This window comes from Puntigrus tetrazona, chromosome 11, assembly GCF_018831695.1.
Source record: "Puntigrus tetrazona isolate hp1 chromosome 11, ASM1883169v1, whole genome shotgun sequence".
NCBI lineage: Eukaryota > Metazoa > Chordata > Actinopteri > Cypriniformes > Cyprinidae > Puntigrus > Puntigrus tetrazona.
Window position 1 is genome coordinate 20,933,750 of NC_056709.1, and position 447,862 is coordinate 21,381,611.

The window sequence follows — 447,862 nt, forward strand, 5'->3', positions numbered from 1 at the left end:
AATCATAAGACTACAGCATTCAAATCAAATCGATTAACAATAATTAAAAAATAAAATTTAAGATGTTTTGGTAAGTGGAAAAAAAATTTTTATTGAGCTTTTCCACCATTAAGCATTAAATTTCATCTGTTTAACTTACATTTTTAATTACATTTCTCACTTCAGAATTAATGTAAAATTTAATTATGTACAAAGTGAATTGAGTAAAGTAATTAGTGAGTTGCTTTTCCTTTTAACACTATGATTTCTTTTTTATTACTATTATCTGTCATTTGAATCTGTACATTGAATCTATTCTGTTTCAGTTTTTTTGTTTTTTTTGTTTTTTTATATCAAACTGATTTCAAAATGGTGTTTAGTGATAATGGCAGCATTATCAGCCCTGAACAAGTGTGTGCAATTATGCATCAACTTAACACCTAGGTTTTTAATGAATCCAGTAATAATTAAGTATGAACATGTTTCTCCTTAAAGTTTTCTCAGTCAATTATTAATATTTTTTTCAGAATTATGCTTTGATTTCAACACGACAGTCGTGTAAACGGCTGTGGTTACTGTAAATTCCCCTTGGTCCCTGCTTGGATAAAGGTTACAGAGAACCACTCAGCGGCAACAAGCAACACCCTTAACGTTGGCTCTTTAACATCTCTTCAATAACTCGTCAACAATTCTCTCCTCAACATACAGTACAAGTCTTAGGTGAACATAATGGCCATGTGTTCGGTCTTCTCCCTTACTCTAATTGCTTGTTTGCGGAATCCTTTGTTGTAAACGCCAGCGGAGGGAGGTATTGTGTGTGTGTGTGTGTGTGTGTGTGTGTGTGGCCACAGTAAATGCAACCCTAGACGAAATTACTGAAGGGTCCCTTGTGCTTGATATGATATGGGATGCTAAAAATACATGCCAATATAAGCCAAGATCCATTGCCCTTAATGATAATAGCAACATAATTGAGAGGGATTTTCTTCCACCATGGAAACAAACACAGGTTTCTGACAGAGTAGTAGTAAAATAAACACAGTAACTCCAACTGTCTAAAAATCTGTGATAAAAATGATGTAACGATCATTGGGAATAGAATATAACAATAAACTATCAATCATTTTCCATATCATATATTAATATTATTGTAAATAATTTATTTGTAAGGAATTGTGCTGCGTCGAAACTGGTTTTATTTGTGAAAAATATCATTCGGTGTGATTCAGCCAACAAGGCTGCATTCATTTTTAATCATAAGATCAGTGTGAAATATTTTGAAAAAAGAACTGGCTTCTCATGAAATAATTAATTCACACATTCGTGCCACTTCACTGCCAACACACATTTTTGATATATGAAACAGCAGGTGTGGTGCAGAACTTTCCAGACAAAGTGCTAAAATAACAGGCCTAAAACCAGCTTATTATGCAGGCAGCCGCTGCTACTTTTCCACTATGGTGTCAGTGCAGTCATTGAGTGTGTTGGAGCAGAGCGCCTCTTTTTACACACCGGCCCCAGTGGATCTGACCTTGAGATCAGTGTCCTTGTATGTGGAAAAGGAGTAAAGAGTGTGGACCAAAAGGGGAGGGGGCTCATAGCGTCCCAATATAGACGAGAATACTCCATCCCTGCCTCATGCCAAAGGCTGACATTCCTGACAAAGAGCAATCGACAAGGCCTATTGTTAAAGACACTGAGCACTCTCGCGCTGCTCATTGTATCAGCGTGAGCAAGACGTTGTTTAACAAAGTGAAGAATTAAAAAAATGTGAAACCTGTTGCTGCTATTACAGCGATTTAGTGAAACCACTACAAATGGTTGTAGTTAATGGAACTGCAGCTATCTTTTGGCAAAGCATTGAGTGTTTCATTGATGACGGCAACTTTCTTGCACTTTGGTTAGATATAGCAGGGCAGTTGAGGGCTATTCTGGGATGCTTCATAAGTGTGGCAGCTGGGTTATGTACAGCCTCACTTGCAAGACTGTGCATAAAAAAAACGTCGACAGATAAAATGTGCGAGATAATGAAATCGGAGGGTCCCTGTAAGATTTTAAATCCTGTTATTTTCATGCGCGGATTAAAATGGCTGTGAAATAACCACTGTAATTCAGCAACACAACTCAGAAACGACCCAGACTTTTGTGCGTGCGTATATTTATCTGCATATTAATCAGCTGTTGCGAAACAGTGGAGTTAAGTCAGATCATCTCGATTGAAACAGGGATTCCTGGAATCAAAGTTGCAATTGCAGTTGGGTCACAGTTGTTTTAGATCATTGTGCATTGAATGCCAGCGGGCTTAAAGACTGAAGTGAAGGGAGGCTGAGATTTACAGGCACACACACACACTTTTAAGGGGGTAGACCACCACACATACATACCTAATTTGTCATATGAGACCTGATAATTCAAATAAACACCCAGCTCTGCAAGTGGTAGTAGAAAAAATAGCAAAGCATGTCAGTGTTTCAAATAAAATAGTGCTAACTTCCACCAGCACCCTTTAAAGGCAAATTCAGTGGTGCCAGATAGCAGCAGCCGCTCCATTCAGTTCAACACTTGGATGTCAGCTAATCGTCCGCAAAACCTTTCAGCAACTGCGCTGTCTCTGTCGCGAGTCATCAATCCATCCGCTGGGAGACTGGAAAGCGTATTGAGGAGACATGAGTTAATACCTCAGCTCTTCAGTAATCTCACTCAATACCCTCAGCAGAGCCCAACACAAACACACAAACAGGCAATGAACGTATGAGTCAATTAGTCTTTTAGCAAGTTGGGGGTTGAGAGGCTCTGCTCCTACCCCTGTGGCTTCAGACAATAGACTGTCTTTCGGGGGGTTAAGTCATGGCCTTTGGCCCTAACTAGGGATACCAGCATCTTTAGCAGGTTTTCTATTTGTGCCCTGTCACAGCATACCTTCACTCAGCTATCTCACCGCCACGTGGCTTTATCTAAACCAATGCAGACAAGCGGTCGCACTTTGGGATATCGCAGCAATCCCTCCCTCATTCCAGTAATGCATTAAGCGTCCCTAGGCTACTTCATACTGACGCGGTGATGATCATCAACAGACTGGTGCAAATATATTTTGAAAATATATATTGATAATTATTTTAGAAGGCGGCGTTTTGTTGAAATGAACTACACCAGTGTTTCATTTATTTTTAGTTTGAAAACTTTAGAACTTTGAAATAGTTTATTACTCTTTGAAAAATGTGTAATAATCGGCTTACATTTAACATAAACAAACAAAAAAATTGTATTCACCATATGTCCAAAAAGCTCTTGAGCAAATCTTCACTTTGCAGTATAAGGCATGCCGTGTTTGTTTCTGCTACATCTGGCAACCCACGTGAGCATTGAGTCTGAGGAGAAATGGGCAGGAGAAACAACTGAAGCATTTTAAAACAATGTTAACAAAATCTGGCTATTCAACAGTTTAAGCAATCTGACAAAGGTTTATGTTATGTGTATTAATTGTCTTTTAAAAAAATAAATGTATTGATTAGATTTTTGTATTTACTAAACAGCATGGCAGCAAAGAACAGGCCTGATTCCCTAACAAGTTTTATTTACTGAGCAAAAAGAAAAACCACGAAGGCTCTGTCATGGGTATAGAGTGAAAGCAGCTCTGTCCCTCATCGTCTTGTTAAGAAATTTTAAACCTCGTTCATTTGTCTGAGCAGTTGTTGCTCTGATAACTTGCTAATATGGAGATCTTGCTAATATAGTTGGCATGTCTTGCTGAGTGCCGTCTGCGCGGAGGTCATCTCTCAGGCTACCTGAAGACAGCATGTACATCAGATGAATGAGGTGTAAACACATTTACATTGTCCTCCACATATCTTTACCCATGGTTCCTCTGAAACGTATGAGGGCGGTGATTCACATGCCAGAGACCACAGTTAATATTTAAGGTGGTGTGGAATGTGAGGGGGTTTGCCCACTACTGAAGTCAGTTTACTCTGCCTCTGAACCGTCCCGAGGGAGCGTGGCACCTGTCTCACGGAGCAACTGCTTAAACGCAGACACAGCCTGCCCATGACACAGATGGCTTTCAGCATGCCTTTCTCAAAGACTAAAGAGCCGCATCTGAACTGTGAAGCCCTTTTTTATTCTTTACCATTCCCTTCTCACGTTTGTTTGAAAACACAAAATTCTTAGCAAGCACATTGTGGTAGCTGTAAATGAAAATACTGCACATATACTCACGCCCATTCTAGTAAATGGTTTATTAATTTTATCTTCAGTTAAACAGACAGTAGAGCTCCAATCAAAACATTTAGACTCAGTCAGTAGAGGGCGCTTCATTACTTTGACCGTGTGTTCATTTCATTAAACGTTTTTCTTAGTTTATTTATTTAGTTATTTGATAATTAAATAAGTGCAAAAGTTACTGAATGCACAAAATGCATATGCTATATGTATGAATGGTGTTTTTGCGAGCAGACGGAAGCAGCAGGGCAGGATGTTACCTTGGCTCATTATAAATCTGTATTACTGCAGACAGTAACTCTTGTCAAATATGCTGTTTTGTTATATTTGGAAGACAAATACACATTTGCGAAATAGCACAAGGTATCGAATGTGCCTATTACACTGAACAGAGAGGGACTGAACAATGTCAAATTTACCATCACTCCAACAGCTGCTATATTAGAAACACCCTCACAGCAGCTTTCACTAGTTGTTTTTTGTTTGTTATTGGTTTGTTTTTTTTTGTAATTTGATGCAAAGGTATAGTGTTAAAAATGCACATATATTTACAAAAACTATTTGGGATTTATTTAGGATGTATGATGCTTATGACCATTGAAACGTATCATCATAGTCTGTGAAAAGAGGCAATAAAGTGATTTCTGACAGATCATGTGACACTGAAGACAGGAGTAATGGCTGCTAAAAATTCTGTGTTACTATCACAGGAAAAAGTTACATTTTAAAATGTTAAAATGAAAAACTGTCATTTTTAATTGTAATAGTATTGCACAATATCACTGCTTTAACTATATATTTGATTAAATAAATGCAGCCATGGTGAGTATAATAGAGCATATATGTATTAGGGCTGTCAGTCAATAATTTTTTTTTTTATCCAATTAATCAAAGATGTGGTTTTATAAGTGTCACAAATCCAATCCTTGGCGTTTCTTTAATTCATATTTTCATTGTCAAAAATTTAGCTAAAGCACAATATTGTGTTTAAAATACAACCCAATATTAACATCTATGTTAATACTGTCTAGCCGTCCATCTGAAGATTGAATACAATAAATAATAATAATAATATTAACATTTATTTAATATTTATTTAACATATATTTAATTTGTCTGCTTTTCAAATGTCTGGCACATCTGTGTAAAAACAAGTGCTTTTATTGATATAAATGAGCATTTACAGTATTTTTTGGACAATGTCCACAGCACTACCTAACTCTGAAAATCAGGCAGTTCAATTGCTTTAGCACTATGTATAATAAACAGCTTGGCAGGAAAATATGGCAATACTACTTTGACACATGTAATAGCAATCCTCAGGGGCTTGGAATCTGTCTTCAGCGAGAGAAAGGGTGTCAGTTGTGTGCATCACTTGCACTTCTAGCATTGTGGGGTATTGGTGTGAACCTTGAAGCATCTTGAGAAGTACTGATTCTTGGCAGAGTCTCAGGCACTTGAGCAGTGTCACTAGACCCTTCTAGTGAATTAGGTGTTCATTTTGCACTCAGTGATACTGAACTGACAATTTAGAGCATTTACCAAGATGCTATGCATATACAGCGGCATCCAGTAACAATCCATAAAATATCTTTTTATTTTTTTATTTTTAAGAGTGTACTTAAGGCTATGCAACTTGTGCTGTTCAGTAGGTTGATGTTTTTAAGATGAAAGAGGTCCCATAATTTGAATTAGATCTGCCTCATATGAAAATAGCAACATTTCATATCGAAAATGATCAGAGATTAATAATTATTGGATTACTTATATTGCCTTGTCACAGCCATTATATGCCAGCTCCATCATCAAAATAAAATAAGGGATTCCATATAACCTTATGCATTTATAATCACAGGCTAATTTATGTTAATAGCTATTGCAAAATCAGAAAAAAACAATAAGACTACTTATTTTTCATATTTCTGTTATTTATATTTCTTTAGTCATGTATTTATTTATATAATTTGTTATTTAGCTATTGTAGTAACAATAATGAAAACGTTTTGAATTTATTTGGGAACGAACCTTTTGTGTCAATTCATACTTTTTTCCAATATTCAAAAGAGAAAGCGATTTATGAAAAACGTGTTGCTCTGAACAAGTTAATTAACTTCTTTTAGAATAAAGTGTTGATATATGAACGTTTTAGCCTGTGTGGCGCCCTCTAGAGATATCTAGTCTGTCAGCGGTAGTACAGGTGTAGTGTAGAAAGAGTCTGGACAATTTGCTTTTCACATTTTGATGAAATACAAAACTGTTTCCAGTCACGTCCTCTGAAGTGCGTTCTGTCCAGAAAAAAAAGTGATGCAACGTGTCTTCTTTATGACTAACTAACCAAAGATCCTGATTTACTGGGGAAATGACTAATGGTAACTCACACTACTTTCAAAGGACTCTCTAGGTCTCTTCGTGTAATTACTGTAGTGTTAGTTAGGCTTTATGTGCTTAAATACCTGTACCAACTGGCAACCAAAATAAACAGTTCGTTTTTCCTGTAATTGGCAATAAGTTTTTTGGGGCGCTGTATTTTAAACGGCCACAAGATGGCCTTATGTTCCGCTTTAACCATAACTCTGCAGAGTAAATCATCGTTCATAGACTGACAATGACCATTTAGCTAACAGGGCGTTCGTATACTCCGTTTTGAATACATTTCTACTACAGGTCCTATTCGTGAATATATTTTCTATTACAGGTCCCATTCGTGAATTGTGATTAATTGGTCACACACACACTCACACACACCAAGGCAAAACAAAAGTAGTTTGAAGTAACTTCTTGCTGTTTTCTGAGGCTTGTTTGTGCATTAGACACAATGTCTACATGCTTGTAACGTCTGTAAATGTGTTTCTCTACCTCATATGGAATTTGTTCTTGGACATTCACATCCAGACATGGTGGCTGAGTTTGTTTATACGCCATTTGGCTTCCAAATCTAATAAAACGTCTATATTTAGAGCTTTACAGCAACGTTCTCTCTGTTTTCATTCCGTTCTCTCGCTATTTCTAAATATCTTAATCTCATGTTGTGTTCGCTCAGAGATATGAGTTATGATGCGAGAGTACGTCTCGGTAAAAGCCACTAACAGCATAAACTATATTTAATTATCACAATTGTTACCGTTTTTCTTTTCTGGCATTCTTTCTCTGGATGTCATATGGACAGGAAAGGGTTATCTGACAGGAAGTGGAAGTCCTCCTGCCGCCCCATCCTGTGACTGAAGGCCTGTGAGCCAGGAACCCCCGCTCCCCCCTCCTCCCCGTCCCTCCGCAGGGCATGGCTGCCCGCTTGTGTTTTGGTAATCTTCATCCACCCTGACCTGCTGGCCTGCTCCTGGCGCCAGCAGTCTCAGAAACCCCCCGCACCCCCGATCCCCCCGGCTAATTCAGTCCAGCTGTTGCAAGGTGCCTCGGCCACCCCCACCCGTCACTGCACTTGCCATATCCCTCACTAACACTAATATGCTGCCTCTGCTGAAAAGACAGAGCACTGTTTATGCTCTTGTGAGAACCAGGTATAAAAAACATCCTTGCAACAGTTATTTAGAGGGTAAAAGAAATCTGTTCAGGCTGAATGAAGAGTTTCAGTGCCGTTTTGACCCAAATTTAGATGACAATCATTTTCATCATTAATGTTTTTGTATTATCTTTCAGTAAAAAGTCAAATAATCCTTAAAATAAATAAATGTTTATCAAGGTAATAAATATATCAAGGTGTATATATATAATATCATGTCTTGTCCTCCAGTAAAATCACTTTAAAACAGTACAAATACATGTTTGTTTATTTTTTGTAATACATATTTTATTATTTACTTTTTTCTTATTTACTTTGTGTTTTTTATTAGTAGTTTTCTTTTTGTTTTGGAAAGTTTTTTTTTTTTCATTCAGGACAAAATGATGCACGTGTTTTCCTTGTATTCCATAAGGCTTTCTCTGCCAATCTCACACATTTATTTTGTTTGTTTGTTGATCCCTTTGTTACAAATATAACAACTTCACGAAAACATATAAATTCCAAAAGATTTGTTTAATTTCCCGTTGAAACATTTCAACAGCCGCTCTCGCATTAGCATGAATGCGAACAGACCCTCCGTTGACTTGCCGTGTCCATATTGAAATCACATGCAGACCATGAGCTCTCTGAATGAGCAGATGATAGAGAGGGCTCTGTTTCCTCTACTGTGGATGAGTGCAGAGGAATGCAGTGCTTTAAGAGACCTCTATCTCTGGTGCTTCTCGGGACTCTGAGAATGCACTTGCCAGGTTTTGTGTGTGTTTACATGGGAGACCTATAATTGTGTGCTTTGTTTAGATGTATGTTTTAAAAATTGCCTGTGTTTTTGTGGCTGGTGCCACCTTGCTTGTTTTTGCCAAAATGTCCTAAATGGGAATAGTCTATAGAGACTCGCTTTTGATGTACCTACCACACCCATAGAGAGAGAGAGAGAAAGGGAAAAAGAGAGAGAGTAGGTGAACTCATGTGTAATGTTGGCTCAAATGGAGGTCAGGTTGCTGTGGGATTTCCTCCCTCAACTCTCTGATGTTCTCTCGTTCAGCTCATCCCTCTTTTCTGCATTTCCTCTGTTGAGATTTACAACACTAGTTCTCATTGTGCACATAGAACTCTTTTTAAACAGAAATGAACTTTACCTAAACAATTGAATTAAAACTAATTGCGGTCTATTTGGAAAGTAGCATTGCAAAAAAAAAAAGAAAAGAAAAAAGTTCACTTTGGTGTCATCCACTTTAATGCATCTTTCTAAGCAAACATGAGTGTTTGTTTTGTAAAGGGCCATTTAGAGGGTGATTCAAGCTCTCTGGTCCATGCACTGAGACCCAAACCACTTAACAAACCAACCATGTCGCAAGGACAATGAAAAGCCCCTTCCTGCTTCGTAAAAGTGAGAAGCCCTTTCACAGCTCATGGCCGACAGGTGATTGCACAAGGACGATGTCAGTGTTTGAACTGCAGACAGGTGTTTGTGCCATTTGCCCACTCCAGACTTATCACTGGGGTGTTAAAAGTGAGGGTGGGTGGAGGGGGGCTGGCTGAAGCTTACTGGTATGTAAGCAAAAGCCGTTATCCTACAGTTCTTTCATCTAAGGTGTGAATGTCCGGCATGGTGGGTGAGTGTCACTCATTTAGCGCTCCAGTGAGAGACAGGTTCTTTTGATTGAGCTTTGCATTAAAACAGTGCTGTGAAAGACCACCAGTCCACATACCACTGCCTAAACACACAATCACCTTTGTTTGTGAGTTGTACGTGAACATGGGAGTAAAAGAGGAAGAGCTACTCCTACTAATGATGAGGCATCTCTCAGAACATAGCAAAAATCTGAAAAAGCAAGATCTTTTTTTTTTTTTTAAATAAAAATATTATTTAAATGTTAAATTATTTTATATTTATTATACCATCTTATAAAACGCATACCATTTTGTCTTACATAGTTTACCTCTCGAGTATACATTTAGCTTGTTTAAAGATATAGTACAGATATTATCTTTCGCAGTGAAGTTATTTATAAATGACCTCCTAAGATTCCCATACTTCCCCTACATGGAGTATCTGTTTTAAATCTCTTCTTTCTAGATTTCATGGTCACCACAGTGTCTGCATCACAAATTGATGTCAGACAGAGTCAAAAAGTTGGATGTAGGGAAATTCTTTGGTCTGCCATCACGATATTTAATAACACGGCTGACTTGACCTTTGAAAAATTTTACATTTTAGACTGTATGTTCATGGCTCATTAGAGTTTTTATATTTCAAGCCAACATTCCTATAACCCAAAGCTCAGTTGGGTGGCAAATCTTTCAGCATTCTTTGCGTGAAGCCTTTTTACTTTGGGAAGGGAAAACAACAAGCTGCAGTTTAATCACTTCAGCATGTGAGAGTTGTTAAACTGACAGAGGAGAACAAGAAGGCAAGAATATCTGCTTTGTTTAACCTGTATTCATTGATGTTAGTAAATGGCAGCGTGTAGGGGCTCGAATGTGGTGTGCAACTGATACGCAATGCATATGGAGCCATTTTCTTTCAGGGCCCCTGAAAAAATACATAAACATTATGTTCCCTATAATGAGTATTTTAAACCCCCCAAAAGAGGGATGTCCGGAGTCGAATCTCACATGCCCCCCTCAGAAGAGCTTGATGCACTAATTCTAGCATATATGAAAATATGAATGCTTGTGTGGTTGTGATTTTTGGAGGAGTTTCATCTCATTTCCTGCTCAAGATCTCAGACATTAATGAGCGAATCCCCCCCTCTCATAATATGTTAGTTTAGAGATTGTGGGTTGTCAAACTCCTCCAAACAACAGGATGAGAAGATCAGAATGATGCCTCATAGAGGATTAGAGACTGCCTGTAGATCAGGGTGACCGCGAGGTTGCAAAGTGCTTCTCTTCGTTACGAGGCTGCTGCGACAGAGGACCACCCCTGGATGTATGTGTTTGTGTTGGGGGAAGGTGCTGGTGGGTTGCATGATGTTATATGACAGCTGTAGATAGACCGAGTGTTAGTTTGTGTTAAATTGTTTAGTTAGCTCCGTAAACTAAGAGCCACCCCACGTGATTCTGGTGTATAAACAGCTTTTCATCAATAAAGCATTCATTTTATTTTTTTTATATATGAAGGACAGTTGTTGAGAACACACCCAGTCAGTAGTTTTTCATCTCACGCCCCCTTTTACAGGTTCACAACAACAGGAAATCCAAGAGCTGAGGTCTCGAAATGCCACAAGATTCCATTGATCTAACAGTAAAGTTTTGACACTTGTCCATCTGAGGTTGAACCTGTGAATAACGACACTCTTTTCTCTCCACATATGTGAGGAAAAGCCTAGGCAGCGGGAGCTGAGCACAGGATACAAGCCGCTATGCTCAGGAACAAGTTAAGTACGACCTGTGAGGCAGAGACCTAAAATTGGACTTACATCCTCCATGTGCCTCACTTCCCTCTCGCTTAGTTTTTCAGCCAACGCCTACATTCGTTTTTATAGTCAAGGATGTTTCTCTTGTTTTGGCAAGAATTTCAGTCATGAGTCATTAGGCATTTCTACATGACTTTAAGCAATGTGCATTGATGAGGATATTTCAAGTAAGTGATGTGTCATGGTCTTAAATGCTAATTGTTACAATGTGCCGTGTCCATGAACATAGTAAACTCTCACTAATAGTCCATCAAGAACCATGCGAAGTTGTTAGACCTTAAAGGTAAAGTGTATAGTTTATACACAACTAGCAGCAGCAAATAGAATTGTTTGAAAGGGTCAGACACAAGGTTGATTCAGTAATACTTTATAATAAGATGATTTGGTGAAGTAATTTAAAGGAACACAACCCTATTTACGAAAATAGGTACATTTTCCAACTCCCCCAGAGTTAAACAGTTGAGTTTTAATATTTTAAAATCCATTCAGCCGATCTCGATAGCACTTTGCTTAGCGTATATCATTGAATCGGATTAGACCATTAGCATATCTTTCAAAAATGACTGAAGAGTTTCAGTGTTTTTCCTATTTAAAACTTGACTAGTTATTCCAGTGTAATAATCAAGGAACTTGCTGCTGTACCAATGGCTGCAGCAGTCGCAATTATGCAGCGCCGGAAAATGCTGATAACAAACACTGTGTAACATCATATCATAGTACACAACATAACTACATATACTACTATATATTTGTATAAGTGTAGTTCTAAATTAACATTGTATTTATTACTGTGCTGCACACATTATTTAATAAAAATTACTACTCAAGAGTCAAGTGAAAACTGTTTAGAAACAGTAATTTTGCAATTAAATAGCTATTATATAATAAATTATTACCAAGGTTGCTATGGGATGCTTCGTTAACACCTTTGTTTGCTCTGTAAGAGTATGGGAAGATTTTTTGGGAATTGCAACGAGGTTCAAAACCAGTGCACGGACTGAAATTAGAGGCTTCATGCTCGTGCTTAATGTGGATCTCCTCGCTGCAGTGTGCTTCCTGTCCTGAGGTTTACACGGTTTATTTTTCTCAGCATGACCCCCACAGTTACCCCAACCCCTGTGTGTGTGGCAGAGTCGGGGCCAAGGGAGCCCAGGCGCCACACATTCGCGCTCGGCTCTCCTTCCCCTGGCTTCTCACTGGAACTGAGACCTCAGAAACACATGTCTCTGATCAAGTGCAGCCTGCGTCATTGGTTAGTAAACACGCAGCTCCAGGAAAACCAACAGAGAGCACATTCATCTTCAGCAACCCTGTGACTTAGTGAGTGTGTGATTCATTATTCTGTAATAAAGTCTCTCTGCTTCTCCAGCGGCCCTCTGGCAAACTCCGAAGCTCTTGGAGAGAGAGATGAGGGCCTTTGTTTGCATTTTGTTTAGTGGTTTTGTTTAGATGCTATTGTTCATGAGAGACCTTGGAGAAGTTGATGCAGAAGTTTCTCTGTCTGTAATTAGACTACAGCACTGTTTGTACTGGGGCACATCTGATGGACAGACATTGAAAGATGCGGGCTATGTAAGGTGAACTTTGAGACAGAGATATGCGAAACTTTATTTCATTGATTCAGTAGCATGTAATGAACATCTTCCTGTCAACCTGAAATAAAGGGGCTAAATACTATATGTACAATCGATTGCATAGTCTGTGACCAGAACATGACAAAAATGCAGTATATGGAAGTAGGAAGTCAATAAAAAACATATCAATCCAATATTTGTACATCTGTTATTTTAAATGTTTCCATCTGGTAATTTCTGAAGGTAGAAGATCAGTACATTCACGTACAGGTTTTCTTTCTTCTTTTTTTAAACCAGACGTATAGACTGCGAGTAACACAGTGCCATTTTTTAATATAAATATTGCTGTAAAGGTGCTGCAACAGACTCATCAGTCTTTTAGAAAACCCATCCAGCAAAAAAATAATATTGATTCTAAATTATAAATTCTAATAAATTAATTAATAATAATTAATAATAATTAATAAAGTGATGTTACAGACAATAAACTTTTTTAGTTGTTTTTTTTTTCATTAAAAAACCTTGTGATTTTTTTTTCTGTTGATTTTTTGTGTAAAAATATAAAACAGTGATTTTTCAGAAAATTATAAATAAAACTCACTGTTGAGTGATATTTGATTTTGTAATTTTTTTTTCTGGGTCTTGCTATGCGCAGGGCCCTCATACCAGTTTTACCACTGTTTTCACATGACTTTAGAAACACTGTTCTTAGGTCATCAGATGTGACGTTATTATGTTTTGGAAGGCGGTCCGTAAACGTTACCATCATGCTTAAAATCTGTCTCTTAATTCATTGCCTTACAGACACAGGAGACATGACAGTGGTCTGGTGCACTAACAGCAGAGATGCTTGAAGTTTAGAATACCTGTGGTGAGAAACGCGTGACTTTTAGCATGCAGCCAGTTTGACACAGACAGTACGGCGGCGTTGGAGCATTCCCTCAGGCGCTAGTTTGTCGTGGGTGCAGAACCGCTCGTGTTTATAAGAGGCTGACAGCTTCTTCCTGTATCCCAGGCCCTGAGCCCCAAGTCCTGGCCAGGGCCCTAGCGGCTCTCTCCCCCTGACTGAGTGGGAGAGCAGGCGTGGGAGGGAAGATTGAGTGGGGGGATGGGGCTCTAATGCAGCCGTACCGCAGTCACTGAACACTTGAGCCCACTTGTTTTCTCCCTGCAATGTCAGGCCAATGTAAACTCCCATTTCCTGCCTGGGACTTTGGGTGTCTCTGAGGGAGAGAGATGATCCTCATGTGAAGTAAGGCAAAGACACATCATACTTGTGCTCAAATTTAGCCATCTGAAGTTGAGAAAGAGCGAAAGAAGGAGAGTATAATAGACACACATGAGCCCTGAGAAAAGGGCTGGAATGTTAAACACATGCTTTATGGCAGCAGCAGCAGCCACTTTTGGTAAATTACAGTGAACGTTCTGGCACTTGGGAACGCGCAGTGGGGAAGGAGTTCTCCGATTTCAGAGCCAGACGTCTCATTATCCCTCAGGACCGACTGTATGAGAGTGCATATTTAGTTTTCGTTTCTTTAGCACAGAATATGCACTAAATATTGCTGCGGGTTGCGTTACTGCAAACTCTCTGGCGGCGCATTGACATGTTGGCTCACCGTAAACTTTCCAGGTTTGGAAATGTGCTTTTTTTTTCGCGTGAATAGAGTTTGATGAATCAGATATACAGGCCTGTGGTCTTTTTACCTGCTGACAGAGCACATTTGCGCTTTGTCAGGAATTTCTTTTTTAAGGTTTCTCACAGCAACTCCGATAACGTCATCTCATTAGGCCGCCTCTCCCTCCCCTCTGGGCTTGTAACAAATCGACCACATGTAACTGTTCTGCTTCCATACAGATGTTTTCTTGTCGGCTTTCCAGAGCGTTTGGAGGATTGCGTCCTTCCACCATTGCACTGCATCGAACGATGAATTAACTCCAGTTGAATCACCAAAAAGTAAACTTAAACAATTCTTTCCAAACCAGTAACCCCCCCCACCACCACCTCAAGGATTACATCTCACTGTCGTAAACTACATGTCAGCACCTGACACATGCATTCCAGAGATTGTGTTTGTCTGTGAGTGGTTGGGTGACTAAATGGGAAGAGGCTCCTCATACTAACACTCTTTCAGACGTTCGGATCTGGGACAGGACATGGAAGGACTTACCTCATGCTCCACAAACGCACCTACACTTACTATGAGAACTCTGACAGCAGCTGACTCACTGTCTGGATTCAACAGTTCGGTCTGATTAATGCAGACCTGCGTTTCCACTACTAGCAGTTGAGTAGCTTCGGAGTGCTGTTCGCATCCAAATTTGGAAAGCAAAATATGGAAGCCTTTTTCAGCCTCAGTGTAGAAAATACAAAACTCTGTTGCGAGATAAGGTTTAAACTAAGAAATAAACTAACTCTGCGGTCTTGCAGTTGTGAGACACAAAGTCGCTGCTTTGAAATAACCAGTGCGGTCTCATGAAAATGAAAATGCATATAAATAGTATGCCAGATAGAAACGAAAACTTGTGGTACTGATACTCTAAAATGTACTTTTGCATACGAGCATGGCACGCACGTGTTTGGTGTTCATATGATACACAGTTTTCTTGTGCATATTATACGCATCCACCCCCTAATCCTACCCATCGCATAGCATAAACACTTCAAAGATCATTTTTGCTTAACTATAATATTATTTTTTGTTTTTATTTGGCATACTGTTTATGCGCACATTTATGAGAACGGGTAGGAAATAACACATGCAATATGAATTTGCAAACAAAATCACATTGTGAGATTCAAAGTCATAATTACAGGAAATATGTCACAGTTTTAAGATATTAATTATAATTACAATTGCGAAACGGTTGCATTTGTGATATACAAAATCACACTGTGTAATTTAAAGTCATAATAACAAAACAAAAATACAATTGTGAGAAATATAATGTATGGACCAGCTTACCATACGTGCCATCCTGATAAGCAGGAACAAAATAGTTCTACTTTTTAATTTCCATGATTTCAAAATTGTGCACACGATTTATTGATTCACAGATTCATTAATTGCTTTAGCAAATCGAGGGAACAAATGAGCAAATCAAGCATCAATTTAAAAAATCACATTGTGAGTTATAAAGCTTAATTTTGAGATAAAAATTTACAAATGTGATTTTAAAAGGTTTTTATTTACAAAATACATCTGTGTATACAGTGTATTTTTAATTATGTATATATAAATGCACATAGATACAGTATCTATTTTGAAAGTCTTTACGTGTATTCATATAATTTATATTAGATATAAATATATTTAATATATAAATGTAATATTTTTTTCTTAAATATATGATGCATGGGTGTATATTTATAGAGAGATTCAAAGTCAGAATTATGTTATTAAGTCTCATTGACATAATTTTGAGAAATAAAGTCACAGTTTTATATTAAAATTTGTAACGTATAAAGTTGCAATTGTTCAACATAAACATTTCAAGTCAACATTTAAATTTTTATTCCAAGGTGGAAATAGGCTTCCATAGCAGACATCTGATCTTAGCTCGGTATGATTATTTAGGCATTACATTTACACAGGCCAGGTTTTGAGGTCAGCAGATAGGAGCGCCTTACATCAGTGCAGCATACACACACAACTCTTCCAACGCTCAGAAGCAAAGCTTCCAACATGAAAATATTTATGTAAGACATTCCATCAGTTAGCCTTGCAGCAATTCCTCCAGAGGCAAAATTACAGTTTGAACGAAAACAGAACGCTCAGATGACTAAAACGCCATCAGGCCACAATGGCATCTTTATGTCTTGTATATAAAAACGGATCTGAGTATACACATAAAGATCAACACACATCCGTATGCATAAGCAGGCCGGGAGACCGTTCTGGGTAAACCGTTTTGTTTGCAGAGAGCGAGTGTGTGTATGTGTGCAGTATGACAGGTGTGTGGGGCAGGTGCATGCAGTTGTCCCTGTGCTGTCATAGTGCATTCACCTGTTCACCTGCCACCCAGCAAACATCACAGTTACAAACCAGTGAGTCACTCCCATTCATGGGAAATGAAGCACCACTCTTCCTAATAATGCATTTCAACAGCTTCAAATAGTATGGGCCATCAGATTACAGGTATGACCGAAGCCGCGTCTCAAATGACATACTATACATGATACATTGTTACTGTTCTCATCCATGTAGTGTAAGATTTTCTAAGGTTATTTTGTCATCCAACACAGGCGTCTGATAACCCCTCCCCCTCTGCTACATAAGGAAACTATGACTGTTAAGGAGTCCAACGATCCAAACGTCGGTGAAAAAAAAACACGAAAAAATCACATATTGCTTAACGTTTACCTCGGGCCATCCAAGATGGTTTATTTCTTCATCGGAACAGATTTTAGCATTACATCACTTGCTCATCAATGGATCCTTTGTAGTGAATGGGTGCTGTTAGAGTCCAAACTGCTGATTAACATTAAAATAATCCATGCGCGATCCAAACGACTCCAATTCCTTAAATAACGTGTTGTGAATCATATCTAATCATCAAAAATTAACCATAAGCTATTGATCCCCGCTAAAATATATAATCTATCTATAATATGTCCAGTGGAAATAGGAAGGAATCAGGATAGAAATATACAGAGAATACAAGTGTAAACTCATCTAAACAAATATTTTAGTGGATTTTGATTTGAGCAGATGGATGTTTTCATTGGAATATTATGTATTTTTTAGTGAGAAAGGATGGTTTAAATGTGTTGATGGATTAGTTTCTTACAAACAGACTTGAGATTACCGTGATGTTTTTAAGCAGCTGTTTTGTACCAAATCCAAAATGAGAGAGCATGAATCAAAGTGTTCGTATAAACTTAAATTATTTTATTGGAAATGATTTCGACAAATACAAAAAGACATGAAATATGAAAACGATATGCTAAAAATTGCACTGAATTCAATTTTAAGAAGAGGTTTCATGCACAAATTGTGGAGTCAATATGAAATTAAAATTTGTATGTCCACGAGCACAGTGGACACAATATGAAAAGGATTGTAGTGTGTTTATTGACAAAGTCCTTTTCTTCACATCAGACAAAAATACAGAAGTATCTCATATTCATCACTTGAAAAAACATTGAGGTACAAAAAAAAAAAAATTATAATTAAATTACAAAAAGTAGCATGGCTTTGGTTTCAATGGTCCAATCATTTGTGTCATTTAAACAAAACAACAGGACTTCAATACTCTTTGGTAAATTGGAGTGCATTTAAAAACTTAGTCCCTGTACAACAAAAGGAAGAGGGATAAAAGGAGAGTAAAAAAAAGCAATTTGTGGTAAAAAGAACAAACATCGGTAAAAACAAGTGATGAACCTTGCACATGCAGGTTACAACACACTAAAACTGAAAAAAAACAACAACAACACACACACAGTCAACTGTGGTCCACGACTCTCTCCAAGTGTGTTTCTAGAGAACTCGGTAGACGCCACCTGTTATCAGAGATGTGACGGTCAGGGCCGTGGCACCTGTTAGCACACTGCCTCCGCACCACAGAACAGCTGTCTGTCTGTGTGCTTATGTTTGCGTGCGAGTGTGAGCGTGTGTGTGTGTGTCACGCTGAGAGACATACCCTACATGTGAGCCCACCCCCAACCTGACAGCAGCTGTCCCTGGTTCAGGAGTCCTAGCTGAACAGCTATTACACTTTAAACATTCATAAAAACTCCTTCATTTGAAGTAATCTGGTTAGGAAAAAAAAAGTCTGTGGCATTTGGAAATGTATCGACCGTGTTATGTTTAAGAAGTCTGCTGAAACGTCACATCATCCTTGTCCTGTCGCATACTGCATCTACGCGCGGGTGTTGAGAGGAGAAGCGCACGGCCATTATTATCATCTCACAAGGCACTGTGTCCGAATTACAATTAAACGAGGTGTTCAGGCCGTGGAGGGACAGCAGCCGGCCGCGCTGTGTTTCTGCAGCAAGGACATGCGGCTGAAGGTGCGAGAACAGGTGCTGCACTGGTATTTCTTCACATCTGCGTGGGTCTGGAGGTGCGCCCGCAGGTTAGAGCGGTCTGCGAAGGCACGGTTACAGTGTGTGCAGGAGAACGGACGTTCGCCTGTGGGGAAAAAAAGAGGGAGAGTTAAAACCACAGTTAAATGCATGCACTCTGCAGTCACAAATGTCCTTTCTAAAAGTAAACATCTTTGTTAAAGGGCAATAGCTAACTGTCACACGGTAAACTGATTGAATCAACCAGAGGTACACAAAATAATTGGCCATTCAGCAAGGATGATAACAAGTGCTCTCTGGCATTCTTGATCAACTTATCTGCGCTTATCTCCGCTCTCACACTAGTGATTGATAAGATTGTCCTATTGTGTCATTGTTAAGACGATGTCAACACAATGAGTGATCAATGAAAAGCCATTCTACTCACGTGACTGACTGAATCACTAAAGTAACTCTATTGCATTAAGTTACTGAAGAAAAAAAGGATTTATAGAGACTTCCAAGAAAAAATTTACTTTGAAACACCATAAAAAGTATTTTATAAAAATTTGGACAGAATTTTTTTTTATTAAAATTCCTGTTATGGATGCTTGAAATTTCAAATAATTAAAAAAATTATATATATATATATATATATATATATATATATATATATATAATATATAAATATATAAATAACAGAATATATTTCCTCAGCTACAATCTTTTTTTAAAAATTATAAAAACATTTTATTTTCATGTAGCAAAATTCAAAAGTTGTTTACTCTGCTACATCTTAAAAATAAGGAAAATACATCTTTTTTTATGTAAAGCAAAATAAAAGATATTTGCTCAGCTACTTATATTTAAAATTGAATAAAATCTTGTTTAATTAAAAAGTGCTATATCTCCAAAATAATAATCTAAAAAAAAACATTGATTTTGAATTGAACATTCAATTTTGAAAGACATCCAAAGCAAAATTGTCTTTAGCAATAAATCTGATTAAATAAAGTGAGAAAACATTTAGTAAGTTGGTTGATGTACCTGTATGTGTGCGAATGTGTCCTCTTAACAGCCAGGGTCGTGAAAACGCCTTTCCACAGGTGGGACAGACACACGGTAGTGTATGTGAGCGGATGTGCATCTTCAAGGCACCAAGGCTGTTGTATTCTTTGGGACAGTGCTTGCAGAAGAAGGCTGGTCGAGTGGCTGGGACGGCGGCCTCGCTCTTGTCCTCTCTCTGTCCTGCTCTGTTCTTGCCGTTGCGCCTCGGCCTGCTGGTCTGTTGGGGGTGGTAGGTGTCGGAGGAATCTGGGCTCGGTGGGTCTGAGGTGCGCCCCTCGTCTTCCTCCCCGCTGCTGCTGCAGCTGACGCTGGACGGGGAGCTGAGGTCCAGAGGGCCCTGGCTAGTGGAAAGGGTGGATGGGGATGTGGGATCGTGTAGGGAGGGTAGCAAGCTGACATCCCAAACCAGTCCAGTGGTCAAGCAAGTCACTGGGAAGTCGCTGGTGACTGCTGGAAGTTCTGCTAGTGGGTACGTGTCTGGCAGGGTATCTGAAAAGTGCAAGAGAAAAGACAAAATAAGTTCCTAATCATGTTTTCATAAGTATAAACACTGGGCATAAAGATCTTGAGAGTTGATAATGTAAGTGATTGCCACTGAAAAGCACAAGGTAGATAACGTTAGTTGCAACAGAAGTAGAAACTAAGTAAAAAAAAAAAGTGCATCCCATATGCAATCAGATCCAGTGAAGAAAAAAGAGCTGTCTCTAAATCGAAATATCACGCACGGGAAATTATCCACAAATTTACTTTTTGCAAAGTTACATTTTTATGTATATATAGCTCATAACTATATCCGATTTATGGAAGGTTGAAGAAAACTCGAACACAATTGTTATTCCATAACCAATCTACGTGCAACTTTTGCTCTCTAAAAACATTCTGCGTTTAGATCGATTCGATTTTTAATACATTTTTACACATATACACCAAAACTCACCGTTCTGACATTCCAACTCACTGTAGTTTGGCCTCTTGCTGGTGAAATACTTTTTTACCAGGAAAGATCGAGGCATGCTGAGCTCTTCGGTTTTAGCAACCCAGTCCAGTTATTTTTGAGGGGTAAAATCTCGTTGAAATCGCTCCACTTCAGATAGTCCGTTAAACGCAGCGACCTCGCCAATCCGCGCTTCTCGCAACTTGAACGCCGATCTGGACTACAATTAGTGAGTCTATACTTATTTAAAATAGTCTGACAGACTAAGTGCGCATACGTCCATTTGGACCCGCCCAAAAAGAACAGCCTACAGCCACCGCCGTCGTCAGTGTTTCATTTAATTACCCAGCACTTGACTGCAGCCTAGGTGTGAATGTTCCCAAGCGCACTTCGCAGGTAATGCACACAAGTGAATTGTTTAATTCGTGCCTATCAAGATCATGCAAATTAGCCATTCTAAATTCATTGTTTACTTCAAGCCAGATTTTAAAAGCCAGATTGTTCATTTAAATTAAAGCTTTTGTGAAGGAACGGTTTGCATTTCCCAAAGTCTGCATAATGTCGGATAATAGAATTAGCGTGTGCAGCGTAAATCTACTTAAGTCAACTTCGTGGCAAAACGCGTTTTGTATGTCACAGATGCATCGTTTAGTAATGAAATGTTCACTGTCATCACGTTTTATTTCAAAGTCAAGGCCGTTATATATAATGCACTAGTATGTGTTCTGGATATGTTTTATTACCTAGTTTTGATGTAGCTGACAAGTGCACAATGCACTTTTCAACAGATGTCAAGACGAACCTGGAATGAGTTTGGGAGTGAAGTATTATTTAAGTTTGATTATGGCTCCACCTTGTGGTTATACAAATATTCGTAATAGTCGTATGGTACAAATCTCTCCCTCTTTCTCTCTACGTTAAACGTATTTTTATATAATAAATGAAATAATAATTAGATAAAAGTTAAACTAATAAAAAATACAAATAAAACAATAATAAAAACAAATACAGAAATATATATAAAAATATTTATTTATTATTACGTTTATTTATTTATAGATAAATTTATTTATGTATTTGTTTATTATATTTATCTACAGCTTTGGTCCTGCACTATGTATCGCATTTCTATAAAACACCATCCAGAATTTTTGAAGAACTTATATCTATCAAATACTGTTTAAAATAATATAACTAACGTAACTTATTAGTAGTAGTAGTAGAAATTGCGCCGTGATAAAAAAAAAAGTGTTTTCATATTCAATCACATTTAAAACGCGTTTAATTATATTAAAACATTCATGCTAATGTGTCCATTAATTTTGCGCCGTGTTTTATTTATTTATAGTAGCCTAGTAGGATTTACATTTCCTACTCATTTTCTAAATTATACTGAAACATGTAAAATGTTTTTGATTGCATCTTTTCCATATGTGGAACATGTGTGAACAGCGACTAAATCTGTACTAAATGTTCCCTTCTTTGGTTTACCACAGAAGATAACGAACCATGTTGGTTTGGAAGTACATAAAGGCAAATTGTAATTTCCTGAGTGAACTAACGTTAAAAAAAAATCTCTTTCCTACACAAATAATTGGTACTGTCAGTTGCTGTGCTCGTTCTGCAGTTTTCAAAATTTGTAACTACGCCCTTCGACCTCTCTCATTCTACCTTCCTACGCAGCTGAACTGGAATCAGTTTACTCACGGTCAACCAATGAGGTTTAGCGTAACGTTTGTGTTACTAACTGTTCCCAGGTCTGTTATACGTGAAAAAACGGTTAATATGCCCCGGTAAATCGAGGCTCCACCCTTCTGCTTGTGTACGAATCTTATTGGTCTGGCGCTCTAATATGGGCGGGGCTACACTATTTGGCTTTTTTGTTTTTATTATCAGCTGTTCGTTGGGATCTATGCTGCGGTGCTATAATTTACGTGGTGCTGCTTCTCAAAGCAAAAAGTGAAAAAGAAAAGAACGTATATTCTGCACCTCTACCTCGGATTAAACAACCAAAGATTTATTTTTTAACGGTTTAGACGTTGGAAAATCGGCTGCTCTGTAAAGAAGCAGGTAGTATGTTTCACTTAAGCCTCTTTTAAACTATTCGAGAAGATGTCTGTATATTCTCAAATTTGTGTTGTTTGTATATTTGCATACATAGGAATTTGTATAAATCAATACATGGTAATACTATATTTCTCAATCATAATAGACGCTTATGACGCCGCTTCATTCATTGACTGTGATGTGATAGTATTCGTCATTTACATTTCTTTCGAAGGACACTTTGTTTATTGTGTATTAGTAGCGTATTTCACAAACGAATAAATCAGTGGCCCTTGTTTTCCTCGACATGTTTTTTCAAAATGATTGAAGTGTTCGAGGAGAGAGAGACAAAAATAAATAAATACATGAAATGAATGCTGCTAAATGAATCCTGCATAAAAGCAATTGAAATTAAACAATTTCCAAGTGATACAGATGCTGTGTTTTCAGAGAAAATGTATGTATTGTTTTAATGGCACACCCCCCCCAGCTGGAAAACGACAGATGGACGCCAACAATGGAGCTGGGGTCCAACAATACACTCCCAAAACTCAGTTCATCCATCTTTGTGGCTATATGTGATAATATCTCCATATATATATGAGATAATGGCAGTCACGTTTTCAAAATATCTTTAACTAAAGAAAAGCATACGTTTCTACTAAATGTTTTGAAATGTTCGAAAGAGGAAAGCCCATTGTGTTGTGAAGCTTGTTCTAACACAGTGTTCCTTTTTAATTTAGCTCTACTTTACGGTTGGCATGCCTGTAAATGAAGCATGACAGAAGCCTGGAAGACTGACCTCAATATGAGATATGAGCCTAATATAGCTTTTAGCCTGGTTTTTATTCAATTCTTGATTAGTGCGGATAATTCAAAATTCACATTTCTCCTCTACCAAAGGTCTGGTCATAACATCTGTCAGAGTGAAGAATTGTTGTGAGACCCGTGTACCAGCCGGTCGAGCCGATCTTCGGTTATTAAGTACAATCGCACTTCATTTATAACAATGTTTCAACGGCTCACAAACCTGTTCTTTGGAAGAGTGAGTGAAACAACTGAGGAACCAAATGTACCAAAACCAGGGTCACCAGAAGTGGATGAGGAGGGTTGGCTCCTGGTCAATGCAGCTGGTGAGTACAGCATTACAGATGTCTCATATTGATATGAAAATCCTGTGTGTGTGTGTGTGTGTGTATATATATGATATTTATATGACCAATAAGTTCTATTAAGTTCTCATGATGTAATTACAATGTTAATTGAGAGATGTACAAATAATGAAATATTGGGTTAATTTGGGCTCTGCAAATAATAATTTGCATTAATTTAAAGGGATAGTTAACCCAAAATGTAATTTTGGAGTTTTGTTTTGAACCCCACTTCCACTGTGTGGGCACACCGTTAAAGTATATATTTTGAACTTGTTTGGCACAAAGTTGCTTTTTAACAAAGATGTTATTGTGTTTATTAAGGTACAGCTTTCCTTGCTATACTACATAATTCTTTTCTGTAGATGGAGAGGCATCCCCTGAACCCAATGATGTTCATTTGAAGTTAATAGGAAACCTGTCCAGCACTGAGAAATGTGCTGCCAGCTTGGTCAGTGAGACAAGGTAAAACCAATACATCTGCTCTGAGATCACTTCATTCCTGCTGTGAGGTAGTAACAACATTGACTGACTTTCAGTACTGGGCAGATTTAAACAGATGTTTTGTTCTCTTTCTAAAGCATGGTCGAACCAGAAGTCCCTGTTGCCCGAAGCAGTAGTCGAGTATCTCAGCGAGTGGTCTCTCAGGCCGGGGCTCTGGTCAAAGTGTCGCAGGTGGGCCGGATACAGCGGGCTCAGGCACGGTCCAGCCGCCACAATCTCAGCCGCAACTGCATTCAGAGGCAGAACCACATTCGTCAGCGTCTTCCTCAACACTGCTCACGCATACATCGCGTGATCCTCAATCAGCCTAGTCGTCGCAACTTTAGTCACTAAGATGCAGAAAGAGTCAACAAAAGAAGCGAAAAACAAACATGCAAGTACCTTGGTTCAAAATAAAAGCTTGATATGAACATGCTTGAACGTTTTTTTAAAAATATATATTTACAGTGTAGTGTATAATAAATACAGTGGCAGCTAAAATTAAAGCTCGAAAATACAATGTTGGCCATTTGAAAGTACATGTGTACTAGACTGTCATGCAGCAATAAAACAAAGTGAAGGACTTTTGAATTCTCCTGGGGTTTTTTTTCATTGTAACATAAAGCTGATATGGAAGCTTAATTAAAGCTATGGTTTGATATTTCATGTGAAAGTAACTTTTTGTGTTTTAATCAAACACAAAGGAAAGGAATGCAGACAGGTTAAATATTATTATTATTATTATTACCATGTAATGCAGTATAAAAGTCACAAGGGGGAGCCTGGGTTCGTCTAGTGTGGACTAGTCAGAGTAGCCCTTGTCTTACTTTCTGGGTCAAATTGTCCGCCATAGCGTGGAAGAATGTAAAATCTATTAGATATGACTGTCTTCTGTTGGTATCAGAGTATTAAATGATAACTGCTTTGTGGGGATTTGCCTATTTTATTTTTTTAACAATACTATGGGCTGCAGAAGCTGCACAGTTATGTCAGCATTATCCACCTTATTTTGCAACATGTAAATAACACAAAAAAGTGCAGTAAGCCATAAAACCAGTGCATCTCTGATTATGATAATTAATAAAAATATAAAAAATGCCAGTTTGCAATATTAAGCAGCATAACTTTTTTTGTAGTGAGATAATTGGAAGAAAATGTTCTCTCTTTTCTCATGTTTTTCACACGAGTATGCTACTGGTGAATTTAAACTGACCGTCGTTTTTGGGTGAACTATCCTCTTAAGTTCTTTCTTGTTTTCCTCAGTAGATTTTCAGTTAGAGCATAGAGAATGTTTACAGTCAATCTGCTTTTCTGTTTTGTTTCTTTGTTTCTCATTAGGGACATCATAGCCCTGCAGCAAAAACATTACAGATTGCAGGTGCTGTCATGTGAACGGGTCATTTGAGTGTATCCGAGACATAATCAAACATGAAGCTGATGTTGCAACAGTATACACAACTCAGTTAGCCATTTGCCATCTATCTGTTAAACCAAATTATCCGTGTCATATCAACAGAATCACATGTTATAATGTTGATTTTGTAGTAATAAATGCGAGTCTTGTTCTAATGAGACATGTAAAGGTCATCTACTCCGGTTACGTAAATCTGTTAAAGAATCTCATAGGTGAGATCTGTTCTGAGATCAAGTCTGGTGCACATTTTCATACTTAAGACATCACCTGATTTGATGAGCAGCAAGATAAATTTCAACTATGTCATGTGGCATAGTTTTTTTTGTGTGAGTGTTCCCTGCAGTTTTACATGACAATGGCAGAAAGTGATCAGATGCAGGTGGAGGTGGAATGCATGATTTGAGTTGTCCCGTGTTTGACTCCTAGTTAACCCATTTCTACGTCAGAGGCAGATTTCTGCTTAAACATGCTGTAGATTTATTAAAGAAATGCATTTGTTGGTGAAGAGGTAGAACTTAGGTGGAAAAGTGCATGCAATGTTTTACATAACCACAGTCAGTTAGATAATATTTATGTCATGTTATAATGCTTCTCTTTATACGGGCAGAAGGGTAAGATGGGCCATGCTTCTAGACTTTTTAATATAAATATGGAAGGATGGATGGAGGCATTCACCTCTATTCCATAACTCCTTGCATAGTAAACTGTAGTTGACATAGCCTTTATAATGACTAATATTTAAGTATTTTACAGTGAAAAGAGCAAGCCACAAAACAAGTTGATCAAGTTGAAGATTTCAGATTGCCAGACATTTGAGGTCAGGTGCTTTCAACCAAAGTACAGAAAGAAATTGTGCACCGACATGCACATAAGAAACTAACAGTGCAGACTTACATGTTAAACATCGACTGTATAACGTTTTCTTTCCAGCTCTCTTTAATATCAGTGAACATATAGAGGCTGGGTCGCTTTACATGTCCCATAAAGAAAGACTTGACTCCGCAACATTGTCTTTGGCTCAGAGGAAAATGTATTAATAATCAGTTTAGTAGTATATTGGAAGGCTTGTAAATTCTAAATCGTATTGGTCACTAAAATAGTCCTTGAATAGATCAATGCAAATGCATAAAAATAAATAGGAATGGTCAACCAATGCATATCAATTAGTGTGGCATTTTGTATCACTGATTTCCTAGTTCTTATCTTAGTGTCATGACTTTCTAGAATGTCAACAATGGAATGTCGGAATGACATCACGACTGACAAGCAGATAAATAACCGCTGTGCTCATAAGGACGACTGCTGTCCTTGAACACGCAAACACTCATCCTTCAGCATGGAGCTAGACAAGGAGAGCTACTTTATAGTAGTGAGGAGAAACAAGAAGGGTTTGTCTCGCGGCTCAATTGGGCGCGCGGATGCAGAGACAGAAGCAGGAGATCTCGTAGGAATGGTTTATGGAGGAGGTGGCAGTGCCAAGAGCAGCGGCACGGTCAAGAAACAGGACACATACCCACTCACACGCCACCAAGCTCAGCTGCTTCTGTTCGTTTCACCTGCCAGCAGGCGACTGGAGCTCCTGTGCAACGTCCAGCTCTTCAGTGCAATCTGCGCTCTTTCTCAGGAAGATCTTGTGGTGGTAAAACACAAGAAGGACTTTCAACCATGCCTGGTCAAAAATCTCATTCAAATCGGCAAGAAAGACAAACCAGGAGTCTTGCAGATGCTGGGATTTGAGCTGGACTTAGTGGTGAGAAAAGGCATTCTGCTTTTTCCATTAATTCTTACAGTTTGAAGAATTACGTGCAGTTGACTGAGCAACTTGACAATTTTATTTTCACTTGATTGTAAAATAATAATATATAACAATAAAACACATAATATGTTTGTACTGAAATAATTCATATACATTTACATGCATTTTAGTATTAATAATAATATAGTTTATATTTCAATTGGTTTCTAATTTCCAGATTTTTGAATATATATAAATATATATGATAAATCTATTCATTTATCAATAAATGAAATCTGTATTAAAATATTTTAATATCATACATTACTTATTTTAAAATACATATGAGGATTATTGAAGGAATTTTTTTATTTTTATTTTGCGTATAATTGTTATATAACTGAGAATGTGCAGGTTTGCTTAAATAGAACTGTTACATAATTTAAACATGCTGCACTTTTGAACTGTGAACAGTGTTGACCTTTTTAATCACGCAAAATATTTTAAATGCAAAGAAAATAGATAACGCTGTGAAGAATGCACTTGATCTTTTGACATGCTGATGAATTTTTCACAGGACACTGAGCATGATATTTTGTCAAAGACCAGCGTCCCGCTTCCCTTCTTCAGTGCAGCTGATATCGTCCAGGTGGCTCCGTCGCACTTAAACACCAGACAACCACTAAGAGACGGCATTGATTTAGGTCAGTTAATTATCTGTTTAGCCCTTAAAGCATATCTGAATCCCCAAAGATCCTATGACTAGAGACTGCGGAAAAGATTGCTATCTTAAACTGGAAAAACGATTCTGTCAATCTCAAAGCTGAAACAATTCATAGCATCTAGCATCCTTCATTCCAAAATTAAACGAGGTCAAGTGATGATTTCTTAATATGATTTGCACGTTTTCCCTTTTTAGGGTTGAAAAGGAAAGCGGTGTCTCGCATCAATTCCATGCCAGCTCTCAACTCACTCAATGCAAAAAAAGGAAGTATCTTATTAAACACAGACATGTCCAACTCGATTCAGGCCTGGTCCCATTCTTCTCTGGAGGTGGGGTCTATGGCAGAGGTCATGTCTTTGAACGGACTGACTGTGTATGGAGTGGTCAGATGGATCGGCGTTCCAGAAGGAAAGAAAAATTGCTGGGCAGGACTTGAGCTAGTGAGCATCAGCATTTTTTTTTCTCTCAGTGTAAAGCGTGTGCTGATTATGTGGTGTTTTTATGTTAGGAAATGATAAAAATATTCCTCAAATCCTTTTAGGACAATGAGGCGATGACTTGTTCGGATGGGACATTTGGTGCAAAGAGGTATTTTACCTGTGAAGGCCACAAAGCCTTGTTTGTGCCGCTGACCAACTGCAAACCAGACAGCAGATTTCAGTTCATCCCGAACGAGATCACGAAACCACTCGAACCTCCCTCAGGTGAGACCCTTTAGTCCGCTTTGTTATTCGCTAGAAACAATGTTAAAGGCCTAAAGTTGATGATCTTTTTTCTTCTTAGTGACTCTCCTGGAAGACTTAAATGAAGATGTCCCCCCTGTTGCTGAGCGAGACGTTTTGTCCCATCTGACTGGCAGAATGAGGGGAATCCAAGGTCACTTCAACTCCTGCTATCTAGATGCCACTCTCTTTAGGTAAACGTCTCAAGAAATGCACGTTATTTTAATGTTTCGTTCTGTTTCATGCATGTTAATGCATTTTCTTTGTTTTCTCTGCTTTTACAGTCTCTTCACGTCATCCATAGCTTTCAACAGAGTGTTCAGCAGATCGGCTGATAGCGAGAAAGGCATTTCACATATTTTAAGACGGGACATCGTGAACCGTTTACGCAGGTAAAGGCTTTTAATGCATGAAAAAGTTACGTAACTTAAGCTAGTGCACAGCCAGAGCTTGAGTAAACACACTTCATATAGGTATGTGTGTTTATAGTCATCAGGGTACTCACGGTTCATTTCATATCTGCCTCTCTCTACAGAACAGGCTTTGTTCCAGCGGAGAGTGTGATGAAATTTCGTAAACAACTGGGCTGCAAATCTTTTGCTACAGAGGAGAAAGGTATTACTTATCCCATAGCGACCATTTACTTGTTGATGTTGAGCTGCAGGTTTGTGGCTGTGGCTTAGAGCTAATGTTAACCTGATCTCTTTTTTTACTCAAATTTTTACTGCTTTTTCCGTCAGATCCAGAGGAGTTCATCACCTTATTGCTAAAGAATGTTTTGCATATGGAGCCATTGCTCAAAATCAGGTTTGTTTCAGTTGCACTGATTATTTTATATAATACAACAAATTAACAAATTACTGGAATGAATTCTTAAGGACCATGTGACACTAAAGTCTGGAAATTGAGCTTTGCCATCAAATAAATAAATTACAAAAATTCCTATTTTAAATAGTAATAATATGACTATTTTCGCTGTTTGTTTTACTATATTTATATAAAAAATGCAGCCTTGGTGGACACGAGACTTCTTTAAAAATGTTACAGACCCAAACATTTTTTAACTATGTGCATTTCATGCAAACAAGCTTAGACTGATTATAATAACACATGCATGTGATTTTTTTTTAGGTCATGTGGAGACTTGGCACAGGGTGCCTTTACACATCAGATCATTGTGGAGAAAAATCAGGTTCAAGCTGTGCCTTCAGTTCAACAGCTGCTTGAGATGTCCTTTCTGTCAAGCGATCTGAAGTTTGAAGAGGTATGTTCATTTCTTATAGTTTACTGTAAATTTGATTTTTTAGATTTGAAATTTTTAATACCTACCTAGTAGATAAATCGCAAAAGATTAACTAAACCTCATGTTGTTTTAGATTCCATCTTGCCTTATAGTTCAGATGCCACGGTTTGGAAAGAAATTCAAGATGTTCCCTAAAATCATTCCCTCAACAGAGCTGGACATCACAGACATCTTGCATTGTTGTGAGTTCAGCAAGCATGCTTCTAAATGAAATCTGCTCCTGATAACATTTGTTTCGCGGATGCAGATATTGGACAGTTTCAGATGCAATAACTTTCATGCTTCTCCTGTTTTCTCTGGCAGCACCCCGGGAATGTTTTCTGTGTGGTCGCCTGGCTGAATATGAGTGTGTCCAGTGCCTGATGGACCGCAAGCTCCAACCAGGCAAAATGAAGCAGTATTGCTCCACCTGCAACACACAGGTAGTGGACTTAATATGAAACTCTTTTTTTAATGCACATTGTATTTCGATATTTCACGTTCCGTCTTTTTTTTTTTCATCCGTATGCTTTCCTAAACCTAAATATTTTGACTCTTTCCACAGGTTCACATTCACCCCTCTCGAAAGGGACACACTCCTCAAAAACTCACAGTTCCAGATCACCTCCCAGAAGATGCACCTTTACAGAGGCACCAGATGCAACTGTTCGCAGTCCTCTGTATAAACACCAGCCATTATGTATCTTTTGTCAAATATGGGCCTAATCCACGGTCCTGGATCTTCTTTGACAGCATGGCTGACCGATGTGGTATGTCAAATGTTAAATCTCCTGCATTTTTACATGTAATGTACATGTTTGAGTAATTTGAACAGGATCGCTGAGGTCTTATTTCTATCATTAGGTGACGATAACAATGGCTACAACGTTCCCGTGATCAGGTCCTGTCCTGAGGTTGGAGACTTTCTTTCACAGTCTGAAGAGAAGATGTCCACAGCAGATGTGAATCAGAGCAGCGAGATGGTGCGCAGACTGCTGTGTGATTCATACATGTGTCTTTATCAGAGAACAGAGTGAGCAGAAAAATTAGTGAATTATCTTTGGACTACTTATATCCCTTGTCTCATTACATCAGCGGATCTGACACACCGAATTACTGTGTGCTTAGACTTCATGTTCTTTAGCAAACTGTTCTTCTGGGACTTCTAATATAAGTGTATTTATATGCAAAAGGGCTCCTAGATCAAGCCATTTTTATCAGGTAGAGATATAAATTTATGCACAAGCAACAATGTAATTTATTTTGATAGTTTAGCAGGTTCAGTGTGATTTTATATTTTATAGTGATTCGTATATTTTATTTGTATTTGTTGTAGGATGTAGTATAAGTTGTAGAGTGCTTATATTGATATTAAAAATTATACCGTACCAGTGTCGTGATAAATCTTCATTTAAATCACAGTTGATTTCAGGTTTTCTGCTCTTTCACTCTTTTGGTCATGTTTGCGGACTATGTTAGATTGGTGTTTATTGCTACAGAAAAAAATTATATTAAAAAAGTGTTACTGATGAAGTTGAAAATATTAGGAATTAATAAAATGGGGGATTATGAGGTAGAGTAATAAAAGTATTACAGTGGGTTTATTACAGTGTATTGTGAGGCCTGGTTGAGGAGAAGTATGGAGTTGCTGCCCTCTAATGGAAACAGCACATCATTGACTCTTCAATAACGAAGTTTACAAAGACTTTTTGAGGTTTTTTCCTCAATTAATAGTTCTGTTGAATGGGTTCTTTATATTATATTATATTATATTATATTATATTAATATAGTTTGTTAAACATAAACCAGGAAATATTTCATTTATATATGTGTGTAGATATGCACATAGTAGTAGGTTTATCTAAATAAAAGTAAATAATTAATAAAATAATTTGTAAACAAAGGTCAATGTACAGAGATCAGTACTTTGTTGTTAGGCCCAGTTATTTAGCAGAATCTTATGGCAGTTCCCTGTCATTGACCTTTAAAGTGCAAACTGCGAATCATATTAAGGTTATACATTTATTATGGCAGTCGTTAAAGACACAAAGATCATACATAGCACATGGTTGCAAAACAATTTCCGTCTTTGTACATCTGTTGTCTGGACAGAGATAGGCCTGCTGCAGGTTTAAGATAAACATGGTTATTGAGAAGCAAGGATTGTACGTGTTAGTCAGAACGCATGAAATACTGTTCAGGATTCAGCTATAACAAAGGCATTGAAAGGAATAGTTCTTTGGCTGATTTTTTTTTAACTGTGCTTGAAAGTCTTCCTCCTAGTGCCTTTTTGTGTTATTTTATTGTATAAGAAGTAAACAATAGCCAGCCATGTGACAGTAAGTTTGCAGCTAGCAGTTTGTTCATCAAGCCAAGTGTTTAAAAAAATGATTATTATAATATTTAACTATTGCTGAAGACGATATTAGCGATCTTCACAACTCTTTTAGCGGGCCTGTCTTCACTGGTACCACGTGGCTTTAACCCCCATAGTAAATTAGGGGTGACGTCACGGAGCGGAGCTGTGCGGGCACGCGGTGTGGGAGGAGCCAGCGCAGGAAAAAACGCCTTTTTATCCTTTTAAACGCTTCTGACATGCGCAGTGCTTTGAATTTCGGGCTTGGTCTGTTACACAACTGTGTCTTTCTTCATTCTGCCTACAGCTCCTCGCCGGCATTTTACTTTAACAGGCATTTAACTGTGTTATTTTAAAAAATAAGACCCATAGAAATGAGTGGGGACCATTCCCACAACGATTCCCAGGTAAAGTGTTTGTGATTTAACGTTGTCAGTTGTTTTTTTTCTTTCTTGATGGTTTGTAGTCACTAGCTCGGCTGTTTAAATTCCATCCGCAGCGGCAGTTTTTCCCCAGCATGCTAAGCTAACAGGCACTAGAAGTCGGCTATGAATGTAACAATTTTATATTTTCAGTCCTTGCTGTCCACTGGCGCCCTTTTTTTAAATTAACGTTTCTTAACAAACGCGTCATGTTGGGAATTAAAACTTTATATAGCCCCTGTCCTCCGCAGCGGTGGTATTTAAAAGCTGTTTTATGAACAGGCTTGTTAGCTTGAGCGCTAACCCTCCGACTAGCATCAAGTTGAAAGTTAGCAGCCTATTGACACGGCACGATTTAACATTAACTTATACACCACTGTTTTTCCGCAGATCGACTCGGGATCCAGACATAATGGTGAGTTGGACTTGTCTAATCACCACATTGTGATAAAATTAAAATTTACGTTTTACACGTCTAACGTGATCGCTCAGGAGCTTGCTTGACGACCAGTTAGTTTTAAGGACAGAAATGGCGTCCCAGAGACTAAGTCCCCTCTCGCTCACTGACAAGCGCCTATTGTTCACATTGAGCCCTTAAAAATCGTATTTATGTTGCTTTAAAATCGACGAAAAACGGCGATTTTGAAAGAGAAAGAGATTATTTGTCAGTTAGTGTAGCTCGATCGTTTGTGGAGTTAAAAAAACGCTCTAACGAGGCTTGTGAAAGTGAGGGTTTGGGGGTTGAGGACTTAGTCTCTGCGCCATTTTCTTTTTCTCTGTCTAGCGGTCTGAGTGTAGTGAACGTTAAGTGCACATCGACGTGATTATGGAGGCGAAGGATTGAGAAACGTACGTGACCTGTTCCGGATACACGCACGAAAATAAACCCTCAGTCTCAAAAACACCTTTATTCGATGAGATGTGCAGAAAAAGGAACATTTAACTGTCAAATCAGTAACTGCAATTATCTAAGAATCTGGCCTCTTTAAAACTCATCTTTTATTATGAGCTGTGCTGCAATATAATCTGCCACAGATGAACAATTGCAACAAGACTTAATAAACTTAAATGAGCCTGTGCTTTTTTTTTTTTCTTCTTTAGACCTATACCTGATTTCACACAAGTGGCACTGGTGAGATCAGTTTGGTCATGTAGGTTCAAAACATGCTTTGCCAAAGGTATTGCAAAATATCAATAGCTTTTGTAATGATTGTGGGAAATAAAAAACAAAACAAGAAAACTTAAAATCAGCGAGGTTGTTCCCCATTTCTGTACAGTTTACGCAAAACTTTTAAGATGCCATGACAAGCAGTCCCATAGCACTGGACACATGTTTGTTTTTGTTTTAAGCAGTGCATTTATTTAGGTGGCTATTTTATATATATATATATATATATATATATATATATATATATATATATATATATATATATATATATATATATGCATGCATGCATACATACACACATACACACACATTTTTCTGTAATTTGTCAAAACTAGTCAAAAATGACTAGACTAAATGATTAAAAAAATTGCCCCCCCTTTTTTTATACAGTACAGTAAAAAGTACAGTTATGTAGGTCATCTCATAAATTTGTCTTTGTTACACCTTACCTTGAGGACATGATGCTTCTGATAGTAAATTTTGCTTCCCTTCATAAAATAAAGCTAGGATCCTTAACCCATGGCTGTGCTGATGCACAAGCTGCATGTTTACAAGTCATTTCACTGAACATACACCAAGTGCTTAACGGGGTTTGGGACATAAACAAACAGAAACTTATTCACAGGCCTGACACATAAAATTAGACGGTGTATTTAATGAACAATGCCATATGTAAAATTACTTTGCACATTCTGCATTGTCTTGCCATGCTTTACCACACTTGCATGGCTAACAATTACCAGTGTCATATAAATGTTAGCGTAATATTTTTCTTTTATTTTTTTATATAATTAAATTTGAGGTAATGAACATTGGCCTAGCAGTCTTAAATTATGCAAGCACAATTTTTTGTGTAAGGTTAGCATGTACTTTTGAAATGTAATTGTGTTTGGAATTAGAGTACATGATGCTTTTCTTTTAGTTTGATTATTTCAGCATGTTCTTTTTAGTCAAAAGGCTTATTTCAATAATACAGACTCTGACTTCATTATTTTGGGTTTGCTTTTTGTTATGAAGATCCAGCATGTAACAGTTTTGCTGACAATGAACTTGTCCACTAGAGGGTACAGTTCACATAAGTTCCTCGCAGTCCCAGATGTGCATGTGTTTTGCTGAAGGGCAAAATGAACATGGTGAATGGTTGGCCCATAGTGGGGATTTTTATGGCTGCATTTCCATTTTTATTTAAAATGAAGGCTAAAATATAATCCCACACATATTGATAAATGTATGCCTATACAGGAGTTCAGTTAAGGATGCATATCTAGAGGTAGGGAAAGGTTTGTCGCATTTGGTAATGCGCTCATGCATACTGTGGAAGATAAAGGATTTGATTTCATGTCCTAACCGAGCACTCCTGTCCCTCTTAATGCTTGAATGCATCCTACTGTAACATGAGGTTCATTGTTTATCTGTGCTTTTAAAGGATGACATTTGAGTTCGTTTGGATTCAGAAGCCTACAATTCCCGTTGGTTCTTTTGGTCCTAGCGACAGAAAGAGAGATCATTTTGCTTTCCCCTTTTGGGAGGCCTGTTACAAAACACCTCCAGCTTTCTCACTGTCCACTACAGTGTCGGTAGAATATGCCTGGCCCTCTTGTAACCCAATCTGGCCTACCAACCTACACATTTCCTAAAGCAATAGTTCTCTCAGAGTAAACAGTCTGCAAAGAATGGGGCCTCTATAAACATCATACATAGCTTAGAGTGAAAACTGGACACTTCATGTCAAGAGGTAAAGTGCCAAAATCTACAAGGTGTGACTAATGTGTCTGCAGTAGGTCGGGCGAGGACAACCCAAAATGTGTCATGCCTTACTTATTTCAAACCAGTTGTCTGTAAATGGTCTTCAGCGTTTGGCAGGCTGGTGCAGGTCACTCTGAAATGGATTTCTCATCCAGGTGTGAGCAAAATGAGCCGCCATAATGTCTCCAGATGATCTATTGTCTTATTCTTTGCCTGGTTTTTGTGAACCCCTATAGCAGTAAAACAATTTCAGTGTGGAGGTCGGTTTGATTTAATTCTTTTGTACACTTTCTAACCCCCAGTTAACTGCGCTTTTGAATCTGTCTTTCCTGTTCCAGGGCCATCGTTTTGTTGCCAGGTGTTCGTTGCCTTTTGAATGTGCTACTTAATCTTTAATTTCTTTGTTGGCAGATTCTCACAAACACAAAGATAAATACAAGGACAAAGAACACAAACACAAGGACCACAAGAAAGACAAAGAACGTGAGAAATCAAAGTACAGCAACAGGTATGAGGTCACTGTTATTCACTCCTATGGTAGATATATGTTTTTTTTATAGCCCAGTTGGCTCTATACGGGGTGTGTTTGATAAGCAGGGCGTGGTTTTCAGACCACAGGAAGGAATGTTGGCTTTACTGCTACTTCCTTTGTAAACACTATCATCTATTTGGAGCCGATTTTGTTGATGGACCAGACCATTGTGGCAATTAGATCACGGCATGTCTTATTGCATTTTTGCAGCGAACACAGGGACTCTTTGGATAAAAAGCACAGAGATAAAGAGAGGCTGAAGCTCAAAGATGGATCCTCAGACAAGCAGAAGGACAAACACAAAGAGAAAAGAAAGGAGGAAAGGGTGGGCAGAATCTTACTGATACAAATACTTCCACATTGCAACAGTTTTATCTAAGCTAAAACCTCTGGCTCTTGAGGAGTTGTAAATAGTATTTTGTGATTCACACAATATTGAGTGCTGTTACTGACCTCTTTCTGTTGTATCTTTTTTTTTTTTTTTTTCTTTTTTCCTTCCTCAAGTCTTTCGATGGCAAGTCCAAAAAAGAGAATGGATTTGAAAGGTAATAAAGAACCCAAAATGTGACAGTGAATGATGCAACCATAAGAGATGAATGCCATGGGTAGCTCTGATTTTAATAACATGGTAGTTTATGAAATTATGAACAGTATGTGGAAAAAAAATCAACAACTCAAATTAGAATCACACAAAAATTATTCTCAATATTGTAAATTGTAGTCATTTAGTTGCTACATAGCCCACAATATTAGTGAACTTCTAAAAAAAAAAAAAAAAAAAAGTTACTCTTAATTTTCTGTTGTTTGGTGTAATCTTTACATCCTTTAAACACCAAATAGGCATGATTGTGTAAATTGGTCTCAGATGTTAATGCTTAGGGTTTCTGAAGTCATCAGTCCAACTGCTCTCAATGGTTGCATGTTTTGTGCAGAGGGGATTTGACTTCTGAAAGTTACAGTGTGTTTTCATTCTACAGTGAATTGTTTATCTCAAAAGATCAAGGCACATTTCATTTCCTTATGGTTTGATCTCTTTAAGATCAAATGCTTGGTTGTTATCGCATAATTAGAAGCATGAATTTATCTTGAGACAATTTAAAGGGGATAACAGTTTTGATCGGATGAGCAGGAAAATGAATAACGCTTGTCTTATTCTTAATGCAGCCCTTTCATCAAGTCTGAACCCGAGAATGATGACTTGTACCACTCTCCTAAACACGAGAAGTCCCTGAAGAGAGTGCGCGATGATGACGAGTAAGTGACATTGCATTCGCAGGCCATCTTGAACTTGTATGTGACACAAGAACCTTCCAGTCTTTGTGCACGAAAGCATAATGGATTTGCAAATCTTTGCTAAAAATGTGAATCGTTAGTGCAAATGCATCTGGTTATGATAAATAAAAGGTGTGGAAATACCAGACATCTTATTGTTTTTGTTTTCTTCAGTGCTGAATTCAAGCCCAAAAAAATAAAAACCGAGGAAAGTGAAAAGAAGATAAAGAAACGGAAACCGGAAGAGGAGGTTAGTTGATTAAGTTCATCTTTCCAGGTTCCACTTTGAGAATTGTCTTTGCTCACGATTAATGTGAGTCTTTTGATTTGCCATAGGACATTAAGTCCAAAAAGAAGACAAAAGACAAGAAAGGAGAAGCTGCCACGGATGGCAAGAAAAAAGCAAAAAAAGAGCCAGAAGAGAAGTGGAAATGGTTAGTCTCACATCCTCTGATGGTCAAGTAATTGTAGGCTGACTCCTCGTCTTTTTTGGAGATATGGTGCAGATCACAAATGTCCTTGTTCTGGCACTTTACAGAGCTCTTTTGGTTGCTTGTGTTGGGATGTTGGTTTATATCCTTCCATCTTTGTGCTTTCATACCATTTAGGTGGGAGGAAGAGAGGTACACAGATGGCATGAAATGGAGGTTTTTGGAACACAAAGGGCCTGTATTTGCGCCACCATATGAGCCTGTTCCCGGCAATGTCAAGTTCTATTATGACGGTACGTTCTTAAATGATTCAATGGCCGTTCACAAGGTGAGTAGATCATAAGAGGTTGCTCTGATTGGACTGCCTTCAGAACTGTCAGAGAAGCAGGTGTTGGGTTGTGTAAACTTCAGATGTTTTAAACACCTCTGTTATGTTGAACGCATGTCTGTCTGTGTTTTGTTTCCGTTATTCTGTTAAAGGCAATGTAGATTTTTCCAGCCAAACTCGGTTCTTTATTCTGGATCTTGGCCTTTTATCTGTAACTGGCTTTACTAGATTCAGATGTTTAGGCTTTAATAACTTTAAGTCCTGATTATAAAGATGGATTCCGTATTTTTGCTGCTGTTCTCAAATTGCTTTTCTGATATTTTATGGTCTGTCACCAGGAAAATATATGAAACTCAGCCCTGGTGCAGAGGAGGTGGCCACCTTCTTCGCAAAAATGTTAGACCATGAGTACACCACTAAGGATGTTTTTCGGAAAAATTTCTTCAAAGATTGGAGGAAGGTAATGTTGCCAGTGTGCTATCTTTTGCCTTTGCTTTTTAAATAATCGTTTGTTTTATTAATCTTGCGTGATCTTGTCACTTTAGGAAATGATGCCTGAAGAGAAATCCAAAATCACTGATTTGAACAAGTGTGACTTTTCTGATATGAGTGAATATTTCAAAGCTCAGTCTGAAGCCAGGAAGGCCATGACTAAAGAAGAGAAACAGGTTAATTTCTAAAATGCCTTTTATGTGTTGCCTTTGTGTGCGTGTTTTTTTTTTTTTTTTTTTTTTTTTTTTTATATCTTAAGTTTAACAATTAAATTTATTATTTTTTTCCCTCAAGAAAATTAAAGAGGAGAATGAGCGCATTCTTCAGGAATTTGGCTTCTGTGTCATGGACAATCACAAAGAGCGCATTGCTAACTTCCGCATCGAGCCTCCTGGTTTGTTCCGGGGCAGAGGTGATCATCCGAAAATGGGCATGCTGAAGCGCCGTGTCCGTCCTGAGGATATTATCATTAACTGCAGCAAGTAAGCAGTGCTCATCAGTCTGACATTCGCCCATTTGGTTTGAAACATTTTTACATCATGTGCTTCTTGTTGTAGGGACTCAAAGCATCCTAAACCACCGCCTGGAACAAAGTGGAAGGAGGTACGTCATGACAACAAGGTGACATGGCTGGCGTCCTGGACTGAGAATATTCAAGGCTCTATCAAATACATCATGTTGAACCCTAGTTCAAGGATCAAGGTAAAATGAGCACATGTAGGCATGCATTTGTGTTCAAACAGTAATGTTGAATTACTATTTTATTTTTTTGGGGCAGTTTAAACATAAAATCTTAATATACTGTAGCATAGATATCAGCCATTTCATGTCGTAACACAAAAAAAATTATTGGTTTTGGTCATAATTTTAATATTGGGGTATTCCATGTGTTACTTCTTGCAGGGAGAGAAGGATTGGCAGAAATATGAAACGGCCCGTCGGTTGAAAAAGTGTGTGGATCGGATCCGTGCGCAATACCGTGACGACTGGAAATCAAAAGAGATGAGGATCAGACAGCGAGCTGTTGCTCTTTACTTCATTGACAAGGTTTGCATTGCTTAGATCAATGTAACATCCTTCGCGTCAAGCCCATGACCCTGAAAGCTTGTGATGAATAGGTTAATTCAGAATTACTCTTTAAAAGCACTTAAAGCATTTGGTTTAGTTAAAATCTTTTTTTTTTTTTTTTCTATGGGCATTTACTGATATTTGTAGTATCTTTTTTTTTTTTTTTTTTTTTTTTTTTTTTTTTTTTAAAGCTAAAGCAGAAGTTGAAAAGCAGAACGTGTTATGCATCTCCATTTTTTTTTCTCTGGTGTAGCTGGCTCTGAGAGCAGGTAATGAAAAGGAGGAAGGAGAGACGGCTGACACAGTGGGCTGCTGCTCACTTAGAGTGGAACATCTATCTCTCCATCCAGAGATGGACGGCCAGGAGTATGTGGTGGAGTTCGACTTCCTTGGTAAAGACTCCATTAGATATTACAACAAAGTCCCCGTAGAGAAGAGGGTAAGTTGTAGTGTTTCTCCCACCCCCTACAGAGACAATATTTTTTTTTTTTTATTTAAGGCATCATAAGCACACCTCTGAAGGCTCATTTTAGTTGAATTATAAGGCAGTCTCGCATGTATTTTTCAGATTAACTAAATCTTGTAAGTTATTGCAAAAAGTAGTTTTCCCAAGATGGTGGACAAGTAAAACTAAATGTGGATTTATAAATACTTAATTCAATATTGGAAAGCTTACGCAGAGGTCCGCTGCGTTCTTGTGTGTTGTGCAGATTGCTGAAATGAAGCGTTCCAAATCAGTCACTTATGAGGTTCCTTTTCAGTTGGGATGCTGCCTGAGGCGTCTCATTAGGTTTTGAAACAGAGCTAATATATCTGAAACTCTGCAACCCATGTCCTTTTATAACTAAAATTTCTTCAGAAACTTCAAGTTACTAATTGCATGTAATCAAGTCGTATTTACAGTTTAAAAGCTCGTCACGGTCTAGCACCACAATATGCAATAGACCTTTGTTGCCAATTCAACTAACTTTTGATTGTTCTACATGGGTAGTAGATGCCACATGAAGTTTTACCACATTTTCAAATCACAAATTCATTGGCTTGTCATTGCTCAGTTTGTTGCTTTTTTGCAGTCATCAATTCATGCCAGTTTTTGTTTTGTTTTCCCCCTTTTTTGTTTTTGATTGTTATTGGTAATGGTCTTTTGTTATAATACTTTGCAAATGCCCTTGGGTTTGTGAAAGGCACTGTATAAATCAAATGTGGTTTTCAAATTACTGATGTTCAAATATATTTAAAAAAAAAATCTTCATCTGAGTGCTATTGATTAGCACTGATGTGTTGGTTCTGCCTTTTGTGTAAAATCCCATTTTAAAACGTTACAGGTTTTCAAAAACCTTCAGCTGTTCATGGAGGACAAGGAGCCAGAGGATGACCTCTTTGACCGTCTCAATGTAAGCCATCTCTTTCACCAGTCTGGTATTTATTGGTTGGAATAAGGGAGAAGGGGAAAAATAGCTGAATGCCTTCAATTAAGACCATGTATGTAAAATGACTTGCCTCTCTTGCAGACCTCCATTTTGAACAAGCATCTTCAGGAGCTGATGGATGGACTTACGGCTAAAGTGTTCCGTACTTACAACGCCTCCATCACACTACAGCAGCAGCTGAATGAACTCACGAACTGTAAGTACCTTTCACCTTATGTCAAAATGATAAAATTAAGAGTCCCAGTCGTGATACAGTATGTGACCAAGTTTCTTTTGTTTTTTTCAGCTGAAGACAATGTTCCTGCGAAGATCCTTTCCTACAATCGTGCTAACCGAGCAGTAGCCATCTTGTGTAACCACCAGAGGGCACCACCCAAGACGTTTGAGAAGTCCATGCAAAACCTTCAGACAAAGGTATGAGACGTTTGTGACCTTGTCCTCGTTGTCTTTATGCTGGTATTTTTTTGTTAGTGCAGGGTCTGTTGGACCATCTAAATGTTTGCCTCTCATGCGTTCACTTGTTCATTAAAACCAGATTGATGCAAAGAAGGAACAGCTTGTCGATGCTAAAAGAGAACTGAAGAATGCCAAGGCTGACGCCAAAGTACGCAAAGATGAGAAATCCAAGAAGTGAGTGTCAAAATATTTGCTTGAAGGGGAGCCCAACTGAATTTGGCCCCTTAGATACTCATTGTGCGTTCGTATGTGATTGTATGCTGCTTAAATGTTGGTTGTTTTGGCAACCCAGGGCTGTGGAGTCCAAGAAGAAAGCCGTGGAGAGGGTTGAGGAACAGCTGATGAAGCTGGAGGTACAGGCCACCGACCGGGAGGAGAACAAGCAGATCGCCCTGGGCACCTCCAAGCTCAACTACCTGGACCCACGTATCTCAGTAGCCTGGTGAGAAGGCGCTTCCGTATGTGGTGCAGTAAGATGCCCCTTGTATATTTCTGCCTCTTATTTCTTTTTATTCTTTCCGCCTCCAGGTGCAAGAAGTTTGGCATCCCGGTAGAGAAGATCTACAACAAAACTCAGCGTGAGAAATTTGCCTGGGCTCTCGACATGGCTGAGAAAGACTATGAATTTTAAATCCTCTGCAATTTTACTTGTCCCTCCACCCCATTTTTTTAATTTTTTATTTTTAAATACTTTGTCTAAGTGATTTCCAGCAGGTTATGAACCTGGCCAGGGAAAAGATGTGAAGCAAACAGTGTCGAGGAGGCCTGAATGTCACGATTTGGGTGAAAATTTGTTTTTGTTTTTTTTTTAGGCTATGACCTGTAATCTTGTAGGTTTTATTGGGTCGGTCTTTTTAAGAATGAAGTATGGACGGCCCATGCGTGAGGTTGCATGGTCTTTTAAGCCAGGAACTGGAGAATCAGTGGCTTGACCTTTTTGAACACTTTAACTCTCACTCCCCTCCCATCTCTGGATAAAGGGGCCCAAGGATGTTTGAAAACTATGAACTTACATGGTCCTATAGCTACTGTATTCAACTACAACTTGCTTTGTGGATCGTTTCATTTTTAGTTTTGCTGTATTTTTAGCCCTCCTGTATTAATAATGAATTCTATATTTTAATAGAAGATAAAAAAAAAAATCAAAGAATTGCTTAAAGTACACCCATACGCCTTTTTAGGAGAAGAAATGTGTACACCAGGTGTGATATTTTATGGGAAATATGACCATGAAAAGCTGTGTGTTTGAGTGAGTGTTACATGAACTGTTCACTTTTAAACTGGAGTTCTTGTGTAAACTATGTCCAGACCACAAAGTAGGATGCTTGGATGTGCTGCAGGGGACTACAGCTTCAACTATATTTCCTTAAACATGCAGAATGTGAATTTTCTTTTTGTTACAGCATATATATCAGGGTTTTGTTTCCAGTGTAAATGTGAACCATTCCCCCCCCCTCCTTTGCACCCCCTTTTGTCTCCAGTATCCTACAGATTGTGTCTTTATGGCTTTGAGTCTCCATCTGGATTTAACTTAATGTGTAATGACTGTTTCCATAAGATTAAAAAAAAGAAACTCCTGTATCTGTTACTTGAAAATATCACTATTAGGATGTATTATTTCAGGTTATGGCAAAAGGGTTTTTATTTCTGAAGGGTATGTGAGGGAAGTCAACATTGCCAAAAACAAAGTCTGTGTTATGATTTTTAAGCAGTTTTTTTTGTAATTGTGTCAAGATTTAAGGATAGACTTGTTTTAACATGGACTTTTAACGATCTTCATTTTTTGTTTTTTCCACTCCAGTCTGGAAAGAATTGTTAGTACTAGCAGCCATGTAACCTTTTCCAACTTATCGAGCTCATGCCATAACCTTTGATCGTTTTTTTTTTTCCTTTTCTTTTTTTTTTTTTTTTTGCTCAATTGTAGGTTATTTAAAAAAAAAAAAATAAAACCCTACAACTTAACCTGCATGTTGTGTTTTTGAAGCCAAATGTCCGGGTGAGATTTCTGCAAAAATGTGATGCTTTAAGATACGTTACATTTAGAATAATGCGTTGAAGAACTTCCTGTGTTCCCAGAACCGTGTGAAATGAGCACTGAGTCTTGCTTTGAGAACAGGCCTCAGGAAGAACTCAGAGGGGGAGCGTAAAAAGACCCTGCCTGTTTGTCTTGGAAGAATGGCCTGTATGATGTATTAGCCAAGCTGTAGTCTTAGGCAAGGTTTCATTCCTTTTGAAAAGTGCACCCGGGACCTCTCTGTGACTCTTGCGCTCAGGAAGGTATTCTAATCATTTATTCTCAAGATGGTTTTCTTCTGCCCTTCTTTATTTACGTGACAGTGTGTTGACCGCTGGCATGTGCGTCTTTTTTTTTTTTTTTGGCTGCAATTAACATAAATCCAAGCACACATGCATCTGCTGTTGGACGTATCTTTAGAATTGGTCTCTGCCAAGTTGTTGTGTATATCTTTCAATGGCATGAAACGCATGCAAGACGCCAGTTCTTAAATTTGACATTCTCCATTTATTACCAAAAGATTTGTAATGTGTAGAAAGGATAACACTCCAGTGCACTGTGTTCTTTTAGACAGACCTGCACAATGGGAACTGATGGGAAGGTAATACTGTAAGTCCAGATAGTATCTTTATGTGTTAACTTTTAAAAGAGAAACCACATTGGATACAAATGCAAATAATAAGGGATGAAAAGCACCTGTTATTCACTTTGGATGGTCTGAACTTAGCAGCATATAAATGATGCATAATGTGTGTGTGTGTATATATATATATATACTATATATATTTATATATCGTAGCCCAACTCAAACACAGGGAATATCCAGTTAGCAGAGCACTTGATCTGACTGTCAATGAGAACTGTAATACCCCTCGGATTGTAAGCACACTGTTTTAAACTTTCTCCACCATAAATTAACATCTTTTTTTCTTTTTTTTTTTTTTTTTTTTTTTTCACATATAATAGTCTTGTTAATGCTTATAAAAAAACACCTCCGAAGATATAGCAGCAGTTCTGTTGGGATTTCAAACCCCCAATTTATACACACATCAACACAGTTGCTGAGAAGCTTGTTTGTGCAGCCAGTCATAGAAATAGAAAGGTGATGTTTAAGGCAATGTCTGGCCAATTTGTTGTGTGTGCAGACAGACACCACTAAAGCGAGTTATAGTGCATGATTTGTCGCCAACTGCTCAATGTTGTGTGAAAAAATAAGCCATGGAGAACTTATTTGATCTGGACATGAAGGGAAAACGGGTTGGAATATCCCAACGACTATCGTAAAACCCAAGGCATTGCAGAAGTGCTGATTATCTGACATATTACAAAGTATCACAATATCTAACTGACATTCCTAACGTCCAGTACACCCTCAATAGTGCAGTTTCAAGCATATACATCATAGTTTCCTACACAGAATTTACCTAAATCAAATCAGACCTACATTTGTAGCGGCTACTCTCTGGATTGGGCCACCTTCAGAAAACAAATCCACTGACCATCACAAATGTGTTACAATCTCATCGGCTGTCATATTGAAAGAAAACAAGAAATGTAATGTTCAGGATGAATACGGGATCTTCGGCCTCTTCGCCTCACGAAGTGAAGTCCTTAAACTTTCAGAAGCTCTCCTCTCAGACAGTCCCTGTTGGGGAGGAAAAAGATGTGTAAGACCAGCCAAAACACAACGAACAGCATCACACCATGAACTCCACAAGAGATCCGAGAGTCCGGCACTTTGCTACACACAATTTTCATCATTTATTCACGTTAAGACACACTTTGAGTAAATCTATAATTCATTAGCTCAGCCTTCACTAACGCCAAAAATAGCCTTTTAAATAAAGCACATAATCATGTGCGTGGCAGTGACTAATCAAAAATAAGTTGATCAAAAGGCCAAATATTGTTAATATGCACATAATTTAATTCACGTTTCCCAATTAAACTAATTTTAAAATTTGCGCTACTTTGATTACCTTAAACACTGTTATGTGATGTGACAATCCAAGAGTAGTAGACAGCAGTTGAAGAATCAACAAGTCAGTTGCTAGAAAAACTACAATGCGTCTCTTGGGAAGACGCTTAAAATTAGCTGTTTTTATTTTTCTCAAATAACCTGATCAATGGTCCATCAATGGTCTGCAGCCATTACCTTGATTGACTGTCTTGCGCTTGATGCCCCCTCAAACTCTGGTTGCCCATTGGTTGCTGATGCTCTTCATCTTTTATCTCCCAGTAGTCTTGTTCTCCTGTAGTTGGTTTGTCTAAATCCATCATAGCCTCCTTTGATTTTTTCTTTATCGGCAGCATAGTAGTTTCAGAGTCTAGACTCTGAAAAATTATTTTCCGCTCCGGGCGTAGATCGCATTTAACTTGCTCTGTTTCAAGCCCCACAAGGTTATCTGATTGATGTGGTTCAGTGTTACTTATATCAGAAATACGCTCCTCAGCCTCCACCGGTACATGCAGGTAGCTTTCGTGCCATTCTGAAGACTGGTTCTTTTGGCTGGGACCACCATCATTGATAAAGTTCTCCAACGGCTTGCTGATTAGCTGCTTGCTGTTGGTCTTGTACAAACTCTCTTCTTTGTTCAACGCTATTACGTTTATCTTCATAGGGCTCACATTTGGCTCTTCATGATAGTCACTGTTGCTTTCCCATTGGTCCACTTCTTGTATATATTGTCGTAAAAGTGGCATACCTTGTTTAGCCTTGTTAGTGTTATCTTTTGTGAAGGTATGTAGTGTGTTAATTAGGTTGCTATGCTCGTTTTTGTCAGCCTTGTAAAATGTATTCGTAATTCCGCTGTGCTTTTCAGAAACTCTTCCCTCGTTTTCTTTTTGCGCTATGTTTCTGTGCAATCTTTCTCTATCAAAATGTGATTGCGTAGAGTCTTTGTCTAAGGCAGGTAAGTGCTTGGGGTCATGTTCCTTGTAGTGGACAGCAGTAAAGTTTGTGGTCTGGACCTGAGGTGCTCCCAGCAGGGTTTTTGGAGAATGTTGCTCCTGAGGAGCAGAAAGTGATGGAGAGGAGTGCTGACTCGTATCCTCCTGAAGACATGAACTCGCTGTAGGGTTAGACTGAAGGGAGCTCTGGGGCATGTTACTAAATGATCCCCCCACAGCAGACTGGGAGTCTGTCAAAGAACATACGTGGTATGGTTGACCTTGGGGTGCAAGAAACTGCTTTTGATCTGGGAATGAGTTATGGATAAAGCTTTGCTTCAAAGTCACTGGTTGCTCAGGTAATACCTTGCTCTTTACAAGCGATGGATCCATGAGACTTCCAGGCTGTGGGGCCAGGCTGTGGGTAAGGGGTGGTATAAATTGTTCAGCTTGTATGTTGCTGCTGCTGCTACAAATGACACTAGTGTCCGCGTTGCTTTTGCTGGTGTGGTCTAAGATGTTTCCCTCCCTTTTAGTGCAAATAGTACTGTGGCTGGTGCTTTTATAAGTGCTTCCATTGTTATATTTGCTGGTGGTGGCAAAGCTGCTGTTGCTGTTTTCTTTAGCATTACTGGATGCCTTCTGTTGGCCATAAATGGAAGTTGGACTGATGTTGGATTTGCTGGTGCAATTTGTGTTCCTGTCATTGATATGACAGTCAATTTTCCTGACTATGTTTGTCAGAGTCATAATGCTGCCCTCACTGTAACTGTTGTTTTGACTCTTGGGAAGGGCAGGCAAGCCAGTCTTAATGGACGAGCTGAAGCCAGTCTCACTTTTTCCAGTGTGTCCATGATTGCTCACGCTACCTCCTCTGCCTACAACACTGCAGTTCTCAGCTGTCCGAGAAGATAAGTCATTTCCAGTTTCCTTAGGTCCAACAGCATGATGGATATTTACCTGTGGAGTCTGGACCACTGGCGGCTGCTGCTGCTGCTGCTGAGGGATGTGGCCTGGGTCACACTAGGCTGGCTGACTATGACCCCTCCTTTCCAACCCATTACACTTCCCTTTGGTATCTGTGGTATATAGTTAGAACTCAAAGAGTTGGCCTGGACAGAAACACAGTGTTGGGAAATGGGGTGATGCATCTGGTTGCGTGACGTTTTCGGTGTGGCTTGGAATATAGTGTTGAACATCTTTCTACGCGTGTCCTCAATCTCCTCAGGAGACCAGCTGATCCCTTGCTTCAGCCTTTGGGCCGTGAACCAGAGCTTGATCTGCTCCTCTGGGAAGCCAGAGACCACTGTCAAGTAACAGAGCTCTGCTTTGGTAGGATAAGGGAACTTACCAAAAGACGTCTTAAGAAAACTGCTTAAATCCATGGCTGGATCATAGGTGGGGATGCTACTTAGAGGGATCATGACCTTTGGGAGATCAGTGTTCAAATCAAGCGATGACGGATTAGAGTTCCACAGAGGACCACGGTTATGCATCCCTGGTATCCCAAGCATGTTAGGGATTTTATGGACCGGAGAGGCACTAATGCCACCGATGATATGTGGTGATGTTGTTAGGGGTAAGGTCCTTACTGAAGTGCCATTGGTTACAGTTGCAGGCCTGTCACTGCTAGGCTCAGCCCGGTGTACCTCAACAGTATGGGAGACAACAATTTTTTTGTGCCCCCCTTTGGTCATTTTCATTATGGGTGTCTTGGTAATGGATATTCCGGATTCAATTAAATCCTTTTCTGTAAACAGAGTTTGCTCCACTGTGGTAGCCCCATCTCGTTTGGTAACCTGCAAGGAAACTCTCTTGTGTGTTGCATGGAGTTCAGGATGTGATTTTGCGTTATGTAAAGCGAGGCCTTCAAACTTCACAGCTGAAACCTTGCAAGGCAAGCAGTAGAAGTTTGGTTGAGCATGAAAGTCCATGTGACAGTTGTCCATATGGTGAAGAAATAGGTTCAAGTCTCCGGACTCAAAGCAGCACAGAGGGCAGCTATATGTTCCCCTTTCCCAGCATGAAGTCTTCGGTTCGGCTTTCGAGAGATCATGGAATCGTTGTGTATCGTCATCTTTTGAAGAGATACTAAGGATGCTGTCTTCGGGTATTGTGGGCAGGAGCTCAGGTAAGCATCCTAGTATGATGTCCTCCCGCATGTGCTTGCTTTTTGATGGAATCATACAAGGAACGGTGGATTTCCTCTTGCTGGCCATAGTATAGGATTGTGCAGATGAGTGAAGAGTTAGAAACAAATACTGGAATTGTATGGAGTTGAGGTGTCATCAGCCAGCTGTGATGAACCAGAAAATGGTGAAATTTTCAGCTATCAGGACTTCCCATTGTAAAAGGGAGTGAAGTAACAACTCCCTGAGAACCTAAGGAGAGAAAACATGACAAACATGAATTTGATACAACGTGATACAAAATAAAAAAAATTAATGTCAGCATGGGATATGCATTAAAAAAAACTACTTTTCTAAAAAGAGACGGTTTATTGAAGAGCTCTGACCAGCCACTGTTCAGTGTTTATTATAATCAAATCACTAATATGAAGGTAAAATTCTATTTACCTTTTGCTAGCAGACCTGAATACAGTTCACTATTAAGAGCAGAAACATTGGTGGTACTGATGCGCTGAAATAAAATCTCATTTTTATGAGCAACTAAAATAAACAAAATGGGCTTGTAAGAAGTTTTCATTATAAGAGACCTAAATAAACAGATAGCAAGATACAATTTCTTGTTATAAATATACTCCAAAAATGTTTGTTTCCCAAAAATGTGATTGTTTGTATTCCTACATAGCACATCAAACCCAGTTCTCTGTGATTTCTACATGTTCTCACTCTCTCTCTCACACACACACACACACACTCACTCACACACACACACACACACACACACACACACCTTCTAAATCGTTTTCTTTTTGTTGCACTTCTCCACACACCACACTTCAGTCAGTAAGGGAGCATTTCAGGATAAAGTTCATGCGTGGTTCACATTTTTCTGTCTGTTTTTAAAAATATCTAAATACGTAGTCGACTTGAAACAATAAATATAAGATCAATTAATTAATACGTGTGAACCTATAAAAAAGAACAATGGCACTAGCAAAAGATTTGTGAAAGAACATGTTTTCTCCACTTTTAAAAGCTGATAGCAGAGCACATAAATTAGTTCATCTTGTCAGAGCAGTTTCAATATTTCAGCTAAATACTAGCTGGTGAATAAATCTAGTAATATAATACTTGTTTTTCCATGCATTATGCATCTGCAAAAGATTCTAATTAAACCACCCAAGACTTCTGTTTAGTGTTTAGCTCTAAATTTCCTTGACCTTCTCTTTCATCAGACTACAAATACATTTGGAATAAAAACAATGTGGTGTCCATGTGTATATTTTTTCCATATTGCCAGCTGTCTTTAAAAAAAAAAAAAAGAAAAAAAGGATTAAACCATTCAGAAGTAAAAACACTGCCTAAAATACACAGTGCTCTCAGACATGGCCATGACGTACTCTTTTGCAACTGACTCTTTTATTTCTCATGACGGCTGCCTTCCTGCCAGAAAAATAAATAAATAAAAATAAAACTAGGTCACCAGCATCTTATGCTGTAATCCTGGTTCCCTGCATCCAGACATGGGCATTTACTGTATGTTCAGCCTGCTTACGAGTCTATGATACTCAGATTTCATCAATGGATGTTAACCCCTGACATAAATCGGGGTTATTGAAAATGCGCCAGATGTCTCTGAGTAAAAATTATACAAAACGTTGCTTAATAATATTAACATTGCTCATAAAAGTGTGTGTATAAAAGCTTTGGTTGGAATACAAAAAAGCCATCTTTGTTATTGAAATGTGCGCAGCAACTATAACGCGCATTCGTTTTATTTTTGTTACAAAGTTATAGAGTTCAAGCAGAGTTAAATATTGTGGAGTGTGTCTGAATGAATGAGGGCACGTACCATTCTCTCAGATGGTAACAAAAATCTGCTTTCCAGCTTCTTCTAATATAAATCGTAAAATGCTAGTTAACCACAACAAACTCGCTAATATCTAGATGACTCCACCACCCAAACTTTGAACCACTAGCCTGATTAGCAGCGGACAAGCAGGAGATGGTTCAAAAATGTTACATAAAAAAAAACAGGTCACTCATCAAAGAATGGGATGCTTTATCTGGCAACCGAGACGTGCGATTAGACACAGGACAAGAGGTTTCCAGACAGTGAGCTATTGAAAAGGGAACTCAGAAAGAGAGGCCTCGTGTTTCAGCACCGGGGTGAACCAGTCTCACACAAAACAGTCTATCCTGCTACTGTGTGCCTCAGTACTTTCGTAGCTTTAGCAGAGAAACCGGAGGCCTTTTTATCCTGGCAACCTGTGGAGTCAAGGCATGCAGTAGATTTAGTTGAAAATTAGCACAACAACGCTGACCTACATTTACGTCTTTGAGCAGTTCGAAACTAAAATATTACATCATGTTACGTGTTACACATTTAATAAGGCTGGCTCTGCTTGAACATTTGAGATAGTGATGCACAGTATTAAATGCAGTGTGAGGCCAAAGGCCTGGCAATACGGGCCTTACATAATAAAAGATCCTCTCTCATTATTGATTAAAGGCCGAAGCATCCCAGGCTGGACGTCCTTTATTACATGGGACCACGCTGAATAAGCCTGCAAAGATATCAATAGATTCTCAGCATGGAAATCTTTCATAAGGCCGCTGAAATAAAATCTCTGTTTTTCTGCGCAGCAACAAAATGTGCTCAGGAAAAAAAAAATGAAGATAAGGGGTCTAAAATAAACAGATTGTTATAAACAGTCACATTTTTTGAAGCTGCGAGTATGTTTGTATTCTGACATGCCACATTGTACCCACTTCTCTTTTATTTGATCATATGCTCACACACACACACACACACACACACACACACACACACACTCCCACACCCTTCTAAATCCTCTTCTTTTTTGGTGCACTCCTCCACACTTCAGGCAGTGCGGGAGCATTTTAGGATAAAGTTCATCTGCGGTTCACATTTTTCCTCCTGTTCCGCTTTAACAATTATGTAAATATCTTGCATTGACCGTTAATGTGAATGTCCACCATATGTAGTAAAGTCATCGCAGCGTATATATCCTAACATCCCTCCCTCAATGAAAAAAACTGGCACCAGATAAAGTGTGCAGATTAAATCTCTCAGACTTCTTTGAATTTTCATGAGCTTCCCTTTCATTAGACTATAAATAAATTTTTTTTGATAAAAAACAATGTGGTGTCCATGTGTATATATTTTTTTTCCACCAGTCCTAGCTGTCTTTTAAATGACGGAGGAAACCATTCAGGAAAAAAAATGAAATAAAAATAACCGAAATAATCGCCTGAAATACACAGTGCTCCCAGACACGATCATGACGTCCTTTTATTTTTCAGCCTGGATCTTGCTTTATTACACGAGGCTGATATGAATAAGCCTATAGGGATATCGGTCAATTTTAACATGACCATCTTTCATAAGCGCTGCGTGAATGAGACTTTTGTTTAACGCCAAGAAGCCATAGCAAAGGTCAGTGCACACATGCTATAATAATTATATTCCTATAAATACGAGAAAAAAGGAGGTCAGAGTATGAGGTTGTCGTGACCATTTTTTTTTTTTTCATTTTACACAATGGCGCTCCCATTTACGAAGGAAATATGACACTAAGCCGGAAACCATATGCAGTGCCCTCAATGCTTGCATGCCATTGAAATATTTCCTGAATGTGTGTGCCAGGACGTAAGATGGGCATGTGACTACATGCCATCATTGTACCGTGCTGTTTGCAAGCTATATCAGTGACGGCGTCAAACACGTCCACATTAATTATGTAGAGACCGAAGCGCCGCTGAGGCATCCTACAGTTCACCTTCATTATAGGATGTGACTCATTAGCAAAATGCCACCAACACAGGCGTTTGTACCATCAGCTATTCCTGGGCGGCCCGTGTTTATGTTTAAATCCAGTCAATGAACCTTATGCGAGTACTACAGAAAGCTGGGTGCCATCAGAAGTGCCCACTTTGCCCCCCTTACCTCGGTGACTGCTGCACGGACTCTTGGGAGGCCAGTCTGCGCTGCCACTCATGTGTTAACATTGCCATAGCAACCCCTCTCCTTTCCCTTTCCTTGCCCACAACACACAGAGGGGACTAAATCCTCTATTCTTCACCAAAAAACACACACTTGGGGGACATTTTTCGCAGCCCTCCAACCCAAAAGAGACAAAACTCCAAATATTTTGTTTGATTGTGCTATTTGTTTATGCCAGTATACAAATTGGAAACAAATGAGGATCCGTCCCTTTTTCCGCTTTGTAATCATGGCAGATTTTTTTTTTTTTTACGAAGAGAGCACCCCAGATTTTTACAAAAGGCGCTATTTGCGTTTTTAGATTTACTTCGCCAGTCTTGCGGCACGAAAAATTTCCCATTAAAAAAAAAAAAGCACGGAAAAGATTTAGAAATTCGCACGAGAAAGAAATAAAGTAGTTTGCAAATAAGGGAGAAATGATCATTGATGCGATGTGCTGAGTTTGATCACCGGTGCGACACACTCATTAGTTACAAAAAAGAAAGATGGCGGAGCACCATGAATTGTACTGAGTCAAGTGCCAGGTCTCGGCGAATGCCAGGCTCCTCCATACAAAACCGAGCTGGAGCAGCTGAAATACTTGTATGGCCGACACTCCGCCGTTAAGCCAAAAGTTTGTCTCAAAAAGTACTTAAGGTTAATACGGGCTTTTCAGGGAGGTTTTGGGGATATACTCCTATTGTGGAGCTCATTTCTGTCTGTTACTCCGTGACATTCATCCACTCTTTAGATTTACAAATTTAATAAGGTAATGTGAGATATCACAGAAGGGCATTTTTGTTATTACATGCACAGTGAGCTTTTCATTATAAATAATTTAATCATTTTGACTGCTTTTATAGCACGGATAGAGGACATAGAGCCTCCGCAATTATAATTCTGCTTAGGCATTAGGCAGACAATTCTCTCTCTTAATTCAAGGAATATTACATAAACGGACAGCTTTTACTGGAAATCAACATACAATAAAGTGCACACGCAAGCGACTTAACATTTGGTCCTTCATTTTGTGCCATCACGCTGTTCTAATCTGACACAGTAATAAAAGGGCAAACTGTGCATGTATGTACAAATTGCATTTTCTTTAGTCTGTGGGCACAAATACTTTGGGAAGGTCATGTTCGGAATGCTTTAGTGTCCTAATTGCTCAAATTCAGGATGAAAGGCAATATTGCCTTGCCTTATTACAACACTGCAGACCAGAACACTATTCCCACTGGAGAACAGACATTCACCCGAAACAACCTGCATGCTGAAGGACCTACAGAAAGCATGCATCCTGACCTTCTGACGCATTTTACCATGTCATCCTGCCTGCTAACTTTTAAAAAGTAGCGTACTTTAGCAGAAAGTGCTGTTTACTGTAGAGAGCCTCCAGGCAGAGAGTTGAGATGAAGCACCCTGCGAGCCTGCGATTCTAAACAATGATTTATAACGCGTGGTATCAGAGCCAGGGTTATGATCTAGAGTTAAATCCGAGTTTGAGTACATTCTGTACCCATTAACAGTTGATAGCGCATGCTTGTCTAGGTCTGCGCCAGCTTTAAACTACGGGCACCCCCGAAAGGTTCGGGTTCGTCATCGTAAAGATCACTTTTGGAAATCGATTATGCGCCAATATTTCCGTGCTCCTCGCCGGCGATCAATCCGAGACTCGGGTCCCATTTTGACCCCCGTTTGAAGTAGAAATCTTTACGCGTGACGCTCCGGAACGGACGGACTATAGTAACATCACATAGGCACGTTGTAGCGTGCGAATAATCAAATTGGAAGCAGACGAGAACATTGAGTAACAAACTGTAACAAACTGGTAAGTTAACCCTTTCGCTTCGTATTGAGGCACTAGTAACCTCCATCCGGCTAGACGTTTCTCGCGAGTTGAAGTGTAGCGCGCGGCGCAATATTTTGGCTATTACCAAAATTTTTAACTAAGCACTCCCATCTACTGTCGCCATTTTATACATAGAGGCGACTTCACGCGCCGCATATGAGTGGAATAACAAGGCACGCTTCTCTCTACTAGAACTACTTTTGAAGACTGTTCGCGTCGCCTAAATAAATCGCTTTCACTTCTTTGAAAAGTCAAAGTTCCCTACCTTTCCGTCGGCTCTGGTGACTGCGAATGGAAATCCGTTATTGATACAGAAATAAATAACATTTAGGTTTCGCTCCGCTCCGGGTCTCGGGGGAACAGGAGGGGCCGAGACCTCTCCTCAGATGAACCCTGTGAACTAACGTGAACCCGTCGGGTCACCGCGATAAGGAGCATCTACTGCTTTATGGCACACTGATTATGTGCCCGGCTGACATGGGCGCTGCTGGAGTGGCGAGAAGGGAAAGAAATGTACGCCAGGCGCTCTCAAATAAGGGCACGTGATTAAAACGCGTCACCCAAACCCAAAATCCTGATCCTACCCCTCTCTGTTCTAGGACGGGCTGAGCAGACACACTGAAGGGAGTGACTCATGCGCAAATGTCTAATATAGCCAGAAATATGGAGCAGCGCTTTCGGTCAGTAGGTCGTATAAGGACGAGGGGGGAAAACAACCATAGTAGAAGACGACCGATCGAGAGCATGTGCCTACTACATACAGACTACTACACAACGCATGTTTGAAAGCGACAGGCTACGCCACAGAGTAAAATAAAACACAGTAAAATAAAACACAACGCCACGAAAAACCTCTATAGCCGTGCGTCCGAACTGGAAATTGTTGCGCAACGCGCAGTTCGTATCGTTACAATAGAATGGAACGTAATAGAACAGGAACCCCGTTGATACACAAACATGTGCGGGGAGAATTAATGTGCGACATGCAACGGAATACGCATTATCAGAATGGAACAGAATAGAATATCATTAGCCACACAACCAAATTGAAAACTGTTGTGCAGCATGCTGTACATACTAATACTGGAATAAAATAGAATAGAATATGATCTCCAGTGCTACACAAACATGGCCAGGGGAAATTAATATGCAACATGCAACTGAATGCAATTATTATTGGTATTATCCGTGGAATAGAATAAAAGGGGTGATGATGTTGATGTTGTGCAACACACAGTTAAACACAGATATTTTTTTTTTATCAGTATAGTAGCCTAATATGTAGCCCTTGTTAATATTATTATTACTGTTTTGCCACAATTACCAGTTAGTATTCCTGTTGTTATCTTTGGGTTATAATCGCCAGAAATATTTATACTTTTTATAACTAATGATGATGAATATGCACAGCTGTGCTCAAGCGTGTCCTTGGTCCTGCCATTTTAACCATTAACAGTTTCAGAAACACTGATTGCTACTTCTTTTTGAGAGGGTCACGTAAGGTGAAAGTAAATCTGAGAGTTCCCACAGACAGCCGAATTGATAACATCCAGTCAACCAGAGTGCAACAAACACTGGCCCGTCTATTATCAACAGGTTGTGCTATACTCAGTCCTTGTAGGTGCACCCACATAAAATACGTATAATGTTTCCAAGTCTTTACTTTTCTTTTCTTAGGACGCGGTGGAAGACCTGCTATCCAGGGGCTCCCCCCTCACGCCACTGTGGCAATTACACCTTCAGATGTGCAGCTTTTTTCTTTCTTTTTTTCCCTCTCTTTTTTTTTTTTTTTTTTTTTTTTTTGACAGTACAGGCAGAGATGAATCTGATTGGATAAAGCCCGAAAACACCTACTGTCCATTATGAGACGGTTGCCATGCGGTTTGGGCTTTTCCTTCATTAAGGCCTCGGCACAAATTTTTCATTTTCTGGTGTAAATGCACAATGAACATAGTTTAGCTTTATAAATATTACACAGAGGAAATTGAGGTTGTCACAGTCACTGTATTTCGGTAATAAGGTTTTGAGACAAAAGTCCAATGGCACAAATGTGTTTCTCTTGCACTAATTTTATTTGTTCTAAAATTAGGCCTACAGCAGATTTTTAATGAATTTTGTCCACCAAACTATATCATTACCTTTGCTGTAGCTATTGAATAATCACTATATAATCAAGGCAAGATCAGTAGACTGAACTATATAATTGAAAGGCAGAGAATTTAACACATTTGTCAGAGAGGTTTGCTGTTTTTATGTTATCTATTACATTGCTGTTATTTTGTTGTTTGTGTGTGTGTTTTTTATAATTGATGGATTAATTGTTCAATTTAATTTGATATTTAAAAGTGTATTTAATAAACTGTATTTTTTCGAGCCGTAATGTTAAAATCTTTTGAGTTAATTCTAATAAAAGTCTTTACAGTTTGTGCCTGAGCATAAAATATACATTAAGTCTATGCAATGGTTTAGTCGATTACAGAAGAATGGAGCTAGTCTTTTTGCTACATTCACTCTGTTACAAATTACCGATTAAGATGAGCATAGCACATTTGTATAACATCATTGATATTTTTATAAATAATATATATGCATTGCTAACAACCTACGAGTTACTTAATCAGTTTTGCAGGAGTGCTTCTTAGACAGCCATAATCTTAGCTGATTTTATATTGGTGTTTATATGGCGTATTACTTGTATTTTATGAGGCCGTTTAGTTTCACAACACCGCCGTGTGTATTTCACGTTCAACAACACAGAGGAGGATCCTCCACGCCGCCTTTGTTTGCCTCCAAATTCAAACTCTCGGCCAATAAACGCAGGGCACATTAACCAATGGCGTTCTTACTTGCCGGTCACGTGACGCCACAACTTGACTGGCAACAACGCGGCGACCAATGGCCGTCCGGCGGTGGGCTGGGACCTCTGACAGTACAGGACACAGGTGTTAATAGAGAGTGTAGTATTCGTCTCAGGAGACGTTAGAGCGATTAATAAACTTTCGTTATGGCGCTTTCCCAGTGTCTTGAAGATTCGCCGGGCTGGCGTACGCCGAGGACAGGCCAAGACCTGAACTTGAAAGAGCTTTACAACGAGAGACACCGACTCGCTCTGGAGGAGCTGGTCGCCGGCGGAGTCGAAGCCTTCACGGGGTTCCTGCAGAAAGAGCGGATCCCTAACTTTCTCTCGGGCGAAGAGATCAGGCGCATCTCCCGCGCTGCTGTAGTGCCCGGATCGCTCTCTTTGAACGGGGACGATTCTCATTTGGACCACTCTGGCACACTGGACTGCTCATCTGTCACTTACTTTCCCGACATCTCAGATATTGAGCCTCCGGTTTTAGAGATGGGCTGGCCTGCGTTCACCGCGGGCTCTTTCCGTGGAGTAACACGCGCCGTCGCCTACTTCCAGCCGAGTTATGGAGAGTGCATTTATAGTTGCAAAGAAGCGGCCAGGAGGATGATAAAAAATGCGAAAGAGGTATTTCTCAGGCCCAAAAAAAGTATACGTAAATGGACATGGCACTGGTGATTAATTTATCTGTAGCAATAATTCATCCGTTCCTCCCTGTGATGAACATCACTGTGAATAACGTACCGTTCTAAAGCAACCTTTTAAAAATAGTGCCTCAATGACAAGCAAAAAATGTAATCATTACTATCGACGCATCTATGATATATATATATATATATATATATATATATATATATATATATATATATATATATATATATATATATATATATATATATATATATATTTTCTTTTCTGTTACTGGTATTCGTTCTTAAATTACTAGTATGTAATTCAATAGTGACATTTTTACATTTTACTATTTAATAGATACTGGTACTTATTCCAAAAGAGACTAACGTTAGTTCATTTCAGTAGGGTGACATTACTGCTTGTCATTATCTAAACTCTTTCACTGTAATCTAAAACACAATTTATATTTACCTGATTTATTCTGTGTAGATTTGGTTTAGTATATCCAAGGAGTGTGTATTCTAGTTGTTATTTTTAGTAGTAATTGTTGTTTCTTCTTTTTAAACAGATATTTATTAGGCAGTAGTCTATCTACTAAAAACTAATGAAACGCCTGTATTTGTTAAATTAATAATTAAAAGTAAAATTTAGAAGTATTACTTAAATATCACAGCACCTTCATTTTGTTATTTTTTTTTTTTTAGTTACTGTCACCAAGCTGGGAAATTCCCAGTTGAAAATTTTAAGAGGTGAAAAGAGTAACAATGAATTCAAGATTATGATGATTTAGAAATCTCTTATTTCGGTTTTGTTAATAAAAACAAAATCAGCCTTTTTAGGTAAGGCAAGGGTATGCGTGTGTGACTTATTCAAATTAGTGCTCTGTATCTTGCATGTGGAATGTTAAGAATGCACAGAAGCGTCTATCACACTGAACTGTTACCTCCAAGGGTCTGAACCTGGAGGTGCCACGACAGGCTCCTCGGTCCTTCAGATGAAGGGGGTTTGGAGCTGAATGTATTGAGGTTATACCTGCAGGCACCCTGGATCTGTTCCAGCTTGCATGTACTTAAAAACCAAACGTAATAAGAAATCATCAAGGTGTGTAGCCAGCGGCTGTGCAGTCATGACACTCATACGAATGAGCTAGAACGTCGAGTTCAGTGATGCTGAAGCTCTAAGATGTTCATTAGTTTCCCACCTTGTTTAGCCAAACTATACTCAGTTGCATAAAGAATTGTTTACTGCTGTTAATTTCTCATTAATCAGACATTATTTTTATCCTTAGGTGATTGCTATTGTGACAGACTCCTTGACAGACCTGGACATCTTCCAAGACCTTCAGGAAGCTTGCACGCGCCGCAGAGTTCCTGTGTATATTCTTTTAGACCAGTCTTCTGTTCCTTCGTTCTTACAGATGTGTAAAAACCTTCGTGTACAGCTGGATGAACTGCTGGTATGAGTTCTTCGTGCTGATATTAATGTTGTTTTTATATTTAATGGTATTAGTGTTTTTAATTGAATTTTAAAACGTGTTTTGTTTTATTTGTGAAGCAAATGAAGGTACGAAGCATAACAGGTTCTACCTACTACATGAGATCAGGAGCTCGGATCACTGGAAAGGTTCATGAGCGTTTCATGCTGATTGATGGAAACAGAGTGGCCACAGGTTCATATAGGTAATAAAGACCCCTCTTTCACAACATCTTGAAGCTACAGTCCGTATCGTTTTTTGGTGAAACATTATGTCAGTGTTCAAAACTATCACTTAGTTTAGTCAGTTTTCTAATTTGAGTCGTAGGGGTAGGTTTTCGTAGGACATTGAAGAATGGCACTGCGTCGTTACGTCACGTCTGTAAACAAAAAGAAGTCGTGCACGAGGATGCTGCATCGCTTATAGCTTTTACTCACAGTAGCTAGAATAATTAAGAGTTAAAAAAATTATTTTGATGTCGGATTGTAATCCAGAAAGGATTATATGAAGCGCATGAATGAAATTAAATTATACTCCAGTTTTAAATTTGCTTCTGATTACAGATAGCCTGGGTTCACACAAGATTTGAATTTTAAAGACAACCAGTTTGAAGGGGGCATGGGTAGTTTTTTTATATGTATGAAATATGAAATTTGAATAATGTGACAATTAGAGATTCTGTACAGGAATTGAAAGCTGCATGCTAATACAATCCATACTCATAGTCATGCAATGCGGATGCTGTTAACATTAATAATTTCAGAATAATGTATAACAATAATAATAATTTGCACAGTTTGACGTAGGGCTGGTCGTAGCAAGTAATGCATTTTGTAAACGCACTAGTGTAAACAGGACCTCTGCAAAATATTACACTTAATATACTTTTTTAAATAATAAAGTTATAATTACATAATACTTCTACTTTAAATTGACCTTTTTAATAAACAATGGTGGCCGTCATAAAAACTTGACGGATTTATTTAAATATAAATGAAACATTGAAGGACAGTAAAAATGCATAATATGTTAATAATATTTAGCAAAATGCCCCTCTCTACAAGTCTGTTTTTCTATCTGAGTTTATGGTCACCGAATATTCTGAGATAAATGTGAACCTATAACGTTATAGAAGACTTAGGATGTCTTTGCACGGTTGAAACACTGAGCAATTACATGAGACAGGATACAGACTGTAAAGTTGTTCTCTTTCTTTTAACTTGCCTTCAGATGTTTAGTCGTGTTTATTTTGTGCTAAACTGGTATTAATGTTGATGCTCTTTAAAAAGGCTAGGCTATCGTTCCGTAAAATGAGAATTGACTAATATCGAGATATCAGTATTTTTTTTACCCAGTCCTACTTTGATGTGATATGAGCTAATTGATCACCGTTGGTAGCATAATTTATCGTGATACTTTTTTCCTCAGCTGGTCAAAATAACCATGGCAGACATGTTACTTACTTGTTCAGGGGACGATATATGGTGAGAATTCATGTTTAGATCATATATTGCGATATGTAAGCTAGAATCTGTGATTACTAAGTACAGGATTCAGTCCAGTGCAGGGCTAGAGATGAGCCAGAGTACAAACCCACTCAATTCCAGGTTTTCAAGCAGAGATGGCGACATAAAGATACAAAACGTACGGACTGCAGCTTTAATGGAATAAAGGTGAAAATTGTTGTTCCAAAACTGTACGACTTCTGCGCAACGCAAGAGCAGATATTTAGAAAAATGACTATGGACTAAAATGTTCTGTTTTCTATTTTGCAAGTGTGTCTCCTTTCAGACAATGTAGAACAATTATATAGAAATGATGTATTTTGTTACATTAAATGAAATGTCAGACAATCGGTGCATAATAGTTATGACTCCAGTTCTATTCATACATTTCCTATTTATTTTGGCACATTTTTATCTACAGGTTTAACTGGACAGATGGCAAACTAAACAGCAGCAACCTTATCGAATTATCTGGCCAGATAACCGAGAAATTTGACGAAGAGTTCCGCATCCTCTATGCCCAGTCCCTGCCACTGCCAGCGAATACAAGAGCTCCCTCTAGTGCCAGAAGCAGCACTTTATATGACCATCTTGTCCTCAAACCACCTGGAACGCCTCCCTCCTACTTGGCACGAACAACAAAGGCTCAACCAGAATGTCTGACGAGCACTCCAGCCAGACTTCATACCCTAGAGATCCGACAGATGAATAAAGACACTGAAGATCGAGACAGAAAGAGTAACCCAGTTTCTGATACTTCCACTCTAGGTGAGGACTGGATCGAACAAGAGCTCAGAGAGGAAGCTCTCGCCTCGGATGACCCCCCTCTCTTGCCAACAACGAATGTTACTACTCAGACTCAGACAGTCGATGGGACGATCTCTTCGCCTGCACCTTCCTTTGACATTTCAACACAAACCGCCTGCCAAACAGCAGACGTGAGCGTGCAAACATGTGCTGACAACGGCGCGCTTAAATCGAAAACCTCGTCCAGCAGCAACAAGATCAACCCCAAAACTTCATCCGCTTGCAATCTACAAGAGGTGGACTGTCACCCACCTGTCTGTCTTGCCCCGCAAGAGCTCAACCTGAGGGAGTGCTTCCTCAAGATCACCAAAGAGAGACAGCACCACTACAGCTCCATTCGCTCCAAACTCGACCACATGGTGACACTGCTTTCTCACAGGAGGGAACTAGTGGACCTCACTAACCTGACGCTGGGGCCCGGCCTGCACAGAGGTCACAAGGGTCAGCAGGAGGGCAGGCAGGCTCACGGTGCAATCGACAACGTGATTATGGGGACTTGGCCCAGGTCGAGATGTCTGCAGTAACGTGAACACAGGAGAACAGCGCCGGTGGTGGTCTGCTATGCTTTAGTACAGCACTTTTACCAATCGGAACAAAGCTTGTAGATTCATCAGGAAAATAGTTTGAATGATTTGTATGCAATATATAAAAGACAAATGTGCAAAGATACTGATTTTCTTTTTCTGAACTTGAATTGTACTCATTGCATTTGATGGGTAATCATTAGCAGTCTTTATATACTGTGGTTGGATGAACTAAAGTACTTTTCTTTTCGGTGATGGCCTATTTTGAAATCCACTTTGTCTGTATTTGGTTGTCTGTTTATTTCTGTGTTGTTTAAAGTTGTGGAGTTATGACAGTGACCTCCTTTGTAACACTATTACTTTTATATTCATATATTGCAAAAAAATCCCAAAACAATAGTCACTCGTGATTATGTGTTTGATGTGCCTTGGATGATGTTAGAGAAAGGAATGAATCAAAACGGTTGTACTAAATTGGAAATGTTTGGTACTTTGACTATGCTTGAGGCATTTGAATATTTATTTCACCAAAGATGGTGGGGGGAAAAACAGTTCATTGTTTAATGATTGCCTCATTTTAATAAAACTCTTCATTTGATGAACAATTTGTTTGGAGATGTTTTGTGGGGATGTGGAATGTAACAGTTATTTATAAAGGCTCCCTTAGTATTAAATTAGTCTTATATACAGGAGTCTCATGTTAACATATTCTTATACATATTATTTAGTTTAATATTTCAAAAGGTTAGGGTCAGCAATTACTTTAATTTTTAACATGTTTCTATTGCATTAGGAACCTTGAAATTATTGTATTTCCCAATAATATTTTACTTTATTTTGATCAAATTAATTATTGGAAAAGCACAAGACACTTCATACAAAAACCTTAGTCTTTTTAGGCACCTTTAAACGTTGCATATGTACAGTAAGTAGTTACTGACTAGCATGCCTATGTTAAAAGGGAGTTTTGATTGGGTTATGTTTTATGATTGATATGCACAAGGGCTGCACTAATCATCTGGACATTTAACTATTAAGGACCGTGTTGCAAATTGTATTTGTTGTATTAACAATGAGGGTGAATTCGGGCCATTCTTCTCAGTAAAAAAAAACTGACCCAATTTCCAAAACTTGAATATACATTAAAAAAACTAAATACATAAAATGAATAAGTAATGTGTAAGATCCTGCACCATATCTAGGCCATTGTAAAAAAAAATAAGCAAATTTGCGACGGATCATACGAGCTCCTTTGTTCAGATGTTCTTGTTTCCATCGAATCACTTAAATTCGAAAATTTAAGTAGGCCTACATTTTAAAACTCGACAACCTCATTTAAACCATTGTGCAGGTCATTTGTATTAAATGCATTTTCACCAGTGTTTTGGCGCGTAGCCTACTTCAGGAGCACACCGTATTTAAGAGTATTTTAACGGATATGCATGAAACCGACTCGCTGCAGAGTTACTTAGGCAGAATTAAAAAATAAATAAATAAATAAACAGTCGTCCTTATTTTAGGTCAGTAACTGTGTGTTCACAGCGTTCACAGAACGAGGAATTCTGGGAAGTCTGTCCTTATGTCACACAAGCAATAGATCTCTGTAAACCACAGAGGGCGCCAGCAACTCACTTCATAAGACTGATGACTCCGACAACGTTGTCGAAAATATACATACATTTTACAATGTTAGAAAGATTTCTGTTTCAATTCAATGCTTTTTTTTTCTTCTTTCATTTTCTATTAATTCAAGAACCATAAAAAAAAAAAAAAAATTTACTCAACACAACCATTTTCAACAAGTAATCATAATTATACGTCTGAAGAGCAAATCACAATATTAAAATGATTTTCAAAGGTAAAAGTTTTACTATTACTGAAAAAAAAGTAAAACATTGTAAATCAAATATCACAATGTGACTGTTTTAACTGTATTTTTGATCAAATTATTGCAGCTTTACACAGTTAAAACAAATCTTAAGTGGCCTCAGCCTTTGAAGGGTTCTTTATGGGTTTTTTTTCCTGCACACTGTTTTACAGGATCAGTCTCTTATTGATTTCTAGAACATTTTAAAGATTCATGCGTACCGCCTCACAGCTTAAGTGTCAAAATACTGCTTAGTTGTGTGTTGTTTGCTGTAAAATCCACACGGGTTGTTGATGTGAAATGCAATTACGTTTTAACATGAAAAAGTTGCTTTTTAAAAATTAATAAACATCACAAAAATATATATTTAACATAGAATTCGGGCAATGAAGGCTTTAATTAACACTCAGAACAAATTCAGAAGCTGTTTACTATCTTGAATTTTTATACGTTCAAAAGCCACCCCTGAGCTTTACTATTAATAGCTTGATTAAACAGAACAACAAGTGATTGTTGGCGGTTAATTATTTATCTTGTTTTCATGTTTTGAGCCACAGCCTCCCCCTCAGGTACAGCTCAATGACTGTCCAATGATCACAGCTTTAATCACTCCTCTTGAGTAATGAAACCCACTTGTGGTTCTTAAAACGCAGTTGTTGCTACTAAATGTATAGCACATATTTAATCATGTTTAATTTCTCTACCTAAACCCAAACAAGTAGGTGCATAAATATAGGGGAATCTATAAATTACACAAGCAATTATGATCTTTTATACGTTAAAATGATTTTCAAAGTTCCTACTTAAGTTAATGTAGTGATGGGGTAAGAAAAATAAACTTAATTCAATTGAAAAATCAAAAATCAAGACTTAATATGTTATCTTTTAGATATCTTATTATATATACATACACGCGCACACACACACACACACACACACACACACACACACACACAAGTGCTGTCAAATGATTAATTGTGATTAATCACACCCAAAATAAGAAAAATTAAATGAATAAAAAAGTTCTTGTTTATATATATGTTTATACTGTTATATACTGTGTATATTATATATATATATATATATAAATATATATATATATATATATATATATATAGATAGATATGGATACATATATAGGTTATTTTATATATTAAATTTATATATAATATCTAGTATATATAAATATATAGTAAACATACATATATTATGTAAACAAAAACTTTGATTTTGGATGCAATTAATTGTGATTAATAATTTTACAGCACTAATACACACACACACACACACACATATATATATATATATATATATATATATATATATATAAGCAGTTTTATTTTCAAGTAAATGCATTTTGAATTAGGGATGCTTAGATTTTTGTACTTAAAAAGTTTTTATTTTTTATAAGTGGAACATAAAGAAATATATTTTGAAGACTTTTTTTGTCTGTCAAACTAAAGTATAATCAACACTAAACCTCACTCACTTTTATTGTATGGACCAAAAAACAAGAGAGGGATTTTTCCAACAACAACAAAAAAAAAAACTGTGTGTGTTTCACACAACACGAAGAGGAGTAAATGATTTTTTGTCTGAACTGTCACTTTTAGGATTTCAACAATTGTATGCTGAGCATGAACAGAAATGCCTACAGAAACAGATGCAAGCAACTCATTGCAAGATGTTTGCTCGGTGGAAAAACTTTACTCGGGACGAGTGTAGAAAGTGTTGTAGGCTGCCGGCAAGTTCTCTTACCATTTTAAAAGGGATATCGGACAAACTTGGTCACACATGGGTGTATATCCATCCCTAACACAGGTCTGTGTCATCCCAATTAAACCAGACTTCGCAAGTGGAGAGACCTTTAGTTACCTGACTGCCCTCGTCAGCTCTTCTGCCCCTCACTGGGCTCTGGTAAACATCTGACTTTCCATCAAGAAGAGACTAGTACAGTCACCATCTGGAGGAGGGTGTTTGGCCCGAGGATACAAAACAATGACATGAAAATACAAGTCAGGGGAAAACAATGTGATGACGCGTGCCAAAACGGCTCGGCCGACTCTTCTGTAGTTTTCGGGAGAGATTTCGGTTTCAACGCCCCCGCTCCTATTTTCGGCCTTCAAATGATGATGACACACGGTTGTTTTCAATCCCTGCGGATCCGGCGGAGCGCAGCGTGTTGGAGTTGATGGCGTGTGTAAACTTTTCCGCTCGCTCCCCGGCGTGACCCGTTCTTGCCCTTTGTTTCGTATCTTCCCCTAGTACATTTCGAGCTGGCGGGCTGATTTCAGACCGTTCCTTTGACCAAAAAGAACGGAGATAAATAACCCGAGTGCTATTTGTCAGTGTTTTAGCTTCATGACCTTGGTTCACACCCTCTCAGCGCATGAGTAATACAAGCCACATTATAGTAACTGCTGTCAGTGAAGGTAACCACCGCCGCTACTTCTAGATGTGTGTGTCAGCACCACTGCCGAAGCGTGCTATTAATAGAAGCCACAGTGTGTCTCAGGTGAAAGCAGTCTTTGTGTCCTGTGGTCTTTGCTGTGTGGGCTGAGCGTGTGGCTTGGGGAAGGTGACAGGTGCAGCTCTGTGCTCAGGCCAGCTCATCTGTTTTGCACTTTTGTCTTTGTAATGCAGAAACAACACAGAGCTCCTTGGCGAAAAAATTGTAGGAAAAGTTCGAAGTGGATTATGCACAGCGCACCTTTTTTGCGAGCTGCTTTTACACTTGGATGACCTTTTTCTTTCGTCAAACACTCACATTTATCACTACTAGTGCTGTCCAACGATTCGTCGCGATTAATCGCTTCCAAAATAACTTTATCAATATCAGATATCAGCCAAAATTGGCTATTAAATTATTTTTTGATTTACATTAGGTATTTCCTTCATTTAACAGCCACTTTCATATATTACTAATAAAACTAATACATTCCTATAAAAGGATACACAACATGATGATACCATATTGGTTTCTGCCAAATATTGTTATTTAATTAATCATTATCAGTTGGTTTGATGTTTAACTGTGCTCGTTTTTACATTCAAATATGTTTTTTCCCATCTAACATATTTTTTTTAAATTAATTATATAAATACTTATAGAATATTTTCTAATGTATCACCGTCAGCTGATATTTCTTTAATTGTTCATGCTCATTTCCCCTTGTTTTTACATAATTCTTGTCATCCTCTACTGCACTTAAATGGAATACTTTAAAACACTAATCATTTATTAACACCGTTAAATATAATCTGCATTAAATCGGCATTCAACATTCAAATACATATCCATTTTTCATACAGTACACTTGTGATGATATAAATCACTTGCATCCTTTAAAATGATTCGTTTTTATTTGCAATATGAGCCATTCATGGGTTATCTAGGCCTACCATAATATGAAAATAATTCTCAGCCTATCGAGTCAAAATCTTTGTATCTGAGCACACCTAATAAATACAGCGAATATAGCATTAAACGTTTAATCAAAAGTTAAATACTGACTTCCAGAGCCACATTAATGAAGCGCTAATTGCCTTTTAGACCGTTATAATGGTTCATAACCACAAGTTTCGGTTTTAATTTGAAAAAAGTTCATGATTTTTATTCTTTTTTTCTTATCAGGATTGAAAAATCTGATTGCATGTGGTTAAGAGATGCCTAAGAGGAGAGCGCTGTTTAAAACAGATAAGGGCCCTTTCTGCTTGACTCACTCGCCCTCATCCAACGTTTCCTGCTGCCTCATAGAGTCTTTATCTCGACTCATCTACCAGCTCGGATACACCGCAAACACTCTCACGGTTTAACCAGCGGCTGTCGAGGAGACGCGCCTGCTCTACCCGCTCTCTTTCCATCTGCCTCATCAGTTTGAGAGAGTGTGAAGTTACAGCTGATCCTAGGAGCTGTTAAAGCCTCTCTAAACCAACCAGCATTGACAATTGACCCAAATATTAACTTTTAAATTTGTATCGCTCATCACATTTCAACTTAATAAAACGAATGGGTTGGAAAGCAGTTGCTTGCGTTTCTGGCTAGCTGTGAATTAACATACTCTCGGTTATTGATCAGCACCGTCTCGGTGTCTGTATCACAGACTCTCCATCTACTTATTGATTCATGCAAATTGATTTCATTTATGGATTTTGTGATGTAATCTATTACTGCTCATGTGTCTGCTAAAGGCTTTTAAATAATCAGCCAAATTGAGCTGTAGGCTAAATGAGGTCAAGAATAATGACCACCTGATAAACTGCATAGAGACTGGAAACGAAACAAAGCAAGTCGGCAGAGAAAACGTAAAATGGAAGTACTATGACATTACTGAGAAAGGAAACAGGGAAGGTCTCTTGTTGACTCAAGATATATTACATTTCACTGAACCTTGTTTTGAGAGAATGCATTTTCAACGGCGTTTTCATCTTTCATTTTAAGCATAAAAATGATTTTGTCTCGCGTTAAATAAATGCACATTTTTATCCCGTCTAAAAAGAGGTCTCCTCAAGTATGTTGTTTTAATAATTAAATATTTGTACAGAAAACTAAATCTTAAATTTGGTTTAGGTTGACCAAGGTCAGTGATCCTTAACGGTTCTTTGCTTATTTGCTTTCCTTAAAGAATTATGTGAAATTAACAACAAGGAAGCAGAAACTGCTCTTTTGTTATCGTACAAGCCGAGGCAGAATGCCTTTTAATTCTGTCTGACCTTTTGCAGATTTAACCTTTCTAATATTTATTCCTTAAGCTCGATATTTTCATTGTGCCAGTCAGTTTCAAATCACACTCCAGATCCTTCTGCCAAAAAGCATTACAAAAGGCAACTGCGCATTGCTAAACATTTACTCACCCTTCAACAGCCCAAGGGGTTGTATTACATGTTTGAGAGATTGAGAATCTAATGCAATCATCAAACAATTAGTCAAAAGCACTTGTCTATGTCAGTGTGAACGCTGTCTGAATTATGCAGATGGTGCAATCTGTATCTCTCCTGTGAGGTGCTATGAACTTGAATTAAACTCAAGGGTATTCCCTGCTCTCCAAAATGGCTGGCCAGAAGAACAAAACAAAATCAGGGTGACGTCTTCTACACACGCTGACGTTTATCATGCTACATTCACCGGGGGTAATGTGTTTAGACGCATGTGTCTGGAGGACCACTGGTGTCGGGATGGAGGGAGAAGGGAAACTTAGCTTGTCCTGCAAGATCAGCACAACTTTGATTTCATTGATTGAGTCAACTGCAGAGGACATCTCAACAGCAATATTACACAAAGAAAGCAGTGGAGCTTTCTCCCAGTTTCTGCTATACGTCTGTAGAAATATTTAGCCCACCTAAAAAAATGATATATTTGACTAAGTCACTCTACGACATCTATGAATCTTTTTTCCTGTTTACATATTACCTGGCCAGCTAAATTATAATTTGTTTTATGTATTTGTCCCTCAGTGGATTTCTGCTGTTCTGTCATAGGTTATTGCATTTTAATGTATTATTGCAATTATCATTTAATCGTGGTAATTTTTCGACGTGTTCTGTGACAAAAGCAAAGACGCTAAAATAAATCGTTTTCAAAAATATATTTATTTAAAATTAAACGAACAAATAAATAAATAAATAAACCGCTAAATAATTACAACATTTCATTCTTATCATCAGTGACAAAATGATTCAAATAGCTTCAGCGTTCATTTAATTATATAATTTTTAGCTTTTTAGTTATAAATATTTCGCATCCAAATTATATAAAGTAATATAAAGCAAAAACATAATATAATAGCATTGAATATTGCTAATAATACATTAATTAGCTAATAAGTTTCTTCTGATAACAGCAAAGTGTATTAAAAGACGGTTTGAATATTAAATGAATTATTACTAAATGTAATTTTTTTTTAAACTATCCCGTGTCACTATATTAAAATGTAAAAAATAAATGTCAAAATCTGTGTAACAGCCAAAAGTATAATGTTTTTGAGATAAGATGTTTACTCAAATTGAACAAAGGATGCATAAGCCTTGAAAGTCTTGTACTGAATGGCACATTAAGAAACAACTTCCATGGAACATCCTGTTGGCCAACATCAAGTACTATTGTAATGATTAATGACTCATTACGAGTGCCTAGAAAAAATCGTTAGCAAAGCTGTGTGTGTGTATTTTTTAAGTAGCTCATTTGATTTCTGTCATATCATCAGGACGAGTTATTATGTATACAGCAACAGACATCACAGACGGTCCTAATCCTGTGACTGACAAACTTGCAGTTTTCTCACACCACAAAAAGTCTTTCTGCAGACTCAGTGCTTTGTTTATCGGCGGTATTTATACACTTCTTCTTTATGGTGGCTTGACAGCAGGGAGTGGCACGCTACTGTTCTCAGTATCACAGTTTGTTGTGGAGGTGACAGAGTGGATATTTTCCCATACTGTTTCTTTCTCTGTCTCCAAGCACTAAACGCTTGTTTACACTGCACATGCGGCGGGACGGATATTTGCATGAATTTGGTAGTAAAACTACCAGCAGTTACAATTAAAAGGCTCTGCTTTTTCATCGAGGTGTCTGTCTTCACACTCACACACAGACACGGTCCCGTCTTACAGAGGTTTTCACTGGCTGACCAAAAATATGAAGTGCTACGAATGCACGCCATCTATAAGAAGTTCCAAGGCTGAAGAGATGTCAGAAGCTGGCTCACTGTGTTGTACAATCGGCCTTTCGGTTTGGACAGACAGATGAGTTGCTGATAGATAAACAGATAAAAGCGAGATTCACCTCTCACTTCACTCCTGTGGGAAGGTGGGTTTCTTCACCTTTCCACAAGGTATGAAAACAAGGTCAGAGAGCCAGGAAAACACTGTATGACTGGCAACGGAGCACTTGTCAGTTTCTCAGGGGGCCTCTTCAGCTATGACACTTTGGACTTTTAGTTTGCACACATTTCATTAATTTTTTTAATGGATAAAATCTTACAAACTTACAAAAACTGAAGTAATGCTGCTGATGAAATCCTTGCCATCAAAGAAATACATTCTAAATGATCTACAAATAGAAAACTTTAATTAATATTTCACAAAAATTCTGGTTTACTTTTTATATCAAGCCTGCTTATTACTGACTAAGAACTCTAATATCAAATTAATATAAAAAAGGGACAAAACTGTTGGTTTTCATAGAAATTAGTCAAAATTTAAGTAGACAGAATTTACACAACTTGTACAAAATACATATTTTTAGCTGATGATTTATTGACTAAATGTTTAGAATATCATATATATATATATATATATATATATATATATATATATATATATATATATATATATATATATATATATATATATATATATATATATATATATATATCACAATAGTCAAAATAGGTCAAAGTAATTTAAACAAATATGTTTTAAACTGAATATTTGGAAGTTGTTAAATCTTTATATAACAAAACAGAAAAGAAATAAGACTGAAGCTGAAGAAAAAGTCATCTACAAAATCAGCTTTGTTTTTTTTTTGGATTGTGTGTACTGTGCTATCTATTACAAAATAAGCACACATAACACAGTCTCATTACGAGAAACAATAATGCAGATTGTTTGTGGTGCAGTCGCTGGTGTGAAATGTCACCTCAAATTAACACATAACTTCCCTAATTCTGTTGATGCACATAAGAGTGAGAGTGTCAAATGCCCTTGGTGGAGAAAGTGCTGACAAGTGAGCTCGACACGAGATGGCGAGGCCTGATAACACCTTTTGAAGTCTGATCCCGGTTTGCCACCTGTGGGAAAGCTCGTCTTCTCTGTCCCCATGTTCTTTCGCCATCATGGTCCTGTTATGCTATACGAGCTGGTTTCAAGATCAGCGGAGACAAACGCGAGCAACAACACCCCAGCTGGAGGCGTGAAATGTTTTGAGCTTTGTGCGACAGCTTCTTTATTCAAACTTCCATATTATGTCATCCCTAATATCATCTTATCTGAATTACTATGAATCAATTCATTATATTACGTTATATACTTTTTTCACATTCTGTTGAGTGATCCTAAACCATTTATACTTATAACTTTATACATTTTTAGAAACTTCATGAAATTCTGAACTGCATGCTTGGTATGTGGTAGTTTCAATCCATTTTTTGTTGCATATGAGGAACCACTGTCATATATTATTCCATTACACTACGAATTACTGTTGTCAGCTAGATTTGACCCCCGCCTAAACCATATTAAGATAAAAGCATGGTGAAAGTCCGTGTTCAGTAAAAAAAAAAAATTCTCTTTAATTCCATTGAACTGTTAGACAGCAAAGAATATCTTTAATTTTAGCATCTAGTTTGTTTCCAGGTTTAAAAATTAATCTTAATCAGATGTGCATGCTTTCTTACGGTACGCCTTTAAAAAGAAATCAGCAAAAAAGGACTTTTAGCAAACCATTTTGGGCTCCCCAAAGAAACAAAACACAAACACACACACAAAAGAAAACACAAAACAAAAAATATATATCAAAACTAAAATAAAAAAAACATTATTTTTGTGGTGTGAAAAACATTTTAAAAATGACTTCCACTTTAAAAAACCTTTTATAGAACGAAAAGGTTTCATGGATGTTAAACGCTCCTCATGGAATCATCAATGCCAATAAAGAACTTTATTTTTACGAGTATATCCTTGTATCCTGAGATGGCTACATGGGTGAAATATACAGGATGTAGCCCTTGCGGCTCCATACTTACAGTTGTGCACTTTTTGTCAACTCAGTGCTCATGAAATGTTCAGCCTTTTAAGTTTGCGTTGTTAAAAATAAAAGAGTGCACATGAGGCTTTGACAAAAGCGTGACCCAAAGAGTTTTATGGCCGGTTTAATCCTGTATTTAGCCAGTCTAAAAGGCAAGTGCATCAGTGGCAGAGGTCTGGGATGGAGAAGGAAGTGACAGTGTGGGAGGAAGCCTGAATTCTCCTCAGTGGGTCATGTGTATGTTGTGTGCTCATGAAGTGCTGTCATCAGTTCTGACGCACAAGAGACCAGCGAGCATCTGCTTAGCTGAGGTTTTCTTCTAAAAAATGCACAAGAGACTTGTTTGCAAAGTTCCTAAGCACCTAAGCGTCCACGTTTGCAAAACTTATTGTAAGTATGCGGTAAAAAATTCAACATATTATGATGGCTAGTCGTAAAAACGAAAATTCTGTCATCATTTACTGACCTTGATGTCATTTAAAAACATTTTTGGAAGAATTTTCCCTTAGATCTTCCAGTTTGGCTTCTATGCATTACATTGCTGCATGACATTACTGTCACTACATAGCAAAATTAGCCCAGAACTTATGAAATCAACACAATTAACTGATTTAAAGTGCTTGCGAAACGGTAAATCATAATGAATCACAACCCCACTATCTGTCATGGCTCCAAACGCAGAAACAAGTGGACATCCTGAGCGGAAACCACCAACCCCACCGCTGCATTGCATTCCTTCACTTCATCTCCCCTCACTCTCGAACAAAGTCACTTGACCAGACCCCTATTTAGGAAGTGAAAGAGGAAGCCCCATATATCCCCATCCATCCTCACTGCCACACGGCTGCTGCTGTTCACGTGAAGGGTGAGAGAGATAGAGGACATTGGTATTATCCACACTACAAAACAGCCAGAAAGCAGGAACAGACCAGTTCTGACCAGCCAAGTTCTGCTTGAGAGATCAGGCACTTTTGACTCAATGTTCGGCCAAAGAGACTATAACTGAACTAGCTCTTGTTTTTTTTTTACCATAACTACAAACAGACGTTGTATGTACGAAATTTTAGTAAAGCAATTCTAAATGTTCTACATGGCACAAAATAGATCTTGTTTTATTAGATCTTGTTCAATTTTACTAAATGCATGATTTCAATAAGTATTTTAATATGCAATAAAGTATGCAATTATAAAATGTATATAACATTAGTGAAAATTAAATAATTTTAATAATTTAATAAATATTCTAAATGGTGCTATTTTAATTCAAATTTAAATTTGTGTTATTAAAGAATTCATTAGTCAATATATATTTAATATTATTATCATTCATTATATATATATATATATATATATATATATATATATATATATATATATATATATATATATATATATATCATGAAATTCTAATTGTATTGGAAATTAAAGAATGTAATATAATGTATAGTACATAAAAAATCGAATTAATAAAATGAAATATTTTTTAAAAAAGAATGCCCACTTAAATCATGAATATTATTATTTTGAATTAATATTGTTATGGTTAATATTTATACTATTAATAATATAAAATTCTAAATGTATATTACATCAAATTTATAATTGTAATAAATATAAAATATACTAAAATTAAAATTCTAAAATGTAAAAATTAAAAATGTACTAAAAATAAGAGTTTTTTTATTATTATGTACCATGTTTTATTGTGTTAGTTTGATTGAGATTAACTGGAATGGACAGTGGAAGGTTTTGAGTCATCTGTTTTTCCATATGAACTCTTCAAATATAACCGTATTAATTTTATTACATGGCTGTACCAGCAAAATAATACAGTAAATAAATGCATGAAATGAAATGAAATAAATTATAAATGTAATAATTTTCCTGCCAAATTTTACAGTTCTTTAACATAAATTTAACTTGCCTACAGTTGCCGTACAATGTGGCAAGTTGACAAACGAATACTAAACATTAACAGTCATAGGTGTGTATTTGTATACAATAAATACTTTAAACCCAGCTCATAAAAGCTAGTCATAACTACCATTTTACAACCAGAATTCGAAAGTCTCTGTTAGTCTAATGCTATCTAATTTTTGCGCTTCTGCTCATTAGTGGTCTCCGTCTTTCTGGTTTCAGTGACCCTCTGATGCCACAGAGCAGCAGACACCTTGGGCAGAGTGCTGACTCAATGGCCTCCTCCCCCTCGGGCAAAGGCAGAGCGGGGGAAGGAGCGGACGGCCACAATATCTCACACGCAAGGAGAGGTTGTTACAGACTTTTACAACGCCACTGCTTTCCTGTGATAAAACACCGTACACCGAGTCTCTCTCACTACAAAGAACAGCACAAAACAAGACAAAACGCAGATTAAATGATACAAACGATTACCCACATTTAAATAAATGCATAGAGTACTGCGAAAAAATCCACAGGAAACGTACGAAACGGAATAAAAACGAACCAAAATGAGCTTCTCTCTAAAGCCTTATGGCACGTTAGTGCAGCTTTTATCGATCAGATCATGCAATGCTTTCATAAAAATCATTCTCGTGAATGACCAGCTAACTTTGGGATGAGAAAGGGATCATAAAGCTGTTGCTTGGTGAAAAACTGCTTTTGCACCTGTGACCCCGTGTTGCACAGGTGGCACGTCATTACAGGGAGGTCAGTCTTGCGCTAACTGTTAAGGAGCAGTTGACAACAAGGTCGAGGGTTAAAGGCTGTTTTGCCACACATGTTGTTTGGATCCCGAGAAAAAGGAGAGTTGTGTAAAACAAAAATAACAAGCAGTGTTTGAAGATCTATTCATGTCAGTGTTGTGAAAGTGCTTTTCATTTACCTGCTTGACTTTAAATATGCGGATTTCAGTTGCTTTCGATTCATTATCAAAGTGCACATGTTCCAACATTGTGGTTTAGAGTATAGATTACTCATTTTGCTCGTAAAAATTTGTCATAATGGGCTGGCCTTACCAGCAAAACCTTCAGTGTTACTGGAGTTCGTAGTACAACAATTGCTTTCAAGAGAAAATACGACAAAAAAAAACACAGTTCAGATGGATGGCCTTTGCTTTCCTCCTAAGAAGAGGGCAAAACTTATTTCCACCTTAGTACAATCAGCGCCGTGCAGCTCTTCTCGGAGTCTCTCGAGTCATTAGAAACACAGTTGTCTCAGGAAACAGCCGTTAAGCAAGGTCAAAGGTTGCTGCGTACACATACCTGTGTACTAGGTTTTTTATGTTCTCATGATATTGTGTGTGTGTGTGTGTTTCACGTAGGTCTGTTGATGGGTTACATATAAAATATCTGTGCTGCATAAGTTTCGTGCAAAAACACACTTTGAACCGCGTTCTGGGGGAAGTGTAAGAAAAATAAGGAAACACAACTGCTTTTTTTTTTTTTTTTTTCTTCAAAAATTTATTCTGGAGGTAAGAATGAAATGCAATTTACAATCGTCCGCTCTTCAGAAGAGTTTCGAGGAACGCGTAATACAACTGATTGATGAAACTAATTAAAGACATACAAAATGCTCAAACAAACAAAACAAAACAAAACAAAACAACGCAATGCATCTATTGCCAAAAAGGTCAAATGTCATTTGCATAGCTGAGATGACCGATGGAGACTGTTGTGAAAACTAGAAGATAAAAGGTACATTATCAAAACCAGCTTGACATGTCAGAGATAAAGTTAAGTAAAAATATAAAATAGCGAATAACAGAATTCAAACTTTTTCTCTGCCGACAAAAACACCTAAAAGAAGTCTAAGATGGTTTTCTGGTCTTTCAGCTGGCCAAACCAGCGAACAATCTTAAGCTGTTTTTATATTATTAAAGAGAAACTTTATCGACATTAAATATACGGAGAACTATCGCAAAAATTCAGGCGATGAGGGATTTTCACAATGGGGTCCATTACTCTGGCAGTTCATTCCGACGACCAGCCTCTCGCATTTGAGTTTGTACGCGTCCCTCTCGCGCACCAGCCTGCTGAGCTCGTGCTTCAGCTGCTCCACTTGCGTCGCGAGGCTCGTCTTCTCGTTCTCCAGAATGTGTTTCTGCTGAACGCGTTTGTGCCGACACGACTGAGCGTACCCGCGGTTTTTCAAGGTACGGCGCTTCTGTTTCAGCCGGATGATATCGTCCTTGCTCATGCCGCGGAGGTGTCGGTTGAGCTCGCGCACAGACATGGACACCAGCTGCTGGTCGGAGAAGCGGCTCTCCGCGCGCTCGCCGCGTCTGTGGTGCGTCTGCTGGTGGACGTTGTGCGACTTCAGGTGCGTCGCGCCTTGAGGGGCGCAGTCGAGGTGCTGCATTAACTGATCCACGCTTTTGCCGTGCGCGAAGTCGGGATTGTGGCCGAGTTCGGTGTACTGCTGCTGATGGTACTGATGCACGTTTGGCGCGTGGAACTGACCGATGCTCCGGTATCCATGCTCCATCTCTGCCTGGTGGAGCTGAGACGGGTGCGCGTGCATGAGATTGGCGCTCAAGGCTTCCCGCACATCCTCGGGTGTCAGTTCAAGGCAGTGTGGGTCCGCGTGCTGCGGATAAGCCCCCGTGCTCAGGGTCCAGTAGAGGTCTTCAGCACCGCTCCTCTGTCCGCTTGGGCTGAAGCTCGGGGATGAAGGCACGGAGCTGCACGGGGTGCTCATGGGTGTGCTGGACACGGAGCCCGGCACGTGCACACCGCACTGCTGGATAAAAGAGCGGTCCGGTCCCAAAGCTGCAGTCTCCTTTTTCACATCAAACCTCATGTCAAAGTCACCGTAGTCCAAATTCAGCTGATGCTGCTCCGCCGTCATGATTTCTGCTGATGTTTCGATGAAGTGAGCAACTTGTTACTGCGTTTTAGGTAGCATTAATGTTCTCAAAACACGGTTCCGCCGCGTAGGAAATCGAGGTGAAAGTCAAGACAGATCTTTTGGCCCCCCTCCTAAACGTTTGCAAGTCGCTCTTTGGTTTCAGATGGTCTCTCAGAGAACAGCGCAGGATGTAGCTGTGTTGAATAGAAAGTAAATCACGCAGCTTTAAAAGCAGCCGCGCAGCGAGGCCACGCCCTCTTTCCTATCACAGCTGTCACTCTCCCCAAAACACGTCCAAGATACGTTTAGCAGCCTACTCCAAATTAAAAGAAAGTTGCATTTTGTATAGCCTAACGACAAGTGAACCTATTAATGAAAGGTTTTATTAAACAAAATCAAATGACCACTTTTTATATTTTCAGCTCACCACGACATGGTTGATTTTGTGAGGGTTTGTCAGTACCATATTGTTTTTTTGTTGTTGTTGTTGTTGTTTTTTTAATAAGCAGTCCGTAAATTGAAGACGAACATGCTACTATCACAACAGCACATAATTCAGCATGAAGATCACCGACAGAGACAAACATTAAAGGATGCACTTTTGTGACTCTTATGTCACATTCCCTAATTGCCGTAATAAATCTGAGCTATTAAAGCCTGAATGTCATTGTAAAATGCACCGATACTCACAGGTGGTGCAAAGGATGTCCACATGATCACTTAAAGTTGGCCTCTCTAGCAACTGCGACCAACAATAATAAAGATAAGACCTGCAGGGTAGCACATGACTTTAAAATAAGGCTTTAACTAAATAAAATACTATAAGTAATTAACAAAAAAACAACAAAGAAACACATGAGCAAATTTTTTTTTTTTTTTTTTTTTTTTTTTTTTAACTAAATAAACTAAAAACTCCACAGCTGCAGTTTTACATGTTTTTAATTTTGGGGAGAAATTTAACCATGACATATATATATATATATATATATATATATATATATATATATATATATATATATATATATATATATGGCTAGAATTCTCAGAAATAAGACCGCATAACTGTACTGTTTAACTTTAAAATAGTATCTGGACCATAGACTAAAACTAAGTGGTCCTCTGTAATCTCATCTGGTATAACTGTGCATGTTTCTCAGCTAACTCTTTTACTGACACCATGTGGCCATTATGTGAAGCTGCTGATATGTTTTCTGGTTTCCCACACGGTAGGTAATTCTTACATTAACAAACGAACAGTTAAGACAGCATCAGCCCAACTACCGTTAAATCAGTTGCCAATAAAGTATTGGATGTAAAGTCACCCCAAACCTGGAACAACGTTCAAATCAATGTAACAAATAGCATGCAGAGAGGGAATTATATTTGTATACACAACATTCACAGTATCGAAGAACTGGTGCCTCGATCCCCTGAATATTTAGTAAACAAAAAAGCACCATTAAAGCGAAGGAAACAAATGCACGGAAGCAGAGACTTGACAGAACAGCCATGGAGCTACTGGGAAACATTCAATGTACAATGATGACAAGACACCAAAAGGCTGAGGTAATGATTGCCGGAGAGCAGCTAAGGTAACGTTACGCGACATCAATCAATCAACCAATCACTTTTATTTAAACAGCGCTTTAAACAATACAGAGTGTTTCAAAGCACTAAACGGTATCAGATAGCGGAATAGAATGATACTAATGTGTAATGATAAGATTAGGCAGATCATTTTTTATTAAATGCAGAGACTGTCTGCGTAATCAAATCGACGATAATCGCTAGAAATTAAATGTCTCCAACTAAGCAAGGAAAAACCACTTCCGGGACAGAAAGAAGGAAAGAAACCAGGCTCGGTTAGACACAGGATTTACATAAATCTCACCATATCTCAAGACTTTATATTTTTAATTATCCGTTACATATTGAACCATTTTTCTCAATGTTGGCATAATAATGGTTGCTCATAGAACTATCATGATTTTGAAGAATGCGGCTACAAGACAGCAAGTTGATCAAGGACCGCAGGCACCATTTGCGAACGTACCCAAACTGTTTTGTGGCTCAGGAGGTTATTGACTGGCTGATTGCTCATAAAGAGGTGCCTGATCGAGAGACTGCGGTCCAGCTCATGCAGCACCTCATGGACCATGATATCATTCATCACGGTACAATATTGTTTACTGTACACCAAGTACAAAGCCAATGATACGACAAGGTCACGTCTGTTTTCCTTCTCTGTTGACTCATAGTAGGACCCATTTATTCCACTCTTAATGTTTAAGAAGACAGAATGTATGCTTTACTATCTTTTCATCTTTATAGTGTGTGATAAGTGGCCCGTGTTTAAAGACGACCAATACTTGTACAGATTTAGAAAGGATGATGGCACATTTCCTTTCAACATAGAGGTTAAGATCTTCATGCGTGGACAGAGGCTGTATGAACAGTAAGATATTTTTTTAGGAAGTGTAAAAATGTTCATTTGGTAGGCTTTGAAGTAAAAGCATTAAGAATGTTATTATTAGAATTTAATATTTGTCTACAATTGTTGTCTAGGGCTCTTTAAGCTACTTTGCCCAAAGACTTTAAGCACATTTTTATATATTTAAAAGAACTTCCATTTTCCACAAAACTCCTGTGTTTGATATTGCTAGTAATTATGAATATCTGCTGAACAGTAAATCATTATTGCCATCATCTTTGTCATCACAAGAAGAAGTCACATTTTTGAATATGTAAAACAGTTATATTAAATAATTTCACAATATTACTGTTTTTGTACTTTAATAAATGTGGCCTTTCAAAAACGGCCATTTTAACGAACCCAAAACCTTTAAATGGTAGTACATTAAGAAATATAGTAATTAACATTGATCTATATTTAATAAACGCTGCAAAAGTATTTTCATTATTTGTCTCTTTCAGACGGGATTTTCAAAACACATCTGTTGCTTTTTACAGTTTGATTACAAGCAAAGACCCCATCTTACAGCCGAGACAGGAAAAGGGAGTGGCTTATGAACGTTCTTTCCCTGGTTACATGTTAATTGATTGGCTGCTACAGAACGGTGAAATAGAGAGTCGACGGCAAGGACTGGATCTCTGTAAGGCCCTGCTAGAGCATGGCATCATACAGCATGGTAAGAACAATAACTATCACCTAGAGTGTTTTATTTCCACATTAACCAGCTAAATGCACTGCCTGTTAGGTTAATCTAATGCATCATACCTGCGTATAGGACGATGATCTCTTGAAGAAATGTTACACCTGCTGTGATTTCGCTCTTCATGCTTTGCCTTGCTGAAACAGTCCACTCTTCATTTCACTCTGCAGTCTCTCTGAAGCACCACTTCTTTGACAGCGGGCTGCTGTATCAATTCTGCATTAACTTTCGCCGGCGGCGCCGTCTTTCTGAACTGTTGCACGAGACAGAGAACGAAGAGGTTGAATGCATAACAGAGCAAAGCCAAGAAGACCAGCCTGACAGTCCCTTTACAGTACACAAAACATCTCCACTTGAAGGCAACAGTGACTTCTCATCTGAGAGTAAAATCACTACGAATGCTACAAATGTATTTCAGTGCTTTGATACGGAGTGTTAGAGCTTGAGAGGTGGTGCAAACGGCCCAATTTAACCAGAGGGAGTTTTAGCGCTCTAATTGCCTGGTCAACCTCTCTGGAGTAACGAAAGCAATATGAAGTTAAGTGCCTTGCTCAAGGGCACAGCTGGGATATCACTTCATAATGAGCTCAGTAACTCTCCATTTTTGTGGACACCCATACATGTAACCTTTGTGTCAGCAACCCAGCTCCTTAACCTAGGGTTTCTCATTATTTTATTTTACACTAAAGGCTCCTTTTCATAAGCCCAAACTACTCGATGGACCCCTTGACGCATGACAAAATCTAATAAAGACTACCTGTTAGGCCAACACAACCATTTGAGCAAATTACTTATATATTTTTGAAATTACTAAGATAATTGAATGGGGTCGGTGTATAATTTATTTGAAAAATAACTTTATTCAAGTTGAAGCAAAAGTGAAAGTAAAAGGAGCAACGTTTTCAATAGAGAGAAATATTACTTGAAGACTCAATCAGCAAGATTAGAATAGATTCTAAAGGATCATGCAACACACAAATAATAGGCTAATAGCTGCTTAAAATTCATCTTTGCTCTCAAAATTTATAAAATTAGTGCTCTCAAGAGATTAACCGTATCTAAAATAAAATGTTTGCATAATATATATGTGTGTGTACTGCGTATATTTATTATGTACATATAAAGACAAACACATACAGTATATATCTTGAAAATATTTATATGTACGTAGTTATATTCTTCTATAAATTTATAGTTATATATAAATATATTCCATATACAAAGATAACATTTCTCTCTCACTCTTTCTCTCTCTATACAGACACACACACACAAATTTGTATTTATTTATTTGTATTATGTAAACAAAATCTTTTATTTCAGACGCGGTTCATCATTTGACAGCACAAACTAAAATTAAAAAGTTATTTTAAATTGGGCTAATTTTATTGTGTATTCTATTGAATAAATGCAGCCTTGGTGAGCGTAAGTGCATAAATCAAGTTTGAAAGACTATTGTAGATCATTGTATAAACTTTTAAATGTGTATAGACTTTTCTAATTTCAGTTCAGCCTATTTTGGATGAACAATGTGGAAGTGTGACCCACCAGCAGCAGAGTTCACGTGGATACCCACTGACGGCTTCTCTCACTGCTGCCCTTGCAGTGCGATGCAATCCCACATCAGGTTATAGGACGGCGTTTGCATGTTTTTAAAATCTATTACAGATATAACTCTTAAATTCCAAGTAATCTATCAGTTTTCAAATTGTAAGCATAAAATGTGCGTGTATTATTTCCGACAGTGCTGAAAAGATATGTAACCTGTGAGGAGCTGTTATCTCCAGGTGCTCCTTATGTAAAAAGAGTTCTTACGGTAAGACTTGCATACATCACGCTTAGCTGGCCATGAAAAGAACATTGAACTACAGTTTGTTTATGTGAGTTTTATAATTAAAGATCCTCGGTGATGCCCTAGGCTGGGGCTTTGTAGTACGCGGAAAATCACCTTGTTATGTTCAGGCTGTGGATCCTGCAAGCCCTGCTGCGGCAGCAGGAATTAAGGTGATCATAACACGTAAACAAAAACACAGATGCTTACGCAATAAAAATTTTGAATCCATCATCAGCTGGTCTCTTTTTTTTTTTTTTTTTCCTTTTTTTGCTTAGGTTCGCCAGTTTGTGTGCCAAGTAAATGGACGAAGTGTGCTTCATCTGGACTATCGCACTCTTTCAAAGCTGGTGATGACTGGACCCCGTGTTGTTACTTTGGAAGTCATGGAACCACTGGATTAATTCAGGAGATATATATATATATATATATATATATATATATTATATATATATATATATTCACACCAATTGAATACCATGGTTTTCTTTATCAGGACATATAAAAAAATAACAGGTTATTTCCAGGTCTTAAAATGTAGAAAATAAAACCTTTGAACAACATGACATATTGCACCGTGTCATTGTTTAACAAAGTAAAGCCAAAAAGGAAAAGCTATGGGTAACAAAATTAGGACATCCTCATCAAATACCTTAACTGATCATCAGCAAGTGTGAATACCTATATAAAAACAAATGTTACAATGACAAGGAGGAATGATCTTAGAGAAGCAATTGTTGCTGCCTTTAGTCTGGAACTAGTCCACCATTCTGCAGTGAGAAAGCTTATTAAGTGGAAAACATTAAAAACAGACACCCATCCTCCCAATTAGTGTGCATCCCAGCAAATTTGTTCCAAGATCAGACCATGTAACACTTAGAGAAATGCCAGACAACCCAAGAACTTCACAGCAGACTCTACAGACCTCAGTTAACGTTAAAATGAAACATGAAAAGCTAAAATTTATGACAGTACAGTTAGAAAAAAACGAGACAAGCTAAACATTCTGACTGAAATTGTGTGGTGAGAGTTGTTCATAAACAAATGCCATCAAATTACAATAAACCGGAGCAATGTTGTAAAGAAGAGCAGGCCAAAATTCATCCAGAATGATGTGAGAGACTGAGGAAATCATACAGAAAATGATTAGTTCAAATTATTACTGCTAAAAAGTGGATCTACAGGCAATTAAATCATAGGGTGTCCTCCTAACTTTTTGTTAATCAAATAATGACGTGTGGTGATATTTTTTAATTTTATGACTTTCCAAGGATAACATCATTTTTTATTATCTCCTGAGTCAGAAAACCATGGATGGAATTCAAAAGGGCACCCTAAATTGTTCACATGACTATATAGCATAGTAGGTGAAGGATGTGTAATATTTTTTCTCAATATCATATCTCATTTTTCTCATACCATGTACCATGCACAACACAGTCAATATGTAATGCACATTTTGTCAGTAAAGCCGGTTCTGTAATGAGTGATTTTGTGATTTCACACCGAGCAGCATTTACACAGAACCTTTGTTCACTGACTTGTGTCATTTTGGTGCCTTTAATCTTGAATTTGTAAAGTGGACATAATGTTTCCCATGTGACCAAAATATATTAAACTTGTTCTCATCACTAAAGTGAACTTTGGATCAGTTCTTCTTTCTCCACACAACTTGCTCCTCAGCAAACGTTAGCCTAGCCTTTTTGTTTGTTTTTTTTTGTCCTGGTGAGAGACTTTGTAACAGCAGACAGCTTTTTCAGTATGACATGCTGAGACAGATTCATACTAAACTGTTCATTGCTAAACTGGCACAAGAAATTCCAGCTGCGGTTTTGAATTTATTTCAAGAGTCTGAATTCAATTCATTAATTTAAAATACTGCTTCAAAACACCCAGTCCTGTTAGGATAAAGAGATAGTTTACCCCCAAATTAAAATTCTGTCATCATTTACTTACCCTTGAGTAGTTCAAATCTGTATGAATTTCTTTGTTGTGCCAAACACAAATGAAGATATTTTGAACAAAGTTTGTAACCAGGCCATTTTGATTCACTATTGACTTCCACTGTAGGAAAAAAAATATAATGGAAGTCAATGGTGCCCCAGAACTGCTCTGTTTAGCAGAACAAATACATTTATACTGGTTTGGATAGTTAATACAGCATTTTTTAAATGATAAACTCACCCTCATTCATTTATGTTAATTTTGGACTGGCATACATACGACAGCATAGTACTTGTCACTTAACACTACCATCGGCACGGGACCGGATCTTAATCACTAAAACAATTTCATAATCTCAATTTATGTGTAAACCAAAACGAACAAAACTAATGCAAGAACATAAGCTGCACTTCATTCACGAATCGACAACTTAAACTTACTTTGTACTTGTGTGGCTGTGATGAATCTTCCCCAGACATCAGTGTGGCCCCTTTTGAACTTTACACAAATATATGTCATTTCCGCTTGCAACCGTCGGCCATTTTGAACAGGCTTGGCTGGTATGTGGAACGGAACAGTCTCAAAGAAAAAAAAGTCTGTTCTCTGCCCCGTGTTTGTACTGAATTGACACAGCAGTCTGTCCAAATCGTAAATTAAAGAACAAGTTCATGAGGTCGACAGAAACTGTCCAGTAGCCCGTGTTAATCCAGTTGATGACACATGGTGCGGATTCTCAGGATGAGTTGCCGAAATCCACCGGCGGCGGCAGCGGCGCGAAGGACTGCAGCATCTGCCGAATAAACCACAATCTGTCTCTGTCCTCTCACCCTAACTCTTCATTTAGTCTGAAAGCAAAGCGCTTGAAGGGAATTCCATGCGAGACCGTGAAGTAAAGCAGGTAATGTGTCAGTATAAACGTCTGCTTTTCTTTCTTTGGCATAGCTGCTTTTGTGTGGAGTTCAGTGTTCACATCAAACATCCAGCGTGGCTAGGCTAACGCGCTAACTGCATATATGTGCATGGAGTAACAATTGTTTTGTTATCGCTAAACTAAGTTCGTTCTTAAATGAAATTGTACGTTAGAAGCACTTAGCTCTCATTGGACAGTTCGTACATGCGGTCAGGTCAACGCCAGCGTAGCCTGTCAACATAAATTGGGTATTTTTCTGCTGAGCCTATCAAAAAGGCCTGCTGTGGCCTGTATTGTCTAGTGGAGTTGCATTTATAGGAGCAACATTCCCATTTGCAGGACTGCAGTTGCTGTATGCATGCATTGTGTTCCAGAAGTCAGCTTTATATAAGAGTGGTTTGTTTACATTGTGCAAAATCTATCACACCCATTGACCCTATAGTGCTGCATGTCTAGTGTGGTTCATTTTTCCATAACTGATTGTTATCAGCTTAACTTTGTCAAAGGATGAGGATGTTAAAAGTTAAGTCTTCTGAAGGCTTTGCAGGACCACTTTTATAATAAATGCACATTACATTTAGATTATTTTGTTGTTTACAATACAGTATATGAGTGCACCAGTGACATCGATTAAATGCAGAAAGGATAAGTGAACTTGACAGGTACTTGCAGAAAAGGAGTCTCCTTTAAACTGTTGATTTGATACCGGCAGGGGTTTTTTTTGGAGCAGGTTTATATTGTTTTGGCAATACATGCATATTTATAGCTGTAAATTATCATTTCCATTTGTTTTTAATGCACATCTTAATTAATATTTGTGTTTTGCGCATTCAATAGTTATGTGAAGTTATGAAGAAGTTGTATTGTTTATAACAAGTTAGTGGTTAGTTCATCCAAAAATGAAAACCGTAATCTTTTACTTTAATGTTATTCCAAAAACATAATATGTTAAAATATCATGGAACTGAGAGATTCCAATTCCTCCATTGAAAGTATTGAAGTTTAAAAGGCACATACATAGAGTATATTAAAGATGATAAACAAAAGGTCAACCATACTTGCTGGACATTGCAGAACAAACCTCAGTTTGCAAAATGCAAAAATGACAAGAACACACCTCATTGCTTTTCATACTTGAAGCAAATATTGGTTGCATTTACCATATATCATGTGCTCTATGTATGTGCATTGATGACAAGTCTAAATCTGTTACGCTTACAAGCTATTAAAGACCTTTTTGAAGCATCAATGTTTCCTTAATATACTATCTTATATACAAGACTGAATTAAAATACTTCTATTAGTGTTTCAAATATTAACCAAAAGGGTTTGAAGTGACATGAAGGTGAGTAATTGATTATATAATTGACATTTTTTGTGAGAACTGTTCCTTTAAAATTGTTTAATGTGGTGTGCACTCCCATGAGGCATTGTCATGTTGAGATCATAAGCAGAATAATACTTAATTTTTCTAATACCTGTAACACCACTATTTTTGAACACTTGCCATTATGGTTAATTTTCATTAAGTTAATTGTGTCTGATTACAGATGGAGCATTTCTACTATAACATTAATAACTGAAAACTGCTGTTGCATAGTCCTGCATCTATACTGAATATAAATGCATATATTGGTCTGCACAACATAATTAGTAATTGTTGAGTGAACCTTTTTTGGTTTTTTTATTATTTTTTGTGTAGAAGACATGTTTCAACTTCCAGTGAATAACCTCACTCGGCTAAGGAAGGCCAGGAAAAAAGTCAAAAAACTGCTAGGTGACATTGGCCTTGACTACTGCAAAGAACATGTCGAGGTGATTATTTTTGAACTGTCATTGTTTTTTTTTCATATTAAACATCTGCTGTGTTAATGTATGTGATTTGCTTCAATAATGTTATTTCCTGTCCATTTCCTGTAGGACTACAAAGATTTTAGCCCCAGTGATTCATACATGAATCAATTTCACCTTGACATTTGTATGTGGGATCCATCCTGGACAAAGTCGCAGGTATTTTACCCACAGCCATTACAACAAAAGTCCTCAAAGAAAACTTTTTGCATTGCATAACCATTTTGTAATATTGCTTTGTTGTTCAAATGTTGCAGGACTACAGAACAAAGCAGTTTTGCTGTTCAGATTGCCCATTTGCCTCCAAGTATTTCTCTGCCTACAAAAACCACTTCCGCAATGTTCACAGAGAAGACTTTGAGAGCCGAATCCTTCTTAATTGCTCCTATTGCACATACAGTGGGAACAAAAGGACACTGGAAACTCATGTCAGGCTCTTCCATATGCCTCACAATATGGTGCGTCAGGGTGTCGCTGGCCCCAACAGAGCTCCAATAGGGGTTAGGGACAGCGGTATGCGATTAGACAAGCCTATGTTGCCTGATCGAAAGGAGCTCCCAGTGTACTACTGCAAGAAGTGCACCTATCGAGACAGACTGTACAATGTGGTGCGCAGGCACATTTACAGGGAACACTTCCAGCATGTGACTACACCTTACCTGGGAAGAAACTCAGAGAAGCAAGAAAACAGTGTGGAGGCCCCTGGTAACAGTCATGGGATTCACTGCAAGAGCTGCCACTTCACACCTCGTTCTTATGAAGCACTGGTCCAGCACGTCATTGAGTTCCATGAGCGCATTGGCCATCAAGTCACCGCCATGATTGGGCACACCAATGTCATAGTGCCGAGGCCCCAGGCGAACGTAATCCAAAGGGGCATTTCAATCACTCCAGGTGTGCGTCCCCAAACACCTCAAATAAATCGCTTCAGTATGCCCAAAATGGTGGGCTTACCTGTTGGCAACCATTTCAAGCAAACTCTTGCAGGCAATTCTGTCCCTGGTCACCCAGTTCGCGTTACACTACCTGATAAAGCTTTTGTGTCTGGTGCGGTCTCCCAGTCACATACGGGAAAACACCTGGGGGGCTTTGGAGTCCATGGTGCTACTCATCTTAATGCTCAGTCAGCCTCTTTCTCACCCTCATTGAAGAGCCTACCTCTCTCTTCATCTGTGCATGCTGCTACTGCCACACTGACGTCATTGCAGGCCAAGAAAGCTTCAGCCAATGCTTTGAACACCTCACAAACACAAAAGTGGAAGATTTGCACCATTTGCAATGAACTTTTCCCTGAAAGCGCATATAGTGCTCACTTTGAAAAGGAGCATCAGGCGGAGAAGGTGAGGGCAATGGCTAAATACATCATGAAGATTCACAACTTTACTAGCAAGTGTCTGTACTGTAACCGTTACCTACCCAGCGACTCTTTGTTGAACCATATGCTAGTGCATGGGCTGTCATGCCCACAATGTCATTCCACGTTTCATGAAGTTGAGAAAATTGTAGCACACAAGCGTCTGGCACACTCCAACGAACCAGGGGATCCGCCGACTGGTTCTCCTTTAACATTCGATCTCACTCTTCAGCAAGGAAGTCCCAAAAATGTTCAGCTTATTGTAACCACCTACAACATGAAAGAGACCCCTGAAGCCTCTTCAGCTGCCAATCAACCACCGCAGAACAGCGCCATGCCCAAGCCTGCAAAGTTGGCTGTAAAGCAGACAGATGCGCAAACTGATTCTGTGGTCCGAAACATGTCCCAGTCTTCTGTGTTACAAAAGAAAGAAGTTGGGAAAACACTCTGCCCACTGTGCTTCACTATTCTTAAAGGACCCATCTCGGATGCCCTTGCCCATCATTTACGGGATCGTCATCAAGTACTACAAACATTGCACCCTGTAGAGAAAAAACTAACCTACAAGTGCATCCACTGCCTAGGAGTGTACACTAGCAACATGACTGCTTCCACCATCACGCTCCATTTGGTACACTGCCGAGGTGTTTGTCAGACTCCTAAAGGCACCAAGCCTATTATGCCTGGACTGCGCTCACCTGGAGTTGGGTCTCTCAAACGTGAGTTAGTTACCCCAGATGCATCTGACCCCAAGAGAAGGAAGATGGTAGACCAGTCTAGGTATTACCCCTCAGCCTTTGTTGAGAAGCCGGAGGAGCCGGTTGTGTTGGCGTTGGATCCGAAAGGTCATGGTGACGAGTCCTACGAAGCACGTAAAGGTTTCCTTACAGCGTATTTTAATCGGCATCCTTACCCTTCCCAACGGGAGATTGAGAAGCTAGCCGCAAGCCTTTGGTTGTGGAAGTCTGATGTTTCCGGCCATTTTGCCAACCATCGCCGCTCATGTGACCGGGACTTTGTCACCCGCAAACCTGTTGTGTTACTTGGCTTTAACATGCGGGCAGTAAGCCAGCTCAAGCATGACATGAGCTTTGACGCAAACTGGCTGTTCGAAGTCAATGACGAAGAAAAAAGTGGATTCTCAAGGACCTCAAAATTTAGGCTGAAGTCTCCTGTTGGTTTCTCTCCAGATTTCAAGGGGAAAATGCAGCCATTAAACACTGGACAAAGTAGTCAAAGCAACTGTGCCTTCAAGCCATGCCCTGGATCATCCTCAGAACCTATTGCCATTGACTCTGACAGTGATTCAGAGCCAGAAGTTATGCCTAATAAAAATCTCCATCAACCAACTACGGCGTTAAGGCCTTTGGTAGGTCAGTCCCATGCAAAAGGGACATTGCTGCGAGAGAGCTTCCGTTGCGAAAAAGATGTCAGGAGAAGCAGAAGTTCTCCCAGAGTTGGGCCAAAAAGTCTAGATGGCTCTGTGTCGGGTTCCAGTCCTGAGGAGGCAACCTGGTCAGGCAGCATGTCTTCTGAAGAGAGCCACTACAGACCAGCAGGACGATTCGAAGTGAAGGGGAAGAAAGTTGGGTTACTTGGTAGATGATGACATTCGGTGATAGTTCCCTTTCTGTCTATCCATGCCCAGATTTGTAGGTCAGAGCTTTTACCTCACATTTGGCTGACATTGAACGTTATGTTATGAACTGAGTCTGAGAAGTTACAGTTTTACAGAAAGTACTGTTTACTCTCAAACAGTTCTGCTTGTCAAAAAGCAGAAGAACTAATATACTGTATATTTTTTTTCCAACCGATCCATAGTCCTTGGTGAGTTTTTCTTCTTTTTTTGTATACTGTTCTCTGTATTTAATCATACACTTGTTGGAATTGTAACAAAATTGATAGGTCTATTGTTTTTTTTCCCTGGTTAAATAAAAAGGCAGTGTAATTCACAATCAAGTGCTTGCATGTTGTGTATTTTGGTTTTTCTTTCTTGTAGAGAAAGTCTGAATTCAGTTATTATACTTTTACATATTATAAATAATATAACACACAGGCCACTATTTTAGTGCAATGTAAAGCAGGTGCTGGAATATTTATTTGAGCTTCAGAGCATTTGGTTGCGTTCAATTAGCATCTTGACTATTGTACTAACACCATACTACCCATAGAGGTCACTGTCTGTAAGATCAACGCTGTTCATAGGTTTTGCTGACTACTGTACCATTCATCAAAGTTGTCGTAATATCAAAATGCGTTTAATGAACCTTTTATATCACCTTTAAATGTTGACTACCATATACAACAATTTTATGGCAGTTTCAAGCTATCTTTTTAAGTCTAAAAACGTTTATAGTCATGTTAGCCTGACAAATGCTTTACAATTAAAAAAAATAAAAAATGTGGTCTTAGTACAGACATTTAGTTTGCAATAATTTTGAGAAGTATTACCCAGAATCTTGCATTCATGAGTACTGTTGCTTAAGATCTTTAATTGAATGGATGTCTGGGAGTCTGAAAATGTGCTACGTGCACTGATTCAATGGAATTTTGATAAGATTTGGTAGTGGACATGTAACCTATGGGTTTGTATTTTAAAGTATTAGAGTGAGAGGAGAGACTGAGACACAAACTAACGGATGTCGTTTTGAATTTGCTCGACTGGTCCTGTGGTTGCTAATCTCTTTCAGTCATTTGTCACCATTTCCCCAATACATGGCTGGCCGTCCCAGCAGATAAACTCGGTGAGGACAAAATAGAAAAAAACAGATACCCACCTGCCACTCAAGAGAGTTTGCAAGTTCAACATTGTATGGACGGACCATATCCACCATGTTCATTTGTTTTTATTTATTAAACCCTTCATATTTGTGCAAATGTCTGTGATGAGAGAGATTTTAAAAACATGTATCTACGAGTAGACTTCATCATTAAAAATTCATCACTTACTCACTCGGGTATTTCCAAACCTGTATGAATTTCTTGACCAAAACAGCCTAGTTACAACCTTTTTAAAAATATCTTCCTTTGTGTTTGGCAGAACAAAGAAATTAATACAGATTTGGAACTACTTGAGGGTGAGTGAATGAAGAAAGAATTTTTATATTTGTTTGGCGGTTTGCTCAAGCCTTTGCGAACTTGACTTTTCTGCAAGTTTCTGAGTAATGAGTCAGCGAAGGGTCAGGATTAGGTGGCATCCACAGATGTTCATGGTTCCTCGTCAGAAGTGAACTCTTCACACTTGCACATGACTAATGATCAGTCATGCAATGATTTGCCCACAGTATACACAACTATGCAAATAATTATTTATTTCTGAAATTGCTTCATGAATTATACTAGTTTATTTAGGTCCTTGCTGAGGAACACAAACTGCAGGTGCTTGAGTTATGTTTGTAGTTTTCTTACAGTTTTTTTTAAGATGCACCCCCAAGGTAACGATAAATAAACATTTATTTCAATTGCAGAGATGTTTTAAACATTTGCAGTCATTATTCGGATGCTGATCCCATTCAAGGTGGTTAAAAGACAGTACATGTGATCTCTGGTGATGCTGTGGAGGAGGGTCAGTGTTGAGAATGTTGTGAGCGTGATAAGGTATCACTTTCGCAGCACTCTAAACTGAACTGTAACACCTTGCTTTAGTGTAAATGGGAGGTTTTTAATGTAAACGCTAAAAGCTAACAACTGAGTAAATTCCTTTTTTTTATGTGTAGATTACCTGAACACACAGATCAAAGGTCATTGTGATGTCCAGGAATGTATTCCTACTAAACAAGTGCATACCTACAGAAAAAAAATAAAAAATGTATCTGGACACAGGCCAATTGTTTATCAGCTTATCTTGATTCTAATATTCTCTGTGAGAATTTCAGTGCAGGTGCAATTATTTTGCGTTATGTACACAGATATAACAGTTTTTCCATGTGAGCTAATTTTAGGACCTGGCACAAGTGGAACCTTGGTTAAATGCTTTGTCGCCCTCCGCCAGCTTTATGGAAAGTGTTTTATTTGCATGTTCATGCTCCAAAAGCAGATCAATTGTTAAAGCCTCTGCGGAGTGGATGAATGGACAATGACACTATTATTGCTTGGCTGGAATGTTATGGAAGTCCAAATAGCAAGCTCCAAACCACAAGGTCTAAAACAGTTTGCAATATTTAAATACCATCACCACATTGAAAATGTTCACCTTTGATAGTAAAACACAAAAACAGACAAAAACACTTCTATAGCATTAATAAGTATGGTATATTATCATATTAGATGTACAATATTTAATGAATACATATTTTGTATTATTTTTTAATGTGATGATGAATTAATAATAAATTAAAGTAAAACCTCAAAACCTCTTTCAACCTCAAAACCTCATTTAATTACAAGACATTCATAGTGTGATTATAGCACATACAATAAGCCATAAAAGAGTATTTACATTTGTCATCAAACTATAGCTGACAGTTTTACTGTTCCACTATTCAAACTACGTGACGAGCTGACAAGCTGGTAGACTGCGACTGTTATCGAGCAGCTTTAATGTATTTTCTTTTTACTTAAAAATAAGATTCAATGTATTTATGCAAGAAAGTTGGGGCCAGCGTATTGTACATGCCTCATTATGGTCCAATAGATGTTTCCTTCACACTAATGTGGGCACCATGCCGGAGTTTGGGTGGTGGGGGTAGGGCAAATTTGGAGAGGAGTGCAAAGTTGAAGGGGGCAGTAGGTGAGGCGTGTGACTGTAGGACAGGAGGGGTCCTGGGTTCAGAGAGTAGGGTCCTACATGCTCATCGGGAGGTGCGATGTGAGACATGTCAGGGTAAACCTCTGATGCTGCGCTCTTTTTGCCCTTCTTGTTTCTGTTAGACACCTTGCGATTCCTTGTCTGTATTCCATCCTTCTTCATAGTTAAAGGCCTGTTGACCTGCAAAAAGACATTGCAGAGATTTTAGGTTTGGCAGTTCCTCGTTTTTTTTCCTCTGATGAATGTAGTGTGAGTGAGCGCACTTACGTTGTGGAGTTTAAAATAGAGGCCGCAGGCGTTGCACACAGGCTCGCCGCTAGCGTTGCGTCTCCATAGTGTCGTGGTGCTCGTGTGACAGTTGGCGCACTGCGTTCCAGCGCGTTTGCTGACAATCTGACAGAAGCAAAGTTTATTGATAATAACATTAATAATTCAGAATCAATAGTGAATTGCACAACTACTATAAGTATATCTGGAACACTTATAGGGAACACATATTCACTATTAAGTACAGCTGTTTCCTCAATAAATTCCTAATTTGCTGCTTATTAATTAGAAAGTAGTAGTTACTTAGTAGTTATTTGGTAGGATCAATTATGTAGATTAAGGTAATGTAGAATTAGGCATTAATGTGTTTAATTACTACTAATAAATGGCTAATATTGTAGTAAAATGCATGCTAGTTAAGAGACCTTAAAATATAATGTTACTAATATATCTAATAAAGCAGCACATACTATAGGTAACCCTGGACCACAAAAGCAGTGTCAACTTTGCACATATCTATGGTTTGTTAGGATAGGATAATATTTGGAAAATCGAAGCAAATGAAGCTCTTAGTAACGTATATAGCAATCACAAATTACTTTTTAATATATTTACTGTAGGATATTGATCAAATATCTTCATGAAACATGATCCTTACTTAATGTTCCTGTACAATGTATTTTTGGCTATTGCTATGAATATACCCCAGCTACTCAGGGTCACTTATATTAAATCTCGGCTATGTGATTTTTTTTTTTTACATCATTATAAACAACTATCACCCAGTTATCTATATTAAATAGCCTACTTTTCTGCTTACATACAGTGCACTCACATAAATAAATATGTAGTATATACCAAATTCGAGATATAGGACTCTTTTTTTGTGGAAGGAATGGTTTTATCAAAGTTTGATGTACAGTATGTCTACATACAGTAGACTCATGTCAAGCTATTTAAACTATATAGCAAATTTTGTATATATTATCTGCCAAACTCTTTATATAAAGCATATATAAGTGTACAGTATATTCCAATATAACCATATATACTGTACAGCAAATCTCAACTACTTGATTGCTTATAGAGCATCATTGCAAAATGTAAACTATATTATCGCCCAGCTCTAATCTGCTAAATGCAAGTACAAGATGTAAAAATATTAGGAAATGAACTTTTTTTCACGTACCAGTCTCTTTTTTGGTCTGATGAGAGGTCTGTTCTGGCCATTCATCTTATGGTACAGTCCACAAGCATTACAGAGGTAGTGGCCTGTTCCATCTCGACGCCACAGAGGGGTGGCAGTGGCACCACAATTTACGCATTCACGTGCCTCTGTCAAATTCAAAAGTAATTATTATGCTGAATCATTCATGATTTGAACTTTCTTCAGTCAGCTACAGTGTAGATTTACATACCCGGTGGCGAAAGTCTCATCTTGTTGCGAAGTTTGGGTGAGAACGATGAAGGGCTCATCCAGGGTCCCGCGCTAGAATAGAGCGCTGAACTATAGTCCTGTGACGTGGTCATGTATGAGCCGTATGGACCCAGCATGTGTGAAGAAGGTCCATACACACCACCCGGAGCTGAGCTCAGATTGAGAAAGCTACTTCCACCTCCACCCATGGGACTCAGGCGCTCAGCTTTCAGGACTTCCTGGAGCCTGGGACTTTCCTTCCCATCACGACTCGGGGAAGGGAAGCCCTCTTTGGGGGAGGTGAAAGAAGGGGTAGTGCTGTTCGGGTAGATAGATGTGGAGGTGTGAGGATGGAGAGGCGTCTTTGTGAACGGGCTACTTGCCCAAACAGTGGATGTGGGGTTGTAGGAAGAGTTTAGAGAGTGACCCGCAGAGTTGTCCAGCCACTGGATGTTTCCCAGAATTGATGGAGAGGAGTAGATTTGGCGAACTATTTCAATGGAAATAAAAAAATTGACTTATTTTGACTGAAATAGAGCACAGTTTTGACTCTTACATTAAACACTGATAGTTTTGAAAGATGTTTTTAACAGTTTTTTTCCATGAGGTGAAACAACACTGGACCTCACTGGCTTTCAAAATATGGACAAAAATAATAATTGAGACACAGAAGGTCCTACAAATTTAAAACAAAAGTAAATGATGACAGATTCTTCTTTTTACTACCCATTACATTTTTATAAATGAAGGTTCTTTACTGGCATTAGTGGTTCCATAAAGAATCTTCCATTTCCATGGAGCCTTTTCATGTTCTGTAGATTAAAATTGTTCACCTGTTCATTGAAAGATCGTTTGGGGAAACTAAAATGTCTCATTTATGGCATTACTGCAAAAAACCCTTTTGGAAACCTATATATTTTGAGAGTGAATAGTGGAAGGAAACCAGCAAAACAGTAGTTCCATGTCTCCTCCTGATCTTCTATTATATTTACAATACCATTTGATTGCAATGGTAGTAGTGCAGAAACTGCACATTTCACAAACCTTTAAATGCAGCAGTAAGAATCTCACCTGGACTGTGTCTGTAAGACGACGAGGCTCGGCTCTGTCCACTAGTGGAATAATACGATGGCAGTAAGTCAGTCTCAGAGCTGGAGTAGAAAGGCTCATCATCTTCACCGGGTGGCAGTAAACCAGGCTCTGTGGTGTAGTTTGCCAACTGGTCTGGACTGATCAGGCTGGGGGACACCCAGCGGGACTGCTCGGATGAGTTCTCCATCTTTCATGTACGAAAAATGATTCAAATTCAGACTTGCTTACCAATATAGGAAGAATTATAAATGAGTTTAAAAATGCATTTATTTTGTTATTTTTTTAACGATGACTGTATAATTAATGTTGACAGACAATATTATTATAATATATTAATACATTCAGAAATATACAAACATTTTTCTCAGTCTTTACAGCTGAGCGAGATGGATGGGAATGCTAACAGATAGCTTAACAGGTATTGTAGACCCCCTTGGTCAGTATACTTTAATAAGGTATTTCTATACAGTGCGGTCTTCACACTTCCCTTTAAAATGTCCTCATTTGACTGTGGCAAAAAGTCAGCCCTAAAAATACATCAGCATGTCTGAATTTCTCAAAGGCATTCATAACAGTTAGCATTAGCTCGCAACAACATTTACTCCCTTAGGGGAATTGACTATTAAAAGATTAACAGAAAGACCATGGTATTGACTCTGAAAAACAAAATAACTGTTGAGGAATATCAGTATTGATTATATAGAGTAGTCTTTAAAATTTGTTTTCATTATAGAAGCATCTTACTTTTTTTTTTTAAAATAACATTTAAAAATATCAAAATCCAGCAATTTTTCTAAAGCTTTAAAGAAAGAGAGAACTGGTAGTGTTGTAACATATGTTCTTGTCATTTCGCTCAGTCAATCATGGCATCGCTTGCTGAACAGAAAAACAATCTATCTAGTTGAGTGATTATGAATAGCATCATATTCGCCTGATAACTATCATGCATTATCAGACAAAACATTTTTTAACAATAAATAAACTAATTGTGAATCAAAGTGCAAAAAATAGTGAAGGCGCTGATATTTACATATAGGTCTGATAAAATGCTCTATTGTTATAAGTTAATTTGGAAATTCATATAATATTAAACCTATTAAACAGGCAGTAACTAATTATTCATAATTTTATATATATATATATATATATATATATATATATATATATATATATATATATAGAGAGAGAGAGAGAGAGAGAGAGAGAGAGAGAGAGAGAGATAATAAAACAAACAGTAATTTGCTCATTTAACACTTTTAAAATAAGCTGGCTTTTATATAATAATAATTGCACATTTATGTTTATGTAAGTTAATACAAAATGTATTTATTGGCTTATATGTTAAGTAACTGATTAAACTGGTTGTCTGGCACGAAGATCTGCTGTAACAAAATATCCTACATAAACCAAATATATAAAATATTTGGCAAATATTAAAGATGTATTAATGTAATTAAAAAAATAACTCTTCTATATCTAAACACAGAAAATAATTGTGTAAGTATAAAGCCAGGTAATGTGTTATAAGACACTTTTACTGGCACTTTTTGGAAGAACTTACCTACAAGTGATGTATCGTGTTTATCAGTAGACTCACACCAATGCACAGATCAAGGAGGGTGGCTGGAGAATGAGAGTGTACTGGTCCTCTGCTTGCTTGCTTATCTCCTTCAGTCTTTGGGAAATAGTAACTTCATTTGAAATTGTAGGGCACCAGTGGGTGGGGTTGGGGTACTTTTTTGGACACTCCTACCATACGGACAGTTTTGAATATGGCAGATCTCTAGCTGACACAGCAACTAAGTATAGATCAAAATGGTGGTTTAAATATTTTTGGCCATTATGATTGAGTATGATGTTTGAAAACATGATTTTGAACACAAAGTGATTTCCTCTTCATATATCACAATCAGTTTTCAATACATTATTGAGGTTTTCGGTTTTCGTATTTTAACAAGACAGGTGTTTCACACCAATATGAATGTATTTTTATGTAAAGATGTGTGACCTAGAATAACATTAATAAAGTTATTTTAAATATTCTAACAAAATACATTTTTGCTGAAATCCTTATACTGTTCCACACTACAAACCAGAAGTTATATAACATTACCTGGTGTATAGATACAGATAAAGAGGCAAATCTAACAGTTCATTGCCTGACAAAATCCTACAGAGCATATAAGAAACCCTAGTTTACAGCAACCATAAAATTATCATTCATATGATTCAAACACAACATTGATAAAGGTGCACTGTTGTGAACATTTCACAGAACATGTACGTTTTCTACAGCACTTACATGATTAATATAGCAATTAAAACAAGTAACAAAGACTATTCCAAATGGAAACGGTGACTATGAACAAAGCAAATGAAAATGCAAAAGCACTTTTCCCTGGTGCAGCTCAGGAAAGAACAGTAATGCAAATAAACTCAAATGCTGCAATCATGGTCAGAGATACGGACGCAGCACGGCCTGCCCGAGCACAGGACTTAGACTGTCACTGGCATTTGACAGTCAAAACACTTTCAACTTCCCTCCACCATTGTGCATTTATAATTTTCAGGGAAACTGGGAAGAGATCCAGAGAAGCAAATCCTTCAACAAGGGCCAGTTAATTGATTTACATAGGGCCCCATTTTAGAACTACAGCATGTAGGCCAATACGTTGTTACAATAGCACAGATCCTCCAAAATTTTATTTCTTCACCTTCACTGTGAATTCAACACCTTCACTTGTTTTTCTTCAGTGGAACACAAAGGAAGTTGTTTTCCATTTAATGAAGGCCGTCAAGCTGCAAAAAGCACGTAAAAACAACATAAAGTGCCAAAGAAATATTGTGTGAAAAACACAAATTCTTATCATTATTTATCAAATGTTGCTTTAAAACATCCTTTGTCAGCTTTCGCCTTCATCGTATGGAAACAAGCTTGGACATTCTGTTTAAAAAAAACAAGATATGAAGTTAACATTTTAAAAACAAACCAATAAATAGTACATGACGGTTTCTATCCTGGACATGTTGTAAAGATATTCGGGGTGACAAGGCATTGTCTGCTGTCCTGTATAAAATTACTTCAAATTTGGATCTTCTCAACAACAAAAAAAACTAGACTACCAAACAGAAAGAAGTCTATAAAGAGAGGGAGTCGGTGTTGAGGGATGTGGCTGGTGGCTGTGTGTGTGTGCTGGCTGCTGAACTGTGATAAGAGGTTATCAAGATTGGAGTCGGAGGCTGGGGAATCGACCAGCCATGACACTACATGAACAAACTCACAGGAACAGTGACACCCTACAATGGCAGTCAGACAATTTTCTCTTTTAAACACACACACATGTACACATTTACTCGGGACTTATTTTAGATAGTATTCTAGTATTTCTACATGATGCTAATTAATCTAGTAATCGTAACATAGTAATATGTTTCTCATTTTTTACACACACAAAACACAAATCCAACTAAACTACTAAAAAAAAAAAACACAAACTGCATGAGTAACTATTAAATGTTTGAGGTATATGTTTTCAAAGAATTCTTTTCTCATTAAAATAACTTTTCTATTTTAATGTATTTAAAAATAGTAACTTATCTCTGGGATATGAAGCTAAAATCCTCCAGTTGTCACATGATCCCTTAAAAATGATTCTGTAATACTCACGTGCTGTGCTCCAGAAACGTTTTTTATTATCAAAGCTGAAAAACATTTCTGCTGTTCAATACTTGTTTTTCAGGATTCTTTCAGGAAAACAGTAAATTAGTGCAAATAAAAACTTTTATAACATTACAACTGCTACATTTACTGTGACCTTGCTAACTAAAAAACTGACCCCATAATATACGTCTAAAAATACTGCATTAGATTGGTCTCTCAAAAAAAATTATTCAGTACAATCATGTGCATGCAACAACACTCTTGTGCCGTGTGTCTGGTTTTGTTTAGAGGCGAAGTGACTGACAACAGTGACCGTGCACTTCTGTTAACGTCACAATAATATCCATTCCTGAAACCAGGAAGCCCTCGGATCCAGGTGCAGAATACACAACGCCCGTGAGGATCCATAAAAATGTGTCACAAGACTCTGTGGGAACTGTTAGGGGTCGGGGCGGTGTGAGGGTCAAGGCAGAAAGGCGGAGAGGTTGGGGGTAGCTGTAGGTTTTCGGGGCAGCGCTCCAGTTCCAAGGAAAGAAACTTCCATGAAAGCAGGCCCTTATCTCTGCCTCGCACAGCCAGCTGAGCTGACCGTGTCATGAGGTACAGCTCAAAGGACCGCCTCTCCCTCTCTCTTTCTCTCTGCCTCGACGTCTTATTTTTATTTATTTACAGAGTTACAATGAATTAGTTTCAGGTCGCATATGTAAGTGTTAATGCCAGCAAGTTCCCAAGTAGCTTCATTCCCAAGTAATGACATATCTCATCCTCAAGACTCTAAAATCATTTCTAGCCAAAAGTCTTATCCCAAAGATAAGTCCGAGTGAGAGGACACAGAATGCTTCTTGTCTATGCGTTGCAGACTGTAAAAGGATATATCACACTTAAAAAAAATTCTAGTCTGTCCCTGTTCATTCCACTACCTACACTTCACCCATGAATAAATGACGTCAGGTTTTAGGCTAATGCAGAAAGCTGTTTACCATCCCAATGGAGAATTCTCGGTTTTAGAAAAATGTTTTTCATGAATAATTCAGTGGCGTCCCATTGTTTACGTGAACTCACATTCTTGCGGTAGTTGCAGTAAATTGCTAACAATGTTTCGAAGTTTGAGGTTGGTTGGAGTCTTTATGTAATTTCTTACCAAGGCTTCATTTATTTGATCAAAATACAATAAACTGTATATTTATACAGCTATATGAATCATGTGAGTGTTATAATAAATATGATTACAATTCAAATTTATATTTACATTTATTTGTTTTACTATATTTACTATATTTATCTGTTTTACTATATTTACATTTACTTTTTTTGCTCATTGTATAATAATACAATTGCTTTTGTTAATTGTAAAGGAATACAAAAAGAATAGAGAAGCTAGTGTTAGTTTTTAAAAATTGTGTTTGTTTGTTCAAAAAGGGACAAGTTTTTTATATTTTTTGACTTCCTGCTAATTTTTATCATCATTACTCTAGTGCAGGGGTGTCAAACTCAATTCCTGGAGGGCCGGAGCCCTGCAGAGTTTAGGTTCAACCCTGCTAAAACACATATACTATGTATGATTGAAGTACTTGATTAGCTGGATCAGGTGCGTTTAAGTAGGGTTGCATCTAAACTCTGCAAGAACTGAGTTTGACGCCCCTGCTCTAGTGCTAATCATCCTTTAGAAATCATTTTAATATTCTGATATAGTGCTAAAGAAACATTTCTTTGTAATATCAATGTTGTGAAACAGTTTGTGAAAGTTTTAAAAATAGCATTTTATGTAAAATAGAAATCTTTTGTAACCTCATAAATGTCTTTACTATCACTTTCGTTAATTGAATATATCCTTGATAAATAAAAGTAAAAATTCTTTAAAAAAACATGGGTGACCTTAAAACCTTTTGAAACTTAATAAAAAAGAATCTAACACATAATAAATGTCTATAATACATAATCTTGTGTGTGTATCACTTGAATAGAATTCATATAAAGAGAATGATGAATGGCATGTTAGACAGAGGTGAACTTCAAAATTTTCAAAGAAGAGGATGTGTACCTGACCGCAAAGCCACAGCTCTCAAAAGTGACTCTAAGGTAGCAGCTAAGTTTGTATCAGTGCTGTGTTTTTGTGAGGTAAGTCAGTCAAAACCACGTTTCAGTTGAGGAGAACTGGCCTCAGTATTCACTGTTACAACTTACAGTTTTGGCCTCCACACCCTTAACTGACACCGAACAAGACACCTCCCATATGAGGACCTCATAGCAGGTTCTGCCCAAGTGTGTGCCTCTATATTTAGTGCTTTGAAACCCAAATGAATGATTAAAACCTATCCTTACAAAACAGTACTGTGCCGTTACCACACTACAGTACTTTGATGTAGTATATTTTACATTATATTGCCTATTATTGATTCCAAATTACATTATATATTTTAGCTACTTTTAGATCACTTTTGACTCATTTATTACATTTATTTAAATATGATAATCTTGTACCACACTGATATAAATAACAAAGAGTAAGAAAATATATTCCATTGTTAATAACAACATAAAGTGCATTAAACATTGCGGTTTCTAGGGGTGTGAAGGAGGGGGCCTGTGAGTTTAATGACAAGCTAATAACTGAATCATAAAACTGTCAAATTAAATAACACTAAAACGAAGTGCTTACTAAAAGATGTAGACGAACACTGCAGTAACTCGCGAAATGCTTTTAATGTTCATTTTGAACCTGGAAAGTAAAAAAAATAATAATAAAGAACTGTATGTCTGTTAAAGGAGTTTAATATAGGCCTATATTTGTGATGCCCTTTAATTTTATTTTCACCTAGTGATTTTTGAATTAATTTTTATAGCAATTTATTTATAATAAGAAAAAAACAGTGCCATTTTATTCATTCATTTATAATTTTTTTATTAATTCATATACTGCATGGACAACAGTATCTAACAATATCCAGCAACTAGAATGAGCTATTGTTAATTTCCACATTTACTAATGTATTTTAATGTATTTATATTTCAAGTCACATTCAAAAATATTACCATAAATGCCAAATGGTGGTCATTTTGGCCTACTTTATTAAAATTAAGAACAACATGACAACTAGTATTTTCAAATAGGCCTATCATAGAAGATGATAGATTTTAAAACAGCCCAATATGCCAAGTCCAACGTTTTTGACAGCCTACACCACCAGTTTAGTTTATCAAGGCGTTTGTTTACCTTACCCTGTTAGGTGGTTAACCATTACCTATTTTGCAGTGTTTTCTTATGGATCCGTGATATGAACAGGACATTACAGTCTGAAATGCAGAACGAAGAGGTGTTGTCTGAGATGAGGCTTGTCATGACCTCCTTTCATTGAAAACAGCTTTGGTCAATTTTATCATGACAGACTGGAGCACACCACACTTGAAAGTCATTCTTATCGGAAACTCTGGGTGAGTGTCTGTCTTAGAAAGTTAGTTTTGATGGTAAACCTACTAGTGAAGCGTGTAATTGTGCAATTCACATAAAAGGCAAAACAAACAACTTCTTTGGTATCCTGTTACAGTGCAGAAAATATCCGTAAGAACAACAAAGATCTGAATGCCACCATTTGTTACGACTGTTATCTTGATGTTTCTGAAAGAATGTTATACCTTTATTTGCAAATGTTGCATTACATTGATAAAAGCATTTTAATTTTTTTTAAAGATTACAGTAATGGCTCACGAAAATGGACATAGCCTACATTATCCCATGTATAATTTTTTGGACCCAAAAAGACAAAGAACAACATACCAACAAACAAGGAAGTAAAGAAAAAAACTAAAAGCAGTGTTACTGTCTAAACATGGAAAACCTCAACAGCTGCTGGTGTTTCTAAAAATATTTAGCCGTATTTACAGAGGAAGCTGGTTCTGTAACTCATTAATGAACTATATTGCTTAAGTTAGGCTATAGTATAATTTTCAATTAACTTTCTATTCAGGTTTTTTTTTTCTTTTCTGTTTGAACAGAGTGGGAAAGTCTTCATTTATGAGCCGGTTTGTCCACCATCGCTTTACTAATTTGTATCGCGCCACAATCGGGGTCGATTTCCTTACTAAAGAAATCACTGTTGATAAGAGATCAGTGATTCTTCAGGTGAGATACATTTTACGTTCATTTATGTTAAACCCAGTTGTTCAAAATAAAAACCAGCATTCATCTGAAGTCATACACGGGATCTAGAGACAGTTTTCATTGCAGTAGGGCTCTACAAACTGCCATGCAATAATACCTCTTGCACCAGATCTGGGACACTGCAGGGACAGAGAGGTTTCACTCTCTGGGTACCACACTGTATCGTGGAGCTCACTGCTGCCTCCTAGTGTTTGATGTTACCTCGCCAGTCTCCTTTGATGCACTAGACGTCTGGAAGAAAGAGTTCCTGGTGCAGGCATGTCCCTCGGACCCCTCTGCGTTCCCTTTTATAGTGCTCGCCAATAAAATTGACTTGGATTATCGTGAGGTTAGTCATCAGTGCCGTATTACGAGCCGTGATCTAACGACTTTGCTTAATAACTGATAGCTCTGATTGACAGGTGTCCCCGAGCAAAGCCCAGCAGTGGTGCAGTGAAATCGGAGCTGAATATTTTGAATGCAGCGCCAAGGAAGACATTGGCGTGGACACGACTTTTCACGGCGCGGCACGAGCGGCCCTGCAGTATGTGAGTTCAAGCTGTCTGTATAAACTAACCAAAATTATTATTTTCATTTTTCATCAGAGACTGGCCAGGGATAACATACCATCCTTAGCTTGTACCAATAATATTAAGTTATAGCTGTTTGTGCAACGCTTTCTACAGTTCGTAAGTCACCATGTGGAAAATGAAGAAGACATCCAGATTACACAGAAACAACAGGAGAAGAAGCCAAGTAAAAAATGCTATTGTTGAAGCAAGGACAAGGCTCTGTGCTAATGAGCTTATCTATGGAATCATGTTAACAAAGTTACAGGCAAATGTCTGCTGAGTTTTTCTTATTTTTGTTAAAGTAGGTGCAAAAGCACAGCATGACATTTACACCATTTTAAAACACACTATTAATGAAAATACAAGAAACAGTGACCCCTCAACAGTACAATGCCCCAGTATTTATGTATAGGAAATGTTTTGAGTGTAAAATTAAAATTTACTGTGTACAACTAAAAATAATTTAAAGCATGTTTTCATAAAAAAAATCTTGATTGATGTATTTGTAAAAAGACATGAAAATAAAACCTCATGAACCACTTTATTTGAATACTATGTTGGGATATCATTTTTATTTCATCTGAAAGAACTCTTATAACCGAAATAACGTAAACGAGTCCTCCTCCGTATCGATTCAGCTTTCTGAAAAATGTTTCATCAAATATAGCTACTCAAACGACCAACAATCCTGGAAGACACTAGGAACGAAATCTCGGGATGTGCTGCCTAAAACTAAAGAAATTAATCAGGGAGACAATTTGTTTCTGTTTCTTTTATAAGTCAAGACAAAAAAGGCAATCAGGAGATGACCAACATGTAAAAACGTTGTACAGGTAAATATATAAAAGGCCAGGATATCATCTTCACTGCTTGCGTTATGAATGAACTATATTACAGTCGAATCCGAACTTGGCTTTCACCAAGAGTGAGCACAGCCATCCTCAAGGAGCCCACAAGGAGACATACAGGTATACACAGAACATTTAGTTTGCATACCTCTCAGTTAATCAAAGGTGGAAAAAAAAAAAAAAAAAAAAAAAAAAAAAAAAGAAATTTATCTTCACATAGACAACTTCCTTCACAATCTAGGGCAGAGAAAATTCTACAAAGTTATTTTGTGAAAAAGTTAAGAGGACAAGCCAGAGGAAGGGAAAAAGCTGAGTGTTTACTAATAAATGGCAATCTGGTAAGGTGAGAAAAAAAAAAATATATCGAACAATGTTTTACGATTTTTACATCTCAAGGTTTGGCATACACAAACACAGAGTGGAAACAAGCGTAGCAATATGCAGTAAACAAAGTAAAAGCCCTTCAGATGTTTACATCCTTTTCAACTGTAGCACATCACCACTCAACTTTGAGCACAAATACAATGTCTTTCCTTTTGTAAAAGTACTTGACAAGAGAATGGCGCATCCAAAAAGCCCTTTTTTCCACAAATCCTTAAACCAATGGGGATGGCCAAGAATTTTTAAAACAAAAACAAAAAAATAAAATAAAAGTGAGTTTAAAAAAAAAGCACACAGACATACACATACAGACAGGAGAAAAGCTTTAAAAATACAAAAATAAACTACACAAAGATCTTCTCCATCATCGCTTGCTAATTTTTTGGGAAGTTTTTCTTTTTTTCTTTTTCTTCTTTTTTTAGTTTTCTTTTTTTTGTTTGTATGGCAAATCTCAGTTCTAGCAAAGTCTCAGTCCTGCCAGTAATGCACCTCCACGGCCACTTCTTTATTCACTTCTCTATTTCTGCTCAATGCAGAAGTGCAGACTTCACCAGGAGGCTGGAGTCCAGAACGATTCCTTACGCAGATCTTATTTCACTGAGCCGTTCAAGTGAAAAATATCCCCTCTTGTCTGAGGACAAGTGCTTGATTTGTTCCCCATTTCAGTTTCTTCCCCCTCACATGAAAATGACATCAGTCATCTCCGATCAGAAATCCTCCCGCAGTGTCCACACATTTACCGTGAACTAAAACTTCACACTGAAGTCCATCGCAGAAAAAAAGAGCTACTTCATTTGAGCCCAGCTGACAGAACAAACATTACAAATATCTTAAAAATGGTGTTTGAATTTGCTGAAGCAAGATAAAGACTTTGAAAGAAATGGGGGGAGAGCAGAAAGGAAGACTCTACAATGGAAAAAGCAAATTTGTTTTTTTCTTTCTCCCACTCCAAGTATGTTGAAAAATACTCAAAAATAAGCGATGTGCTTTTCTCCATTCATACTATTAACAAGAAAAAGGCTTTCACTAGAAAACGTATTGATAAACACTATTTCCTTGCAGATTTTGTGCTGTTTTGATTGATGTTTAGAGTTGAAGAGGTGTTGAATCTGGATGGAGCGTTAGGAGTAGTGTAAGTCTTTCTGGTCTTGGAGGACAAATGGAGAGAGATGCTCACTGGTCCATTCTCGCTTTCTTCTGACCTATCCCTTTCCTGTAATAAAATGTATAAGCATTTTAATACTCAACCATTATTTCTACTGCAGTAAAAAGAAAATACCTTTAAGAAGGATGCATTAAATTGATAATATGATGACATTTATAAAACAGTTATGCAGCTTAATATCATCCGTAGACGTCAGTGTTACACGAGCCTTAAAATGTGCCACTAACATGGATCAAACTGTGGTAATATACAACATTATTATTGTATATTTGATATATATATGGGAGAGACTCACGTATCTGGTGAAGAAACTGCTCTTTTGGGGGCAGGCTTTGCAGAAAGGCCATCTTTGTTAGATTCTACAAAAGCAAGATGCGAAACGAATCAATTGTTAAAAATCCACCACGTCACTGCTTGAAACAAAAACCAGTTTGGTCCACCGAAGAAAACCTTTACCTTGCAGCCATCGCACTTGTGTAGCCGGGCCATAACCTTTCTCGTTGCGTGCAGCGATGCGGAAGATGATGGCGGGTTTGGTGGTGTAGTCTATGTGGGCATTGGACAGGCTGGTGGACTGGACCAGACAGGAAGGATTTGGCCCACAGTAAACACGCATGAAGGCAAGCTGGGCCGGAGCCGAGGGTTTGGCCTCTGTGGTCTGACTGCTCTGGATGGCCAGATACACAGAGTACTCCGTGATCTTTCCTGAGGTCACGGATGGGGGCTCCCATGTAAGGTGTGCACCGTCTGGACTCTGAGGACAAAAATAAATAAAAAGGATGCGTTTTTAATCAGTGTAATGCTAAAAATAACTTATGCTTAAATAAGTTACTTCTTTGACACAGTGCTGAACTTTCTTCATTACCCCAGCCTCCAAGGTCATGATACTTTTTATTTTCAGAAATCATTCTAATATGCTGATTAATTCACAAAACTACTATTTTGAATAAACACAATCATTGGAAGAATTATGCTGTTTTTTTTTTTTTTTTTTAAATCCTAGAAATCTGAAAAAAGCAGTCCTCTCTCCAAAAAAAACAAAAACGTTGAATAGATATGCTAACATACTGAATTAAAGTCTAATTAATTAAACAATCATTCAATTTATTTTTCATTAACTTTATTATAAAACCCTGTTAAAAGCGGTAAGTGCAAACCTTGCTGATCTTTATGGCACACGGTGCCCCAGGGAAGCCTGGTAAACAGGTCTTGAAAGCAGATATTTCCGAAAAGGCTCCACGGCCACATGTGTTTATACCCGCCACACGGAACTTGTATGCTGTCCCGGGCTGAAGGTCCACCCTCTTCATCTGGCTATAGTCAGGAATTGTGCCAGAATCATCCTGCAGCATAACACACAAGGTCTGTCAGTATACTTTTACAAACAAGCAATGAGACGAGCTCCTAAAATAAAGAAGTACAATCTCATTGTGGCTCACCTCAACATAAGCGGCGTCATCTGCAGGCATGTAGAAATGCGTTACAACCATATTGGTCACTTTGACAATGCCAACATCAAACCACTGGTTTTCCTTTTTGACTAGAGGTTTGATGGTAACAGTGGGAGGGTTTTGTTTCTGTGGGGGGAAATCAGAAAACAAGATTTTAAACTCACACAATTTAGTGCATATTGCTATGATTCTTTACCTACGAAACTTACCGCAGCCTCAATACCATTAGCCACTTCAGTCAAAGCAGCAGCTGCCTGCATCTTAGCTGGACTGGCAACTACTACAGGGGCTAATGTGCTGGATGGAGCCAAGGCTACAAAGGAGAAAAAACAAAACATAATTATGACAAATTATTAATAATACAAATAATAAAATGCAAATTTGTTGTTACATTTTGACATTATATTAAAATACATGATGTTTTTATCTGTAAGCAGCCTACTGCCCATTAGGAACACACAGTTAGTCAACACGGTAAATAAGCTTGATAAACTTGAACAACAACTAATGTGATTTAAGACAAAATCATGCATAATTAAGCTAATAATGTTTCAAAACAACTACCATAGAAGCGTGAAACTTGACACATACTCTCTGCCGAGGTGCTAGGCAGCAGTCCCACTACTGTACTTGTGGCAGCAGCAGCAATCTCGCTGTGTCCGTTGCTTTCTGATGAGGGATCATTCAGGCTGTCAGCTGGAGCCAAGCCTTCAGTGGGCAGTGCAGCCTGAGCAGCAGCTTGCTGAGCTGCCTGGAGCTGCTGTTGCTGCTGAACCAAAGCCGCTAGTTCCTGCTGGGTCAGAACAATGGGTATGGTGTGGGTCTGCTGGTCGTCTCCTCCGGCATCACCAGAGCCTGATGAGGGAATGAGACAGAATGAGCTCTGGACTGAATATGAACACATGCAGGTCCGTAGGTTGAGATGCCGCAGAAAAATGATGGTGACTCACTCATAACAGCCTGCTGTGCTGCTTGTAGTACAGCCTGAATGGCGAGGGCTTGGGCCTCTTCTGTCGCTGCAGCCTGGGCCGCTGCCTCTGCGGCTGCCGTGACAGCCAGCTCCTCTGGGGTCAGACCCGTCACCATAAGCGTTGTGGGTTGCCCGTCTGACATCAGCTCTGGTGGCAAGGCCAGCGCCTCAGCCTGTGATGCTGATGCTGCCTCTACACCCTCCATCTATTTGTTCAAATAAAGACTTAAAAGGTATAGTTCACCCCAAAAATGTAATTGTCATTAATTACTCATGTTGTTCCAAACCTGCAAGACCTTTGTTCATCTTTGGAACGCAAATTAAAGATATTTATAATGAAATCCGAGAGCTTTTTGATCCTGTATAGACAGCAGGGGTAATAACACAATCGATGCACAAAAACATAGGAAAAACAGTTCCTGTGACTTAATGGTTCAATTAATTTTATGAGGCTACAAAAAGTACTTTTGTGTGCAACGTTCTTTAGAGCATGTTTGTGCATGCACCGTGATACCAAAATGCCACCAGGGTGACATGGGGGGGTGGCAAATTGTTTTTTTTTTTACTTTCTTATTGCATAAAAGGAATTATCATAGCTTTGTAAGATTATTTTAATGATGGTGGTAGTGCCTTTGCTGTGTATGGGAGGGTCAGAGAGCACTCAGATTTCATCAAATATCTTAATTATGAAAAATAATAAACGTAATACTTTTTGCTAATTGCCTCGATTTTACAAGTTAAAAGCAAAAATACAAAATGTATATTTATTTTGGTAAGAAATTAAACTAATTAAATTTTTTTGTTGCAATTCCACTAGAAATAAAACTATGCGTCTATAAAAAGGAATTGAATATTTTTGATAAGTTAAAAATGTTAAACTAAATATTGAATATAGGTCTTACATAGCAATAACTAAATTGTACAGTTAGAATGCAGCTGATTGTACCTCAGCTGTCTGTAGCTGCTCCTGAGCAGATTCTCCCACTGCCATGCTAGAAGTGTCATGTTCCATGGGCACTGCCCCTTCCTCCGCCTGGCTCTCCGCCTGCATGGCTACCGCTACAGCTTCTCCCTGGAAATCACTCGGCAAGGCGGCTGCCTCCGCCTGGAAGTCACTTGGCATTGCTTCTGCCCCCGCCTCTGTCTGGAACTCTGCCTGCATAGCGACTGCCTCTGCTTCAGCCTGGCCTCCTGCCTGCAAAGACTCTGCTTCCGAGCTATCCATAACAACCGGCTCAGCTCCGGCCTCCGAGGATGACTCCGTGATCGAAGAGATGGACTACAGAGGAAGAACAGAGAAAGAAAACCTGCTGATGTTATAAATGCCTCTTTTAGGGTCAGGTTTGTATTCATTCCAAAACTGTCTTCCCTAAATTTCTCTAATTTAATATCACATTAATCAAATACAAGCACAACTTTAAGATCTCAAAACACACTCACCGGAACAGCAGGTCCTGGTAGAGGTGTTGCCTGTGTGACTATAGTAATGGCTCTGCTCTGAGGTGCTGCAGTGGACGGCAGGCCTTCTGTACTGGTGGTAGATTCTGATGTCTCACCACTCTGTTGGGCTAAAATGTACAAAATAAATGGTTACAATCAACTTTTAAAGAGACAGGAAAAAGATCAATTGCAAGTAACAGAAAAAAAAAATATTGGGTCTCATTCACTAATTTGTGCATGAAATCTATGTACACACTCAGAGTAGCCTTACAATTATGTTAAAAGGGAATTTTATAGAAACAAAGGTCAGCTTAAAAATATGTACCATTTTCAACACTGACAAGTTTTTTTTTTTACATCAGCATTTTAAAATGCTAAAGGATCATGTGATACTAAATACTGGCATAATAAGGCTAAAAGTTCAGCTTTGCCATCACATGAATAAATTATATTAACCTATAAATTTTATTTATTAAAATGCAGCCTTGTTAAGTATAAAAGACGACTTTTAAAACCCCCTTCAATAGAATGAGGTTACAAATAAATTATGCAAATGCATTTCTTCTACATTCTACAAAATGTATTGTGCATATAAACACAAATAACTCAATCATTAACAAATGAGACCCATGGTTTGTAAATATTATACATTTTTAGATTTAAAAATCTTTTGGAAATCTAAAGTACCTGTTCCCTCATCTGTCTCCATACTGCAGGTTGCAGTGGTTGCAGTGTTTGTCGTGCCTGTCTCGTGGGTCTCACAAGGTGGGTTTGAACAGACCCTCTGCACGGTCCCTGTCTGATTTCCGCCCATATTAGAGGATGCGGTAGTAGCTGTATTGGTGGTGCCCGTCTCGTGGGTCTCACAAGGTGGGTTTGAACAGACCCTCTGCGCCGTTCCTGTTTGATTTCCGCCCATATTAGAGGATGCTGTAGTAGCCGTATTGGTGGTGCCCGTCTCGTGGGTCTCACAAGGTGGGTTTGAACAGACCCTCTGCACGGTTCCTGTCTGATTTCCGCCCATATTAGAGGATGGTAGCTCACCCGTCTCGTGGGTCTCACAAGGTGGGTTTGAACAGACCCTCTGCGCCACCCCAGTTTGATTTCCACCCATGTTAGATGATGCCGTGGTTGCTGTGTTGGTAGTGCCCGTCTCGTGGGTCTCACAAGGTGGGTTGGAGCAGACCAACTGGACAGTTACAGCAGGAGCTGTGCCCATATTTGAAGATGCTGTGGTTGCTGTATTGGTGGTGCCTGTTTCATGGGTCTCACATGGTGGGTTGGAGCAGACCCTCTGTACAGTGCCCATGTTTGCAGATGCGGTGGTGGCAGTGTTTGTTGTACCTGTTTCATGCGTTTCGCAGGGAGGGTTGGAGCACACTCTCTGTACTGTGCCAGCTGGTCCAGCGCCCATATTTGCCGTCGCTGTGGTGGCTGTGTTGGTGGTGCCCGTCTCATGAGTCTCACAGGGTGGATTGGAGCACACTAAAGTAACACTGCCAGAAGCGTCGCCTGCACCAGACTCAGTAGAGGTGGGCTGCTCAGAGGTGGGAGAGGCCAGGATGGAAACGGGCAGATCTTGGCCAGGCTGAGCCTCCACACCACTAGGTGTTGTTATGAGAGTCACCTGGGTGGGCTTAAAAGAAAAAAAACAACCAAGATTAGGTGACTACAGATTACGTAATTTAGCATAAGGTTAATTAGACATGGTTCATTAGATAACATGAACTAAGATTGAACAATACTTCTACAGCATTTATTAATTTCAGCATTTACTAATGCAAGTTGTGCTTGCTAAAATTGGTCAATAAAAATTATTAATACTGTAATAAATATTGTTCATTGTTCGTGTTAATTAATACATTAATGTCAATGAATAACGCCCTATTGTAAAGTGTTACCAAAATAAACAAACAATAGCTACAATAATTTGGGTATAACTGTATACAACTGCCTTAAGAACATTCTGAAAAGATCACAGTGGCTGGTCCTAACCTGCATGGTGGAGGTGACGGAGGTCAGGTTGCTCTGAGCAGCTGACACAGCGGTAGCATTAATGACCTGGCTGGAGAGGGTGGCAATCGTGCCCAAAGTGGTGATAGGGGTTCCCAGGGTGGCGTTGGCACTGGCTAAGCTTCCTCCAGCTAGGCTGCTAGAAACTGTTCCTGTGACTGTGCCAAGAGTTGTTACACCTTGGAAAGAGAACACAGTGAGAGGAAAACACTTTAATCATTCATAATAGAGGTTGCCAAATTACACTTGGCAGAGAAGCGCATGCAGTCCTTTAACAACAAATGTTAACTTTTGACTTTATTAGACTAATATCTCTACCAGTTGTTCCCTTCACAACTAGTGTGGTCACAGTTGGCTTGACCCCAGGTACTGGAGACACGAGACGCACTCCTCCCATAGGCACAGTGCGAAGGATGGTTCCAGGCTGACCAGGAGCTCCCTTCAGAACAACCTTCAGAAAGGAAATAAGAAAAAGCCAGATAAGAAAACGGGATTCAAGTGCTTCAACAACATCATGTTTTCCATTTTGCACCAGATATTCTGAAATATCCCCAATACCTGTGTTAGGCCTTGCTGGCCAGCTGCTGTACCAATCTTAGGCACAGCTGTAATGATTTTGCCAGGAGTTCCAGCTGTCATCATCTTTGTGGTGATGATGGTAATAGGACTCTTAACCCCTGTACTGCTAGTCACACCTACAACAGAAAACGGACGCTCATTAAATTCAAACAAAGCCACATGAAATATTATCATCATTATTAATATATTAATACAAACACAGTTATTAAAAGTTGTTAATTATACACCAACATAAATCAATTAAAATATGTTAATAACAATGAAATAAGGCATGTTCATAAAAACGAATTAAATGTCTTAATTGAACTATGACCTAATCCTGGCTTAGATTTATGGCCTTACCCTGTTTATTAAATCAGCAATTTTTATTACGAGTATCGAAACACAAAAAGATTTCTTGACAAAATAGCCTATTTCTTTTACCTGCAGCTCCCTGCTGTAGAGCAGACATGGGGATTGTTTTAATAATAGTGGTGGTGCCTGGTTTGTTGGTGGCAGAGGGAGACATGCCACTGATGCCCAAGATAGTGGGCTTGTTTCCTGTGCCACCTGCTTGACTGGTGGTAATTATGGTGGTTGGTTTTCCATCCGCAGATGTTACCAGCTTCAGAATAGTGCCAGGTGGGAGGGGACCCTTAGTCTATGAAATAAGAATGACATTGAAATTAATGTGTCTCAGAAACTTAAAAATAGTCATGCTATGGGTTCAATGTACCTGTATAATCTGAGTCACTGGGTTGGAGGAGGCCTGTCCCGTCACAGCAGCTGTCTGCACTGGTTTGGTCTGTACCACTGACACAACCTTGCCCAAGTTGGAGATCTAAAAAAAAAAAAAAGAAAAAAAGAAATAAGTTAATCCGTTTGATCTTTTTACCTTTCAGATTATTTCTATGCCAGAATTTAAAACACTGTACCAAGTTTCCACCCATGGAAAGTGGGCTCTTGACAAGAGTGATGGTCTTGGTGACTCCACCCACCACCGTGGTCATAACCTGAGCCTGCTGGGCTACGGTAACTGTGCCAGACTTGTGCACAGTGATGATTGGCCGAGCTGCTGTAGTGGGACTGGACGCTGTTGGAGTGGCCACCTGTGCAGCCGCAGTCTTTAGCATACGAGTGGCAGGGTTGCTTACCTACAACAAAATAAAATAATAGTTACGATAGTAGTGCTGGCCAACCAAGACTGCAACTTGCCACTAAAAAAAAAAAAAAAAAAAAAAAAAAAACACACACACACACACACACACACACACACACACACAGTGATAATCTTAAAATGATTACCATGACAGGTGATGCCACTTTAACTGTGGTGGGGAGAGTGGTGGACCCAGGTGTCACAGCCACCGTTTTGACAATTGTGGCCCCAGCCGGCATATTGAGAACAGTGGCTCCAGGGGAAGGAGGGATTTTCTGTGTGGCTGCAGCAGCTGCGGCCAAAGCTGCCATTCCACTCATCTGAGGGCTGCCACCAATGGGCTAGAAAACAAAAGGGAAAAAAAAACCTTTTAAATACAACAATTTATAAGACATCAACAGTTTAGAGTCCAGCTTTAATGTTTCAATTCATACCGTTCCTTGAGTAGTCTGTGTCGGCACTACCATGCGAACACCTGCAGGAAGTGATGTCATAGTGACTGGGGACTTTCCAGCCTGGGTGGCCTGCCGCACAGTGACAATTGACGTCCCAGTGCCTGACTGAGGGGCTGCAACTTTCAGTATAGCTTAAAAGTAACACATAAAAAGAAAAAAAAAAAAAGTTAAACAACTTTCTACAAGTCAATTTAAGCTACTAACAATTTAATAAAAACGCTACCTGGTCCACGTGCTGTTGAGGCAGCCACAGGACTTGCAGGTGTGCTGGGCAGGACTGAGGTTGTGGGAGAAGCAGCCTGGGACACGAAGGTGATGCCACTTTGCGGCAGACTCTGAGCAGATGGAGCAGCTGCAGCAGGCGCTGGACTCTTAGGCGAATTTCCAGGGAGGGAGGGAGCTGCGTTGAGGGCTGGTGATGTGGCAGCAGTGGCTGATGGGATATCATATTTCTGAAGCTGAAGCAGGTACATGTCTGCTGTAGACACCGCTCCCCAGCTAACCTCCAAAGAATTTGTGTTGGCCCGGACAAGCTGTACCCGTGAAGGAGGATTAGGTCGCTCTGCAAAGAAAAAGTGCAAAAAAAAAACCAGTCAAATTGCATGGTTTAATGCAATTTGTGTATTAAACCATGTGTGAAACATTTCATGCATATGGGTATTTTACAAAGCAGTGTAACTGCCAGAAATACTCCACACTTCATATGTGTTGCACCCACCTGTCTCCAGGTACCACAGGTCTTTGCAGCACACCTGATTGTTCCAAGCCTTGCGGTACCCATCACGTCCACTCCAAACATAAAGTCTGTTGTTAATAGCAACAGAGCAATGTCCTGCCCGTGCACGTGGTATGTTGTCCTCCAAAGTGTCCATCAAAACAGTCTCCCATGTCAAAGCGTCTTAAAGAAAAAAAAAAACAAAAAAAAAACACTTATTTTGTAACAGTCATCAAATTCCAAAGTCCTACCATATTAATGTTAAGATGATCACAAAAATGTATTGTTTACTTAATGATTTTAATAATGCCTTAGTAATTAGTAAGATAAATACTCTGTAGAAGTATTATTCATTCTTGTTTCATGTTAACTGTTGTTAACAAATGAACCTTATTGCAAAGTGTTACCAGAAATTCACACTTTTATTCAGCAAGGATGCATCAAAAAAAGCTGTTACTTTGAACCTTATATTTAAAGAACACCAGTTTCCACAAAAACTAAATAAGAATCGTTTTTTGTGCTCCAAATCGGCATGTAAAGGACGAAAATTCAACTTTGCTTTCACAGAAATCAATTATTTAAAAATGAATAATGCATTTTTAAACTATTACATACTTTTGAGAAAAAAAACCCCAAAACAAACAAAAAACACACACCCAAATTCAGGCAGGCAAGTGTGTTTGTACACTTCCATTCCTTCTCATGTGTGGCCACCTTCACATCATCCATCACTAAAGGAACCCAGCCACCAAAAACATACATTCTGCAGACAAAACAGATAAAAGGATTAAAGGTCACTATTGCGTGCATTTAGGGAATGCCTCTGTTAACGCAATTCTAGATTACACTGAAACTCACTTGTTTGTAATAGTGGTGGCTGAGTGAAGGCTACGGGGGAGGGGAGCCGCGCCGCTTATTGCAGGCTTGTTCCAGGTCAGTGTATCTGTAAAGCAAAGAATGGCCTAATTATTGCTTTCCCCTAATTGATTGGTTGAATTAATGACCAAAGTCTGACAAGCAGCACATTAAAAACAGATAACCTTCATACCAATATCCAATGTCCAAAGATCTCCCAAACGGCATCCACTCATTCCTCCATATATAACAAGACGGGACTTCTTAGTAGCTTTTTCAGTATAAACTACAGCAGTGTGGCTCTCTCTCGGAGGAGGCAGCACTCCGTATGTGACCGGTATATCCCAGCCCACAACGCTGGAGCCCGGACGCAGCTCGAGGGTATAAAGGTCATTCAAATATCTGGAAGCACATTTAAGTCAAACTATTGAAGCAAATAACATGCAAATATTTATTTGCAGAGCACATTATCAGTAAGAAGTAATACCTGGGAATGTTGTTCTTGGGGTCTTCACTGTCATTGGCAAGCCCCCCAAAAAGATAGCACTTGTTGCCCACAAGAGAAAAACTGTGGCCCAGGCGAGGACATGGTGGTGCTCCATTTTTAGGGGCTTTCGGTTTCAATTTTTTCCATTCCCATCTGCTTGCCTGATAATAGTAACCACAGGAAGAGGTTTTATTAGCACTAGGCATCATACATTGGCGCAGATGCAGAATTACATTAAATAACTTAGGATCACACACTACCACACTTCCACAAACTGACACAAAAACCTTGCAACTTATTGCTTGAATACACAACAAATAGAAAATGACAGAATGGAAGCTCACAGACAAAAATCACAATTGAGTTTTTATGGCATGTGAAGATGCCATACATGCCGTAATTTACAATTACATATATAATACATTTCTGCCTCATATGGTGTTCTGGCCCTAACACGCACCACCTAAAAATTCAGCGCCTGTGCCCATCACACACTACGTAATTTTCTGTGAAATCTCTCAACTTGACTTTCCAAAATCACCAGGTCAGCTACATCTTTAGGCAGCTGAAATACTTCAGCCTGCAAATTTGGGGAAAATCTTTTTATCCTCACCTGTAGCTCATAAAGGTCGTTGCTGTACTTTCCATATTCCACCATTCCACCGAACACTAATAGACGTGTGCCATCACATACAAAACCATAAGCTGCACAGCCTGGAGGGATGTCTCCACGAACAGCTGGTATGAACCACTGGTTTGTTGCTGAAAAAGAAACATTTCATGACTCATTCAACACTGAGTGATAGGTGCAGGAAACATGCAATACTACTCTTGTGCAGTTTTAAAGCCAAAGCGAATACTTTATAAACTCAAAGCACTAATTATCAAAATTAGGCATTAGGACAAAACTCAATGACAAGCTGTGACCAATAGTGGGATAATATAACACCATGAATTATTTGGTGAATTAAAAAAATGAAACAAGTAGCATTTGGAATTTTTCTTCCATATTGTTTTATGTAACAAATTATTGTAAAAAAAAAAAAAGAAAAGAAAAAAGATGGGGTCACAGGAGGCACTTTGTTAACATAAAAAAAAAGAGATTTTATGTACAAGATTATTTATTAATTTATATCAATAATCAAACATTTCTGGAAATACCTACTGGCATGGTATTGTCTAGTCTAGAGAAGATTAATTTTCACAATAATACTAAATGTAATTTAGACTCAAAAGTCAGAGTATTCGCGCAAAGATAACAAAAAGGCGCACTGTTGCACGTGCAGGAGGGGGCGTGCGCGTGACGCGGCCAACGTCCATTTTTGTTTTCTGGCGCCTTTTTCTTTTCACAACAGAAGACCTGCGAGCGACACGCGCTGCGTCAAACACGGCAACGAACCCACCGATTATTTTACACACACAACTGTTATGATAATTATATTTCGATTGTTCTTCGTAATGCAGAAAAAAAAGTACGAGTGTCACTTAAAGTTAAGTCGGACCTTCATCGTTGCGCACGAGAAATACAATGAAAAAAAGTGTAGTAACAAGGTAAACACACGTGATATAACCTCTATGCATATACAAACGTTCCCCTAATAAAACAGTGTACTTACCAGTATTATAAACGTGCAACTCGTCAACGATCCCTTCGTTTCCTCCGCCGAAAACGACCATCAACTCCTTGATGGCCACGGCTCTGTGCCCGTGTCTCGGTCGAGGAACCGGCCCGGACCATCCCAGAACCCGCTTCCATCGCGGCTGCAGCGGGGCTCCGGTGGTTCCAGGCAGAACGGAACCGGGGGACGTCATGTCCTTTTACTAAGGAAAAAGGGAATGTACTTAATGGACTCTTGGTCACTAACATATCTGTTCTGATGAGGTCAAATCAGCGAAAAATATAGTTCAAAACAGAGTAGTGTGTATATACTTAATAACGCGAATATAGACATAAATTGTTGTAATATTACAGCGGCGCCATCAAACCCCCAAACACTGGGTTATTCAGAAGTTTGATTAATTCAGGAATGCCGCCATTTTGGCGCTTGCAGACGAGATAAAAGCCGACAAGTTAAGTCTATAATATCGCGTACAGCAAGTTCAGCATCGATAATTTTATATACAAAAAACCACAAAGCAACAAGTTGTAGTTTATAAAGTCACGTCACAAAATTACATTAGGCGGTTAAATGTCCCCGATGCAGAAAGAGTATCAACCCATGGAAGTCGCCATCTTGAAACAAACCTCCGCCAGTCTGAAAAATGGCGGAGCGGCAAATAAAAACAATTAATTTCCGTCAACTAAATAGCAAGTGTACGTGAGAAAACTACACACTAACTGCTAAGTGAGAATTGACCAAATTACCATCCGCGAAATACTTCGAAGGCACGCAGAGATGAAAAATCAGGGACTAACACTCGAAACCCAGTCCCCATTTGCTGCAGAAGGCTATTTTCATGCCTCTCTGGGAGTCGCCATCTTGTCAGCCACTCAAAATAGCAACAATACTACATTTTAAGCGTGCAATTTCGTTTCAGTGCAGTGCCAAACAAAACCATAACTCGGGTGCTGCAGTTTCAAAGTGGTCTGAGCATTTAAACGAGACCTTTTAGCGTGCATAACATTCGTGCAGCGGAATGCGGTTCCCAGCAGCGCAGCTAAAACACACATCTAGCCTCGTTTCGCCAAATCATCCACACATAAATAAGTAAGCGCAAATACATCCCGATACATACGATGTGAAGATAAGTCCGCGCAAGTCTCCCCCGAGCGAAAACTACAGACAGCTTGGTTTTTATTTAATTCATGCCGCCCCGGTGTAAGCAGCCATCTTGTCGTCAAATCAACCCACTAGCAGCTCCCACAAGAAAAATGGCGGCTAAGTGTATGTTCGCCATCAAAAAATACACATTTCGCCTCAATACGTTATCTTCGCTAAAAGGCATACGTACGAGATTCGTGTTGCGATATCCGAGGAACTGTTTTGACGGTCTGTTTCTGAAATTATTGCCCAGGTTCATCCAAATCCGCTAAGAAGTATCCACTCTCATGCCTGCCTGGAAGCCGCCATGTTCTTGACAATGTACAGCCGCTCCTTCAGCCACCCGTAACAAATATGGCTGAATTACCACATCCCTCTCTAGAGCTCTTTGTAAAACAGTCACTCGCGGTTCAGATATACAATCGTGCATTTCCTAAGCAATTATTTTACGTTCGTCGTACCATATAGGCACTTGTTTGAGAGCTGCTAAAACTATTCAGGCGATTTCTACACATTTTTACACTTTATATATTAAGGGCTTATTGTCCCACACTAAAGATGGCGACAAAAGTAGAAGTTTATTGTTAGATATTCGTTTTTTAATCAATTTCTTTGTGCAACTTATACACGGATATGTATGATAACATTATTGCTACGTTCGAAGATGAATCTCTAAGTTAACCACGAATGATGAATGAACACGGGGTTTTCTTATGTGTTTTCTGGAAGTAACGCCCCCTTAGAGGAATTCTTTCAGTGATAGCGCTCGAGCTAAACGCAGTATCACTCAGTCGTCCACATAAAGCCGGTTTTGTTATCTCTATAGAAACATCTAAAGAAAAAGTATTTTAACTCAAAGCTGTGAAAGCGTTTTTCAACAATTTTAGGGAAAGCAGCTTTTGCATAAAAGCATAAATGCAAAGTAAAATTTGCAAAAAAAAAAAAAAAAAAAAATGCATAAATGTAATTATGCTGTCAAGTCAAGTTGGGCTTTATTGTAATTTCTGTATATATATATATATATATATATATATATATATATATATATATATATATATATATATATATACATACATACATACACACACACACACACACACACATATATATATATATATATATATATATATATATATATATATATATATATATATATAAATAAGAAACCTATGCAACAGTTTAGCATAGACTATAAATATCTTATAAATAGTTAACTATACATAATCTGAGACTGTACAAGAACTTTACATAAATACTGTACAGTAGAGATATATTTTGTACACTGAAATTTGTGCAAAACATATTTTGAGCATGAAATTGTGTTGTCTGCAACAGGGAGTATTTATAAAGTGCTTGATGTGCGTACAGCGGAAAGAGTGTGTGACACACACATCATAGGGTTCTTCTTCAAATCTAGTGGCAAACTCTAGGCAAAAATTATATAATTACATGCATTAATAAGTGTTTAATGGAAGTGAGGGTGTTAAATAAAAGGTTTATTTACAACATAATCGCTTGTGTGAAAGCTATTATAATGCTGCAGTTACACCCGAGGATAGCCTATATGAAGTATAGCTTTTGTTACAAACACAGCTAAGTATAAATTTTTACGCAAAAAAAACAAAAACTTTTTGACCAAATAGAATAAAATTTGTCACTGCAAATTAGGAATAGCAGTTTAGATAATTATTGGATTAAATATATAGTAAATAGTTTATATATCTAAGAAATTAGTGTTTGTTCTATTTATAGTAAGTAGATTTCCACAACAAAAAAAATATGCTTTAATACAGTCTTATAGACACACTCTACAGATTGATGTTTCGGTAAACAATTTTCACTTGTTATATATAGTAGTAAGTTAGAGACCTGTTTACAACCTTGCCTGGTTCTTAGTTCTTCCAGTTTTTTTTATGCTAGGTGGCACTGTAGCATCTCTCCATTTTCCTGCAGTCTACCCCATCTGTACTGACTTACAACAAAAATTAACAATAATAATAATAACAATAATTATTCATTAAAAAATGCATATATATTGGTGAGTTTGTGACACTGACAAAATATTTTTATGGAACATGAAATTACTAGTGCCTTTTTTCATTTTACTCCCCATTTCATGTCATGATTGTATAGGAGGAACATTCACTTTCATGATTTAGATATAAAGGCATCTCATTTGTGTCACATTTTATTTTTTCTTTTATGCAGGCAACTGTGGTATCAAGAGGCTCTAAATAAAACTTTTGCAGATGATCCATCAAAAGGTCAGCAATCAATTCAAATGTAATTACACGTCCCTGTAAAAATCTACTAGTGTCCGTCTTGTCGAATCAGATTAAACACATGGATAACTACTTACTTACAAAATAATCTTTTCAAACACAAAAGCTTTTTAATCCAATGCACATAACAGCATAGTATTTAGTTACATCTAGCAACAACATAGCATATATAGTTTATGCTTTTTTAAATTATTGTTTTCATTTTATTAATCAAGGAATAAAAATAGTGATGCCCATGCTGTAATTCAACATGTTTGCGTTTCTCAAGGTTGTGTTGGAACTGCTACTATGATTCAAATACCTTAAAAAGAGGCTTGTGATCATTAACTTTGTAGCAGACTCCTCCCTCTTCCGGACTTGTTGCGTTGTCAACTTTTAATCAGTGTGACCCTTCAGTCTTTGACCTGCTCCTTTTTACTACAAGTCATTACACAAGTAATGGAAAATTCCACGTTTTGTCAAGATGTGAATTTTAGCATCAAAATATCTATGTTAGTTTTTATCTAAATTATGGAGGTGAACTACCAGAACAGTGAAATGAAGTACTGATGTTCATGTTGATTAGATTAAACAATTAAGGCATCATGTAATGTGTGGAAAAATCAGATACAGGATGTGGCAGAAAAGAGGGGAAAACCTGTAATCCTCTGTGAACACTTCCTTTCACTCAAAGTGATTTTGCAAAAGCATTATTTCTCTTTAACTCAGGTAATTTAATTTTTACAAACCCAGTCATTCATGTGCATTATATGCAAGTGTGTAACGATTTATAATAGATTGCTTAACATTTAGTAAAGCTATTGTATCTTTTTCTAGACTTCTGTTTATTTACTCTGGTACTCTTCTTTTTTAATGTTGATTGTTGAATGCCGATGTCACTTTTTTTATGTAACATTACTTTGATTATATAATAATTAACAGATCGCTATTACATCAAATACGTTAAAACTGACAGTATAATCCAATATTAAAAACAGAATTACAACAGCAAATCTTCACTTATGAATAAAAGACTGGTGAAAAAAAACTGTATAAGATGGCAGTAGGCATACTGACACAAACTCAGCTCAGAAGCAGGTTAATGGACCGGAGATAGCTATGTGACGCACTTACAGGTGTCTTTACCTCAGGCACCCCTCTTAACTGGTCTACGCTGACTGTGGTAGTTAAGAGCCTTAGCACAAGTCCAATAATTAGCCCTAAGCCACTAAACAGATCATCATATGGGTCATACAAGTGAGGAAGACCAGAGATTAAAACAGAAAGAGGAGGGAGGGGACGGAGCTTTGACCACTGAGAGTGACAAAATGGGCAGAAAGAAAGCTCATCTGCAGGGATTTTAATGAGAATGTTTTAAGAAAATGATCATTTTGATAATGACATAATAAGGACATATATATGCACCTTTCTTTCTTCCTTCCTTAATTACTGTTACTTTTGTTGAGCAAAGTTTCTAAGGTCCTGAATACTTCCCAGATGACTCGACGTATGTGGCACTAAAAATACTGCAATATAATAATAAGTATAGTATGTTTAACTTTAATAGTAATAGTTGTTGAATGTTTAGTTGGGCATTTTTATATTAGCTACATGGTAAACCTATATTGGTAATCCGCTGTTTACTTTTCAGGGAGTGATTAGCTTAGAGGAGTATTATGAGCCGGAAGACTTTAACTCAAATGCCAATATGACTGAGCGACTAATTGTGTATTTGTAAATGTAATTGATGGCATTTTTAACGCCAAGTGCACAAACTGTAGTTTTATGAAAACCATTGCAATGCTATTTATTACTTAAAATCAGACATTTGAAGGTTTATCATTTATTTATTGCATTATTAACTGCAGCCTGTACTGCAGTTTGATATTATACTAGTATAAAGGGTATTAATTAATTAAATTAATTTACAATACTATATTAATATATACAGTTATTAATATTGTGAAATGTCATTAAGCAACTTATTAACAGTCTATCTTAAAGTCTATCTTCAACAAAACAATAAAGTGCATATAAACGTTGGCTTTATTCCATGACTAAGACTTCCCGTAAAACTGTAATTTACTTTTCTTTTTGTATCATTGTAAAAATAAAAAATAAAATTATATTGCATTAAAACAATGTAAAAATGTGATAAGATGAAAAACTTAAATTGCTCAATTCATTTTGATAAATTAAATAAATATAAAAACATACAAAAAAACTACTAAAAAACTACTTACTAAAAAAAATAGCTTAACAGTGTATATGTTTTGTATAGTCTTATGTGATACTTTATTGGTGTAACATTCACTTTTAGTGTGATTACTAACATCATTAATTGTACTTATTGACGAAAAATAAGTACACTTAATGTACCCATGTCATTAGCACGTGTACTATCATGTACAGGGGTTTTACTGGATTTATTGACTTTAATTAATACAATTATTTAATGTAGGCTCTTTCTAGAGTTTTATGAAAGCTGAAATAGATAAACCTGTTGCAACTTCCATAAAGCAATCTAAGGTGGTCTAACCCAAAATACAGAACATAAAATAATCTAAAATAATGAACAGTTACGAATAACAATTCATAATTATTTCTATGTGTGAAACATTATCTGTTTGTTTGTTTTTTGTCTCAGATTTTAGATTATTGGCGTAAAATGTAAGCTAAAGTTCCTTTCTCCGCTCTGACACAAGAACTCTCTACAGATGAGAGTCAAGGGCATTTCAGCTGTCAGGTATTTGAGGCTCTTCACAAAGGCTGTGATTCCAGGCTCAAAGTTGGAGATAATACGATGGGAAGCAGATTAAAGAGGGGTTAACTGCAAGTGATTAGCTGCATTATCTGCACTGTGCAGCAGATTACCTACCATCGCTAACACAGAACCACACTGCAGGGTGAAAGGGATGATCCGAATTAGCCAGGTTTTGGTGTTGGAAATGAGATTATGTGAATTGTGTGTCTTGCATACACAGATGCTGTTGTGTGTGTGTGTGTGTGTGTGTGTGCACAAGAGTGTGTATTGGTAGATGACAACAAAACACAAATCCTTCCATTAAGACCATTTGGGAGGAGCGAAAAGGTATCTTATGAATCCTTATAAAAGACGGATCACTTGGAAATCGATTGAGGGAGGCTTCATCTGGTCATCAACGAAGAGAGAATTTACATCAATACGTGTTAGACTTCATTTTTTTGCGATGCTGCAGTAATCTCTGAAGGAAGTACTACAACTGATTTCAGCTTTAAGGCGTTACAGCGTTCTCGGTAGAGTGGTTGCCTGTTTCAAGCAAGATGAAGCAAGTACCAGAGTTTCACGAAGACTTCTACATCCCCATCGCTTTAGATATTAACAACCTCTCAGCTTACAGCCCTTTTTTGGTCCCCCAGGACCACTTGGGAAACCCAGGCGTATTCATGGCCATGTCTGTTTTTATGTTCTTTATTTTCGTCGGAGGGGCTTCGATCAACATCCTTACCATTTTGTGCACAATTCAATTCAAGAAACTCAGATCTCACCTTAACTATATTCTTGTGAACCTTGCCGTTGCCAACCTGTTCGTGGCCCTCTTTGGTTCCCCGTTATCGTTCTACTCCTTCTTTAATAGGTACTTTATCTGGGGAGCGACGGCATGTAAAATCGAGGGCTTCCTTGCAACTCTTGGAGGTAAAAAGAAACATGCATGTGTTTCTGTAATCCCTTGTAGTTCGCAGAAAAAGTCAGTAAACTGTTTTTCTGTTTTTACAGGAATGGTGAGTTTGTGGTCTCTTGCTGTAGTGGCATTTGAGAGGTGGCTGGTCATTTGCAAACCCCTTGGGAACTTTACCTTCAAAACCCCTCATGCCATAGCTGGCTGCATACTTCCTTGGGTTAGTGCAATGGCAGCTTCAGTCCCTCCACTGTTTGGCTGGAGTCGGTAAGTCCCACTGCTCATAATACATTTATAAAGACAAAGCCAAAGTGCCTCCCTCCAATTAACCAGAGGAAAGAAAACCAACACCTAGCACCTTTTTGTTCCACTCCTATACATCTAGTTCAAGTGTAGAATTGAAGTCCTCGATCTGATTATTATTGTCTGTGCCATCAATTTCACTGAGATCTCTCTTACAGGTACATACCTGAAGGTTTGCAGTGCTCCTGTGGACCTGACTGGTATACCACTAACAACAAATACAACAATGAATCCTACGTCATGTTCTTGTTCTGTTTCTGCTTTGCCGTTCCTTTCGGCACCATCGTGTTCTGTTATGGTCAGCTACTCATCACGCTCAAATTAGTGAGTACAATTTGCATTACAATTTTGCAGTTCTGTCCCAGACTTAATAGTTTTACTGAAGGTTTGAGTAAGGAAGTGGAATATTATAGAACTACATAATGTTGCATTTTAGAAACACAAAAATAAATATTTCACATAAATATGAAGACCACAAAACCACATGATTTTCTTTTCATTTCTGTTCTTTATTTTGAACGTAAAACCTAAAAGCTACATGAATGTTTAAATGATAAAAATAAATGTTTTAATAAAGGTAGGGTTCATACTAACTAAATACTGGTAAAATGCAATTTATTTTGTATTTTTACATGAACGAATGCTACATTTCTTCCATTGCTCTTTAATGCTTTGGTTGCTCACGTCCACTAGATGGAGACTGTATATGGGTTATTGTAGTGTTGGTCACGTTGCCAGGTGCTCTAAAATCCCTTGTTTGTCCTACCAGGCAGCCAAAGCTCAAGCAGATTCAGCTTCGACCCAGAAGGCTGAGAGGGAGGTAACAAAGATGGTGGTGGTGATGGTGTTTGGCTTTTTGGTATGCTGGGCGCCATATGCTACCTTTTCTCTCTGGATAGTTTTCCACCGTGGAGAAGCATTTGATCTGAGAATGGCAACCATACCATCCTGCCTTTCCAAATCTTCTACAGTGTACAATCCTGTCATCTACGTCTTAATGAACAAACAGGTATAGTAATATGTGCTAAGTGGAGATCTGAAGTATTGTTGAAGTTTGTCTCCACAGGGCTACAACACCAAATGCCATGTTTACATGGCATAACTAATCACTTCAAGTAACATGCTCTTTTCAAATTCTGCTCTTTTCTTTTGAAATCTAGTTCCGTTCCTGTATGATGAAGATGGTCTGTGGCAAAAATATTGAGGAAGATGAGGCCTCTTCTTCATCTCAGGTCACCCAGGTCTCCTCTGTCGCACCGGAGAAATAAATTCATTCTTAATACAACGTCATCCTGTGGACAGAACCACTCTGGCAATGAAAAACTATTTTACTATAATTGTAAATAATAAACATAGACGCAATAGGAATTTTTGCTTTTAATGTCAACATTTTGGAACTTGGTCTTGGCTTGCTGAACCAGTAGAATTAGTAGAAGTTAATTGTTATCATTAAAAATGTACAATAAATGCAATGAAAGAAAGAATTGTGTTGTTAAATGTTAAATCAGTTGAAGAGTAGTGACATACAGTACAATTGTTTATATATATTAAATATATTACATTCATCTTATTTCTTCCTGTTTTGAACAGACTGATATAGTGAGCACATAATTTTACCAAAACTAAAACATAAAAACAGAAGCATATCATATATCTGGTTGTAATCAAGTCTGTAGCCCTTTGGTTATGAATAATGGAATAACACATCCAAGCATGGTCTGAAAAAAAAAGTACACAAAATAAATTGTACACAGATCTGCTTTGCGTTGAATTGCTGCACTGACATTTAAAGATTTGTTCATTTTTGCACTAATAATTAATCATGAATATCTTTCTACAGTGGTTTTCAATGTCTCTTTAAAAAATGTCATTGCTCATGTCATTGATTTGTGTGTGCGTGCTTACTCACCTTAACTTCTTGTACTTCATCCATCCAAGTAGATCACTTCCAAATCGAGAGAAAGGTGCAAAGAAAGAATGTGAAGTTAGCTTTTGCAATTTTCAAATCACCCTAACACAAATTAAAAGCAAGATCAACTTGGTAGTTCATATAGAAATTAAACCACAAATGATGTTAGATAAACAATGGGCAGTAAAAAAAAAGTTTTGCCCATGTTAAATTAACATCTATCATATGGATTAATTTCATTCAAATGTATATATTTTTTTACACATTCAGCACTATATACCGTGAATAAAGCAGTTGTCCACTGGCAGGCCATGTGAGACCAAACTGTGCTAATCTTGAGCTTTCGTTGAGAATTCAGTTGTATATCCGAGTTCTGCTAGTAGTGAACTTTTGCCAATCACGAATAGTTCAGAACTAGCGGAATTCCAGACATACGACTGACTGAGTGCTGTCCCATGATACTTTCTGATCCATCTGTTTCTGAAAAACATCCTTTTCAACTACATCACTAAATATCTGTGATTTACACTGTAAAAGCAACAAAACATCACAATAGTGACCCTTGATTCTCAGTCCCCCCAAAGCATAGATATTAATTCCCTTAAGTCTAAAGAAAGAGATCATAATGAGCAAAACCCTGATTTGGATAACATACATATCAGTACAGTTCTTAGTATTTTCTTATTTGCCAAAACAAGGAGACAACTGAAAGAGTAAAAAAAAGTTTACAGACTGCTCTTGTCTTCGTGTTGGCTCCATCCTCATCCTAGTTTGGTCTGTTCACGTCTTAGCATTCACTTCCTCCTGCTCCACTTTGCCACAATGGAAGGAGAAGCAGATGACTGAAAAAAAAGAAAACGCCTATCGTCAGAAACAGGGAGAGATTAAAACTGACCTCATCAAGATTTTCAGATAAACCCTGCTTTCCCTAAACTGAACCATCAATCCATTTGGATTAGGAAGGTTTGGGCTGCATCCTTGTCAATACTAATTAGGATCCAATGTGGAGGGTACCTGGGTACCCCAGTTGTCCCAATAAGCTGATTTGGACTTGGACTGTAACCTAGATGTCTGACTTACAGTTACCCTGCACAAAACATGATGATTATGATGGAAATTGTTTTAAATTAGCACAAGATTTTAATGATTAAGTATTTCTGAGCATAAACTGTGCAGCACTGTGTTTACAATGAGACTGATATTATTGAAAAATAATATGTCCTTTTTTAAGATTTAAACATACTGTGTAAAGTCTTCAGTTACGTTATGCAGTTATATTAACATTATTTACAAACCTGCAGTTTTGAAATGGCCTGAAATTGTGCTGAATGCTGAATGTGTGAAATACAATACAATATTATAGAAGCTTTGAAATTTATTCCATGTAACTGTGCAAATGTGCAGTATTTGTGCAATATACCAGTATACTAATTAATGCAATCTACAACTCCTGCAATAGGCATCAGGGGCCATTATAAAAAAATTGCATCCTCTATTTATTAATTTTCAAAATTATTATTTTGTGTGTGTGTGTATGTGTGTATAAAACCCAGAATGGCACCTTTCCATACAATTTTTTAAACCTAAAAAGAAGAGTCTACCAAGGACCAGAAATGATTCTGCAATTTGTTACGAATCTGAGCGCTCAGATGTGTAAAATAATGCTATTTTGTTTTGAAAATTACACCTGTTTTTACTTGCAATAATTATCATATGCAATTTTAATAAAAGTAATTCTTGACACACTGTCCAAGAAGCTACAGTCAAGGGCAAAAGTGATCTGTGACCTAAACTTAATACTTAGAAAGCATCAAAGGGCACTGTCACCTTATAATCACTCCTTGCTCGGTGATGCCAAATGTCACCGCACACTGTTTTGGTTTACCTGTGATGGCTTCAGCAATCCTAGGAAGGAACAGTAGCTTAGACCTCCCATAAGCCTAATGAATGAGTCTTTGTTCTGCTCCTGATACCTGTTTTGACCTCAAAAATTCTCCACCCTGTAAGCCAGGGCATCCTCTATTTTTGCGTATAAAAGCTCTTTGACAGGAACCCAAAGTCTGTCGGTGCCAGTCGGCCAGAGACAGCAGATAGTACAAAGCACAAGGCCCAGACCTTTACAACAGTCAATTAACTACAGGTTTGGGCAGTACAACAACCGCCAACAATGGCAGAGCAGTGGGGAGACGCAATCTTTGCAGCCAGGCGAAGAGGAGATGAATCGACGAGGGAAACAATGTTTGTATATACCAACAGCAATAACACCAAGGGTGAGTCTTTGCTCTTCTGTATTATTTCTCAACACATAACAGTAATTTGAAAATAAAGATATTCTGTTAACATGATAAATCCATGTGAAAGTCTCAAAATAGTGAGGAAGGAAAGAATTTTTCGTCTTAATCTTCAAATATTTGATTGTAACCTGCAAGAAGGGACATATAGGACAAAGAACAATTTAAGAATGATAAATATGAAGCTTTAGAAAAATGATAGTTGGTTGCATTGATGAGAAGATGGTGATATCATTGCTCTTTTCTCATTTCCAGATCCCTTTGAGGGACCCAACTACCACATTGCCCCTCGATGGGTGTACAACATAGCGACAGTATGGATGTTCTTTGTGGTCTTTGCCTCCACCTTCACCAATGGTCTGGTGCTGGTGGCCACGGCCAAATTTAAGAAGCTTCATCACCCTCTTAACTGGATTCTGGTGAACCTCGCTATAGCTGATCTAGGAGAAACTCTTTTGGCCAGTACCATCAGTGTCATCAACCAGATATTCGGCTATTTTGTCCTTGGACACCCCATGTGTATTTTTGAGGGCTACACCGTGTCTGTATGTGGTAAGTTACTGCCCAAAAGCATAACTGTTCACAACTACAGTTAAATGCATTGGACCAAATTTTTATATTTTACATTTTTGAAACTGTTAAATTTTACATAGTGTCTAACAACACAATTAACAGGTATCGCTGGTCTGTGGTCTTTGACTGTGATCTCTTGGGAAAGATGGGTGGTTGTCTGCAAACCATTTGGAAATGTCAAGTTTGATGCAAAATGGGCATCTGGTGGTATCATCTTCTCCTGGGTTTGGGCTGCTTTCTGGTGTGCACCCCCCATCTTTGGCTGGAGCAGGTAAACCCATTATCTAAATTATCTATATGAAGACATTTGATGGCTGGGTTTATATCTTAGTAATTCAACATAAAATGATCTAGTTCTTCGGCTGATAAGACAATCATGTAAGCTAAAATGTGTATATTTTATCTTCTCACAGATACTGGCCTCACGGTCTAAAGACCTCCTGCGGGCCTGATGTCTTCAGTGGAAGCGAGGACCCTGGTGTCCAGTCCTTCATGATTGTCCTGATGATCACCTGCTGTATCATCCCTCTGGCCATTATCATTCTCTGCTACATTGCTGTGTGGTTGGCCATTCGTGCTGTAAGTTGTCTCCCAGACTGCTTTCAGAAGTTTATTCCAGCTTGTAAAAAGGCACTAAGCATCTATCATTTCTTCCAACAGGTAGCCCAGCAGCAGAAGGATTCTGAGTCCACACAGAAAGCAGAGAAGGAAGTGTCCAGAATGGTAGTTGTCATGATCCTGGCTTACTGTGTTTGCTGGGGACCTTACACATTCTTCGCCTGCTTTGCTGCTGCAAACCCAGGCTATGCCTTCCACCCACTGGCAGCAGCCATGCCTGCCTACTTTGCCAAGAGCGCCACCATCTACAACCCCATCATTTATGTGTTCATGAACCGACAGGTTGGTCAATGCTGTTTAACAGAGCTCAGACATCGAGCACATTGAGGAAACTTCGCAAAATAATCTTGATTTGCCCTTCTTTGCAGTTTCGTGTATGCATCATGCAGCTCTTTGGAAAGAAGGTGGATGATGGCTCTGAGGTGTCTACATCCAAGACAGAAGTGTCTTCTGTGGCTCCTGCATAAATCACGCACCAGATCTCAGAGCAAACGTCTTGAGTCAGACATGGGAAAAAAAGATGAAAATGGGACTTTTTATATTCCTTGTTTACCCTTACCGTATCTTGACGATTCTGCTTCCAGATATTTCCCTTGGAGTGATGGGGAATACCTTGTTGCATGACAGTGTTTGTTAACATTACTTTCTCAATGGCCCTTTGGCTTAATATCCGCAGGAATGCTGTTACAGGTTTTATGGTAATCATTTGTCCACTGGCTATTCAGAAGGTTGTGCACTTCTTTGTGGGAATGTGACACTCAGTGTGGATTGACTAACAGCGAAAAGTAATCGCCTCATTCTAATGTACAATTCTGCTGGACTAATGTTCGGTCGGTTTCAATGTAATAAAGAGTTAAGTTTAATGTTGTAGTCATCTTGCAAGAAAACAAAAATGACAAAAAAATGTTTGATAGATAGATGCCTACCCATGTACAGCATGTAATATGGTTCTATATTTTTTGTTTGATGAAAATAAAAAAAGCAGCAAAATAAATATTTCGCTTTCTATGTTTTTAATTACACACATTACAAGAACCAAAATGATCATATATTATATTTAGAGTAAAGTTGACTGTACTGTCTTATATTCAGTCAATAAAACAATCAGTTAATCAGTCAGTAACTAGTCAACACACTACACGAAGGTTTCTAATGCAGCTGCTGAAGAAGGGACTGTAAATTTGACGTCCTAATTATCCATTACAATAAATTTTTTGCACATTTATAAACGTTTTTGCCCACTTTAAAGAAAGTAAAAAAATGCACTGAAATCCCCCAGACAGGGAGAAAAATCCACTTATAACTTTCAACTCAATATGTTTTATTGTGCTAGACAGGATTTAAAGCTTTAAAGTCACTTAGAAGTCTTCAAATAAGAGCAAGTCAATTGCAATTGGAACATGACACTAAAAGCACTTCTTATCTAAGGAAGATTAACCTCGAACTGAGGTCTTACCTTTTTAATTCTGAGTATCCATGTGTCCCTGTGTGTGGGTACAAATGTACAGTATGCATGAACGTGTGCTTTCATGCCAACAGTTCATAATTTAACATGCAGATTTGGGTGTACCTCCCAGTTAGCCTTAATTTACTTTACATCAGAAAGTAATGAAGAAAATCTTTATGGTGCTGAGCTGGTATAAGATGCCTCGACCAGTTTGCCAGTTTGATGAATGCGATTCTAACCAAGGAGACATAAAAAGCAAAGGAAGGGCCAACCATAAAAACGCTGTAACAGGTATAACCAGTGCAATATTTACAATTTCTTGTGACATTTCATTGAAAATGATTTGACAGCACCCATGATTCAATTTCAGATTTTTGATCTCCAGGGTTTTCAAAATGGCAGCGTGGGCCATTGTAGCCTATGCTGCCAGACAACAGGGGAGTCTGGTTTTATCTTTACTAGCAGCAATAACACAAGGGTGCTTCACCAATTGATCTTCAGAAAACAGTTAGACTTTTATACATTATGAATAAGTAGAAGTGGAAGATCTCTTAATAATACATCATCTATTCACAGATCCATCTGAGGGACCCATCCTGTACAGTTTTAGCTATAACTTAGGTTAACTGTCCTGGGAAAGGTTGGATTTTCAACAACATTTCGTAAAACCTAAAGTTAAACAAAATTGTACTGCAAATAAAATGTCATTTAAATCTTTTAAAATTTCTAATACAATTTGGAAAAAAATGATCATATGTGTTTTATTGTTTTCTGAAAAAAAGAATCATGCAGGAAAAGTATGCATTTTATTCTTTCAGTATTTCAGTTGTCTGAACTGCTAACAAATTGTTAGAAGAAGTGCATTCTTTTCCCCCCTGATCTCAGTATCTTAATTATTTCCTCTTGGCTTTAATGATGCTCTTCAACAATGAATAACTCATTTTTTCCTCAACTTTTTCAAAAAATATCTTCGCAATGGGTTTATAAGATGTAGAGCACATGAAGCCAGGTAACATCTTGTAATCCAGCATAAGCTCAATTCCACATCAAGCGGATAGAGGATTTCACCTAGGCTGGCCAGTAAAGTCACGACTTTTACTAGGAAGCTTATATGGCAGAACTCATTAGGTTAAAACAATGTTCAGTATATTTGTGTATCACTGATTCTTGAGAAGTGGGACAAAACAGAGTGCAAAATTAAAAAGAAAACAAGAAAAACAAGAACAACTTTGTACTCAAATAGAACCACATTTATGTATGCTATATTTACTATAGAAACTAAGCTATGTTTTGCAACCTCTAAAATTTACCCTTTTTTTATTTACCAAAATGTGCTTTTTTACCATGAATTATGTAAGATTATTTAAGCTTTTCAAAACACATATTTCCATGTTAGCAGACACATGACATTTTTCACATGTGACTATTCCACAACAAATGCAATATATATGCACCTGACAGAGGTGACACAGAGTTGACTTTGTAGTCATTTTAACTATCAAATACATTGAATCAATAAATTACTGCATTATAACAAATACAACAAACGGTATGTATATTATTGTTCATAAAGCTTTTGTTTAAGATTTGCATTTAGGTATTTTGATAGATCACCGGAACACTATCTATGTTCTCAGAACAGTATGATACTATTTCATGTGATTTGAAAACCTCAAAAATGTGATGACTTAACATTGTAAGCAACTCTGCCGTTGGCCCCTCACCAGAGTCAAACAAAAATCCTGACGGTGGGGACAAATATGACATTAACTTCACAAAACAAATGGAGTTCATTTAGTAGCAATTATGTTTTCTGTGTTGATACTAGATGCTAATAGAACCTGCTTCAGGAGCATAAAATGATCACACATTTAAAATATTTTCCTCCGATATAGATAGATGGTGCTGCCACGTCATTGTTGTGACACAGGAAATATTAACATTATGATTTAAAATATTCTAAAACTATAAAACTTACAATAAACTGGCTGACTCTGATGTGGCTTTGATGGGTGAATGTCTGACAGTGTTGACAAAATGTGGGGGCACAAATCTGCATGCATTGAGTTGAAAACTGAAAAACAACCTTGCTTTAATATGAGACAGTATTAAGTGTGTTTCAGAAAACAAGCTATCTATCTATAAATATAAAATTAATAAGAAACGTATCCATTTTATGAGATAATTATGTTAAATACTTTCTATTATTAAATCCCTATAACATTTACAATTGAAAATGATCTATTTTCGTTTTTAAACCTAATAGCAGTTTTGCTGGACGTTTTGTCCCATGTCTTAAGAGTCAGTGGTATATGAGCACATTTGTGTGATTGGAGACTAACTGTTGTGGATTCTGCATTTCTCATGTGCATGTGAATTTGTTAAAAAAAAAAAAAAAAAAAAAAAAAAACTCATGCAGACTTTTATTTTGAAAACGTCTTGAACTCGTTGCAGCCTTCACGCCAGCACTTTAAAGAATTCACACGTGCAGTTATGTCTAAAGCAAGTAAGTACGTTTCGCTGAGGCTTTTTTAATACACAGAGCATACACTAACGCAGTGGGCATTCTAATGTAATTGTTTTTATCATGTTACAGAACAAAAGCGAGCGAAACGTCTGGGTTTTTGCGGCAAAAAGGTACTTAGTTTAGCCTTCTCGCTAAATTGTCAAATCAATGTTTAGTGTTCAGTTGAATTGAATACGACTTGCTTGCTTACTGTGTGTCTGTGTGAAAGTACCAGAACAAGCAGCCGAATGTTTTAATGCTCCTGCTTGATTATTATTACGGTTTTGATGTTTTCATCTTAAATAACCCAAACCGTGAAATAACTCTAAATTGGGAATTATGTAGTTTGACAAAAAGGTAAACAAATCGAATTTTATATACTGCTCTTTGCCTAGATTTGCCACTCATGTATATAAAGTAATAAGATATAGAAAAATAAATGTCTTCTGACATGCAGTGCCTGTTGACTGTCATCTGTTTCTTTTCTCTAAAGTCCAAAGATGGACAGCAGTCTCATGGAGGAAAGAAGGATCCTGGCCTACCTAATGTGCGCAGCTTCAAAGAGCACAGTCAGAGACAAGCTGAACTCCGGAAACAGAGGGTGAGGAAGGGATCTGCGCTAAATAAGCTGCATGTTCCCCAAATATGAATCACATATGGTTTTGCTTTTTGCTTGTGTTATTAATTGAAGCGCTTAATATAAACATGCAGTATGCTGACGTGCCATTTTTGTCCGCCGTTTCCTAGTTGGAGGAGCAGCAGGAGAGGCAGAGGTTGTCTAGAGAAAAGGAATTGATGAAAAGGAGAAGTCTGGAAAGTTTTCAGAAAGACATTCAGTTGCGGCAAAAAGAGTTTGAACAGAGGGTTGGTGTCTGACGTTTTACTAGATGTTTTGTAAAGCGGAATACATTTCTTCTTAAGTTCAGGATTTGCTAAAGCAGCGTTTCTTCATAAATAGGTGTACAAGTAGGACAGCCTAAAATGTTTGCAGATTTTATAGTTTAGCCATGTAACTGCTGTAGCTCCCCATAAAGTATGATTTTATAATTGCAAACGGTTGAAGAGCTGCAGCTTTATCTTAACAGCCCTTTATTTTTGTTGCAATGACGCAGGAAGTTCAAATGCAAGACTTGGAAAAGCATGTCAACTTTGAGAACGAGAACTCCAGAAAAGCGTACTGCAGGGAATTTAAAAAGGTACTGTTTTCTGTACTGACCTTTCTTTTAATAACCCATTATATAATTTTTCACTTTGAACATGCGCATCTAATCACCAATTTCTTTCTTATACCAGGTAATAGAGGCAGCAGATGTTATTTTAGAGGTTCTGGATGCCAGAGACCCCTTAGGCTGCCGCTGCCCACAGGTTGAACAGGCTGTCGTCCAAAGTGGAACCAACAAGAAAATTGTCCTTGTTCTGAATAAAATTGGTAAGGAGATGGTTTTTCTTGTTTTTTTTTATAGCTTGCATAACTTCAATCAGCAGAGACAGAAGTAAATAAAATAAAAAATGTCTGCATTGTTCACTTGCAGATTTGGTGTCCAAGGAAATTGTGGAGAAATGGATTAAGTATCTTCGTAATGAGTTTCCTACTGTGGCTTTTAAATCATCCACTCAGCAGCAGAACAAAAATTTGGTGAGTGGCAGTAATTTTATAATTTTTTTTTTTTTTTTTTTAATAACTGTAAGCTATTTATTAGAAAATCCATGGGAAAAAACAAATTTACAGTGTCTGTCTGACATTTACAGAAACGCAGTCGTGTGCCCGTGACCCAAGCTACTCAAGAACTGCTTGAGAGCAGTGCATGTGTCGGTGCAGATTGTTTAATGAAACTATTGGGAAACTATTGCCGTAACCAAGATATAAAAACTGCCATAACTGTAGGAGTGGTTGGTAAGTTTCACACAAAATTTGACACATGACTGCTATATTGTTTTTTGTAAGTAATTAGCTCATTATAATAAGCAAATTGGAAACGGACTCCTGTCTTTTTGGAATGACGTTACCTGGCTTAAATGTTTCAGGTTTTCCGAATGTGGGCAAAAGCAGTTTAATTAACAGCTTGAAGCGTTCTCGGGCGTGTAATGTTGGAGCTACACCTGGAGTTACTAAGTACGTTAATTAGTTTTGTTGATATTTTCCATAAAATCTTCTGCTCTTTTCCCTTAAACTCAGTCTATTTTTCAGGTGTTTACAGGAGGTCCATTTAGACAAACACATCAAACTTTTAGATTGCCCTGGTATTGTCATGGCAACCTCAACCAGTGATGCTGCCATGATCCTCCGGAACTGTGTCAAGATTGAACAGCTGGTGGACCCAGTTCCACCTGTTGAAGCCATATTGAGGCGCTGCAATAAAGTGCAGGTAGCAACTCGTATTTTAGGAACATTAATTGTATGGGGATTTAAAGTATTGCACACTACTGAGATCATTTTTATTTTTATTTTTTTGTTGTATAGATTATAGATCATTATGGAATTCCAGATTTCCAGACGGCACATGAGTTCCTGGCCTTACTTGCCCGTCGTCAAGGAAAGCTGAGGAAAGGAGGACTACCTGACACTGACAAAGCTGCCAAAAGTGTTCTTATGGATTGGACGGGGTGAGGTTATAGTCCCCTAGTCCTGTGACTAATGGCAGTTACCTGTGTAAAACAAATTAAGATACTTTGATCAAATCCAAGAGCTTTATGATCCTGCATAGACGGCAAAGTAACTGACACTTTCAAGGCCCAGAAAGGATGTAAGGACATCATTAAAATAGCCCGTGTGACATCAGTGTTTCAAGCATAATTTTATGAACCTACATGCAAAGAAAACTACAATACTTAATTCAACTATTTCTTCTGTGATGTAGAACCCTGATGCCCTTTACATTTTGTGCACAAAGAAACGGTAATCCCATGTTTTCATAACATTATGGTGAGCTACTGATGCCACATGGACTATTTTAGTTCACCCAAAAATTTATTTTAACCTGTCATTAATAACTCGCCCTCATGTCATCCACAAGACCCTTTATTCACCTTGAGAACACTTTAAGATATTTTTGATGAAATCTGAAAAATCTCAACGTAATTGCCATTGTTCATATTCAATAGAATGTGTGCACATGCTAAACTAGAGTTTTGGTCATCTTTAGAACACAGCGATTTTTATTTTATTTATTTTTTTGTAAGTAATTAAAAAGCATATTAAAATGAACTAATTTAATTTCTTGAAAAATCTAACTATTCATTTTAATGCAAAGAAAATTTAGTTTTTGAGTCCAGTTGTTGCTGGTTGGTTTAATAAAAAAAGAAAGAAAAAAAAATGTATTTCTGTTTTGCAGGGGTCGTATTAGCTACTTCACACATCCTCCTGAAACGCACACACTGCCCACGCATGTCAGTGCTGAGATTGTAGCTGAGATGGGAAAAGCGTTTGACTGGGATGAACTAGAGAAGGGCAATCTGGAGGCACTTGCTGGTAATCCTGGCTATACTTACAGTGAAATTGATACAAGTTTTATTACCACACATTATCACCCACACTTTTGCCATTTATGTTTTTGTACAATTTAGAATGTGGCACATCTGATGTACAGATGGGTTTCTGTATGGCTACATCGGGATTGACACAAGGAGGTCAAGGAGTAGAGCTAATGGAGGACCCATCAGAGGACCTTGAACCTCAAGACACGGCTGAATCAATGGATGACGATGAAGACCCAGAGGTATTATGCATTTATTAGCCATTAAGTGTGCAAAGGTTAGGTGATTTTGTTATTGTGCATCTTAAGACTTGAATCAAATTTTTTATTTATTTATTTTTTTAAGTTTGGACCAATGACTGTTGAGCTCAAAAATCCCAAGTCAAAAAGCAGTAGTGCAACCGAAGCTGTAGGCCCAAAGCCAGTGGACCTAAAAGACATCCTGGATGTTGACCCGCTCCTGCAAGGTCAGGCTCTCCTGGCTGCCAACAAAAAGAGAAAGAAGCAGCAAAAGAGAGCTGGTAAGACCCACTTTGTTTTTCCTGCCTCCAAATCCACTTTAAGGCAAGCTTCCAAGGTTAGCAAAAAAGAAAGCACGATGCTGTGGGTTCACTATATTTAATATCTGAATTTGTGGAATTATGTTTATGTAAAGAATTAACAGTCGTTTGCTAATCTTCAACATGCTTGCTGTTAAACGTTTTGAATTCATCTGTTTTTAGAGTTTTTTTTTTTTTTTTTTTTTTTTTTTTTTTTTTTAGTGATTGGTTGTCTCACATGATTCTAGTTGGTTGTTATGCGAATGGTAGAGCCATGGACCCTAGGTACCCCAGAGTGTGTCGCTCCGCCCCCAAATTCCATTGACAAATCTTATTATACAAATATTATGTAACTAACTCTAGAAACATAAGTCTGTTTTAATCATTGTTTAGTAGCTAACCATGGTAAGTTTAGTCAGATGAAGTTATTTGTTTTTGGTTTTTTTACAAATAAATGCTTGATGACAGTAGTTCTGCTTTCTTCAAGCTGAATAGTGCTTTATTCATATTTTCTTGAGGATCGCCGAATCAGAACAAATTTGGGATTTTATACACAAATAATGATAATGTAATGATAATAATTTACTGTATTTTTAGTAATGGATAAACATAAACCCAATCAGCTGAATTAAAGCAACCTTTTTTGTGTTGTTGCGTTGCTCGGTGCGTCACAAACATTACTTTGTATAATGTGCTGATAAAATATTTGAACCAATATATTGATATTTAGATTCCTATCTTATAGTAACTGTCCAAAAAAAATCCAATTATTTATGTATCCACATCCTTGCATGTATGCCTGCTTGAATTAATTTAACATGCTGTAGGAATATATTGTTTATCAGACAATGACGGGCAATGTCGTGTTTAAAGGACTCATAGAAGTTACAATCAAATGCTTGACAATGGCATTAACTAATTTGTCTTAAGTTAATAAAAACTTTTGCCAAATGACTGTACCTAAAATCATTGCGGTTATTGCTTAATATTTCCATAGTCCAGCCAAACAGTGTAGATCATTTTTAAAAGTATATATGAAGGACTGAACATGCTCAAGCATCCACCTCAGTAAGCTTTGCTGTATTATAAAGCAATGAAATTGGCTGTGGGTGGAGTGAGGCGTTACTCACGGGCCATGGTATCTAACTATAAGACAATCTGTGCCGTCTCTACTTAGAATAAATATATTCTGTGTGTGATTACCCTAGTTTGTTTTAAATGTATTACAAGTCAAAACCAGCTGCTTTTAAAAATGTATTATAACACATCTTGTCCTTTCTTCTTTCATAGATAAACTGGGCACCAAACTTTCAGATTCTCTTACGTCAGCTTTGAATTTCTCCTTCTCTGACAGCTGATTGTGAGCGTTAAATCAAGATGCTCAGAGGAGTTCATTCTGCTTTTTGTGGTTGGAAATACTAACTTGTGTATTTAAATTAGTTACAATTTAAAATATGCAAATAAATAATCTTCTCTCTGACAGAGAAAAATGGCTCAACTATGTGTCTGTGGCTATTTATTCTTTCTACTCGTACATCACCTGCAAGTTTTATTTTACTGTTCATCTCCTTTTACCAGAGAATTTCTTTTAACTATTTAGTTTTAAAATCTGCTTATTTATTTATATTACTTATATTATTAAAAACTGTTTTTTATGAATGTTAAGAATTTGTAATTTAATTTGTTAAATTGTAATTTGTTTAATTTATTGTTATTTTAAACTCTCTACTATTATAGTATTTAAGATTTAATTTTCATATGTTCAGTTTTTGTTTGAATGTTTTAGTTTTTTTTTGTTTAATTTAAGTTTTAGTGTGTGCTTTTTAAATTTATATATTATATTTATTTAGCTTCATTTTTTTAATTGTAGTGCCAATGGAGTTTTAGTAATTTTATTTTACGCAGTTGTCAATGCAGTAGTTCTAGTTTAATTTGAATGTTTCGTGTAATATTTATACTTAAATTCTAAATCAACTTATTCGATTTTTATTTCAGTATTTTAACTATTTAATTTAACAAACAAATGCCAAGTGAAAGATTAAAGGGTGTTTGCGTGTGATGAGGAGACATGGGACTCTGTCACATCCAAAACAAGGAAATCCTCGAGCGAGTAATGGCGATTCTTCTAGCAAACTCGCTTTACTTCTGCTAACACAACCAGGTAACTCATCCAACTTCATTTCGACCTCTAGTTAAGCCGAAACGTATGCGTTAACCGTGTTTATCTCGGAATAATTCTGCGTTAAGTAAAGTTAACAAAGTTGATTACAGGCAACGTGCCAATTTGACGTTGGTTGACATGTCAACTAGCTAGCTAGTTAGCCTAGCGCTAACAGCTGGATGCTGTCAAAAACAACTTTCCCGGGCTTGTTAAGTGCGCTGTACAGATAGTCGTGTGCGGTTACATTTCTTTATGTTGTAAATAACGTACACGCGCGTTGATTTGGCATACGTTAACAAATGTATTCAACTTTAAATAATCCCGACAATGTAGCGAACTATAATTTGCATAACTCCCCTGCATATCTAATCTTAATTGAAGTGTTTTGTGTATTTTTAGCTCCAGAAACACGTCCAGAATGGTATTATTATCTGGTGATTTGATGATATTTAAAAAGACGTGTTAAAGAAAAATCCCGAACAATAGTAGTTTGGCTAGCTGTCATTTGGTAAATTCTGTACTTCCCCATGATGGAGAGCGGCAGATTTCAGTCATATGACTTATTACGGGTTTAGAGCTTACATTTTAAGGAGTTTTTTGCTCAGACACATGCTTTATATAGTTTTCTGTTAGTGTATGTTGGGCTCTAGAAATACAAAGTTGCAATAAGTATACAATGTTTATGTGATATATATATATGTATAAAATATAATATGAGTGAGTATGTGTATCTATCTATATCTATCTATCTATCTATCTATCTATATATATATATATATATATATATATATATATATATATATATATATATATATATATATAAAAATCTTGGAGCTGAAACTGCTGATCATGCTTTGGTAGAGTATTAAATTTCTCTTTGAATGCAACTATCTGAGTGGGATGACTCAGCTCAGTTAAATTTCCCTGGTTCTTAACCCTTCATTGTCCAAAAGGAGAAGTGATTTCCATTATTTCCTTTTATACTGCTGCTTGTAGTATTGCCAATGTTCTTGATGCTTTCATCCTTACAGCTTGTTAATTCTTCTCATACTTGGCCTGTGGAACCAGCGTAGCCATGTCATCCCGGGTGTTGCTACGGCAACAGCTCATGCGAGAGCAGGCGCAGGAGCAGGAGAGGAGGGAGGCGCAGCAGCAGGCGTCTGCCGCCCAGCTCCGTTCGACAGAGTCCACTCCTGCCATCTCAGTCACTGTGCCACCGATGGCTGCCCGCCCTCCTCCAGCTCAAGTACCAGTGGAGGTGCTGAAGGTGGGTTTGGACTTTCTTATGTTTTGTCTTAAAGAAGTTAAGCCTCGCCACAATCAGCTGAAAGTTTAAGGTTAGACTCAAAACGCTGCTAAAATGAAAATAACATTACAAAAGAAACTCAAATATAAAAGTGAATAATATTATTTAATTGCCAGGTTGATTTACTGTTAATTAAAACCAATTAAAAATACTTGCCGTTAACTGAAATAAAATAATTATTAAATGAAAAAACTTTAACTTAAGCTAGTCTAAAATTTGATTATAAAGTTGAAAATGTTGAATTGACAACTAAGGGAAAGAAAAAGTTGGAAGTACTAAACTAAAATAGAAATATAATAAATTAAAGCTAAGCACAAATATACAAAAATGGGAGAAGATCATTGCTAAAAACTTCCAATAGTTGTTTAAATTATGGTTAAATAATAGTAAGAAAAAAATGTAATACATGAATGTTTTTAAAGATTACAGACAATTGCATGGGAGCTTTTGTTGTAGACGGCTTCATTAAAGTTTTAGTTTCATGTCTCACACATCCAATGTAGACTTAAAGCAAGTGTAAGTTCTTTTTTTTTTTCTTTTTTTTTAAATTAAAAGTGACACAATGTCCTTCCTTATAATTACTACATGGACACAACAGCGTATCAATGTGAACGGCATGAAATGTCACTGACGTCTTCTTTATGTGATCACTGATCCACTGTTTTTACTTGGCTGTAGGTGCAAACTCATCTTGAGAACCCAACTAAATACCACATTCAGCAGGCCCAGAGGCAGCAAGTGAAGCAGTACTTGTCCACCACGCTAGGAAATAAAGTTGCCCCACAAACTCTCGGTGTATCCCCCGTTCCTCAGTCAAGTTCTGCTCCGGAGAGATGCCCTTCTGCTAGCAGTGCTCCTAACAGTCCAATGGCACATCTTAACCTGGGCTCCAACAAAGAAGAGGTGAAGCACATCTAAATATACACTATCTACTGATCATCTCATTCAAATGAGACGGGCAAGAACGAAACCTGCATTGGCGTCCACCCCAGCGCACAATAACACTGTATCGCTGTTATAAAACCTCAAAAACTGATTTATTCTAATGAAGGCTTTTCCATGTTTTGTTTTTTTTTCCTATTTCCTATTATTTGTCATTAGTTAATACAATAACTATCGAAATGCATTAACTAACAATAAACATTAAATTTAACATTAAATTTGTTATCTTTGTCAAATTTTCATTGTTCAACTTAGCTCAGTTCCATTAAAAAAACTACTTTTGATTTGAATAATGTATTAATAAAGGGTAAAATTAACATTAAATACAATTAATAAATGGTTTATTAATATACTTTTTGTGAGTTTATGTTAACTAAAAATAGAACCTTATTTTAATAGGTGAACACTCTTACCTTTCCCTCTTCCGTTGGCCCTCTCACTGGCTTTGTCTCGCAACGTACTGCAAATACCACACCAGCGCCTTACTAATATTTGCTTCTCTCTTTGACACCATACAGCACTTCTGCTTTAGATCACCCGTACAACACACACAGTTAATTGGTTCCCCAAATACATGCATGTTTGCGATTAGATACTCATCACTCTTATATCACAGTACGCTTTCTAAAACCTGATTGCATCCCCTCAGATGGATGACGTAATTGATGACATCATCAGCCTTGAATCCAGCTTCAATGATGACATCTTGTCACTGATAGATTCTGGCCTGCAACTCCCAAACACGGTAAGCTGAGCGGTCGTCTTCATTATTGATGAATGCTTCCATAACATTACGGCAATGTTCTGAACAAAAGCCTCTTTGAACCGCAGCTGTGTATTTGTGGTAAACCAACACAAACCATTATGAAAGCTGCAGAGAGATTATTTCCTGATTGCAAATGCCCCGGCCCCTCTTAAGAGCGAGTGCTGGCCACTGCACTTACGAGAGAGAGGTGGTAAATGGGGATGCACCTCGGCAATAGACATAAACATTCACTTCTAGCACTTTACTAACACCTGCCGGGCAGGAATCATCAGAGAGCGCAAAAAAGTGTGCAGAGCAGGCGATTAGAAAGAACTTGGGAAATAATTGGTGAGGGATATAACTTTTTTTTTTTTTTTTTGTTTATGGAGGAAGGAATAAAAATGAACTTATATTAGATAAAATGAGGATTTTAGTTTTGTTTATAAAAATCTCGTTCTAGAATTTATTACACCTTTTCAGTGACATATTAAATTGCTGCTGTTTCAAAATAAAATAACGTTTTTATTATCATTTTACTTAATATATTTAATTGTATGAAATTGAAGTTATGATGATAATGTTAATCATACGTATTTGTCTGCTAGTTTTCTTTGCTTTTTGCATATTATGAAAAGTTCAGTAATTGAAATGCATCTAATAATATAGTCACACATTTTTGTAGAATTTGTTTATAGGTGAGGGATGTTTGATTTTAGGCTGTTGTGATCACCTGGTGCAGCAGTTCAATGTTTTGTTGGTTTTTTTAATTCATTTTCTTTTCTATTTTAATATGTTAGCTACCAGGCAACCTTCTGGATGTCTACAACAGTACTGGCATGACAGCCACCACCATCACCGTCAGCAATTCCTGCCCAGCAGATCTGCCTAATATTAAAAGGGAAATATGTGGTAATGTTTTACTCAGGCCAGCTTTTGTATTTCATTTTTTTTTCAACGTTTGTTGTGTGCTGTTTATAACAGCTGTTTATTTTCAGATACAGAGACCAGAGCCTTCATGAAGGAGAGGCAAAAGAAAGATAATCACAATCTCAGTGAGTTCAGAAGACGCACTGGTAATATGTCGCTTGTCATTGCGTGGCTTGGTCTCAATAAGTGTTGTGCTTTGTGCAGTTGAACGCCGGAGAAGATTCAACATAAATGACAGAATAAAGGAATTAGGAGCACTGATACCCAAATCCAGTGATCCGTAAGATTCTTTCCCTGAATTTTATTGCACGCAATGTTGCCAAACACACAGACTACCAGTGAAATATTTTGGACACACATTTTATGGTTTTATAGTGATCAGACTCTCTTAATTATTGAATTAATTCTGTTTTGGAACGGAATGGCATGTCAGCAGCTTTTGAACTACTCTTATTTTGCTTTAAAATTAAAAAATGTATTGCTTTTATTCATTAAGGATGCAGTAAAATGAGCAGAATTTACAGCAAATGCATTTATAAACTTAACAAAGAGATATAAACTACAAATAAATGATTCATGGTTTCCACACAATTATTAAGCAGCACATTGTTTTCATCAAAGATATATATATATTTTTTAAATGCATTTAAACAACACATTAGCTTTGTACAACAACTGTAATTATTTTTATCCCTATTACCGTTTTTGCATACTATTTACATCTTGTCTGGTTAAAATGGCAGAGAGATGCGCTGGAACAAGGGAACTATTTTGAAGGCTTCTGTTGATTATATAAGAAAACTTCAGAAAGAGCAACAGAGGGCCAAAGAGGTTGAGACGAGGCAGAAGAAACTGGAGCAATCCAACCAGGCCCTGCTGCTCCGCATACAGGTATGTGTCCAAACAAGGATGTTTGCTTTCCTATCTACCCAAAAAACATCATCCCACACTAATCTCTTCACTAAATGATCGTTATTTACTAATTTTCCATTTACAGTATTTAACCTGCGAGATGGCATTCCCACGCCATCAACATGAATGTAAATACAGCAAGCAGTCTAGAAAACTGAACATGTGACATCCTGTAAAAAGATGGACTTTAACCCCCCCTGCTGTTTGTTTCACACAGGAGTTAGAGATGCAAGCTCGTCATCATGGCCTCTCCAATGCTATGTCTCCAGGCCTGAGCGCAGACGCTTCTTTCCTTCAGCAACAGCTGCTACAAGTAAACCAGTCCATGCAGCCTGGCTCTGGGGAAGGCCAGTCTCAGAACCACCTCGGCGTGGATGGAGTCATTACACAGACTTCTCCGTTCCTCTCAATGCCTCCCTCCAGCTCCCCGGCTGCTGCGGCAGTAAGCGCCCCCTCAATCTGGATACGTTTAGCTTTGCAGAGCTGGATGAAGCTTCGGCCTCTGATCTTTACCCTGACGTTGGTCTTAGTGACATTCTGATGGACGACGGCTGCTCGATGCCCACCGTCAGGTCTTCAGATGCGCTCTTTTCCCCGATGTCCTCAGGAGCCTCTAAGACCAGCAGCCACAGGAGTAGCGTGACCATGGAGGATGACTTGTGAACCGAACTGACCACTAAATCTATGTTTTTATGCTTTTCCCCCGTGGGGGACGCCATGGGATGTGTTTAAAGAGATCGTTCAACCAAAAACGAAAACTCATTTTGTTTCAAACCTGTTACTTTCTTTCTTCTGTGGAACATGAAAGAAAATCATTTTTGAGAAATATCTTCAATTTCTTCAAAATATCTTCTTTTGTGTTCTCTAGAAATGCCACAGTCTTTGGTGGACAATCCCTTTTAGAAACACTCCACATGCTATCGAACGATTAATTGCGATTTTTCGCATCCAAAGTAAAGGTTTGTGTGTGTGCTATTATTACGTATATATAAATACACACACATGCATGTATATTGTTTTTAGAAAATGTTGTTTATGCATTTAAATATTTACATTTATAAATATGTACATGGAAATATTTTCTAAATATATTCTGTTTGTGTGTGTATTTATATTGGCATAATATACACAGTACAAGTCAGCAAAAACTGCTATTTTGGATGCGATTTGCATTTGTTCATTTTGAAAAAACACGAAAAAATGTACTATAGTATTACACAGTTTTGTAGGCAGTCGGTAATCCCAAAGGTTTAACCCAAATTTTAAACACACCCAAAACAATTAGCTTTTTTGTAGCTAAGGTTTAGGAGAGTTTAGCCTTTCTATGCATAGCTGTGTTGTTCTAAGGGTAAATCATGTGATGTTTATGATTGTTTAAGATGTGTTTTTAGACTCTGCATTCAGAGCATGCAAGTGCACATATCTATATATGATTTTGAGTGTGGCGTGAGTAGTCACTTATCGCACCAAAGGGATGACTTGTTTAATAGCATGAACTCATTATTCATTTTGTTATTTTGAAAAATTTTAAGCAATATTTCTGCATATATCAGAAAATTCTATTTTTTTAACACTCTTTGCTGGCTTTACTCTCAGCCACGTACTTGCATATTTACTACTAACTGGTTTGAAATTTCTACATTTTATTTGTTAGTTTACAACCCTTCCTTTTATGGTTAGTTAGTTTGACCTTCTTTGATGTTACATTGCTAAACAAATGGTGCAGGTGCTCATACACGATTTTTGGTAACACTTTACAATAAGCTAAATTTGTATCTTCAATGAGTTCAGTAGCATTGTTTAATACGTCAGGTATCATGAAAAAATTTCAAATAATTTTAAATTTTACACGTACCAATTTGTTTTCAAATACAGTTATACATTCTAAAAAACTAAAATGTATAAATAATAATGTAATTATGTAACAACGTACAGTTAGTATATTTCTAAATTAACATTTAACCTAAATTGATTTATGTTATGTTGATTTATGTATTCATGATAACTAATGCATTAACAAGGAAACAAGCCACATAAACGTCGTGCACAAATAGCTTTTCAGGTATAAAATGTTACAAGCTACCTCTGCCTAAAGTGCTTTTTTTAACCAGTAGATCTAAATCAGCAAATTGTTAGATGCAGCTAAATACACACTTACCTGCGAATGTAACTGTTATGAAAATGAACTTACAAATCCGTGTTGTGCTCAGAAATCTGACGTTAAGAGTACTGCTGATAAAAGCCAAATGAAGTTTCCTCTCTGATCAAACTGTGCCTTTAGCGTAAAGGAACAAAAGTCAATTTTTGGTTTGTAAATATAGAAAAAAGAAGTACAAATTGTTAAAAGGTTGTTTTCTATTAACACTGCAGCAATTCAAATGAATGTATAATATATAAAACTATGATTCAAAGCTAAATGCAGACTTGTAAAATATATTTAAAAACTTGAATGTAAATGTGATTATGCAGTTTCCCTTTTTCTGGCACAGGTTGGAAATGATTTAATTATGTGTCACACAACATTATTATTATCTCATTTCCTGACAGTACAGTCCTTAGAAATAAGCATTAGTGTGTGTCTTAAGGCATATTTTCACTCACTAACTAAATTGCCAGTTATTGTTCTGTTGCTGGTGTGCGTGTCATTGCCTTTTACTTTCATTACATCTGTACTCAATTAAAGGGAAGGCGGTGTTCTTTTTTGTAAACAAGTTTTTTCAAAGCATATAATTTATAATAGAGAAAACATATTTTTAATTAGAAATTCCCTGTGTGTTGGTGGCCTTTAATTGGCTAAAATAAACTGATGAGATAAAAAGTCTAATGTCATTGACTATATTTAACGTGTTAATGACTGAGGTAGACAAATCTAGTGCTTATGTATACACTGAGACACGATCCGTATCCATTTCAAAGCACAAAGGAGCTTTAAACTCATTTATATTTTTAATTGAAGGACAGAATATCATATCAATTTGTTGCATAACACAAAATAGGCCAATAAAAGCCAATTATTTCTCATTATATATATATATATATATATATATATATATATACATATATATACTCTTTATCATTTCAATATCATCTAGTTCAGATCACAGCATGTGATTTATTTTTTTTCCTCAAATGCAGGCGTGCAGTATCACAGCCACAATCAACCAGCAGATTTACATGCTTGTATAATCAGCACATAACATTTGTGAATGTCATAAGCAGTATATGAATGAGCGTGAGATGTCGTGAGCAGCTAGTGAAACAGAAGCTGAGAGAGTTCCATGCCTAGTTCCAGACACTCCGTCGTCTGTAGACAGAGATCACAAATGGAGCAGTCGAAAGCGTTTTCTCCACAACTGCAGCCGCATGCCTCCATGTATTCAGTGCAGCTGCAACATGGGCAAAAATCTATAAAGTCCTCCAGACTGGAAGGGTCGCAGCAGCATGCGTTAGAGCAGAAGGACGAACAAATAGAGGCCACGCAGTATTGACATCCGTCACCAACGGCCAGCACACAATCCCAAAACTTGCAATACAAACATGCCAACAAAAAGGATGCACACAGGTCTAGAAGTGCAAGAAAAAAACAAAACATTTTTGCATTAAATATATTACGCTTTCAGTACAAGATCAGATCAATCAGCATCTATTGCATGATGTCGATTGAATTTGGCTATGGTGAGGCATTTACTTTAAAAGTAGTCTACGCAAGACCTTTTAAAACTGGAAGTTTAAAAGTTCATTTTAATTTAGGTCATCCAAGATGTAGATGTAGTTTGTTTCTTCGCCTAAAAATGTAGCATTACTTGGTCACCAATGGGTCCTCTGCAGTGAATGGGTACCGTCACAATTAAGAGTCTAAACAGCTGATAAAAACGTCACAAAAATCTACATGTAATCAACATCAGCTAACATCTTGTGTAAAGTGTAAAGCTGCCTGCTTGTAAGAAACAAATCCAGCATCAGGATTTTAACTTCCTCTATTCATAATAATTGCTTTTTCTAGTAAAAAGTCAAGTGTGATTCACAAGAGAAATATGCTCATATCAAGCGCTATTTAAATGCAAAAACAGTCAATGTCAAATGTCAATGTCACAGTCAAATGCAATAAGGCCGTATGGTTTAATAGTGTCTTCGTGATGGATGTGTTTCTCAGTTTTTTACTTCACAAGACATTAATTGATAAACTGGAGTTGTGTGGATTACTTGTGAATTGTTCAAATGTTTTTAGCAGTGGTTTAGACTCTCATTCTGACGGCACCCATTCGCTACAGAGGTCCAATATGGTGACCAGTGTAATGTTACATTTCTCCAAATCTGTTGTGATGAAGGAACGATCTCATCCGCATCTTTGATAGCCTGTCGTGAGTATATTTTCAGCAAATTAGAACTTTTGTTGAACTATTCCTTTAAATCATAATGTTACAGTTAAAGCAATAAAGCATTACGTTGACCGAGCTTAACTCGTATTGAACCTAGAATACTCCATTAATGACTGGACCACTGACAAAATATTGACGTGGTAACCACAAATAAAGCAGCTTTGCTGACAGTGTAGCTCATCATAAAACCTCCATCCTGTTTTGCCTTTATACTACCAATCAGCACCACACCAAAAAAGTTAGGTGTGCATCCTCATCAATTTATACTCAGCAATATGATAAAAGACGACAGGAAGATGGAAAGCTCATCAAATAGCAAAGACTTCAGCATCTATAATGCATTAGATGTCATAAAAATTGAATCCCTCATTTCATTGAGTCAAATGTGATTTGAGGTGTTGCTTACCTTCAGCAGGGGCTTTCAGGCTCAAACGGCTCAGTGTGGAGGCGGAGGACTGGCTGATTTTGCGATGATGACGGTGTGTTGTTTTATAAGCGGTGATATGTGACTTTTTAAGATGACTTGCGGGCAGCTGAACGCAGACGGGAAAAGCATCGCCGAAGTCACTGCCGGGTGGGTTTAGAGCATCCTGAAATGGCTTTTTCACATCTGCTGGGTCTTCTTTGATATGCACATCTATAAAAAAAACGAATGGAGATTATAATAATAAAGCTCTTCGGATGTTAGCTCGATTGGTAGCGTGAAAGATATTTACCAAATGCTAGTGGTTTTGATTTGCTAAGAGGGGAAATAAGACATAAGTTTTCCTTCTCAGAAACGTCATCAGTTGGTGATAGTTCATTTAGACACGTTCTAGTCGATTCCGAGTCTTTTACATCAGACGACTCTGTAAAATAAATAAGCCACGGCATTAGTTGCTCTTTTCCTCTATAGTGGAGTATTCAAAGTGAATAGAAAGGTCCTACCAGCGTGTTGGAAACTTGATGTACTAAGAACTAAATTATTTTGCTGCTCGTTTTCACATAAGTTGGATTTCGAGCCGCTCGGTGACCGGCCACCGTGTTCGTCCTCACGATCGCAATCCATCTTTTCAAACTCCTCTCACTGTATTCACTGCAAGAAGAACAAGTGTAAAGATGTAGAGTGAAAATGCCAGAGCATTTGAACTCTTAACTATGTCATTAAATATTCAAACACAGGAAGCAAAGAAAATAGATCCGCTATAGTCTGTGGCATATTTTAAATACTAATGGTAAAATACTGTAGAGGGAGAAAGCTAATTGATCACTTGACAAGTTGACAGGTTACGGAACTAACAGTTAATAATGTGAGCACCGTTTCACTCTGTGTGACAAACATGACTACTTCTGCTGATGGATATATTCATTTAGAGTTATACATTTGATGTGCACATCAAGTATATAAGATATATTATATAAATATGCAAAAAAATACAAAGCCTAGCATAAAAAGAACTGATGGAGCAAAAAGTGCCAGAGTCATTAATCTATTATTAATCTCAATCCATTTGGCAAACATATGTTGTGACAGGGATAAGAGGGCAATAAATTTCAGCAACCTATTAGTCCTATGTTTGCTTACCTTGAGTCAGAGAGGTGCCAGGAAAACTTCTTTTCGAGCAGATCTCAAAACCTCGTTTAAAAAAAAAAAATAGTTTATAGGATATTAATTGAGATAAATTAATTTAAGTAGAATATAATATATTAATAAACAAAATGTTCACGTAGGCTGTAATATTAATATTTAATCACGAATAATTTAACACTACAAATGATGTAACACTCTCCCGAAACTCAAATGTCACCAAAGACCAAAGTATTATATAGCCACCTCATCATAAAGTAGGCTAAATATTTTTAACCTCGGTATAAGGTCATAACACATGTTATGTTATATTTCTAATAAAATTATTTACAGCATAATAAACATTTTTTTTCTACGATTGCCAAGTTATGCCGTTAAAAAACGTAGTTATTGTTATCTTTCAAGTTTCTTCAAATTCACTAACCTTCACCTCCACATTCATCCCATCGTCCGTCAGATGCCAGATTGATTTCGTCTTACTTGCGCTGCAGGGGAAGTCGCTTTGTCTGATCATTATCCCTTCGTTAGCGTGTCATAGTGTTGATAGGACGCACATGCACCACACCCCCGCCAATAAATGAATGCAATAAAGTATATTTACAATCATAATAATTTAACAAAATAAAAATAATAGTAATAGTAAATAAGTATCGTAATTACTAGTACTAATATTAATAATAATGCGTACATGTCAATATTGTTGCTGCTTATCTTACTATTTTTTTCTGTTGCTTATTATAAAACAGTCACAGAAAACACATTGATTATTAGATCTTTAGACTTTATCTAGTCTGTAAACGACTCATAACGAACGTAATGTAATTGAACAAAACTTTTACCCGGCGAGGACTTTTATTATGACAAGCAAGCCTCTGCCCAAACAGACCCGAACGACGCTGTTAGCCGCTGATCGGTGTAACTGCCATAAGGTTTATAATATCGGTTTAGTTTGCAGTATTGTGTTAGCAATTTTACTGTTATCGAGGTCGGATTATTCAGGTTACAGGCGTGTTCATGCAGTGAAGTATTATCTTTATTAGTTCTCATTTGCTCTGTTTGATCGGATCTTCCAGAAGGCGGGGAGCAGCGATGGTAAGTCTGCTATTATGATTTGATAGCATTTTAGCTTGAGTCAAAATACAACGAAAATAAATGAGCTCAAAACTCTTTTTGGAAGTTAAACAAGGCATCATTTAACTAACTACATTGTAAACCCGGTTAAATGTTAATAGGTTAATGGCTAACGTAATCGATTTAGTTTTTAACAAGTGTGCTATCATGCTAATATGTAACGTTATTGTGACTTACTGATTTTGAACTGTGGTCAAAACATGTAAATAAGTATTTTTTGTGTGTTAAATGAATAAATATCTGATGTTTTTATTTTTTACATTTTGTTATTATTTATTGTTTCTAATTTGTGTGGGGTGCCATCGTCTTTGAATCTGTTGATGGTTCCATTAAGTTTAGTCTGTTAAAGTTAATGTATTCGCCAACCCCTTTCGGTTAATAACTAACTGATGTGTCGATATTTTCATTGTATTGTTTCATCAGGACAGCGAGATGTCTGATATAGACCAGGGTCCAGCCATGAACAACTCTGTATTAGATGCAGAAAACGCTCCTCTCTACTGCATCTGTCGAAAAGCAGACATAAACTGCTTCATGATGTAAGACCAGTCTCTTCAACCATGTTCTCACGAAAAGTATCCCAATAACGGCGTATGTGTACAAACTTGACGTGCTTCATTTTTTATCCAACCTTTTTCCCGTAGTGGTTGTGACAACTGCAATGAGTGGTTCCATGGCCACTGCATAAATGTGACCGAGAAGATGGCCAAAGCCATCAGGGAGTGGTACTGCCAACAGTGTCGGCGTCAGTGACTAAAGACTTTCACCTTAAAATATTTAAACATGCATAATGCAGTGTGGTAGAATGTGTGTTAATTCATTCTAAAATATTGTTTATCTCTTAGAATTGGATCCGTCTCTTTCAATACGATATCGGAAAAAGAACCGTGATAAAGATGTTGAGCAAGAGAGAGTTGAAAAACGATCCAGTACTCCAGAGTACAAGATTGATAAGCGGCGAGGATCTAAAGTTAGTGTTTCTCAAGCCTACCATGCAAGTTTGCCATTTTATCTTTTCACTTTCTCAATTGCAATATGGATGTTAATTTGATGAATATTTGATATATATATATATTATATATAATCATGTGATAAGGCCTATTTTTGGAAATATACACTGAATTAAATACTTCAGAAATAATATTTTTGTTTTTTAACTATTATGGAATTGACTAATTTTAAATAGTAATAAAACAACAAAAATAAATATATATTTTTAATGAATACTTTGTTGTTACATTTATTAATTGTGTACAAATTGCATTTTAGGTGAAGCGCTCTGCCCGTATGTGTGGTGAGTGTGAACCCTGCACTAGGACAGAGGACTGTGGTCAATGTGACTTCTGCAAAGACATGAAGAAATTTGGCGGCCCAAACAAGATTCGTCAAAAATGCCGTCTAAGGCAGTGTGTTGTCCGTGCGCGGGTAAGTTTATTTATATTTAGGTGGATTGTTATTGTTTATTTTGTTTGGAGGTTCATTTTTCCTTCGCAAAATTTATTTGCAGAAAATGCTGCGTGTTCGAGACGAGGAGTATTCTCTGTGTGAAAGGAAGGACAATATAATGCACAGGGATAGACGGTACTCAGATGATTACGATGAGAACGATATGGAGCCATATGAGCATTACAAGGACAGAAATGCGGTAACCGCTAATTGCTGTAGCTCAACCACAACCACTTAGTATATACATTTCTTACAACTTGTCAGGTTGTAATATATATTATAACCTGAGTATTTTTGTGAGATATGCTTGATGGGCATGATGCTATAGGTCTAGCACTCATAGACAAACCTCACTTTTTTTTTTTTTTTTTTTTTTTTCATGGGGCAGCGAGGATGAAGACGGTCCACTTTACAGTCCTGTCCCGCGAAAGAAAGCTATAAAAGTCAAGCACGTCAAGAGGAGAGACAAGAAATTTGACAAAAAGGTACAATGAAGAACACCGTTTCATAACCCTTGTGCTGTGCTGACAATTCTTTATCTGATTTGGAGCTCTTAGTCCGAAATGAATCGCTTTAAAATAATAATAATATTTGCTTGTAAATCTCTCAATGTGCTATATCATCACCAAAATTTAGGTTCAATCTTTTTGTCAACATTTACAAATTTTTGGAACTTATTGATCGTTGGTCTCCTAGATCAGCTCTTATACACTTCAGTCTGTGTGTCATCAATGTTCTCTCAAAAACTGGGGTGTGATTAAAGGTTAAAGTTCAGTGAGATCGGATTATTCCCCCTTAAGTTATTCCACCCCTCACTTTCTTCTGTTGAACATATAAGAAAATAGTTTGAGGAATATTGTTAACCAAACAGCTTTTGGTCCCCGAGTTCCATAGTATTCAACAAAACACTGTAAATCAGTGGTGACTAGAAACGGTTTACCTGCATTCTTAAGAATTGTTTGCTTATCCCATAATTATGCTCACCGTGCACAGAAAGAGTCCCGTCGTCACAAGCAGAAACAGAAGCACCGTGATCGTTCGAGACACAGCGAGAGGGGAGATGGCAGACATGGAGGAGACATGCAACAGTGTCTGGGTCCGAACTGCATCGAGTCGGCACGTCCAAACTCAAAATACTGCTCTGAGGACTGTGGCATGAAGCTGGCCGCCAAGTAGGTTATTTCATTAAGTGCAGCCAATCAGCATGGAACAGTCACAACCAGTTTAATGCGTTTTGAAAAGATTGCATTGATTTATTGGTGCGCTGATCTATGCAGCCGCATCTACGAGATCCTCCCGCAGCGCATCCAGCAGTGGCAGCAGAGCCCGTGCATCGCTGAGGAACAGGGCAAGAAACAGTTGGAGCGCATCCGCAGGGAGCAGCAGGCTGCACGGATGCGCCTCGCCGAGATGGAGCGCCGTTTCCACGAGCTAGAGGGCATCATCGCCAAAGCCAAGCAGCAGGTGGTCCAGCAGGATGAGGATGTGAGTTTCCAGCAAAACTTCTTACGGCAATGTGACTTGGGAGAGATGGAATATGTGTGTTTTGGAGATCTCAAATTTATCAGTGCGAGCTGGCTAATGTCCTGTCGTGCAGGTGAATGAAACGGACAGTGAGGACACAGACCTTCAGATCTTCTGTGTGTCCTGTAGTCACCCTATTAACCCCAAAGTGGCCCTGAGGCATATGGAGAGGTGTTATGCCAAGGTGAAGGTTTTATTTTCTGAGCCAATTTGTTGATCAGTGATTCATTGAATAGAAGATTTTTGTCCCATCTCTTAAAGCAAATTTTGTTTGTATTACACTAACACTTGATTTATTATTTTAACAGTATGAAAGCCAGACCTCTTTCGGTTCCATTTTCCCAACCAGAATAGAAGGGTAAGAGGGCTGTATTTCTATTATTATTATTATTATTATTATATTATTAGTATTATTATTATTATTATTATACAGTACAACAGTTTTGACTGAAAAGTGTCTAATATAAAAAAATTTTAATAGCCTTTAAATTTTTATATGTATATAATGTTATTTTTTATACATAAATAAAAAAATTGTTTTCTAATAACACTGAGTTTTTTTTTATTTATATATATATACATACATACAGTGAATTGAATACTTTACAAATAGCTTTATTTTAATTATTTATTTTTTAACTGCAAGGCATAAAACTACAAAATGTGTATATATTTTTTTATTTAAATAATAGGCTATATATAATGTTTTTCTCTTACCAAATAGGGCAACAAGACTTTTTTGTGATGTTTACAACCCTCAGAGTAAAACATACTGCAAGAGACTCCAAGTTTTATGTCCAGAACATTCCAGAGATCCAAAGGTAAGAGTTTAGTAATGGTTTTACAGTGTTTATGTTCAAAATAAGAGTATGTTTTAACAAGTGATTGTACTGAGAATTGAATTTTTTTTCCTTTGCTTGGAAAAGTTGTCAAAATAACCTGTTCACAAAATATTAAAGACGGCTTAATATTCTTGCCAGGCCAGCAGTTGGCGCTGCTACATTTTACACAAAAAAAGATAACTCATTGTTTTAAAAGTTTTCATTTTTAGGCCCCCACGCCTCCATTGTAATATAAATGAGTGGCCAAAGTGCATATAAAAGTTGTTTTTAGTTTAAATCAGTGCTGGGGGACTTCCAAGGAATTTCTTCATAACAGGATTTGTTTTTAGTTAATCACTTCTGTTTTTCTCTTCTCAGATCCCAGCAGATGAAGTGTGTGGATGTCCACTAGTGCGTAATGTGTTTGAGCCAACTGGAGATTACTGCAGGGTCTCGAAACGCAAGTGCAACAAGCATTACTGCTGGGAGAAGCTCAGACGGGCGGAGGTGGACTTAGAGCGTGTCAGAGTGGTCAGTTAAGTTCTTCACAACTTATTTTCAGTGTAATCTTAATTCAGTTTCATATAACTCGTATTTTTCCACTCCAAACAGTGGTACAAGCTGGATGAGTTGTTTGAACAAGAACGCAATGTGAGGACAGCCATGACCAACAGAGCAGGACTCTTGGCCCTGATGCTCCACCAAACCATCCAGCATGACCCACTGACCACTGATCTCCGCAGCAACAAGGACAGATAGCCATGCCAACAATCAGTGCTCAGAAATTTGTTTATATTTGTATACTTTTCATACTGTATATTTGTCACTATTTTGGATGATATCATTCATAATAAATCTCTCTCCGTGCATTTTCTCCAGTTTTCATTGATTCATTTTACTATATATGTATATTTTTTGTTGTGACCGCTTCTTAATTATAGATTTTTTTTTATTTATAGGCCGCTATATTGATATAAGAGCAAGTATGCTTACAAGGAATTTGTTTTGGAAAAACAAGCTTCCAGGACAGAGAAAAATAACAATAAGACTTATAAAAATATACAATAGAAATATTTATTTCTTAGGTTTAATGATATTAAGTATTTTAGCCTGCTATATTTAACTTTTTTTTTTTTATTTTTTATAAAAGCCTTTTTATTACCAGTATTTCCAATATATCATACATACGGTGGAATCTAAAAGTAAAAAAAAATCAAATAATGATGAATACATATTAAATACTATTTCCCAAAAGCAAAATGTGAACTATTTCGTGTTTTTTTTTTCAACTTTACTCTCAAATATTTACGCTTATTAAACTAATTTGTAATCAAGTTTAAAAAAAAAACAAAATACTATAATATGCTGTTTTGTTAAATGCAGCAGTACAACGAACAAAAAACTAAACCTCACATCAAGCAATAAACCTTTATCTACCTTTCTGAAACGTGAACAGGGAGCTTTATTTATTCTAAATTCTCGAGTCACGTGTTTCCGGGTTACAACAGCACTTCCGGTCCCTCTCCTGTTTCAGTATTTAAAATATATCAATGTGAAGCTTATTAAAGGGTTTACAGGTAGGGCTTAAAAATGGCGCGGTCGTATTTAGAATTTCAGCAGAACACAACCGTTAAAAACAGAAAACAGTCTCGGTCAATTTAAAAACTGCTTTATATGCTGTCATTTCGCCTGTGCTAGCACTGTAGCTAGCACGCTATGTATTGTCGCTAATAACGTTACGTGTTAGGCTGTGTCGCAAAACCTAGTTTGCTGACTACCTAGACAGCATTTTCTGCAAAAAAAGTCGTGGTTTAATAGATAAAGCGTTTGGTATTTATACGGAGAGCAACAATAGGCAGTCAACTGTCTGTTGGATTCAGTTGCAGGTGTCTTAACTGAATGCATAACATATTGCAAAGAGATTATTCAGATACATAAGCGTTATTGAAATGAGGGAGCTTCAGGTGGACAAAAAGCAGACGATTTACAGTGCTGGAAAGTAGAAGAGCTAAGCAAATATTGTTTGCTTCTTACGACAATGTATCGGAGTATAACCACGCTAATGTGTAATTCCTTATTGCAGCCGTAATAAGGAGAACAGGGGGGCTATACTGACATGGAAACAGAGGAAGGACTTGCAGAACCAACAACTGAAGTCAAAGATGCAAATGCAGAGGAAAGCAATGAGTCCACAGAAAGCACAGACGTTCAGAATCATGTCACAGATGAAAACATAGAGGAAGCGGTAACTGACAATGAGGCTGAGTCTCCCGGAGACATAGAGAATCAACCTTGTGACTGGTTGGAGCCACTTGATGAAGACTGTGACGATGTGGATTCCCTGAGCATTGATGGAGAAGTAGAGAGCCTTGCGGGCAGTGAATGGAGCGGCAGTGTGGTCAGTGTTAGAAAAGCACTGGAGAGAAAGGTAGCAGAGGTGTCGGGTATGTTCATGACCTAGATATTAACCTTTAATCATGAGTTACTGAAAATAAATATGTTTTCCTTTGGTTCACTTGTCTGTTTTTTTTAAGCTAAAACAGATGTTTGTATTATTTTTTTCTTCTAGGAGACCGAGGAGGAGAGCACAATGCGAGGTAGATGAAGAATGGGAAGATTGGCCGTCTTTAGGGGAGGGATGGAAACGCAAACAGGTTTTTCGTCGGTCAGGCACCAGTGAAGGACGCAGTGATACATACTACATGAGGTATCATAAAAACGACACGTTTAAAGGAATAGTTCATCCAGAAAGGAAAATTGGTTAAAGTAATGTATACGAGTTGTTAGTTTATACAGATTTGAACAAATTTAGCATCGCAGCACTTGCTCACTGTTAGATCCTCTGCAGCGAGTGCATGGGTGCCGTCAGAATGAGAATCCAAACAGCTGACAAAATCATCAACAGTCCACAAGTAGTCTGCCCAGTTCCAGTTATCAGTTACTGTCTTGTGAAGTTAAAAGCTGCATGTTTCTAAGGCATTTTAATGTTTAACTCTTGCTTGTGTCCACTGTGAGAGTCTTATAACATTTCCTTAAAAAAACAAAAAAAAAAAGTCCATTCGGTTTTCATCCTCTCGCATCAAAATATCGAAAATTTATATTTGTTTAGAACTGTTTTGGATGGAATTAGGAGAGAAATATGCCTAGACCAAGCTCCATTTAGAAGCAAAAACTATCACAATGTGTTGTGAAAAGCAATATAGAGGATTCGTGTTTTAGTCAGAAGCAATGGTTTGAATGGTTCTTTATGTATTTCTTACAAGCATGCAGCTTTTCACTTCACAAGACATTCATTGATTATTGTGATATTTTTATCAGCCGTTTGAACTGTCACTCTGAAGGCACCCATTTGCTGCAGACGATCCATTGGTGAGTAAACGATGTAATACAAAAGCATTACTATGTGACACTTTCAATTTGCATCATTCGTTAATTTGATTATTTTTTTCCTTTCAGCCCAAAAGGTCATAAAGTAAGAAGTAGGGTTGAGCTTGTGAAATTAATAAATGAATCTGTGGACATCACACATTTTGATTTTAAGACTGGACAGTTTCTCGGTGAAGGGCCACGAAGAAGAAAGGTGAGAAGATGTTCAGCATGCCGTCTTCATTTTTGCTTCAATTTATTCACACATCTCCCACTGATGCCTACATTTTTTGGTATCCGTAGAGAAGGAAACTGGATTCTCCCCTGGCACACTTTTCTGTACCCGGTTTTCCAAATGAACTGGCAGACACGGGAACAGCTAGCACTCCGGGGTCTTCAGCTAGTCTTAGTTACGCTACAACTCCGAAGTTGATGGCATATTCAATCCAAACGGGTGCTGATACGGTGACCACGCCAAAATGCAGTACCTATACTAGTCCTGAGAGCACTTTACCAAGTCCTGCCCCACAACATACGGTGGATCTGACTGAAGATTCTGCAAATCCAACTCCTCCTCCTCCTTCTTCTCCACCACCGAGCGGTTCATTGTCTGTGGCCCCAGATAGGCCCGTCAATGGTGCCAGTGGAAATCCACAAAAATGTTTTGGGTGAGCAGTGTTTCTTTTTCCTAAACTATAACCTAAATGTCAAAAACAGTGGTGTTAATATCTTTTTTACTCTGTTATTTTTGTTTGTACTCAGTGTCTGCCTGAGATGTAATAAAACCTATACTTTTGAAGAGGGACAAACTATGTGCCAGAGTTGCAGGCTAGAGGGTAACACAGGTAAGTCAAAACATAGCCATTTATTTTCCAATTTGTGAGAGCAAGCACGCAGCTATAGTGTACTTCCGCTGACATTATTATTGTTTATTTCTGTTGGCTTTGCAGTAGTAAGACGAAGAAAACCCTACAAAAAGGTATGTTTACTTTTTTTGAAGGGAGGGGGGGAGGTTGTTATGTAATGTGCTGCCTTTCAAATAAAAACACATTTATTAGTATTTTTTTTTTTCTTAGTGGGTTCCATGTGGCCGATGCCAGGCTTGCCAAAATACAGTGGACTGTGGAAAATGTGTTAGTTGTAGAAATGGTCGGCTACGCCTTCGACTCAATATCCACTCTCGTAAAGTCATTAAGTGTCGCAAACGAAAGTGCTTGCGCCCCATACATAAAGACAGGGCTGGAAAGGTAAATGTAAGTTTGTCATGAATTACTTGCACAGTACAATTCACACATTTTCATGAATTACTAAATTGTTTAAAAGTTTGGGGTTGGTAAGTGTTTTTTTTTTTTTGGTAATTACTACATTTATTTGATCGAAAATACAGAAAAAACAGTAATGTTGTTATACAGTATTATAATTTAATAATTAAACCATTTTCTGCTAATATAGTTTAAGCAATCTATGCACATGATGGCAATGCTAAAATTTGAGCAGCCTGTAATTTGCATGTTTTCAGAAATCATTTTAATATGTTGGTTTGATCTAGTAATAGCTGAAACAATTACTTTTAATTATCATATATATATATATTTATTATTATTATTATTATTATTATTTTTATTTTATTTTTTTATTTTATTTTTTTTTCCTCAAAAAATAAAAGGTTCAAAAGTACAGTATTTTTTTTATTAAAATATACAAATTTCTTTAAAAAAAAAGTTACACATTTTACAGACCTCAAATTTTTGAACAGTAACTTTCCAAATTACTTGGTCATTATTAATCTTTACTCATCTTTATCTACTATGCAGGCATCAGAGTGGCAGTTTCCAAACACAGACAGATCACTAAGCACAGCTTCAAATATTTCACAAGTGAGAATAAAATTCTTTGAACTGCACTGTTTCTCACAGTTCTTCATTATGCTTGTAAAAACGTTTTAATCATTCAGTCTCCCTTTTCATTTCTTTTTCAGCCCTCAGTCTCAGATGATTTTGAGGAATCACAGGTAACAGTCTTATAAATAATCTCGTAGAGCAATCTGAGGGATTCCTGTAGAACAACTATATCTAAATGTTGTTTTCCTGTAAGCAGAGCTCCTATCTGCAGTACAGTGACTCAGAGGATCTGTCTGTGTTCTTTGGGGGTAATGACGGGGACATTGGCCTGGATGAGGTAGAGTTCTAGTCCAAGTGCCTTGATCACAAATACGCACATTGCTTGAAGAGATTCACAAAGTATTTGTTCTCAGTTGGGCTATTTTGGCTATTGCATTTTTTTTAAATTTGCTTGATACTACAGGCTTAAGCTGCAAATATGTAATGCAGTCAAAGTCTTAAAACAGTGTCCTGAATTTTCTTCGTACGGTGATACTTGTTTTCTTGATTTGCAGATGGGTGTACCAAAGGTACGTCGCCGTTCGTGTGGAAAGTGTAAAGGCTGCGTTCGACGCACAGACTGCGGAAGCTGCGATTTTTGCATGGACAAACCCAAGTTTGGAGGCAGAAATAAAAAAAGACAGAAATGCCGTCTACGACAGTGCCAAAGAGAGGCTATGGTGGGCTTCCGTAGTATCACTTTAAATGTATTATTTGCTTTAAAATATTGTTTTATGGTGCATTATTTTGAAACCTCTAGTTGCTCACAAAATATAGGAACTTTTTTTGGTTCATATAATGTTTTTTGTGTAATATTATATAACTGTTTGAGAGTGAATTTAGACTATTTAGTGAGTTTAACTCATTGTGAAGTAATGACTCCTATAACGAGTTTAGTGGAATATGAACAGTTAAATCCCTTACGATTTTTCACTATTATTTCATGAACGTTGTATGTTCAATAATTGTGTAAAAATCTTGTCTCAATGACTGTGCTTAACAGAAGCATTTGCTGCCCATGGATGAAGCGGAGATGCTCTTTTCTCAGGGCTGGGTTACACACGGCAGACCACGGTATACATATGGACGTGGTAGACCCAGGTCCCAAAAGTTGTGGGATTTTGAGGTCTCAGATAACGAGGCTGAATCGTATGTGCCAAAGGCATCCTCGGGTGTTTCCCAGGTGCCGAATCGGAACAGGCTCCTTCATCCCAATTACAATAGAAAGGTATTCCAGAGTCTTTACAGCACTTACACCTGTTCCTGTCTGCTCTCAATAACTGTTTTTATTCTTATTCATTCAGGCGTATATTTATACCGATGTCACTAACAGTCATTTGATGAACAACATCCCACTCTACAATCCACAGAAAGCTGAGGTATGTTTTTACCATGTAAATGAATATTATACACACGTATTATTAATCAGGTCATAATGATTCCTTAAATTGATCCCGGAGCTAATGTGGTTTGTTGCATTTTCGTATAATTTGAGCAGACCTATATAAATGTGTTTGCGTCTCATTTCTGTCATCCCTATCTCTTGAGAAGATGAGCTCTCAGTTGCACATAGGACGGGTGGAGTTGATCAAAGAAAATGGGCTTCAAGGCAGTGGCATCAGTAGCAGACCCTTTCTGTCTTTAGTAAGCTCCTTATTCCTGTCTGTTTTCAGCTTAAACAAAGATTAGCAAGTGGGAAATAAACAGTAAGCCATTAAAGGAATAGTTCACCCAAAAAACAAAATTCTGTCATCATTTACTCACCCTCAAGTAGTTCCAAACCTGTATGAATTTCCTTGTATTTTAAAGAAAGTTTGTAACCAGGCTATTTTGGTTTATCACCATTAACTTGCATGGTAGGAAAAAATGCTATGGAAGTCAATGGTGATTTCAAAGCAGCCTTAAAACATCTTCAAAATATCGGAGGTGCTGTCTTTCCTTTACTTTGGGAGGTGAACGTAAAATAAATTCAAGATTGTAGTTGTACTAGTCAGTTTTTTGATCCGTGTTTAATTACAGTACATTAATTTCTGGTTGTCTTGACAAAAATAAGTCCTGTTTTCTTTCACATTATCTTGAGAAGCCAAATATTTTTCAGTTTTTAGCAAAAATAAATGGTAAAAATTATATATTTCAGTCATAATATTTCTCGCCATGAAAATAGCTACAGAAGGTGGAAGTAGGGTTAAACACAAACAAGTCTGGAAATGACAGTAGTGCATGGCCTTTAAATAATGTTTTAAATTAAATATTTGCCATACCTCGAAAAAATAACAACTAATAAATACTTTCATTTAACATGCAATACATGATCAAAGTGACAGAAAAGACATTTATAATATTGCGAACAATTTCTATTTTGAACAAATGACAAACTAACAATATTAAGTTTTTAACAATATTAATAAGAGTGCAGACTTAAGCACCAAATCAGAATGAGTTCTTAAGGATCATGTATCACACGACATGTTAAATTCAGCTTTGCCATAATAGCCATTAAGTTGTAAATAATTATATTAGGCTGTGGTCAATTATATTTTTTTTATATATATTTATTTATTTATTTTTGCACTACATATTTACCTCCACTTCCCATTTATTTAGAGACCAGATATTCTTCCTATGGCAATGCCACCACACTGCCCTAGAGGGAGTTTGAAGGAAAGGAATCAATCACAAGGTTCAGCAGGTCAAGGACCATGTCAGGAGGAGCAACAGGAGGACGAGTCTTGTCCGTCGGTAAGAAGCCAATTTGCGTATATGCTGTAATATGGAAGTCAGGAGTAGCAATGATTATGTAATTCTGGCTTTTGCAGATCACTCAGATATTCAGCATGGCAGACAGTGACCCCACCATCAAAGGCATCGATGTCAATCATGAACTGATGCCTCTCCTGAGATCTCTTCGTAGCATGGTACTTCCTGTCCTCTGGTTCTGTGTCGTGGTGGAAGGCCCTCAGTTACAGCTGATTCAGTGCTCTAAGCGCTCCACTATGGCAGACACCACCATTCACATTGAGCCTAACTTCCACTACCACATCAGCGTGCAGGGACAGCCGCTGCTGCCCACCCACAGACTCTACGACAACCACTCGTCTCTACTCACCACAGCAAAACAGATTGTCGCCCTCCTCGAGGACCTAGAAAGTTACTCTGTCTGCCAGGGCTCAGGGCACAAGAAATCCATGACCGGGTCAGAGGCTGTGGTTCCTGAACGGGCGGCTACCTGTGACTTCCTCGTTTTTTCAATAAAAGAACGCTGTGAAAAATGCAAAATACTACAAAAAGTATAGACTATTGAGCACATTGGAATTAGTCTTCAAGGAATACATTTTCAATTTCCTATTCTTTGAATATCTTTTGATTCTAATATAAAAATATTAGAGCACTATTTTTCTTTTTGTTTTCAGAAAGGTGCCAGCATTACTTTGACTGATTGAATCAGTTTTTTGGTTACTTTAATATACAGAAGGACTAATATTACTTCTCGTATTAACAGGATGGTTTACCCAAAAATAAAAAGGACATCATTGTTTACTTACCCTGGTGGTCTAATGTTGTACGCCCTTCTTTATGAACAACAACAAACCAAACAGCACCAGGGTGAGTAAATAATGACTTCATGTTAGTTTTTGAAAGAACTGTCCTTTTAATAAGTGACCATGTCGATGTTTTTGTTTTGTTTGTTTTGTACCCTAGAATGTGACGTTTTGGTACCTACTATGGCTAAGGATGCTCATGTAAATGGAGGTAATGAATGGGCATGTTTTACACAATCGAGAATTGCACAGTTAAACTGGACAGCTTGCCTTGCACTAAAGTTGTAATAGTGCTCCACATCCATTTTTTGGTTTAATTCCTCACACCAATGATATCCGTACATGTGTTAATGCTTATGTACTTCTCAGGGGGGATTTTTCAGAGTGCATTAATCAGATGGAAGATCCATGTTTGTTAAAGATTTAATATTTGCTGTATGATATGGGATGTGGCTGCTTTTGTTTTGGATCAACAATTTTGTACATAGTGCAAGTGGTGGCAGAGAAACTAGATAAAATATAGTAAGAATGTTTTTTTTTGTTTGTTTTTTTTATAAATCATGTTTTTTGGTTACCAGAATTTGTTTTCTCTATTATGAAACACTTTGAATTGTGTTTGTATGTGGTTTCATATAAATAATCTGATTTATTTCTGTTTATTTAATAAATCATATTATCCGTTGGATGACTGACATTGTGTTAGGTGGCAATAGATATCACCATACTTTGACAGTTAATTAATCACAGTAGACAATTTTATATTACAGGTTCCCTCATGCATTTTATTGGTGTATGTATGAGTTAAAGATTTTACAGGGGCAGGTAACTCTTCATTGTCAACAGTAAGAAAATATATTTTTTTAGAAATATTACATGAATTAATACAGGTGTGTCAACACACTCCAATGTGAAAATAATGGAATAAATTGGGAAAAAAATATTTAGTGAAAGTGCAACTTAAATGTGCATTCTGGACGTCGTCTTTCCACTATTTTCACAGTTGATGTGTAACGAAAGCAAAACGGGTCACAAGCTATTTTTGTTTGCAGTGTCTTGCCTTCATAAGGACTCATTCAGTGACTTATTTTAAACGTTTAAAAAGCACAAGTGATGTTGGATTAACCAAAAACCCCTTTTACCATACAGTTGCTGCAGCATCCACATGTAAATTTACTCCTGCGGTATCACGGATCAATTATGCAATACACACATCCGCCAAAGGGGGCGCCATAGCACAGTGCAACAGCGCCTCTGCATTCAGTTAGTGCAAAGTTGAATCTAAAATGTATGTTGTTATTCAGATACAATAAAATATACATTCAAAACCTAGATAATAATCAGTTTCGTTATCTAAACCGTTTATTATTTGCACATGAAATGCTCATTTGTTCACCAGTCAGCCTGTTTTTGCTTTTGTTTTTCGGTGCAAACAGACTCTAAAGGTCCTAGAAAGCAGCGCGAAGCTCAGTTGAGTCATGGTGTGCGTAGTCTGTTGGGTCCGTATAAACAGGCGAGACTGAAAGAGTTAATCAGACAAGTGGATGCGTGTTGCTCTTCCCTGTTTGCCAGTCTTGTTCCAGAGGTGTGACAGCTCTTTACTGTGCCTAACCGGGGATGAACGAATGCTGAAATGTGAGAGAAGATGTTCTAATATCATCGTGCTGGCGCGATGCGGGGACCCTGTGCGCGTTTTGCATGAAGGGGAGGATGTGATCTGCAAGATGTGACTGAGGAGAGCCGCAGATGAATATTAATTGGCATCGCAGGTCCGTGTGCATCTCTCATGGCATCTTCTCTTAAATGTCGCGTTTTGGTAAACAGGCTACCTTTAATTTGGAGTAATGTAATGTACGGCAGTTTTTTTTATGTCGGTTGGATATGGTGGACGCGTATATGCTCCCTAAAATGCAGGGACTCGTGGGGAAATCTGCCCGCTGTCTTGTTAAATTTCCAGGGCATGTTTGGTGCTGTGTCGGATATTATAAGAAAATATCCTGTCAATGCAAACCAGCGTTCACATTCTCTTATTCGCGTCTCGTTCATCCAGCATGTAGTTCTCGCTGATAAAAAGCGTCGCGCGTGGCTTTCAATGTGATTTCTCGTGGCATGTTGCTATGCGATGGATTAACGATGCAAAACAGTCACAGCTGTTATTTGTCTGCTTGAATTGATTAACAGTAAACGTGTCGTGTTTAAATGCATGTGTTTTCTCTGATAAGCCACGCTGATCAATAATGCGATACTACGTATCCTGGCTTGTGTCTGAGTTTGATTCATTTAAGTGATTCGAATCTTTTGAATCAGTTACTTGAAAGATTCGTTCGGTGACCTTTTCTACGGGTTACATCGCCGGTAGGTGGCCATAAGTCTTAATTCGGGATACTATTGTTTTACTATTTCTTACTATTTCATCATTTTATGACGACATGAAGTGTGCTAGCTATTACGAATTTATTTTGAGTGTTTTGAGTCAGTCACTAATCGGTTCTTTAGAGTCTTTCGCTATTGTTTATCCTTAAATATGTTGTGTCTGTAAATCTACTGACAGAAAGTGCTTGAACATCCTATAAGCAATCCTCTGTAATAACATTATATTCAGTTGACAATTGCTATATGATTTTTATTCAGTTGTAAAGCATAAATAATTTAGTCTCATTGCATCATTTTAATTGTCAGGGGCATAGCTATATTAAATGCACTTCTTAAACAAATACTATGATTACACTTGCAAAAAGTACCACAGTATTATCGTGTAGGACCACCACTATGCATAGCTATGCTATAGCTTTTATTTTTGTATTTTTAGTTTTTATTTTATTACTTTTTTTTCTTTAATATTTCTGTTTTATTTTTAGTTGTATTTCAATTAACCGAAGTAATTTTAAGCTTGTTAACAGGAACAATACCGACTTGCCAGGCATAAAGCACACATTTGACAGGGGTTGGTGTGGCTTTTATATAATGTGGTTTTGTTTAATCCAGCCTGCATCATAGTGCTTAATTAAAATTTTATTAATTTTATGGCAATCAACAAATTTCCCCATATATTTAAATGAGACATTTACATTGTGCCTTTCACGGCACATAATGAACTGCACTTCTATAATTGCAGCTCTCTCTCAATCACGTCCCACTATCACTGTTAGCCGAGGATGTTGAGTGTGGTTTGAAGTGTCTAGACTCTGAGTCACTCCGCTTTGCAAAGCACAGATTTCTTGCTCCATCTAGCACTGTCAAGAGTGTATTTTCAGCAGATCTCTTCTGTTTTTGAGCTCCTCCCTCTCCAGGGCGCACTGGCAATAAAGAGTTCAAACTCAGTCAATTGTGGCTTGATGTGCACACATGCAGGCACTAAAGACTCGGGGTAACTTATGTTTAGCTTGTTATTTTTTCTCTCTTGTCCTTTGCAGTAGTTTAGTTGGTTACAGGGAGTGATAATATATCACAGCGCAAGGCTTATAGGGATAATGAAGCCCACTGACGGTGTATGTTGTACTGGCAAAGACAATACTGAAATTGAAAATACTGGAAATACCAATACTGGTATTTAAAATATATTTTTTTCTGTTCCATACAGGTTTGGAATGGCAGAATGACAGATTTTGGGTTGATGGTCCCTTTAAAGTCTTGAGTCATGACCACAAATTATAGTGAAGGGTGTGAGTGTTAGTGTCCAAACAAATGGCTCTCTGTTATCTGTCCAGCTGACCCCAGGACAGGGTCTGAGGTGGCAAAACACTGTCTCCACCCTGGCTAGGCTGTGAAATGAACATGTTTTCACAGAGGGATTTACCACAGTGTTGCCAAGCTGTGGTCAGCTTTGTTGCTGACTGTCTGTTTTGTCTTTGTTTATCCAGTAGTAAAGAAAACAAGGAGGAAAGAATTTCGTCTTTGGGTGGACAAGAAAGAGGAGTCGAGCAATTACTCAGGCAAGAATAACACAACTTTAAGCTGCTATTCAACTATTATAAGAGAGATTTAGTTTTTTGTTAGGTTTTGTAAGTGTCTGATGTTCTGTAGTGGAATTCCGCTCACTTCATGAACACAAGAAATGTTGTTTTTCCCTATTTTACAGCACACAGTTAAGCGTGACCAGACATTCCAAAACATGCCAGAAAACTAGTATTCTTTCTAGAGTCAGAGTTAGTGTTGTTAAAACGAGAACTATTAAAATGGAATTCTTATTAATTAAAACTAAAACTTAAAAAAAAAATAATAATAATAATAATTATAATAATAATAATAATTTTATATATACATTAAAAGCTAATTCAAAATATTATTAAATACTAAAATAATATTTAAAATATCTAAATATAGTTATAACATGTATGATGGACACAAAAAGAAGATATTTTGATTAATGTTTTAATGTTTTTTTTTTATTGTTACAATAAAACAACAACGTTGTGAATGGGGTTCTATTATTTTTGAATCCTGTGGAATTTATTTGGGCAAAAACTGTTATTCTTTTGTCACCTTAGATAAAATAATTGATTAACCTATTTTGCATTTGTTTCACCACTAATAAGAATTTGGATAAAAATGCGACACGATACAAACATTGACACATTAATATACACATTGACAGGGTGGTATATGTTGTAGTAGGCTGCTGTATACACATCACTATGAAGAACAAGTTACTTGTTCTTGAAGATGACTGTTAGAATGGAGGATTTTACTGAATGAGCAGAACACTTTATACAACTAACCATCAAGAGTTAAGAGGGCAGCATCTCGTTCCTGTGCTGCTGAAATTGTTTGAACATAGTGGTAGTAGTTCGACCTCTGTAACCTGACCGGCAGAGATGAAAGCGAAACAGAGCAGAGGTTAGCAGGACAGCAGCTGGTTGTTCTTGAGAATCAGATCCAAGGAGGGAGGGTCACTGCTGGTCACACTCGCTTCGTGCCTCAGAAGGAGCTAGATGTTATTATATTGAGCAGTCTGGCCTTTAACTAATGGTCTTTACTTTTGACAACTTTGTTCTCAAATCACTGCTACAGAGATGCATTGATCAATTATAAGCGAATAAAAAAGACTGCAGCGTTTCCGCTCATAAAGAAATACACTTACTTATATGCTTATTTTATATTTCCTGACCCACAGTTGTTGACAATTACAGTCAGATTGCTCTGGAGACTATCAACGCTCCATCGTCAATTTGAATGCGTCCTCAATTAAGTCTTTTTGTTTACTTACAAAATGCATGATTACACTCGCAGCATGGCCCATTAGATGATGCTGAAGTAATTTTGTCGGTGACCCAGAAACGCTCTTCTTTGCATCTCTGTTGTATTTTGAACTCAGACGTGAGGCGATGGCCAGAGCAAGACGAGAAACGGCGTAATCTCCGAGCAGTAATCCTCAGTTTCTTTGTGTTCCAGAGCCCTGTTGGTGTGCTAAAACAGGGCAGTGCAAATGAGAGACGGGTCATGACAAGTCCTTGGAATTGCCTTTGTCTGCTCTGAGAAAGCACTTCTCCCCCAAGCGCTAATCTCAGCCCCTCCAATTTCTACAATCAGGTCTCATGGTCGCAAATAGCGTCAGATCCCTCTGCTATGCCAATTCACCATGCTGTCATGTGCAGGAAAAGTGTGCCATACATTTCTAGGCTGCCTGTTCATAGTCATTTGGTGTCGTCCTGCTCATGTCATCGAATATGAGAGTGTTGTAGCAACCCAATTTTATGACAAAACATACTAGTATTTTACAAGGTGGTGATTTTTGCATGAATATGTATAATGGTTTGTATGGAAATATACGCTGAAGGTCAGCATCTAAACCTAAGAGTGGGGTATAAGTAGATTGTACGAAAACGTCTGATAATTCAAATGAATTAGCCACCAATTTGTGACGTCTTCAATTGAGCCATTTATTTTTTTTGGAAGTAAAATAGCAAACGCAGTTATCGGATGGACATTTTCAGTGTTTGAAAGCCCCAGAAAAATAATGTTCTAGATTTTCTTTGGTCGACTTTTTAATAGCATTTTCACTTAATAGCACACTGACTTCAAATACGCACAGAATCAAGTAATGCTTGATTGTTTCAAGGCAAATAATTACCTGCAGTATTGTCACAGTTGTTCTTCGTGAGCACAGACGAAAGTTGAGAGGAATGCTGCATGCGGAGGTCGGTAAATTGCTAAGCAAACACTGCTGACACTTAACGCTTGTTTGACCGCATGACTGTTGACGTGAAGGAATAGTTTAAAAAATCTCTCACCCTCACGTCGTTCAATTTAAAAGCTATGGCATACTTTTAGCTCTGAAAGAAAAAATTTAATTGTGAAGACTTCACTGGTCTTTTTGAGAATGAATGGTGACCGAAAATATGTAGGTCTGTAACAGGACAATTACTAACCAGTACACATAAAAGTATCTGCATAACTGCTTTAAAATTCGTATGAACAATATCGGTAAATTTAATGTTCTATTTTTAATGCATTATGGTCAAGATTCATTATCTTTCTTCAGAAAATTTTTGTTCTCTGCAGAAGAAAGTCATATAGATTTGGAGCCACAAGAGGAGAGTAAATAATGACAGAATGATCTTTTTGGGTGTACTGTCCCTTTAAATAGATAATCACTAATAAGACTTCCCACTACTACATTAACTGTTAACACACGTGTTAGATAAACCTCTTCTACTTTGAGGGATAAAATGAGTAGTTTGCCATAAATCTTCAAGTACTGCAATGACAGTAAATCACTCCTGTCGGCTACGTTTAAACTAGAAACCATATGGTTGTCACGGACGCCGCAGCCTCACCTGTTCGCTTTTCAGACGAAACCATTGAAAGAACCTGCATGGATAATTTGCACGTATATGGAGATTAAAGCGATTTTTATGCGACTTATTTATATACATCCGGATTGTCTGGAAAGATAATATCTTACAACATTTAAAATGGTGAATGTTTAATCTTTTCCAGCCATTGTTTTCGCTGGCAAACCCCCGTCACCGCGTGCAGATGGTTTCGTCCTTGTTGCCTTTAGGGCTGGTAGAAATCACTTGCTTGAGTTGCAGCGTCTGCAAGAGAAGAAAGGCGAAAAAGTTTGAGTTCGTGCATAACAGACAAGTTCTAGAGTAACATGTAAGCGAAATCGGAAATGCAGTAAAATAAGTCCGTTCTTGTGTGGATATTTTCGCAGTGACTTAGTTTGGACAAGGTAAGTCCTCAAATCTACATATATATATATATATATATATATATATATATATATATATATATATATATATATATATATATATATATATATAATATAAACAAATCTAGCATCTCAAGCGTGCTATACAATATAAAATGTTTTTAAAATGTTACAATGAGTTAATAACATTAAATATTTTTTGGCTGTTTAGTTGATGGTGATTAATTCTGTAAAATTAAATCACAACCGTGTAACATTTATAACCACATCGTTTTTTCCAGAAACAAAAGTTGATTTTGTAAGTTCTTACTCATTCAGAAAGTCGTTATAAAGACACTGACGTTTCTGAAACGATTGCAGTCACAGCTGTGTATACAGTCTCACCTGACACAGCTGTCATTAACTTGTCAATTCACACACTGTATGTTTTGTTGCGTGATGGATGTAAACAGAAACGGACTCAAATCCGTCGTCCGTCAAAGACAAATACGGTGAAATAGACTGGAAATCGAAATATAATATGTCCATATAGCTAGAAACTTGTGTATCTATTTCTGTGTATCCCATTTCTTCCACTAAGTGCCGAATAAAATGCTGGGCAGAAGTTTACAGCCACTTTCACCGTTCACTTTGATTGCATTATTTCCCCCTGAAAGTTTTTGGACAAATTTAACCCTTTGAGACATTGTTTCTTTCTGCTTCTGGAACCAGGTTTTACCGTACATGTGTCAAGAACCGGCAACCCTACGCAGAAGTAACAAAAATGTCCTCGAAATTAAACCTCAAACTTTATAATTAATGCACAGGCACAAGAATATGAAAATCTGCAGTTTTATAAATGCATAAACAACAGCATAAGTTATTTATCAACACACTGCCCTAAGTGAAATTATAATTATTCAACTGGAAGTGTTATTAAAGTGTTATTATTTTTTAGATATATTTAATTAAGCTTAATAATTGCATTTGAGTTTCTATATTTATGTGTATTTATTTCCTTTTTTTCCTCACAAGAGACCCTGTTCTCTAGAATCCTCCACTGCTTACAGTGCTGTGATCTGTATATGGATCTCTGCCTCTCGTGCCTTTTCTCTTTCTCACAGTGTATCTCTTGCACATGTTTTGTCCCAGGACGCTGGGTGCTTTGTCATCAAATTCCCATAAATCCCTTGTTTATATCTCTCTCATCGTTCTCTCACAGTCAGGTTTTGATCTCTAAGCATTTATCCTCCCATCATGCTCTCTGCCAGGTCTCTACAAGAGTTGAGGTGTGCGATATCTCTCAGCATGTGTCCCCCAGATGTTCTTGTAGTGTTTTGAAAAATCTTACGTTCATTTGCTCCTGTATGAATTTTGGGAGCTTTTTGTTTTTAATATTTTGCCTCGTTTACTTATGCCCCTCCTTATACGTGCTGTTCATTGTTGACCGTGTACCCCGCATATGGTGGTTTTATGCCTTGTTTTGTTGTTGGGTGCATTCCCAGCCACCCATCATACCACATGACCAAAGCCACTTCCTCACAAACAAGTACACATCCTGCTTGTTATGTCCAAGACCTAGTTTGCCAAAATGACCTGATATGGGCTTTCACTTTCACGTTCTCGCATGACGTAACTTCTAGAAAGTGTAAAGAGAGGTAGCTGTTCAGTAATAATAATCTTTTAATGTAAGCGTGGAAACAATTACCTTTTTTTTTTTTTTAAATTTTGATGCTGCCAGCAGGAACAAAAAGACGTTTTGTAATGTGTGCGCGTGTGTGTATAACAAGTGTATAAATTTTTTTTTTTCTTCTTTTTTCCTCGCTACTAAAGGCTCAGCAGTAAATTAAGAAGTCGCACAGTGGTTCCCCCTGCAGGCCTTTGGGATACTAAAGCATTGTGGACCCCGGCACTGAATGACATGCCTCACGTGACTCAAACTACACGGTGATTCGAGGTTCTCCGATCAGTCTCATTTCATTTGTTGCTCAAATTATACCATATTCATCAGCTCTGCATTCTTTCTCTACAGAAGCTGAGGGTTAATTGGGAGCTAGTGACTTCACAAGACTTCCTCAAATCCATTCTATGGAGGTCAAAGGTCGCCTGATCACTGCCATGGGCTTAGGAGCTCCAGGTGAGCATATGTATCTCCTTACTGATAATGAAGTATAGAAACCCGATATGGGCTGTAGATGTTTGTGTTGATTGATATTTGATATTTAATTTTGCATGCTCAATTGTAAAACAAATTTCTTTTTGTAGTTTATTTTAAAGGGTTTTTTTTAACTTATGCTGACCAAAGCTGCATTTATTTGATCAAAAATAACAATAGTATTGTCTAATTCACATCATGCTCATGCACAGATGTCCAGGGCTGTCAGGACAGCAAGCTGCAAGCAGAGCGAATATCAGAGCTGCAGGAGCGAAAGCAGAGTCTGCAAAGCCTTTTAAACAGTCGTCTCGGAGAGCTGCGACAAGTGTGTCTTCTGGAGGCGGTGAGACGGTTTATTAATCTTTGAGACTGTATTTTACTTCTAGGCAGTCACTTTAAAATATTGCAAAAAAACAAATGCAAAATGCTGACTTGAGTAGCGAAGAAAATGTGCACGCAGCTTTTTCATAAAGTTTCTAGCCCTACGTGATGTGTTTATTTTCTCTGTCTGTTTTGAAAATGAATTCTCTTATTTGATGTGTGAGTGTTGGTCTTGGGGTTTGCATTGACGTGAGGAACTGTTTGTGAAATGGGTGTACGTATTAGAACCATTCGTTCTAATGAATGACAGCAAACATTGTGACTTTTTTTTTTTTTTTTTTTTTTTTTTGAAAATAAGCAAATTTTTCAACTCGCCTAGATTTAAACAGTTGAGTTTTACCATTTTTAAATCTCCATGTCTGGAGGCGCACTTTTTCTCTACAGCTTAGCATACATCATTGAATCCAATTAGACCAGTAGCATCTCACTCAAAAATGACCAAAGAGAACTTTGTTGCTGTACCATAAGTATAGCAGGTGCAATGATATCCCGCAGCTAATGTCATGTAACTAAATTCAGATTCAATGATCTATGCTGATCGGCAGCTAAAAGTGCTCTCCCAGTCCCGGAGATCTGAGATTTGAAAATGGTAAAACTCAACTCTTTAACTCTAGGCGAGTTGGAAAATGAATGCATTTAACAAAAAGTGGCATGTTCCTTTTTAAATATATGTACAGGAGCTCATAGGGAAGCTTCCACAAGATTTTCCATTAGAAGAAGGAGAAAGACCTCCCTTTGTTCAGCGCCGAGCTGGTCTGGCCCCTCATGTTTCCTCAAAAGGAGAGGTGAGTCTATTTGCCGAAAGTGAATAAAAGGATTCTTCTTAGAGTTTTAAACTCAAAACGACCACATGTGTCCATGTAGGATGACCCAGGTCAGCGACGGCAGATGAAGGCTCTCTTCAGTGGTGCCCTGCGCCGGAGCATCGATTCTGATAAGAATGCATTGCACAGTAAGAGGACTGTTCACCGGGGATGCCACACAGGTAACATGAGCACCAAACAGTTTCTGGTAAACACTGGTAATTTGGTAAAAAGGCCATAAGCTGAAAATGGCTATATAAGGAAGTGCATGGTAAATGAGTAATTTCCCCCCATTATCCAAGACTGTTGCCAGAGCTTGAAAAGGACAATGGACACATGTTGACAGACCTTGATATTTATAACTAGATTGTGTTTTAAACAAAGCAAGAATTTAGATTACAAAAACGCGTGCCTTCAGATACATTGGGTCAAGTTTGACATCATTAATACTAAATGTTAAGCAAAACAGTTTTTAACTTATTACTAATGAGTGAGAATTCTTGAACACCAAGATGATCAGCGTATTAAAAATGATTTCTGATGGATCAGGTGACATTGAAGACTGGAGAAATGGCTTTGCTGTCAAAATAATGAACTACATTTTAAATCTATATTCAAATATTACTGTTTTTACTGTTTTTTTGCTCAGATAATTGCAGCCTTCGTCAGCATAAGACACTTAATAAAAACATTGGTCTAAAAGTGTATGAAATGTAAAAATTTTATATATATATATATATATATATCTCAAATATTTAATTACATTATAGACTGTTCTGTGTGTGCTTTACCTGATAATTGATTTTCCTTCATTTTTAGAGGAAACTGTGAAGTCGGAAAGCAGTTCAATGTCTGACTCAACATCACATGACAATGGTGAGGCCTCTTAACATTATCAAACACAGTACATCTCAATACTCTGATTTGTTTTTCCACACTGGCCTGTTTATGACAGGCTATCACTTTGATACACAACCCTGTTTACTGTGTTTTACAGAGGACTCGTCTCCCAGTGTGGCACCTGAGCATCGCTCCTTGTCTCACCCCCGGCTGGCCCCAGGCAGTCCTGACAGTAGGCTCTGTAGGAAGCTGTCGCCTGTGGAGATCTACTACGAGATGAGGACACGCCGCAACTCAGCCTCAAGCTCTGTGAGGTGAGGGGGAGCTTGGAATATGTCCGCCGGCTGAAACGGGTGACGTTTACACTACAATTCTAACTTACGAATGTGTGGATGTTCATTCAGCCCGAGTCACTCACTCCCAAGAAGTGCATCCAATGTGGAGGGCAGAAGTGTTCCAGCCACGCCGCTGTTGTCCCGCACTGCGCCGATCAGCGTTCACGTGAGGTAATGACTTCTTATGACTATGTCTGCTGCTTTATGTACATTATAGGTAATGAGGTTCCAACTGCTACACAGATATCCGAACATGCATTTAAATGGGCAGCTAAACAATAATAGCATTTGCACAAATTTTTAGAGTATAGTTTGATAATAGCTTGTGTTTTGTGATCTTTTTTTTTTTTTTTTTTTTTTAATTATGCTTAACAAGGTTACATTGAAAGGTTCATGCTACAGCAAAATAAGATTATTACAAATTATTCCTGTGATGGCAAAGGAAAGTCGTTATTCCAGTCTGTTCTGATTTGCTGCTTAAGAAACATTTACTTGTTAAGTAACTGTTTTCAACACTTACAATATTTGTAGAAACAACGATACACTTTAAAGGAATTGCTTTTAAAAGAGTTCAGAAGAACAAAATCAGTTTGAAATAGAAATTTACTGTCACTTTTGGTTAATTTTAAAGGATCCTTTCTGAAACTTTCACTAAACTTTATCAATACTTTTCAGTACAGAATGAAATAAGTATAAGGTAACACTTTACTATAAGTCTTTTTAAAAAATCAATCATAATTTGTGTTGTAATACATTATATCTTGTTGTAAAGAATTATAACTGAATTTTAAAAGCGTAGTGCATTTATAAGGTGCATTAAAAGGCATAAAACTACTTCTATAATGCATTATGCATAAATGCTTTAAGTAAAGTGTTACCAAGTATATTTTTATTTTAAAAATTTTATTCCACCTTCTTCCTAGATTGCCTTTACCGCAAAGGATAATTCGGTGTAATTTGGCCAAAATAAAATATCTTCTCAGACAGCATAATTATGTTGTCTGTCTTTTGAAACAAACTTAATGTCAGAAGTGCACATTATCACTGTAGATCCACTTTAGATCCAAATGTATTTAAAAAAAAAAAAATTAAATCTTGTTACTACTATAACTTCTTGCTGTCTTATCTTCTCCTCCTAGGCCGGAGATGTCTGGAGGTATTGCACTGAAGCAGTGGTGTGGCAGTCCAGATGTTCCTCAGTTTGTCCCATTGGCATCTTTGGAGGGCTCCTCTTCTGAGCGCCGCAGCTGCCCCTACAGCTCTCGTGCCCGTCGTAGCAACAGCTCTGAGGCGCTGCTTGACCGCTCGAGTCTCCCTGAGCCCGGTCCCCCTCGCAACGGCATGCCACCCCGAGCTGGACCGTACAAGAGCTCAGAGTCCCTCACGGATGGGAAGCTCCGCCAGTTCTATCAAGGCAGCCCAGAGAGACAGATGATGGGATTTAAAGACCAGGGTCGGATGCGCTCCTCTCTCGGCGGCCAGAGCAGTGGCACAGGTTACAATGAGATTCTGATGGACTACATTTGGGGCAAACAGCAAAAGAGGCCAGCCCAGGCTCAACAAAACCAGTCAGCCGGACGCATCTGGTCGGACTTTTCCACTCCTCCATCAGGCACTCCTCCGCACTACAACGGTTTCTCCCATTCGCAAATACATCTGGCTACCGCCCCTCCTTCCTATAGCCCCATGCTGCTGCGGGGTCAAGAGGCCGAACCCCGTCGGGTCAAAGTGACGCGAACAAAATCCTGTGGACCCTTCATCCCTTTACAGCAGCACCCACAGGACGCCGTGTTGTTCTCGGCGTACGATCCGGCACATCCCTCTGCGGGATCCACTGCTTCTTCTATTCCCAACCTGCTCCCTCACCACACAGAGCTGTCCACCGCTGCAGCGTTCGGCCGCAGAGCGCCTCAGTTCTCTCTGCCCACTCCTGAGGACTCCACTCGCAGTCTGCACAAGGCGCTGGCTCTGGAGGGACTTCGGGACTGGTATCTGAGGAACGCCTTAGGTTATTCCACTTCGACCAAAGGTCACGACGGACTCGCCATGCGCCACTCACATACTCACCATCTCGTTCACCAGCCTCAGTCTGTTACAACTGACCCACTTTACTCTGTGCACCGTCAAATACCTCAGTCAGCTTCATTTCATGGGCATCCCTTGCATGCCAGGTGAGCTTTCCACATTTTTATTCCACGTTACAATGATTAAGGAAAACTTGAAAATGTCGGAGTTTGTGTTCTGAAGACAAATGTCTTAATGCAGGGGTGTCAAACTCCACAGCCCTGCACAGTTTAGCTCCAACCTTCCTCAAACACGCAAACCATGCAGTTTTCAAATAACCCAAAATGATTTGGTTAGCTGGATCAGGCGTGTTTAATTAGGGTTAGGGCTCCGGCCCTCCAGGAACTGAGTTTGACACCCGTCTAAAAGGGTTTGGAATCACATGACGGTGAGTAATTAATGGCAAAATTTTCATTTTTGGTTGAACTATATCCCTTTAAACTTTGTTGATTTTTTTTTTTCCCCAAAGAACATTGTTTATTTGAAATATAATTTTTTGTAAATGTCTGTGGCTAGTTGACGTATCAACGAGAGAGACGGTCGTGGCATGATGGAAAAACAAAAAAAAAAAAAAGTTTTTTTTTTTTCTCTCTCTTAATTATTGCTATGCCACACTATAGGACACAACTACCAACTACTGCTTTATTACTGTCACCTTTTAGATTTGATTTAATGCATTTAATGCAACATTTTTATTGTATTTAACACAATGGTTTGGATTGCGTTGTTTTTAAGGATTGGTGACATTTTCATGTTCTCTGTTCATCTTGACAGGTCCGTGGAGCTCTCTCTCTACCCAGAGCCTTTCACCTTAGAGGGGAGCGCTCAGAAAGAGTCCGGCTCTGAGCCCCCTTCACCTGGAACACTGGTCTGACCCGCAGCCGACGCACCCACGGCCTCCAACGCAACATGTTGCAATATTTCATGCAAAATGACACCTTATTCTAGGGATGCATTTGTCCATTTGCTCAAAAAAAAAAAAAAAAAAAAAGAATAACATAAATGCTGCCACAATGACTATGACGCCAGGACAAAATAGTATTTGATTGGAGAAATATATAATTTTATTATACTTAAAAGTTTCAGCATTATTTTAACAACGATACAATTATGGCTGTCATAGATCTAGTGCAGCGCTTGATTGTAAACTGGTGTTTACAAGGAGCTTTTTTCCTCCTCCATAATCTGTGTGTGTGTGTGTATTATTGGGAAGTTATTGTAATGTATTTACATTTTCAAAACAAAATATAAAAGTAATCATATCATCTCCACTTCATCCTAAAATTTATATATATAATCAGAGAATAAAATAGATTATAAAATGTATGTATTCTAAATTACTATTTTGTAACTAATATGTTTCAGGTTAACAGTCATTTAATTATATACGAGTCTACTCGGAGTTTAACGAACTCATGCGTTTTAATGTACTATAACAGCATTGAATGTGTTGCATACCTGTTTGTTTATATCTGTATATCTAAATATCTATTATGTAGCTATGAAAAGTATGCTAAAAAGCATTTCATATAGAGGACCTTGAAGTGAGGACGAGCTTTCACTTGGAGGGCTTATGTTCTCTGAAGTCTTAGACATGCAAACAAGCTTATGCCTGAACTCCAAAATGAACTTTGAAGCTCTAATACAGCGATTTACACAATTTAGCCCACAGTCATCAAATACACAATTTCAAAGGACTTGAAAAGGACTGCTGACCTAAAATACTGAGATCTTGACTTCCGAAATGGTAGTCTTGAGGCCTGTTCACACTAAATCAAAAAAAGGTGCATGAGAAGATTTTAAAAAGGAAAAAAATGCATCCCTGTGAAATCTTTCATTTAGAGTCAGAAAAGAATGAATATTATTTTTTATATTATTGTTGTTATTATTATTATTATTTAGCTGTTCTTAGTTTCATGGGATGCCAAACTGTTTAAGACTTTTAAGAAAATTGGCATCAGACTCCGTGTGAATAGTTTTGGTGCAAAAATGATTTGCAAATATTTTCTATTTTCATGTTTAGTCGCATCCGACTTGGTAACCCCTTTAATAGATATTCTTAAATATTTGACAAATCTTAGGTGAGCATATACTGTAGTTTACATGTTGAGCAGTGGCATAAGCTGGTCTTATGTTGCCACTCTTTGGGAGCAAAACACCTTATAATTGTCTTAAGCAGTCAGTATGTTATTATTCTGTAAACCTAGTAGTTTGGTAACTTTTGTTACAGTTGCTGGCTTAGTTTTTCTTTGAGCTAGGTTCTTCCTGAAATGCAGCATAATTAAGTCTGGCAAAACAATTTTTTATTATTATCACCAGTTACCAGGTTGTGATTATTATCCTCGAAATCTACAATTTGCTGTGCACTATATTAAATACAAGACTATAGGGTAATTTTTGCCCACGTTAAGCCTAGAAATTATTGTTAAAACTGCAGAACATAGGACATGCACTGTAAAAAAAAAAAAAAAAAAAAAAATTCAACTTGAAATAACTTAAGTTGACTCAACTAAAAACTTTTAGGCAGCAGGGTAACAAGTTATTTCAAGCTGAAACAACTTTTTTTTTTTTTTTTTTTTTTTACAGCGTGTGATGGTTCAACTTTCAAATGACGATGGTTTATTTAATGTTTGGTTAAGTAGACTCGAGTTCATGCTACTTTTCATCTTGCGGGTATGTGAGGTGCCTCCAGCTGGAAATCTGAAAGTCATGACCAAACAGCTGTGCATTGCTAGTCTCTTTTAGTGTATTTTGGTGACATAAATGTCTGTACTGTAATTATAAATAATGAAAAATACCTATATGTAGCAACTTGAATAAACGATATATATTGTATATTTATGAACTGATCAGATTTTGTATACATATTTATTTGCGTAGTACGTTGGTCTGGTTTGTTAACACCAGCTCATAGAACCCTCTTTATGAATGAATACATGTTTTGGCTTTAAATTGCGCTATTGTTTCAGCTTTCAGGATCATAAATGCATTGCTTGATTTTTATTATTATTTTCCATTGTTTTGTTTTGATACACGTTTTTCATATCAGCCATATTCTGTTGGTACACAAAATCATAATAAAGACAATACACTTTTTTTTTTTTTCCTTTTTCACGTTCTGTGGCTTTTTTTTTTCTCCCCCAAGTGAAAACATCCATTCTTAAATTCATATTTCAATCATAATGCAATTGATAGGCACAAACGTGTTGTCACTGTAAAGCTGTTCAGTTCACATTCCTAGTTTCTAATCGTTGCTCACATCACTTCCTCGTCCACTGAACACTTGGAATGTGTTGGAATCTTTTCCAGCCGCTTCACATGATCCTCTCCTAATTCAATTCATTGCACAGGCAGCTCTCTTTAAAATATGCTTCGTCCTTTATCCAAATTCTTAAAAAAGCATATACAAACTTTTAAGCATATAAAATTAGGTAAAGTTTTTCTTAGCAAATTTATCTTTACTGTAAATATCTCTCAAATGAATTGATCTTGTACAGTTAATATTTTTTAATCGAATAACTGCACACAATTTAGCTAATTTATTAATCATTTGGTGTAATACTGGCTTACAGTGATTATTTTTGTGAATAACTTTAGCAGCAGTTCTTAGTCTGGCGTACCAAATGATGTGTGAAGTGCTTTCCTGCCCACAGAAAATTGTCTCAGGAAGGAGCTGTCCAATACAACATGGGGAGACATTCAATATATTTTTCAGAAGTTAGGTTGACCTTCAGTTAGTATTTTTTTCATTTCTATGACTCCCCTGGGCTTTGTGTGTGTGCTGAATGACTATAAATTGTTTAAGAGGATAATGAGGGGTCTTATAGAAATACCCAGGAAAGTTGTCAAGTTCTCTATGCTGCTCCTGGTTTTTTTTTTTTTTTTATTCACTCTAGTTCTTTTGTTCATTGATTGATTGTAGAAGGTCTGAATGGGATGATGGAGGAGGAATATTCCTGTCAGCTCAGTTCAGTGATTTACTTCAGTCCACGCTGGAGCTCAGCCCAGTGAAACCGGTACAACACACAGTCTGGAGTGCCAGTGATTTATTCCAGCAGAATGGTACTTTCTCCAATTTTTGTTAGATTAATTCAAGGGGACACTTTATATAGATAATTACTTAATATAGTAAGTACTTTTATAGACTAGAGTCACACTGATGGGACCGTTAGGAAAGGGCGCTTTTAATGCACTGTTGGTCAGTCACTTTCTTGCATCACGGCCTTTCTAATGCAAAACATGCCTTACAAAGGTTAAAATCTATGTACAGCTTTCTGTGAATGACTGAGCAGGATGATTTTCACACCAATTTGTGGCAAACACTAGTATCACATTCAGTTCTCACAAGATCTCAGTATGTTTTTTAATGGCCTTATTTATACTTTTTTTTTTTCCCGCTAACCACGCATAAACCTTTTTTCCCCTCAAAAATATATTGGAGTTTGTGCTGAATAGCAATCGGATGCTATCCGCGTGTTTATAGTAAATAAACAAAAAAGGATCCCCAAACACTTCAGACCTCAGAGGGTTAAATACAATTTATTCTTTTAGAGTAAAAGAGACAGTTCCTCTCTTCTTTATCTTCTTTCTCCTTTAATTAATTGGAGTTAATTAGCACTTTTTGTTGTTTTTGTCATTATCAGATTGAGCTAAATGACAATAAGAAATATTTGTGAGAACTAGCTGAAAAACGTTACCTATAATGACCCTGCGCTGAAGAGTTTTACTTAAGTATTTTTCATATACCATTAAAAATCAGTGTCTTCATAATATCTTGTTTTTAACAGAAACAAGATCATACAGGTTTGGAACAACTTGAGGGTGAACTATCCCTTTAAAGCCACCAGAGGGCTTATTTGAGCTCCATTTTAATGTGTTTTTTTGGATTCAGCGCGAGTAAAAATAAATAGAAATTCGCTGTTTGACTACATTTATATTTTCTGTACAACATATTACGCTGTCTGTCTTGAGACATTGCCTTAAACGAGCAGTTCACATGAAAATAGTTAAACTTAGACTTCAGAAGACTTTAAATATTGGATTGTTTTTCGACACTATGCTTTCAGTTTAGGCTTTTTCTGCGGAGCTTGTTTTCTATGAACCTCTATTTTGTGAAAATTTTGCTTGAAATTTCTCCCAAACTATATTTTTCTGTGCTACACAGCTGTAAGAAAGCCACTGAGGTTCGTGACGTCATGATCCTGAGTGTGACAATATACAATTTTGAGGTGAACTAGTTTGTTTACTGCCAGCCACATGCAGCTGCTTCCCAGCCATGACAGTGTTTGATGCCTGGCCTAGTTTGGAGTTCTGTTCACTGTCTGGGGGTGCACATCCATCTACAAGACCTACGGCCACACATTCCTCACTGCTCAGATCTACACAGAAGAGGTGAGAGAGCCTATTACAGGGTCAGCTGAGAGAGAGAGAGAGAGAGAGAGAGAGAGAGAGAGAGAGAGAGAGAGAGAGAGAGAGAGAGAGAGAGAGAGAGAGAGAGAGAGAGAGAGAGAGAGAGAGAGAGAGAGAGAGAGAGAGAGAGAGAGAGAGAGAGAGAGAGAGAGAGAGAGAGAGAGAGAGAGAGAGAGAGAGAGAGAGAGAGAGAGCACAGATGATCAGTAGAATGTTCATTTGCAGTCTTGCATGTTCTGTTTAACAAAGGCTCTACTTTGTGAGAGGCCCTCGTCACAAGTAAGCGTTTTCTCTCTATCTTTTATGCTTACATTGTCATTTATTTTCATTTATGTCACTTCCTGCAGATGTTTATTGAATTATGTTTTTGCAGTGACACAGTATCGTTTATTTATTATTTAAGTTCAATTGAATTTGTTTAGGAAGGTGTTGTTTTATTGCACATATTATTAATTAATACAAGTTAAATGCTTAATATTACATAGTGTAACCTATTTTCTAGCCTCTTTCAGTATTTGAATAACTATTTTTATTATGTGTCAGTGTGTTTTACTCAGTTTTGTAGATGTTTTTTGGCTTGTCTAAAACTGGAACTCAATTTAGGTTAAATCTAGTTAAGGAAATGGTTCACGGTATTTTCTGGTCAGCTGATTGCGATTATCATGTTTTCACATCACCGAAGACAGCATGCACTTTTGATTCAGTATCACCATATTCATTTTTGCTCAGTGCTCACCATATTTATTTGTGCTCGCTCCATTTCAGTGTATTGCATTTATTGTTCACTGTAAATTATTATTTGGCTCTAGTGATAATTAATCAAAGTGAATGAAACGGTGCTGATACTTGCGCAGAATTAGCAGAATATATCCTTTTCCAGTGCACAACATATATTCACTGGTATATATTTACAGCAGTGCATTTGTGAAATCCAGACTCTGCGCGTCACTCATTCCTTTTTAACACCCATTTGAGAGGATTTTCTCGCTAACAATGGCAGTCCTGCAAAGTGGCTGAGCTCTGCATTCCACTCCATACCCCAGCTACATTTGTGTTTATATTTAAAGAAAGCCTGAGAAGCACTTGTTATGGTCCTCTCTCAAGGGCGCCGCACTCTTTGTCTAATAGCTCTTAACCCTGATCTTGTTGCCACGCAACCCTAAAAGTTGCAATTCTTACCCTCCATGACTAGTTTACTCTTCTTTATTAACATATCAATTATTAACAGAACTTCTTTTCTGAAAAAGCACATGTTCCTTTCAACCAAAAATATCCGAAGAAGTCTCAGCGCTGAAAAGCAACTCTTTTAACGCCAATTCTCTTAAATAGCAAGATGCTCAGCAACGAAGATGTCTAGAAGGTTTTTGGGGGCGGAAAGTCTCCTACATTTAATTCATGTGATTTGCAAAGTAGGAGTGCATTTGGAGACAGCCCTGTGTTTTCAGTTCATTCATTCATTGAAGTGAATTGCATCGTTTACAGTGTGGTTCAAAAGCTTTGCGTTTGGAGAAAAATACAGTAAGTACAGACCCCAAACTGCATTATGGACACATGTACGTGAGCAACATGTAGTGACAAATGCAACCAAATAATCACATGAGAGAGATTTTCAATGCAGGGTTTATTTGCTGCATAGTAACCACCCATCTCATTAGACCATGACAATAGAGGAATGACTGGAGAGATGAAAGCACAGCACTGAATGAGAACATTAATTTCCATATGTATTCATCTCATGACCTGCAGCAGTAACAGAGAAATCAGACAGCTTAATCATATTGGATATATTGGGGTGTGTGTGTGCCGTCTTGAAAGATGATAGAATAACACTTAATTTACACAGAAAGTTCAAAGGGATCCGACTTAGTTGCTTTTTTCTATAGTTAAATCGTTTTACAGTTTCATTGAAAGGTTCATTATAGAACCTCATTGAAGCGTGGCTCACATAATAAACCAGCAGGCATGGACTCATCATCACCATCAAAAAAAAGTCTTCCCTGGTTTAAGACGATTCTTAATATTACCTTTATGTGCACTGCTGGTAAAAACTGTGTCAGTAAGATGTTTTTTTAATTAAAACTTTAATGCGACAAATAAATGCTGCTCTTTGAAACGTTCTATTAATCAGAACTATTAAGCAGCACAAGTAGCGCATTTGGTTTTAATATGGATAATAACTAAAAATGTTTATTCAGCATATTAGAATTATTTCAGAAAGATCATGTGACACTGAAGACTGGATTAATGGCTGCTGACAATTCAGTTTGACCTCACAGAAATAAATTTCATTTTAAAACGCATTAAACCACAAAACAGCTATTTTAAAATGTAATAATGTTTCACAATTTCACTGTGTTTTTCTTCCCGTTAATGAAGCCTTGGTGAGCAGAAAACACTTTTTCAAAAGCGTCTCAATGGTAGTATTGATTTTCAGTTTGCACAACTATATTAAACAATAAATAATACATTTCAGCCTTAATTCAGGCTCAAACACTTTGAATCGACATTTGATTGGATTTATGTTGTGAATACACTAGATCTTTACTGTACAGGACTAGTTGCTTCATTCAGTTACTGTACCTGATTTGAATGTATTCTAAAGGTTTCTGAATCTGTGTCTGGCTGTAGTATGTTGCTGGTGTTGCTGTGCTGGTGTGTCGGGGCCGCGGTGCTTTTATACACGTTATACTCCTGGCTCATCCCCACTGCTGTGCAGTTCAACGGCAGTCTGGCGTTACTCTGGCACGACGTCATTGTTGAGCGTGCTCTTGATACTCTGACCAGATCGACTCGACCGCAGGTGACTCAATCAGTCCTGGTTTAACACAGCTCAGAATTGCAATGTGTACCTCTGGTCTTTATTTGAAACTAGGATGCATAACGGGATCTTAAGACTTTTGAGATCCATAAAGTGAGCAAAGTCTTCACCAGACCTCTTTATTCTTTGTTGTGACTAGCGTCTGCTGAAAGCGGTGAGGAAACGAGCAACGCGAGGTGACCCTCAGAGTGTGATCTCGGCCATTGATCATTTCTGCAGACACAGCGAATGGGCTATGAACATTGGAGATGAGAAAGGTCAGAGTTTTTCTATTCATATTTTATTTAGTCAAAAGATTTTTGGACAAAAAAGGACAAAATGTCAAAGAAGTAATAATATATCTTAAATAAAAGTGTTTGTTTACATGATACATGTATGTGTGTGTGTGTGGACTGTGTTTATTCATTATATATAAAAACACACAGTATATATTTAGAAAATATTTACATTTATATTTTTTATTATTATAGATATTATACACAAATACACAGAATAAATGTACACATTATGCAAACAAACTAGAATGAACTAGAATGATTTTTTTGGGGATCATGTGAAACTAAACGGCTGAAATTTCAGCTTTGCCATAACCCAAATAAATTTCATATAAAAATATATTAAAATAAATAATAATTACAATAAAAAATAATTATAAATATTTCACAATATGGCTATTTTATTATCAAATAAATGTAGCCTTGGTGAGTATCTGAGACCGACCCCAAACCTTTGAATGGTAGCATATATGTTTTTTAAATTTAAATCCTCTGAATAAATTTCATGGAATTTCATGTCCACAATATAATATAAAAAAATGTATTTCTGTAGAAAACCGCACATTTGTATTTAATCAACTGTGGTTCAATCATTTGTGGAGCTTTTACTAAGATAGCTATAGCTTAGACCTGTCTTTTATGTATATTTTTTGTTTGTGTATCTCAGGCTCTATCCTGGACTCAGTGGTGAGTGAGTTGAACCCAGAGAAGGTCCTGGAGTTGGGGACATACTGTGGATACTCCACAGTGCGCATCGCTCGACTCCTTCCTCCCGGGGCACGTCTCATAACACTAGAGTTCAATCCAGATTATGCCGCAATTGCCAGACAAATAATCGCCTGGGCAGGTCTCGAAGACAAAGTGAGCGTCCTGTTCCTCCACAGACACGCTGTTTAAATGCAGTAATCCTTATTTATTGTAGTAGTATTAAGATAATTTCTTGTTATTGTGCTTTGAGCTAATGTATTGCTTCATCAGATCCAGCTTGTAGAAGGCGCTTCTGAAGATTGGATCCCACGCATGAAAGAGCACTTTGGAATTGAAACATTTGATTTCGTTTTTCTGGACCACTGGAAGGACCGTTACCTCCCTGACACAAAATTAATGGAGGTGTGTTAATTCTGACCGCTGCGATCTCATTCGATCTCTGTATGCCACTAACAATGCTAAGGTCACGGGTTCGATTCCCAGAAAAAAACAAGATCTGACGTAAATGTGCGCTTTGTAGAAAGTGTCCAGAAGTCCGTGAATTTACTGCTATGCCACTGTTTCTTTCTCGGTTTTGCTCACCAAGCTTATATCCAACATTTCCTACTTTTCTCTTTTTCTTTCCTCTTTGTTTGTAGGATTGCGGTCTGCTAAGAAAAGGCACCGTTCTGCTTGCTGATAATGTGATCTGTCCGGGAGTACCAGACTATCTTGAATATGTGCGCAGTAGCCTTTCCTATAAAAGCTGCTATTTTAAATCCCATTTAGAGTACACCAAGGCAGAGGACGGCTTGGAGAAGTCTGTGTTTTTGGGCTAGAGATATACGGAAGATGATTCGTATGCTTAAAAGGAGGACTTTTGCTAAGAATTTGTGCTAAGAGATTTAGCACGAGGGTATAATTTAAATGCTTCATTATCATAGGTCCCCAAGATGTTTTGTAACTTAAAGTCTGTAAATCAGGACGCAGTTTTACATATTACTTGAGCAAACCACGGGCTGTTTCTAATCTGCACCACTAGAGGGTGGGAGCACATTTCAAATGTTCTCGTGTCTGGACCCGACTCCTCTTACAGCTTTGACCAGATTTCATTATCTGTAAAATCAAAGCATTTTGTACCAGTGACTTTGTAATGCACATTTTTGTATTTGTACAGAAAGAGGGGGGCTTTGCTGGTTGTTTTTTAATAACTGAAACCATGCCTTTTGAGTTTATGAACTTGCGCATGTCAGTTGTGATGAAAATGTAATTCAGTTTGTTTATAGTTTTGTTTGTTTACGAAACATTTGATACATATCTTGTATGCATTTGAATAGTTTTTAGGTTTTATCATAAAATGTACTAGTTGATTTCTTGCATTTGTTTTATCAATTTTTTTATTCATTTACATTTTAAAGGTAATGTTATGTTACTACAGTCATATTTTTCTTATTCGTCTTGTTAACTTAGTTCTAAAAACATTTTCATTCAGTTTCCTATTCATTTATTTATGACTAGAGAGTGTTCTTTTAAAGCACAAGACTATAAATATATAGCAGACAATTTATTTTGCTCGGATCTCTCACTCCAGTGTGTCATATATCCCACAAGTTGAATAGACAGTTATGAATCTTTAATAGCCTTCCAAATTAAATGCTGCAGTCCATTAAAATATACATTGTGATTTATAACAGATCAAACATCTCTTAATAAAATACACCATTTCATTAAGTAATGAAATGCGGATGCCCACTTGATCTCAGTTCATCCTCATACACAGTAATAAATAAATGACAATGTTACAAGCACCTTAAATGATCTGTGGACCTGGATATGCTTGTCCCCCGGATTGCTTAAATTTTAATAGACATGACATTCGTGTATTTGAATAATTCATTCATAACATAAAGCAAAAGGTATCCTGGGAAAAGTGACCAAAGTGGCGAGCCGGTCAGTATGTTGGGGATGTAAAAATCCATTAGACCATATACAGCCATGCGTTTCGGTGATGGTGGTATTATGGACGAGAGTAAGGCTATACACTACCGTTTAAAAACACACGTGACCGAGAGGTCAGATAGATTATCTGTTTTTATGAAAAAGACTTAGAAGTCATTCTGAAATGTACAAAACAAAGCATGCAAATCGCCGTGACGACACCAGGAGAGTCTCGCACCAGATTGTTGCGTAAAAGCAGCCGGTCTGAACGCAGAGGACTATATCCAGAAGCGTTCACATTAAAAATATATACGGGTCCATCTCTCTCAGAGACTTCTCAAATGCATGCATGTGGTAATCCCAATCTGTGCCCATTAGTGCACGCCGAGAGAGAGAGAGAGAGAGAGAGAGAGAGAGAGAGAGAGAGAGGAGAGAGTGGGGGAGTGAGCGAGAGAGACGCAGAAAGGGAGAGAGTGAGGGAAAGAGACAGAGTGAGGGGGCTTTTAAAGGATTTGACAGTGATTTGTAGAATCACAGTTGTGGAATGTTTGGGCATTTCCACTTTTTTTTTTCTAAAGCTCTGAATGCTTTCTATATCGAAACCTCGTCTTAATCCGAAGAATCTTTAAATTGTCTTTGTGTGTGAGGAGACCGTGGGCATTTTAAGATGAGAGCTGAAGACTCGGATGCTGGGGACGTTCACTGTCGCGCTTCGAACCCGTCAAACTTCAGCTCCAGATGGGCGCGCACTGGCATCAGCGGCAGTCGGTGAGGCATTTTAAAGAAGCCGATGCGTTAAATATTCCTTGTGCAGATATACTGAATGTACATTTAGGCTGCGTAAAATGTCACGGCGTTGTAAAGACGTCTGTTCAGGTAACGCGATAAATAATGGAGAGAGGCGAGTGCTGCTGTTCTCTTCAACACTTAATCAAACGGGTGCGCGTCTGTGTCTTCCCGCGGGAACTTCAGCTTTCAATCCAAATATAGCACTTTTTCCGCTCACCTGTTGCTGAATATGTATCGGTTAATTTGCATAAAATATTAAAATGCATGCTTATACATGCCCTCTATTCTCAGCGGTCTGCTGAGTGCGAAGACGTGCAAAGTGAGTTCATTTTCTAGAAGACAGACACTTTGGGTTGAAACATAACTTTTAAAAATAATTATAAAAATAGAGGGGCTTAGTAAATTAACGCTGCATGGTTATTAGACTTCAAAAATATAAAAGATTACAAAAATTACCACGATGATAGCATGTCTTTGGTCACTGCTATGATGGCAATATTTTACAATATCAATGTGCCTTATGAATATGTGACTAAACTGTTTGGTACATTTTTTATTCTTTGTTGAATATTTCTGGTGTAGAAAAAGAATGATTAAATTAAATATATATATATATATATATATATATATATATATATATATATATATATATATATATATATATATATATATATATATATATATATATATATATATGTGTGTGTGTGTGTGTGTGTGTGTGTATAGTTTTGTTGTGGACTGGAAAAAATGTATTTGTAAACAAAAATTGATATAATATTATAAATGAACTAATATAAATAGGCATTATAATTTATGACATCTTAATTCAAAACATAACTCATTCCTATTTTCCGTTAACATTTATATAATTAGAAAATCTTTAAATTATTAAACTTTATAAAGTATATATTATATACTGTAATTATTACATTCAATGAAATGTATTATATTTAATTGTAATATTTCCCTAAGCAGTTTTTCATTTAATCTTGATAATGTCGGTGAGTGTTAGTCAAGAGATCAAATAGTCAGCTTCAGCATTACACATTCTGTCTGCAAAGCAATGTTGTCACAAGGTGTTTTTTTTTCATGTTTTCATGTCTCGTTTCTCCATAGGAGACACAGGTAGAGAAGAAAGCATCGTGCTGTAGTAGAACCAGCCACTCGCATGGCAGCAAGTATGACATCACAGCACCACACATCATCACTATGTCATCACCGCAGGATCAGGGGGTCGCCCGGACAACACGTGGGCTCCCTGCTTCACGTCATGTGGATACTGATGATGGGATTTACTCCAGAATCCTGGGCCTCCTCAGACACTCAACCTCATTCCATAAAGATCGAGGGTGACATCACTCTGGGAGGCCTTTTTCCGGTGCATTCCAGGGGCCCCGCTGGTGTTCCATGTGGAGAAATTAAGAAGGAGAAGGGGATCCATCGTATGGAGGCCATGTTGTATGCGCTAGACCAGATCAACAGTGACCCAGACCTGCTGCCTAACATCACTCTGGGTGCCAGGATACTGGACACGTGCTCCAGGGATACGTATGCCCTGGAACAGTCCCTCACCTTTGTCCAGGCCCTCATCCAGAAGGACAACTCAGATGTTCGGTGTTCCAATGGAGAACCGCCTATCATCCCAAAACCAGAGCGTGTGGTAGGGGTCATCGGGGCTTCGGCCAGCTCAGTGTCCATAATGGTGGCCAATGTTCTTCGGCTGTTTGCGGTGAGAGAGCTCTTTTTAGCTAACTTCATTTTTTAATGAACTACTTTTAAATGTTGATTTCTTCAGTATCGTGCTCCACGATATTTTAGAAATCACCATACTTTTAATGGCAGCTTATTATTGACAGTACATTAAGACAGTTGTGACCCTGGACGCTGGGCTAAATTTGTAGCAATAACCCATAAATATGTTATATGGGTCTAAATGATAGGTTTTGCGTTTATGCCAAAAATCATTAGGGTATTAAGTAAAGATCGTATTCCATGAAGATATCACATATCCTACTGTAAAAATAAACTTGATTAGTAATATGCATTGCTAAGTACTTCATTTGGGCAGCTTTAAAGGTGATTTTCTCAGTATTTATATTTTTTTGCACCCTCAGATTCCAGATATTCAAATTGTTTTATCTCTGCCAAATGTTGTCCTGTCATAAGGAACATGAATGGAAAGCTTTTTTATTCAGCTTTCAAATTTTAAAAATCTCAGTTTCAAAACATTATGATTGGTTTTGTGGTCCAGAGTCACAATTGTTTTGTGTTATTGTAGTATTTATTTATTTTTTTTGCTAATGAGGATTTACCTAATTAAATATGCGTCATTTGCATACATTCCAGAACAGAAATCTGAATATTGGATGAAGTCAAGTTTAATATTTCATTTTATCACTTCAGAAATCAGAAAATACTGTCGACTGCCAAAAGAAATCATTAAAAAATCAACATGTTATTGGAATAAAGTGTAAAAAAAAAAAAAGATGAGATGAGATGAGAAAAACCTTTAGAATATAGATAGGAGTAAAACTGCAAAGTGTTGTGCAGTTGAAGATTTCAGACACAGTGCATAGGAAAAAAAAGCTAATTGATATTGATAATTTTTGCGAAAAGAGCCCTTTGTGTTGTATTTGAAATCACTGTCTTTGGATTCCCTTCTGTTTCGTGAGGAGCTCTTGCATGGTGTTGCTGCGAGACTGGAATCTGCAGCGCTGCAGATAGGGCCAGCGCTACAGGAAGTATAACTAATTCTCTTAAAAGGTTTGGATTGTGTTTCAGCTCACTGGCCTCTTAGCAAGAGCTTCTTAAACGATATAGATTCTTCCTTTATGTCGTTCTGAGACAGAGTGTATCAGATTTTCCTTGAAGAGAAAAGCGGTTTTGCATCGCGCACGCCATTGACCTGTGTCTTTAAAACACTGGCAACCACGAAGTTGAAATTTGCTGTGTGCATGTCATTTAATTTCAGATCCCTTCTCATTTTCAGATCGTCATTCAGCCTGCAAATCCTACACCTGATCTACATTCAATTTCATTCTGCCCTCTGCCTCTTTTTATAATTTATTTTATTTATTCATTTTAATCATTAGTGTTCTTTGTGGTCACTGCTCTGGGCTGTGTGTTCTTTTGTGCGTGAGCTGATAACCTCACCCAGGAGTTATCTGCAATCATTTTCCGTCATCACAGTTTCAGAGAAGATAAACAATTCACCAAAAGTGACTTAGTCAGAGCTCCATTAGGTTTCTCTCAGGACATTATACCTGGAATTTGTGCATCCTAATCATATTTTGCTGTGGTTATTCATTACTTTTATTGATACACGCTGGAACAGGGCTGGCTTATATAGCTAAAACAATCCTATCTAAAAATATTTAGCCCTTTGATAATACTGGATAAAGAGGAGATTGGAGATGTTGAATGAATGAAAAATTAACAAATGAACTTTTTGCTGGAGTAAAAAGTGTCACCCGGACTTGATATTTATATATTTCCTCTGAAATGCAAAACACTACAGGCTGCATTGCTTTTTACATAGTGGTTAATTATGAGAACAATTTTTTACTTCCATAACATTATTAATCATCTTATGTTGCATCATTCTATTTGCTTCTGCATATTTCAAAAAGAATGCATATCTTTAAAGCAACTCTTTTATATGCACTTACAGTATATACGCCACATAAATGCACCAGTATATACAGTATATAAACTACAAGTTTTATTCTTTTCTATATCTTGAATGTTTCCACGGAGGGAGTTGTTCATATAAAATTTGTCTGATTTATATGGTAGTTTTTATATGTAAACAAAACTTTACAAGAATTTGTTATGCAGTGTTTAGATTTGCAAATTAGTGCATATTTTAACATAACATTTCACAAAACTTGTAATGCAAAACAATGATCTTCATGTACTGTGATCACTCAGCTGGGGAAGCATGGGGTATCATTAATAAATTGTACCTTGTTTTACTTGCGGTGTAATTTTTCATCCTTTAAACAGTCGTTTTGACCAAACAGTTTAGTTTAGTTCATGTCAAATACAATTAAAATCTTAGTCCTATAAATAAAACGTATAATCTGGTACAAAATATAGCCCTGCATAATGTTAAACATCAAAAAGAAGCAAATTAAGAGTTTAAAATCAATTAATTGGAAAGGAAAGTGTGTATGGACGTACCACAATTATTAAATCACACAGAGATTAACAATGTAGAAACCATCAAAATGTCGTCTTTATTGCTTTTCTATAAATGCCGATCTTCATACTAATTTATGTCCATGTTCCTTACTGAGTTTTGGTAAGTATTACGGAGCATTACGAAGGATCCGCTCTCCATTAAAGCCCACTCACCAGCTCAGACTCCTGATGGGAAATTACACATGAGCCCAGAGAAATGCAGCTGCCCTGTTATCAGCTACAAGCAGCTTCTGCTCTGTCGCTTTAGCTGAATGAGTGTGGACCTTTAGCACACAGATCAACACAGACAGATAGCCAGCATTTATGGGTGGCACTCAGCCTCTTGGTCACACATTCTCTTAATATTACTCTGAGGTTTTTTTAAAACTTCAACAGAAGATGTCTTTCCATAGAAAAGGATACATGAACCATTCTTTATCTGATGCATATGGTAGGTGTATGACATTTGGCCTTAAGCTGATTTTTGTATAATTGGATTAAGTTCCATAAAATTTAATAAGTACAGGGTTTTTTTTCCCCTTAATTGGATTTATCTTGCAAAGCTGTCACTTTTAAAAGAAAAAAAAGGAATTTCCTTAAACAAAAATTTTTTAATAAATCATTGAGTATCCTGTAGTAAAATAATAAGAATAATAATTGTCAGGTAACCTACAATGTATTTTAAATAAGCTTTTTTTTTATCATAAATATTATTTAATCTGAATGAATCTACTTGAATATTTAGGTGAAAGTCACTTTTAAGAGTCAGATCATGACAAAATAAAGCAGATGTTCATATTTTCACGAGAATGAATTCTTCCAGGAAATGTTTGTATGCGATTGCTGTTAACGTTGACGTCACTCAAGTGTGGAAAGGCTTGAAGGCTGTAATGTTTATGGTGCGTAACAACAAATCAGTGTGTGTAAATGTTTCAGTAGCCACCTCCTATATCAATGTCTTCTTCCTTTGTGCATTTGCATTCTAATGTTTTAGAATCCCATTTGGATGGGGAATGCATCGCAAACTTTATACATTGTTGTTTCTCATGCAAGATGTAACGAGTGTATGGACGGTCATGGGTGGATCAACAGAAGTGCCGCGGACTGTAATGTATATGTTGTGTGACGGGGGAGGGGCTGTTAAATCTGTCATAGCACGTGAGCTAGTAGAATTAAATATATTGTATGGCTTATGGCTGAGAAATGGCAACCTTGTCTCTTGATCTGTCTCTCTCCCTCTGTGCTTAACATAATTTGACTAAAACCCCTCTAATCCTTCTAGATAATCTGTCAAATGGTCCTCTCCCTCTTCTCTCCTTCTCCGGTCTGTATCCACCTTTTCCTCACAGTCCGCTGGCCCGCTTCTTTAAAGAACCTTTTATTAAGCCACACGGGCTCGGCAGACATTAGTCTGTGCAAAGCCTAGTCCAGTGACATCAGCTGCGTCATTAAGAAACTAGCACAACAGTAAATTAATCTTCTCATCTTTTTTTTTTTTTTTTTTTTTTTTTTTTTCACAAACAAATGCTTTAACAGTGGTAGCTCGTGCCATCTGTATTTCCCCAGGATTTTTTATGAGCTACAGCAAACACTACCACTAAAGCTAGGGTTATAGGATACTTGCCAGGATAATATTACTATAACTTTACTACTTGCTGGTCTACTGAGTATGATGCTCTTCAGGCATGATTATCCAGCCCAGTCTCACGAAAATGCGTATGAATAGTACGCCAAATAAAAAAGAAAACTTGTGGTATTTATATGAGAAAATGGATTCTGGTATATATATGAGACGCATGTGTTTGGCGTGCATATAATATGCAGTTTTCACATTCAAATTATGCAAATTTTATTGGCATGCATATTATACAAATCTCAAACCTAATTCTACCTATTGTATAACACTCCAAAGTCCATTTTTTGGGACAAGTTTTAGTTTTTATTTGCAGGACTGTTTATACCCACATTCGTGAGATCGGATAGGATTATCATGTAACTGTTCAATAAACAAGAGCAGCCTTAAATGCAAACTCAAAGGAATATATAACAACAACAACAACACTATTTTACTTTGGAAATGTGTATTATTAAAACACATTATATTAAATGTGTTACTTTCTATTTCTTTGTAATTGTTTGTGAAATTTACTAGCAGTTACTGAGTAAAGTATGTTCTATATTATATTATATTATATGAACGCTGTTAATATTAATGTAATCTGGACATATATACGTTTGTATTGTTACATGATCGGCCAGCAACTGTCAAGTTGCAAATCCTCTTCCATGGCCTTGTGGGATAGTAAAATTTTCACGACTTTTCACCAACTCCTTTAGGAATGCTGTGAATGCAGACATACTACTCATATTATTTTTCCTAATATATGGATGGCGCAAATATTTTGGTTAGATGTTTTAGTAATTCCCTGAAAAGACTTATTTGTCATCACCTACTAGTGTAGCAACGTGACACACAGAAACACTGATAAAGCCCTAATACTTAACAAACATGCAAATAAACAGAATGATACAAACAGTATAACATTCATTACAGAATATTGCTCTTTATGCTGGTGTGTAAATGAATTTGAACTATTTAAAAAAAGCCAGTAGATCAGAGATGTTCATGATGTATTTTTGCAGCGGTTACATGTATGAAAAGGTGCTAAATGAGTTGCTCACTGGTGTGTTACGTATCTTCCTTTTCACAGATACCTCAGATCAGTTATGCTTCAACAGCACCTGAGCTCAGTGACAACAATCGCTATGACTTTTTCTCCCGAGTCGTGCCGCCTGATTCCTTCCAAGCCCAGGCGATGGTGGACATCGTCAAAGCCATGGGCTGGAACTACGTTTCTACTTTGGCATCAGAGGGGAATTACGGAGAGAGTGGTGTAGATGCTTTCATCCAGATATCCAGGGAAGCAGGTACAAAAAACTGAACGCGTGTGTGTGTGTGTGGTTTAGTTGTAGCTTATTTTACCTAGATTTACCATACCCTGATTTTCCATAACTGAAGTGGAATTCATCACAGTCTATCCCAGGATTTAACACGTCTGGTGTTGTTTTTGATGAGGAAAGAGGATGATGATCAAGAGATAAAGGTTTCATGTGATAAACAAGTTATTAGTCACCTAGATGTAATGATAGATGCTACAGTGTGACCTGCATGTCAAATTCAGTTGAAAGACCTTGCAATCATCATTCTTTTATTAATGTCCTTGAAGTCGCTCGAAACCGTCTATCCTTTTATTTTTTTCACTCAGGAGGTCTTTGCATCGCACAGTCTATTAAAATTCCTAGGGAGCCTAGACCAGGAGAGTTTGACAAAATCATCAAAAGGCTAATGGAGACATCCAATGCCAGAGGGGTTATTATCTTCGCTAATGAAGATGACATCAAGTGAGTGGTCTTTCAGTAGCAATTCTGAATCTCTCTGAGGCAGGAGCTATGGCCTTGGAAGGGTTTATAAATGATTAGAGAATAGATCAATCACCCTACAATGGGAGTATCAGGAGTCTTGGAAGAAATGATGAAATTATGGCGAATGAATGCACCACTGATATAGTTTCATGTGCATTTTTATATAAAATGATACATTGTAATTTCATTTAATTTATATATATATATATATATATATATATATATATATATATATATATATATATATATATATATATATATATATATATATAACCTATGTATATATTTTTCCACCAATGCATATGGAGTAAAAACAGTTTTACAAAATTGTATTCTATTTTAATATTAATGTAATGTAATCCAATGATAGCTCATCTGTGTCACATGATCCTACAGAAATCATTCTGATGTTTATGATTATTATTTAGTTGTGTATAATCAACAGATTATATGTATCTGATTGACCTTTTGTGAGGTGTTTGATATTTGTGTATTTTTGCATTGTAGGCGTGTCCTGGAAGCAGCAAAAAAAGCCAATCTTACAGGTCACTTTTTGTTTGTGGGATCTGATAGCTGGGGAGCAAAAAACTCACCCATTCTAAACCTGGAAGATGTGGCTGAGGGTGCAGTTACTATCCTCCCCAAGCGGGCATCCATTGATGGTATGAAATGATAGCACAAGACATCGTAAAATCAATGAAAACCTGAAAATGAAAAAGCAAAATACGTCTAAATACAATGTTAGGTAACATTTTCATACTTACAAAAATTGTTCAGCCAAAAATACTGTAATCATCCCTGTCTTTTTAAACCTTTATCCTGTTTTTGAAAAATACTAATACAGCTTTTGCTGTACAATTACGGTTGAAAATAACAAATAAAACGCAAGAATTCTGCTTATGTGTGCCATAGAGAAAATAACAGCACAAATGCTTTCTTTTTTTCATACGCCTTAAACCTTTGTCTCAGGGTTTGACCAGTACTTCACAACAAGATCGCTCGAAAACAATAGGAGGAACATCTGGTTCGCTGAGTTCTGGGAGGACGACTTCAAATGCAAACTGACACGGCCTGGAATCCGAGGCGACAGCGGGCTCAGGAAATGCACAGGCGAGGAAATAATTTCCAACAAATTGCTCCCATAAATGCAGTAGTACTTGAATTATCATACGTTCTTATGCTTTTAAGACGTGTAAAGCACATCTAAGTGGATTATTCCCTCAGCAAAGCTTTTCGATTCCTGTCATGTTGCTTTCGGTCTTTCAGGAGAGGAACGAATCAGCCGGCATTCAGCATACGAGCAGGAAGGGAAGGTGCAGTTTGTGATCGACGCCGTGTATGCCATGGCCCACGCACTCCACAGCATGCACATTGACCTCTGTCAGGGTTCGATGGGCGTTTGCGACAAAATGGACCCGGTTGATGGAAGAATGCTGCTGAGTTACATCCGTGCCGTCAATTTTAATGGTAAGCCTTCTCAAGGACAGAGCTGAAGCATTTGAGCCATTCCAAACACTGCGAAGAGACCTTGAAAGAGTCAGAATTTCAGTAATGGGTTTGTATTCATACAGTGCAAGACTAATGAACTTCGCAGGAATTTGAATCTAAGCTTTTATTTCCGAGGAACGCTTTTGTTTGAATCCGCCCGGAAGATTACACATAATAAAGCTGCTTTTGCCAAAACAATTTAAAATCGAAGGTTTGAGACTTTGCTGTGAGACTGACAGGTGAAAATAGGTGAAGAGTAGTTTCTACGAGAGGGGAAAGGCCAGAAACGAAGCTGCTGTTTCCAAGGAGGAGGGCTGTGAGTCCCATGGGTTAGTCAGAGTGGGGCGAGAGAGGTCAGCACTCAATCCCAGCCTGAAGAGATCCACTAATGCACAATGCAGGGGCAGCGCACATGCTTGTTTTAACCCCCTCCACTCGTCTCTCTCCTTGTCTTTGATTCTCCCTAGGGCAGCCTCTCTCCAAACACAAGAAGCATTTCCTTTTTCAGCGCTATCTCTCGGTGAAAATCCCTTTTCTTTTCGTCACTCGCTCCTGAGAGATTTCTATGAAAAGCACAGCCATTCAGTTTACGCACTGTGGACGTCCTCACACTCTTGTATGGAAATCTTTTCAGCTTCGAGAGCCTAAGGGGAACAAAACACGCCGCGTGGAGACCTTGCCCCTCGTGATTTGCGCTTCATATATTGAAAGGAACATGAGATTGAGTTTGCTTTGTTGTATCAACTATCTTCACAGAATTACATCTGAGAACACCTTATTTTTTCGTAAGCAAAAAAAAGTCACCTTTAAAGTTGCGTTTGACAGTTTCACTTTAAAATCAAAGGGTGTGCAGAAGCATGTATTTCTACGCATTAATGCGATTTTATGCCCTTGAAATGGGTCGTTTCAATTCTGTTGTTTCAAATGATTGCTTTTGAAGTAATCACTAGTGATGTTGAATTTCAAAACCCTGTGTTTACTCTGAAGGCAGTGCTGGGACAGGTGTGATGTTTAATGAAAACGGTGACGCCCCAGGACGATACGATATCTTCCAGTACCAGCTTTCTAATACCACCAACCCGGGATATAGAATCATCGGCCAGTGGACCAACCACTTACGACTCAGTGTAAGCGTGTTAAGCCCCTTGGTAGATTGCAAAATTTCTCAATGCATGTTCTTGAAAGTTTCCTCTCTCTTTCTGAAAGGCTGAGGACATGCAGTGGTCTGGAGGGGATAAACTGGTTCCGGACTCGGTTTGCAGTTTTCCCTGCGAGTCTGGGGAGAGGAAGAGGATGGTGAAGGGTGTGCCGTGCTGCTGGCACTGTGAGCTATGTGACGGATATCAGTACCTCCTGGATGAGTTCAACTGCGATTTGTGCCCCTTTGATATGAGGCCCACCCCTAACCGCACGGGCTGCCGTCCCACTCCTATCATCAAGCTGGAGTGGAGCTCTCCGTGGGCCATCATCCCAGTGTTTCTGGCAGTGCTGGGCATTCTTGCTACATCAGGAGTCATCATCACCTTCATCCGCTTCAACGACACCCCCATAGTCCGTGCCTCGGGCCGAGAGCTCAGCTACGTTCTCCTGACGGGCATCTTCCTCATCTATCTCATTACCTTCCTCATGATCGCTGAGCCGAGCACAGTGGTCTGCGCATTTCGCCGGTTGTTTTTGGGCCTGGGCATGTGCATCAGTTACTCTGCCATGCTCACCAAGACCAATCGGATCTACAGGATCTTTGAGCAGGGAAAGAAATCAGTCACACCACCAAAATTTATCAGCCCCACATCCCAGCTGATAATCACATTTATTTTGATCTCAGTACAGGTGCGTGTATATATATATATATATATATATATATATATATATATATATATATATATATATATATATATATACAGATAGACAGATTTTTTTGCAATTTTGTTTGTTGAAAATAATAATAATAATAATAATGCTAAACCTTTTTAGAGATACAACAATTTCAATATTAAAAAATGTAATTAATAAACTAAATAAAATTGCAAAATAGAAAAAGTAACTAAAATTTTAAACTATCAACTATAATAATAGCACATTAGTCAATGTTAATTTCAATTATTTGCATAGTAAACTGTGCTTAGTTTACTGTTGTTCAGAGCAAGTGCTGAGCAAGTGTTGTCACTGTGCTTTATGTCAGTGAAAGACATTTTTGTCTGAGAACTTTTAGTCCCTTGAATAATTAATGAAGCAATATTTTGAGCGTTGCTTGGAGGTGCAGTAATTCACTGAAGGCTCCTCTCTTTTTTTGGTGTTCCATTAACGTTGTTAATGCATATTATCTGAGGAGTCTCCTTCTGAAAGATGTTCAGAGAATTGTTGGAGTTGGGATTTTTAGTGAATTGATGTAACTTGGACATTAATCTTGTATAAACATTCATTCCTACCTCTTTTCCGCTCGCAGGTCCTGGGTATTTTCATTTGGTTTGGAGTGGTTCCCCCTCACACGATTGTCGATTTTGATGAGCTACGTCCCCCCAACCCTGAGTTTGCGCGTGGGATCCTGAAGTGCGATATGTCAGATCTGTCTCTGATTGGCTGTCTGAGCTACAGTATGGGGCTGATGGTCACATGTACAGTCTATGCCATTAAGAGCAGGGGGGTTCCTGAGACCTTCAATGAGGCCAAACCCATCGGCTTCACCATGTACACCACCTGTATCATCTGGTTGGCCTTTGTGCCCATTTTTTTTGGCACATCACAATCCACAGAAAAGGTAAATTGTTAATGCATTATAGATAGTTATACTATTGATTTCTCACAAACCATTTTGCATTTAATTTAATCAATATTACTAGAGATACATGTCATACATTGCCATAATTTCACTATTGTTTAACTATTAACAGTTTATGTTTGGGTGTTTTGGCATATATCTTCCTACATGTAGTCACTTATATAAAATCCCGAGTCTTGTTATGTCATACAGAAATATGATCTTTACTCTGAGAGTGTCTAGACGTGCATTTCATTACATTAGAAGGTTCTGTTTCACTTAATGGTGCTGCATCATTTTCTTCTGAATGCTTCAGCCATAAGCACATAATAGAAGAATAACTGTATCTAATATCAGGTAAACATAATTACTATTTAATTGTTGTGCTGTTTTGTGTTGGCCTAAAAGCTGTTCAGGTGCTGGCCACACTTCATGCATTTAGTCATTCAATTTTTCACGTCTATTCATCCTGTGGGGGATGGTTTTGCTTACAAAGCACAGGGATTTAAAAATGGAAAGTATACTCTGACTAATAGAGAGGTCTTTTAGTGGCCGGTCAACCGCAAAGCTTTTGGCCCTCAGGTGGTCTTCAAGTCTTTTCATTTCTGGTAAATGAAAAGAAGAGCATGGAAGAATAAAACACCAGACTTACACAGTGGGCTGCAGTATATATTTGTACGCTGCTCTTATAAATGTTTCATATCGAGTTTAGATTCTGAAGTATATTTTGCTTATCTTTATATTTCTAATAAGGGAAAAAGCAGTTTCACCATAACATCTTGTGTGACATTTTTAACAGCATTTCCAACAGCATTTTATAATTATTTGCTTACACGCCGCATAACCTCATGAAATATAAGAGTCCTCAATTACAGTATTTATTTATTATAAATTAACTAAACAAAATTAATGACTCATTTGCAATAAACACATGATATAATGGGTCAGTTTTTAGCTCACATTACACATGCATAAACTGATTGAATTATTTGCACACGACTGATTTCAGCCCTTTGTCCTACACTGTTAACGTTATACTGATTTCCAGGAAATGTACTGTGACAATCAACAGAGTTTATATATATGTGTAATGTGCAGTGATATCTCAGCGCTAAAGCCCTGACGGCTGATCTACATCATGTGATAAGTCAGGGCTGAGGCCAGGCTAAAATATTACTCTTAATCTTTTTTCTGCCCTGAACCAGATGTTCATTCAGACCACCACGCTGACCGTGTCCATGAGTTTGAGCGCAACGGTGTCCCTGGGCATGTTGTACATCCCCAAAGTCTATGTCATCATCTTCCACCCAGAGCAGAATGTTCAGAAGCGCAAACGCAGCTTCAAAGCCGTGGTCCAGGCAGCCACCGTCTCCACTCATCTCTCACAGAAAACCAGTGACAAGCAGAACGGAGAGACCAAGGTTGAACCAGATAGATCCCAATAAAGACCAGGAGGTAAAAAAAACATATAAGGTATATTGAAAATATTATATGTATATATATGGGTCTTTCCACAAAATCTGTGCCTTTTCAAATTGGAAAACATGTTTTAAATATCCATGAAATGAAGACAATAACAAAAAAAATGCATAGTGCCATTTCAGACTATGTAAATTATTATTTTATGACAATTTTTCTACCTCATGTTTTGGTATTTTTGTCAACCGTTATCGACACAAGCATTACTAGATAATATAGTTCAATTAGAACACACATTCAAATATGTGCTGCATTTTAGTAATTTTTTATTTGTCATTGACCAAGAACATCTTGATTTTGGAAAGTGACCACATGCCAATAATACATATTTTTACAAGATATATAAATATTTGTCCAAAATAAAAAATAAAGTTACAAGAAAAAAACCTGATCAGCTGTATCAATTTTTTTTATGTAAATTTTTAACAGGATTGATATCATAGTCACAGGACTGAAAACACGCATGACACACTCTTTAGCACACTGCACTTATTTGTTTACTTAATACTGTACAGTTTTGCTATTTTAAATCACATTATTTTGTTTTGAACTTGCTTGGTACAGTTGTATGACAATAGCAAACAGTCAAGTGCTCAGCTTAAGTTAGTTCAGTGTTGATGTATCATATATTACTAAGAGATCTCATTTTTAAGGGTATTGTAATTAGATAATGTGTCTGTTTGTCTGTTCTGTTCCTCACAGAACTTCAGATATACTGATATCTGGTTCAATTATTAGGAAAGGCAGATGATCAGATCTTGACTTTCTTGAACATTGCAAGACTGGGGCGACGGGCTGCAATCATTTTGCTGCCCTTGTTTTTTGTATTTGAATTTACATGGATGCATAATTGACAATGAGTTCTGGAAAAAAAAATGATTTGCTGAGACTGATCATTCTCGTTAACAACAACAGTAATAGTAACAAAACCAATAGTGTTAAGTCAATACTAATACGTAACTCAAGCTCATATGTCACTGAATGATATAGGCATTAGCACAGAATTACACCCATGTGGCCTTTGAACATGTTTTGTAACAGATTCGATGATTTCAAACAAATTTTGTAATTTCTAGATAATAGTAAAGTTCACAAAAGCATGTGTTGTACACGTTGAAACATGCTATACACTTATGAAAGGATTTTACTTGAAGATATTGATTATATATTATATGTAACAAATGTAACAGTATGGACACTGCATGCAACACCAATAAAATGCAGACGTATGGCAAAAACAATAAAAAAAATTCACTATATTTTATACAATAGGCAAATGTGATTTTTCTATAATTTTGCAAATTAAAAAGTCCTACTGAAAAGAATCATAGTGAGGGACAGGCCAAATCCCTTACCTTTATCAACACAAATGCTATTTCAGTCGTCTAAAATAGTTTTTAACTGACTTTTTAATGTAATATCGATGAAAGAAGACATATTGTTTTTTATTCAAATGCAAATTTATTTGTTGTTATATTAAATCCACGTTTGACCATTCCTTAGAGATGCAAAAGGCACAGCTTTTGTGGAATGACCAATACACTGAAAAAAAAACGGTTAACCGACTGATCTTCAAGCTATGGCTGCATCAATTTATTTTAGTTACATTTAAATAAACAAATTTAGTTAACTAATTTTTTTTTTTTACGTAGCTAAAATAAATTGTTTGCAAGTGCTTACCTTTAAATATGCGGTATCATTTTTTTCAGTGTATAAATGAATTTTCACATTATTTTTGAATAAATATGTTATTTGCGTATTAACGGAGATATAACAGGTGTGATCTATCTGCGTTCAGGTCTGTGCACATCCTAGTGAAGTAGTCTAAGAAATAGTCGAAGCGAACTGCTGCTTGCTAAGTCATTCATTTTGCTACCACTAATGGACGAGGATCACCAGAGGATGTGCTGCTAATATCTGGATGAGAAAACACTAATGTAAAGGATAAATGAATAGTAGTGTATTCTCACATCAGCTTTGAGACTGCAAGTGTCTGTTCCCTTTACTATGTACCTTGTCGCCACAGCATCACCAGTTTGGTCGCAATGATAGATTCACGAGGAAGAAGACTGTCCATAAAGAGTCCTTTTGGAGAAATAAAACAAAAGAAAATTTCGTCCACCAGCATTTTTGAAGGGTTTGCATCACATGTGCCCAATGAAATCGGACTTAAACATGGGCACTCATCAGTAAGTCACATTCGGTTTCCAGTAAGTCATCTCCGTCCTTATCCCCTTATCCTAAATACATATCATAAAACATCAATCCATAAGACTATCGGAGCTACAGAGACAACGTCGGGATCAAATGTGTTTCGACAGCTAAAGTGAACTCTTTGCTTTTAAAAACGTGCCATAACTATGTTTCAAAATAAATGTTTTAAGTGTCTTGTGTGCAGTCCTCATAGGCAATATCCTGTATTCTTAAACATATTTATTAAAAATGATAGGTTACCAAGAAAAAGCAACGACAATCTGTAACGAAACAACAAAGTTTTGATCAGAGATGTTTTAAACAAAATATATTCTGTTGATCGGTATTTATTGGTTCGTTTAAATTAAAATCGTGACATTTTAGAGACTGACTTTGATATCCTTTTATTGTCGGAGTAGTCAGAGTAATCTTAGTAAAGCGGGGGGAGAACTGTTCAGTCACTTGTATCACTTCAAGAAGCAGTTAATATAAAATGATGACCATGCAGTTACTGTAAACTCAGGTTCTAAGTTAGGCTTAGTTAGCCTTGATGAATTTTGTGGGTGTCTTGTTTTCGTTTAAGAGATATTAAGAACACTGGAATAAATATGTATCGATTGAATGCATGTTGGAAAAAATGATTTAATAAAATCCTGAAAAAAGTGGAAATGGAAGAAAGCGTGTTATTCTGTAGAAATCGGTGTGATTGCAAAAGCTTCTTGTTCTCATAGTGTTCCAGAACAAAATTACACGCAATGGCTGTTTTACTCTGGGTTTTTTAATAACCTCAATTACAATATGAAAGCAGCAGTTTTGAACTCATAATGGTGGCTTGGACCGTTTCTAAGCAATTTTTGGCAAATAAAAGAGAGAAAAATGCTTTCTATAGATATTAAATGTAATGATAGAAAATTGTTTGTGTTACAGTTTGACTGCTGTATGATTTTTCCAGTTCTTTTGCTAGTTTGCTGTGTGGGTGTGTAGAAATAGCTGAAATAATGTGGCATAGTAACAATGTGGTCAACAAATACTCGAACCAATCAGAAAACCAGCCGGTGAATGAAAACTCACACTCCTGTTCCTCTAAACCTGTATTTTTTTTTTCAGTTGAACACAAAAAAATGAATTTGTATAACTGGGTGGCTACCATTAATTGTTTAGCTATTAAAATTCTTCAAATTATGAATGTTTAGCGTAAAAAAAGAAACTCGTAATGTTTTGGCACAGCATAAGTCTGAGTAAATTATTGTATTTGATGAATTTTAATTGTGTGGTGAACTATTCCTTTAACTGTCATATAAATAATACCCTTAAACATTTTTAAATAGTTAAATATAAATAATAGAATAATAGAAAAACGTGTTACATAGAACGCGGTCACAAATTTAGCCTCGAATGTGCCGTTTCTTCACTGGAAACGGGTGAAATAATAATGAGTTGATGCGGTAGGGGGCAGTGCAGAGCGATATGAACGCGTTTGTCAACACGAAGCAGCGCAAGCGTCGGAAGTGACGTAAAAATCGCGTTGTGATTTGTTGATGTTTGTGTCAAACTCTCGATCGGTCGTTGTTACGAAAGAAAAACCTCGAAACCGAAGGAATAAAGTCGATCTGTGACGACTGTGTTATTAAACCGACACTTTGTATTATGCCAGGACAGGTGTAGCCATACAAGCAGCGAACATACTGTTCATAGACAAGCAAAAACGGCCGTTTATTCTCCGTGTGCAACACATAACAACAGATCACCGCAAGCTGGCCAGCGATGACAATCCTCCCGAAGAAGAAACCGGCCTCCACAGCCGGTGGCGGCGATCATACGGATGAACCGGACAGACGAGGCGGCTCTGAGTCGCACCCTCACCCCCTCGCGGGACGCTCGGGGTCTCGACCCCGGGCCTCTCCGCCGCCGTGGACATACCAGGCCACCCCGCACACGTCCAGAGATGAGCGGCGGATCGAGGCGAGCGCTCGCCCGCGGCCGGCCTCCCCGCAGCCCGGTGCCGCGGGAACACCGGTCGTGCAGTGCGAAGGGAGCGCGAACTCGGCTGTGGGCGCAGGTCGCGTCGAGCTGCCCTGCAGCGGAGGTGGCGTCGGAAGCTGCTGCTCGGGACCCGGACTCAGCAAGCGGAGACGACAGGCGGTCTGCTCCAGCGGTTTGACAGGTGGAGGAGGAAGAGTGGGAGGCGGAGGAGGAGGAGGAGGAGGTGGCGGCAGTCCAGTCTCAGAACCCGAGGAGGGAGCTGGAGGCAACAACAGTGAGGACGAGTACGAGAACGCGGCCAGATTTCAGCTCGCGGACCCCGCCACAGTCGAGCAGGTACTGGATGCTGGCGTTCGGCAGGATACTTGGCAACACGAGAAAAGGTTGCCAGTTGTGTCGTCCTACAAAATGCGTTAAGTGCGTAGGTGCTGTTCTAAAGCATGATAGAAAGATTTAAAATGAAAAGGTTTAAAAACTCATCATCTTCATTATTAATATTGTTGTAAACGTGTTTGATGCCATTCATTATTAATAGAAAAGAAATAGGGGTTATCTTAAGATATACACTACTCACAATTACGATATAAAAACCCGACTCTATGAAATAGAAAGTTGAAATGATGTAACCCCATAAAACGAACCCAACATAATGAAAACAAAAAATTGAAACTGGATGATGACTGAGCTTGTCGTTATTCTTTGGGAGCTGGATGTTACGCAGAAAGTTTTCTTTAAATTAGTGCGTTTTTAAATAAGCTTTCTTATTAATCTCTATGTCCAAGTACTTTTTGGGGACAATGTGTCAGTTTTGTTGATTGGAATAAATACTACATTTTTCCTTATTGTTCTATAATATATTTTCCTGGTTGCTTTTTGGCTTACAGCAAGAAGAATGGTTCGAGAAAGCCTTAAGGGAAAATAAAGGCTATGAAATCAAAAAAATGAAGGAAGATGGAGCATGTCTTTTCAGAGCAGTCGGTAATATTTCTCTCCTGTATTTAGGAGTTGTTTACTCAAAAGCCGAGTCAGTTTGCCTTAGGACATATGCAGTGCTGCAATTATAGATTAGCAGTGCAGATGTAATCATGTGGGTATTACAGTGCATAGGTGCCGTATTGTGGCAAATATCAGTCCTACAGTAGTCATGGAAAACATGAAAACCTTAATTTAAAAATCTTTTATTATTGTTGTTGGATTTATTTTTGTAGTTGCAATGTGCATAAAATGATTACTGTAAACAGTAATTATGAATGACTGGGGAAGTCATGAAATTTAATGGACGGTTGTCAACTATTGACTATGCATATAACTGTGTTATATTATTATTAATTTTATATTAATACAGCTTTTCTTAATGTTTGTTCTTTTATCATTTTGTTTTAAGCTGATCAAGTGTACGGAGACCAAGATATGCATGATGTGGTACGGAAGCAGTGTATGGATTATTTGGTAAGTATTTGGTAAATTCACTATATAATTAACTTTGATTTCACACTTTTTAATAATCAGCCAAGCTGCGTTTGTGATTTTTTTGTGTTTATACTTTGCAGACGAAAAATGCCGATTACTTCTCAAGTTATGTCACGGAAGACTTTACCACATACATTAATAGAAAGAGGAAGAACAACTGCCATGGGAACCACATTGAGATGCAGGCCATGGCAGAAATGTACAACCGGCCGGTGGAGGTTTACCAGTATGGCGTAGGTTAGTCAATGTTAGTTGAATTCTTTATTGGCTGTCGGTACTGTATTTTAGGACAGGAGAGGAAATCTTATTTGAAAACTCCCATTTTGCAGAGCCAATAAATACGTTCCATGGCATCCAGGAGAATAATGACGAGCCAATACGTGTCAGTTACCACAAGAACATCCATTATAACTCTGTAGTGAATCCCTACAAGGCTAGCGTTGGCGTGGGGCTGGGCCTCCCCTCCTTCAAACCTGGGGTAAGTGTTGTAAATAAAATACATTAGTGATTTTTCACTCAATAATGAAAATGTGCTCAAAATGTATGTAGATGGGTTTTCTTTAGACACTCTCTGCAGTACACTGGTGCCATCAGAGTGAGAACTGAACAGCTAATAAACTATTTACAAGACAGTTACTGATGGACCCGAGTTGTGTGGATCACTTGTGGATTGTTGTTATGTTTTTATCATCTGTGTGAACTCCCATTCTGACGGCACCCGTTCACGGCACTCTTTTAGCGAACATAATGTAATGCTGAATGCAGATCATTTTCTAAATAGGGATAAACTCATCTACTCATTTTTTGGGTTAACTATTGCTTTAACATCTGTTTGTCTCTGTGTAGTATGCTGACCAGTGTCTTATGAAAAACGCTATAAAGACGTCTGAGGAGTCTTGGATTGAGCAGCAGATGCTGGAGGACAAGAAGCGAGCAACAGATTGGGAAGCCACCAATGAGGCCATCGAGGAGCAGGTGGCTCGTGAGTCCTACTTGCAGTGGCTTCAGGACCAGGAGAAGCAAGCGAGACAGGTATAAAACCATCCCAGTCGTTGAAATCAAAGCAGGTATAAAGACTTTGTAATGCTTCCCTCTCTTCTTTTCCACTCAGCCTCGTAAAGCTAGTGCCACCTGCAGTTCTGCCACAGCCGCCACATCCAGTGGCTTTGAGGACTGGGGATGCCGGTCTCCCCGCCAGCGAAGCTCTGCCCCCTCTCCAGAGCATCCAGGCCCGGCTCAGCCTGAGCCCCCGGTCAAACCCCCCTCTCCAGCTGGAGCTTCGCTCGTTCTTCCCAAACCCCCGTCACCATGTGCCCCAGGTCTGTATGTGTATGTTTTTTTTTTTACTTATGCTAATGCACATTTCTTGCTTATTAACTGGTTCTTTCTGGACTTATTTTCAAGGTCCAAGTCATCAGACTTCTGCCAACTCTTCCCTGGTGTCTCTCTACCCAAGCCTGGGCTACAGGACTCTAATGCAGGAGATGTCACCTACTGCCTTCGGTAAGGCTTTACATGTTTCGGTATAAATGCTTGTTGATGTTTATTTTGTCTCTTTAAAGAAGCTTGCTTAAATAATTTTTAGGTTTAACTGATTGGGAAGACGATGACGTCCTGGCCTCAGTTCTGGCTGCTTCACAACAAGAATACCTCGACAGCTTGAAGAAAAATGCAATGCACAGAGAATCTTCTCCAGACTGCAGTTGATATATTGGACAGCACAACTTGCAGCACAAACCACAGAACAGTTGCATTTCTATATTTCAACACCTTGCAATGTTTCTTTCTCTCTTCTCTTTATAAATACCACTGTATTTTTCTTTTTTTGCTAACTAATTTTCCTTAATTTTATTATGCTTTATGGACCTAGTTAGGCATGTTTAAACATTGTAAAATTAATATTAAAAATATCATCTCAACTGTTTATTATTATCAGGTGTTTTCATTACTTGAGCAGAATAAATTATACCAATTAGTATAAGAATGTTGAAAATGTTTTGCTTTTTTTTTTCTAATTTTTCAATATCGACCAATGCAGCACAGCAAGCTGCAGGTTTTGGTTATTTAAAGATGAACAATAAACAATTCAAAATTGCTTCAGTGTTTGTAAACTGTTCAGATATTTTATTGAAAATTGATGATTCATTAGTTAATACTGGTCTATATACTGCATATCCATATATATATATATATATATATATATATATATATATATATATATATATATATATATATATATATATATATATATATATATATATATATATGTGTGTGTGTGTGTATGTATGTATGTATAAATGAAGAGTTCATTTGCAAAAAAAAAACAAATCAATTTTTAACATTTAATAATCATGCTTTTTCATTGTGCATTCCAGTTATTCTCAATCAATCTGCAGCTGGGTTATTTTGGTTAGGTAAAACAATACAGCTAACTAACACAATGACACAATCAAAACATAACATATAAAAAAACGTTTAAAGTTTTTGCAAATAAACCCTTTATATACATACACACTTCTTACGGTCAGATCCAGAAGTATTTGGACACTTGCTGAGTTTTGGTGCTTTTGTCTTTATGCACTCCTATTGATATAAATTGCAGACAAAAAACATTTAACATTAAGACGTTTCAATGAAGTACCTCCATTTTCAGGGGATCAGAAGTATTTGGACAGAGTGACAGTTTTTTGAGTACAATTTTAATATTTGGATGAAAATCCTTTGCAGTCAATGACTGCCTTGCAGTCTGCAGCCCATGGGTGGTGGGAGTAAGTGTGTGTGTGTGTGTGTGTGTGTGTGTGTGCTTGGATTGGTCAAATGCTGAGTACAAATTCCAAGTAAAGGACACTGTAGCTGGCCCCACATAGAGTCCTTTCCTTGCTTTCTTGTGAAGTCTTTCAGTGTCAATAGAGACCTGACTGTAATAAGAAGTGTGAGACCACACTGTAATTCACTACACACACACACACACACACGCACACACACACACATACACACTTTACACATTTAAATAGCTACACAACATCAAAGAAATACTACTATGTGGAGATATTAAACGGGGCCTGTATGTAGATCTGTGATATATAGTACAATATGATGTTAGTTAGATGTGTAATATTACCTAATGTCTAGTATTAACTAATAAAATATCAATTTTCCACTAAAAACTTCTGGACAGTTTACAAGCATTGAAGCAATTTTAATTGTTTATAATTGTTCATATTTAAATAACCAAAACCTGCAGCCTCTTGTGTTGCATTGTCTTTTATAGAAAAAATATATTTCTTTCTTATTCTAATTAGCATACTTTCTTCTGCTGAAACAATGAGAACACCTGATAACTGACTGTATATTTAATTTGGACCTTTATTTTGAAACGTGTCAACCGGAAATGGTTGTGGGTATTTGTTTTGCAGCGTTTTTAACGTCAAGCTTCCTGGAGCACCGGCGTCAGTTTCGCAGAGCGAAAGCTAAAAGCGATTTAGGTTTTGATTTGCCGTTAATAATTTCCTCAATCAGACATGAATGCGATTAAGACGAGTAGTGAATCATTTCACGAGAGGAGTCATTTATGGAGGGAGATCGTAAGCTTTTCCCATAAATAACGTAGACTAGCTCAAGTTACTGTCCTGTAATCTGTCAAGTAAATCTGTGGTTTGAACCGGTTCCTCTCATTTAAATAATCGCGATCGATAGTCATTCATCGCTGTTAAAGTTTCGGCATCAGAAGACGTGCTTGACGGTGTTTATAAACTCCACGAGCGGTGCAGATATGGGATAACAGCAGTAATCAGATTAAACGGCTTTAGACTTCACTTTTGTGCACTAAGTACGAACCGTCAATAGTTAAGTTGCTTTACTGACGTATTTGTCGTTTGACTGTATGTTTAAAGTCACTTTGTCGTTTTGAATTCAGCTGTTTGCACGTTGACATGGATCAGAGTCAAGATAGTGGGAATATGGAGGAGGTGAAGATATGTGATCCGTCCATCCTTCCACAATGTCTTGATCAGACGGGTAATGATTTGCAGGGTTACATTTTGGGTTATATTGCGTAACACGCTGATTTTACAGTACTGATTGTGCTTGGCTCTCCAGATGTTGCGTACTCGGATAGTGACGTCCCACCAGAAAACCATTGTGTGAATGAAGATCACAGGATGCCTTCAGACCCAGAGGGGCTCTTGGAGTCAGCAGACTCTACATCACTGGAGAGCAGCCAACCGCAAGAGCTTTTAACAGATATGCAGAAGCTGCACGTTCACGAAGACCGGTCTCTGTGCGCCGGGGGTTCGGAGACTGATTCTGGGAAAGCGTCGGAGGACTCCGCGTTAGCCGACAATGGCCACGATGACTCGGGGGAGTTTGTCGTAACCGTGTTGGCCCGGGGTAAGATGGAAGAGCAGGGAATGGGTATGAAAGGAGCCTCGTCCCCTCTGTCCGAGACCGGTACACCTCTGGGACCTCCCTCGCACCGGAACGAGGACGTGACGGCGGAGAGTTGGAGACAGCACAGGAAGCATGTGTTTGTGCTGAGCGAAGCAGGGAAGCCCATCTACTCCCGATATGGAAGTGAGGAGGCCCTGTCCTCCACCATGGGAGTGATGATGGCCCTGGTGTCCTTCGTTCAAAGTGGAGACAACATCATTCGCTCAGTTTACTCTGGTGAGTGACCAAAGAATTTATTCATAAATGTGCATGGAAAATGTTTAGATTTCCTCCTCTTTGACAACAAAACAAACAAACAAAAGCCCAGTTTTCCAATCTTTGTCCAGTCATATGCTCTCTGCACCTTCTAATATCCTCTGACATGGCAGCTCGGGTTTCTTGTAGTGATCTGATTTGTCATGTAGTCCAAGTTTTATTGTAAATCATTTAAATCAATTTGGTTAAACGATTCATATGATCCATTAGTATTTTGCAGAAAACAATGAATATATTCAATTAAATTTACCACAGTTTTTTTTCTCCTATTCCGTAATATGTTGAATGTAATAATGCGATTACATTCAACAGTTCAGATTTAGACGTATATGAAATGTTTAGTTTTTTTTTTATGCGTACCAAGACTGCATTTATTTGATTAAAAAGTTATATTGTAAAATATTATTACAATTTATTAGCTAATTAGCTAATTTCTTTTTTATTTTAAAATGTAATTTATTCCTCTGATGGCAAAGCTGAATTTTCAGCAACATTACTCCAGTTATCATTCTGATATTCTCGTTTGATGCTCCAGAAATATTATCAATGCTGAAAACATTTGTGCTGCTTAGTGTTTTTGTTAAAACAGTGATCTTTTTTTTCAGGATTCTTTGATGAACACAAAAAACATTTTTGCTGTCTTATTGAATAAACAAACATTGATTAAATCCACAAACGTAAACAGATTTGGTACGAATTGTTGTGCTAGACCCGAGAACAATTAATCATATGCCTAAGATGACGAATAATCATGGTCAGATAACTTAAACTAGTCTCCTGCTTTGCACTCCTGACAGATGAGCACACGGTTGTGTTCATGCAGCGGGGTCCTCTGGTGCTTGTGTCCGTCTCCAGCAGCCGTCAGTCAGAGCAGCAGCTCCGTAACGAACTGCTTTACGTCTACAACCAGATCGTCAGCATGCTCACGCAGGCCAGCATCACCCGCATCTTCGAGCACAAGAAGAACTACGATCTGCGTCGTCTGCTGGCCGGCTCGGAGAAGATCCTCGACGGCCTCCTTAACCTTGTGGACTCAGACCCCAGCTTCCTTCTCTCCGCCGTACACTGTCTCCCCTTGGCCTCGTCTCTCAGGGACTCGCTCAGTCAGATCCTTCAGAAGGCCATCACTCCCAACCTGGTCTTCTCCATCCTCATAGCCAAGAACCAGCTGCTCACCATAGTGCAGGAGAAGATGGTCATCGACGATGCCCGACTGGAGCCTGCTGACCTCCACCTGCTGCTGAACCTCATCGGGGCCTCGTCTGCCTTCCAGGCTGGGGAGATCTGGACGCCCATCTGCCTGCCCAGTTTTAACCCTGACTGTTACTTTTATGCGTACATCTCGTATCTGGACCCTCCCGAATGCACTGTTTGTCTGGTTCTCCTCTCCACTGATAAAGAGGCGTTTTATTCGGTGGCCGAGTGTAAGAGGAAGATCGAGGAGGCTATGCAAACGCACAATGCGCTCAACTCCATAGCGAAAGCTCATTCGTACAGCGTCAGTCAGGTGGGAGTGTCTGACCTCAGGCATTTTATGTACAAGCCTTTTGATGTGCCCGACAACCATCGCCAGCTGACGCAGTTCACCAGGTGAGTCTTTGAGGATCTCACGAAACCTGGCCAGCTCACTTTTTTCCAAAATTAAAATGTATAGGAAGCCTCAGTTGGATATTTTTTTGTTGTAAAAACATGACAGATTTTTTCCCAGGATTCTTTTAAAATAGAAAACATTTTGATATCACTTGCTGAATAGAAGGATTTCTTTAAAAAAAGTTTTTACTGATCCCAGCTTTCATGCACGTTTACTACATTTCGTACCATGTTTATTATTACTGTGATGCAAAGTCTTATTCACAAACTTATTTTCTAAATTGCGAGGCATTTATACATAATGGTAGTATCTGATTTGCTGCTTAAGTTTTTGACTGCATTTATGTTTTTTATTATTTTTATTATTATTATTATTATTATTATTATTATTATTATTATTATTATTATTATATTATTATACATCTGTTATTAGTGCTGGCAATGATTAATTACATTCAAAATAAATGTTTTTGTAATATAGGTGTGTACAGTGTATAATTATGTATATTTAAAAGTACACACGTATAGTATAAATTTGTAAATTATAATACAATTTACGTGTGTGTGTGTATATTTATATAATTTATATATAATTCTATTAATTTGATAACATCTCATTAAATATATATCTGCGTGTGTGTGTATATGTATGTATATATATATATATATATATATATATATATATACACACACACATATTTTTTTTTTTTTTTTTTTGATAAATGTACACCATATTTTGTGAGCAAAAACCTTTATCTGGATTGTGATTAATTGTTTGACAGCACCTGTAAGAAAACATCAAAATAATAATTGAAAATATGTGTTAAGTAATCATTAAAATCATACATTGAAAAAGTCATAATTTTATTAGAGCGAAAAATAAAATTCCTTATGATTTTTGGATAAAATGTGATCTGGACATTAGATTAAGATTATTAGATTAACCCATATTTCCTCTGCTTGTTGTGAACACTTTGGTTATAAATATAATATATGTACTGTAATGTGGCTTTGTGATGGTTAGCTAATAGAAAACTTCTAAAAACTATTATCCAACATAAGATTAAATAAAGACAACTATTGTATATTGGATGCCTTGTCAAATAACTAAAACATGTTCAAGTAAAATAACTAAAAATGAAATGGTAACAATGGTACCAAATATGCTACCAAATGGTAACAACTATAAAACTAATAAATATGAATAAAGAAATTAAAATGAAACTGAAAATTTGCCAGTTATTAGTAAATATTAGTCAATAATATAATAGTATGTAACAGTGCTAAATACTCAGTGTATTATTTGGCAACCTTTCAGATATTTATTTAAAGCCTGTGTTTTTGCGTTTTATGACATCAGATTTTTCCTTCGCATCTTCACAAGTAAAATTGGAGCTGTATCTGAGCTGTAGATCAGAGCTCATGGTAATGCTCACAGATACTTCCTGAATGAATTTCACAGAGGACAGTAATTGAAAGCATGATTTCTTAATTCTTCCTATTGTGTGATGCAAACAGACAGCAGTGGCTTTTATTGAAAGCACAATGCCTGTCATGCGGCACAGTGTAATGTACCTCTAATAAAATTTCAGAAAATATTGATGAATGACATCAAGTTGAGATCTAAAGCACAAAGCCACGTTTGTTTTCCTCTGTGTTTCATGGGTTTGCCGCAGCCCAGAGATGGAAGCGCCGTACAGCAGTGAGGATGAGCGGATGAGACTCCTGGACCTGTATAGAGACATGCACGGCCGAATCCACAGCACCTCACGCCCCCTCAAGCTCATCTACCACGTGGCCGAACGTGAGACTCTGCTGGCCTGGGTATGTGAATAGTAACTGCTGTCACACGCATCTGTTCCCAGTCCTCCGAGAGCAAAACATGTTGATGCTGTGCTTTCTATCTTGACGGGCGCTTTCACACGCTCCCCGCGCAGACCTTGAAAGATCGTGTTACCTTCAAGGACTCCGAGCAGCTCTCAGAATTTGCAAATGCAGATGATGCAAATTAGGATCCCGACCTTGATCCGAATGGAGTTTGCTTTGTAATATTCTCAGGTTAATTATGTGTTGCCCAAAGCAGTTTTAAAGGAACAGTTCACCCCAAAATTATAATTTTCTGAAAATGTACTCACCCTGAGGTCATCCAAAACGTAAATGAGTTTGTTCCCTCGTTTAGCATTACAGCTGATTAAAAACCACAATAATCCACAAATAGTCTTCAATTAATGTCTTATAAAGTGAAAAGATACAGCAAAAACAACTCCATCGTTAAGATGTTTTTAGCTTCATACTGTTGCTGAAAGATTAAGCATTATTTGGATTATTGTGATGTTACTGAATTGTTTAGACTCTGTCTTATGGCACCCGTTCACTGCAACGTTTAAATTCCAGGTCACAAGCAAATTCGAGCTGTATACATGCTTCAGTCCCCTCGTCACGAAAACCTGTGCCATTAATGCCATCACTAAACTCCTGCGCTGGATCAAAAAGGAGGAAGACCGTCTGTTTATCCGATACCCTCCAAAATACTCCACTACACCTAACCCCAGTAAGAGCTCTAAAGGAGGTAAGGGTCCGACTGAATGATTTGATACCTTGGTTGTTTATGAGATTCCCTTCATCTGCTGATCGTTTGCTTTGATTTGGTTTCAGATGCACACTGACCAGACTGACCTGCTGCAGTCTGACTACTACAATAGCAGGACGTGCATCTCCACATTCACACACAACTCAGTTAATAAAACAAAGGAGATGATTCAACCAGAAGATCCTAATCAACCGCGGGTTAATAATTTATGTAAAGCTGTTGCTTTCGTGTTTTTTTGTGCGTTTCTTTGACCGTTTGACACGCATCTTGGACTGGGTCTGATTTTATGTGGAAGAAAAATCACATTTTGTGAACCCTTTTATTCTAGAACAGAACATTTTGAGCTTTTCGTAGCAAAGGCCCAATAAAATGTATTTTTTCCTTCTCAACTGGTGGCAGTGAACAATTATTGAAGCTATAACTGGATTGTTTTACTCTATAGTGAAATTTAATTGCGTATAGATTAGATGGTGTTAAATTAAAAGATCAAATCTGGTTTCTCAGCGTAGAGCTGCTCCTCACGGTCTGATCTAGCATGGCTGCTTGAGCTGTGCATCCTCACATTGCACCTTTTGTTATTAGATTTGTGATGCATTCTTTTAGAGGTTTTCATTGCCTTTTTGTCTTATATGGTTTTCGATTCAAGACCAAACCTTGCTCAATTTGAATGAAAATAAATGTGATATAAAACATATCACCAGATCATAAAATGACATCTTTACTGTAGAATCAATGTACTTTCATTTCTGTCTCAGTTAGGTTACTGCACAGCATGTTTGGTTTACTGTTGTATATATTTGTTTGTTTCCTGTTTGACATGCCAGTCATTGTGACATTTATTCCTCTGGCATGTGCACTATGATGTTGTCAAAATCAAGACCACCAAATGACGTTTGTCTTAAACCACTGGGCATAACAGGAAAATCCTCAATGTATGATATTTGGAGAACAACAAACTTGGAGTTTTTGTTTTTTTCTGGAAAAAACATTTGTTTTCAAGAGGAATAATATATTGGTGCTGTAATAAATCTGAGGTTGCTCAAAGTACATGTATTTTGAAATCTCATTTACTGACGTGAACGCTAAATTTAGTCCAAGTGCATGATCAAGATGTATTGCTCAAGTTCAACTCGTAAACAGATGACAGGCAACCGTAAGCTCAACAGTGTTTTTATTTCTCGTTTGAGAAAATACTGTTTCAGACATTTTTGTTTGGTACTATTAGCTTTTTCACAGGCTTTAAAAAACACATTTCTCTTTTACTCTGCGTACATGATCTAAGAGACTACATAGTATTTTACTCTATAATGTTCTCTCACTGTAGACCACTAAGGAACAATTGCATTAAAGCGGTAATGCCTTCTGCACAATATAAAGCTCTACAGAGCTGTTAAATTAAACCTTCTCAATAACTATTAAATAACTTTTCCATAACCACTCCAAATAAATTAAAATGACATGTACAAAGTTTGTCATTAATTTACATTTCAGATTTTAAAAACACATCTGTGCATATTTTCTACATACATGCATTTATATTTACACAGTGATCTCCACCCACAATTACAAGCTTTTTAACAAACACAGCCTTTCTTTAAAATAAAGGGCACATTTTAAAGAAAAGAAAAACACAAAATAGATGCTCGGTGTAAGCAGTACCAAAGAAAGAAATATTTTCATTTAGTGGCACCTCACAGTAGGTTAAAACCGCCATGGTGGCAAAAACACCAGACGCTCAGAAGTTGGAATCTGATAAAGATGAGAAGCATATAGGATCACGCTAGAATGATTAACCAGCAGCTCTAAGGGCAATAGAACTTTTTTTTGTGCACATCCCAAGTCCAGAAAGGTGTCCGAGTAAACAGTTACAAAATGCATTCTAGCACAAAGTTCCTGAATTGTACTGCCCGAACACTCTGGTGCATTGGCAACATAAGTGATACTAATCATCTCACATTCAAGAAAACGGACAAAACGTTTCAACATAATACAAATAAGTGCAATTAAAAGAAGTGAATTTAAAACATTCTTAAAAATCTCGGTTGAGAACGTTAAGTTAACCAGGTTTGATTTGTGATGTGCCTTGAGTTATCGAGGGTAGGAAAACGTTCAAATAAAAAAAAAAAGAGCTTATGAATCTGCCTGTCACTGGTATAAAAACCAATAAACATCTGAATGTTACGAACGTACCTTCATTGGTATCTTACAGTCAGTTTAGACAAACATTTAATAGAAGACTTTTATATAAAATTTGAGGGGTTAAAGGTTGAGTTTTCCTTCACGTGGCTCAGGTGTGTCATCGCCCTGTCGTACGCCATGTGTACAGACTTGCGCACATTCGGTTTCTTGCCCTCCATCAGACGCAGTCTGTCAACAGTGTCATCAATGCCCATGTGATGGAGCTTGTCCAACGGCAGCCACTGCCTGATTGTCAATTTAAAATAAAATGGTGACTTTAGTACACCTAAAACTGTCTTTGAAATATTGAATATGTCGTTTCTCCTTACCAGGTTCTTTTAGTATCAAAAAACAGCACGAGAAAGAGCTTCTCCTTGGTCTCCTCCTGTCTGCGTTTACCCAGATCCAAAACATCTGCTGGAGGCACTGGGATGGGAATGCCGTTGTGAAGAATTCCTTCCCGAGGCATATTAGGATTGACAATCTGTTGAAAAACCCCATAACTTTAGGATAGAATATGCTGGATATGCTAAATCACATATTCAAGTGTCTCATGTACATATTCAAGCCATGTGATCCTTACCATTGCAGGGTACGAGGGGTATCCACGACATTTTGCCCAAACCAAGGTAAGAGGTTCCATCTCATCAATCTGAGAAATGTCTTTACCTACAACGATGAAGGCAATGATAGTTGAGCCAAATGAATGAACGAAGAGCAATATAGTATTTGTAGTACTCACTTGCATGAGAAACCCCATTCTCCTCCTCACTGACAGGAACTTTGCTTAGAGCTGGTTTACCACGACTGCGTTTTGGAGGTGAGGAACTGCAGAGAACATGAGAAGACGTACGTTTTTACATTACAAATTCTCTTGTAACACATGCCTTAAACACCTGGTTTTAATGTCAGGTATCAGGTGATCCAACCTCAAGCGCTAATTACAGGTGACCGGTCGTATGACTGGTTTCCATCCACAAACTTTTATGTGAATTTTGGACTGCAGCATAAAAATTTAACAGATTTTCTTAGGCCATTAATAAAACACCTTACTTAACTTGCAAGTGCTGTGTTAGTAAAACAACAAAAAAAAAGAAACACTTCGCTAAACTTTTGATACAAAATATTGTGGCAGCTGAAATAGCATGTTTGTAATAAAAATGCAATTTAAATGATTAGGGGGAAAATAATTTGCTGTGCAGCGATTTCTTTACTTTTAATCTACACCAGTGTTGAGAAGTTTGTGTAATATTCCAATATAAATGTGTAATATTAATATAAATGTTATACTTATATGTAAATAAAAAGTCATTCTAACTTGTTGAATTTCTACTAAAGAAACATTTCTCAATATTAGCAATGTTGAAAAATTGGAAATGTAATCAGTGGTCTGTCAAGGTGCATCAGATCACAGCAGACCGAATCTAAACTAGAGGCTAGCGACAGCATTGGAAGCACGCTGACGGCATCCATTACCTGTGTGCTTGAAAGGTGGGAGTGACGCTTTCTGAATCTGATGAGATGCCGCTGTGTCTCTTGAGTCCATTTGTGATGCCTAAATAAAGAGCATTAGAGCACTTCAGCATATTAAACACATATTGAGCTGGACACCACTTAAATCACTGCTCAATAAACCTGAGTAATCGCCTCAGTAAAGATATTCCAGTACCGTTTTCTTCTGGCGGAGAGTGGGCCTTTTCTCCTTCGCCATCCGAGCATGTACTCAGTCCTCTGGATCTCAGCTGGTGAGGGGACGGAGGGGGCGATTTTGGGGCTGGTGGTGCTGACAATAATTTGGCTGGTGTGGTCTGTTCCGGCGATACATCATTTTCAGCTTTGCCAATGCCATTTTGCAATAAAACAGGATTGTCTTTTGTTAGTCTGGTTCCGTTTTTAGCTTTCTTAAAGAGAATGGATGTTCGACGGCCTACACCCATCTTAGCAGAGTCTGATGGGCTCTCTGTGGAGGAAACCCTGATCACTGCATCCTCCTGAGCGCCGGAGTCCTGCTCTTTTGTGTGGAAGTTCTCATCGCCTTCTAAAGTCTGATCGTGATTTTCTTTCTGCCCTTTTCCTTTTGCCCTCCGTTTTCTGCTTCCAGGTTTATTTGACTCCGCTGGAGTGGTGGTCCGTCCAGTCTCAAGGCAAAACATAGGTGGGTTTGGTGGAGCATCTCCAGGTAGAGGTGAAGAGGCCGGACAAGTGGGTTCCTGCACTTTTTGCGATGTTGATTTCTTTAGGTCTTCAACCATGAAAAGAAATGTATGATTAGCTAGTTACATGAGGTTTGAATTAAATTGTGTCTGCCATTTGTGTCATACAAAAAAGGTAACTGTGAGTTTAAAATAACAAACAGTAAGCCCTGTTAATATTCTTAACCAAAATCTTCTACTGAAATTGTAATAAAATAAATTAAGAAAAAACTAATAAATTAAATAAATTAAGCTGAAGTACTACGATTAATCACATTAAAATGGAAATTTAATTTAAAACAAAAAACAATTTAATGACAAAACACAATTACAAAAACTTAAAAACTAAAATGAAAAAGAAAATAAAAACGTACAAGCAAATAAAAAAATATATAAACAAATACTACAATATTACAAAAATAATACTAAACCAACACTGATAGCAAAGTTGCCATATATAGGGTCAAATGCAAAAACATGTCACAAATATGCAAAAATAGCTGCAATTATTATTATTTATTTTTTTTTTTTTTTACTGAGGCAATTAAATATTAAATGGTGCATAAATCATGCAGCATTAAATAGCAGAAATTTTCCAGGCATTTATTTACACATCCTCTGGACATGACTTTCTTGTATGCTTTGCATTACCTGTGTTGGAGGTTATGTAATCCATCTTTTCCTCTTTGCTCTTTTCTCCTTTAATTTTCCCATTCAGCAGTCGTGATTTGCGGTCCTGGTGGCTGATTTTGTGACGAAGGCTGTTAATTTCTCTGCGCAGTAGGCGCATGCGTTTTGTGCGACCTCCGCTGGTGCGCATAGACGCCACCAGATCCAGTTTGTCCAGCAGGGTTTTCAGTTGGTCCTCGGGATACATGTGCACACGATTTTCAGGGTCCAAGAGCAAGTCAACTGTAAGTCATTTGACAGAAAGGAAAATGTTCATAACTATTATAATATCCATAATGCAATATTCAAGCATCATAAGCCACATTTATAGTGGGTTTTTTTTCTTTCTGAAACTTTAAAAGTTACACAGAGGCAAGCAGATAATGACGTAAGGCACATATTTTAAACTTCAGAAAGTTTAAATCATGCTTTGGGGACTTTTGATTTTGGAAATGAGCACATATGAATGTTCACCTTCATCACACCAGGAGACGGTGGCGTTGTGTGTGCTGGCCTTCTCTGGCAAGTGCATTCCTGTGCCGGGATCAAGACCTATGCTGAGAGCCTGGAGTTGTGCGTGTCTCAGAATAGCCCCGCCCACCTCCCGAAGTTGCATGGCAGCTTTGTGGAACACTGTGTCATTGGAGTTGTATCTCAGACAGTTAGATATCATGAGATTGAAATCACTTTCCAAGTCAGCCACCGATGAATACTTATGGGCCTCCAGCTTGTCGTTCATCGTAGAGAAGTCCATCGGCTCAGAAACAAACTCCAGATAGTCTGGAACCTGGGAAAACAGTAAAAGGGACATATGAAAAAAAGGATTTTCCTTGCGCTCTTAAAATAAAAAGGTCAGTCCACAATGTAGATCACAATGTGCTCATGGCTGAATGAAATGAAAATTGAAAAACCGTGTAATTTCCTCACCTCCTTCAAATTGACTGGTGAGGTGAAAATATGATCAGTGTCTTTCTCCTGCAGTTGCTCCAGTGTAGAGCGCAGAAAGACCAGCGCCGGGGTGAGCTGCAGCTCCAGCACAGTCTGCTGAAGTTTCATCTTACCAGAAAAGACAGCCAAATGCTGTGAATTAGTAATTACCTCAGGCCTGTTCTGGCAATAAGCGGTGGTTTGCAGAGAACAGGTTCTTGAGAGTGTAACAAAAGAACATTATAGACATAAAGGGATCTGTGTCACCTGTTCTCTTTTAAGTCTCTCCCTCTTTCTTATGAGCTCGATAAGAAGTCGTGCTTTTTCCAGGTCCTGGCGAAGCTTCTGCCAGTACTTTAGCTCTTCTCTGACGGCCTGCAACTTTGCATCTGGCTCTCTCTAGAAATGATAAAATAATAAATAAATAAATAAATCAAATCTGAGAACGTAACACACATACATAGTGATACAGGGTCTTTTAAAAACACTCAGTAAATAATACTTTTCTGCTCTGTTTCAGGGACACACTATGTAGAATTCTGCAGCAAATATTAAAAAAACCATGATCAAATTAGCTGTAATAAACAAACAAAGGGGCAGGGAAAGTGTGAATGATGAGTGCTGGAAATTTGTAGTGATCGGCAGGGCTTTCTGCCGGCACAGATTCTGTGTGGGCTTGATTATTAACAGTTGGAGGACACATTATTTACACTCTTTACTGTCAATAAAAGCGTAATGTGTTACAGCACACTAACCTGCTCTGACTTTTGAGCCTGCAGATGAGAATGGAGCCGGCGGATGAGTGGCACTCCATTACGAGAGTGACGCTTTAGCAGCCAATAATTGTGGAGCCTCTGCATAAACTGATTCTTCCTTTCAACAGAAACCCCTGTGCAAATCTTGTTGAGCCTATTTAAAAAATATGATAAAGGCCATTTGTTAAACTCTACATGAAACATTCACAACCGGTTTCTCATCTCTAATGTAACACATTTCTAAAGTAACACAGGACATCCACTCATGTTCATTTTATCCATTAGGTTTCTAAAAAGCATGTGTTCAATACCAGAACAGAGCTAGACCTAGATGTGCTTATTAAACACTTTGAAACATGTCTGTATTCAGTTGGGATACGGGTAAGGTTAGTGACGTGTGGTGGTATGGGTAGATGTATGGGTCAACAGTGTAATTATAAATGTAATTACAGACATTACAAATGTAATTACATACATGTTTTTAAACTATACATATTAATACCTACATGTACACATATAGTGCAAATGATTCATTTAAATGGACACACTAAATAGTACCTAAGGCCACCTAAGATAAAGTGGGACCTAAAACATATTTGTTTGCCTTTATTTCCATAACATTTATTATACATTTTTTATGATCAACAATAAGGTAAAAAATATTAATACTATAAACTCTCATTATAATATAAAGAATCGTTTACTTCAATAGAAATTTGTTGTTACAGTGTAAAAGCAGCCTTAAAAGCTATTATTTTTTAACATGAATTAAGTCTACACTGTGTTTTAGGAAGATAAACAGTATCAGTTCGGTGTGATGTGGATTTTATAATCAAGTCACTTCCACACTGACCAAATATAAGGTGAAGATAAGGTTCCTCTGCATGTTTACAATAAGGTAAGATCAAAAGACCAGACAAAAACATTTACCGAAAGGACGGTATCTGCGGCACCAGCAGGAGCGGCACTCCTGTCTTCCGCGAGGTCCCTGCCGGATTCTTCTGCATTTTCCTCTGTTGTGCGGCTGAACCTTTTTTCCGGCCATTCTGGTTTTGCTGCAGCGGAGGTCCTAGTGTGTATGACCTCTGACCTCTGTTACCCCTGCCCCCGACCAACCCATTGTCTTCATCCCCCTCGTTCCCTGTCCCAGGAGGCGAGTGGTTCTCACAATAAGCAGTCTTCTTCACAGTAAAAGTGGTTCCGTTGGCGCCGGTCTCCCGCACAGGGTCGATTTTCATATACAGCCCGGCTCTCTGGGCACAAGTGACGTGAAACGCCCTGTAGCAGTTCGCTTTGTGGCACTGAATAGACGCCCCCCTGCCTTTCTGTTTGCACAGGTAACAGGTGAGCTTCCATCGCGCAGGAGGAATGTTCTTCACTCCCTCCACGGGCTCCAGGAACACAGTGTTGGCAAAGCACACTTCAGGGATCCATATGGCACAGATGACGTGGGCCCAGCTTCCGTCGCTGGTTTGCTTGAACGCACCTCCTCGATTGGGGCAGAGGACGCAATCGACGGGACGCGACGGGGACTGCAGACAGCGCCTGCACAGCCACTGGCCCTCAGGGATGTAAGGCACCCCGTAACATTCCTGGTGCACGGCGAGGTTGCAGATATCGCAGAACAGGATGACGTTGCTGTTGAGACACTCGTCGTCGAGGCAGACGCAACAGTAGGCATCTTCGTCGATGGTGCTCTGGGACAGCGTCTGGCTGCGGGACTCCAAAATGGACTCACGCTCAAGACGGTCTATCAGTAACTCAAATGTATCAGGCGGGACGGAAGCGTGTCCATCGGACACACGCTTTTGATTGACCATCTCTAGCCAAGCCATGTCCTCCTCGTCCATGTCATACTCGGCTTCGTTGTCCAGCTCTTCCCCTGACTTTTCCATGTAGCGGTAATAAGCCACAGGGAGAGGAGGAGCTTCTGAAGCTGTGAAAGTGTCCACCTTACGAAAGGTAGGCTTAGGCAAGGGGGTTTGGTTATGGGCCACCTGGTTTTGCAAGCTATACTGAGAGCTTGATTTCTTTTTGGCTGCGTGTTTGCCATCTTTCCGCTTGCTTTTAGATGCGGTCTGTTTGTTTCCCTGTCTCTGCTCGCTGTTCTCTTTGTTACTGTTGCATTCCGTCAGATCCTGAGCCAGCATCTCGTCTTCTGTTACAACAGAGAGCTGGTCACAGATGTTGATCCGGTGGAGCCGTCCTTCCAGCTCAATCTCCACCATTTTCTGAGCCTGTGCATACGTAAGTGTGTCTCTGGTCGTAGAGAAGTTCAGTCTGCATGGAGAAGGTGGACAGAGAAGTGCATCTGTGTCGGCGTGGCTGGATGGACCAACCTGACCCTGATCTTCTCCTCTGACCATTCCTCTCCCAAAGCCTCCAGCCCTGGACTGGCCAACTCGTTTTCTTAACTTCCTCATTGGAGTCGTCCTCTATATAAATGCTAAAATATGAAAGGACATAAGTACCTGCAAAGATAAAAAATAATAAATATGTGTTACAAATATTGAGCAGAGAACTAAAAAACTAAGACAAGACACTTCAGGCAAAGACTATAGAAATACAAAGTCGGTTCACTCCTATACTTATACTTACAACACGCAATATGGTGGAATAGTCTCACCATCTAAATGATAGAGCCAATCACTGATTAGTAAAGTCACTGCATTACTGCAGCAGTCATTAGAAGCTCCGGTTCCCATAGAAACCTGTGGATTGACTAGCCAATCCGCATGTAACATCCAAGCATGTAATAACTATGCATGTGCATTGGCTAAAAAAAAAAAAAAAGCTTTTTAAATACTATTTGTGCATTAAAAACAACATTCATGTCCCTTCAGGTTTTTTTTTTGCAGATTCAAAATACATTATTTGCGACTTCAGGATTTTGCCATAGGAAAATGGGACTTGGTCTTGGTCGTTTAGATAGGACTTGGTTTGAGCTGCCCAGATACATTACAAATATTGCTGCTGAGTGAACAGACTTTCCTTAAAAGGGCTGCAGATCAGTTTTAAGGACTTACATCGATATCTATATTCTGAAGATTTTTGCAGAAGGGACAGTTCATTTGCCTTGAAATTCGATTGGTTTTATAATACTTTATTTCACGCCTGTCAACAATATATTGTGATTTATAGAGTGATAAAAAATATATATCCAAAATCTTTCTGTAAAAACCTTTACGTGCTTTTGCATTAGTGACACGCTATTTGCCTTTTTTGAACCGTAAAGCTGCTTTGACACAATCTGTACTGCTTTATCAGTTTCTATATGTATGCAAATTAGTGCATACATCATGAAATATTAGAGTATTTTTAAGCATATTTCAGAAAACTTAACAGAAAAACTCAATGTACAGTGATTATTCAACACAAAAAGCAGGGTGATTACTATTAGCTAAAACGTTTACCCTATTCATTTGTAGTGTCTTGCCATAAACCATAAACCATAAAAACCATGTTAGTGCAGCAACCCTTCTCAGGTTGGTTTTAAAGGTTTTTTTTAACAATTATATAAAATGTTAACTGTGAAATGTAGCAACTACTCTGCTCGTTTATGGTGTGCTTGCTTGTAACATAAAAAAAAAGCACAAGTAAATGCTTTATCGCGAACAATAAACATCTTACAATTACTAAAACGAGAAAATATACACATTTGCAGCATGCATGTCACTCCATTTGAAACGTTGGAAATAAATGCATATCAGGCGAACCAATAGCGTGCTTTACACATATCACGTGAAAAATTCGAGCCAATCACCGGGCAGACCTTCAAAGTTTCCTCGACCCAGTTGACGTAGTTCGGTTGCAGAGCGCTAAATACCAATCCTGAAGCGAGACAGACGAGTCAGCCATTTTAGCAGGGCTGTTGGACAGTCTCAACCTTGATTGTTTTCCTGATAACAAACTCTGACGGTGTAATTACACTTTATCAGCCAAACGACAAATAATTGCACATGACGGTATCGCTATTTGCAAGTCGTTTGCATGCAATGCCGTGTGCGTATCTGCAGAGAAAAAGCACTTGCATGTAATAAAGCGCCGTGTACAGTCAGCAAAGCAGCGCCTTTTAGTGCTGGAGCCATGTTTAGAGAGTGCAAGCAAGCAACTGCAGCGCTACCTGCCCCCGTGACATTACTGTTTATAGAAAACAGTGGAAAATAAAGCAGCAAACTTACTCTTTTATCGATCGCTCGAAACGACAGAGAACGCCGGTCATATCCAGGGGCGACAGCGTCCTCTTCTGTAGCAAGACGGGCTTCCTCAACCCTCCATTGATGAGACTTCCCACAAAAACGTTCTTAAACACACATCCCGACTGTTTACACAACACTAACACCTTGACATGGTGCCCGGGTGTTTCAAATAGGCGCCTGACATTATTGCAGAATGTATCGGGTGCATTGAACGTTGGTTTGTAATTAAATTGGCAAGAAAAATACGCCCCTTTAGAAAAAAAGGCGATTTCTCGGCGTTGGGTTTGCACTTGGCGCGCGCATCATGCGCACTGGGCTGTGATTGGTCGAAATGGTCACCGAAAGGATGTCGAGCCTTACTGAAGCCAATAGGGACCGTGAGCGATGAGAAAAACAACTCAGAAGACTTCCCTTATCTGTTTGCGCGCATAGACTCCATGTTCACATGCTTCATAACCGTCCGTGTATTGCATGATGCGTTGTGGAGGAAAGAAAACAATTTCTTGACGATAGAACTTTCTTAAAAAAAATCTTGACGAACTATACAGTAGTTCATAATAATACAGATAATAATAATGACAATAATAATATGATTTTTTCATATGTATTTTTGCCATTTTCACTTTCCTCTGAACATAAAAACATATTTTAATAGTACTGTACGTGATTTTTTAATAGTACTCTACTATTTTGTACTTACTATGCGTTATTAGTGACCTGCCTATTAATATTACGTCTATTAGTAATATTATTGACTTTTTATTTTGTTAAGGGGATCGTTTTAAAGAAACTGAGATTATTTCATATTTTCCTCTTTTCTCTGAATATATAAAGATCGTCTTTTAATGCACGGTATACACCTTATGCATGTGTGGTATGCATTAGAATGTTCCCCAAACACTGGTATTGAAAGGCACACTGGTTAGCTATCATATTCAGTATTCAGGCACTAAAATGTAATAATATATTAAACATGAATTATTATCATAGTTTTAAACGTATGTTCTGTCATTTCTATTTTCCTCTGAATATATAAAGACCACCTTTTAATGGTATACTGTACATGATTTTTGTCCAATCAATATTCAATATTATTATTATTATTATTTTAGATTTATTTGATTTATTTTATTCAGATTTATTTAGTTTGATTTAAACAAACTGAGATGATTTAATCTTTCCCTTTTTCCTCTGTATATTTAAAAATATGTAATATAGACTGCTGTATATACACTTTATGCATGCTTTATCGTTTTTTCCCAGATACACTGGTGGTGGAGGGCACTCAAGTTGTCATATTCAGCATTCGGCCGTACTGACCTACAACAATTGAAATTAGACGCAAATGTTAGAATCAAAATTTCACATATTTTCAATATCTTCTGCTTCTAACATGTTGTGGAAGGTTATCAAGTTCATAATTTATCCGGCTCCAGAATATTCTGTCAACCCACATTTCAGTGTTTGGATAACTTTCCCCACCCCCGAAAACTCATTGGCTTTTCCCAAGCCTTTAGTGGGAACCCTCTAATTCATTATTGTAAAGCATACCACTGTCTTGATCGGCGTCAGTGTCAGGGCTGCTCCAGCACAGTGGAATTTCACCGCAGACATCATGGTAAGTGTGAGACTGGGATGATGCTGTTTGATTGATTGATCCTTAGAAAGTCATTAATGTCTGTTTGATTTGAAGTACCCTGGAAGCTTTGAAAAGGAGTTGGTGGTAATATGGTAGAAACTTCTCATGTATTATTATAAACCTCAACAAAATATTATAAAAGGTGGCTATTAATTTTTTTACATTTTATATATACATATAATATTTTACTTAATATTTGTAAAACATTTATGTATTAAAATATGTATATATATATATATATATATATATATATATATATATATATATATATATATATATATATATATATGTGTGTGTGTGTGTGTGTGTGTGTGTGTGTAAGACATGCTGACCACTTATTATGTGAATTAATACTACATAGCCTATGTGTATGTGTATAGGGGGAGGCAGCTATCTAGTATTAATAACATAGCATGTACATATAGCATGTACATACATTGCAAAAAATGTAATTCATTCAATTTAAATGTTATACATAGTCAATGCCGGATTGTCTGTTTGGCTTGCAGGTCAGGATCAACACCATGGGAATTGTCTCTATATGTGTAGTATTGCTGCTGGGGTCAGAGATCTGCATAGCAGGTATTTCCAAAGTTGGTTAATGTATATGGATATACAGTATAATGTAAAAGTGAAACATTCTTGCCTTTTTCAGTTACTATGTTGTTGTCTCATGTGAAATTGTTATGATGTAATGGCATCACGCAGAAGCTCGTTGCATTATTTCCTGTATACTTGGAATCAGTTTTGTTTCTGAAAGAAATACAATAGAGGCATTGGTTACTTTTACGGTATTTCGTGTAATTTCATAAACAGCAGCTACGAGGGAATCTGTGCCAAGTCGTCTTGTCCTCGCCGCGTGAACTTCTCGAATTTCACAGGCCTGTCATATGATAAATGGCTGAACAGTCAGCTGGGCACATCATCAAAGATGGTGACCACATCCTGCTTGGCACACTTCATACCCCATTCTGACAGAGAGGAAGTTAGCCAGCTGAAACCCTCTCAAAAACAGTTATAAATCAATTCAAAGCCTTGAACAAGCAGAACAGTGTTTAAGACGTGCCAAGCTATGACAGCACGTCGAGGACCCTCTGTGTCTGTCATAAATTCAATAGGAGGAGCTGATGAGTGTCAGCATCACTCTGTGGTGTTGATGGAGTCCTGAGGGCCTCGCTCAACTTTAGCTTCAGATACTCTTTGACTGCCCTTACCAGGCCTTCGTGATCAAGTGACAAAAAACAGTAACTCCAATTAGTCACAGTTCAGCCCTGCAATGACATTCTTGTCTTTCACTTCTGAGAAAGTAGAAAAACGCAGCCAAACTTTGCGGGCTCCGGAAACCCGGAAGCTGCCTAAGAAGCATCAAACGCAGCCGGGCCATTCACTCATCATTATCTCCCTGAGATTCGCAGACTGAGCGAGGATGGGGCTGCCGAACAAAAGGTTCTCTGATGACTCTGGCTAATTTAAGATGGAGCTATTTGTGACACAAATGCAGCAGGAAATGAGACTCCCAGCCAGAGGACTGATTTGGCAGATCAATAGAGAAGCCACTGAAATCTTGGCCATGTCTTTCTGTGTCAACTTGAGGTCACTTTTGAACAAACACGCTCTTGAACAGATCTGAGATCTTCAGATGTGTTTACCCAGTAGGACTCTGTTTTGTTTATCAACTTCAATCCCTTCAAATTTATTGAAGTCATGAACAGGGATGAGATTTTTGTATTATCTACACCACCGTTCTAGAGTCTGGGTTCAGTAAGACGGTTTTTAATCTTTTTTAATAATTCATCAAGGATGCATTAACTTTCTATTCATGGTTTCCACAAAAAGATATTAAGCAGCACAACCGTTGTCAACAATCATAATTACAAAAATGTTTATTAAGCTGCAAATCAGCTAATTAGAATATTATTTCATGTTTTTGAAGAATCAGGTGCCACTGAAGACCGAAGTAATGGTTGTTGAAAATTAAATTTTGCAAATGAAATTGAAATGTACACAAATAATGTATTTATGGTCAAATAAATGAGCTGCATTTGTTAAGCACATAAGACACTTCTTTTAAAAAATGTTCACCAACAAATTATAATAAATTAAGTATATTAATAATATAATATTTCCATTTCAGCAAGGCAAGAACTGACAGTTACCACCATCAAGGTAAGGATGAAGTAATTTAAAAATGATAAAACGTTATGTTGTTTTGTATTTTATTATTATTTATAATAACAATAATTGTATTATACTTTATTATTTACATCGTGTTCATTTTTTGAATTCAGCAAGACCCCTACACAATGAGCAAGGGTACGCAGTTGGAAGGCTACTGTATGGATCTGCTCACTGAGCTGGCTAAGAAACTGGGTTTCAAATACAAAGTTCACCTGGTGAAGGATGGAGCGTATGGCCGGCAGGATGAAAGTGGAAACTGGAACGGAATGATCGGGGAGGTTGTTAGAGGGGTATGTGATGAATTTCACTGAAAAATACACACTATTGAAACCAGCATAGCAATTAAATCATCCCCACGATATTAACAATGTCAAACCTTCCATGTATTTTGATCACAGGAAGCTGATCTGGCCGTGGCTCCCCTCACTCTCACTGCTGCCCGGGAGAAGGCAGTGGGAATGACAAAACCTTACATGCAGACCGGAATCAGTATCCTCCTCCGCAAAGATATCGTTTCTGAAGAGGCCGGGTTTTTTGACTTCCTCTCCCCCTTCTCTGGGGAGACCTGGTTCGGCATCCTGATTGCATACTTTGTGACTGCAGTCTGCATCTGCATTGTGGGAAGGTCAGAGAAAGGAAAAAAGAACACCACAGACACGCAGAACAAGAGCACGCACTTATTTACTGCACAAACTATTTCGTTAGCGTAGCTGTAAAACGGCTGTATACTGTTGTCCAGGATGGTTTCTGAATAGGATTCTACATTTGTCTGCTCATATCAAGGTTGAGCCCATGTGAGTGGAGTCAGCCTGAGACAGAGCCAAATCACTTCACTCTCCTCCACAGTTTGTGGTACGCTGCAGGAGCCCTAAGTCTGCAAGGTGATCACGTATGAATCATGTATAATTGTATGAATGTAATAGCAGTTTTTAGTCTTGACCCTTCAAATGCTGGATAGAATTTATCGTGTGTCCAGTGTCAACCATGTCCGTTATGTCCATTTTGATCTGGTTTATTTTTTTTTGCTACACATTTTGCAATATCTGCGTTGCAAAATCTTTACCATATTGATTTCATATCAAGCCTTCAAGCCATTTTTTTCAGTTTGAATCATTTTTCTGCAGAACCTTAGTAGTGCACTATGGACGTTTTTCCTACAATAATGATTTATATTTTGAGTGGTTGAGTTGAATTTCATGTTTATGCGAGGTCCATCATTTTTATTCTAGTGGTATTTATATACTATTATAGTTTTTATTAATATTATGAATGATCATTTCTTATTTTATTTTCAGTTTTCATTTTAATTGAGTTATTTTAGCACCTGCGCCTCCCACTTATCTAAAGATATAAGCAATAATATACTTTCTTTAATATCCTGTTATATACTAATATATAATATCCTTTAAAAACAGGATTATGTACCCTGCAATTTAATTTCCACATACTGTATAATCAGCATTACAAGGTATAGTTCACTGAGGTGCTTTGCCCTTTATTGCTGCCTTCAGCTATTTTTCTCTAAACTACTTTTCAGCCGTTGATAATGGAAGGATAACGACTTTTCCTCTCAATTGTTTTGCTTTCTGCAGGTGCAGGCCCTCACCCTAAAGCTGTGTCAGGAAGGGTTATCAGTTGTACCTGGTGGTTGTTTTCCGTGGTGCTCCTGGCCTGTTATTTTTCCAGCCTCAGTTCTTCTCAGGGGTCTGACTCTGCGCCGCTCATGATTAAAGGTTTCGAAGACTTGGCTAATCAAGATGTAATAGAATACGGAACACTTGCCGGCTCCTCCACCCTCGCCTTCTTTAAGGTCTGATCGCATAAATTATTTCTGCACATTTTTCCGATTACTCTAATTTACTCCCTCCAGATGGAACAGGAAAGATTTCCTAATGTGTTTTCTTTTTGCACAGAACTCAAATAACCCGTCTTATCGTCGCATCTATGAGCACATGGAGCGGAAGAAGAGTTTGGTGTCCTCCATGGATGAGGGTGTGCAGAAAGCAAAGGAAGGAAACTATGCTTTTATTGGAGAATCAGTGTCCTTAGACTTGGCTGTGGCACGCCATTGTGAACTGGTCCGCGCGCACGAGGTCATCGGGATGAGAGGTTACAGCATTGTAACTCCTCTTGGTGAGACAAACATATTTACGCAGTTTTATATGGGCGTACACTACGAAATGATTTTTCCAAATTTCATGGTAACTTCAGTGTGGTTGTTTTTCAATAGAAAATTCAAACTGAGTCAAAATGTACTCATCCTCAGGCCATCAAAGATGAGTTTATTTCTTCTGAGCAGATTTGGAGAAATTTAGCAGTACATTACTTGCTCATTAACAGATTCTCTGCAGTGAATGGCTGCCTTTAGAATGTTCATTCATACATATCATTCTGACGGCACCCATTCACTGCAGAGGATCCAAAAGTGTGAATTTAACCACTTTCTGATAAGTAGGAGAAAGCTCTGAATATAATAACTATCATATATAATAAATGACTTGCTCCTTAGAGTGAGCAAACTAAACACAGTAAATCCGGTCATTGCTATACTATACTAACGATCATAACATTCCAAATGCTGCCCAACAAGATCGATTCAGTATTTAGTCAGATTTAGTCAGATTGCGTGGAGGTTTTATTGACTTTTTCTTGCATGTCATGTGCGGTGCTCTGTAGTACGGTTTTAATGGCACGGTGTTTTGGGGACAGGATCTGCAATGCTGAAGAACCTGAGTGTGGCCATCCTGCAGCTGAGCGAGGCTGGGGAGCTGGCGTACCTGCGCACTAAGTGGTGGGCTAGCAGCTGCATACCGGATAGCGCCAAAGGCTTGTCCCTGAGGGCCCATAGCATGAAGGGCATTTTCCTGGTTCTAGCTATAGGCCTTGGGATTGGAGTTCTGCTCTCCTTGTTTGAACTCACCTCAAAGTCTCGCAGCACTGCAGGGGAGCAGAAGGCAAGTATTGCCAAAATAAACAACACACACACACACACACACACACACACACACACATACACAATCTCCAGGAACTACCACACCAGAAAGAACATTTACAGTTTTTCATTATTATTATATTTAAGCACTGTACAGTAGCACATTTAGTTATGTGTTTTTGCTCATTATGATACAGTCGGTGAAAATAAACCTGTTCTTGTTGATATAGAAGTCCTGCTGTTCAGTTTTGACTCAGGAGCTGAGCCAGCGTTTGAGAATGACCAACACAAAGGGAGACCAGGAAACCTCAGACAAAAACAAGCCATAAAATGTCCAACAACCGATGTAATATGCAAGTCTTACATTATTAGGTTTGTACATTATCTGGTGCTAGGTATTATTACTGTTTCCCAAGTTTAAAAATTATATATATATTTTTAACAGTTTTTAACAGATTTAGATAAGATGTACTACAGTGCAGAGATTTTAATACATAATATTATTTTTTTTTTACATTTAAATCAAGCTGCTGATGTCACAACAATACATTTTTAATTAAAATCTTGCAGCAAAATCTCACGCACTTGTTTGTATTAGATCATTTCATCTTGAAACAATATAGAAACAGAAATGTGTAGACCAGCATTATGAGTCTAATGTCTAAATGTGAAATATATTTCACTAATGAATGACAAAGACTGGAACACAGCTGAGCAAAGAGTAAGTTTGATTTTATGTTTGTTAACAAATTCTGTACACCAGAGGGAACTCAGAAATGCAAGTAAAAACATCTGAAAAGTAAAATTTCATGCAAGTAAAAATGACGCAACATGACATTTTTATGCATTTTGTTTGGAAAAAAACTATGTTAAATAAAAAAGCTCTTACTGTCATAAAAGAGGCATGCATTCTGGCACCATGTATATTAATGAATTAATAAACTTGATCTAACACCCAAGTGTGACTGCGTTTTTAACAAACATGAGAAACGTAGGTTTAGTTTTCAATTCTGAATTGCAGTTTCCAAATGCAAAAGTCTAAATGTGACATTCCTTTTAGAGAAAAGATGAATTATGAGTCCAGATGGCATGAGCTGATGAGTAAGATTTAATCAAGATAATACAAAATACAAATATGTATTTACGTAATTGCTTTTCTTCCTGTAGCATCTGTGAGTAGTGTGCAATGTGGAATCATGTTATTTCTTCCAAGGTTTCACAGGTTTTTTTTCCCTACAATGTTGAAGAATCTAATAAAAGAAAAAAACCCCACTACAAATTAACATCTAGATCAATAAACTCAAATAAAACAGTATTTTGTCTTACTCAACCAGAATGAAAATAGCATTAATTTAACATAATCATTTAGAAAAGGCAGTTTACTGCACCTTAGAACTTACCTTCGAAAAGCAGTGGCGAATGGCAGCGAATCTCACGCATTTTCTGCTCAAACAGAGCATTCATTTCCCTCTGCAGTGTGCCCATTGTCTGCTGCTGGTTGTCAGGGAAACGGGATGGCAGAGTACTCAGGTCAAGGCTGTCCAAACTACTTAGGCTGCTTGATTCACTCTCAGCGAGGTTGTGATTATTATAAACAGAGTTTTTTGGTGCAGAGTGACTGCACTGAGGGAGAGCGTGCTGGTTAAGGAAGTCTTTTCTAACGTGATGGGGTGTCTGTGGTGGCGAGGGCGGTTGGTGTCTCGGGACGCTTTGTGATCTACGTCCTTTAAATGGTGAATCTCTGGAAGACGGTGTGTCTGGGTCATTCATGCGTCTGCTCAGCGCAGGGGTTGCAGGGATTGACAATGGCTGCCTCTGAGGGTTAAGCCTACCATCTAAAGAACATCCAAATTTATTCCTGAGCAACACAGTTCTGGTGTTTAATGATCCACTGGAAGGATCTAATACTCCATCGGGTATCGGATGGAAATGTAAGGGTTCACACTCTTGTGTAGGTTTCGGACTCTCTTGAGGTTCGTACATCTCATGCTCCTGCTCTGAATCTTCACATTTAACTCCTGAGATCTGCTGCAACAAGGACTGATTATTCAGTGTAGAAGAGCCAACCTTTATCTTAGTTATCGCTAAGTTTGTAGACTCACACTCCTGTTTATTTTGTATCGAAATAGTTTCCTCATCAATGAATAATTTGCCTTTGGTTTCCTCAAGGTGTGACTGAACCACAAAAGTCTGAATGTCCAAATCCGACCTGTCTTTTGAGTCGAATGCTAAGTTAGCGTAGTCTACAGCCACTCCTGCTCCAACAGAGCATGTGACGGAGGACAGGTGATGACGTACCTCGTGAGATCCTTCCGGCTCCTGAAAACAGACCTTATGGGCCCTTCTAAGGGGTTCACTTTGAGCTCCTCTGAGCAAGGATGTAGACTGTGAGGTGCTCCTGCTGTCCTTTGAGCTCACGTCGTCACTGTAACGTCTGTTTAGAAAGTCTTCTTTGGTGTAGCAGTCAGCTAAGGTCTTCACCACTTTTGCTTGGTTCTTTCCAGCTCCTTTCCGCAGGAAGTTCGGGCCGAAGGATGTCCTTGTGCCATCTTCGGAGGTCTGCATAAGGTTTTTCTGGATTAGCTGCTTGACCGCGTTGCTTGATTTGACCTGGTTATCAATATATCAGAACAAAAACTTTTATTATGTTAAAATGATGATCAACAGAGAAATTCACTTCCAAAATGAAGCTCAGAATGAACTCGTGAACATGTTGAATGACAAGGGTAGCTAAATGATCAGAAAATGTTCATTCTTGAAGTGAACGTCTACTTAGCTACAATTACGCAAAGGAGAAAAGAAATGAATAAAAAGTTACCTTTCCTGTAACGTCATTTATGGCAACATGAACAAAGATAGATGCTTCTTCCATACCTTCTAAATAAACATGTCGATAGCCTGTGGAACAAGGAAATAATACAATTTTGACTGAATTGTTGACAACAGTATAAATATATACAGCATTCTCTGTCCAAAAATGACACTGACTGGCATGCAGTTTACCTGCCATCATGCTTTTAAATGCTATGGTTCTCTGTCCAATGAAGTCTCGTCCGATTGGATCATGGTCCCAAACCATAAAGCGTACTAAGGCAATCTGGGGCATGTGCAGAGTAAACACAAGTGTCTCCTCCCACATGGGATTAAAACCTGTTACATGGACAAAACATGGGCAACATTTTACATTTAGCTGACCTATACCAATATTTTTTTCCCTGTGTGTAAGCTTATATATGTAGCGGTTTAATAATGGGTTGTTCCACTCCTGGATTCTGATTGGTCATACAGCACGGCTATGACCGCTTCACCAAACAGTTCTGTGCATCACTGAGCAACACCCTTAGCAACCACCGTTAGCAACATAAACAATCAATAATACAGCAAAAATTGATTCTGTGTATTATGTATTTTTATGTATTATTTATTTAATGAAGTATGAGTGACCCCTGCTGGCTTTATGTTGCATCTTTTATCATTAATTTTGAGACCATGACCTTTCCAGTCTAATAAACGTTTCTCATGGAGGGATGTTGTGTGTGCGGCACGCGTCTGTGTGACAGCTTGTAGTTTTTCAACGTGATGAGGGAATATAACTGTATCTACTAGTGTTCTGTTTCAGGTATGTTTATATATGTCCATCAGTTTTCACAGCAGTGATGCTTGCAATCTGGCTCTACACCCCGACTGTCTGTTTTGAATCTAAAGGCAGAAAACAGGTTTTCACATGCTGATAGATAAGCAGATGTCTGTCTGAGAGAAAATATCATATATGGTTTTCCAAAAATAAATGATACAGCGGATGATAAACTATTCTCTGCTATTATTCTCTAGATGAGAGGCGTTTTCGAAACAGTCTCTTGCGTTTGTTGCTGTCAGGGACTGCATTTAACGAATTTCAATACATATATTTGTAGTTTTAATATTTTTTTTATTGTGTGGTAACCGTTTTATGAAAGCAGTGAGTCAATACAGCACAGCCTCTCGTACCTTATTGCTTACACACACACACACACACACACACACACACACATATATATGCAAAAAGAACCACTACACATTAATCTTTTAGCCAGACTCATTAAAAAAAGTTGTTTGTGTGAGAAACTGTCATGTGAATAGTTGAACAGATTTTTTTCATGTTTTTCTTTTATGGTTATCATGTTTTTGTTGTGTTTTATTGTAGTTTGTGAAGTTATTTTTATGTAATCAAAATGATCTGTTCTTGCAAATGAAGTCTTCATTCCAGGAAATGCAATTGCTTTTAAACACAGTGGAAATGAAGACACATGAAAAGAAAATGCAGAAGACGGTCAAATAATTTGTTTACATCTGAAAAACAATGACAGTGCAGTGGCGAACCAAAAAACCCCCGAAACACATTATTTTATTAATAATTATTGTCAAATAAAAACTAAAAACACATATGAAACACCTCCTAAACATTGCCAAGTTCTGTTGGCTTTCAGCTTTGTACTTACCGTTATCGTCTACTACTCTTGTCTGCTGTTTATTGCAATCGATAGGCAATCCAATAATCTCCACTTCCACAAAGGGATCTATGATCTGGACAGCAAACATTCAATTTCAGACAGCTTGTAACATTTTATCATTTACTTTAATTTCAGTCTGAGTGAACTCACCTCTCCTCTGTCTCCTAACATGGAGTCTTTTGGCTTCGGTAGCTGCTGGCCACTAATTATCTTGAGCACTAGCTGAGATTTCCTGTGTCCTGGCAAAGGGTCTTCCAGCACAGGATTAAAGGCACCTGAGGACAATCATTATGTTTGGTGAAAAGTGCCTATAATGCATTTAATGCATCAAAGAAATTGCACTCTAGAGGCACCAAACTACCTTTACACAAGCATTTTGGCTTCAGTACATAGCCGCAGTTTCCATTCGCTGCAAATTTTGCCCTGTTCAGCTGCAGCATACGGCCTTCTGTTTGATAGTTGAGAGCGACTGGAAAGATGAAACAACATTTCAAACAAATGCATGGCACTACTGTGATACGTAAAAAAAAAAAAGAGAGAGAGAGAGCCAGCAAGGATCCATTGCTGTTTAAATCAAAGTCGTTGCCGTTTCATCATTAATGAAAAACAACAGGCTTTGATGATAATTAGAAAGGAAATTATTCATAATAAATTAAAGAAAAAAGCTAATTCATACCTAAATGACAACCTGCATTCCAAAAAGGCTGAGGATTGAAGTTGCTAGAATCAACGCGGTAGTTGGAAGGGTAGACTCGTAAGAGCTGCCGTTGATTAAAGCGAACTAACTGGGCAGGCTTTAGCTGCAGAATCTGGTTAGTTAGGCTTTCATTTAAGGAGGACACTTGCCAGCTGCACATGTATGCTGCAACACACATGCAGTTTATTTAGACATATACATCAAAAACACTTCTACAGTGTGTGCTTATGGAATGACTAGATCACTTACGTGGATATTATTGAGGCTGCAACTGTATTTACATTTGTCTTACCTTGAGTTTCTATATCGTGAACTCGCACTGATTTTGTGTATTTGACTAGATCAGAGAGGGCACGAGAAAGTCTCATTGTTTTCCTTCTTCTGCAGAGAAAGTTGCATAAAACAAACTATTATTAAACTGGACAGGTTTATAAGCTGAGTCATGGTATCACACACTAAAAATATTTGTAAGTATGGTACAATACATCAGTAAAAAATATGTTTAAGAAAACTATTAATGTTAAAAAGTTATGTTTAGTTTAGTTATCAGTATCATCACTGCTAAGTTAGCATAACTTAGATAATATTATAGTTTTATATCTTTTAAACTAGTTTTATTTGTATGTTTTCTGTTTTTGTTATAGATATACTTAAAATTTACAGCAAATTCAACACCAAACTGTATCTCCTGAAATACTCACTTGCCATAGTTGATGACCTGTTTATCATTGCTGCTTGGAATTTCTTGCTCATTATCAGAGTCACTCAGGACGGGCCTCTTTTTTAACTTTACCCTCTTTTTCTTCTGAAACACAGATTATGGAACGTTATAAGACTAGTATGAGGCTGTTTCAGTGAAATTTCTTTTTCCTAAATTACTGGAAAAGTAATAGGCCTAGTGGAAAGTCCTTGGAGACCTTGCGTCTGAAGCTGTCCATGAACAACCTCCGTGAGCGTTTCTTTGATTCATCGCCCGTCTCTGGTGCTCCTTCTGTGGTCTGCAATCCAGAACACAGCAGTTTTTACTTAAGCACTCCAGAGGGGGAATAACCCAATTATTCTAATGAAAAAAAAAAAGGATCTCACATCTCCATTAATTTGCTCCTCTTCCTCCTCCTCCTCCTCACCGCTGTCTTCATCCGACACATCTCCTTCCTCTGCATCAGTATCAATGTTTGCTGGCAACTTCTTTCCCTGGAAAGCACCACAATGTCAGGTTTTTCCATGATTTAGTCACAAAAACTTCCAACATGTACAATATATTACCTCACCTTGACAAGCACTTTCCCTTTCAAAAGCTCTGGAGATGGCAGACGCCTGGACTCGTTCACATTTATATTTGACAGGTCTAGCTTGTCCTGTAGCACTTCCATGAGGTGCTGAGCCATTTTCTTCTGCTGAGGCACAGTGCAGTGGTTCTCTATAGAAAGGATCACTGGAAATCTGAAAGTGGAAGAATTGGTTATAATATATGCATATACACCCATACTTTACATAATATATATATATTTATGTATACTATTTATATTATGTAAAGACAAGCACATTATTATTGTATTTATTATTCATTTCTATAATCTTGAAAAATAATTTCAAATAATACTTACTGAGTTTTGGCAAATGCATATTTGTTGATCGTCTCAACAACATCTTTAAACAGAATTTTTGAGGTAAGTGTGTAACCATGATGCACAATCGGTTCCCCGTCAGGACCATCCCAGCAGTCAACTGGAGAGGCAAAGAAATTTTGTTTAATGACTGCAAACACCCCATTTAAATGCATTTTACCTCGACCAGTCCAATTTTGATCTACAGCATGTTCACAACAAGCTTTTACTTTGAGAGAAGCATTTCTACCTTCCACGCAGCGACAGCCCGTCTGAAGCACATACGCATACATGTCAACCCGAGACTGAGACATCAGCTGATCTCCGGTCAGGTAAGTGTTGTGAGAAGATGCGATATAGTAATTGGTCAGCGGTTGCGTCATGTCCTGATTTACTTTGTAGTGCTCTGGGTTAAAGACGTCCCCTGCAGGACTTCGCATGTAGTTGGTGAAACCTTAGAGAGCAAGATAAATGTCGTAAACATCCAATGATACTATAACTAGATTAAAAGATGAAGCAAACAAAGAGTCTCTCACCATCAATGCTCAGCACCATACGTGTGAGGTTTTCAGAACATGGCTCAAACTGGTTGATGATCATCTTGCAGTAGTCTTTGGACACATTTACCATCTAGGATAAGAAAACATATACCAATTACACATAAGATGGTTCATATCCATCAAAGGAGCAGCATGTTTAACAAGCAACTGTGTGAAGATGTGCAAAATGAATCACACCAGCCTTTTGCTCATTTTCTAAGAAGCGTTGGAGGTCATTCAGGTCCATGTGCTCTTTGTGGTTGCTGTAGGTGATCATTAGTAAGTAAAGATCTCTGCGTGTTGAGATCAGCTTGTAAAATGTACAGAATTCCTCAAATGTCAACGAGCCCTGGTTTTCATCAGTATCAGCCTCCTGTGAATGCAAAGGGTTTTCTTAGAAGCGAAAAAATGTGTAAAAATTAATCTTACCAATATTTCATATAGAAATATAATACAATGTGCATGTTTATGGGCAGCGGTTAAAAGATTTGACATTGCTTTGTGTGGAGATGGCAAGCAATTACGCAATTATTTATAACATCAGTTTTATTTTAATTCAAGTCTATAAATTAGAAAGAGATGTTTTAGACAGCACTGTACTTTTAGTGAAAGTAGTGTTATGGTATTGGTTGCAGTAGAAATATATGTCTCCAATAAGGATTAGAGGCTCTAGAGTTAAGACCAGTTTCAGACAACACCATCTGTTCAAAGTGAACCATATGTTACTCACTCAGCGTACTTATCTGCATCTTTGCTAATAATACAGTGGAAGTGTTTTAAAAATATATAGTGTGAGATTTTAAAAAAAACATTTAGGCCAACTATGCAGAAATAGTAGAATTAAGCTTATGAAAATTTGATATGCTTAAACAAACTTGATTGTTTGCAGACTGTGGAACTTGCATATTCAGTTTATATTAAGTTTTTAAGAATAATACTTTGTTGAGCAAAGATGCAAGATATTTATAATTTTACAAATGATTTCTATTTCAAATAAATGCTGTTCTTTTGACCTTTCTATTCAAAGAATCCTGAATTTCCAATAAAACTTTAGGCAACATAATAAAATTTGAAAAAATTAGAAAATGTAAAAATTTGAAATTGAATACAATTAATAAAAAAACATGCGTCACTAAAGACTGGAGTAATGGCTGCATTACAATTTAAAAATATTTAAATAGAAAGTGTTTATTTTAAATTGTAATAATATTACTGTATTTCTTATCAAACAAATGCAGCCTCGTCGAGCATAGCAGATAAAAACACTTGAACAGATTAAAAAAAACACCATATATAACCAAAAACACGAGATATAATGTACCTGGAACATTTCTCTGACTTTCTGCTTTGGAAGGTTCACATTGAGTTTGTGGAGCAGCTGTAAAACCTCTCCAATGCTGAGATTCCCGTCTCCATTTTTGTCTGCTTCTGAAAAGGTCTGCCTCAGCCATTTGCAACAAAATGTAAGGAAACCACTCTTGTACAGAATACACAATTAGCACAAACTAAAACGGGCCAAATGGGGGTTGGGTGGGGGCTATGGGTGGGTTCAGACCATAAGTGGACACAATTAAAAGGATATTGATCTCTTGTCCGTTGCCTTTTTGCCAGACTGTCCTCGTCACTGATGCCTGCCAGCAGGTATTTAAGGCCAGTAATCCAGGTCCGTGCCTCTTCTCCATTCGTGGACACCAAATCAAGAGATTCCACGTGGTCTCCATGGTAAATACTGAAGCAGCAGTTTGGATCAAAGTTATTGCTGGCAAATCGTCTGAAGACCTCAGTTCTCATCCCCTCACAGACCTCATGGATGGAGTCTATGGTGACTGAAAAAAACAAGAACAGGAATAACAGTGCAGTGCTCTTGTTTGATCATTTTTTCCCCAGCGTTTCGGACTTGAACAAAGCATTTTTACTTGACAGAATGATCTTCAGAGACAATATTGCTGTAAAAACACTATCCAGTCCAGATGTTTGCGCTAGTTATTCATTAAGACCTATGAAATCAAATACGGCTTTTGCACATGTGTGTTTATCTTGAATCTACATATCCTAACTTACTCCTCATGTTGACAAAACTACAAAATACAGAACAAAAATACTAATTCAACAATCATTTCATCTCAAAACTACCTCCTAGCAAGTAGCCAGTCAAGGACTATGCTCAAATAGCATGCTATCTTTCTATTCTCACTATTGCTTAAGTGTATAATAAGTAGGCTGTGCACTCTGAATGGCTTTTATGTATGAATAGAATACCCAGATACACAATACAGCGCAGAATTTACTTACTGCACTACTCAACTTGACCTTTCATTTACAATGCTTTTCACCATCTGTTCTTGACTCATTGTTTGATTGTAAGGCATCAATAAAGGTTGATTCTTTCATTATATCCTCTTTCAAAAAGGAAATACGTATACAGCAAACTGCGCTTGTCATGCGCTTTAATGGCATGTTGTGTCGGTTCGTCTCATCAGAACAAGCTGGTTTCTGTGTGACTCACTTTTGGCTCTTTCATGTTTTCTGGAGGGCCTCCAACGGATGCAGGACTTGTGCTCATCTAGATAGAAGAGGCGCACTAGAGCCTTGGATTTTCCTCTCAGTTTAATCATTTGTGATCCAGCCTGCATGTTGCAAATGCATCTCTCCACTGCAAAAGAAAACATTTTATTAGTGATATTTGGCTGCTCTTGTGATAAACAACCTATTACAACTATTCCGGACATTTCCTGGCTGGGATTTCTAAATGGCCTAAAATATCCAGGAGCAGCTTTGTTTTACAGCTGACTTTGACCTTCTCTCCTGCCACAATCGGTCAATTACGTACATTGCCTATTAGTCAAACTACTTTTCAGACATTGCCTGCAAGTATGAAAACAATAGCATGAAAACTCAGCATGCTAGAAATCCCATCATGGACAAAAACAGCATTAAGGGCAGCCTCCTTGCTTCACATATTCGTAATAATATAAATTCCATTAGTCATTAGTGTTAATTTGAGTGCACCTTTAAGAAAATCCTTTGAATGTCAGAGTTTAATTGTTCAAGCAGATGTATCAAGTACCTTCTCAATCAGATTACACAACCGCGTCACACACACACACAGGTTCATAAGGGTGTTTTCTGTCTGCTGGCATGCATCATGGAAACAGTAATAAAATGATTGCAAACTCTTACAAGGATTTAATGAGATGTTCTTGTTAAAATAATTTGGTGGTATTTTTATGCAAAATAAAACAAACAAACAAAAAATAAAAACTCTTCCACTTATATTTTAAGGTGGTGGCATTTGAATTCGGTCTACGCTACCCATATATTATTATAATATATTACAATTTTTCTCCTACTTTCTGCTTCTATGCCAGAATGACTTGATAACGGACCAGGAGTCATTAAAGGTTACTTTTAACAGTCAAGTCAGGGTATGTTTTCAAAAAAGTTGCTTTGGAGGAGCGGATCAAGGACAGAGGGGTCATGTGACGCAGCTAGTCAGTCTAATCTCTGCGGATTGTTTGTGTCCATATGCTGCCGAGAGAGGCGTTTCTCACGATGGACAATTTAAGACGCTGTCTTATTACTAAAACTCAATAATTATTTTAAGTGCACTTAAATAAAAGCGAGTAATATACAAAATGAGTCTTAATATAATAATGTATAAAGTATGAAACAATAACATTTTAGAACTGCTGAAACGTTACACCCAGCCCAGTTTAACAATTATAATGAAACGAGTAAAAATACCAGATCTGGTGTCTTAATTCTTACCTATCTGGCCCATTCTCCATTTCGGTGATGCAACAATACTTCCCCCTATCCAGAAGAACTCCTCAGCCAAACGTGATATCGCAGCTTTCTGCCATAGTTTAGGTGAAGTCATTATAGAAGGAGAGGGAGATCTGAAAGGTGAAGGCGACCTCCTTCCAGGACTGGGGGGCCGTCTGGTGAGAGACGGCGAAAACAAGGCTGGAGATGATGGTGCCATTCCCGGAGATGTGTTCATTACTGCAGGACTCTTGTGTGGTCATAACCTAGACCTCTGGTCATGTCCCTCGCCCACCGTATTAGTCCTGCAACTCATAAGGTCAGCTTTCTTCCAACCAGCGAGAGAGGGGTTACTGAAATGATGAGCCAACACTTCTCAAGGGTAGCAATGTGCATGTGGACAGATGATTTAATCCCAGTTGGCACCTCTGTTTGACTGATCCTCTTAGTGACTGACCCTCCCTCCGGTCCATTGATAGTGAGTTTTCTTCAGATATTCCAGTGTGAGTGTTCAATTGGACTACTCTTGTGGCCCGGCGTGCTGTGGTTGCAAGTTTAGGAGGAACTGTAACGGGAAGAGGAGCCACACGTGTCAGCAATCAGTAAATCTCTAATCCAGGATGAGGAGAAGGCATTACTCGTACTGGGGATTTTCATGTCTCATTGGTCAACTTGAGGAAAAGGATAGGGGTTGATGTATCAATATTTAGTTTTTTTCTAATGCTACTAAGGTAAAAACATTGCCAGTTAACATGAAAACGTGACATTCCTTTTGATTTCATTATCTTTTTTGTTTGATCAAGTATATATATTTCTGTCAAGAAAACACAACGATTGGCATGGCAATGTACATGACAATGTTATATAACATATATGAAAAACCTCTCTCTCTCTCTATATATATCACCATTTTAGCAGGTGGAGCTGGGGAAGGTGCAGAGTTTTTGAAGCATATCTGAATGTTGAGCAGTGAGCTCATTGGCTACCGATACAACAGAGAACCAATCAGCTGTGCATGTGATAATCAGACCTATCAGACTACGCCATCTAGAGTTTCATGCCAAGAACTCTGTACATATACAAATTCAAACACATTTGATGAGACATTTTGCATTTAAAATAGTTTTTGCCCTAGGTTGTGGATAGTTTTTCAGGTAGCTTTGCAGGAAAGTTTCTTAAAGACATGGAACTGCATCTTGGAGACATTGCAGTTTATTTAATTTTTTTTTTCACATTTTTCATGCCATTCCAGACAGACTGAATAATAATAAAATCAGATATATATGAGGAGGTCTCTATGTTACTGGATTATTTCAATTAACTGGAATAAAAACATTTTTAAGATGTTTCCACCCTTAGCAACTATAACAGCTTCAACTCGTCTGGGAAGGTTGTCCACAAGCGTTCACGGGAATTTTTGACTATACTTCCAGAACTGAATTTTGTTTGTTTGTTTGGGTTGAGGCCAGTCATCCTTGCTTTGTGCACTGGTGCACAGTCATGTTGGAAGAGTAAAGCTCCAAACTGTTCCCACAATGTTAGGAGCATGGAGTTGTCTTGGTATGATGAAGCATTCAGAGAAGCATTCAAGCCCGTTTACACCACTGCATCCGCATTGCTCTTGGTGACATATGGCTTGGATGCAGCAGCTCGGCCATGAAAACCCATTCCATGAAGCTCTCTGCACACTGTTCATGAGCTAATCTGAAGACCACGTGAAGTTTGGAGGTCTTCACACTATGCGCCTCAGCATCCGCTGACCCCCGCTCCGTCAGTTTACATGGCCTGAGTTACACTTCATGGCTGAGTTGCTGTCATTCCCAAACGGTTCCACGTCTGCATGCCTAGATGCTTGATTTTATACACCTGTGGCCATGGAAGTGATTGAAACACCTGATTCTGATTATATGGAGGGGTGAGCGAATGGCAATATAGTGTATGTATATACATAAAGTTAGGGTCAAAAATATCGCCACCCTTGCAATTCTGTCAGAAAATGCAACATTTCCTAGAGATAATTGTTGCCCCTGCAAATGATTAGTATTCATATGCTAATTGTTTTTTTTTCACTCCAAATGATAAAAAAAGTCAAACTTGATACAATTTCACTCAAAACTTCAGTGCAGTTTTTGGGTTCTGTGTGGAATTGTATCAGATTTGATTGTGCTTCTCAGTATTTTTGTATTGTTCCAATGCAAAAAAATAAAAAAATGAAAAATGCAACTGCAAAAATGTTCTGAAAGAAGGGCTGTATTTTCTGACTGAACTGCAAGGGTGCTGATATTTTTAGCCATGACAGTGGCCCTAGATATAAATAATCCTAATATTATGCGGCACAAAAATATCAGAAAACACAAGAAGAATGGTTGATTCTGTTTAATGTTATTATACGTGGGGGGAACATTAAAACAAGTGACGAAAATGACCCACATCAAAACCAAAACTATGACAAGACCCTGAACACAATGCATATCTCTAGTGTGACCATGAAAACATCAAAAGGTTTAAAACTGACATAGGCAAGCATACGGATCTCGTTATATAGAAGGGGAAGTAAAAATGTACCCAGAATAAATAGATGGATGGAAAAGTTAGTATATGTATTACTGCAGGTTTATTCAAGACAGGGGTAATGGAGATAAAAGATCATTAGAAATTCAGCAAATACTTTTTACAGTTCATCAGTCACATTTCTGATTCATCCACCACAACCTCAGAATGTGAAGCTTTGCTTTGGTAATTATATAAAGTGATTTCCAAAGGGACTGTATTTATTCAGAAATATAATGATCTATGCTTTTTTTTTGTTAATATTACATAAGGATTTTATATAGTAAATGCCCTCTAGTTGAAATTATGATAGGAGAAATTCATTTATGTGTTAAATCTTTTATACATACAGTCTATTGGTTTGGAGCAAAAGCATTTAGAGTGAAGTGTAAAGCACGCTATCATATTTACATTGTGTTTTTACGTTTAAGTGGTATTCACATCTGTAACAAATATATGAAAACTTTTTATTCTATACTTGGTGTCTGAGATTTGAAAAAACAGAGGGCTTCAAATACACAATACAACTATCTTTTCTTAAAAGTGCAATTCTTTTTTTTGGTAGAAAGTAAAAAAATATATATCCTTATTTTCTATATAAGTAGAAATGTTATTTTCATTAACAGCATTTTTTTTTTTTTTTACGTTAAATGAGCCCTAAAACCAGTGACTAAAATTAGATGTTTGTCACAATTCTGATTTTGAATGAAAAAAACAAACAAAACATTAATTTGACCATCAAACAAGAAGCATGGAGTGATTAATATCATGCCCCACGCTGTAATGTTTGTTTGGACTGCGAAAACTGGTAATTAGTAAAGTATAATACTTGATATTGTAGTTCAGGACAGAGGATAGGATTCAGCCCATATTGATCGTTGCCAATACTATAGGGTTTTAAGTACATGTTAATTAAAAATACAAAGATAAAAAGCTTTTGAATGTAGGCTTATAATAAAGCTTTGCTGCACCATAGCACTGTTGCTCATGCAAACTATTTCAATACAACAGCTAACAAAAAAGGTCAAATAAAAGCGAGCAGAACATTGTAATGACAACACCTGTGTACTATATTGAATTCTGGCTTGTAACACTTTCTAGTTTACAGAGTATCAGCGGCACTAGCAGGTTGTTCACCTGCTTCTGTCAACGTATTGTGAATAGAAAACATGTTCGTTTCCCAAATATTATTCAAGTATCTTTGCAAAAAAATTAAATAGCTTATAACAAAAAAATCCTTAGCTTAGCTTAAAGAAGCTAACTGAAGGAGAGTCTCCGAGCGTCCTCCTCTCAAGGAGCGAGCAAGCTTCTTTCCAGTTACTTGAGTCCACTCTCCTGTGCTCCAGTACTTTTTCCAAAAAAGTGTTGGCTTTAGAGGCATCCTCTACTTGTCCTCAAATCAAAGTCTTCAACTACTGCCATACACTGAACACATTAAATGTTTAAGATACGTCATCTCTCATTTCTTTCTTCTCTCCCTCGCCCGGTTGTGTGTTTGAGATGGTGTATCCCTCCGTCTCTGCTTTGTGGCCCAGCTGTTCCTGGAGCTCTTTGACGACCCTCTCCAGGTTCTGCCGGGCATCCCTCTCCTTCAGCAGATCCTCTCTCAACTGCTCACGGTCCACTTCTGCTTGCTGGAGCTTTGTTTGGAGATCTTCAATCTGAGAGAGAGAAAAAGAGATGTTGAAGTGATGCAAATTTTGCGCACGCGCTATTTGCTGTCATTACGCTTTATTATATACAGGATGCGCCAGATCTCACCTGTGAGGAATACTTGGCCCTCAGACGTCCTGCCTCACAGCCCTTATCGCACACACGGAGCTGTCTCTCTCTGTCCAGCTCCCTCTTCAGCCTGCCGCAGGACTCGTTGGCATCTCGCACTTTCTTCTCACACTCCACACGGAGGCGCTCAATCTCCTTCCTCAGGTTGCGCTTAGCCTCGATGGCCTCCCTCAGCCTGCCCTTCTTAGTCACCCTGACAAACTCCAGCTCCTGAAGACAGTCAGTTTTAAGAAAACACATCAACCTGACGCATGGTTAGCATCACAAATGTGCTTGATTTGATTGATTTGGGACCTATCAAGTAAGAGTTATTTTAGTATTACATTTGTAATATTGTAGTACTTATTTATATTAGCTTTTATTTTCATAATTTTATTATTTCAACTTTTTGTTTATTTGCCTTTATTTACATTTTAAGCAATTTTTAGTATATCAACTGAATATTATTTCAGTTAGTGGTCAACATAACATTTGTAATTATTAAATTGAATTGAGCATTCATATTTTATTTTAATTCTGTTTTATTTCAATTACTGTACCAATTATTACAATTTTTAGTTGTAGTTAACTATATTAGATATTATTAGTTAATTTCGCTGGCTCTGAATATTTTAAATGATTCTTATTCTTATAATTATTCTAAAAGTATTTTGAGTTTTTAAACCTAAAAATAAAACTTCTGTCATTAATTATGTTCTGAACCCCCAAGACCTTTGTTCCTCTTCAGAACACAAATGAAGATGTTTCTGACCCTCCACAGACAGCAACACAACTGATATGTTTAAGGCCCAGATAGGTAGTAAGGACATCGTTAAAATAGTCCATATGACATGAGTGGTTCCAACTGCTATTTTTGTTTTTTCTTAAAACAATGAAAAGTATTCTGGTGGCCTCATAATATTACAGTTGAACAAATGATGTAACATGGACTATTTTAACAGTCTTCTTACTACCTTTTTAGGGCTTGAACCTGGTAGTTGCATTGCTGTCTATGGAGGGTCAGATATTTTTAGAAAAATGAAAAAGATCTTCTGTGTTTGGAACAACACATGGGTGAGTAATTAATAACAGAATTAAACATTTGCTATAAATATTTTGTCATTTATTTTAAGTAATTCTTTTATTAAAATTCTTTCAATTATTTTTTGAATCCCAGATTTTCAGACTTTTGGACTTTTGCTGTAATTACCTGCTGAAGGCTTCGTTTGGCTTGTAGAGCAGCAGCTAGTTTCTCCTCTTGCTTCACTCGCATGCGGATGACCTCCTGGAGGAATTTCTCTCTAGCCTCCTTAGAGTTAAGGTCACTGCAGAGCATCTGCTTGAGGACCTCCAGCTCGGAGTAAGGAGCTGCCCCCAGTCTCACTCTCTCATCATGCACTTCTGCAGTGCTGTAAGCGTTGAGGTTTATCACCCCTACACCATTGGCAAAGGGAGGGGACATCAAGGAACGTGAGGCAGAAACTGGAAACAGAGAATAATACACCAGTGAAATAAAAGTTATTTTTTTCATTAGGCGTACAGGATTTACACAGATGTATTTAACCACAAATTCTCTTTTTAAACATCCTACCTTTGCTACAGTTGTCAACCTCGATTTCTGTGTCCGAGTCCTCATTCTCCATAGGACGCTGTCTGACTGCTGGAATGGGCAGAGAGGCCTTGGCCACCGGCTGTGATTGTCTCTCTGCAGAGGGCCACCTCTTTCTTGGCCTGGAGCCCTCTGTCTTGCTTGTGTTGTGGCTCTCAGCGGGCTGAGAGAAACGTTGCGGTGGCTGTTCGTTATTTTTAAATGTGGAAAGGGGCAGTGATACATTTGGGACTACCCGGCTGTCTTGTTCTTTAGCAGGAGATCTGAATGTCACAGGAAAATGAGATGTTAATTACTCGGCCCAATCAAGGCAATGTATGCATCGCATTGAAATGTGGAGATAATCCATGAATTGGCTAATTAGTAGTGTACCTCTCATACGCGTGGCTAGGCATTTCTCGCTCAGCAGAAGGAACTCTGGGAGACCATGGCCTGAAGGCTGAAGGTCTTTGCTTGAACTGCAGCTGCTTTAAATCCTTAAAAAAAGAAAATTATATATACAAACGAGATATGAACCTAATACGATAATAATAATAATAATAATAATAATAATAAATGAAAGCTTTAAAACAACAAATCTGAACGACAAATAATACTATCACTATCTGGATAATGCATTTCAGCCAAAAAAACTACCTTATTAGCAGATGCAGCCAGAGACTGTAGCCAATCAGCTTGCTTCTCTTTATCCAGTGATGGGGATCTTGAGCGGTCCTGTTTGGACTTTTTGGAGGGAATGGGACTGTACGCCTGTAAAATAAAAAAAGAAGGGATAAGAAAACACACTCTGTGAGATGAAATGACACCCTGTGAAGTCAAGAAAGCAGCACCGAGGTACAGCTTTGACCACGTAGGTGTCAAACCGACTTACAGCTTTCAGCAAATAACTGAGAGAAATCAGAGGTATATTTAGCATCGGTACAAATAACAACCCAACACTACAGGTATTCATACAACTAAAAAAGGTTCCTAATCCTCCCCTTTGCCCTCAGGTTTCAGCATGTCAGATCTAGGATGTGTTTACCTTTGCCGTGCCAGTGATCTGCCCAAACCTGTGCCTTTCTGACTCAAGTTCAGGAATTTACAACACCCCCGTAACCCAAACATCCAGACTGCCAGAGTCAGTGCGAAAGTTAGGTGAAGATAAACTCAGGAAGTGGTGCTGATACAAAAATGAATCACAATGAATGAGAAATGTGGTGTTTTTAGGTTAAAAACTCCACACGGGTGAGAATTATGACTGGATAGAAAAGGTCAGGCATCGACTATGATGCGACACAAGGGGGAGATATCGGGTTGGATTTTGTCTCCTGGTACAATGACAGAAATCTTGTAGTAGGCTACACATTATTTTGCATTCAATCGTCAGTAGTGAACTATAATAATAAACCCTTGCTGTTATTCACAAAGCGTGGGTGCACGTTATGTGACCAGGGCTGTTTGGAGCCCATTCCTTCAATGCGGATCTGACTCACGCTCACGCTAATACACACTGTCCTCCATGTCCAGCTTCAGTGACGAGTTTACGGTGGGTAAAGTAGACCTTGGAGCTGAGAAACGCACAAAGCACACACTTACTTTCAGAGAGCGCAGAGAGGAGTAGCGCGAACCAATTCATGATCAAGAACTCTTCAGGCTGAGTGTAGCGGCTGTAAGAGCAGCCTCTTACCGAATCAATACACTATCTGAATGATTAAATAGGCATAGAACGACAGAGGACGTGTAATCTTCTAATGCAGAAATACCAGAAAATATATATCACACAAGTGGAAAGAAACATATTCTATTCTAAATATATTCCTATCTTAAACAGCTAAAAGTAAATACACAACATAACTGCTAAAATATTTTTAAGGATAATGTATGCATTAATCTCAACTGGCAAAGTCTGTCTTTTTTCCAAGTAAAAGCAAAAAAATTGGGGGCTAAATGGCTTCTAAATAAACATATTTACCAATTTACCATTTGTCAACTAAAAGTCATTTGGTGTCTCCCAAATGTAGAATTTTTAATTTATTTATTTATAGAATCTGGAGACCTGCCTGCTTTGAGCAAAGAGAAGTTTTTTTTTCCCCTTCAAAAAATGCGGATGGGTAAAGTCAAAACATGACTTGAGTGTCGAACAACCACTGCACACCCAACAAAGAACGTCTGTTTGTGTTTGTTCCTTCCCTGAGGTCTGAAGTTCCAGGAAGACCAGGGCGTCCCAGACATAATAGTCTTTGACTGTGCACCCTCCCAGACACCACAAGGGAGCCGCTGATGCAACGTCCGCTGGTCTGAAATCAGGGCAGCCGTGACACGGCCCTCACTCACAACCACATCAAAAGCGTGGCCTTGTGACACACATGCACAGCAGACTGTATCAAACAGCTGGGCGAAACCACACAAGCACACAATGGATGCAGATTAGGACATGCTCAACATCTGGACATAAACCTACAGTTTTACATAAACCTTAAAGGAAGCCAGTGGCCATCTGGATTTATTCTATTTTGGAAAATTATAAACATGGTGATCGCAAGGCATTACATATACTACGGATAAAATATTCAGGCAAGATGAAACGTAACATACTCTATATTCTTAATCATGACTGAGAAAATGAAAATGAAAACAAGAAAATCACTAACAAGGGCTCCATTACTGATGGAGTCCATGAGTGAGTGATTGAAAGAGTGAGAGAGTGAGGGCCACATTTCCTCTCTGTAGTTTGCTTTGGCTGATGGCCCTGTGGGAACCCAGAGCGTCTGGTTCCTGAATGTGAGTGGGCGGGTTCGAGGAGCAGGACCACAGAGGAAACACAAAGCAGCAGGAATGTATACTTGAAGGCCAAGTACGGCTTACTCTTAAAGTGGCCATTCAATCCTATGCCCTTTCAACTGCCTATTGTGCAAGATTTCTTTGAAGGCAGGTTATAAAGGAGTGCTTTACGGTAAACATGAGGCTGGACATACACAGATGAAACGTGCATGTTTGAGCAGACATAACCGAAGGCTTTGCACGAATCAACTCATGAATTAAATTCTTCATTTTTATGTTAATGACGAACAGACAATAAATGCCACATATTCAATGTACATATTATTTGGGAAGCTATATTTTTACGAGTGTACCAATACATCACTAGATTTTGCAATGTGTGGAAATAATAAAAAAAAACATGATTGGGCTGTGTTTGACAAATTACATTTTTGCCAAATGGTCCAAGATGTGCAGACGTCCCAGACAAATATTGTGTGTTAACAGTTTGGAATGCATTGCTCCATCCAAGAGGCATGGGTGCGTGTTGTCATAAACTGGATTGGATAACATCTGACCACTTTTGCTTCTGATTGTGAAATTAATAATGAAGCAAATATCGACCACTGCTTTTGTTGCGATACGCCATCCAGTTTGTTCAGAGACATGGTGCATGCTCCAAATCTTTGTTGTTATTACTTGGAAGCCAAACAACAAGTGGAGTTACGTTTGCCGTGAAACAAAAATAGTCTGCTCTATTGAACTTACTCAAGCAACTAACATCCTCACAATAATGCTCCACGCTGCCTGAAAGAGCTGTAGCGTTGGTGGTGCACAGCAACCAGGCACAACAAGTTTCCTATTACAGCTTTTCTTTTCCCCCCACGGAAATCCTGCATGTAATCCCCAGATCTGTGTGTGCTTCGGCGTGCTCTGCCAAAGTCAAGGGCAAAACTGGTGAAGCGCACTTGGGTAGGAGCTTTATTGAAACGTGCTGGAGACCGGTGCTCTGATTAAGAGGGGGCTTCTGGAAGACCATACAGAATGAAAGTGTCTACATAAGAGCATATAAAAGAGAAAGCATAAGGTAATGGCAGCTGTCCTCATGCAAGTGCTAGTGCTTTGGGGGGTCCCACAATTTATATTAAGCTTGGCTGTCACCAGGTGTCAGCTGGCAGATCATTGCCATTTGAAAACGTCCTCAGCTTTTTTTGCTCGCACTTTCGGGAGAAAAAAAACACACCATCACGTTTTTCTTCAAGTCCATCCTCTTCCAGAAGTCAGATATGGAGCCTTAGGGAAAACCAATCTTGATTGGATTGTGCTAATAGCCTTTGGACGGGAGTTTTGCTGCTGTCTGAGCTGAAGAAGGAACAGACTTTTGAGGCAAAGGCGGAGCATAACGTATAATCCCACTCTGAGAGTGATGGAGGAATCCATCTGCTTCAACATGCCGTATTCCAGCAGGCACATAAGGGTCTCATCGGACTCTCAAGAAGTCCTCCATTAAGTAATCCACCTTCAGACTGCAAATAAAAAGCATCCCCAAATTCATACATACAGCTCTACCCAAATTTCTCATAATATCTTCACCAAATGAGTTGCATTTATGTGTCTAAATGGAACAAACTGAGCATGTTGAGGAGAGTGATGCTTACACTGAAGCGGAGACAAAACACCCCACAAGGCACACACACATTCACACAATGTCTTTCTGCTTCTCTTCACATTTAGAACACTAATAATGCAGAACCATGCAAACCAGGAAGCCTGAGGGCATGATGGGAAAAAGAAACTCCATTACTGTAAATGTCTTTTGTAGAAACTTTGAACACTTACCACTAAAGATCATTCCTCTCACTGCAGCTAATCTGTGTCTACTAGTAGGTTTTCAATTTGTTTGTGGGATAGATTAAAAAAGCTGTATAGGCTTACAGTGGGGTTCAGAAGTATACGGCCACACTTAAAATTTGGGATATAGAACAAAACAAAAAAAAAATAAAGAAGAAAAGGTGCATAAAAATGCAACATCGTAAAAAAAAGAGAATACATGTAATAAGGTAGTATGGAGGTAGTTCTAGGCCTCAAACTGGTGAGATTGATCACGTGATTCCTTTTTACAGATGGTCAGATGTCTTGTTTCTACTAAGCAAAACATCAAGTACAAGATGCTTTTTGGATCATTCTTAAATCAAAAATAGGTCAAATATGAAGAGCCTTTTTTTCCAATTAAACTCAACTTTCCATTAGTGGTTTCAGACTTTTGGTTCCAACTGCATATTATTATGGTTTTAAGGCATCTTTAGACAAATATCCCAAATTGGGTAGAACGATGTTCGCCTGGAACTTGAGTGATGGTCGTGCCTAATTTTTAATCTGTGTGCTTTAGTTCTAATGCTAATACGCAAGCAGTTAAGTGCAGAAAGACGATTAAAGTCTCACTGAATCTCATCTTCACCACTCCAACACAAGGGCTCGAAATAAAGAGAGTAATAATATCACACGTCAGGTAGAAGAGCTTCAAGGCAGCCACAAGCCCCTGAAACCAAGTCAAATGGTCTTCCCGCCCTTTCTAGCTGTCCCAGTGCGCAGAGGGTGGAATGGCTGGCTGGCTTTGGCTCTCGTGGCTGAGTGATTGACTGAGCAGATGGGGCTTTATTTCCTCCAGTGAGAGTGAGGACTTCTGTTAGCAGCTGTGTGTCTCACTGAAGAGCCCCTCCTGTCTCTGTTACAATCTCTTGCCTAATGCAAAGAAATCACAGAAACTAAAGCAAAAATGTTAATAGGACCAGGACGCTGTCAGAGCTGGCACAAGTACAACCATTCCAAAGTTTTCAAGAAGTAATACATTTAATCAGCATGGATGCAGTAAAATATAAAAAGCTAAATGTTTCTCAAGCAGCAAATTCGCATTTTAGAGTGATTTCTGAAAGATCACGTGACACTGCAGACTGAAGAAATTATGCTGAATATTCAGCTTTTGCCCAAATCATATTTTAAAATATATTAAAATAAATTTGAAATAACATTTCAGAATATTACTGTATTTTTTTCAATCAAATTTATGCAGCTTAAAATCCTATGTTAGCTCCTGGCCTTGGAGCTAATATAAGCAACAAAGCTTTGAGTCCAGTTTCCCATGTCTCACATTTTTTTATCCCCTGTCTCAACAAAATAAACCCTACAAAATAACAAACATTTAAAGCAATAAAGGCACAAACCTTTAAAAAATATTCACCATATATATGAAATCCAACCAATGCATTATTAGTGTACTCACTCATACTTAATGCTCCAGTCAGCAATCAATCAGTCATGACAGTTGAATAAGGCAGGATATGCATTTTTCAGGGAGCTGCTTTGGTCTGTCAGACACCAAATACACAATCAATCCCTCCCACAGCAAAACCTAACTCTTGCACACCAAAAACTTCAAAATGCTTTTAGAAGAACACAGGAAAGCGTGTACTTTACTGTGCATGGCAGACTGATGGCAATAATTGTGACTTCTCCACCAAATAAGGTGCAGTGCTGGGTTTGTTTGGGGGGGTGATAAGGGAGTGAATGCCAAGGGGAGGTCAGGAGGTGTCAGGGTACGGAGAGGCTGCTGAAGTTGTAAAATCTCCCGCAGTGAGGCGGCAGGGTGAAGTTAGGGTCAGTGCTTAGGGTCTCACCGATGTCACAGCACCTTCACTATGTCTGCCCTGGGATAGGGAAGGGGTGGCGTGCTGGTAATTGGCTCAAAGAGGCTATAAATCCATCTGAAATTTACTGCTTCCAACCACCCTTCGGCACTCTGAAGTCCTGACGCCATCTAAACGCTTACAATTGACAACACAGAGGTGCTGTAAAGACGGCACAGACATCCTCCGTGCAACTCCAAGCCCTAGCACAATAGTGTGCAACCATCTAGGAGGGAGTCCATCACTTGACCTTTAGCAGCATGTCCATTTAAGACTACGGCTAATCACTGCAAGTGGATCTACAGTAATGGAAAACATGCCAGTTTTCTGTGAAACGCTTTCAGGGTCCATGCATTTGTGAGCGAGGCAGAAATGGGGAGTGGGCCCTATAATTAAGGTTTGATACAGCCAAGGCTGAGAATGGATTATTTTAGTTTGTTTTACAGTCACTTTGAAAGCCCAATGTTCCCCCAGCATTCGTCAAAACAAACATAAGTGCGGCAGAATGGAGGTGGAAGTGCTAATGGATGTCGTAGAATGACAGGAAGCATTAGAAACAACAGGAGAGGAAAAACAGAGGATTGCGTGGTATAAGGAAAAACAAAAAAAAAATTGGGAGCAAAAAAAAAGCTAACCACTGAGTAAAAGTGCCCAGAACTCTGTAATTGAGTGTTTTTCCAAAGTACAAGGCATACAAGGTTGAAATTGGGTGTTATTACAGCACTGTGTGACGTGCTGTCACATTGTACATAGAAACCTTGCATTTTGGAAAAATCCCTTTTCCATTTTTCCATGAAGTAGTACCTACATCCACATGGAACACATTCAGGGCAGCTCAACAAAGCAGATGATTACATAAAGAGATTAATAGGGAAACGGAGAGACTCATTCTTCCATAAAGCAGCAAAGAAGGACACTTACTCTTTCAGGACAGGAAACCGAACAATGGAAAAAAACAACGCATCCTTCAAATAAAAGCCTGGAAGGTGTCTGGTTTGAGTCCGTTTTTGCTTTGAACGTCTAGTCAAAAGATACAGATCTGATGCATGAAATTTTCCACAAAACAAAAAAGATGTAAACGTGTGGAAAAATGACATTTTTGTCCCCATTCGCTTACTTTCTTCTGAAGAATACAAAAGAAGATATTTTGAAGAATGTTTGTAACCAAACAATTAAAAAAATTTTTGCAGTCATAGATGTGTGGAACGATGAGTAAATGACAGAATTTTCATTTTTGTGCGATTTCAATTTACAAACCTGTCAGATAATAAACATGACGTGTGCCTGATGAAGAGACCCATTTTTAAAGTTCATGCTGGTCTGGAGATGGTTTAGCTGGTGGGGGCAACAGCATTCTAAATTGGGAGACTAGAGGGGACCAGCTATGCTCATTTTTTTCAGCAGGCATTACATTGCTCTGCTCATTTGATGTGCTGTCTGCTTTGTAACCCTGAAAATTCCTGGAAACTTTTTTTTCCTGGACCATTTTCATTTTACAGCGCTCTTCTGAATCTGAAAGGGCCAATGTTTTTCTCCATAGCAACAGCATAACATCTTGAGATTAGTTCTGACTCAACCAACAAAACACTGAATTCGCCATCTCTACTTCTAGGGCGTTTGCAGACCAGACCCTCTCCCAGTCCTGCTTCTGTGGCTAACATTAGCCAGGCAATCTACTGGACACATTTTAAATGGACCCCCACACCTGACGTCCATTAAACGTGTACTTTTGCTAGTGCTGTGAAGTACATACATTTTTACCGAATTGTAGCTGGTTTATAGATAATCTGGTGTTTCTGAATTTGTGCCAAAATGGCTGAGCGTTAAAGTATCTTCACGGTGAGTCAGCGCCAACTCAGGTCTGACACATGAGAGAGATTGAAGACACAGGCCAGTGTGTTATATAAATGTCTCCTGAGTGTGCTGTTTGTATGTTCCCTGTGTTTTCGAGGACACGCTGCTCTGTGCATTAATTTGTTCAGTCTGATCCGGTCAGAAGGATTAGGGCCCGGTGCTCCTGTTCTGAGCCCTGTCTCTAAAGAGGGCCTATAGGGTTAGCATGTAATCTCCCAGGTTTCCCAGCACCAATCCACACTGACCCATGTGGCCTGTCCACTAACAGCTGAGACGCATTTGTCTGTCTGTGTCTGTTCATATATTCTATACCTTATAAGACCATATGCTGGAAACCAGAATCTAAATTACAAAATTAAAAATAAAGCACTAAAACCATTTCAAATTTGTGTGAAAGACAAAATTACAAAACAGTATGAAAATGGATATTCTATTTAAGATTTGAAAAATATTACATTTAACAGTATTATAAAATTCTAAATGTTTTTCATTGATGGTAAAGATAATCTAAACATAAAAATATAGCAAACTATATTAATAACTTAATATAAAAATCTAATATTAGCACATGACGGATTTTTAAATTGAGCCCTGGTAAGTAATTGTAATAATATCTGAATTTATTAACATGTAATAATTATTATAAAGATCACCTTCAATTAATCTGGTAACATTTTATTAACTATAGTTAATGCATTAGATTTAGATATAAAGGTTTAGGTTATTTTCTGGATATACTAATACAGTTAATATTAGGTTACACAAATTAACATTAGTTCATGTATTTTAAATCAAGATAAAGGAACAATAAACAATATTATGTTTTTAAATCAAGACATGCCATAAAAAAAAATCATTGTTCATTGTTAGTGTCAGCCAAGTGAATTTCATTGCATATTGTTACCGTTAAATTTTAATTCTTACAAAAGATTGAAAGATTCCTTTTAAATATGCTAAAGTGTGCTGTTTTACTGTATAAGGCCAATGATGAATTGGCAGCCAGTAACGCACACACACACACACACACACACACACACACACACACACACATTACCCACACAGCGAGCCTGAGAGAATGAGAGCACAGGGTGAACAGACACCAGTATGGCAGGGAGGGGAGGCTCTGCTCAGGAACTCAATAATAACTTTGAGCAGTCTAGCCAGGAGGCTGGAGGCCCAGACTGCGGCTGTTCCATCCTCCAGCACTCCCCCCCTCTGCAGCCCTGGGCTCCTCCCTCTGCCCTGGCCTGTGTCTGCTCCACAGGACTAATGCATTTTGCAGACAGCCTAGAGACTTAAAGAGACATAAACCGCATTTTTCCTCCCTGAATCACTGCTGTTGATGTAACCGCTAACTCAGAACAGAGATCATTATTTCCAGCCGTTTATTCAAAATCTCCCGCTCTTGTTCTCTTTCTTATTACTCTTTTCCTCTCTTGGAACTCGGGAGACCTCGACATGACACGGAAAAGTGAGGGAGAGACGGCCTAAAATATGTTAAGAGCCTCTCAATAAATCTCAGGCCAAACGCTCGAACCGCACCACCCTCCGAACGCGTCTTTGATGTGCAACTCACCAGCCTGGAGAAGCTCTTGTCAAGTGCAATCAGAGGTCCTGGCGTCAAATGCATTTGAAGTCATTATTATAATAATTATAAGGGGCAAATCCAATAGGCATGATCAGACAGCTCTGAAACAGAGCAGATCCAGCTGTTGGGAGTTGGGATGCACACTTCTGCCCGTAAATCAACAGAGATTACATTACTGCTGTCTGCCGGGCAGGGAATAATGATGGATCTGAATGCTAAATGCATCAGTCTGAGAGACAAAAGCTGCGTGCGGGATTCACAGAGAAGTGGGAAGTGCCGTCTGTCTCCAACAGACCCCCTTTCAGGAAACGCTGGCGCTGTAAATATGGGCAATTTAGTTTTGCATGTGCACCAACATGCTTTCAGAGACTGCTGGAGATACAGTAGCCTAGAGTAAAGGGATCGTTTACTCAAAGAAATCATTTACTCATCCTTCCGACATTCCAAATCTGTAGGACTTTATTATATTAAGTGTGTAAATGGCAAATATAGAGAAAGCCCCCATTGATTTTCAATGTGTGTGCAGAAGAAAGAATGTCACACAGGTTTGGAATGACACAATGGTGAATCAATGATAGATATTTTTGTTGTTATCCTTTTAAAAACCCTCTCGAAGCGAAGTCTCACCTGCTTGCAGTAGGCGTCTAAGGATTTGAGCAGATTTAACCGCAAATGTCTAACACAGTGTCTATCATCTGAGCTGTGAGACAGCATGGAGCCAGGCGCCCTAGTGAAGTAGAGCAGAATACCACAGCCAGGAAATAATTAAAAATTCAATGGGCTTGAGTGACACAGAAACCTTCAAGGGCGTGCCTGCCAAACACAGTTTTTACTCTTCCACTGTCAGCATTTTTTGTCCTCCATAGAGGATGCTGAAATGAGTGGGGGCCATAAAGAGACTGGAAACTCAACCACGCTGAGATACGCTAGATGGAAATGAGACAGGAAACAAAAACAAGGCCAAGAAGTTGCAAGAAGGTCATTGTGCTTCTGACAGAATTTCTCAATGAAAAAAAATACAGGATCAAATTTGTCATTACGCCCTCTCGGTTTGATTCTCTGTTAACTGATATTTACGAGAAAGCATTGTTATTTGAGCTGCCGAAGGTGTTAAAGTTGGTTCAGCCTCTATGGAGGATATAATTTCTAAAGGAATCCGGACTTGATCAGACCTGAAAAGCCCAATGAGCAGAGCATGCAAAATAAGATTGTAGAACGGTAGAGTATCAGACTGGAATTTAGGCAGTATGCATGAGTTCCACAATCCTTGTTTTTTATTTCCTGACCGTTTGAATTGATTGTAGCAGCATAATATACACAAATCCGAATGCTATTTTGAATTGAGTCCAGGAAAGAGATTTTTTAAATTACTTCTATCTCATTGTTATTCCGTTCCGTGTCAGTGGGGCTGTTTGAAGTTTCAGAGTGAATTGATGAGGCACATGATGACGCATATCGACACAAAACTCATTCGCTGACTCACCGGAGTCCAACTTCTCGCCATCTGTGTGAATCACGTCTGCTGTCCTGCCTTGTTCTCTCTGTGGACAGACATGAGCAAATGATGCCTGCGCAAAGCCCACTTCCCACCAACTAAAGCGCAGAGGTATTTTAAAGGGGAGAAAGGCAATGAACTTCTGACCTGCAATAGAAGGCTGTGGAGGAAGCTGAGGAGCTTGGGGGCATCCAGAGTGCCTTGCCATGTCTCACCCTGCAAGGCCGTAAAAAAGCCCCTAAAACTCCAACTTCCAAGCCTTTTATGGCTGCCAGATGGTGGGGGAGTCTGTGTGCCCCTGGACCCCTTGTCTCTGGACTCGTCTCCAGCTCTAGTAAAACCGGCTGACCTCGGTGAACTGACATTCACTCTCTCTTAAGCCATATATCTATCAGAATAGCTGTCTTTCCCATCTACCGATTTAAATATCGTTTTAAATATCTATAAATTTATTGAATATTATTTTATTAACATCTATCTATCTATCTATCTATCTATCTATCTATCTATCTATCTATCTATCTATCTATCTATCTATCTATCTATCTAACTCTAAAATCAATCAAAATTTTACTTCACTCTCCACATCCAGGTCAAAGAGAGTTTACAAGTGCAAGATTGCCATTTTTAACAAAAATCAATCAATCAATCAATAATTTTCTCTTCTAGTTATCAATTCAAGAAATTAGCTGCTTCCCCAACCCCCCCAAAAACAACAACTGCCATCAGCTCCACCCTCTTACCTCAGCTGCCATTGCTTTTATTTTCTCTGGTGATAGGAGGCTTGTGTTGTTGTTTATGTCCTGTAATTCAACCTGACCTCCCTACAACCCCAGCCAGGGCTTCCTGGGCCATTAGGGGTGCTGGGACTGAAGGCAATTGAAGTGATAGAGCTTAACACTCTCCTCATTAAGCTGACAGGGATGCTGTAAAACACAGAGGACCGGACCACTCCTTTTCACACCGTTCGAATGACATCAAATGGCATCAGTTCGGTCTGTTTTGAAGCTATGTGTATTAGCCGAAACAACTTGAGGTGACCTCCTGTCAGTCTTAAAAACAAATCCCCTATTTGCATAGTAAAATACGCAGGAAAAGAACTAAATATTTTATAAGCGTAACGCCAAATTCTTCCTGATCTAACAGGGTCTGATACAAGCATTTGACCAGTTTAATCAGTAACATCTGACTAAAGGCGGCCAAAGAAACTCATTATCCATGCATTTCCATGCATTCTTGAAAATCCTCTTAGGCTTTAATATGCATAAATATGATTACCAACACCATGTGCCCTCAGCCTGATCCCTAATCTTCTTTCTAAATTCTTCAAATGTTTGAGCTTAAGTCACTTTCTTATTTTTACAGGCTAGCTCTCATTTGGCATCCCTCTCCACCATGGACAGAAAACTCCATATTCATGAGAAGCTTTAATTGAAAGAAGGGAGGGGAGCCCTAAATTTGCTTTTTGTGTCAGCCAGCAGGGACAAATGCAGCTTCAGCACATTTTCCTCATATTCTCTGGTGGAAAAAGGAGAGAGATGAAAGGAGGAGAGGGAGAAAGAAGAGAGAGATTACAGACAGTGAACGGGGTGGTGCTAAAAGGAGCGGAAATCATACATAAAGGACAGTCTGAATCTCTGAATCTAAATAAAGCCGCAATCCTTCCAAAAGACACCTCTTTGGCCCATTTTCAGTAAAAATCAGACAGGGAGGTTGTTTGCATTCCAGGAAACGTCTCCCACTTTCTGCATATGCAGCACTTGGTTTCCTTGCTGAATGCTGAACACTTCAGCGGCCACAGCTGTCTCAGGTTTTTGCAGTGAGGCCTTCTGCAGGCAAAACGCAGCCAAGGCATGTCAGGGATTTTAATGAAAATAGTCTTATAAATGACCTTGAACAACTGGTAAAAAAAAAAAAAAAAAATGATGGTGGGGGAGGCAAAAGCCTACATCAAAATCTGCTCTTGTGGGTTGCTTTCATGAAACATTTCATTCGCACTCCATACATCTCCAGAGTTGTTTTTTTCTGTCGCACATATGTGTTTTTTTAGACAGAGATTTGGGATGAAGACAATTTACATTTCTGAATAGCCAAGAACAGCCTTGTTAACAGACATTGGTAAAACAGCACAAAAAAGGAGCCCCACTAATTTTGCCTGTAACAACCCCTTCTAGATGTGCATGTCCCTGGCAGTTCCCCTCATAAGGTTTCACTTTCCTCATAGGATGAAAATGACCTCAGAACAGTAAAAGCAGACAAGGACTGCTCACCAGATGTGCGCAGAGAAAACCGAGCGAGGAGGGAGTACAGAAGAAAGAGAGAGTGAGAGGAAGAGAGACAGGGAGAGTGCAAAAAACATTTGCCTGAAGAATTTACTGCCAACCCCAGAGGAGTCCTTTGATTAAGGGTTCAAGTGGAGTTGCAAGGGTTTCTGGGATATCTCAGGAGCACTTATCCAGTGGTGGGGCTGGTTAAGGGAAGAAAGAGACAGCGACAGCCAGAATGAAAGTGTTTTATATAAATGCATTCCCAACCAAACTCCCTTACAAAACCAACAGGTTGGCCTCAAACACGCAGACGCCCCCCAACCCCCTACAGGCAAATGCCAGTGTCATTCCACACCCATGTGCACCTGCCAGGCACACAAAGGGCCACTTCCTCCCACTGTCTCTAGCCAAGGCCCCTGATCCCATTTAATGCAGCCTGCACCACAACAAAGGGAGATAAATTAGGGAGAAGGCTTGATGATAGGGTGACTAATCCTTTTGGAAAGACTAATTCTATCAGCGGCCCGTACAGTTAGGACCGGCTAAAATGTGTGAATTGAGCAGCCCGTGTAGCCACAGATTTGTCAGAGTGACCGTTTCGCAGAAACTTTACCGCAGTTTTACTGCGTTTGTAAATCATGCTTGCAGGATTTGACCCAGACATTCCTTTCCTATCATACCCATTTAGGTTTTTATGTGTATGTCCTGTGGTATGAACTCCAGCCAGGGATAAACTTGTTTTTGCCCATGAGAGTTCGTAGACAGGCTAAAAGAGAGTTTAAAAAGATGGCTTAAAATGACCAGTGGAACCACAAAAGAAATTATGCTTTCATATGGGTATAATAAATTGATAATGTTACAAAACATTTCAAACATGGCTGAAAATTCATCTTCATCCTCGTACAAATAAATTGCATTTTAAACTATAAAATTTTTTTGAAAAGAGTTCATTTTTATGTACTACTGCATTATATAATTTATTCTACTATATTAAATTACACAGTGACATTAGTATTTATTATAATATTGCTAAAAATTTATTAAAAAGACGTGTAAAGAAAAAAGGCCCTTGAACACCTCACAAGGCAATTGTTCATGAATCTATCACCTCCTCTATGCATGCTGAGCGAATCTTTTACAAGCTGACTTCACGTCTACCACACATCAAAGCTCTGTGCGTCAGTCCAGTCACACCGTAATCCCACATTCCTCACTTCATTCACACTCAACCTCTTCAGCTTTTGCATGCACTCCTCAGTGCTGCCTCCTCCTAACCAAAGTCCCAAACAATCAAAGCCTCCAATCGCGCCGTTAGCCCAGGTGATCTGCTGACTTCACCTGGAGACAGCCGCAGACAAGCAAACCAAGAGCGCTATGTGGCGAAGCCAATTAAGCCGAAGCTGCCCGAAGGAACAGCGATTACCCAGTTTACAATAAGCCGCAAAGCAGCTTGGATTTTTAAAAGAGAGGCTGTAAGCTAGCAACTAGCTTTCTGTCCTCCTTGACCACGATAGTGGGTCCCCAGTTTAAGACAGAGTCCTGATAATAGCTGGGTCATTATGGGATCAGAGGCTGCCTATTTCAGGCTGCTCTGCTCTGGCCTGCCTGGGCTCAGGCTGCCCATGTCTGTGGTCACTAGCGCACTATAAATAAAAGCAGACATTGGGTACAGGCACGCTATCACATTGCCCTACAAGCCAGAGAGAGGAAGGAAAGACACCCCAGCAAGAAAATGTTCAGCATGTCAGTCTGTACTGTCACGTGGTCCTTCAGAAATCATTGTAATATGTTATTTGTTGCTCATAAAAATACTTATTATTATCACAGTTCAAAACAGATGAGCTGCTTAATAATTTTGTGGAAACCTGAATACATTTTTCAGGATTTCAAACATCTTACTGTCATATTTGATAACTTCAATGCTTGTTCATAATATCTAAAATCTTTGATTAGTCTGGTTTATAGCATCGCTATCAGGACTTCTATATTTTTTATATCTACAATACACTGAGCTGACTGTCCCTCCCCCGTGAATGTCCCGCTCACTGCAGAGAGAGACAGACAGAGAGAATGGATGGATTAGAAAGAGAGAGAAAGAAGCCAAGGCAGAGCACAACTGAGTAATTGAGGATGACATGACTGTAACAACACATCAGGCTGTTTGAATAAAGCTCCTTCCTAAGAGAAATGGAGAGAATGGAGAAAGAGAGAGAAGCGATGGAACAGATGCTTGGAATTAGAGTAGCCAGTGAGGGGGTGTCATCCGCAAAAAAAGAAAGTGGCAGCAGTTTTGGTACTGGATAAATAGTCCCACACAACCTCACTGTGCTGTATAGAGCGAGGAGGCAGCCGTGCTGAATGCGTTTGATATGGGCTCTCGCTCCAGGCCTCGGCGTCGCATTGCTAAAGGCTCCAATAGCAGAAATTTAGTACGTGTTTAACAGCACACCACATTTCATTGTGCTTCGCTAGCATTTAATACCTGATCTCCAGTGCCAAGCAGAAATCTGGCACACACTCAAGCCACTGGGGGAGATGGCTTACAAGAGGTCTGCTTGTTGGTGCCACTGAGAAACATAAAAGAGCAAGTTTCCTTCTGCCTTCTGTATCCTTTTAACTGTCTTTTTTTTTTAATTCATCTGCTTTTGCCTTTTAACTTACCAGAAAGGAGAGCAACAAGAAAAACTGGTTAAACAGAAGAATCGCAAAGAACAGAAGTCTACATATCATATGTATGTGTACTGTGCTCTGTGCCATGGATACCAATTTTTTTTTTGAGTAAAAAATAAAAATGAATTTACCCTACATTTAAGAAATAGTTTACCTAAAAATGGAAATTCGTGTCATTGCTAATTTGTGTGTTTGTGGAACACAACATGAGCACTTCTTAAGGCAGTGACGGCCATTTTTTCCATAAAATGACAACAGGAATAAAGTTTAAATTCTGAATGATGTTTTAAGAAAAATAAAGATTTTAGCAGTCATATGCATCCAAGTGGTGTTATGGTCTTTTCACAAACAATAGTTTTAGTAATAACTGTAATAACCTTGTAATAAAACTGGAGTGCATACTTATAATAAACTGAATATTATCTAACATTGATGCTAATATTGTTACAGTTATCTGTATAGTTATAGTACTTGTGAGTTCTTGAAGCTTTTAACTTTCGGTACCGACTGGTTGTCAATGCATGAAAAACAAATATATAAAATTATACCTTTTAATGCGGACTCGCATAATGTATTATGCAGTGAATTGTAAAAAAGGGAACATTTTGATTTTGGCTGACTAAACATGGAACGTGATAGCATTAGCCTTAGAAAGTTGCAGTATAGAAAAGCAATTTTAAATTAAATATGCAAGAGAGTAACTTTTCACTTTTGAGTACGCCATCTTGCAGAGCGTTCCAGAAGCATTTCTGAAACACCATGTTGCGGTGGACCATCACATCGAGTGGAAAATGGAGGCCTTGCCAGCTGTCTGAGGGCTGGAGGAGTGAATCAGCCTTTCTGGAAAAATCTGAATGTGCCTCATAACCCAAAGCCTCAAACAGAGAGAAGGCAAACGCAGGAAAACCTCCATCCTTGCACCACCCAGAAAGCAGGAGCGAGAGAGAGAGAGGGAGAGAGACAGACTCACACTCATCCGAAGCCAAGAGGCATAGGGAAATGGAGGTTATGGATCAGGTCATCCTGACATCACCACTTCTTCTGTTTTTTTTTTTTTTTTTTTTTGCAAGGCTGGGAGAGAACCTTGTATTCCTCAGTAACACAATCACTATGAGAAGGCCTGGATACGTGTGTTGCATAGACTTGTTTGTGTATGTGTTAAAGAGAGAACACGCGTGTGTGTGTGTGTGTTTGTGAGAGAGAGACAGGCAGAGTGAGCAGTGAGTGAGCGAGCATGAGAGAGCTGGCACGCTCTCCTCAGCCCACCAGCCAGGAAGCATCAAGTTCTTATTTAGCACAGGAAGAGCAGCTTTGCTTAGCAACTACACTGACTCTCCAATCACAGAAGTTTTCTGAATAATGCTGCTTGGACGTGGAGCGAGAGCCGTCTGTGTGCTTCTGAGGAGTGAACGAGAGGCCACAGGCTGCTTAAAAACACAAAATCCCTCTTTTCATAAAAGGACCAGACAGCTCATATAAAAAAAAAAAAAAAAAAAAAAAAAAACAGGAGCTTTTTCCCTCTGCCTAGAAAAGAAACAACTTTCAGTGTGTGGTTTAGAAAATACTGCTTGCTCATAATTTAATTCAACTACCACTATTTTTTATTTAAAAGTACTACCTTTACCTGCAAGTGAAAATTCATGCTTTACTCCAACCCATGCTGCTGCCTACCCATAGGACTTTTCTTGCTTCCTTGAAACAAAGTCTGTATAACGTGCAATTACAATGAATGGAGACCGGAGCTTTCAAGCTTAAAAAGCACCATGAAACTAGTCCATTGCACTTATACACTATGTTCCAAGTCTTCCAAATTCCTGTGACAGCTTTACATGCTTTCACATGTGGGCTATTCAAGGGAACAATGCATCAGACTCGTTTTGTTCATTTATAAGAACAGCTTGATTACTGATATGACAGTTCTACTTCTCTCAAGAACAAGGGCAAGAGCTGATAACAAGATTTTTTGTGAATTTTAACTTAAAGTTTGTTCTATTTTCTAAAAAAAGGTGTAAGTTGACTTTAGAAAGTTTGAAAAATCATCCAAGAGTTGAATGGTTCACTTTTAATGGTGCATCTGTGGTGCTTATTAGTTTGACGGCTCCATTAATTTATTATACTATAAAAAGTGGCCAGAAAAAAAAAAACATCTTTTATGCTGAACGGAAGACATTTTATTTTATCAAGGTGAGTAAACAATGGTAAAATTGTCAATTTTGTTCTCTTTAATGCCTCAGAGGGAAGCAGGACAGGAAAAAATGAAGCAAGTTTGGGAAACAGTGAAAGTGGGTGGATTTAAACTCACTCTGCATTAGCTTGACCACAGCTCTCAGACATTAATTGTATAAAATTATTATAAACATCATAATTGCTTGGCTAAAATGTTATTTCTTCCTTATTACTGATGCAGAGTGCCCAGTGTCAATCCATGACATGCATGGATGTGACCTGACCAAGCAACAGTGGTACATGCACACTTAATGCTATTTGAACAGTTGAAAAAAAAGAGACTCATAAGCTTATCCTCCTAGCTTTGGGGGCGGTCAGTGGGAGGTTTGTAGGCGAGAGCAACATGCCAGTTTGTCATATGGCACACGCACGCAGACTGAAGCCGCATCAGCCCACAGTCAGACCCTGAGGAAACATCTTTACCACATATTCTTCACCCTTCTCCGAGCAACTCTAACAAAAGTCGACAGCTGCAAGAAGTAAATGCACTCAAGTATGTCTCAGAATGCCAGATTCTTTCAGCAGCGGTTTAGTTTGGTGTATTTGTGCAAAACTTAATTTCAAACGATCACTGTAGGCAAGGCACAATGCAGGAATATAAAATAGGTTGTTTGTATACCTGATTTCCTTTGGCTCAAACAAAATTGCTGCATATCTGAAATTCGACCACATTCGGATCAGGAAAACATTTTTTTTTTAAATACTCATTTGTTCTGGCTGGCCAAGAAATAATTAAAATTCCAAGTAGATTAAATAAAACTGCATCCTACAGCTCATGAGGATGGATCAGGAAGGGAGTATAAAGTCGTACAAGGATGTACATCTAATGAGGAATGGCGAGAGATCCAACACTAAAATTAAAGCTACATTTAAGCCATTTCCTTCAGAATGAAATTTTGTCCCGAGTGGACTTTGCAGAGCAGTTTCGGATTAGTGGACTTGCAAGCCGCTCAATTAAGGCAGTGGGTTTCTTGCACAGTGGCAGCTGTGTACTTCAGGATTTTCCATCTCCTGAGCAGATGGGTTGCCATATTAATCATGAAGCTGATGATCGCTATCGACTAAGAGGCCTGATCTGAGAAACTGATCATAAAACAACACCACCATCATTCTGCCATCTGTTCCCACAGACTGGTGGCAGTGCCAGCCTGCACAACTCTAAACCTTATCCGATGCCGTCATCAGACATCATACAGACTTACTCACAAAACAGACGCCTGATTTAGTGACATTTATTGTGAACTGCATCCTGATTACAGATCAAATACAACAAATCAACACTACAACGCTTTCGTAGAATACAAAAGGAGAAAAAAATCGAAATAATGTGCAATTACAACACATGGGGACCGGAACTTTTAAGCATAAAAGGATGCAAAGGCACAGTAAGAGCATCATGAATGTAGTCCATTTGACTACTGCGCTATATTCTTATCTAACTTATGTTGTTTACTGATAATTTTTCACCCAAATATTGAGCTGTTTATTATAATTTAAGAACCAAATTAGTCTAAATGCCAATAAAATCTTATGGAAAAAAACACTAATTTGACCTTTGTTACTTTTGTTTTTAAACACAGCACTGACGTTTTTCAAGATTTTTATGTGAACTGCGACTTAAGTTTCAGTCTGTTCTTCACATAACGGTATGACTTTGGAAGGCTTAAAATTCACTGCAAGAGTGAAACAGGCCATTTTGGTCATTCTTGACAGCCCCATTCATTTATTAAAAGAGTGTCCAGGATCTTCAGTGCCAGCCCATGCAACTCAAAACCTTAACCAATGCCATCATCATCCAGACTTCCTCGCAAAACAGAGGCCTAATTTAGTGCCATTCATTGCTAATTGCATCCCGATTAAAGATCAATGCCATTGTGGTACCAAATCAACACAGCATCACAGTGGATGCATTTCATGTTGGCAGCAGACGCAGACAAAAGCCTCGAGACTCATTACCGTGGAGGCATTGGTCATGCAACTGGCACCAAAACGAAGCCAGAGACACAATAAGAGGTGACGGCTTGAGTAACAAAGCTGTGGGGAACAAAAGAGGCGGCAGGTCTTCACCCCAGCATCAGCCAGCGAAGAGCTCCAGCTGACGCCCTTTAAACAAGAGGTCACATGGCAGAGAATAGAGGGCACAACCTCTGAGAGCCCCTGACCACCCCCTCACCTCCATCCCTCCAGGGGGGAGATGAGACAGCATCTCTTGGGGACTGTTAAGCTATCAAGCCGCCCTTTTAAAATTCAGCCGCTCAGAGAACAGGCGTCCGAAAGTGGATTTTGACTCAGCTAAGTCAAACCCCAGGGAGCCAGTGTTGTTTGAGCATCTGATTCCAAGCACGGGGGCTGTTTGCCGGCAACCGTTATGTGGTACAGACTACGGATGAGTGGCCTGACTGCACTGGATGAATAAGTAGCACTTGCTGTGTTTGGGTGGAGGGGGGGTTGGGACAAGCGGATGAAATTGTTGGCAGTCTGGATGCAGAGCAAGGGGCAGCGCGGCTGGTGGGACGCAGCGAGGGCCGCAACGGCGAGGTCAGCAGACAGATGGGAATGGAAATGAGGAGGTCGTGCGCTCATTTTAATCTTTTCCCCACAGCTGATACAGGCATTACAAATGCAAACTCACACGCACATGGCGACCTCCATCCCCCAGGCGCGCGCATTTATTATGGTCGTGGCCATCTCGGGTCGGACACTCAGTTGATTGGTTTGGTCTCAGGTTGGGAGTCATCCGTAATTTGATAAAGTGAGGAAGCAGAACAAAGGGGAGTTTGATACCCCCCCCCCTTATTTAAAAGCTCCACGGCCCCTCCGTGTCCAATTTATTACACAACACTATTCTCACTGGAGTCTTACTTCATTGCTGGCAGGACAATGCACATGCACTTGAAATATGTGGTTTAAGGGAAAGTTGAAACTCCAAATAAAACAACATGACACAACCATTATCAACCCGTTCAAAACCACCAATTCAGTCCTGGATATTAAAGCAAAAACAGTTTCACAGCTATTAAAAAGCTGCAAATTATCAATTCAATATAAGACTTTATTATTATATTCAAGATAATTAGCGAAAAATAAGTTACAATAAAAATGTCTAAAAGCGTCTTTAACTAAAATGAAAATAATAAAATAGCATAACATTTAATAAAAAAAAGCTTATTTATGAAAAACTTAGATGTAAATGCAAAAACAATTGAAAAAAACAAGAAGAGAAATTGTGAAGTATTAGGATATTATATAAAATATAATGAAATATAATAAAAACATTAAATGTAAAAAAATTTAATTATAATTTTTCTTTATATATTTAAAAAGTATAGGATGGCAAATTGATGAGGTCATGCTTTTATATAAATTCATAAAAATTGGCATAAAAAAACGTTTTTGTGTTGCCTATTTTTTTGCAATGCATTTTTCAGTCTTTTATCAAACAACCATCTGTCCAGCTGAGGAACTAACAGCCAAACACGATTGGCCGGACTGAAAGGAGAGGGGGGGGGGTTGCTGGTTGACTGGCTTTGGAGAGAGGTCACATGTCACGGCCCTTTGACGGCACGTCAAGGCCCTGGCGGACAGGGGCGACAGATTCTTAATGAGAACTCGCCACCCTCTCCCTGTGACCTACCCCATTATGTCAGCCAGCCTAAACTGGATTTTAAATATATTCAGGTCTGAGATATTTCAGATATTATTAAATAAAGCAAACACTGTGCACACTGTACTGCTGTGAACAAGTATATTACATAAAAATCGTGGGGATTCAGAAACCTTATAACCATGGTGACCAGCCTCTCATCAAAGTAATATTTGGAAGCAGCAATTCTCTAAAAAGCATAAAGCAAACATTCTCAAAAGATTACAAAGATAAAGAAATTAAATAAATGTCTCAGTTGAGCTCAGGTTAGGTGAAAAACGTCAATCTTTTTTTTTCAATACAGGTCCGTCAACACACAGCTCCCCATGGACCAAACCAGCTTGCTAACTGGGACACCTCCGACAATGAACCATAGAAACAGCACAAAATTCACCCTTCGGGATACATTACAGCTACTGTACTATTAGGACAGGCCATAGCATCATGGTGAAATGTGCTTATTGTACAATTGAAACAAATATAGGACACGCATAAAAGGTCGAAACTAATCATCTAACAATAACTCCACAAAAAAAGCAGAGTTTCTTTAGCCCAGCCAGACGCAAGGCACAGCGAAGCGTAAACTAGCCACTCGGTGACAAATTTTAGCCAACACTTTTCCCATAGAGCAGCAGTCGTTAAATATACATGACGCTGCATTTCTGAAATGTGCCATGTCTCTCACATTTCCCACAGTAATGGAACTGCGTTTGCCACACCATGCATCCCAAGCCTGCTGAAGTGACACCATGGTAACACATACATATATGTGTGTAGACCCATTAGCACGATCACACTCAACAGCTGCTGCGTGGAGCGAACAGCCAACCCGAGACTCCCGTGCTTTTGTCTGCTCACCGTCTCTCTGACCCTGGCATGGAGCCTGATCAGACAGTGGGAGACCCAAGGGCAGCGCTGACCCTACACCAACTGCTTTTTTGAGAGTGACCTCAACCCCAACCTGCCCCCCACCCAAAACATACACACAAAACAATGTCCTACACAGCACTCTCCTCCTCCTCCTCCTCCACCGCTGGCTTCCCCAGGCCTCCCCTTCTATCTCTGGCTCCCATAAAATACATAATTGAGGTTCCATTTGTTATATGCAGATGCCCCTGAGTCCATCCAAATGCACACGGGGGGGTCGGTTGGGGGCAGGACATTCGCTGGCTGCACCTTCATTTCAATACGCTCAAAAATAGCAGTAGATTATGTTATTACATCATCATAATAATAATAATAATAATATATATGCATTATAGATCAATGGTTCTCTGTTGGTTTGGCATGATCTTAAGAATTGAGGATAGAACATGATTGCATGAGCTACAGTGCATAAAATCATCCCATTTTTGATGTTGATGAAAGTTGTGCATCAAATCACACCCCAAATTAAATAGATTCCAACAAGGACAGGTCGTGACGCTCAAAAACAACGGGCAAGAAATAAGAAGTATGGTTTGTGTATGTGTTTTGTAAGGTGAAACTGAAGAGAAATTTGGCACAGGCACTATGTTATACGTCCAATGTGAAATCTGGCTTTTGAAGCGCTATAAGACAGTTTTCTGAGGTGGCACAAGGTGTAATAGGTGTTGCATGGTTAGAGACAAAGGGAAAGGTCAATAGAGGTGCACGAGAATCAAAGTAAAATACAAACAATACAACACATGAAATGTGCTAGCAATTTTATTTGGGAGTAAGCTATGTGGAGTAATGCCGTCCAGATTTATATTTATCTTAATATTTCCTTGCATCTTTAAGAGTTGAGCTTACCTTGTAAGATGTCTTGTGCTTGTTCCCCAGGTCGAATTTTCCCTTTAACTCATTGAGGAGCTGCTGCAGCGTGCTGCTCTCCTCTTTATCACTATAGTCTTGATCCAAAAGAATATAAGCCCTCCAGTTGGACGAGTCGAAGCCCCAGTGACAGGTTCTGTTCTCCAGCCTTTTATGACTGTGCACCACGAACTTGTGCGTCGGGAACATGAGCCTGCAGTCCAAGCACTGTATGCACGCCGCGTTGGGGCTCGAGTAGAGCTCTGGCACGAACAGGCCCTTGCACTTCCCAAAGCATTCGTGATAAACTTTAAAGCTCTTCTCCGTTCTCTCCAGCTCGATGGAGCACGACAGCTCTTTGTCGGCGTGCGGAGGGAACGTGCCGCCGTAGATGAGGGCATTGCAGAGGCGCTCGGCGTCGGTCTGGGTGATCAGTCCGCACGAGGGGGCCGAGAAGGGCAGGATGCCCATAACTTTGAGGATCTCCAGCTGGTCCGCCGTGCACCGGGAGCAGTAGATGTGGAGGTCGTCGCACACCAAGTTGATCTGCTGGAGGGAAAAGTCTCGCAGGACGCTGTTGAGGATCTGCGGCAGGCATAGGCGCTTCTCGCCGCCCACCACAAAGCACGAAATCGTCTCCCGCTCCAGGACCGTCTCGCACCTCTCGGTGGAGCGGTCCGACGGGATGAAGAGGGGCCCCGGCATGACCGGGGGCGTCTGCGCGGGGAGGTTCACCATCACCTCGGCGCCCTTACCGTCCTTCTTAAACAGCATGTCCTGCTGCCACCGGGCCGAGAAGGCTGCCGGTCCGCCGAGGGAGCTCATGGAGCTCAAGTGAAACTGCTTGAGAGTTTGCTGAAGTCCTGGATGCGGCTGAAAGCTGGAGGGAGCCTCCATGTTTAAACCCGGGCGGTCTGATCACTACAGATTCGGTGAACGGGAACGGAAAGAGTCGCTACAGTCCATGTCACTTCGGAAAGCGTGAAACGCCGCCTCGTAATCCATTCAGCTGCTTCATGTTAAAATCTTAAGTCGTACCAGAAAGAACCAGAGTTCCGAGCGACGGGAAAATCCTCCGCAAAGTGTAAAGTTTTGAACGAAATGTAATTCTCAATCCGGCTGTATCACAGAAGCCCGTGCAACTCAAGCACAAAATGTGTGCCTTGTGTAAAGCTCGTCGGCGCAGTTGCCTCCGCTTTACTATGAGAGTGTGAGCGTCTCTCTCTCTCTCTCTCTCTCTCTCTCTCTCTCTCTCTCTCTCTCTCTCTCTCTCTCTCTCTCTCTCTCTCTCTCTCTCTCTCTCTCTCTCTCTCTCAGTGTTTGTTTGTGTCTGGTTCAGTCATTGAATCCCAGCCAAGAATGTGACTGACTCCCTGGGCTGGCTGTTCTATGAAAAGTTCTCCCTCCCCCTTCAGCCGGAGCAGCTGCAAAAGCGGGAACACAGACTACACGTAGAACCGATGCAGCGGAGCAGAGAGAGGAGGAGTTTACTTATAGCGGCTATAGTAACTTTCATTAACAAACTTTAAAGGTCATTAACGGCGAGAGCATTCGTCTACGCTGAATATATCTGAATATGAAAGCATGCGATTTAAAGTAGCGAAAATTATCGCGAGATTAATAACCAAGTTTACTAAATCTTGTAGGATACGTTTACCGCAAGTTTATTTAACAATAGACAAATAAACACGGACATGGCCAAAGGTTTCTACTAAGAACGAATTAAAACAATAGACAAACATTACACTACACTCTTATTAAAATGCCATTATTAGGACTAATGAGAATGAAAACATTACAGATTGACACTTAAAAAATAGGCTACAGCTAATAAGAATGATTTAAGCAGGGTTATATAAAGTGTTACGCAAATTAAATATATATATATATATATATATATATATATATATATATATATATATATATATATATATATATATATATATATATATATATATATATAGCAAAATAGAAACGTACAAGGTATATTTTGTCTGAAATTTAGAGAATGGTCAGTTGTGATTCAGAAATAAGACATAAGTACATTTAGCTATTTATGATGCTAAAAATATAATACTTTTAATATATTTATATTTTTATATATGAAGAAAATGCATAGGCCTAACAGTTTCCCCCAAAATATTAAGCAGCACAATTAAATCGTTGCTTAAAAAATGTTTCTCAAGCAGCTAATCAGCATATTAGAACGATTCCCGACGGACCACGTGACACTAAAGGAAGGGGTAATGATGCTGCAAATGTATATCTGCCATTACAGGAGTTAAAATTAATATAAAATACATGCTATTGCAATTGTAATCTGTTACTTGTAACAACATCCAGTGCTTCATTTGGACCCATTTTCAGTGCAAAGCCAAGCTATGACAGACTTGACTCAACAAAAAAAAATGTATGTCATTTTTATCTCAAGGTGTCATTACGAGCAATGTTCTTAAAATGCAAAAGCGTGCTTTAGTTAAGCCATAACTCATACCGACCTGTTTGGACCGAGTGTTATCGTAACAGCTTCATTTGTTTTTCATGGAACTTTGAAAATCGCAAGCGTTTGTCTAATGGTTCGTTTCGGCACGTAAACCTATAAAGCGGGGTTGCCGCAAAATCACCACTTTAGCCCAATCAGCGTTTTGTGAAATCGCGGTTCATGTAATGGCTCTTGGGGGCGACTCGTGAACGCGGTTTCGTTTGGCTGGGAGATTAAGGCTTCATTTTCAGCTCGGAAAAGATAAACGATTGTCTTCTGTTGTTTTAATGGTATTCCGTGCTATGATGTTTATTATCGTCTCACCTTCATGTACTTCGCACCCCATCCTCTCTTTTTGATTGATTGATGAGACTCTTATTGAAAGGCCTGAGTGATTATTCAGTACGGTCTGTTAAATGTTAGATTGGAAAAGTGTTCAAAATGTCATCGCTGACAGCAACTCAAAGTTGTTTTCGACTCTGAGCCACTGGGTGGCACTACAAATCAGCAGACGTTTCGGTTGAAAGGTAAAGATGAACAAAACATAGATTTGAACGATTTTATTATGTCCCGCAAGAAATAAATAGACGTAGAGAGCTTGAAACAATGCACAATCTTATTCTTTTTTTCAAAAGCAAGTCTACAACAAAGCCATTCTTTCTCCAAGATTTTACACCTCAATGAAATAAACTGAATTAAAAAGCTTTTCAACTTCAACCTATTTAGCTCACATACAAAATGACATCAACAGGACCTTGACAGTTTGGTTATTTCAATCAGCTTGATTGTTCAGTCAAACTGCAGGTGGTATAGTTAATACATTTTCTTTTGCACTTAATTAAGTGTTGAGTGGCCAAAGAAACCAAAGTCCCCCAAGGTGCATCTTTGTTTGCTATCCCGAACCTTTTTTTTTATATCACTTATTAGAGTTTTGTATAAATGCAGAATTTGTTATAACATATCACTAAAGTTCCCTATGAGTTTCAATAATAATTGTAATTGCATTCTATTTCAATACATTTAAATTTTGCACCCTTAAAATACAACAAGAATACATAAATTGTTTTTTACAAAAGTTAACTGCAAACTGAACAGCAACACATTGTTAACAAACAAATATTAATTTCATTATCAACTGGATTATTTGGAATGGCACGAATAAATTAGTAAATTAATGCGAATTAAATCTACCCTATAAGTTAATTTTGAATCCCTCCATTTTCTGGCTGCATCAGCACAATATCTGGTTCAATTACATATTCAGAATAAAAATAATGAGCTGAAAAACTGGACATTCAAATTAAGAATAATATAAAAAAAAAGTGACAATGTAAACCCCACACAATCTTATTTTCAAAAACAGTAATTAGCAACTGGCAACAAAAGTGTGACAGGATTATTCAGCTCTATGTTAATCTCTAATAAAAACGGTTTTGTTTTTATTTTTTGCAGTGTACAAAGTAGTTCTTTGGAAGTAAACTGAAGTAATTCCCTCAGGCGCAGCGGCATTCATATTCTTTAACAGTTTTAAATGAAAAAAACAATACACTACTGTAATCCATTCTTCAAATATAAAAAAAGTTTGTTAAAAAACATTCAAGTAGGCTTTAGTGTTTTGTCCAAGAACTGACAGCACACATGAACGTATCCTATTTCATTATTTGGCATATTTTGAGACACCTTTATAGCTTCCACTAAAACTTTCCGCTTCTGCACAGATAAGTCAACATTTTTCAAACAACCCATAGATGCAAACGCTCAACAAACTCATTAGACTGCTTCAGCGGGTAGCTGAGGGGGCTTGTCCTCATACTGTGGTGGTGGGGTCAGTGGTTCGATGGTCACCACCCCACTATGTCCAGGATTTTGGATATTCAAACGAATATCCTTCATGTGGAGCTTCTCTGACTTAATCCTGCGCACTCTGAGAGGTCTGAGGATGCGACTGGCTCTGCTGCTGCTGCGGGCGGGTGCTGCAGGCTGAGGTCCGGGGCCGGGGGCCGGCTGACTGGCCTCTTGGCCAGGACCATCTCTAGGCTGCTGGCCTTCATTTTCAACGGCACCAATGAGATCCTCGTACGAGGGCAGCTGGTAGCTCTGTCGTAAGTTGCTCTGCCGAACAGGGTACTGTCCGCTGGTGACTGCCTCCTCATAGGTGGGAACATCATAGTTGGGCACTGGTTCATCAGTTGACCTAACATTTACACAGAAAGTATGTTTTGTGAAGGCTTCCCTTAGTAAATTCACATTCCAGGGGATCAACATCACATTATTAAGGTCTGGCAACACTTCTGTGGCGCTTCATTTCATTCATTCATTCATTCATTCATTCAAGGGGGTGGAATTATGAGGTTTACAGGTTTTCGCCTCAAGCTTTATTTAATAATAATTTTGTAATCAGTACATTTTTAAATATTTTTAGAATCTAATTAAGTCCTGCATTTATTTATTTTGTATTTTAGTATATTTAAAAAAGTATCTGTTTCTGTGATGGCAAAGATGTTATCATCAACTGTTGCTTGATATTTCTATGATCCTGATATTTTCTTTCCACGATTCTTTGTTGCTAAAGCTAAATCATTTATTTGAAATTAAAGTTAAGAAAAAAACTTTAATGAACATAGAGCAGTACTCACTCCTCATCCTGATCTCTACGGACACGATCCACATAATCAGCGCCGCCTACACCAGTAGTTTGCTGTTGTCTCCTTCGCTTCCTGTTCCTCACACCGAGACATACAGCAAGGAGCAACATGGCAACACCAGATCCGACCAGCACAAACGCAACAGATGATGTCTTCCCTCCGTCAATGATGTCACTTCCATCATTGGTGGTTGTAGCGTTGTTCAACTGCGTTTCAGAAGGAACTATGCTCCACACGATCATGACAACACCGAGTGCCACCAGGCCCACCCCCAGCGCACAGAGAGCATACTGGGAGCCTGAGCTGGTGGCTTCTCTATTGGTGGGTGAACGCCTGTTTCCTGAACACAGAGGCTGCCCACTGTAGCACATGGCTGTAAATGCTCCTCTTCACTACTCACAAAAACACACTTACCCCGAAAGGGTGGTCCAAATGTGGAGGGTGAGAGTAGCACTGTAACAACAAAAAAAAAAAAGAAAAAGAGAGAGAGAGACAAATGTTATAAACATCTCAATGAGGAGGAAATACATCCTGGAAATGACTGGGAATGGGGCCCAACTATAATAAGAAAAGGGTTTCTCTGTTTCAGCTCATTGGAGACAGAATCCACAGCAAAAAAAACAATCGTTTTGGCACAATGCCACTCTTGAGGTCAAATAGAAGCATTTAGCATGTCATTGAAAGGATTGCCATGTAAGGACATTATAAAACTTAGTAAATCTCTTAGGTTTACCCGAATGTGAAAATGTGCCTTTGTTTTACTCACCTTCAAAGCATCCTGTATGTATATAACTTTCGTTTTTCAGACGAATCCAATCAGAGTTATATTAAAATTGTCCTGGCCACTCCAAGCCTTTCAGTGGAGATAAACGGGTTTTTGCTGGATACAGTTCGGAAGACATGAAATAAAGTGTGCACAACTGTAATAAAACTTCCTTCACACAGCTCTGTGGGGCGGGGATAAAGGCCTCCTGTAGCGAATCGAAACATTTTTGCAAGAAAACTATCCATTTTTCAAACATAATAAACTCTGACTGTGGAAAGCGGAAAGAAATCACGTCGCACACGCCTCTGGGAAAAGGAGGAGCAAAGCAAAAGCCAAACCAGTCTTTTCAAACCAGGTTTGTGTTTCTAATTCATGACTGCCGTTCTCTCTCTGCGCTCAGAGCTAGTCACGCAACAAAATGCGTGTTACGTACGGCATGCCACAGTCAGCGAAAGTGAAAAAAATGGTTTATTACATTTAAAATATGGATTTTTACAAAAAACATGGATTTACTACAGATGGACTTTATTCCCATCCCTCCCAACCCAATTATATACAGAAAACACCAGCTTAGTCCCATGGAAAGACTTAGAGGGGTCTGGACAGTTTTAGAACTCCGATTGGATTTATCTGAAAGAAGAAAGCCATTTTTGGGTGAACTAAACCTTTAATAAAAATTCTGCATTGTTTTTGATATCAGACTAATATTTACCCCGTCATTTCAAATTTTGTCTACTAAAACCCTGCTCTTTTTATCTGTACATGAGCTCTCACATATTACAATGATCACAGGTCATGAAGCGCAATTTCAGATTTTTTTTTTTTTTGTTTCTCAAGGTTAACTTAGAAAATAGTTTTGCACCAAAAATGATGATTCAAGTAGAGTGCTGTCGAATGGAAAATCATCACGTCGCAATTCACCCGATGTCAAATTTGGGCATTTTGGGTAAAGAAAAATTCATATTTGAAACTGGGGAATTAGTTCAGAGTTTTTAAACTCACAGTTTTATTGTTTTATTCCATAAGTGAGTCTCCATTTAACGACCCTATTAAACGTAATTACAATTACAAAAGTTAATCATCTTACTGAGAATGTTTTGTACTATAAAAAAAACTATACTGAAAATGGCATGAGGAATATGATAAAAATGGAAATAGAAGTATAGCAATTTTTGCGCATTGCTGATGAAAAACTATAAAACCAGGCTGAAAATACAGTGCAACTCATTTAGCAGGTTCATGAGTCAACAAGGCTTGTGCAACAAGATGTTTTCCATCATTCTGTACATGTGGCGGTATGAAAATAATAAAACACGCAGATAAGGCATCAATTACACACCTGGTCGACATTTGTTGATTTTCAATGATTGTTTCGGTCATGATGTGATAAAAGAGAAATGGACATATGAAATTAAAGCCAAAACATCAAAATTATGATTTCTGAACTCCTCAGATGACAGCATCATTATTAAATATAGGGACAGTTTCAATGTGATAAAATGAGAGCATTAAAGATAATATTTACACGTAGATAATATCCCACGTTCATACGCACTCCATAACATCAACAAAATCATTCAATGAGTGTCATTAATATAAAGGTTAAGACTCTGGTTACACGCACTAAAAAACACCTTAAAAAGGTCCAGTGCACAGAGGTTAGGCTGCTGCTGTACACTAACTGTTTCCATAACAACACAGCATTGTTCACTGGCGAATGCGAGCACTTCACTGTGCTCAGAATGAAAATGGGGAAGGGGTGTCATTTTAGGTAAAAGCTACTTTAAATTCACATTACAACAGGGCAAACAGCCTCATCTATTAGCACAACCAAATTCCCCGTTTTATCCTCGCAAACCGCTCACAATTCGTAGTATATTTATACAACGACGTTCTCTTAAAATATCGGGCTGTCGCAACATGTAAATACTTCTGTAAATGTTTTTGTCAGTGCGCAATGGCCGTGGATATGCACATTTACTGTAAGGTGACATTCTGAGTGGTTTTTATGAACGTTTTACTTCATGTGTTCAGGTAGAGCAAAAAAAAAAAAAAAAAAAAAAATCACGATTGCAGGCTTCGTGGGACCTTTCAGCATGACTCATCCGCCTGTGGGTGTCATTTATTTGAGGGGCGAGAGCGAATGGTCAAATGTGTTTTACAATGTTCACGTTTCTATTTACAACAAGTGGCTTGAAGTAAAAAAGAAATAGAAGGAATCCTGTTATTCATATTTTGAGAGGAATGAGCAATGAAGAGATAGAAAAAAAAGACAAAGAAATGGAGCAATTGTCTGTGTAAAGTTAGCTTAGTCAAGGCAGTCTTACATATTTAGGGGCACTAATAAAACAGGTTTTTCACAGAACAAGACATGACAAGCAATGCCAAAAGTGCACACTAATTCTAAAAGCCTGATTTGTTTCTCAAGACTGGCATGAGGAGTCTTGTTCTGATTGATTTGTTTTAGATCAATACAATTTATCCACATATAAAGAGATGTCTTATTTTTGTCTTAAAAGAATGCAATATATTAATGACATAATTTTGGTATGTGATCGGTCTACGAAAGTCCATGAGAGCAAAGAACATTAAATTGTGTTCAAAACAACAGAAACATAAAATAGGGAAATACGACAAAAGACCAGGAAGGCCTGTCCAAATACACAAGAGTCTGTGTCCTGAAGTAAACAGACACAGACCACAGGTCACTAAATGCTCCATCTAAACATGCACCCCGTGACCTTATCTGAGCTCTTTCTTACAGAATACAAAGCAGAATCGTCACACAATCACTCATTAAAATGATTGTAATCCAATTGGATTAACTGCTGCAATCGAGTCACTCTGATATATACTCATATTCATACCAATCACTATAATAGGTATAATAATAACAATAATAATAAATAAATGGAAGTGATTAGAGAGACTTATCATTTAACTGTGATTGAAGTATGTCCTGAGAGCCTTAATTATTGATAAACTCCCTCTATATCCAACGATTCAACTTAACGATCTATTTTAGGGAAATTAGGTTTGTGGCATTGAAGTGAATTACAAAGATGAGATCTCTAAACACTCAAAAACAATTAGGAAACCAATGGAGCAAGTGACACATAAAGTTAAAAATCAATCTTTTAGCAGTTTTTTTATGTATTTTTTAACATTAATGAGCTATGGTGCCGTTTCATTATTTAAAATGATGTTTATTGGTATTTAAAATTCCATTTTCATTTGTATGTTTGAATTATATTAGATTGTTTCCGTGTAAAATAAGATGAACACACACACACAAACACACAAACACACACACACAGACTAAAATAATATGACAGCTTTAATACTGACACAAGCAGACATTAACTATACCTGTAGTTACCACCACAGTACTACGGAATTAGTGTATTTTTAAAACGACATAAATTACACAAATTGCATAAGTTTCTTAGTTCGTACGAGATGACTTAAAAGTTATGGTAATTCAGATTTAACAATAAGTAGTAACCTAGGCAATGCGCTGGTTTCCATGGAAAAGCTGTACAAGGGCAACCCTAGCATATCGTGTTTCTACAGTTTTTCAACGTCATTGTTTACATTACAAAACACCCTGAGAAAATGAATGACCTTCATCATTTTGCTTAAAGATTTGTATTTAAAGACGGAAAAATTACTAAATAATTAGAAGTAGGACGAGTCGATACAATATTCTGTAGTTACACTCAAAACAAAACAAAAACGATGTCATATGTGAATACTCAGGGACAATTTTACAAACATGCACTATAACAGCACACGATATAAATGACTGATGTATGAATGTCTTGCTGACACGAAACTAATATTACTAGGAAGCTTCTGTCTGTCATCCACTGTGTGTTTAAACTATCTCAAACAATAGGCTGGTTTTACCCGTGACACCCTGAAGACCCTGCGGTGTTCCCTGAGCGGGGGCAAATCTCAACGATGCCGAATAACGACAAACGCGACCAAATAAAGGCGAAGCTGAAGTGCACGGCCTACGTTAAGTTAAGCGAAGTTCCGCGGCGGATCGACGCCCTTCGCACCTTGTGACATGAAAGTACCTGAGGCAGGTGTCGCTCCCGGCCGCAGGTCAAACGAGCGTCCTCAGGATCCTTTCATTCGTTTAAAGAAAGGAAAAACTGTATGGATGCTCTAACTCCAGCCCCACTCAGTCTGTTTCGACAATTTATGGGCTTAAACAGAGACAGGAACTTTGTTCAAAATCAAGTCGACTGCTATCCCGCAGTTTGTAAGAGTTAAGTACGACGCTCGGTCCTAAAGGGAGCAGCGTTCGGTACAGACATAAAACAGCTGTTCATGGTCCTACAACCCGGAAAATTATGGGTTTCCTTGGGAAATACCTACAAGTATTTAACAATAGCAGTTTCGATTTATCAGTAAATTACGATCCGCAGGTAAATAGCTTACTTCCAAATTTCGTTCTGTGTGAAACGCTATAAAGTTGTTTTTTTTTTCCGGAGATACCTCTCAGAATTAAATAACTGTCCCAACTTAAATTGAAACCCGAAACAAGGTTTTAGCAGTGTAACTAACACCATACCTGCGTCCCAATGCGCATACTATCCATCTTAAATTCTAGATGAAAGTCATTTTCAACAGGCTACTATTTAGGGCGGATAGCACGCGCATTGGGATGCAGGGCAGCTTGCAGTTAGTGAGATTTTATTTAGTTTATTTTTTTAAAGAAGTGCCTGAGGCTCACTTTTTTTATTTGATATAGTATTAGAAAATAATATATGAAATTGTAATATATGTCTAATATAGAATTAGAAAAAAAATATATAGTAATATTGTGAAATACAGCATTTTTACGATTTCAAATAACTGCTTTCTAATGTCATTAATTTGCTCCTTAGTATTTTTTGGTGAAAGGCTACTTATTTTTTTTTTTTTTTTAGGATTCCTTGATTTAAGTTTTCTGGGTTTTATTTTTTCCTCTGATGAAGTTAATGCATCCTTTTCTTGGCTAATCCATTAAAATAAAGTATTAATTTCTACAAATGTGACTGACCTCAAACCTACGAACAGCCTAAAAAACCTGATACACAAACACACAGCGACACCCGAATACGTGTATGTAGAGCTTTATTTTTCTATACACATTGTGTCAAAGACACGTGGTGTGAATCTATATACAAATGTTTCTCAAAAGTACAATTTCACTAATGCCACAAGATACAGTGATATAAAATGATTAGTGATTGCAAAACCCACCTTAAAAATGCACAAAAAAACGGCTAGATTCTTGAGCTGTGCATCTCCTAGAGCTGGTGTGCTGTGCAGCTGACGTCAAACTGTCTATCAATAGACAATCTGAGTCAAACCCAGCAGGAAATCTGTGATTCATAGTTGCCATTCCTAACCAGATCTCGAGAAGATCTGAAAATGCTGAATTAGAATGTATTAGAATTTCTGAAACACAGTCATTAATCGATTTGTGTCATCTAATCTGTGTGAAAGCAATGACAGAGGCGGTTTGCATAAAAAGCCAATGCTGCTGCACACCGAGCTGCTGAACTTGTTTTGCTCTCCTAGCCCCGTGGCTTCAAGTAGGATAACACAGCTGTAGAATATGCACTGCGTATGCTGCGCTGGCTTGTAGATTGCGTATACTGCATTTTTACCTTTCCATACGCTCTCCCAGGCACCCTGCTTATGATAAAGATAAAGGCTTTGCAACTAGGTCACACTTTCGTTTCCTTATTGTGATTGATAGTCACTATACAATGCATTTATATACAAATATATTCCATTGAACCGCATGCATGGTAAGACAGAAATGTTAAAAATCACAAATAAGAAATTAAACAGAGAAAAAAAAAAGTTTTTTTTTTTCATTCCCCTAAAGTCTTTTATATATATATATATATATATATATATATATATATATATATATATATATATATATATATATATATATATATATATATATATATATATATATATATATATATATATTATGGGAAAACTCATTTCAATTAAACTGGAGTGATCCTTATGAGACTAATCTATTACCCACACTACATTGCTACTAAAGTGGAGGTTGCTTTTAATTGTATATGCAAATGAGACTCTGAAAACACAAACATCTTTAGCAGATGTCAACAGATGTATTAAAACAAAGAAAAGACTTCACTGTGGCATTCAAAGTGTTTTCACAATTAATTCACAGCTCTATTCCTTGTTACAGCATTTCCTGTAACTTTAAGCAAGCACAGTGTTGTGATGACCTTAATGTAGGGAATGGACATCTGAACATGTGGTATTGATTTTAGCTGCATACCTACAGTTCTGACTGGTATTTATGGGAATCAAGTTCATCTATATTAGTAACAAAATATTAGCTTTTTAATGCAGCGTGTCTATAAAATTTTCATTAAGTGCTTCGTTATGATTTATTGCCAATACAAAATTCTCTAAAGTGCAAATGGTCAATTCTCAAATCACTTTTACAAATAATTGAGCTTTTGGTCCATTTAGTGGTTCCGGGAGGCTCATCTTTCCTAGTTCATCCGAGGCACAGACTGTTGCCTTCAGACATTAGTGATCTCTATGCTCGAGTAACCATGCATTGGACTGCCCTTGGTCCTCTGCAGGATCTTGATGCGATCTTCTCTGGGTGGTGATCCACAGCCACCTTGAAAAGTCAATTCTCTCCCAACAGCGACCAGTGGATTGAATCGCAAAGGGCTCTGAGGAACGATAGAAAGGTTATTTATCTTTCTACAGCTCATTAACAATAAAGGTAGGCGCACGGACAAACATCGTTTGTCTTTATATCGCTTTGTGTCAGTAACAAGACAGCCGATACCTTGCCAACTTTTTGCCTGGGAGAAAATCCTTCCTCGGTTTTGCGGCAGTTTGAGACAGGAGAATGTGTAGGAGTCCCCTCTTTCCTGTAGTCCTGAGCCTGGTTAGTTCTGCACAGAAATACCACTCAGTCACACTTATTGCAGCTAATTAATGCAGTTACTGCTTAACAAAGTGATTATAACTCACTAAATAAATATAAGCATATGAAATAATTATCTAAGCTGAAGTGTAATGATATATTTATATATTAGTTACATATATTAGATTAAGGAATTATTACACAAAAACTCAACCACTCTGTTTTGCATGAAAAGACTTAAAAATGTGACGTTCAAAAATATTCTCAAATATTCTCTTTGACCCAAAAGCCATTAAAATATTACAACTGTAGCAAAGATGTTCACCAGTGATTTGAAAGTAGCGCCGGTCTTTTTTGACAAAGCGGACTGATATATATAGTACTCTTTGAAACGAGCGGTAAGGTTTTTGGATAGTCAGGCTGTATCCTACCCACCCACCCTTCTAGCGTGCACTCATTCAATCCCACAATGCACCGCAAAAACGAGCGTACAACCGATTTACAAAGGCTAGAGAATCCCCATAATGCAGTGTGAGTGTCGCGCGCCCAATGAATTCCCGCGTTTTGCCAGAAGATGGCGCCGGCGGCTGAATCCTCCATTCATTCGTTTACAAAGCGCTCCTCCTCCGTGGCTTAATACGGCGTAACACAACAGCACAGGTGAAAATACAGTGTACAATGATTATTAAATTGCTTAACTGGTTTATTCATAATTTCCGTGACAGAATTCAGATAAATCCTTTAATCTTATTACTAGAGCAACCCGTTTCAAATGATCATGAAGCAGCAAGCAAACTATGCAAACTAGCGGAAGTCTGTCCGAATTCACTGACTTGTTTCCCTTCACAAGTGAACTGAATGTGGAATGAGGGTATAGGGGGCGATTTCGGATACAGCTTAAGTTTTAGGTATGATGACGGCTATCACTTGCAATTTATATTGTTATATACAGCTAGACTATTAAATAGTCCCTTTGACTATTGAAAAGAAGCTTCACACGCCTTGCCGGGTTGAGAAGTACTTTCATTTCCTCGTATAGATGGCGATGGATCATGTGTTTATTGCTGGGGATGTCTAGAGCCTTGGCCATGGTGTCTGCACTGAAGGTCGGATCTAGAACCATCACTGCACCGTGAATGCCACTGTTCTGAAGGCTGTCAGCATATTCCTGCATAAAATAATTATTTCAACAGGTTGGACATTTCATCAGACACATTTAGACAATTATACATAGTTAAAAGTGTAAGTATCCAAATATGTCATGGGAAACTGATATTCCTCAGACACAGTTTGTCGTAACGGCTGGTGAAAAATCATTCAATGCATATTATTTAGAATATTTTTGATCAAATAAATGCTACCTTTGTTAATCGTAGAGACTTATTTTAAAAAGAAAAAAAATCTTACCGATCCCGAACTTTTGAACGGCGGTGTGCATTGTAGGCCTATAACTTTGTATTACCTTAAGATCAATGTCTCTGATCCATTTAATGACACGGTGGCTGGTCCAGACCACCGGATCCAGATCTCGATTTTCACACTGAGCACGACGTGCCTGTATAGTCTGCAGAGGAGTCATGATATTTTACAATATCATCAACAACATTTTTTAAAGAGAGTGAAATGTCTGAGTGATCCGATTCAAATGTAATACAAATACTAAGATTATGTAAAAGCGCATCGCTACTGCTGAGATGTAAAGCTGCGATGAAATGGCGAAAACAAAGAAAGCACTAATTTATCAACAGATTATTAAAACATTAATACATCTTCATTGCTGTTTTTCCCTGACACAGTCATTTAGTCATTACTTTTGCCGGTGTGCTGCCTGTGGCAAGCTTTATGCGTGCGCATATGTAAGTAACGGCTCATTATTGTGATTTATACAGGTTATTAGTAAACGTATTTAGTCGAGGGCAGCCCTAATACTGTGTGCTTGCGACTGTAAAAATTCTTGCCTCTTTGTCAAAGTTGAGCATTTGCAGAAGCTGAATGGCTGACAGAATGCTGGTAACATGGAACTTGTTGGTGACGTTAAAGATGGTCTCCAGGTCTCTCCTGGTGATAGAGTTCAGTACTCTGCCATCCACCAACTGGTTGTTGAAGACCTGTGAGTACTGGGGAAGCCCCACATCGCCCAGCCAGGTCTTAGACACCCAGTGATGATCCATATCAGCGGCTTTGGAAAGTCTGAGGGACACAAATGCAACAAAATCAGTGCCAGTGCATTCTTATTTGTACTTATTTTATTCTTGTACGAAGGTATGCCTGCTCACCCCCGGCCATTCTCTGCTTCTCTGTAGTCCTCAATAGCCAGACGGAGCTTCCTGCGGTGCATTGGGCTGTTAATGCCCAAACCCAGCTCCAGATCCTCATCTGTCAGCCCCAGCAACACCTGCAACAGGAAGCAGCTCGCCGTGACATCAACGTCGAGTAAATGTTGCAAGGTGAGTAATCGGTAACTAGGTTAATGTCAGGGCTTGTTGGAAGCATCAAGTAATTAAATATTTGTTGGACATTAAGATCAAGTACTAATTAGCAGCCACAGAACTGAAAATGTTATCTTAGAATGTAACTTTATCAGAGAGATAAATGGCTTATTAGTAAAATGGCTTGTTAGTTGTGTTTAGACACTACAGGTGAATCACTACAGATTAATCACAGTACGTTAATCACAGTACGTTAAGGCAGTTCCTTTGTATTTGTGCTGTTTAAATATTCAAATAATGCTTTATCTAATTATATTAGCACTGATTTGCATACATTTCCAGAAACGAAATCTGAACACTGAATAAAGCCAGATTAAAAAACACTTTCATTATGCATATTAGAGTTTCGAAAATGTTTTGGATAACTGATTTTAATGCTCTGGAAACTAGAAAATAATGTTAACAGGCTGAAAACTATTGAAATGGAAATCTGCAGACCCAAATAGAAAAAAGTGTAATGAAATAAACTCTTAAATATGTATTTTATGGCTTTTTTGCAATCACAAAATTGAGCAGTGCATGAAAAAAAAGATAGCACCTTGCTTTAAAAAGGGCTGAAATTAAAGAATACGCCAAAAAAAAGCATTTACCTTTCCACTCTTGACATTCTCTGAACAGGCACGCATGTACATGGGCATTGCCATGACAACCTCCAGCCAGGCCTGCACAGTGACCGCCTTCCACAGAGACATGGGCTTGCTGCGTGTAAGCTCCGCCTGCTGTAGCCGCTCCAGCTGCTCCTCGCCATCTGATAGGCTGGGATGGTTCTGGCTGGAGAGGCTGTCTGAGTCTGGATTGGTCAGGAGGGGCAGGAATAGGAGGGGGGGGCAAGTTTAAGGGGTTCAGAGGGGTTGAGAGCAAAACAAAATTGCCTTATCCATTCTGCACATGAAAGCTTGTTTATTGCTGCCAGGAATAGCACCCACCTCCATATACTCCTGTTTCATTTTAGTATTTTCTGCTCTTAAAATGCTTTTTAAATGAATCATTGCTTGCAAGCAAGAACCAGCGGATGTGATAAGGCCTGTGGTCAACTTCGAGAGGCCTTATCTATTTTCATATAACCCAGACACCCTCTGAAGCAAAACCACTTCTCCATTTACTACCTCAGACTTTCGTAACAAAACCACTTGACCTTCTCCCTCTTACTGTGTGAAGCTAAAACTCAATTGACTTACTTTGTATGATACTATACTCTACTAGCTAAAACATTTTACAGCATTGTTTTCTATCACAGTCTTTTTGTGATATATAGTGCATTGACTACACTGTAAAAACAAATTTTAAGTAAAAATGATTGTAGTATGTTTTTCAAAACTGTAATTTACCCTAAAATCATACACATACATATTATTACAGACGTTCCCTATAATATGTTGTCATTTATTACATTTTACACATTCTGTTTAAACACAACAACAAAATCACTGCATTTGATGAAACTTGTATAACCCACGCATGTAGTTTCTTGTTTATACCAGCAGGCGGCGCCCTATAAACTAAGCTAATGCTGTTGCAGTGGTGTCATTCTTAAGATGCTTGACTTTCAGTCGAATCTGTATAAATTACATGAATAGCTAATTATTTAGATTATTTGGTGTCTAATATAGCCCAGGTAATGCTAAAATGTGTCCTGGCAGGTAAAAATCAAGATTGAAGTCACCCTGAGGGTCAGACTGAATCATCCTTCTTTTTAGGCTTCATCAGATTTTAATTAGCTGAAAAAATTACCTCTATAAAACTCATTATCTGATGGGCATCAGGGCAGAGGACGCCTATTTCTAACTTTTAGAGGAAATAGGTACTCGTTTAAGCAAATACAGAGCCTTGACCTTGTTTGAGACATCTGGGAGCATCCGCTGGCTTTATGGAAAAATGGATTTTAATGGAGATCGCAATCTGTTTCCATTTCAAGTAATGAGAAGGAAACACCCAGTTGCTCTGAGTTTACTTTAGCAAAGGTCTCCAGCATCCTTCATGAGGCTGTAAATAGAAAACCCTCATCAAGAAAGCCTACGTTTTATGATATTTTAATATATATCACTCGTGTAGCATTTTTAAATAGACCCTTAAATTAAATGAAATCAACATCAGTTGGTCATGAGATGATGTTTCGGGTAGAGGTGCACATGACCGTGCTCATGTTTTGGATAAGGGTGTACATGATAGACTTGTTCCAGTTGACATATTCGTATGAGTTATGAATGTAGTGAGTTTGGGGCATTCTCATCCACTGAGGTCAGACAATGTTAGGACACGTGTTAACACAGATGGCGGGTAATTACAAATGAAGAGTAGAGTGGGGTCACCCCAAACCACGGCAACCCCTGAACAAGAGGGTTAAGAGGAAACCATTACATGACAACTCGCACACAAACACACACACAGGGTCAAGAAGAAAGGCACATGAATGTTGGGTTATGTGTTTTTATTTTAAAATAAGTTTTATTTTAATTGTTGTTTTTTTCTCTTTAAATCTCCAGAATGTTAAAACCTCCTCGTCAAGTCTGTAAATTCAAAGATAGTCTGGTTTCATTGAAATGACCTCTTTTCTAATCTTTAAATAAAGTTCTTTAATAGACTTAATCTTATATCTGACATAATCTACTTTACAAACCTTACAACATAAACTCATTAAAATGACATGAGGAATGAAGTTCAGTTTAATTTAAGAGATGAAAATAAAAATAAAAATCAGTGCCACCAAGATGCAAAGGAAAGCTTGAAACAGAAAAAAATATGTGATATGTCAGCGAGACAAGAGTCATGACATCATTGGGTTTAACATTAATGGAAAATAATGTTATGGAAGCAGGGTGTGTTATGAGTTCTTACAGACATTCTATTTGCACACTTGAGAAAAGCAGGAAAAATATTTCTATGTATTTTCTTACGTACTGCAAGCTGCACTATAACCCTTTGGCACTTTACTGATGTAAGGTCAGCACCCGGTTAAAGTATAGTCCAGATTTGTGTGTAAATAATCTACATTACGTGGAAACAAGCTTCCCTAGTATCACTTCAAAATCTAGCTTTATTCCTTACAGGTTAGAAAATGTGTTTTTTTTTTAAATGGAAACAATCTAATAAATAATGCTACATATCTTTTAGCAAAAAGGGGCAGTCACATTGGACCACAGAAAAAAATAAGACAAGGACAAGGCCTGTCTGAGACGTACTGTATCTTCAGTCCAATTATAACTGAACTACTATGTCATCATAATTGAACCAAAGCTGCCTAAAGTATGTTTTCATTTGAAACAAAGTATAGATTTGGGGAGGTTTTCAATTCGCATGTGTCAAGATTAAAAAGATCCTTGGTGCAGCCTTGCAAGAAGACATAATACATAATAAAACATTTGCTTTCAAATGATCATTATCCTGGTTTGGCATCTGTCTGAATGCAACTCTGAGGTAAATGCACAAAATTCACCTGCTAAGATGGGGGTCACATTTATCACTGCTCAAAGCAGTTTTGCTGGGAAGATCAAGTTATTTCAATAGCAGTTTATTTCAATAGTAATATCCGGTGATGCAAATTTAACATGTTGACCAGAAGAGACGCTTGACGGTGGCTCTTTTTGCCAACAAAATCTTGTCGAATTTCGCTAATGTGACCCCACATTTATGCAGATTTTCCTCTGTGATTAGATTACTGAGGTGAACAGCTAAGGCAAACATTTAGAAAAAAAACCCCATTGTATCTGGATGTAGCCGAGTAAATCGTAACGTCAAACGTTAAAAGTGCACTCAGTAATTTTTTTTGGTAATGTTGCATTGGAGGCCCTCTAGTGGCGCGGAAGCAGCATCACACATTGTTTTCAGGTTATGCAGAATTGTCATTTCCAGTCAGAATAGTGTGAAGTTTAGTGGTAATAGGTATAGAGTACCTAAATAAGAGTGACCTGCTCCATGTACAATTAAATAGCTGTAATTAAATAGGCTCACATCTAATGTGATCAGCTCATGTTAACGGTTTCTCTCATCTCTTTGTTTCAAATCTTTTGATTAGGGCAAAAAACGACTGAGTGCACATTTAAATCTTTTGGACGGGCCTCATGCTATGGTGTATGAAGACAGCCCGGAGCTCTGGGTTCATGGTAGTAGCAGTCATGAAAAAGAAGCATTCCACATGAAGACATCAGCAAACACAAGGTGCACAAGAGTTCCTATTTACAAATGCTCAGCAGTAATTCAAGTTTCCAGTTTATAAAAAAGAGACATATATTACCACAAATAAAGCATAATAACAGCATAAACATATTCACACGCCAATGATCCCATGTATATATTTATATGAATGTAAACATATGTACATATGCATACATATATAAATATATATTTCATTTACATAGATGTTTTTAAGTGTCGTTATGTACATTTCAAGGAGGCAGCAGTTCTTCCTCTTTCCTGTATTTTTCATGGGGAATACATTTGAAGGCACACACAAACGCTTACGCACGCTCGCACACACACATACGTTAACTCATACAAATCCAGGCGTACGCTCCGCACACACACCTCTAAACGCTCACACAATAGCACTATCACCAGTCAGCATCCTCCTCTATATAGTAATCAGGGGTGGAAGTACCATCAAACAGGCCAGGATCCAAGGACTTGCGTTGCGATTTTCCCCGGGCAAACACTCGAGAAAGTGAGCCGAGACTCATCTTCTCCTTCTTCTTCTTACGCTTCTGGTCCTCGAGGTCCTCCATGGACTGTAGCAAGAACAAGAAAAGGCAGAAACAGAGACAGCGAGAGAGGAAGGAGAAGAGAGAATAGAGAAGTAATGGTGGACATATGGGGGAGGTCAGTCATGTGGTTTCATCAGGAATCTCAGGAATATCTGCACTCTCTCATCAGCACCGCTTTAGGGGGCCACACATTCCAAATTTGGTTTATTCGCGCTCTTTTATCCTGGATTAGGAGATTTTACACTTATCATGCTACATCTTGTTTTTTCCATTCACATTTTTGGTTTGGCAGCACATTATGATACCAATGTTTTGAGATTTCATCATTGACTTAAATTATGCTATTAAAATGCAATCTTGACAAACACTTTTATAGATCTTGGTCTTTCTATAGTTGCTAAATATCCAAAATCAGACCACACCAACCAGTCAGGAAGACCAGTGGAAAATGTGCCTTTTTTTTAAAAAAGAGGCATGTTCCTTTAAAACATTTCGATCCAAAAACTTTTTAAAAACGTAAATTAAAGGTAAACAATTAAGCTATTTAAAAACATAAATTGAAATAAAGCTGAAAAAAATAAATATTAAGCAGATATTTTGTTCTTGCTACCTGAAATAAGTTTAAGTTGAATCACTAAAATGACAAAAACTAAAAATGGAAACCAAATTAAAGCTAAATAGAAAATGTATATATAATAGTATATAAATTAACATATTTCATACTTAATTAACATTGGCTTCTACATGCCAAATGTGCAAAACGTGCTCTGTTCAGGCTTGTAGAGCACAGCTAATTCTCACAGGTACAAATTCTCTCTTTTGATTTATCTGCAGTAACTAGCATCAAGACAAAACGGGCCCCTGAAGCCATGCTAATGAGCAGCACAGGGACTGAATATTTGAGAAGAGTGAAGGTGGAGATAAAAACAAGTTGGGAAGGCTGATTACTTGGTCGGGGGTGCCAGGCAGCTCTTACATTGCAGAGGGAGTGAGTCCTGTGGCGGGGCGAGTTGATGTCGCTCGGGGTGGATGAGCGGTCGCCGTCGGCAGCCGAGGCGTCAGAGATGATGGAGGGCTGGCGGGAGTGACAGGGGCTGATCCTCAAAGCAGCTGGGGTGGCAGGAGACGGGTGTGTGAGTGGACTAAAGGAAGACATTTGGTGTATCTGAGCATGCAGTCGTGTTGGCCTGTACCTTGCCTGTCCGCGGGGTGCGAATGGTACAGGGTCTGTTGACTCTGTCTGATTGCTGCAGTCAGGGGAAGGTCTGCTTGCATCACCCACTCCTGACTGCCGTTCACCACCGGCTCCGACGGCATCGCCAGAGAGTGACGCTTTGGCACGTCTTTAGTGAGGGTGGCCAGAGACTGCTTTGCCTGGGGTACAAAAACAAGCATAAACACATCGTATCATAGGCATAATAACAAGAACCGGTCAAAGTTGGGTCAAAAACTGTGAGACCACGATATAAAAAAATTCACATTTAAATTGAATCAAAAATGTTTGTTTTTCCATTAACCATGCATAAAAGTAAAGTAAATGTATTCTAATAAATGTATTTTCTATTTATTGAAAGTTGTTTTCTAGATTGATAAAAAGCATTTCCTAATTATACAAAATTATAACAAAACATTCATTTTGATTAATTCTATGTTCATTTGGAAAAAGAAAGAAATATATTTTTACCATCTTTCGGCATCTAGATGTTAAAGCTTATAAAACATCTAACCCCTCAGATCGCTCAGGGGGGGAATCTCACAATCTCAGTGGGAGTGAAATCATTAGTAGTGCGTGTGTGTGTGTGTGTGTGTGTGTGTGTGTGTGGCGGGGCACAACAGATTACGCAGACGAAGTGAGTAATGATGCTATTACTGCACTGTTGACAGCCATGTGCCTCTTCATGGGGATTTTTGTATGACTGCACGAGTCCATACGGCTGTTTACACATCATACTGCCAATCCAGCAAAATGTAAAATTGCGCAATGCAGCTAGGGTTTCATGATCCATCTATGGATCTTAACTGATGGATTTAGAGTCTGATATATCTGCAGTCTGTGCCCCTGAGACATAATTTGAGAGCCTCAAATGATAAGAGACACAAAACCCCAATAGAGAATGAGTTGAGACTATAAGAGGTGTAAGTGTTTATGGCATTGTGGGAAGTGAAAGCGTACGTCTGTGAGAGAGACAGATGAAGAGAGATGCTATCTCACCATAGTGAGCTCTGCCTCCAGCTCTTTGATTCTGTTCTCCTTCATGTCTATCTGGGAGCGCAGGACGCTGGCTTGTTCTGTGGCCTCTTTGGTCTGTCGGCGCAAGTCCCACTTCTCTCTCTCCAGCATGTCCTTCTCTTTAGCCAGAGCTTTTACCGCGTCCTCACTCTCCTGTAGGGACAGCACACAGCCAGCGATGGGCAATTATATACATGTGCTCAAGAAACTGACGATCCATTTCTATGCGAATCTATAAACATAATGTTGAACCTGTATCTTGCACATACAACTAAATGCCAAAAAGTTGATTAAAAAACATTTTAAGGATCTTCACTTAAAAGCGATGTAAATAATAAAAGCAAAGACATAATAAGTTGTATATTTGAAAAACAAAACAAGTTTTTTTTTTTTTTATCATTTACATGAAGAAGATACAATTTTTTTTTATGTCTGTGGGTGTTACCACAATATAAAAACACAAATAGTTGATGATCATAGCTTTTACCTTACTTTTAATTAAGAGTGACACTCTTGATTATATGTTGGTGGTGAAATTTGATTCACGGGTAATGCACATCACCTTTCTGTGCTGGTCATAGTTTCTGATGAAGTCTCTGAGCTGCTCTTCTCGGCTCTCCAGTGTAGTGTACAGCTGCTGCATCTGGTTCACCAGGTCAGCCTTTTCTGCCTTCAATCGCTTCCGATCACCCTTCATAGCTAAACAGAAACACAAACAATCAGTTTCATAGTGCAATAATAATAGTCTCTTTCAGCAAGTTTAAAAAAAAATAATCATAACATTCCTAAATCATAACATTTATATTTCATAATTTGTGGCTGCAACACAAATACAGGCTTTGTGCTCTTTGTACCCCTATCTGTCAAGAGAAGAGCTGTAGAAATATAAACTGATGGATTACCCTGTGAGTGTGTGTCTTTTGTTTTATTATTATCGCTAGCATTAATAAAAACTGCATAGTAATTAAAAGTAGTGCAGTGCACTGCTCCAAATGGACTCCAGGGGGCACCATGCTCCACTATAAACATCCCACACAGAAAAAAAAAAACATTTGCGTTGTTTGTTACAAAATAATTAACAGCAAACACAAATGCATTCAGTTTCAAGGGTTTAATTTGAGAGGAAGTGTGAGGCGTAACACCTCATAACAATTCGGTATCTTTTATTAACGTTTCATTTAGGAGTGTTCAGGTCTGTTTTCTTGCAGCTTGTACAAAGTAAATCATTTATTTTACTTGAGGCAACTGCCTCTTTCCCCCTAAACTGAAGAAGGCTCCTCATTCCACAGTCAAACCCGTTTTTCCACTATCATTTGAGAGCGTTGACATTCATGAGCACACATGCACCCTTCCACCCATCACTAACCCACCGTCTCTTTACTCCACCAGGGCCAAAACGAGCCAGATCTGCTTTAATTAGCTGAAAACTGTGTTTGACGCTGTCTGTCGTGTGTGGAATATTTTTTATTGACTGGCAGGTTCCTTTTTAGGTACAACAGGTGTTGCATTACAGACTAAACGACTAAGTGTCAAGTAACACAGTTGACCTAGTGTAAAGTGTGTCAGAACTGAGCGCAGGGTGTGCAATGAACAGGTGATCCCTGTAGTGTGGAAGAACCATTAGAGAATATTTTGATGTGATTCCTTTAAGATATTTTGATCAACACTTTGATAACCGAGACATGTATAGACAAAAACATGGCGTCGTGGTTTGCTGTAGATATTGACAGCTGCTGTCCTGTTACTGTAACTGTAGCCTCGAGACACCAACGAATTAACTGTTTGACTGGCTGAAGTTATCCATTTAAAACATATTGAACACTTAATATAATGTCGATCCATTAGATAACAATAATCTTAAACAAAACAACGCTTATTTTTAAGACAGCACCAACACTTTTCAAGTGAAACATTTTACAAAAGGAGATTAAATGGACGGATAATGTAGACTTTCTTCTCAGATTGTTCTCCTGAGAAAAATGCAGGTTATCTAGATTACTAGGATGTCTAGGGTATCATCTCATGTGATTCAGAAGAGCTCAACAATGTCTTAAACTGTGCTTAGTACTGTCATTATACCAAAAGTCTGGGATTATTTTAATATGAACATTATCAATAACTCAATATGGAGTGTTATGCTTCTGCATTCATTTTATAACTCTTTTATTTTTACTGTATTTCAACAATCCTGTAGAAATCGTACTAGCATACTGAATAAGAAGTATAAACTTTTTTTTTTTTTTATACATCCCTGTTGAATTAAAAATAAACATTTCGCTCCAAACTTTTGAGTGCGTATGAACTGATCATCACTTTACGGCTAAAACAAAATAGTTGCCATGGCACTTTTATATGTCAGCAGCACTTGAGTTTACTGCTGTCATAAAGCACATTTCAAAAACCCTCCCTTCACACTTCATTCTGAAAGCACCTCCAGCTCACACTGCAGGAACGCACTGATAAGACACACTTCTGAACGAATGACGTTATATATATCAAAACCCAACGCTTTCCTTCAGTGCTTATGTCCTCTGTTTATACAAGTCTCTCAAACACACTAAAAAAGCATTAGACACCAGATAAACAGATAGCAGATAAGATAAGCTACACACATACACACACATTAAAATATCTGGTGACAGGTAGAAAAGGCATCTATTACTCCCTCAACTGAAATACACACCTCACACATACTTGAAAGGTCTTTTGATGGCATTTCTTTCATCTTCAAACTGTTTTCCATCCTCTTGACAAACAACCTCAGTTTTATACTGTGCTTTATACAGAAATATAAAATAAATCATACTATGTAATTTATTATTAGTAGTATTATTATTGATTAGTTTATTTAAGGGTTAGTTCACCCCAAAAGGAGAATTCGGTCTTTAATAATTCGCCCTCATGTCGTTCCAAATCACAAGACCTTCGTTCATCTTCAGAACACAAATTTAGGATACTTTTGATCAAATTTAGATTGTTCTGACCCTCCATAGACAGCAACACAACTGAAATAATCTAGGTCCAGAAATGTAGTAAATACATCAGTAAAACAGCTTATAAAAAATTCGAATTTGTATTTTCCCGAAGATGATCGAAGGCCTTATGGGTTTGGAGCGACATGAGGGCGAGTAATTAATGACAACATTTTCATTTTGGGTTTAATAGTAATGTGTGTGATTATTAAAAGATTTAAAAATATATATCACATTTTATATTAGGGCTGGACGAAAGTAGTTATAAAAACAGATTAAAAACCACACTGCGACAGCAGGCCAAATTAGCAACCCTGACTTTTCCCTTCGAAACATACTATGGCGTGTGTAGTCACATGACTGTCCAGAACTGCTTTTTACATGTTTTTAATGTAATGTGGCTTAAGCAGTAACAAATCAGCATATTATTATCTCAAAGTTTTGTTTCCAATCAAGACTTGGAGAAACTTGTTTATGCCTTTATCACCAGCAGGGTGGATTATTGTAATGGTCTCCTCACCGGCCTTCCCAAGAAGACCATTAGACAGCTGCAGCTCGTCCAAAACACTGCTGTCAGGATTCTCACTAGAAGCATATCACACCAGTCCTCAGGTCCCTATTCTGGCTTCTTATGACATTTAGGATTAATTTGAAAATAAATCACTTAATGGCCTAGGACCTAAATATATTGCAGATATGCTCACTGAATATAAACTAGAGTATAAAACAGAGCATTTAGATCATTAGGATCGAGTCAGTTAGAAATACCAAGGGTTCAGACAAAACAAGGGGAGTGGGCTTTTAGCTATTATGCCAAACCAGCGTCCAGAAGAGATCAGATGTGCTAAAACATTAGCCATATTTAAATTCAGACTCAAAACACTGTGCATTTATTGAATGAGAACTGCATTCAAACTGACTGCACAGCATTTTATGTATAAACAATTTCTATTTTTAACTCTTTTAAATCATTTTAAAAGTTAACTTTGTTTTATTGCTGTGATTGTTTCTTTATTTCTGATTATTTCCTTTTATATAAAGCACTTTCAATTACCATTGTGTATGAAATGTGCAATATAAATAAACTTGCCGTGCCTAAGACGTTTTGGTTTTAAGAAACATGTGCTTGATTTAAACTGTCCAAAATATTCATTAAATAACCATAAATTGTTTGTTTCCTACAGTTACTTTAAAATCACAAAAGATAAAAAATGCACACTTTCATTAGGAAAATTATCCCACAGCTTAAAATATTTATGAGAGCGAGTAAATACATAAATACAATATTTTTTCACTAACTGTAATCAAGGTTATATGTTGAGTTTTTTATTTTAGGTGAGATTGTCCAGTCCTATTTTCTCTCTTTATTACCTCTTTCCTTTCCTTTCTTTCTCTCTCTCTGTCTCTCTCTCTCTCTCTCTCTCTCTCTCTCTCTCTTCGAAAATGGAACACAGACCATCATTATCACACCAAGTATTTTCAAAGACATTTTTGCACTTTATACCGAATTTGTATTGAATTGCAACTTGACGCTTGCTGCTTGAGTCTGTGTAATTGTGACTAGAATCATTTTTGTAAATAAAAGCTTTTGTAAATTCTTTCTTTACTGTAAACTAGTCAACCTCACTTATCAACTAGCTGGATGCCCACGGTGACCCATCTCTATTACCAAAACAATGACTTGGGCAGTATTGATGTGTCCAGGGAGGGCGAAGCGCCCGAACAGCACACAGGGGGGATTTCTCTGGTAATCCTGCAATATTGGCTTTGTGATTGGGGTTCAGACCTTGTAAGGCCTCCTTGGCACGTTCCAGCTCCTGCTCCTTCTCCCCCAGCTGCACCTTGAGCTCGGCGGCGGAGAGCGTATCGGCCGAGCAGCCGCCGTGCGAATCCTCCAGGTCTTTACTCAACATGTCCTTCATCTGCCTGAGGAGGTGCACCTCCTCCTGCAACTGAGCCACCTCCTCCCTCAGCAACACTGCAGGAGAAATCCAGAGAGACGGAGATAAAGAAATCACTTATTAACAAGTAGCTCTCAGCAAGTCTTCTGTTTTGATGCTACATGTTGGCCAGCAGGCTAAGAGGAAACAGCATAATTATGACAAACAAAGAGTGGCTGTTAAGATACTTCATTTTTTATTTTCTCACTCTTAAACAATGCTATCTTTCATCCCTTTTTAATCACAGAGAAGCAGATCACATAATAAAAAAGCATCATTCAGATCTGGAGGGGGTGAGAGACAATTTCTATGCCATTTTCAAGGCTCTTTCATAGAGTCAAGGGAGTTGGAGAACAGACACATTAGGAATGAGAGCGAAACCACAGCAACAAGAGCGGGACACAGGCCCACTTAAAGCAAAACAGCGGTAATTGGCAATATATCAACAAATACACAAGCAAAATTGTTAAGGCACTGAGAGACGGGAGGCTGAGAGGACAAAAAAATGTTCCAGAGCCTTTTTTAATGAGCGGAAGAGTGTTGCCTACTTTGCTTTGAATGACAAACAAACAAAAAAAAGCAGCCCATATCTCAACCCTGCACAGAGACGACAGAGCAAAGCTGACTGAAGGTCTTTCAAAAGCTCATGTGGCGACTTTCTGTTGTCAACATTTCATTTCAAGTCTTGTCCCTCTAATGTGGCGGAAATTCCCAGAACATCATCGAGTTGTGAAAGTAAACCGAATTAGCCGAGCTGCCAGTCAGGTGCGCTCTGCCTCTGCTGATATACGCTCAGTAAGTGAATAAATTAAACCGAGGCCTTCGCTCAAGCTACTCTGCATTACCAGGCAACAGCTGCAACATCCATCTTTTTCAAGGGAAACGAGGGAGCTTATCAAGTAATAGAATTCAATTAACTGTAAACTATAATGCACCCACGCTGCAGCTTGGACAATGACGGCCTGGCTGGGATAAAATAAATCCACAGCACTTATCAAGAGCAATCAATACAATTAATGAGGTATTTTGCTTGGAGTGCAACACGGTAATGTAGAATTCATTTTACCAGGCATGTTTTTTTCTTTTTGCTTTTGAGTGGCAGTTGCAGTCCTGTGTGCATAAGACACAACAAAAAACATTTCTTAACAAAGCAGCGGTTAATTATATAAACTTTTTTTTTTTTATTAAAAACACGTTGAACACAAAACCGTAAGAACGTTGTTCACCTTTAAAACACAAGATATTTTAAATAATTAATAAAAATAATGTAATTTTTTGGGGTGAACTATACCTTTAAGATTTTTATTCCTCTGCTCAAAAACATAATATACATGTTTTTATTTCTGATATTAAATGATTGGATATTAGTACAAATACATAAATATTAATCAAATGTTAAATGCATTAATAAAACATTAAAACATTCTAAAAATTAATAAAAAAAACCATTATTTTTTCCATAATCACACCAAACTAATGTGTATCAACAACCCTTAAATATTTTGTATATAGTGTATATATTTTTAGAATTTTATGTCATTGAACAAAGCAGTTTAATATAATATAATATAATATAAAATAAAAAAATTATATATAAAAATAGAATGGGCTCAATAACTCTTAGGGTGTGTTAAATGTATTAATAAATTAATATTATACAATTAATCAAATTAATGAAAAAAATATGCTATTATTTCCATAATTAAAATCACACCAAATAAATAGATGTGTAAAATCAACAGCCCTTAAATATTTTGATGGTGTGCACTTTTTCTTATGCAATTTAACAGAGCACTTTATTAATGAAAGATGTAATTATTTAGAAGTTGTGTTTAATGGCAGGGTGCATGTGTCAGCTGACTCTGTGCATTCGGTAACCGCTGGTACCTCACCTCCACTTTAATGTGACATGAGAACACTCAATGAAAGCTCTTCCAGATAAAACTGACAATTAAATCACTTAAACCACTAGTGTCGCAATTCGATAGCGGATGTTTGGAAGCGATCCCACTCTTAACGTGCGAGACAGAGAGGGGGCCGGGCCACGAGCAGAGATAGCACCAGGTGCTTGAGGCATTTCTTCAGCGAGCCGCTGACAAGGTGAGCGTCTGCAGCGCCGCTGATAAGACAGAGACAGGGACAGCCCATTGGTCAGTGCCCACTACCAGGGAGAGGCAAGCAACCGGGTTTCAACATGGCACAGAAAGCTCCTTTTCCTGGTAAGTGTCATCTTTCATGTTGTCGCGTTGGAGACCAAAGCCACTTATTCATTTGTTTAACTCTGTCGAGACTTATTTGGGGCACTGGGTCCAGCTGTTGTCCTGCTTTGAGCCTCAGCACATCCACAGAGCTTTGGCTCGCTACCAGTATTTGTACGAGAACTAAGTAGCTTCTGCGCTCTGTAACAGAGGTTCTGCTGGTGTGTGCCAAACTCTTGGGCTGAGAATGCAAACAGTATGAATCATAAAATTACACATGTATGAATCATAAAAATCCTTCACGTTAAACCACACATTTTGCAGCAAACACAGCGTCGGTCTCTGAACACTGAAAAATATTGGGATAAAAAAGGGCGCTCTCAACAGCAAACAACATCTCTGACATGCAGAAATATACAATTCTGTTCAGTTTTATTTACTCTTAGGGTTCCCAAGATACAAACAAATCAGTAGACCACAACACTTCTTGAGGATGTTAAAGAGGTTGAGACAGAAGTCAAAGGTTGCATCAGAGGCAAATGCCAGAATCAAAAACAAAACAACGTTTGCTACTGCGAGCTGGGAAACTGCACGTCTTGACAAGGAATGGACATTTGCAAACAGAAATACAAGCGCGTTACAACCGAATCAAACAATACAATTCAATAAAACTCGATAAAACCTGTGCAAGATAACCCAAACACTGTTTTGAGTGAAATGACTTTACAGTATCAGTGTGTTAGCTAAATGTCCACTAATCATTGAACCAAAACTATAACTATTAAAAATTGTCTTTGGTTATTAAATAGAAAAAATAAATATGAGATGAAAAACTAAAAATCCTAAATTAAAATAAAATATTAAAAATAAGTACATTTAAGTATTAGAATCACCAAAACAGAAAAAAGTTACATAGATCGGAGTTATTTTTCACTATGATTACTAAAGCCTTATTTGGACGATAGTTGTTTCTTGTACGGGTGTCTGTAAAAATACATTTAAATATTAGCGATGAAACTCACGGATCTGGATAGTGATTTATTGATTTAATTTAACGATTTATTAAGTGGAGGAGCGAGTTCTGTGATCCTAAAATGAGCTGCTCACATGGCTAGTCACATGATTGACTGCTGTAAATAAAATACATTTTAGTTACAAATTTATTCTTATTATTGTGTAAGATGTATTTAAAAATACTTATAATTGCGTAAATCGTATTGGATACCTGCTGCTGCCATAATAAAGACCCATTTGTTAAAAAAAATATGTATGCAAATTACACCAAAGTACAACGTCACATTACGGTATTCGGGAGTGGTCCAAAAGACTTTAAACATTGAATTCAGCTGGCAACGAAAGCACACAACCTTGGTGTTTCTCAAAAAAAAAAAAAATGTAATTCTGGCCGGGGCTTACGATGCCAAATAGCCTAAAAGTAGCAGTTGCAGTAACGGACTGATGTACTGCACTGACGTGAATGATAAAGAGTATTAGGAAGACTGCTGAATCGATCAGTAAGAATGAAATATCTCAGAGAGTATTTGTGTGATAAAATAAATTAATAACCATTTCAAGTATTATCAGGCATCCAAAAGTCAGCCTTTAGTCAGAACCAAGTTGAAATATGAGTTCATAGTCTCTGTTTGAAGAAGCTGATGAGTCTGTACTCGCTGGATTGTGAGAAATCTCATCACAACTTCATGAAAGGAGAAAGTGTCTTTGAGTCTTTATGCTGTAAGAACCGAGGCTGATATACACAAAAGCAATCAGGCCCCTTATTCCCCAAAATGCAGTGTTCAATCGATTCTCACTGGCGTCATGTCTCCTTCTCACTTATCATCTCAAGAGCCAAACTAACCGTGCACTTTGCTTTGCAGCCTCAGTGTGAAGATAAATCGAAGAAAAACTAAGCCATCTAAGTCAAAAAGTAGTTATGGATGAGTCAGTAGACAGTACAATAAAACTACAGAACTTTATTTTCTAGATTTCATTTTTCAGCAAGTCTGCTGTTCAAACTAAAATCAAGTAGGTCGATGCGAAGCACCAAATACTTGTTTAACTTTGATTCCACCCCACTCATAAAATGGAAAATGATTTAATTTAACAGGCCAGTAAAATCTCAATCACACTGATGCAGCTGCCTGGTGCCACATAAAATGATGACAATAACCAGCTATATAAACTTTGCAGCGGCAGCAATATTTTCTACTGCATAGATTGTCTTTATCTGACAGTTTTTGGCCTGCGGTTCCACAGTTTTGTGATAAAGCATTCCGTAAAGGGCTGGACTCCAGAACGCATGTTTCAACGGATCTGTAGACAAGTTCTGATGTATAACCACCTCCATGAAACTCCCAAACAACCTGTAACCGTAACTGGGTCCTTAGGCAACTCTAAAAACAAATGTCCTTAAAAAGGAGTTCATAGAACATATAGCAGAAGAGGAAAAACTAAGCATTGCATCTTTACATGAAGTTCTGGGGTCCCGATGGCCCTAAAAGACTTCTAACCCAGATTAGACCACATAAGGTCAATGATGGAGCGGTTGCAGGTGTCTCCAGGCTCTGGCACACTTTCCAAATCTCAAGAGACGGCTGGATTCACGGAATGATCCAGATATTAAAAGGGCCATTCTTCACACAATGCATTTTGCAAGCAATAGCCTACTGAATAAAAAAGAGATTCACAGTTTGTGTCAAAAACAAAGGTTTTACTAATTAAACAATGTACTACAGAAACATTTAATACCACGGATTAAACATCAATCAACTAAGGATTTGCTGTGACCAATTCATCTTTTATTAAAAATGTAAAGCATTTCCTCTGGACATGGGCACACTGTCAGTGCTATTTTCCCACAATGATTTCCCAAAGCAGCTTTGATGCTGGCTCTGATATGACCGTCTAAGAGGTTACATTCTGGGAGTCCATTTTGGGAGTTTTTTGGGGAGAGTCCATGACCATGAAGCAGCAGGGGATTTCACTGTGAGCCGCAGTGGTTTTAATCATTGATTAACATGAGCGAGCGGCATGCTGTGAAGAGTTCAAAAAACCTCTCGCTCCGAGCCTGTGTGAGTCAAAGAAGGTGAACCGATAAAACACAAAAGAGAATATCATTAAAGTGGATTATTCCGATTCCAGACTATTCTATCTCGTTCTTAAGGCTCTCTTTGATTTCAGCTTTTTCCTTTGAGATATTATGATCAATGCAAAGGAATGTTTCATCATATACTTTCTTTTTCACCACTTATTTTTTACATTTTATCCTTAGGAGCATAAGTTCACAGCAAATACAGAAGCTGTGTGGTAAGCATCCCACACATGTATGAGAAGCAGTCCTCGGGGAGGTTTGAGTGTAAATCTTTTTGAGGATATTACATGCTTTAATACCAAATCTGGCTTTAGATGTTACAGGTCAGTCTGTAAGGTCTTTGTTCATTGTAGTTAGACAAATTACATTCTTTTTTTTTTTTATAAATATTCTGGGCTCAGTGCAGGTTAAGAGTAATTTACAGCACTTGTGGCATAAATGTTAATTACCAAAATAATATACATATATATATATATATATATATATATATATATATATATATATATAAAGAATGAAAATAAGGATTATAGTGCTGCTCTTATAGTGAAAGTGAATGGGCCTATCTGAAAATGATTTAATACTACTGCTTTAAAACAACATGTGTTTGATTTTAGTCTAAAAATTGAAACAGTCATACCAAATATTACAGCTTTGTTGCTATGACAACATACAGTAACCTAAAATCCTAAAATGCCTGCAAAACAATTTAAACCTCTTTGCTTTTTCTCTTTTCTACAGAAAATGAGGGACGTTTTTTTTTAAAAACCTGTTCACTGATTTTATTTCATGGGAATATTTCTTTAATCAGGATCTTGTTTAGTAAAATATGTAAATATCCTTAAAACAAGATTGCAGCAAAATTGTAGAAGACAGCAAGTCTTGTTTTCAGAAAAAATTTACTCGTTTTCTTAATAAGCGCAAATCGCACTCAATTAGGTTAGATTTATGCACACATCAAGAAATGAATAAGATAAAGAAGCACAATACGATACACTCTGCAATTTAGTGTTTCCAAGTAAATGTATGTTTAAATACTAAAAAACATGAACATGGTGCAAAGAGTCGATCTATGGAGATGCGAAGCTTAATGGTCTTCACGCAATAGATCGGAGCAGGGCAGCTACGGGCACGTATGCATCCCTGCAGACCGATAACTGGCTTCCGAGTGAGCCGTTCGACTCGGATGATTATGGATATAATTCACAGGCAAAGAACGTGATTCCGTGGGTTGCAGCGGGAGACCTCAGAGGTTGGTGCCTTGATGATAAGGGCCACTCTTCATCTGATGGATCATGCTGCTAATGCCTCTTACGCTGAGAACCAAATTACAGAAGCACAAATCACGGCTCTCGTTTGTGGCTTGAGAGGAGAGCAGAGGTCGAGAGAGGCAGGGAGTGATACTCTCATGCTGCTTTGATAGCGGTGAATCCAGCCATGCAGTCTCTCTGACCCCCCCCCTCGTCAATCACAGAGCTGCATGCAAAAACACTAAATGCATTTGAAAGGTTCATTAAAATAACATTTTACATCAGATTAAGAAACAGCTGCAGCTTTTGTTGTATTTTTGATGCTGGTGTTCCAACTGGGCTTATTAGCTAGCTTACACTTGAAATCAAAACGAACACTTTTCATCTTATTTTTGGGATATCGTATGTATTTTATGATTAATGAGTTATCCATGCACATCATAATTTCTTTTTTACAACAGTAATTAAAAAGTGAATATGAATACTAATAATTTACACAGGATGCATTTATCATAAATTATAACTCATAGTATTCAGTTACATCATTTCTCAATCTGACAAATTGTGACTGCCAAATATCTCATTAATATCAAACTAAATATTAGTTTCAAAAAGCCAAAATATCATGGCAGCAACACCAAGCACTAATCTTGATATTTACTACTAAAGCACATATATTCCTGAAAACTTTACTCTTAAAACAAAGCACACTATTAATACGTTTTTTTTTTTTCCCGCAGGATCTCACCTGTTCCTCAGTACTAGTTCTCACTTTTGTTCTTTTCCAGAGCAAATTGTGAAACTCCTCATTTGTAAGTTGTTTTGAATAATAGCATCTACTAAATGAATAAATGTAAATGGAATTGTAAACAGTGAGCCAAGCCATAACTGCAAAGCACAGTCTCTGAAGAGAAGCCTGTCAGAAACACTAAATATCAGCTCGATTTTGGATTTGGATTGGATTGCTCCTTGGAACAACTGCCAAAAATGCTAAATGAGCCAGTTACTAATACATCAAGTGAAATGAATAATTCCAAGACAGTTTTATTAATCCGGATGAAATATTTGCGTACTCCACATAAAACCCCAGCCTGACCCAAATATGCTGCCCCATATAGGCGAAGAAAATCAACATCAGCATTTCTTTTAAGACCTACACAAGAGCTTATATCAAAAATAGCACCCACGTCAAATGACTTTTTTTTTTTCTTTTTTTTTTCGAAATCAGAGCTGTGATAGAAGTATTATTATAAGGTACAGTAGGAGGTGTGGGCTGCTGTACTACGATAAAAGCCACTTGAGCCAGCAACAAAATACATGCATGAAACTGCATTACAAGTCTCAAGCTATGCAGAGAGATTGCGGGCGACACACGTGTGCCTTTTGTTGAGAAAATGTGGCTTGTGTGTAGCACACTTTTGAGATGAAGAGACGATTTAAAGCACGTGTCGCATGGCATCTGTGAAAAATCACATTAAATTTTGCTTGTATTATGGCAAAAAGTGAGAAAACCTGCGAGTGTGCGCGCGTGCGTGTTTCAGTCCTCTGTGTAGGGATATCTGAGGGCAACAGCTGTGCTGAATTAATTGCTCTGTGTTTAAATTGCAAGCAAGTTCAGCCCATGCCAACTGGAGATAGTGGTAATTGATTCACACTTTCATTAAGGACAGATTAGGCCAAGCCAGCGGATGGGCAGCAGAAGTGACTGGCCAAAGCACGCACACACATAACTCATTTATATTACTAGTACTACTATTAATAACATTTAGGTCTTTATAAACATATTTATATGGTTTCTTGAGCACCAGATCAGCATGTTAGACTGATCTCTGAAGGAGCATGTGACACTGAGGTTTGGAGTAATAGTGCTAAAAAAGGGAAAATTTTGGAAAATGTATATAGTTTATACATTTATATAAAATTCAATATAAGAGACTTTTTAAAAATAGAGATATTAGTAAAATATGATTTCACTATACGTATAAACAATAAGAAGAAAAAGAAGAAACTCACACACAAAATAAACCAATTACTAATGAACTGTGTTATGATTTTTTTGATCATTAAAATGATTATTATAAGCATTATAAAATGAAACATTTTCCTTTACCTTTCACAATGCAAAATAGCATTTTAGCAAATGGTAAAGGTAATAAACAAATGAATTAATTGTAATTCATTTTTGGGCTGGCTCCAAATAAACAGCTTGTTCTGAACTTTCCGATAATATATATTTACATGTGCCTGCACACATTTACATGCCCAATTCGTGTTTGGAAACGGCCCGCCAGCGACGGTGAAGTAATAAGGGCTCGAATTCAAATATTCAAAACTCTGTTACTTTGTTGTTTTTGTTCACCTCCTACTCAGGCATGTGCTTCCCTCTGATACTGGAATAAAACCACTTTGTTCTGTCATTTAGCTTGACAGCAGCAAATCCTGTTGGACAGTTGTCTCCGACTGCGCTAATTTCTTTTTTTTTCGGGACGTATCATTTTCTCGGTTACGTAACGCAAACACTTAAGGGAAGTGTCTCGCTTCAAAATCCCTGTGGATTTGGCTGGGGTGACGGAACGCAACATATTGTAGTAGATGTCAGCGTGGGTGCTCCAGACAGGGTTTTGGCAGCACGAAACTTGTCCGTGAGCCGTAGTGTGAACTTGCAGTTTGTACTTTGGGGTGGGAGAGAAGGGCAGAGCTTGACAGAACCATCTGGCAGCAGGGGCTCGGAGGGTCAAACTCATTATCTTCATCTATTTGGAGCGTAACCACTGGCACCGAGTACATCAGTGAGCCGCAGAGGTTATGCCAAGCCCTGTTGGCGCCGGTGGCACACTATTCTCAAAATACCATTAGACTATGATCAGGTGCACCTGCATGTCTGTTTGTAAATAATGAAATAAACAGACACACAGATGCACTTCTGGGTGAAATGTAACGTGCAGATAAATATAAATTATTAATAACCCAGTAACAATAATAATAAATTCAACTATGTATTGTAATGCACTTTTTATTTGGCCATTAGATAAAAAAAATCCTTATACTTAAAGTTAGTATAGTTAACATAGTTAACATTAATTGATTTCAACTTAAAAATGCCATTAGAGTTGATACATTTCTGGGAATCAGTTCAATTTTCCCATTTAAATAATCGCGTATTTGCATCATTATCATGCAAAAAACATTAAAATGCTTTAAGAAATACTCTACGAAAGTTTTAAAAGTCTAGGAGTTTTGAAAGAAATGAAAGACTTCTTGAGCAAGGATGCATAAATTGATCAAAGCTGACCGTAAAGACATTCATAATGTTAAAAAAGATTTCTATTTTAAATAAATGCAGTTTTTTTTTTTTTTTACTTGATCAAAGAATCCAAGAAAATCCACAAAAATCAATACTGTTTTCAACATCATTAAGAAACATTAATTCTGAAGGACCATTTGACGCTGAAGGCTGGAGTAATGATGCTGAAAAGCTTTGTATTTTAAAACATTAAAACAGATTTTAACTAAAATATATTTTATTAAATATTTGCATCCATGTTGGGCATGAGACACTTACAACCCCCAACGTTTGAATGCTAGGTATATAGGTAAACACTGCTATTTATAACTGTAAAGTTAGTTACGTAAATAAATGCAATATAAATCTAACACACAGATACACAGATATGAATATCACCAGCCCTACCATAGTTACAAAAACCATACACAAGCAACAGTAATTGTGAATACCAACATGTTAGAAACCGTTCTTAACAACAGACCAGCAGCAACATCCTTGTTAACTGACCTCAAAGACCAACGGTGGAAGTGTCCTGAGGCAAGGTTAAGGAAGAACGCAATAACAACATTCAATCATTCAGTCAGTCAAAAACAATCCTACCCTACCCAACAAACTTTCAAAGGCAGAAGCTGCGCTGTCATACCAACGAGATCAAACACTTAAATTCCAATGAATCAAACGAGCGTTTCAGGAAGTTTGTTCACAATAAACCAAGCATTCGAGAGCCCACAAGCCGAGCAGCTTCACGAATCACCTGTATAATTATCTTCAAGGGAGTGCATTCACACTATGTGCAGTGTAACGTTAAGTAAACTACTGTACGCGTGATTCACATTCCTCCTGTTTTGCCGATGGCAACTATCAAAGTGCTTAAATATGATCCATAAGTTCCTGCTCGGTCTGTTGTTAGACTTTGAATAAAGAGTGTAAAGATCAGTCTGACAGTGTTGATTTAGCGGGGTGTGGAAAGAAGCAGGGATTATCACTAGCCACTACAGACGAACAAACGGGGCTGATTCAGGATCAGCTTTAATTGTTTCGCAGGTAAACCAATGAGAGAGGATTGTAAAGATTTTTAAATGTCACAACAGACCGAAACAAGGGATTAACAGCAAGCTTGAGAAATGCCCGCGAAATGTTTCCACTTTTATAATAAAAGGTGAACGCAACTTAAAAATGTTACTTTTAATTTCACGGCTCATACGTCCACTTCCCTCGATCACTCATACATTTTCAGACATTCAAAGCAGGTTATTGTGACGGATTATTGGTCAGATTAAGGGATGCGCAATGTCCCTCACATAAACAGACATCTCATATGATTTCACAAACATGTGTGTCACTTACCCAATTACAGCTGATTACTGGGTAAGAGCTACACGTCACACGTGCTAAATCATAGCATTACTCAAGATTATATGACATTAAAGACAAGTACATGCCTTGTGTGCGCTTGACTCATCGAATAGTCTAAAAGTTGGTCGTGTACAGGGCAGTACGGGATATAGGTCAGTGTTTCCCAACCATTTGCACGAAACCTGAAATGTGATCTTTTTCATTTTACTGGATTTCCTCTAAAAGAAACTGAATATCAAAAGGTTTAAGAAAGCAAAGGAGCTTCTGGTTGGGAATCAGTGATATAGGTCACCCAACACCTTCCGTTCTCGTGAAGAGCCTCTGTGCGTCATCACACATACAGATTTACATGCTTTGTCAGTTGGTTATATGATTCAGGGTGCGTTACGCCTGTAGTTTCCATCTTGGACTCACGTACACACAAACACTCACCTGGTCTGCCCTCCTCTTTTTCAGATCTCATGCCACCCACAGTGCCGGCTCCGGCGGGCTCCACTGTCAGCGCCGGTGCTTCTTCTCATAGCAAGAAAATTCAACTAAACCTCCCACACACACACACAGGTACCACTGCGCTCCTCCCTGACAGGTTACTAGGTAGGTGTTGCCGTGTGAGTATAAACAAGTTTTCCCTGAGCCCGTATACCTGTTCTGGGAGTTTCTCTTGGGCGTTTTCTAAAGTTCCCCACCCCCTCTATTGCCTTCCTATCTCTTCTTGCTCTCTATTGTACAAACACACACACACACACACACACACACACACACACACACACACACACACACACACACACACACACACACACACACACACACACACACACACACACACACACACACACACACACACACACACACACACTGACTCCTCCTGGCCTAAAAAGTTCAAGGAAGTTCAAAAAGGAAATGGCACTGCTTTTCCCAGCCATGTTTGAACAGGCGCATTCATAGAACAGGAGGAGGAGACAAACAGCTTTTTCGGATCAGGTGAGAGGGCAGGTGAGTCTCTCTTAAGAGGCATCAGCTCCATCTAATGGTGGAAACAAGACACATACTGACTGTTCTCCTAATGTTAAAGGAACAGTTCCCCCAAAAATGAACATTCTGTCATCATTTGGTTACTCAAACTTATATTAACTGCATTATCTGTCGTATAATAAATGAGGTAATGAGGACATGCTAATTTGGTGCTGTTGAGAATCTAAAGGTTTTAAAAGGACCATGAAAGTAGTTCATACCACTTGAATTTACACAAATTATCATATAGTATGCACATAGTTTTATTGTTTTCTTTTAGTTTTTTGTCATTTTTGGTGTTATTCACTTATTTAAAATTTGCTACATGTTGCAATTTAAAGTACAAACTAAGACATTTGCTAAAAATATATCTATTATCAGCTATTATTTGCTAAAAATATATTGATTAGTTCATAAAATGGACAAAATATAGAATATAAAATAACATGATGATGAATAACAAAACTATTAATAGATTAAACTGATGATGTATATGAAATACAACAGGGGTGTCAAACTCCTGTCAAATTTAGTAAAAATGGACCATATGTGTATGTATATATGTATGCATGTATGTATGAAAGTTTTTTTTAGCTATTCACTTCTATAGTGTATGAAAAAGCTTTCAATGTGTACATTTCCTTTAAGAAGGAAACCCAAACTAATTTGGAATGACCTGAGGGAGAGTAAACGATGAGTGAACTGTCATTTTTGACTGAACTATCTTTTTAAGGCATGTCAATCACTGTGACCCTTATAAACCCCACGAACGTTTCTCCCTCCACATCCCATAATTCTTTGCAGTAGGGATCTGTGGGACGTATTGTCAGACAAAGGGTTGGATGAGTATCCTCTTTCTCATGGAACTAATGGAGCCACCGGCAGATAGGGGCCCACTCTCTGTCACAGTGCACCAGCTTCAACCTACAGCGAGTGGCAGTCTCAAACACAGCCAGGCAGAAAGACTCAAGGGCTCTCAGGGTCTTAACACTGACTCATCTCTCCTTTTATCACTCTCTCTTAAAGTCCAGGATGCTGGTGTTGAGTTCAGAGTGCCTGCTGGGGAAAAAAATGACCAGTTCACACACAAACAACTCGATGTGATACTGCGAAGCATATGCTGTTTGCGTAATGAATTAGAGACCGCCTTGATATCAGACAGGATGGGCCCAAGAGCTCTTGTGTGTTGATTAAATGTACACGTGTTCGGCAGGGAAAGCTCAGCTGGAGAGCATTTGTTGTTTTCTAAGGGGTGCTGCACATAAGCGAGCTTGTACAGGCACATGAGGCTGAAAGTATTGAATTTAGTACATTAAAGCATCTCTAATGCGGCTGCCTGCTTCCTTTTATTTCTCAACTGCATAGATACAGTTGCCTGGCAGACCGAGTGTTATCTTTCGAAACAATTTAAGGCTCGGCTGGGAATAATGAAGTACTGACAGCAAGCACAACATCAATAATGCCTTCCACGAAGGGTGAAACGAACAATGTAAGGAAACAGAATAGAGGGGAGGAAACAAAAAGATTTTAAAAACAGGAGAGAAAGAGAAAGAACAGATAGAACCGGTAAAATATTGTCAAATGAGACATAAACAAAAATCTAAATGCGTGCTGATTAATCAGACTGGCTCGTATATAAATCACTGCAAATCAAAAATATCACTACAAAGAAAACACAGTATTACTATGCTACATGTCTAATAGCAGTTATGCAGTAATAGCAAGGTACGTTCTGGTATTTTTGGTAGAATAGAATAGAACAGAATAGAATAGAATAGAAATTAAACACAACACAATAAAACACTGAATAGAATAAAACAAAACATAACATAATGAAAAAAGGAACAAAGCAAACCAAAAACGAAAATAATAAAACCAAATAAAGAACAAAACAGACATGAACAGAAAATAAATAAAAATGACAACATAATTTCTATTTTATGACAACATGAAATAGAAATTAAAAATATTTAAGAGAATAACACAACAAAACAGAAGAAAACTTAAAGGACAGAGGTGGTCTTAAATGAACATAGAACAGAAATGAACAGAACAAAACAATACAAATGAACACAGAACTGAACAGAGTGAGTCAGAAGAGTTAAAACAACTGTCAAAATGAACAAAACAAACAGAACAGAAACTAAAAGAACAGAAATTAAGAAAAAAGGGGATAGAGAGGATGAGAAGACAGGATAAAACAGAGATAAATGGAACTGTAGAACAGACTGCACAAACTAATACAAATGAGTGTATATACTAGTGTGTGTATACTAGTATAAAGCACATGCCATGGGTGCCGTCAGTGCATTAGCATGCAGTGTTCATCATCAGCCTGAGTGAAGTCGAAAATTATTCCCGGTACTGGTTAAAATGAAGACCCTCTATCATCCTACGAGGGTAGTTTGGCTTCTTTGTGATGTTGGCTTTGATAAAGACATAAAGATTATGATTTAGGAGGACAGCACTCTGGAGAAAGGCAACAGAGAGTAACAGGCGTCATTATGTGTGGAAAATGGGATGTCTAGAATAAGACTTAGAGATTCTGTTCAATTCCCACTTTGATCAATACACTTCATAATGACGCCTCCCCGCAGCGAGTGACATTACACGAATCAGACAAAGCTTTTTTGTTTTCTTGGAAAATGACTCTCTCGCAATTTGTAGAAGTGCAGTTCTTTAGTCGTATACATGTTTCTCCTCGCAACCGCATAAGCGGGGAGCTGAAAATCTAAAGGACAATGGTTTTGTTTTATTTGCCTCTCGGCGTTGTGATAAATAACCTGAGGAAAATAAGCACTGAAACATCAGTCTTGTTGGAGATCAGTCAACTTCGGAGATCTTACCTTTGTCAAGTGAAGAATCTGGAGTTCCAAAGTCCATCAAGCTCGACATGCCTGTCTGGAAAGTGAGATCAGAAACCACTGCCTTCTGCCGGTGGTGGAGCGAAGGATCTGCAAGACACAAACACCAAAGATTTGATCGCTATGATTCTCAGAGCTTTTCAGTTTCATCAGGTCCGAGCGAACGGCGAGGTTTGACATTTTCGCCTTTGTAAGTGGCCGAGGGTGGCGAAGTGCAGGCCTCCAATGACAAAAGCGTTGCCGCGTCTCTGGCTCGTGACTCATTGAACATCTCGCAGCTATTACTGCTCATCTGTAATTAACTCTGAAACAGTGACACGCACCACGCAAAAAGAGCCACATCCACTGAATGGCTTTTAAAGACAAATAATCACCCTCCGTGCGCGGCCCACGCTGCTGCCGTAATCAGCGTGCATTGAAAGTGACAGGTAGCAATTTCATGTACAGTGCAAGGAACAACACACTGAATCATGATTTTCCCTCGGATCTGAAAGGGAAGAGGAAAGCTAACAATGTTGGTTTGATGAGAACGAGAGAGTGCTGAGATTTACAACCACCATCAATCATCTTCCTCTGCGCGGTAACGTGGGCCTAGTGAGTTTCTCTGAAGCCACGAGGGATTTCCGTGTACCTGTGAAAATGGAACCGGGGCGGCATACCGATCTTTCAGCATGAGCATCATAAATAAATGGCTCTTTTGTCATATCACGCTCCTTGCATCACCTGACGCTGACGTGAAGTGTGCCGGTGTGTCACTTCCGTGAGGAATTGTGTGCATTGCGTGTCAATTACCACAGCTTTTGGCAGGAGATATGAAATGTTGCTTGTCATTTTCCACATCATTATGTCAGACAGCGTTCATCCTTCGCAGTTCCCTTTAACGGATACCACCTCAGCACTGGCTGTTCTTTCTTCCCCTCTCTCCCGTGGCTCAGGCTTCATGGCCGGCTGCACACCTGATCTGATGCTGCTAATTGAAGTCTCTTCAAGTGCCCTTTTCCACTCTATCTCTGTATCTGATCGTGTTACCTGCTTACACTTACACAGCACCTAATGTGACTTATTCTGTTCTTGGATGTGTTACAATGAAAATTTCTCTCACACACACACACACACACACACATATATATTATTATTCATTTATATTAGTGTTTATATTTGCAAAACAGAACAACAAAACAGAAATGAAAAGAACAAACAACAAAACAAAATGAACAAGAATTTAAAAAGGATTGAATTGAAATGAATTAGTTGTTATTATGGTTACAAATTTATTATTATTATTATTATTATTATTATAAATATATGTTTCCCCCACATTTTTTTAATGATCTAACAAAAATTGTGGCACCCCTTACAGACCCCCTTTTGTGATTGCAGACTCACCGTTAAAGACCCCTGAGTTTAAGGGTCCCTACAAGCTTGGAAAACCTGAAAATATCTGGAAAATTGATTTACAATGCAAAGGGGAAAAATACTGTTTACTTTAAAAATACTTTTAAAAAGAGTAAATATAATAGAACAACAAAAAAGAAAATAATAAAAAAAGACTTTAAAGCCATGGATCCATTGTTCTAAAAATGTGGGAACCCCATAGCTAAGAGGGGTTCATAAAGAAATATGTTTTCAGCCCGGCTGAGTCAATAATATCCCTGTTGTGTCATGGCATCATTTTTAGGAGTGGGTCAATGGTGATGAATGACTATTTCTACTTTTTATGTCTGCCCAATTCTGCAGAGGCTTTTGGTTACAAGGTATTGATTTAAAACCTTCATTATGGATTGAAAATGCCCCGCATCTAAGAGGGCCCTTCACAAATCTGTGCTTTGCTGGGTTACTAATGGCATGACAAAGCCAGATGAAAGACTTAATGCATATTAATTACACCGAAATAGGCAGTTTGTTGAAAAACTTTACAAGTTACAAAATCAAATAATGGTATTTGTGCATGAATAATTGCACATAATAAGATGCAGCTGTAAAGCGAAGCACATTATTCAAGGCTTAATTCTTTTTTGGTGCACAGAGGCTGTTAAATAAATGGAGAGAATGAACCAATCATTACCATAATAGCCACCTGTTTAAATAAAGACCAAACTAGATTTACTGACCACTAACCTAATGCTATTCTATTAGTATATAATGTGTCTCTGTATTGACTGAACTACTTTATGGAACAGTGGTCAGACTGAATTACTTTGTGTTTCATCATCTTGAGTAACATTATAGATCCTCCCTCAAGTGTCACACTTTTGGAAATTACTACTAACAATGAAGGTCTATGGATACACACACACACACACACACACACACATATATATGAAATTACATTGTTAACGTTATACTGTTAAATAGGCTTTTTGTGTTTCATGGCATATTATAACATATAAGTGTTTCATGGCATATAAAGACAACCCATTGATAAACTGATAGGCTGTATGTGGAAACGAAAATCTCAGATTTCTTTCACTTCATGGTGTCCACCCTGATTAAAGTCTATTTATTCAGAATCAACTCGCTAAGCCCCTCAGTACTGACTCATTTGAGAGATTTTTAATGAATCTATTGGAAGCACTCTGCACCCAACCCTGCTGAGATAGTTCATTTCTGTAATATTTCTGTAGCTAAGACCAAATAAAAGGACTATTTAGAATGAGGTTTTATAGAGTTCATTTTTCCCTTTTATACCACCAAAGTGCCATCCTCACATCGCCTTTGGACAATTTAGAGAATCATTATCATTAAACTTTAACACATTCCAGACATTTTTGAATATCACGACTGCTTACCCCAGCTATAATTCTGTTTGAATACAGGATCATTAAGCTAAAAACTATTTTTCTGCCCTTTCCTATCACATTAGTGCCACAAAAACAGCCAAATATAACAAACATATCAGCTAAAGCGAAATAATACAGTCTGGAGTGTTAAGAGGATCATCCGCAGCAGCATGCTGGCCTCCTCCATTCTAGATATAAACTTTATCAAGTCAAAGGTTATGGAAATAAGACATACCACAAGGGTTCTGGGCATTTATTAGCCCAGCTAAACTAGTTAAATACATAGGCAGCCTGAGAGACCATCTTAAGTTGGTTTCAGCGTTTCTTTTCTAGCAGGAATTAATCTATATGCAAGTAATAGACAATTACAGACAAATGCTATGTCTGCTGGGAACACTGCTATGAATTCTGCTGACTTCTATATCTTTGACGACAGCCAAAACCCACACAAACACACTACAGAGAGGTTGATTTTTCCTAGGTGGGCAAGAGGTCAACTTGGCCAGACTTGGAGGCAGCATACTGTCAATCAGTGTGTCTCCAGGAGCCCCAGCACTTCCTTATTAATGCAATACCTGTCAACACAACCCATCACTCAAGACATCGTAACCAGTTACATGCTGACCTAGCTCAAAATATCTCTGTGGAGGGGGAGGGGCTTGTGCCTGATGACGTCACGTTTCTCGTTGCGCATTTAAATGAACTTTAAGGTACTCGTGTGAAAGAAGATGAATTAATTGTTCAGGCCTAGTTTGTTTGGATAAAACTAAAGCCGCAATTATCCCCTTCTTCAGCTGTTTGCTGATGCTAAACTCCTTTTGCATTCCATTACGGATGTGACAGTCCTTGCTTCTTTGTTAAAGCCGCTAGTTATCGAGAAAACACACTGCATTATTAATCATCGGTAAGCGGATTGAAGAGCAAATAGGACCATGATAAAAGTCATAACAAAAGAATAAATCTAAAAACAGTTCTTACATAAAGATGGGTCTAGATGCTTTAATATATAAGAAATTAGTAGATTATTATGCACCTATTCGAGTCAATCCATTGTACCATTAAAACAAGCAAACAGCAGTATCATTAAAAAAAATCCTTTTAAAATGCTTCATGCAAGGTTTATGCAAATACTGTACACTGGTTGATGGTTTAAAACTCACATAAACTATTATTGAAAGCAAAGAAATTAGCAATTGTTCTTAATTTTTACTACTTCTTACTACATTAAGCATTCACCACAGCATATCCACACGCTGGCACTTGTGAACATTTCATTTGGAGAAATCCAATTAAATGTGCATTAGTGCCAGTGTGGTTTAAAATTTACAAATGCTGAAGACCAACTTTTCCACAATAAATACATAAAAATATTTTGGGTTTTGCATTCCTGTCTGCATTTGTAAATTTAAACTAAGGGCCTGTAATTGAACTAACATTTCATGATCAGAGGCGTAGATCCTTGAGGCTACAGAAAATATCAATATTGTCGATATTATAAATCAATACTGTAAAGCAAATTTCCTGTTCAAATGATCCGTTTCTGACCTTTATTTAAAAATCAAAGCGCTGTTTCTCATTAAAGAATATATGAATGAACCATTGCAGTAGTTGCTGTACTCTAAGAACATGCCCACCTCGTGTGTCTCAGACACAAACACGAACAAGTAGACTTCATCCAAATTCAGTGAGGAGGATTGCTGACAGTACAAAAAAAGCTTTTCTCACTTAGATGCATTACCCAGCAGTTACAGAGTATCATTAGTACAGCTATGTCATAGATGGCATTGATGAATCGAAACAATCTTCTCTGTGATTAGGAGTTGTGGTAAAAGCGAGAGGGGTCGGAAAAACTTGTGGAAAGAGAAAAGCTTAAGGCAGCCTGAAAGCTGGGCCCTCCAATGGAGAGAGTTTTGTTTTTTGGCATTGACGGAGTACAGAAGGATATTGTGTGGGTTCAGAAGCTTAAAAATCCTTCATGCTACCATTTTAGAGAGTCTTTATGTTTGGTCTGCAACAGTGAAATCCTTAAGGCTAGATTTAAGGAATTTAATTTCGCTAAGAGTAAATTTAGAGTTAATATTATAAATCTAATTTTAGTGTGTGAATGGGCGAATGAGCGTTACCTGTGCATGATAAGCTAATCCTTAGAGAAACAAAGTGGGCAAATGTAATTTCGAGCTGAAAACTGCAAAAGTGGAAAAAAAATGCACAGGTGATATACTTTTCCCCAAGCGGAAAAAAAAATTAAATCTAGTCTAAAAAAAATGTCCCAAGTGTGACCATGCAATTACTTAATTGAACACAGCAGCTCTACAAGGGCTATGAGTGTGACACATAAATATATAGACATTACAAATTAAGAAACTGAAAATAAATATACAGCACCATTTCAAAGTTTAGGGCTGGTAAGTATTTTAAATTGTTTTTGAAATTTCACCAAGAGTGCATTTATTTGATCAAATAATATTTATAAACTATTATTACATTTTAAAACAACTGCTAATGCATTTTATTTTTCTTCATTTCCAGAAGCCGTTAATCTAGTCTTCAGTGTCACATGATTCTTCTGAAATAATTCCAATATGCCAATGAATTTCTTTCTGTTATCAATGTTCAATATTGAGTTAAAAAGCAACATTTTAAATATTTATGAAACATTATAAACATCCTTACTGTCACTTATATCAATTATCAATTATATGCCCTCTTTCTAAATATCAGTATTTAATCATTTTTATTACTTTAATTACATATCCATACATATGTTTTGACTTTAAAATATTCTGGAGCTCTGACCAGTCTACTTCCTGCCTGGTTTTTGACTGACTGGATTACCATATATATGAGACATGAGTCCATTTAGGCCGGTGTTCAGTGTCCTGATGGGTACAAGTGATCAAAAGCTCAAGCCAAGCCTCCATCATTTCCCTCAACCCTCAGAAATTCAGTCTGAGTTCTGTCCCAGTGGACAGGATGTTGCCAATGGCTGGAAAAATGTTGTTTATTAATCTGTATTTATAGTCACAGACAACAGAGGAAATCAATAGGCACTGCATTCACTGCACATTAAGCCTGAGACGATGCTTCAAGGCCTGTGTGATTGACTGCCACTGTGTGTGTGTGTGTGTGTGTGTGTGTGTGGATACTGTCAGCCCGAAACAATCCACTGCCCAGAGCAGAGGCTTTCACAAGACACGCTCTCCGCCTCATAAGAAACCTGCCACTTCCATCATAGATGGATACAATGCTGCGGAAGGAATTCAGTAACTTCCATTAATCGGAAAAACTGTACTTCACCAGGAAAGTTTTAGTAGGTTCACCAGTTACCAATGTTGAACACTAGTGTGTAAAATGACAGTGTAAGGAACTGTTGTTTTGTGATGAATTGGAACACTAATGGAAATTGAGTATTGTCAGCAGAGAGGAGACATGATTTGCCAGTTTCTTTAACGACAGCCGAGATTAGGATTCGGGTGGGAATCAGCTCTGGATCAGAGTGAAAGGCCAGTGTCTGTTCTCAGATCATTAAACAGCACCATGATGCGATGCACACAAGGGGCAGATGGAATACAAAGGTCAGCAATTAAGCAGCATGAAACAGGCATAGACAGACGAAGCAGGGGGTGGGAAGAATCCCAAAAGCAATAAGCAGAAGAAGATTACTGCATATCAGAGCTGTTTACAGAATATGCAGCAATCTTATACAGTATACAGCATTAACTGCTGGTCAGTGATCAGTTTCCCCTTCCCAAATCCAAGGCTGACTATGATAAACATTATAGTGAGGATGAAAAGAAATTATTAGATGCCAAGATACTGTATCTATTCCAAAAATTTTATTAAAAGAAAAAAATTCAAAGGAATGAAGGGGGACTCACCCTGCACTCTATTCATCCCATACACTATTGCTAAAGTCTTGGAAACTCATTACTCACTCCTATTCTTTGGTGTAGGTGATGATGGATCAGTCAAATAAATTGTATTAAAGAAGCATTATCATGATAATGAACTGATAGCTCACTATCAAAGGTGCCAAAGTATCACTAAATGAAGTGCACAATCCATTTGAATGACAATGGATGTCAAAAGACAATGCTTCGGGCGATGATTCAAAGAGCCACTTCTCTGCAGAAGGCCATTGCAGTTCTATTCATGACTGGTATGGGGAAAAAATGCTTTGTAGGCAGTTTAGAAGTCAGTGGTACTCGGGGCCTGAGTGAATCATCATAATATCTGATAAATAGTTGCCTTCATGAGTTTAAGCAAATTGAATTTCTCGCAACAACTGCCTTGTGGCGAATATGCAATAATGATATAGCATTACTCTATCAGTCAAGTGGGTTTGGTAGGACTGGAGAACTCGATTTTTCTCATAGGGTTTAAATGCAAGCTTATTTCTGATTGTCTCTTTCAAGAGAATACCTTTAATTCCTGATGAACACAATAAGGAGCAAACAGACAATTCCGTGAGGAATGCTAGGAGTGACGAGGCGTGTCGGAATAATTTGAGAAAAAAATCTCTTTGAACATGAGATCTCTTCATGTGAGGTCAGCTGTGACGATAAATATTTCAATAGACTGCTTTCTGTAATATCCTCTGGAAACGCTGAAATATGAGTCTTTTATAAGCAGTGGGAGACATAGAACTAGTCAAAAACAACACAAGATGCCGTATTCCTTCAGAGGTTTTCATGATATTAGACTTCTGAAAATGACCTCCTACATCTCTATACCTCCACCATGTTCCACACAGCTCTATCGAGGGCCTCCATTCACTAAGAACTAAGACTGACAAAGAATACAAAAAAGAATGAATAAATGGATTTTTAAAATGATCTGAGACCATTATGTGGTTTTCTTTGCTTTCTTTGCTTTAGTCCAATAGTTTCAAACTTTTAATGCCTAGGAGTCTGTAACAAAGTTGATAGAACGGGAAGAAGGAGACGGGAACTGACAAACCTTTAGACATTTTAATAATAAAATAAACTTACTACAGAGTGCTTGACTCCTGAAAATATTAAAAGCAGTTTAAGACATTTAGTACTGTGTTGGAAAAAATTATATTATAAATACAGTAATTTTTTTGCAAAACCACATGAATGACTCATGGTTCTAACAGCAAAAATATATTAAACACATTAAATAGTCATACATAAATATATTAATGTTCAAAAGCTTGGGTTCTGTAACTTTATTGTTTGAAATAATATGTTTATACAGCAAATACATCACTTTTAACAAAAGCTAAAAGTAAATGCATCTATAATGTTATTAAAGGTACTAATCTATGTAATCCAATGATAAAAATCTTTATAAAAAAAAATTCTGTAGAATGGATTACAGTTTCCAAACATTTGTAATAACATTTGATGATAAAAAATAAGATATAAAATTTTTTTTTTTAACTACCTCAAAATTTAAAAAGTAATAAAGAATAATTAATACATTATTTAATATAGATATTAAAATGTATTGTGCATTTGTGTAACGCTCTGCAGATTTGTATACTGTTTTAGTGTCTCACAAACCCCAGTAAACAAAATAAAGAAGACTTGTGGCACTGGAATTCAACACAAATGAATCAAGTTAAATTAAACAGTCACCTTTCATATTTTCTACAGACATCCAGCAGAACGCTCACAGATGAGGGGCCCAGGACAACATTCTAAAAACTGGTGGGTCATCCCACAATGTAAACCGGAAAACTGGCAAATTTTTTAACCTAAAACATACTGCACAGACATCTAAGCACTCAGAAGAGACTTTTGGATAAGAAACTATTTGTCCAGAGTCAGAAAAGGGTCTACAGCACAGTACCCTCAAAACTAGTGTGACATTTTCCTGGATCAACATTGTGATTAACCAGTCAGGTTGAAAGAATGAGGTTAATAGTTTTTGTGAATTTTAGGCTTACAATCAGCGTTTGGGGCCTGCAGATCAGCGTCATTCATCTATCATTTCCTCCGATTTTAGGGATTACTCATGGTTAAGGTTAGGTTCAGGTGTAGAGATATATTAAAATGTTGTTTAAGGGTCAACAAAATATGTCTAACTCCGCCAAATCAGGACGTGTGAGATGTTAGGTGTAAATATAAGTAACACACAGAAATAAGAAATCACAGTCCACTGGTGAAAGCCAATAAAGCCTGAGGTAAACTAAAAAATAGTGTTCTTTGAAGTGATGTTTTCACATGAAAACATTTTAAAAGCAACAGCAAGGATTTGTTGCAGGTTCCTAAGGATAGATTTATCTAGTTAAGTGCTTCTCAGGCATTTACAGTCCAATACACAGCGCAGGGTAGATTTTCCTGCAGATCTGAATGATTGCTTACTCAGAAGGGATTGACTGGGTGTGCAGGGCAATCTAAATGTTACAGAGGGCTTAGCTGGATACTAATGATCCAAGCTGCTCTTTAAGGGTCAGAAACCCACACAGGGGATCTTGAGGAAAGGTCACAGGGGTTTGACATTTCAATTCCACCTGCCACTGAAGGATAGACGAGCGTGTTGTAGAAATAGGCGTCAAAACAAATACTAGGTTCACCTTATACAGCTAGCAGCTAGATTTGGGACATAATCCTCCAAATTGAGTTTGATTTCTCAAGTGCCTACTGACATCAGCGGTTAAAATTAAGCTTGAAACTGAGTGTTTTTCACAACCAAAACATGCTCAACTTCACTGTTGCTACAGATGTGAAAGATCAGCTTTTTTTCATAAGGACTCAGTCGGCGGTATTCAATAAGTCAAAGATGCCTGGAGTCTAAATTTCACTGGCAGCAAAGGTTTGATTAATAAAGGCCCAAAAATAACAACACTCTCAAGAGTCAATATGTCGTAGAGCTAAAAAATTAAGTGAATAAGTGAATTTCAGTCAGATTCATTTAATGTTCAGGAAATAATGTTCATCACAAATACTGCAAAAAATATTTTGTGTATTACAGAATTTGAAATAATACATTTTATTCAAACATAGCTATTTTCCAGCTTTATCGACAATAAAATAGTGACGTTCAACTTTCAATTAGACTAGTTGTATGGCAAATGAACAAACAAAAGCAAATGACATCAAACATACATTGCACTTCAGATGCTGTTTCTCCACGTGAATTAAATTCTATTAATTTATGATAAATGATTCCTAGCCCACTGGAACCACTCATGGGTCTCTATCTGGACTGCTAGTTTGCTAATTGGTGACCTTTGTCCTTTGTGTTTAATTGAGCAAAACAGGCTTTTCTGCATCTGTCGACCAAATTTTATGCAGTAGGTATCAGCTGGCGGTGACTGAGAGTGATTTATTAATGTTATTCAGCACAAGCTCCTCTCTTTGAGAAAAAAGAAAAGTGCCTACTCTGCCCTTTGGGTATCCAAAGCTTACAGCTGTCAGTATGTGCATTAGCAGAGAGGGAATGACTGGCATCTCGGTAATGAAATGTGAGATAGCCAACATCTGATGAATCGCCTTACTCTTCCCATTTGGTTGCTTCTTGCTTTGCATTTCATTATTATTCCTAAATAGACTGTCTTCTCATCTTCTTTTGCACTGATGCTCACAGATTTATCTCAGTGCGCTCGAGATGCATCTTTGTAAGTCCCTATGCCTGTGAGGACGGCCTTTTACATTCAAGTCATTTGCACTCAAGGCCAAACCGAATCCACTTTCACTGAATGTCAAGTGCAGTAAATCTGGGCAATTATCAGTGCTGCGGTCCACTGTTCAATGATTAGGGTTTGTTAGTCACAAAATACAGCAAAGACAGCAGATGTGCCTTAATCTGCTTTGATCGACAACTTCTCGTTAACCCAACAATGGTCCTTCCTACATTTATTATTGAGAGTGCCATGAAATCACTTGAAACTACTCAATGAGGGTGAAAGTCCAACTTACTATTCCTAGCAGCACTGTATCTCAAACAGTAGAATAATGTCAAGGTCATGGGTTTAGTTCCCATGGAATGCATTAAATACCATCTGCCAAATTCTTAAATGTAAATGGTCTAAAGGAGTCCAAACATATTATAAATATTACACTAAAACTAGATCCATTCTCAAGTGAGGATCATGGGAGAATAGTGATCCATCCTGCCTTAGCACTTCAGATCAGTTCAGATCATCAGAGACAAACCTTAATACCAGGTTTAAGAGATGTTCATCTGATGGAGACTTCCAATCACAGATGTACCAGGCCCTCATCTCTTTGACTTTGGTAGCTTTGCTGAGCACGCCGATGAGATAAGGTTGGATTTACATCAAAGATTAAAGCTACAAAATCTGTTTGAAAGAAATCCAACAGACACAATGTCACAAGAAGAAGCTTTTCAAACACAACCGGTGCAGAGGCACTTTCAGCAACTGAGACCTCTATAAATGGTTCAAAAATAGTAATGGGAAAAGAAAAGGAGGAAATGATCCCTTGGTCATTCAGATGCTTTTTAATATTCTTGTGGAGTGAAGGGACATTTGGAGAATGGCAGCTGCTTAGGTGACCTGTCTCCCTCAGGTCCGTACATCAGATTTGTTTCCTTGTCACACATGCTGGCTTATAACCAGCTCTGCCACAGACTTCCAGTCCAGCTGACCGGGTGGTAAGGGACCGAGTTTGGGATCCAGGCTTCACAATGACGGGTCCCCATTGGCTGTACTTGATAGTCTGAGCAAGCTGCCAGTGAAGGATGTGTATTTTGTTCATTTGTATGTATATATTCCAATTGCTGCCTTGACAAAGCCTTGTTTGAGATATTGAAAGCTTTGCAGAAAAGGAAAATGAAAGAAATATGGTACGATCAAATTACAGACAACTGACAGACAAATCTTGTAATACTTGTTAAAAAACAACAACACCTAGTTAAAAAAATGAGTCACACAATTAATGTTACCATGATCAATCATTTTTGAGTACTTGAAATATGCTGACTGAATATGCTAGCACAGACATTTGCAATAAAAGTGCTAAAATTTGCTTCTAAAGCAATATGTCTTGCCACAAAAGCACTGACGCTTCATTAGAAACCAGAGTAATTTGAACCGCCTGCAACTTATGGAAAACGGAATGTACTGTATCTTCTCCATACATCAATCCCCGGAGAGTGGAGGCTCAAATCGACCAGAGCATAAAAAGCGGGACCAAAAACAATAGTATGAAAAATTAAAGCACACCTAGGAGGACGCAGCAGCTCTCCAGAGAGACGTCTGATTCACTACATTTGAATTATTGATCAGAGCCCCTGCTGACAGCTGTACATATGAGAAAAGCCTCACAGGTTTGAGAACCGTTAGTGACTTATCCGGTCAGGTTTACACAGTGCTACTGATCCATGCCTAGAACAGGCTATCTTTCTGAATTATACATTAAAACTGGTCTGTCCATTGCTGTGGTATGGCAAATAAAGGTGATTACAGAAAAATATATAGCGCTATATATATATATCTTTTCACAACAACGCCTGTCAGCAAAGACAAATAAGTGTAACATAAATGGCTCAATTGTGTTACATACTTAAGTTGTACTAGTTTTGTCAGATAATAGGGCTGTCAAATACTGGACACCAGTGTGCTTGTCCGCTAAAATGTCAGCACTAATGTCAGCTTGTTTTGTTAGTGATGTATCGTTTAAATGCCTAACCTGTTGTCTGGCCATTTGACTGACCATTGCAAAAGGCAGAAAACGTCTAAAACTACTCTTTGTCAACATACAATGTGTATTCTTTTAAAGGAATTGTTCAAACAAAATGAAAAATCTCTCACCCTTGGCAAATAAAAGATGTGGAAGAGCTTTTTTTTTTTCATTCGAAAAGTTCTAAAAATAAAAGAAAATTTTAACTTCACAATAATCCACATGACTTTAGTCCGCCATTGGATGTTTTACCTTTAAATCTTCTAGCCAAAATACAGATCTATAATCCATTACAATACTTCCTCCAGTGAAAAAGTCCTTCCCCTGTTGTCCTTTCACATCAATATTCACTAATATATTTGTTTAGAACTGTTTTAAACAGGTTTCCCTTTTGTAAACGGTGCTTCATCATATTTCTCTCCTGATTCAGATGAGGTGACTTTTTCACCTAAAAGCAATATTATGGATGGAGGATATTTCAGATGGAAGTGAAAAACATCAGACACACAGTTCAGATATTAACTGATAGATTTGTGCGGATTACTTGTGGATTTTTGTGATGTTTTTATCAGCTATTTCAATTAATTCTGATGGCACTTATTCACCGCAGAGGATCAATGGATGCAATGCAAAATATCTTATGAAAAGACATCTCATCTACATCTTGGACGTCCTGAGAGTGAAATTTTTTATTTTTTTTTTTAAATTTTGGATTGCACTATTCCTTTAAGTACACTCACACATTGCATCTAGTTAGCTATTGTAAAAAACAGAAAGACTCCACACTTTTTCCTCCAGTGTCTCATTAGAAAGCGTGCCGATGGCATCTGCGGTATGAGCGGAAGTGTTGGCTTCAGGCCTTGTGTTGATAGCCGTCTGCCGGGATGGGGTCTCTCCAGCTCCTCCTTCTCTTTTCAAGTTAATGGAGTGCTTTGATGACATTAGGCATTTCCTCCGGCTGCAACACGCGTAGGGGGAAATGAAAGTAACATATTGGCCCCTGATCGATATCTAGATAGGAGACGTGGGGGGAATACAGCAGCAGCATATCGAGACTGCGTCATCGCTGCAGCATGAGGAGACGATGAGAATGTGTTTAGGGCGAAGCGATGAAAGTGACGATCGATGCTGTCGAGACCCTGGAAAGATTCCTAATGAATAAATCATGCTCGCAGAGGTCTTCAGCATTTAGACCTGGATCTCCAGAGCAATTCCTATGCTAATAGACTCAAGGGTTATTATAATAGGGCATGTAAACAAATAATTATGGCTGAGATAGATAGATTATATGTAATGTTATTAATATCTCTAGAACTAATTCTGAGAGGCTGTCACACTTTATATTATTAGTGTCATTCCATATTAAGTCTTAAGGCTTTTTTGAGTGTCAGCTATGTGATGAATTTTTGAGCGTACGCGAGAACTGCAAATTAATTTATGGATGATAATTAATTCAATCATTTTATGCTACCCAATGTGATTCATTCAGTACTGCAAACTTGTCAAATTATTCAGAGTGACAAGGAAAAAAAATAGAAGGACTTTTTTTTTGTTTCATAAGTCAGCCTTTTTCTTGTGACCAAAAAATGGAGCGCAAACAAATAACTCACACAGATGCTTATACCACTCTGTCTGCCACAAAACAAGCCAGCAGCAATACATAAATTTACAGCAGGAAGGAAACTATACTACGACAAAGTTGCTTATGAATCAGAACTACTGGCAGACTCTAAGGGATATTGGCCATTGAAGTAATGCTTTCAATTATTTTTTCAAGACTACACACAAATTTCACACAGTGTGTGGCATTACATGACTTCAGCAGCATAGTAGAAAATTATTTTCCTAATCAGTATTTTTGGTCGTGTTTTCCAGTAAAAACATCTTTTAAAAAAAGGAAAGTTTAGACAAAAATGAATAATCAATCATTGTTTACTCCTTCATGTTGTTCCAAACCTCTATTTTGCAAATGTTTTGTTGTTGTTTTGGACTCCACTGATGTCCATTATATGGAAAAAAAATATTATGTTGTGCTCAAGTGGGTGAGTAAATGATAAAATTGTATTTTTTCCTTAAAAAATATTATGATTTGCTAATTTGGAGCTCTAGAAACATTTTGAATGGCTAGTGTTTCTAAAGTAAATGCATCCTGTTCACAAGTTTGAATATTTTTACAGAAAAACAAGATTAAGGTGATATTTCTTGTAGGGTAACACATATAAGAATGTGAAACCACTGATAAAACAGCCAAGTGAAACCAAATGGCACGTATGTCAGGCATACAAAATAGCCCACAGAGAATTCACTCCCACTGTTCTGATGAAGCCTGTAATTAACGGCCTGCTATGTGGTGACATTAATTAGCATCAAAGTTACGAAGCCTATGAAGTTTGCATCCACAGGGCCTTTGGCCTCTACTTACGCATCAGACAGGTAGGAGGACCAACTGTCACCAAAGGAGAAGCTGAATTATTTTTAGTTAATGGCAGCCTTTCCACGCATTAGAAATTCTGAGATTAATATGCATGTTCAAGTCAATTAAAGCAGGGGACGTTCCCTTTCATGTGCAAAAACTGTACAAGGATCACCAAATACGCAGTTACGCTAATTTTAGACAAAATCACAAGGTCATGTTCGAGTCGAGAAAAAATGTGTGTGAGGAGCACTAAATTCCAGGCACACGCTCTGACCACTCTGACCCCGGATGAGGACACAGAGCAGACAGGCTATTCATCTTTTTTGCACGCTCACAGTCTGAGCAATTAGGGGTCCGTCTATGACTGGCTTTCTGACCCCAACTGCGGCACGATTATAATAAATCGCTCAATTAACGCTAGTCTTGCAGTATAAACAATTTGCTAATCCGAGTTGCGTTTGATTCAGATTTCCAACTAGTGGTAACGAGTTGCTGGGGTTATCTGCCCCTCAGACACAAGTCTAATTTGTGCCCTGATTCCACAGACAACGCTAGAAAAATCGGAGCAATTACAATGATAAATGGGCATCTCATTAGCCTGAAGACTGAGACTGGCTATCAGTGTAGGTGTCTTCGTAGACATATTTGAAAGTCTCGTTCAAAATTAATGCCTAAAATAAACGAACTAACAAACCAACCGTTTCAATAATGCATGCCCACACTTGACCTCTATGTGATTAATGTTAAGTACAGACAATAGCCGACTGGCTTAGTGGTCGACAGCGTGATTGATCTGTCCTCATTACCAGCTGTAGACGAGGAAGAGCTTACTGTGTGTCAGCATCTATGTCCTAGCAAACACTCCTACCTCTTACCTACTTCTGTTTTTACATATTTTAAAGGGATTTAATTAAAACAAAATTGAAATCTATCTTAATTTACTCACGTTGTTTCAACCCTGTATAAGTTTATTTCTTCTCTTAAACACTAAACAAGATATTCTCGTGAGGAAAAATTAAGCAAAAGATTTTGATGGTACCCCATTGACATCCATAGTACCTTTTATTCTATGGAAATCTATGGGGAACATCAACTGTTTGGTTACTCATATTCTTCAAAATACCTTCTTTTGTGCTCAACAGAAAAAAATATAGGTTGGAATGATGGAAAAATGATGACATGATAATGATTCAAAATCATATTTTTTGCCTTAAATCAATGTTTGTAATGTTGTGATTAATCTCAAATTGCTATATACTCAAACAATAATAACTTAAAATAATAATTTATATAGATTACCTTTAGAATGCTTTATGATATTAGCAATTCACTGATTCAAAATCATTTTAGTATAGAGTTGTAATTCATGCTTGGTGTAGTTCATGAAAGTAATAAATATATGTATACTTTATGGAGAAAATGAATGGGAAAACTACTTATGCAACTAAAGCTGTGAAAAAAGTAGGTGTTTCTTATCGGACTCTGTTCTACCTGATTTTACACTTCCTCTTCATGAAGCTCCGGTCAGGCTCTAATTAACAAGCTCTTTGGTTGACGACTAGGATTTCCTTAGAAGGAGGAACTCTGGAAAGATTTCCAGTGATGTGGATGGCATTGCACAGGGTTCTGGCTAAATAAAAGCCAGCAAGACTGCAAGCAATGAAATAGGCCAGTGTGGATCAATGTCAGGTTCACCAGAGCCAACAAAGTGATGTGATTCACCATAATGGAAAAGAGAACGATGCTACTGTGTGACATACAACCATATGAGTCACTATGAGCAAGAAAGTAAGAGTAAAGAGAAGATTGCTGAGGAGTAGATGGAGCTTACTGTGAAAGATTGCTGGAAATTTTGTCAGTTCTTGGCACGGGGATGAATGAAGCACTACAGAGTTTAATTTAAAAAGAGAACAGATTACAAGAAAACCCTCTGCAAGTTCATCGTTGTTTAGGAGAGTGGCGATGCCTGATTATAAAAGAAAGCCATCGTTTTGGGTCAAATCTTCTCAATAAATTCATGCAGGATTTCCCCTCACGATTCGGACTCAAGCCAAGTCAACTCTAATCTGGTTGCGATGGTTAACACCTGACTGGAGATTACAAGTGAAAAAGTGACTCACTTTTTCCACACAAAATAGTTTTGTGGTGCTTCAAGCATTCAGAATTTCTTTTTCAATGGGGGTGAACATATCCTTTAACAAAAGGACAGATCAATTAATATATACTCAGAGAAATTCACTAAAATGTCCTTGCTCTTGTAAAAGAATTTTAATGAAATAAAAATCACTTAGAATGCAAGTGAAAAGAGGCAAGTTTTGCTATGTATTTAGGGCAGAGGAGTATCTAAAACACATCAGGATGTCCCTGGCGGCACCTCCATGTCCCCGATGGGAAGTTTGAGAGGCGTTCCAACACACACTCTCCTCTTGAGCTGTATTTAATTAACAACCCAGGAATCCTAATTATGGAGACCTCAGCATTGATTATATTTAAGCAAGATTTAACCAAAAACAGCCTCAAGAGACTTTCAGAGCAGCTGGCTAGGCTCGAATGGAAGACGAATATCCTTGCAAGTGGCCGAAAATACCGCTCATTAAAGGCTTATAATCAATGTGCCCTCTAAAATGCACCATCAAAAATACATTCGCTCTATGTCCACAATGCATTATGTAAATAGTTTCTCAAAAGGTCAAATGCAAATTTGTTAGAAGTAAGCACAGAAAACTTCTAATTTCGTAACTGAAAAGTTCTTCACCAAACTTCTCTTATTTCATCTAAACCAAGTGTAAAATGAAATGTCATTCCAACTCAGATGAAACCTTTGGAAACTCTGTAAAATGAGTTAAGCGGCCTATTAGGTGTCTCTGTTAAAAGGAACATTTAGTGTAACAGTTTTGGCCTTGCTTTACATTTCTAGCATAACTTCACATGGCTTTTCCATTATTTTATAGTCAAAATATGCCCATTAAGCTACATTAAATTTCTCAAACTGAACTCAAAAGAAAACAGAAATAATTAGCCCTATTTAGGAAAGAATGAACAGCGCTGATATGCGAGGAAGGCTGTGGGATGAACGAGATAAACTAGAGGGATGCAGGCACGCAGCAAAAAATGATAGGAATGAGTCTGATGTCATAACACACGCCTTGAAGATAAATATTTTCTTATAATATAGCATATCCACATGAGGGACTGCGTTGTGTCTAATGGCATTTTACTCGCTCAGAGAATACTGTCTTAGTTGCTAAGCAACGGTTACATAAAAAAAACACAAGCTTAAATCTGAATCCCCTTTGCACATGAAAGTGTCTGGGGATAAAGTGGGGGAGTATTCCTCAGCTCTTAAAAAGATGGAATGAAGATGAAGACAAAAGACAATTAATTATAGGTGAGAGAAACTCGCGTAATTACACTGCTTGCGAAGCATCACAGTACCGATAGTCCTCAAACCTACATTTTCCTCTTTCTTATCCACAAATGTTTGCAATTAATTCAGGCTGAACTAAATGCAGGTGTAACTAAGTTGTAACTAAGTCTCAGATGTGCTATTTTGTGTTTTTGTAAACTTTTTTAACTTCTCATTCACACAGTCAGTCTTTAAAGATTGTGTATCACTGTATGAACAAATACAGTAAGAGACATTTTTTTAAAGAACCCTTTTTGAATGGTAAAGGTTAGGGAATCATATCAGACACATTTGTGGAGTTTTACAAGCGAACAGTATTTAAAGGTCAGACATCACAATAGAACATTACTTGAGCAGTAGAGCAGAGGTTTTAATCAGAGTTAATTATCTGAATCACTTTTACCTATTGCTAATCATGCATAATGAATCAAACTCTTTAACCTGGCATACACATATACCTCATCCAATATAGTCAACACAACAATATGCATTTTGTGATTTCTGCATCACAATAAGAATAAGCGTGCATAAATCATGTAAATTACCGCCTTATTGTTTACTATTTTCACTGTTTCTTTGCATTTTAGTTGTCATGTCTTTTGTACAGTATCTCTTTGAATGATAAAAAGAGGGCATCTCTTGCCTTCATGATGAAATTTTAGGTGATGTTCGTGCTGAGTTTGACACATATTGAAGGTTTATATTTGCCTTCTCATGTAGCACATAACTAAATAAAAAAAAGTGAAGTTAAAGAATGAAGAAGTAATAGTTTAGTCTAAGTTTTGTGAAAGTAACTTCCAAAGCGATTCTGTCTTTTCCAACCTAGGATCATTGGAAATATGTACCTCTTTATACATTTCTTCAAAACTGAAAAAACGTACCTATACATACGAATCACTGCAGTTTCCAGTTGAAATGAACAACAGAAGCAGTAAAACAACTTTTTATTTCTTTTCACACAAAAATATGATTTACAGGTACACTTTTGATTAATAAAGGCAAATTTTCTCACAATGAGTTGCAGAATGTTATGTTATGGCTTTAAAACAATTTGAACATCCTGCACAATTTGAAAACAGATACTTTTGAACGTTGTAGTCACATGTGCAGCGTCATTTGTATGAATTGTCTAATAGTAGGTTTACTCGGTGGTTCACATAATACAGCATTGCACTGAAAAGCCAACGTATCGAACCGATGAAAAGCTCCGATTCAAAGTTTGTGAAACTACAGTTCAACCAAAAAAACCTCTTAAATCCGAATAAGTTAAAATTATCTGCACTAGCTTTTACATTACGTTTGCATTTGTTAACACTACCGGGTAGGTTTAGGTTTGGGTTTGGTATAGGGGATATTTCCAACATGCTTAATCATCAATCTTTAGTAACACTCACTGGATATTTGAATTCTGCATAGCTGCAAAACGTACCTCATGCAGTATAATAAAAACTATGCAATACGTACCTGTACCAACTTAATAAAAACTTGTCACAATCACATAATAAACATGTGTTTTAGCGCAACTCTCTAGACATTTTACTTTGAAACTTCTGAAAAACGTGCAGCAAGGTACATAATTACGGGGTTGCACGAACGTATGTAGAGGCACTTATTTCCTATGAGCCTGTGTTGGTCTTTTCACCAGCACTAGTATGCGAGAAGGGCTGGTGTCAGATGCCCTGATTCTGCTGAGCTCAGTTTCAAATGATGTCCTGAAACCTGAAATCTGTGAGGGCACAACCAAAGACGTAGAAAAAGCAGGCTTCTATAAAACCACAGCACCGTCTCTTGACATACAGAACAGATCCTGCACTGGCTAAAACATTTAATCGCAGACATATTCCACAGTATGGTAAGTGGAACAATGCACATCTGGTGGATGAAAGCCTGTGGATTACAGTCTCTACTTGATGCTAATGCTAACATTCTTTGCTGTTCTTAAAGGACTCTCTGAACGACGGGAGCATATTAATACAGTTTACCTTGCACTAGATCCTCCTCACCCACATCCCAGGAAACACAGCCAGACCAGCGCACGCTGTCTTCCATCCAGAACCAAGGAGATGCCAAATTCGCCCTCTCCATCCCGGTGTAAGTTTACCTAACCTAACTAGGACTGCCGGTCGTTGTGGCACACTCTCAGTCTTATTGACCCATCCAGTGCTTCTCCAGCAGCTGGTGCAGCCCTCCCCATCCCCCTTTCGTCACTGTAACACTTTTTCGCCCTGCCCAGGAAATGGGCTGCACAGCAGATGGTTAGTTTCTTTATCACTGTCTTTGTCGTACTGAACCCTCCCATTATACTTTAATCACAACCACTTACTATGCAGCAACGTCACAAATATGTGATATATATGCAAGTAATAGCTTTGAAATGCCATAGCTAAAGCGTGACCGATCAAATATTTGCCTTGACAGGATGGATTAGAGAAAACTCAATCTACACGAACACCACATCCAAACATCTCCGCAATTAGCGGGCTCAGTGACAAAGCTTCAATATTTGTGTTTCTGTGGATTACAAGAGAATACATAATAGTAGACCTTACTGTGCATGAACTAAGTTTACTAGCAGAATAAAAATGTCCAAGATGTTTATGTATTTCTTTCTTTAGTTGAAAAGAAACTTACATTTTTTCACTTTAATGGTGGGCAACGAGTTGAAGATGCAAATTGCAGTTTCAATGCAGCTTCAAAGGGGTCTGCACAATACCAGAGGAGGAATAATGGTCTTATCTTGTGAAACAATAAAAAAATGTAAATAAAATTTATACACTTTTTTTTGCAATAAGCATGCGCATCTTCATGCACTGTGTAATAATGTTACACATGTACATTGGTTCAAAAAAGGTAAGGTAATGTGAAAAACTCCATCTCATTTTCTCCTCTTCAAAGTCATTCAACATTGTCATTTTACCTTTTTTGCAAATGGTGTTTTGTTTTGTAAACTCTTGGTCAACACTTTCCACCTGTCACGTTTGATTATGACGTGATTATGTTATGCGTGAGATTGAACTAGTGCAAAATGAGTATTTGAGGTAAAAAATGCAATGTTTTTTTTAATTTTTTTATTACAGTTAACTGAAGAAGGAAAGACATGAACATATAGGATGACAAAATAACAGGATATTTTAATTCTGAAAGTGAACTAATCTTTTAAGTATGATTTTGGCCCTGGTCTGGAGGTCCACTGACATCTGGAGTAATAAGGACAATTACATTTGATCAATTAGGCCACAAAGTGAATTACAAATAAGAAAAATTAAGCAATTTATTATACTGTAGCCAACAGTATTAGCAGACAAATCTTATTTTGAAGGATTAATAAAGGATTTATAAGCATTAATTAATTATAAGCATTAATATTAATTAACATAATAAAAAATAAATGTATATTCATTTTATTATTTCAGATGACCTTTCCAGGTCTGGAAAGCACACTTTATATATATATATATATATATATATATATATATATATATATATATATGAATTTATTTTAAGTCATGTTCTGGTTTGAGCACAGCTCTTTAACTCACTTTAACAAATATTCTTTTAGATAAGAAAGTACCTTAATGGCTATGGATAAATTAAATGCTTGCAGAAGAGGTATCTTGAAAAAAACAAACAAAAAAACTACTAGGAAGTGGCTGGCACTGCTGACCGCAGAGGACAGTCAATGGCGCCTGTCACAGTGTCAGCAATATTATTGGGACTGTCAGTCATTAGTCGCTGAGACGCATAACATTTTATGCTAGCCCGTACTAAATGCTAGCTCAGCTATGCGTGTTCATAAAAATGTGCTGTAAGTTTCAGTGACAGAATAAGAGAGCAAAGAGAGGTGTAAAAGAAGTGAGAGACTTAGTAATTCAAGGGCACACATAAAACTCTCAGTCTGGCACAGTGTGTCCGTGTCATTCCACTGCAGTAGGGCTTAATGGAGTCCAGATGGGCTTCTCCTCACTCGGGTCGCTGAGATGATGTCAAATAAAGCAGTAAAATTTCCAGTGATTCTCCCCAGTCTTCGGCCTTCACTGTTTGTCTTTAGCCGCTGGCCTTCCACGCCCTGGACCTGTCCTGAGTCACCTGTCAGGAGCTGCCTCGGGGCTCCAGCAGGCATGGCTTGGGATACTATGAGTCCGTGAGGGAGACAGGACTAATGGGTTCTTTGAGCCACAGAATTCTACAATGCAACTGTCTGCTCAGTCTCTTCATACAAGAAAGGGGTATTTCATAAAGATGCAGAAGCATGCCACTAAAGGTGCCAATGTTTTTGGTAACTGAAATAATGGTCATTAAAAAATATATAAATATTAGGTTTAAACTTAGAAATGTTGCCTTGGCAACTAATAGAAATTAAGTTGTAGTAGTAAAATGAATAAATACAGAAATATATATAAAAAATTTAACACTTTAGTATAGGCACCAATTCTCCCCAATAACTAGTTGCTTATTAGTATGTCTATTAATTAACATATTAGCTGTTTATTAGTACTTGTAAAACACATATTCTGCATAACTACAGCTATTGAAAATAGCTTACTATTTGAAATAAAGTTTAACATAAAATACAAATATTAAATGAAAAATCTAAAAGAAAATGCTTTTTTATTAAAAATAAAAGCTCATTCGAAATATTCATGAATAATATAGTAGTCAATCTTTGAAGTTCATCAAATTGGACAATTTTGATTAAGGGTTTTGATTCACTTCAAATGTAGACTACTGTATACCTATTATATAATACTTAAGTATGGTACCAGAAACAGAGCACACAGTTAATAACTGGCTTGATATTAAAAGTTTGGTGGGTGTTTAGACTGCAAAACATACAATTAGAGCGAGTGAAAGATCAAGTGTTTCAAAGCTGCTGTAACTATAATAGCTAAATCCAAAAAGTTAGCAAACTTAATCTCAAGTTCATGGAAAATACAACTCAAGTGCAAGAACAATAAGAAAGTAATTAACTGTCCCTGCGAGCACCTGCCACCTGGCTCTTCATTCTAATACATCATGATGGAGAGTCCCCTGTCAGTCTGCAGCTTCAAAGCAATTAAAGCCTAACAGCGTATTACCATGGGCTCATTCCCTGCCTCTGACAATTAAAGACTTCTCTCTTCCCAATTCATCATGTGTGAAGCATGTGTGCTGGATCCAGTTGGAGTGATCCTTCCGTTCATAACTTTTCCTTTCCAGCGCACACAGGCGGAAATATGCTTACAAGACAAGCATTTGGAGTTCATTTGCAAGCTTAAATGACTTAGCATTTCATTCATAACAAAATACAGTACAGTGCTTCATATTACACCTTAGACAGCGGAACAAGTCAGCAAAAAAAATCGATATAAACAACTATTTTGCCGAGTTAACATTTAATCTTGTTTTTTAAAATGGAAGACATTAACTGAATTTTTGCAAGCCATAAACTCATTTAACTTCTAGTGAGACTGTCCAGTGCAACCGATAATTAACTTCCTGGATATTCTTGGCCTTTCACATCCACTCCTTCCTGTTCTGACAATACCATATACCTGCTTCCCTCCATGTTGCCAGAAAGGAAGATGGCCCACAGCCAAGAATATTTTCCCATCAAACAGAACAAATACCATCTGTGGCTCAAAATAACTTTGGAAATAACTTGGCTGGCCTCTTCAAGGCGAAAATGGAAATAAAGAAACAACAACAAAAAAATAAAAAATAAAATAAAATAACATAAGGAACTAACATATTTAAACAAGACCTGTAATTGCACATTTGTGCTGATAAACTGAGAATTTACTTTCCAAAAGCCCCTGTTGTTCAATCCTGGATTGCTTTCAATGTGTAATAACTCAGCCATCATCAGCGGCGTGCCAGTTTGCTTTCAACAGCCAATAATGCAGAGATTTCCACGAACAGTAATTCTGTTCCTCATGGGGCTTGTAAGTAAGGCCCATAGTGACAGAATCCAAAGAGCAAGAGTGTAGAACAGCGTTGCTTAGTAATTTTAAAATAGACACTTGTAGAGAATGTATAGATTGTCTCTCTCACACTGTGTAAATACTGCACTACAGGGTTAAATGAGACAAGACCCTATATAAATTATCCCTTGCACGTTTAAAGAAGAGTGGAGGCTTGCTAAAAATATCCAGTGAAATCCCACTGCAGTGGCAGCGAAAGACCGCCTTGTCTTACCTCTTCCTAACACAACCATATGGGGACTGAGAAGTCTTGCAATCTGTTACATGTTTTGTCCGTAAAATGCACTTTAAATGTATATACTGTGTGTACTTCAGAATCAACATGTCAACATGAAAATGAACGGCTTGCTATTCTAATGTCACAATGGCCACTGATCATAATCTAATTAATACACACTACGAATATTTCTTTAAAGGGAGAGTTCAGCAAAAAATGAAAACCGTCATTGTTGAGTCAACCTCATATCATTCCAAACCTATGTGCTGTGTGCATTATGAAGCTCTTGCTAAACAAGTATTGTCCGATAAGCTCCAAAAAATATTTAAAAAGCCATAATATACTCTATTCCACTAAATAATAATAAAATAATTGTGAAAACTCCTAAATGAACTAAATTAAAATACAAATGTCCACTTGAAAATGCCATTAGACATTGCAAAATTATACAAATTGAAATTTTTGTGTAAATGTACCTTTACTGTCCTTACTATCCTTCTGGGCCTTGAACGTTGTGTTTCTGTTTATACAGGTTCAGGAAGTTCTCAGATTTCTTAAAAAATATCCTAATTTGTGTTCTGAAGATGAACAAAGGTCTCTGGAATAACATGAGTGTGAGCAATTAATGACAGATTTTTAGGTGAACTTTACCTTTAAGCTTTACGCTTGTTTTGGTCTTTTCTTCAGGGCATGGTGGTGGGCAGATGGGTCTTGTTACACTCTTCACTCCACCACACAATTTCTCTTCATTCTTATTTACTTGATTTGATAGTTGATCAACAAAAAAAATGTATCTAAAAATTTTCTGACCCACTCCATATGTCCCCCACAACGTAATGCCATCCAATTCATTACCACATCCTTTATGATGTTTGCAAAACACTTACAAATTATATTCAAACAAATTAAAAAAAAAAAAAAAATTCTTAAATGGCTACAACAATACCGGATGTCAAAATAACTCTCTAATCAAGGACTGCAACAAATTCTGCTAGCAAGAGAAGCATCGCAGATTGAAAAGAGCATTTATGAAATGAAACAGGACACAGTAACTGGCAATTACAATCTGTTTAGTGTCCAGATGGTGGTTGTTTTCTTTTATCTAGACTGCCAATATGGAAAGCGGCATAAACCTGTGTTTCCCCATCTGGACCGAGGCGGTGAATTAAGGTGAACCTGCAGGATGTGGGGACTGGACTGATCAACTGGAAAAGGTCAAGCAGAAGGTTTGTAAAGCAGCCATATTTGCTGGCTGGAAAGGGCCGTCCAGCTCAGAGCTCCAAGTTGGCAGAGGTTTAACGCCAGCAGCGCCTGAAGTCTGTACAGAGACTTAGTATTCATGAAGGTTTGAGTCAGGGTTTGCAGATTGACATGAGGGCTGAGTTTGTTTCCATTGTGGTCTGAAACAAAGAGGCATGCGCCTGCCCCGCCAGCTACCTGGTGGGAAGAGTTGAAAAAGACAACTGTGAGAGGTGCCGCACTCCATTTCACACTCGTTTCAAATGTGTGAAGTCCCCTGCTTTTCACCTCACCGTCAGTGTGCAAGCAATGCTTCTACCTGTCAGCAGGCTCTGTAGATCGGTGTATTGTGTATTCACAGCTGATAGAGAGTCAAGAGCGACATCAATCCTTTCAGAGAAAGAACTACAGACATACAGTACATACACGCAACAAGTTTAGGGCCATTGTGAAGCTCAAGCATTAGAAATAATCACGATTATGCAAATATATTCCGCTAGCTATTGTATTTCTTATCATTGACCTAAATGCTAATTTGATACTGTATTGGCTACATTTTATAAGATTAAGGTTGCACTATAAAAACATTAGAGCACATGTAAACAGAAAACTGTGATTATGGTAATATTATTTATGCTCCTAATTACAGTATCCGTAATTGCAGTAAAATATGTGGAGTATTGCCGAATTTAATTGAACTATACAGTTATTACACAGTGCAGTGCACTTATTTGAGCAAAACAGTAAAAACTGTAATATTGTAAAATATTATTGCTATTTAAAAGATTTTATTTTTTGCTCATGCAAGCTCAGAAAACAGAAGCTGCTTTTAGAGTTATACATGTAACTTAGACATCATGCAATTATTGATAATCAGATAAACCAAAGTGGAAATATTATAGCCACATATTCAAGAAAACCAAGCGAGTCAGAGACCCTAGAACTAAACATTTTGCTTTTGAAGAAGCCAAATGAAAACAGCATTGGCTTGGAGTACAAAAGCAACGGTATTGGTGGAAAATGGAGGCAAAATGGCTATGTTTCTGAGAAAATAAACAAAATTAAAAGGGGAAGCAGCGCATAAAAAGGACTAAAGAGTTTAGCCATTATCAGACTATGTGCATGTACACAGACTCTAACCACTAACCACTCAATGTCAGCTACAGTAATGTTTCCAGGCCAGTTGACTACAACATCTCACATGAGTCTTTCTCTGCCTCAAGGCTGCAAGTTGCCAGCATGGCATATAAACAGGAAAAAGGCCTTTTTTCTCTACTGCAGTTGGTCTTTTAAGGTAAATATAACTATCTCTTTCCAACTGAAAGTGCTCCTCACATTGCAGTGCTCATCTGGCGGACGGTTTTATTTCTGCATTGTTTGTTTTCTCACTAAGAAAAGTTAATGCGCTAAAATAAACGCACGTTTGAAAGACTACCTTGTGTGATTCTTTACTGTAGCTCTGAGCTAAAAGTAACTGATCATTCTTTACTCCTACCGCAAAAGGTAATTCTTCATCCTCACATTCTGCTGAAGCACAAGCTTTCCAGATCCCTCAACCACCAGTTATAGTTGGACGCCCACAACACTTCTACTGGCGGAGGTATTGAGCAGGGCTCTTGAGGTGGAGCGAAAAAGAGTTGGGTTTCGGACAGCATCCCACAGCTGACAGACTAGCCGTGGTTAATTATGAAGCTCATGGAAAAATGTTTCAAATGAAAGCCAGTCAAAATGGTGAATGAATGAATTTCATTGTTTCCTTTCCAAGAATAAAGGAGAAGGATCTCACCGTTTCTGAAGAGGCACAATATATGGCGAGGAAAGCCAATTTATTAAGACTAGATGGTGAGGGAAAATTAAATGGTGGGCTCAAGAGAAGGAACTGCTATCTGGAGGGCAGGCTTAACTTTGGCTGGAGATTAAGGCAGAGTAATTTATTAAGGGCCGAAATGGCAACATGTGAACAAGACCTTCATTATGGAGCTGAGCACAAGACCGCTAAACCTAAAATAAAGTTCAGAGATGTTTTTTTGTATGACTGTCAGTGCCAGAAGGTCTCATCGTATAGCATATGGTAAGCATGTGGCAGCCTGGAGAACAATATAATACTAGCAATTATCTAATCAAGATGTCCACTGAAACAAGGTGAAAATAAACAGTAGAGTATGATAATGTGATAAATCCAAAATCGGGTCTGGTTTTAATATCTTACTCAGGCTATTTATTTTTTGCTGGTTATCATGCAGCCGTGCCTCAGAGCAATAGAAATTATGTGACAGCTGATCAAACTGAGGACCTTAATTTGAACATTATCTTCCTCTGAGAGAGGAAGAGACAGACACTATTTGCAGTGATTGTCTCAAATATGCTCGGAACATCTTTTGGAAACAAATTATATCTGTAAAATGTCCATCACATTTCATATAGAGTGCATTTTTACCCCATTAATGAGGGGGGAAGCGTCTCTTCTTGGAGAGCTGAAACAATCTCCCATAAAGAAATATGGTTTTAATTAGCAATTATATAGTTTGGCTGGTTATTATGCCCTTTCAGGTAAATGTTGCTTCCTGACTACAAAAGAAGCAACTTTCGTGGTCACCTGAGCAATGACTGATTCGCAAACGCTCTCTTCTATGAGATCCTGCACAAGCTGCACAACTGCCATTGAGATGAATGGGAATTCTAATGGATAGCTCTCTCCAGGTATTACAGTTTACACTTTACAGTTTGTGTCTAGTAAACGAACTAGCTCTGTGCACCAGTTTTTCATTTCAATCTGTCAGAGCCTGTCACTGAATGCATACATACTGCCAGAGGAAGGTCTCTGCTCGCAGCTAAAGCAATGGGGCGGTTTAATGGGATGAGCTGGGACTTTTCAAATGAGTGCTCAAGCATTCTTCAACTTCCTCGCAAAGTTAGAGTCATTTGAAGTCTGGACCTGAGCAAGATTCGGTTGATTGAAAGTGAAAACTCGTTGCTGGATTTGTGCAGGAAGAAAAATGAAATGGGAGATTGATTCTTAAACTCGAATCATTATCTCCACCTCCTATACAAGAAAAGAGAAAGGGAGTGGTGAGGAAAAAAGTATTCAATATTTATGTGCTTATACAGCCAAATGGTGCTCTGGTGGAACTAGAAACCCTTTGCTACTCCCTGTTCATTTCAAGAAGAAGCAATAACATTCCTTCCCACGAGTAGTTCTTGGTCAAACCCTGGCCAGATGTTTCAACATCACTGATGATGGCTTAGAGGTGACGTCAGACAAAGAAAGGACATATCGAGCCTTCCACAGCATTACAAATTACTGATTAAAGTCAGAATGAAATCTAAATGAATGTCAGTGATTTTATTGTGAATAACTCATTCATACATCCTTTATTTTGTGACCTTGTAATACTTACTCAAAATGTCAACTTGAACTGTCTACTCTTGGTGGTGAATGCTGAATTTCAATCTCTCTGCCACTTAAACCCTTTTGCTCAGATATACTTCACAATAAGAAAAAACGATCTCTGCTAATTTCATTACATTGCGACTTTGAAATGTCCGCTAACCAAAATTAAACTGCAACATTTACTATAAATGTGCATACCCTAGTAGAAAATAAATACAAAAACTTGCACTTTTACTATATTAAACTGGCATACTTAGGAACAACTATTTTCAACAAAAGCAATTTTCTGAAGTAGTGAAGAAGTCCAACTAAATATACGCTGAAGTATATCTGATTGTGCTAAAGTGAAATTATTGCAAGTATTCTTCAGGTACACTTTAAATAAAGCCGATATCATTCAAAGGTCATACAGCCCTCATCGATAGTGACATTAAAACACATTTTAGGCTTAAAATTAAGAGATGTGCACTGTACACAAGTAGTACTAAATAAAAGCGTAAAGGTTTATTAAATACGTTTAATTATACTTTTTATATCAGCATGTCTTGCGCGATATCTCAGTAAATAAATGAACAGTTTTGAACTATCCACCTTTTTCCTGACGTAAAAATTGGCGGCACCATTTGTAAATTCTGTGGGTATAGCTTCCTGTCTCGTCTACATCCAGCTGTTTTTAGTTGTATAAAACAGTTTGTTTTGCCGCTTGATACTTAAAACTGGTGTGTCTTATCGTGTCATTTTAATGTATTAACTTAATTATGAAAACACTGATTTGAAGTGCAAACAGTTTTACTGTATACTGCACGTTGTTATTTACCTACAGCATCTAACAAACCGGAAGGCTCACACATAGGCTTTCTTCCCGGGCTGAGGAAAAAGGTGGACACTCAGCAAGAAATATATTACTTTTGTACTAGGGATAATACTTACAGAATTTTTTTTTTTATTAAAACTTATTGGTAATGAAAAAATGAAGAAAAAATGAGAAGCAAACTTTTTGGAAAAAGACAAATTTTAGTGGTTTAAATAATTTAATCAGTCAATAGCATGAGATCTCAAAAATCATAAATCACCTTGGTTATGGACAAAATTATGCGAACGCACCAGTGAACTTGTAACGTGCTAGTCAGGACATCAGAAAAAAAGGTTGAATATTTGTGTTAATTTGTCATGTTAAGTAAAATGTACAAATTTTCACTACATTTTAAAATAATACTGCTGTCAAAAGCCCCAAACAGACCCACACTAGTCAACAACTATGTTAACGCTCTCTTATCTCTTCATTACTCCCGCCTGCACACTTGAGCACTTCCCAGTCTGCGTTCCCGGTGGGAAATCTCACTCCCAGCTCTCCTTCTGATTCCCTCCAGATGTGCATCAGGACGGATGAGACATCCAACGTATCCGTCCGAAGCGGGCGCAGGAAGTACTATTTCACTTGCCAGCACATAGGACGAAACGTACAGTGGCTAACATATGGTCTTCATAACCCTCGGGTTCCCTCATAGCGATATAAACGACTTGAAGGATGCATAATGTCTCATTTCCTGAGCCCCAGCCCTGTAACTACGGTCTGCTGAGAAAATATGTGGCGTGTCACAGCTTATTGTGTTATGATGAGAGGGCCTAGCGAGGGAGGCTGGGAGACAGACAGCGCGCAGTGGGCTGTGAAGAAAAGGAACCGGGGAAGGAGGAAAGAGAAGAGATGCGGAGAGGAGAAGGGAAGAGCCTACAGCCAGCGCTGCACTGGAGCATGAAACAGGGCCCTGCGCTCTGCCTCGCCAATCATTCACTCTTTAGATAAAGAATTATGTCTCTCACAAGACACCCGTGGCTGAGAGATGACCAAACTGAAGAATAAACCGAGAGACAGGTCACATCAAGGCAAAGAGATATTTTGTGAAATGGCATTCGTCGCCTACTCCTCCTCGCTCTCCGTTTAAGCGAAATCTTGTCTCTGCTGTATATATACGGAAAATATGAGACCATTCAGGCCGGGTAAAAATCATCATTTCTTTAGTATTCTTTTCACTTTGGCCAACGCTGTCAAGCATCCAACACAAGGGAGCAAATTTGTGGCCAGTGTACTCTGAATTTGACTAGTGTGGAGGACAGGCCATCTGCTGCCGAGTCCAGCAGCGACGTTGTCACCTGCTGCAGAGACGGGCAATCTCCCAAAGAAGGATGGAGAGTCTTCGGATGATTGACAGAGCTGTCTGCATTAACACCTGCTGCGGCTATTGCTTCCAGTGTGAAAGTCGGGGAAATCTCTGCAGACTATCAAAACGTGATGGGATTTGCACTGTGTTACCAACGTTAACTGGACATGTTCATCATTTAAAGGCGATGTGTGACATTTATGTGTGTCATTTATTGACATTTATTAAATGTTTAATTTGACAGTTAAAAGTCATTTGTAGCCTGACGATTTGCAAAGTGTAAACTTAGAGCTGTTTAGGCATTCCAACCGATCCTACTTACATTACAACCATTATATTTTAAATAGATTAGATTGGATGATGCTAAAGCCATAGAACTTTCACATTTCGTCTGTAACTTGTTTTTAATCAATAAAAACATTTCTAGTTATGTAAAGCATTTATTAAATAATAAAATAAAAAATAAGTACTTTATTTCAATAGCACATTTTATATAGTGTCACAAAGTGCTTCAAATCCAAGATGAAAGGGAACAATTAAGAAATAATTAAATAAGAATAAGAATAATAAGAAATAAGAAATAAATCTTGGCAAGCCAGCTGTACAGGACAATTTTGACAGCAAAAGCATTATCTACAAATTGTAACTAACTTGAAAATGTTGCCCATACCTTCCATACCTAAATCTAAAAATTAAAAATTAAAAATGTTGGGTTTTTTGAGAGTACACAGACTTTCTGTCAGCTCTTTACCTTTTGGGAAACATTCTATTTCAAGACTGTAGCTAATCTGTAAGCAAATGGATTAGCATAGTACTGTACAATATCAAATAAATTTAGACAAAATATGATGGGCAAAAACAGACCCCGAAGAACATTTTACAGTCCTGTCCGTCACAGTGACAAATAATGATTCATTGTAGCATGACCCCTAGTTTTCTGCGATTGTTCATAAAAGGTTAATGTAAAATTGAACTCATTGTCAATCTTGGCGACAACCTGCCGAAAAAAAAAAAACCTACCAGTGACTAGCAAAAAGCTTTATTTTTAAATTCCTTTGAACAGCTAAGGTTAATCAAGGTCGCGTCCCCAGAAGGAATGGTTTATCCTAGACCAATTTAACCACTGAAATGGTCAATTAGTAATTCCTGGAATGGTTTTGCTTCTGGGAGAAGTGTGTGTAGATTGAGGAGATATTTGGGGAAGTGATCTATAACAACTCGCCTGAAAGAGCAAACTGAATTTTGTCTTCTCAGAATGTGCCTAAACTCATGGCGGGTAATAAAGTCTCCAGGGAAGAATGTGTGTGCGTGTTTTCTGGGTTATTTGCCCATCCCCTGCGGTGAGGGCCTGCCTCGAGGCTATTGTTTGGACACAGTTCACCTCACGCTGCATTGGTCACAGACAGGGTGTGGTTCAGGGAGGCGGGAGGGGAAGGAAAAGACGGGAGGGCTCTCTGAACGCTTTCCCCACTCTCTGGGAGCTGACAGGAAAACTGGGAGATCCCATGGGAGGAATAAGGAGAAAAAGATACTCCCTCTTCTTTGTAAACAAAGCTGTACTGTAATCTGTCTCAAGTGCACTGGTGCAGCTAACCAGAGCGATATCACACTAGTATTACCTCTTTTTCTGTGGATGATGCTGGTTCTCATCTCTGGAGATCAGTGACGCTCTCGCAGAACCATCATTTCACGTGACTTGAGAGTGGAGAACTAAGGGGCCAGTTTGCACAGATGTTTTTAATTGTTTTCTGTGTAAATATGCACTAGATGTATGTCTTTTGAGAGACCCGCTAAAAGTGTTGGGTCCATAAAAAAGGTTTGCTATTCCAAACTAATTTATTTGACCAGAAACACAGTAAAACAGTAAGATAGTAAAATATGTGTTTTTTTATTTTAATATATTTTTTTCTGTGATGGCAAAATGTGATTTTATTATCATTACACCAGTCTTCGGTGTCACATGATAGTTCAAAAATCATACTAATGTGCTCATTTTGTGCTCAAGTAACATCTCTAATTTCTACATTTTTGCAAACAACGCTGCTTAATATTTTTGAAAGATTTATGATAGATTTTTTTTTTGATGAATAGAACATTCACAGCATTTATTTAAAAATTAAAAATCTTTTGTAGCATGTCCTTACTTTCGCTTACTTACTTTTTATCAATTTAAGGCATCCTTGCCGAATTTTGAATGGCATTGAGAAGTCATGGAATCTATTAAAACTTAAAAACGAAAGTTCACGAATAAAAAAAATGTCTTCATTTACTCAAAAACATCAACTTTTATCCTAGATATCCTCTAAAAAGATTTTTTGGCAGGCAAATGCTTGCTGTGATGCAAATCTTTCTCTCTCTCTAAACATCTTTATTCAGCTTTTACAAATGACAGAAAAAGACGCATTTGTCCAAACATGTGGAAACAGACTTGGGTGCAGCACTGACCCAGAACCACTTTTTTTAGAGTAAGAAGCACACAGAACAATCCTAGGTTCTTACAAGAGAAAGCTGAGAAGATAACTACAGGTAAAAAAAAAAAAAAACACACCATGGGTTCCAAACACCCAGCAAGCGTTACTTAACCTTTCCAACAAATCCTCAAAAATTCATCCACGTTTCAGACAAAATAAAATCCCACAAAATCAGTGAGGCGCAACACCTCCCAACGGCTGATTTAAAAGCAATTTAAAACATCACCTCCGTCTGCAGGCGCTTTATTGAGTTCACTCCGTCGCATTTCTCTCTGCTTATCACTTTCTCAGGGTCGTGGGGGGTTTAGCATGCTGGCTTGCACGAGTCCCACTGGTGTTGGCATAAATCACAAGGGCACTGCAAAGCCATAAGCTCCACCGCAGGCTACTTAACACTCTGCCTACTGCTGCTGATGCTAGCAATGGCCTCATCTAATTTTACTCGTAATAGCTTGTCACAATCTTTTTTATTAGTTTAAATTTAGTCTTATCATGTAACATTGCTGTTGTGTCGGCCTGGCAGAGGAATTACAATTACGTGCGTTACTCTCCTCGGCATAGCTCAGGAAGGGAAAACTTATTGTTTTGTAGGTAACAAATGTTTATAGATCTACTTACAGTTCGTTTGGTCTAGTTTAAGTGAAGTTAACATCACCTAGCCAGACTTTTGACTAAACAGCATAAGGTTTGGTTCACATAGCTGCTGATTCAGGCCAAAAAACTGCCCAGATAGGATGAAAACAATCTGGTGCTCAAAAAGCATTTTTTATTATTATGTTGAAAACTGTTGGGCTTATTATTTGGTGAAAACAGCGATACATTTTTGCAAGATTCTTTGATGAATAGCCATGGTTAGGGTGTATATCTTCATTATCACTTTTTAGCAATTTAATATATTCTTGCTGAATAAAAGTATTTCCTAACTTCTCAGTAGTAGTGTATAATCTGAGTTTGTAATAAAATATTAAAAATATATTTTATATGCACACAAAATCAGATTGTATAAAAAGCTTTAAAGACACAAAATGCAATTTCTATCCGTCAATAAGCCATAAATAAACAATGTGCCAGTGAATATGTCTGATTAAGACCACATTGTTGGATTTGTTTGGCTTGACTTCTCAGATGATCTTGTTTACTGCTTGTTCTGGTCTACGGACCATCAGACTTCACAGCCATAGCTGCCAACAAGGCATGCAGCTCTCTCATGCCAGAAGTAATGCCAGGGGCCCATTCACACTATTATGTCTGTCAGTCACAGAGAAATGGCCCATCGATTTGCTAGCATGTTTTCTCTTCTGCAAACACATCAGCTTTAACCCCATCTCCCCCCACTCTCCATCTTACTTAGCTTCTTTTAAGTATCTTTCACAGTTTACTCTGTCTTAAAGGTTCACTATGGTTGCATTTGCCGACACGGAAGTCTGTAGTAAACTTAAACTGACACCAAGCTGTTTAAGAATGGACCTCTAATATGATATTTTTACATGCTTTCACTACCTCCCATCATCATTCTTTCTCGGAAGCGAAGTGTGATTCTGCTCGTCTGGCATGATGTGACATTGAAATCGCACCTTTCAAGCATTACTTAATTTTTAAGGTGACTTGACCGATTTGCAACCTCAGACTTCCCATCAGGCAGTCAAGAGTGTGCAGATGTCACTGCATTAGACTTTTTCTCATTTGTCGTGTAAGTGTTCATCTCTAGGGACGCAGAAGCTCGACTTTCTCAGCATGAGACATGAGCGCGAGCTCTGCTAGGCCCACTTTTCTCATTCAATCACTTGCATTTAGAGGCATAATCTGTTTGATCTCAAGAAGCAGGGAAGTGAACTTTGTAGTGTGATACCTCACTTTTTCACGTAGATTTGACACCTGTGCACCAACCAGGTGGAATTGTGAATAATGTGTTGTGCGTAGGCTGTATTGATTTTTAGAGAACGGTTTCCATTTTAAAAGATCAGCAAATTTATATTGTGTGTGCATTTATTTTTCTCTCCTGAGGCTTAATCTGATTATAGTAATACAGTCCATTCACTTATGAACCAAAGTTTAACATACTAGAGGCAATAAACTGTCGGAACAAGCACATTTTTATAAAAACTGCATGAAAATGCAAAGACAGCATGCATATGGCTCTGAATTATGCAAAGCCTGATATGATTGACATATCTGCCCTTGACTAGGGAGAAAATATTTATAATATGCAGAAGGCAATGCAGATAAGATGAAAACTCTTCACTTCAGAACAGTGGTTTATCTTAAGGGCCATTCACACCAAAAATGTTAACTACTGTATAACCATAGAGTTTGAACAACCATTCAAGTACTAGTCCACACCTCATATATACTGACCCCTGCAATGAGAAACATCACTTTTAGCTGATGAACGATAAAACAATATTGCTGCCTGATTACAATCCACCTGACTTCAGCCTGAGTATTTAAACTGTAGTGGCGCTTAATAGAACGCTGAAATCTGTTGATGTTAAGACTAAATAAATAAGAAATGATTAAAATTGTGCATTGTGAGAATGTGCATGTGAATTCCTTTTGAAAAAGATCAGATGTTCTTTTACTGAAGCATCTTGGATCATCTGGAATCTGGAATCATCTCAAATTAAGTTCTGCTAAAACCACAGACACGCTGATGTTTTTCAGTTTTATACAAATTGTAATGTTATGTTACGGTCATTTGTAAATAAATAAATAAACTAAATAATTAAAAATTAAATTAAGAAATGCAAAAATAACATGTTTGGGTAAATGCACCATTAAGGCAATTCTCCATCTATTTTTAATGGGTGACTATACATTTTGGGCTACATGACATATTCACAAATGAAATTCCTTCTAAATGCTTTTATCTGTTCAAGTTCTTAAGATAATTGGTTGCAGATGAGTCTGAACTTCAATCTCATCTAAAGAGCCTAATCACATCCCTGTACTAAAAAAGCACTTTACTGATTTAATTTTTGCCTTGTTGGTGGCTCACACTAAAGTAAAAGAAAACTATCATTGTTACAATCACTCATACTGTGGGTTAAGGATTTAAACATGTCTAATTGATTATCCAGTTGGATTTGTAAACAATTCAACTGGATGATCAATTATTATTAATTAGCTACAAAATACTACGTTTTAATAAAACATCTGGACTAATACAATACTACTAAAATAACAAGGTAACATTTTATTTTGATCGTCCCTTTTGAACAATCTATTGATAAGTCAACTAACTCTCAGTAGAATATTAGTACACTGTACGATTAATATCTGCTAACTCTTTATTGTGATAGTCTCCCAACAGACATTCTACTGACTATAAGTAACTTTGCAAGTACATGTCAACTTATTCTAACCCTAACCCTACTCTACTAACACTTTACTGAGAGTTAGTAGATATGTAGGTGCAACGTTACTTTTAGTCAACAGAATGTGTTGAAGCAACCATCAAAATGAAGTAAAACCAATAATACATATGATGCATACTCATAATAATACTACACCCACAACATTGTGGTGGCAAACCGGCATATTCTTCAGATCAATCTAGTTTTCGCCTTCAGATGCTGTCATCACACAAACTTTACTTGTCATCTGAAGATGGAGGAGAGCCAGAGCACAACTGGATGCCACATCATTCCATTAGGCTGTCATAGCTCATTAAACCCCGGCCTGCTTTCAAGTTTATATTCCAAGCGAGTCCGTCTGCAACATGGGGTAAACATTTTGTGTGTTTGTAACCAAGTGAAAAAAGTTATTAGTGGCAATAAATGGCTGTGTGACTTTTAAAAAGGTCAGGATAGTGGAAAAATGCAGGGGGAAAAAAAATAGCAAAATGAAATTGAACCCAATCCAAATCCAGCCCAACACCAAACATGACTTTTCGTGGCCTTAGCCCTTGGCTCGATAACGACGGAAGGATGTGAGCAGAACACAAATGAACCCGGAGCCCTGATTAGAGGAATGCTGTTTTTTGAAACGGGAGGGGGGCGGCTTTGTGTTTAAACTATGAGAGCAACTCCCACATACAGCAGGACAGAGGAATGTGTATCTGATTACATTCTGCCTGCTCAGCCTCCGGCTCTCCCATGTAAACAGTCACCTGACTGAGAGAGAGAGAGAGACTGAGGGGGGCCAAGAGAGAGGGAGAAGCATTACATCAGTGCAGAATGTGGGTTCACTGCAGTGAGATGCCTTAAACCCATGTGAAAAGACAGATAGAGGGGGAGCTGAGTGCTTCATACCCGCTCATACACTTAGAAGGGTCCTGCTAATGACACCTGTTCAAACACAGTGTCTATCACTCTCGCTTTCTCCGTCTGAATGAGTCTCAGCCTGCAGAAGACCACCGCTGGGCTGCCCTGCATGCTATAAGCCCTATAACATCATCAACATGACACAATATCAATACGTTAGTCCTCGCCCCGCACACCCAGACACTGTCCAAACTGCTTAACATGACCTCTAGCCTGAATAAAAAAATAAAAAAACTGCCTTGGGCTATAGAATCTCTGCAACAGAACCAGACGGATCTCACCACACCTAACTTCCGTTTCAGAGAGAACATAGAGTGAAAGTTGAGATGACAAGCAAAAAAAAAAAAAAAAAAAAAAAAAAAAAAAAAGATGAGTCACAACATACAATGATATATGACACTTTACAATAACACTTTAAAATAAGGTTCAATTAACTATTGCGTTTGGCGACATTCAACGATAGTGAATTATTAATCTAGGTTAATGTTATGAATATACTATTGTTCGTTACAAAATCCTTTTAGTGAAAAGCCTGCAATAAATGAATACCTTTATTCAGCAATGATGCATTAACTTTTATCAAAAGTGACAGATTTATGAAGTCTTTTAAAGTGTTACAAAATATATCTATTTCTATTTTAAAAGCTGTTCTTCTGAACTATATATTTATCAAAGAATCCAGAAAAAAAATCAGCATCGCAGGTTTTACAAAAATATTAATTAGCACAACTGTTTTTAACATTGATAATTAGAAGAAATGTTTCTTGATTTCTGAAGGATCATGTGACACTGAAGTAATGAATGTTGGCAATTCAGCTTTTGTCAGGAATATGTTACATTTGAACAGTAAGTTTAAATTGTAACATTACTTCACAATATTACTGTTTTTAATGTAATGCAGCCTTGTTGAGCGTAAGAGACTTTCAAAAATGTATTGTGATTTAGATAACCTGGTGTGTAAAAACTTTGCTAAAACTTAAATCTTAAAATGAGTTAAACTGAGCTGCTTCAAAGTCATCAGCTACAATAGTCGTCTCAACATAAAGAGATAGCTAAAAGTACATTTTCTGTGGTAATTAAACTGCAAACAATAGTATTGTTAAACACTATCCTGATTGCCACTGGTCGACAAACAGGGAGATTCGTCTCAGACTCATGCCATTGGTTAGTTCAATATTGTTATGTTTGGCTTGTCAGGATGCTCAAAAACCAACATTTTTTGGATAAATCATTTTACAAAAAGTCTGTCTTAATAGTTGTCTTAAAGCTATAGAAAATAGGATAAAAAGTTTTTAATGTCATAAAAAAGACACACTTTACCTTTAACTAACTTTCAGTATCACTGAACCACGTGTTTCATGTTATTCCCTGTGAATCAGTCAGTCAGAGTTATGACGACAACCGAGCCCGATGCCAGCTTTCATTTTTCTTCTCTCTCTCTGGCCTCTCTCCGCCTGATATGTCACAGCTGCACTGGAAACCCGTCCCACCGGCTACCCGGGAAACGGGACGAGGCAGTGAAGAACGGGATCAGCTGCCCCCGTCCTCCCCTCTTTACTTTCTTCTCTCAACAAAAGCTCATTCCCACCCACAAACCCCTTAAAAATAACTATTTGCCAGTCTCCACAGTAACACAAAGTTAGACACACCAAACACTGAGGCAAAACTTGACACACGTCTTACCGTGGAGGTGGTGATGGTGGTGGTTCTGCTGGTTGTTCTCCAGGCCGACAGGGTTGCACGCCCCCAACTCGGCCAGTCTGCGGCTGGTGGCGGAGAGCTCGGAGCGCAGGTTGGTCACCTCCTGGCTGGCCGACTGGATGGCCCCATCGATCCTCTGAGCCAGCTGCTTGTTGTCTTCCATCATTTTCAGGATTTTGCCCTGAGAAGCAAATCCACACAGAGGTGCATGGTGTCAACGGCTCTGTCAGGGGGTAGAACAAGCCACGGGTCCCCGGTCCCCCTTTATCCCTCCTCGGCTGCCACAGTTTAGACCATACATACAAAACACGCGCTGGGGAAGAGAAAAAAAAAAAAGAATCCCAAGTCTGACTCCCCTCCTTCTTATCCCAGCAGAAAAGACCTAATCACTACCTGTCTTCTGTTAGTGTGTGAAAGACAGCTGAGTGTGGGGTGGATTGAGAGAGAGAGAGAGAGAGAGTGTGAAAAGAACGTAACGGACGAACGAAACAGCAGGTAGAGGAGTGAGAGAGAGTTCCCGCTGAAAAACCGCGCTCCCAGCAGCTGCTTCCAGAGAGAACACAGTGCATTGAGAGATGACATGCTCTGTTTTAAACGGAACGTACCATGTGCGCCAGATTTCTGGGGGAGAGAGGGAGGGAGCTAAAGTGCGTTGTTTCTGTAACTCTGTGAACTGCAGGCTTTGCCTTGGACAGCCTCCTCGATCGGAGCAGTTTGCAGTGAGAAAGTAACTGTTCTTATGTGACCGAGATAGAAAATAAACAAGACTTCTTTGATTTTCATTGATCCCTCGACATACACTTGTCAAGCTGGATACATCTATTCTCTCGGACAAACAGGCTCTCACCCCTTTCCCCGTCTTTTCATTACATATTCATTCTTTTGTCCCTGGGAAACGCTCCCCCACACTTGAGATTGCGGATGGGGGTGGGTCGACTCAACTCAGAGGGAGAGGAACCAGGCAGACCTCGGCACTGGACACGAGGGACAGCTATTAGTCCGGCCCCCTGCACGCAGGAAGTGAAGAGAATTACACTGAAAGCAATCAATCTCCTGGCCGGGTCAAAAGTTTGGGGCTGATTTTGAAAAGCCCTCTGGTCTTCAGAAGTGGACCCAAAATGGTTTACCCTTTCCCAGAAGTCTTATGCAACAGATTGAAAAGTCTTATGTCCTTTAGGTATGGGAATCAAAGATCTTACACTGTTCAGTGAGAAGCTGGTCTATTACTTTTTGACAAACCTAGCAGTCATCCATAGCCTTAAATGAAGCATGTATCCAAATATTTAGCATTTTAAACAGGAATATTTAGGGTTTTTATATATATATATATGCATTTAGCAGATCATTGAAATGTTCGATTCAAATCAATTTATGCATTGATGAATAAAATAAAGGAAGAAAGAACTGATTGTTTTAAAAAAATATGAATATGATGCAATAAAGAAAATCTGCGCTATTATTTAAAATGATGTTCATTGTCTACATTATATCAATTCATGTATAAACTGGAGTAAGATAATAATAAAAGTAATAATTAATTAAAAATAATAACAATGCCAATGAAATGTATTTAAGAATTTTGGAAAATGCTTTCCTTTTATCCAAAACACTGTATTCAAGGTAAACATTTTATTGATTCATGCATTACACTTTTAAACACACAAATGTTTTGTCAATCATTACTACATATTTGGGTCTTCAGCAACTGTGGCGATCTTTAGCTTTTAGGGGTGTCTAACAAAATTTCTGTCCAATAAAATGCCAAACTTTGATTTGCAATAGCAGGACTGATTCATGAACTAAAAGCATTGGCTATGCTTATATTTGCCAACAGATGAACGCGTGTATCACCTACTAAAGTGAAACGTAATGAAGCGATATCAAAGCTTTATTCGAGAGTATACTCACTAAATTAAGACCAAACACGTGCTGAAACAAACAGAAACCTGCCTGATATATGCTCATGCAAAGTGAATTGGTTTGACTGCCAATCATCTATTTTGAATCAAAGGTGGCAGAACATGATTCCCGGTGAACTTGACCCCTGTTTATGACTATAATCAACGCCAGCTCTTATCAGAGTGTTTTTTACATTCCCAAAGCAAACCATTTGCTGAAAATAAGCAAAATCACTCAATTCCTAGAGCAAATTGATGGGGTGTGAGTGAAAGAAGCAAATCTGGTGAGCCATCACACCTAAAATTGTGAACACCTATCATTTCACGGCTCTGACTGAAAAACATCCTCATTGGTATTCACGGGAAGCGATGGGGTACAACAGAGGAACCAACACTAAAAACAAGCATAAAACGCAACAGATTATGACAACAAGCTAAGTTTTTTTTTAATCATCATCTCTCTCATTATGGAGAGATGGCTCAGATGTAAAGCTATAAAAACAGCGAAAGTCACAAAGTTTTTTAGCAGCTTCCAAACTGATTGATTTCCATCAGAAATGAGCTGGAAAGAGCACCACATCTACTGTGCTAACACAGTTCATGCTGAGATTCAGACTGCAGCTGAAAAAGGCAGTGCTTTGTTTTCAAATCCCAGCCCCGAAACCACTATAGTCGCTCAAAAGAAGAGAGAGAGAAAGAGAGAAAGAGAGAGAGAGAGAGAGAGAGAGAGAGAGAGAGAGAGAGAGAGAGAGAGAGAGAGAGAGAGTTAGAAAATAGAACGAGAAGGAGTGGTGGTGAGAGAAAGAAAAAGAAACATGTTCGAAAAAATCTAGTCTGGTGCGTTTCATATTCTGTGGCTTTTCCATTCCGCAGAAGACAGAGAAAAGATCTCAGTCATATGAAAAGTCACCTCCATTGACTGGAACACGCCAGGCCGCACAAAAGGACCCGGAGTGAACAATGCTGAATGTCAGTGGGAAAAGACAAAGGGCAGGAACTGGACAGCTAACAGTTGTTCCATGGCTTTTACAACAAGGCCTTTCCCCAGGCTTTGCTGTTCTCACCTGCCTTTTGCCAAGAATATGCATAGGCCGCTTGCCAAACAGAGTCAGCTCTGCAGTCAAGAGTGTCTTCATGCTGCTTAAATTCTGTAAGAAAACTCTCAGAACTGCTAATGTTAAGCGGTTTGATTTACAAATATTTTACACACTTTTGTGTCAGGATTTTTTATGATGGTTAATATTATATGTTCAGTTGGTGTAAAGTACATCATAAACTGCACATATATCAACAGACACGCTGCTGTGAGCATGTAAAAAATACGGCTACTGCATGTCACATATATAAATCCAATATAGGCTATATCACATGAGTTACCTTGTACTGTAGCTACACAGGTGGAGCTGGGGAAGGTGAATGCAACTGCTATAGCAAACGCTAGCCAAGTATTCAAATGTTGAACAGCAAGCTCACTGGCTGGTGATGTGAAAAGAAACCAGTCAGCTGTGCAAGGTAAATAGACTTAATTAGAATAGAAAAAAAATAGACAAAATTAGAAGGCAGCACATTTGTTTTCCAAAAAAATAAGAACTGTTTCTTGAGCACAAAAGCAGCATCGTTGTCATCACTGGAATACTGTATATTTTATTGTAAAATATATTAAAGTACCAAACAGTTGTTTCATTTTTGTAATAATATTTCACAGTATCAAAGTTTTTATCAAATAAATGCAGCCTTTATGCACATAACCTGCCACAAACATTAAAAAGAAAAAAACGTACCAAATTCAACTGTAAATACGTATATAGATGTATACAAACAGTAGTATGTGTACATATGCATCCTGTCTCAAAAAACAAAATGCGGATGAAAAAAATAAACAAAGCAAATAATGTTCACCAATTAAATGTAAAAAAATGTACAAACGTTGCTTTCATTCACTAAACCTATAAATTAAACACAAAAAGTCCATACACAGCAGCATCAGACATAAAAAGTCCAGAGGGACATAGAGAAAAAGCCATGTGAAAGTCTCAGTACAGAGATACAGTTTTAATCACCATTTCCAAACATTTTTATGAGATTAGACTCCTGAGGAATTGACACCCACGAGTATCATAAAGGAGAAAATGTTCACAGGAATATCCACACGGCTCTGAGAGTCATTAGCGCAGCAGTTCAACTGGACTCAGGCTAGACGCCGTGTGTGAGCTTCAAACTGGGTATTTTTGGATGCGTTCAGAAAACTAGCGCTACATTTGCTTATTAACGATGTAAAAAGATGGTATGGTAATTCGCATGGTAATTGTTTCTTATGTGGATGTCTATAAAAATACATTTACGTGGCACCTCAGTGATAAAACTTATTTGCCTTCCAATTTATTCACGGTATGAAGCGTGTTCTGTGATCCTACAAACCCGGGAACTCACCGCTCGCGTCGACAGTTACATAATTGTCCGCTGTAAATAAAATGCCATATGCTTGAAAATAAGACTATATTCCCAGCAGAAATAATTTAATACAACCTCTTATTTACAACCTCTTATTTTTACGTGCATAATTATAGGCCTTTCTAGTACATATTTAAAAGTTGGGTTGCATACCCATTGCTGCTATATTTATGTGCCTTTCTTCTGTTTCTTCTTATTGTTCCTAAAAGCTCCCACTTGCTGTGGTGAAGCAGTTGGAAAAATAATGTTCTTGTACTTTCTAGCATTTCAGCAATAACTATGCATGCAAAATATAGCTGCAAGCAGCGATTACTGGGGTTCAAGTGCTTAAGGCATTTGAGCATACAAGGGAAAATACATTAGCTACATATTATTTAGCTTAATCAATGATCAAAAAAAGCATTTCTGGCAAAACCTGATAATTTATTATGGAAATATGTTATAGCTGTAATTACATAAGCTATGGTACAATCCTCTACAACTTTGCATGAATGTTTAGAATTACCTGTTGTATATGCGCAACATTTGGTCAGGCCCCTTTTCTAAATGACCATGTTTTAACTTCCAAAACGGTAAATGTCACATTTTCTCAATTATTTAACAAACTATTTTAGTAGAGGTTCAAGAGGAAAAGTTATCCAGAATGAGGAGTTCTATTATAGGATACGAATACTGTATGCATATGCGAAAAAAAAGGGGAACGCAAAATCATACACTCTTGAAAACGTAATTTTTTTCCCCCTTTATATAGCATGAAACAATTAATTTTCCATTGATTCACTCACTGTAAACTTAAATTACCACCACTTTGGTGTTTAACAAAAACAAAAGTAGGTAATTCGAAAGTGTAAACATTAGCACCATTTTTAATTGTGTAGAATCATTTCTGAAACACCGCAGTGTAGACTTGTATCATTTTCATTCTAAAACGCCATTTTACCACGAAAAAGCACTATTGTAAACGAGGCCTTAGACTGCATGTCAACACTGAAAGCCCTAATAATCTGAGAAGATTTAATAATACAACTGAAGAATATATAAAAGCCTATTACACAATGAAGGTTAAGTTGTAAGGACAGACTAACCTAACTAATTAAAAAACTATAATAACCTGGCATCAGGTCATTATTCAGCATTATTCAGTGCTGGCAGGAGTGGACCCAACTGCATTTCCTCTCCTGGGATGTCTGCTTCTATTGAAAAACTTTCCAAATAGTTGTTATTCGTTCGTTTGTTTGGTTGCAGCCATAAATAGCGTGTGATTAAGCAAGTGCACTTAAAACAAGGTATTGATAAACAGCCATGACAAGAGGCTGGTCTGGTTAATTGAATATCGACTCATGCCAGGTAAACTGGAATATTTGCTGTTTTTGTTCTCAAAGAGAGCAGGAGAGTTTGGTGAGCGCAGCCAACTTTTTATGAGGCTCTTATCAGGGTGCTGTGTGAAAATCCTTCGACTGCCAACTCTGTTTCCTCACATGAGTCAATGTGTGTGTGAGGGGGCGTGAGAGGGCCGAGTAGAGAGAGATCATGGGCATGTGTGAGGTCAAGGGCTCTTCCCACAGACTACTCTTACAAAACTGAATTTATGTACTAGCAGGGTGTCTAAAACCACAGGAAAGAGCAATATCATTTCCTGAGAGCTTGTTGAAGAAGAACAGGCTAAGCTTATGTACTTTCCTCATTCTTTCCTACAGGGTGGATGTCCGGATGATGAAGATTTGTTGGTTTTGGAAGACAGAGGAAATTATGTGAATGAACAATATCAATGACAATATAAGAGCTGATATACAATATGCTGATGGGTAGTTGACATGAAAGCTTTTCTCCCAACATTCTTTTTAAAAAAAAAAAAACATTTTTTTATCTTCATTTTAAGAGTCTGCAGAGTTACAATGTTCAAAATGGCCAAGTAGTATTAAAGGATATACATAATGCTGTTTAAGACAAGTTGATGTAGTACAGAACCTCATTTCACAGGACATACACTTTATAAAAAAAAAAAAAAGTAAACTGTGAGTTCATATCTTCGTATCTCCTTGTCTCTGTATCTTTTAATTTCTATTTCCTTATTTTACATTATCTTAGAATTACCTTAGTGAAAATGGGCAAAAAAGAGAGTGCATTTTACGCTTAGGTTTGAACAAAAATGTGAGCGGAGTCTGTAAATTCAGCTCATTGCAAAAGTTTCATCTACACATATTCCACAGTAATCATTAGAAGAATGCACCAACACATTTGTATTGAAACATATGCGCTTTCAAAACAGTTTCTGGCAACTAGGTCTCTAAAGCATCTAAAAAGTTTCTGAAATTGCAAGTTGTGCAGCAAATCACTCATATAAGAATGGCAGTCACTTAAACTGTAATTACAGAGACACATTCCCTGCTCATGCAGAAGAAACGCTGTGTTCTTTGCTCAGCTCATTTAGTAAAATGAGCAGCAACTTCTGAATAATAAAGCTAGTGGATTCTGGGAGAGTAAATGTCATAACTGGGCAGATGAGAGTGCATATTACTGTGTGTGTGTGTGCGTGTGTTTGTGTGTGACTGGCAGAACGCTGCGGTTGGCCTTTGGTTTTTTCGTGGCCCAAGCACTGTGAGGGACAGAGGGGCATTGACGCAGAGCAGCGCCAGGGGCGGCAGACGGAAGCCAGCCCCTCATTCTTCATCTCTTATTGGGCTGAATGAATGCGCTGACTCCTAAAATAACAAATATAGAACAATGACAGAGCCCGAGGGCCTGGCACAGCCCTGTCGCAGTCCCCCTTTTCCTGCCACTTATCAGTCAAATTATTTGCTACATCCATCATTATTAATAGGCAGCAACAGGGCAGGATCTGGTCTCAGAAGAACTCCCGTGAAAGCTGCAAAGATGTGTAAATTATAAAACTACAATGTCAGAGAGTTAAGGTGCAAATAATTAGGCTCAAAACCCAGTCAAGCGTACACCTCCCACACCACGTGCGTAGCCTCACAGGGAAAGAAACATGCTGTTTCTCATTAAACTGCTGCTGCTCTGCTGCTGGTATAACTGTTAACACTCCACATTGCCATGGAAATAAACAAGTTCATCTCCCAGGCAACGAAAAGAGAAACATATTAACTAGTATAATATGTGCAATTTGCGAACATTGAGAACAAGGGTCTTTGCAATGAAGTCAAATGTATATCAATTTTCTTGGTCTGGGCAGGTTCTTTAACAGCAGAGATGTTCACCAGCAAAATCAGTTGACTAAACTGACATGATCTAACAAGGTCATGCTACTTAAGTTAGTTATTAGACCGGGCCAGAATAACATATACAAACTGCAAACAAACTGGCAAGCGATAGCAGAAAACTGCCAGTTCCAAGCCTTACGCAACCTCAGAGTTCACCAGATTTACTAACAGACGTTTACCAACAAATCTTACATGATGATGGATAGACAGATATATAGATTTTATTTACATTCTATTCATCAGATAGTTTGGAAAAACAACAATATTGTAGTTTTCACCAAAAAGCAATAATAACGAGAATTTTTTTTTTTCATCATAGCAATAAATGATGTTTCTTGTGCAGCAGAATAACATTTTAGAATGATTTCTGAAGAATTATGTGACACTGAAGAGTGGAGAAATACAGTAGCTGTTGAAAATTCATTACTGGAATAAATTACATTTTAAAACATAATTAATTAGTCCCACTTCACTTTCTGTCTCTTCTGCACTGTCCTGTCATCTAATCCTTTCATGTTACAGTTTTTACTATATTTTTGATGTAAGACTATGAGGACTTCTTTTTTATATATATATATATATATATATATATATATATATATATATATATATATATATATATATATATATATATATATATATATATATATCACAAACTTTTAAAAGCTTTCTGACAACATAACATTTTATTAGAAAGTCTACACATATTCATGCTATTTTTACTGATGCATTCTCTCTAGCAAGTTGTGGATGGACACTGCTGTGCCTTTTTCCATTCTCTTCTGTCTATGTGAGTAATTCTAAGCCAAGAAAAGCTGGAACAATTAGATATTAAGCAAAACGTCAAAAGTCTGGCTAGGGTCAGCACCGATAGTTTCGCTGACATACAGCTTCATTGCACTACGGGCATCCTGAGTATGAATCCCATCTCAAAGACCTTTCCTGATCCCCTCTCCCACTTCCTCTCAGCTCTACACTCTCCTATCGTAACACAGGAAAAAATCTGCAAAAAAAAAAAAAAAAAAAAAAAATACAAATATGGCTAGGCAATAATATGGCAGGGATTCAACACACCAGCAACCAAACTACAGCATACACTGGTGATCAGTTCTGCCCTTTTCAGCAGGGAGCTGATCCATATCACAAGCAAACAACATCACAAACCCATTGACGCATTGAATGTAGCCCCTATGTCCTAGCAAGGGAACTTCGGCTCAAACGCAGATAAATCCAGCGTAAATGAAGCCAGGCAATGTTGACTTAGATAAGAACTGGGATTCTGACAGCAAGATAACAATCCATACCTCCCCAAAGCCCATCCAATAGAACCATCCGCTCCCACATTCAACTCCAGTGCAAGTTCCCACTTCCACCAGCGTTCTAGATAGCGGCCTAATACCCTCACACAGCGGCGTGATTCCTCCATCCCCGATAACACACGCTCCAAGTCTCAGATGAGGATTACGATAAGACTTGGCTGGGAGGTTTGGAAAGGAGTGACAAGAAAGAAATGTTTTCTCTACCTTGAACCTGTTGGCTAGATTGACTTTGAAGGGGCCAAGCCATTAAATCAAAAGCAAATCCATGTCAAAATGCTAAAATGTTTGAAAACATAGGCAAGAAATTTCTGTCTAGCTTGGATTTGTGGCACGCCACTTAAATATAATCAGACGACGGCTGGGTTTTAGCTGAAGATGAGATGCAGGTGACTGGTACAGTGTAATGATGCTATGGTGGCCACAGGGAGATTTAAAGATGATGGACTCGTCGGCATTATTCTCTCACTGTCAGGTCCAAACAAGACGAGACGGCTATTACTGCCACTGCTGTGAGTAATTGCCCTTTTCTGACAGACACTTACACAAGCAGGTCTCAACACTTTTTATTTTGTTCGTTCTTAACACATGAAAAGTTATTTTTTTAAAAAGAACAAATGGATTGAAAAGAATGGGCTTTCAAAACTTTTAATGCTGTTGCTTGCGGGCAGTGCGAGCATGAATAAAACTCATTTATGGTTCAAAATCTGTTTGATTTCTTGTTTGCCCTGTGGCCGCTGCGACATTGAGAAATTTGAATAATGTGATTTTGATTATGAAACGATGAGATTGTTTTGCAAGCAGCGGTGGCGAACAGGGCATGAATGGAATGTGCGTGTTCGAGGGGGTTTGAGGGTAATGATTTAGAGAAATGAGAACGCTCATGTCCCCCATTGCAATGATGATCTAATCATTACCTCTGAAAAGTATTGCTTTTCCGATTTAGGCATGTGAATAAATAGCCCCATTACCACTCACTTGTGCTCACAGCAAACGGCGCGTGCGAAAAGATCAATGAGTTGAAAGGGCTGGAGTGCATGACATGTGACTATTGCGAGCACATTAGGACAGAGTTCATAGGAAAGGAAAATTGAGTTTGATGCAGTTGAACTAGATTTGCATTTCCTGGAGGAAATGTCGTTGCCGGCAGGGCAGCAAGAAATTGTGTTATAATTTTAGGTAACTTGGGCTTGAGGCTTCGATTCTGTGTAAATGAAATGCTGCATTAGATTCTTTTGTCATGACACTCAGTAGAAAATCAACACACGACAAACTAAGCTTAAAAAGATGTAGAAAATATCACAGTCGCAAACAGATGTGCGACAGGAGATCAACCAGTATTCATTTCACAAAAATAACATCATGCCCAAAATAGAAAATGTAATATCAGAGTTGTGCGCCAGTTAAAAATAAGAAGTTTTACGGAAGAAATTTAACGGAACGATGTGATGGATGGATGAATTGAATGGATACTGTATAATAAATACAGATAAATATAATTACAGAACAATATAACAACATAAAGCTAGAATGATAGATAGATAGATAGATAGATAGATAGATAGATAGAATGCTTGAGAAACATCAATCCACTATAAAAATGTCTATTTATCATTCTTATAATATTGTTCTCTATACTGACTCTAACAACAGCTTTTATATGCTCAGTAGCACATAAAAACTCCCTGCAGCTTTTGCACTAGGAGCACAATGAGGTAATTCATGTGTACCTGGAAAAGGCTGCAATGCAGCTAAAGCTAATGTGGACCTGCAGCTGTGAGTGAAACTGGGGGAGTAGCCCAGTGCTGCAGCCTTAATTCTTTTTGCCATATTCTCTCCTCTTCGACATCACACTGCCTCTCTCTCCCCTGCCCCCTACTGGCCTTCTGCTCTCATTATACCCTTGCCAGGCCCTGGAGGGAGGACACGTTGTCATAACTCTGTGGATCAGGATTGTGTTTTGGTGTCTTTGTTGTGGCTTCCTCCCACCAATCACTGGCTGGAAGCCCCACGGACGCTGCCGTTTAACACAGACAGCGAGTGATGTGTGGCACATGGCGGCGCGAGGCGTGGAGGGAGAATGCGACGGTGTTGACACAGACGGTGTATGTCAGCGCTGCCCCCTTAGCACCGCCTGTGATGTCTAATTGATTTCCTCACTCTTTGAGCGGATGCAATTACAGCCCTCGCTCAAAGAGACTGGCTCAGCGTGCTCTAACACACAGGCAAGGGAGAGGGCTGCTGAAGGCTTTATTACTTACATAATACTGCAAGGCATGTCTAAAGAAACGCTGGTGTCAATGGTCAGTAGAATGTCTACAGACTACAACCTGAGCCTCAAAAGGAAAAAAAAAACATTTCCATTCAAGCAATCTGAATGACTCTTGAGCAAGGATATTCACCTCACGGTGTCACTTCTAGTGAAGTCATTAAGTCAAGTGCATCAAGTTGTCTGACAGAGCATACATTTTTCATTTTATTTATTACATTTGTTTTCCCTGAGGTCAATTTATTACTTTTTCAATTGTTTAGAGCCAAACAAATTTTCACATGAATGCTTCTGACTCTTTCCCCGACTCTGGTCAATTGCGTCCATCTCTATGTAATACCCTGCTTGTATCTCAAATGAGCTGCATTACAGGGGTTTTTCAAAGTTTCCTAAATGCTAAGGACCACCACTGTTCCATTTGAAGAATACAATTTTTAAATTATAACAACAGGCGTATATTTCCATTATATGTTCATTATGTCCACAATATTTTCATTTATGATATACATATACACACACACACACACACACACACACACACACACACATGCATACTGTACATAGAAATAGCACCATTAACAAATCGTCATCTTTAAAAGTCCACTAATTAAACTATACAAAAATGTCAAAATACACTGCCCGTCCAAAAAAAAAAAAAAAAAGTCACTGCCTGAATTTATCTAAGCAAATAGCTGCTATGATCTGAGATTGCTGCAATTGGTCAGTTCTTGGTTTAGCAATATTATGTGAATGAGGTCAGCGATTATAAGAATGAGGTCAGCTGAATATATTGAATGACCAAGTTATTCCATCAATGGATTTTTTCTTCCCTGATGGCAAAGGTATATTCCAAGATGACAATGCCAGGATTCATCTGGCTCAAACTGTGAAAGAGTAGTTCAGGGAGCATGAGACATCATTTTCACACACGGATTGGCTACCACAGAGTCCAGACCTTAACCCCATCGAGTAGATTTTGCGTAGTGGTCAAACTCTCCAATCAATAATACAAAATCTTTAATGCAACTAGAAGCTTACTGGAATGATACCATGGCCAATGCATGCCATAATCAAAGCTAAAAGTGGTGACTTTTTTTGGGACGGGAAGTATATATATATATATATATATATATATATATATATATATATATATATATATATATATATATATATATATATATATATATATATATATACATATATATATATTTAGGATAGAGGACTAGTCTGACATTTTTAGAACACTTTGACAGTCTCTTAACACCACCATTGCACTTAATGCACTGACTGTTCTGTTTGGCCTTCTTCCAGATTTAATTGTATTATCCACAGTGCCCTGCGTCATAGAAACATGCCTCTCCCCATCACATGAGGATTGGATACGAGAGGTATCCACCTTGAAAAAATCTGTCACTCTTCCAATCAGATTCTTTATTAAGTATCATTAAGAATCTAATATCAGAACCTTCTCATTGGGTCATGGGGCCCATTATAGTAGAACTTATTTGTATTGTGTTGGGGTTTTTTTTGGCCCTTGGGGTGGGTTGTGGGTGGGAGTTTTGTTGTTTTTATTTGTTTTGTTTGTTGTTTTTTGTTTCAGACATTTGGTTTCATTCATATTCATATTCATTCAAAATAAAATTGGAAAAATGAAACATTTATAATTCTTACAATATATATATATATATATATATATATATATATATATATATATATATATATATATATATATATATATTGTAACAATTATAAATGTTTCATTTTTTCCAATTTTACATTTTTTATGTGTTCTGTGGCGAAAACTGGCTTTCTAACTAATTTCTAAGTGGAAAAAACAAACCTGAGACAGCTTAAACTCTGGGGTTTTAGATAAAGGATAGATGGTTGCACTAGGGCGGGAATTAGCCAAATGGCTAAAAGCGCTCACAGCACCTTTAAAACCCTTTCCATTTCCTCTAGAAACTATGAGGGAGTCACTGCCAGCGGTCTTAGTCACCTTGCTCCCCTCTGTCTGCAGACTTTGTATGGCTCAGCATTCTAATCAGACCCTGAGGGCACAGCAAAAAAAAAAAAATGCTGAGCAGCTCTGCAGGTCTGGCACTTGCTTTCCTCACCCTAACTCAGAAATTAGCCACCTCCATGCCTCTGCTAACCTGAGAGCATAAGCTACAATATAAATGTCAGTCTGTATAACAATGCACCAAGATGTTCTACATCTAGCCTTTTTGTCCCATGCTGTATCATTTATCAAAAGCAGCTTATGTAGAATATATCGATGTGAAGACCATTTATTGCTCTTGTCAGGGCCGGTCGCTAATGATAAATGTCAATTGCTATGTGTGTATCTCAGGGGATATTTGCAATGATCACCCTCCCTTCAGTTCTGCTTCATGTAAGACTGATTCAGTGCAACCTCCCTGCTCCCAAAAGTGATCAATCTTGGGCCACCAAAAATGTTAGCGTGTTACATGATTTATAGCGTTTTACGCCTTATTTATTGCATGATCAACTCACATTCTGGAAACACCTTGTGAGGAGACTGCAGCGGGAGGGAAAATTACTGATGTGTCATTTATGACAGAAACATCCCCAAAACATTTTATATCTCAGCATTACTGTATGTCACTCAACCCCAAATGATTATGGGAGCTAATAAACAGAAGCAGCAAGAACCAACACGAATTTATATGCCAAGCTTCTGGCGCAAAGATCTCCCGTAACTTCAAGCAAATTGATTGAATTGCTTGACAAGACAAATGCAAAAACAGAATTTAGACTGTAGAATGTCGGCATATAGATTAAAGGTTTCATTTGCAATGGCCTTTCTTTGAAAGTCAAGAAAACCAAAAAGTAACTAGTCTTCCTGAAAATGTCACAGCCTCTGAGGAACAGTCGAGAAAGTTTGAGATCAGGGTTATCATGCTGGTCACGGCGATAATGCAAATATCAAAACATCTGATCATCAAACCAGCCTGGCTCTGGCATATTTTTCAAAGCAGGTTTTGTAGATTTGAATTCTGGTTGAATGAAATTCACCCAACAAAGCAGCCCGAAGAGTTTGCATTTACATTCATGGGGAGATAAAGCCAAAGGCTTTAATTAAAATAGGCCGTTAAGCACATCCTATCACTTTTACCAGCAAGTGGGAACCATGCACCAACACATCGTCATTCTTTGGACCCATTCACTGATTCCCCTCTCGGTTTGACAGCTGACAGACTGTGCAGAATGGAGAGGTGGAAAGCGAGGGCTGATCAGTTGAATCAATAGGAGAAACGCTGAGCCTGTGTGTGAATTATAGTATCAAGCTTGTCGCTGTCAATCCAATATAATGACATAGAGCAGACAGAGCAGCACACCTGTGTGGGTGGAAGTTGTGCTGACACTGATCTTATTATTTCAACTTTCTAGTTATACAATCAACTGAAAGATGTAGGTCTGATTTACAAACTGATGTTGCAATGAAATATACATTTTTTAAAAAAAGTTTCAACTTGCCTGAGGTTTTTTTTTTATATCTAGTTAGTCAGAAAAGGAGTAAACCACCCATACTAATTCTTGATATAAATTGAGTACAAATGTATTTTTTTTCCTCCCACTTGTCATTGCCAATTCTTCCTGCTCAACTCCATTACAAATAAATCTGTTCTGAATGCAAAAAGTTTTACATTAATAATTTAATACAATACGGCATGAAAATCTATAAATGTAAGAACCACTTTGCTAGTTTAAGCTTTGCATTATTATTTTATGGTTTCCTATTATCTAAATGTTCTTATAAATGTCCTAATATATTCAACGGTTCTTTCTGGTCCTCGGATTTTAGCGTCAAAATGTGGCGTTTGGTAATTATTCACGTATCCCACATCAGTATTGTCTTAAGTGAACATAATCATGTGAGAATGAAAATATGCGCGTTAAATAATCATGATTACAATAATGACCAAAATATTCATGATTATGATCTTTGCCATAATCAAGCAGTCTTACTCAACTTTCCTACATTACTTGTTTTTAAGCAACATTTTTGAATTAGTCACATAGGCTCAGCTGTTAAACTGTAAACTGATATTGCTCATACATTTATTTTCCATATACTATCAATACAAATAATAAAACGTATATAGACGTTATATCACAGAAAATGTAACTAAACAACAACAAATGTAACTAAGATGGCGAACACTCTTGCCTCACATAACAGCAGACCTGAGCTGTGTCTTTGGGCCCTAGTATTTTAGTCCTTCCGCTTTAATGTTTATCTACAGACAGCATCAAGGTAAGCCTGGAATTGATTTCTTTTCTTCTGAGACATTAGATTATTGGACAAAAGGTCAAGTACAGTGGGATTACATAACCTAGTTGGAAAATCAATAGGCTCAGAAACATTTGAAATGAATTCGTTTAAAGTAATATCATGCTTGTACAATCTGTGACCTTGGCATTTCATTTTTTCCCCATATTAATTAAGCCCAGACCCAGTGAGGTTAATTGACTTTAGACTAACATGACTAACATAATATTTTCATTTAATAAGATGCTGTCTGGAGACAAGCCACTCTGGCAGGTATTAGCTTTGTGTAATGCGCTATATCGTAAAAGGAACCTTGTTAAAGTTTGTTGTGGCTAGATAACAGACCGCATTACACAATACAGCCTGGGTGGTGAGCCAATGCCATCCTTCACATTAACAATCACATGCTCTACCCAGAAAAACTGTTGATCTGATTTTAACACCAGAGCAGTTTACAAATCAACATCTGCTCTGCAACACAGGCCATCTGCATCAGAATATAAACAACTCAATTTCTTGGACCAGTGCGACCGTCCACCGAGGAAAGTGTAATTTAATAACATTAGGGTAAAAAAAATATATTGGGCAAAAGGTGTATTTTGGGAAAATGGTTATGTTTGCTACGTTGATTTAGAGCGCGGGGATTACTGTGCACTTTTCCAAAGCTACAGTAAACAGGCTTGCCAAGTTGATTACTTCTGCTCCTGAATCAGATTGAATCAAACAGAAACCGCTTTCAAGTATTCCCAAAAAAACTGTGTAATTACTCGGAGACCAAAACAACTTGTATTGCATGCAAAAGACTTGTTGTCCCGTTGCTGGAGCATCAGGCAACAGCTTCCAAAACATATAGGACATTTTAACCACAGACTAATAATTAAGCTTTAAAAAAAAGAAAAAAAGCGTCAGATAAAGCCTTTAAGCGGAGGCTAACATCTCCATATGGTGTGGTACATGCATTAATCAACATAAAGGTGTAAATTCAGTTTAATGCATTAGATTCTGCCACATTTATTATTAAAAAAATTGCTTGTCCTTTAATATTCCTTGTGTTTTGTGTTTGTTTTGTGTTGCTTCTCTGCATAGACATTTCATAAGCTCTAATTTACGGAGATTGGTCCCCCGGGACAAATGTCACACCGCCTGAAATGTGTGGCTGAAGGAGAAATTGTGTGTGAGACATTCAGTACCCCACGGGCTGCAAGAATAACAGCGAGGCTAACCGAAACAGTCATAACACATCCTGAAGTATGCAGCGGCTGAAAATAAAATTACCAAAGCGTGCAAGCATGCACATACTGCTCATCCTATCAGCTCTAAAACGCTTTCGTGAGAATCAAGCCTGAAGGGATTTCATACCTGCTGCGATTGCCCATTACATTCCACCCTGCTCCCCTTCCACCCACTATCACAGCAGGTGCAGATTCATCACTTGTATGGAAACCAATGAGGGACCGTGGTTTGGAGGACAGGTGGTATTTCAAACTTTCAAAACGGATTTGCCCACAAGCAACACAAAAGTTAAAATGTCCCCAAACAAGCCTGAAGATTTGATATCATTGCTGAAATGGTCCTGATTATATGCATTAACAGGATAAGCCGACTGTCCGGCCCTTGTCGACCTCTTTTTAATGAGCTAGGACATATGAGACCATTAAAAGATTTTAGTATTTTACTATAACATTGAGAAAGGACTCTGGACAGTCATGGAGCAGCACACCAATTAAATCATATGCTCCGGCAGTTATCTTTGCACTTGATGCGTTACAGAAAAAAAAACATTTATTTAAAGTTTTGTAGCAAAAATGCATTAAATTGATCAAATACGACAGTAAAGACATTTACATTGTTACTAAATAGTTAGATTGCAAATAAATACTGCTTTTTTTCATCAAAGGGTTTGTGGGTTCCAAAAAATATTATGCAGCTTAACACTGATAATAAGAACAATGCTTCTTGAGCACATTATTGCTGAAGAATCATGTGAAAACTGAAGAGTAATAATGCTAAAAAAACAGCTTTGACATCACAGGAATAAATTACATTTTAACATATATTATAAATAAAATATAATAATATTTCATAATTTTACTGTTCTTTTAACCACATGAATCAATCCTTGTTTACCATAAGACGTTTTTTTTTTTTTTTTTGCAATTCTTTCTGACCTAAAACCTTTGAACAGTAATCTATACATAAAATATCTGACCACTGTACTTTTTTTGCAAGGTACTTTCCTGCAGGTAAAACACTTTCTCCCTCAGTGACGTTAATGCTGCATAGAATCCTACTGGACTTCATGCAATGATGCAGTGCTACTTTTTTTTTTCAAATGACACATTCTTCATACATAAAAAGATTCAGCGCAATCAGACAAAGCCAAGTGCCATCTGACAAACTCAGCAAGCATCTGATAGCCATTGAAAAAGCAGTTTTCACAAGAAAGTTTTATCAATGTGAAGCCCTTCACAGAATCACTCTGAGATAAAGTGGCTCGCCATGTGTCGCGGTGCCCCGGGCCTGCCTGAATGGGTGCCTCAAACAGATTGTGACTGGCAGAAATCATTCGGCAGGGAACGTAATTCCGGCACTGCTTCTCCCGAGGCACAAAAAACATAGACAACATGTCGATTTTGAATTCCGCAGAGGTTCACGGAAGAAAACAGCTGCTTTGACTGGGGATTTAAATTCAGATGTAGTCTTTCTTGCCATCACTCTGAATTTAAAACCCAGCTGGCAAAGAAATTCAGGATGAGGAGCATAGGAATGGCACGTGACAAAAAGCCTAAAGAAGAGAGAAGGATCAGATGGAACCTAACAAGGGCCAGAGCGAATAAACAAGAGACTTGTATTGTTTGCCACCATTTCTGGGCAAAGAGCACAAGCTGAGTGCAGAAGATGCCTCTTATAAATTATTCACAGCTCAAAATCTTCATGGATGCAACACCACAGGAACATTGTGGAGGAACAAACAGATGAAAAGCATTTGTCAAATGGCCGGAAATTGCTGAAGCCGAAGCCCGTTATCTATAGCACACTAAAAGCAATTATAACAGAAAGAGACTAGCTTTTGAATACAAAGCAGGCCCAGAGCTTAATAAGCCCACTTAATGCAACCCATATGCATATTTCTGAATGTACATGGAAAGTATCAGGATGTTCTTGGGTTAACGCAGTCTTTGAGATGACCAAATAAAGTAATGTTAAAAGCACTCGACAGGAATAATGGTTCTGATCTCAAATGTTCTTTAGCATTTCCAGCTCAGTAGGCATGGTTAAAGCGTACTAAAAAATAGAGTCATTTTTGCAAGTCTCAGTGGAAATATCTTTTTAACTGATGGAGCTGTCACAACTGCCACATGAGGTGTATCAAAATGTCACATATTCCACAGCACATACTTTATTATAGAATGCCCAAGCCTCACTGCATTCGATCTGATATTGAGTGTTCAACAGATTAATTGTTTCAAAGAGAGAGAATAGGGTATTGTTTGCAAAATGTAGATAAGCCGAGCAAAACAATCAAACCTTACAGATAAGCAATGCTCGCTTAATAACAGAACAACTGCAGTAAGGCTAATCTGAAAACAATGTAAATATAAGAACACAGCTGTTGTTTTTTTAGATCTGAGGAGGCCTCGTTCTTAAAGTTGAATAAGTCGAGCTGATTCAAAAAACAAAGTCACTTCAATAAATAAACAGGTTCATACTGAGTAACTTACATTTTAGAGGCAGCATTGCCAGTACTTTGTCTTTTTTGACCCGAACAAAGTAGTTCCAAACAAATCCACAGCAGAAAAGCTGCACATCTCTGAGCAACACAGCGGTGTCTGATTCCTGAATGAATCAACAAATCATTTGTTTCGTTTCTTAATGAATATGTCATCATGAAATCTATTCATCTACGCTAAGCTATTCTAAAAGTTCTATCGCAAGACCCAGAGATCGGCTGAATAGATTCCAAAATGGTAAAACTCAACTAATTAACTGGGAGAATTGATGAATGAGTCTATTTCCAAAAACAGTGAATGATTCAGACACTCACTAAAGCAGCGTTTGGCAGTCAATTGCTGCCACCAACAGCATTTATGTAACAATGTCACAAAGTTTTTACTTAACTTGAGATGAGATCATTTGTTTTGGCCCTTAATTTCCAAACCTCCAATTGTGTTATTTCACTGTTTGACAACTTCATTTATCATTGTAAAATGTAACATATGTCTAAAATGTGAACATATGTCTTTCTTTACTTAATATCAAATTTAAACACCCAGGTGATGAACGCTACAGCAAAATGTCTTTTATATAGCCAAAAAAGTAAAACATCAGCAACAGTAACATATTTTGTCTCCCTAAAAGTCAGTTAATGATAGCCTCTGCTATCAGTTGAGAGTGCCACAATTGACAGAATTAGCAATAAAGGCAAGTCTGTCTATTTTTGGAATAGACTGACATTGGATGAAAGCCTTCCAATCATTTCTGTATATGGGCTGATCTCCAGATCTCTGCTCTATTCCCACATCACGATGTAATTTGCTTTTTTACACTTCAAACAACGGCACAATCCATACAGGCCTCTAGCAGCCCGTCTGTTTCATGGTAATGGCTGTGAACACCTGACATTTAATAAGATGAAATCTGACCGCAAACAAAGCAGGTCTGCTGAATATCAAAGCACAGATTTCAATGATTTCAGCTACCTTATTTCTTATTTAAAAACTGTCTCTGAAAAAAAAATCAAGCTTTTGCTATTTATCTTCTTGTTTTAAATCATCTCCTTTATTTCAGGGTATTGGCCTCAAAAAACATTCAACATTTAACTTTTGTTAGTGATAAAATTGCTTAACATAACTAAATATGTCTTAATCACCACAAATAGTACGTATTCGCAAAGATTTGTGTCTATTGTTAATTATTGCAGCGTTTCAGAATAAATAAACTCACATTAATAAACTTTAAACAGTCTGCAGTTTATCTATTGAGACATTTATTTCATGACTTAATGTATTACATTATCATTTGCAGATAGGTCCATATGGTTCAATAAGATTTGTTGTTGTTGTTTCTGGTTCTTAGTTCCCCTGCTGCCTTGCATAAATCTCAAACGCATTAATTAAAATTAAATACAAGTGGTCTAAAAAAAAAAAATTCTCTCCAAACACCCTCCACTAAAACTGCTCTTATCTTTGATTCTATGTTAGATCTATTTGTTTTTCTACTGAACCTTTTATTCAGAAAAATCTTGAGAATTCACTTGAGAGCTCTTGAAATCCATTGAGGTCTAGAAGAGAGTTAAGATGTAAAGAAAACTCGAGAGAGTCTTTATCTCAATGTTTCACACCAGCCCACCAGTACTGTGATACCTATTTGCGGCTATACTTAAATGAATTGTCAAAGTATCTGTACATATTTTTTCTGTCTAGTAATAGTTCATAATTATAGGAAATACTGTACTGTATAGCATACTACCATGGGTTTATTGTACAATAATGGCAACAAAAATAATGTTTGAGGCCAATAAGATTTTTAACAGAAATGAATACTTTTAATTCAGCATGCATTCAATTAAACTAAACTGACAGCAAAGACATTAATAAGATTTATTCAGATAAATACAGTTCTTTTAAACTTTGAATCCTAAAAAGTTTCCACAAAAAATATTAAACAACCGCAACACTTTTCAACATTGATAATAAGAAATGTTTTTTGAGCAGCAAATCATCATATTAAAAGGATTTCTAAAAAATCATGTAAAGCTGAAGACTAGAGTAATGATGCAGAAAATTTTTAAATGTCATCAAAGAAATAAACTGCATTTTAAAATGAAAAGAGATCTTTTAAATTGAAAAAGCGTTTTTACTGCATTTCTGATCAAATTAATGCAGCCTTTGTGAGAATAAGAGCCCTTTAATAATCGTACCAACAAACTTTTAAAAGGCAGTGTATGTGAGAGTGAAAAATTGCAAAGACTTGTATAACATGCCTGGGAATTGTTGAGTCATTTTCTCACAATGGTTTGCCTCACAGATTCTATTAAGCAGTAAAGAATACTGTATATTTTACACGCTTAAGCCAAGAATCAGTCCAGCGGGTGCAAGTCAAACCACACTGATCAATACCTCAGCTATTGAAACCATTTAATCACGTCGCCTCAGTCTGCATTCACACCGCTCAACTTTGATTGCTCAATAAGTAATTAAAGACGCGATTCTGCCAAAAGTCTGTATTATAATGGAATAAATGAGCCCCTTCACAGATTACAGCATATGCGATCATATTTCCAGGCAGTTAAAAGCATCTACCCTAATAGCCATCATCTCTTATTTCATCTTAAAAGCGAGATCATGCCTTTCATCATGTTATCAGATTGGTTTTTCTCTAGACTGTTTACATTCTGGTCAAGATCAATTTATATAGCCAGTTCTGTCTATACTCTTAAGATGTGTATCTCGATTGTTATCCTACTGTTACCTCATACAGACCTCTGGCCTAGACCAAAATACTCTGGAGATATATAAAGAAAAAAATATATATATGACATCATTATATTTAGCCATCAGTTCCAAACAGGAAACATCATTGACTGTAAAAGAGTGGGACAATATGAGCTTCCACAGCCTATCAGCCAATCAATACTCCCGCATTGGTTTACACTTTAAAATCACGCTGCCCCTGCATGTAAACAGGCCACGTTCTGCCGCATCACACACACACACACATGCACATACACAACCTATCAAAACGCATTTGATTAATCCTTCCCCTCTAGCAAGCAACACATACATAATTCATCTGTGCAAATGACAAATGAAGCAATCAATTCCTGGAGCACGTTCAAAGAGAAACATTGGAAATTCTATCCAAATTAATTTTCTACCTATCACAATCTGCCCAACGATATTCAATATGCTAAAACTTCTCCAGATGATCTTTCACAATGGAACGGAGGCCTCAACGGCGTGTAACAAATAAACAAAAAGAGACGACAAATTACAGGAAAAGTGGGCTGGATTACTAACAAATCTGATTAAAATACACAGACAATCACACAGAGGCTGCATGCAAAGTAACACTGTAATATGAAATTACTTATTCACAAAGTTAGCGAGCCATTAAAGCCTGAAATACAAAACAGTAATAGTATGGAAAATCTTCTTTTTAAACTGAGCAGGTTATTGAAAATTTTTCGAGGGCGAAAGCAACTAAAAATAACTTTATCGTTAGTTCATGTTAGCCAAGATGCACTAAATAATATTAACAGAAAGAACTTTTGTTGTTAATATTGTATTAATAAATGCTGAAATAACATTAACTATGATTAATGCTTAGCACTTATAGAAAATGGCTCTAATTTTCTTGTGCACAGATGGGGGTAGTGTCAAAAATCAAGTGCTTGTGTAAAAAAATAACACTTCTCATTTCCTAAGAGGCTGTCAGCGGTGTTGATAAGTGCAATTAATAATGAAGAGCATGGCACCTGCATTGTGCCCCAATTTACTGAAAAATTTACAGTAGCAGAAGGTTCTGGAGTGGATCCTGACCGAGTCATTTTGTAGCTCCTGAGGTCAAAACACAATCACGGCTTTCAAGAGAACAATTAGGCTTACTGTGTGCAGTATAAAGTTAAAATGTGCTTGAACGGAGACTCTGGGACTATGATGCCTAAATTACCTGACAGCCGAGAGAGAGGTCTGACAACGAGCAATTTATTTTGGATTCAGCTTTAGTGTTGTGCTGATGTTGACTGAAGACCTTGGCGCATTTTTCCGTCACACATCTCCTCCAAGTGTACTGGAAATGTGCCTGACTTTCAGCCACGATTATGAGCCTGTCTATATAGTCTTGCACCAGAGTGCCTGTCCATTATCGCCTTGAATTGAACTGTAATGGTGTTCAAGGGCAGTCTTAGCAGTTAATGCGCACTAGGTTCTGCAAAATGTGTAGAGAGCTTCCCAGCCAAACTCGTGAAGAGAAAAAAAAATGGAAGTAAGCGCATTTTCAGTCAGGACTGATGCTGTCACTGATTTAGACTCTTAACCTATAGACATTTGTATGTTTATGTAGCCAGCTTCAACTGCACTGCCGGTGTAGTAAAAAGAGGCAGATGGAAGTTTCTGTGATGCATTATTTATCTGGGATTTCTCTTTAGCTCTGGACTTATATGTAGGATTAACATTTGCAAGCACAAGCTCCTAGGCTCATGTTGTCAGAGCAAAGAAATCATGGCTGATTATCTAAAAAGCTATAGAGCATTCTACAAATAAAATGAGGGAATTGCTGCTTTGATTGCCTTGAGTGATTTTTATTTTCTCTATAATGTCTGAAACTGCAGTTGGATACTGAAGGATTACTATCATAAAGCTAAAGATCTACAGATAATAGCATTGTTTTTCTAATATTGCAATACAGTGAGAATGCAAATTTCTGCTATGAACTATTAAGCAGATTCAACCCGGCACAAAATCCATAACAAAACAGCATAAACCCTCGACTATCTAATCTTTTTCAGTGAGAGTCATTTTCACAAGAGTGTGAAATGGCAAACAGCATTTTTCAGAATAATATTTTTTATATCTTTGAGGTTTACCATTGCTATGAGAAATTTTACTCAAGGGCAAAAAAACATTTCCCCTGCAGATTTTACATTTGTCAAAATTAAAATATAAAAGCGCAAATATTAGTATTAGTATTCATTTTTACGGTTTTCTTAAATAGTGATTTGTTTTTTTACAGTGAAATAATCCAAAATATTTGTCTAAGATTAATCAGTATTTCTTACCTTGTTAAATTATTGATTTATATATATATATATATATATATATATATATATATATATATATATATATATATATATATATATATACATACATACATTACACAATATATTTAAATATATTTAAAATTAATAATAATAACAATTGCAATTTTTTTATAATTGCAATTATATTATTTTTTCCAAATCTTGCAGCCCTACGTATTAATCGCACTTGAGTCCCAGTATCTATTCATGCGTTCACTCTCATCCATCATAAAGTCTCGCTACTCCAGTTCCGAAAGAGAAAGCAACTTGGGGCTAACAATCTCTCTCCACAGTTGGCACGTAGCCATCCACAATTGAAGGCGATGGCCTTTTGCTGAATTACTTTCTCCTTAATCAATGACACTGCGAGTAAGAAATTTATTCTGAAAAATGGGGACAAGTCGTGTTATCAATCAAGCATATCTGCGTTGTGTCTAATTGATTAGCCAAATACATCACTACGTCTGGTCACCGTGAACATTCATCATTTAACAAGGATGAGCGAGAGAGTTGTGAGAACGTGCACAGGGAAAATCAACTGTAAAACCCACAGATCAAACTCAATGCAGCTGCCTAATCTAGAGCCCAGCGGGTTACTTGTTCGGAACTTAGTGTACGCTTTTTAAACTTTAGCATTTACAGTTTGTAGTCAGAGTGGTGTTTATGGTGTGTATGTAAACAACTGCGTTAGATGAGAAGGAAAGATCGCAATGTTCAGGAAAGAGGTTTTTAAAAAGCCTTTGACAGGCATTGTACTGCGGACAAACATTCCCTCGACGCGCATCCTGGGGATGGAAGTAGGAAACAATTAAGTGGATCAGAACAGGGAGACTAGTTTCCCTCAACAACAACAGCGAAACCAGGTAGTGGATACTTTTTATCCAACATCCTGAGGCACATAAAATGTTTTGTCCCAGACTGGCCACACAAGCGAACGCTTCCTTTGATTATTCTTTACACTGTTTTCCAGGTCGGAAAGAGCGATTCCAGTTCAACGCAATATCCATTGTCAAAGAAGGAGCTAATGATTTCTAAATGGTGCATTTGAATCTCGGGTGTGAGAAAAAACGGGGCACAGTAAATTATTTATGCGCCTCTTTCAACAAAGTGACATTCAGTTATTCAAATTGCGACATTTAAAAATGCTTTGATTCTCCTCGACATTGACTTCCCTTGACCCTGTATGCATGAACTTCTATGTGACCCCAAAAGCACTGGCAAAACATCTTCAGCACTATGCAAAATGAATACAGATAAGGGAAGCACTTAAACAGATTACTAGAGAATTCTGAACCACTAGTGGCACTAAACGGAAGTACAGTCCGTTTGTTTGAGAATAAATTACATACTAAAAAATACAATAAAACATTCATATTTTAAAATATGATTACATAATAAATGTTATGATTTTAATTAGTAATTTTACCTGTTCATTTATCCTATCTCACCTATACATTTATCCTTATTTTAAATTAAATCGGCTTTTTTTCATGTTATAGCAAAGCTAAATTTGATTCAGATATCATTCTGATCATCACACAGATTCTTTGATGAACAGAAAGTTCAAAATAGCAAAACAGAATTTATTTGAAACGTTAAAAAAGACATCTTACAAAAGATCTGTCAGTTTTGACTGATTTGACACATCCTAGCTAAATAAAAGTCTGAATTTCTTTCGAAAAGAAAAGATAAATCTTACATAGCCCAAAGTATTGAGCAACGGTATACATGAGGGAAAGAAAACAACAGCAGGTCGGTTCACAAGAGATGTTTTTCTCTTAGATGATGGAGGAACATCACTAAAAATATTGCAGTCACATGTGTTTTAGCCTCTGGGCGTACACCAGGTTTGAGCTGAAATCTTTCAGTGATTACAGATTGTGTTTTTAGTGGGACTGTGGACAGCGTCTCTACGGACAGAGCCATTAATGGATCCGGGGGTGTAGAGACACAGAAGCCTGTGCGACATAGATGCAATCAGGAGTTAAGTGTCATGCCACAGAGGTCTGCCTAAGGCCAAAGCTCCTTGATTAATGTGTTGAAATTTCTTCATGATGTCCCCATTGAAAATAATTAGGAATGAGTCATCACCAGCTCAACCGCTGATGTTCCCTCTGAGTCTCGTCTTCTCATGAATAACAATCATTTTTTAGCTCCTTCAGAATCGAGTTGGTTGAAGAGACATCAAACAGGTATATAATTAATTCCTCAGCGCTAATTGATTGCAGTTTTTGGTTAAATTGCTGTTATAAAATGATTATTACTATCCTTATATGACAAATGATGATAATAATATATAAACATAACATAATATTGCCTCCCTGGCAGTTTATTAGGTGTTCACTGCAATGGAACTGGCCACACAGGATGTTGAACTGAAATCTGAATTGAACAAATTTAATTACTCAAACACTTTTTTTTGTGATTTAGTCATAATGGATTACTGCAACTTTTATTTTAAATATTCCTTGATATGTACAATACTTAGAATGCTGAATAACGTTTCCCAATCCACTAGACATATTTACTAAAGTTATATTATAGTTAAAGTTAAACAAATATATATATATATATATATATATATATATATATATATATATATATATATATATACATACTGTATAATCAATGTATTTATATTGTAACCAACAGATAGATGTAATAATAATCTACAACATTATGTTTACATTTACATATAGTTATTTATCAGACAATTTTATTAAAAGTGACTTACATATGCAGACAATAGAAGCAATCAAAACCAAGAAAAGACCAAATATATTATTATTACTATATTAAATACTGCAGTTAGTTTAGTCAGTTCCGAAACAAAATTCTGCAATAGCAATGAAATTTAAAAGACAATCTTGGCTCAGTTTTTAACGGCACATAAACTTAAATGATATAAGGTGTTGTTTGGTTTTTTTTTACCTGTGCGTCCATGAGCAGGTGTCTCATTAGAGCCATGGATTGGCTCAAAGTATCCCTCTCAGTGGGCAGAAAGGTGTCCTCTTCATGGCTCATGGCGTTGGGTCTGTTAACCATGAAGTGAGCGATCTGGTCGTTCAGGCTGTTCAGAGATTGCACAGCTGGAAAGAACAAATGAAAGATGGATCAGAAACAGTGCACACACCGCTACCATCCCAGCCTATATGTGTTTGATATTTTATTACGGACATGTTTACATTGTACACCAACAACCGCCCATACATAAAGCACAGTTATAACTTCACTGATGAAATAATTGCCCTGTCATTTATATCAGATAACATGAGTCCATGAGACTCTCCGAGCCGTTATTGCTTTTCTTGAATTGCTCTGGGCAAAAAGAACACAGCCCATAAAAAATAAAGCCAGCGCTGGCACTCCATTTGGAACAAGTGTCAACCATAGGATAGCAATCAAAGACCTTTTTTCACACAAACTGCGTCTGCATGCCCTCATTGGGCTCACACTGATAGCGTTTCTGTTGCTCTTACAGAGTATTTTCAGTGATAATAGCCATAAATTCTAAAATGTATTCTGTTATTGTGTGTTGTTAAAAAGGATTAGAAATTTAATTAGTACGAAATGTAATTCACATGAAAAGCAGGACTGCATTTAGACAACCATTCAGGAATCAGTATGTGTTTAATAAAAAAAAAAAAACATTTTCAGCTTGCATAGAGTTTATCAAAATGGACAGTAAACTGCTCTTAAAAAAAATATATATATATATATATATATATATATATATATATATATATATATATATATATATATATATATATATATATATATATATATATATATATATATATATATATATTTACAATAAATACTGTCCTTCTGAAAAATCTGTTTATCAAAAAAATAGCTGTCAAGCTTTCCACACAAAACATTAATCAGCACAATAGTTTTCATTTTAGCACATAAATAAAATGTTTCTTGACATATTAGAATGATTTCTGGAGGATCATGTGACCCTGAAGTAATGGGTGTTTTGCCATTACAGGAAAGAATTATATTTTAAAATATATTAAAAAGAAAACTGTTATTTTAAATTGCAATAATCATATTTCACAGTATTACTGCTGTATTTCTGATCAGAGGATTCGTGCCAAAAACTTCTTTCAAAAACCTTACAGGCCTTAAAATTTGAAGGATACTTTTACATACAACGCAAACAGCAAATATCCTATAAAGAACAGAACTCAAACCCAAAGTACAAGTTACTTAGATTTCTTGAATATTTTCCATGCAAACCGGGTGAGTGGTTATAGCTTGATTATTTCTTGCTGCTTTATAAAAAAGCTTACATAACAAAGGATCGCGCTTTACGTTTATAGTGTACTGTCAATGTTTTCTACTTGTGCACCTATATATGTAAAATACGTGACTACTGTATGTGTCACTTTGAAATGACATAAGTGGAAACGTTTCACCATCTAATTCCAAAATGTCATCACAGTTAATAGCCCCCATTTGCCTTCATTGGCATAGGTGTGCCCATGTGCGTGATCTCAGCTGGTATGTGTCTGGCTTGGTTAGTTCATCAAGCTTTGCTGCAACCCTCCAGATGATTCGGCTCATTGGCATGCAGTCTGCCCTTCTCTAATCCTTCTCCCATGGGCTCAGCGGCTCCCCCCGCAAGCTTCCATTTACCATTAATCCCTCTCACTTAGCGAAGGCTGCCAGAATTATTGTAAGTCCATTACCACTGTAGAAATCTCACATCCATGCCCATTTTAATGCATTTATTCATAGTCCCCGGCAATCACGCCTGACCCTTGTTTGCCTCTATCAATCAGTGCATCAGCGTATCCAACAAATTAAAAGAGGCACATCAGTCTTTTTCCCCACAACAACATCACACTGAAGAGTATTCAGTGTGGCACTGACCTCAGCTGGCTGGGAACTAATGCTGACATACACATCCAATAATTACAGTTTTGGTGCGACTCATCAGCTCTGGTGGCAAACAAGCCGCTGCTGTTGGGCCAATCAAGAGAAGTGAGAATTAGTCAGTCCGAAACCAATCAAACCTGTATGATGCTTTTTTCTTCAGAGGAACACAGCCTTTGCTGAAAAATCTACTTTGGGCTCACCATTAAAACTGACCCGTAATGAGAGTTTCATATGATCAGTTTTCTACCTAAAGTTGATTAATTTTTCTGTGTAATTAAAATAACTATTGAATTTGTATGCCTATACTGCCTACTTCTTGTAAAGAAAACTGGTAACAGTTTTCATTAAACTCTAAAACTACAACATTAACTGACATTTTTTGTATTTCTCATCTTAAACTGATTTATCAACAACTCTTTGTAATTTATGTAATGTGCCAGGATCGAGTGGTGCATTCCACGAACAGGAAACCAGTTCTCTTCAGATTTATAATGTGTAACACAGTACATTAGCTCTTACTTTATACTCTCTTAATACTTTATTTTAACAGTTTTATTCAATAAAACCATATGATCACTTACTTCTGATTATTTATTTTAACTACTTATTATTGTCTCATTGCTATTATATTTCCAAGTAATTTTAAAGGCTATTGTTAAATTGGGTCTATTTGTATTACCACAAAAAATTATTATAATTATCAATTACTTGAATAATTAGTAGAAGAATTGTTCATATTATTGCTAGTAACAGGCCTAGAAATTACCATTACAAACAGCATATGAAACCTTATTGTAAAGCGTTACCAGAAAATCTTGACATTTGGTGAAATATCGTGTGAAATGTACATTTGTATATTTATGATTTTAAACATCTTTGTGTGCTAACAGCTCGTCCACATTCACTACAGAGAAAAGGCATTTTTTTAAATTTCTCTTTTTGTCTTCCCCAGAAGAAAGGAAGTCTTAGAGGTTTGGATCAACATGAGCTGTAAGTAAAAAAAAAAGACATATTTTTCATTTTTGGATGAACTGCCCCTTTAAGAGTCTGGCTAGAGAGCTCCCACATCCTGCAGCTGTCATTCATCGAGGGAGCCTGTTAGTGCTCAATGCATCATGTGGAAAAGCAGCCCTGGCTGATATGCTTCACTATGTTTAAAACCTCAAGAAAATAGTCAATTCTACTTCCCCCATCTGTTCTGTCCACTACAAACATTCCCGACTTTAATATATGCATCTAATCTAAAGCAATATATTATATATACACCTACCTACTAACGGTTAATTTTCAGGATCTGAACCTAGGACCTTTGAGTTACCAGCCCCCCGTATTTATCCACTACGCCATAACCGTCCATTGAACAAGTGAGAGAATATGGAATGATGAAAAAAAGCACCAGTTTGATCTCATAATACACAGTTAATGAAAACTTAATTAACTTTGGGAGGATGTGACTCAGCAGATCCAAAGGCCCTTAGCAGCAAAAACAGAAGCACAAGGGCATGAAAAAGCCTTTGCTATCTTCCTTTCGCACTGAGGAATGGATTTAAAATCTGGTGCAGTCAGCTACAGCATTGCAGGGGTCATTTAAGATTTGAGAAAGATACCTTCACATAGAGACAGCAAGTAAATACTACTGTCTCCTCTCAGAGAGAGTTTTCCAACCAGTATTACTTCCATTTTCCATGGGTGGATTGTTTTTTGTGTGATCGGAGATGCTCAAATCGCATTTCAGGAAATACCACAATATCTCTGCTATTGCTGACTGTGGCATAACACAATGCTGGAACGGAATCACATTGTTTCCTTATTATCCTCAACCACTCTGGAGATAAAAGTGAGGAATCTTGTTTTTATAAACACTGAATCCATTCACCAAAATTGGGAGAAGTTGCTTAGAAACAGCATTGCTGAATTGCAAGTTTAGTAGAAGTTTCTGAATTGTGCAATAACATCACAGATGGCAGTACACATTTTAACCTTGCACAACGACGCTCTAGAATACTTGATTCTGATTGGTGGTTCCCATAAACGAGAGCTCAAACACATTTTTTTGGACTGCTAAATTATATTTCTACACGTACAACATACTGGTGCTGCTTTTGTGTCTTTAGCATTCATTCACCAGCTATTCTTTCATTTCAAAGCAAGTTAAAGTATCTCACTATATGAGTCTCAGCACTGCACTTGTTTTCCCAGCAAAGATATTTAGAAATGTTTGAGCATAAATTAAACTAAAATGTTTTTCTGGAGAACGTAAGGTGAATACAGTTGCATTTTGTCTTACTGCACTGGCAGACATTTTTTTCGTGTTTTTAACTTATGAAACAAAAATCTCATACTTGCCATAAAAGTCATACTTGTAAAAGATATACTCTCTGAAAATAGATGTTTGAAAACAGGTGTCAGTATTATTAATGCTGCTTCTCAAGTAAATGCATCTTGTTTTAAGTATTTAACTGACAAAACAAAAAACTCATTATGAAAAATACATTTAAATTTATTCATTTAGTAGACACTTTATCCACAGTGAATAAGACTACAAACCAAGCGTGAAATACTCTTTTTGGCAGTGGAACTGCGGTAAAAAAAAAAAAAACTTTGATAGATGACTAAAAGCTCAAGTTAAAAACCCAATTAAAAATTCACAAAAAAACAAGAACTACCAACTGGTAGAAGACCCAAAAAGCTAAAATAAGTAAAAAAAAAAAAAAGTAAACTGGAACGCAGAAAAAAAAAAGAATAATATAAATCAATAAAACTGTAGAACTGATATTTTTATAATGTTATGGACAAGTACAAATGTACTTGAAAGATAATAAAATAATTGAAACCCTGCTAGGCCAGTTGAACAGACCGCATATTATCCCTTAATAATCTGTAAATAATTCAGTAAAAACAAACAAACATCTAAATGGTTGTAACAGCTTCTAAGTACAGCACACAATTGCTCATTTGAAGCCATTCAGCTTTACTCACAAGCGAATGCTCAGAGTCGCATATTAAAGGAACAATATAGACTCAAAAACACCAGCAGTAACAGTGTGGTCATAACCGAGCAAAGAAAGCCCTCACAGGGATAAAGAGGTCAGTTGGAAGAAGGTCGTAGCCTGTGTGGGATTACTATTGACCAATAAGGTCATTCTCAGAAAATATTGATATTGTGAGGCAGGCTTGCCATAAAATGCAGTTGCAGCGTGCAGAGCATATGCGTCGAGCAGATTTATGAGCAGACCTCGTCTCTGTGCGCTGCACCGCATCTTGGAATCAAAGCCAAAGCTAAATAAAATGTTTATGGTGCCAACTGACGAATGGAGTCTAATTTCACATTCAGCAGTTTACGAGGTGCGCGTCTGAAGAGGATACCTTAAGATGTGACAGAGGATAATGAAACCACGACATTGAAAGTGACACGGCATCTCATACCGAAATGCAGTGCAATACACCGTTTCAATTTTTTCAGCAGTGCTGTCTGTCATGGAGTTTGAGGTTCAATGCGACAAGCAAGAGACTTTTTCCAAGAGAGAATCAATAGACTGAGTCTCAATGCCTGTGTAATGACAGAGAGCAATCTGCCTTCACAGCAACGGCTAAAGAACAGAGTTTATGTTTCATACTGATCATTTATAGAAACTTTGACAGATTGTGATGGGTCAGCTGAAGAATGAAGCTCTTTTTAAGATCTGTTTAGTGTCATTGAACTGACTCATTCATATAGAATGTAAAAATACACTTATTTATGTAGTTTTACTATACTAAACTGGTATACTTAAAGGCTTATGAATCAGAACAGCTCATTTTGTACTTATTACACTTTAAATGTGTTGAAGTAGCGATGAGGTCCAATTGAAAATTTAAGTATTGAAGTATTGAATTATTAGTATTATTGTTGAAGTATATTTGATTGTGCTAAAGTGGAACTATTGCAATACCTCAGGTACACTTTAAATATCTTGCATCTAAAAACTTATTACTGAAAGATTATGCAATCCTCATCAACAGTGACATTAAAAATGTTTTAAGCTTAATAATAAGAAATGTGCATTGTGCAAAAGTAATGTGCCAGCAAGTATGTTAAAAGATTTAAACTATACTTAGCATGAAGTAAATGTATTTTAAATATATTACTATTTTTACTTAGGGTTTGTTTATTTAATAAATCCCTGTTTTTAAAGAAACCATTACCTATTGGGTAATAACCTACCAAAAAGGGTTAAAAAATGTGGGGAAAAAATGCAATAATAATGAAAATGCAATAATTACGATTGGCTCTTTAATTCACAGACTGACAGTTCATCTAGAATTTCAGAAAACCCAATATGAAACCCAACAATATTTTGTTAACAGTGTTGCACATCATTGACAACAATATAATCAAGCTTTATTTTTAATATTGAGAGGAGCCATTTTGTCTCAAAAATGTGTTGTAGGGTATTAAGATCCCGAGCTATGAAAGAGCAACTAAATACTGTATTTAAAGACATAACATATCATCAACCTACTTGCTTGGGGTAAGATTTCATAATGGCAGTTCCTGGTCACAGCAACACAATGTGTCTTTCAAGATTTCCCTTTTGAAAGTCATCGACAAAAGAAGGAATATCAAGATCGGTTGATTGTTCATCAAGTTCTGTTAAACCTTTCTCTTCTATGCCTTGTCGGTATGTCACTTTCGTTACAATCTGATCTGGGAGATGAATGGAATGAAGTTCAAACTGTTCAAAGTGACAGTTTCATAATTACATCAAAGAACCATGTGTCGTCACAACAGACTGCAGATTCCCCGTGGAGACATGAAAGAAAGAAAAAAAACATCGCTGAACCAAGCCTGTGGCCATCTGATCTCTAATCTTGCTCTCAGATGATGACAACTGATGGCTGGTGTCCTCTTTCTCTCTCCCTGCCTGACAGGAGATGAGAAGAGCCCTATGCCGAAGCTAACACAGGGCCGCCCACTCATTCACACTGCCAGCGTGGCCCTGCAACACATTACCATGCAAATGACTACACGCACTCCTCTCTCAGAGAGAGAAACGACACATTAAACGTTCCGACAGAAGATAAAATATGAAAACTTTCTGAGAACGAGTGGAAAATGATTTCAAGAGTCATAAGCCAAGCTGGGGTTTTACGGATCGAAAGAGATCAGTTCTTTATGAGCCAAAGACAAGATGATAGGATGAATCGCACACATCTGTAATCTGTTACGCATTTCAGACCAAGCTCGGACACGAACGATACTCGCCACTTTTAGACAAAAGAGTTCATTTTGGATGGAGGTGAATTCGATAAACCCGGGATTTGTGAGATTAAGGATTATGTTGTAAAACATATTGGCTGTCCCTCATATTTATGATCGTGCTGAAATAGTCATCACTTGAGAATGTTTCATTTACTGTCATAAAATTAGAGCAGTCACATGAGTAAGTGTGCGGTTGTAGGACTACTGAATTACATAACTGTACGTTTAATAACCAGGGAGTTAATAATAAATCATTCACATCCTCAGCAAAATAATTTTTCGCTTAGTACTTCCAAAACGTTGATTCACAGTGTTGTGGTGTTTCTTGATAAATTCAGTGTGTTTGACTTAATTAGTTCAATGACTAACTCATGAAGACAGTAACTACTGGCATAAGTATGTGTGATAAAAATGAAAATAATTATTAGTTATGGTCTGTAATACTAAGATACGCAGCCAGACCTTCAGGCTGTTGTCTGTAAGCGTGATGTTCTGATGCTGACAAGAAGAGAGATACAATCGATGAAGTTTCAGCACATTTAAAAAATGCAAGACGCAGATGGCCATCGCGCATGGGGAGAAAAAAATGATTTTTTAAGCATGTTTTCGTCATGCGTAAGATCCTGAAAAAAGCTGAATGGTCAAAAGACGAAAGTCGCTTTAAAAATAAACTAATAAATATGTGAAAGGCCTCTGCTGTATATCTGAAAAAGTAATCGAGTTAAAATAAAGGACAGAAAGTGCTTTACAATGTCAATAAATGATATGATCTTTGTTTTATTCAATGCAAAACAACATCTAAATGCCGCTCTAAGTATCTCATTAGTTATACATTTTTATAATGGATCAAATGGATTAAGGTGCATTGCAAAATCATATCATAAAAAAATGGTTTAACCTCCACTACAATTAGGTTTAAGTCTGCGAAGGCATTTCTGATGCATTCAGAACAAAAGCAACACAAGATGACAACAAGAAAGCAAGAAAGAAACAGATTTGGAGTACTATTTTGTTCAAGGGGGATGTGATGAGCTCTTTGATTCCTCTGTAGTTGCTGGGAGCAAAAGGAGTCACTATGGGGCACTGACTGCCAAGGCAATTTGAGGACTTTCCAATGGCTTCACACTTCAAAAGTGAGATGAATGGATGTTTGGTCCCTCGCAGGTTTCCAGGGGCTCGAGGGAATGCATTCGGCATCACCCCATTACCAAGGAAAAACACAACCAAATCAAAAATGAGACGAAACAGAAAAGATACTAGAAATGGCTGAAACTGCCTTCAAGGAGGGAGCATGTTCCCATTCTAGCAAGGGTGAAATCAGATTCCAGAATTTGGCATATGCAATAGTCATGCTAATTGCCAGGCAAGGCAGAGGAAGCTTAGATATTTCTGACAGTTTTATTATAGTTTTCCCAGCCTTTGTTTTGCATATTATAACAGAATTCCACACCATTTGCATCACTCGCTCAGGAACCTGCAATTTTGTTGTTTACATCACCGTAATACACGGCTATCTTTGACAGTGTGCAATCCATTCCCTGAGTGCCTTTGATTGTACGGTCTCCTGAGAGGCAGACTGTGAGCCGCACCTGCATTCCTGATACAAAGACAGCTGATGCATTTGCAATTTTGGACATGATGATTTGGCTCAACAGGACAAGGAAAAAAAAAAATAAGTGCCACAGTTTAAACACACATATGACTGTTTTCACTGAACGATTGTGTTCATCAGCCGGGGATTTTTACCATGTGTTAGCCATCTGTGAACATTTAGACCTTTGCACCTCTGCAATTTGCTTCAAGCGAGAGTGAAAGGCAGAGAGGGAGGCTTGTTAAAATGTTGTACAAGGCAAAAAATGTAAATGGGGTGATTCCCGAAAACTTGGTCTGAACAGTTAAATGGATAGTCCTTTGTTTTTAATATGCACATATTCAAATTTTCTACATCATGCAGTTATGAGATAATAATAACAATGTCTTTTGGCATCACTGATGCAGTGTTTTGTCGCACACTAAATGACAACTTTTTTTTGTTAAAATTAAAACTAAAATAATAAAAAAAAAAAAAAAAAAAAAAAAAAAAAAATTTAAGCTTTTGTTGGATTATTTAAATAATTTGCTAAAATATTAGCTAATTTTTTACATTTTAGAATTGGCTATATATTACACTAATATTATAAAATAAATCTTGCAATTGTTACAGACCCCATGCATTAAATAAAACTAGTAATATTATAAAATATAAACTAAAATAAAATGTTCTCTAAAATGTACAAATATGATATATATATATATATATATATATATATATATATATATATATATATATACAAATTAAATATAAACAAATTAATAACACATATAGAAGCCAGCCTGTAAACTGAAGCTAGAAAATAATTATAACCATGATATAATAAAACCAATAAACTAAAAATAAAATAGTACACTTTTCTAGTGTTTCTTTAAGGAACTTTACTGTCAAGGCAAAAATTTCAAAACAGAGATAATTTAAAGGTGCTGCATGTAAGTTTTCTGACTCTACTAAAGCATAAGAATACCAATATACCATAAATGTTTGCAGATATTTAAGGAACACCTTTAATGAACAACTTCCAAATACATAACAGTGTGGACCAAAACACAGCCAAAAACTGACAAGGAACAGAAAACCAAGAGAAAAATTACACAGAGATGATGAAGCTAAAAATCAAACAGCTGTGATGATTAATGAGCGTCCATGAAAAAGTGATACAAACTAAAAGTCCATGACAAAGAAACTAAAATCACCTCACTTGTGATGGCATTTAAATGTGTACATTTGGGGTGAACTATTGCTTTAAGGCAAGGCTATCTAAAAATCTGCTCGAGGAGGGCCACTAACCTGAAGAGCCTTGAAGTTTAGAGTCTACCGAGTGTGAAGACCTTGACTAGCTGGTTCAGTTGGGCTTAATTAGTGCTAGATCCACACACTGCGGCCCTCCAGAAACAGGTTTGGACTTTAAGGACTATATATAGCAGAGAGACTCATCACAAGCCATAACTTCAGGCATCTCCAAAACAAACACTGAAGCAGGTCAGCAGTTACCGCACCGCTATGCTGTTCCCTCAGCTTACATTACATCCATCCACTGCCATTTTCCCAGCCTGCCAACCAGCTCCCCCGAGGCCTCCTCAACCACCTTGACTTTCATTGTGCAACAGGCTTCTTTGGCTTTGAGAGGAACACGCTGCTGGTAAGCACCTCCACAAAGCCTCTAATCAGTGGCATACACAAACTGCAGTCCCCCGAGCCCTCAAGCCCTTCCAAACTACAGAACCGGCTTGCCTCAATGCAACCGCACTGTCAGAGACGTTTACTAGGCAGAGGTGGAATTAAAGAAGAGAGCGAGGGAATAAGCATTTAAAAGTTTGTGCGTCAGCAGTCACGCACGATAAAACGCAACCAGAAGCACAGCAGAACTCAATAATAATATTCTCCGAAAAGCAAACAAATTACGAGGAGAGCTACATCTGATTTCAATAATCTTGAATAACGTCCGTGGTGCAAAACCGTCAGTGTGACACAGGCATAAAAATGATAAAAGGAAACATTTTCATAGGCTGAACCTGGGCTTTTATAAATGTGCCCTTATCAGTTAGGATACATTAGGAGTTCTGCTGAGTCTTAGGAAAAGTTGCACAGCCTTTAAGATTCATGCAACCAACTTTAAATTGAATTTTTTTTTTTACGTTCCTCATTTCGCATTTAGCCCCCCCCAGAAACGTTCATCCGTTCTGTCTTCCGTTTAACCCCCGTAGGTGAATTGTTTCCATGAGCTGAATTATTCCGTCAACGGCATTACACGGCAATGACCACACATTTGATCAAAATTCAAATTACCAAAGAAAACTCAAAAATTCCCGCATGCTTGCTCTTAATCCCTCTGAAACATTCGGTACGAAGCGGTCACAAAAGGAGATTCTCTTTGATGACGGAACATACGCGGTCCGAACTTCCCGGCTTACGGGGACATTACAGCTTTGAATTTTTTTCACCGCACACGACTGTAGTGCTGCGCTTGTGACTGCCAGTAATTGCATTAATATTTACTGAAGTATAAAAAAGCCCTTCTCTGATAAGAGTGCCAAAAGGACCTGCTAAGGTTCCTCTACTGACAATAAAAAGGCAGATAGAGTGAACTTCATTTTTCTTCTCAACAAAATTCAAAGTATTTCGACAGCCGCTGTAATCAAAATTCAAATGAGGATGGGGAAAACTCCCTACATCAATAAATGAAAGTTTAACTTAAGACCGTCTCAGCGCCCGTTTCCATGGTGACAAAGCAGCCCTCCTTTGCTCTCAGATCAATGTTAATGTCACACATGCCGCGAGGCTTTGCTCTTATCAGTCAGAGAGCTTTTTCCCATGGCTGTCCTCCAAAGATTGCTTGACTGCTTTACACTGAGAACTTTATTGAACATCATGTTGTTGGAAGGGACACTGGGGTGTTTTATAAACAAATAAATCATTGTGTATGATTAGGCACATTTGACAAAATTCTGTGCTTCCATTACCTACAAATTCTTGGTTGATTTTCATTTATGTCTCTGACGGATGCTTTTATATAAAGCCAATTAGAGTGGTTTTAAGATAGGCCTGCTTTCTTGTATCCTAAAATATTTCACAAATTTTATAATGAACATGAAATGTCAGATCTGTTATATATAACCTAGTGTTTAAAATATTCAATTGTTTTTATTAAATAGTTGCAGCACAAAGGCTCTCGTATATTTATTTTCAAATGTGCATTACATTTAATATTTTTATTGATTTTTTTATTACACAAACAAGTACGATTATCAGTAAAATACTAACAATAGTTAAATACGTAACATTATATATAATAAATGTGCCCTATTAATGTTATATTGAATTATATTACCATTTATGAATGCATTAAGAAAAAAGACAATTTCTGACTAAATTCAGCGTAGATGCAGCTGAAGCATATATAACATATTAACAGGGGTTGCTTATGTAGGCTACTCAACTGTCTCAGTTACAAACACAATAACGTTCACAGTGAATAAATTAGCATTAAATCGTAGAGGAAAGAGAACTGCTAACAAGTCAGCGGGTGGAGTGTGTTTCTGTAATGAAGTAACATTTAGCAAATGTCAACCAATCACCTTTGTAGACCGCAGCCAGGGTATATTTCAGCAAGAGACTAAAACATTCTTATCAGGCTCTCAGAGAACTACTCTTTACCTGTCACACTTAATCATGGCTGCACCTAGACCATGGCAAAGTTGCTCAGAGTTTTCTCACTGACCCGCTCTTCACAGAAGATTAACCCCACAGCGCAATTTGAATTTGTCTACAGCGATTGTAGCAGTTCACACAAAAGCCGGTGGGCTAAGTACATTCTCAGTGATATCATTCTGAACTTTTCTTTTTTTTGAACATTTTTCTTCGCGATCGAGGTGTGCAATTGCCTACCGATTTGCTTGGATCTCAGGCAAACAATGCATTTTGTTAAAGCAATTGTAGTCAGAGCTCATTCTTAGGTTTATTTCAACAGTATCGCCAAAAAACGCTGCGGATCATATTCTCGCAGCAATCTGTGATTCTTCAAGGGAAGAATGTCTGCTATGCTAGAATCCCAACGACAGGAAATGCTTTCCATCACACACAGCTGAACTATTATCATACGATACATTCAGATTTCAAAATCCCAGGCAAAACGATCTTTATATTTTTCTGCATCCCTATTATATTGCGTTTTGTACTCTGTCAAATTCATTACATCTCAGCAGCTGCAATTAGCACTAAAAGTGTTACCAAATCAACAATAAGATTACGGAAAACAACATCTCCCTTACGTTGAGTCTTGATTGCTATACTGTTTAAAAAATCACTTTATTGAAGGTGTCTTGGCACCTTTTTAATTATTTAGCATTTAGAGGTTATTCAAGTGATTATAATGTTAGAGTCAAGCGTTAAATCACATTAGGATGAACCAGACAGGTATATTTGGTACATTTGACTTTCTAAAGAGACAATATTGCCCCCATATGGTTTCTAAAAGATATAGCAACTCAAGCAATGAATGGGAATCTGATGAGAAATGATTTCAATTACATTAAACACATGAATAAATCTGATTTCTCTGAAAAAAAAAAGACTAAATTATATGAATTTCAGGTTCAGACACACTGTATGCTGATAACACATTTTGTTTTAACAATAATGAGAAATAATGAGCGTAACTATGTGAGGAATGGAATACTTGTATACTGCTTACTGCATAATACTTTTTAAAAAAAAGCATGCAAAACTGCAAAAATTTATATTTTAAATGGCTGTATGTTACATTTCCCCCAAAATAATTTTTAATCCAAGTTTATTGAAAATCATGTTCACTTTTTGGACTGATTAGCAATAAGCAGAAGGAGAGAGAAATAAGAGATAAAAGACATTGTGGAAGCAACGAAAGCAACCGTTTCAGGTTAAAAACATCTTGATGGATTTGTTTCATACAAACACACAGCTTTTCACTTCACAAGTCATTAACTGATGGGCTGGTGTCGTGTGGATTATTTGTGGATCATTGTGACATTTTTATCAACTCTTGTTTTGACGGCACCCATCCACTGCAGAGAATCCATTGGTGCGCAAGTGAAGTAATGCTAAATTCCACCAAATCTGTTCCAATCAAAAAGCCAACTCATCTACATTTTGAATAGTCTGAGGGTGAGAACATTTTAATCTATATTCATGAACTATTCCTTTCAAATGTGCATACTGTGGACAATATACATACAGTAATGCAAAAAAAAAAAAAAAAAAAACAAGATAATATAGATTTTATTTTTTAAATAAATTCTAATTGCTTATAAAAATATGTATAAAGGCAATTCTGAACATATCATACAGAGCTGCATAATACCTACTGCATATCATTGTAACTATGTCTTTGTGAATATAGCATAAAATATGCATATTCTACACACTGTAGACATTCCATTTCATAAATGTTAACGGTATGATTCAAATCTGCATACTGTGCACAATATACACAGCCTAATACTCACCATAAAAATAGTGAATTGAGCAGAATTCTGAATGTAGTACACAGAATTTCTAATTCTACTGCACAATATAGTCTACATTTCAAAGGTTCCTCATCTCTTATGCTTATACCTATTAAGACTACTTGATAAAAAATACAGAAAAAGCAGTAATATTTCAAAATATCATTACAACATAAAAGAACTGCTTTCTGATTTAAAATGCAATTTATTCCTGTGATGCAAAGCTTTCAGCATCATGAATAAATGATTCTAATATGCTAATCTGGCACCCAAGAAAAGTTCTATTATCAATGATAAAAATATCTGTGCTGCTTAATATTTTTGTAGGAACTAATATACATTTTTTCATGATTCTTGGATAAGTGGAAAGTTCAAAAGGGCAGCATTTATTTGAAATATAACAGCTGAGGCCTCAAACTTTTGAAAAAGTAGTGTGCACACTAAAGGCTTTCTATAGAAGCAGTATGAGAGTATAGTAACCCAACCCAAATGAGTGATCTCTACAATCAAAGCGGTTTCTCCGACACCAGGGCTTCCGTTACTCACAGAAGGGGGAAACTGAGGTCAAGTTGGTACATAGAGCCGAGCAAATACTTCTAGGCATCACAGTTTGCACGCTGTCGTGATCCAGCCGTGTCACGCTAGAAGCGGAGCGGCTGCCCTCCTCAGGTGAAATCTTTGATCAGTCCGCCACCTAGTGAGACATCCTGCAGTACAGCTCGCTATGCTTTGGACGCCTTCTCGCTGAATTTAAGCCTCTGGAAAAACAGATTCCAATACAAGCTCTGACAAAGCTTTTGAAGATAAAAGCCTCTTCTGACCCTTTGATAACCAGCCCAGGGCTTACAGTGGACTAGCTTGGATGCCTTTGAATTGCATTACACGTTTTCTCCCTTTTTCCTCTTAATGCTAGTCAGGCCTTTTAGGGAGAAAAAGCGAGAGAGAATTAAATTGACATTAGAGCTACAAAAAGCACAAAGCATCAATTACACTTGTAATGAAGCATGTAACAATAGGGTAGATAAGCAGTTGTGTGGGACAGGGTGCTTGCCTAATTGTCCATATTGATCCCACTAAACAAGAGGTCAGATCGCATTTGCATTTGCATTTTTACGCAATGCGAAAGGAAGCAAACGAAGTTCAGACAGGTCCTGCCGAAGGCATTTCTGGATATAAAATGCCACGCCACGATAATAAAGACTCTAACAGCCAACTGACATTGGGTTCATATCAACATGCCACTGTGAAATCAAATTAGCTTATACTGTGGAATATTCCACATGCAAAATGTATTCATGAGATGCAAGCCGCTGCTGGCTTTTTTACATTCAGACTGGGGAAATTAAGAACCACCTGACCACATACAAAGGGAAGAAGTATTGTACGGGGCGTCTGCTAAATGAAATATAAATGCAAATGTAAGTAGGCCTATATATGCCTACTCTCCCTGCTGAGACTCGGCTTGAGAAAACAGTCAAAGGAAAGTTTTTACATGCGAAGCAAAGATAAATATGACTAGGTAGAGGCGTCCCTGAGGCAGATTAGCACTGACACAGCGCACGTCGATTTTTAATGCCTCGATGATGTGCCTTTGCAAAGCAAGGACTACAGGGAGAACCTGTGACAAGGCTTGAGCCAATTAAGGGTGTTTGTGTGTGAATGCCAGCGCCTGTCATATTCAGAGGAGGAAAGTGGGTCAGCACTCCTCAACACCTCTAAAAAAGAGAACGCAAGCGCTGAAACTTTTCCGACACAAAAAAAGGAGACCTCGCGGAGCAACGAGGATTTGTTTAGGGCGCTAAGTGTATAATTCGCGAACACCGCATTGTTATGCAAACATCATTTTGCACCGAATTATTCGTGTCATAGCACATGCACAACTACACTGAAACAGGTTTCACAGAGATTACACCACTTCTATGCTTTTTAGCCAATCCAAAACACTCTCTGCCTGCAAATGTTGGTAAGGTAGCTGTTTAGGGTAGGATTAGCAACGCGTACTGTTGTCATGCAGTATATATACTTTCTAAACACTCATAAACAGCCAATTTGTTAATAAAAGGCATGCTAATAAGCAACTAGTTAATTGTGAGTTTTACCAAAGTTTGCAAAGTAGCCGTCTTGACCAACCAAAAAATTGGCGCTGTGGTTGGGATGTGGAGGTAATGTCCACCTTCAGGTGTGACATTGATGCTTGCTGGTATATCTGGCTGTTGTTAATCGAGCATCCCGCCGCATGAGGATCTGGTTTAATGATGGAAAGAAAACACAAAACGCTGCAAAAACGCAATAGCTTTTCAAACCAGCATCAATACACCCTGTGGCAACAAGCTCATTGTCTTCACAGCAGGCCACGTTGTTAAGATTTTAACGCTTGTTTTTTTTAACATGTTGAAATAAAATAATGCAATATTTGGGGGAAAAAAGCTATATTCCTATATTCTTTATACATATACAGTTTATATAAACCACTTATATGGCAGTAATCTTTTCAATACTGGTGTGAATGCACCAGTTAATATTAGTAACACCAGTTAATAATAATATACTTAATATATTAATATTTTAATTTAATAGTTTTCATAATACAACTTTATTTGTGTGTTACTTCCATATAGAATAACACAGGTATTTAACCTTATTTTTAAATATTATTTGTGAATAAAACAATTTTTTTTATAAACATTATTAGTATTTTTTCAGTATTTTAAATGCAAGTTAAAAATATAAAGCAAAAATAACATTTACATTTTTTGATTATCTTTTTTTCTCACGTTGTTCATTTATTATTTTTACTTCTCATAATATCTCATAATGACTTCATATGCTAATTGTACTACATCAAAGCAGACATTAACTTCCATATTTCTGTTATTATATACATGTGAATAAAACAAAATATAAATTATAATATAACCTTTTTCATTTAAATTGTATGCGAGTTAAAACATAAGATGAAACATTTTAAAACATAATCGCCTTCGAAATTATTCAAAGTTCTCGTTCCTACACATGGATGAGCACTCAACCACTAATAAAATCTCATTAATTATTTATCTTATGATATACTACCTAAGCTGACAAGCAATATTTGGTTTGAACTGAGGAGCTATATGAAAGAAACAATGTATCAGGCCGAGCTTTTTGTAGCATCTACTTGAACTAGAACCTATAAAATATTTAAAGGGGTTTGCAGAAGATGCTGTGCTCACTAAATGCAGCCTCACTCCAGCCATTTCAGCCCATAATCCAGACATCTCTGCTCAAAGTGCAAGAAGAGCAGGCTCTTGGTTCCATGATAGATGGCTCACTCATCCCGCACAAGACCAAGACCTGCATGAATTAATCTCTTCACCCCTGTCTCATTTCCTCTCCGTCTGCCACTGCCGAATATGACCTCATCCTGCCGTTAGTCAGTCTGATGGGGAGAGAAGACAAAAGACAGTTATGAAGAGTGCAGAGGGTGGCTTTTCCCCTCCATAAATCTGAATTATAGAGCACCTACTCTATGGATTGTGATTGTTTACTTCCATCCATAGCTGAGCAATGCTGATCTAGGCATTTGAGAGCACAAGAAGCCTTTAGCTCGCTCAAGACATGTCTGTTGCCCATAGCTAGGTTATGTCAAAATCAAAATGTTACTGCCACGTTGAGTCAATCATGTGCCTTCAGTGGGATGCACACAATGAACTCTCTTCAGCGGTGCACCTCAGATGTCAAAAACTGACAGACTCGTCATGCATTCAAAAAAAGGTGCTCGTGGAACATAAAAAAAAATTTCAATTATGAGTAAAACTCCTGACTGAACTTAAAATGTCAAATTGTCATGACATAAAACCTGCCATCTTTGTAACAATGACCTATTTACAGGAAGTTACTCTACTACAGGAGCTTACTCTACTACATTTTAAACTGTTCCATCTCGTGGTTAAAAGCATGATTATCACATGATTACTTTGATTTATGAAAAATAACTTTCCACACAGACCTCAACAAGCACAACAAGGCTAACGTCAGCTAACATCCTTTTAAGCAGAAAAACAAACACATCTTGACATCACAAGACAATAAGCGACTAAATGTGACAACAGAATCAACAACAGTCTACATAAAACTGGCAAACAGTCTGAAATGCATCATATCAATTATTCATGCTGAAAGGCATGCTGGGAAGCAGGTGAATTACAAAAGCCAGAATAAACTGAATGAAAAATTATATTTTATATTAATATATTTATCATACAAGCAACATATATATATATATATATATATACTTTTGATTTCTGAGGATGCATTAAACTGATTAAAAGTTAAATTAAATACATTTATAATGTTGCATGTGTTTCAAATAAATGCTGTTTTCTTTTGAACTTTAAGTTAATCAAACAATACAGAAGAAATTGTAGTACCGATTCCACTAAATGGAAAGCAACCATTTTTAACATTATTATTAGAATAAGAATTTTTTATTATAATAATAATGTTAAAAATAGTTACTTGAGCGCCAAACAGCGCATGCGTGTTAAAATGTGTCTATTCTGTGTAAAGTGATATAAACGCTACATTGAGACATATACTTTCAAAAATCAATACATCAGTTTTTAACAATACTGAAAATCAATGTGTTATTGTAAGATTTTATGTATATGTAAATAAAAATGTACATTTAAACAACTAGATAATACTACTTATTTAACATAAAATGAACATGATTATACTTTAGATACATAATAACTATTATGTTCGATCAAGTGAATAAAGAACAAGGAGGACATTTACCTGAGCAATCACTGGACTTTACATAACACCGGCACTGCTGAGCTTTCAACTTTAACCCTTAGGCTTCTGAATGTACCTCTCATCGCAGTAATACCTTTAATCATTTTAAATCAGCGAGAAAGTTTTTCCCAGCTCTGCCTCAGATGTCTAAATCAAGCGTTGCCTGGAGGGAGCCCAAAGTGTGACTGATCACTAATAAGCTTTAGTCTATTACATGTCACCGAGCAAAGCCAACGTGGCTGCTGACATCAGAACTCATGGCGGTGTCCTCATTTTGCTTAATCTTGCTTAAAATAAACCCCTTTTGTCACACCTCTCAATCCCTGTGTGTCAACACAAGCTGAATTGTTTGCTAATATCTGCCATTTTGCAAGCAAATGACAGCAGCACTCCTCCTTGAGCAAAGGATGAGGCAGAACGAGCAAAGATAAAGCTTGAGCCTTAAGTCAAATGAAAGTCAAAGCATATAACATTCAACACAGTTTTCATAATACATCTAGGAAGAGCCGGCAGAATATTCCACCCATGTTCTTTAATATGTCCCAATCCTACAGGCTAAGCCAATGGCGTCTAACGAAGAGAAAAAAAAAAAAACATGTCTACCCTAGTCTATGTCAGGAGACTCATCACTATTGAGCAGTAAAATGTACTGGTTTAATATTCAAGTCACGTATTGCGCACAGATGGGAGAGCGGTGTGTGTCTAAGGCTGAAACAGATAATAACAGTGTTAACTGAGCAACCTCTCTACATGATAACACACGAAACAAAAGAGTAATAATGTGTGTATTTAGCAAATGCACATGGTTTTCCAAGCAACAAACAACCCAACTGGATAAAAAAATTCCAGCAAGTGCGCCACTCTTAAAGGTTACATCAACCAAAAAGACATTTTATGATTGACTCACGAGGTGGTAAATGATTTATTAAAGGTCTGACATCCATTTTCTCATAAATTTTCATGCCGACAATGAAATAGTCATGTAGGCTGGCATCAAGATTTGAGATTTTTTATTGCAGTTTAACATATATTTATTTAAAGCTACAGTGAAGATTTAGGTAAATACAAAAATCTGCATTGCAAAAATTTAAAAATGTACAATATGGAGTCCACAAATTTGGATTGACTAGCCCTAACCCTAACTTTGTGATTACTGGTTTATGTATGAATTACAATTCAAGTAAATGTATTTTTTATTATTATCTTTAATTTAGCATTTAATTTAGCGATGAAACGTTTAAACATTTAAACTGTCAAAAGTGACGGCTTAAGACAATTATAATGTCACAAGAGATTTGTATTTCAAATAAATGCTGCTATTTCAAACTGTTTAATCATCATATAATTTATCATGGTTTAAAAAAAAAAACAATAGACATTACCTGTTACAAAATTTATAACAATATTAATATTAATGTTTCCTGAGCAGCGAATCACATGAAATAAATTACATTTTGACACAAAAAAAATGCAATCTGGAGGAGCAGAAGACTTTAGATAAGACTAGGCATAAGGTTAAAAATAAAAGCAGCAAGAAGGTTGGATATACGGCAAATCCTATATAAAGGAAGAGGTACCAAATAGGCAGCAAGTGATTAAAATTATTCTCTCCATGGAGAGAGAGAGCAGCATAATCTGCTGCTGCAGATGTTAAAAACGGATGCTTGGCCACTAAAGCATGACAGAAACCTAATCTCAAAACAAGCTCTTTGCTATAAAACTGTAGTACAAGGTTTCGTGTACAATAAAGACAAGGAGAGAGCGCTACAGCTTTTCCCAAATGCGTAAATTTAGAAAGGTGTGAAATTGACCCTTGCGTAAAAAGTTCTACAGCACAAAGACTATAAGAGAGACTGACGGAGGAGGCTGGGGAGGATCTGATAATATTAAGCAGTCTTCGGGTTACATAATGAAAACGAAATATGTGGATTTAATCCCACATTCCGGATGATGTGTCAAATTTTCTAAATAAATAAATTAAAAACACGACGCACTTGCCACAGACACATTACGAGATCCCTTTGAAGTGGTTTCAGAAGAAAACAAATTTGCATGCAGGAAGTTCTTTAGCTGCTCAAGTCTTGCCAGCTGCCTCTGTCAAAATATATTCCCTCAGATGTAAACACTATTCAGAGCAGTTCAGAATCATCATGTGTAGGGACTGATATCCAAAGCAATTTTAGGCTCCAAAGTAACCCGTCAATTGGATAAAACCGGCATGCCAAGTTGCAGGCTAGCCTACAATCACACCTAACCTCACGGTAAACAGCATCAGGCTCATGTGCTACATCATTTTTCAACTTCTTCCTCACGGAAGCTCTCCAGGGGAAATGTTGTGTGTACTTCGTGCAGTTTAGAGGGGGTTACATCACTTTTCTTATTACAAGTGAAATAGTTTAGAAATCTCCAAACTCCAAAGCTTAAATTCAAACAAAACTGGCCCCTGCTTAAAATTCATGAGAACGCTCTAATCAACGCGGCGCTGCCTGTAAGCTAAGCCTTTTCTGCACTAACGGCTGCGTTGCCACTTAAAACCAGTTTCTTTCAAATAGACTTAGAAGAAAAATGGATTTGCGACCAATTGTGTGAACACCAAAGTTTTAGGAATTAATATTTGCGACATTCGATCAGCAAATTCACGCTGGTACAAAAGTATTCCCTACAAGACCCGGCGGGCCTATTGTTATACCATTGCGTGACATTAATTAGACATTAAAAATCAAATGGCATGACCACGAGGCCTTTCCGTCTCAGCAGCTTCTCAAGCCAATGATCAGATGGTTGTGACATTCAATAATGGTGATTAAGAAAGAGAAGCTCTCAAATTATCCATCCATTGACCCAGATGGAGTGATTGTCGGGCCTCGCGAGGACCACCTAATGTCTCCGGGTCGATAAAGATTTGTCAGTAAACCTACAATATAACCACTGCAAAGAAAGTGGTTCAGGGAAATTGATTTTTGCAATCTTGTGCATCAGAAACGCTCAACAGTACAATGTTGCGAATAACATTCTGTTGTGAGCAACATATGCACATATTAAAGCATGAGTCTGTGAGCATCTAATGTCCCGTGAAAATATGCCTGAAAACATATGGGAGAAGTAGTCATAGATTATTATGCAAGCAATGTAGCAGTGTGTCATTTTGGTGTTTGTCGTCACATTGCAACTAACGACTTGCTAGTGTCAGAAACTACTGACAAATAGCTTTTTATATTAAGTGAATCTACTGTTAAATAGTGATTAACAGATAAATAGTGTTATCTACCAATAAATACCTGCCAACAAAAAATATATTTTGGTCCCCCTTTATTTTAAGTGGACTACTATGTACAAACATTTAAATGAATAATATGGTACAATGCACTTATTGTGCCTAACCTTACCCGTATCCAACCTCAACAGCAGCAAAAAAAAAAATATTTTGCAATACAGTACATTGTACTTACTTTTTTGATGCGAGTACATAGAGTTTAGGTCACCTAATATAAAGTGTGACCAATATTTTTAATACATATTACATATTACACTTGTCTTCTATGTCAGTGTTACACTGTAGTAACAGAGGAGCTCTGATTGTGCCCTGTCTGCACAAATATAGGGCTTTAGGACAGGAACATGGCTTCCTCCCTCGAGAGGGACATAGATCAGCCCTCTATTTATTGGTGGAGGTGACAGAAGAAAAGATGTCCCAACTTCTAGACAATTCTGCTGATGCTATTCTTTTCCCACTGTTATATTGCCTCCTCCACACTGGGCCAATGATGCAGAAAGGTGACTTATTCTTGGGCTCGGTTCAATGAAGACTTGACAAAACAAACCTGAATTCTGTGCTCCCAAATCAAAAAGATGCACACAGAGACAGTGTAACATAAACCTAAATTCATACATTAGCTTGAATGCTGGCTTAAAGGATTAGTTCACTCAGTAATGAAAATGTACTGATTTTTCACTCAAACCCATGTCATCTAAGTGTTCGTGTCTTTCTTTCTTCAGTAGAAAAAAACTAAGGTTTTTGAGGAAAAACAACAGGGTTTTTCTTCATATAGTGGTCTTCAATGGGGAACCACAGCTTAAAGGCACATATATAGTGCAAGACAAGCATTTGTGGTTAAGTACTTCTTTTTGTAGAAAATGACAAATAGATAAGACCATTATTCTTCAGCTGGGATTGTGAGATTGTTCCTCAAAAAACGTTGTTGCCACTGAAAAAAGAAAGACATGAACATCTTGGATGACGTAATAGTGAGAACATTTTTCTGAACATTTTTATTCTAGAAGTGAACTAATCCTTTAATAGCTAATTTTAGAATTTATTAAGCAAACTGTAATTTGCATTCTACAAAATTTGACTAAAATACTTTATGGAGACAATTAAAAAATGATGTAGGCAATAGTCATCCACTAATTATTTCACAGAAATGGGTATGAAATATTGATCTGAGTTGAAATGGGGGAAAAAGAGAGTGCAGAGTGATGCAGCATGAAACTAGCACACAGGAAATTGCTACTAAATATACAAATTATCAGTTAAATGTTTGACTGCAGATTTTTCCAACTGACCAATAAGAATTAAGCATATTAAATACACATGTGTGAGGTCACACTTGTTATGCAGTGTCAAGGCTTATTCCCAGGGTAAGAACTTCTTAATCAAATACGCAGCGGGGAAAAGAGGTCAGCACATCCTGAGACTCCGTGTAACTCCGTCTGGCTCTGCGGGCCCCTGTTAGAATATTCGATATTCGGTAATGCGATATATCATATGCACGGTATTGTTATCGGTTTTTTTTAAGAGCACTTTTCCAATTAACTAGTAACACGCACAACTCCGCCGTGAGCTGCGTCGAAGACACGTGTGCACTCTGATGCAAACAAGCAGGGATGAGAAGCCCATGGCGGAACACGTGAGAGACGAGCTAAACGAAAGCGCGCATTCACTCTCTGACAGTAGAGGGAGATATACAGCTGAAACAGCCGTTACCCTGGAAACCCCATAAACCCCATAAACAAAGCAGCTGCGCTACATTCTAATCGAAATGATTTAAATATCCATTCAGATTTATGTATTCACAGCAGCCTCTTTATTATTCTGTAACACTCTGCGTTCTTCATTATTTCACATTAGTTAATAAATTAGTTAAAATAAACTCCCAGTGAAAAATTATTCTAAATATGAATTCATCTTAGATAATTCAAAATCTAAGAACACGTTAAAATCAAAGTAATTATAAACTGCTTTTTTCTCTTTTTGCGCATTCATTTATTGTACTGAAATGTTCATATATTTTTGTTATGAGAAAAAAGGTATTAAAGCTGTAATATGACAACAGTTTTTTGCAAAAAACATTTCAATGCTGTGACAACGCCGTACACCTTGAGAAATGCATTAGCAATTAATTGCAACATGAAAAATTTATACAGGCATATGCCTATATTAGAATCACTGGCACTGCATATTGTACCATCGCTAACATCTGCAGACACACACAAATGAGCCCACACTTGCAGCCCCGTCCAGCCATGTCCGTTACGTCAGCCAAAACAGTCTGTGTGCCGGCGGGTGAGTGCATAGACTTGGATCTCAGCCACGCTCATGCATACCCATTTAAACACCAACACAGAACATAAAAGCATTGGCGCCCCATGCCAGTGACCTACGCCATGGATCATTTTGCGTCGCTTGAAGACGATCTTTCAAAACACTTATGGAGCAAAAACAGGGCACTTTGATCAATGTTAAAAGAGAAAATTGTTCGAGGCGAAAGTGCACCGAAAAGCACCACCATATCCTCCTGTTGGAAGACTTTCATGCAAATTAGAAAAGAAAAAATGAAAGACGTTTCAAATCAGTTCATTGTTTATAAAGGCAGAAACTTCAGAAAATTCCACGTCCAGTGTGTCCACGGGGAACAACACATCAGAATGTTTCGAAACTACAAAATCTCATCATTATGGATGATCCAGAATGTGAGACATTCAAAGCAAAGAGCTACAGAGAAGTGGCTGATGGTAATACATACAGTATTTCGGCACCGCAGAGGCTCAGATATTGCAGAGGAGTCTCATCTTCAGGCACTTCAGAAACACAAATTCAGTAAAGAGGCTTTCAGCGCTCCGAAGCCACACGCAGAATATTAATCATGGCAATGTCACACACTCTGCAGACACTAATACATCCCTGCATAGCAAACAGCTAATGAGTTTGCGGAAATAAAGCAAACAAAGGGCATTATTTATAAAAGTTTTCTTCTATTTCAGGAGAGCAAACAGACGGAGAGCAAACCCAACACCCAAACATCCTGTTTCACGGCTGCTGTTCTCCACAATGATCTCAAAACATCTCAGAACGTAAAATCTACCAAGATAATGAGCATTTTACCACTCTTTGCAAAATCGACTGGATTTTCTAGGAAAGATGCAGTTCATGTAAGTAAAAAATTAATTTGGAATTAGACTAGAGGTTTAAAGTGCAAAGACCTCCTGCAGAGGAAGGTAATTTAAGGACATTTCCATAAAAAAAGGCATCTTATACAACATTTTTTGTCCATGTCCATTTTGAAATATTAAAAACTGCATTTTAGACACAAACATTTTAGGTTGTATTTTAGCAATACTGTGAGCTGCTTTAGAAAGAAAGACATTTCTCAAAAACATAAAGTCAAATATATATCTAATCCAAGCTCAGAACTGACCGCCTTCACCATCTGATACTCTCCAGGGCTGCTGTTATAGATGCATGCTTTTTCAAACTCCGTCCCAGAGGAACTGGGTAATCACGTGTTTTTTTCGACGGCGACTCGGCAGCATGGCATGTCTCTGCTAATTGGCATGTTAATGTGTAGAGACACGGAATTAAGCATCATATTAAAATCTGTTTGGATTGTCATTACAGCTAATATCTCGGTCGTTTACAAACCGCTGTTTGAGTAATTGCGTCCTGCTGCAAGTCTCCTTAATTCAATTGCTCTACCGACATCTAAACTGTAACTTTGACGTGAAAATCTGCAATAAAGTAATATAAAATATTGATGCAGACCTGAGACGTCTGTGAAAGCATTGCAGAAGTACATTTCATCATAAGGCTATCATCACCTAACAGAATGTTAAATGTCATTTTAAAACAGTACAATAATTCCTTGACGGCTTTATAAATATTGCTGTCCTAAGCACTGTTGAATTATTAAAAATAAATAAAAAGTACTATAAATCTAGAGTTTTGGATCACATTCCTTTATGAATAAAACACATTACAATATGTGGATATTATTTTAAAATGTTCATATTTTCATGTAGTCCATTATATTTTGGCACATAAATAACACCTTACAATGTGTGCATATTAAATCTCAGGTTTGAAATATTTTATGCAAATAAATTAAAGGTTTTATATAATTTGTATAATAATTAATATGTTTAATTCCAAGTTAATTTGTCACTAGTTTCCATCTGTGGTTGTTAAGAAAAGGATTGAACATTTTTGGTAAGCTTTTACAAGCCCGTATCAGGTCGTTAAATGCAGAAGTACAACCTGTGAGACAGAAATTATGAAGCGGCACCTATTTATAGCACTGGGATTTTTTTTTTTTTTTTTTGTAAGACAAAATTCATAATTCATCAATGCTTAGGAGTACAATATTTATGAAGCTGTCAAGGAATTAATGCACTGTTACAGAACTGCACTGGAGAGGTTCACTCTACCCTGAAAAATCTGAGTTAGTTGCTCAACATAACTTTCATGTTCCTCTTTCAGCCCCGGCTCTCATGACTGACTTATTAAGATCACTACATTCATAAGCGAGATGAGACGCACACACCCGCAGACACATTTCTTGACTCTGTGCAGCTCATTAGCGGGCTGAAAGCAGCGGGGAAGAAAAGCTGGTTTTCCCTCTGCATGCTGGGCGCCTAAACCAAGAGATCAGGATTTGCAGTGGACCAGCAGAGCTTTCACAGACCATAAGCAAGCACTCAGACGAGATTTGATATTTACCACCCCAAGGCCTGCAAATTGACATAACCTTGCAAAGCGCATGTTTTTCGGACAGATCTAAGGTACTTACTAGCTTGCATCAGCTGTCCTTGGCGGCCGAAGACCTGGGAAAAGGTGGTGGGAGTACAGGTGAGAGTGTCCTCCATTGTCGGGATGTCCCACTAGGCTTGACGGGCAAGTCTCTGAATGACACGCCACGCAGAAAAGCACCGGTTTGTCGTCCGTCCCCTCTGAGAACAGCAGCTGGAGCAACGTTGCAGCTGGGTAAGAATAGCACAGAGGTTTCTGCTCAGGATGGAGAGAAATAGCCTCACTCACATGCAAGATAATGAGGGAGTGTGTCTGTGTGTGCGTCAAGGAGAATGAGTGAGAGTGTGTGCGGAGAGCGAGCTTGAAAGAGAGAGAGAATCAGAGCAATGATGTCTTGCCTTTTCCTGCCGCTCTATGATCATGTGTTGAGGTCGTGCCTCGCTGGCAGGTTTCTCCAGCCTGAGCGCGGCGGTCTGAAGCTCCTGGTCCAGCGTACTCTGTCCCGCCGACTGAGTGAGAAGCCTTCGGTTCCCCCAGGCTCAGGGTGGACTGGCGTTTGTTGTGCTCTGATCGGGTACGTGTGCCCTCTTCTCTCCTCCCTCTGCCTCGGCTCTACCCCTCCCTTTCATTGCCTTCTCTCTCCCTTCAACTCGACGATCCGTTTCGTAAGAAGCGCTGCTGCAGGGAAAAGATTTTTTTTGCAACTCTTGCAGCTCTGCTTTTTAATTCCTCCCCCTGTGGAGGAGAGAGGAGAGGTTGAAAAGGAAAGTTCATTTTGGGTAACTCATCGCAAAATATCACTTGGAGCACACAACGAGATATATTAATAAGGGGAACCTCTGGATTTATTGAACTATAGTGACCCCCAAAATGTATTTGGACACTTAAAAATGTATGAAATGTCTGCATTGTGGAAATACATCATACATCCAGTAAAACAACCTTGACAAAAACAAACTAGTAGTTTGAGTCAATACATGGGGAAAAAAAGCTAAGAAAAGTTGGGTTGGAGGAAAAAGTATAGAATTATTTTTTTGCAGATGCAACTCGGTTTGATATCTGATGCAACAACACTGTCATGTCTAGGTGTCTTCACTGTCACTTCATTGTCACAACTTTCCAAATATTCAACCAGTCTATCTAAATCTAAATTTGGTTCTTTATATGCATATATAAATATGTAGGCCTATATATATATATATATATATATATATATATATATATATATATATATATATATATATATATATATGCGCACACACACATACACAATATACACACACATATACAAACATGAAAGTTTTAACGTTATGCAGTTATATTCATTTTTCTTAAAGTAAAAATGGCTGTGGCCATTGGTAAATTCTATGGGTCTAGCTTCAGGTCTCATCCGCATTCCTGATATTTTTAGCTGTACATAGTTTGTTTTGCTACTTGATATTGAAAATTGGTGGTTCCGCATTGAAGAGAAAGGTGGATAAAAAAAACAGTAACAAGCAACAATCCTTAAAGCAAACAGGCTTAACTCTAGTGCTTAGTAATTATTTGTGTAAATGCACTGTAACATAACCTCAATTAAGTGTGACCTTCAGTTTCCTTTGCGGTAAATTATTCATCCAAGATAGCTGCTAAAACCCCCATCTAGTTGTATTTCAGCATAAAGAAATAATGATTGCTACAAAGGACCGTTTCATTCTTCCAGAAATTTAGTCAGCAATCACTTCAGCCAACAGCATTCATTTTTAGCCGTTTCCCCATTCATCAGATGGATCCGTGCAATGGAAGATTTGTGTCAGGTCAGCGTGACGTCGAATCCGCTCTCTGCCTGAAGAACATGGAAGATCTGCAATTGTAGACATATTCTCGTGTTTTAAAAGAAAACACGGTCAACCTGGTATTATGCAACACGCAGCTACATCAGCTAGTCATGAAGTTGAAAGGTGACTGGTTTACACAAGGACAGCCTGCAGTGCCAGCGCGGTGAAAGAAAAGGTAATTCTGTATTCTTTTTCTTCCTTTTATATCGGCAAAACTCTGAAATTTATAGTTGTGACAAGAGGCACCGAGAGTTTCACAGCTTTCAACTGACAGACAAGGCAGATGCCAAGTGGCTGGAGCGCGCTGGAATTAATTCCCTCTGTCTAACTCAAGGTTCACTCAAATCAAATTCTTTTTGAACGCGAACTGAGGAGACATGCAGATAGTAAGCTGTCAGCTGGGAAGGGTAGAGCTGTTCTTCCCATGCACTCCCCTGCCAGAAGAGATCACTTTCTCCCTTTCGCTCTGCCGTGGAGCGATTGTGCTCTCTCCTTCTCATTGTTCTTCTGCTCCCTTCAGAGAAGCAGAAGGGTATTTGATAACGTACATAGACACAAACATTCTTAGCCTACCTAGTTACGTAAGCCAACAATATTTCTAATGGTCTCTTAATATAGAGATAAAGTAATATTTGCAGCAATACAGACAGCAATAAAACCGGTAGCAGGTCTGAGGTTAAAACTGAAATAACCAATACCCTTTACATGTTTAACACAAGCTCCTGGTCGCGATGCAATTTATTGGAGCATAATAAGTCAAAGAAGAGAGCTTAAACAAAATTCTTTTTTTTTTTTTTTTTTTGGCGATCAAATTCCAAACTTTACATGTTTTTTTAGCCAACGTGCGTTGCTGTTATTGTAATAAAATCAATACACTTTTTTTTTTTTTTTTTTTAATTCTTTAAGGATTGTAAATGACAAACATTTTGAGTTCAGAAGGAACCTGATATTAAATAAATGTTCATAAAAAACTGTTCTTGAAAATGTTTAATTTGCGTAACATCCATATGCATATCTTAGCTTGCCTTCCTCTTAATGTACTGCATCGACCAACTCGAAAGCTGCATTTTTATGACTAGGGCTATGCCACCTTGCACAGCAATCAGGATTAAGTGTGACGATATTTCATCCTGTCAAGCAGAATACAGCATCATGCACCTCTTCTCTCCCATGCACAGCATGGAGGAACCATAAACCACAGCACCGGCCTATAGAGGAACCATAAAATACAGTGCCATGGCACGGGGGAAACATAAACAAGATGTGCTTTCCCTGCTACATAAAGATCTATCCTGTATAACGGAACAAACTTGCGCTCAATATTCAATTCTTCATTTGAAAATTGGCAAGCCAGACAGTTGGAAGAGTTCTTTCGGCTATACGAGTATTCAGTCAGGGTTAGCTAGCATAGAAAAGAACCGTATTTCACTCCAATGGCTTTTTTGATGGTCACATACAAGATTCTGACAGCTACAATAAAACCAAATCCTTCTGGAGAGATCAAACTCTCAATAGAATGGGTTCAATTTCACAAGCCAGGTGATTTAGAGAAAGAAATACCTATATTGGACCTGGACAAAAAGAAAAAACTTAAATGCACTATAAAAAATAGGTAGGCAAAAGCCTGGATTAGTCACAAAGCAATAGAGATAATAAATAGTGATGCAAGCCTAAATACTGACTACATCTGTGACAAATTAAACCAACCAATATTGTATGTGTAGATACTTTCTACTGTCACACTAAAAGCTAAATTCAAATATACACTGAAAAAAATTTAATATATCCATTAGAACAACGCATTTTACATTTGTGAAGGTTATTATTCATAATCACAAAACACGGTCAACATTTCATTCCCAAAAAATATATCAATGCAGGACAGCAAAGACATACTGCAAGATGAAAGTTCTGTAAAGAAAAAGAAATATCGTTTCAAGTTCCTAGCTTAAAAAACATTTCAAGCATTCAGATCTTGTTCAGATCCCTGTCCTCATTGTCCAGGTTGTAAAGTGGAAATGACACGGCAAAGACAGGCTTAGGAGTGAGAGGGATTACGTTGTCCAAAGGCAGAAAACGCATCAGTTCAAAGCTTGCCAGGAGGTAGACCACTAAGGATTTGAAGTCCAGTTGATGTTCTATTAAAGCAGAGGCCTTATCCATTTTATAAAAATGAGAATCGATAAAAACGAAACATTTGTGTAATGCTTGGTGACCAAAGAAACTGAGTGCTTGCGGTGGCATCACAGCTATAACGGCTAATTGTACTAATAATGCAACAATATGAACTAAGTCTTAATAAACTGGAAGCAAATTTCTGAGGTTGCGTCAGGCTATGACATACATGCTTATAATATACCAGTGAAAATTAATTCTGTATTAATGCAGTTTTCAAGCAGGTGTCATCACATATTGTAAAATCACCTCAAACTTTGAGATATCCATTAAAGGCAAATTAGCCTAAATAAAGTGCTTTTCTTCAGAAACAAGTAACCTGATTGACCAGATCACTAATTACATAATTTGGGTTGTAATAATGGCACTTACAAATATTAATTCATTTTCATGCAAGTGCAGAAGAAAGTTTGTCATTCTCAGTTGTAGTTTTAGTGTAGTTTTAATGGCCAGCAGCCCTGCTGTAGATTCTGTGGATTACAAAAAGTACAGAGAAAAAAAAAAAGAAAAAGAAAAAATGGCTTACGGTTTTGGCTGGTTTAGGTGAAGGTCAAATATCTTTAACATACAGCAAACTTTTTTTTCTCCTGCTCACTCTGACTGTATCAAACAGCTCAATTAATTTGCTGCGTCAAAATAAACAAAAACATCAACAACAAAGTAAAAACAAAAAAAAGCATCTCGGACGAGAGCCTCAGTATGATAAACATTCCCTGTGAAGGATTACATTTACTTAAATATACATATATACTCTTCAAATAATTTTTCTTAGTAAAAGAGGAGCAGGTCAAAATGGAGTACAGTCATGAAGAGAGGATCAGTCCAATCATACTGTATACAGAAGTACATGCATTAGGAGACCACTGGATCTGAAAACCTCACAGACTAAAAGGGGTGAATTAGTCTTAGAAAGATAAACTGCTGAATGATTGCCTCTTGCAAAACCTAAACAAAACCAGAAGGTCAAGATTTATAAATCAAGTAATATTATGCTTGATAGAGATTTATTTATTTATTATATTCATCAGTCCATTTTGAGGAAAGGGGCTTAAAGGCTTATTTATAAAAGTGCACTGAGAAGATACTTCCAATGAGCCAACGCAAAACATGAGCAGAGAGATAACTCCTGGTCCCCCTGAACATTCAGGCTGTGATCAGGTTAATCCAATTTAGTTGAAAGAAGTTCCCCTTCCAGTCACTGACTAAAGCGATCTTTTGGAGGCTGTGGTGTTCTACCTGGCTAGCTTCAAGAGAGACTCCTGAAAAAAAACACACATAAGAGAAAATAAATAAATAAAACACTCCCAACTCAACATGTATACAATATAATGTTAACAGTGAAATTCTACTTTACCTCAGACTGTCCTGGTTCGTGGTTTGAGAGGTCTTCAGACTTCACTTCCAAAGGAGCTGAAGCACTGGCCATCTGTACACTGCGTGTGACTGGCCCACCTTTTCTCTCCCGCGCCCTTGTCGAAAAACGTTCCTCCTTCTTAGATGGTGTCAGTTTCACAACAGACTCTTTTTTGATGACAAGCTCCTTCTTGATGACAACCTCCTTCGATCGTTGCATTTTAGATGGCGGTAGTGTCGAAGAGTCATCAGTAAGTGCAGGAGTTATGGAAGTTAGTGGCTCGTTGCTCTTTCTGCCTTTCTTAGTTTGTGGAGCCATGGTATCTGCATTTGAGGCTAGCCTCTTTGTACGTACCTGAGGTGCTTTGCCTTTATTTGCTGGTGGAGCTTCGCTCTCCACTGGTTCAGAGCTACGGGCTCTGGTTTTTCCCAAGGGCTTTGCAGTTGGCCCAGAACCAGGTTCCTGTTTGACTTCATAGTCAGTGGCTCGACTTCGAAGACTCCTGTTTTTGTCTTGAGGCATCAGTGCTCCTTTTTTCAACTTCTTGGCAACAGGTCTTTGTGGACAGCTGCAAGCAATGTGCTTACTGAGACTGGCTGGGTATGTGAACTCCCGGCTACAGTATGGGCATGCATGGGCCTTATGAGTTTCCTCTTCTTTTACCCGGGTTGTCGGTTTCTTTATAGAGGCAACTGACTTATTCTTCTGAGATATGGCTTTCTGCACAAGCTGGTTTTTCTTCTTATTTAGGGCTGACAACTTTGCTTTCGATGTTATATCTTGGTTAAAATTGAGCCTTTTTGGTTGACCCATTCTGCGGAAAGCATTTTGTCCAGCAGCAGCAGCAGTGGCAGCGGAGGCTCCTGTGGTGGTAAGAAGACCATTTGGAGACTGTTTCACAACTTGTTTTAGAGGAATGGGATTCTTCTTAGGGGTGTAGCGTCTCTTATCACTAGCATTAGCACAAACTAATATGTGCTTATGTAGTTCAGGCATGTTGTCAAAGCTGTTTCCACATTTGGTACACCGGATTGCAGTGCTGAATGTTTGGGGGATGTTGTGTGTGGTGAAGTTAGTGGCGGAGGCAACCGAGCCATCAGGCGTTCGATTGTGGTACGGGAAAGGTGGAGGCTTATAGCTGGGGTAGTGTTGATTAATGCCAAGCCGTACATCTGGACCTTTCGGTTTACCAGCCTCAGATGCCATGATCTTTATTGTAGTGTATAGTTCTTCTGTAGGGTCCTCATTGCCATTTTCCTCTTCTTCTACCTTCGTAGTGTCACTGTTGCGCTCCTCTGTAGAGTTTTCAGAGGTAGCTCCAGCAATTGAGTCAAGAACAGTGTCTTTCTCCACATTTGCGTAAGCAGGATCCGTGTAATTCTGAGGTCTGAGTTTCCCGTTTTCAACGGCAGTGTGAGTGCAACTCTGACTTGGATGTAGGTCACTTTGATGTTGCTGGAGATTGCAGAGGAAGGCAAACTCCTTTGAGCAAATAGAGCAAATATAAATTCTTCCCACCCCATGGAGAGAGGAGCGGTGCTCGAGGAGCGCAGTCGCGTTACCAAATAACTGCACACAGAACTCACACTTAAAAGGCCACTCTGATGCATGCTCTATAATATGGCCACTGAGGTCCTTGATGGACCGAAATGGCTCTTTGCAGACGTTACACACAAAACTCTTGACAAAAGTCTCCCGCTCTAGTGTCTCAACCTCATCAGAACTTCTTGGTGTAGTTCTAGGTGAAGTGTTGCCCCCATTTGTGGTTATATCAACCGGCCCCTCGCTTTTCCCTGTATCCTCTACAAAAGAGTTATCATCAACCACTGAACTCTTCTGGGAACAATCCAATTCACTAAGGAAGGACGGTGAGGATGGTTCCTTTTTAAGAGTTGATTGTACTTTAGAAAGAGAAGACTTTGATTTGTGTCGGCCTTCTGTTTTATTATTGAGGTCTTGAGGGAGAGTTCCTTCACAGGAATGGCTTTGGCTGGTTTTAGAAGCAGTATCCCACTCTAGGTGAGAAGAACCTGCTTGATCTGCATTTCTTAAAAACTGAGAATCAAGGGTTGAGCCCTCAAGTAGTGTTTCCGACTTTGAAGCTGAATCTGCTGTACAATGTCTTTTTGCATCCTGAGGCAGTGGAGAAATTGCAGGGTCTAACTGCTCAGCGGTTTGGTCTGATTCGTTAAGAATGGAATTGAATGTATCATGGCATGCTTCTGTTAAAGCACATGAATCCGACACTTCCTCTAAGCTTTCACCTGCCCTGGGGGACATTTTAGGTGATAACACAGGAAAAGGGGCAGGTGATGAGGCATCTGACATCCGAAAATGTGACGATGATAAAGGTGGAGGTGATGGGATAGTGGGTAAGACTGGAGGAGGGGGTGTAGATGATGCTATGCTAGATGAAGATGGAGAGGACGGATTAATAGTCATAGGGGTCAGAGAGGGAGGAGATGCTGATTCACAAGGAAGGCGCTCTGATCCTGATCCGGGACTAGAAGGGCCGACACATGTGGCACTCTCAGAAGACGAAAGAACATCAGGGCTTCCGAGAGCATTGCATCCTTCGTCTCCAGGTGAGTTTAGGCCAGCATACTCATTCATTAAGACTTTCTCTAAAATGCTGGTATTGGGTTTCTTTCTTTTCACATGTGGTGTTAGTGTGGCTGAGCTTGTCTTTCCTTCATGATCAACAGGACTTTTACGATTCACACTTAAGTCAAGCACAGCCTCTCCAGAGCCTTTGCTTACACTATTGTCTTTTTTACTGAAGGAATTCGAAAGGTCAAGTGGCTGCTGATTGCAAGAATTCCCCCCACTACTTGAAGGAGACCAGTCTTTTCCTGTCAGGCTTACTGCATCCCCATGATCTTTGCTGGACAAACTCCAGGAATGCGTCATGCAATGGCTTTCAATCTTTGGCACCTTCAGAGAACATGAAACCCCAGTTGCAGAACTTATGTTGTCATTTTTTTGTGCTGGGCTACACTGTGAAGTTGTGGGAGGGGAGGCAGTTCTTCTTTTAAACTTTCCTTGGACAGCAGGCAGTGAAGTTACTGAAAGTGGGGTGGTTAATCTATGGCTATCTGGGATAAGACCTATGGCTGGTTTCTGACCGTCTGGGGCCTGTAGTAGTTGTTTAAGTTTTGGAGAAAGATAAACGGATTTCTCCTTCTGAAAAGCTAACGTTTCAGTTGACTGGGAGAAAATGTTTCCTACTAACAAAGAGGACTGAGAGGAGGGGGAGGACAGCGAGGAAGAGGAGGACACCGTTTCTGTTTCCATTTTAACAGCAGGCAGCAGTGGTGGTGTAGCAGTTCGTCTTTTAGAAGTTGTCTGAGCTACACATGAAACTTCTTTCGTTGGACAAGTCCTTGTTTCAATTTTAAATGCATGACTAATTTGTTTGGGACTTAGAATAAGAGCATCAAGGCCAAACAAAGCTGCAGTGCTAGAATCAACCTCGATGACCTCACAGTTGCTCACTGTGCTTGTAGATGGGATCTTCCCATCAATGTAATGGCTGAGATTTTCAGAAATGTTGTTAGAAATATCAACCATACACTCCTCTCTCTCTCCCTCATCCTCGGTCTCCACACTGGGCACATAAATCGGTGGTGGACTGGCACTTGGTGACTCTTCCTGGAGCAAAACAGACTGCCCTTGTTCATGCTGCTGCTGCTGTTGGGAGGAGCCATCCTGCAGGAGCATACCTTTCCGACGAACACCTTTTGGCATTAGATGCCGTTCATGGATTCTTCGCTGATGTCTGCGCATGTTGGTGTGTGTGCCAAAAGCCTTGTTACAGTACTTGCAAGGATGAAGCTCTTTTGACTCCCCATTCTCATCCAATATAAAAGGTCGGTCAGATTCAGCACCAGGCTCTGTTTTCAAACTATCAGAGGTTTGCTGAAGTGGACCATTCTGTGCGTTCATAACGAGTGAGTGGCTTGGAGAGGATGCACTGCCAGAGGTAGCAGAATCGTTGGGTGCTGTAGGACTATGGAGGAAGGCTGTTCCACTAAGTGATCCGGGCCTATTTAAAGTTTTACTTCCATTTTCATGTCTACGTTCATGTCTGCGCCTGCCTACCTGAGAGCCAAAGGGCTTGGCACAGTACCGGCACTTAAATGTATGAGTTTGATGGTTTGAAGTAGTGTGAATATGAGTGTGGCGTTCCAGGCCCTGTTTGGTGGAGAAATGACGTTCGCAATGCTGACAGGGGTATGTTCCTCCTTGGGGGTCATCTTCGAAATCCCCCTCTGCCTCCAACTCAGGATTTGCTAAAGAAGATATACACTCTGTATCACAAAGCGGACTCTCAGTGCTTTCGTCTGCAGGGCTGCCCGAATGTAAAGGCAGGAGAGACTTTTCATTCCCATCAACTGATTCTGCCTCAGAGGGGTGCTGTGGGCTCTGATTTAACTCTGGCTGCTGCAGTTGTCCATCAACCTCTGCATTTTCCTCATCCAGTCCCTCCCTCTGGTTTATCTCTGTTATATGAGACTGGACAAGGTTTTCATTTTCTGCAGAAGACGACTGGGCTGCGTTCTCCTGTTGCAACTCGGAAGGTGAAGAGGGCCTTTCCTCACCATTAAGCCCTGTATTACAAGATAAATATAATTAAATCACTTTTGAAAATCATTCATCTGAAGACATAATTCTGTTACAATAATACTGCAACTAGGACTGGAACTAATCCATAAACTTATGTAGTTAAATCTTAAACTAATTTCATTATTGTCTGGTCAGGTTTGTGTGCTGTGCATAAAAGCCTCCACTAATGATGTCTCTTTACAATTGTTTTTTGAAAGTAAGAAATAAAGAAAAAATAAAAATAATAAATATACACATATATACACACATATAAAGGCTATATCTTTATCTATACATTTAGAAAAAGTCTCTAGTTAAAGCACTTCCTTAGTTTAGCGGACCACAAAAGCAAAATAAAGCACAGTAATTCTGACTAATATCACTACTGGACATCAAGGGTTAAATTCTACATAATATTTATTTTGGTAATGCTATTTTAATGAACAGCAATTCAACAATTGTTATTAATTGTGCTGAAATTATTATTTACATTTTAAACCTCTGCAAATTCTGCATAAAATAGCCTTCACACTGTTCTCATAACATTACATTTGCACACTCTTTAAACTTGGGGCAGGATGTTGAATAACCTATTTTTCATTTAAACGCATACTAAGTAAAAGAATTTTATCCAAAACTTATATAAATGACACATTAAGTGATAATCAAAATAATTGATGGCTGCAGCCATACTGTAACAAAAATATTATGTCTGAGCTAAACATACTTGTGAACGACAAATCCCTGCCAGAGGCTGGTGAAGAGCATAACTTACCTTCCTCTGAGTCCCGCATCTCTGTGATTAAGGGTTCAACGGCACTTGATTTATTCGGTTCACAGAATCCACCCAAATCAGCCTGTCTGGCTTTTTCCGACAGCTTCCTCCTTGCTTTAGGGAGAAAAAAAAAAATTCTATTTTTAGTTTAAAAAAATTTTTTAATAATTGTCGACACCCACTAAAGGCAGCAAAAAGCAATTAGGTTTAAGTTTCCTATCATAGCCATCAAAACCTACAATAATTGAACCCAATGATAATTCACAGAAGTTGCAATAAATGAATATAAACTGAAATATGTAAACCACAAAAGGAAGAACATCTGTTACATTAGCTTAAAAAAGAGCTCCACCTGCAAGAACCAAAACAAAACAAGTATGTCACAGCCTTTTTTTCTGAACGAGCAGCTCACCACAAAACCAGACTGACTACTCTGCAACTACAGCATTGTGCATAACACAGGCAAAATATGTTTTTCACATATTTAAAATCTACATCATAATTATTGCATGATTATTGCAGAGATAATTAATTGTTACTGAACAGCAGTTGACTACAGGTTTACTTAAAGGGATCATTTAGCCAAAAATAAAATTCTGCCATCATCTTCTAACTCATGTGGTATTCCAAAGCTGTATGACTTCTGTGAAACACTAAAGATGATATTCAGAAGAACACTGACTTTCAGAAGAACTACCAACTTTCGTACTCCACAGACGATAGAAAGCCATACAGGTTTGATGGTGAGAAAACAACAGAATTATCTTTTCTTTTAATTGTGTATAAATGTTTGCTGATTTAATGTATACACTTTTACACACATTTGCACAGTTTTAAAGACATTGTCACAGCCAAGAAAAGATACCAGCCATCAGCTGCTGTCCTTGTGACAAGGTCATCTGGGAGCATCTTATACAAAACCCAATTCATAAAACAGACACATGCAACTTGGTCATCTGACCATACTTGTCAAATAGTCCTTCCCACATATCTATTCTCACAAGATAAAGGATTTGTGTGCATATATAGTTAAAACGTTTTAACACAAGTTTAACATGTTACTGGTCAAACTGTCTAAAATGATTTTTATTTGATTTTGTAACCTAAATGTAAAATGTTTTAGCTTTATTATCTAAATCCCTCATGGTTTTTCTACAATGTGACAGCAAACTTCTGTATGTTATTAACATGTCATATTTCTATTACTACTTTTGCTAATACATTACTTAAAAAGAAAAACTGGACACCAGCCGACTTGCAACTTCGTGCATTCATATGTGTGTAACATTTTACAGCTAACTAATTTCCCAAAACGTTTATTAAATCACGTACACTTATAAACTTAATACAGTGATGGGTGACATACCTAACAAATGATGTACAATGGACAAACTAATCGGACTGTCCTGCACAGAGCTTTTAGAGGATAAAACTGTTTGTTTCATGGCTCATTGAGGTCTGATTCAAAATGCTCTGCGAGGAGGGTTTGGAAGGTCATCTCTGTCAGACAAGGGTTGTGTCTCTAAAGCTAGGAAACTGTCTATCTAGATGGCATGCTTGGGCATCAAAGCGCACAACAAATGATTTAAATCGAACACTCGGACGTGTCCGTGATGCTCAAAATACTCTGTAGGTAAGAAGTTCACTAGATTTTGAGACTCTGAGATGAGGTCTGTGTCTGCAAGGAGGCTAACCGACCCGTTCATCAACATGAGGAAGAGTACGTTACATTTCACCACACCCTGCCTCTGTCCAGGGCTGTTTTTCTTTTTAACAATGTTGATTAGAACAAAACATAATCCACAATTCCTGTTTTTAAATTATCTTCGCTTGAAATGGGCGAATAGCGAGATGGCTAACATGCTAGTTCCAGCTAGCGACTGCGAACGCGTCCAAATACAACAAACATATGCTTTCAGACCCCGGTTATATATTTCTACAGAAAAAAACGCCAGGTTTGAGCGATAACAGGCAGCGTTTTCATTTTACCTCGCTTTGCTCTAGGTGAACTCTTCTTGTTCAGGTTGCTAGTCCTTTCTTCCTCTAATGCAGCAGCTATCTCAGGATTGTCTTCCCCATTGTACCACACGAGAAGTTCTTCGTCCGGTCCGATTGGCTGACGGGGAGTATAAGGACCAATCAGAGTCGGGCTTTTTGGCATGCCATAGGATGAAATACTATCTAGGCCTTGACGCTCTGTCAGGCATTTAGGAACAGACCCCCATAACAAACTAAGGTGCAGTATCAGCTAATTGAAGGGAATGAACACTTTAAAACATTTTACGTGACCTTAAAGACGTTTTGTTTGTCTGCTGACTGTGTAGAAAAAGATGGGTATAAAAATAAACTATTTTTATTTGTACTGGTAAATTCAGGTGACATAACTAAAGTTAAAATGTGCATAAATTTAAGCAGAAGCACATCGATGATTATTATAACACTCGTTTTATATAACTCCCATGCATATTAATACTTTTCAAAAAGGTTAATAAAATGAACATGTATTGAGTCCATTATCTTTGAGGGCATTTATATAAAAGTGCAGGAGCTTTCAAACTGGGACCCTAAGGAAGCCGCAAAGGAGTGCTGTGAAATTTCAGTGAAAAGAATAAAAAAAAAAAAAAAAAAAAAATCACAATGCAGTCATAAGATTTATTCTATTAAGAGCGTCTTTTTAATATTATACATTTATATAAGATTATAATTTCTAATTATTAGCATATGTAAAATTATAGACTATAAGTACATTTTTCCGTCCCAGCAGCGTACAAGCTGCCTTCTTGCTCAGTGGCAGTTCTGGAACATTCTCACTGATATTTAATTGCTGTGCAGAGCACAAATAAAGGAAATGCAACACAGCTCTCTTTGCTCTATACAGTACATCTAACATTAACAGTGACAGATAACACTGTGCCATTAAGTTGATACTAGCTAACTAAAAAAAAATAAAATAATGTCATTGCTTGCATACACTGATAATATTAAAGGTTATTGTTTAATAATTTCACATGTTTTTGATGCATCTAATACTCACTACGGCTGCAGTTATTTGATTTGATTAAAAATACAGTAAAACAGTGGTATAGTGAAACATGATTACAATTTAAAATATATTTTCTATTATAATATATTTCAAAATGTTATTTATTCCTGTGATGTCAGTTTTTCAGCAGCCATTCAGTTATGATCAGTGTCACAATCCTTCAGAAATTAATATAACATACTGATTTTTTTTGTGCTCTAGAACTATTTTTTTTTATCTGTTGCATTGTTTAATATTTCTGTGTTAACTTTTAACGGTTCACAGAATGCCTTTGTAAAAATGTCTTACCCAAATTTTAAACAGTAGCATTTTCAGAAAAAACTTATTTCCTCTGCATGACACCCCTTTACTAAGGTACTATTTCCCTGTACGCATCTCCTCCAGGCTTTTTGCAAACATAACTAACATGTTGAAAACCTGTTGATTCGTCACAAGGTTAACTTACCCTTAACACTTTGTAGTAAATAGCTCGGTTGATCTCTAGTGGAAAAAGGTTTTGCTCTTGAGAAGAGCGTGCCCAGTTCACATACCGCAACCAGTTTCCTTTCATTGGATCTGTAGCATCAATGCACATCCACCCCCAGGCTGGAAAATATACCTAGGGATAGTGGAACAAAAAGCATTTAATAAACGACCTCTGCTAAAACCTACATTACTATTCACAAGTTTATCTATTAAAAAAAAAAAAAAAAAAAAAAAAAATCAATAGCATCGCTGCTTCTCCACAAATATTAAGCAGCACACCTCTTTAATCACTAATAAGAAACTTTTCTAAGTAAAAAATCTGCATATTAGAACAATTTCTAAAAGATCAAAAAGTGACTTAAAAGTTGAAGTATGGCTGTTGAAAACTCAACATTTTTACTATATTTTGAATCAAATAAAAAGCAGCACATAAGGAAATCCTATTTAATTTTTGATACTAATTTTACAGACCCCAAACGTTCGAATGCTAATGTGTATCGTTCCAGATAAGCTTTGCGTTCATCAGCATATTCAGACTCCTAGTCAAGAGTTTCCTCTTATCAGATACACACCTCCCACATGTAAACATTGCTTGTGACTTGAGATCTCTTCTTTCGTTCTCCTACGAATGGTCCGAAACGTTTGCCCTTCGGTATTAATCTAGACGCCCAGACACCTGCGGAGAGACAAGGACAGCGTGCCATGTAATCTTACATGACCAAACATCGGAAAAATATTTTGAAAACTTTTTCTAGCTGACAGGTTTCAGAGCATGAATCCTCAATCAGAACGAGGCACTGTAAGATCTCCAGAGACGCTCTCACGGAGCCATTTTTTGAAGCATTCGATATTAATCATTTATCTGTAGATTTCTAGGGCACCACCGCAGCGTGCTGTGCGTATCTTATTCAAACATCAGACAAAATAAGACTGCAGTTACGTTGTTTGCATCTCTTTAACATCACCAGTCACTTTGGTTCATGATGCTGACCAGCTAAAAGCACGAGTCCAATCGAAAATAATTGAGTCGACTTTGTAAATATCTCAACATTAAATGCTTTCAAAATCATAGATTTGGAACATTCCATAGGATTTCATCAAGCAGAAAATACACGATAATGAACACGTGATTTCTCGTTAACCGAATCATTCACAAATACTCACCGATGCGACTGGGGTTGACAGCTGATGGTCCCAGCTTCATGCTGTTTGGCAGCCCCTTCCACACATGGGCTGGGATGTCATCCAAGGTTTCATATGTTCCTTGAGGCACAGCCATTACAGCCTCATGAAAGAAAAGGGTGGGCTTTACGGTGCGTTTCTTCACTCATGGCTTCTAGATGCCATTAGAAAATAAATTGTTTCACTTTACCTGCACCGAGGATTTAACACTCGATTGAACTTTGAGACTCCTAAGACCTTTCTTATTTCATGGATTCTGTAAAACAGAAAAAAGGAGCAATTATTTTTACCATGTAGAACAAAATAATCCTCTATGCCTTTGATGCAAGATGGGACTTGCTCTCAAGCAGTCCTGAAGACTGGCAGACCATTTAAAAGTGTGCTTAAAACTGAAAATACCCAATATTTGCTTTTCTTTTATTTGCACTAAGTTTGAAAGTAAGCAAGAAAGGCGTCTGTAGTGTTTTGGGGTTTTTTTCATTATCTCGATCAAAACAGAGTGCAAACTTCTATTGTTTCAAAAGCTTTGTATTTTAATTAAAATGTTCTTTTAAACTTTGTGCAATACTAGTAAAAGATGAATCGGTTTTTTTATGAACACATTAAGCAGCACAACTGTTTTCAAAGCATAAAGGTATTCAATAAGAAATGTTTCTTGAACAGCAAATCTGCATATTAGAATTATTTCTGAGATATCATGTGACCATGAAGACTGGAGTATTGATGCTAATTAAAATTCAGCTGCGCCATCACAGCAATAAATAGCATTTTAAAAGTCAAATTAAAAACAGTTTTAAATTGCAATATGTAACCATGGACCACAAAACCAGGGTGCATTTTTCGAAAAACAGATTTATACATCAATGCTAAATAAATAAACATTGCATTGATGTAATTTTGTTGAGATAAAACAATATTTGGCTGAAATACAATTAGCTTATTTAAAAAAAAAAAAAACAACTTTAATCTGATGGTGAAGAAAAAAAGTCCTTAGCAATGCTTGTTACTTAAAAAAATTATAAAAAGTTGTGATATATTTACAGTACAAAATATTAATCTTCACTTAATATATAGTGTTTTTTTGGCATATAATTTTGACCCATACAATGTATTTTTGGCTATTGCTACAAATACACCCACTTTACTTATGATTGGTTTTGTGCTCCAGGGTCACATATTACTGGTTTAACAGTGTTTTTGAGCCTTAATGAGCATAAGACACTTTTTAAAAAAATAAATAAAACTTACAGACCAGAAATTAGTGAGTAGTCTTTAAATCATACGGTAATACAACTAATGATCAAGTTGCTTTTCTTAGTGAAGAGGAGTCACCTTCCCTAAAATAGTGAGCTAACAGGTGTGGTTAGACTATTACCAGTGACCTCACTGACATTAGACGAGAAAAAACACCTTCAAAAACATATGACTTAATCAGGCATACAGGTGCGTGTCCCACAGTTTTAGACCAACGATGATCCATTTTGTTGTGGCTCTGCAGAGAATTCTTCTCATAGCATAGGAATAGAGCGATAACCAGAGCCGACGGGACTGCAAGTAGAACATCGTCATCAGGTTTGGATGACAGCTACAGAGAATAAGGGGAAATTGAGAAAACAGCATGACACACAAGGGGCCTCTCTGATGTGACACCGTTACGTAAGCGTGGAGGTCGGAGACAGATTCTCGGCTTCGGCTGCCTTCGACTTTCACATGGGTGGGAGCATGCAAACCCAACACAACGGAAAATGTGTTGAAACGTACTTCTGGAATCAAGTTCAAGCATCAAATGCGGGATTGCTTTGTCAGAACGGACGCTTTCAGGAATAATTCATGACATCATTACACTCAAATCCCAGTAGTGAATAAAAATAGATGCGATTTCTAATTTGCAGAAGCCTATGTGCGGTCACACGGCCGCTAAAAGATTCTTTCTCTCAGTCGGTGGTAGTCTTCGTGCAAATGTAGCGCAGTCATTAGGGATTCCTCCTTTTATCTCGTCAGTAAAAAATTATTAGTCCGCAGCAGTGACCTGCTCGAAAGTCATAGTCTCATAAATGTGTGGAATAACTTTATAATAAAAACCTTTAACTGCCAATTTTATATACCTTTTGGCATGAGTATTTTATTCCCCAATTTGACCTCAATCAGTAATTTCATTCTAACGATAAGACGGCTTTTTTCATCCCAGGACTGGATCTAGTTTTAAAATAAACCTGACACTGTAGATTACAAAGACTGTTGGCTCCTCGACGACCTGTCTGTTAAATGCATAAAAGTCAATGTAAATGTAACACTGTTTTAAACTCTATACTGACACCTATCGGCTCGGACGAATGGGGTTTGTTTACTAACTGATCCCGCGAAAGGTGTTTTGTCGAGGTCCTTTTCATCCAAGTCCATACACCCATAGTGTTTTATTACACCTAATTTAATTTCATTCATTTTCTATGTTGTTATTTATGCTTTACAAATCACATAGTGAGCACTGAAAGCACTACATAAGATTTATATACATATAGAGTAAACCTTTTAATCCTATAGAAATGTAAACAACAACAGAAGATTAAAAGCTAAACAGTTACACACACACACACACACACTCAAATAAAGGAATAAATAAGACAAAATACTAAGATACTATCATTAATGTGGCTTAGAAATGTATTATTCTTAATATATTCCAACATGGCAGCGTCCATGAGGGTGCGACCAAGTCTTCGCCAAAAACATACAAAATTGACAGGATTTGAGTCTCCATTTAAATGTTTATCGTTTTCACGTGTGTTTATTTCTTCACATGCACAACTTTAAAAAAAAAAAAAAAAAAAAAAATCAGAAAAAAAATGCACCTTTAAGTTCACCTCAGCGTGATTTCACGCGTGCACCCTCCACTATCCTACAGCGTTTATTGCGTTTTAACAGATTTTCTCTACACTGCATGCAAGATCGCGAAAAAGATGCGTTGAGAGGCAGGAGAATGAATAAACTCCAGAGATGAATGAGAAGTGTTTCACTGTGGTGTCATCTTTGTTAATAACAGACGGTGGCTGTGGGACAAAGAAAGAAGGCGTTTCAGCACCCGCAGCCGAAGACGGGCGAACTAACAGCGAAAAAGTTTACACGTTTAAAAAGAAACGCCAGCAAAAACTTACGACACGACACGCAGGGGTGGACGTCGCGCGATACTCACACGCCCGCTGCGTTATTGTACTAAACCCCCGAATAAAAATAAACCGCTAAACAAGTGCGGGCTGTATTGAAAAACAGATGTAAAGTGCATCCTCGCGCTTAAAATATTGTCATGGAAACCAGACGGCGATAAATAGTGAATTAAGCCAGTAGCTCGCGCAAAGACGCTCAGCTTGTATATCCCGACTTCCAGGCAAACAAACACACACCGCGCTTCAAACACGCTTCAAATAGTCGCATTTCGCTCGAGGAACCTTCTACGAGAGGAAAAAGTTCTCCTAAATGTTTCACCAGAGCCCTCGAGTCGCTTCTCGGACTGGCAGGGCAAACAGGTTTTATTGTTATCATCAATCCAAGCGCTCAGAAGTGAACAAACCCGACGCAACTCACTCCGAGCAAGGTGTCCTCCCGCTTTCCGAGCCATTTCGTGCAGCGTTGCAAAGGCTCGATTGATGTAAAAAATGTGTGCATGGTCTTCTCAAACACTTACCTGTTGGTTTTTTTTTTTTTTTTTTACCGGCACTGTGCAGTTTTTGGTCTACCTGCTTTCCAATGTGCTGAAAATGGCGGATGGAGACTGGAGCTTATAGAGCTTCCCCAATGTAACTGGTCGGTCGGGTCGCAGATTTGGGAGAGGCACACGACCATCACGACGGGCCATTGGTGAAAGTAATGCCGGCGAAACCTGGACCACCGCAAATCGGCTCGTTTATGAGGACCCGGGATGCCGAAACAAGCCTCTTTAGCGTGCTTTAACTATCGTGTTCGCGTTGGGGAGGCTGGGGCAAGTTGTCACTTTTTTTCCTCCAGTGAAAATGAGAAAATCGAGCTTGAGTTTATTTCTGCTCGTTTCTGTAAAAAAGACATGGCTCAAAAAACCTTTTCACATTTACACACTGACCTTTTGTGACAACATGGCCCATTGATAAACAGTCCCGGTATTTATTAAAAAAACCGTCCTTGTTTTCTGTACTACGGTCGTTTTGCTCTTAATTTATTTAACTGCGTTTTTAATTGTGTTGATTGTTTTCAATTTATCGCAAAGAAACTTGGATGTGGGATATTTGAACCAAGACTTTTGACCTTAACCTTCCCCAAGATTTTTAAAATACATTTCACATTTATATAGTATTATTAGAGAGACATTTCAACCTGTCATATGACAGTTTTACTATTGGAGATGATCAGATCATAAAAATAATTCACACGGCGCGTATTGACATTCACAGACTATTGCTTTTTCCTTCATCTCGTATGTCTGGCCCGTCTTTTCCGGCATTTTAAAATAAGACAATATTCTCAGAATGCAGCAAATGCGCTGAACATCAGATTTCATCAACTGTCTCTGGATATAATAATAAAAAAAAGTGTTATAGAATAATGCAACATGACAAGTAATGCCTAAAATGAACAATGCCATAAAAAAAAGGATATGCAAGTGTAACATGATGAATAACTTCTGAAGAAGGTAAATAACTGATCTAAAGTGTGACCACTAAATGCACGGTATTTCTAATTAGACTTTTCCCCATCACAAATAAACGGTCTGCAGGCTTGTAGTAATTTCTACCACAGGGGGGCACTGTGAATTTATGTCTTTACACTGAGTCGGGCATCGAAATTCTTACTTTTAAACCTCAACAGTACATTAAATATGTACTGGGTCAGAGAGAAAACTTTGTTTTGTAAAATGGTATTTAATAGTAACAAAGTGATCGATACATTTGCACAGAGCTCTTCCTCCGTTCTAAGAGACAGAGCTAAAGCCCTTCTGGGTCTGGTCCACATCCCAAAGAAATCCAGGACCAGCGTTTCCAATAAGTCTCGTGTGTTATGATGTGGAGGGAGTGAGACATCTGCTTCTCAGGGTGATGCATGTCGCACACATGGATGCGGTTTTCTCTTCTCGACCCATCCGTAGTGAACATCCTGCACACACGTGTATAAACTAAACACGTCCCCGGAGACACTCACAGCTAGGTCAGGAAGTCTACCAGGTGTCTGCATTCATTTGCATACTTTGTGAATCTTTTTGTTTAATTACTCCGTTAGCACGAACAGGTTTATAAGTTACAATTAGTTTGATCTGACTCTATTAAAGGAACAGTGCACCCAAAAAGGTACACTTCGTAAAAAGTACTCACTCTCAGGTCATCCAAGATATAGATTGCAGTGGTTCCTCTGCAGTAAATGGGTGCCGTTAAATAGACGTTAAAGAAATCACAGCAATTCATAAGTTATCCACATATCTCCAGTTCATCAATTAAACTTTGCATGAAGTAAAATACTGCATGTTTTTAATAAAAATCATCAGGACGTTAGAACTTTAAACCTACTCTTCTGGACAAAATATACAGTAGTCCATAATAATGCCCCCTCCAGTAAAAAAAAATCAAAAGTCTTCTCATAGCATATTTTTATTTATAATTGGTGGCTGATATGAGCATAACTCTCTCCTTTTTCACTATTTTTCTGAAAACAAAGGTTTGAAGTTCAATACATCTTAAAGAACTTGTTACAAATTTCATCTTAACCGATGGACTGTAGTAATGTTTTTATCAGTTGTCCGAACTCTTATTCTGACGGCACCCATTCACCGAAGAGGTTCCAATAGTGAGCAAGTGCAGTACACTCAACTACATTTTGAATGGTGATAACATTTTCAGGAGACTGTCTTTCACCTTTTCAAAGTCCTTAATTTGACCACTTTGTTCACAAGAAGGTACATGTTGCATCATCACGTAGATTGCAGACTATAGCTGCATTAATCCTGCGCCGACACTCATAAAAATTCAGCCCATTCTCCTTGATCCGTGTCTGCCTGCAGAGCCCACGGTGATCAGGATCATTAGAGAGAAGAATGCAGTGTCCAGAAGCAGACCTCAGCTGACCTCTTCTAAAAAGCACAGGGCAGCGTTGAGGCTGCACGCTGAACACATTAGAGTGCATGCAACGCAGAAAGTATGTGGCACCCTGGGCACCACCGGATTGCTAGGCTCTTCTAGATTATCCACAGGCTTCTCATAATCATAATCATAATCACTTGCAATGTTTCTTTGCCAATAAATAGCTACGTTTTACTGTATTTCTTTCACAAAATATAGTGGGAGCGATCAGAGTAATCGCTTTCTTTGGCAGCAATCTGGATCAGATCATTGCCGCACTGACAACCTCCCAAAGTCTTACTCAAAGTTCACATGCCCATAAATTTGACACGACAGAGAAAATTCCCCGCAACACATCTTCCAAGATGCCATTGAGCCGAAGAGATTGATCTGATGGGGCGGAGGGGGTCGAAGCGTGTGTGAATTTACTAACAAAATCTATTTTAAAGTGGCTCTGAACGTAAGCTTCAGATACTAGAAGTAGACCGCCAAGTCAGTGACAGCACCGGATCGTCAAATTCAAAATAGGTCGATAAAATACCAAGGGACTGCGTGTGCTCTTCAGGAGGAAACTGGGATTACAAAGACTTAAGCGATTTCAAAGAAGCATGGTGAGTGCACCAAATACACAAGTGTGAGGAAACGCAAACTCGTAGGGGGCTTCAAACGCTACAGCATCTTGAGAGAGCTCCTCAACGCTAAGAACATCCAGTCAACGGCCGTGTTGTCATCAGAAGCAGGTTTTTACTGAAAAAGCAAGACGGCTAACCTAGATCTGCTGAGCAAAAACAGGCTAGTTAACAAGCTTATTGTTCTAACCCATTGTGACAGCCGAGGCTCAGCCGCACGTGTACCATACCAGACTACAGCGTGTACAGAACGCTTTGATGAAAAATAAATCAGCTTCGATTTTTAATGCGAGACTGCAACCTTAAAAGTTCATTTTAAGGTCAAGTTGACAGCATACACGGCCGTTTATGAAACAAATGTGTGCATTAGGTCTTTTACATTTAACTGAATTCATTCACATGTAATGAAAACATTTATAGACGTCCGTCAGTAAAGCTCTAGATGTTTTTTTTTTTTTTTAGTTTGAGAGCACTGTGAAGTGAGATGCTGCAAAAGCTCAAACATCATGTCCGTCTTGTGCGTTTACATGGAAAAACCGTGATGAAATCTGACATTTACATTATGTAAGATGACAACAGTGAAATCTGTACGTAGGATTCATTTTCTGTCAGTATTCCTGAAATGTTAAATGTTGGTTAAAAATGTAAAAAAAAAAAAAAAAATTTCCATCCCGAGTTGGAATCCCGGCAAGAGGGCCTCTTCTCTTTCTCCCCGCTTCGCTTCCTGTCATCTCTACACTGTCCTGTCACTACAAAGGCAAAAATAAATCTTGGGGAAAAAAAAATAAAAAAATCAAATGTGTCAAATAAAAGCATTCTGTGCAAGTACTTGATGTATATGAAATAAATAATCACAAAGCAGCAAAGATTCCACAGTGAAGTTAACATATTTTATTTCTTTAAGTGCCATTCATGCATATCGGGGAAGGGGTGGTATTGACAATCCTAATGACACTTCAGAGTTATTTTACAGCACTAAAACCAATACAAAGAGAAGCCGTGTCATCTTATTGGACAGCAAAAGTAATAAACCGTGCAATAACAAAATGGACAAAAAGGGGAAAATAAAGGAAACAACAAATACAAGTAATGACCAGGACGAAATCAAACAGAAAACAAAGATTAAAATAGAATATAAACACTGAAACACTGAATGTTGAACCATAGTACAGGTAAAAGGTAGTGTCACACAAAAAGCCAACGCATTTTCATCACATATATACAATATAGATATATACATACTGTGTCACCCTTGGATTGGACAATAACAAAATACTCTGTATTCATCTCCCTCTTTTCTTTCGCAGGTGAACCCGAGCCCTTGCCTTGATCCCTCACCACCCCAGAGGAAAAAAGGACAATCGAAAAGACATATATTTACAATAAGCACAACGACACACCAACAATGAATAAAATAGGCTCCAAATACCAGAACTTGTTGGCAGTTTTCTCCCGTAAATGTAACAAGGCTTCTTTCCTTGATTACAGTAATCTCTCTGGCAGATGCATCCCCACTTGTTTTTAGTTCTTTTTTTTTTTCTTTTGTTTTACGAAAACCGAGTTGTCTTTAAACAGTTAAAACTTTCACACAACACAAACACAAAATCAAAGGAGCAATGTTTTTTCCTTGTTCTTTTTTGAGAAAAAGAGGAAAAGAGAGAGAGAGAACTCGTCACCTGTCCAGCTCATATTCTCTAGCGCTCCCTTCACGCTTTCTGTTCGGTCCGATCCTTCACACTTGCGTTATCCTACACCTGGGAAGGACGCCAATTACCTGCTGCCTTAAATGTTGCGAAATGAAACTTTCTCTCTTTGGCAATCAAGAGATCCAAACACATCACTACCACGAACAGATTGGCAATACATACGAAATATTTCCAACCGAAAACTGACCCTCCTTCTGCGGTCGGCATCCAGACAAACCATGATCGAGGGCCAACAGCACAGTATGGTATTAAACTCACACCGAGGGTGGATCGATGGCAGATGTTGGAGGTGAGATCCCGCTTTGACTTCACGAACGACGTGAGCGCTTGTGCTTCTGAATTCTTTTCAAAGTGCACAAATGACCAGATAAAAGCTTTCAAAGCTCTTTGTGTGACAAACACCGAGGCTGGGTGAGCAAGGCTTGTGAGCACTCCAACGGTATCCAAACAAAAACATGAGATGGAAGGGAAAGAGCAAGAACAGGATGCAGGGAGCCAAAGCAGATTTGGGCAATGAAGCTTAGCTTAAGAACAATGTGCACAGCGTCGCAGTCAAACAAAACAAAAAAAAACAACACACAGACGCTGAACAGTCTGTCTGGGGTAAAGTGGATAACGGTTCTGTCACCGTTTTTCCTTCCTTGTAGAATCTGGCAATGTGAGCAGACTCACAAAATCAACATCATGGCCAATTTAATTGGATTTCTAGGTTAAGTTAGGCTTCAGTAATACGCTTTTGCCAATGTAAGCCCTATTAGCATTAGAGAATCTGACAATTGCTTATGTAATGAGGGGACACATGGATATGTAACAAACTACATAACTGATAGTGGACAGGACTTGAAATGTCATGAACATGAAGAACGTTTGACTGGGTTCCTTCATATTTGTCCCCAAAATCAAAAGGTAGAAATATTTTATTTTTAACCTTTTCTTCCCCAAGTAAATAGTTAGGCTGTTAAAAAAAAGCTAAATAATTTTTACTGCCTTTAGGCAAATCTTTTTCATTAAATAACGCAAATACTGTTTTACAGTAATGAGAAAATAACCAATGAATCATTGCTGAGAATAACAGGACTTACTAAAAGAAAAATGAATAATGTAAAATGTCTGAAAAAGTTTTGGAAGGGAGATGTACTTGTGTGCCATTATAACTGCGATAATGTTTCATGGTAATTAAATGTCAGAACTCCAAATATTAATGGTGCTAAAAAAATTTATGTAAACCATATTTTTTTTCCTTTCTAACTTTGAGGTTTAAATGTACGTGTTTTCATGAAGGACATACGACAAACTGTTCCATTATATTAAGGGCCTTATCAAAGGCCAATACATCTCAATGACTAGTGTAAATACTTTGAGAGTTCATAATACTGAAATATAAACAAAAAAAAAAGATTGTCATAATAGTATTTCACTTTTCCAAGTCTATTATCACTTACACCGTGATGAATAACGAAACAAAGCCCATAAAGATTACTGAAAACAACTGGAGACCAAGGTGTGCGTAAACGTTCAAGCTATGAGAAACGGATTCACTCCTTCCCTTTTCAACCGCATTTTATGGCTTTTTCTAAACCAGCGCTGCACTCTAAAATTTGGTCTAATCGAAGTGCTGCTTCTCAGTGAGAAATACCCTGCTAAAGGTCAAAGACCGGACATATTTCTAATTTGGGTTCCGCTATTCTAGTCCAGATCTTGTGCATTAGTTTTGTGCTCTTCAAAAGAGATGATTGTAATCACTGATAGCCCTAAATCAACTATATTGCACAAAAACATTCCACATTGACACTGTGTTTTGCAATGTTAGAAGACACTTTCAAATAAACGTCTTAAAATATAGACTGCAGTATGCTAATTACGGCAACAGTTGCTTAAGGGCGCGACACTTGATAGAGTAGTTACTGTCTATTTCCTGCATCCAGGTTGATGTTTTTTTGTTGTTGTTGTTGTTTTTTTGGTTCTTTTTGAAGGACAGTCTGAATGTGTGCAATTTAACCTCTGCACGACCTCTTAGTAGTAGAATTTCAAACGCAGCAGTTAACATTCCTCCAAAATAAGGCTATTAGTGTATCTAAGTATTTTAGTCATCTCCTTTCTCTCAGTATTACGCTACACCCAGCATTCAAAAGCTAAGGTACGCTCTCTGCAAAAAGTCCTCGTCAGTGCAGCAAAGAGCAAGCGATTTCATGTCAGTTGGTCCTAGGGTTAAAATAAAGAGGACTCTTTTATTGCGGACCATTAAGCAAATGTGCCTTGACGCGATTTTCATCTCCTTCTCAACGCTGCTGTAAAGAGCCACACAGCAGGCTGATTTCTCAACGTGAACAGAGCTCTCCGGTATCCCACAAATCTCCGGTCAGGGAAGCGATCGCTCCTAAACAACGTGTGAAATTTGCTGTGGCGGGTCCTGAGGGCTTCAAACGAACTCGAAAAGCAACGCAGTCCGATCAGGAGACTACAGGTTGACGGGGCGATGGTCAACAGAACGAGGATTGTACATGCAAACGCAAAGCGATGAGGAAATCCATAATAGTGAGGTCTGGATCAATATCATTTTCTGACGCACACGTTCAGACTAGCCTAAAACTATTAGTGACAAAAAACATGACACACTTCAGACAGCAAAGATACACAAGTACAAATACTGCAGGTAATGTGGTTTACACGATTCGTTATGAGCCTTAACAATCAGTAAAATCTGCTGGATTCGGATTTGGATGCATGGCGACGTCGGCATATTACAGTGTGTAGGGTCGGAGGAGCAAAAAAAAAAAAAAAAAAAGAAAAGAAAAGAAAAAAAAAAAAAGGGTTATTTGTGCCTGAACGACGGCAGGTGCTTGGGAGTGTCACGTTACCTGCACCATCGGCCCTCTTCTGAAAAGTGCCCTGCATCTCAGATGAAGTTTCACGACACAAATGAGGGAGCCAATCTTGTCTGATAGGCGGTCGAGGCCTGAGTTTTTGTCACCATGAGAGGGGAGAACAAGCCAGATGCAATCACTCGAAAAATCACAGAACAACAGTTGAAGAGCAGGGGCGAGCTTGGCAAGTTTGCAGAGAGGCTGTGGGTCGGGAGACATTTGACTTAAACAAACCACTTGCCCCTTGGACAAGTATAAAAGCGATCACTTAAACATGTCCTAGTAAATGTGATTGTCTTCAAAGTAATATCTTTTTTTTGTTTGTTTTTGTTTCATAAAAACACCAGGAACACAGGAGTCTCTTTCAGGTCATAATGAACAACACCTGCACTATTTTTCAAGTGTCCCATTCCAATCTGCCTTCTGTCACGGGCATGCAGACACCTCAGGTCCAGCCCTCTTGCTCTGTAACACAAACACTCTGCCTCCATACGCTCCGCTCTCGTTTTGTCTGCACCGCTCTTCGCTCTCGGGGACTGGGTTAGACGATGGAGTCCCAGTCGAAGTCGTCCTGGATGTCGTCGGCAGGCATGCGGCGTATCTGGAAGTTTCCAGCAGGCATCATATGCTGCTGGTTCATCTGAGCGTGATGGCCTGGGGACAGAGGAGAGGGGGACTGTCACGATGTACAATGATTTTTAACATGCAGAGATTCATCGACTCATATAGTAAAAATAAGGGATACAAACACAATGGTGTGTATGCTTGTTTCTGTGTAGTTCTGTGTGGTTCCTAGGGTGCTCTTTGAGATGCGTCTCCATTGACAGCAAGGGTACTACCACATTTAAGGCCCAGAAAGGTAGTAAGGACATTATTAACAGTGAATTAACCTAGTTTTTGGGGTCACATGGAGTGTTTTAACAATGTCTTTGCTACATTTTTGCACCTTGATTGTGGTAGTACCCTTGCTATCTATGGATGGTCAAGTCCTTGGATTTTATCAAAAATGTTTGCGTTTCAAAGATAAATTAAGGTCTGGAATGATGTGCTTAATTTACATTTTGGGATGAACTATCCCTTTAAGGCATCATTCATGCCTATAGCATACATGTGGGATACGTTGGGAGTAAAATTAAGATTTTTATTCAGCAAGGGAGCATTAAATTGACCAAAAGTGACAGTAAAGACATTTAAAATGTTACAAAAGATTTATATCTTTTTATTTATCAGAGAATTCCACTTAAAAGTTATCACAATTTACAGCACAACTATTTTCAAAATTAATAAAGTTTCTTGAGCATGAAATCATTATATTACAATGATTTCTGAATTATCATGCGAGCCTGAAGACTGAAAAATTAGCTTTGACGTTACTTTATTTTTTTTAGAAAACATTTTACTATATTATGCATTCTTTATATTAAGGGTTCTCGAATCCCAAGCATGAGATATAGTAATATCTGTGATGATAGTATTAAACAAATTAGAGTTTGCTGCCACATTTATAAGAGCTGAAAAGGAAAAGGACCTGTCATAGTGGGGCCAGCGCTGCTCATGGGCGGCATATGAGGATATCCCGGCGGACCCATCATCGAACTCAAGCTCTGTCTCGAGTCCATGTACATGTTTCCTAAAAAACATACTGATGTTACTATGTTTATATTGTGGCAGTCTTAATACGTGGTGCTGTGGACCGTAGTCCGCTCACCTGTGTTGATGTGTGGGTTGGGCTTTGGATGCATGGAGCCGTGGCACACTGGAGGTTGCACTGCCCCTTGTGAATGGATTCCAGTGCGAGCAAAGAATTGATTGATGGAGGAGCAGAGGTCTGCCATCTGAGTGGGCTCGAGAGACCAATTATTCAGCTCCGCCTGTCTCATGCTCTCTTTCAAACCTTTAGAAAAACAGTGACAGATTATCTAATCAGTCTGTCCAGGTGATTTCTTTAAATTGAAATGAAACTGCTTGCTAAACGCTACCGTTAAATGCACAGTTAATATTCAAAACAAACCAGAGAAATAGCTCAACAGGTCCTCTGTTCAAGTTAATAAGCAATTTTCCAGTGAGTGTCAATTAATAAAGAAAACTGCTTAGAGTTTAGTTTTTTTAATTTAGTAAGTAATGAAACTAATGTTCTTTATGTTCTTTGTTTTTAATAAAATACATAGATTCTTATGGTTAAAATTTTAAATAGTAATCATTTAAAATTTAATTTTTACTTAAATACATTTCATTGCACATTTAATTTGTACTGATTAACAAAAACATCTAATCAAACAGAATCAAATTTACTTTAATAAAAAAAATACAGTCATCAAATGCAACTCAATACATCACTGTATATCTTGTGTACAGTAAAAAGAAAAATGAACTCATTGGCATATAGTCTCTAGATAAAAGCAACAATAACAGTGAAATTAGTATATTAACAGACATATTGATTATACCTTGAAATGGTGACAGATCAACATCAGCCCAGTTGTAGCTGCTGGCGATGCGGCAGCTTTCTTTTAGCGCATCCAGGTTGGGGTACCAGTCACTGGGAAGACCTGCAAACAAAACAAGAAGGTAGTGAAGGCCACAGCAGACAGCAGAGCTCTGAATGTTGGAAAGCTGCTGTGCACTTCCTGTTTGAGACAGCAGGGGGAGCCATAACCCTCTCCTACAGGCCTGCTCTCTGAAGTGTGCTGCATTTGCTTTGTTCTCATTAGAGGAGCTGTATAAATCACCCTATGATTTACTGCTGACTGCTCCAAAGTTGCCATAAATTTCTTAATCTAAAATAAATGACTGTTAGAAGAGGCCTGAATAAATCGGCCTGTCAGGGCAATGCCAACGTGAAAGGAAGTACGCTGAGGGTTCGAGACAGAAAGCACCAGAGACAATCAGATAGCAAGAACTATCACAGACACACACAGACTCTTACCGGTGTTGCACTGCATCTGTTGCTGGGCAGGATGAGGCTGGTGAGAGAGATTCTGGTGCTGCTGCTGCTGCTGCGGTGTGTGCTGGCCGTGGGCCTGGTGCTGGGAGGGATGCTGCCCGTGCTGGCTGTGTTGGCTGTGCTGGGGATGTTGGCTGTGCTGGCTGTGTGCCGTGTGTGGGTGCTGGCTGTGCTGGGTGTGAGGGCCATGCTGGGAGAGGTGCTGTCCGTGGGGCGAGTTGTGGGCCGAGTGAGGGGGGTGGGAGAGAGGCACCTGGCTACCGCTGTTGGGGATGTTGTTGGGGTGAGAGTTAGTGATGCTGTTCTGGTTGTTGTGAGGGTGGGTGCTGATGGTGCTGCTGGGGGAGTGTTGGTAAGAGCAGGAGGTCTGCTGGGACGACTCCGAGGGCATACCCATCAGACCTGCAAGGATCAAACAGACAGCATTGTTTCAAATAAGCTGCCTTCGTCTGATCAGAAGCTTTTCTAAACTACTAATTAACACTGATACAAGCAACACATTATATGTAATAGTTACATAGGCACAATCACCTTATGGCATTTATTTACCATCTGGTTATTAATCTTACATGCGCTTTATATTGTGTAAAGTTTTAAAAAACAAATTAACAATAGTTTTTTATTTGTATAACAATATTTTTTATTTTTCTATTTCATGTTACTGAAAGGTGACGCTTTAATAAAACGTTTGCGCAACTCACATTTAACAACAACATTAATGTTTAATTTATATTTTTAGTAGTTAAAATATTTTAATTCATTTAATTAACATTTATTTAATTTACTTTTATTCATCTGCTTGTTATTAATCTTAAACGTTAACATCTAACAGAGGTTTAATATTTTATTTTTATTAATTTAAAATGTAATGTCAAAACTATTATTCATTCTACATCAGTTACAAGTAATTAAAACAACAATGCAAATGTAAATCAAACAAAATTCCTACATGATGTAAAAAAAAAAATGCATGTTCATTGCCATTTCACAGCACTATACCTATAATGTAATATACAGAACTTTACAGTAAAGTGTTACATAAAAACCGACGGTCGAAGCTGTAGCCTGGAGGGCTAACCTCCATGCATTCTTTGACTGAGCCGCTGTGCTTGTGTAGGCAGCACAAGTTACTCCAACTAGCAACTTTTTCTGATCTCGTTTCCTACTCTCGCCATAATCATACCTTATCCTATCAAAAAAAAAAGGCTAAAACATTTTGAACACATTTGATTTTGTCTTTTTAAAATGCACCGGGGCGCCAAGATGGTGACTCAGCACAAAGTTGTCGTCTCTTAAATGGCACCAGAATTTCTCTCTCTCCAACTTTTCATTCGTGCAGCAATTGTTTTGAACTAGTTTCTGAAAACGCCTGACAAGCTTCCAACATCTGCACACTCAATAGCAATCAGCGAAGCGTGCGGCTCGCGGTCTTAAGAGGCCCTGTCCATCATGGAGCTGGCACCGTAAACCTATTTCGGTGGAGAGCTTTTAGAGCAGACTGCGGGCCCTGCATCGCTGCAATCGCCAGAGAACACTCATCGGCGGGGTGACAGGGGTGCATCTCTTATCAGCAGAGAAAGCCTATTGTCCAACCATGGGAGAGCACAGAAAGCAATTAGCTAGCAGCCCCCCTGAATAATAATGCGAGTTCATTACCTATTATCAAAGCCAGTGAATTAGCTCAGTGTCTCCAGCAGTGGGGTGTGAAATCCTCTCGCCAGCTTTATTTGCTCATTTTAATTGCCCAAGCTTGTCTGACTAAGAGATTTCACTTTTATGCACATAAAAAGGTAACAACGTTCAGCTAATGAAACATAGATGATAGATTAAAGAAGTTCACTTTGGAAACATTAACATGAAAAGCATCTGATTTGAGCAAAGTAGGTTAGACGCGGGGGCTCGTCTGGCGTTGCGTGCAACCCGCTTGTCAAGTGCTTTTTGTACATCAGTCAATCAGATTACAAACAATAGGAATTAACTTCTAAAAGACAGGCAAGCTCGCAGAGAACTAAATCTAGAAGTGCATTTCATGGGCTGCCATCTGAGCTGGAAAAATCTCTTCCAATGAAAAAAATCTTCGAGTACACTGAGCCAGTATCTTCATTGTGATTCATAAAAATGACTGCTAAACATAATCTAAAGAAAAAAAACAAACATACCTTACATCATGTTGACACTTTCTTTTCCTAATAAATCTTCAAAGAACCAATAAACAGGACGTTGTGTTTTAAAATGCACAATAAAGAATCTGAACCACAATAAGCTTGTCTTAATTTGTTTTTAAAGCACTCTATAATGCTTTCAGCTATAAAGAAGCTACTATTGTATTTATTTTGGTTTAGTAAATAATTCCATATATTGCAAAACAAATTATGATGTAAGGTTAAAGATCCATTTTAAGTAACCAGCTGAAATATTACTTGATAGTATATAAAATTACATACATTTTATATGAAATTATATAAACAATTGTAAATATAGTTAAATATATAATTTTTAAATTTACAATTAATTTAAATATTTTACAATAAAACAGAATTTAACAATTAAGCTTTAATCCATTAAGTACTTCCTCTTGATACACAAAATAACTAATGTGTTAAATATTATATTAACCTTTTCAAAAATAGAGGCCTATTCATCCGATACATATGATAAATTAAAGCGTTAATATATACATTTCAGGAGTTTAATAAAATGTTATTTATTTATTTATCCTGCAAGACCAAACACAGAATCTGCACGCTTCCAAATTCTGCAAAACTGAACAGTTCCACACATTGTCCAGTCTCGGCATGCTGGTTTATAAATTATTTTGGCTGATATGTTGATGCTTTTAGCTACCAATAAGCCTGAAGTACTCTAAGCTCTACAAGCCGCACAGAAACTCCACTACTAGGCAGACTAGCTGTCTGATGGGATGTCCGAGTGTGCAACTCACCCTGTTGGTTGTAGGACTGCTCAAACACAGTCTTGTAAAGGCTGCGGAAGGAGGCACTGAGATCTTCGAAGTCGGAGAAGAGCAGCTGCTTGTCGCGTTCCGGTATGTTGTACTGGGCCTGAGGGGCCTGCTGTAAGCTCATGGACTGGGACACCGACTCTGGATGATTCGTCACCTGAAGGGGGAGGAGAGGAAAATGACTGCGGTGCGAGCGGACGGACACAAGATTAGCAACAATGACAGAAATCAGCCTTGCCACTCTAAACGGCAGAACTGCTCAGCCAGGCCCAGTGACCGGCAGATTAGAGCCGAGATAGAACATGACAGCACTGACTACAGCACTCAGCGTCACGGCACAGGAAATGAACTGCCAGACACACTGCAGTACAATATGCAGGAGCCAAATCTCAGGCGCGAAACCACAGAAAAATCTTGACCGTTTATTTACTAGCACGGCTGAATCTCTACATAACCATACAGCAATGATCAAAACAGACACGTCTCCTGAGAGTCTCTCTGAAGTTGTTTTTACGGCTATTTATTCTGTAATTAACAGCTTGGCGAAACTAACTGAGCAACGCAACCG

The 447,862-nt window shown here is 38.0% G+C and overlaps 32 protein-coding genes and 1 long non-coding RNA gene across 61 annotated transcripts in view; 19 read left to right on the forward strand and 14 right to left on the reverse strand.

Annotated features, from left to right (window-relative positions):
- Nucleotides 1–17,551: 17,551 nt before the first annotated feature.
- On the reverse strand, nt 17,552–20,949 carry snai1a (snail family zinc finger 1a). Its single transcript, XM_043252620.1, has 3 exons — nt 20,717–20,949; nt 19,759–20,268; nt 17,552–18,838 (listed from the first exon to the last, which is right to left on the reverse strand). Exons 1-3 carry the CDS (start codon nt 20,790–20,792, stop codon nt 18,654–18,656), a joined length of 771 nt encoding a protein of 256 aa, XP_043108555.1. The 5' UTR covers nt 20,793–20,949; the 3' UTR covers nt 17,552–18,653.
- Nucleotides 20,950–20,993: 44 nt separating this feature from the next.
- Nucleotides 20,994–24,976, forward strand: tp53inp2 (tumor protein p53 inducible nuclear protein 2). 3 transcript variants are annotated; one of them, XM_043252623.1, is made up of 4 exons: nt 20,994–21,109; nt 23,663–23,892; nt 24,276–24,375; nt 24,492–24,976. In XM_043252623.1, the coding sequence occupies exons 2-4, from the start codon at nt 23,769–23,771 to the stop codon at nt 24,745–24,747; spliced, it is 480 nt and encodes a 159-aa protein (XP_043108558.1). In that variant the 5' UTR covers nt 20,994–21,109; nt 23,663–23,768; the 3' UTR covers nt 24,748–24,976. The 3 variants fall into 3 exon arrangements, with proteins under 3 accessions (XP_043108558.1, XP_043108557.1, XP_043108556.1); XM_043252622.1 differs by lacking the exon at nt 20,994–21,109 and adding an exon at nt 22,586–22,783 and having other exon boundaries at nt 23,503–23,892; XM_043252621.1 differs by lacking the exon at nt 20,994–21,109 and adding an exon at nt 22,586–22,783.
- A 2,119-nt stretch (nt 24,977–27,095) lies between these two features.
- Nucleotides 27,096–31,658, forward strand: cyldb (cylindromatosis (turban tumor syndrome), b). The gene is made up of 13 exons (XM_043252619.1): nt 27,096–27,557; nt 28,120–28,246; nt 28,462–28,706; nt 28,808–28,970; nt 29,050–29,182; nt 29,273–29,380; nt 29,524–29,603; nt 29,729–29,795; nt 30,120–30,252; nt 30,365–30,473; nt 30,595–30,713; nt 30,836–31,040; nt 31,135–31,658. The coding sequence occupies exons 1-13, from the start codon at nt 27,144–27,146 to the stop codon at nt 31,305–31,307; spliced, it is 2,076 nt and encodes a 691-aa protein (XP_043108554.1). The 5' UTR covers nt 27,096–27,143; the 3' UTR covers nt 31,308–31,658.
- Nucleotides 31,659–32,882: 1,224 nt separating this feature from the next.
- On the forward strand, nt 32,883–43,551 carry top1a (DNA topoisomerase Ia). Its single transcript, XM_043252717.1, has 21 exons — nt 32,883–33,034; nt 33,440–33,464; nt 36,375–36,471; nt 36,706–36,820; nt 37,000–37,040; nt 37,660–37,749; nt 37,942–38,017; nt 38,104–38,201; nt 38,376–38,491; nt 38,865–38,986; nt 39,072–39,194; nt 39,313–39,500; nt 39,576–39,720; nt 39,922–40,065; nt 40,340–40,525; nt 41,412–41,480; nt 41,598–41,712; nt 41,803–41,930; nt 42,052–42,146; nt 42,265–42,414; nt 42,501–43,551. Exons 1-21 carry the CDS (start codon nt 33,002–33,004, stop codon nt 42,601–42,603), a joined length of 2,259 nt encoding a protein of 752 aa, XP_043108652.1. The 5' UTR covers nt 32,883–33,001; the 3' UTR covers nt 42,604–43,551.
- A 922-nt stretch (nt 43,552–44,473) lies between these two features.
- zhx3a (zinc fingers and homeoboxes 3a) lies at nt 44,474–56,067 on the reverse strand. 2 transcript variants are annotated; one of them, XM_043252720.1, is made up of 4 exons: nt 55,125–56,067; nt 51,480–51,568; nt 46,142–49,256; nt 44,474–45,631 (listed from the first exon to the last, which is right to left on the reverse strand). In XM_043252720.1, exon 3 carries the CDS (start codon nt 49,092–49,094, stop codon nt 47,832–47,834), a length of 1,263 nt encoding a protein of 420 aa, XP_043108655.1. In that variant the 5' UTR covers nt 49,095–49,256; nt 51,480–51,568; nt 55,125–56,067; the 3' UTR covers nt 44,474–45,631; nt 46,142–47,831. The 2 variants fall into 2 exon arrangements, with proteins under 2 accessions (XP_043108655.1, XP_043108654.1); XM_043252719.1 differs by lacking the exon at nt 51,480–51,568.
- A 1,224-nt stretch (nt 56,068–57,291) lies between these two features.
- On the forward strand, nt 57,292–63,255 carry fam83d (family with sequence similarity 83 member D). Its single transcript, XM_043252718.1, has 4 exons — nt 57,292–58,337; nt 59,632–59,799; nt 59,898–60,022; nt 61,744–63,255. Exons 1-4 carry the CDS (start codon nt 57,864–57,866, stop codon nt 62,651–62,653), a joined length of 1,677 nt encoding a protein of 558 aa, XP_043108653.1. The 5' UTR covers nt 57,292–57,863; the 3' UTR covers nt 62,654–63,255.
- A 13,399-nt stretch (nt 63,256–76,654) lies between these two features.
- Nucleotides 76,655–78,278, reverse strand: mafbb (v-maf avian musculoaponeurotic fibrosarcoma oncogene homolog Bb). Its single transcript, XM_043252802.1, has one exon. It carries the CDS (start codon nt 78,067–78,069, stop codon nt 77,134–77,136), a length of 936 nt encoding a protein of 311 aa, XP_043108737.1. The 5' UTR covers nt 78,070–78,278; the 3' UTR covers nt 76,655–77,133.
- Nucleotides 78,279–79,220: 942 nt separating this feature from the next.
- Nucleotides 79,221–84,714, forward strand: si:dkeyp-97e7.9 (DEP domain-containing mTOR-interacting protein). 5 transcript variants are annotated; one of them, XM_043252333.1, is made up of 9 exons: nt 79,221–79,661; nt 80,065–80,243; nt 80,401–80,524; nt 81,004–81,218; nt 81,413–81,625; nt 82,750–82,869; nt 82,988–83,058; nt 83,142–83,246; nt 83,352–84,714. In XM_043252333.1, the coding sequence occupies exons 1-9, from the start codon at nt 79,579–79,581 to the stop codon at nt 83,475–83,477; spliced, it is 1,236 nt and encodes a 411-aa protein (XP_043108268.1). In that variant the 5' UTR covers nt 79,221–79,578; the 3' UTR covers nt 83,478–84,714. The 5 variants fall into 5 exon arrangements, with proteins under 5 accessions (XP_043108268.1, XP_043108269.1, XP_043108271.1 ...); XM_043252334.1 differs by having other exon boundaries at nt 79,225–79,661; nt 81,040–81,218; XM_043252336.1 differs by having other exon boundaries at nt 79,536–79,635.
- LOC122354211 lies at nt 81,359–85,532 on the reverse strand. Its single transcript, XR_006252093.1, has 4 exons — nt 85,458–85,532; nt 85,258–85,353; nt 85,030–85,137; nt 81,359–81,495 (listed from the first exon to the last, which is right to left on the reverse strand). It is a non-coding gene; the product is annotated as an uncharacterized LOC122354211 (long non-coding RNA).
- Nucleotides 85,533–85,559: 27 nt separating this feature from the next.
- On the forward strand, nt 85,560–91,091 carry adnpa (activity-dependent neuroprotector homeobox a). Its single transcript, XM_043252332.1, has 4 exons — nt 85,560–85,915; nt 87,630–87,742; nt 87,848–87,937; nt 88,036–91,091. Exons 2-4 carry the CDS (start codon nt 87,635–87,637, stop codon nt 90,736–90,738), a joined length of 2,901 nt encoding a protein of 966 aa, XP_043108267.1. The 5' UTR covers nt 85,560–85,915; nt 87,630–87,634; the 3' UTR covers nt 90,739–91,091.
- A 2,396-nt stretch (nt 91,092–93,487) lies between these two features.
- Nucleotides 93,488–98,372, reverse strand: gata1a (GATA binding protein 1a). 2 transcript variants are annotated; one of them, XM_043251239.1, is made up of 6 exons: nt 98,217–98,372; nt 96,635–96,842; nt 95,565–96,053; nt 95,336–95,481; nt 94,147–94,272; nt 93,488–94,059 (listed from the first exon to the last, which is right to left on the reverse strand). In XM_043251239.1, the coding sequence occupies exons 2-6, from the start codon at nt 96,840–96,842 to the stop codon at nt 93,775–93,777; spliced, it is 1,254 nt and encodes a 417-aa protein (XP_043107174.1). In that variant the 5' UTR covers nt 98,217–98,372; the 3' UTR covers nt 93,488–93,774. The 2 variants fall into 2 exon arrangements, with proteins under 2 accessions (XP_043107174.1, XP_043107175.1); XM_043251240.1 differs by having other exon boundaries at nt 98,221–98,335.
- Nucleotides 98,373–103,561: 5,189 nt separating this feature from the next.
- On the forward strand, nt 103,562–106,544 carry si:dkey-13a21.4 (uncharacterized protein LOC494576 homolog). 3 transcript variants are annotated; one of them, XM_043251979.1, is made up of 5 exons: nt 103,562–103,748; nt 104,310–104,436; nt 104,585–104,803; nt 104,877–104,998; nt 105,141–106,544. In XM_043251979.1, exons 1-5 carry the CDS (start codon nt 103,696–103,698, stop codon nt 105,145–105,147), a joined length of 528 nt encoding a protein of 175 aa, XP_043107914.1. In that variant the 5' UTR covers nt 103,562–103,695; the 3' UTR covers nt 105,148–106,544. The 3 variants fall into 3 exon arrangements, with proteins under 3 accessions (XP_043107914.1, XP_043107912.1, XP_043107913.1); XM_043251978.1 differs by having other exon boundaries at nt 103,567–103,748; nt 104,877–105,002; XM_043251977.1 differs by having other exon boundaries at nt 103,564–103,748; nt 104,877–106,544.
- Nucleotides 105,784–120,632, reverse strand: hcfc1a (host cell factor C1a). 5 transcript variants are annotated; one of them, XM_043251976.1, is made up of 29 exons: nt 120,476–120,632; nt 119,140–119,344; nt 118,137–118,285; nt 117,524–117,684; nt 117,230–117,438; nt 117,040–117,124; nt 116,838–116,944; nt 116,185–116,364; nt 115,690–116,028; nt 115,446–115,597; nt 115,158–115,352; nt 114,788–115,006; nt 114,589–114,693; nt 114,297–114,513; nt 113,853–113,989; nt 113,613–113,745; nt 113,277–113,473; nt 112,363–112,917; nt 111,969–112,272; nt 111,282–111,409; nt 110,788–111,120; nt 109,822–110,047; nt 109,436–109,726; nt 109,081–109,184; nt 108,860–108,997; nt 108,578–108,763; nt 107,877–108,174; nt 107,716–107,779; nt 105,784–107,468 (listed from the first exon to the last, which is right to left on the reverse strand). In XM_043251976.1, the coding sequence occupies exons 2-29, from the start codon at nt 119,333–119,335 to the stop codon at nt 107,429–107,431; spliced, it is 5,448 nt and encodes a 1,815-aa protein (XP_043107911.1). In that variant the 5' UTR covers nt 119,336–119,344; nt 120,476–120,632; the 3' UTR covers nt 105,784–107,428. The 5 variants fall into 5 exon arrangements, with proteins under 5 accessions (XP_043107911.1, XP_043107910.1, XP_043107907.1 ...); XM_043251975.1 differs by having other exon boundaries at nt 109,463–109,726; nt 111,969–112,917; XM_043251972.1 differs by having other exon boundaries at nt 111,969–112,917.
- Nucleotides 120,633–125,843: 5,211 nt separating this feature from the next.
- opn1sw2 (opsin 1 (cone pigments), short-wave-sensitive 2) lies at nt 125,844–127,776 on the forward strand. The gene is made up of 5 exons (XM_043252483.1): nt 125,844–126,222; nt 126,304–126,472; nt 126,667–126,832; nt 127,278–127,517; nt 127,669–127,776. Exons 1-5 carry the CDS (start codon nt 125,850–125,852, stop codon nt 127,774–127,776), a joined length of 1,056 nt encoding a protein of 351 aa, XP_043108418.1. The 5' UTR covers nt 125,844–125,849.
- Nucleotides 127,777–130,584: 2,808 nt separating this feature from the next.
- LOC122354660 (red-sensitive opsin) lies at nt 130,585–132,366 on the forward strand. Its single transcript, XM_043252933.1, has 6 exons — nt 130,585–130,687; nt 130,964–131,260; nt 131,384–131,552; nt 131,695–131,860; nt 131,942–132,181; nt 132,268–132,366. The coding sequence occupies exons 1-6, from the start codon at nt 130,585–130,587 to the stop codon at nt 132,364–132,366; spliced, it is 1,074 nt and encodes a 357-aa protein (XP_043108868.1).
- Nucleotides 132,367–135,792: 3,426 nt separating this feature from the next.
- Nucleotides 135,793–141,362, forward strand: gnl3l (guanine nucleotide binding protein-like 3 (nucleolar)-like). The gene is made up of 15 exons (XM_043251317.1): nt 135,793–135,852; nt 135,943–135,983; nt 136,346–136,453; nt 136,600–136,716; nt 136,965–137,048; nt 137,146–137,281; nt 137,385–137,488; nt 137,602–137,746; nt 137,878–137,965; nt 138,041–138,218; nt 138,314–138,456; nt 139,185–139,321; nt 139,417–139,568; nt 139,672–139,846; nt 141,155–141,362. Exons 1-15 carry the CDS (start codon nt 135,840–135,842, stop codon nt 141,220–141,222), a joined length of 1,689 nt encoding a protein of 562 aa, XP_043107252.1. The 5' UTR covers nt 135,793–135,839; the 3' UTR covers nt 141,223–141,362.
- A 555-nt stretch (nt 141,363–141,917) lies between these two features.
- On the forward strand, nt 141,918–147,938 carry tfe3b (transcription factor binding to IGHM enhancer 3b). Its single transcript, XM_043252434.1, is given in 10 exon segments — nt 141,918–142,025; nt 143,057–143,292; nt 144,010–144,234; nt 144,923–145,018; nt 145,816–145,927; nt 146,014–146,070; nt 146,150–146,225; nt 146,689–146,836; nt 147,075–147,290; nt 147,293–147,938. Coding segments are annotated over 9 exon segments (1,350 nt in total). The 5' UTR covers nt 141,918–142,025; nt 143,057–143,100; the 3' UTR covers nt 147,521–147,938.
- Nucleotides 147,939–149,950: 2,012 nt separating this feature from the next.
- si:dkey-245f22.3 (uncharacterized protein LOC492819 homolog) lies at nt 149,951–153,289 on the reverse strand. Its single transcript, XM_043252859.1, has 6 exons — nt 153,228–153,289; nt 152,801–152,851; nt 152,164–152,311; nt 151,953–152,084; nt 151,643–151,873; nt 149,951–150,421 (listed from the first exon to the last, which is right to left on the reverse strand). The coding sequence occupies exons 3-6, from the start codon at nt 152,282–152,284 to the stop codon at nt 150,108–150,110; spliced, it is 798 nt and encodes a 265-aa protein (XP_043108794.1). The 5' UTR covers nt 152,285–152,311; nt 152,801–152,851; nt 153,228–153,289; the 3' UTR covers nt 149,951–150,107.
- Nucleotides 153,290–153,683: 394 nt separating this feature from the next.
- On the forward strand, nt 153,684–158,599 carry cxxc1b (CXXC finger protein 1b). Of its 2 annotated transcripts, none has more exons than XM_043251376.1 (14): nt 153,684–153,895; nt 154,358–154,473; nt 154,579–154,679; nt 154,780–154,928; nt 155,204–155,359; nt 155,442–155,579; nt 155,758–155,865; nt 156,374–156,552; nt 156,658–156,865; nt 156,978–157,088; nt 157,213–157,262; nt 157,629–157,725; nt 158,104–158,256; nt 158,338–158,599. In XM_043251376.1, exons 1-14 carry the CDS (start codon nt 153,893–153,895, stop codon nt 158,482–158,484), a joined length of 1,716 nt encoding a protein of 571 aa, XP_043107311.1. In that variant the 5' UTR covers nt 153,684–153,892; the 3' UTR covers nt 158,485–158,599. The 2 variants fall into 2 exon arrangements, with proteins under 2 accessions (XP_043107311.1, XP_043107312.1); XM_043251377.1 differs by having other exon boundaries at nt 154,780–154,904.
- Nucleotides 158,600–159,308: 709 nt separating this feature from the next.
- mbd1b (methyl-CpG binding domain protein 1b) lies at nt 159,309–167,195 on the forward strand. Its single transcript, XM_043252407.1, has 17 exons — nt 159,309–160,169; nt 160,295–160,432; nt 161,044–161,094; nt 161,182–161,305; nt 161,395–161,759; nt 161,854–161,936; nt 162,042–162,070; nt 162,168–162,344; nt 162,906–162,968; nt 163,046–163,102; nt 163,189–163,269; nt 163,487–163,678; nt 163,975–164,199; nt 164,276–164,350; nt 164,523–164,615; nt 165,576–165,710; nt 165,788–167,195. The coding sequence occupies exons 2-17, from the start codon at nt 160,428–160,430 to the stop codon at nt 166,262–166,264; spliced, it is 2,232 nt and encodes a 743-aa protein (XP_043108342.1). The 5' UTR covers nt 159,309–160,169; nt 160,295–160,427; the 3' UTR covers nt 166,265–167,195.
- A 789-nt stretch (nt 167,196–167,984) lies between these two features.
- On the forward strand, nt 167,985–183,074 carry ccdc120b (coiled-coil domain containing 120b). Of its 2 annotated transcripts, none has more exons than XM_043252408.1 (11): nt 167,985–168,276; nt 175,476–175,589; nt 175,675–175,779; nt 176,010–176,140; nt 176,856–176,963; nt 177,043–177,163; nt 177,801–177,857; nt 177,979–178,135; nt 178,226–178,327; nt 179,296–180,327; nt 180,995–183,074. In XM_043252408.1, exons 3-11 carry the CDS (start codon nt 175,731–175,733, stop codon nt 181,092–181,094), a joined length of 1,857 nt encoding a protein of 618 aa, XP_043108343.1. In that variant the 5' UTR covers nt 167,985–168,276; nt 175,476–175,589; nt 175,675–175,730; the 3' UTR covers nt 181,095–183,074. The 2 variants fall into 2 exon arrangements, with proteins under 2 accessions (XP_043108343.1, XP_043108344.1); XM_043252409.1 differs by lacking the exon at nt 167,985–168,276 and adding an exon at nt 173,535–173,684.
- Nucleotides 183,075–185,805: 2,731 nt separating this feature from the next.
- On the forward strand, nt 185,806–191,087 carry comtb (catechol-O-methyltransferase b). Its single transcript, XM_043252542.1, has 6 exons — nt 185,806–185,908; nt 188,258–188,429; nt 188,587–188,704; nt 189,390–189,583; nt 189,701–189,832; nt 190,069–191,087. The coding sequence occupies exons 2-6, from the start codon at nt 188,259–188,261 to the stop codon at nt 190,246–190,248; spliced, it is 795 nt and encodes a 264-aa protein (XP_043108477.1). The 5' UTR covers nt 185,806–185,908; nt 188,258; the 3' UTR covers nt 190,249–191,087.
- Nucleotides 191,088–191,834: 747 nt separating this feature from the next.
- grm6b (glutamate receptor, metabotropic 6b) lies at nt 191,835–209,029 on the forward strand. 3 transcript variants are annotated; one of them, XM_043252626.1, is made up of 12 exons: nt 191,835–192,115; nt 193,253–193,865; nt 199,030–199,246; nt 199,585–199,720; nt 200,249–200,403; nt 200,711–200,851; nt 201,008–201,208; nt 202,217–202,356; nt 202,436–203,059; nt 203,676–203,987; nt 205,193–205,460; nt 207,265–209,029. In XM_043252626.1, exons 2-11 carry the CDS (start codon nt 193,305–193,307, stop codon nt 205,430–205,432), a joined length of 2,727 nt encoding a protein of 908 aa, XP_043108561.1. In that variant the 5' UTR covers nt 191,835–192,115; nt 193,253–193,304; the 3' UTR covers nt 205,433–205,460; nt 207,265–209,029. The 3 variants fall into 3 exon arrangements, with proteins under 3 accessions (XP_043108561.1, XP_043108560.1, XP_043108559.1); XM_043252625.1 differs by having other exon boundaries at nt 205,193–205,442; XM_043252624.1 differs by having other exon boundaries at nt 205,193–209,029.
- Nucleotides 209,030–209,194: 165 nt separating this feature from the next.
- Nucleotides 209,195–213,207, forward strand: otud5b (OTU deubiquitinase 5b). The gene is made up of 9 exons (XM_043252627.1): nt 209,195–209,978; nt 210,527–210,620; nt 211,027–211,091; nt 211,193–211,349; nt 211,442–211,590; nt 211,959–212,144; nt 212,224–212,431; nt 212,517–212,615; nt 212,698–213,207. Exons 1-9 carry the CDS (start codon nt 209,424–209,426, stop codon nt 212,817–212,819), a joined length of 1,635 nt encoding a protein of 544 aa, XP_043108562.1. The 5' UTR covers nt 209,195–209,423; the 3' UTR covers nt 212,820–213,207.
- Nucleotides 213,208–214,359: 1,152 nt separating this feature from the next.
- On the forward strand, nt 214,360–221,043 carry mon1bb (MON1 secretory trafficking family member Bb). Of its 2 annotated transcripts, XM_043251675.1 has the most exons (7): nt 214,367–214,941; nt 215,029–215,129; nt 215,211–215,777; nt 216,614–217,406; nt 219,083–219,230; nt 219,801–219,975; nt 220,062–221,043. In XM_043251675.1, exons 2-7 carry the CDS (start codon nt 215,045–215,047, stop codon nt 220,070–220,072), a joined length of 1,779 nt encoding a protein of 592 aa, XP_043107610.1. In that variant the 5' UTR covers nt 214,367–214,941; nt 215,029–215,044; the 3' UTR covers nt 220,073–221,043. The 2 variants fall into 2 exon arrangements, with proteins under 2 accessions (XP_043107611.1, XP_043107610.1); XM_043251676.1 differs by lacking the exons at nt 219,083–219,230; nt 219,801–219,975; nt 220,062–221,043 and adding an exon at nt 218,431–219,049 and having other exon boundaries at nt 214,360–214,941.
- A 107-nt stretch (nt 221,044–221,150) lies between these two features.
- Nucleotides 221,151–232,132, reverse strand: brpf3a (bromodomain and PHD finger containing, 3a). 2 transcript variants are annotated; one of them, XM_043251672.1, is made up of 13 exons: nt 230,899–232,132; nt 227,648–229,188; nt 226,718–226,871; nt 226,230–226,361; nt 225,963–226,115; nt 225,510–225,822; nt 225,018–225,278; nt 223,844–224,416; nt 223,651–223,729; nt 222,917–223,002; nt 222,758–222,843; nt 222,504–222,658; nt 221,151–222,420 (listed from the first exon to the last, which is right to left on the reverse strand). In XM_043251672.1, exons 2-13 carry the CDS (start codon nt 229,138–229,140, stop codon nt 222,237–222,239), a joined length of 3,669 nt encoding a protein of 1,222 aa, XP_043107607.1. In that variant the 5' UTR covers nt 229,141–229,188; nt 230,899–232,132; the 3' UTR covers nt 221,151–222,236. The 2 variants fall into 2 exon arrangements, with proteins under 2 accessions (XP_043107607.1, XP_043107608.1); XM_043251673.1 differs by having other exon boundaries at nt 225,963–226,091; nt 230,899–232,130.
- A 65-nt stretch (nt 232,133–232,197) lies between these two features.
- si:dkey-183j2.10 (probable glutamate receptor) lies at nt 232,198–238,619 on the forward strand. Its single transcript, XM_043251677.1, has 10 exons — nt 232,198–232,534; nt 233,065–233,137; nt 234,690–234,721; nt 234,844–235,023; nt 235,132–235,358; nt 235,517–235,614; nt 236,326–236,543; nt 236,647–236,866; nt 237,443–237,687; nt 237,896–238,619. Exons 1-10 carry the CDS (start codon nt 232,532–232,534, stop codon nt 237,992–237,994), a joined length of 1,395 nt encoding a protein of 464 aa, XP_043107612.1. The 5' UTR covers nt 232,198–232,531; the 3' UTR covers nt 237,995–238,619.
- On the reverse strand, nt 238,153–249,001 carry plch2b (phospholipase C, eta 2b). The gene is made up of 21 exons (XM_043251674.1): nt 248,767–249,001; nt 247,505–247,651; nt 246,582–246,824; nt 246,320–246,450; nt 245,201–245,371; nt 244,996–245,089; nt 244,710–244,913; nt 244,460–244,580; nt 244,124–244,295; nt 243,939–244,046; nt 243,770–243,850; nt 243,554–243,657; nt 243,145–243,233; nt 242,832–243,017; nt 242,517–242,624; nt 242,306–242,430; nt 242,144–242,228; nt 240,669–240,815; nt 240,484–240,563; nt 239,066–240,275; nt 238,153–238,915 (listed from the first exon to the last, which is right to left on the reverse strand). The coding sequence occupies exons 1-21, from the start codon at nt 248,999–249,001 to the stop codon at nt 238,899–238,901; spliced, it is 3,858 nt and encodes a 1,285-aa protein (XP_043107609.1). The 3' UTR covers nt 238,153–238,898.
- A 2,123-nt stretch (nt 249,002–251,124) lies between these two features.
- On the reverse strand, nt 251,125–279,854 carry skib (v-ski avian sarcoma viral oncogene homolog b). Its single transcript, XM_043252325.1, has 7 exons — nt 278,625–279,854; nt 255,320–255,433; nt 255,056–255,159; nt 254,666–254,946; nt 254,285–254,556; nt 253,075–253,305; nt 251,125–252,974 (listed from the first exon to the last, which is right to left on the reverse strand). Exons 1-7 carry the CDS (start codon nt 279,519–279,521, stop codon nt 252,756–252,758), a joined length of 2,118 nt encoding a protein of 705 aa, XP_043108260.1. The 5' UTR covers nt 279,522–279,854; the 3' UTR covers nt 251,125–252,755.
- Nucleotides 279,855–282,447: 2,593 nt separating this feature from the next.
- tmem51b (transmembrane protein 51b) lies at nt 282,448–288,825 on the reverse strand. Of its 4 annotated transcripts, XM_043252329.1 has the most exons (5): nt 288,600–288,823; nt 284,518–284,631; nt 284,166–284,204; nt 283,743–284,091; nt 282,448–283,300 (listed from the first exon to the last, which is right to left on the reverse strand). In XM_043252329.1, exons 4-5 carry the CDS (start codon nt 283,991–283,993, stop codon nt 282,877–282,879), a joined length of 675 nt encoding a protein of 224 aa, XP_043108264.1. In that variant the 5' UTR covers nt 283,994–284,091; nt 284,166–284,204; nt 284,518–284,631; nt 288,600–288,823; the 3' UTR covers nt 282,448–282,876. The 4 variants fall into 4 exon arrangements, with proteins under 4 accessions (XP_043108264.1, XP_043108262.1, XP_043108263.1 ...); XM_043252327.1 differs by having other exon boundaries at nt 283,743–284,204; nt 288,600–288,825; XM_043252328.1 differs by lacking the exon at nt 284,518–284,631.
- Nucleotides 288,826–290,517: 1,692 nt separating this feature from the next.
- kaznb (kazrin, periplakin interacting protein b) lies at nt 290,518–415,363 on the reverse strand. Of its 5 annotated transcripts, XM_043252041.1 has the most exons (18): nt 415,101–415,363; nt 414,743–414,932; nt 387,629–387,786; nt 360,431–360,629; nt 320,815–320,922; nt 305,626–305,817; nt 301,430–301,566; nt 300,850–301,020; nt 299,831–300,011; nt 299,614–299,747; nt 298,535–298,661; nt 294,531–294,730; nt 293,728–293,846; nt 293,410–293,641; nt 292,914–293,015; nt 292,453–292,619; nt 291,371–291,479; nt 290,518–291,251 (listed from the first exon to the last, which is right to left on the reverse strand). In XM_043252041.1, exons 2-18 carry the CDS (start codon nt 414,816–414,818, stop codon nt 291,093–291,095), a joined length of 2,571 nt encoding a protein of 856 aa, XP_043107976.1. In that variant the 5' UTR covers nt 414,819–414,932; nt 415,101–415,363; the 3' UTR covers nt 290,518–291,092. The 5 variants fall into 5 exon arrangements, 4 of the variants coding, with proteins under 4 accessions (XP_043107976.1, XP_043107977.1, XP_043107978.1 ...); XM_043252042.1 differs by lacking the exons at nt 320,815–320,922; nt 360,431–360,629; nt 387,629–387,786; nt 414,743–414,932; nt 415,101–415,363 and adding an exon at nt 317,390–317,634; XR_006252084.1 differs by lacking the exons at nt 290,518–291,251; nt 291,371–291,479; nt 292,453–292,619; ... (1 more) ...; nt 293,410–293,641; nt 293,728–293,846 and having other exon boundaries at nt 294,593–294,730; nt 299,586–299,747; nt 415,101–415,345.
- Nucleotides 415,364–418,281: 2,918 nt separating this feature from the next.
- prdm2b (PR domain containing 2, with ZNF domain b) lies at nt 418,282–433,975 on the reverse strand. 2 transcript variants are annotated; one of them, XM_043252054.1, is made up of 9 exons: nt 433,850–433,975; nt 430,309–430,374; nt 430,101–430,221; nt 429,509–429,612; nt 428,917–429,069; nt 427,418–427,544; nt 425,429–425,542; nt 420,049–424,658; nt 418,282–419,953 (listed from the first exon to the last, which is right to left on the reverse strand). In XM_043252054.1, the coding sequence occupies exons 3-9, from the start codon at nt 430,213–430,215 to the stop codon at nt 419,927–419,929; spliced, it is 5,250 nt and encodes a 1,749-aa protein (XP_043107989.1). In that variant the 5' UTR covers nt 430,216–430,221; nt 430,309–430,374; nt 433,850–433,975; the 3' UTR covers nt 418,282–419,926. The 2 variants fall into 2 exon arrangements, with proteins under 2 accessions (XP_043107989.1, XP_043107988.1); XM_043252053.1 differs by having other exon boundaries at nt 433,798–433,939.
- A 3,717-nt stretch (nt 433,976–437,692) lies between these two features.
- Nucleotides 437,693–447,862, reverse strand: part of foxj3 (forkhead box J3) — a 73,909-nt gene continuing 63,739 nt past the window's right edge. The window contains exons 7-12 of the mRNA XM_043252033.1: nt 447,277–447,451; nt 444,318–444,737; nt 443,839–443,940; nt 443,100–443,285; nt 442,920–443,021; nt 437,693–442,045 (exon numbers count right to left, since the gene is read on the reverse strand). Of these exons, the coding sequence (XP_043107968.1) occupies nt 441,933–442,045; nt 442,920–443,021; nt 443,100–443,285; nt 443,839–443,940; nt 444,318–444,737; nt 447,277–447,451 (1,098 nt within the window). The 3' untranslated portion in view covers nt 437,693–441,932. The remainder of the gene's footprint in view (nt 442,046–442,919; nt 443,022–443,099; nt 443,286–443,838; nt 443,941–444,317; nt 444,738–447,276; nt 447,452–447,862) is intronic.

Excerpts from the sequence above, each read along its gene's own strand:
- brpf3a (XM_043251672.1), bottom strand. The coding sequence starts at position 229,140 with ATGAGGAAGTTAAGAAAACGAGTTGGCCAGTCCAGGGCTGGAGGCTTT. Across the intron at positions 225,823-225,962 it reads CACCAGTCAATTTGAAGGAG|GTTCCAGACTATCTGGAGTT; the intron begins GTGAGGAAATTA and ends CTGTTTTCCCAG. Across the intron at positions 224,417-225,017 it reads TTACATAACCTCCAACACAG|ACCTAAAGAAATCAACATCG; the intron begins GTAATGCAAAGC and ends TCATGGTTGAAG.
- opn1sw2 (XM_043252483.1), top strand. The coding sequence starts at position 125,850 with ATGAAGCAAGTACCAGAGTTTCACGAAGACTTCTACATCCCCATCGCT. Across the intron at positions 126,223-126,303 it reads CTTCCTTGCAACTCTTGGAG|GAATGGTGAGTTTGTGGTCT; the intron begins GTAAAAAGAAAC and ends CTGTTTTTACAG. Across the intron at positions 127,518-127,668 it reads ACGTCTTAATGAACAAACAG|TTCCGTTCCTGTATGATGAA; the intron begins GTATAGTAATAT and ends TTTGAAATCTAG.
- prdm2b (XM_043252054.1), bottom strand. The coding sequence starts at position 430,215 with ATGGCTGTGCCTCAAGGAACATATGAAACCTTGGATGACATCCCAGCC. Across the intron at positions 429,613-430,100 it reads TGTCAACCCCAGTCGCATCG|GTGTCTGGGCGTCTAGATTA; the intron begins GTGAGTATTTGT and ends GTCTCTCCGCAG. Across the intron at positions 425,543-427,417 it reads TTCACCTAGAGCAAAGCGAG|CAAGGAGGAAGCTGTCGGAA; the intron begins GTAAAATGAAAA and ends TTCTCCCTAAAG.
- cxxc1b (XM_043251376.1), top strand. Across the intron at positions 154,474-154,578 it reads GACATAAACTGCTTCATGAT|TGGTTGTGACAACTGCAATG; the intron begins GTAAGACCAGTC and ends TTTTTCCCGTAG. Across the intron at positions 155,866-156,373 it reads ACAAGAAATTTGACAAAAAG|AAAGAGTCCCGTCGTCACAA; the intron begins GTACAATGAAGA and ends CACCGTGCACAG.
- gnl3l (XM_043251317.1), top strand. Across the intron at positions 136,717-136,964 it reads AAAAAGAGTTTGAACAGAGG|GAAGTTCAAATGCAAGACTT; the intron begins GTTGGTGTCTGA and ends GCAATGACGCAG. Across the intron at positions 139,569-139,671 it reads ATGACGATGAAGACCCAGAG|TTTGGACCAATGACTGTTGA; the intron begins GTATTATGCATT and ends TATTTTTTTAAG.
- mafbb (XM_043252802.1), bottom strand. The coding sequence starts at position 78,069 with ATGACGGCGGAGCAGCATCAGCTGAATTTGGACTACGGTGACTTTGAC.
- plch2b (XM_043251674.1), bottom strand. The coding sequence starts at position 249,001 with ATGAACACATCTCCGGGAATGGCACCATCATCTCCAGCCTTGTTTTCG. Across the intron at positions 245,372-246,319 it reads AAGTCAGAGAAATGTTCCAG|GAGGCTGATACTGATGAAAA; the intron begins GTACATTATATC and ends TTGCATTCACAG. Across the intron at positions 243,658-243,769 it reads TGGACAGCTTCAGACGCAAG|AAGAAAAAGAGGGTAAAGTT; the intron begins GTCTCCAAGGAC and ends TCTGTGTTTCAG.
- comtb (XM_043252542.1), top strand. The coding sequence starts at position 188,259 with ATGTTGCTGGTGTTGCTGTGCTGGTGTGTCGGGGCCGCGGTGCTTTTA. Across the intron at positions 188,430-188,586 it reads CCAGATCGACTCGACCGCAG|CGTCTGCTGAAAGCGGTGAG; the intron begins GTGACTCAATCA and ends TGTTGTGACTAG. Across the intron at positions 188,705-189,389 it reads GAACATTGGAGATGAGAAAG|GCTCTATCCTGGACTCAGTG; the intron begins GTCAGAGTTTTT and ends TGTGTATCTCAG.
- ccdc120b (XM_043252408.1), top strand. The coding sequence starts at position 175,731 with ATGGAGGTCAAAGGTCGCCTGATCACTGCCATGGGCTTAGGAGCTCCA. Across the intron at positions 175,780-176,009 it reads CATGGGCTTAGGAGCTCCAG|ATGTCCAGGGCTGTCAGGAC; the intron begins GTGAGCATATGT and ends GCTCATGCACAG. Across the intron at positions 178,328-179,295 it reads CCGATCAGCGTTCACGTGAG|GCCGGAGATGTCTGGAGGTA; the intron begins GTAATGACTTCT and ends TTCTCCTCCTAG.
- mon1bb (XM_043251675.1), top strand. The coding sequence starts at position 215,045 with ATGGATCAGAGTCAAGATAGTGGGAATATGGAGGAGGTGAAGATATGT. Across the intron at positions 215,130-215,210 it reads ACAATGTCTTGATCAGACGG|ATGTTGCGTACTCGGATAGT; the intron begins GTAATGATTTGC and ends TTGGCTCTCCAG. Across the intron at positions 215,778-216,613 it reads CATTCGCTCAGTTTACTCTG|ATGAGCACACGGTTGTGTTC; the intron begins GTGAGTGACCAA and ends CACTCCTGACAG.
- si:dkeyp-97e7.9 (XM_043252333.1), top strand. The coding sequence starts at position 79,579 with ATGGAGCTACTGGGAAACATTCAATGTACAATGATGACAAGACACCAA. Across the intron at positions 82,870-82,987 it reads GCGATGCAATCCCACATCAG|TGCTGAAAAGATATGTAACC; the intron begins GTTATAGGACGG and ends TATTTCCGACAG. Across the intron at positions 83,247-83,351 it reads CTGCGGCAGCAGGAATTAAG|GTTCGCCAGTTTGTGTGCCA; the intron begins GTGATCATAACA and ends TTTTTTGCTTAG.
- kaznb (XM_043252041.1), bottom strand. The coding sequence starts at position 414,818 with ATGGAGGACACTCTCACCTGTACTCCCACCACCTTTTCCCAGGTCTTC. Across the intron at positions 294,731-298,534 it reads GGATCCTGGCCTGTTTGATG|ACTCAGACAGCCTCTCCAGC; the intron begins GTACTTCCACCC and ends TGACCAATCCAG. Across the intron at positions 291,480-292,452 it reads GTACTTCTCAACCCGGCAAG|AACTAACCAGGCTCAGGACT; the intron begins GCGTGTGAAGCT and ends ATTTCTGTGCAG.
- adnpa (XM_043252332.1), top strand. The coding sequence starts at position 87,635 with ATGTTTCAACTTCCAGTGAATAACCTCACTCGGCTAAGGAAGGCCAGG. Across the intron at positions 87,743-87,847 it reads ACTGCAAAGAACATGTCGAG|GACTACAAAGATTTTAGCCC; the intron begins GTGATTATTTTT and ends CATTTCCTGTAG. Across the intron at positions 87,938-88,035 it reads CATCCTGGACAAAGTCGCAG|GACTACAGAACAAAGCAGTT; the intron begins GTATTTTACCCA and ends CAAATGTTGCAG.
- fam83d (XM_043252718.1), top strand. The coding sequence starts at position 57,864 with ATGGCGCTTTCCCAGTGTCTTGAAGATTCGCCGGGCTGGCGTACGCCG. Across the intron at positions 58,338-59,631 it reads TGATAAAAAATGCGAAAGAG|GTGATTGCTATTGTGACAGA; the intron begins GTATTTCTCAGG and ends TTTTATCCTTAG. Across the intron at positions 60,023-61,743 it reads GTGGCCACAGGTTCATATAG|GTTTAACTGGACAGATGGCA; the intron begins GTAATAAAGACC and ends TTTTATCTACAG.
- top1a (XM_043252717.1), top strand. The coding sequence starts at position 33,002 with ATGAGTGGGGACCATTCCCACAACGATTCCCAG. Across the intron at positions 33,465-36,374 it reads CTCGGGATCCAGACATAATG|ATTCTCACAAACACAAAGAT; the intron begins GTGAGTTGGACT and ends CTTTGTTGGCAG. Across the intron at positions 38,492-38,864 it reads TGTCAAGTTCTATTATGACG|GAAAATATATGAAACTCAGC; the intron begins GTACGTTCTTAA and ends GTCTGTCACCAG.
- LOC122354660 (XM_043252933.1), top strand. The coding sequence starts at position 130,585 with ATGGCAGAGCAGTGGGGAGACGCAATCTTTGCAGCCAGGCGAAGAGGA. Across the intron at positions 131,553-131,694 it reads CCCATCTTTGGCTGGAGCAG|ATACTGGCCTCACGGTCTAA; the intron begins GTAAACCCATTA and ends ATCTTCTCACAG. Across the intron at positions 131,861-131,941 it reads TGTGGTTGGCCATTCGTGCT|GTAGCCCAGCAGCAGAAGGA; the intron begins GTAAGTTGTCTC and ends TTCTTCCAACAG.
- gata1a (XM_043251239.1), bottom strand. The coding sequence starts at position 96,842 with ATGGAGAACTCATCCGAGCAGTCCCGCTGGGTGTCCCCCAGCCTGATC. Across the intron at positions 95,482-95,564 it reads GATGAGACTTTCGCCACCGG|AGGCACGTGAATGCGTAAAT; the intron begins GTATGTAAATCT and ends TGAATTTGACAG. Across the intron at positions 94,060-94,146 it reads TCTATTTTAAACTCCACAAC|GTCAACAGGCCTTTAACTAT; the intron begins GTAAGTGCGCTC and ends GTCTTTTTGCAG.
- tmem51b (XM_043252326.1), bottom strand. The coding sequence starts at position 284,122 with ATGTGCTACAGTGGGCAGCCTCTGTGTTCAGGAAACAGGCGTTCACCC. Across the intron at positions 283,301-283,742 it reads CGTAGAGATCAGGATGAGGA|GTCAACTGATGAACCAGTGC; the intron begins GTGAGTACTGCT and ends TGTAAATGTTAG.
- snai1a (XM_043252620.1), bottom strand. The coding sequence starts at position 20,792 with ATGCCTCGATCTTTCCTGGTAAAAAAGTATTTCACCAGCAAGAGGCCA. Across the intron at positions 20,269-20,716 it reads TGAGTTGGAATGTCAGAACG|ATACCCTGCCAGACACGTAC; the intron begins GTGAGTTTTGGT and ends TGCACTTTTCAG. Across the intron at positions 18,839-19,758 it reads ACACATTCGCACACATACAG|GCGAACGTCCGTTCTCCTGC; the intron begins GTACATCAACCA and ends TTTTCCCCACAG.
- otud5b (XM_043252627.1), top strand. The coding sequence starts at position 209,424 with ATGACAATCCTCCCGAAGAAGAAACCGGCCTCCACAGCCGGTGGCGGC. Across the intron at positions 210,621-211,026 it reads ATGTCTTTTCAGAGCAGTCG|CTGATCAAGTGTACGGAGAC; the intron begins GTAATATTTCTC and ends TTTTGTTTTAAG. Across the intron at positions 212,432-212,516 it reads CCCGTCACCATGTGCCCCAG|GTCCAAGTCATCAGACTTCT; the intron begins GTCTGTATGTGT and ends CTTATTTTCAAG.
- si:dkey-183j2.10 (XM_043251677.1), top strand. Across the intron at positions 235,359-235,516 it reads TGCATCTGCATTGTGGGAAG|GTTGAGCCCATGTGAGTGGA; the intron begins GTCAGAGAAAGG and ends GCTCATATCAAG. Across the intron at positions 236,867-237,442 it reads CAGCATTGTAACTCCTCTTG|GATCTGCAATGCTGAAGAAC; the intron begins GTGAGACAAACA and ends TTTTGGGGACAG.
- cyldb (XM_043252619.1), top strand. The coding sequence starts at position 27,144 with ATGGAGCTAGACAAGGAGAGCTACTTTATAGTAGTGAGGAGAAACAAG. Across the intron at positions 30,253-30,364 it reads GCGATCTGAAGTTTGAAGAG|ATTCCATCTTGCCTTATAGT; the intron begins GTATGTTCATTT and ends ATGTTGTTTTAG. Across the intron at positions 30,714-30,835 it reads GCTCCACCTGCAACACACAG|GTTCACATTCACCCCTCTCG; the intron begins GTAGTGGACTTA and ends CTCTTTCCACAG.
- skib (XM_043252325.1), bottom strand. The coding sequence starts at position 279,521 with ATGGAGGCTCCCTCCAGCTTTCAGCCGCATCCAGGACTTCAGCAAACT. Across the intron at positions 254,947-255,055 it reads CCTAGCCACGCGTATGAGAG|ATCTCCTGCTAAAGAACAAG; the intron begins GTACACTACTAA and ends TGTGACATTCAG. Across the intron at positions 254,557-254,665 it reads GGTTGACAACTGTAGCAAAG|TTTCTGCCTCACGTTCCTTG; the intron begins GTAGGATGTTTA and ends CTCTGTTTCCAG.
- mbd1b (XM_043252407.1), top strand. Across the intron at positions 161,760-161,853 it reads AATCCACAAAAATGTTTTGG|TGTCTGCCTGAGATGTAATA; the intron begins GTGAGCAGTGTT and ends GTTTGTACTCAG. Across the intron at positions 165,711-165,787 it reads AGGACGAGTCTTGTCCGTCG|ATCACTCAGATATTCAGCAT; the intron begins GTAAGAAGCCAA and ends TGGCTTTTGCAG.
- hcfc1a (XM_043251972.1), bottom strand. The coding sequence starts at position 119,335 with ATGACGTCCCCCGGTTCCGTTCTGCCTGGAACCACCGGAGCCCCGCTG. Across the intron at positions 117,439-117,523 it reads CCCAAGAACAACATTCCCAG|ATATTTGAATGACCTTTATA; the intron begins GTATTACTTCTT and ends ATGTGCTTCCAG. Across the intron at positions 115,353-115,445 it reads CACAGACTACTCAAGGAACG|CCCATTGGTGGCAGCCCTCA; the intron begins GTATGAATTGAA and ends TTTGTTTTCTAG.
- si:dkey-245f22.3 (XM_043252859.1), bottom strand. The coding sequence starts at position 152,284 with ATGGATTGCGATCGTGAGGACGAACACGGTGGCCGGTCACCGAGCGGC. Across the intron at positions 152,085-152,163 it reads ATCAAGTTTCCAACACGCTG|AGTCGTCTGATGTAAAAGAC; the intron begins GTAGGACCTTTC and ends TTTATTTTACAG. Across the intron at positions 151,874-151,952 it reads ATCAAAACCACTAGCATTTG|ATGTGCATATCAAAGAAGAC; the intron begins GTAAATATCTTT and ends TTTTTTTTATAG.
- grm6b (XM_043252624.1), top strand. The coding sequence starts at position 193,305 with ATGGCAGCAAGTATGACATCACAGCACCACACATCATCACTATGTCAT. Across the intron at positions 201,209-202,216 it reads CCGTGCCGTCAATTTTAATG|GCAGTGCTGGGACAGGTGTG; the intron begins GTAAGCCTTCTC and ends TTTACTCTGAAG. Across the intron at positions 203,988-205,192 it reads CATCACAATCCACAGAAAAG|ATGTTCATTCAGACCACCAC; the intron begins GTAAATTGTTAA and ends GCCCTGAACCAG.
- zhx3a (XM_043252719.1), bottom strand. The coding sequence starts at position 49,094 with ATGGCCAGCAAGAGGAAATCCACCGTTCCTTGTATGATTCCATCAAAA.
- tp53inp2 (XM_043252623.1), top strand. The coding sequence starts at position 23,769 with ATGTTTCAACGGCTCACAAACCTGTTCTTTGGAAGAGTGAGTGAAACA. Across the intron at positions 23,893-24,275 it reads GCTCCTGGTCAATGCAGCTG|ATGGAGAGGCATCCCCTGAA; the intron begins GTGAGTACAGCA and ends TCTTTTCTGTAG. Across the intron at positions 24,376-24,491 it reads AGCTTGGTCAGTGAGACAAG|CATGGTCGAACCAGAAGTCC; the intron begins GTAAAACCAATA and ends CTCTTTCTAAAG.
- si:dkey-13a21.4 (XM_043251977.1), top strand. The coding sequence starts at position 103,696 with ATGACAGACTGGAGCACACCACACTTGAAAGTCATTCTTATCGGAAAC. Across the intron at positions 104,437-104,584 it reads AGAGATCAGTGATTCTTCAG|ATCTGGGACACTGCAGGGAC; the intron begins GTGAGATACATT and ends CTCTTGCACCAG. Across the intron at positions 104,804-104,876 it reads TTGACTTGGATTATCGTGAG|GTGTCCCCGAGCAAAGCCCA; the intron begins GTTAGTCATCAG and ends TCTGATTGACAG.